The sequence below is a fragment of the Euprymna scolopes genome, chromosome 13, assembly GCF_053919585.1.
Source record: "Euprymna scolopes isolate OS-2025 chromosome 13, ASM5391958v1, whole genome shotgun sequence".
NCBI lineage: Eukaryota > Metazoa > Mollusca > Cephalopoda > Sepiida > Sepiolidae > Euprymna > Euprymna scolopes.
Genome location: NC_136494.1, coordinates 95,551,595 through 96,083,390, shown reverse-complemented (window position 1 = coordinate 96,083,390; position 531,796 = coordinate 95,551,595). Strand labels below are relative to the sequence as shown.

At 33.1% G+C, this 531,796-nt stretch overlaps 2 long non-coding RNA genes across 4 annotated transcripts; both read left to right on the top strand.

Annotated features, from left to right (window-relative positions):
- The first annotated feature begins 57,037 nt into the window (after window positions 1-57,037).
- Window positions 57,038-517,976, top strand: LOC145292093 (uncharacterized). Of its 3 annotated transcripts, none has more exons than XR_013869549.1 (2): window positions 57,038-58,005; window positions 516,322-517,976. It is a non-coding gene; the product is annotated as an uncharacterized LOC145292093 (long non-coding RNA). The 3 variants fall into 3 exon arrangements; XR_013869548.1 differs by lacking the exon at window positions 516,322-517,976 and adding an exon at window positions 264,094-265,801; XR_013869550.1 differs by lacking the exon at window positions 516,322-517,976 and adding an exon at window positions 384,264-384,857 and having other exon boundaries at window positions 57,048-58,005.
- LOC145292092 (uncharacterized) lies at window positions 290,936-304,874 on the top strand. Its single transcript, XR_013869547.1, has 2 exons — window positions 290,936-291,778; window positions 299,078-304,874. It is a non-coding gene; the product is annotated as an uncharacterized LOC145292092 (long non-coding RNA).
- Window positions 517,977-531,796: the final 13,820 nt, after the last annotated feature.

Here is a 531,796-nt window from a genome sequence, read left to right as displayed (position 1 = left end):
TCAGTTCGGCTCATGTCATTCCGGCAGCCCAGGTCTCAGTCTCAATGCCTCTTTTTGGCTTCCTGGAGGCTTTCACCCGTTCGCATCATGAACTCTGTGAGAGAGAACCCTTCCCGGACCAAGAAGTCTACAAATTATGTCGTTACTGTTTCTGTAACTTTCTTCCGTTTACAGAATTGGGTTGTTGGCCCTATTCTAATCCCCCAACCTGGAAGACCAGTGAGTGCTCTTCGTCTGATCTCTACCCTTCAACCTGTCTAGATTGGGCGACCCTACCAGGAGACGCATCTCCCGTCACCATAGCTATCCGGGTTCTAGAAATACGCAAGCCCCCTAACCACGCCAAGGTTGCGCTCGCTAGGAAGGATTCAACTGGACAAAGTGAGAATTTAGAATATTGTCAGGTGCTCTACAGAAAAAGGATAAGAATTTCCAGAGATATTAGAACATGGGGTTTGTATTACAAACCATAGCGGTACAAAAAAATGGATAAAACAATAAAAATATATGATAAATAAATGTTATCAAAAGCAAGATAAGTTACTTTTCTACCTATCTGGAAAAGGTTTTAGTGGTTTTATTCACGTTAAAACGTTTAATCGGTTCGAAAATCATACAGTGTTTATCGATATACGTAAAAAAAAGACAAATAGCGGCGAGCTGACTGTTAAGTACGTGAAATTTGGAAAAATGAGTTAAAACTAAAAAGATATACAAAATACTGTTAGAAATATATATGTCACGGTAACATATATTGATTTGGTTTCTAACAGTAATTTGTATAATTGTTTTATTTTGAACTCATTTTTTTTCAGTCAGTTCGCCGCCATTTGTGCTGTTCGCATATATCGATAGACACTGTATGATTTTTGAACCGTTTAAACGTTTTAAAGTGAGTAAAACCACTAACAACTTTTTCAGAGAGGTAGAAGAGTAACTTATTTTGCTTTCGATGACATTTATTTGTAATATTAAAAAAACAAATTGACTACTGTTTCGTGCATCTGTAGATTATAATACAAACCCAGAATATGCACTCATCGTTTGCATTAATGATTCTCAGTTTTAAATATGAAAAGAAATACGATATTTCTGATGCACGTTGTTAAGTGACAGTAAATGATTCCGTTGTCATTTGATCAGGTCGGACATTTTTTAGCTGTTACACTTCGTAACCTTACAAATAATGTTACAAGTAATGTTACGAATAATGTTACAAATAATGCTACAAATAATGTTTCGATTAATGTTACATATAATGTTACGAATAATGTTACAAGTAATGTTACGAATAATGTTACAAATAATGCTACAAATAATGTTTCGATTAATGTTACATATAATGTTACGAATGATGTTACAAATAATGTTACGAATAATGTTACAAATAATGCTACAAATAATGTTTCGATTAATGTTACATATAATGTTACGAATAATGTTACAAATAATGTTACGAATAATGTTAACAATAATGCTACAAATAATGTTTCGATTAATGTTACAAATAATGTTACAAATAATGCTACAAATAATGTTTCGATTAATGTTAACAATAATGCTACAAATAATGTTTCGATTAATGTTACAAATAATGTTACAAATAATGCTACAAATAATGTTTCGATTAATGTTAACAATAATGCTACAAATAATGTTTCGATTAATGTTACAAATAATGTTACAAATAATGCTACAAATAATGTTTCGATTAATGTTAACAATAATGCTACAAATAATGTTTCGATTAATGTTACATATATATATATATTACGAATAATGTTACAAGTAATATTACAAATAATGTTACAAATAATCTTACGAATAATGTTACAAATAATGATCTACGTTGTTAAGCGGCAAAAATGATTATTGTAATCAGGGTGGACATTTTTCAACCCTAGCATTTCGTTACCTCACAAAGCATGTTAAAAATCAAGTTACAATACTGTTACAAGTAATGTTTCAAATAATGTTACAAATAATGTTACAAATCATGTTACAAATCACGTTACAAGTAATATTACAGATCATATTACAAATCATGTAAAAATCAAATAATGTAAAAAAAAATCATGTAAAAATTACGTTACAAATATTGCAAATAATGTTAGGAATGGGCAGTTAGCTAGGTTCGAGAAAATAGTCCATTGCAACATTACAGTAACATTGTAACATTACAGTAACATTGTAACATTACAGTAACAATGCAACGATAGCACATAAGCATTCAACATAATACAGAGTTTTGCAACGTTCCGTGTGAGTGCAGTTTAGAGAGAAAAAGTCTGACGAGTAAGACACGTACATCATAGTTGATTATTTGTAATCACGTGACAGTCCATTCTCTGTATTAGGATGAAGATAGGCAAAGATAGATGAGGAAATGAAAGAAAAACGACACAGAAATCGGACGAGTTGCTGAATAGACTCGAAGGGCGGTGCGAGTTGCCAGTATCCGCGCCCTTTTCTGTGTTTCTTATCTTGTAATTGACGTTTACATTTTTTTTCTTTTGTCCTTCTTTTTTCCATTCACTTTCGCGACCTGACCATGGAAAAAAACAACATATTAATGAAAATTGTACCTCGTAGGTTTTTAATCACATGGAAGATTTTTAACCGCATGGTAGATTTTTAACAACATGGAAGATTTTTAACCACATGGTAGATTTTTAACAACATGGAAGATTTTTAACCACATGTATGAAAAAAAAAGTCTGAAATTGATAAATAACACTACAATTCGCAGTTCCAATCGAAATAAAACGCAGTGTTTAATACCTACATTGATGTGTGGTAATTCATCTGAACATGTCATAAGAATGCACACACATAAAGAAAATCCTTTAAAACGGAAAAAAGTAAAGTTATACAAATAATAATAATGGAAAACGAAAACCACGCAATCTTTTTGTGACATAGAGATACAAACAGATAAACTCATCCAAACAAAGAGACGGGATGTCATAATAATTAACAAGGAGGAAAGAAACTGACAAATTGTAGATTTTCCCGTTCCAGCAGCCCACAGGGTGAAGATCAAAGAGACTGAAAAGAATATGGAATATGAAGAAAATCAATATAATACCAATAATTGTAGGAGCACTAGGAACAATCCAAAGTGCATGGATAAAAGAAATTAGAAACAAGACGAGAATGAAACTACACAGGATACGGTAATGTTGAAATCAGCTGTAATCTTAAGGAATAAAAATATAAACATTCGCCTATATTAAAAAAAAATAAATAAAAATTAAAAATCCTGATGGTAGATTGACTTTTTCGTTATTGGAATAAAATTATCTCTCTCTCTCTCTCTCTCTCTCTCTCTCTCTCTCTCTCTCTATATATATATATATATATATATATATATATATATATATATATATATATATAAATATATATATATACTAATAATAATAAAATAAGATAAAAAATTATCAGTGTATATATATATATATATATATATATATATATATACTGATAATCTTTTTTATCTTATTTTATTATATTATTTATTATTTTCTTACATATATATATATGTATGTATATATATATATATATATATATATATATATATATATATATATATATACGTGCGCAGATAATCATATAATGATTAGATCACTCTGACAGACTTCAAAAAACATTAAAAAGTATATGTTTAAATTTCAACAGTATTTCTCGGTGGTAATGTTGGCCGAATGGATTAGGTCCTTGCTAATGAAGCCACAGATGGCTTCTGTTGCCGGGTTCGAATCTTTCGACCGGTGCTGATCATGACACACTGGATGAAACACTTGTGTATGTAGGTATTTAATAATTATTATAGTAAATAATTATGTCAGCCCCTTTAAGAAACTCGTTTCTTATCGTTGAGCACTTTCAGTTGAATTAAAAGTCTGTCAATTTAGCTCGCATGCAAAGATAATCATATAATGATTAGATCACTCTGACAGACGTTCAAAAACATTTAAAAAATAAATGTTTAAATTTAAACAGTATTCTCTCGCGGTTAACGGTGGCTGAATGGATTAGGTCCTTGCTAATGAAGCCAGAGATGGCTTCTGTTGCCGAGTTCGAATCTATCGAGCGGGGTTTATCGTGACACCCTGCACTGATGATTCCCGAAAGGATGAAACACTAGTGTCTGTAGGTCTTTAATAATAATAATTATTATAGTATATATAGTGTCTGTAGGTATTTAATAATTATATATATATATATATATATATATATATATATATATATATATATATATATATATAGTAAAACTCCTTTAATTTGAACTTCCTCTAAATTTGGACTTTTTCTAAACCTGGACTTTCTCTAAACTTGAACTGTCTCGTCATTGAAATTGTATTAGCATATTTGATGCGGAGTTGCAGTAAAACTGTTTACATGGTTTAGTCAGATATTGCGCAGAAATATATTGGTACAATGTAATTAATGTAGATTAACTATTGATAATTAATTTACACTAACTGTAATTTTTTTCAGATTGCTATATTTAAAATAATGTAAAACAACCCATCACAATAGCTTGCAACTCTAAAAGAAAACAAGTGGCATTGACTTTACTCGAAAAACGTCAAATTATAGAAAGATTAGATGATGAAGTTCATTGGAAGAAGTACACTGTTTTACATCAAAAAGAAAAACGAGGAAATATTAAAGGCTGCTCCTTTCTCTTCAAATAAAAAAAACATGTGAAAAGGAGGACTCTTGAAACGAAACGGTTACCGACCAACCACGCTGTTCTTAAATCACTTAATGCAAATGATGTTGAAATGTAGGTGCAACAAGATGAGTAAACTACTGATCAATATCCTGAAGGCAGTAATGGCGATGAAAATAGCGACAGCTCCCATTCTCTTGGCCCTAATGTAAATAACTAAGAACACTCTGATGAAGCAATATCATGGGATGATGCAGAAAAGTCTATGGAGACGATTATAAAATTTCTAAAAAAAAGTCCTTACTTTAGTGACAACTATGTTTTGCAAGCAATGTCACTCCGAAGAGATATAATCATAAAGAAGCTACAGAACCAATTGTAGATTTCCGTGATCGCTTATGGAATACACTGACAGCGCCCGAGAGCTCAATTGATGAAAATAGAGATTGCAATGAGACTCATTCAATGAACAAATAAATAAAAACAGTATTTTACATAAATGTATAATTTCTGTAGATGATAACTTAGGTTATAAATACCTAACAAGTAAGAGTAGATTTAATTTATTTTCAATGTTTTTGTTCCTGGTAATAATATTTAACAATTCTTACTTGCAATATATCGTAAACTCAACTTAATATATACTTGAAGTATCATATAGCAATGAATTTCATTTACTATTTCCTAATTCTTAGAAAATTAAAGTTAATTACAGCACATTTTTTTATTACGAAACTTGAACAGCATCCTCTAATTTGAACGAAACGGATGTTCAAATTATAGGAATTATACTGTATATATATATATATATATATATATATATATATATATATATATATATATATATTGCTTTTACATTTTGGTATAATATTTTCAAAGTAAACATGCGTATTTTTATATGTCCGTTTTTAATTATAACGTTCTACTTAATTTTTATTGAATAAATTTAGTAGTTTTCTTTGTAACGAGGTGACTATTTTATAATATGGAGAAACGTTCACCACCGTTGATTCACCGGCCACGTGACACCGATAAAACATAAAACTTTCATAACATTTTTTAAGGTGTATGATGAATGCGTAAAGACAGATGTTCACAATACTAAATAATTGAAGAATGTTAGGAAACCGTAATGTTTATTTACTTTATAAATATATAGTATGTAATTTATTTTTAAAAATAACTATGTTCATAAGAATGAGCATTAAAAATATTGGGGTACTACGTATCTCAGCCTTTGCTCGGCTTTGACCAGAACATGACATAAACAACCGGATTATGTTGAGCAATAGCTCGGGTTTAGCTGCTGTCTAATATAACGCGCCGATCAGCCAATCACAACGAAGCGGCAGCACGCGCATAATAGAGGAATTTTGGATAAATATTGGAAAAGGAAAAAACAATTGTTACATTGCAAATCATGGACAGTACCAAGATACTGAATCTTTAAAACCTTCTCTTCCAATTTCCAAAAAAAACAAACAAACAAAAAAAGCTTTTACATAAAAGATACTTGGAATAAAACAATTTTGTTTCCAGTTTCCTTAAAAAAAAAAAAAAAAACAAACAAACCCTAAAACATTAAAAAAATGGCAAAAAAAAATGTTTGAAATTTTTTTCTTCTTTGAACCCTTTTTTAAAAACATTTCCTTAAAATTATTTGACCCTGTCGCCATTTTATTTTTGCTTCTAACCTCTTTTTTACAGTAATTATTGAAAGATGAATAATAAAACATCAAATTACGGTAGGTTGTTTTTTATTTTTAGTTTCTACATTTTACATTTATCCATCTTGTTTCTTTCTTTTGCGTAGCATTGTTATCATTTTATCAGTGACGTTCAATATAATCCGACTGTTGAGGTAATCTTCTGCCCAAAGCTGAACGCTGAGATACACCTGGTTCACAATATACACCAGTATCAATGTGTGACACAAAAATCGTTAAAAGTTTAATCGTTAAAAAAGCTTACCTGCATAATGCACATCCCACTTATATTTTTTTTCATCTATTTTCAATTTTTTAAATCTACCGAAAGAAAACGACAATGAAACAACATTTAATGACTTTTAGGGATTGCTCAGTTTCTAAGAAAACCTTCTCGTAAATTTATCCTCCATATTGGAACTACTCGACGGATACACGAAACGAATGAATTGAAGAATATGTTTAATTGTTTCTCATTGTTTAAGAACAATTTTACTAATTGTGGTTAATTCCTATTTCAGTCACCTAAATAACTTAATGTTATTTTTACTTAAAAATAACATTAAGTTATAACATCGTGAAACCACCACAAATTTCTACTTCTAATTACGTTTTATTAGAAACTGCGTGTTCCCTAAAATCTTTAATTATTGAATTTTTGGCATTTTAAAATTTTTTCAGAAGCTGGTAAATGAGTGTATAATCAATAATATTCTGTAAGAATATTGAATAAGACGAAAAGAACCTCCCAATCATACAGGCAATGATTCGGTTTCGTGTTTCCGTTGAATGTTTCCAATAAGGGGATCGATTTACTAAAATTTTGTATTGGAAACTGAACACCCCCTAAAGAAGGTTAAATGTTGAATGTTTCTCAATCACTAATAGTCTACTCAGAAAATTGAGAAAAGACGAAAATTAAAATATATATGAGGGGTGTTCATTGTACAGATCGAGCGATAAAAAAGAGTGCTTCTTCGTTTATTGTAGCGAAATCTGACAGCTAAAAAGTTTATGTGTAATCAAAAAACAATGATAATTACTGACATTTTTTGTTAATGTCAACAATAATGAATATTGTCTACCTAATTAGCATGTCGCCATTAGTTAAGTATTTCTGGAATATTACATAAAACATTTATTTCTATGATTCCACGAAAAAATGATTTCGGCCATGTTTGTTTTGTACGCTGCGTGTGACGTAAACACAAGGGAAATAGCTAAAAATTCTAATTTCTTTGAAAACTATTTTCTTTAGAAATTAATTTTCTACCTGATCGTTTTTTCGTAATTTTTTAATATTTTCATTTCTGCGACATGGCAGAAGATCCCATTGGTTTCACTTAAAAAAAAAAATCAATATTTAAATTTGCGGATTTCGCTAAAATAACGAAGAAGCACCCAAAAAAGTTTACGAACATGCTCATTTATATTTATTATTATTGAAAACAATATTTTTTCTTTAAAAAATATGTAAAGATAAGCATATTTATTTGAATTAAAAATCACACAAGTGCTAAACTATTTCCCTTTTAAAACTTATCTTACAATATTTTTACATTTTTTCTCCTTTCTTTCTTCCTTCTGAATTATTATCGGTCTCTCACTTGGTTGGTTTATTCTTTAAAAAGTTTCCGTTTCAATTTATACACACACACACACATACACACACACACACATACATATATATACATATATACACACACATTACACACATATATATACATATATATACATATATACACACATATATATACATACACATATATACACATATATATATTTACATATATACACATATATACACACATATATATATACACACATATATATACATATATATATACACACATATATACACATATATATACATATATACACATATATATGCATATAAACATATATATATACATATATACACATATATACACATATATATGTACACATATATATACATATACATATATATATATACATATATACACACATATATATACATATATGCACATATATATGCATATATATACATATATACACATATATATACGTATATATACATATATATACATATATATATTTACATATAGATATATATATATATACATATATACATATATATATATGCATATATACATATATATATATGCATATATATATGCATATATATACATATATATACATATGTATACATATATATATACATATATATATACATATATATACATATATATATACAAATATATATAGATATATATACACATATATATATATAGATATATATATACATATATATATACATACACATACATATGTATACATATATATATGTATGCATATATATACACATATATGTACATATACGTATATATATACATATATACATATATACATACATATATATACATAAATATTCACATATATATACATATATATAAACATATATATACATATATATAAACATATATATACATATATAAATACATATATATACATGCATATATGCATATATATACATATATATACATATATAAATACATATATACATATATTTACATATATATACATATATATACATACATATATGCATATATACATATATATACATATATAAATACATATATATACATATATAAATGCATATATATATACATCTATATATATAGATATATATATATAGACATATATATGCACATATATATACATATATATATATAAATATATACACATATATACACACACATATATATGTTTATATATATACATATATGTATACATATATATATACATATATATGTATACATATATATATACATATATATATACATACATATATATATATATATATATATATATATATATATATATATATATATATATATTGGTTGCTTATGAGTAGACTAAACGGTCTGTAAACTTATATGGACTTTTAATGAATAAAGAAGTGGTTATTGGAATGTATTATTCTATTTTTCATGTTATTATATATATTATATATATTATAACATATATTATGTACATTATATAGATATTATATTTACATATGTTTTATATATTATATATATATATTATATTTGTATATACTATGCATATTTTATTTACATACATTATATACATAGTTATATATAGGTATTTTTAAAACGAGGTTTCAATGCAACAGTGTAAACTATTTTTTTATTTCAATATCTTTTTCATAAATAATAAATTAAAAATCATTTGATCTGAATCACATGGTGACGAGAAAAATACAGACACATATATACACACGGACACTGAAGATGTGTATTCGTAGTATTTTCAATAGAGAGGTTAATTATGCCGCACTTGAATATATTATGAATAATTTAATTTTTAAAATTTTTTTATTCAATAGTCTTTTTGCTTATTAGGTGACACCCGCTCCAAATTGACAACCATATTTGGATAAAATGATAATTATAAACTATTCTTTTTTTTTATTTTTATATTTTTTGTCTTTCAAATTAATTAAGTTGTGGGTAAGATCGGATGCTCAAATTATATTGATTGAAATAAATAATTATTGTTGTTTCGTATACAAAGATTTGACAGAATAAACCCGTTCTATCACAAGGTTAGCAAATAAACTGTCAGTTTATTCACACTCGTACTTATTTATTTACTAACTGGAGAGGAGATGTACGAACACAGATCCCACAATGTTAAAAGCATATGCCCATAATTTTCGTACGAAAAAAAACAAAACGATTAGGATCAAACAACTTAATTGAAAAGTTGTGTATAAGCAATTATTGAAAATAAAAATTAGTACAAAACTCTTTTTGGTTTTATTTAACCAGTATTTGATTATTTATTTTTAAACCAAAACCGAAAGTTTTCAATGTCAGGAACTAAGCCTAATCGAACATCCATTACTGCAGATTTATTGCGCTTGCAAAGGCCCAAAGGCTACTAAAGGATAAGGATTAATGAGTTTATCAGGTGGACAGTAACACAACCACTTTGAGGGTTAGTAACAATGGTTGACACTGAGCAGAATTTGATTATTTAAGAGGATAGCTCAACAGGAATTTGTTAACATTAGACTTGAAAACGACCATGTTTTAGTCAGCTGAGAATAAGCCACTTGGTCTTCTGGTTCACAGATGTGTTATTTTAAGAAATAAACTTTGCTTATAAAAGTTCTTTTTAGTTTCAGGTACACCGAGAAAGAATGGAAAATTGTTTACAGTGGTTATAGGTAGACGAGTTCATGTTGTGAGTCATTTAGAGGAGAAACCATTGGTTGGAGCTCAGTCGAGATAAAAATACATACAATTTAAAATCCTTTTCAGACTTTGTCCATTATTGTTATGACGATTGTTATAACTCGACAATAATTATTAAATGAATTGAAAAGGCAATCGACAGCTGTAAATTTGGAATAGAGGGGATGGCATATTTGAATTATCTGTTTTTCTCACATTAAAGGCAGACCTTGTATCTAACCCTGTCTTTGTATGAAGGAAAAGAAATGGGATTAGACATATACACTAGGTATGCATCATATTTCGATTGTCCAGTTAATGAGTCCATTTGAAAAAATTACCAAGGAAGCAAGTAACAGAACTTCAACGATATCAATAATAATATTTACAGTTTTAGCTCTGATGTTATTTCTGCAAAGACCTTTCTGATTCTGATATTTCTGACTGTAGTGGAATCCTTCTTCCCATTAAGAATTGGATTCTACATCTACTTTCTACTGATAAAATGATATTACTGAAGCAGAGTAAGGACACACTTCTTCAGAATCTGTTGAAGCTCAAGAAGATCAAAGTGAAAGTAAAACTGCATCTCTTTCAAGCCTGTTTGATGAATTAGCTTCAAATATACCTACAGTAACAAATGGAAACTTAGGATGAGTTTAATATGGAGACTGCAACTGCAAGTGCAACTGAAATACAAGAAGCACAAATTAAACTCAAAAAGAGTAAATCCCTTATTCATAAATGCACAAAAGAACGTGATAACTATGAAGCTTCCTCACTACTTGCAAGAGCTGCTGATTCATTTCATTGGTGAAAACACACACACACAAACACACACACACACACACACACACACACACACACACACACACACACACACACACACACACAGAGGAGACCTTACCACTACTGAGTAAAATGAATTCAAATTATTTAAGTACACCACCTTCATGTATTGAGATTGGGAGGTTCTTTAGTACAGGCGGTAATTTGTACGAACCTAAAAGAACAAGGTGTGCCCTGAGAATGGAGAAACTTTAATGTTCCTACATTTCGAGTTAAAAGTATTTAGCGCTAAATACTGATTAAACTATGAGAGCAAATGAGACAAGAATAGAAAAAAAAGCAGAGTAGCAGCAGGTGCAGAGCAGAGATAACTACCGCAGCATGCGCCAGTGGAAGCACAACTTTAGCTTATAGTTATTAACTTAAGAATTAGAATTTATACTTTGTAGTTTTTAATTTTCTTTTTTTTATCTAGTTGTTTAATTATATTCATTTAAGAATTGGAAATTTTACTTTATATTTTGTCATTTCATTTGATAAAGAAAAAAAGGCAAAAAAACATAATAGCAGCTAGCCACATAACATATGTTAAGTTAAATTGGCACTTACTGTGTTAATGTGTCAAATCTATCTGATGAGTCAACTGTCATTGATTAAATGGTTTAAATTTAATAGAAAAGAGAAAAGTAATTCATTGATCGATTACCGATTAATCGGTAAAGTGACCGATAAGTGTTACATGAGAAGTAGACAGACCCCAGTAAGTAAAAGAACAAATTAGATAAGTTTGAAAATGATATTTTGAAAAGGTTAGAATCGAACCCAGTAAGAAAAGTTAAAAAAGAAGAATACATATTGAAATCCTAGGAATGTAGAACGATTGTCATTGTTCTTGGAAATAACTAAATATTATTTGTGCAGGAGTTAGATATGAACAATTCAGTCTAGAAATAATGATTAGCAAATGGGTTAGACATTGAACAATTCAAATTAGGAATTTCTTTGTTTGCCAAAAGCGTGTTTGGACATACATAGGTAAAATCCACGCGAATGAATTTCACATGGCGAGGCATGCTTTGACGTCATAAAGAAAGGAGATTCCCAATATATTGAGACAGGGTTCGAAGTTAGAGAGACAGAGTCAGACAGCCAAAGAGTTAGAAGAGACTTAGAGAGAGAGAGAGAGAGAGAGAGAGAGAGAGAGAGAGAGAGAGAGAGAGAGAGAGAGAGAGTCAGTCAGACTGGGAGCTAACGCCCCTCGGAGGCGAAAGAGAGAAGAGGAAACCATGTAAGAGCTTGAATTCCCGATTCATCAATCAACCAGATGGTGGAATAAAAGGATTATCATTTATATTTGTAAACTGTTTGTCTTCGTGTCTTCATTCCAACAAAGAAAGGTAAATGTTTTTATCTATCATCTTGTAAACGAACTTTGTATAACCCCCTTCAAGTATAAGGCCCCCCTCTACCATCACTATAAAGAAGTATCTCCCCTCTAATGAATTAAAACAACTGTTCATGTCATATCACTCAGCCCCAGTTATAAATGTCTCTCCCAGAATATAGATGTCTCTCCCAGCTCTGTATTAATAATATGCACAAATAGAATTAGCGCCACCGTCGGTGCCGTTTACGCCCTTATACAAACAACGTCTCGTTCTGTGTAACAGCGATATAAACACAGGATATACAACCCCGATATATGACAACGACTTATATACTGTTCGTTATATATAGGCACCGCCAAAAATGGCCGAAAAATCAAGTTGTTGTTGTTTTTTAAAACGAAATTACATTTAAGCAAATCCATTATTTCTGAGTAACTTTTTTTTTTCCAGAAAGATAAAACCCTGAATTTTATCATATAGAAAACAGAATAATGTAAAACTTTTTCTACTATTTTTAATTAAATTTTTAATGTTAAATTTTCCCCAAAAGTTAACAATTGGCGTTTTTGTTTTGCACAAAAAACGTATATAAATAGTTTAAAAAAAGAAGGTTTTTGAAAAAATTAATTTGTTTATTTCTTGTCTAACTAAGATTTAGGTTAATTTTCTATGAGAATATGCAAAAATATTATAATATAAGTACCTGGATTTCAAATAATTCCACTTCTTCATATAGGCAACCAGTTACTTCGAGTCGATTTGATTACTGTTTACATTTGTACCTGATAAAAAGTAAACTACGGAAGACCAAAAAGCCCCCCAAAACTTATTTTTCAGTGACGAAAATTTCAATGTATTATTAACGCTGAGGCTGGCCAGTACCAGATGGGTGACCATTTGTATGAGCTTGGTTTTTAATGTGTATGTGTGTGGGGGCCAGGCTCTCCAAAATGGGGAGGGGGGCAATTTAAAGCAGAATAAAAAAAAATTATTTCATCGCGTTTGGTCCACCGTAGTCGAAAGGCGGCAAACGTTTCCAAACTTGATCGAAAAAAATAATGATATTTTTAACACAAAGGGCACAATATTTATCGATTTTTTTGTATCGATTCTTCAAAGCATGCCCTGTTTAATAATGATCATGCATTATTCGGCTCGCTAAAAAGAAATTGTTAATTTATTTATCAAAGATTTCAAAATGGTTTTTTTCGTATAAATACTAAAAAAATTTTTTTTTGTTTTGCTTAACTTAAATTAATAATTTTACTTAGCATATTCACAGAATTTCACACTTCGAAACTCAAATGCGGGATAATTAAACACAATCGAAGTTCTGATATTCAGACATCAAAATAAGGTATGCAAACAAGTTTTTTTTTTAATCTATAATCCCGTCCCTTACAACAAAGTAATATGTTTTGTTCAGTTTCAGATGATTATTTTAAGCATATTTGGGTTGTAAGCAAATATATATATATATATATATATATATATATATATATATATATATAAATATTGTTTATGAAAAATAAGTACACTGTTATAAAGTTCATTCTTCTCTTAATAATCGCTGAAAATTTCGTATTGATTGGATAATTACCTGGTTTTTGGTAGATGTTTAAAAAGACGGTCCGTCAAAAAGTACTTACCTGCCCCCCCCCCCCAGTTTTGGCGGTGCCTTGTTATATATATACACACTCATACACGTCCCCCGACTACACAACCTAAGACCGATTACCAATTACCTGTTGATTAATCGGTGCATCCCTACTACAAACGCACAAGACAAACACCTAAAAGCGAAGGAATGAAGAAGTAAGCATACATGTTTCGACTAATGTACTTCAATTCCATTTCAATTTCCGTTGAAGAAATGGATTGTCAACGAATCTTGAGTTGAATGAAATGTTGCGCGAAAATCTGATCTGCTGATTAACAATCAGAAATCATCGCTTGAGTTTGCAATCAACGACGATAATTAATTATACGTCATTTAACCTGCTTGGAAATCTACGAGTGTTGAGGAAGCAATCCTGACAACGTAGACTCAATGAATACGTAATGAACATAAATATATCGCAACAAATCTGCCAAGTTGGTTGCATATGCGTTTTTTTTTTTTTTTTGCCGTAGCCGTTGCCACTACTTGGCCTTTTGGTCAAGATTAAAGTGTAGTATCTGTTCTTCAGATGCTGCACTTCCATTTCTTGTTCTCTTTCGGTGGAGGATCAGTCCTTCACGACTGAGACAATTTTTTATTTTTGTACCTTTTCTCCACGTTAAAAAACGACCCTGGTGTCTAACTCTGTCCCGTGGGGAGGCAATTTAAATCAGATTCCTTTTCGATTCAGGATACACAATAAAAGTTACCATGCCGGATGTGAACACGTCGTGTACAGAGTGGAAAACATGTGCTTTCTATGCTGTGTTTCACGCGTGTTATTTTACTCATAGTTATCCTAAATAAGGTGAATGTAAAAAAGATGTAAAAGGTCACTGCGAATTAGGGCTCTGGTCTACGGAAGAAACTTTCAGAATAGAGGGCTCTCTGACATCATAAGAACCTCTACGTTAAAAGCGTGGGATTTTGCTGCACGTCGAATTAATCGTGCGTATTTACGTCAAGAGGACACCAGTGATACAAATTCGTTTATAAAATAAACACAGGCTTGCATCACGGTGATGAGGAAGGGGTTGGAGCTTGGTTCATGCATCGGACCATATGTAGCAACAATATTCTATGAATCGTCAAATAGTGTCTTTATAAAGACATAAGATTATGTCACGTGTGAATAATGTTCAGGACCATTTCAGGATACATAATAAAGTTATGAACACAATGAGTATGGAGTTGACAAAAATTGCTTTCTACGATACATTCCACATATTGTTTTTATTCATATTCACTCAAAATAAGACAAATTATCACTGAGACTGAAAGGGATACTGTGAATTGGAAATCATGTTTACAGGAACATTCTAAGTAGGGAGTTGAGCAACGAGACAGCTGTTCATATTACACTTCTGCATGTTAATACAGCCGGGGAAACAGGACACAGGAAGGGAAGTCCAAAGGCTAGTTGTTCGAGAGAAGAACCTTTCAGAGTAGAAAACTCTCCAGCATCGAGGGATCTCTATAGTGAAGGCGTGGGATTTTACTGCCTATCCTGTTAGTTAAGGATGCTTACATTGAGAGGTTACTAAAGCTACAAGTTCGTCAGAGTATATTCTGTTATACAAAACTGGCAGAGGGATGCAACATTGCGGCGATATGGCACGGTTTGGAACATATTGAAAGTGCGTGAGCTATAAGATTAGAGATTATTTTTTGGACCCTGTCCAATAGAGAAAAACTAGTGGTTGATGAGCCAGTCCATATTTGGCAACAATATTTCAAGTATGGACAAATAGTAGCCTCGTAGAGATCTAGGATGTTGTCATGAGTGAGTAATTTTCTAGTGCGATAGAGGAAGCAGTCTTGACAACTTTTCTTGTTCTCAATCGAAACATCAAGGAAAAATATGGAGCCAACAACCATGCTGTATGTTCTTTCAAGATAAAGAGAGTGACTAAAACCTTCAAGTCATGGCTTGATTTTTACGAAAAGCACTCTACGTAGTTTCACGAGGACAGAGGGACGGACCTAGTTAATATATATATATATATATATATATATATATATATATATTATCATACGCGGCAGTACAACTGCAACAACCGTCAAGTCAACTGAACAACAAACGTAAATTGAACGCTTCCATCTACTCAACTGAACACGTTGATGCAACCTGACACGATTGCGAGCAATTCCGTCAACACAACCTGATACAATGCAAAAAACAATTCCGTCAATACGATCCGACATACTATTAGAGCAATCTCGGCCGTTACTCGCTGAACGACTCTGGCGTCGTCTTTTTGTAACCCTTGGACAAATTTATTTTCGCCGTTGGTAGGGCCCGACTAAAACACTAACACACTGTTTTTGAGCGCTTTTGCGCATGTCCGTCACACTCTTTACCAACTTCGTTTGTGAAAAAGCCTGCTCACTTACATTTTATCCTTACGCTGTAGAACGATCTCACCCACCGTTTTCAACAAGTTTATGGCACGTGGCACAACATCAAGAATTACAATTCTGACTGGATAAATGATACTGAACAATTCTTTCATCATTTCCACAAATTAGCATTTCCTTAAGTTATAGTCAAGATTTGTTGCCTTTTTTGACTTCCGGTTTATGTTGTCAATTAGACATCGTCAAGTGGATAAGAAAGCTATTCTTAACATGAGAAACGGGGGGGGGTCCTTTCACGTTATCTGAGAAAAAGATAATCATTAACCAGAAGGCACCATATCTTGCTTGTCACCGTCGTCTAGTTTGCAGAGCGGAAACCGGAAGTAAAAAAACAAAAGCAGACAATCTTGACTATAACCTTGTTTGACACATTTGATCTAACGATTATTTTATAACACAAAGATATTTCGATAATCAGAAGATATTTTACAGTATATCATCATCCTGGAATACATGAAGGGTAAGTGAATTGTTTGAGGTGATATGTAAAGTTATAGATATGGTGAAAAAAAAAATGTCACCAGCTGAACAAACGGGAAAAACTCTACGTTCTAAAGCTCCAGACTAAATATGTACATTCTTTTAGTATATGTTCTTGTTATATTTATCGCCCTGTAATGTATAATATACCCACTAAACTCAATGTAATGGCACATATAGAATACGTGGATTATACGACCAAATACAAGTTGGATGTATTTGCTTACACATGGTCCAATTAGTTTTACTTTTCCGACTATTGTGTCGACTCGTGGCGGTGCTAAAATACACTTACGTTGTTGCCACGCGCGCAAGAATACACATTTCCAACACGTATGCACTTATTAATACACTGGATATCAAATAGTTCCGTTCGTACATTTTTACACACACATACACACAAACACACAACACACACACAAAAACACACGCACATACACATAAACACATATACACATAAACACACACACATACACATACATACAAACATAAACACACACGCGCACACACACGCGCACACACACGCGCGCGCACACACAAGTAATTCACGGAGACGCAGTCTAAACAAATACGACTTAAGGAGGTTTTATTTGCTAATGCACGAAGACGACTTGAAAGAACTTTATAAACATTTTTGACCACTCAATTATAAAACAAATAAGTAATCGAAAGTGTTGAGTTTGGAGAAAGTGTTTCCCCTTTATTTAAACATTTCCTCGACCGAATTACCATTTGTTTATATTGGAATGCATTTAGGGATCATGTTTCTGTTCGAAGTTCTGTGGAGATGTTATTTTTATTTATTTATTTATTTTTTTATTTCTGTTACAGGAATAAATATGGCTTTGAAATGGTAGTTATTTTTTTATTATCTGATTTTTTGCGCCAGTTGCAAAGTAATTTATTATCAGTTGACGTTGTCAAAGGGAAGGCTAGAAAGGCTAATAGTTGTGCGGTGGCTGAATCGCCAAGCGATTCCAACGAATGCTAAAAAGCAAATCTGTAATTGTTAACCCTTTTCTTTCTCCGCTTTGTTGAAATTCACTCTCTTCATCAAATCGGCTTTCACAGAAACATGAGAATTCAAAATATTTTATAATTAATAAAAATAGTTTCAAACCCCAAAAAGTAACACGTATATGTGAAAATAGTAAACTGGCGCGAAGTTAGAAATTCCATTAAGTTTTGGTCAAAAGATCAGTTTTCTCCAGAATTCTCAAGCCATTCCATCTTGAACAAGACTCCAGAACGTTTGCTCTACAACCGTCCGTGCCTTTTGGAACCGGGGTTTGCAAGGTGGAAAGGATTCGATGGCTCACATACAAGCGAACAGAAATGAACTGCTACTCACACACACACACACATATATATATATATATATATATATATATATATATATATATATATATATATATATATATACGCACATAAACAGAAATAAGGTTAACCAACGCACATACATTCATATTAATTGTTGGTGTGGTTCTTGGGATACTAAAAAACGTTATTGTCGTCCAAGATGGCTCTACCAAAGCCAAGGACGATGCTATAAACTGGTGACCCAACCACGTCACACTTGTGATGTGTACTTTTCTTTGTCTGCGTTCTATATTTTGAAGTATGATACACTTTATATTCGCACATGAGAATGACACACAACACAAACACCGAGAAATCAAGCGATTGAAAGCTGGTGTTGTGTAGCGGCTCTACTTCGGTGTTCCATTTTTTTTGGGGGGGGGGGATGGGAGGGGGGGGGGCGAGCCGCTATTTGACCGATAGTGATATTTATCTCGCCTGAACCTTGTTGATGAAGGAATGGAATAAAAATGAAGGCGTCTTTTCGCTGGACAAAACTATCACAGTCCTTGTTAAATTAAATTAATAGAACAACTCCGAGACATTTTCAAAAATAGACATCTTGTTCGTGTATTTACTTCTTCTTTGTTCGACGGGACACGATGAATGAGAGAGAGAGAGAGAGAGAGAAAGAAAGAAAGAGAGAGAGAGAGAGGACAAAGTGTAGGTCAAGTTATGTCACTATATTTAAAAAAAATCCCAATTTACTTGCCCCACCCCATGAAGGCAAAGTCAGACACAAGGTCAGTTAGTGTGGAGAAAATTTAGCTGGCCTCAATGGGCTACTTTAGACTGGAACAAAACTAAAATTCCCCCCAGTCTAGAAAGATTTCTCTTTTACTGACGATTAAAACATGGTTAACGGACAAAACATATTCATATATTTATATATTTACAGTAATGCAAAATATATTTATAGTGACTGAACTGTTCGTGAGCAAAGGTAAAAGGTAAAAGTGTTCGTTTTTGTAGAATGTTTGCAGTGTGGAAGACGATACGAGTGTTAGAATGTGTATGGCCATTTTTTTAAATGTTAATGTGAATATGCGTGTGTGAGTTCAGAAGATATTGCCCGTATGCGACCTTTATTAACGCGTGGATATGTGTGAACTTCTATGTTAGTAAATGGAGTATTCATGTAGTTTCTTTGGTCTCAAAGGCCACAAGCATGATGTGCCTGCTTGGTGTCTCGGTTCTGACTAAGTGGACACTGTGATTCTTATTATAAAGATGCTGTTTTCTTTATTAAAAAAATGGCTTTTCAAAGATTCTCGAAGAGAATCTTTTCGAACGAGCGGGAATCATTTTTATATTAAAAATTGTGGATTTCACAGTTAAGCGAAATAATATTGTTTTTTTTTTTTCGTAGGAAAAGCGGGTGTAGAACGAAGCTATTGAATTGACTGTTTCTCATTCCTACTTGTTACAAAAACTGAAGAAACTAAAAAAACGCGTAAGCTAAACGAACAGAGACAAAAAGAGAGTAGCTAATACAAACCCATTTTGCAGAATGGTAAAAGTACTCACGAATGAACCGTGACACCAGGGTTTAATCTTTAATCGAGTCATACCAATGATTTGAAAATGTTACTCGAGACCCCCTTGTTTAATACTCAGCATTAAAAGCGAAGGTCAGTAGTAATCCTGAAAATGGAGTAGTGCCTTCCCTTACCTATCGGTGTAGAAGCTAATTAAAAGAGAGCCTTCAGGTCGCCCTCGACTATAGTCGGTCACTTAACTTAATTTTTTGTTTATAAATACAAGCTAGTAACTTTGTACGTTCGTTCGCATGTCTAGCCCTCGCCCCCACGAGTCACTTCTGTCGAGCAGATCGAGTGTTAACGAATCTTTGCTTGGAGAAAATGATATATGCGACCAAAGTCTGAAATACTGATTAGCAGTCAAACAACGACTCTTGAGTTTTCAATACCCAACGATGATGTCGAATAATTGAATTTACATAAATTAATTCACTTTATTAAAATTCTGTAATTGCCGGAGAAACAATTCTGACAAGGTAGACAAAACGAATACTGAATGAAGAAAACCACATTACGTGGATAAAACTTAACCAGATATTAAACGTTATGCTTATTTCAGCTTAAATTGTACCAACAGTAAATTTTGTTAAGTAATCAAATGATACCTTATAAATTGATAAATAATACGCTGATAAAATATAAACTGATAACTTTTCAGCTAATGAAAAATCACCTGATAACGTATCAATTGATAAATAAATAATTTGATAAATAATGATTGGAAAATAACCAATTGATAAAATATTAATTGATAAATTATCAATTGATAAGGTATCTACTAATAAAGATTAAACTAATATAATATAAATTGATAAATACTGAACTGATAATGAGTCAACAAATAAAGTATCAATTGATAAATAATCAATTGATAAATAATCAATAAAAAAGAATCAACTGATATATTATTGATTGATAAAGTATGAACTGATAAATAATCAATTGGTAAATAATCAATAAACAAAGAATCAACTGATACATTATTGATTGATAAAGTATGAACTGATACATAATCAATTGATAAATAATCAATAAACAAAGAATCAACTGATACAGTGTTGATTGATAAAGTATGAACTGATAAATAATCAATTGATAAATAATCAATAAACAAAGAATCAACTGATACAGTGTTGATTGATAAAGTATGAACTGATAAATAATCAATTGATAAATAATCAATAAACAAAGAATCAACTGCTACAGTATTGATTGATAAAGTATGAACTGATAAATAATCAATTGGTAAATTATCAATTGGTAAATAATCAATAAACAAAGAATCAACTGATACAGTGTTGATTGATAAAGTATGAACTGATAAATAATCAATTGGTAAATAATCAATTGGTAAATAATCAATAAACAAAGAATCAACTGATACAGTGTTGATTGATAAAGTATGAACTGATAAATAATCAATTGGTAAATAATCAATTGGTAAATAATCAATAAACAAAGAATCAACTGATACAGTATTGATTGATAAAGTATGAACTGATAAATAATCAATTGGTAAATAATCAATTGATAAATAATCAATAAACAAAGAATCAACTGATACAGTGTTGATTGATAAAGTATGAACTGATAAATAATCAATTGGTAAATAATCAATTGGTAAATAATCAATAAACAAAGAATCAACTGATACAGTGTTGATTGATAAAGTATGAACTGATAAATAATCAATTGGTAAATAATCAACTGATAAATAATCAATTGATAAATAATCAATAAACAAAGAATCAACTGATACAGTGTTGATTGATAAAGTATGAACTGATAAATAATCAATTGGTAAATAATCAACTGATAAATAATCAATTGATAAATAATCAATAAACAAAGAATCAACTGATACAGTATTGATTGATAAAGTATGAACTGATAAATAATCAATTGGTAAATTATCAATTGGTAAATAATCAATAAACAAAAAAACAACTGATACATTATTGATTGATAAAGTATGAACTGATAAATAATCAATTGATAAATAATTAACTGATAAATAATCAATTGATAAATAATCAATAAACAAAGAATCAACTGATACAATAATGATTGATAAAGTATAAACTGATAAATAATCAATTGGTAAATTATCAATTGGTAAATAATCAATAAACAAAAAAACAACTGATACATTATTGATTGATAAAGTATGAACTGATAAATAATCAATTGGTAAATTATCAATTGGTAAATAATCAATAAACAAAAAAAAACAACTGATACATTATTGATTGATAAAGTATGAACTTATAAATAATCAATTGGTAAATTATCAATTGGTAAATAATCAATAAAAAAAAAACAACTGATACATTATTGATTGATAAAGTATGAACTGATAAATAATCAATTGATAAATAATCAACTGATAAATAATCAATTGATAAATAATCAATAAACAAAGAATCAACTGATACAGTATTGATTAATAAATAATCAATTGATAAATTATCAATTGGTAAATAAGCAATTAACAAAGAATCAACTGATACATTATTGATTGATAAAGTATAAACTGATAAATAATCAATTGATAAATAATCAATTGATAAATAATCAATGAATAAAGAATCAACTGATACAGTATTGATTGATTAAGTATGAACTGATAAATAATCAATTGGTAAATTATCAATTAACAAACAATCAATTGATACAGTATTGATTTATAAAGTATAAATTGATAAATAATCAATTGATAAATAATCAATAAACAAAGAATCAACTGATACAGTAATGATTGATAAAGTATGAACTGATAAATAATCAATTGATAAATTATCAATTGGTAAATAATCAATTGATAAATAATCAATTGGTAAATAACCAATTAACAAAGAATCAACTGATACATTATTGATTGATAAATAATCAATTGATAAATAATCAATTAGTAAATAAGCAATTAACAAAGAATCAACTGATACAGTATTCATTGATAAAGTATGAACTGATAAATAATCAATTGATAAATAATCAATAAACAAAGAATCAACTGATACATTATTGATTGGTAAATAATCAATTGATAAATAATCAATTGATAAATAAGCAATAAATAAAGAATCAACTGATAAACTATTGATTGATAAAGTATGAACTGATAAATAATCAATTGGTAAATAATCAATTGGTAAATAATCAATAAACAAAGAATGAACTAGTAAATAATGAATAAAAAGTATCAACTGTTAAAATATCACGTGATAATGAATCAAATTGATAATGCATCAGTTGAAAAATTATAAATTGAAAAAGAATCAACAAATAAAATATCAACCGATAAAAAATCGATGTAAAAGTGTCAATGATAACGAAATCAATCAATAAGTATCAATTGATGAAGAATCAACTAGTACATAATCAATTAAAAATTATAAATTGATAAAGTATCACGTGATAAAAATATCACTGGATAAACATCAACTGACAAAGTATCTATTAATTACGACTAAACGAATCGAGTATAAGTTGATGAAAATTAAATTGAGAAAGTATCAATTGGTAAAGTCCATTTAATTCGAATTAAAAAAGTATAAATTTATAAAGAATCTACTGATAAAGTATACATTGATAAACTATTAATTTCTAAGGAATAAATTAGTAAAGAATTAATTAGAACAAAAATCAATGGATAAAGTATAACTTTATGAAGAATTTATTGAAAAAAAATTAGGAAAGTACCAACCGATAAACTATAAATATATAAAATATCAGCTGATAAACTGTTTAAAAAAATTCAAATTGTAAAGTATCAATCGATAAAAATCAACTGATAAAGTATAAATAATTTAAAAAATCAATAGATAAAGAATCAATTTATAAAGTATCGCTTTCTTATTTATCAATTGATAAAGCATTATATGACAAATAATCACGATAAATAAAAAAATTTATAAAGAATCAACTAATGAAGTATCATAATGTATAATTGTTAAGAAATAAGGCACAAAGTATCGATTTATAATGTATACATTGATAAAATATCAATTAACAAAGTACCAATTGATAATGTATAAATAATTAAAGTTGATAATGATTCAATTGCAAAAGAAATCAATTGATAAAGTATAAATTAATAAATAAAATCAAATTGATAGACAATCAATTGTGAAAGCATCGATTGATAAAGAATCAATCGATAAAAAAGCAGTAGATAATAATTAATTAATAAATAATCAATTGATAAAATCAATTGATATATATATATATTTTTTATTACATTTTCACCCCAAACAAGGCACATTGCCACTTTGGTGTAGGGGGTTACTATCAGGGACAGCAACTACTGGGGCACTATGTTGGGATTTGGGCAGCAAGATGTCGGTTCACGTTACACTTGAACTTCTGCATGTCAGTACAGTTAGGGAAGCAGGGACCTGGAATGGAATTCCAGAGTTTAGCGGTTCTGGGGAAGAAACTACTGGAGTAGAAAGATCTTTTACATCTATGGATCTCTACTGTGTGGGGGTGGGATTTAGCTGCCTGTCAGGTTTGTCGAGGGTGGCTACGTCGTGGGGACACAAGTGTTTGCAGTTCGTCAGAGCATTCACCATTAAAATATTTGTAGAACAGGCAGAGGGATGCAACGTTTCGTCGTTGGGACAGAGGCTGAAGTTTAGATGCCAGTTCAGGGCCTATCAGATTGGCGACTCTCTTTTGAACCTTTTCTAGGAGCAAGAGACTAGCAGCGGATTCACCAGCCCAAATGTGACAACAATACTCCATACATGGGCGAATGGTGGCCTTATAGAGGTACAGGATACTTTCAGGTGTCAGTAGTTTTCTAGCACGGTAGAGAGAGCCTACCTTTTTCGCACTGGCCCTGGCAATGTTTTCAATATAATTGTTCCAACTCATGTTTCCGGTGAACGTTAGGCCAAGCAGTTTGAAAAATGTACTCTCAGACAGGGAGTCAGTGGCCATTGCTATTGGTGGCAGAGAAGGTTTCTTGTAATTATTGAAGGAAACCAGTTTAGTCTTGGCAGCATTGAATGTGACCATCCATTTATGTCGCCATTCCACTACAGATTGGAGGTCATCCTCTAGTGTTTTTGCCATTTCTTTAGTTATGTGTTCATTTGTTTTCCTGTCTGTTATAGAGCGTGGTGTCATCAGCATATATATCTATCTCAGAGGCAGTTTTGTCGGGGAGGTCATTAATAAATATTAGGAATAATAGAGGTCAAAGGATAGACCCCTGAGGCACTCCCGCATTTATATCACACTGTTTAGATGTACGACCGTCGAGGACAACCTGGATTTTTCTCTTATCTAAGAAGGTTTTAATTATGTTAAGTATTCAACCAGTGATACCGTATGATTTAATTTTCCTGAGTAGACCCTCATGCCATACCCTGTCAAAAGCCTTAGATATATCTAGAGCTACCGCTCTGCCCTCCCCCGCTTTGTCCAGTGAATGGTATATACGTTCAGAGATTACAGTGAGGATGTCAGCTGTGGAACGGGCTTGTCTAAATCCATATTGTTTGTCAGTCAGAAGTTTAGCATCTGTAAGGTGCCGGACTAGAGCATGGTTAATTATGGTCTCAAATATTTTGGCGAAAAGTGAGAGGAGGCTAATGGGTCGATAATTTGATGGGTCAGTTCTTTCGCCAGAATTCTTGAATACTGGCACCACAGAAGCAGTTTTCCAACAGCCCGGAAAGCATGATTCATTAAGGCATTTGTTGTAGAGTTTGGAGAGAACTGGAGCTACTTCGGCTGAACACTTTTTTAATAGCACAACTGGGATGAGATCAGGTCCACATGCTTTTGAAGTGTCAAGGTTTTTTATGATAGCATGTACCTGAGCATCAATTAATAAAGAATCAATTAGAAATAGTATAATTTGTTAAAGTATTAATTGATAAAGAATTAATTGATAAAATATAAACTGATAGATTATAAACTAATAAAGTGTACATCGATAATCTATCAACTGATAAAGTATGAATTGATAAAGTAACAACGGACAAAGTATCAACTGATAAAGTATGAATTGATAAAGTAATAACGGACAAAGTATCAACTGATAAAGTATGAATTGTTAAAGTAACAACGGACAAAGTATCAACTGATAAAGTATGAATTGATAAAGTAACAACGGACAAAGCATCAACTGATAAAGTATGAATTGATAAAGTAACAACGGACAAAGTATCAACTGATAAAGTATGAATTGATAAAGTAGAAACGGATAAAGTATCAACTGATAAAGTATGAATTGATAAAGTAACAACGGATAAAGTATCAACTGATAAAGTATGAATTGATAAAGTAACAACGGACAAAGTATCAACTGATAAAGTATGAATTGATAAAATAACAACGGACAAAGTATCAACTGATAAAGTATGAATTGATAAAGTAGCAACGGACCAAGTATCAACCGATAAAGTATGAATTGATAAAGTAACAACGGACAAAGTATCAACTGATAAAGTATGAATTGATAAAGTAACAACGGACAAAGTATCAACTGATAAAGTATGAATTGATAAAGTAACAACGGAAAAAGTATCAACTAATAAAGTGTGAATCGATAAAGTAACAACGGACAAAGGATCAACCGATAAAGTGACAACTAACATAGAATCTATTGTTAAATATTTATTAATAAATAAGCAACTGATAACGTATGAATTGATAAAAGAATCAGGTGATGAAGTATTAATTGATAAATTATCAACCCATAAAGTATGAATTCATAAAGTATCGACTGACAAAGAATAGACTGACAAAGTGCCAACTGATAAAATATCAATTGATGAAGTATTAATTGATATATTATTAATTGATTAAAGTATCATTTTTAAGTATCAATTAATCAATTGATAAAGTATCAATTGAGAAATTATCAATTGATAAAGTATCAATTGATTAATTATCAATTGATAAAGTATCAATTGTAAATGTATCAATTAGTAAATTATCAACTGATAAAATATCAATTAAAGATGTATCAACGGATAAAGTATAAACTGTTAAATATCAATTGATGTGGCATAATCACGTTTGACACACCAGTTCCCGTCAGATTACCGAAGTTAAACAGCAATGAGCTTGACCAGTACTGAATGGGTGACCATTTGGGACTTCCAGTTGCTGTATGTGCTCTCCGTTTATCTTGGTATTGTTTTCAATCATCCTGAACCTCTCCTTGCCACTGCCAGCAATGTTGATTCAGAAGAGGTATGGTTGGAGATTGCGCAACCCTTGCCACAGATTTACATGCGCAGCTGCCCCTACATTGGGTATTCTTTGTCTTTCGAGACCGAACAGAAACATCGATCAATTGATAAAATATTAATTAACAAATTGAGAAAGTATAAACAAAGAATTAATTAATAAAGTATCAGTTGATAAATTATAAATGGATAAAGTATCAACTGACAAAGTATCAAGTGTTTAAGTCTTAAGTGATAAAGTACCAACTGGTAATGTATCAAGTGATAATGTATCAAATAATAAAGTGTCAACTGACAAAGTATTAAGTGATAAAGTATGAATTGGTAGAAACAGAAAAAAAGTTCTTGTTCATGGTTCTATCATCCCAATATATAACAATAAATACTTAATTAAAACTATTTATTTTAGAATACTGTTGGCAAAGGAAATCATTTACACCAATAGGGTAAGGGGCCAAGTACTGTCTTCCTAATCTTAGAAAGTTTACTTTTATATACGTATTTACAAAAATAATTTAATAATTTTTATATACATATTTCCAAGAATATAGTTTTTCTGATTTTTCTTTTCGTCCAAATTGATACTCAGATATGTATTTATATTTCAAATTAAATATCTAAAAAAATTTTTTTTTTAATTTTCTCCACATTTATCCATGTTATTCATAGTGAACACCACAATTCTTCCATTTTTCATATTTCTTTCGAAAATTTTCCGAACACTTTTTTTCGTGCAAATTACTTCAATCTGGAAGGATTTCTGGCCGTCGACAGAAAAACAGCACGTATTATCAAAACAGAAATTACATATTACGTTCCTGATTTTTTTCAGATGAGGAATAGTCATTCATATTATTTGGATTTTTCGGACTACTGTTCTCATCTTGAGTTTCAGTTTCACATTTCGATCTATATAACCTCCGAAAACATTGTGAAAATGACACTCAAGATAAGAAAATAGTTTGAAGAATCCAGAAATTACATATGTTTCTATAAACGTAAATAGGTCGCAGTTTAGTTGTTTGTGTTTATGGACTCACCTAAATTACTTATGGTGAAATGGGTTGCTTCTAATTGTTTTTTGTTTTTTTTATAATTGATATTCTAATATTTATTTATTTTTCATTAATCATTATTATATATTTCTCTCGGGCAACGCCAGGATACGGTTCCTGCTAGTTAACACAGAAAATGTAAAAGCAATAAAAATACGCACTAGTAGTTTAATTAGTGTTGTTAAAATAAACTGCGAAAATATAACATCAATAAAAAATACTATTTAAACATAAAACTGTGTTGCAATAGAATAAACTATGGACTTTAAAACCATTGAAAAATGTGTTAGTACAAAAATACAGCGTTGAAGATAGAATAAAGTTTATCAATATTATTTGGATTATTCGGACTACTTTTCTCATCTTGAGTGTTATTGTCACAACGTTTCGGTCGATGTAACCTCCGACCTTCTTCAGGTGTGTCTTGTAAAACTTGGGAATCTGCACAGAATTTCAAACAGAACCTTTATTTAAAGCGCGGAGGTAGCATGATCTCGTGCCATCAGCCATTACTGGATAAAAGTCCTAAGAAATTTGCAATTGTATTTTGAGTGGCGCCCGCACTAAAGATTGACATTTCAACCTCCAAGAAAGTGTAAGTGACAACTGAATTTTACCAAATACTTTATCCACTACGCTAGGGATCCTTTATTTTTCTTGCCAACTTAAGACAATGAAAGATCTTAAGTAGGCAGAATATAAAAGGATTCTAGAACGTTCAAGTTAAAAAAAAAAGGATTTGTCTGAAAAGAGAAATTGAGCGTGTTTCGGCTGGCGCCACGTGAGTTCATGTGTATCTAAATAGGATTAGCATTGTAGGGGTGCGCGTATATTAGCATATTTTTTTGCGTGTGAGTGTGTGTGCGCGTGTGTGTGTACGTGTGTAAGGTGAATGGCGTGTATGATGTGTGTGCTGTTGTTATCCCTACAGTGATTCGTGAATGTTGCGCATCATATATGTTCTTTGCCCAGAGGCCAAGTTTATTTTGGAGGACTTTCTCACGTGTGTCAGATCTGAAAAGAAAAACTTTGGAAAAATAGGTAGAAGGCCGTGTGTTTTTTTTAATTTCTTTTTTTTTTTTAAATTTTTTTCCTTGTAATCAGTTTGAAAGAAACTGTCCTATCGAAGATCGATACGTAAAAATAAACATTCGTTGGCTGCTGCTGCTGCTTCCAATAACAGAAAAAAATATTCAGTTGTCGGGAAATGTATTCTTATGGTTATCTATATGCACTTGTTGCAAAATAATTTCAAGAAAGATTTTTCTCCTATCCATAATCTGCTAAAAAATTAACTTTAACGAAAGAGATTTTATAAAATCAACTTGAATGATCCTTTCTCTCAGAATAGGGATGTAGTCATTAGTGTTTAGTTTGAATCATTTATGTTCAGTTTGAGTCATTAGTATTCAGTTTAAGCCATTAGTGTTCAGTTTAAATCATTAGTGTTTAATTTGAGATATTAGTGTTCAGTTTGAATCATTAGTGCTCAGTTTGAGTCATTAGTGTTCAGTTTAAGTCATTAGCGTTTAGTTTGAGTCATTAATGGTCGGTCTGAGTCATTAGCGTTCAGTTTGAGGCAGCGAATGGAAAAATTGGATGTTATGATATAACATTCACTGTGATGACATGTTTGTTATATTATGACCATCATTCATTCATGCTATTTGAATTCTTCGTCCTACTGTTCTCATCTTGAGTGTCATTTTCACAACGTTTTGATCGATGTAACCTACGACCGTCTTCGCGTGTATCTTGTTGAACTTTGCCATGTACAATTGTATATCTGAAAAAGAAAAGAAGATCTGTAACGTTTTTATAACATAAACAAGAGCATAAGTCAACTGTGGAAATGCACAACTTCACCTGGCAACGTAAGGATGAGTCAAAGTTTTAACTCAGTCTTACTTCTCCATGTTTTATGAAGTATTCCTGAAGTTACTTTATGAAATCGTTGATAACTCAAAAAATATTTATTTGACCAGGTTGAAATTTTGCATAGTGGTTGCTGTTATAAAAGAGCATTAGATCCACCATGGAAAAATCAGAATTTGAAATTCCATAAAAATTTGACTGTGAGTAAATTTCAAAAGTAAAACGTTAAGGTCATATAAGCTGCGAGGCTCAATATCGACCAAGCCTTGAGTCTTTTATGAATATATTTTTAATGGCCTTACACCATTTAACATAAAAAAGCTCAGTATATAATAAAGTTTACAAAATTTATTGTTTTTCAACGGATTCAAGGTTTTATTGAAGTTCGTTTGAAAATAATGGGAGACTATCTATTTTTGCTCACGTTAGAATAATTGCATTCGTGTCATCATTTCATTGATTGATTTGAGTCACGTGACTGTTTTAAATTGTAAACACTGGCAGGCGACAATGTAAAGATTTTTCGTTAAATAAGAAATAGATTTTGACTTGTTTTTGATCTTAATTTTTTTAACTTGTTATTACCTACATATATATAACATAATCTTTCCATTTCCCGATTCAAAAATAATAAATTATTTCTTCTCAAATTTCGCCGTTTAGATACCTGACTATTCGCATATTCCAGAAGCCACTTCTACAATAAAAAGAAGAAAATCGCACTAAAAAAACTAACAATTTAGTTAGTTTAAATATATTAACTGATTGTTGTCGCTTTCTACATATTACAATCGTGTTGAAAAAAATCATACGTAGTAACCAATTGGTATCGCTAAAAGACAAGCAAATAAAACATATTAACCGATTTCGTCGCACTCTACAGATTGCAATCGCGCTAAAAAACAAAAAAAAACAAAATTAAACATATTACTTGATTGATGTTGCTAAAAAACAACAAAAGTAAACATTTTAATCGATTGTAGTCTACGGGTTACACTCGTGCTGAAAAAAGAATAAACAAAATTAAACAATTTTTTACAAGATGGGGGGACTGTGTCAACCGGGCAACGCCGGTTAAAGGGCCCTGCTAGTGTAACTATAATATTTAAGCGATTTGGCGGGGGACTACAGGCATTTTTGTGAAATTGAAAACGAATTTATATTCTAGGAAAAGATCCGAGGAATTATAAAACAAATATGTAAACAGAGAGTCAATGTTTAATTTTGTATAGTTGACACACCTTAAAGTTATTTTCTAGGAAAGTTTCGAGAATTAGAAAAAGATTTATGACACAACTTATTTTAAGTTATATTTAGAGAAAACCCCAAATAATGATTATTTCATTCAGAGAAAAAATTATGACACATGTAATTATTTATATAAAGATTATAATTGGAGAAAACAAAATCCAAATGTATTTCTATATTTATTGAAAATATCGAAGAATAGTTCGATTGTTTGCATTTTTAGTCTAATGGCTAATTATTTAAAAAAAAAACTGTCATAGAAATTAATATTCGTTCATCCAAACTGTAAATGTAATTATATATATAATTAAATTTATGAAGACACCAACACACACACACATTATATATATATATATATATATATATATATATATATATATAATTATTTTTTTTTACTATAATAATTAAATACCTACAGACACTAGTGTTTCATCCTTTCGGGATTCTTCAGTGCAGGGTGTCACAATTACTACCAGTCGAACGATTCGAACCCCGCGACACGAGACATCTCTGGCTCGATTAGCGGAGGCCGTATCCATTCGGCTACCATTAATCGTGTGAAATAGCGTTGAATTTTAAACATTTTAATTCAAATGTTCATTACGTCAGACAGACAGTGATCAAATCGTTATACGACGATCTACGCATAAGAGCTAAATTGACCGACTTTTATTCAACAGAAAGTGCTCAACGATAAGAAACGTATTTCTTAAAGGGGCTGTCATAATTATTTTTTTTTACTATAATAATTAAATACCTACAGACACTAGTGTTTCATCCTTTCGGGATTCTTCAGTGCAGGGTGTCACAATTACTACCAGTCGAACGATTCGAACCCCGCGACACGAGACATCTCTGGCTTGATTAGCGGAGGCCGTATCCATTCGGCTACCATTAATCGTGTGAAATAGCGTTGAATTTTAAACATTTTAATTCAAATGTTCATTACGTCAGACAGACAGTGATCAAATCGTTATACGACGATCTACGCATAAGAGCTAAATTGACCGACTTTTATTCAACAGAAAGTGCTCAACGATAAGAAACGTATTTCTTAAAGGGGCTGTCATAATTATTTTTTTTTTACTATAATAATTAAATACCTACAGACACTAGTGTTTCATCCTTTCGGGATTCTTCAGTGCAGGGTGTCACAATTACTACCAGTCGAACGATTCGAACCCCGCGACACGAGACATCTCTGGCTCGATTAGCGGAGGCCGTATCCATTCGGCTACCATTAATCGTGTGAAATAGCGTTGAATTTTAAACATTTTAATTCAAATGTTCATTACGTCAGACAGACAGTGATCAAATCGTTATACGACGATCTACGCATAAGAGCTAAATTGACCGACTTTTATTCAACAGAAAGTGCTCAACGATAAGAAACGTATTTCTTAAAGGGGCTGTCATAATTATTTTTTTTTACTATAATAATTAAATACCTACAGACACTAGTGTTTCATCCTTTCGGGATTCTTCAGTGCAGGGTGTCACAATTACTACCAGTCGAACGATTCGAACCCCGCGACACGAGACATCTCTGGCTTGATTAGCGGAGGCCGTATCCATTCGGCTACCATTAATCGTGTGAAATAGCGTTGAATTTTAAACATTTTAATTCAAATGTTCATTACGTCAGACAGACAGTGATCAAATCGTTATACGACGATCTACGCATAAGAGCTAAATTGACCGACTTTTATTCAACAGAAAGTGCTCAACGATAAGAAACGTATTTCTTAAAGGGGCTGTCATAATTATTTTTTTTTTACTATAATAATTAAATACCTACAGACACTAGTGTTTCATCCTTTCGGGATTCTTCAGTGCAGGGTGTCACAATTACTACCAGTCGAACGATTCGAACCCCGCGACACGAGACATCTCTGGCTCGATTAGCGGAGGCCGTATCCATTCGGCTACCATTAATCGTGTGAAATAGCGTTGAATTTTAAACATTTTAATTCAAATGTTCATTACGTCAGACAGACAGTGATCAAATCGTTATACGACGATCTACGCATAAGAGCTAAATTGACCGACTTTTATTCAACAGAAAGTGCTCAACGATAAGAAACGTATTTCTTAAAGGGGCTGTCATAATTATTTTTTTTTTACTATAATAATTAAATACCTACAGACACTAGTGTTTCATCCTTTCGGGATTCTTCAGTGCAGGGTGTCACAATTACTACCAGTCGAACGATTCGAACCCCGCGACACGAGACATCTCTGGCTCGATTAGCGGAGGCCGTATCCATTCGGCTACCATTAATCGTGTGAAATAGCGTTGAATTTTAAACATTTTAATTCAAATGTTCATTACGTCAGACAGACAGTGATCAAATCGTTATACGACGATCTACGCATAAGAGCTAAATTGACCGACTTTTATTCAACAGAAAGTGCTCAACGATAAGAAACGTATTTCTTAAAGGGGCTGTCATAATTATTTTTTTTTACTATAATAATTAAATACCTACAGACACTAGTGTTTCATCCTTTCGGGATTCTTCAGTGCAGGGTGTCACAATTACTACCAGTCGAACGATTCGAACCCCGCGACACGAGACATCTCTGGCTCGATTAGCGGAGGCCGTATCCATTCGGCTACCATTAATCGTGTGAAATAGCGTTGAATTTTAAACATTTTAATTCAAATGTTCATTACGTCAGACAGACAGTGATCAAATCGTTATACGACGATCTACGCATAAGAGCTAAATTGACCGACTTTTATTCAACAGAAAGTGCTCAACGATAAGAAACGTATTTCTTAAAGGGGCTGTCATAATTATTTTTTTTTACTATAATAATTAAATACCTACAGACACTAGTGTTTCATCCTTTCGGGATTCTTCAGTGCAGGGTGTCACAATTACTACCAGTCGAACGATTCGAACCCCGCGACACGAGACATCTCTGGCTCGATTATATATATATATATATATATATATATATATATATATATATATATATATATATATATATATATATATATATATATATATGTGGGGGGGGGAGTGATTGTGTCTTCATAAATTTAATTTAACGTCTGCAGTCCAGTCATTCTTATTTTTTAGCAAAGCAAAAAAGGGGAACTTATATTAAAAATATATACATTAATACGATAGCGTGTGTGTTCTTTTGTGTGTAACGCTTTTCCGGCAAATTTCATTGGTTGAGATTTAAGAACACACACGCTATCGTATTAATATATAGATTATACTAAATGTGAGTTAATGGATTTGCTGAGTGTTTAATGAGATCCTAGCCATAATCTCCTTCTTTTCGAGTCGAGGGGATAATAGTCTGACGTGTTTACTTCCAGTGATGACGTCATTATCTTATGTTAAAAAAGATGTATATAATATATTTATGATGTACTCCATGGACATAAGATGTCATATTCCCAAAAATCACATGAATGTACTGCTGATTCCAAAAATTAGGTAAATGTATCAGTGCACTCTAGAGGCTTATTTGTAACATTCCAAAAATCACGTAAATATATCAAGTAATCCTGAGTTCATATTTTCATCCTTAATGTCTTCATGACAGTAATTGCAAAAACTCTTAAGGATGTGGGATTAAAGTCACTGGAATGCTGAGATTGATACAACACTGAGAAATTCATGTTGAAGTAACGGTTGCCTAATCCCTAATCGTGTTAATGTTTTTATGTATTAATTTCGAAAAGTTGCTGAAACAGTTTATGATTTAAGCATTACTTTATTTCAAGTATATTTTTAACTGTGGGGCGGGGATATGAAATCAGTCCCTTAAATGGCTGAAACCGTTTATGCATTAAACATTACGTTATTTCACGCATATTTTTAACAGTGGGATGGGGGATATAAAATCCGTCCCGGAAATAGCTGCAAACATTTACGTCTTAGACATTATTCTATTTAATGTATATTGTTAATACTGAGGTGAGGAATAAGAAGTCAGTCACGGAAATGACTGAAACCGCATATGATTTAAACATTACACTATTTCATGTATATTTTTAGCAGTGGGGTGGGAGATATGAAGTCAGTCCCAGAAATGGCTGAAACAGTTCATGATTTAGATATTATATTATTTCATGTATATTTTTAACAGTGGGTTGGGGATATAAAGTCAGTCCTGAAATGGTTGAAACAGTTTACGCTTTAAACATTACTTTATTTCATGTATATTTTAACCGTGGGATGGAGAACATGAAGTCAATTCCGGGATTGGATGAGATAAGTGCAAATATATACTAGCAGAATACCCAGCGTCGCCCAGGATTGAATGAGATAGGTGGAAGATATATATTAGCAGAATACGCGGCGTCACCTGGGATTGAATAACATAGGTGGAACATATATACTCTGAGAATACCCGTAATCGATTGATGTGTTTGTAATTAAATAATCAGCCGAAGAAATATATCAAAGTTATAATTTTAGTAAGGCGATAATGTGGGTTTAAATTATGAAAATTGATTGTCGAAGTTAGTACCATATGCAAGAATTATGAAAATGATGAAATGTGAGTTAATGGATTGGTGTGTTTATAATAAAATAATCAGCCCAGGCAGTATATCGAAGTTATTATTTTATAAGGGGGGGGCGATAATATGGGTTAAAAACATAAAAAATGATTGTCGAAATTAGTAACATATCAAAGAATTACGAAAAATGATAAAATGTGAGTGAATTGATTGGTGTGTTTTTAATGAAATAACCAGCCGAGTCAAAGTTATTATTTTAGTAAGGGAAAAGCGATAAGGTGGGGTTAAACTACATATAATGATTGTCGAAATTAGTAACATATCCAAGAATTATGAAAAATGATGAATTATAAGCTGATTCATTGGTGTGTTTGTAATGAAATAATGAGCCCAGACAATATATCAAAGTTATTGCTCTAGTAAGAAGGGGAATAATGTGGTTTAAAATTATGAAAAGTGATTGTCGACATTAGTAACATACCCAAGAATTATAAAAAATGATGAAATGTGAGTTAATTGATTACGTGTTTGTAATAAAATAATAAGCCCAGGAATAATAATAATATAAAATGATAAAATGGGAGTTAATGGATTGGTGTGTTTGTAATGAAACCATCAACCAGACAATATATCAAAGTTATTATTTTATAAAGGGGGCGATACTGTGGAGTAAATTATAACAAATTATTGTCGAAATTAGTACCATATCCAAGAATTATAAAAATAATGAAATGTGTGTTAATTTATTGGTGTGTTTGTAATGAAATAATCAGCCCAGACAATATAGCAAAGTTGTTATTTTAGTAAAAGGCGGGGTTATAATGTGGGTTTAAATTATGAAAAATGATTGTCGAAATTTGTAAAACATCCAAGAATTATGAAAAATGATGAAATATAAGTCAATGAATTAGTGTGTTTGTCATGAAATAATCAGCCCAGACAATATATCGAAGTTATTATTTTTGTAAGGGGGGGGCGATAATGTGGGTTAAAATTATGAAAAATGATTGTCGAAATTAGTATCATACCCAAGAATTATGAAAAATGATGAAATGTGAGTTAATTTATTGGTGTGTTTGTAATAAAATAATCAGCCCAGAAAATATTATTATTTTATTATTTATTTTATTGTTATTTATTATTTATTTGATTATTATTCATTATTTATTCTATTATTGTTTTACTATTTCATTATTTATTTTATCATTTTAATCTTTTTTAGTTATTATTTTAGTAAGGTTGGGCGATAATGTGGGTTAAAATTATGAAAAATGATTGTCGAAATTAGTATCATACCCAAGAATTATGAAAAATGATGAAATGCGGGTTAATTGATTGGTGTGTTTGTAATGAAATCATCAATCCAGACAATATATCAAAGTTATTATTTTAGTAAGGGGGAGGGCGATAATGTGGGTAAAAATTATGAAAAATGATTGTCGAAATTAGTATCATACCCAAGAATTATGAAAAATGATGAAATGCGAGTTAATTGATTGGTGTGTTTGTAATGGAATAATCAGTCCAGACAATATTATTTTTTCATTATTTTATTTTATTATTTATTTTATCGTTATTTATTATTTATTTGATTGTTATTTATTATTTGATTATTATTCATTATTTATTTTATTATTATTTTATTATTTCATTATTTATTATTTTAGTAAGGTTCGGCGATAATGTAAGTTAAAATTATGAAAAATGATTGTCGATATTAGTAACATATCTAAGAATTATTAAAAATGATGAAATGTGTGTTAATTAAGTGGTGTTTTTGTAATGAAATCATCAGCCCAGATGAGATATTAAAGTTATTATTTTAGTAAGGGAGGGGGCGATACAGTTTTAAGAAAAGGGCTAGAATAATAGGATGGTGTCTTCATTCATGGTGAACGCCCACGTAATGCCCAGCAGCAATATATTGCATATGAAAGATGCCACTGTGGAATTTCCACAGGTCACGCTAGTAAAATATTATTAGGTGTAGATTAGTATATAAATATTTTCATTTTCGGAGTCTGAAGTATTATTTTATTATTTATTTATTTATTTTTTATTCAATTTTCACCCCAAACAAGGCACAGTGCCACTTTGAAGCAGGGGACTACTATTAGGGACTTAATTAGCGGGGTCATTATGAAGGGAGATGAGTAGAAAGATGTTTGTTAACATTACACTTGAACTTCTGCATATCAGTGCAGTTGGGAAAGCAGAATCCCGGAAGGGAGTTCCAAAGACCTGCAGTTCTGGGGAAGAAACTATTGGAGTAAAAGGCTTTCTTACACCTAGGGATCTCTACTGTAAAGGGATGAGACTTAGTAGCTTGTCGGGTTTGTCGGGGATAGTTACGTCGGGGAGGTACAAGTGTTTGCAGTTCGTCAGAGCATTCACCATTAAAGTATTTGTAGAACAGGCAGAGGGATGCAACATCTCGTCGATGGGACAGAGGCTGAAGCCTAGATGACAGTTCAGGACCTATCAGGTTGGCGACTCTCTTTTCAACCCTGTCCAGGAGCGAGAGACAAGCAGCAGATGCACCAGCCCAGATGTGACAACAGTACTCCATACATGGGCGAATGGTGGCCTTGTAGAGTTATAGGACACTGTCAGGCGTAAGTAGTTTTCTAGCACGATAGAGGGAGCCAACCTTCCTTGCAGCAGCCTTGGAAATGCTCTCAATGTATCTATTCCAGTTCATATTCCCTGTAAACGTTAGGCCGAGGAGTTTAAAAGAAGTACTTTCAGGCAATGTGTTCTTGGCCATTGCTATTGGTGGTAGAGAAGGTTTCTTGTAGTTATTGAAGGAAACAAGCTTAGTCTTAGCAGCATTGAATGTGACCAACCATTTTTGTCCCCATTCCACTACAGATTGGAGGTCATCCTCTAGTGTTTCTGCCATTTCCTTGGATATGTGTTCATTTGTTTTCCCTTTATATCTGTTATAGAGAGTGGTGTCATCGGCTAATATACCCATCTCCGAAACAATTTTATCAGGGAGGTCATTTATAAATATCAGGAATAATAGAGGTCCAAGATAGACCCCTGAGGTACTCTCGCATTTATGTCATATTGTTTAGATGTACGACCGTCGAGGACAACTTTGATTTTTCTATTACTTAAGAAGTTTTAATTACATTATGAATTCTTCCAGTGATTCCATATGATCTAATTTTCCTTAGAAGACCATCGTGCCATACCCTGTCAAAAGCCTTAGATATATCAAGGGCCACCGCTCTACCATCCCCTGTTTTGTCCAATGAACGGTATATACGTTCAGAAACTACAGTTAAGATATCTGCTGTTGAACGGGCTTGCCTGAATCCATATCGTTTGTCAGTCAGGAGTTTAGCAGCTGTTAGGTGCTGGACTAGGGCTTTATTAACTAAGGACTCAAATATTTTGGCGAAAAGCGGGAGGAGGCTAATGGGGCGATAATTTAGTGGGTCAGTTCTTGAAGAAGCGGTTTTCCAGCAGTCGGGAAAGCAAGATTCGTTATTTGAGAATAAAAGAAGAAACAAAGACTGATAATTAAAAAAATGCATGGACCCGACATTTACCCAAGACTCCAAGTAATCTTTCGATTAAGAACTGTTTTTTTTTTATTTGTCTTCAGTTGTGAAAGATTTCCAACAAAAAATAAGAATTCCTTTTAAAAAAAATACTCATCGTCTGCCAATATAAACTTTTGGATGAACTTTATGAAAAAACGCAAATACCAGACCATTTCCTCTTCAAAAAGTTATATGTAATTGCAAAGTTGCTACTGTGTGTATTATGTTACGTTTTTCTACTTTTTTTTTTTTCGTATGACATATGGACAAATAGGCATTGTCAATCACTTTTTTCCTTATTTTCAATAATTTTCTAGTTTTTTTTTTTATGTACGTGCTATTTTTTTTTCATTTTTATTTAAAATTATTACAGAGAAAAAGAACGAGATGGAAAGTGTTCGATTGAGCTTCAGTCTATGGCCCCCCTCGCCAAACTTTCAAAAGAAACACTCGTCTAGCTGAAAACACTATCAATAATTCCCCCAACTCTTTATCTGTGCCTAAACCTAAATGTAGATTCCATGAACAAAGCTTCTTTCTTAGAACTGCACGCCTGTGGAATTGTCTTCCGTTTTCCTACTTTCCGGCTGAGTACAATATGGTTGTCTTCAAGTCTAACGAAACAAGTTCTTGATGAGCCGTTCCATATAAGTTAACAAATATACCGAATTTTCATTACTAATGATTACTATATTGTCCAATTTCTACTATACACTCTTTAACCCTTATCCTTGAGTGGCCTCTTGGCCTTGATAATGTGGTGTTGCCTGTGTAAATAAAAAAAGAAAGAAAAAAAACGACCGACACGTTTTATTGTTGTAAAACAATATTTTCTTTCCCAGTCTATAAGATGAACAGAACTGAAGTATCACCAATAGTGCTATTTTTAAGTTTTACTGGACTTTTGACTCTGATATTCCAAAATTAAATCAGTTCTAAGTTAAAATAAAACCCATATTTTTACCAAGTTTGGTAACAGTTGGTCAAGTGATGTAGGTTATAGGTTCTATATAAAACATCAAACAGTTACAAACTTACCTCAAAAGATAACCTCTTGCGAGAGTAATAAGCAATTAGTATTTTGTTCTTTACTTTTTTTCGCCTCAAACAAGGCAAATTGCCACTTGGAATGTAACTACTATTTGGGATCATATCTGACAGTCGACTGTGGGGAGTTGATAATCAAGATGTCTGTTGATGTTACATTTAGACTTCTGCGTGTCAAGACAGTCAGAGAAGCAGAAAACATGGAGGGTATTCCAAAGCCCAGTAGTCTGAGGGAAGAAACTATTAGAGTAGGAAGTTTTCCGACATCTACGGACCTTAATAGTGAAGGTGTGAGATTTTGCTACTTATCAGATTAGACAAGAGTACGCATGTTGAGAGAGAGCACACGTACTATGAATTTATCAGAGCACATTCCATTAAAGTGCTTATAAAACAGGCACAGAGATGCTATTCTCTCGACCGTGTTATGGCATACAATTTTTTTTAAATTCAAATTTTCACACCAAACAAGGCACAGAGACGCTTTGAAGTAGGGGGGCTACCATCGGGGACATAAGTTGTAAGGGTATTATGAAGGGAGATGAGTGGCAAGGTGCCTGTTCACATCAAACTTGAACTTCTGCATGTCAGTACAGTTGGGAAGGCAGAATCCCGGAAGGGAGTTCCAAAGTTTAGCAGTTCTGGAGAAGAAACTATTGGAGTAGAAAGCTTTCTTACACCTAGGGATCTCTACTGTGAAGGGGTGGGATTTAGTTGCGTGTCGGGTTTGTCGGGGTGTTCACGTCGAGGAGGTACAAGTGCTTGTAGTTCGTCAGAGCATTCACCATTAAAGTATTTGCAGAACAGGCAGAGAGATGCAACATTTCGTTGATGGGACAGAGGCTGAAGCCTAGATGACAGTTCAGGATCTATCAGGTTAGCGACTCTCCATTGAACCATGTCAAGAAGTGAGAGACAAGTAGCAGATACACCAGCATAAATGTGACAACATTACTCCATACATGAGTGAATGGTAGCCTTTTAGAGGTACAGGATACTTTCAGGTTTAAGTAGTTTTCTTGGCAATGCTCTCAATGTATCTATTCATGTTACATGTAAACGTTAGGCCGAGGAGTTTAAAGAAAGTACTTTCGGCTAATGTGTTCTTGGTCATTGCTATTGGTGGTAGAGAAGGTCTCTTGTAATTATTGGAGGAAACAAGCTTAGTCTTGGTAGCATGTCCATGTTCCGTTCTAATGGCGAATCCAATGTTAGAGGATGAATAGTAACAACGTCGCCTTTCGATGTTGGCCATCATTTGGCCAACGATAGCGTCATACATATAGTATTTAGATTTGCCAGATACCATTCATTGTTTATGACGTCATCTGTAAACAAAAGCCCCAAAACGTAGTCCCTATGTATAATGCCTCCCCACGGGACAGAGTTGGACACCAGGGTCGTTTTTTAATGTGGAGAAAAAGGAACAAAAATAAAAATTGTCTCAGTCGTGAAAGATTTCTCCTTCACTGACAGAGAACAAGAAATTGAAGTGCAGCATCTGAAGAACAGATACTACACTTTGATCTTGACCCGAAGGCCAAGGAAGAAACGCTTGACAAATATCATTCGTCTTCTATGACATCATAAAGAAGTAGAATTAATCATTTTATGACATAATTTATTTTCAAGTAAATCTATTTCATAAAAGGCAGTTGTCTGTGTGAAGATGTGTGGATATCTAGTTGAAAGTAAAAAACTACACAGCAAATAACCACAATATAATGTTTCTGAATTTTTTAGATGAAACTGATAACATGCATGATTTGGATTTTTCTCATCTTGAGTGTTATTTGCACAATGTTCCGGCCGATGTAATCCCCGACCTTCTGCAGGTGTCTCTTGATAATGGTACTTATTGGTGAATAGTGGGAAAGATATTTTTGTTCTTTTTATCTAATTGTTCCAAGTCGTTAGAAATTCAAAATGCGTGATGCATTCATGAAACAGAAATAGCAGCAAGTTATTTTCATTTCCGTATGAATTCGACTTTACTACACATGAAGAAGGTCGGATGTTACAGCCGAAACTTTGTGTTAATAATACCCTATATTTTTTAATATTTTTTTTTATATAGGAGTAAACACTTATCAAGTTCCAGAGGCAACTCGAGGATAAGGGTTAAAGGGTATACAGTAGGCAATGGGACTATATCGTAGTAATCGTTAATAGTGGAAATTTGGTAAATTGGATTACTTAAGGGAAAGGGCTCATCAAGAATTTGTTCACGTTGGACTTGAAGACGACCATATTGTAGTCGGTTGGAAAGCAGGTAAACGGACGAGAGTTCCACTGGCGCGCAGTTCTGAGAAAGAAGCTTTGTTCATGCAATCTACATTTAAGTTTAGGCACAGATTGAATGGGGGAATTATTGATAGTAGTTTCAGCTAGTCGAGTATTTCTCGCGAAAGTTTGACGATGGGAGGACCATAGACTGGAGCTCAGACGAGCACTTGCCATGAAAATAACGACAAAGCAGATATAAGCTCGCAACGTTTCTTCTGCAGAAAATCAGTAGTCTAAACAATCCCCATAAAATGCATATACTCTCATCTCAAACATTCTGAAACGTTATATCAAATCGATGCATACCTGAATAATTATGAAAACAGGGACAATTCAAATAATGCATAATGCATATATATATATATATATATATATATATATATATATATATATATATATATATATATATATATATATATATATATATATATACAATTTTCAAAGATAAGCTCTTTTCATTAGAGGATAGACACTAGCAAAATGCATCACTAGTCAGCATAAATTTGGAAATATATTAAAAATATATAAGAAATATATAAGAAACTTTTCTTTCGAATGCATTTTCAATAAAAAGCAAGTTGTATTCTTTATCCATTGATGAAAAGAGTTTATATTTAAAAATCCATGTATTAAGGATGTTTTTTTACTATAATTCCTTTCATTTGATCATCATTTTTTTCTATTTCTTCTTATCTATTATAATATAAAACTCAAATCGTCTTGCGTTGGGCGTTGAAACCGTCGATCCGGTTTACGACTTCCGGTTTCCAAAATTCTGTGCATGCGGAAATAAATAAAACAAATCATAAAAGCTTTTTTAAATCGACAATTTACGCGGATCGAGTTCTTTCTTATTTTATTTATTTTCAAATAGATTTATACTTTTATATTTTTCTAAACTCCTAACATAACATAACAAAACATTTATATTTTTCTAAACTCCTAACATAAACAAAACGAATATAAATAAAACCGAACGTTTTCTTTTTCAAAAATTGGTTTGCGTTACAAATAAAAAAAATCGTTCTGCTTAAGTGTTTTTTTTTTGTTTTTTGTTTTTTTCATTTATAATAATAAAATACACAAATAATTTTTACATGATTTACCGGGAAATATTGAAACTAAAATACAAAGTAAATGTTATATTTATGTATTACAACAATAGAATGGATTTTTTAAAAAGAATATATGTACTTGCATCCCCATGAGGGAAACGGTTGGATTGTGTGATTAAAGATGTGTTAAGCTTTATTTGGCGTTTAAAATATGCAAATAAAAACAAACCTGTAAATGTCTTTTACCAATTTTACGTCGGCATTTTACAAATCTTATTTGTATTTTTCAGTACAAGTTGGAATCGTTTTCAAACAAAAACGAAACAAATATGTTTACGATTTTAACATCTTTTATATATTCTGCAATTGCCAGTTTAAAGACGTTAAAATTACTCGTATATATATATATATATATATATATATATATATATATATATATATATATATATATATATATATATATATACGAGCAAACAGTTAATAAAACATGTTGAAAAACACTTTGAAAAAGAGTTAAAAACATATTTAATCTGAAAAGGAAACACTTGATAAGTAGATAGCCCTTAATCCGCGGAGTTTCGAAGAAATACTTTCCTTCTCATCAGAGGGTAGGAATTAGCAAAATGCAGAAAGTATTTATTCGAAACTCCGCGTATTAAGGACTATCCACTTATCAAGTGTTTCCTTTTCAGATTAAATATGTTTTTAACTCTTTTTCAAAGTGTTTTTTAACATGTTTTATTAACTGTTTGCTCGTATTATAAGCTCTATCTCCTATTTGGTTTTATCGAGCTTTTACATCTGGCTGAGATAACTTTATAAATATTAATTCTTTAATGTTTATAATATACTTTAATTTTACCATCTTGGATCATTTTGGTAAATTTAATTGTAATTTTTATTATATATATATATATATATATATATATATATATATATATATATATATATATATAACTCAGATCAACTTGCCCAGTTGTTGAAACCTTGTTAATAAAAAGAAACTACTTAACTATCAACACATAATAACATCTCACTTTTTTTTTAATTAATGGAACATAAAAAAAAGTTGTACAAAAAGTAACTGTTACCAAAGGCAATAAAAGTGACACCTCATAGTTAATCGATTAAGAAAAAAACGAAGTAATGAAAACCATTTAACGTGTAAATCCTGTTTCAGTTTCCTTCGATTTTAAAAGTTAATTTCTCACGGTAACTGTAACCAAAATCAATAGAAGTTACTTTACTATGTATTTGCTTTAGTTTTTTAAGATCTAAACTATTTTACTGTCTTTTTCATCGCATTAGATTCCGTAATTGGCAGTTTAAATAAGAAGAATAGAACGTGGAAGAAATGTAAGATATAAGAAAAAATAATGAAAGAAACACACATAACACACGAAGTAAAATAAAAAAATAATAATAGTCGAAGTTTTGTTTGAACAAAAAAGAGAATAAAGAAAAATGCAAGTGTCGATATTAAGTAAAAAAAAAAAAGAAAGAAACTACTTCATATGTTGAACTGATTAGGAAGAATGAAAGAAAGACGAAAACACAAACACAATGAGAAAAAAGAATCTTAAAAAGGGCGATATGTCGCAAATAATGAATTAAGAAACGACAACCATAAGACTTCTCAATTCTACTTTAAGACCTAATCAATAAAAAAAAACTGAAACTAGAAACTAGAAAAAGTGCTGTTACTAGCGGAATGATTCAAGAAAGAAAAATTTCTCCTTTGGAAGAAATGACTGCATCAATTTAAGAAAATATATCGTGGCTGCTGAAACAGGATCGAAGTCAGATTTTTTTTTCACGGCGTTAACAAATTTAAACGCAAAAGTAAAATCTCTTAACATTTTAGACAGAGAAGAAACATTTTCTATGCCTAACATAAACGCTACACCTGAAATAACAAGCAAATTTGATAAAATGCTAGTCAAAACCAACCTTTGACTGTTAGAATTAAGACAGTTTAAATCAGTAGAATTTTGAGACAATATTCATCTCTTTGTATTTGCAGGCTTTTTTCAAATAAAGGGAAAGGTGTAAATCATTTTTTTCAGTGCCATATAAATAATCTGACATTTTATTTATAAGTTCAAAACATAATACAATGGGTCAGAATAATTTAAAGTTATTTGATTATAGTTCAAACTATGAATATTTTTATCAGAAGTATAAGCATTATCAAGCTTAAAGTTTGAAATGTCACCAAAAGGTATTAATCCTTTTGATAAATTAAACGCATCCCCTTTAACACAACTCACTAATTTTATTGGCCCGAAAACCTTCAAAGCACCAACTCCCAACGGTCCTCGTACTGCCATAGTATTACTATGAATAATTGAAACATTACAACGGATGACCGTTTCTTGTCTGATTTTATAACAATTTCTTAATCCAGGTAAATAAAAATTCAAATTATCATCCACAAGAAAAAGAATAATAAATTCGTTTTCAGAGTATTCAACTGGCAAGCTAAACTGTTTCGAACTCTTTTGGGATGAACCCAAAAGGGTCTTAATCAAACATTCCTTACTAGTTGAGGAATCAGGCTGATGTTTAAACATGCTATTATTCCTACGTACACATATTTTGCTAGAGAGATAAGATCGCTGACAAATAATTAGATTCGCGTTTAATTTTATTAAAAATAGCTGATACTTTTACAATGGGCAATAGAAAACATCCTTCCTCCATCTGCAAACATGGATTAGGATCCATGGATGACTTTTCTAAGTTGAGACATAAGGACCCTACGTTACATTTCCAACATGGATTCATGAAGAGTTGAAATTAATGTTTTAAATCGGCGAATGCCGTTTTGTGCATACACACACAAAAATCCATCGTTCGTACTGACGCGTACAAAAAATAGCCCCAAGTTAGCAAAGCAATATTCTTCTTCTTCTTCTTCTTCTAACAAAATCACAATTACGTTCCGTCCTTCTCACAAAAAAAAAAAAAAAAAGTCCTCATATGCAGACTTAATCGCGACAGTACCACAATTTGCATATCTTTCTTTTCTGTGTACTGGACGGATTCTGGGTTCGAATGACGGTTGTTCTTGTGCCCATCCTATTTTGTAACCTCAGTAGAACCAACGGAGTGTTGTTAAGTTCCGCTACAATTCAGCAATCCCAAACTTCCCAAACATTTATCAGTAGAATGATTAGGGCCAGAAGATCTTTTGCACAACTTGTAAATATTATATTCGATTCAGTAATGGATTTAAATATACTATTAATAACAGATTCTCTATCTAAAAATTCGTTTATTCAAGATATGCAATATCATCATTTGAGTCAGAAACTCAAAGATGATTAACTATTTTGTGTGCACATCTTCTTAAATGTATGTTTAATACAATAAGCCTAAGAACTTGAGTTCTTATACTAAGAACGTAATTCGAAAATTCTTTATAAAAGTTTAAATACTCTGATTTATTTATAGATAAAGCTTCTGGATCAAATAAAGGACACTTTAATTTAGGATCAACATTATCATGTGAAGTAAAATAAATTTAAACTACCAGGAGCTGTGGGAGCGACATTTTCCTTTTCCTAGCTTTCGGACATATTACCTAAAATTGCAGTTACATTAGCATGAAAAATAATTTCGTCCTTATTGTGGTTTGGAATTAATTCTTCATCAATTTCAGACTCAATATAAAGTTATTTGTTCATAAATTAGATCATTTGAACTTAACCATTCATTTTTTTTTTTTCATTTTTTAGAGCAAAACCATTCTTAGAAAGATCAGTAACCATTTTAACAAATTGAATAATATTTTAAACATTACTTTTCAAAACATCACTCCTTCTCAAAAACAAGTTAATAGTAAGAGAATCCATTATCAAAATTCACTAAATCTCAAATGCAATTTCTACTAGAATTTGTTACACAAAAGAAATTATTTAAACAGACAACCACAAAAAATCATTTAAAGGAAAACAGCTCAGTTAAAAATTTTTCTTATAAAACAACGAGGAAAACATGCAATGTCAAAAATAAATTTCCAATTTCAACAAAGTACAAGCAATTAACAAGCGCTAAAATCTACTTTAAACGCCAGTTGTATCAAAAAATAAAAAGGATAACAGAATGCTCAGAGTTGAAACTTTACAATCGCATATATATATTTGAAAAAAAATTTTCTTCTGTGTGTGTATTTTTCATAAAGTTCGTTCAAAAGTTATTTTTGTCAAATATAAGTATTTTTTCAAAGAATTCTTTTGGGGCGGAAATCTTTCACGGCTGAAGACAAAAATGCAATGTAACAGATAATTTTTTTTTTTTAGAAAATCTTGCACGACTGTGGACATATTCAAAGAAAACAGGTTTTAATTAAAAGGGTTACTTGTAAATTTCGTAAAATCTCATGTTCATGCCTTTCTTTCATTTTTTTTTTTTTTTTGAAAATACATTTTCTGTTCTTGTTTTTTTTTTTCTTCTTTTTTCTCAAGTAATAAATAATGAAATATTACCTGAAACTCTGGGAATGGAAAATATTTATATTTTCACCTAACAATATATTATTTTTCTTCAAATAATTTCCTCTTCTTTTCTTTTTTAGTAAAAAACTAAGAATTTCTGAACTGCAGACGTTAAATTAAATACATAAACACACACACACACACACACACACACACACACGTATATATATATATATATATATATATATATATATATATATATATATATATATATATATATATATTAATTTATCGCTTGGACAAACAAATATTAATTACAATTACACCTTTTTTTTTTTTAAATATTCTGATATTTCAACAAATTTAGAATATATTTGGATTCGTTTCTTTCAAATATAACATTCGTTAAATAATTACATTTGTCATAATCTCTTATCCTTTTAATAAAAGTCTTGTGTTTTTTTTTTTCAAATATGACTTTAAATAATGACCTTCCGTCACAAATCATGGATTTTTTCAAAGAAAATAGATTTGAAGTATCTTCAACCTCACAAGATTAAACACTGACTCTCTGTCAACATATCTTTTTTTACCATTCTCAGATCTTTTCCAAGAAAATAAATTCATGAGTTATCGACTTCCCAAAAAATGTCTACAGCCCCACCCCCCAAAAAAAACGAAGTTAAAAAGATAAAATTATATAACTAAGAGATCAATTGTTTCAACTTCTCTATATTTTAAAGGTATAATAAAATAAAATAAAATGCATTCAGATCTTTTCTCGGTATTCTTGTATCGAGTTATTATAAAAAGAAAATAACGGCACCCACACTACCTACCCACACTAATAATACAAAAATTTGCGACACTCTTAATAGACTTGGTATTCTTTCAATGCAAACAACTTCTTCAACAATAAAACAAACATTAAAAACCACCAAGTACTCTCCCCAAACCCTCACATACAACGCCGGTATATATTCTATCCCTTGTAACGATTACCAACAAGCATATATATATATATATATATATATATATATATATATATATATATATATATATATATATATATATATATATATATATATATATATATAAAAGACAATCATTTTTTTTTTAAATCCCAAATTAGGGTGAAAAATTAAGTGAACTAGATGGTACATTCTAACAACTCCTATGCTGCAATTGAGTACACATTTCTTCATTCTGTTGTGGTAACGACCCAACAAATTTTTGTGGGAGACACAAAGACAAATACGGCAACGGTAAAAAAAAAAAAAAAAAAGGATGTGAAACACAAGTGTTAATTTTGTAAATAAACCGATTTATTAGACCGTAAAAATAAAGATAAAATGAAAAGAGCTGTTTCAGCTGCCAACGTCACATAAAAGGGTTGACGAGAAATGTCTAGTCGGATTACTTTTCCAACGTTGGTGGTCGAAATATGGACGTTATTTCGATTGAAAAACAGCTTGATAGGTCTGGTTGCTACTTTCTATTGCTGCTAGATCGTTGTAGACGTCGCACCAAGGTTGTATAACTGCTGGACAGACTGAAAAGGAAGTTGCCCTCAAAATGACTAGTGACACATTTGTCTTCAAAAGGACGGGTGGAAAATCGCACAATTTTTCACGGGTGATTTGTCCTGAAAAGGCCAGTGGTTGTCTTGAGTTAGACGATTAAAATATCTGTCTGGTCAAGAGAGATGGGCGTCAGGTACTCTACTTTGTATAAGCTGATTGAGTCGATTGTTGGACTTGCTGGAGGAAGTCACCAGCACTTCTATTTCTGTTGACGCACCTGTTATTTTCAACCTTTTTCAACCGCTGATGTTCTGAGGATTTTGTTCATTTGGAAACATCAATAGGAGCAACATTCTAATGCCCAACTCTTTCTTACCATGGTAGGGGCAATTGCAACATGATAATGCTAGGAGCTATGTTGTCTGGAACTCTGATTCCTAAGCAAGTCACCCATAGCAGACAGGTTTGGTATCAAGTGGTATAGGGCCGTAACCTGGATAACAGGACTCTGGTAGGGAAAATCGAGATGTGCTTGGAGTCTGTCAGAGCACTTTCCATTAAAATACTTGTAAAACTGGCACAGAGATGCAAACTTTCAGTGATGGGACAGAGGTTTGAGTTTGATTGATAGTGCATGACCTATTAGGTTGGAGACTCGTTTTTGAACCCTGTCTAGAAGTGGGAGAATCGTAGCAGATGCACCAGTGGCAACAATACTCCATTCATGGGCGAATTGTGGCTTAGTGAGCTCAATGCATAAATTTGATTCTCTTGACAAACTAAAAAAAAATCAGTACGGGCAGCTAACCAAGTAAATAGCTGGACCAAACTTAAATGCTATTCACAGCAAAACTTGTAGGCTTTTTAAGTTTTACCAAACTACATCAGGCGTCCTGTTGTCAGACAAAAACATAAATCGAACCTTACTAAAAACTTTTACACACACACACACACACACACACACACACACACACACACACACACACACACCAAGTAGCCATATTTGTTTCATTTTGTTCTTATATTGATAGCTTAATCGTTATACTTTCGTATTACATAATTTTCTATAAATAACTAGTTATATTTACCCGGCATTGCCCGGGAATCTCTGTACTTTTATTTTTGTTTAACTTTTTATTAATAACTAAAATAATTACATTATCGTTCCATTATTAAACTATTAATTGAAGCAAATTGTTATAAAATATTAACTAATTTTATGAACGTATTGTTGTTTTAATCTTTATTTATAAAATTATTGGATGTAGATAACTTTTACTAAACTACCGTCAAAACTCTCAATCATTTAATATACGAGAATTTTCTAATAATTCTAAAGCCAGTTTTAATGACTTTCTATGCGACAGTCTACGAAGAGTGTTCAATAATTAATGCTGCTGAACAACTTCTCATAGCAGAAGCATAACGAAACTTGGCACAGTTCTTTCTCTACATAGGAACCACTCAAAGTTTTGCATCTTTCCCCATCATTTAATTTAGCTCTGGAGATCGTCTTTGTAGAACAGGTTAGTACTCCAACCAAGATAAGACCTCAAAGATCAAGGCTGCATAATCTGGGAATACTTTCTTTTCAAAAGCAACTTCACTGGGAAAGTGAAAATCATAGGGCGCAAAGTTGCTTCTGATCTGGCGACATGCGTGTTGTGAATCAGTGTTGTCTTGCAGGAGGGGCATATGATTGTTGATTTTTCCTTGCTTCTTTATTTTGATAGCTTCTCTTGATTTCCTCAAAATTGAAGCATTAGGCTCCTGTAAATGTGATACCTTTGCCAGAAAATCTATCATCACTATTTTGTCCTGGTCTCAGAAGACTGTGAGCATGACCTTACAAGTGGAGGACTGCATCCTTGCCTTCTTTGGAGGCGGGGATTCCAAGTGTTCACAGTGCACTGACTGGCCTTTGGTTTCTGAATCATAGTGAGAGACGCATGTTTCATCCTATGTAATGAATCTTTTTTTAAAAAAACTTTGATTTATCTTTTTCACACATCTCCAAATTCACCCTGAAATATTTGACATATTCTCGCTTCTGGGAAAGTGTCAGCAACCTGGGAATCCATCTGATAGACACCTGATGCATATGAAAATGGTCATGAATGATAGTTTCCACAAATCCTGGACTAATCTTGAATTCTTGACTTATTTGGCAACTTACGTGCCAATCTTCCAAAACAGCGGCCTCAACTTGATTAACATATGCCTCATTAATGATAGAAGGGGAGCGACCAGGTCTGAGCACTGTTTTCCCAGATTTCCCGGCCATATTTGAATTCACGATGCCACCATTTTACAAAGTCATATGATGGGTCATCATTACAATATATTTCTTTCATTTCATCAAAATGTCTCCTGCGACGTGCATCATTTCAAATACAAAAACCGAATCTGCGACATTCAACAGAGTCCATTTCACTCTTGACTCAATTCAAGCACATTCAGAAACCACAATTAATCCGAAGCTGTAATTTGCCACATAATTCATAGAGATATAAATCATTGCAAAAATTTCAGCTAGATCAGACAACTAGAAGTGGGTCAAAGATATTACTTAATAAAACCAAATAAACGCTTTCGGATTCCTTTGAAATTTCAAAGGTTCATGAAATAATTCATTCTAAATTTTGCCAACTATGAGCAAAAGACTAACATGTCCCACTTGTTTACAAAGAAACAAAATTGTATTATGATAGATTTAATTTCGTAATTAGATTGTTTTTAGATATGATGTTTTAAAAAGTTTATTTTAGCACTTTGTGTAACGTTATGTAACTTTGTTTAACGTTGTCCGGGAACCAACGCGTTGTAGCCTCAGTCGTAAAGGTGACAAAAAAAAAAAAAAAATAGAAAAGAACTCCAACTCGCTTATTTTGTTGTACAACGGCATTTATTTCCTCGTTGTTACAACCATGACGTCACCCACATGATCGTCTTCTCGTATGTTCTCTTGAACGTCATCCAATCCTCTAACATGATCTCGAACGCTCTTCCCGTCCCTAATATGATCTCCTTTTTAAAGTCTTGGTGACGTCATATCGCATGCATTTGCATATTTGTGTTACATTACATTTGCACTATTTCATTAATAATTTTAATAAATAATCGATTGACAGTAAGAAAAAAAAATGATAATCTGTATGTCACGTGATTGTGAGAAAAAACATACACGTGTTGTGATCACACGATTTTAATAATCTGGAGATCAAAATGAAAATATTAATCGCTAAATGTATGCCTTAACTTTAAAAAGGAATACTGAGCAGTTACAAAACAAATTAAAAAATAAAATCGTAAAAAGTAACTGTTATATTTTAAATAACAATTACTTGTGTCTTGCGTTAATAAATGCCCATTTTAATTTTTATAATTAAATTCTGTATTAATATTAATTGCCTGTGTGTTCAATTGTATCAGCTTGTTGTGAGTGATTTGTTGTGGTTGGACAAATAAAATATCAATGTTAATTTTTTTTTTCTTTTTGGTATAAATCCAAAGTTAAGTAAATAATAGCCTATGTTTCATTAATTGCCCGTGTTTTAAGTTTTATTAATTATTGCCTATGTGTGTCGCTCTGTTAATAATTACCTGTGTATTAAGGGGCTATTTTTGTTAGTAACGTTTATTGGTGTACAGCTTACCGTCTATATCGCGTGACCAATCGTCACCAAAATTGATCAAAATATCGGTCAAGATCTAACAAAAATTGACTTCATTTTAGGATGTCTAACTGAAAATCGAAGTCATGAAAAAGATAAAAGTCATTTTTTTTTTACGATAATTTTGGTTCTGTTCTTAAAAAAAAGTCGATTTTTCCAAATGTGATATATAGGTCCGATACTCTTGGATTACATCATTTTCCTTGTGCAAAAGTTCAGCCTAATTAGATTAAATAGTTTTTGAGTTATCAACGTTACCACACACATAATTTGGGGAATACTTCATACAATATGTAGTTAAGGGCCAGATAAGAGGCATTGCATACCCCCGTCCTTACGTTGTGAGGCGGATGCATGCAGCCTCAAGAATGATTGTTTATGCATTAAGTTGTGTATTAATCCGCGTTAATAAATGTCTGTGTATTAAGTTATGTCAATAATTGCATGCATCTTACTTTGTGTTTACAAGGCCCCTTGTGTTGCGTTAATAATTGTATGTATTAAGTTGTTTTAATAATTGCCTACGTGTTAAGGAAGTCAAAGTAAAATTAAACTTCCTCTCCCCCATAAAACGAGTTAAAATATTGCTTATATCATTATTTTTTTTTCTCCCCACTTCAAAAAACAATTCTATACTAGTAGACGTGCTCATCTATCTCTCTGTCGCGTCTAAAGAATAATAATAAATAGAATGGCACGCAAGACTTAATAATGCAATAGTAATTGTGCAGTATAGTTAACAAGGGAAAAATTGGAAGAAAAAAAACAATAAAACGAATAGACAACAAATAACTGTTACCAAATGCAGGAAATTTTATTTTTTTTAGTTATCTGTTTAATTTTCACTTATGTGTACTATTTGGAAGGTTTGCCGTCGTCACTTTTACTTAGCCAGTTTATAAATGCAGAAAACACAAAAAAAAACTTTGAAAAGTACATAAATCAGAACACACAAAGAATGGTTTCTGCAGTGAGAGACACTAGAACGTACAAGAAAAGATGAAACCAGAAACAAAAGCACAAGAAAATAGGAAAAGAAAGAGCTACATTGACGCTCATCAGAAGAACAAAAATAAAAAGAAAGAAGAAAAAAAGAGAATCATGAAGACACCTAGATGTGGCTAAGAAAAGGACACATGAACAGAGAAACAGAATTCCTAATGACAGCTGCACAAAACAATGTGATTAAAACTAACCACATTAAAGTAAAAGTAGATAAAGCACAGAAAAATAGTAAATGTAGACTCTGTGGACAAAGAGATAAAACGAAAAACCACATAATAAGCGAATGCAGTAAACTAGCCCAAAATAAATATAAGGACATGCACGGCTGCATAAGGAAAGCAACACACTAAGAACTCTGCAGACAACTGTACCTTGAACATGCAGACAAATGGTTCAAGCACAACCCAAAGACTACTGAAAAATGAAAATCATCAAATCTCTTGAGATATGGAGGTAAAAACAGATAAATCCAGCCAAGCAAGAAGACCAGACGTCAATTAACGAAAAGAAAAGAAACTCCCAAATTGTAGATTTTACTGTTTCAGCAAATCACGGGGTGAGGATCAAAGAAACAGAAAAACGAAACAAATATGCGAAACTTGCCAGTGAACTGAAACGAATATGAAACCTGAAGAAAATCAATATAATACCAATAATTGTATGAGCACTAGGAACAGTCGCAAAGAATTTGAAAAAAAAAAAAAGAGACCAAGAGAAATCGGAATCGACGGGAAGACTGAGACTATGCAACAGACGGTTAATGCTGAAAACAGCTGAAATCTGAAGGAAACCCCTTGAATGCGGAAACTAATCCCCATAATCAACAAATGCCACCCAACCATATGGAAATTTGCAACAGGAATAAAACCAAAAGATGCAACTAAGAAAACTGATATTTCAAAATTATAAGTTGACTCTTCCTCCCCATTCAAAAAAATAAATTGTAGAGTCGGCGTCATCGACTGTCTCCAAAGCAAATAGTCCAGAAGTCAAGGAGGATGGAAAGACCGAGGAGGTAAAGTACTAACCAGAACATTGGATGGGTGAAAAGGGGACTGGGACCTTGGGGAGGCTTATTGCCATCCAAATATCAGTGAAAACTAATGGTTGTTGCACCCGAGGTCGAGGGCAAACGACTGTTGCGATAACACAAATTCGTTTGCAAAGGTTAACGAAAGAGGTGGAGAGTACTTGAAATCTGGGGAAATTTGCTGTCACTCAGGCTCCAGGGAACACCACTGGTTGTTGTCAGTGAGCACTATCTGATGATGACGGTCATCATTGATGACCTGTGTGAAAACTCTAAATGAATAATAATAATAATAATAATAATAATAATAATAAGAAGAAGAAGAAGAAGAAGAAGAAGAAGAAGAAGAAGAAGAAGAAGAATAGTACTTACTCTAATTCGATTGGTAATTAGCCACTAATACCCACGTTTTTTTGTTTGTCTTGGTTTTGTTGTCTGTTTTTTTTGTGTGTGTTTTCTTTTTACACTGTTTTCCTTGTTAACTATTTATACACTCGCCAAAACAAGTTTAATATATTTTAAGAAAATTAATTCAGTGAAAATAAGGTAAATTCTTATTTCAATCAGTGATTGAATCAATCACTAAAATAATTAAGAGTGAAATGGATTTCGGTGTTATTCACAAAACAATTTAATTTTATTTAAACAATGTTTGTAAACCATAGCTTGCGCGTGAAACGTTGAAATTAAAAGTCGACAAGAAAAAGATAGCTGTCATCTTTATAAAAAAGTCGACCAAGGAAGAGCGATAACTGAAATTTATAATTTTTCAAATTAAGGGATACGATTATTAATATGAGTTATCGATCTTCCTGAGCTAGCCTCTTTGTTCAGGGGAAAGAAAACTATCAACTTCGTTTAAACAAGATATAAATGCATATATCCTCTCTTCACCTATGAATTAAATAGCTGAAAATTCTGCAAAGCTACTAGTCTTTCTCTGCTCTCGTCATTGTTTACAGTCATCTTGAACTTCTCGTTGTTATTGAACTCAGGCAAGGTCAGTTCAGTTCAACAAAGGTGTGGCTAGTGATTGTGCAACCCTTGCATCAGTATAGAGCCCTCGCAAAGGATATCCATTGTCTCTTGGGACTGAAAATAAGCGGGGGGGGGGGTCAAAGTAAAAAGAAAAAAAAAACAGGTTTAAGAAGAGCATAGTGAGAGAAAAATAAAACGAACGAATTCCCGTTTTCACTTTACGCATCCTCGAAAGTAGTTGTAATAGTAGTCTTACTAGTGTTAACGAAAACGTTCTGTTATTTGTATATTCTGTTCATCTCTTCTTCTCTAACTACTAATTCTACTATTGCTTTGGCCAAAAACTGCTTTTTATTTCTGTATTTTATATATATTACAATTTCTTTCTTTCATCTTTTTTCGACTTACACTATTTCCCTTTCACTATTACTATAATACTTGTACAACTGCTACTCGTTGGTCGCTGTAGTAATGGCAGTATCAATAGTCACAGAAGTAGCACCACAACTACTACTACTACTACTACTACTATCAACACTTTTACTACTACTACCACTACTATTGGTAAGCTGGAGTTGTTGAATTCCTCGTCAACACGTACGAACTTCGGTGGTCCACCAGCCGCCGCCGAGACAATAGAGGCTGCAAAACGGCACCGTATATATCAAGACACAGACATGGAATACAACTTATCAACGTTTTGATATATAGGAAATTAAAAAAAACTAAGTTCAGGGAGTAAACACTAGAGAGAGTGCGAGTGCGAGCGAGCGAGAGAGACAGAGAGAGAGAGAGAGAGAGAGAGTGTGTGAGGGAGAAAGTCCTGGTCTGGAAAAGAAGAGAGTGTTTGAGATAACGAGGGGCAATTGCAATTTAAAGTTTAAATATATCTATGCATATATGTCTATATGTATATATATATATTATTTAAAATAAATGAACGAAAAAAAGTAACAAAAGGTAAAAAAAAATTATAAAATTAAAAAGTGTTAAAAAAAATATACCTAAAAAATATTAAAAAAAATAAATAAATAAAATAAAGGGTGACCAACAGTGGATTTATCAACAGTATTAAATCATTGGAGAAGGACTTGATACACAATTCGTGATGGGTTGCACTTCGAGTATCCGAGGTACCCGAACGGGTTATTGTCGGGACCAGGCGGACGACTCCAATTCTCCAATTGCCAGTTCGCCCAAAGCGAACAGGCACTCCCCCACGGACCAACCTAATCAATCTGGGAATTTACCTTTGGAAAATTCGGATTCTGACGAACTCAACGAAAACGATGATCAGGTAAGGAAAACCCTTTCTGTTTTTGTTTGTTTATTTTATTTATTTAATTTTTTTTTTTTTTGGTAAAAAACAACAACAAAACAAAACCAAACAACGGGGGGGGGGGGAAACAAAAACACAGACTTCCCCTATAAACTAATAATGATATCCCAAATCTTAACAAGGTCGGAGGACTTCACCCAGAACATAAGCCCATACCAGTGCAGCCAGGTCGCGTTAAACAAGATAAACGCTGATGACGATCATAATAATAATAACACCAACAACAACAATAATTCCTACTACCACCACCACTACTACAACCGCGAACAACAATAACATACCCCCCACCCCACCTGTAGAATGTAAGTATTATCCGTGATTGTCATCTCTTCTACGGTTTGCATGTTCTTATCAAGTTGCAATCGCAGGAGGGCAAAATTAGACATAAGGGCAGTTCTTTATGTGGAGGAAATCCAGCCCAGCTCCTCAAAAGGAATCCCATTGAAGTAGAACAACAACAACAACAACAACAACAACAACAATATAATAATAATAATAATAATAATAATAATAATAACAACATTAACAATAAATAATAATAATAAATAATTGCCTCAGACTAGAAGGATTTCTTTTCACTGACCAAGGACAGAAAACTCAAATGTAGTGTCAGAAAAGATACTACCCCCCCCCCCAAAAAAAAGGAACTTGGAAGGCTACTAGGGAAAAGTGGTTAATTTCATTGTGGGGAGGCCGAGAGATCGATCCTGCCTTAGCAACTGACAGTAACTATGATGCGGATGCGCCTAACATAGGTTAAACTAAGAAATCTTACTAAACGCCATTAAAATACCAATCAATGAATCGGATGACAATGAAGACATTCTATTAAAGCATGTGACCTGTCCAAGAAAAAAAAAATAGCAATGGAAAAATAGGGGTCTCAAATAATATTTAAAGTAACCGCTAAAATAAAAAGTAAAAACAGATAACCTGTCAAGTCTGACACTGGTTCTCTGGATGATCTCAGCGTGTAGCGGGGTTCTGTTCGGTTTCAGGAAGCCATCCTCCCAAGTATTACCACTTCTTCGGGAGAGGGAATGGTATTTCTTTATAACCTTAGCCCCCCCCCCTCCGAAAATATCGACGGGGCCGATCACGGCAAATTTTTGCAACCGTTCAATGCATCCTCCTTCGTTTAAAGGTGAGAGCACCTCCGTCCTTTTACATCCACCCCGTGTCACGTCCACTCTTGGTGCGAAGAATGGTAGATATTACCTATTAAACATACCGCACAAAGTGCACTCACTGTACACACAGATCTTCCCCCATGACCTGGAAATTTGTCTTGATACAACTTTATAAATGTCTCTACTTACAAAAGTTCCCTTATCAATAGACGCCACATTTTTATTATTTTTTTTTTTTAGCATAAATACATTTTTCACCGATCTTATATTGATACATACGTGCTATCTGCTGCTGCACTAGTCCAGCTCCAGCTGTCTTGCACACACACACGCTCGAGTACGCACGCATACACACGCACACGCACGCATGTATAATTGCATGGTTCAATGCTTTTGTTATAAGTTTAATCAATGTTCACATTTTAAAACGCAAAGCTATATGGGCTAGGATTAAAGTGTAGTATCGGTTCCATTCTCTGCCAAAGGAGAGACTGATAAACATTTTTATATTTCTTTTTCTTGCCACTGTCGCGAGCAGTCGAGCACTTAAATATGGTGAGCTCAAGCTGGGTTTTATTCACAATCACATGGAAACGCACACATTGTGTCAAACTGCCCTCGCGGGGAGGCAAGTAGATGGAATTGAAATGTCTTTATTTACTTGTCTCCCCATGAGGACGGAGTTAGACACAAGGTAGGTCTTTAATGTGGGTAAAACCAAGCTTCCCGAAATGGGCACTATCCATTGGGAACGAAAATAAACATTGCGACAATCTAAAAGGATTTCTCTTTTATTGACCGAGAACAGATACTACGTAACAACAGTTTATAAATAAATACTTATTTTCTCTTGTGAAGTAATGCCCCTGCATTGCGATTTTTGGTTACGAACTGATCAATCAGTTTGCAGGCTGCACTGATTCCATCTGTTCCCTGAAGAACCACTTCGGCTACTTTGAGAATCACGTTCGCTCAGCAGAAAGAATCCTGAAAGCTTACTTGCTCCTATCCAGTACGCGATCAAGCATCGACTATCTATACCTGACAGACTTTCGGGGATCCAAATAAGTTTCTAACTCTTAATTTCTTCACTTGGTACTTCCTTCCACCTATATCAGATAGTGTAAATAATTAAATAAACCTTTTCGTTTGTTTATAACAAAAAAATATTTCAGTGCAGTGACATAAATGCACAAGTATAGAGTTTTCTTTTTTGGTACAAACGCCCCCCCCCCATACACACATACACACACACTTTCTTGTGACAGTTTTCCTTACTTACTATTACTTACTAAGAATAAATAAGAGTTAGTCCTAATATCCAGTAGTAAGATCATTTCTTAAAACTACACTGTGTTCTTAGCCAAATGCAAGTTCATTTATTAAGTACATTAATACGAATTACGAGAAAAGGTTTATATTTTTTTCTGGTTGTATTTTTGTAAGTATTAACGGATTCAATACTTAAATTATTCGTTGCGTTCGACGAGCAAACACGTGTATACGGCACGCAATACTGTATTTCTGTTATGTAATGGAATATGTGTGACGACGCGCAAGAAACGCGTTTGTAACAAAAAAGAAAAAAAAATGACACTGTACTTGTGTCACTGCGCTGAAATAACGTTATTATTTAGAAACCCATTCTTAACATACGGTGGGGAGGGTGTTACTGCTTTGTAATTATTCTGTATTTTTTCCTAACAATTTAATAAACAAAAAATATCGTAAAAATTGAATTCAACTTGAATATACTATTTGAATAAAAATAATAGCGTGGTATCATAGATGCGCAAACACTAATTTTTACACTGAATAAAAACAAACAAATATAAAATGCTCTGGTTATTTAGTCTTATTCTTGTTTTAGCGGAAACTTAAAAAAAAAATTTTTTTAACGTTGACGAAGGTATGTGACTGTCACTGTATACGGCGTTGCTTTAGATCTTTTCATATTTTTAACTATGACGTTTTTTTTTTTTTTTTTTTAAGAAATTTATTGATTTTTATGCACTTATGTTACCGTATTATTTTTTGGAAAGTATTTTCAAGTTAAATTCGAGTTTTACGATATCTTTTTATTATTAAATTGTTAGGTAAAAATACATAACTACAAAAAGAAAAAAAAACACGCGCTCAACGCTCAACATGTTAAAAATGGCTTTCTAAATATCATTATTTCAGTACGGTAACATGCATGCATAAGTATTAATTTATTTTATTTCACCAAATTATTTTTCATAACATTTGCAGAAATTAAATTACTACATTCTGTTGTAGTCATTAAATTACTTGACCGAAATTGTTATGAAATTACAATAACTTTTATTGCGGTAAATGTTTTAATCTTTAAAATGATTGGGTCTTGTAAAAGAGGAAAAACTTTCACTCTTTTAAATATTTGATAAGAATTATAAAACCAAATTAAAAAAAAAAAAAAGAAGACTTTTATTCGATAGTTTAAACGTTTCCAAATTCGAACGGGTTACGAAATAATTAGTTGGTGCTCGTGGAACCGCGCAATTTTTAAATAGTATTTTAACGTTAAATTAAAGTTTTGCGATATCTTTTTTATTAAATTGTTAGGTGAAATTACAGAATAGTTACAAAACACCTTCCTCACCTCATATTAAGAATAGCTTTCTAAATAACGTTAATTCGGCATGATTCGATAAGTAAAGTACCAATTAGTTTATTTATTCAACTATAAATAATGCATAAAAACGGCTCATTTGTTTACAAATAAAATAAATTCATTCTGATGGATTTAATGTCTTAAATTATTGCTCTTTGTACAGTTTACGGACCGTGCTGAAAACAAAAAACGTTATTAACTTGGAGGAAGGGAACTTTTATTTCGGGTTTGTATTACTGTACACATAGATTCGAAAAAGTTGTCAAAAAACAAATATATAACAAATAAATGTTATCAAAGGCAAGATAAATTACTTTTCTACCAAACTGGATATAATTTTCGTGTTTTTATTCAATTTAACATGTTTATTCAACTCGAAAAGCATACAGTGTTTACCGATATATTGGAAAGTTCAAAATGGCGGCCGACTCTCTCTTTAACACGGTAAGTTCGGAAAAAGGTGTAATAAATAATAAAATAGACAAAATACTGTTAGAAATTCGCTCAATATACGTTACCGTGACATAACTTGACATATATTCGGTGGTTTTCAATAGTATTTTGTCTAGTTTATTATTTATAACACCTTTTCCCGAACTTACCGTGTTAAAGAAAGAGTCGGCCGCCATTTTGAATTTTCCAATACATCGGTAAACACTGTATGCTTTTCGAGCTGAATAAACATGTTAAATTTAATAAAAACACGAAAATTATTTCCAGTTTGGTAGAAAAGTAATTTATCTTGCCTTTGATAACATTTATTTATTATATATTTGTTTTTTGACAACTTTTTCGAATCTATGTGTAAACAGTAATACAAAGCCATAATAATAAGTATATAAACTACTCGATCAAATTAAGTGAATGCCTTGATTAAACTATACAAGTACCCCAAAATTAAAAATATTCCAAGACAGACGCCTTCAACGCGCTTTCATAAAAACGTGTTTTTTTCCGCCGTAAAAAAAACAAAAAACAAAAAAACTACTCGATCAAATTAAGTGAATTTTTTTTTTCGGAGATCTTCAGTTCAAAACGGATACGTACAATATAACCTTTTTTCGATATTTTCATTTTTTTAATGTCTTGATTAAACTGAACAAGTACCTAAAAAAATAAATAAATAAAATGCACACACGAACACACGTGAAGTTGTATAATGGTATTGATTTATAGAAGGTGATTGCTGGCCCTGCCTACTTTAATCGTCGAAGCAATATGGGCAAGTCAAAAACGTTCTTTTAAGAAATGGGTGCATATTACACATCTGATAATGTTTCCATTTTCATGTTGACAAACGATTAACGTGATTCGACTTCATGTCGTGTTCGCTGGCTGTTAATTTGTACAAACGAACGAATGTCGACGACGTTTTTTTGTTTTTTGTTTTTTTATAATTGTTTATTATTTGCTGTGTAACTTCTTTTTCACGTCAAGTCCACTTTAGCAACGATGAGGGGTGAGCGCTTGCAAGGGCGAGTTTATTTCTTTTTCCTCTGGACTGTCAACGAAAGATGCGATATAAACATTTCGTTTACATATTTCATGATATCAGTCAGCACACTTTATTTTTCACTTGCCGAATAGTGTGTGAGCGAGTCTTACTATTAATATGCTTAAGCAAGTTAAGCATGTGTGTGTGTTTTAAAAGTCACAAGAAAACTAGATACTTGTGCTAATTATTTTTAGATAGAATTTTCAAGTTAACATTCAATTTTTACTATATCTTTATTAAATTGTTAGATGAAACGCCGAAACGGTGGACCTGAAGAATTTTTTATCCCTGTCTTTTATTTTATTTATTTATTTATTTAATTTTAGCGGATTATTATCGAATGAACATTAGTTCATCAGATTATTAAAAAAAGAAAAGAAAAAGAAAAAAAGGAAATGAAATAAAAGTCAAGGTGCTTATTTACTTATGTCACCGTGCTATTTTTTTAAATAGTATTTTCAAGTTAAATTCTACTTTTACGATATTTTTTATTGTTAAATTATTAGGTGAAAGTACAGAATAATTACAAAACACTCTCCCCTCCTCATGTTAAGAATGGCTTTCTAAATAATAGCGTTATTTTTTCAGCACGGTAACATAAGTGCATAAGTACCAAAGTCAATATTGAAACATTTGTGGCGGATGTGCTCAGTTTCTAATGCAACGGTCTAGTAAATCGACCACGACGACCACCCATTTTAGTACCACTCGACGTTTTTAAGCCAAATTTCACGAATTTAGCCTTTTATTTGGAGATTATTTTTAAAAGCGAATTAAAAAAAAAAAAAAAAAAAAAAAGACTAAACTACTTAACAAAAGGTTAAGTGGGCGAAATTTAACCTAAAATGCCGAATGGTTCTAAAATGGGTGATCGATTTACTAGAACGTGGCATTAAAGACTGAGCATGAGTACCCCCCCCCCTTACAAATATCTAAATATTGACTTTTTAACATTTTTTATTGATAATCTAGTAGACTAGTGTCCATTAATCCGCTGGAAAAAAAAATAGAGAAGGGTGGGCCCGGTGGGGATAATATTCTTCGGGTCCGCCGATAAAAGTATAGATTAGTTAACCTCTCCCATGTTAAGAATGGCTTTCTAAATAATAACGTTATCATTCCAACACAGTCCGTAAACTGCACAAGCACCACAAAAAGATCTCCAACACATGTTCTTTTCTGCGCTTCTCACAAAATTCTGTTCAAGTGTCGCTTCCCTTAATCGTATTTCTTGTCATAAAATAAAATATTTTGCTTTGTAATGTATTTTGAACTTGAAAAAGATTCATTGATGCTTATGCACTTATGTTACCGTGCTATTTTAAAAAATAGTATTTACAAATTAAATGCAGGTTTTACTATAGCTTATTATTATTATTATTATTATTATTATTATTATTATTATTATTAAATTGTTAGATGAAAGCACAGAATAATTACAAAACCACCTCCCCTCTCCGTGTTAAGAATGGCTTTCTAAATAATAACGTTTTATTTCAACACGGTAACGTAAGTGTATAAATATCGAATCATTTTCATTTTGACAATTGGTTTTATCCTGGTTAACTTATTGTTATTGTTTTATTATCACGTACTCACTAGGAGTTCTCCCATACCTACCCAGGTCATGAGTGATTACTCTGCTCACTGATAATAATCGCTCGTGTTCCCTGTAGTCTGAGTGACAACAAGTTTCCTAGATTTCTAGTACTCTCCGCCTCTATCGATAACAATTGCGATCGATTTTGTGTTATCTCAACGGCTGCTTACCATTAATTTATCACTAGCAATTCATCTCTGGGATTTGGTTGGCAAGGCCTCCCCAAAGTCTTAGTACTCTCCGTACTTTTGCAGTAGGGGTATGATTAGAGTTCTTATTACTGGATCTTTCCATTCTCCTTGGCCGTTTACGACTATTTTGTGTGATATCAACCGAAGCTGGTACCATCAAACTGTGTTTGTTGTTATTATTATTCAGTGATTAATATTCACCCACTAGTCACATGTCATCATCATTGCTCGTTCGTTCACTGTGGTGTTCCTGAAGTCTTAGTGACAACAAGTCTCCCCAGATTTCCAGTGCCACCCACCTCGTTCTATAACCAGCGAAGTTAACTTCACATTATCTCAACAGCTGCTTACCATTGGTATTCTTTGGGACTTGGGTGTCAAAAAGCCTTTCCCAAGAACCCAGTCCAGTCCACTCTTCCAGTGGATATCTAGCTAGTGCTCTCTCTCCTCGGTCCTCCCGGACTCTTCACATCTTTCACCATTTCTTTCTTTTTTTTTAAGAGGAGGGAGATATAGTATTTTACACTTTCGGTTTTCTTGGTTCCAAGTTATTTGTAAGTATGTAAATTAGAATTTTATTTCAAGACAAATAACATTAAGGATAAAATCCTATTTCAGTCACGTAAATATAACGATTATTCAATTCATAACCCTGTCCTTTAATTAGGAAAATATAAGCTTGAGTTATCATTCTTCCCTAGCTAGCCTCTTTTTCGACTTGTTTATGAAGATGCTAGCTGTATTTCCCCTAATGTTTCGCGTATACGAGGAAACTTACAATGATATTTATTCTTTTTACTAAAACGTTGTTTAAATAAAAGATGTTTATTAATCATGACGGAAGTATTTCAATCTAAATAACGTGATATGGAAAAAAAAAAAAAAAAAAAAAATGGGTTAAAGTTAAGCGAAATAATTGAGAAATTCCAACGTCCTTTATGCTGGAGTTGGACCCACAATTCTTAGCTTAAAAAATCAATTAAAACATTGATTAATTTTGTTTTCCGATTCACAATCCTTGGCCCTTTGAAAAAATATCAATTTGTTACAAACTTTTTTCCCTGTAATTTTTAGAAAAAAATAAATAATTTTTTTTTTGTTTTGTAAATTCAGTATCCTAAGGCTTCAATTTCTCAATTATTTAAAAAAAATAATTCCGAAAAACAAATCTTTATATTTCAATAGGATTTTTACAAATAATTTATTAAAATTTAGTTACCCCTTCTCTTTTTTATTTAGTTATTTATTTTTTAATTCGCCGTGATAATATTTTTCGGTATTTATGCCCCATGCTATTTTATTTTTTAGATAAGATTTTCAAGTTAAATAAAAGATACCATAAAAATTAAACTTATCAAATTGTAAGATGAAAGTACAGAACAATAAAGCGACCTCTCCTCCCCATATTAAAAATCAGTTTCTAAGTAATAACCCTACTATTTCAGCAGGGTCCGTATTCTGCATAAGTACCCATTTTTCATTGTAATATTTTTCACGTGTAAAATTACATTTTATTTCCGTTTAGAAATTAACTTAAAGCTTTTATCTTTGAAAAACAATCCAAGATTAAACGGAAACTAATAAAATAATGTATGATAAGCACCTTTTAACAGCTGAGCAACCGGAAAAGTCGCTGCCATTTTTAATTAAGTTTCATATATTTTGCAATTTTATTTCGAACTCCGCTTTCAATAAATAATACTCACTGAGTACCAATCGACTACCCCCTTTCTAGTTTTATATAAATTAAATTTCAAGGCATTTGTGCATTCTAGTTAACAGCCTAGAAATCGATGGGGGATATATATTACAAATCGCTTTTACCAAACGCAAGAATTTTTTTTTTTACCGAAATGTATAGTTTTAAAGTGTGGAAACTGATTGTAAGATTCATCTTTGAATATGTTATGGTCACTTTCACTTAACCAAAAACTATTGAATAAAAACATGATGGTCGATTTTGTTTGAAGACGATCTTAAAAAATAGTAAGAAGAAAAGGCAATCACCCTGAATTTAGGGTTAATGATACCATAAGCCTTTTTTTTTTAAATTAACTTTTAATTCTAATAAGCGACCCCCCCAAAAAAAATAGAAATCGACTGCCATCTTTGATTGACTCGGCCAAGTTAAAGTAACGAAGCAAATTTTGAAATAACAGCACTTAGTTTCAGAACTTTAAAAAATTAATTATAATAAAAAATATTGAAATTAATTTTATATTGACTTTCTGCATATTCCTCGTTCCTTTCAAGGTCTGTATATTTGCTTCCTTTTTCGATCTTGATTTTTACTTTGTGATCTGCTGAGACGGCACAATCTACAAGTTTTCTGTTTTATTCTTGTTAACTATCATGACGTCCTATCCCCTTGCTTGGATGAATTTATCTGTTTGTACCACTATGTTCCAGGGCATTTTGTGATTTTTTTTTTCCACTACTGTCTCCGGTTTTTGTTGATACCATCTGCCTGCATGTTCAACATGTGACAATGTCTGTTCTTGTATTCTTTAAGGGATAATTCACTGTATTCATTTATGTGATTTATCATTTCGTCTCTTTGTCCACATAATCTACATTTACTGTTTTTCCTGTGTTTTATCTATTTTAACCATAACGTAGTTGGTTTTAATTGCATTGCTTGGTGCAGCTGTCAGTAGTAATTCCATTTCTTTGTTCCAGTTTCCTTTCTTGGCCATCTCCAAATATTTTTTGTGAGTCCCTTTGCTTCTTGTGAATCGTCGATGCATCTCTTCCTGTTCTTCTCTTGCTCCAATGATCAGCCTTTCAGTGTTCTTGGCTATGTATGTTTCCAATTCTTTTTTTTTCTTCTTAAAGTGTAGTACATTGTTCATGGTCATTCGTTTCCTAGTTTTCTGATCAAGATGCCTAAATTCTTTTGTCCAGCTTATGAATATGAATAGCGATCGAGACAAAAAAAAATGGCAATGAATGGTGTAGTTTTAGAAAATTTTTAAATCCTATTAAAAGTTCAGAAAAAATCGTATGAAAAGCAGAATAATATAAAACATTTTCTACAAAAAGTTTTATATTCTGCTTTTCATGATAAAATTCAGGCTGTTATTTTTCTGGGGGAAAAAGTTGCTCAAGAATAATGGATTTTAATAGATTTTAATTCGTTTTAAAAACAACTACTTGTTTATTTTTCAATTCTTTGATCGTGCCTACATAAAATGCAATAAGAAATATTCAAGGCGATATGAGTCCTCTCTTATAGAAGTACCTACATTTCCTATAAAAATTGCTTGGTTGAACTCAACAGCATAACCCGATGATTGTGCCTAAGGCGAGAAGCATTAAACCCATTCTTCCTTCTCTCAGAGAAGGTAATGTTTGGGAAAATGATTTTACGAATTATGATTTTTTTTAAATTGGAAGTTAACCACTTGAGAAAACAAAACACCTCCTGTCATCATTGTAATTTGAATGTAATGGCAAGACCTTTTTTTTTTTTTTTTTTTTTGACCCGATGTCAAAGGACGTCTTACCAGGAATAATTACTGTTTAATGGGCAATTGTTTTTATTTATTTAAATTTTATTTTTGTTCTTGTTTTTTTAACCAATTACTAGCTTTGTGTCATTAACCAAGTGAATAGTTTTATTTTATTTATTTTTCTCTTTCTTCTCTGTCAAAATGAGTTGCCGGGAGAACACTAAAGAAAGAATCGATCCTTTTAAAGTTTTTTTTTTTTTGTGATCAGATTCTCACTTTTTTCTTTTTGTTTGTTTGATGTCCAACGCAAATTGTTGCAATGGCTGTTACTGAGCCAGTCAACTATATTGCTACGCAATGTTTGGAACATATTACAATATATGTTATAATGCATATATTAATAACGTTAGGACAAATTCTCTTGTGTGTATAATTTTGTATGTAACAAACTTTCACGAAAAATACTCGTCTAGTTGAAGCCACTATCAATAATTTCTTTACCTGTGCCTAAACCGAAACATAGATTCCATGAACAAAACTTCTTTCTTAGAACTGCACGCCTGTGGAACTCTTTTCCGTTTGTCTACTATCCGGCTGACTACAATATGGTCGCCTTCAAGTTCAATGTAAACAAGTTCTTGGTGAGCCATCCTCTTATGTAATCCAATTTACCAAATCCCCCCCCCCCAAAAAAAAGAAATTCTGATAATTATATGTTCAATTACAATTTTTAATTACTACTGAATGCCTAGGAATCTAGACTTTCACTTTGTATTGGAATCGTCTGGATTATGAATGATCTTTCTTACTTTCTCTGATTAATGATGTAATCTACTGTGCGTGGTTAGCCCTCATCTATTTTGATGGATGACGTCATCATTCATTTTCCTCCTTATATGATGTCGTCCACTGTGCATAATTATCCCACACCTATTTTAATGGATGACATCATCATTCATTCACATCATTTTTGTGATGACATACATTGTGCACGGGAACAAACAACCATGGTAACAGGACTCACCAAGTTTTAGTAGTATATATACATAGCTATTAGAGCCTTTCAAGAGCTATAATCCTTAAAATCGATCTCACGTATTGGTTATTTTTAAAAACGGTTTAAGTGGACTTAAGACTGTACCCTTCTGATACACACACTAAATTAAAAAAAAAAAAAAATTATTTATGAATTTGTTTTTAATGAATTGATATTGATTAGACGTCAAACTTGCAGATTATCGCGAAAATATTCGGACTACTGTTCTCATCTTCAGTATTATTCGACCAATGTTTTAACTGCTGTAAACTCCAACCTTCTTTGGGTGTATCTTGTCAAATTTGTGAATCTTTCTGTCAAAATCTGGAATCGGCACGGAATTTCGAACGGAACCTTTCATTTAATTAACAGGGTAGCATGCTTTTGGTTTATTCGGTCATGACCGGATAGAAGTTTTGAATAATTTGTAATTGTATGCTTAGTATCGCTTGCACTGACGATTGATCTTCAACCTTTAGAAAAGTCACTTACAACTGAATTTTTGTACTAGTACTTTATCCGTTATACCACGGGTCCTTGGCATAACGAGAGCATACTATCCCGATGGATTGAATAAAGGGTCCTGCTCGAAATTCAGTGCAGATTCCCAAGTTTGATGGAAAGTTTACCGATTTTGACAAGATACTCCTGGAGAAGGTCTGAGAATACATCATCCAAAAATGTTTTGCGAATAACACTAAAGATGAAAACAATAGCGTGAATGATACAAATAATAAAAACTAGTCCTTCTCATCTGAAGGATCTAGAAACGCAATTATTGGGAATAATTTTCATTTGTGCACCGTTTTTTAACATCGAGCAATCGAGTCTATATTTAAATTTTTACACTGTTGTACGCTATGGCATATTTCTTACTGCAGAGAAATATTAAACACTAACTAAAGAGATTTGATATACTGTTGAACAGACAAACCAAACAAAACCTTTCATTTGACATTTTAGCTGTCTGCTGAATTGTTTCAAAACAAGATGTACATAACACGAACATTACAAGCAGCAAGTCAACCTTTTGTGTGAAGTTTTATTCTACAGAAACCATCAAACAAATTTTTGTGCCAGTTAGTTTTTTTTTGTTTTTTTTGCATCATTCCACTGTGTTACGATATATAATGTCTATATATATAATATATATACAGGGTGACCCTTCCCCCCCAAAAAAAACGGGCCCCAACTCTAATTAATAAACTTACACGGGCCCGTTCTTTTTGGGTCAGCCTATATATGTGTCAGTAATTTATAGTCTCCATGTTTACTAAGAATTAAAAGTCTGAGCTCCAATCTATGGTTCCCCTCCATTACTGGACTTTTACAAAATAACACTCGACTAGCTACAACCATTATCAACAATTTCCGCCACTCTCTATCTGTGCCTAAATCTAAACACGAATTCCGTGAACAGAACTTCTTTCCTAGAACTGTCCGTCTGTAGAACGCTGTTTCACTGGCCAGCTTCCCAGCTGATTACAATATTGTAGTCTTCCAAGTCTAATGTAAACAAGTTCTTGTTGAACCGTCCCCTTAAATAATCAAATCCTACCCAATCTACGTCATTAACGATTGCTTACTACACTACAACCTTACATTCATTAACCCTTATCTTCGAGTGGCCTTCAGGCCTTTATAAGTGGTGACTCCCTTGTAAAAAAGACAAAAACAAATTCAAAAATTACATTTTTACATCTTAATGGTTATTTATTAGATAAACATATGACAGTATTTTCTTTGCTTATACATTTACAAACACATTCTATCAAAAAAGAACTTGGAGGCTTACTGGAAAGAACTTGAATCCTTACTAGACACTGTTCTCATGTGTCTAAGGTTTCTTGTACAAGAGTTTATCAGGAAAACCTGGCATCAGGATACTTTTCCTTACTAGTAAATCTTGACCAAATATTCAAAATCACACGGTATTCGCAGTCCAAATAAGGTTTCTTCGGTATGACTAACCTACACTGGTTTATATGAGGAATGGTGCATCCTCTTCAAGTGATGTTGCCTATAGTAACACCACGAAGCATGATACTCAATCAGACTAGATGGATTCTTGTCCTTAACTCCAACAAGACCAAGAAACCAGAATAAAGATATACTATAACATACTCTACCGATCAGTTGGGGAGAGAAAACTTAACTTCTTTACTAACTCAACATTTGAAATGTAAATGAGATTTAATGTAATATTCAAATATTTATATATCTCATATAGATATCAAGTGTTAACCCCTTTTTGTTCTTTTTTTTTTTTTTTTTTGAGAACTTCGATTGAAGTAAAATGAAACAGAGAGAATCAAAGACTCAATATCTTCAATCTCCAATTCTACATCAAGATATCATGCGAAATCTGACATAGGTCTTCAATTGGATCTAGGATAGGTCAATTAGTCACTCCTGGTCGTTTCTAGCCAACATAGTAGATAGAGCTATTAATTAAACATTTTGGTGTTCATTGTTATCATCATGATTTATTATGAACAATATCGTAATTTGACTTTCATGCCATAAAGTTGATAAAATAATAATCGTATTCACTATGAGTTTTCACACAGGTCAATATCAGATTGCTCACTGATAATAACCAATGATGTTCTAGCGTCTGGGTGACAATCAATCTCTCCAATTTTCCAGTACTCTCCACCTCTTTCGATAAGCTTTGATTTCTTGTTGGCAATGACCATTAGACTTCATTAGAATTTGAGTAGCAATAAGTCTTCCCAAGATCTCAGTACTCTTAGCGCTCATCTTGTGGAGGTCTGATTAGTGCTTTCTCTCCTCTTTTCTTCCATCCTCCTTTATCCTTTGTGACTATTTTGTATGGTATTAGACTAGGCTAATAGGACCCAGTTTATAAGATTTCTCGCAGTTTTAGTTCTCTAGAGTTCCATAAGATTTCAGTTGTTTTCATCATAACCGTCTGCTGTATAATCTCAATCTTTCCCTTGATTACAATTTCTCCTAGTCTTTTTCCAGGTTTTATTATTATTATTATTATTATTATTATTATTATTATTATTATTATTATTACTAATTTGTACCTGCTCCTTGAGCAATGTTAATACTGAAGCTGAGTATGTCAGTTTCCATCTTCAGCTAGGTTGTACTGCCTTAGAGCTAGTCTAAAGAGCAGAATAATTTTGTTGGAGAGCAGTTGCTTGTCTGTGGAAAAAGTACTGCACTGGTAAAGTGGCAAATCCAATGTTTTGCCTGGAACTAATGTCAAATAGCTTTATACTTACTTTTTTGCAGCTTATCAAGAAAAATATTGTCACTTAGTTTAAAAATATATTCAAGTAATTTCCTTTTCCTTTTTACTCCCCTTCCTTTCTCTTTTTACTCCCCTTCCTTTCGCTTTCTACTCCCTTTCCTTTCTCTTCTATCTTTTTATCCTCTCCCCAGCTTGTCTTCCTTATACAAAAGTGACAAAATAACTACTCCTGTATCAATATATAGAAATTAATACACACAACAAATTTTGTTCATCCGATAGTTCTTACAAAGTCGTTTTTTTACGATTATTTTTTTGTGAAATTGTTCTTAATCTTATCTACCTACTTTTTCCAACGAACATATTACTCTATTAGCTAACAAATTCAATTCAATAATACATTTTTATTATTATTATTATTATTATTATTATTATTATTATTATTATTATTATTATTATTATTATTATTTATTTATTTATTTATTTATTTATTTTTTTTTTTTTTAAGCTTCGATTATATAGTTACCTACAATTTCAATTCATATGCGAAAATTACTAAACCCTGGGAATAAAATTCCATATGGAAATAAACACAAGTTCCACGTATTTTAATTATGTTTGGTCATAATATCGCCCAAAGGAAGACCGGGGATTTTTAAAAACAACCTGTTTATAATATAAACAGCAACTGATAATGCTATGAGAATATTAATTTATTTGTGATGTTTGGATTAAAAATATACGTTTGAGAATCTTGATATTTTATAATATTCTAATTGGTAAAAAAAAAAAAATGTTTTCGGTTAGCAATCTTTTTTGTTTTCATTATTTTTTTTTTCATCTTTTTTTTTAGCTACTTCATCTCCAACTTTTTTGTTTTTTCGTTTTCATCTTTTTTCGTCTACATCTTTTCTTTTTCGTCTTCATCTTTTCTGTCTTTTTCGTCTTCATCTTTTGTATCATTTTTGTCTTCATCTTTTTTTTTATCGTTTTCGTCTTCATTTTTATCGTTTTCGTCTTCATCTTTTTATCGTTTTCGTCTTCATCTTTTTATCGTTTTCGTTGTCATCTTTTTATCGTTTTCATCTTCATCTTTTTTGTCGTTTTTTTTCTTTTTTGCCATTTTCATTTTCATCTTTTTTGTTATTTTTGTATTCTTCATCTTCTCTGTCTTGTTCATTACTTTTTTTTATTTCTTCATTTTCATCTTTGTCTTCATTTTCGTTTCCTTCTTCATCTTAGTCTCCTTCATTTTCGTCTCTTCCGTCATCTTTTTTATTGCTTTCTTCGTCATCTCTATTTTCTTTTTCTTCATCTTCTTTTTCATCATCTTCTTTTTCATCATCTTTGTTATCTTTGTCTTTGGATATATTTTTCTTCCCAGTTTTTTTCTTGTTTTTTTGTAACATTAAACTGCCCTAAATATCCTTGGCCAAGGTATCCATCCTTTCTAAATTAATTATTCTATTCCCCACCTGTATCAACTACTCAAGTTTTTTCTAAACCAATCGTCTTGGTTATGACACAAAACTGCACCCAATGATGAGACCCACTGTGAAATCATTGGGGAGTGTGAAGACACCCCTTAGTTGACATTACTCCCAGGTAAACTTTTGCTCGGAATAGTAGTATTCGTCAGTCATACCTACAAATTAAGTAGAATCTATCATTTTTTTTTAACAAAATATACGCATACAAATTAATCTACACACCATATGCAAAATATTGGCAATATGAATACATATCTGAAGATATTAGAATGGAATAGAAATTAAAGCATAAAAATCTTCACAAAAAATTATTGAGTAGAATTTTAATTAAAAATCAAAATCAATTTTATCATATTTTACTGATCCGCCATTGATAAGAACGGGAAAATCCTGTAAACCAAGGGAAGATAAGTCAGTCAGTCATTTAACCAAGTTAAAATGGCTAGTAGATCGGCAAAATATGGAAATTGATTTTTATCTTTAATTAAACTTCTATTCGATAATTTTTCGTAATTTTTTGGTAAGGATACTTATTTTTGCTTGATATGTATTTTTTTTTAAATTGAAATGCTGTTTTCACTTGTGTCCAATGCTATATAAGCACCATAATTTCCTTAACATTGATTTTTGTTTTTCGTTTTTTTTTTCCTGATCACTTTTCACTCTTTTTCTCTCCTTCCTACTCTTTCTCTACCTTTCTTCTTCCATCTCTTTTTACTTCCGATCTCTCTTTCTCTTCTTTCTCTTTCTCTTTTAATCATTTACATCATATTCTTCTCCCATTACCTTGTAGAATAGGAAGAGAAAGCCTCATTTTCATATTTAAATCGATTTTTATTGATCGTCTTCGTTAACGTATTAATAAACGAGAAATGGAAAGAGAAGAGTGTTAGTGATAGAATAAGTCAAAGATAAATCAAAAACGTTGTAAAGTTCTGTTTGAGGAGAAAATAGTTCATATATGTGTACCGTACCATGGCCTCCGTAATAGTAGGCTTCTCCACACAAAAAATCACGTGACTTGCTATGTGACAACAGCATATTCTTTTCATTGTTTTGACTCTTGAGTATATATCCGTTAATATCTTTTATGTTTTTTATATAGACTGATGTGGTTGTCGGTTGATTGACTGTGTCGGATATATACTTGAGAGTCAAAAGAATGAAAAGAATATTCTGTTGTCACAGCCCTAGTTATGATAACCGAACCCAGGCAATCATAACATGAAACTTTCATCTCTCTGTTACAAATATTGACAGTGTGAGACTCTGGCAAAGCAATCCCTGTCATGGACGTGTATCCTGTGTCATTGGATTCCTGGCAAAAGTGCGCTGAGAATGATGGTGAATATGTAGAAATAAAAGTCTAGAGGACAAAAGGTTGCTCGTTTTAATGTCACCAATAATGTTCCGTGACAAGTACGTGCATTATAAAGATGTGTCTATATTTTCTGTATTTTTGTTTTTTTTTATTAAGTCTGATTTTAAAAAGATATATTCCTAAACTACTAACTTTATAGTTAAATAATTTATTTGAAGTTAAATTGTTTTCGGTATAAAAATTATTTACCTTTCGATTTGTATGTGCTTGTTTAATTATTGTTTGTATATTCCCTAAATTCATAATTCAGTTTTTGCAGAATTTGATTATCCCTTGCTCTAAACATACATAATTTTACATACATAATTCTTCTTTTTTTTTTTTTTGCTGTTTGTTTTAAATAAAGTTTAGTTTCAGTATGAATCGAATCGTGTTCGTTTATTTTCCGTTTTTGTACAATACAATTTTTAAAGTAAAATAATAAACAAATTTTAGTCTTTTAAATCCATAAAAAACGAGTGAAGCATGCATGGTCCCCCGTGAGTGCATAGTAAACGAGGCATAAAAAATGACTGAGTTCAGCACCCCCCCCCACCATTTAGCTCCAAAAGTCCCCAGGGGACGTCAAATCCTGATGAAAATGAACAAACAGTGCAGTTTTAGGACTTAACGTATGTAAATGTGAGTTCTGAACCATGCAAAAAAAAAAAAAAAAAAAAGTCGACCAAGTCCATCATTTGCTCCCCCCTCCTATTTATCCCCAAAAGTCCCCAAGGCCTTAACATATTTATATTTGAGTTCAACACCATGCAAAACTGCTAAATAGACATACACAGAAAATTTTGGACAAATATGGTAAAATAGTCCCAAAAATGGAGTGTTTTTATTAGCCCTAAAAGAGCCCCTGGGGCACACCCAAGTTATTGCAAAGTACAGACAAACAAAATTATATAGAAATCAGTTAGTTACAACTTTACGGAAAGTTTTATAAAAATCCAAGGCATTATTTTTAATAAGCACAAAAGTGTCAATTTTAGCCATTTTAACCTGAAAGGCACACCGGAGGGGGGGGGGCAACCGGAGTTTTCCCGGAAAATTCGTTCTGTTACTTTTTTACTCATATCATATGTTTAATATTTGTGCAAAATTTTTAAAATTTCAAGACGTAGTTATTGAGAAAAGTGCAGATGAACGAATAAGGATGAATTTATAGGTCGACTCTCTTGTCGGGAACCAACAAAATATTTATTCATAGAATGTTGCTTCTCAGAGAAATAACACACCTTTCCCCTTTTGAATAAATTCCCATTTTTCGTTTTTTTTTATTGATATTAAATAAGTTCAACTTCAGTATGAATCGTTTCTTATTTTTTTCTTTTTCAAGTTTTTAAGTTTTCTGACGGTTTTGTAACAAAAAAAAAAAAAAACTCTCATTCATTATTAACAATCTGAGTATTCGACAGATCTTGCTTGCTAAGCATGACGTTATTTTTCAGTGAGCAGGCCTACTATTACGACAGTCACGATTGAAGTTATGGTCCGGTGGCAGCCATGATGGATTATGTACTTTCTTGCCGATGTGGAGCCGTTGTCAGTACGATATTCTAATCAAGAAAAGAGGAAGTAAGCTTATGTTTACACGTTTTGTTAACTTCGATCACGTGCTCAGCTTGCCTGAAAGATGGCCTCTGATTGGGCACGCCAGAAATGAAGTTGAATGCTTACACCAACCAGCACCGAGCTTATAAAACAAAGACAGATTCAAACTCCCAAACTGTGAACTGTTGCTTCTGCAGCCACGGTCGTCCGCAACCGCCACTACTGCTACGACTTTTCTTATCAATCATCCTTTTATTTAAGTTTTTTTTTTGTGATATCACACAGTGTACACGGTAGCAAATAAGCAGCATTTTAGTAGTATATTTTGACCCAATGAAAATGTGTGTTTATATGGTCATTAGTGTAATTAAATAATACAAAAAAAGAAAATATAAATGAACAGTAAACATAGTGGAACAGACGATGTTATTCATTCATGTGTTTGAGTTGATGTGGCATATTATAACATCATACAAACTTCCGGTGGCACATACATATTTTTACAAGTTTATATAAGATGGCATTAAATTCAGTATTTACATTTCTCTAGATTAAATAGGAAACTGTCCATTCGTCTGAAATGAAAAAAGCAGTTTGATGTCGTGAAATGAAATCATGAGTTGACATGTATCTAATGTATCTGTCAACCCATAACATTATAAAGTGTTAACTTTGGTTTAAGTCAATGTATACTGATATAAAAGACATCTTTGTGCCTGTCTGTGTCTGCTAAGTACTTTTATGCTATTAGACCTTGGAATGTAAAGTTTGGTTGAAACGATTTTCTCTCTATATAAATTTGTGCTACGCTTATATACAGTTAGCTTTGATTTTCTTATAATCAGTATCCCGAGGAAACATGAGTATTCGCCCTCTTATTAGACATTTTGAATGAGATTTAAATATGTAGACGGGTGTTTTTCGTGAAAGATTGGCGAAGGGGGACCAGAGATTGGAGTTCAGACGAGCACTTGCCATGGAAATAACGATAAAACAAGGACGTTGCGAGCCTATCCTTGTTTTATCGTTATTTCCATGGCAGGTGCTCGTCTGAACTCCAATCTCTGGTCCCTCCTCGCCAATCTTTCACGAAAAACACCCGTCTAGCTGAATCCACTGTGAAAAATTTCCCCCACTCTATATCTGTGCCTAAATCAAAACGCGGATTCCATGAACAAAGCTTCTTTCTTAGAACTGCACGCCTGTGGAACTCTGTTTCGTCTGCCTGCTTCCCACCGGACTACAACTTGGATGTCTTCAAGTCCAACGTTAACAAATTCCTAATGAACCGCCCCTTTAAGTAAACACTTCATCAAATCTCCACACTAACGTAATGTACTTGCAATAACCCTTATCCCTGAGTGGCTTCCGGGCCTTGATAAGTGGTGATCACTGTGTAAAAAAAAAAATGTAGATCATAAAAAATGCGATGGGCAAATGCAGATGCGCCCGAGAATAAGTGTGTGCATGCTTTCATCGGACACCCAGTAAAATATGAGAAAATGCATTCGCCCAAGAACTAAATAAAGAAGACATCCGAGTCATTCAAGTGTAACTTTGCAGGTTATTCTTGGATTGTATCAGCGTTCGTAATTATTAACGTTATTGTTTGAGTCCGTGTTGGGTCATATCGGCGTTACTGTTCCAGTCCATGTTGGGTTGTATCTGCATTACCTTTTGAATCCATTTTTTGTTATATTGGTGTTACTGTTCGAATTCGTGTTGGGTCATATTTGCGTTATTGTGCAAGTCCATGTTGGGTCATATTGGTGTTACTGTGCAAGTTCATGTGTGGTCGTATCGACGTTACTGTTTGAGTCCATGTTGGATTGTATCAACATTACTGTTTGAGTTTGTGTTGGGTTGTATCAGCGTTATTGTGCGAGTTCATGTTGGGTTGTAGCGGCGTTAATCTGCAAGTATATGTTGTGTCGTATTGAAGTTACTGTGTAAGGTCATATCAGCGTTGCTGTCGGGATGGTGTCAGTGAACGTTCTGGTTTGAGTCAAGAGTTGTTTAGCTTGTATTGACACGTACAAGTTTTCATCATTTGAGCAATTCCGTGGTGTTAATTCTGTATGGTTGCTTTTCATGCATCCTGCAGTTGTCCAGTTTCGACTTTTGGTGTTGATTGGACATTTACCCCAATAAGATGAACCCTCTGGAAAAATGTTCCCGTTGTTCACAAAATCAAGTTCTGGGCTTAAAAGACTCAATAGTTGTTAGAATCAAGACTCTTCCGGAGAAATAGATTGGATTCTTGTGATTAGTAAGTGAGTATGCTGGTGCACAGACTTCATGAATTTTTCACCATCAATTGATTACTCAAGAAAAGAACCTCTCGTTTTGATGTCATCGAATGATCATTTGAAGATCCTCAAATGAGGTCTAATGTCACAGAATTAAAACTTATCTAGGCTCATTTAATTTCAGTGTTTTTCACTATTGCCATAGTGAATATTGCCGGATAATAATAAAAAAAACATAAGGCTGGTCCAACCAACCTTTGTTATGGGTAAGTCAAAACACATACTGGAAAAATATTTTTAGGATAATAGATAAATACTTGTCGCAATAAACTATCTAAAATTATTAATATGAATGGCATCAATCTAAGTTATTGTTGTTCAGAAAATATGCAATCAGTACTAAATAAACACAATCGAAATGATAATAGCAACAGTAAAAGTAGAACTAATGCTATATTAGTGCTAATGCAAATTTATGTAATTATCTAGGAACCCAACACGTTGTAGACTTCGTCGAAAGAAGCATAAAAAAAGAAAGAGGAAAGAAATCCAACTCGCTTTTTTCCATTGAGTCCAGAGACATTTATTTCCACCTGTGTAACACATCTATCTCTCCCGTCTCTAATGTAATCCTTTTCTCTGATCTCTGTCTTCTCAAACATTCTTTTTATAATCTTTTACCTTGGCGTGACATCATCTCGCACATGACTCGGTGATTTGCATACAGCTGTCATACGCATGTCCGTGCTCTGTTACAATTTCACATGCAAACATAATTATCGTATGATGAAATTAACGTGTGAAATTGGTATGAAAGAGCACTATAAAGTCTATATGGCACTGTCAAAATCTATATGGAAAGATGTTAGTTCTAATATTAATTGAGAAATCTTAGGGGTAACTTTTTCTTGCTATATAAATAGTGGAAACTGTAAATTATGTTTTGTGGAAAATAAACTTCTAAAAACGAAACTAAATTATTAAATAAAACAAAAATATGAATTTCTTTTATTTAAGCTCAGATTAAAAAAAAAATCATTCATGCCTTGAGTCTAACTTGTTTCATAGTTTCTGAAATAAATACACTAGTATATGATTCAAATGCACAGTTACTAGTTACTAGTGTAGCGTCTGAAGGGTCGAGCTTTAAAACGATACCGATCTCGTGAAAATCCGTCGCCTCTGTCGAAAGTTTTTAGGTAGGCATACATACAAACACACATACATACATTTAAACAGACAGGTGAGATTTATATTACATACTAGCGGGGTACCCGGCGTTGCCCGAGTGTTTGTTTCCGGGACGGGGGGGGGGGTTAAAAAATGTTATGGTAGGTAAGTAGGAAGGATCAAACCCGGAGTCATGAGTAAAAGTAGGAAAATAAAGTGTGAAAAAAAAACAAAAAAAACATCTGCAACGTTAACAGTTCGGCCACCAAGAAAAGTCCATTCCAGTTGTTTAGGAAAAAAAAAAAAAAAAAACGACTACGGTAGGTCGGCGCGAACATGAAAATATAATGTGAATTGTCCAGCACGCTAACCACTACGCCACAGAGCACTGCAGCTTAGTTTAGTGATTTTAAATAACTTCACATGAAAGAACTACGAAGCCAAACCAGTGTTCTCTTCTCAACTGTTCCTTGTGAACGATCCCCAAACGGTGTTAAGTGGTGGCAGGGGGAGGAGGAATTTATTAGAGAGAAAATATTTTACCACTTCCATTGATCTTAACCGATTTTGGCCGTGACTTCTCAGCAGAAAAAGTATAGAAATCTAAGATTATCGAGGAATTTGAGAAATAATAAGCCTATAACACACCTCAGATATTGTTCTGCCGTTTGTGCATATTATATTTGCATGAAATATCTTGATTTTTAATCCTATTAATGTCAAAATCAGACGGGAAAAAATGAGTTCATTTTATTTATATATATAGAGAGAGAAGAGATGTTCGGTAATACTGTGAAGATATAGTAAATTTTATTATCATTTATTATTGTAGAAAATATGAAAGCGGACGTTATGACTTAATGGAATGTAGTTGTTGTCGACCAACGATGTTTTCTAAATATCAAAAGTGAAAGTTTCTTATTTCAAGGTATTTATACCAGTAAAGAAAGCAGTTAGTTGTCGTTATAAAGTCTCCATTCTTTAATATTGTTGAATCTTCAGTAAAGTTATTAGACCTGTAAAAAAAGTTTCAAATGAAGTTTTCTTTTTTATATCTATATTACGGCGCTTGTTCAGCTAGCTACATTCCGAGTTATCAAGCTATCTAAATTTCCGACACACACACACACACACACACACACACACACACACACACACACACACACACACACACATTTCCCCACATCACACACAGACACACACTTACACGTGTGTGTGTGCATGTGTGTAATGTGGAAAAATATATTTGTGCATACACTGTCTATTTTTTAAAGACCAATCTTTTCAAGGTGAAAGCTCAATGATTGTTACCATATAACAACAGAGCATATATAAATAAACGATATTATCTTACATTCCGGGGACCAAGACTTTATTAATTTTACTGTGGATTTTCTCTAAACCAAAGACTTTGGTACATGTTTACAGACCGTTTCATTCACAAAAGAACATCCGAGATTAGTATGTCAATCCATGATCTATCATCCATGGACTCCCCAGAAAACCAAAGTTCTCCTGTATAATTTTATATGTATTTATGATTTATTTTTCTTAGACGTAAATGTGATTATTGACTAAAATAAAAGATGTCCAAGGAGGCTTACCAGATATATAAGGTTTTTTAAAAACTTTTCAACATATACATTCGCCATGCTGATAAAACTATTTCCTACTAGATGTACCCAGCGTTGCTCAGTATTAAGCGTAACGTTAAATTCCTAAAAAAAAATGAAGTTAATAAATGGAAAGAAACTGAGGCATGTGCATGCGAGTATTATGTTTTTTTTTTCTAAACAGTTCACTTCTTGTAAGTAAAAAAAAAAAAAAAATTCGAACTGAGATAGAAACCAAAACCTAAAGACAGTGAGTCAAGAACGATAACCATTAAGCCAGCTTGACATGATCTTTAAAAAGTGTTTTCAAACCTCGTGAAACAGTTGACAAACAGATAAAAATCTGATGATTCCTAAGTACAAATTTTTCCGTTTTTTTTTTTTTTTTTTTTTTTTTTTCGGATGAAAACTGATTAAAAAGTTTTTCACGTATCTGAATACCTTATATACCAAATTTCAAGACTGTTTGTTGAGTATATAGGTTGAGAAGTGTCCTCTCTTTCACACACACACACACACACACACACACACACACACACACACACACACACACACACATACATTCTAACTTTTATAGATATAGAGATTATTTTTACTATGCATATCAACTATAAAACCGTTCATGTCAAACTAGTTTAAATAATTATTGGTTATTCAATCTTTCATCTTCAATTTCAAATGAGATGAACAGAATTACTCGCTCTGATAATAATCCTTATTGTTGTTTTTTTTTTTCAGAAAATCTTGTTCTTGAAATAGAAACAGATGATTTTTAATTATGTTATTAAATTTGCTTGGAAAATAATAGCCAATGCTAAACAGAGAGAGAATTAATTAATGTAAAGACGTTTGAAATAGTCAACATAGGAATTGCAGACATCTGAACATTTCTACCACTGAGTACAAAACTATTTAAACTGGCATGATAATTGCTAAAATTATTGGGTGCATCAGTGAAATGTTACATTGTAATATTATACGGAATAATTACATTGATACATCGGTTCTCACTAGATCACCAAAGTTAAGTAATGGTGAGTCTGGCTAGTACCAGATGGGTGATCAAATTCGGAATACTGGGAGCGCTGTCAGTAGGAGGACATCGACACTTTTAGCATCTCCCACATTCCACTTGTCTGCCACGGGATCAGGCTGGTTGGGAAGAGAGAGTGAGGCTGGATCTGCACAAACCTGTTTCACTTCAAACAAACTCAGTATTTGTCATCCATCATCTCTAGGATGATCAGATTGGTCACCAGAAGAACATTATTATATATATAGTAGTGTTAAAGAGCATCTCCCCCCCCTCTCTGGCTTTCTTACTCTTTCTATTTTCTCTCTCTGTGTCTCTATTAGAGAATAGAGAAAGAGAGAGGGAGGGAAAGAGAGAGAGAGGTGAATAACGTGGACAGTGGACACGTTTGCAGAAGAAGGGTCAGCTGACCAGATGACGTGGTGTCATGTGATGAGGTTAGCTGATTCTTTCTTGGCAGTTTGGTTTCGGGTGTTGAAGAAGACAGACGGCTTTTCAGCTGTCCCCCCCCTGGACTGGGGAGGACGCTGACGTGTACCATCAAGCAAGCAAGGTTCACCTCCATTCTGTGTCGACCTCTGGAAGATGAATAAAAACATAAAACCTTAATTATCATCTTGGAGTGAATTCTTCATCTAACAGGCCAGCTCCCCCCCCCCAAGAGACGATTAACACCAGAGGAACAACCGACGACACATGAATAAAGGTATGTTAAGAAATGCATGTACACAAACACACACCCACGAAAACATGAACAATAAGATTAGAAACTAGACGATCACGTACACGAATCTCCTTCTTGACACTATTCCCTTTATGATACAATCTCCTTTACGACACCCCACAATACAACAGTAGTAGAGTAGTGAAAGGTAGATTTTCAAACAGAACAGGACTAGTATTATCTCATTTCACACACACGCACCGACTACTGTCACTGGAGTTGGTTTTAAAAAATCTAATTTCACTGCGATTTTCTCTACTCTCTATCTTTTTGTTTTTGTTGAGCCGTCCCCTTAAATAATTAGAATTCCACCCAATCTACACCATTAACGATTACTACACTACCTCCTTACATTTATTAGCCCTTATCCTCGAGTGACCTTCGAGCCTTAATAGATGGTGACTACCTTGTAAAAAAAAACAGCAAAAAAAAAAAAAGAATTACTTAAAACTTCTATCCAGTCATAGCTGCAGAACGAGAGCATGCTACCTTCGTAAAACAAAGCGTTCGATTCGAACTTCCGTGCCGATTCCCGAGTTTGACAATACACACCTGGAGAAAGTTTGGTGGTTACAACGACCGAAACGTTGTGAGAATAACACTTTAAATGTGAACAATAGTCCAAATAATCAATCCTTATCTCTAAAATTCAGAAAAATAATGGAGAACTTGCTACCCAAATGGATCTTAAGATTGGAGCTATTCCATGTGAAACAAACATACGTACATCACATTCTAGATGTATCAAGTGTTTTAAAATGCTAGAGAAATGAACCCTATGCAAGAAGCAACTAAGATATTGATTTTCAAACTTTGTTTCTGTTGTGTTGTAAAATAGAAAAAGTTGGCACACGCGGTTGAGAGAAATAGTTTATGCTGGCGAATAAATATGGCGTACCTTTCGGAATATAGAATGAGGTGATAAATCGTTAAAATCAGTAAAAGAGGGCGACATTTAAATGGTATTGTCCCCGTCCATATTGTGGGGTGTTTTCAACTACTACACACTAGTTATTATCTTTTGAAAATTCACATTTTTGGCAAAGATCACAGGGTCATATCTCTTGATGTAGGTATAAAACAGACCTCATTCAATTTATACCGTGATGTATCAAATTTGAAAAAAAAAAAAAAACATGTCTCTCATGGATTGACCCTTGTTCGTGTAACATGGAATGATGATGCAAATATAAATATCAATCTCAGGTATAAGCAATAAATAGTTTTTCTTCTTTTTTTAGGGGAGGGAGTATGATACGATGGTAAAATTATATATATATATATATATATATATATATATATATATATATATATAATCATCATTTAGGAAGAAGGCACTCACTCTAATCGTATCATACCCTCACACCCTCAAAAGAATATTTATCGATATACATAGAATATGGCATAATCGTGTTGACACACCAATTCTCGCCAGATCACCGAAGTTAAGCAACGTTGAGCCTGGTTAGTATTAGATGGGTAACTATTTGGGAATTCTAGGTTCTGTATGTGCTCTCCGCTTATCTCGGCATTTGTTTCCAGTCGTCCTGTACGTACACTGCACTTGCCTCGAATATTTAGCAATGTTGACTCAGGAGAGGTGTGGTTGGAGATTGCACACCTCCTGCCACAAAAATTTCACATGCAGACACCCCTTCGTGGCTACCCATAGTCTGTCAAAGACTGAAGAAGCCCTTATATATATATATATATATATATATATATATATATATATATATATATATATATATATATATATAATTATTAAATTTATTTATACTTATTTATACAAACATTGATGGCTACATATGTGCATACATGTTTCTGTAATCACCCGTGCTGAGAAGATTAATATACCTTCTCTGTTTACTCATTGAGCACTGTTTGGTAGGCACATGTTGTTACATTGGATGTACTTCTAGGAAACTAAACTCTACTGCCACACACACACACACACATATTTATATAATTTGCCCATGTTACTCACCATGTGGCCTAGAATATATACCCCATAATTCATAATGATAAGTTCAGTAGTTTAGGATCTACAAGGCATAAATCATTGATGCTTAAGTGCATGCACCGATCTTTTAAAAATAAATATAACTCGAACTTTGATGTGGTGCAATATCTTTATTAAATTTTTTGTATCCAACTTATTTGATTAGATTTTCTTTGAGTTTTTTTTTTGGAGGGGTGAACTTTTTAAGTTATAATTTTTACAAAATAAATAGCATTCCCACGTTACTCACAGTGTTGCCTAAAATATATATTCCAAATTTCATAATTATTTAGTGATTGGTTTAAGAGATTATCCCGTAGGAAACTTTTTTCTGTAAAAAATGCATTGAAAAGGGTTTGGAGTTTTTTTTTTGTTTTTTTAAAGCTTTTTCTCTGGAAATGATTTGTCTTCTGATGAGCTGCATAGACATAATATTGTTGTAAATACAGGATTGAATGATAAAGAAAACAACACTACAGTTTTATTTTAAAACTTTCATTGAAAAAGTAAATTCATGTAACTTGATTATGTATAGAGCTGACATCTATTCAATGTAGCCGCCTTCAGCCTCAATCGCCACCTCAATACGAGTCCGGAACTGAGAGCATGCCTTTTCCACAAACGCCAGCAGGAACTCAGCAAATATTCAGGGGTGGCAGCCATCAAGCTGGCTTTATTATTCTGGGAGGTCATGTTAGTGATGTTCTCAACATATGACCAAACGAAGTAGTCCAGCAGATTCAGGTTGGGGGAAGAGGAGGGCAGTGAGAGAAGGGTATAAAGTTGTAACATTCCTTCTGAAGCCAAGCCTGCGTCTCTTTGGACATGGGTCGGCACAGAGTCCTGCTACCACATCCAAAGCCTGCCAGTGGCTACCTGATTGCACTAAGGGGTCACCACACTCTTCAGCACACCCAGATACACTTTGATGTTGATTTCGAAGATGTGAGGTGGCATGATGTGGCCCTTACTTGAAACCACATCAAAGACCATAACCTTCGCCGGAAACTTTGTGTTCATCACCCTAGCTACATCCATGTTATTCGCGGCAATTCAGCAATGCATTTTGAGGGTGCTGGCAATGGTCCTGTTGTAATAACTTGAATCGGTAGAGAGCATGAATTGTACAGCTGCGCGTCTCCGATTTTGATCGTTGAACATTGTGTCATTTTCAGACATAATAGAAGGCTCTTGGGATTCGTACACAACTGGCCAACTAGTAGATGGTCTGCAACAAAAAAAGAAAACCAGTTTTCATCAAACGGAAATGGAATCATGTCGTCTTTCTTTTATCGTTCTATCCTGTATATGCTTGTTTCTGGTGGTTCATTTTTGTGCTAAACAATTGAAAATAGTTAAATTGATGTCGTTTTTAATTCGGCAAGTAAAAATATGAATAAAGACTTGATTATTGGAATTTTAAATATCATTGTTTACTCATAAATGCTCTCTTTTTAAATGGTAACATTTATCGAGCTTTTACATTGAACACTTCTGATAAATTTTCTTAAAATATACATGCAAAAATATATATTTCCATCATATTTATATTTCCCCCAAACCTCTAGACTTGATGAAGTAGAGACAAAAACTTGTTGCTATGGTTTCAAATGATCTGTAGTAACAGCAAGGGGAGACTTGATTCCAAATATTTCTCATATCTTATATATCCCCTCTTTTGAAAATAGGGTACGATTATGAATGTTTCCAGTATCAAATAATCTTTATACATTGTGAAATTTACTTTATATGTGAAAACTAAAGGGGGGGGGAGCGGAGATTTAGCATATGAAAAATATTTGGAATCAAGTCCCCCTTTGCTGTTATCAGATATTTTGTAATTCATATGTAAAACTAGTAAAACAAATGACTATGATTGAAACATTTAAAAAAAAAAAAAGTGCCAAAAATAGATTGGATGATGGATGATCCCTTTAATGTGCGAACATAAGGGAAAATGTCACATAGTCCACTACATAATTCAGGTCATTAGCTTTCCAATGAGCTTTCATTTGTTAAATTTTTATCAATAGTTGTTGAGATTTGGAATTTATAAAATTGGGGAAAAAAAGTGGTGTGTGTATGTGTGTATGTATATATATATATATATATATATATATATATATATATATGACTACTTCATTTAATAACATGAATTAATATACAAAAGTATTATTTTATGCGTAAACTTTAAGTATTTACTTCAGCAGTGCTCAATACATAGGTAGAGTTAGGTAGTAAGTTATAAAAATATATATGTATGACAATTAAGCTACACAGAATATTCCGCGTTCTATCCACGCTAGGATTCGTCAGGCTTATGCGGAGTTGTGGTTGTCTCGCGTTTTTATATATGCACATTCTGTTGAGTTTTTAGTTACCCAATCAGATTCCTCACTAGATATCTACGCTTCCTGCTAAAAAAGCACACACAAAGGAAGGGGCAAACTCAGGATCAACTGGGCCTTTGTCCTGTAAGTGCCTGCCCATTGGCTGATTAGGAAGAGAGCGGTGGAAACTAGGAATCTGATTGGCTAACTAAAAACTCAATAGGATGTGCATATATAAAAATGTGAGACAACCACAACTCTTCCCATAAGCCTGGCGAATAGTAGCGTGGATGAAACGCGGAATAATCTGTGTATATATATATATATATATATATATATATATAGCTTAATTGCCACATACAGGGTGACCCCAAAATAACGGGTCCCAACTTTAATTAGGCCCCGTTTCTTAGTGTTTTGTCCGAATGAAATGAAACTTTGGTCATAACTAGTTTATTATATCAAAACATCACATCAAAACACAAGGGTATTTAGCCTTTTTTCTCCGTTCTACAGCATATGTTCTAGATGGCCTCCATTTAGCTTTTGTTTTCTTTGGGTCACCCTGTATGTGTATATATATATATATATATATATATATATATATATATATATATATATATATATATATACACTCTTAGGCAAATTAAATATTGAAATGCTCACATCTTTGGTTCTATTGGACGAAACTACATGAAAATTTGCAGACGTTTTGAAGATTATAATACTATTCTATGATTAAAATTTTATGACAATTGGTAAAAAAGAACCTATATTTTCAAACCAATAAAATATGTCCAAATTTACCTACATTTGTATATATAGTGTCCTAGCAAGCCAGCTTCAGTTTTGCTGCTTTGGGATGAATTTTGCTTAGTCTTTATTTTATTTTTTTTTGATTGGTTGTCTCCTCTGTGGCTTTGCCAGGCCAGTAATAAATAAATATATATATATATATATATATATATATATATATATATATATATATATATTCTTCTTCTTCTTGCTCGTCCGTCGAAGTCGACGATGACCAAGGTATCAATCAGTTCGGCGTCAGGGGTTTGTGGGTCCGAAAATATATATATATATAATTATTTCCATAGTCAAACAACATCGCAGCTCACATGAACTATGAAAGCCAACAAACCGGAAGTCCAAGACTCGAGTTTACCCCTCATTTGGGCTCATCAGTTGAACACATCCGAGCTGCAACGTTGTTTGACTGTGGAAGAATTGCACGGCTGTGGAACTATCTTCCGTTTTCCTGCTTTCCAGCTGACTACAATATGGTTGTCTTCAAGTCCAACATAAACAAGTTCTTGATGAGCCGTTCCACTCAAGTTAACAAATTTACCAAATTTCCATAACTAACGATTACTATACTGCCAATTGACTACTGTACACTCTTTAACACTTATCCACAAGTGGCCTCTGGGCCTTGATAAGTGGTGATGCCTATGTAAAAAAAATCATCTTTCACATTCTGAAAAGTATATATATATATATATATATATATATATATATATATATATATATGAAATAGCAGCAAAGCCACACACACACACACACACACACACGTATAAGTGCACTGGTTATTCTCAGTCTCTTAGGCATTATTATATAAGTTATAGATGGGCTGCCAACTCCAAGAATTCAGTGTCTTGTGAAGAGCTTTGCCACTCTAAGATCCACATAATTGGTGCTTTTACATGAGTCCAGCTTCCTCATTCTGTCGCTTCTCTTTTATTGTCTGTTCTTCTCGGTCTGTCGCAATCATTGAGCTTTTGTATGATGGCCATGTCAAATTGTCTGCTTCTCTGTCGACAACTTGACATCTTCATGTCGCTTTGCGTTGTCAGAAGGGTCCCCGATATGTAGCAACTTGTTTGCCTTCAGGTATGATCATGTGATTGCAACATCTGGCTAATGATCCGTCTTGCTACGGAAGCAATGAATAAGATCCATCTTTTACACGCCATTACTCGGAAATTGCAGCTGTTTTTCAGGTGGATAAGAATGGCTATTCGGAAGATGACTCCATTCGGTATAAGCGCTCAGCAATGAAAATGCTACTTCCAACTGCAGCATGATAAAGCAGTAGACAAACACAGCTCTTGTATATATTTATATTATATTTTTTTCTTAGTCTCTCTGTTCGTCTGTTTGTCTGTGCCACTTTTTCTCCAGAATGACTGCACTTATCTGTATGAAAATTTCTATTTTATGATAAAATGCAGCTCACTTTTCTGGCTTCCATTCTATGCATGGTTAGGGATTAATAGGGACAAATATTTAAATTCCACTTTTTCTCGGAAATTCCTAGGCTGATCTTTTGCATTAACCTTTGTTATGATAAGGTGCATCAAACAAAGTATAATGGTATCCTTTTGATGCACAGTTAGGAATAACAAGGATTAATATGCATTTGTATTTAAGTTCCACTTTTTCTCAAAGACAACTGGGACCTTTGTTATGATAAGGTGCAGAGAACTAAGTATTATGGTATCTGTTCATTGCACAGTAAGAGATTAATAGGGATTGATAGGGATTAGTATTTAATGCAAAAATGGGCACACATTTAACCATATTAATCCATCAATTTAGCATAAAACACTCATTCTAAGTCAATGTTCTATAACTTTTGCCGATTTCCAATGTGCCTGCAATAAGTTTCCAGACTTTTTGTACAGGCATTTAAAATTGTTGTAGACTCTTAAAAATTCTGTTCAGGCCAAGATCAAAGTGTAGTATGTGTTCTTCAGACGCTGCACTTCAATTTCTTGTGCTCTCTCTGTGGAGGAGAAATCCTTCACGACTGAGACAATTTTAATTTTGTTTCTTTTTCTCCACATTTAAAAACGACTCTGGTGTCTAACTTTGTCCTGTGGAGAGGCATTGTAAATAGGGACTCTTAAAATTTCTGTTTTAAAGTTGGAAAAAAATGCCACAGAAATGTATGGAATGCTTCAGATTGTTTTTGAACCATCTTGCATGAATTGATCATCAGTTTTTGAGTGGCATAAGAGATTTTAGGAAAGCAGGGAGTCTACGAGGGATGGTGAGAGGTGTGGGAGGAGTAAGAAAGTCAAAACACCAGAGTTGATTGGCCAAATAAAGAATTTTATGAATAAGGACAGTCGTGTGTCTATAAAGACAATAAGTGCACAGTTTGATGTCAGTGTGGGAACTGTTCACACAATTATTCGTGAGGAACTGAAGATGCGAAAGATTTGCACAAAGTTTGTCCTAAGAGTGTTCAGAGAAGATCACAGACTATTTGACCAAGATGGGCATCAACAGGTTCTTACCCTCTCTATAGCCCAGATCTTGCTCCATGTGACTTTTGATTATTTTGTAAGCCCAAAGAAAACCTTAGAGGATGTCGTTATGAGACAATTGAGGAGATGAAAGAGGCTGTGACGAGGGTCCTTGATACACTCACACAAGAGGATTCCATGGGTCGTTCCAGAAGTTGTGGGAACGGTACAACAAGTGCATTACTTACTTTGAAGAGGACTAGAGAGTCATGTGTGTACTATATCAATAAATAATATATGGCACAATCACGTTGACACACCAGTTCTCACCAGATCACCGAAGTTAAGCAATGTTGAGCCTGGCCAATACCAGATGGGTGACCATTTGGGAAGGCGAGGTGCTGTATGTATCGCAAGGTAAAATACCAGGTTGAGAAACTGGTACGGTCTATCCTTCTCTCAAGGGTAGATGGGACTCTCTTAAGCCATGGTAGGCACCCCGTCTAGTGATGACGTAACGATAAAAATACCCTTGATAACCCTAGTGAAGCATCAAGTATTCAGCTACCGACAAGATTTGAATTACACTACAAACTTGTGTAGTGAGTTCAATCTTGGCTGCAGCCACGCTGGATAGGATAGGACTAACAATAAACGTACCCAAAAAGAAAAAGTTTGGAAACTTATAGAAGACATCTCGTGCACTGGCCTTTGGAACTGTCTCACCCATCATTATTTTGCATGTCATTGTACTCCGAGCCTAAGATTTCAAACTAGCTGACCTTTGAATAACAAAAACTGAATATCATTTGGACAAAGAGGAGATGCTATTAGATTGCTTGACTCCAAGGAACAGCGGTTATTATTCATATTGTCATGTTTTTACTGCTCCTCGTATTTCAGATGACATTGTTTTTCATGACATTTTCGTATTCATGAGAAAAAAATTTATGTAATGTGGTTAAAAGATTATAAAGCTCTATCTCAAAGTCTTGACAAATCTTGACTGATAAAACTAAAATCGATAAACATATCCACAAAAATACATAGTCTATTCCCTTAGTGCTACTAGATCAGGCTGTTTGAAGATATTGGTTTCCTAACTTAAAAGTAACAAAGTATTGATGTTATTGTTTTTTTTTCTTTACAAAACTTAATGTTCTACAAAGTCAAAACAAGAATTTTCCTCTACAAGTCAACCAAATTAATCACCATGTATAATATTTGAGAATATTAAGAAATCGAAGTATAAAAACTTTTATCCAAATGACCAGATTCGGCATTAAATAGCTCCAAAGGATTGGTATCCTTAAACAAAACAACTAAACCAAACACCATGAATAAATATTTGAAGATATTAAGAACTTGTAGCATATCTGTGCCTAAACCTAAACGTAGATTCCATGAACAAAGCTTCTTCCTTGGAACTGCGCACCCGTGGAACTGTCTTCCATTTGCCTGCTTTCCAGCCGACTACAATATGGTCGTCTTCAAATTCAACGTATACAAGTTCTTGATGAGCCGTTCCCCTTAAGTAATCCAATTTACCAAATTTACACTACTAATGATTACTATGATATTGTCTTACTGACTACTCTTTAACCCTTATCCTCGAGTGACCACTGGGCCTTGATAAATGGTGACTCCTATGTAAAAAAAAAAATTCTTTTTTAAATAAAAATTTCTGGATTCAACATTAAATAACTCTATGCCATAAAACAAAACAACCAAACTAAACCTAATCTACTTAAGAAGCATTTATTTATAAAACTATGCTTGCTTTTATTTAGTTACTAGTGCAGGGGGGTACCCGGCGTTGCCCGGGTGTTTGGAGGTGTGTGTAGTTTTAGGTAAATCAAAACACCCGGGTGTTTGTGTCGGGGAGGGGGGGGGTTAAAATAAAAAAAAAAGTTTTGGTAGGTAAGTATGAAGGATCGAACCCGAACCCTTGAGTTGAAGTTAGAAATTAAAGTGTGTAAAAAAAAAATGTGTGACGTTAACCACTGGGCCACCACAGAATAGTAATGGAAACATGATTGAATTTATTTAAGTATTACGAATTGGCAGGTTGTTTCGCCAAGATGTTGTGGGTGGAAACCAGCTCCCCCTAAAAAGGGGGTCCAAATTGAATAGCAATTGTCTGATATAAGAAGAAACTCCACATTGATTAAAGCTGATTGCTTTCGGACGTTTTTGACGATCGCAACCGGAAAAATGCCGCCAGAATTAGTTTCGTTTTTATTATACGAAAAAGCTTAATGCACATGTGGCGATCGAAAAATGTTGAATATTTATCTTTTCAAAGTCGAGCAAATTAGATAGACAGGCGACCCCCGTTGTTAACTCGTAAATATAATCATTTAGACGTGATATAAAAAGTTTAAAGAAGGAATGAGCCAACTGAGAAGTCCAGTGAAAAAGCCTTTTACAGACATACACAAAAAGTGAACATACATACATACATTTTCGCTTTTATATATATAGATGGAAAGAGCAAATCTATCACAAATGTCTAGAACTCTGACGTCATTATTTTGCTTGCTTGTCACCATGCACAGTTCATCTGTACATGAATGTGGAAGATTTGCGTGGGAAGATGAAAAACGAAATGAAGTGACATTCACCCTGGGCTGGTTAAGCCAGCGTCTGCTGAAGGAGGAAGTTTTTAACTTCCTCCTTGTTTCTAAATGAACCAATGTTTTATTTAAAAATGGCGTTTTTTTGTTTTTTTTTGTTTTTACAAAGAAATCACCACTTATCAAGGGGTGAACGCCACTCGAGGATAAGGGTTAATGAAGATAAGGTGGTAGTGTTGTAATCGTTAATTGCAAAAATTGGGTAGAATTTGGATTATTTAAGGGGAGGGCTCAATAAGAACTTGTTCACATTGAACTTGAAGACTACCATATTGTAGTTGACTGGGAAGCAAGCCAGTGGAACAGTGTTCCACAGATGGGCAATTCTAGGAAAAAAGCTTTGTTCATGGAAGCTGCATTTAGATTTAGACACAATGAGTGGGGGAAATTGTTGATAGTAGTTGCAGCTAGTCGTGTTTTTATGAAAGTTTGGAGAAAGAGGAGATGCTATTACTTTGCTTAATTCCAAGCAACAAGATTAGAGTTCAGACGAGCACTTGCCATGAAAAAAAAAAACGATAGAGCAGACACAGAATCGCAGTGTCTCTTCTGTGGGAAAGAAGTTGCAGGGAAGAGAAAAGAGCATCACCTAAGTTTAGAAACCGGTTTTGAACTCTATTAAGGCAGGATAGCGAGCAACGAGCAGCTCCTGCCCAGATGTGGCAGCAGTACTCCATTTTAGGACATACTTGGCTCTTATACAGATGAAGGATTGCATTTGCAGCAAGATACCTATTGAAGCGATAGAATGATCCAACCATTTTTCCTGCGATCTTGACAACTGATTTGATTTTTTTATGCTTTCTATCAATTTTTCCCCAAAACACATTGTTTTTATTACATCATTGACCTGACCTTTCATCAATCGATCATCATCATCATCATCTTTAGCAGCAGCAACAGCATTCTGTCATTTAAGGATGTTGGTAATCTTCATGTGGTCCCTCCCATAAGTACCTGATATCTTTCTAGAAAGAATTCTTAATAGAAAGATATCCAGGAAATAAATGCCAACAGTCATCATCAAGAGTGATGATCAACAGCAGCAGCAGCAGCAGCAGCAGCAACAATATTTTAACATCTGTTTTACATGATGACATGTGTTCGATGGTTTAAAAAAAAATGACTCCTAAACTAACCTATTGTAGTGAATCCAAGATTACTACTACTACTACTACTACTACTACTACTACTACTACTACTACTATTACCATTACAGTATACTGTCACTATTTCTCTTTCTCTCTATCCTTCCCTTTTCCTTCCTTCCTTCCTTTCTCTCTATGCGACCAGAGGTTTTAGGACGGAGGACAGTTCTGGAGGGAAAGAAGAAGATATAAAATATTCGATGCGGAAGACGGCTGAAACCAACACGGAGAGACGAGTCTTTTCCGAGTCATTACACAAAATGAAAAGTCCTGAACTTTTTATGACCTGATACAACTTACAGGCTTGCTGTAACTTTGAATGCTGAAACGTATATAAAAAACCGTTTCGTTTTTGAAATTCCTTGTTATGTTGTTATTATTATCCCCAGATTCCAACACTCCCCTCTTCTTATTAATTTAGACGACTTCCCAAGAGGTTTTGTATTTATATTTTTCTTTACTACAAATCTATCCTTTCTCTCATATTTTTCTTGATGCTGCTATATCTACTAACTCAAGAACTCTCATTCTTTCAACATGAACATACCATCAAAGTCTCCTGTTCTGCCCACATTTCCCTATACTGTCTATATTTAACCTTTCTCTGTCATCATATCTAAGACTATCTTTAAGACTCACATGAAACATTCATTGTCTCATTTGCATATTATTTCTCTCCATGCAACGCATGGCCAGGTTGTATTTCTATACATCATCATATTTCCCACGCATGTCTGATAATCTCTGCTGATTAGTGATGGCAGAAGTTTAGAGAACTTATTCCATCCACTCTTAATTTTTGCAATCACACTAGCATCTGTTCTTACCTATGTTCCAATTGTATCACCAAGGTAACACAGTTTCTGAACAACCTCATTAATTGATATATTTCCTCTACATCTGAATTCTCATCAGCACCCATATTGTCTTACACTTCATACAGACAAAAAGGTGATCATTTCTAAACCTACCTGTATTCAATACTTACCACAAAAAAATTGCACCCAACCCCATTTCCATATTTTGATCAGAAAACATTCAATGAAAGGACATAATCTGAATGTCTGCTAGACACCATCATCGAGTGTCTAAAGTACGGGATTTTGTTAGGACAATCTTCATTCTAAAAGTAAATCATGACCAAATCTATATATCTATAAAAGTGAAATTGTGTGTGTATGTGTTTGCATGTACATTTCCCTACCAAACTACTCTGTCAGACGTGAGATTTGATATAAGGGGTATTGAGATTTAGGAAAATCTTTTAATCGGTTTTCAGACAGAAGTTTGGCTGTCAAGGGGTCAAAGTTCAACGATTTGATCTTTGAAAACTCTACCAAACTCCTCCGACAATTTTGGATCTAAACACTTGTGATGTAGGTTACTTGAACATGGATCAAACTTTTTAATTTGATTTGAGCCGAAAACAATAAATGTTAAGGGGTCAAAATTGGGGTCAAAGTTTTCTTTCTTTACCAAATTACTCAGCCAATTTTTGGTCTAAACATTTGAAATTTTACATAAAGTGTATTCAGACATGGGATAAGCTTTTTAATTGTTTTTTTTTTTGTCGAAAATTTGCCTGCTAAAGGGTTAAAGTTCAAAGATTTGACCTTTGCGGTCTCTAGCAAACTATTCAGCCAATTTTGGGTCTAAACATTTGAAATTTTGCATAAAGAATATTCAAACATGCAGCAAGCTTTTTAATCAGTTTTTGCTGCCAAGAGGTCAACCTTAAAAGCGTTGACCTTTGCAGACTCTACCGAATTCATCCAATTTTGGGTCTAAACACTTGAAATCTTAGATGCAGGTTCAATGGACATGAGTGAAACTTTTTAACACACACACATATATATACATATGCACACAGAGGTACGTAGGACCTGAGGAAAGCCTGCTGAACTGCTAGTATTCAAAATAACAGAGTATTCAAAGCCCTAGTAATGTTAACAGAGTATGCATATGCAAATATATGCGAAATGACATCATCAGTAAAGAAAGACTATAAAAGCACATTAGAGTGGACGATCATATTAGAGATATAGATGGCATTCAAGAGCACATTCGAGAAGGCCATCATGTACAAGACGTCACAGTAGTTACAAGAGAATGAAGAAATAAATGCTGTTGTACAATAAAGAAAGCAAGTTTAAGTTCTTTTCTATTCTTTGTCTGCTTTGCGACTGAGGCCGCAACGTGTTGGTTCCAAGACAACGTTACAGTAAGATCCATCATAATGCACACTGGTTTATACGAGGAATGGTGCACTTCCTCCAACTAATGTTGCATCTAGTAACAGCACAAAACTGGATACTCCACCAGACTAGACGCATTTTTGTCCTAGAAATCAGTAAGATCAAAAAATCACTAAAACTATATACTAGAACATTGTCAATTAGTGAGAGAAAAATTAATGTTCTTAATTTCTTTATTAACTTGACGTTTGAGAGATAAAGGAAAACTTTAATGGAATATTCTAATATTCATGTATCTCGTATAGAGATACATGGATATCCAGTGGGTGGACGTTGTCGAGAGTGCCCCCACCCTTCCTTTATTTAACCCATCCGTTCTAACCCCTACCTTCCGGTCACATCAGAGAGAATTGCCATCCTTTGTTTTTCATCGTGGTCACAAATTTCGTCTTCAATTTAGTACATTATAATTGAAAATTGAACCACTACGTGAAAAGTTATGAAATTTTTTCGTTTTCATTTTTTTTTATAATCTGAAACTCAAGTCTGTAATCGACGATATTAACAGGAAAAAAATTAAATAAAACAAAAAACAAAAGTGAAAATTGTGGAATTTAGAGGGGGTGCACTCTCGACAATGTCCGCCATCAAATGTTAGCCCCATGAAGAGACCCCTTGATTTTTGAGGATTTTGACTGAAGTAAAATGAAATAAAGGTGAAAATAAGAGAAAAATTTGATCATGTTTATTTTCCTTCCAATGACAAAAGTTATAAGCACAAAAGGTAGAACACTCGTACAATTATCCTTAACAGAGTTTGACTTGAAGTAGTTTTTATAACAACTACATTTTCATTCTATCTTTATTCATAACTAAAAATTATTTACAAAATTAGATAAATTTATTCACCTATTTTTGAATTTAGTTTACAATCATACAAAGACATGACAGACAGATTGAACTATTAATATATGCTTATTTTTTGTTCTCTCCTTTATTGCTCGTTTTGTGATATGTAACCATACTTGCGTATGATTAAACAATGTCATGACATTTGGGTAGAAAAATTGTTAACCTTTTATGACTTTCACGTTTGGAGAGCAAGGTTTTAACATCAGACAGATTTGGCTTGAAATTTGACCCAATCCACAAAATGTGTTCACGTTGATTCCTCGATTCCTCCACACACTTCATCCAAGTACACACACATACGTGTGTATATATACATATATATATATATATAAGTTATAAATTATTATTTTTTATATACCTACAGACACTAGTGTTTCATGCTTATGTAATCATTAGTGCAGGAGATGACGCTGGTCAAAGGATACAAACTCTGCAACGAAGCAACCTTTGACTCCATTAGCAAAGAACATATCTCAGGGTCACTATTCACTGCTAAGAAATTAAGTGAAATTTTAACATTGCTGAAACTTAACGTTTAATACAGACGATCTTGGAGTGATCAAGTAACAAGAAGTTACAATCTCGCACACAAGGCTGTTATTATTTACTCACTAATATTTACTCACACAGGCCATCATCAAAAATTTCTCTTTGAAAACAACTTGTGGCATTCTCTGGAGTCAGAGTGACAACAAGTCTCCCCAGATTTCCAGTACTCCCTACCTCTTTCAATAACAATTGCGGGTGGATTTGTGTTATTGTGACCATCACTTACCATTGATTTCTCGGTGGTTTCACTGGAATTTGGGTGGCAACAAGCCTCCAGAAGGTCACAGTCCTCTTTGCACTCGCCAAGCGGAGGTCTGGCTAGTGCTTTCTCTTCTCGCTCTTTCCATCCTCCTTAACCCTCCTCACTTTAGTGTGGTGTCAGTTTTTGGTGACACACGCAAAAAATAAATAAATAAAATAAAATAAAGATTCCAGTTTTTGAGATTCCATGATTCCATGTGATTCGTCTTGGTGTTTTACATCTGTAGCATTTTCTATATGTCCACTGTATCTGTAGTTCTTGTGTATTAATCTCCGCATTCAAGGTGTTTCCTTAATATTTCAGCAGTTTTCATTATTGTTATCTGTTGTATCTTATCAGTCATCCTTTTGATTCCAATCTCTCTCATTCTCTTTAAAAAAATTTTTTGATATTGTTCCTAGTGCTCCTACTATTAGTGGTGTTATTCTGACTGTTTTCATCTTCCATATTCCTTTCAGCTCTTTGGCTAGTTCAGTGTATTTGCTTTGCTTCTCCGTCTCTTTGATCTTCACTCTATGGTCTGCTGGGACAGCAAAATCTACAATTTGACAGGTCTTTTCCTTCTTGTTAACTAGTATGACATCCGGTCGTCTGGTTGGGATCGGTTTATCTGTTTGTATATGCATGTCCTATAGGATTTTGTGTCTTTCATTTTCAAGTACTACTGCCCGTTTGTGCTTGTATCATTTGTTTGGATGTTCAAGATTCAGTTGTATCCATAATTGCCAGTGTACTTACTTCCCCACTTGATTGTGTCTATTTTTATATTCTTTTTGGGATAGTTTGCTGCATTCGCTTATTATGTGGTCTATCATTTTGTCTTTTTGTCCGCAGAGTCTGCACTTGCTGTTTTCTTGTGTCTTATCGATCCTTGCTTTTATGTAGTTGGTTCTAATCGTGTTATCTTGTGCGACTGTTATTAGCGATTCAGTTTCTCTGTTAAGGTTTCCTTTTTGTAGTCATTTGGTCATCCATTCTGGTACTTGTGCTTCTTGGATACATCTTTTCAGGTTCTGACTCATTCTTTCATGTAATTTTGTGAATTTTTTAAACCAGTAGGTATGTATTCCATCATGACCTGGTGCTCTTCAGTTTGCCATTTTTCGTAGAGTTATCTTTGGGGTTTCCTTGCAGATTTCATTTTCTGTCTTTTCTTTTGATTTTCTGCATCTCCTCTTTCATGTGTTTCAGCCATTCGGCATTTCTATTATGATCCTGTCGCTCTTCCCATATCTGGCTTTAACAGAGTTTTATTTCTGTCGGGTCTGGTTGTTCTGTTCTTGTTCTTCCTCCGTTCACACTTTTGATAAAACTGGCCTTCATTGCTTACAAAAGTCCTGTTTTGCACTGTTCAGTTTTGTATTTGTATTGTTTTAACTTCCCATCTTTTGCTTCTATTTTTTACTTTGATTCTTCATGTCTTTTGTTAAGCCTCTCCCTACTATTCACACTTCTACGGTTCCATCCTCTACTAATCGTTTTCTTTTTGCTTATTGCTTTGACTTCTTAAGTTTGTTGATTTGAGTTTCCAGTCTCAATTCCCATACAGGTTTTGTCGGTCTACTTTCTTTCCCCACTTTTTTCTACTTTGAACTTAATACTTACTATACTGTCTTGGCACCTGCGTAAATTAAATTGTTAAAGTCTGTAATTGTATCTGTTGAGATGCATGGTAGGAGCTTGTTAACCCTCTCAATTTCTGCTCTTAATTTCTTCCAGTCTTGGTTCCTTAAGGATGGGATCTTTGTTTTTTTCTTGATTCATTAGTTGTCTGATGTTTTTTACTTCTTCTTCTTCTTCTTCTTCTTTTTCTTCTTCTTCTTCTTCTTCTTATTATTATTATTATCATTATTATTATTATTATTATTATAATAATAATAATAATAATAATAATATTATTATTATTATTATTATTAAATTAAATTGTTCTGTATTATAATTCCTTATTTGAACATTTGATGGATTAATAAATATTGTAATTTATTTAGTTAAGGCTTTTTTTTCTTCTTTTTTCCATCCTTATATAAATTAATTCTCTTTGGTCATTATAAACATTTTAAAAGTCGGATTATGTAGGTGCTAAGTCTGCGATAGGTTAAAGTTAATATTTCTTTTTACTTCTGGGAATTTAAACTGCATTCTTTATTTTTATTTTTGCATTTTTTTTTATTCAAAGTTTCTTCAGACTATATATTGGGTTTTTAGATATGTATGGCTAGGTTTCCTTCCTCTTATCTATTTGCCTTTCTGGTACCCAAGGTACTTAAGCTTTTATGCATTTTTATTCTCATAGCATTTATATGCTAGTTAACATGTCGCAGAATAATCCTAAACTTACTTTTTAATAGTTTTTCTTTTTCGATTTTATTATTTAATTCATCTAATTTATTTTTCATATATTAGTAAAAATAGTAACCGTATTATTTTAGTTTTTTTTTGTTTTTTTATTTATTTTTTTATTTATTTTTTTTATTTATTTTTTATTTTTTTTATTGAGGAAGTGATATTATAGACTGGAGAGCCATGTATTAAACAACTGTCCTGTTTTTAAATCTCCGAAACAGCTTCATGGTAAGCAGCTGATGATCCCCATTTTGTATTTACAAAATTTTAGTTAAGGTTTTCTCTTTTCATCCTTATGTAGTTAAATTCTGTTTTAAAATTGAAAACTTTTGCGAAATCGGCTTATGCAAGTGCTAAGTTTATTTCTATGAAACAATTTTAGTTAAGGCTTTTTTTTTTCCATCCTTATATAAATTAATTCTCTTTGGTCATTATAAGCATTTTAAAAGTCGGATTATGTAGGTGCTAAGTCTGCGATAGGTTAAATTTAATTTTTATTTTCCATCCGGGAATTTAAACTGCATTCTTTATTTTTATTTTTGCATTTTTTTATTCAAAGCTTCTTCAGACTATATATATATATATATATATATATATATATATATATATATATATATATATATACTAGATCTCCTACGACCTGTTGTGTTAGTAGTTGTTTTATTTATATATTTACTAGGAAATGCCATTGTTTGGTCATGAAATACACTTGAATATGATATTTTAATGTATGCAGAGTTCGTATTTATTATAATAGAGACAATTTTTATTGATTATTATATGGTTCTATAGTAGTGATTCCAAAAGTTAAAACAAAAATAAGACTGGGGTGCTATCAGCTAGAATCCAAACCAAAACATTTAGCTCTCCAGCCGTATTCACAACCGTATAACCGAAGGACAAATGTATATCAAAACTTAAAAAAAAAAAAAGAATTAAGCTTAATGCATAAATATATATTTGTGCATGTGTAGAGAAGTTGTTTAAGTCGACTTATGCCTACCAAGTTCCAGTTTTTAAATTTTGAAACCTTAGCTGCTATTTTAACTTGCCAAATCATATTTGTTCCACAAGTCCGAATCCCCTATGTATCAAGTTTCAAAAGAAGAAAAATACTGGTTCAACAAGTACATTATTAAATATCTCCCACTCTCTCTCTCCCCCTTTCTACACTCTCTCCATTTCTACCCTCTCTTTCTCTCTCTCTCTTCCCCCGCCTCTTTCTTTTTATTCTTTCCCACCGTTTCTTTTTAGTCGCATGCAAGCGACTCAATAAGTCATTCTGTCGGTCTGTCCATAACACTTTTGTGCTTGGCCTTTTTGGTTAAGATCAAAGGTCTGTTGTTAATAGATGCTGTTCTTATCTTTTTAAGCTTTTCTTGGCCTTTTGGCCAAGATTTGCCAGTCAAGAGTAAAGTCGCCAAAGACTCCATTTTTACTTTAGTTACAAAGACCCTGCAACACTCCCCTCCCCAGATCTTATAGGGCCTTGTGCCTAAATTTGTTTTGTCTTTTGGAGATTTTACTTTTTAAAATTTTTTAATTTTATATTGGAATTTTTTTAATTGTAATTTTTTCTTTAAACGAAATAAATTAAATATAAAGATCAAAGTGTAGTATCTGTTCTTTCTACATGCTGTACTTATGTTTGTAACTTTGTAATATAAAGTGGGAGATCACTTTTCTCTATTAATTTAATGTAAAATGATCACCCAATTTACAACCAGTCAGTCTCAAATCCATTCAAGTCATTCTCCAGATCATTCAAGTTGTTTTTGAAGGATTCCAGTTATTTTTTTTTTAGCATTCAAGTCATTCTTAAGGTCATTCAATTCATCCTTAAGTTCATTAAAGTCATTCTTAATATTCTGAATATATATGGTCACTGACTTAGACTAGATTTGATATGCTTTTTTGCGTTATTCACAATTAGACGACGGTCATCGTCTCTACATTTATTTGTAGAGTCATCATCACCAAGTAGAGATTCCTCCCCAAGGAAATCTCTCCTAGCTTCCTGACTAAGTGTTGCCACATAGAGCTCAGATTGCTGCGAGGACGTTTCTCCACAAGCTTTTTGGTAAATTTCTTTTGGTAAATTAATTTATTTATTGCGGACTATTATTCTCATCTTTCTTAGTTGTTGTTTCATGACGTTTCGGCCAACTATTCCTCTGGCCTTCGTCAGGTAGTAACCGTGACAGGATAAGAACTCTGCAATCACTGCCATAGTTGTTGTCGTCTCTCTCTGGCCAGCTTTGGGTAGGATTGAAACTGCTATCTTCAGACAATTCTCACCTCGAACCGTAGAGATTCAACGTCTCTATCCACTGAACCACAGGCCCTGAAGGGTGATCAAGGTTGGATTTTTTGATCTTATAAATCCACGTCCATTTTTATTATTTATTATATTTATTAGTAACTGACGAAGGCCAGAGGAATAGTTGATCGAAACGTCGTGAAACAACAACTAAGAAAGATGAGGATAATAGTCTGCAATTAATAAATAATACTCATCTCAATAATAAATTCGAATTAAATAATATATATACTTTCTTTTGGTGTTTCTCATTTCCTCAGGTGTTATCATGTAGCTCTAGATGTCCGCTTGTTGTTTGTATATCTCGAGAGGTAACTCGCCCATTTGTGTTTAGCCGTTCATATATGTTAGTGATGATACCATTCACTCCAGTTTGCTGCCTGATCCAGGTGTTTCTTTTTCTTTCACAAAGACTGATATCGAGAATAAGGTGTTCCATTTTGTATTCTATCACTGTGTTAATAGACAAGCTTTTTTTTTTTTCTCCATTGAAAGATCTCAGTTCGTCATTATTCCTGAGACCATCAGACTTCTATCCAAAACGAAAACCTTTTGTTTTCGGTTGGGATCTACTTAAAATATGTATCACTCATTTATGTACTCTTTCTAATGTGTGTGGTTCACTTTTCTCTTCTTTCAGTATTATCTCTGGTGTAACCAGGTCAGGCTGTCTGAAGATATAGTGTTTCCAACCTAAAATACACCAAATATTTATGTTATTGTTTTCTTTTCCTTTGTATTTGCAAACCGCAATCATGTTCTGCAAAGCATCTCAAATAAAACAATAATTTACTTTTCCAAAACCACCAAACCAAACACCATGAATAAATATTTGAAGATATAAAGAACTTGAAGCATAAAACTTTTACCAAAATGACCAGATTCGGCATTAAATAATTTGAAAAGGGTTGATATGCTATAAAACCAAACAACCAATCTTTAATATCTAAAAATGATCTCCTCCTCCTCAGCGTTTCCCTCCTTTATGGAGTTGCCTCAATCATCAGGAATTGACGCTTCTCTTCAATAGTGAGTATCATGGAGTAGGGTTATCTCCTGGAGCGGGTAGGATGGGGTAGGCAAGCAACATTACAATTAGCGAGGGTGAGATTGAGACAGGGGATTAGTAATCGATGGGTCACGTGGTGAGTTAATTGCCAATTGCGGCTAATTGGAACAATTAAAATGAAAGTGTTGCAAACATAACTCAATCCCAAAATCAAGCAATATTTTAGCAAGTTTTGTGCTATTAAAGTATATAATAAAAGACGTCTTAGAGAAACAAACGTTGATTAACTCAGCTTTAGTATAATAGTAGATATAATCTCTATATATAAAAGGCAAAACGGCCGCGCATGTTTTTGTATGTCCAGCAAAGGCTTTTTTGCGGGAATTTTCGGGGAGGGGGTACTATATTTTAGAAGGTTTTATATACTCCCTACATTTTAATATCTACGATTTGCGAACGGTTGGCATCTCTACATTTATTTTGAGCGTGTTTTTAAAAAAAAACTTGGCTTCCAGTGTTTATTTGTCTTTTTTGTATGAATAAAGCAAAACTGAATCGAATCAGCTCGCTGGCCTTCGTGGCCAGCACGTCTTGAAGGTAATCAGCTTTGATCAATATGGGGAATACCCTTCATATCAGACAATTGCTATTCATTTAAGATCTCCCCCTTTTTGAGGGGAGCTTGGTTTTCCCCAACATCGTGGCGAAACAAATAAATGAAACAGCGAAAAGCTAAACTGGCCTTCAGCTAACGTTTATTTCTGCACTTGCGTATTCACTTAGCAAGTCAACTTTTTGATTGACATCGCTAAATTTGAACGCTTTTCACTTCCTATGGCCTTGTAGTATAGCGGTCAGATGTCACGTTTTCTTTCACTTTCTTTTTTGCTTTTGCATCACGGGTTCGAGCCTGCCTGCCTACTAACACTGTTTTTTTCCTTTTACACTTCCAAACACCCGGGCAACGCCGGGTACCTCCGCTAGTATAATATATATAATATATATTATAGTAGATATATTACTATGAACAACTATTATTACGAAAGAAATACATTTATTTATTTTTAAATCGATGACATCACAAAATGAGTGGGTTTTTTTGAAAGTTGTTCAAGGCTATCATTCGCCTTTTATGACCTCATCCTTTTCAAGTAAATATTTTCCTGTAAAAAAACAAGATTTAGTTTTTTGTAAAAACATAATTATCAACCAATATCAAAGTTAAGAAATTATATTTAAATTATAATCGGTTTATCCAACATATATAATAATATAAATACTTTATATTAGATCCTATTCTAATAGAGGGATGCTCAATATTATCGATGGAACATTAATATAAGACAAATTGAAATGATGAAAAATAAGATTTACATTAATTAGTTCATCAAAGATTCAAACATGGAATATTAAAGGTAATCTATTCAATGGAGCTTCAAAAATTAGTATTTTCTCTTCAGAGGAAATAACTAGCAGAATAAAAGTAAAAAATTACGAGTTTGCACAAATTTGAAAACTTTAAAAATTGTAAGTTAAGGAATTTTTACCATCTATTAAAGAAAAAACTTTTTCTTTCCGGGGAAGTTTAAAAAAATATTGCTCAAAGAATTGGTTTTTAAATAGTAAGGGAAGTTTAAGCAATGATGAAAATAATTATGAATAAACAGATGTGGAAATGTCTTCAGAAAACGAATGAAGTCACTTCATATAAGGAAAACAGCAAAAATGCTTTGGTGTTAAAAAATAACCAGCAATATGTATTATTTTGATCCAAAAAACACCAAATTCCTCCCCACCTTTTACAGGAACATTGCTCATTGAATGTGAGGACTAAAGGACAAAATACGGGAAGTGATATATATATATATATATAGTCAGTGTCAACACAGGTGTAACATGTTTATTTTTTCTATATGGGTACTATAAACAGGCCAGGAGCGTTGCAATTTCGATTATAAATACAGTACATAGGAAAAATCAAATCAGTTTAGTGAGAAACATCTGTCCTCCTAACTCTATCGCAAGATGTAAAAAAGTATTTACCAGGAAATACGCATGCTGAGGTGATTCACGCTAATGAATAAATATCTTACCAAGGGATTTCTATTCACGAAAGTAGCAATGAATGACTTTCTCTAAATCTTTCTCTTTTATCCAGGCACATGGATTTATACGTAGTTATCTTCATCAAAACATTTCCAAGTCTGCTCTTAAAAATATATCATGAATTTTAATTCCATATTGATGAACATCAACATTATTAAATTCGTAACGGCATACCAGGAAAAAGAAAGTTAATACTCCATACCATTAATTAAAAAAGAAAAACTACTTTAATGGCTAATGTTACATTTTGCTACTACTATTTATGACGTCATGAAAGATCTTTTCATGGTGTTTTCAACTTATTTTAGAGAATGAAATCCTCTCTTTTGTGACGTAACAAAGGATTTAGTCAGAATCTTCCAATTCTGTTTAATTGAATGACATCCTTTCAATATGTACGGGGTCAAACAAGATAGCAAGCAAGCAAGATTTTTTGGTAGCATAAAAATATACCAAAATACTGACCCAGTGGTTCATAGATGGTCCAGTATATAATACTGATAAATTACAACAAATAAATGTTGCCGCTAATGTTATTTATGGTGTACCAGATTATGGATTTGCGGCTTGTGGATTTTTGAGTACGGATTCATATTTTGATTATGATCAAACTAAGTAGACAGTGTACACATTTCTTCCTCTTCAGCCAGCTCGCTTGCGTCACTGAATAAGTTGAACGCATCTCGTATGGCCTGCACAGCACTACACACGGGTTTATCAGGCAACCTGATAATAAAGGAAAAACTCTAAGCATAATACCTGATGTTTGATTGTTTAAATAAAATAAAATCCAAGTTATCTTTAAAAATTAGCCAGGTGCAACAAGCCATGTAAAAGGACAGAAGATGTGTACAAAGCAAAAATTGTTACTTTACAGATCGTGTTGAAATAATAACGTTATTATTTAGAAAGTCATTCTTAACATGAGGAAGAGGGGCTTTTAAACTATTATGTATTTTCAACTAACAATTTAATAAAAAATATTATACCATAAAAATTGAATTTTATCTTGAAACACTTAAACAGCAACAACAACAACAAAAAATAGCATGGTCTATAAACTGCACAAGCACTTAAAATAGAGATGAATATATGTTTGTGAAAAATTTACAATAATCTATTAAATGGAAGTTGTGGATTTGTGTCCATGTGTGAGTGGCTAGAAGTCAGAAACTAGACAAAATCCACTTTCAAACATCAGTGCATTTCATGAAGGTGCATTTTGAATAGGCTGCGTTCCAGACTATCTTCTAGAATGAACTGCTAGGGCGGTTTATTTGTTATTCACAGTTGGCCATTTGAAGGCTGTTTCCCAATATGCCAACCATCTTCTATTTTCTGTTTTAAAGGATGATGTCATTATTGTGTTACTTCAGCCTTTCAGGATGCCATAGCATCAAAAAAAATGATTACATCTTCGATATACAAAGCAAGTTTTTCTTTGGCACCAAAGCCAAGAGTCTAGGCCATTGTTGAGATGGTTTGTTCCCTGTTGACTGAGGTATGTATGTTTCTAGTCCTGTACAGTTCTAGAAGGGCCACCCTCCCAGGCTTTACCTTCTCTCTTTGAGAAAGGGTTAGTTTATTGTTAATTGCCTGAGACGCCCCTACAAGAGAATGCCAACAGAGTTGTTCAGGCATTTTTTGCAGACCAGTATACTCTTTCTTTAGGGCACTGACTCTTCGCATCCCATTTTCTGACCCTTTTCTGACATCATCCCACTGTGGAAGGGAAATAAACATCGTCATCAGATTCAGTGTGAGCTCCACTTTGTCATGATACCCCTCCCCCATGTAATATTCATTCCCTTTAGATCACCTTGGATCGAATTAGTTCATGTGTGTTAAAAAATATATATATTCGTATTGATAGTTGTTTTGAAACAACACGGAAAAATAGATCAAGCAATCAGTCAAATTTTTTTAATTATTTTTTTTTTCTATTGTATATTATATAGAAGCAATTGAAAGAGAGTGAAAGAATAAAAAAAGAGAAAAAGATAGAGAGGGTGAAAAGTATAAAGAATGCGGTTGGTTGAAGAAGGTAAATAAAGGCAGCAGTTGATAGGGGAAGTGGATCGGAAAGAGAGAAAGAAAGATAAGTTTTAAAAGAAAGATGTTACGTATACTTTTCTATTTTGTTATTCGTATCTCTGGACAACAACGGGTATGCCGGCTAGTAAAAAATAAAATAAGTTTTTTTTTTCTTTTTAATTTTTTTGAAATTACATTTTCACCCCAAACAAGGCACATTGCCACTTTGTTGTAGGGGGCTACTATCAGGGACATAGGCATCAGGGGTACTGTGTAGGGAGTTGGGCAGCAAGCTGTCGGTTCACGTTACACTTGAACTTCTGCATGTCAGTACAGTTGGGGAAGCAGGGACCCGGAAGGGAATTCCAAAGTCTAGCTGTCATGGGGAAGAAACTATTGGAGTAGAAGGCTCTCTTACATCTAGGGATCTCTACTGTGTAGGGGTGGGATTTAGCTGCTTGTCGTGTTTGTCGAGGGTATTTACGTCAAGGGGGCACAAGTGCTTTCAGTTCGTCAGAGCATTCACTGTTAAAGTACTTGTAGAACAAGCAGAGGGAGGCAACGTTTCGTCAATGGGACAGATGTTTTCGAAAGTCATTTCCTCTTTTTGATTGACTAGCCTTAATTTAAACTTTTGCCACTTCCAGTTTGGCGATGGACACAACAGCAAGGATGTCACTTTTTTTTTTTACACATTTTTCTGCTCCTCCGCGGTACGGGTTCGAGCCTGCCTGCCTACGACCACTTTTTTTTTTTCTTGCTTCATGCATACCTCCAAACACCCGGGCAACGCCGGATACCCATGCTAATATATTAACATTTCTCTAATCTATGACAGGATTGCTAGTAGAAATATTTCAGCCACTTGTAAAACTAATCAAAAAGTGATTACAATTATCCTTTTTGCATAATAATATCGTGGCTTTAAACGATAGAGAGATGATAAACGAAGGTGATTTTGGAGTCTTTTGAACTAGAAATTGGAAATTAAATTTTATGCTTGCATTAAAGATTAAAGATAAATGCATGTTAATTATTACATGGTTTTCTACACTAAATTAATTCTGTATAATATGTGATATCCGTGAAGATGAGCTGACAGCTATCTATGCATGGATTATGAAAGAGATACGAGATTGCATATTTATTTAGTCAATTTTCTTTAGTAAACCGTTTTTATTTAAAAAAAAAAATTGTCTCTTTATAAAAAAAAATGATCTTATTTCGTTATAAGTTAACATTTTTTGTGAGACACGTCCATTTAATGTGCACGTTTATTGATGAAAATGATATTGCAAACATAGATCCATTGCTCTTTCTGTTCTTGCAAAACGCACACACTTTTTCACATATGAGACTATTCTTTATCTCTACAGATCTACTATCGAAACATGTATGGAGTAATGTTGTCATAGTTGAGCTGGTGAATCTCTGTCCCATTTGAGGATTATCTGCATTCTCGCGTTCACATATCTGATGTTGCTAGTGTGTCTTTTTTATAAATACTATTATGGCATGTGTTTTTCAGAATTGTCTGATCTATCCCCCTTGCTTTTTTTTTTTTTTTTTTTTTTTACATGGGGGTTCACCACTTATCAAGGCACGGAGGCCACTCAGGGATAAGGGTTATTGCGTGTACAGTAATCAATGAGATAGTATTGTAGTAATCATTAGTATTGGAGATTTGATAGTGTGTCTTACTTAAGGGGACGGTTTATCAGGAATTTGTTTATGTTGGATTTGAAGACATCCAAATTGTAGTCAGGTGGGAAACAGGTGAACAGAAGAGTTCCATAATCGTGCACTTCTGAGAAAGAAGCTTTGCTTATGGAATCTACGTCTGGATTTAGGCACAGATAAAGAGTGGGAAAAATTATTGACAGTAGTTTCAGCCAAACGGGTGTTTCTCGTAAAAGATTGGCGAGGGAGAACGAGAGATTGGAGCTCAGACGAGCACTTGCCATGGAAATAACGATAAAACAAAGACAGGCTCGCAACGTCTCTTCTGTGGGAGAGAGGTTGCAGGGAAGACAAAAGGGCATCCCCCACCAAACCACAAAGTCTATTTTGTACTCTGTCAAGGCAGGATAGGCTGTTTTTAGCAGCTCCTGCGCAGATGTGGCAGCAGTACTCCATCCTTGGACGATCTTGGCTTTTATACAGATAGAGAATTGCATCAGTAGTGAGATATCTTCTGGAGCAGTAGAAGGATCCCACCATTTTCCCAGCTTCCCTGGCAACAGATTTGATGTACGTGTTCCATTTCAGATCAGGAGTAAAGGTCAAACCCAGAAGCTTGTCAAAACATGGAGCCCCCCCCCCAAGACAAGAGCCATCCATTTCAATTGATGCCAGATGAGGACCAGAGCGTTGATGATGTAAAGATAGAAGCTTGGTTTTGGATGCATTAAAAGTGACCAGCCACCTCTTCCCCCATTGTACCACACGCTCAAGATGAGAGGAGAGAGAATTAGAGAGAACTTTGTCATTTACGGCCTTTGATGTGTTGCCATAGATGGCTGTGTCATCAGCATAAATGTCAACAAATGATTTAAGTATGTGTTTTGGGAGATCATTGATGTAGATCAGGAAGAGAGTTGGGCCCAGGATGGACCCCTGGGGGACTCCAGCATTAATACTGTGGGCCTCTGATTTCTGCCCATCAACCACTACTCTTATGAACCTATCAGAGAAAAATGATTTAATGATTGAGAAAACATTTCCAGTAATACCGTAACTGGAAATTTTGTGAAGTAGACTCTTATGCCATACCTTATCGAAGGCCTTTGATATGTCAAGAGCAATTGCCCTGGAAAGGAAACCTTTGTCAAGAGATTCACTAATCCTATGTGATATAACCGTTAGCACATCTGCGGTAGATCTTGCAGAGCGGAAACCATATTGCATGTCACTAAGAAGGTTCTTTCTGTTGAGGTGGTTGACTACTTCTTTATTTAATATGGATTCCAACAACTTACTCATGACACACAGGACACTTATTGGCCTGTACTGAGAGGGAGATGACTTTTCACCTGAATTCTTAAATGCAGGGCAAACTGATGAGGTTTTCCCGGGTGTTAGAAAGCACTTCTTAAGGCAACGCTTAAACAGTTTTGTAAGTATGGGGGCAAGTTCTGGTTGTAGCTTTTTCAGCACTATAACTGGAATGCCGTCAAGGCCAGTTGCTTTACTGGAATCAAGGTTCTTGATTAGGTTGGCAACCTCACGCACAGATATTTGTATGTTGCATAGTGTGTTGTCTGTTATAGGAGGAAATACAGGGAGTTGATGGCCATTGTCGCATAGGGTAGAATTAGCTGCAAAGTTCTTGGCAAATAGTCTGGCCTTGTCTGATGCTGACGAGATGACCTCAGGTCCATTGATGATGGTTGGGGTAGAACGCACGCTTCTGTTCAGGATCCTATTTGCTATTTGCCAGAACTGGTGGGAACCAAGCCGCTGCTCAGCTACTTTGGATTTAACAGACTGAGCATATAGCTCTCTTGCATGTTTTATTACTATTTTACAGTGGTTGCTTGCAGTCCTGAAAGCAGCTTCGGTCTCAGTACATCTATTATGCTGCTCGTTTCATTCATTGGTCTAGTGGTCTCCATCAATTTGCTGTTTTGACACCTCATTGTAATGCAGCTTCCTATTCCAGTAGCTTCTTTCCAAGAACTATAGATTCGTGGAACTCTATTCCTGCTGAATGTTTTTCCTTCTACCTGTAACTTTGGTCTTTCAAGACTAAGGTTAATCGGCATCTCCTGTGTTTGCCATAATCATCATTTGTTCTTGTTTTCTCTTTAAATCAAGTGGTTTCATGCATTGTCTGGTGTGATTTCCCAAAAATAAAAAATAAAATAAAGATAAACTAAGCATGACAGATTGAAGAAAATACCATTAACTTGCTGCTCTATCCTTGATGTAAATACCCTCGATCAACCCAACAATCAGCATAATCCCACTCCTTCGCTGTTGAGGTCTTCAGATGTCGGAGGGTTTTCTATTTTAATAGCTTTCCTCCATGCTCTCTGTTTTTTTTACTCTACTAGCATGCGGAAATTTAAACGTAATGTGAACAAACATCTTGCTGCATAAATTCCCACCTAGAATAGCCCTGTGGATATGCATATGTCTCAGTGGTAATTTGTCTTTTTGGAATGAATTAAAGAAAAACAAAAAACTTAAGTGCAACAGATTGACGAAAATGCTATTTCAAACTGAAACTTGTAAGGGCTTCCAATCTGTGGGACACATTATTGCAAGATTGCTTCCTTACTGATTATAACCTAGCCGTCTTCAAATTCCATGTCAACAAATTTTTGTCATGAACTGCCTCATAAGTAATCAAACATAGTTCATACCATTGATCCACATGAATATTCTCATCGTGCTTCTCCGTGTACAACTAGTGCTATTAGATCAGGCTGTATGAAGATATTGACTTCCTGATTTCAAAATGCACCAAACATTGATGCTATTTTTTTCTTTCTTTTTGCAAAAACAATCATATTCTGCAAAGTCAAAAACAAAAAACAAAAATTTTCCTCTACAAAAAATCCAAACCAAACACTATGAATAAATATTTGAAGATATAAAGAACTTAAACCATAAAAGGTATTTCCAAAATAATTACATTCGGCATTGATTAAAAAAAACAAAATGGTTGATATGGCATAAAACAAAATAACCAAATCAAACTCCATGGATAAATATTTAAAGATATAAAGAATTTGAAGCATAAAATTTTTTTTCCAAAATAACGGAATTTGGCATAAACAAACTTGCTGTAAAATAAAACAATCAACCTCAGCTGACAATCATTCCATGTCGTTAATCCTCATCCTCAAATTGCTTTTAGCCTTGACGAGTGGTGATTCAATACTAAAACAAAGGAATGACAAACTAAAGAAAATACTAGTTGAAATTGAAGTGTAACAGACTGATTGGCTGATAGACAAAGCCCTTTGGAGACATGTAAGGACGCATAAAAAAAAATGATGCTTTTCACATTTTCTGCCTTGCAGAAAAGTCATTTATAATTCTTCCAGTGTCTCTTTTTCTACTGACTGAATGTTATTGTATTCACAGCTTACACACACACACACACACACACACACACACACACACACACACACACACACACACACACACACACACAAGTCTCTTCTTTATCAGACTTGCTCTATGAAGACCATCAATAAGTTTGGGGTGGAGTTGTAGTTCCATCATCTCAGTTTTTAAACTTTTCACCCAAAAGGTAACATTTAAAAAAAAAAATAAAAAAACTCATGATAGGCTTCTTGAAGCTAAAACAAAATGGCCGTGCTGGTTTAACAGTGACCCAAGTTTATTCTGTGCCAACTTTGCTGTCGTTGCTTTAGATTGAGAAAGATGAAACGGAACAAGTCCACTATTGTTAATATGTATCTAGATCCCAACCGTATGGAAGAAGGATATTACTATAGACACTGTCCACACAAGAGATCACATGTCTCCCATCAATCTATAATATGGCCTTCAGGAGAAATATATTTTTATAAACAATATTTCAGAGGAAATCCAAGTCAAATCTTTACATGAAGTTAGACGTGTGTATATGCTTATGCAGAGGACTCACTCCTAAACTAATTATGAATTTTGAAACACCAAAATTCGAACTGGCAATCTTAGGCATTCTAGTGTGCCTAGTTCTCTATCAGTGTGAGGTATGGTCCTGTGCACTTCCAGAAGGTCTACTTTTCCAGGCCTTACTTTTTCCTTGAAAAAGGGTTAGTTTATTTCTAATCACCTGGGCTGCACCTACTGGGGAAAGTCGACAGAGCTGCCCAGAGAATTTGTTGTTCAACCAGAGTGCTCTTCCTCTAGAATCCTGATTTCAAATTCCACTTTTTCACTATTGTTACATCTTCCTGCCGTGGGGAGGGGGGGGGGTAAGTAGTCAACTACTAGGAGAAAAGGTGAGTAATGTGAGCTATATTTTGTTTAATTTTGTTTCATGCAGAAGGGGCAAAGAAGGCTTGGAGACCTTTGTGAAAATCCAGATACTTCTGCTATTTAAAATTTTTTATAGTCTGTATTAGATATTATATATATATATATATATATATATATATATATATATATATATATATATATGTATGTCATCTACAGACAAACTGTTTCACTGTATCATGGTTCTTTAGTGTGGCCACACAGGCTAATAGCTCACGGCAGAATCAAAACTTGTTGACGATCGTAACTATTCAGCTATTACTCAGAAAAATGTTTATATAAAAAAGCCAACTACCAAAGAGTGCTGCATGCATTTTACAACGAACTTTGCATTATCTGAAATTTATAACCTCGCTCACTTCATCTGTACATAAATGTTTAAATAATGGGAGAAAGGGCGAATTTTGAAAATAAAAAATGACTGGTAAAATAATGTCTGATTTAATGCATTTCTCATGCAAGAATTTCCTAACTATTTTAGCGATTTTTTTTTTTCATTTGTCTGGAAACTTTTAACTAATTATTGAATGTAGTAAAAGCGTCTCCATTTTTAGTCGCATGCAAGCGACTCTATAAGTCACTCCGTCTGTTGGTCTGTCGGTCTGTAGCACTTGGTGACCAGTAGTCTGAGATGTCGGAAATTTTTCTGTCTCTGTCTGTCCTTGTGGCCATGTCACTAGTAAGGGTGCTGGAGGTAAACGTTTTGTCTGGGCTGACGTTATCCGCCTGATAGTCAGGGACCTGAACCTTGGATTAACCACTAAGGAGGCTGTCCTATCAGCAGGCGCAAAGTACTGGGACTGCTGTATTGCCATTTGGTGAGTGGATCTGGACCATGCAGTAGTCTCTGGTGGGGCCTCTCGATGCCATACTAGTGGGTAATTGTTACGGCTTTACCTTTTCGTGTGCTACAAAAAAAAAAAAAAAAAATTTTCCTGTCTTTTTCTCTTTTACTTTCCCTCTCTGTACTGCTCTAACCAAGTATGCCGACCTATTCCACAAATCCCAAAACCTCAACATGAAATATCTCCAGAATAAAAACTCGATTAAACCTAGAACCCCATCTTCCAACGTAGACCCCTACTACCAGGTCTCCTTCTCCAACATCAGGGGTCTACATTCCAACCTTCCAGAGGTTGAAATCAATTACAGGAGACGAAACCGGACATATTATTTCTAAGTGAAACTCGAATAGGGCCGACCACTTCCCTAGATGAGTTCATAATTAACGGATACTCTAATTTAACAGCTAAATCTGACACCCAAGATCGCCATGGGCATGGAATATGTGCCTACATAAGGGATGGCTTCCCGTGTGGCAGGGATATCTCTAGAGAAGATCCTAATTTACCCTATATGTGCTTCAGGGTTGCACTTGCCAACACCACTGCATTTATATTTTCCCTCTATAGGCCCCACAACAGCGGAGTTACTATCTTTAAGAGCATATCTGAGAAAATAGACCACATACTGTCTTCACATCCCTCGGCTAACATCCACATCTGTGGTGACTTCAACGTCCATAACGTGGAATGGCTGACCCATTCAAATAAGACAGATGATGAGGGGAGGTTTTGTCATGATTTTGCCATTGCTTATGACCTCACTCAGATTGTTCGTGAACCCACCCGTGTGCCCGATACACCCGGTCAATATGCAAGCCTCCTAGACCTTTTTCTCTCAACTTCCCCTGAGCTATGTTCATGTTCCGTTCATTCTCCTCTAGGATCCTCCGACCACTCCGTCGTATCAGTTAAGATAAAAACGAAATGTAAGAAGCCCCCAGACGTACCCCTTCACCGTACTGTATACCGATACTCTATGGCTGACTGGGATAGCTTCCGTACATTCATATCTGATTTACCTCTGCACTCCATGTTTAAAAAGGAAGTGTCCTCTATAGTATCAGATCCGACCGAATGGTTAATTGTAGGCATAGACCAATTCATACTATCTAAAAAATTCCAACAAAAACCTAACAGCCAGCCATGGTTCTCTCCAGAATGTGCTGCTGCTATCGCGCACAGAAATCACTTTTTCCATAGCTACCAACGTAATAGATGCACTGAGACTAAAGCTGCTTTCAGGACTGCCAGCAACCACTGTAAAAGAGTAATAAAAAATGCAAGAGAGCTATATGCCCAGTCTGTTAAATCCAAGGTAGCTGATCAGCGGCTTGGTTCCCACCAGTTTTTGCAAATAACAAATAGGATCTTGAACAGAAGTGTGCGTTCTATCCCAACCATTATCAATGAACCAGAGGTCATCTCGTCAGCGTCAGACAAGGCCAAACTATTTGCAAAGAACTTTGCAGCTAATTCTACCCTATGCGACGAAGGCCATCAATTCCCCATATTTCCTCCTATAACACAGAACAAGCTAGGTAACATACAAATATCCGTGCATGAGGTCGCCAAGCTAATCAAGAACCTAGATTCCAGTAAAGCAACTGGCCCTGATGGCATCCCAATTATAGTGTTAAAAAAGCTTCAACCAGAACTTGCTCCCATACTTACGAAACTGTTTAAGCGCTGCCTTAAGGAGAAGTGCTTTCCGACTCCCTGGAAGACCTCATCAGTTTGCCCTGTATTTAAGAATTCAGGTGATAAGTCATCTCCCTCTCAGTACAGACCTATAAGTCTCCTGTGTGTTATGAGTAAGTTGCTGGAATCCATATTAAATAGAGAAATAGTCAACTACCTCAGCAGGAATAACCTTCTAAGTGACACACAATATGGTTTCCACTCTGCAAGATCTACCGCAGATGTGCTGACGGTTATATCCCACAAGATTAGTGAATCTCTTGACAAAGGTTTCCTTTCTAGGGCAATTGATCTTGACATATCAAAGGCCTTCGACAAGGTATGACATAAGGGTCTACTTCACAAGATTTCCAGCTACGGTATAAGTGGAAATGTTTTCTCAATCATTAAATCATTTCTTTCAGATAGGCTCATAAGAGTGGTGGTAGATGGACAAAAATCGGAGGCCTGCAATATAAATGCTGGAGTCTCTCAGGGGTCAATCCTAGGCCCAACTCTCTTCCTGATCTACATCAATGACCTCCCTAAACACATAGTTAAATCATTTGTTGACATCTATGCTGATGACACGACCATCTACAGCAACACATCAAATGCTGTAAATGACAAAGTTCTCTCTGATTCTCTCTCCTCTGATCTCGAGCACGTGGTTCAGTGGGGGAAGATGTGGCTGGTTACCTTTAATGTATCCAAAACCAAACTCCTATCCTTACATCATCAACGCTCTGATCCCCATCTGGCATCAATTGTGATGGATGACACTCGTCTGGGTGAGGCCCTGTGTTTTGACAAGCTTCTGGGTTTGACCTTTACTCCTGATCTGAAATGGAACACGTACATCAAATCTGTTGCCAAGGTCGCTGGAAAGATGGTGGGATCCTTCTACTGCTCCAGAAGATATCCCACTACTGATGCAATTCTTTATCTATATAAAAGCCAAGTACGTCCAAGGATGGAATACTGTTGCCATATCTGGGCAGGAGCTGCTAAAAACAGCCTATCCTGCCTTGACAGAGTACAAAATAGACTTCGTGGTTTGGTGGGGGATGCCCTTTTCTCTACCCTGCAACCTCTCTCCCACAGAAGAGACGTTGCGAGCCTATCCTTGTTTTATCGTTATTTCCATGGCAGGTGCTCGTCTGAACTCCAATCTCTGGTCCCCCCTCGCCAATCTTTCACGAAAACACCCGTCTAGCTGAATCCACTGTGAAAAATTTCCCCCACTCTATATCTGTGCCTAAATCAAAACGCGGATTCCATGAACAAAGCTTCTTTCTTAGAACTGCACGCCTGTTGAACTCTGTTCCGTCTGCCTGCTTCCCACCTTACTACAACTTGGATGTCTTCAAGTCCAACGTTAACAAATTCCTAATGAACTGCCCCCTTAAGTAAACACTTCATCAAATCTCCACACTAACGTAATGTACTTGCAATAACCCTTATCCCTGAGTGGCTTCCGGGCCTTGATAAGTGGTGATCACTGTGTAAAAAAAAAAAAAAAAAAAAAAAAAAAAACATTTTTGTGCTTGGCCTTTTCGGTTAAGATCAAAGGTCCGTTGTTAATAGATGCTGTTCTTAGCTTTTTAAACTTTTCTTGGCCTTTTGGCCAAGATCAAAGTGTTCCAGCAGATACTGCAAGCAAAGACCGTATGTGGGGGCAACCCCACATATAAGACCTTGGTCAATGTAGGGGCAACCCTTTATACCAATTGTCACTATCCAGAGTTGGTCCCCATTTCCCCTTCACTCCTCACATTAAAAATTGGCCTTGTGCCTAATTTGCTCGATGGGGGAGCAAATAAATACAACATATAAGACTTTGGTCTATGTGAGGGAGCAAATAAATACTACATATAAGACTTTGGTATATTGTAGGGGCAACCCTTCATACCAATTGTCACTATCCAGCTCCCCTACTCCCCGGGGAGTTGGTCCCCATTTCCCCTTCACTCCTCACATTAAAATCGGCCTTGTGCCTAATTTGCTCGGTGGGGGAGCAAATAAATACCATTTTCTTGGCCTTTTTGCCGAGATTAAAGTGTAGTATCTGTTCTTACTACATGCTGTACTTATGTTTGTAACTTTGTGATATAAAGTGGGGGATCACCTTTCTCCATTAATTTAATGTAAAATGATCACCCACTTTACAATCAGTCAGTCTCAAAGCCATTCAAGTCATTCTCCAGATCATTCAAGTTGTTTTTGAAGGATTCCAGTTATTTTTTAAGCATTCAAGTCATTCTTAAGGTCATTCAATTCATCCTTAAGTTCATTAAAGTCATTCTAAGTCATTTACTTTTTATTTATTTAAGTCATTTCAGCCCATTTTTGCGGTCATTTTAGTTTATCCTCAAGAATTTCATGTCAATCCTACATTTACGCATTAATTCATTACACAAGATCACGCGACTAATGGCTATTGGCCTTGTTTTTTTTTCAGAAATAATTTTTCTACATAGTCACCACCATTTTTAATGCATTTTTGCCAAGAAGTCAATGACGCATATCGGCTTTCTAACGCACGCCCATGAAAGAGGTTGCTTTCTTAGAATCTCACATCGTTAATATTTGCAACAGAGAGGTGAAACTTTCAGGTCATGAATGCATGAACTCAGTTATAAAAATTCAATATGCAATTCTATCAAATTCATTCAGGTTGAATAAAAATGTAGGCAGCATTACTTTTGGGACAATAAAAAACAAGTTTTTCTTTTTATCCTAATATAAACCTTATTTTACATAATCATGTATTACCGATTTGGCATTATAGTTAAAATACTCGCTAATAAAAGGGAGCCTTTGGTTTTCTCTCGACTATGATTGGTTTATTTATTATTTGTTAATCATGCTATTCTCGACATGGCATGGTTTCTGTGTATATTGAAAAATTACTAAGGCCTTTACATGGAATAAGGTTGCTATCGACTTTAGTTTCATTTGGGAATTGATGTCAGAATGACCGTTTCTGCAAAGTTTATTTTTATGTTATATGAGCTGTATTTACATGACGTTGCCCAGGAGTTTTATTTTCAATTTTCTTTCGCTCATTGACCTCCTTTCTTTTGTGTTCTCCTATGTAGAAAATATTGCCATAAGATTGCCACAAGCTTCCCTGCAACCTACAGCATGGTCGTTTTCAAGTACAAAATGTACAAATACTTGTCAAACCGTTCTTATGTAATCAGATTTCCAGTCATCATGTTCAATCTGTCATAGTAATGCTCATTATCCAATTGACAATCTCATTAACCCTTATCCTCGAGTGACTTTTGGCCTTGGTAAGTGATAACTCATGAGTATAAAATAAAAAATTTACTGTTAAAAATATTTCATTTTCAGAAATATAATTCAGTGAAGACATGTTTCATTCCAAAAAATCAGATTGCAATAAAATGGCTCGGACGTCTTACGAATTGTTGAAATTTCAATCCCATAAATAGTTGCGAGTTTTAATCTAATTATGTAATAGAATGTACTAAGTATCTTTTAGTTTACAAATACTACATGAACTATAAGAAATAAACGTACGCCAGTGCGTCAAATAAGTGCGTATCAAACGATTTTCTATATATGAATTTTTAGTTAAACAGTAGATCTTATGCTACTTTAAGAGTTATTGTGACGGATTAAATATGAAATCGATGAAATTGGTTAGAATTTCTTTTTCTTTTTTTTTGCAAAGAGCACAACACAAAGATAATGATCAAAATAACTGGCTTCTTAAAAATAAATATCAATTTGGAAGCGATATTGTAATTTAGGTCTATAATGGAAAATCAGACTCTCTCTCTCTCTCTCTCTCTCTCTATATATATATATATATATATATATATATATATATAATTACTGAATTTGTATAAATACATATCTGTTCATAATATTGTCCAAATTGTTTACTATAACAAGCTTAATAAAGTTATGTTTTCGAGTTTTCGGTTTGAGAGCATATATTCTGGTTGGTTACACCCCAATGACCAAAAGAAGAATTATTCCATAATCATAATTTTTTTGGCGAATGGTTATATTATTTCACAACCTGCAACCAAAAATTCCGTCTTTGATTTATTTCTTCAGGGACGATAAAATGTTTATGAAAAAAAAAACAACAACAACAAAAAAAAATATAGTATTCCTAAACAAAACAAAAAAGGAAGAAGTATGATAAGAAACATTAGAAGACCGGCAAGTCAAAAGCTTGAAAAACTTACTTTAAAGATAAAAATCAGAAAAAAATTGTTTATATACATACATATATTACACAGAAAAATGCGAGCATGAAAAGTAATATGGTTAAGATTAATCTTAGAAAAGTAAAAGAACTAGCTAGAAAAGAAAAGGACAAGATATTCCAGTAAAAAATATAATAAATTTATAACTTAAAATATTAAAGTATTAAGAATTATTATACAATGTTAAATTGAATTAAAAAAATTCTTAATGCTGCAATATTTTAAATTATACATTTATTACATTTTTTACTAGAATATCTTGTTTTATTTTTTCTTTTCAAGTTTTAACATCTAGTTATTTTACTTTTGTAAGTTTGATCTTAACCATATTACTTTTCATGTTCACATTTTTCTATGTAATCCATGATTTTTCCGGGCTTTGCTTTAAAATAATATTTTCTTATTTGTGTTCAATATCATATGCTTTGTCAGCAATCCATAAAAAATATTACCAACTTCTTAAATTTACTAAATAAAAAAAGTCAAAAGAAAGACGTAATTAAGTAAACAATAAAAAAGAAAGGACAAAAAACGAGAGAAACAGAATTAATTGGTGACATTGTAAGCGCAAGATTATCAGCCCTAGCACGGCAAAGAACATCACATTTGTTAACTCTCTATATATAACCCAAATAAGATGGCATGAGAGCGATATTTCCGCTATGAATTATGAAGGTGTCGAAAAAGTTACTATGGTAACCAACAGCCAATCAGAGGAAATCGTCTCTAAAACGTCAACGTTGAAATATTTGCTATGGTAATCAACAGCCAATCAGAAAAAAATTGTCTCTCGTGCTTCTTAGTTATTCTGAAGACATTTGAACACCAGTAATTTTATTATAACTATTGTTTTAATGAACGGAAATTGAATTTTTTTTTTCAAAACATAGCTGAGAAGGTGGCCTATGAACTGCAAAGATTGTTTGAAATTTGATCGCAAAATGAGTGACCGGTGAAGTTTTAAAGCAGTCCTAAATGAGTAAAACTAACACTTAATCATATATTCAAACACGGTACTGTTTGAATGATATAACGATCCAACATCTATGTTTAGAAATTTCAATGTCCTGAAAATGAAAATAGTGTAGGGAGAGTTTGAAATTATCAGGAGTTGCTGGATTGCCAACATGTAAATATGTCGAAATCCAATCGTTTAAACCTATTTCTGATATTGATTACAGCTGAGTAAGTAAAAGCATTGAAGTCTATCCAATTTTGGATGGCAGCTGCAGCAGTTTTGAAATTAAAGAACCAAAATTTTCCCTAATGGAAATGTCCTTGAAAACTTTCCAGAATCAACTTCAATTAATCATCAAAGCTCATTTTAATATTCTATAATTTCCAACGAAGTTTTGATAATCTATTCGTGTATGAGATTCATAAAAGGACAAAACCAAAACAGAATGCACAGAAAAATAATCGCCTATTTGTGTTCTCTCGCTCGTTCTCAAACTATCTCTTCCTCTTTCGTTTCCTCTATCTCCTCCTTTTCTCTCTATCCCCCTTTTTCTTCATATCTCGTTTTTTTTCTCCTTTCTTTCTGTATTTCTTTCTCTCCCTTTCTTTCTTCCCTTTCTTTCTCTTCCTTTCTTTCCCTTTCTTTTTCTCTCTTTTCCTTTTTTCTCTCTCTCTCTGTTTCTATATTTCTTTCTTTCCCCCCTCTCTATTTCTTTCTTTCTTTCTTTCTTTCTTTTTCCAGATAAAGAGACTTTATATTTTAGGTTATGTAGGAATAACAAGCACACTATACGGCACAATCACGTTGACACACCGGTTCTCGCCAGATCACCGAAGTTGAGCAACGATGAGCTTGGCCAGTACCAGATGGGTGGCCATTTGGGAAGGCAAGGCGCTGTATGTACCGCACCAAATCGTAGAAATTTCCAAGTTGGTATCTGGAGGTGCGTTTAACTCATGGGGAGACGTACACCCCCGCATTAAGACGGACAGCAACGAATTAAGATGGACAGCAACGAGAAACTCCCGTCTTTACTTATTTTCCGAGATTACTATAGTTCTACAATTTGGAGAGCCATGGTCGCTGACGCGGTTAAAACAGCAGGGACGCTACATGCAAGAATGATATTTCAACAGATACATCACAGTTTATGAATTTTTGAATGAAGTCAAAATGAAATAAATATTAGGCTGGTGCAAAAATAATGTCGTTATTTTATCAGATATATATATATATATATATATATATATATATATATATATATATATATATATATATGTAAAAAAAAACGATATTATTTTTGCACCAACCTAATAAATAGGAATAGTAGTTGTGATTTAACAGGTCACGGATACGCCTAATATATATATATATATATATATATATATATATATATATATATATATATATATATATATATGTGTGTGTGTGTCTGAAAATATCTAACTGATAAACTCTGAAACTACTGGTTGCATAACACTGTAATTAACAGCAAATAGTAACCATTCACCAAGGATGGTTTATAATGAATCAAATCTTTGTTTGGATGAATGAATAACACATACAGAAATATGTCATGTTTAAATGCAAAACAGTTTGGGAGAGGTGAAGAAGCTTGCTACTGTGTATGAAGCGGTGGGTGGGGGGTGGGGGTCATGGTCCTGTTCCTTCTGCATTTTATCAGAACCTTACACCTCTACGTTGCCTTTTCTAAGGATTTTGATCTGGCCATGGTGGATTTTTAAGACATTGCGAGGGTTGAAGATATGTGTTGCATGTAAAAGAAAATATGAAAACGATATGAGAGGTGTGTAATCTTATGACTTTAGAGGAAAATTAAATCTGGACGTGTAGGGAGATATAGGTATGTACAGAACATGAGACTTTATTAGTTTGGTTACATTAAAAGAATGGATGAAGTGTTAGAAGATGTAGATCAGTTGAGATATCAGGGTCACTTGGCAGAGAAAGGCCAAGGAAAACATGGGAGAAAATGATGGATTTGGACGTCAAATTCTAAAACGCCCGTCAGCATGTAAAACGGACGTTAGACAGAAATTGGTGATGATGCTTTTTTGTCAATAAATTTACGGAGAAATTTTTTAAGAAGTTAAATTTTTTTAGTTTTATTCAAAACTAGATGTACCCGACGTTGCCCGGTATTAAATGTAACGTTAAGTTCCTTTAAAAAAATATGAAGTAACAAAAATAATTGAAAGAAACTGAAACATGTGCATGCATGTATTTTTTTTTTGTTCTAAACAGTTCATTTCTTGTAGGTAAAACCAAAAAATACTCGAGCTGAGATCGAAACCAAAACCTAAAGACAGTCAAGTACAATAACCATTAGACCAGCTTGCCACATATTTAAAAAGTGTTTTCAAACCTTGCGAAACAGTTGACAAACAGATAAAAATCCGATGACGCCCCACCCCAAGTACCAATTTTTCAATTTTGACCTCTTAGTAGTCCTTTTTCCGAATGAAGACAGATTAAAAAGTTTTCCACATGTCTGAATATCCTATATGCTAAATTTCAAGTCTGTAGAACAAAAATTCGTTGAGTATATAGGTTGGGAGTTATCCTCACACACACACATGCTCACTTTTATAGATATATAGATTAAATCACAATAACGTTAATTTCCAACACTAAAGTTGTTTAATGAATAAAAGAAAATCAGAACAGCAGTAGCATCTCCATAAGCCGGGTTGAACCAGTCTCCCCTGAGGGGGAAGTTTCATGAGAATATAAATTTTACAAGCAGTCCCCAATCGCATGTATATCTTAGTGAGGGAAGATGACAGCGTTAGGTTTTTGCAGTTTTTACCGTGACGTCTTTCTACATACAGTGGCTGATATTCGCAAATGGTCACCCATCTGGTTCTCATTATGCTCGACGTTGCTTAACTTCGGTGATCTAACTAGAACCGATATGTCAATGTCATAACGTATAATCGATTTTTTTTATGTGACTATTCTATTTATAAATAAAAATACTATTTGAACTGAAGCATAACAGAGCATCTGATCTAAAGATGCTTGGACTCTTCAAAAATGGGTGGAAAATGACATTTTCAACTTGAGCATGACAGATACACAAAATTGGCTGCGCTTTTGTAGATGTACATAGACTTCTCGAGTTACAGTGTGACAGATGAACGAAAATGTTATTTAAAAATTAAGCTTGAGAAACTGATGAACGAAAAGACAGAACCTCTTATAGAAGTGGTTAGCCACGATATATGCATCTGCACCGATTGTATTAATGTCATTTTTGCACGCGAGTTGATCGTCTCGTCGTCGTTGCGACCACCATCATAGTTCTGCACCCTGGTTGCTGCTTTCGTTTGTTGATACAAAAATACGCCCACACTTATTGGTTAGTTTTCAAAAGGTTTATTCAAATGGATGAAACAAACTTTGCATGCATTAGTGTGAGAGATAAATAGATAGGTTTGACTGCAATTATATTGTCTTTATTTGTGAAGCAGTATGCAAAAACACGTCTGTTCTTATTTAATTCTCTCTCTGATAAGAGAGTGAGAATAGTCCTACCGGAAGTTATCTGATTTCTATAACTTCCGCCCAGCATCACCCTCTGACTTCTAAATATCTTTCCATTAACACGATTGCTCTTATGTAATAGGACGCGGGTGCATGTATGACAGCAGCAGCAGCCTGTACGACAATCAACATATGCAAATGACCGAGCTGTGTGCGAGGTGGCGTCACAGTGAGGAAGAAGGAAAAAGATTATAAAAAAGAAAAACGTGACGAATGAAAGGCAGAAATAGATGTGTTACACATGTAGCCCGAAAGCAACAGGGAAAGATGGACAAAGAATACCATTATGTATTCATTGCGAACTTTTTTCCTTATCTTCATGGTTGTTGTTTAATGGCGTTTCAGTCAACTTTTTCTCTGGCCTTCGTCAGGTGGTCAACTGCGACGAGATAGGAACGCTGAATCTCCTAACTGCATCCTCAGCAATTACTGCCTTCCATAGTTGTTGTCGTCAGGGTGGGGCATTATATTCAGGCAGAACAATTTTAAATCCATAGAACATTCATGTAACATGCATACAGAGGAGTCATAGGAGGCTATCACAATACAAGAATCAAAAATATGTCAGTCCTGTGGAGGACAAAAGGACATTCTATAATATAAAAAGCAGCGTTTGTGTATATATGCATGTCATGCTAAAACTTGAAAAATACTCAACAATTTGTATTTTTTTAAATCCGCATAACCCTGGAAAAATAATACTTAAAATAAAAATAAAAAAAGAAAAGATTCATCCTTTGTGGATCAAATAACCATTTATACTATTTAATCTATAATATAAATCTCACCTGTCTGTTTAAATGTATGTATGTACGTATGTATGTATGTATGTCTGCCTAAAACTTTCGACAGAGCGATGGATTTTCATGAGATCGGTATTATTTTGAAGCACGACCCTTCGGACAACAAATATCGAAAAATTCCTCCACCTTCAACTGGGCACTTTTCTAAAGGGAGGGGTCGCTTTTTGCACCGATATTTTCGAAAGTCATCCCCTCTTTTGATTTACTAGCCATAATTTAAACCTTCTTCACTTCCGGTTTGGTGATGGACACAACAGCAAAGGCATCACGTTTTTTGGGGGATTTTTTTCACGTTCTTTTCCTACTTTGCAGTATGGCTTCGAGCCTGCCTGCCTACTACCACTGGGCAGCACTGCTAGTTCATCAATAAGAGCCATTGTCAAGATACGGCTTAATAAGGTCAGAGATTACACTGGCTGAAGAAACATTGTGAAAAAAAAAATCACCTAAAATGAGAACAGTATTCTGAACTTTTCAAATAGTGCATAAATTGTAACCAATCAATAAAATGACGGATGGACAAAGCCTCTTATGGATTTGCTTTGACTTTTCTACAAATGGAAGATTTTGTTCTTCTCTCCCTCTTCCTCTGTTCTGTTGGTTAGACATTTTTGAAGAGACTTTTGTCAAACTGCAGTTTCAGCTATTAATGCATTCTGCGTCCATTAGTTTGCGGAATTTATTTGCAATAAAATGTTGGCGGCAAAACATAAAATGGAACTAAAACTGTGTCAGACCCACCAGGATAAAGATATACAAGTGTGCGTCGTAAATTTTAAAAGTATTTTAATGGGCAAGCCAGTGCAAGTTATGAACTTGAAGCTGACTCCAGAAAGTCTAGAAAAAAGTTGGTAATGTTGAGACACAGCAGTCTAGAAAGAAAATGGCTGCTGAGTTCAAGTTTTATATAAAACCTGAAGCTGAAAGAAATCCTTACTCCACGTATAAATTATGAAGATAATTGCGTGTAATAAAAATTTGTTTTTGCTAAAAAAAAAAATGATTTTACTATTAAACGACAAAATCAATCTATTGACTGCGAATAATACAAATTATTACTCCTCAAATATTAAAAATATAACCATATCCTTAGTCTTTATTTAATAGAAAGCAAGCAAAAAAAACAAAACAAAAAAAACCCGCAAACCCCCCCCCAATAAAACAATAGATCTAGTCTTTTCTTCAACTTATTGATGAACTATCCGAAAAGGAAATAATTCTGCCATCATTACAGGCTAGTTTATCTTTCCTCTTCTCTCTCTCTCTTTCCCCCTCCTTCTCTCTCTCTCTTCCCTTCCTAGTCATCACATCAAATGCCGTTTTCAAAACACATTTCTATCCCACTATTACTCAGAATTGGCCCCTTTTCATTCACAAAATACGATTGCCGTCTTAAAAATGAGTAAGATTTCTTGCTGCAGTCACCAGTTTCTTTCTGTGGGCACAGCTGAAAAAGAAAGAGTTCGATAAAAAAACAAAACAAAAAAACTGAAACAGTAAGTAATAGCAGTAATAGTCATAACCACTCAATTGCTCAGTTCCATATATAAGAAACGACATTTTTTCTTTTGTATGAAGCTAAAACCAGCAATTTAATCTCACAATTAGGATTAGAAATGGTGCCACTTTATAAATATAGAGAGATATTATAAGTTCCTTTCTACATTTTTTTTTTTTTTTGCGAGGATATCAACCGATCCATTTAACCTACTATGTAAATTGTACTGAATGAATTGAAGACAAATCCTTTTACCATTAGTGACCTCGTTTCTATGTGACATACTGTCTCATCCCCCCACCCCCCACACACCCTATCGTCTCCCACTTTAACGAAACCAAATTTTAAATCTTAAGTTGGGGGTTTTCCCTTGGCACCAAAATCATCAGAATCTAGGCCTTTGTGGAAATGGCTTGCTCCCTGTGGACTAAGGTATGTATCTGGTTTTGTACAGTTCTAAGCGTTGCCTTCCTGTTTAAAAAGGGATTATTTTATTGCTAATCACCTGAGGCACTTCTGAAGCAAGACGGGACTTCCCGGACATTTTTAGCTGGGCAGAGTGCTCTTCTTCTGGGGCATGGACTTTTCAAATCTCACTTTCCAACCCTTGTCACATCTTCCTACCATGGGAAATAACTTTATTAAGTTAATTTATTATGTATTTATGTCTCATCGCCGCAATGTTGCATCTCTGTGCCTGTTTTACAAATATTTTAATGGAATGTGTTCTGATGAACTCGTTTCACTTGTACCCCCTCGACGTACATATCCCCGACAAACCCGCTTAGCAATAAGATCTCACCCCTTCACTGTTGATGTCCCTAAATGCCAGAAAGTTTTCTATTCTAATAGTTTATTCCCTCGAACAGCTAAACTTTGGAATTCCCTTCCTGCTGCCTGCTTCCCTGGCTGTACTGATATGCAGAAGTTTAAATGTAACATAAACAAATATCTTGTTAATCTTTCCTAGACATGGCCCCAAATAGTAGCCGCTTACATCCAAGTGGCGATATGCATTGTAAGGGGTGAACATGAGTAAAAAATAAGAAAAAAAAAAAAAAAAACTTAAGCAGAACAGCGAAATAGAAAGTATATGTAAATGCTATAAGTCACAAATAATTAAAGGGTGAATTTTTTTAATAAAATTATATAAAAACTACTTATTACTCTTGCATCTACTATGCCTCGAACAGCTTGTATTTCCTAAGTTTTCATCTATATAGCTTAGTGTCTATAAATAGACACTAAGCTACCTTGGACACCCTTGGGTAAGGTATTCGCACCTTCTCCACTCTACCACCAAAATCTATCTTTCTTAACTCGTTTTATTGTTTTTTGCTTTTTCTCTGCCTACACTATTTCATACCCCTATCAACTATGCCAGACTCCTTCCTTAACCATGTTGGGGATCACACGAAACTCCATGCACTGGTGAGTTTGAGTTACCTACTAGACATCATCCTCAATCTCCCTGTACAAGAGTTTGTCAAGACAACCTGATATGCGACTATTTCACTCTACAATTAATTTCTGACCAAATATTTAAAGTAATGCAGTATTCGAAGCCCAAATAAACCCCCCCCCCTCAACACAGTTATATACTGGTTCATATGAGGAATCATGCCCTTTCTCCTAGTGATGTTACTTTAAGCAACGACACGTAGCTGGATACTCCAACAGACCAGATGAATTCTTGTCTGAGAATCCAGCATAATTCAGAAAAGAATACAGAAAAGATTAACTGCAACTGTTGTTTCAAAAGTAAAGTATCCTAACTCAAAAAGTTAAAGAGCTACGAAGATGGGAGTAGTACCATTAATCCGAGCGAACTTTTTTGCTTAAGAATTTACTTTTCTACATAGTCACCACCATTCCTAATGCACTTTCGCCACAAATTCATTAACTCATCTCTGCTTCTGACGCACGCCCATGACAAAGGGGGCTTTCTTCGAGTCTCATACCGTCAATATCTGCAACAGAGAGATGAGACTTTTAGGTCATAAATGCATAAGTTCAGTCATCATAACAATGCAATTTGCAATCTCCTGATTCATTCAGGCGGAATAAAAAAATAGGAGGCATTAATTTTGGAATATCCCTCATATAATCAAGTGTTCAATTGGAGAGAGACAAATTAGTGTTCATCATTGCTTTACTAACTCAACGTTTGAGAGGCAGAGGAGAATGTGGATTGAACACTGGTATCCATGTATCTTGAATACAAATAAAAGGGGCTTCTTGATTTCTGAGAACTTACTGAGGTAAAATGAAAACAAATAATGAGGCCCTAATTTGGGGGATTTGGAATGTGCAGAGCCGTTTCTTTGTTACCAATATTCCCAGGACTAATCTGACCTGGAGGAGTGGTAGTACCTACAAGAGCTCCATTTATTGGTTAAATAGAAATTATTGTTTAAAAAATTTACTCCTACAAAACAAATCAATATATAAATACAAACCATTTTTTTTTTACAAGGGATTCACCACTTATCAAGGTCCAAAGGCCACTCAAAGATAGGGGTTTATAAATGTAAGATGGTAGTTTAGTAATCATTAATGGTCTAGATTGGATAAACAAGAACTTGTTTACATTGGACTTGAAGGCTGCCATAGTGTATGATTTCGGCATAAGATCCCCTGATGACATTTTATATGCACCAACAAAATACAACAGGAGAGTAGAAAGTGGACCCTAGCTTTAGTTTCTACATTCTTATAACTCTCGCTTCCTTTATTTTGTTCTTTACTCCTCACAATCCATGAGTAACATTTCTGACAAAAGAGGCAGACTTGCTAGGTTTGAATCTACGCATCTAATGCATCCTTGGCTAGTTTTTGGTTTATTATATGAGGTGGATTCATGCTTTGTCTGGATTGATTTCTATTAAAAACAATACAAACTTGAGCAAGCAAAGACAATGGTGTGTGCCCTTATGAGATTAAAAGAAAAAAATCAAACTAAGAATGCTTGCACAGTCCTACAGAAACACTCGCTTGCCTCCTCTTTTCTCATTCTGATTAAGAAGACTGCTAGGACAAAATAATCTTGGCAACGGAATCTTTTCTCTTCAGATTTATTAATACGAACAAATTTTTCCTGGTTTTCAGTCTTGTTCGCTCACGAAAAGGAAATGCAATCTGGCTGTAACTGATTTCGCCCTGATTGAATGAGGTCAATTGCTTCTACCAGTGATTTTTGACCTGCGATGGCCTTTCTTATTGATCAGATCTCATTTATTATTCCAACGTTTTGCCAGTTTTGTCTTTTGACAACATAATGTACTCGTCGTATCGTTTGGAAGATCTTGCTGTTCATTTGATATTCTCTTTGTTTTAACGAGGTTTTCATTTTTGAATGCATTCACTCAACTTTTTGTTTGCGAAATCAGAAAAGATGTTCTTAATATGCAGCCACATTTTATTTGTGTGGTTGTGATGAAAATGCTATTTACAAAAGACCCCTTTAGGTCCCCCCCCCAAAAAAAAAGTTTGAAACAGTTTAGCTTGCCAGTTAAATAATCTGAAAATGAATTTGTTGTTCCTTTCCTTGTGGATGATAATTTGAATTTTCATTTACCTGGATTAAGAAATTGGCTAGAAAATTTGAAAAGAAATGGTCATCAATTGTTGATTAATATTTTGAACATTCATAATGACATCATAGTAGTATATCGGTTGTTGGGAGTTGATGCTTCGAGGGTTTTCGGACCAATAAAATTAGCGAGTTGTGTTAAAGAGGATGCGTTTAATTTATCAAAAGGATTAATACCTTTTGGTGACATTTCAAACTTTAAGCTTGATAATGCTTATACTTCTGATAAAGATTTTCATAGTTTGAACTATAATCAGATAATTTCAAGATATTCTGAATGTCCCTTGATCCATGTATATTATGTTTTAGATTCCAATAGACCAATGAAAATGCCATTTCATGATCAAGTTTCATAGACTAATGAAATACTGCATGCATCTTCACCTATCCCCCCTGGAAATTATATCTACACAATTATGTGTTTGTCATACTATAGAATGTCCGCATTCCCTTGACAGTACCATTTTGTAGCCCACTCTTTGTCATGGACCATCAAACTTAGATCAAACTTGATGTATTTTTAACTGAAGAGATAGAATTGTTTACGTTTTGTTGTAACGAAAGTATCAAGAATATTAGAAAATAATAGTGAAAATTTCTAACAAGCATAAATGATAAGAAAAGGTTTACTAAACAAAACACAAGGTGAACAGAGGAATTTAACAATCACTTGGTTAAGCTAGCCAGTCTCGTGAGATCTTAATTCTCATCTCTAAGTAGTATAAGACACCTTTTGAGCTGCGGTCATCATTTTGAGGGTATTACAAATACTGAAGGGTTTCACATAGAGTTTAAGGTTCTATTCCTCCTATTAAGCCGTGAAGAGCCAAACTGGTTAACACCAACTTGATTATTTTAGATTGCATTTAGAGTTAAGATAATGAAAGAAGTCAGTTCTAATAAGGTTCATTTAAAATAAGGATGTATTTGATTCTCGGAAAAATCTAAATATAAAAGTTAAGGTGTTTAGGAGTCAGCAGAAACCAGAAGTGACTGGTTAATGGCAGAGTGGAAGCATGACTCGATGAGGAGGTGGGGAGATTGCTCTTCCTCTACTTTCAAATCATTATCATAGACAACTATAACATCATCCTATCAAGTGCCACACGGATTCGAGGTTCTACTGAAAATTGAGTGATATGGACGTTTTTATTTTCATGATTTTTCTTGTGATCATATACTTTGCCTTGTAATCATAACACATGTATTTTACTAGTGTGTGAAAATTCCATAATTTACTGTCAAAAATAAATAAAAATGAGAAATATCTGTGTTAACATTATTAAGAAAAAAAAATGACTTCTGTAAAAAATAATTGTCTTTGTTGGGTAAATATTCTTTAAATAAAACGAATAATCAAGTTTTCTATGATTCTCAGCACGTGGTAAAATGGGGAAAGAGGTGGCTGGTTAATTTGAATGTATCTTAAACCAAGCTCCTATCTTTACATTATCAACACTCTGATCCCCACCTGACATCAATTGAAAGGAATGGCTCTTGTCTTGGGGAGGCTCCATGTTTTGACAAGCGCCTAGGCTTGACCTTTACTCCTGATCTGAAATGGAACATGTACATCAAATCTGTTGCCAAGGTCGCTGGAAAATGCTAGGATCATTCTACTGCTCCAGTAGATATCTTACTGCTGATGCAATTATCTATCTATATAAAAGCCAGGCACGTCCAAGGATGGAGTAATGTTGCCACATTTGGGCAAGAGCTGCTAAAAAGACCTTATCTTGCCTTGACAGGTTCAAAATAGACTTTGTAGACTAGTGGGATGTCCTTTTCTCTTCCCTGCAATCTCTTTCCCACAGAAGAGACGTGGCGAGCCTGTCTCTGCTTTATCGTTATTTTCATGGCAAGTGCTCGTCTGAGTTCCAATCTATGGTCCCCTCTTCACCAAACCTTCACAAAAAACACTCGTCTAGTTGAAACCACTATCAATAATTTCCCACACTTTTTTCTGTGCCTAAACCTAAACGTAGATTCCATGAACAAAGCTTATTTCTTAGAACTGCACGCCTGTGGAACTCTCTTCCGTTTGCCTGTTTTCCAGCTGATTACAATGTAGTAGTTTTCAAGTCCAATGTAAACAAATTCTTGATGAACCGTTCCTTAAGTAATCCAATTTACCAAATTTCCACTACTAACAATTACTACGATATTATTCCATTGACTGCCGTACACTCAATAACCATTGTCCTCGAGTAGCCTCCGGGCCTTGATAAGTGGTGACTCCTATGTAAAAAAAAAAAAAAATTCTTTTTAAAACAAATATTTTCTGTCTTGTCAACATAAAAATAATTGCTGGCTAAATATTTTTTTCAATCAATAAAACGAATGTCAGTTTTTTTTTTTTTTTAATCGACTAGAATTGTACTATTTTCATCGACAGGACAACATAATTTCATATTTGAACAGTTCATTTCTAAAATGAGTAAAGTTGGAATTATTTAACTAAGCAAAATCAGATTAATCATGAATCATCATGCTTTGCTGATCAGATGATCTCGTTCTTTAAACAAATATGTTCGAAAGGTGATAACGTATGTACGAAAGTGAAATACCTTAGCATATTATTGTATTGATGTTATTTTTCTTGCATTTAATGAGGAGTATTAGTTGAATTGATTTAACCAAAAATGATCTATTAAAATCGTGTCTATATTCATATTTCTATTAAATGTTTACATCCTTCTAAATTATTTAAAAAACAAAAATCTCAAAATTTAATCTTTAGACAAAGAAAACGATGCATATCTGAACACCATATCTAAATGGAAATCCTTTTGCGAATACATATGTCCATTAGTCAGTCTGCTAGCTAGTCAGCTTGATGCTGTACAACAGGAATTCTCAGCCAAAATCCATATTGTCCGCTGGAGGTTCACAGAAGTTTTCAGGGTGCCCATGAAAAAGATTGTACTGAAGGGGGAACATACGGGAATCTTAAATAAAAATAATAATAATAATAATACGAATAATAATAATAATTATATTATCTATATATCTATATATCTATATATCTATATAAGTGAGAATGTGTGTGTGTGTGTGGGCAATTCTCAACCTTTATACTCAACGAATTTTTTATCTACAGGCGCGAAATTTGGTATATAAGGTATTCAGACACGTGAAAAACTTTTTAATCGGTTTTCATCTGGAAAAAAATGTCTGCTAATAAGTAAGAATTGAAAAATTGATACGCGGGAGTCGTCGTATTTTTATCTGTTTGTCAACTGTTTCATGAATGTGCATGCGTGAATCGTGCACATGACAGATTACTTATGTTAAGAATAAGTAGGTTTGAAAACACTTTTTAATGGCGTGTCAAGCTAGCCTAATGGTTATCGTATTTGCCTCACTGTAAAGTTTTGTTTTGGTTTCGATCTCAGCGCGAGTATTTTTTTTTTTTTACTTAAAAGAAGTGAACTGTTTAGAAAAAACGTAATACTTGCATGCACATCTCTATTTCTTTACGTTCTCTTTACTTCATTTTTTTAAGGAATTTAACGTTACGTTTAATACCGGGCAATATCGGGCACATCGTCTAGTAAATATATATTATTATTATTATTATTATTATTATTATTATTATTATTATTAATAACAACATCAACAATATAAAAGAATATGTAATATACATAAATGCAGCTTTCTTTTGTTAGTATGTATTGTAGAGCCAGGCTGCTAGACATGATCACTCAATCTTAGTTAATGGTGGCTAAGTTGTTAAAGACACAAACTGGCGGTCTGCGCTTGTCACGTTCGAAATCAGTTTGTTCCACAGAAAGACTTGTATCCTGGCAACCTTTATGTGATCCTTTTCATATTTCTAGAAAGAATTTTAACTAGAAAGATAGCTGGGAAACCAATGTCGACAATAAAACCATCTGATTCATATAAAATGTTGAAAATGAATCCGAGCTCACGTAGGTAAATATTATCAGTTTCCATAATTTGTATGTCATTTATAACATTTTAATCTGCTTTAACTGTAGTTTTATGTTCATGAACACACTGTGCATAAGTTAATAAGAATTTTTATCAGTACTTTATTGAAAATATATATATATATATATATATATATATATATATATATATATATATATATATATATGATTAGTTTTTTTTGGAAAAAGAATTCCAGCAGAGTGCTCAATTAAAAGGAAAATCCAAATTGTAAGAGCGTATTTATATTTTGTGTACAGTAAGTTGTTAGTTGAGACAGATTATTGGTACCGTCGGTTTCAAGCCCAATAATAAGGCCCTTTTAAGGTATCCTTATCAAGCTCTCTTCAGCCAATATTCGCCAGGAGACGAATATTAGCTGAAGAGAGCTTGATAAGGATACCTTAAACGGGCCTTATTATCGGGCTTGAAACCGACGGTACCAATGATCTGTCTCAACTAACAACTTTCTGTACACAAAAAATATATATATATAAAGCATGTATTGAATCCGCAAGCAAAATAAGATTGGAAACCCCGGCACTATAAGAAGATACTCATTCAAGAACATGTTTTCACTTCCATGCTGTTGGGGTTTTCGTTGGGTAATACCACTGTTCATTAGTGGTTGTTCGATACATTGTCGATAGTATTGTCTGTTACTTGTTTCTTTTACTCTAGTCATTGATACATGAGTCTCAATAACAATTATTTATGAGATGATAGACTAGATATCATTAATACATAAATCCATTTCTAATTCTTTTCTTTTTTTTTTAACGAAAGTAGAATCTATAGAAACATTTTCTGGATAACTTAACTTTTGGGCTAGGAGCAAAGTGTAATATCTGTTCCGAAGCTACATTTTATTTGCTCAGTCAGTGAAAGGGAGATCTTTCTAGGCTGAGGCAATTTTTAATTTTGTCTCAATCAACAGTGACCCATAATGAGGAGTTGGATTTTTCTCACACTTCTCTCGTTGCTGATGGACTCCTAGATCTCGTCAGGTTATCCATCTAGAAAAGGGAAAACTTTGAACTAACTTAGATGATATAGAATCATTTCTCCTAGAAAACTCTTCAGATATCTTAGTGCTAAGTGAAACTAACCTACAATCCTTCATCCTCTCTAACCATTTTAACATGTCTGGTTACCTTCCACATTGCCGTAAGGGTTCAGACAGACATGTGCACGGACTTGGTGTCTATATTCGAAACATTCTTCTCTTGACTAGAAAATCCAAACTAGAATCAACCGATCATGTGCTTTAGATTAAACGGTAGTTACTTATATTTTCTCTACTATTCCTCCTTGAATCAGAACTGTACCCGAATCAACCATATCTCTGACAGCATAGATGCAGCACTCTCCCGAGATACTAGCATTCAAGTACATGCACTCTTTCCTAGATACTAGAATCCAAGTACATGTAGTACAATCTAATTTGTTCCCCTCAACGTACATACTCCTGACCTAACAAGCAGCAAATTCCCCCCCCCCTTCACTTTGAGGTCCCTAGATGCCAGAAGCCTTTTACTGCCATACTTTGGAATTCCCTCTTTGCACTCCTCTCTGCACGTCCCTGTTCTTTAATAAAAGCAGGTTCATAAGTCTTTGGTATCTGACATGGTAAATACAAGGTTCTCTTGTATGTTGTTTTTTTCCTGTTGTAGGCCGAAGTGTACGAATTAGTGCAAACAGCCCTTATTCTTTGCTGTACATGTTTTCTTTCTAGGAATATGTTACCTATTTTTAAGAAATGGAAACCTAATTTCAGACCCAGGCATACAATTTGCTGAATGCAGGGCCTGTAAAACCCACAATGTCCACAGCTTACGAAGGGTGGGAGTGGAATGAACGCAATGAATTGCAATGTGAGATGTTTATCATTTCTTCGTCAGTGTCCCATCATCAAGCGAACTATTTTCAAAAGCCGAGGCTAAGATTTCATTATTAATTGAAGATGGAGGATTTGTGTATAAATAGTCGCTTGTTAATTGTGCTGCCCCTTCTCTCGTACCGATTGCATCTTTTAAAGAGAAGAAAGGCGGAGAAGGGGTGGGGGGAGGAGAAGGGTGTTATGAGAGCAAGGGTAGGAAATGAAATAATTTGCCAGTTAATGAAGATTTCAATTTTTAAATGTGTTTACATTTTGAAGACGATTTATTAAAACAGAAAGTCAAATAAACCAGATTAGACGCACAATGAGAAGGCGTACAAAATAAAGGCATACAGACAAAATAGATATGTAAATAACATATGTATGACAAATAAATCAGAAAAGCCTATATTCCAAATTTCAAGATGTTGACCATCTTGCAATTTATTCTTTTAAATTTGGAATATAGGCCTTTGTCATTTATTTGCTATATGCTCTGTAATTACATTGAGCTTCATAAATTAAAGATGAAAGATAATTGAAAAACCATTTCCAAACACACACACACACACACACACACACACACACACACACACACACACACACACACACACACACACACATCCAGTGGTTAGAACTGCTGACTATCAAAGCGATGGTTATAGGTTCAATCTATAATTAGGGAAAGGTGCTAGTCTAGCCACACTGATGAGTTGTGATACAACGAAACAGTACTGTATGTGGATTACTATATATATATATATATATGTTGGGTTTTTAAATTTGTATGGCTAGGTTTCCTTCCTCTTGTCTATTTGTCTGTCTGGTACCAAAGATAATTAAGCTTTTTTTTTCTTTTTTTTTTTTAATTCATCTTTACTCCTATATGATTTTATATGCTAATTAACTTTTCACAGAATAGTTATTAAAATATGATTATAATTTTTATTATTAATTAATTTATTTATTTATAGATATATTATTATTTTTTTATTTATTTATAAGTAATATACTAACTGAATCCTGTCCACATTTCTTTTTTGGGGAAGTGGTATTTTTCCCCCTGGGGAGCCAAGAATTTAGCAGCTATTTTGTTTTTAAAATATCCAAAACAGCTATATGGTAAACGGCTTATGATCCCCGTTTTCTATCAAACAATTTGAGTTAAGTTTTTTTTTTATTCACCGTCATATACTTGAAATTCTCTTTTGTAATTTATGAATTTTCTAGAAGAAGGTCAGCTTTGACTTCAGTTACTATTCCTATGAATTATATCAGCATTATATTTTTACTTTTATTTTAATATTTTTTTGTATAACATACTCAAAGCTTCAGATTAGTATAATATATATATATATATATATATATATGATGAGAATAATGGGAATAGTATTCCGACAAAATAGAGAAATAAAAAGGAACAAACCGTATTACGTGTTCATCAAGGAAGTCTTGCAATAAAGACGAAACATTGATGAACACATAATACGGTTTGTTCCTTTTTATTTCTCTCTCTATATATATAATTATTTTTTTTAATAACTACAAACACTAGCATTTCATCTTTTCGGAAATCATCAGTGTAGGGAGTTAGGATTATAGCCAATCGAGAGATTTGAACCCGACAACAAAGCCATCTCTGGCTGCATTAGCAAAGGAAAAAAATACACGGCCAACATTAACCACGATAAAGACAATTGAAATTAACATTTATATTAATGTCTGGACGGCTAGAGTGGTCTTATGATGATAACATCATGATCTGCAAGGTCAATTTGTGATACTTATACTATGTAATATCATACTACCTGTCACGTAGTCAGGTCATCGGTTTTTGGTTTGACTGGTGAGGCTAGCTCCTCAGTTTGATTAAAATCTTTCAAGACCTTCAAACAGTGGATGAATTATTTACTTAAATCTCACAATATTTGAAAACTGTTCAGTGTACAATTTAATTTAAAAAAAATTTTTTATAGTGGAATCAAACTGACAATGAAAATATTTCGCTTTACTGAAATTACGGTAATTTTGTAATTTATACTTTGATTTTTGTTAATGTTATTAATCTGTTCTAAATATACATAAATCTACAGTTGATACCTATTTACTTGCCTACCCACGAGGGAAGAGTTGGAGACAAGGTTTGTTTGTGATGTGAGGAGACTTCCAAAGAGACTCTTTAGATTTTAATAAAATTTAAAAATCGTATCAGAATAGGATTTCTTCTTCACTGGCTGATGACAGAAATGTAGGATTTGAACAGATACTACACTTTGCTCTTATATATTTAGTTTATTGGACATCATATTAATACAATATTACAATAATGTGTACAATAATTACAATCAACACAGTTTCAATTAAACTTAGGCATCAAGCCCTGTTAACTTTTTTGGAGGGAGGGGTCGAGTGTCTTTCTAATTGTCTACGATACTTTAAGATTACTCTTAGCCCGCTCCTTTCACCACAATACCGCATTCACGCCGTGGAGTTAAACCTACCTAATAAAACCCCAATCGTTATTACGAGTGAATTAGTACATATGTGCGTGTGTATTTATATTTATTTATTTATTTTACTACAGTTGGCTCTTAGTCAGAAAAATCAACTTAAGTCTCTTTTTAGTAAAATATCAGTTACAGATGATTAAGAGAAATGCGGACTGCAACAATGCACTGAATAAATCTTAGCGCTTATTCACGTTCCCAGATGTAATAAAAATAGTTTGAATGAGAATAAGCATTTTGATTGGTTCTGACAAAAAACCAATCAAAATTCTTTGAATCTCAATTCATATTCTGGATGTTATCTGCATCTTGTCATCACGTGATTGACCTTCATCATTTATTCAATGAGGAGTGGTATCTGTAATTCATAAATTCCTGATACTCACCCATATTCAATGCCACCGATCTAGTACTTACTGATCGTTTTTTTTTTAATGGCTGATTGATGACTTGTTTGTGGAGTAGAGGGAGACCCTGAGCCGTTTAGTTTCAAACAATGAATGCTTTCGACTTTAGTCTAGCCCTGCCTTTATCCATTCTTCGAGGGTGTGGCTGGAGAGTTTCATTGATCAAGATACAATTAAGTGCTTCTCGGATCAAAGGTGATGCGTACGCTTTACTTGGCTCTTTTCAATAGGATCCGTTTTGTTTTGCTTTGTCCAAGTACATAAAAACTGCAGAATGTAGGGGGTGATTGGAATGTGTAGTTGTCTGAGGGAAAGGAAAGTCCATAATGAAAAACAGTTTTTTTTTAGACGGATATTAATATAAGACAGAAATACTTTTTTACAATAAGTGAATTTATTTTTACACTCGGAGAAACCCTCGAGTTTTATGTTGGCACAGATTTTCAGGCTCATATCAGAGTTGAGTATGCTTCTGCTCGATTCTCCCAGACATTACCTCCTCCTTCTGCAATAAATTTATTTCTATCCCAAAGGAGAAGCTAATGCCTGGAAGGATTAGCGAGAACCATACTCCGCTTTGATATAAACCTAGAATTCCATGCCAGCATAAATCACCAGGGCCAATCATTGAAAATTTTGCACCCATTCACAGTACCCCTTTTTGAGGAGCTGGATTCTCACTATAAACTAATATTGTCTCTAACTTTGTTACAGTGAGAGGAAAGTAAATATACAGTTTCTATTTATTTATCTCCCCGCAAGGGCAGAGTTAGACACAAAGTTGTTTTTTAATGTGAAAAAAAAAAATCCAACTCCCCCAGAAAAGGACACTCTGGATTGAACACAAAAATAAAGAATGCCCCAGCCTAGAAGAATCCATCCTTCACTGACGGAGGAGAAAAAGGATGAAGTATAGTGTTGGTACGATATCAGAAATGTAACTTTGATATGATGCTATATAAGCTCTCTCCCCTTGCACGAACTGTCACCAGGGTCGGAAAGTTGGATTAAGTCAGCACCCCTGGCATGCAAAAAATGCCTATACTAACCCGTCGGCATTCCCCAGTAAGGGCGTCTCAGGCGATTAGCAATAGACTAATCCCTTCTCAAAGAGAGAAGGCAAAGCCTGGGAAACTGGACCTCCTAGAACTGCACAGAACTAAACTCCCACTGCAAAATCAACAGGAACCAGATCGTTATAAGTATGGTCTAATCTCTGTTGACTTTTGGGGCCGAGGATAAAAATCCCTTGCCGAAATACACCCTAATCGTAATCGGTATTACTTTTGATGCCATGTCGAGAATCAAATTGTCACTTACACTGCAGCTCCAAATGCTTGCTTGCTTGAAGCAATATTCATAAATTATCCACTCATGGACTAGCAACCAATCAAAGCCCACGAAATAGACTCGCTCATCTTAACATAATAGAACATTACGTCTGCTTAAAAACCAACTTTCCAGGTTTCTAGTTTAGTTTATTTAGTTTTAGCTCAACTGACCAGACAGAATACTAATTATGATACTTCTTAGTGAACTGATTTTCGTTTTGACGCATTAAATACAAATCAAAACAATTTTCATCGCAGATGACAAAAGTTCATTAAATATGAAAAGGAAATAACATCTGAATTAATTCTGTTCAAAAGAAATAAATCTCTCCCAAAGAATCGAGTTGTCATTTTTCAATCTTAGTATCTAAAGACTGAAAAGATCATAATAGTCATTTAATCTCTTTTTCTCTCCGTCCTTTTTCTTTCTACCCCCCCCCCTCTCTCTACTAAAAGGCCACCCGGCATTGCCTGGTATAGCCCGATCCTAAAATACGCTTAAATATGATATTTTGACTAATGCAAAATTCATATTTATTATACTAACAGGATCCGGTAACTGGCGTTGCCCGGTTGAAGCCTCCCCTCCTCCCTCGAAATAAAGCAAACTATGGTTGTTGTTGGTACTGTTTGAATCTAAGAAAAGCAATTACGGGAATGCATAAATCAGTATTAATTAATAAAATTAGAATAATAATAGAAAGTAAAAACAGAAGTTTTAGATTCACTCTTTATAGAGATCGAAACCAGTGGTAGCGGTTCTAGCGGTTTCCTTTTGTTGTTCAAGTCTTCTTCTTCTTTTCAACTCTTCCACCAATAGTGTTAAATTAAATTCCAGTTTTATGTCGTCTTTTTTTAACGTGTAAAACAAAACAATTATGACTTTTTTTCACTTCACTTCCTTGAGTATTGCTATGTTAACAACGGTGTTTGGAAAAAAACATCCCAAACTCTCCATATTAAGAACGGTGTTTAGAATAGACACCCCCAACATCCGCATGTTTAGAACGGCTGTCGGAGTAGAAACTACCTTTTCTTTGGGAGGGGGGAAATAATTCTCCAAAAGTTTTACCGTGATAATCCTTCTTAGCACCCCCCACGTGCAAATGCGAAAATAAATAAATAACATTAAAAAAATTTGGGGTTGCAGTGTCGGTAGTACAGAAGTAGATCGTAATGATGTTTCTCCTAGGATGTAGTGTAGGATTTTATTATAACGAATAAATGTGTATAAAATGGCGTTCTAAATTTATATAAGATGGTGGATAATAGTTTAGACATAATAAATTTGTATGTGGTATCTGTTATTGCAAACCTACGGTATTTTGGTCCAGAGGGGAATTTCTGCAATCAAAATATTATACATGGGGATTATATTAGACCCAATATATAGTAATGATTTTAAAAAGTTGTAAAAAAAAAAAAAAAAAAAAAAAAATGACTCATGCGCCACTACCGAGAATTGAAACCAAAACGTTTAGTTTACGATTTACTTTTTCCTTTGACGTTTATGCCTGAGCTATGAAGACATCTTTGCTGCGAGGTGAAAAATTAAAACATGAACCAATAGCTATTATGTTACGCATGCATATTCGTAATGTCGTCGTCCGATCTTCACTTAATAAATTCCATTTTTTTTAATTTTCACACTTTTGCACCGATTTTCCCTGATTAAAACCCAAATATAAAGTCTTGCGTGGGTTTGAATACCCTATATATTAAGTTTCATGTCTGTAGATCAAAAGCTTACAGAGGAGTTTGGAAGGCAATTTTTTTTAAAGTAAAAATATATACGTATACATAAATATATTTGAAAAGAGTTTTGTGTTTACTATAAACTTTTTATGCAAATATTATGCAAGTATGAATCATGTAGAATATCTGCATGAATATAATTACACATAATAGTTAATTAAAGAAAACCGAAAAAAACTAATAGGGAATTAATTAAAATGAATGTTTAAAAGAATATGCAAATTAGCTAAATGTTTTGCAGATGAATGCAATTCAACGATCCATATATAACAAAGTTGTATTTTCTTTTTAAAAAATAGAAAAAAAAAGTTTAATATAAATATCAACGCACAAAACACCCAAATTTATAGGAGTATAAATTTCTTTTTTTCCCTATATTTGTATATATCTTTCTTTTCACTCCGTTCTTTTCCTTCTCGCCCTCTCTTTCTCACCTCCCTCCCACTCTCCCCCCCCCCTCTCACGTTCTCTTGTATACAAGCCTTTACTTAAATATTGTTGTTTATTGTTAACATTAGATTATCATTCATCAATCTTAGTGTCGGAATATCGAAAATGTTATGATGACCGAATCTACGTGTAAATAAGGAGGGCATTCGTTTGCAGGTGTGTCCAGAAAAAATTCGAAAACTAGAGTACATTATTAAAAAAAGAAATTGCAGACAGGAAATGTTTTTTGTTACGCTGATGGTGGTGGTGGTGGTGGTGGTGTAAATACATACAAGATTTTTAAACGAAATAAATTTGTTTAAATTAATAAATCTATGTCAATAAAATGAAGTGTATGACTATAGGTTCGTTTTTTTTTTTTGTTTTTTTTTTTTTTACTATTGTATTGAATGTCATCACTAGGGCTATGACAAGAGAATATTCTTTTCACCGTTTTGACTTTCGAGTATATATCCAACACAGTTAGACACAATCAGTCGAGAAGCACAACACTCTATCTGAAAAACATAGAAGATATTAACTGATACACACCCGAGAGTCAAAACAATGAAAAGAATATGCTGTTGTCCTAGCGATACTCATCACTAGGGCTATGACAACAGCATATTCTTTTTATTGTTTTGACTCTCGAGTATATGTCCGACACAGTTCGACACAGTTAATCAACCGAGAACCACATCACTCTATATAAGATATCAACGGATACACACTCGACAGTCAAAACGTACATCAAGTCTGTTGCCCAGGTCGCTGGGAAAATTGTGAGATCCTTCTACCGCTCCAGAAGATATCTCACTACTGATGCAATTCTCTATCTATATAAAAGCCAAGTTCGTCCAATGATGGAGTACTGCTGCCACATCTGCGCTAGAGCTGCTAAAAACAGCCTATCCTGCCTTGACAGAGTACAAAATAGACTTCGTGGCTTAGTGGGGGATGCTCTTTTCTCTTCCCTGCAACCTCTCTCTCACAGAAGAGATGTTGCGAGCCTGTCTTTGTTTTATCGTTATTTCCATGGCAAGTGCTCGTCCGAGCTCCAATCTCTACTCCCCCCTCGCCAATCCGTCATGATAAACACCCGTCTAGCTAAAACCACTGTCAGTAATTTCCCCCACTCTTCATCTGTGCCTAAATCAAAACGTAGATTCCATGAACATAGCTTTTTTCTGAGAAATGCACTGAGAAGTTTCATTCATTCATTTCATTGCTGGCATTAGTTTCCATGATATCTTTCTAGTTACAATATTGTCTGGAATAATATCTGGTACTTACAGGAGGGACGACGTGGAGGTTGTCAACGTTTTAAGTGAAACTGTTTCTGCGGAAACGCTTGATTCAAACTTGGCATACCCAGGTTGTCAGTCAGTGTCGTTAACCACTTAGCCATTAGCACCCACTACCTACCTAAGTTTATATACATGATTTCCATGAAATGTAAATTTACCAATAACTTTATATATAAAATAGTGATGTTTGTAATCTTATAGAATTTTTAGACTTGTATGAAAATATATCATTTATGATAATTTCCTGCTGGATTTATTCCATGCAAGACTTTTCCCTCTACCATACCTGGTCAAAGACCTGCTCAGAATAAGTCCAGTCATCTTAGAATTTGGTGCTGGTTATCTAACTACCTTTACTTCGGTTATCTTTGTTTTTTTGTTTATTTTTCTCAGGAGTCGCCATACTCTTGTCCAGGGTTGCCAGAGTTGCCTTTTTAAAGCCATATTTCACGAATTTGCCCCTTTTTGAAGCAGTTTGGCCTTTAACAATTGTAATTGGTCTTTTTTAAAGCGTAACGTACGGACTAACTAAGGAAGGAACAAAGAATTTTATAGAGATGATTTTCTTCTGCGTTTATTTCATGCAGCATTTTATCCTCCATCATACACAGTTAAAGACTTGATCAGGGTGAAGTCTATTATCTTAAGTCTCCATTTTGAATCCTATATTCATGAGTGCACTGTCATTTTGGCAGTGATGAAAGTGTTTCTGTAGATCGAACTGGATTTGAGCTTGGCACAACCAGATGGTCAGTTCGTGTAGTTAATCACTTAACCGTTGCCCTCTATTCTGTACTTGACTATAATATCTCGTGGAATCCTCTTTATGCCAAGATTCATACAAAGGACTATAAAAATTTGTAATTTAGCCAAAAGACTGTATATAACGAAGCTTTTGGTGAAGTCTTTATGTTGCATGTGCAAATGACTTGACAATATATAAACCCGTATTTGAGCTCCTTAGCAATTCATTTCTTATCTTCATGGAGAAATAAGCATACCAATTAAAACGTGATTGAGGGCGATTAGATTTGTAATGGTCGCTGGTTGGTTCGGCATATATTGTAGTTTGATTTTTGTTTTATTACATTTTCACCCCAAACAAGGCACATTGCCACTTTTGTGTAAGGGGCTACAACTACTGGGGTACTATGTAGGGATTTGGGTAGCAAGATGTCGGTTCACGTTGCACTTGAAAATCTGCACGTCAGTACAGTTGGAAGCAGGGACCTGGAATGGAATTCCAAAGTCTAGCGGTTCTGGGGAAGAAACTACTGGAGTAGAAAGATCTTTTACATCTAGGGATCTCTACAGTGTGGGGGTGGGATTTAGCAGCCTGTCAGGTTTGTCGAGAGTGTTCACGTCATGGGGGCACAAGTGCTTGCAGTTCGTCAGAGCATTCACCATTAAAATACTTGTAGAATAGGCAGAGGGATGCAACGTTTCATCGATGTGACAGAGGCTGAAGCTTAGATGCCAGTTCAGGGTCTATCAGATTTGCGACTCTTTTGAACCTTGTCAAGGAGCGAGAGACTAGTAGCAGATGCACCAGCCCAAATATGACAGCAATACACCATACATGGACGAATGGGGCCTTATAGAGGTACAGGATACTTTCGGGTGTTAGTAGTTTTCTAGCACGGTAGAGAGAGCCCACCTTCCTTGCAGCGGCTCTGGCAATGCCTTCAATGTAATTGTTCACACTCATGTTTCCTGTGAACGTTAGACCAAGGAGTTTGAAAGATGGACTCTCAGATAAAGAGTCGTTGGCCATTGCTAAAGGTGGTAGAGAAAGTTTCTTGTAATTATTGAATGAAACTAGTTTAGTCTTGGCGGCATTGAACGTGACCATCCATTTTTGTCCTCGTTCCACTACAGATTGGAGGTCATCCTCTAGTGTTTCTGCCACTTCTTTAGATATGTGTTCGTTTGTTTTCCTGTCATGCCTGTTATAGAGTGTTGTGTCATCAGCATATATACCATTCTCAGAGGCAATTTTGTCGGGGAGGTCATTTATGAATACCAGGAACAGTAGAGGTCCAAGGATAGACCCCTGGGCACTCCCACATTTATATCATATTGTTTAGATGTACGACCGTCGAGGACAACCTGGATTTTTCTCTTATCTAAGAAGGATTTAATTATGTTAAGCATTCTACCAGTGATACCGTATGATCTAATTTTCCTGAGGAGACCCTCATGCCATACCCTGTCAAAAGCCTTAGATATATCTAAAGCTACCGCTCTGCCATCCCCCGCTTTGTCCAGTGAATGGTATATACATTCAGAGATTAAAGTTAGGATGTCTGCTGTGGAATGGACTTGTCTAAATCCATATTGTTGGTCAGTCAGAAGTTTAGCATGTTTGAGTTGTGGTTGCTAATCGTTGGTTCAAGTTTTGGTTTGCGGTGTGTGGTTTGATTCACGGTAGTCAGTCAGTGGTTTGTGTTGTTGTCGATTGGTTCTATTTGCAACAGCCAGTGGGTTAATTTGGCAGCAGTCTTGGGTTAGCATTGGAAAAATCTATTTATTGCTAGACAAAAGAAAGAAATGCAAATTCTTATCTAATATAGGACTCTTGGAGTCTATTAATCATAGAAGAGAGTCTAATTTATAGAAACACTAGAAGAAGCGTCTTAAGGTGGGTAATATAGTTGTTGTTTAGTGCTTGCTTTTCCATATTTGGTTTAAATATTTTTGAAGCTTAGAATATATAACATTAATTACAGTAAGGAATACCCAAAGAATTAAATAAAAAAAATATTAAAAGATAAAAATGCACTAGAAAATATGTAACCCGTTCAGTAACCTCTTAAGCTTGGAGTAGATTGCTTGAATAAGGAAAAGTGAGTTTGAAAAGGCAGTTGATTTAAAAAAAAAAAAAAATAGTGGGAAAAAAAATTTGGATTATTCAGACAACTGTTTTCATTTTGACTGTTTTCACAACGTCTCGGCATATGTAACTTCCTGCCTTCTTTAGGTGTCTCTTGTTGAACTCTGGAATCTTTCTGTTAAATTCGGGGAATCTGAACAGAATTTTGAATGGAACCTTTTATTTAATTCATGAGTAGTAGGCTCTCCTTCTGTCAGCAATGACCAAGTAGAACTCTTAAGTATCCACAATTGTATTCTTTGTATTGCCTGCACTGAGGATTGATTCTTCGATCTGTAGAATAGTGTCATTTGGAACTAAATTTTTACTTAATACTTTAACCTACTACTATTACAACTAGTAGTAGTAGTAGGTTAATTTTAAAGACAAGAATTGATTCAAACTCACTACTAGTAGTAGTAGTGAGTCTGAATCAATTCTTGTCTTTAAAATTTAGTCCAAAATTAGTTTTTTATTATCTTACAGAATCTTTTAGATGAAGATAAATCCACTCTGATCTATGGTAGTGGTAGTTGTCAAGACCAGGTCAGCTATGGTTGAATAGAAGTTATTATTTGTAGACTGTTTGCAAATACAGAAACTTACAAAAATCTATCTACAACCAAACATATATATAAATCAGGTACAGTTTCATCATAAAATGACCAAACCATAATTAATATACTGTAAAACCCAACAACACCCAACTAACTCGTGAAATTAAAACCCAACAACACCCAACCAACTCGTGAAATTAAAACCCAACAACACCCAACCAACTCGTGAAATTAAAACCCAACAACACCCAACCAACTCGTGAAATTAAAACACAACAACACCCAACCAACTCGTGAAATTAAAACCCAACAACACCCAACTAACTCGTGAAATTAAAACCCAACAACACCCAACCAACTCGTGAAATTAAAACCCAACAACACCCAACCAACTCGTGAAATTAAAACCCAACAACACCCAACCAACTCGTGAAATTAAAACCCAACAACACCAAACCAACTCGTGAAATACTTGTAGTGCGAATAGTAATTTACAACAATGTAAAAGAATCTGGTTTTATCATGCATATTTTAATCAATCTCACTGCTTCCATGCAGAGTAAAACATGGTTGTCTTCAAATTCAATGCAAACAAATACTGGTTACGAACAATCCTCATAGGTGTCCAAATTTAGCATATTTCAGTCATCGTTTTCAATCCTCTCATAATATTTTTCATTATTTAACCGACTATCCACCAATCTCATTAACTCTTTTCCTCGAATGGCTTTTGGATTTGATAAGTGGTGACTTATCAATAAAAATAAGAAATAAGAAAACGTCAGAATGGGAAAAATGTCATCGATTCCAACCCTTAAAGAAGAAAAAAAAATGAATCTGTTTCTCTGAATTTCTGTACCATTTTCAAATAAATGTTTATATTTTGAGAACCATTGAAAATAAGAAATGCATCTTTTTGTTAAAAAAAAAAAAAAAGAACAAACCCTCCTACCCATACATCCTTTGCCATTTCAATAAAATTGGAACCGATGTGGGTTTATTTTTTATCCCTCCAAGAAGATCTTGAATAGTTCATTTAAAATTTTGGAAGTGAAACAATAAAATTAAAAAGGGAATAAATGTTTGGTTTTATTTCTGACTTTTAATCGCCTTCTTGAAAACGGCATTTCGTTGTTTAAATAATTCTTTCAATCAATGAGAATTGAAGGTTTTCCCCCAAAAAAAGGTGTTTCGAAAGGCAAAACAAAACAACAAAAAAGATGGTTTTGTAATATCAACTTTTCTTGTATTTTAACATTGTTAATCTCTATATTGATGTAAAATTACAAGTAGGTTTCATTGGGGGCATGAAATGCTTTTTTAAAAGCGGGTTACATTTTTCTATTACAATGTTCAATCATATGCATTAGATAAGCACGAGGCTTTTCTGTTATAAAGACTCGTCCAAAAGCAACTCTAAGAAGCTCTTCACTTAGAAATAGCATCGCTGCTAAATGTACGTATTAAATAAACACATCTTATTTTATATGAGCCCGAACATCTGTATGAAAAGCTATATCCGGCAGTTAACTTATGCTCAAGTTTGCAATAGCATTTTTGTTATTCTATCAAACTTAATTTTGAAATAGGATTTTCATTGGTCTGTCAGGCTTAAGTTTGAAATAGCATTTTCGTTCGTCTGTTATGCTTAAGTTTTAAATAGCATTTTATTTGGTTTCTCCAGCTTAAGTTTTAAATAGCATTTTATTTAGTCTGTCATTCTTGATTTTTGAATGCTTTCTTTAGTCTGTCACATTTCAGTTTTAAATAGCATTTTCATTTTTAAATACGTGAATTGAATGGATGTATCTTAAGAAAGACTTTAAGGCATTTCTTATCAGAGACTTTGGTTGGTTGGTCCGTCATACTTAAGTTGGAAATATCATTTTTTATTATCTGTCTCATTTCAATTTTAAATCGTGGTTTCATACTTCAACGTTAATATTCCAAGAATGGATCTGTCCTTGTTTTATATGTGGTTTATAATCTTATCTCTTGAACGGGTACTTTACTCCAGTTCGTAAGCATTTTCTAGCATATTCATTGACAGTAATATACTTTGAAGGTAAAATGTAAAAATACTTCCCAGGTGTGGCTGTTTATTTGTAACGATTGGTAGGAGATGAATTTAGTGTCAGCTCATAATCAATACGTGAAGTCTATTTTACATAAAGGGTATTTAGACATGCGGCAAGCTTTTTAATCAGATTTTAGGCGAAAAATTGGCTGACAAGAGGTCAAAGTGGAAAGAGTTGACCTTTGCAGACTCTACCAAACTCTTCTGCCAATTTTGGGTCTAAACACTTTAAATTTTAGATGTAAGTTACCTGGATATGAGTCAAACTTTTTAATATATACATGTATATATATATATATATATATATATATATATATATATATATATATATATATATGTGCACATAAAGTGATGAACAGTATATAGAGCCCTAGCAAAGCCGGGTTGAACTGCTAGTAATACATACTCTTTATTCAACCCATGAGGGGATGATTGGGCCGTAAAGAAACAAACGTTGATTAACTCAGCTTTATTATAATAATGTGTGTATATGGACACATCTGCGTAATATATATATATGCTTATCCATAATATGTGAATGTAATATAATAGTAGCACACTGAAGAGAGTGCTGCCACGGTGGTCCTTTGTAAAATCCTTTCTTCTATTCTGTGTTCTGACCTAATGCACTTAGTGTCCGTTTCTTTTTCAACGCGAAAAGGACTCTTTTTACAATGCAAATCAACCACCTTTGTTGCATAGTTGTTAATTTCCTCCGCAATGGCCGATGCAAGATTATCCATCAAAATGTGATGCGATTATTTGTCTGGTCTTTAAGCGGCTGTGAAGCCTTACATTACTTGGTTGCCAAATGGGCATCGTTTATCTTAAAATGCAGGCGAGCTTAATGAAGCCGTACCCTCTGATGTTTTGATAACGTGCTCATATCGAGAATCTGAATTGCTTCTGCGAGATGACATATTTGCAAAGCGCTTCAGAAGCTCAAAGATCAGACAAGCCATCATAATGCATGGCTGGACAACCTTGCTCAATTTGCTTTACAGTACTGACCCCCCAACACTCATAGATTTCCATGAGCATGTGTGCACTTGATTTGGTTTGGTTGTGTGTTTTATGGCATATAAACTCTTTTCAGATTATTTAATGTCAGATCCAGTAATTTTGTAAAAATTTTGTGCTTCAAGTTCTTTATATTTTCAAATATTTATTTATGGGGTTTGTTTTGTTTTGTTTTACAGCATATCAATAATTTTGAGTTATTTAATGCTGAATTCAATAATTTTGAGTTATTTAATGCTGAATTAAATAATTTTGAGTTATTTAATGCTGAATTCAATCATTTTGAGTTATGTAATGCTGAATTCAATCATTTTGAGTTATTTAATGCTGAATTCAATCATTTTGGGAAAAGTTTTTATGACTCAAGTTCTTTATATCTTTAAATATTTACTCATGATGTTTTTTTAATTTTTTCTGTGAAGGAAAATTGTTTTTGTTTTTGGCTTTGCATAACATGATTGAGTTTTGCAAAGTGAAAGAAAAAAACAATAGCATCAAAGTTGGTTCATTTCAGGTCAGAAAGTTGATATCTTCAGACAGTCTGATCTGGTAGCACCCGGGTGTACAATTGAAAGATTGACCTACAGCAATAAATCACAAACTACAATGAGCTAGGAAGGAAAAGGAGATGCATATACATCTATAAATGTCAAGCAGTTATCCGTTTTTTTTATTTTTTACTCCAGAAAAAGTGGATTTCCACTTAAATTGATAAAACTTCTCATGAATTCTCCACTTTTTTTGAGTGAAATCCGACATTTTTTTTTTTTTTAAATAAGAAAAATCAGATAAACAACACCCTACTTTAAAAGTGGTCCGCATTAAACGATGTATCCTTATCTAGAGACCCAGGCGAAAATGCGTGTCAATACATAAGAATATCTGAAAACTGATTATTTCCATCAAAATATGTTTATTTACGGAAACGTTTTGTTTATAAACATAATAAATTAAAATGAATTAAATATGTTTATTCAGAGAAATGATTAATGCTAAAAGTAATTTTTTTATAAATGTAATAAATAAATGGAAAATAAAATAAATGAATGTTTACTTAAAATTGTTAAAAAAAATATGGATTTTTGCCATATAATAAGTGAAATTAACATAACAAAAGAAAATGCGTATTTGTTCAATCATAATTAAATTTGATAAGAAACGTGGATCCAGGAGATAATATTGCCGGAAAAAATTCTTTTGGCTTCAGTGTAGACTACCCTGTTTAGTGTGGGTCCACTTTGGCAAGCTAGAAAAGAGGCTCTGGACAAGGGCCGGTATTCGGCTAGAGACGAAGTGCAGAGTCTACAAAACTGTCGTCCTGCCAGCTCTGCTGTACTCAGCAGAGACCTACACTCTGTATAGAGAACACGTAAGAGAGATTGGAAGCCGTCCAACAGAGACACCTGAGAAGGATCATGAAAATCAAATGGAGTGACTACATACCAAATACGGAAGTTCTCAGGAGAGCAAACTTAGATAGCGTGGAAGCTACCCTTGCTACTATGTAACTACGATGGACCGGGCACATTACTAGAATGGAAGACAACCGAATTCCAAAGATGATCTTCTACTGGGAACTGAAAAATGGAACCCGCAAGGTAGGAGGTCAGAATCTTTGCTACAAAGATGTAACAAAGCGGCACCTGAAGGCAATTAACATCAATGTCGAGAGTTGGGAGGAACAAGCCAAAGAAAGGAGTGGTTGGCGGAACAGTCTCCACAAAGGAAAGAAAGAAATAGAGAGAAAGATTGGAGAAGCCTTAGAGCTGAGACACTATAGACGACACAACCCTGGCACCCATATATGCAGTGCCTGTGACCGGATGTTTCACACAGAAAGAGAATTATGCCAACACCGAAGGATAAAGCACTGAGGCCCCGACTAGTCATCGTCAAGACTGACGGACTGCATGATGATGATGATGATGATGATGACTTTCAAAAATTGTTTCTCTGGGTAAATCTTCACTTGTACTGAAAAAACAGATTTTTCCTCTACGACAGTTTTCTCTGGAAACTGGAAATGTTAAATTACTGTGAAGGTTAAGATGTCACAGATATTGATTCTGGGGATAAGGGAGTTATATTGCTTTCTTTCATAAAAGAATGACTTCCTGCCTCCTTCCCTCACATTCGCGCTCACTGCTTTTCTCTTAATTTTGACTTTTTTTTTTTACTTGAAATTGATTCAAGTTGATATTTATCTCCCTCCTTCGGCAGAATGATGTGACATAAGGGTCGGAAAGTGGGATTTGAAGAGCGAGCACCCTAGTTTGAAAGCATTTTGACATGCAAAAAATGCTTTGGAATCCCCGTCAGCATTCCCAGTTAGGGGCGCCTCATGCGATTTAGCAATAGATTAATCCTTTCTCTAAAGGGGGAAGGTAAAGCATGGGAAGGTGGACTTTATAGTACTGCACAGAACAAGAAATATAGCTCAGTCAACAGGGGAAAAAACCACCTCAACAATGGCTCATACTCTGTTGGCATTGGTGTTGAGGGAAAACTGCCAATGGCTTTGTTTGTATTTGTCCTATATTCTCCCCAAACACAGAGGGGGTCGTGACTCCCTCAGGTTGAGAAATGTATCTCAATTTCCGGCTCTTTTGTTATTAGCTACTTGCATATCTGGAAGATTCTTCAAGAGGAAGATTATATATGCCCTCATTCGAAGGTTCCTTATCTGATTGAATAGAAAGAAGATTATATAGCGCCATCATATCATGTTGCGATTTGTAAATAATTGCATGTGTGTATGCATTTTCGATTTGAGTTTTAATAATTAAAAGCTTACTATGCAATGGCTGATCGACTTATTGTGCTCAGGGAAATTAATTCAAAGCATACCAGAGCTATCCGAGCATAGGCATTAATTACAGGCTTGCTGAAACGATTTTCATTGGTTGATGCTCAGCATCCATGGCATATTTAGTCTGTTTCTGAATTTTAAGGTGAGGCTTGACTATTTGTATTATTTGATTTCTTCGGACTAATGTTCTCATTATGAGTGTTATTTTCACAATGTTTTCGTCCATGTAACGTCTGGACTTCCTCAGATGAACATATCTTGTCGAGCTCTAGAATCTGTACAGAATTTAAAATGGAATCTGTTACTAAAGTGTCTGGGATAACATGTTTGGTTCCGTCAGACATGACTGGGTAGAAATGGCTTTATCTGCATTGCTTAGTTTGTTTTTTTTTTGTTTTTTTTTTTCGCTTCTCTCTGGCTGTTCTGTTTTGGAATATTTATGTGGAGCATAGCATGACGTTGCTTTTAAAAAAAAAGAGGCATTTTCTTTTGAAAAAATTGCTTAGCTTCCTGGCGAAGTGGATGTGATGATTTAAAACCTGAAACCAACCAGTGCATCACCGATGATGAGTAGACTTGATACAGCGACAGGATGGATTTACCGATTCAGCATTTCGAAGTCAATGACGTCTTTATTAATTTGCAAGAACTGCAACAAGATTTAGGTATAATTTATTCTTTCTGGAACTCGATGTTTTTTTTTTTTCTTGGAGGATTTATTCTCTATTAAATTATACTTGCCATGGTCGGTTGCCAAACTAAATAAAAAAAATAAGTACTTTTGTACTAAATATCTGACGAATCATGTTTTCTTGATTTTTTTTTTTTTATTATTCTATCATAACAGACTTTTGTCTTTATTTTGGAATTTGTATGCTTTTGTTATTTTTAATTAGTTTTAATGAAAGAAAAGAATATATTCATCAATAATGATTATTCAGATGAGAAGATTAAAAAATTAAGTCCATCTATAAAATTCTTCAAATTCAATTGGTTACGGTCAATGTAGCTCCAATTAAATGCAAACTCAAGTCAAGTACAATTATACAATTCAGAGCAGAGTAAAAATATGAGTCAGTCTAAATAAAAGAAGATACTACCAAGTCTGCTGCAAAAAGTGAGCTCTATCTAACATACTAGAAAACTTCTGACACTTGCCAATATCCTATAGCTCTATAAGCCACCATTTGCCCATGGCGGTTTGTTGCTATATCTGGCCTGGTGTTCCAACAGCTAGTTTCTCCCTCTTGGACAGGGTACAAAAAAAGTTTCTAACTCAATAGGTCTTGCACTGTCTACTAAGCCCCAGTGAACTAACTCCATTTTTACACTCTCATTGTAAATACCCCTGATCAACAAGACCTGCAGCAAAATCTCACACAGTGAAGAAATTCTCAGATACCGGAAGGCTTTCTACTCTAATAATGTATTTTCCTAGACCACTTGTTTCCAAACTAATCTTTCTCAAGACCATTTAAAACAATTAATTTTCAAACTAACCTTTCTCAAGACCATTTTAATCATTTCCTCCCATGTTTGCCTTGACCTTCCCTTGTGAATTGCACCTGCTACGTTAACTATTCTACATCTACATTTTATCTATTCTTTCAACATGAACATATTATCGAAGTCTCCTGTTCTGCACACATTTCGATATACTGTCCAAATTGAATCTTCTAAGGTCATTAGAACTAAGCCCATCTTCAAAAGTCAAATTACACATCCATCGTATCATTCTCACATAATTTCTTTCCATGCAATGCATGTCCTTAACGTTCACAGTGTAATATCTGTTCTGAAGCTATACTTTACCTTTTCTCTCCCCGGTCAGTGGAGGAGAAATCCTTCATGACTGAAACAATTTTTTATTTTTGTTCCTATCCAGTGCCCCCCCTTTTTTGGGGGGGGCTGGATTTCACGCTAGAAACCATTTTGTGTCTAACTCTGCCTTCGTGGGGAGACAAATAAATAGGAATACTCACTGGATAAGTTCCACTTCCGCACATCATCACCCTACATACAGATGCCTGTAGATTCTTTTCTTGGTTTACTGTGGTAGCGCTCTGCTGGTTGGTAATGGTATTCATATATAAATTCAGATAAGTAGCAATAAATAGTAATAAATCCACAACCATAGCTGATGTTGGATAGTAATAAGAGAAGGAAGCAGAATCTTACAAAACAGATAAATTGAACAAGATCATATGCAGTTAATAAGAGGGTAATTTTGATATAGTTGTTAAGGTAGTTAGCGAAGCGTACAGGCAGCCATTGTAGGAGGCTCTTTGTTATGACCACCTGGAAAAAAAAGAGTGGGCAGTGTGTAGATCGAGGAAATCAAGACACAACCAAGTGGTTGTTGTTGAGCATCTGATTCATTCATTTCGTATGAATCAGCTGATTATTGTTGGCATTCGTTTCCCTGATATCTTTCTAGTTAGAATTCTTCCTAGTAAAATATTGGATATTTACAGGTGGGACCACGTGAATGTTGTCAACATCCCTAATATCTGTTTCAAGTTGGACATTCATTTGTCAAAAGGATAAGTGTTTCCCTGACATATATTTTAAGCATATCTTCTTGAATAAAATGGACATTCGTTGTCTATTAGATATGCTGATAATTTTTTTTTTCAACAATCTAGTGAAATTACATGTGTCACGGTATAGTGTAAATAAAATAATTTCAAAAATACGTTTTTTCTCTTGAAAAGGTTAGACACAAGATTAAGTGTTTTTCAGAAACTGTTTCTGTGGAACAAACTGGATTTGAACTTGTCAAACTTAGAGTGGCGCATATTGTTTATAATTTAGCCACCGTCACGTCCCTAACCGATTGGCTGGTGATAGTTGCCAAGTTGAATTAATATTTTAAATCTTCTTTATTGTTCTTAGTTATTCGTTCATCCATGCTATATGCAACCAGTGAAAAGAATAAAATTCAAAATGGTCAACATGTGAGGATACAGATAAAGCCGCTAAAATGATTATAGTAGAAAGAATTCCTAACATTCGTAAATGTTTATAGGCATATTCGAAAGGCTCGGTGGCAGTTGCAAAAGTAACAAAAAATTCTTTCATCAGTTAAAAAATAAATCTATGAAGATGAGTTTTTACTCGCTCTGACATTGATATTAAAAGCCTACTTTTTCTGTTTAAAAATTATTAAAACGAACTTTTTATTATACCCAGTCGTGTACATGCAAGCAACTAAATAAAGGTTAACTAATTTACACATTCCATTAAAGAGCGATCGTTAATTAATTAGATACTTATTCGTCTTTCATATTTTCTTATTAGATGATTGGTTTCATTTCACTATTACACTGAATTCTATTTGTGCATAGTTTCTACATTCTGCATAATTGCGTAGAATTTAAGATGAAAATGTTCTAGCACACGGAAAGATTTTTATATATACGTATATATATATATATATATATATATATATAAGAACAAGTACTTAATAAAACACGTTAAAAACACCTTGAAAAAGAGTTAAAAACATTTAATTTTAAAAAGGAAACACTAAATAAGTGGATAGTCCTTAATCCGCGGAGTTTCGAAGAAATACTTTCCTTCTCATCAGAGGGTAAGATTTAGCAAAATACGGGATCGGATTTTGCTTGCAAAAGTATTAAATGAAACTACAAGTAAGTCATAGATCTTACTTGATAAAAAAAAGTGAAGCTCTATCTCCTATTCGGTTTTATCGAGCCTTTACATCTGGTTGAGATTACTTTATAAATATTAATTCTTTAATATTTATAACTCACTTTAGTTTTGCCATTTTGGATCATTTTGGTGAACTTAATTGTAATTCTTATTTTATATATATATATATATATATATATATATATATATACATAAAGTGACCTTGTTGTTGTGTGTGCGAAAAGTCTCTACCAAATTCCTCTCTGAATATTTAGTCTACAGAGTTGAAATTTGATATATAGGGTATTTGGACTTGTAGCACACGTTTGATTTAGTTTTTAGCCAGCAGAAAATGCTGCTAATGGGTCAATATTAAAAACAAAACAGTTGACCTTGGAAGGGTAAGTCGAATAAAACATTATGCCTACTGTTTCTTTTGCACATGCTTCAAATTAAACATTCATTGATTAAAGTCACTTAATTGCTTTAGTTTTCGTCTCCATCTGTCTGTAGCTCAGACGGTAACGATACTGAAGACATAAATAATCGCCAAGGACAGAGTGCTAGACATTCTGGTTTCAATTCTAGTGAATGGTACCCAAATCATATTTTTTATAACTTTTCGAAATCATATCAATTGAGAATTGGCTCTATTTTAATAAGTAGGGCTATGACCACATTCTTTTGAGCATATTCTTTTCATTATTTGGACTCTCGAGTATATAGCAGTTAATATCTTATATGTTTTTAAATAGAGTGATGTGCTTCTCGATTGATTAACTCTGTCGGATATATACTCGAGAGTCAACACAATAAGAATATTCTCTTATCATAGCCCTAATAATAAGTAAGAAATCTGTATGAATTAAAATATATTATGTGTATTTTACAACCGGGAAACGCCAGGCGGCCTGCTAGTAAATATATACATCTCACAATGCATTTTGGGACGTTTGTATAAGTCTATAAATCTTTAACCGGAAGTAGAATTTGGTTTCGTTGTTTGAGGCTTTTATTTTGAGCTGAAGTAAAGAAAAAAAAAGAAGAAAAAAACATCTTTATTGATTTTAGATTTACTTCCTCTTCTGACTGATACGTTTTTTTTTTTTTTTGTCTGATCTTAGGCAAAGGAAAATGTAATTCCAGCCTTTGGCAATGACCCACATGCGTGTGCAAAAATTGGTCACTATTAACAAACCAGTTGTGGTATCAAGAATCTGCAGTGTTCATACAGGACAACACAAGAATTTTATGAATTTATTTCAATTTGGAAGGAATTTTTTAATCGATAGTTTAGAAGGATGTTTCAAAGGGTTGGCTCAAGTGGAATGCGGAAAGCATTTGAAGTAGAATATCTGTAAATATGTCACTAAACTTTTTGGTCTGTGTTAGAAGTTTGGCTTGTATTGTAGGAGGTGATTGCTGTTTTTTATTTAAAATGATTAACTGTAACATATAAAGTTATGTCGTGGGATATTTCAAGTTGGACCTAAATAGCATTTAAGATGACATATCATACTTTGATTTTGACTAGCTAATTTTCGTTTGCTTTTGTTATACCATAGTATTGGCATTGTAATGACATATTTTCTTTGAAGGTGTCCGATTGAGCTCCAGTCTTGGGTTTCTCTTTATAAAACATTCACAGCAAGCAGTTCTTTTGCAGTGTGATCTTTATCAGACAACTCAGACCACATATTGTCTAGTTCCGTTGCAATAACTAACAAACAAGGAAGGGTATATAAAAAAATATGACTCAACATTTTTTTTTAAACTGCAAGTGAAAAACTTTTATTTTGTGGCTCTTTCAACAATAACGCATTTCAATATATTTCAAAAGTTTTTTCGCACGCGTGTTTTACAGCCTGTGCCATACTAATCTGCTTTTTAAAAGTCACTTTCCCCGCCACTTGACACTGGCCATAGCCAGTGTTTTCTCGCCCTCGATTTAACACGTCCATCTTTCCCAGTACACACGTTGCTTCTACTGCTTGACCACATGCTGTCCTTTTATTTTTTATTTTTCTCTTTCTTCTTTCCGTGACGTCAATGCATGCACACTTGCTTAATTTGCATATGTGCTAAGACGGCTGCTGCTAATATTTTCGCTAGTCAGCTGCTGCTGATTTTCTCACACACGTGTCATAATACTATGTTACACCTTTTCTATCACAATGAAAAAACAAAAACTTTGCTTTCTTCCTTCATGAGTCTAACATCAGATGAAATTTTCATAGTTTTTTTTACAAGGGTTTTTCATATGTTGAACACATTATTATTGAACTACTTCTCTGCAGAATACAACATAATTGCCGTCAAATCTAATATCAACAGATAAACCGTCCCCACAAGTATTCGAACTTGGTCCATCCCAGCAATCATTCTCAATCCTCTTGTAAGATTTGTCATCTCTCATCTGAGAATAGTTCCATCTCCTTAACCTTTATCCTTAAATAGCCTTTTGTTTTGAAAGTAATGATCCATTTGTTACAAAAAACAAAAAAACAAAAACACAACATTGCTATAGTTTATTTTTAAAAATTATATAGTCCTGCTCAAACAACTGTTAATTTGGAAGCATTTTTCAGTTATGCCTGAAAAATAAAAACTAACAAAGGGGAATAATTTTAATTGAAGAATGTCAAAAAAGTTATCTCCCTTGCAATTCAAATTCAACTAAGCATTTCTTGGCTAAGGTGCAACTTTGATTTTGAAGTAGTAATTTTGAAGCAAGCTACAAGCAAAGATTTTCCACCAATATAACAAGTAATGTCAGCAACCTTTTGTTTACTTTGTATATAAAAATCAGTTTGAATAAAAGATGCGATGCTAGTTTCCTGTTTGGTATTATTCAATGTATTTTCTTGGTGTTTCTGTACGGTAATCTTCTACTAATGGTGTCACAAACAAAATATCTGTTTACAATTTGTCATAAGCCAGCACGGAAGTAGTAAAACTCAGAAACCGTTATGAGAATGCTCATGTCAGTGCGCAATCAAACTGGAATCTTAAGATCTTCATCATTCCAGTAATTATAAGAGCATGCGATCTCATGAAAAAGAATTTCAAAACCTGCCTGGTAAATATACCCGGGTAAACCAAGTGCAAGAGAGGTTCAAACAATTGTACTAAAAGGGACAGTTGGAATCTTAATAAGATCTCTCGGTTGGAATATATGAGATAACAAGTCAATGTCTAATATCCAGTATGATGCCCCATCCGAAGCTTGAATAAAATAAGAAAACTGAAAAAAAAAAGTTTAACTGGAGATATCGGAAATAATTAAAACCTATAGAATTATATTTGACAACTTTATCAGGCATTAAATAATCCATAGAGGGTTGATATGCCGTAAAAATCGTTGAATAAAAGTATTTTCCAAGATGACCTGCCCACTTTTGTTTTTTTTTTTTTATATTTGCTGTTGGCTTCTTCTCCCTGAACTGAGCAGCTGTTAAAGCTTCTCTCGGCAATAAACAAGCGTTAATATTTATGTGCATAAACAGTGCGTACAAAATGGGGCAAAAAAGCCTAAAATGAAGATAGAGAATACGAGCCTTTCCAATAGAAAGGCTCGTATTCTCTATCTTAAAATAACTTGTATTTGTAAGCTCGAGTACCTATCAGCAAAATAAGTCTTTCACGCGACCGTAATAAAACGGTCACCCTACGTAGCCTCTACTTAAAACCCCCGTGTATAATAATTTATAGATAGAGCAATAATAACAATCTTTTATTTACAAATATATTAAAATAGAAATAGATAATCTATATAAGTAAAACAGTAGATGCATATGTGTGTGAAAATATTTAACCAATAAACTTTTAAACTACCGGTCACATAATACTAAAAATAACAGGACATAGTAATTATATATCAAGGATGGTTTATAACGAATAAAATCTTTGTTTTGGGTGGATGAATAACGCATTTCAACTTTCCAACATATTTCTATTACTTTTGCGCATGCGCAAATTGATTCATAGTTTGAAGTGGTTTAATTTGAAATCTTTCTCGTCTATCTGTCGATAACTCAAATGGTAGGGAACGTGGCTGGGATGTTAAATGTTTTGGTTTGGATTCTAACTGATGGCACCCAAGTCATTTTTTTTAAAATATTTTGAAAGCAGTACTATATATTAGGTACAATATAATATTAGAAAAGAGAATTGTCTCTGTAACATATAAAGTTATGTCGTGGGATATTTCAAGTTGGACCTAAATAGCATTTAAGATGACATATCATACTTTGATTTTGACTAGCTAATTTTCATTTCATACGAAATCTGCATGAATTAGAATATATTTAAGCGTATTTTATTACCGGGCAACGGCGGGCATCTCTCTGCTAGTTATATATGGATAAAAGAAATGGCTTAGTTCTTTATGCTGTGAAATATTCTTAAGAGCAAGTAATTTAATGATAGTCCTAAATCCTAGCAAGCATTCTGTAATATGACTACAGATACGTTCAATCTCTTTCTCAAACGCTCTTTTCTATCAGTAGGAAGGATGTTCTTACTTTGTATTTGTAAAGTATCTCTTTCTCCGTAATTACATACATGCGTTCACCATCGGCAGTTGTATATCTTCCGATGGCATTTACCTTCGAGGCCTCTTATTATTGTACATTAAACTGACAATCAAATGTCCATGGATTCACCCAACTCGAAAACCGTGTCACATAGCATGTCATAAGCTGAGGATCTTATTTCGATGAGAGAGAAAAAAAAAAAAAAACTAATACTAATGTGGCTTTAATCTCCAGTTAAGTGACGAGGCGTAGATAAATACACAGTCGATGATTCTTGCCGGATTATCAGTAGAGATTCATTACGTTTGTGCGTGTTTATTTAAATGGCTTTACCATCACCATCATCAGTTCACGTGCACCTGTAAGTTAATGTTGAACATTATTATGCCGTGACCACCTCTATTTTTTAGACAAAAACTAAACAGCCCAAAACAGTATTTATTGTATATTTTGTATACCTGCATTCTGCCTACAATTATACTGTATGTATACACGTGTATTTTGAATTAGGATCAGAGAGGTATCCTTCATCCTCGACTTACAAATTAATAACGTGGTGAAACAGCAACAACTATGAAGATGAGGATGACAGTCAGCAAATAAATCAATAAATAAATTCATAAAAGATGCAGGGCTGAATCCAAGTTTAGCGTTACAAATACCAGATAATATTTTGAGGATCGGCACTATTGCTAAACGAATTATTTTGCGCTAAACAGTATTTTTTTTAAATAACCATTGTAAGCATAGAACAAAATATCGAAGCCGTGGTTTTGTTTACTTTATCGACATCATCTAAATTGAAAATAAAAATATCCGCTTGTCTTCTTCATAAAATCATTCTTTAATCTGATTGGTCGATTTTTTCTTCGAGAGTAACCTGCCCTTTCGTTTTTGGAGATGGGGAGATTTTCCCTTTATTTAAAATATTATTAAACAAACAAAAAAATTATTAAACAAGATTTGTTTTTTTTCCTTCAAGGAGTGGGGTGGAGGGGTGGAATTTTCCCTTTATTTAAAATATAATTAAACAAACAAAAAAAATTATTAAACAAGATTTGTTTTTTTCCTTCAAGGAGTGGAGGTGGTGGAATTTTCGCTTAAGTTACGATTTACTTTTTCCTTTGATGTTAATTCCTGAGCTACGAAAACATGTTTGCTGTAAGACTACAAATTAAAACATGAACCAATAGCTATTACGTTACGCATGCATATTCGTAATGGCGTCGTTTGACCTTCACCTGGCAAATTCAATTTCTTTAATTTTCACACTTTTGCACCAATTTTCCTCCCCTAACACTCAAATATGAAGTTTTGCATGAATTCGAATAACCTATATATGAAGTTTCATGTTTATAGACCAAAAACTGACAGGAGGTGTGTAGGCATTTTTTAAAAACAAATATACGCATACATAACTTATATATAGGAAGAGGTTTGTGTTTACTATAACCTTTTTTACGCAAATATTATGCAAGTATAAATCATGTAGAATATCTGCATTAATATAATTACATGTAATAATTAACTAAGAAAACAGAAAAAAACTAATAGGGAATTAATTAAAATGAATGTTTAAAAGAATATGCAAACTAGCTAGATCGTTTACAGATGAATGCAGTTCAACAACCCAATATATAACAAAATTGTATTTTCTTTTTAAATAAAAAGAAAAAAAGGGGTTTTGATATGAATACACAAAAACAACTAAATTTATAAGCGTATAGATAGATTAAGAAACTTTAGTTGCTATGCAATTGCATTTCACGGGGACAACAACGAATATTCGTAAGAGTCTATTCAATCTGCACGCTTAACAACGAAAATGATATTAACGACTTAAGCATTACAGACCAACGATAATCATATTTAAAGCTTAAGTGTGACCGTCGCTCTTAGATATGATAGGAGTGATTTAAAAATGCTATTACAAATTTAAGTGGCAGAATGCTATTTCAAAATTAAGCGTTACAGACATACGGCAATGCTATTTCGAACATGCGTATTACCAACGAACGTCAATTCTATTTCAAACTTCAGCAATTCTATTTCAAATTGTGTATTTTTGCTGGTCTATAAACATGCTTAACATTTTTTTTTTACATCCTATTCAGAATTTTAGACACAAGATCAAATGTGAGTTTGAATGAAAATGTTTCTGTGAAACGAATGGGATTCGAACTTGGCACAACCAGGTTTTCAAGCTATGTCGTTAACTACTAAGCCACTGTCACCCCAATGACATTAGCGATCAGCAAAAATACTGTTTCAAACTTCAGTGTTACGAACTGTTTCAAACTTCAGCGTTACGAACTGTTTCAAACTTTAGCGTTACGAACTGTTTCAAACTTTAGCGTTACGAACTGTTTCAAACTTTAGCGTTACGAACTGTTTCAAACTTTAGCGTTACAAACTGCTTCAAACTTCAGCGTTACGAACTGTTTCAGCGTTACGAACTGTTTCGAACTTCAGCGTTACGAACTGTTTCAAACTTTAGCGTTACGAACTGTTTCAAACTAGCGTTACAGACAGACTGACTAACTGATCGGTGGACAGAGCTTATTGATTTGATGCGTCGAAATAATTTAATTTAAATTTTAATAGTTTTTTTTTTATTTTTTTCACAGGCGAAACATTTAAACTCGCTTCTTGGTGGCTGTCTTAAGTTTTCTTTTTTTTTTATAATTTCCTCTCTGGTTGACCTCTTTAAATCTAATCTTCTCTTTGCAACAAGTGGCCACTTCATTTTCAGGGGTTTATCTCGCACATCAGGGATTACAGACGTTAACAAAAGTTTACAAACAATCTGCTTATTTTCGAGACTTTTGAAAAGTATTGCCTCATATATTGCATTATATTGCATCAGTTATTATTAATATTTAGTTTGGAGAAATATTGGCAATTTTTTTTCTTTTCTTTTGACTATCAATCTATTTTAGCTACCTCTCTTACCTTCACATTTTCATAGATTAAAATGTTTTCATACATGACTGTAACCCACTATATCTTAAGTAAGTACCTCATATCGAAGTTGGCAATTAAAATATAACATATATATAAAAATTTAAGAAACGCTATCGAAGATGACAGTTTTAAATGTAAAAATTACGTATGCAAGGTTGCGGAATCAAACTTCAATTTTTTTCACGTTTAAAAAAAAATTGTATTCTTGTAATGTCTTTCAGTATACAAAAGCTGTGTAAATAAACGTTTGTTTCCCTACAACTTTTTCCCTACGTATTTTAATCTCATAAATACATACTAAAATATTCTTCGGTTTGGGGATTGAGTTGACTTGAAATTTAATATATATATATATATATATATATATATATATATATATATATATATATATATATATATATATATATATATATATAAATAAGGGAGTAGTCACCAACAATGTGTATTTTTTAACATTATTTTATTATTCCGTGTCTTGGTTTTTCATTGAGAATTATGTTTGGATCATTGTAATAATGTTTTTAAGTCATTGAAATCGTTTTTACGCGCGTTTCAGACGTTCTGTGAAGCGTCCTTGTCAGAAATTATTTTCAAATGTGTTGGAGATGTAAAAATGGCAATTTTCGTAGTTCATTTGAAGTGTTTCCAAGGGGTGGAGGCTTGTAAGTGTTTATTATTCATTGGCATGTTCAATTTTTATTACTCTTTTATTGGGCTTGTCGAGGCCGCTGACCTGGCTGTAGTCACTCTCTCTTTCGGCTAGTGTTTTTTTCTTTTCCTTTAGGGTGGGGTAGTGTGTGTGTGCGTGTGTGTGCGTGTGTGTGTTTGCTTTTATTGGTTTGAGAATGTGTATACTGTTTTATAGTATTATGAGGTTATTTGCTTCCTAGGAAGGTGACTGTGATCCGAGGTCGTTACTAATGTGTATGTGTGAGGAGGGGGGCAGCTCTTCTGAAATAAGGGTAGAGGTGCTTTCATTCTATTTTGATATTTATTTTTTGGATTCTTGGATTTTAGTATTGTGATTTTTCGTTTTAGTCTTTTCGGGTATTCCTTATATTATGTTTGTTTAGAAAGAGGGGTGTATTTAAAATATGTATAGGGGATTTTTTAATGTTTCTATTTATTTGTCTCCCCATGTGGGTATGGCCAGACCCAGGATCGGTTCCTAGTGTGGGGAAGATTTTGTTCCCCAGAGGGGGGGCAATTGGAGGGGGTATAGGTAGGAACCGATCCTGGGTCTGGCCATACCCACATGGGGAGAAAAATAAATAGAAACATTAAAAAATCCCCTATACATATTTTAAATACACCCCTCTTTCTAAACAAACATAATATAAGGAATACCCGAAAAGACTAAAACGAAAAATCACAATACTAAAATCCAAGAATCCAAAAAATAAATGTCAAAATAGAATGAAAGCACACCTACCCTTATTTCAGAAGAGCTGGTCCCCCCCCCTCCTCACACATACACATTAGTAACGACCTCGGATCACAGTCACCTTCCTAGGAAGCAAATAACCTCATAATACTATAAAACAGTATACACATTTTCAAACCAATAAATGCAAACACACACACACACACACACACACACACACACACACACACACACACACACACACACACACACCCTAAAGGAAAAGAAAAAAACACTATCAGAAAGAGGGAGTGACTACAGCCAGGTCAGCGGCCTCGACAAGCCCAATAAAAGAGTAATAAAAATTGAACAATGAATAATAAACACTTACAAGCCTCCACCCCTTGGAAACACTTCAAATGAACTACGAAAATTGCCATTTTTACATCTCCAACACATTTGAAAATAATTTCTGACGAGGACGCTTCACAGAACGTCTGAAACGCGCGTAAAAACGATTTCAATGACTTAAAAACATTATTACAATGATCCAAACATAATTCTCAATGAAAAACCAAGACACGGAATAATAAAATAATGTTAAAAAATACACATTGTTGGTGACTACTCCCTTATTTAAATATACATCTTTCTTTCGTTGGAATTTCTTAACCCATTTATATATATATATATATATATATATATATATATATATATATATATATATATATATATATATATATACTAGCATTTCAGCTCGGCGTTGCCCGGGTGTTTTGATGTGTATGTTGAGCAAAAAAAAAGTGATAGTAGGAAAGCAGGCTCGAACCCGTACCGCGAAGGAGGAAAAGCACGGGAAGGGGGGGGGGACCTGACGGCTTGCGGTTACGACCACCACCAAACCTGCAGCGACTTTCGTTTAAATTAAGGCTAGACAATCGAAAGGAGAGGATAACTTTCGAAAATATCGGAGAAAAAAGCGACCTCCCCCTGTGGAAAAGTGCCTAGTTGAAGGTGAAGATATTTTTTTAGACAATTTTTCTATGTTTGTCGTGTTTAAAACGATACTGATCTTGGTAAAATCTGTCGCCTCTGTCGAAAGTTTTAGGCAGACATGCAAACATACACATATACATTTATGTACTGGTAACTAAAAATTTTCAACCCAAACCGATTAAAAAGCTTGCCCTATCTCTGAATACGGTTTATGTAAAATTTCAAATGTTTAGACCAGAAATTGTCTGAGTAATTTGGCAGAGACCGCAGAGGTCAATTTTTAAAAAACTTTGACCCCTATTATGATCCCTTAACATTTATTGTTTTGGACTCAAATCAAGTTATTAAGTTAGATCCATGCCCAAGGAACCTATATCCAAAATGTCAAGTTTTTAGACACAAAATTGTCGGAGGAGTTTGGTAGAGTTCTCAAAAGTCAAATCGTTGACCCCTTAACAGCAAAATTTCTGGCCGAAAACGGATCACAAAGATTTTCCCAAATCTCAGTACCCTGTATATCAAATTTCGAGTCTGTAGACTTAAAATTGACAAAGTTATTGCGTAGGGAAATGTACACACGCACACACACACACACACACACACACATAGCCACGTTCACTTTTATAGATATACTAGCATGGGTGCCCGGCGTTGCCCGGGTGTTTGGAGGTGTATGCTGAGCAAAAAAAAAAGTCAATTTTTTAAAACTTTGACCCCTATTATGACTCCTTAAAATTTATTGTTTTGGGCTCAAACCGAGTTATTAAGTTAGATCCATGTTAAAGGAACCTATATCTAAAATTTCAAGTGTTTAGACCCAAAATTGTCGGAGAAGTTTGGAGTTCTCAAAGGTCAAATCGTTGAACTTTGACCCCTTAACAGACAAATTTTTGGCCGAAACTCGCTCACATAGATTTTCCAAAATCTCAGTACACTCTACATTAAATTTCGAGTTTGTAGACTAAAAATTGACAGTTATTGCGTAGTGAAATATACACAGACACACAGACAGACACAGACACACAGACACGTTCACTTTTATAGATATATAGACTAGCAGTTCTCCCCAGCTTTGCTCGGGCTTTATGCACATAACCTGATGAACAGTACATATGTATATATTAAAAAGTGTGAATATGTAAAGTAATGCCTTTCTGTCTTCCTTAACTACAATAGAGAAAAGACAGACAGACATTTTCACTTTTATAGATATATAGATAGATAGATAGATGGATTGGATGCAATATATAGTAATGATTTAAAAAGTATATAAAAAAAAAGACTCATGCGCCACCACCGAGAATCGAAATCAAAATGTTCAGTTCACGATTTATTTTGCTTCTGCCGTCAATGACTAGGTTATGAAAACATCTTTACTGCAAGGCTAAAAATTAAAACATGAACCAATAGCTGCTACGTTATGCATTCGTAATGCCGGCGTTCGACTTACACCTGGCAAATTTCATATTTTACATTTTCACACTTTTGTACAGATTTTTCCGGGCTAAAACCCAAATATAAAGTTTTGCATGGATTCAAATACCTTATATATGAAGTTTCATGTCTGTAGACCAAAAACTCTAGGAGGAGTTTGGTAGGTAAAATTTGTTAAGCAAAAATATACACGTATACATAAATATATATGGAAACAATTTTCTCTTTACTATGAACTTTTTACGCAAATATTATGCAAGTATAAATCATGTAGACTATCTTCATGAATATAATTACACATAATAGTTAACTAAAGATGATTATCCCATTAGAAAACCGAAGCAACTAATAGGGAATTAATTAAAATGAATGTTTAAAAGAATATACAAATTAGCTATATCTTTTGCTAGTGAATGCAATTTCAAAACCCATATATAAGAAAATTGTATTTTCTTTTTAAATAAATAGAAAAGAGGGGGTTTAATATGAATATCAATACACACAAAAGAAAAACGAATTTATAGGAGAGTGTGTGTGTGTGTATATATATATATATATATATATATATATATATATATATATACATATATATATATATATATATATATATATATATATATATATATATAGCTGTGTGTGTAAAAAATAGCGTTTTAGCTAATTCCAAAAGAAATTAAAATGGAAATCTTTTTACAATTCTTTCAAATTTAATTTGTTCCGGAAATTTATATTTTGAAACAAAGACACAAGATTCTTACTATTTATAGTTATTATCCTTCTAAATGTTTCAAAACAAATAAATTACGAAATAAATGATTTCTGCAGGACCTAAAAAAATGATCTAAAAACGGCATGGTCTCTGAAAGAAATAAACATTATACCGGTTGCGATAGGAGTAATTGGCTTAATAAAAAAAAAGAATCTTCAGAAATACTTAGAAGCAATCCCTGAAAGACTAAGCTATAATGAAATACAAATAGCAACCATAAAAGGAACAGTATCTATTCTCCCTCGGATATGAATTTAAATCAAAACAAAATCAAGTGTTAGCTCTAGGAGGGAGCCCCTTTATCTCTTAAAACTTACTGAAGTAAAATGAATTAAAAAAAAAAGGGTGAACGGGAAAATATAACAAAATATAAGGAACAAAAGAATGATTTCAAAACGACATGGTCATTCAAATATACCCACGTTATAACAGTTCTGATCGGAGCAACTCTTCGAATGGAAAAAAATAAAAGAACCCTAAGAATACTTGGAAACAATCTATGGAAGACCAAGCTGGCACGAAAGGGAACAGCGTCTATTCTTAAAAGAGTCTTCGGATATAAATTCAAATCGTAATGAGATCAAGTGTAAGCCCGTTGATCTCTTAAAACGAACTAAAGTAAAATAATAATAAAAACAAAAAATATATATGCATAAATGAAAAGAAAAATTTTTTTATATATTCATCAACATTCCATCTTTATTTCAAGATTTCCTCGAAGAAAAAATCGCTCATTGCATGTCATAAACACATTACATATTTTGAATTTTAACAGTTACGCTTCATTAGAAAAAAAGAATTAAAACATATGTTTACGTTACAAGCACACAAATATTGTACAGTATAACCCGGATACAAGAGACTTCTTCATCGGTCCTTACAGCTTTCTTATATCCGGGTTACACTGTACATTAATACAGGTTCTAATTTGGGACCAGAGAAAATCTCTCTTATATAAGTTTTTCTTATATTAGGGGCTCTTATATCCGGGTTACACTGTGCTTGTATTTTATTTCTTCAAATCAATTATCCAGAGGAAAACTTGAAATAAAGACGAAACGCTGATGAATATATAATTTTTTTTCCGCCCGTTTTTCAATTCCATCACGTTGGCATATTATTTCCATACACTAGCATGGATACCCAGCGTTGCTCTGTTGGATATGAAGTTCAGTTCGGACACAGCTGCTTACTCTATCGTTACGTCCACAACAATTTCAAAAATAAAAGAACGGATAAAAACATGTAAATGTAATTGCTCAAAAAAAGAAGTACGTGAAAACCTCCCCACCAGATATTTCAGCAGAAGGGATACAAAGATAAGAAGCTATTCTCCTCATATTTAGCACTATTTTATGACTATATACCAGTTTAAGCGAATTTCTTTAATGCTGCCTCAGTCTAGAAAGATTACTTTTACGGTCTGTTTCAACGAAAACAAACAGAAAATAACAAAGTAGAATTTGTTTTAACCGAAATAAACGTTATAAAAATGATAAGTTATGGCTTAAAACAAAATTATCAGTTAACCGCAGATAACGCTGTTTAAAATCTTTTTAAATGTAAATGATAGAAAGTTTGTTTTTTGTTTATCGTCATTGGATTGCAATTTTTGTTTCTTTTAAATAAAAACTTAACCTTCATTTTACTTAAACCTCTGCTAAAAAAATCGAAACAAGGAAATTGTTTTTTGTTTTAATATAATTATCCGCCGAAATTAAAAAAAAAACTGTTTAAATGCAAAAAAAAAAAAAAATAATAAATAAATAAAAACACCGCCGTTACGTGTACGCGAACGTCAAAACTTAAAGCTTACAAAGCAACCCCTTGATCCTGTACATAAATGGATACCCCCTTTAACGGGGTATCCATTGTTTCTAGAGACTGTAAGGAAGACACAATAATTATCCATAATGTGGCTTAGTGGTTAACCACATGGATCAAAAACTTGGGTGTCTAGGTTCCAGTCCAGTTAGTTCCACAAAAAAATACTTTCATAATATACACACCTGACCTTGTGTTTAGCCTCCTGCAGGAGTAAATAATATAATTATTCATGTTGTACCTCTTTACTTGCCTCCCCAACGTACGTTGTATCATGAGTCAAATATTGTAAACTGTATTTTGTTTTGAAAAAGAAAAAAAAAAAACCTTACTATTGCAGCCGAGCCGTATAATCGAAAAGAAACAAAATCAATCTATTACCCCCCCCCCAAAAAAAAAACACACACAAAAAAAACTAGATTATTTTTTTAGGGTATTTTTACGACCTGCCTCAGCTTAGTATAAACACCCCCAACCACCCCATGTTTAGAACGGCTTTCGGAATAAACACCCCCAACCTCCCCATGTTAAGAACGGCTTTCGAGGTTGAGGGGTGTTTATTCCGAAAGCCATTCTTAGCAACATGGGGAGGTTGAGGTATTTATAATGCGCTGGGGCACGTCGTAAAAATTTACCTTTGTTTTTTTTTTTTTTTTTTTTTTTTTTTTTTTAAGAGAGAGACGAATAAAACCCAAAACTATTACTAAACCCAGTTGCACTGTTATAAGAGCCGACGAACCAATGTTTATCATGATGGATGCCCCATTTTTTTTTTAAAAAAGAACAAACTATATCACATTACTCTGAGGAATGTTCTACCATTTCTCGCATCTGATGACTGGAAACAGTGATGCCTGCTGACAGACAGACAACCATTATCGTGAATCGTTCCAATGAGAAGAGATGGCTGAAGGAGATAATTAGATTAATACCTCCTTCTGCACTAGTTTGTTTCTATCAGCATTGCCGCGACTTTCGCCGCAAACGAAAACCTGGCCCGCTTCACCTCCACCCGCCTTCCTCGAACACCGATTCTTATTCATCGCTTTTCATTAATGTCTAATGAATGTTACGCTCTCCTCTCGTGAAAGAGAGCACGTTTTTTCAATTGATACACTGTGCCATCAATCTGGTCGGCTTTATGTCAACGTAATGCAACTAGTAATCTGTGCAATTAGATCTGTCACACTTGCTTCCTGGTGACGATAATTCAATGTCTCTTACTGCCAATTTTCTGTCCGAAATACTTATTGATGAAATGTTTTAAATGCTTAACGACTATCATTTCAAAATCATTGGCATCAACGGCGCAACCCTTGTAAATTCTTCACTGCAGCTTCGCATCTGCCTCTTTCTATAGCTCCACTTTGATTTTCTACACGTTGGAACGATAAAAATGTTAGCCTGAACAACACTACAGCTTTATTTTAAAACTTTTATTGCAAAAAAAAAAAAAAAAAATCAATTCAGGTAACTTGATTATGTAGTAGAGCTGACATCTATTCAATGTAGCCGCCTTCAGCTTCAACCACCGCCTCAATACGGGTCCGGTACAGGGAGCTTGCCTTTTCCACAAGCATCAGTGGGAGCTCGGCGAATACTCGGCGGCGATCAGGCTGGCTTTGGTGTTGTGAGTGATTACGTTGGTGATGTTCTTGACGTATGACCAAACGAAATAGTTTAGCGGATTCAGGTCGGGGAAGAAGAGGGAGCCAGTGAGAGAGGGGTACAAAGTTATAGCACTCCTTCTGAAGCCAAGCCAGGGTCTCTTTGGATTTATGGGTCGGCACCGAGTCCTGCTGCCACACCCAGGGTCTAGTCTTATGTACTAGGGGATCACCACATTCTTCAGCACGTCCAGGTACACTTTGGTGTTGACTTTCAAGCCAACTTCGAAGATGTGAGGTGGCATGATGTGGCCCACATTTGAAACCAAACTAAAGACGATAACTGTGGCTGGAAACGTTGCTTTCATCACCCTGGGAACGTCCCTATTATTTGTGGCAATCCAGCAATGCATTTTGAGGGTGCTGACAAAATTTGGATCAGTAGAAAGCATGAGTTGTACAGCAGTGCACCTTTGATTTTGCTTATTAAACATTGAGTCTCTTTCAGACATGATAGAAGGCTCCTATCGCTCTTGGGATTTGTACACAACTGGCCAACTAGTAGATGGTCTGCAACAAAAAAAGAAAACCGGTTTTCATCTAACGAAAATAGGAATGTCGTCTTTTGTAGGGCGACAATTTTATTGTTCCACCTGGTGTAGGATCATCAATAGATGGGGGAATAGAATTGTGATATAAATCAGTCTAACGGTGGCTTTGTATTGTTTTATTATTAAAGGGGTCAACGCTTGCTAAGACCCAATGGCCAGTCGAGGATAAGGGTTTATGAGTGTCAGGTAGACAATGGGACAACATGGTCATGATTGGTAATGATGAAACTTCAGTAGGGTTTAATTATCTAAGAGGATAGCTCAACAGAAACTTATTTACATTAGACTTGAAAACGACCATGTTATAGTTAGCTCGGCAGCAGTCCTATGATAGTGTGTTCCATAAAGGACAGTTCTCAGGAAAAAAACTTTGCTCATGGAATTTTTGTTTAGTTTTAGACACAGATTGAAAATGAGGCAAAATTGTTGACAGTTGTAGCTAAATAAGTGTATGTTAGGAATGTTTTGTGAAAGGGGTGGGAGACAGTACATTGAAACTCGGTCGAGCACCTGCCATGAAAATAATGATGTGGTTCAGTTCTGGAGCAAATGTCCTTTGAGCCGGAAATAATGTACAGCTTCTTTGGATTAAACTGCTGCTACTGCAAACGCCGATGAAAGCAACCAATCAGAATTGATATATAGCATCTTACAACATAAACTTGTTTAGCCGCCACAACTGCTAATAATTTCTCTATCTTCCTTTGCATGCCTAAAACTAAACAATTTCCATAAGCAGAGTTTTTTCCTTAGAACTCCACGTCTGTTATTACAATATTGCAGGGCTGCTTTCCAACTGACGAAAATATAGTTGCTTACAAGTCTAATATAAACAAATACTTATTGAACTGTGCTCTTCAATAATTCTGCCTAGTTTCAATCATTGCTATCAATCATCACGATGTTATTTCACTGTCTACCTGGCAAACTCATTAACCCTTATCCTCTAGTAGCCATTTGACCTTGATAAGTAGTGACTCTTTAGTAAAAAATATCCTTCTTTTCCAGATTTGATATGTAAATGAAAAACTGATAGTTCGTTTTGTGCTTCCTTGGTCTAACACAAAGGCCACAAGCTCACATTTAACAACCAGATGGTCGCAGAATAGACATTTTTTTCTGCTCTTATACTCCATCTTTCTTTTTTTATCTTTTTTTTTTCTAATTCAAACAAAACTCTAACGCTCTCGTCTCCATTGTTAAAATCCATGGATCTGTTTTTTTATTCATAGCCATTTTTAAGCCTTTTTTCTGACGATTCGAAATTTTGCCCTTTTCTTTTTGCTCTTGTTATTTCAAGTCGACTAAAAATTCTGCATAAAGATCTTCCTGCAAAACCTCGACTTGGATAAAATTATAGTCCACAATTGGTTGGATGATCTGTAATTTTCTACGATTTCTCCTAATATTAATTTTTTTTCCCCCTTTCTTTCAAAGGCCTCTTTCTTGTTTCTTTCCAAAGTACTATAAGTTTAAGCATTATTATGGATGAAGTAACTATTGATGTAGCTCTACTTATTGCAGTCTTTGGAATTGGTTAACAGTCGTCTTCGAATAGAACACATAAATTCATATATTTTTACGCAAATGAGTTGCTGATTAACAAGGATAAAAATTACCCAAAAATAAGGATCAATAGGATTATCAGTTGCATTATTTGTTGGCATTGGACTTGAAGACGACCATGTTGCAATCACCAGGGAAGCAGTTCTGTGAAATTGTTGTAAATGAATAAATTGTTATTTACTTGCCTTCCGACAAGGGCTGAATGTTATACAAAGTCAAGCATATTACAGCGTATAGCCATTACAGAACGTCAGATGGACATTCACGGCCAGTAAGAATTCCCACATGAAACTTCCCTCCATCTAAGAGGATGTCCTTCTCAAACTAAAGGCATCAGCTTTATATGTATATAAAAATGTAGTTTGTATTGGTATCCCTTTGTTGAAAAGTGTTTCTCCTGGAGTTGGGAACTCCTCTTGACAAAAGATAATTTTTACAAAATTTCAAGTTTCTATTCCTTGGCCAAAAGTAGTTTGTGTGCATGGCAATTGCTTTGTTTTAACAAACGTTAGCCATTTTAGTGCTCATGAACACCCTCAGTTGCTGGGTGAATCGTCAGTGACACCCAAACCACATCTGTGAGCCCAAAGGTGACTTTTCAGGCCTGTAGTTGACTTGCACAGTTTGCCACATATGTGACAGACGAAGTTGAGTGCTGCTACCGCTGCCTACAGCATTTATTTATTTGTGGTTAATTTAAGCAGCTTTCGAGCGAAGCCTCAAATCACAAGTCTCACATTTCCAATTATTCAACTCCTTAGGTAAAACTGACACATTGCCCTTCCTAAGTTTTCTGTTGAGTTCAGTATGGCGGATTCTTTCCCTTTCAAAAACTTCAGATCCACCTCTAACTAGCCTTCACCATTCATGCCGGCATTTGACTAGTTTCCCCGATCTAAACAGGAATCTTTATAAGGCTTTAAGATCGTCTTTTATGCAAGCCCCTCTTTGGATCATGCTGAGGACGTTTCCAAGTTAGTGTACGTATAAAGACTCACACATACACACCTCTTATATTAGTATAAATTTACTCACAGGCAGGAGAGTATATTAATAGAGAAGAAAACATAATTAGTTACCATTTACATATTTATGTTTTAACTGTCGTTACAACACTTGCTGTTTGATATCACATGATATCACATCAAGATTTATGAATATTAGTAAGATTCAATCTCAGTGTGTAAAAATTAAATATATCTATATATCTACAAAAATGAGAATGTGTGTGGACAACTCTCAACCTATATTCTCAACAAATTTTTGATTTAACGACTTGAAATTTGGTATATAGGGTATTCAGACTTGTGGAAAAATTTTTAATCGGTTTGCATCCGAAAAAAAAAAAAAAAGGACTGCTAAGGGGTCACAATCGAAAAATTAGTACTTGGAGGTCATCGGATATTTTATCTGTTTATCAATTGTTTTATGAATACATATGAGTGAATCGTTCACGACAGATTACTTAAGTTAAGAATAAGTAGGTTTGAAAACACTTTTTAAAGATCGTGTCAAGCTGGCCTAATAGTTATCTTACTTGACTCTCTGTCTTCAGGTTTTGGTTTCGGCCTCAGCTCGAGTATTTTCTTTTGTTTACTTACAAGCAGTACACTGTTTAGCAAAAACAATGCTCACATTCACACGTCTCAGTTTCTTTTCGTTCTTTTTTACTTCATTTTTTAAATGAATTTAACGTTACGTTTGATACCGGGCAACATCAGGTACATCCACTAGAATATATATATATATATATATATATATATATATATATATATATATATATAGTAAGTTATAAAATGTATATGGGGATTAAGCTACACTGAATATTCCGCGTTTCATCCACTCTAGGATTCTTCAGGCTTATGCATAAGCTAACTAGCTCTACCTACGTATTGAGCACTTTTGAAGTAAATACTTAAAGTTTACGCATAAATCTATACTTTCGTATATTAATTTTATGTGGGTAAATTAAGTAGTTATATATTTAAATTCACACAAAAGTTGGGTAAGTAGCTCACTATTATTATATTAATATACGAGTCATTCCAAAAGTAAAGCCTCCTATTTGTTTTAACTAAAATAGTTGAAGATCTACGAAGACATTTGTGGTACATTTAAAACGAGTGACTTTTTGTACTCCAGTATTTATCTTTCCCCATACTCACCACCATCCTTAATGCTCTTTTATCAGGAATTCAATGACACATCTCTGCTTCTGATACATGTTCATGACAGGGGTTGCTTCTTTGGAGTCTCACACGATCAGTATCTACAACAGAGAGACTTTTAGTTCATGAATGCATGAGTTCCTTCATCATAACAATACAATTTGCAGTCCTCTCTGATCCATTCGGGCGGAATAAAAAAAATGGAAGGCATTACTTTTTGGAAAGCTCTTGTATATATTTTGAAAACATCTGGAATTTATTATATAAAAAAACGAATGTGTTTTGAAACTGGGCACAAAGAATTGTATGCATAAAGATGATGTTTTAAAACTAAATCTAAAACATCTCTCTCTCTCTCTCTCTCTCTCTCTCTCTCTCTCTCTCTCTTGTATATAGGCCGAAACAATTGTATCCGAATAAAAATTGTTATATACTTTTTTATACTACAGCGCAAGTCCTACACTATCCAGTTATCATAAAAATCTTTGCTTTATAAAGATAACTGCTAAGAGATCAAAAGTGAAAAAAAAAAATTTAGAACTTGGCAAGTGTAAGTTGACTAAATGTTATTTCTATGAAGCGTAAATATACATTTATATCTTTAAAAGCGTTATTTTTTAAAAAGTTTTTATATGCACATAGATAAGACGGTAGTAAATAAGTCTGGAGAGCAACATGTTTTGGTTTCGATTCTACCTGATTGTATTAGTCTGATTTCTTTCTTTTGAAATCATTACTATATATTGGGTGCAGTATAATAATCAATAGAGTATTGGCTCTATAATGATAAATATGAAATCTGCATGAATTAAAATATTAGATTAGAACGTATTTTACGGCCAGGCAACGCTAGTTACCTTATGAAGAGGTTATGTTTTTGTTTTTTTGTTTTTTTTATACCAGAATGTCTGGCTGTTAGCAAATTTACATGATAATGAATACTGATAAGATTTTTATGATAATGTTTCCGAGTTATCTTTGGATAAGGAAGTTTTCTTCGTTAAATGAAGTCATCCGGACATAGGAACTTTTTTTTGCTGTTAATTTTATGGTTTTTCTCATTGTAAAAAAAAAAAAAGAAAAAAAAAAAGTCAGTTTCTGTATTTGTGATGAAAGATAAAATCTTTCAGTTGTTTTAAATAATCTTCTTTCATTTTACTTTGTATATATTCGAAAAGATGTCGATGTTGTTGGCTTAAATGTCCAACGTCTGAAATTTTGACGCTGGTTTAAAATTTCTTTTTCCATCATTTTCACTAGTACTAAATTATGTTTATACTAACGATTGGGGGGGGAGGGGGTCCTTACCCCGTAGTAAAATACGCTTTAATATATTCATTTTAATTACTGCAGATTTCGTATTTATTATTACAGACCCAATCTCTATTGAATGTTATTTATATACATAGTACTGATTTCAAAAGTTTAAAAAAAAAAATGTTTTGGGTGTCATCAGTTAGAATCAAAACCAAAACATTTAGCACTCCAGCTGCATTCCTTACCATTTGAGCTCTCGACAGAAGTTATTTTTTTCTTTTTTACATGGGAGTCACCACTTATCAAGGCTCAGAGGCCACTCGAGGATAAGGGTTATTGCGTGTAGAGTAATCAATGTAATAATTTTGCAGTAATCGTTAGTAATGGGAATTTGATAAATTGGATTACTTAAGCGGGCAGTTTATCAGGAATTTGTTTATGTTGGACTTGAAGACATCCAAGTTGTAGTCAGGTGGGAAACAGGCAAACGGAAGAGAGTTCTACAGGCGTGCATTTCTAAGAAAGAAGCTTTGTTCATGGAAGTGGTTTATTTTGAAATCTTTCTCATCTATAAGAGATATTTTAAATTAAGCCATTTCAAGCTATGGTTGAATTTGCACATACGCAAAAGTAATAGAAATATATCGACGAGTTGAAATGAAAACTTTGCATTTCAACTTGCTGACATATTTCTGTATGCATTATTCGTCTATCCAAAGATTTTACTCAATATAAACCATAATTAAAATATGTGACCAGTACAGAGAGTTTATCGGTTAAATATTTTCGCTCAGATGCATACATCTACTTTTTTTTTATTTATGTGAATAATAAGATTATAAGATAACTTCATGTGTTTGTGCATTTTTTTCTCGCATCAATGTGACTTTGATAATTACATATTTAGTTATTTTTTAATTTATTATTAATCACAAATTTATTGAAATCATAAACGCAATAGTTACAAAAACAAAGTACACAAAAAAAATATTTCAAGCGCCATTAATATTCTTTTACCTTTCACTCGCTGGTACTACATAACCTGTTTTTCCTCCTTTACTTCGTCACATAATCAGCACACTCCTCTAGCAGTATTTTGCCTTTACTAAGAGTAACCACTCATCAAGACTTTAGAATAAGAGTTAATAAGTGTCAGTTTGATGGTGAAACAAAACCATGGTGTTTGAAACTTGGCAGAATACGATTATTTAAGAGGACGGCTCAACACAAATTTGTTTACATTGGATTTGAAAACGATATTGTAGTCAGCAAGGAAGGAACTCTGCGGTATTTTGTTCCATAGAAAAATGGTTTTAGGAAAGAAACTTTGCTCATCAAAGTTCCATTTAGTTTTAGGTAGAGATAGAGAAAAAGGAAAATTATTGGCATTGGCTGTAACAAGGTGAGGTTTTTTTTTTGTGAATCTTTTTACAAGGGGACATTTTGATTGAAGCTCAGTCGAGCACCTACCATTAAAATAACGATAAAGTAGAGAAAGACTAGCAACGCCTCTTCTGTGAAAAAGAGGCAGCAGGGAGGAGAAGAGCACGCCGCCACTAGATTAAAAATTCGGTTTTGCACCCTGTCAAGGCTGGACAGAGTGCTCTGAGCAACATCTCCCCGGATATGGTAATAGTGCTCTATCTTATGATGCACTTGGCTCTTGTACAGATAGATGATTGCAGTAAAGTGTTTACTGATTTGACGTTTTTGGCCCTTAGCTTTTTATTCTTTGTAAAAAAAAACGTATATTTATGTGATCTAAAAGAGAACAAGTGAAAGCATGCATGGCTCCCCATGAGTGCACAGTGAACGAGGTATAAAACAATGACGTCAGCATTGCCCCCCCCCCCCATTTAGCCCTAAAAGTCCCCAGGAGGACGTCTTCATGGCTTAGTGAGGGATGCCCTTTTCTCTTCGCTGCAACCTCTCTCCCACAGAGACGTTGCAAGCCTATCTTTGTTTTATCGTTATTTCCATGGCAGGTGCTTGTCTGAACTCCAATCTCTGGTCCCCCCTCGCCAATCTTTCACAAAAAACACCCGTCTAGCTGAATTCACTGTCAAAAATTTTCCCAACACTTTATCTGTGCCTAAATCAAAACGTAGATTCCATGAACAAAGCGTCTTTCTTAGAAATGCACGCCTGTGGAACTCTGTTCCGTCTGACTGCTTCCCTCCTGACTACAACTTGGATGTCTTCAAGTCCAACATAAACAAATTCCTGATGAACCGCCCCCTTTAGTAGACACTTTAAATATCCACACTAACGTACTGTACTTACAATAACCCTTATCCCTGAGTGGCTTCCGGGCCTTGATAAGTGGTGACCACCTTGTAAAAAAAAATTTTTTTTAAATCCGGGTGAAAATGAATAAACGGTGTAGTTTTAGGCTTAACATATGTAAATTTGAGTTCTGTCCCATGCAAAAAAAAAAAAAAAAAATGACCAAGTTCATCATTTATCCCCCTCCCCCATTTAGCCCCAAAAGTCCTTAAGGCCTTAACATATTTAAATTTGAGTTCAGCACCATGCAAAACTGCTAAATAGACATACACAGAAAATTTTGGACAAATATGGTAAAATAGTCACAAAAATGGAGTGTTTTTATTAGCCCTAAAAGAGCCCCTGGGGCACACACAAGAGTTATCGCAAAGTATAGACAAACAAAATTATATAGAAATCAGTTAGTTACAACTTTTCAGAAAGTTTTATAAAAATCCAAGGCATCAATTTTTTTCAATAAGCACAAAAGTGTCACTTTTAGTTATTTTAACCTAAAAGGCACTCCTGGGGGGCAACCGGAGTGTTCCTGGGAAATCTGTTCTGTTACTTTTTTACTCATATCATGTTTAATGTTTGTGCAAAATTTCTAAAAATTCCAAGGCTTAGTTATTGAGAAAAGTGCAGATGGACGAACGGACAAGGGTGAATTTACAGGTCCCCCCTCCTTTTGTCGGGGGACCAAAAACAAAAAAGTGAAAAAGATTTTTGGGCCTTGCTGAGTAGCAACAGGTAACTTATTGCATATTATTTATTGCATGTTATTTTCAAGTAGATGATTGCATTTTCAAGGTTCTCTGAATTTAAGGGTTTTGAAGAAACATTTTCTTAAAGAATCAAGTTTTAAAAGTGTTATGTGATGAAATATTACTACTCTTTTCTTGAAGTAAATTAAAATGTCATGTAAAAAAATGTGTCCTTTTTTTATGCCCACAATTATTCGAAGCTCTGAAAATCATTTAAAAAAAATGGATTTTAACAAATATTTCATTTAAACCAACAAACGCATTTACTCCATTTAATTATTAAAATGCTAATTTATTCTGTAAAAATTTAAATTAGGAAAAAACATTATTGTGGGGGATATAATGTCAGAATCAATTTATTATTTGCAATTGAAATCAGGTTGAAAACGGGAAAGAACATTTTTGGATTCAGATTTGGAATTTTTTTTGTTTTCATCTCTCTGATTGGAAATGAAGGTTTAAACAAGATATGATTTTAATGTCTGCCTTTAAGATGTTCTTACACTGATGACAATGTCGGCCATTAAAAATTGTAATCAAGCGAAAGTCAATCAAACTCAAGCAGTTTTTGTCTTTCTGATTTAGAATTTTTCTAAAGGTTTTAAATTGCAATTATAAAAAACTCTTATTAGGCAGTCGAATGATTAGTTTTCATATTTTCAAAGTAATAATGAAAGACTTGTGTTATGTAATTAAAAAATAAGGTTTTGATATGTGTAATGCTTTTACTAGCATTATAACATTATTATGGTTTGTAACATTTGTGACATTATCAGGCCTTGTAAAATCTGTGACATTATCCAGGTTTGTAAAGTCTGTGACATCATTCAGGATTTCCAAACTTTTGTATCTGGTTTTGTAAAATTTGTGACATAATCTGGGTTTGTAAAATTTGTGACATTATCCAGATATCTGTGAGATTATTCAGGCTTTCAAAATCTGTGACATCATTCAGCCTTTCAAAATTTATGATATCTGGTTTTATAAAATTTGTGACATTATTCAGACTTTAAAAATTTGACATCCGGTTTTGTAAAATTTGTGACATAATCTGGGTTTGTAAAATTTATGACATTATCTGGGCTTTTAAAATTGTGACATTATCCGGGCTTGTAAAATTTGTGACATTATCCACATTTTAAAAATTTGTAACATTTGGTTTTATAGAATTCACAAATTGCATGCATTCATTAACAGAATATATTTGTATTAATAGGCAATATTTTAGCACTGTAAAATAAAGAGAAATCTGCGACATATCTTTTTGACCCTTCTGCTGTTTTCTGAGTAAAACTGTAGTTTAGTGGCCTAAACATAATGTGATAAAAAAAAATTGTGTACAGGCGATAAACATTGTTTTATTTTGTTTGTTGTTAAAAAAATAAAGTTGCAAAAAAAAAAATCAGTTTTCATACAAACGGAAGTTGGCGATTATTTCAATATATGAACACATTTTAAGCATATTCTTACGATTACAAGCATAATACTGAATAGATTTTAACTCGAAATGATTCCTTATTTAAATAATATTTAACAAAAGCAATACGCTAAAGTAGTTTTTATCACCTTTACACAATTTTTATTGGATTATTTTCAGGCTACTAAAATGCAATTTTACCATTTTCTGTAAACAATAGAGACGGCTTATCCATGCTGGATGCTCGGCGTTGCTCGGTCATACAATATGCTTGACACGATATTTTAATTTATGCAGATTTCGTATATATTATTATAGAATCAATCTTCTATTGAATATAAATCACAAAGAAAAATTAGCCCGGTGGACTAATTCACAAAAAATAAATAAATAAATAATTAAAAAAAATAATAATGATAATGTCGTTCATCAAATTCCGTTTGTGTTTATTTATAATATCACGTCAGCTGATATTTTGGCTTGACGATTAATGTCCTGGAAAAGTCACTTCTGATTACTATTTAGTTTTAAAATATGCAAACGAATAAATGATGTGCTGCGATTTTAAATGGTACTTCTTCTTCTATCTTAAATTGAACTCATTGATAAGAAAAAAACTAAAATAAAATAGGGAGGTATACCTAGGCTTGAACAGGACATCATTTGATCTGTAGTTGAATGCTTTACCACTGAGTTATATCTCCAGATGGCAACAATTCCGTTTTTTTGTTGTTGTTTTTAAGAAGAAATTATTTGCTAAGATTTTATTATCTACCTTGGCCAGTGTAATGTAAAATATTCCCCTGTAAACATTCTTCAAGATAGAAAAACTATTTTTAAGATCGGATTTTTTCAATTTTTGATACTTATCGGATGAATTTTTGTACAAAACATATCTAAGAACACCGCCAGACATATAAATTAGCTTTGTGTGAAATTTGAAAAAGATAGGCTCAGCCGTTTCGGAACCTAAGAGGAACTCTCTCTCTGTCTCTCTCTCTCTCTCACACACACACACATACACACACACACACACACAGTGACATTTATATAATAGTAGATTCTACATATGATCAAACGTGGTGGACGGACCAGCACAAATGTTATGGCAACAGTAGAAGGAATGAAAAGGATGAAGGCAGTCATCTTATTTACTTATTAGAATTTTATATCGGCCAAATAAATCCTCATTAAGTCACGGTTCAACTTTACTCGGGCTGGGAAAAGTGACTTTGAAAAAACAATGTCTGCCAATGATAACATTGGGGAAAAAAGAGAGAAAATCTCTCATACCTTGACTTTGTTGATTTTTATGGAGATTGATTTAGATTGTGAAAGTCATTAGTAATATTTCAAGAAATAAAAAGACAACCGAACTTTATCGTTTCCATTTTATTTGCATTATCCTGGGAAAAGTTGGGAGCTGTTACACACGAACCAACTGAGTGCATTCTTACCAGAATAAATGCATATTTTAGATTGCTTATTTTTCTCTCCATTTGTTTTTCATAATAGTAAAACGTATATAGATTATTTGCATATGTAAATAATGAATAAGGATACGTATATATATATATATATATATATATATATATATATATATAATCTGTGGAAATATGATTTTTAAAAATTATATTTCACCTTTTCTATTTACTAATCTTTAATTTATGAAGCTCAATGTAATTACAGAGCATATGACAAACAAAATGACAAAAGTCTATATTCCAAATTTCATGATGTTGACCATCTTACAATTTATTCCTTTAATTACGTTGACATACACAATTCTTGATAGTAACTGTTTCGTAGAGCACAATCATTCATTTAACTATTATATAAATCAATGAATCTATTTTGCCCTTAACTCATCAGAAGAAATAGCAACTATCAATCCACCAGAAGAAAATAAAATGCATTTGGGTATGATTGCAAAATTCGAAAATTGGAAGAGAAGCTGCAATTACCTTAAATTTCATGTCCGTAGACCAAAAACTGATAGGAGTTTGGTAGGCAAAATTTTTTAAACAAAAATATATACACGTACATAAATATATATAGAAAGAGTTTTGTGTTTACTATAAGCTTTTTACGCAAATATTATGCAAGTATAAATCATGTAGAATATCTGCATGGATATAATTACACATAATAGTTAACTAAAGACGATCATCCCATAAGAAAATCGAAAAACACTAATAGGGAATTAATTGAAATGAATGTTTAAAAGAATATGCAAATTAACTAGATTTTTTGCCAATAAATGCAATTCAACGACCCATATATAACAAAGTTGTATTTTCTTTTTAAATAAATAGAAAAAAGGGTTTTAAATATGAATATCAATATACAAAAAAAGGGTTTTAAATATGAATATCAGCATACATGTAATCATTCCCTTTTTTATCACTAAATTTAAAAATAAATTTAAGATAAATTAATTATATTTATATAATAAGATTATATTTTTTAGATTTTATTATTTTTTATATTTTACTAGCAAAAGTACCCTTCGTTGACTGGGTTCAAAAACAACCTACAGAAAATGGATTCTGATTTATGAAAGTATGATAGGTTATGAAAAGGAAGGGTTGTAAAGAGATAGCTTCGAATTTGGGGGTATCAAAACCAAAGCAATATACGATGAAAGTAAAAATAAAATAGATAAACCCCATATACCATACCTGTTCACACTGAAACACTTATCACAATATTCTGTGGATCTATATTAAAAAACCTTGTTAAACTTTGTGACATATTTACATTCTATGGAGGTCAGGTGCGAACGAACACCCCATAATTTTATTATACCATATTTCTTCAAACTGAAGCATAATTATCAAAGTCTACTTACGCAGATAGATATAAAAAGTCTTTATTAAAGTTTGTGCCTATTTCCATTCTATGGAGGCCAGGTGCGAACGCAGACCCCACAATTTTATTATACCATCCCTATTTAAGTTAAAACATACTTATCAAAGTATTCTTATGTACATCTATATCAAAAACACTTGTAAACGTTTTTTTTTTTAATTTTTAAATTTGTTATTTCCATACTTTGTCGACCACGTGTGAACGCAGACCCCACAATTTTAATGAACCACCGTTCTGCCAGATCAAACATACCCATTCCTGATCCTTGATACATCTTCTATCATTATATGTAATCAGTTTTTTGAAATAGGCAACCATATAGGAGCCTATTCGTGACCAGACACACACACACACACACACACACATACATATATATATATAACTTTCGCTAGCACATTGCATACAGTAATTATGCTCTTGTGAATTCTAGTATAATTTTTTTTTAGTTTTTGCTGTTATAAAATATTTTCTCATGATTTAGTGGACAAGAAAGATGTTCATTTATGTCTAATTTGCTTGCCAATTCCAAATATGGTCTTTTACTTTTCTTCTAGAATGTTCTGTTTCGGTGATATTAACCAACATTCGCCTACATGAACTTTCATACGTATAAAAGTTATGATATATTGATTTTTTTTTTTTAAAGTTATACCTTCAATAACTTTACTGAGAAATTGAGTTTGCTATGTCATTTGAACGAAATAAATTCTTATTCAATAAGATATCATCTTTGATTAAGTTTTCTTATCATTCGATTATATTTTATGCATTTTCACTTTTTTCTTTTCTTACATAAACTTTTTTGATTCTTAGAATAGAATTTGCATGGATTCTCAACATTTTCTTTGTCAATTTTCAGTTTATAAATCCTTATCAGATGACAAACTTTCTTTTGCATCAAATACAGTTTTAGGATTATTGTAACATTACAAATCTGTTGAAAGCTACGAAGAGAAAAATTAACTAAACACATACATATATCTATACAAACAAGAACGCTTTTTATTTGTGTGCTTGCAGCAGATTCTGAGAAGAGAATCTTTAACGAAAGTGAAAATGTTTGGTGTTATTCATACAAGCTGAGCATGTGTTATAATGGGGGAAAAAGTGGCTGGTTACTTTTAATGCATCAAAAACCAAACTTCTATCTTTACATCATCAACGTTCTGATCTCCATCTGGCATAAATTGAAATGAATGGCTCTCGTCTTGCAGAGGTTCCATGTTTTGACAAGCTTCTGATCTAAAATGGAACAAATACATCAAATCTGTTCTCAAGGTCACTGGAAAAATAGTGGGATCCTTCTATCGATCCTGTATATATCTACCTGCTGATGCAATTCTCTACCTAGAGCCAGGTACATCCAAGGATGGAGTATTGTTGCCACATCTGGGCAGGATCTGCTAGAAAGACTTTATCCTGCCTTGACAGAGTTCAAATTAGACTCTGTAGCCTAGTAGGGGGGGGTTCTTTTTCCTGTAACATCTTTCTCACAGAAGAGACGTTGCCAGCCTGTCTCTGTTTTATTGTTATTTTCATGGCAAGTGCTCGTCTGAGTTCCAATCTATGGTCCTCCGTCGCCAAACATTCCCAAGAAACACTCGTCTAGTTGAAACCACTATCAATAATTTCCCACACTCTTTATCTGTGCTTAAACGTAAATGTAGATTCCATGAACAAAGCTTCTTTCTTAGAACTGCATACCTGTGGAACTCTGTTCCCTTTACCTGCATTCCAACTGACTACAATATGGCTGTCTTCAAATCCAATGTAAATAAGTTCTTGATGAGCTGTTCCCCTTAAGTAATCGATTTTACCAAATTTACACTACTAACGACTGCTATATTGTCTCATTAACTATTGCACACTCTTTAACCCTTGTCCTCGAGTTGCCTCCGGGCCTTGATAAGTGGTGACTCCTATGTAAAAAAAAAAGTTACAAACAAACAGCCCACACCATCGCTCAGATGAATTGATTTCCTCTTTCTTTTCATTTCGTGACGGTGTCATATAAAATATATAAATTTGTATAGAAATTACAAAAATGCTAATATCTAATCATATGTATAAAGGCTAACGTTTAGTCCTATGTTTACATCAAACTTATGAATGAAATATTTATTATTTAACATTTTCCAAGACTTTGCAAAGCGATAGTGAGCTGGCAGCTGGCAAAGCTAGCTAGTATATGGTGGTGGTGGTGGTTTCCTTCAGTCTTGACAGACTATGGATACCCACTGTAAGAGGGCTTGCACATGGACTTTTTGTGGCAAGAGTTGCGCAATCTCTAACCACACCTCTCCTCCTGAATCGACATTGTTAAATATCAGTGGCAAGTGGAGGTTCAGGATGACTGGAAATAATGCCGAGATAAGCAGAGAGCACATACAGCACCTAGAATTCCCAAATGGTCACCAATCTGGAGCTAGTCAGATGCAACATTGTTTAACTTTGATGATCTGATGAGAACCGGTGTGTCAGCATGATTATGCCGTATAGCTAGTATATATATATATATATATATATATATATATATATATATATATATATATATATATATGTGTGTGTGTGTGTCAAAATGTCTATATTGCAAATTCCAAGATGTTGTCGATCTAACCGTTTATTTCTTCCAGCATGTTAAAATGCCCAATTCTTGACAGCACCTTTTTCGTAGCACAGAACCATTCATATTATTATTATATCAAAAATTATTGAGATTCCAAAATTGACATAATGATTATATGAATGTTTCTGTACTACAAAACGGTGCTGTCAAGAATTAATCATTAATGTGTTAGTCATCCACAGACAGTGCCGTTTTGCTGTTTATAGGTCATCAGTGCGGCTAGACAAGCAAGTGCTTCAGGCTGGATCGAAACTTGACTATCGAGCTGACAGTCTGCGTCACTACTCCTGCACTATCATCCAACACCTGCCAAATGTAAGCAAAATCTAGATGTCAATAATGTACACATCTTTTCAACAAGTCGGAGAGCCCGAAATAGTTTTACCTAACGAGTAATAGCATGTAAACAATCAAATAACGTGTATACAGTTCTGATATCATCAAAATGTATTTCTAGCAACAAAGCTACATAGAAGCCTTTCTGTTTCGTTCAAAGAGAGTTCATCAGACTGAACACTGTAAAAAATGAACATTCCTCTGTTTTGCATATTTTCTACTGATGGATCTGGACCTTTTCTCAAGGGGATTCACACGAATGTTTATAGATTGGAACGAGAAAATGGTTGCTATAGAAAAGAGACGATATGATTCCATTTCCGTTTGATGAAAAACGTTTTTTTTTTTTTTTTTTGCGCAGACCGTTTTTTTTTGTTGCAGGTCGTTGGCCAGTTGTGTACAAATCCCAAGAGCAATAGGAGCCTTCTATCATGTCTGAAAGTAACACAATGTTCAACAAGCGAGATTGAATTTGCGCCTCTGCACAACTCATGTTCTTTACTAATCCAAGTTATGACAACAGGACCATTACCAGCACCTCAAATGGCAACTCCAAACGGTTTAACACTTGAGGGCACAGTTCAATGAAAGTTCTGGCCACGGTTATGGTCTTTAGTGTGGTTTCCAGCAAGGGCCACATTATGCCACCTCACATCTTTGAAGTTGGCTTAAAAATCAACACCAGGCTGAAACGTGTGGTGATCCCCTGTTGCAATCAGGTGGCCGCTGGCAGACTCTGAGTGTGTCAGCAGGACTCAGCGCCAGCCCATAAGTCCAAAGAGATCCAGACTTGGCTTCAGAAGGAATGCTACGGCTTTGTACCCTTCTCTCAACACTGCTCCCCCTCCTTACCAGACTTGAACCCACTAGACTACTTCATTTGGTCATACGTCGAGAACATCACCAATATGACCTCCCACAACACCAAAGCCAGCCTGATCGTTGCCATCCACCAAGCTCTCTCTGGCGCTTGTAGAAAAAGCATGCTCTCAGATCCAAACCCGTATCGATGCGGTAATTGGGATTGAAAGCGGCTACATTGAATAGATATCAACTCTACTACATAATCAAGTTGCATGAATTGATTTTTACTTCAATAAATAATGCTCTGTACTGATCCAAGTTATGACAACAGGACCATAGCCAGCACCCTCAAAATGCATCGTTGTATTGCGATGAATAACAGGGACATGCCTAGAGTGATGAAAACAAAGTTTCTGGCCGCGGGTATGGTTTCTCGTGTGGTTTCAAGTGAGGGCCATATCATACCACATCACATCTTCAAAGCTACATTGAATAGATGTCAGCTCTATTACATAATCAAGTTACCTGAATTGATTTTTTCTATAAAAGTTTTAAAATAAACCTGTTTTCTTTAGGGTAACACTTTTATCATTCCACTCTGGTCGAAGCCATTATATCAAATTTTACCTGAATTGATTTTTTCTATAAAAGTTTTAAAATAAAGCTGTTTTCTTGTTTTCTTTAGGGTAACACTTTTATCATTCCACCCTGTACAAACAACCTCAAACAGAATATAAACCAGATTTAATTTTTTTTTTTTTTAATTTATATCTGAAAACAGAAATCCGGAGTGATGATTTCGTTAGAGATTGGCATCAATAATTCAATAAAAAATGTTCCACGTTGTAGAACGTAATAAAAACGGTAGATCACAAGTCCAAAAAATCAACCCTAATCATGCAAAGCACACTTACAGTTTTAATTCGCCAATGATCCAACTTACGAATAAAGAAGGAAAAAAAAACATATATCCTTTTATCACAACCCAATCGCGTTTTATTATAAAACGTCATATTTACTTTGTTTGTAACCGACAAGTAATTGTAAAAATATAATCTCTTTGGGGATTTCCTAAATGCACTCCGTTCTTATGTACATTTTTGTTGTTAGAACCGACGGCACACAGGACGCAAACCTACATTTTTTCACAAGCAACAGATATAAATGCAGATGCCTCTCTGCCTGTCTGCCAGAATAGCACATATTAGGATGTCTTGGGACCCAATGATTGTCTGGATAAATTTTCCTCTAGTCATTCCCAGTAGAAAATTTCGGTGTTTGGTACTAGTGCAGTGTTGGAATAATAATGCTATTATTTAGAAAGCCATTCTTAACATGGGGAGGGGAGGGTGTTTCGTACCTATTCTGTACTTTAACCTTACAATTGAATAAAAAAACATATCATAAAACTTTAATTAAACTTGGAAATACGATTTAAAAAATAGTGCGGATCAGTAAGTGCATTAGCACCCATTGTTTATATCATACTAGTCAAAAAATGAAGTGAAAATCGTATTCCAAGTGAAAACTGTTTGACATATTTACGTTCGTTTCATGCAACAATAAGTATCCTCAGTTTCGTATTTTGACAATCCGGCATTCATTATTACTTGATTAAATAACAGTTATCTTCTCTTGCTTTACAGGATTTCCACTCTTATCAGTGGCGGATCAACAAAATATAATATATGTGGTTTTTATTTGTAATTAAAATCCTATTCGATAATTTTGCCTAATTTATGGGATGGATACCTATTTTTGCCTCATATGTAAATATATAAAAGTGTTTCTGTTAATTTATTTGGAACCCCAGTTTACCTGTACCCAATACTACATAAACAATAAGATTTCTTTTCGCATTATTTGGATTCATCGGATTATTGTTCTCATTTTGAGTGTGATTTTCACAACGCTTCGATCGATGTAATTTCTGACCTTCTTCAGGTGTGTCTTGTCGAACTCGAAAATGTTTCTGTCGAACTCTGGAATTCGGGCGGAACCCTTTATTTACTTCACGGGGGTAATATGCTCTTGTGTTGTCAGCCATTACTGGATAGAGGTCCTAAGTAATTCACAATTGTAGAAGGTCGGAGGTTACATCGATCAAAACATTGTGAACATCACACTCTGGGTGGGAACAGTAGTCCGATGAATCAAAATAATATGAATAACCAATCCTCATCGAAAAAATTCAGAAATGTCAAGATTTCTTTTATTTATAAATAATATCAAAGGATATTTTAAGCTATTTACTACGACTGTATAGAGATAACATTCGTGCTCAAGGAAATAGGAAATACGAGTAGTATTCACCTCAAATTAGTTTTTATTATCAAGATTCAGTTTACTTCCATAAATTTGTATTTTATTTGTGGTGTGCCTGTCACTATGTGAAAAACCGGAGCCTCAAATTGATTTCAAATAAGAATATATTAGCCCATATCTTGTTATTGATCAAAGCTATGATGAATTACTATCTTTATTTGATAAAAAGAAAAAGCTACAATTGATTTTTTTTTCTTTCAGGCAGACGATGGTTGGTTGTCTGTCAGTCATGTGAAACTATCATCTTTGATCTGATTAAACTTGACCTATAAGGATTAACCTTGAATATTTGCCAGTAATAAGAGTTCAGGGATTTAAAATTAGACTAAAGTCATTGAGTCAAATTCGCAAACTTCAGAACTGTAATTGTTTTTGGAAAAAGATTTGCCAAAGAGTGTGAGAAAATCTGAGATATTTGAGAGTTTGAAACTCGGATTTTATTTTTACACTTAAAAAAGAAAAATTCGAAGGTTTTTTAGTTTTCTTTTCTTTTGTTTTTTTTTTATTATGAAAATAGACGCCCTTTCATGTGCAGGCTCATTTGAGCCTACTGATGTTTTGAATTTATTGTTTTACCACAATAGACAAATAAATTAGCCTTCTTTTTTTTTTTACAGATTGTTGTGTCCGCTTATATATATATATATATAATATATATATATATATATATATATATATATATATATATATATATATATATATATATATATATATATATATATATATATATATATATATATATATATATGGAGAGAGACATATAGACATATATTATGTTATATTATATTGTATTATATTATCTCAACAACTAAAGAAAAGATTTCTTTATCTGGAGAGATTGTAACTTTTAATATCTACATCTAAACATCGTCATGTCAGTGTCACTTTTGTGCATGCTCGTATAAATGATAATTATCAGTATCGCTCTCTCTCTCTCTATGTATATATATATATATATATATTAATACGACATAATCACGTTGACACACCAGTTCTTGCTGGATCACTGAAGTTAAGCAACGTTGAGCCTGGTCAGTACTAAATTGGTGACCATTGGGACTTCCAGGTGCTGTATGTGCTCTCCGCTTATCTCGGCATTGTTTCCAGTCGTCCTGATCTTCTCCTTGCCACTGGACCCAAACAGTGTCGATTCAGGAGAGGTGTGGTTAGGGATTGCGCGACCCTTGCCTCACAATTACATGCGTAGCTGCCCCTACAGGGGTATCCTTTGTCTTTCGAGACTGAACGGAGGCATCGATCGATCGATATATATTACGAGATCAGCCTGAAAACTGACAGATATAAAAGTGCTGTGTGAGCTACTGACGAAAGAGTGGTAAGAGGGTTGCGTTTTCATGTAAAAATATATCGTTGGAATATATATAGCTGTAACCTCAATTTTAAATAACGATTGCATTTTTTTTAAATATACTTTTATTTACACTTCTTGTATTTGAGGTCCCCCAGCTATAAGAACTGAAGAACAAACAATGAACACCAAAAAGGAAAGATTAATAAAAACGCGATATCCCTTTACATTAATATTGCTTGATAAAAACGCGATAACTTTATGAAAACATTCATGCATAGCAGTTAAATTCTAAGAAAAAAAAAAATCCGAAATTGTAACACTGTCAGAATTTGGTATTACGAGTCCAGTTTCACAGTAATAATCTAAATATTAGTTTACTTGTCTGTACGTCCAGTGTCACACAAAAAAAGAGCCTCATCGTCGCACACATTAATTAATCAGAAACGAACTACCTCCCTTCATAGTCGCTCTTTATCATTTAAAAAATCATTAAATTTCCTCTCCAAAAATTAAAAAACACACACACACAAAAAAAAAACATGGCTGTCTGTTTACGATTTCGAATTGGCTATCTTATTTTATAATTAAAAAAAAGTCACCCTGAGAGGAGACTGTAATTTTTTTTATTATATTGTCTTTCTAAAATTAAAACAAATATTCAAGTGAATTGACATGTGTTCCTTTATTATTCAGAAAACAAAACAAAAAACATAATTTGTTGTGTTGAATTTTCATTGAAAAAATCTAAATTTTTTAAATGAATTCTTTTTAGCTTGAAAAGGTTAAAAAAGAATTTGCTAAAAAATTGTTTTCAATTCGTCGCTTTTTGTTTTATTTTAATTTTTATTAATTATGTTTATAATGTGTTTGAAAGATTTTCAACTACTGTGGAATTTCCACGGGTTCTGCTAGTCTATATAAACAAGAAGCATTTAACTGATAAACTCCTAAACTACTCATCACATAACTCTTAAATTAACAGGAAATAGTAATCATACAACAAGGATGGTTTATAACGAGTAACATCTTGGTTTGGATGGATGAGTAAAGCGTACAGAAATGTTGGCAAGTTCAAATGCAACATGTTCATTTCAACTTGCTGACATATTTCTATTATTTTTGTGCTTGCGCAAATTCATTTATAGCTTGAAGTGGTTTAATTTTAAATCTTTCTCATCTATCTTTCGATAGCTCAGACGGTAACGAACACAGCTGGAGTGGTAAATATTTAGGTTTCAAACCTCACTGATGGCACTGAAGTCATTTCTTAAAACTTTTGAAATCTGTACTTTATATTAAGTAGCATATAATATTTAACAGAGAACTGGGTCTGTAATAATAAATACGAAGTATGCATAAATTTCAATATTGAGTGTATTTCGTGACTGGGCAAGGCTGGGCACCCTCAGCTAGTTTACCATAAAACTGTTTTATTTTCAGTTTCATGTACTTTCCTGTAGTCGGACTAGTCACCGAATTAAATAAAACCGGGCCACAATCGTAGCTGTAGAATTTTTCGCTTAATTGCACTTTGTGTGTTGTTTTTCTTTGTGCTATATAAACTTAATCACAAATCATTTAATCCGGTACAAATTGTCTGGTTGAGTGTAAGTGATCTTTGGCATCTCATCAATGAAACCCGCAAGACCCCCTTCTATCCATATTTCCAACTCAGCATTGTAATAATAAAAATGATGAAAATCTGCAGAGAATATCTTGTAGAGGAAATTGTGGTCGGATTTGATCAAGAATTAAACTAACCTAAAAGTTGAAGTCTGATTATTCTTTCTTTTTCGGTACTATCACAAGTCTCTTAATCCATCGGGGTTGTTGCATTACTGGATACTGCACCAGTTCCTCCCATCTGTCAGTCATGGGCAAGTAAGAAAACTTAACGTAACATGCAACTGCAGCCAAGATTTGAATCACACTACACGAGTTTGTAGTGTAATTCAAATCTTCTCAATAGCTGAATACTTGATGCTTCGCCAGGGCTATCAAGGGTATTTTTTATCGTGATGCCATCACTAGATGGGTTGCCTACCATGGCTTCTTAAGCCATGGTAGGCAACCCATCCACCCTCGAGAGAAGGATAGACTGCGTCAGTTTCCAAAATCTGGTATTTTACCCCATGGTACATACAGTGCCTCATCTTCCCAAATGGCCACCCATATGGTACTGCCCAGGCTCAACGTTTCTTAACTTCGGTGATCTGGCAAGAAACGGTGTGTCAATATGATTGTGCCATGGGCAAGAGCCTATGTTGTGACAAAGCGGTCTTCCAGTTACTCCACAATGTCGTCCGTCCTTCAATCCTGCACTGTCCCTTGGAGGATTATTTTGATAGACCACTGGCCTGCATCACATGACCATACCATCGAAGTTTTCCCTTTTTAACAATAGTTATCACTTCTTCGAAATGTTTTGTGTGCCCAATGACTTAATTTGTGACATGATCAATGAATGAGATATCGAGTACTTTTCTGATATATCTCATTTCAATTGCTTTCAATTTTATGTCATATTGTAAAATATGGCAATGATTAGGTGAACCCATGGAAATTATGCAGTATTAGTTTTGTCAACAGTGAAAATATCCCTGAAACACGGGATAACAGTCGGACCAACAAAAGAAAATCGTTTTAAAATAATTAACATGAGCAGGGATGTGCATTGCGAGTGAAACAGTCGCATTTGTGAGTGATTTTTTAAAAGTGGTGACTAGAAATAATGAAGCACTTATCTTTTGGTGATTGTAATTCTTTCACCAACAGTCTTCCGAAACTCATTACTGAATGAAAAATATCTTTTCAACTTTTTTTTATATAAAACGAACAAAGTTAAATTATTTAAACAATAAAAGTTTAATAGAACAATATACTCTTTTTTTTTTTTAACGAAGGATGTTTAAAAAAAATATCTGAAGAAATTAGAATGTTTATACCTTCAAGTATCAATATAAAATTTGTTGTATATTTAGAATTACACTTATTTAAAAACACACACACACACACACAAATCTTTATCATAAACATACTCGTTACAGAACTAAGATGTCATATTCTAAAAATCATGTGGGTTTGGCTAGTAACTTTTCTATTTGGCTAGTAAATGAAAATATTAGTTGCCAAAGGTTAACTAAAGATAAGTTTGTCGTAGAGCCCTTATGAGCAAAGTTTGGTATGAGATTGTTTGGAAAAGCATCATTTATTTGCAAATTAAACATTTATTCATTAAGTACATATGGAAATGAACTCATTTATAGAGTTGTTTTGACTTAGTAATTTACTTTCGATGATTGAAATGCTGACGTCAAATGCATGTGATAATTTCCCAGTTACTTTGATGTGGTTTTTGTCCAACAATTGCTTTCAAACGACCATTGCCAAAAGTGGATTATCGTCCTTTACCTTTATCTTTAAGGTTGTCATTATTTCTTTTATTCGTTTAATGGAATTCTTCCCTTGTCCAGAGGTCAAACATTTTCTGATTTCTGATATTACACCAACTCACTGTCCAATTACTTTCTTCCAAGTTTTGCCTGGCTGACCAACGTTCCTGTGATTTAAGGCATCCATGTTTTTTTTTTTTTTTTTTTTTTTTACTTGGAAGGTAACCAGTTATCAAGGTCCAGGGTTCAGGGTTAGTAAGATGGTGAGACAAGATCAGTCACAATACAACTTGGGTAGAATTTAGACCCCAATTGCAAAAAGCCGGCTAGTTAACCCACGTAGAATTAATCGTTTTGGCCAATTTTTCGATAAAGTTTGATCTTTCTAACAATACCAAGTTTTTCATTGTTTGATGTGTTTGTCAAAAGTTTTTAGCAGACATAAAAGCACACGCACCAAAGCACAGATATTTTTGCCCTTTACATAATAGACTAGCAGGGCTACTTGGCGTTGCTGGGGGCTGTAATGAGAAAAATGAAGTTACTTTTGAACATACCTATTATTCTTAGGATAAAGGAATTTTTTATGTCTATGTATCATTTGCTATCTCGAGCAAAAATTTTTGTTTAATCTTGGGCACATTTAGAGTGAGAAAGTTAACATTTCTATGATCATACCAGCGTAATAAATGTGTCCTAAGCATAACCTCTATGTCGGACAAATGTACTCCTTTCAGCAAATCCTCTGACCTTAAGTTTGGTCAGATTTCACATTGCAGATCCATTTAATCATGGATCTCCCATTGTACTCTGAAGAAATATTGAAATGTGTATCATTCTAGAAAGATCTAAGTCTATATACTGCTAAAACTTTGCAAACCTTGACTCCCAGTTATGTTCCATTCATTTAATCTCAATAATTAATAGGAGTTAGATCCTCTCTGATACAACACAAGTTCATTCTCCACTTTTCATGGTTGGGTAGGTCAATTCTATTCTTTGCGGTCTTGTCCAATCACATGCTTCCAAGTTTTCTTTGGGCGGGTAACTTTCCTCTGATTTAAGACATCATGCTTCTGCATTGGTTTATCCAGGAAGACGAACGTAGCACATGACCATAACAACATAGCCGCTTTGTTCTAATGATAAGCTCTATGCCGGACAAATGTACTCTTTTCAGCAAATCTGACTTTAAGTTTGGTCAGATTTCACATAGCAGATACATTTAACCATGAATTTGTCATTGTACTATGATATTTCGAAAACCACCTTTGAACTGAGTGATCGCTTTTTTTTTCACATACTCCATTTTTAGCTTCTTCGAAAGCACTATGGCTAAATTTGAACTTTTGCAAGAAAAGTATATTTATTTTGATTATGAGCAAAATAGCTAATTTTTTTTCAGTTTCTGCTGACCATTTAGATGGTCAATTGAATAAGAAAGCCATTCTTTACATGGGGAAATAGAGGAAACTTCCACGTTATCTGCAAGGAAAATAATCCTAATCATTAATCAGAAGGGACCATAACTTATCCCAACCTCTAACCGTTATCCCATTTGTGGAAGGAGCAAAAACAGGAAGTCAAAAGAGGAGACAATCTTGACTATAACTTGCACTTTTTATAGCTTTTATCTTCGTGTACATGGATTCTCTCAACTAGTGCTGTTTGTTATGTTATGTCTTCACTTGAAGACAATGAAGAATTAATCAGTTTTCTTCCGTTAACAAAAGACAGTTAATTTCCCGGATTTTTTTGTCTTCTAAGAGATTTTTGTTTTTGTTCAAAAGTTCAATAGGATTGCCTGGAAGGATAAAATGAACTTTATGTGTTGGAAAAGAAAATTACATTTCAATAAATTTTGTTGCCAAATGCAACTTTTTCCACAGCTGGACAATAGAAAATTTCCTTGAATTTCGAGTCGGTTATCGACACAATGGATGCAATCGGCGTACGAGATGTGTTCTCATTCTGTTTGAGAATGTTTGCATTCATTTTGTCTTAATGCCCCTGGGAAACACATGAAAGCAGCATCTTTTTTGAGCAGGAAAAAAAAAAACCTGTAAAACAGTCGTGCTAAATATTGATTCTCTATATTCTGTTGATAGACTATGAGAAGGACAACGATTTCTGTCTAATCGGAACAAACAATTTTACAGTGGAATCTTCAAATTTGTTGAAAGTCGTTTTGTTTGAATGAGATGAGATGAGCAATGATTATTATTTGCATTGTTTTTCTTTGAACTGATGTCTTTATCAGTTCCCGTCTTAATCATGTTGGCACACTGATTCTAATAAAAGCACTGAAGTTAAGTGACGTAGAACCCAGTTAGTACTTAGGTGGGTGACTACTTTGGAATACTAGATGTAAAAAAAAATTAAATCAAAAAAATACTCCATACAGGTGTATAAATAGAGTGCAGCTTTTCTGGAACTTTATCCAACAAGAGACCAGAGTCTTTTCTTACATGGGTGATTCAGACTATGCAATTTGTTTTACGTTATAAAACGAGGGTTAAGTTATCTTGTTAGATTCTTTATGTTGGACCTAAATAGCAATACATTTGTACAAATCGGTGCGCTATGTTGAAAGAATTCGCTCATGTGCAACGAATCCACCAAAGTGAAAGAGTGTGTGAATGTGCAAGGTTGAAAGAGGATATTTTCACTACTAGAAGACTATTTCAACTTTAGTTATCTATATATATATATATATAAAAGCGAAAATGTGTGTATGTATGTTCGCTTTTTGTGTATGTCCAAGAAAGGCTTTTTTCAGAGAAGCGGTCGGCTCACAACTTAAAACTTTTTATATCACATAGAAATCATAATAACTCCGAGATAACAACGGAGGTCGCCTGTCTATTTAATTTGCTCGACTTAGGGAAGATAAATATTCAACAGTTTTCACTCGCCGCATGTGGATTAGGCTTTTTCGTATAATAAAAGCGACACTAATTCTATGGGTAGGCGCAGAGGCTGTTCTTGGCCTTTGGGCCAGGAGCGGAAAAGGAAGTAATCAGTTCTATTCAATGTGGGGCAACCCTTCATATTGGACAATTACTTTTTAAGTCAATTAGTTTGGTCAATGTGGGGGGAAACCTTTCATAGCAGACAATTGCTAATTTTGGACCCTGCCAGAGTGTCCCCTTGGGGGAGTTGGTTTTTCCTCCCCACACTAAAAAAACGGCCTTGTACCTAATTTGCTCAGTGGGGAAGCAAATAAATAAATTTTTCCGGTCGCTATCGCCGGAAATGTCCGAAAGCAATTAGCTTTGATCAATGTGGAAATATTTTCCTTTTTCCTTATATCAGACAATTGCTATTCAATTTGGACAAAAAGTAAATGGTTGAAGTTTTTTCTTCTTCTATGAGTTTTACATTCAAAAAGGAACTTTACATTATTGTTTCAATCGACATTAATATTTCGGCCGATGTGCCCTCTGGTATTGTTCACGTGTAATGGTTCATTTATGTATGGCGATGTTTTTTGTTTCTTTATTCGCATATCATATATGTTAAGTATTTGTGTCGCTGTATGTTTTCAACTTAAATATGATGAACGTAAACAGTCGTAAAATGCCGAATCAATATAAACCGCCACCAAAATCCAAATAAGACGTTGTTTAAACAAAAAAACAAAACAAAAAAAAAAAAAGACAATGAAAGAAAAAACACAATGAAAAACAAACACTCGCGGTGCGTTTATTTTTATGACAATTTATTTTCTGACGAAGAAAATTAAGAAAATGTTTTTCCCATGGGAAAGTGAAAAGTTAATTTTTTTTTTGTTTTTCGATAAATTATGTTTTTTTTTAATAAATAAAAAAAAGATTGTAAATAATATAATAAAGAAACAAAGACTTTTTTCAGATTTTTTTTTTTTTTTGTGTGTGTGTGTGTGTGTGTGTGTGTGTGTGTGTGTGTGTGTGTACTGATACCACTTTTGAACTCGAGAAAAACCGACTTGGTAAGGTTAACTGTATTAAAAAAAAAACGAAACAAAAAAGTAGTTCAGTTTTTATCTGATTCAAATCTGTTCATAATTTTTTTCTTAGAAAATTTTGCAGATTTTCTTTTGAAGTAAGTGCAGACGTAGGAAGAGGGGGATCAGCGTATCCCTTAGTTACTATCACCAGGAAGCATTCTTTATCTCTGTGGTTATATCCTCCAAAGATTCAGAGTTGTCGTCTGTTTCTTAAGCCTTCTAATTGGCTAAGCACTTCGGCATCTTCCAGCTGGTGACATAATTTGTTTTGTCTAGTACAAAAGCTGTATCAGTATTCATGGATGGACATGTCTTATGTAGAACATGGAGCATGGGTAGAATCTTCCAACCTGGCACATGGGTGGGCTCTTTCAACCTAGCACATGGATATATTCTTTCCATCTATCACGTGGGCTGACTCTTTCAACCTAACATGTGGACTGACTCTTTCAACCTAACATGTGGGCTGACTCTTTTAATCTAGCATGTGGGCGGAATTTTTTACTCTAGCACATTAGAGGACCATTTTAACCTAGCATATGGGAGGACTATTTCCACCTAGCACGTGGGCGGACTCTTTCCACCTAGCACGTGGGCGGGCTCTTTCCACCTAACACATGGGCAGAATTGTTCCACTCTAGTACATGGGTGGACTCTTTTAACCTAGCACATGAGCGAATTTTTTAAACCTGGAATATGACCAAACTTTTTCTCCTAGAACATTGCAGACGCTTTCAAACATCTTATTTTACAGTGTAGCTCTTTGGTTGAAAGTTAGACTTCAAAACTTGAGCATTGAAAAACAGAGTAGGGTTTCAAACCACTGATACATTTGGGATTTACATAATTTTTGACATGATTAATATGTTCATCTTGGTTACAATTCTTTCCGACACTGTTTCCTCTGGTCTTGCTCAAGTATTCATGATCAATTTTTATGATTTATTTTGTGTAGACAAATGGGTGACTAGGCGAACGTCATGCTGACTGATGCAGAAATAGTCCTTTGCATGCTCAACTGAATCGAAAATGAGGCCTCTGCTCATTTGCATATGTATAAGCCTCGGGGGACATAAGACTGTGACTTTTCTTGTGTGGGTAGTAATTGTTTCAGTCAGATAGTGTCGCACGTCATTTGCTTCAGAAGAAGGAGAGAGGGCAGAAATAGTAAACGAAAACAAAGGACTCAAACACAATTTAAATGTATTTTTTTTTTAAGCGACTAGCTGTACCTACCCGATGTGACATAGGATTCATTAATATAATTTTCTTAAAAATTTAAAAATAAAAATATAATAATCTGAAGACCATGAGATGAAAAAAGCTCAAAATTATAGGGGAAATAACTCGGTTTTTATTTAAACTTATTGGTCAAAAATAAATCTATATAAATTATATTTTTCATTCTTTAAGTCATAACCTAAAATTGTTTGCATTGTCATAATTTTGCTTGTAAATAATTATTTTCAGAAAGAAATCGAAGCGAATTCCACCTTTCTATTGTGAAAAACAAGCTGTAGGGATAAAAAAAAAGAAAGAAATGGTTAGTCAGAATCAAATATCAACTTTTCAAGTATATTCCTATTTCGATTCAACATGGAAAACTTTACAAGATAACTTTATATATTATATTTCATTGAAGGTTCAGCGAATAGTTTTGTTCTTTCATCTCTAGTGCTTTATTGCCTTCTCTCTGATCTCTCCCACTCTTTCTTCTCTTTTCATCCCCCTTTTCCATTACTTTACCTGCCCTAACCCTTTTTCTTTCTCTCTCATCTACCTTCAACCTTTTTACCACAACGCTTCCCGGCTTATCATCTGTATGACGCTATCTTCCTTCTCCTCTGAGACATTAACTTAGACATGAAATAAAAGAATAAAAAAATTAACTACAGGGTTAACATTCACCTTGGCCTTTGGGCCAAGACCTAATATGCATTTCATTTGGTTCAGTCTTTTCCTTTTTAGGTGTTTCTTAGCTCTTCCCCACTCCCCACCACGAAGTTTTTTTACAATATCGAATTTTTACAATACTAAATTCAATTCAAAGACTTCTTTCAATGAACATTTTTCTGTTTTTTTTTTTTTTTTTTTTTTTTTTTTTTTATTACATTTTCACCCCAAACAAGGCAAATTGCCACTTTGGTGTAGGGGGCTACTATCAGGGGCAACAACTACTGGGGTACTATGTAGGGATTTGGGCAGCAAGGTGTCGGTTCACGTTACACTTGAACTTCTGCACGTCAGTACTGTTGGGGAAGCAGGGACCTGGAATGGAATTCCAGAGTCTTGCGGTTCTGGGGAAGAAACTATTGGAGTAAAAAGATCTTTTACATCTAGGGACCTCTACAGTGTGGGGGTGGGATCTAGTAGCCTGTCGGGTTTGTCGAGGGTGCTCGCGTCGTGGGGGCACAAGTGATTGCAGTTCATCAGAGCATTCACCACTAAAATACTTGTAGAACAGGCAGAGGGATGCAACATTTCGTCGATGGGACAGAGGCTGAAGCTTAGATGCCAGTTCAGGGCCTATCAGATTTGCGACTCTCTTTTGAACCTTGTCAAGGAGCGAGAGACTAGTAGCAGATGCACCAGCCCAGATGTGGCAGCAATACTCCATACATGGGCGAATGGTGGCCTTATAGAGGTACAGGATACTTTCGGGTGTTAGTAGTTTTCTAGCACGGTAGAGAGAGCCCACCTTTCTTGCAGCGGCCCTGGCAATGCCTTCAATGTAATTGTTCCAACTCATGTTTCCTGTGAACGTTAGGCCAAGGAGTTTGAAAGATGGACTCTCAGATAAAGAGTCGTTGGCCATTGCTATTGGTGGTAGAGAGGGTTTCTTGTAATTATTGAATGAAACTAGTTTAGTCTTGGCAGCATTGAACGCGACCAACCACTTTTGTCCCCATTCCACTACGGATTGGAGGTCTTCCTCTAGTGTTTCTGCCATTTCTTTAGAAATGTGTTCATTCGTCTTCCTGTCGTGTCTGCCATAGAGTGTAGTGTCATCAGCATATATACCCATCTCAGAGGCAATGTTGTCGGGGAGGTCATTTATGAATATCAGGAACAATAGAGGTCCAAGGATAGAACCCTGGGGCACTCCCACATTTATATCATATTGTTTAGATGTGCGACCGTCGAGGACTACCTGGATTTTTCTCTTATCTAAGAAGGATTTAATTATGTTAAGTATTCTACCAGTGATACCGTATGATCTGATTTTACTGAGGAGACCCTCATGCCATACCCTGTCAAAAGCCTTAGATATATCTAGAGCTACCGCTCTGCCTTCCCCCGCTTTGTCCAGTGATTGGTATATACGTTCAGAGATCACGGTGAGGATGTCTGCTGTGGAACGGGCTTGTCTAAATCCATATTGTTTGTCAGTCAGTAGTTTAGCATCTGTAAGATGATGGATTAGAGCGTGGTTAATTATGGTCTCAAATATTTTGGCAAAAAGTGGAAGGAGGCTAATGGGGCGATAATTTGATGGGTCTGTCCTTTCACCAGAATTCTTGAATACTGGTACAACAGAAGCAGTTTTCCAACAGCCCGGAAAGCAAGCTTCATTAAGACATTTGTTGTAGAGTTTGGAGAGAACTGGAGCTACTTCGGCTGAGCACTTTTTTAATAGCACAGCTGGGATAAGATCGGGTCCACATGCTTTTGAGGTGTCAAGGTTTTTTATGATAGCATGCACCTGAGCAGGGGTGGTTTTCAGATCGTCTAGTGTGGCGTCTGTCCGCATAGGAAAGTCAGGTAGGGGGTGGTTGGAAGGGTCCAGTGTGGAGTTTGAGGCAAACCGACTGGCAAGCATGTTAGCCTTGTCGGTTGCTGAGGAGACAACCTCGTGATTGTTGGTTAGTGGGGGAATTGTCGATTGCCCATTATTTACTACACTGTTGTAGATTTTCCAGAAGTCTCGAGTTCCTAGTTTTTGTGCTTCGATGCGCTTTTTAGTGGTTTCCGTAAATTCTCTCTTAGCTGTCGCTATTTCTTTCTTAACGTTATTTCTAGCTTCTATATACTTCAGTCTGTTTGAACTGGACTTATGTCGGTTAAACCTACGGTATGCATGCTGCTTTTGAGTAATGGCAGTTGCACAAGTCGACGTAAACCATTTTGTTTAAACATCTCTCTCTCTCTCTCTCTCTCTCTCTCTCTCTCTCTCTCTCTCTCTCTTTCTCTCACACACACACACTTTTTACAAAAACACTTGTTGAATTTATTAAGTAGGTTTAACTCCACGGTATGAATGCGGTATTATGGTGAATGGTGTCAGCCAATAGAATTCTTCAAAGTTTTATGGACTTTTAGAAAGACCCTGCACCCCCCCTCCCAGAAATTTCTTATGGGCTTCATACCTAAATTTCTTGTATGTTATTTTTCATTTTTTTTTGTGTTATAACTCAATTTGTAAATTTCGTGCAATAAACTATATAAACAAGATCACAGTGTAGTATCTGTTCTGATGCTACGCTTTCACCTTTTCTCTCCTCGGTCAGTGGAGGCGAAATCCTTCGTGACTCAGACAATTTTTTATTTTTGTTTCTATCCAGAGTGCCCCTTCTGGGGGAGCTAGATTTCCTCACATTAAAAACCGACCTTGTGTCTAACTCTGCCATCGTGAGGAGGCAAGTAAATAGGAACACTCCCCCCCTTTCTCACTTCCTTATTCAATAGATTGATTATTTAGCAAAAGTAAAAAAAAAACGGTACTCCTGCAGTATTTTACCCACCGATTTCACGATCTTAGCCGAACGTTGACGAACGCTTTCGGCGTTAACGCCGACGAAAGCCGAGAATTCGGAGCTACGGTGCAAGAACGCTAAAAGTATGTGAATAGCAACAACATTACAAGGAAAAGATATTACACACACACAACAAAATGGATAAAATTAATACAAAAAATTTGGATAAAATAAATCACAAACACTTACCGTAAGTTTTTTTTTAAAGTAAAATAAATTTATTTTGTTGAATATTTTTTTTTTTGGTTCATTTTGTTTTCCGATAGCTTTTTTTTTGGGGGGGGGGGCGGGGTAAGCAACAGTAATAAACACTTCAATGTTTTTTTTGTTTGTTTGTTTTTAACAAAACGTTATTAAACAGTAACAACGTTTTTTTTTTTTCAGTAATGTTTGTAGGGGGGGGACACAACAATTACTGCTTATCTTTAGTTCCGACTGGAAGATTTTCTACTGACTGTAGAGGCAAAGTAGGGAGCAAAGGGTTTTCAGAGGATGTGGAAAGAAGCTCCTTCCCCAACCGGGTAGCCTTCCGCGATTTGATTTATTATGGAGACAAAAGGGTTGTGTCCAAATTTTTGTCTCCACATAAATTCGCATAAATATGTTTCCAACAGCTCCCGGTTTTTTTTTTTTATCGCTAAATTAAATAGCTGAAATGAAAGGCTGTGTATTTTTACTTTGAACAATAAAATAACTGAAATGAAACGCTATGTGTGTAATTCCAATGAAAATTATTCGTCTGCTGCGCGTTCGTTTGAAGCGCCCTGATTGGCTGATAGAGTATCGTACCGCTCGCCATGTTCCGGCGTTTTCCGACGGATGTCGATCAACGCTCGGCTAAGATCGTGAAATCGGTGGGTAAAATACTGCAGGAGTACCAAAAAAACACATTGTAAAGTTTCAAAGAAAAATTGAAAAAAAATTATTCCAACTCATGCCTGATGTCACTTAACTTTGGGTATTTAATGAAAACCATTGTGTAAATCTGATTATCCCTGGTCGGTACCAGATGGATGACTATTTGGGAATGTTACACGCTGTGGTGACCACCATCGGCAAAAGTTAGCTCCCTTGATCAGAATATTCATATGATTGAGGGCCACTTTTGTAGTTTGGGGATGTTTAAAATCAACGCATTTCTGGTGAAAACGTTATTACGTACTTACCTGTCATGTCAAATTGGTATAAATTTAAAAACTTACAAAAATTGATCCAATAGAAAATGTGTTAGATGTAGTTTTAACAAAAATATCATCCACAATTAACTTCTGAGATTTTGTATTTAAAAATTGCCGACTCTTAATTTAAGTCAAGGGAGATAAGTTATTAGTTTGTCATATTGAATTAGTCGCACAGCTCTTCCACATTAAAACATACGACACAACCCGATAATTTAATAAATTCTATTTTTACTTGTAATTATTTTTCTCCTGGATGATTTTTTTGTGATTTTTGGAATTTATACTAATTTCGACATGACGCATAAGTACATAATATTTTCACCTAAAATACTTATGCACTCTTCGATCCTTGGATCTTTATTATTCCTGATATTCATAAGTGTCTCCGAGATGAGTATATTTGCTGATGACACCACGCTCGGTAGCAAACATGAAAAAACGATCTTACACATATCTAAGGCAATGGCTGAAACCTTAGAGGAAAACCTCCGGCCAGTAGTGGAATGGAGATTAAATGTTACCATTCATTTATATGCTGCTAAGACTAATCTTCTTTCCTTTAACAAGAAACATTCTGAACCGCTGATATGGAAATCATACTAATAGTATGCTACCTGCAAACTCTTTGTTCAAATTCCTTGGCTTAATATTCACAGACAACATGAATTGGAATAAAGATATTGAGTACATTGTCAGGGCTGCTGTGAAGAAGGTTGACTCTCTCTACTATCCTAGAAAATTGCTAACACCTGAAAATATCCTATTACAGTTCTGGTCAAAATCATAAGACCACTTAAGAAAGTAAGCGTTTATGCATAATATCGAATTTTTAATCAAACAAATGGTTGAAACGATTGCCAAAAGGGAAAATATGATGAAAAAAAATGAAATCTGCTTCATTCGAAACTTTAACCCTGATCTAATAATTATTTTTTAAAAAACAAACATTTTGACCTGGTGAAAATGAAAAGACCACTTTAATAAAATCGGCTAGTTTTGAAAAAATGAATACGAAAAGCTTTCTATGTTACTAAAAGCAACTTATTAGTGGATAAAAAACATCTTACTAAATTATGAATGGCAAAAGGGAAATCATTATCAGAGCTTGAGAGAGGAAGGATCTTTGAGCTTAATAGGGGAGGGCTCTCCCATAGATCCATTGCAAACGAAGTGAATCGTAGCAAAACGGTCATCACAAATTTTTAAAGAAATCCAGATCAATATGGGCACAAAAAGAGTCCAGGTCGACCCAAAAATATAACCTCATCACTGGATCGCTGTATCAGAAGAAGTTTAAAAACAAACTCCAGTATGAGCTCAAGTCGATTGAAAAGCCAAACAGCAGCAGAATGTAGTCCTAAAACCATCTGAAGGCATCTGAAAATTAAGGGTTTCAATCATTTAAAGCGACTGCAGAAACCACGTCTTCTTGAACAGCACAAAACTAACCGACTTAAATATGCCACCCAATGCCAGACTTGGGATGAAGAGAAGTGGGAAAATGTAATTTTCTCCAATAAGAAAAAGTTTAATCTAGATGGTCCAGATGGAGTTCAACACTATTGGCATGATAAAAATTTGCCCAAAGAGACTTTTTCAACTCGACATAGTGGAGGAGGGTCTTTAATGATCTGGGGTGCTTTCTCGTCAGCTGGGACCCAAAAGTTGCAAGTAGTGAAAGGCCGGACAACATCATTGAAGTACATTTCAATGCTTGAAAATGCTTCTATCAAGACTGAAGGTCCACGTCTGTGTGAAAGAAATTGGATTTTCCAGCAAGACAACACTGCGATACACACTTCTTGACAAGCACGAGAATACTTTTCTTCAAATAATATACAATTGTTAGATCATCCAGCATGTTCTCCGGACCTCAATCCCATTAAAAATCTTTGGGGATGGATGGCAAAAGAAGCGTTCAAGGATGGAACCCAGTATGATTCGATAAAGAAACTTTCTGATTCAGTTTCAGTACATGGGATAAAATTCCTTCGCAACTGATAAAAAACTTAGTCGCAAGCATGCCAAAGAGAATTTTTGAATTAATTCATAATAATGGAGGCTATGCTAAATACTGAGACCCTTTTTAGTAATTTATAATTGCCTTTTGTTAGTTAAATTATCAGTGGTCTTATCATTTTGACCAGGGGAAAATGTTTGTTTTTTAAAAAATAATTATTAGATTAGGGTTAAGGTTTCGAATGCCTTGCCTTGCTTGAGGTGAAATAATAGTATATATATAAAAAAGATGAAGCTAGCTCAACCTGATCAGAATGATTGCCACACCGGATTAGGACCGGAACTCCTGATGTGCAGCATATTTTTTTCATCCGTCTATATCACAAGCGACATATCACATATGATTGTCAGATAAGAAATTCCTTCATCTTTTCACACTTTTGTGAACCTATTTTATGTAAGAAACAGCCAAACAAAAAAAAACAACAAAAAAACAAGAAACTAACCGAGTTAGTAAATCTATTCCAGTTACGGAATTAAGAAATGAAAACCTGAAATAGAATACCAGGATTAGGATTAAGCTAGATTATTAATCAGATTAACAAGAGTCAGAGAAAAAATTGCTCCGCGTTGCTGTTCAAAAGATGTTGTTTTTTTTTTTTAGATTTATTTTCGATCTCGTTCTTTTTTTTTTGTAGATTGTTCAGTCTGTCACGTGTAAGGGTTTTTTTCTTGTCAATAAATCCGAATATTTTTTAAACAACACTGGCAAACTTAATAGAAAGCTAACGTCTCGTTTGTGATAATAATACTGAAGATATATCTACAATTTTCGTTGAATCAACTTGAGTTTTGAAGTGGGAAGGATACATAGAAAGTGAAATTATTAATTTATATTTTAATAAAAAACATAATACCACTTAAAAACAGATAATTATTCGATTTTGATCAAATTTTAAGTGTTAATTAATTGATTTGTTAAAAAAAGAAGAAATCTTACATATATTTTTAAATAATTTAAATTATTTTATCACCTCCATTCATTTCTAAGACAAAATACGTCTTATTGTAACTATAGTCGAATGTGAGTGACAATCTTAAATAGAGAACACCCTCAAGACGTGTATGAGAAAGAAAAATATTTAGGGCAGTACTCATTAAAGAATAAAACTAAAAATAAGAAGTTAAAAATAATTCACTGATTTTTCTAGGATTGTTTCAATCAAGGGGTGTTCATTTTTTACATTTTTTTTTCAATCCAAGAGTATTCATTTTTTTTTTTCAATCCAGGAGTTTTCATTTTTTTTTCAATCCAGTTTTCATTTTTTTTCAATCCAGGAGTTTTCATTTTTTTTCAATACAGGAGTTTTCATTTTTTTTCAATCCAGGAGTTTTCATATTTTTTTCAATCCAGGAGTTTTCAATATTTTTTTAAATCCAGGATTATTCATTATTTTTAATCTAAGATTATTCAGTATTTTCAATCTAGATATATTCATTTTTTTAATCCAGGTGTATTCAATTGTTTTCAATTCGAAGGTATTCATTTTTTTCTTTCAAGTTACGGGCATCCATTGTTTTCAATCTAGGTATATGCAGTTTTTTCAATTGCACAATATTCATTTTTTCGATTCAGGGGTTATTAAATTCTTGTCAATTCAAGCGTCATTCATTTTTTTTTTTCAATTCAATTTTATTTTTAGAGTAAAAAAAAACAATTTATTTTCACTTTCATTGCCTATCCCTAATATTAACTCAACTATTTAATATTGAACACATTTACACAGTTAATACACTATTTATCTCGAGATTAAATTCTGGTTAATATGTCATCCGATAGTCCCCAAACATGCCTTCTTGGTTCGTACTCATGTTTTTAAAAAGCATTTTCTTCCCGAAACGCACAAATTAAATGAATGCGTTTTGAAACAAATGGATCTATTCTTGTTTTAATTAAAGAGTTAAAACGATCCGGTGTATCAGAAGTTGGTCTTGTGATGCTATCCAAGTATTCCATCAAGACCTTTCTCCGATTTCCCATTTAAAAAATATTCTTAATTAACTCAGCTATTTATATAACTGATAATCATTCTAACATATTCGGATGTAATCATTTTGTTGCATTTGATTTTCCTTTTTATAAATCATCATGTATGAAATCACTAGGATTTACTTTTTTTTTCGTGGAAATTTTTAATTGGATTTCAGCTTGGGTTTTGCAGAACATTAACCTAGTGTTATGTTTCCCTGTCAACAGTGTTTGTTCTCATCTTGCTGTTTGAAGCCAGCTTAAGAGTTGATTTGATTGGCAGAAATTTATGCAGTTTTTAAAATGAGGCAGTTTGACACTGGGCATGATTAGAAGATGTGATAGTTTAATGAATTGCGTTATTACATGAATTATTTCGATCTCTGAATAATTCTCCTTAATGGTGTCCTTTCGATGTCAATGGAACTGTTCCTCATCAGAGAAAAAAAATGAATACCGCTCTGATCCTCTCTCCATGACAACCAAATATCGTCCAAATAGAGTTGCTGTATTTTGGCTCAATTTTTTTTCTCCTGATATGAATCTGCTTTCACATCTTCCTTTTTTGGAAGTCTTTACTTCATTATCATATATGATTATAATGATTATAAAACATGTGCTTAAGTTGACAGAGCAGACATGATTATAATAAATACTAGCTGTCCTTTTCTAGCGTCGCCCGGGAATCTTATTTTCATTTTTGTTCCGATTTAAAAAAAATTATGTCGTTTTTCTTTTGTTTTCTTACAAAATTATTATTTTTAAATAGTAATAATAATTTAATGGCCAAATGATACTGATAATAATGATACTGTAATAACTAAATTTAACGATTCATCGTTAAATTTAGTTATTATTTGGGTCAATTAATAATTTAATGGCCAAATGATACTGATAATAATGATACTGTAATAACTAAATTTAACGATTTATCGTTAAATTTAGTTATTACAGTATCATTATTATCAGTATCATTTGGCCATTAAATTATTAATTGACCCAAATTGTTATAGAATTACAACTAATTTCCTTACGGTAATGTTTTAATATCTTTTTAATAAAATTATTATAAAATAGCTTCCAAAACATTCAATTTTCTATTAACTGCGAATTGGTTAATAATTTTTAAGTTAGTATTAATGACTTTCTATTCAACAGTTTAAATACTTTCTAATTCCTTATAAATATTGAAGTGTCATTAAGCAATTTATTCTTTTTATTCAGTTATTGGTACTTATGTACTTATGTTACCGTTCTGAAATAATAACGTTATTATTTTGAAAGCCAAGCTAAACATGGAAAAGGAAGGGGGTTTTGTAACTATTCTGCACTTCAACCTTTCAATTTAATAAAAAAAGATATCATCAAACTTGAATTCAACTTGGAAATACTATTAAAAAAATAGCACAATAACATAAGTGCATAAACACCCAATTATTAACAAAAGATTAAAATGGTTGAGTTGTTTGTGAATAAACGAAAATATACTCGGAAAGATTTTATAATTGTTTTAAATAAAATTTTGACATGGTTCGTTCAAGTATTTTATACTATTACATCTTGGATTTTAATAAATATTTGATAAATTTAATATATAAAGAAAAGTCAGTTCAATTTTCAATGTTAAACAAGAATGATATTGCATCCAACAAATCAGTATTTGATTTTTCCTAGGCAGTAAATTATAGAAATTTTCAATCTGTGTTAGTGATATACTAATGAAATTCTAATCGATTTCATCGATTACATATTCTGTTTAACTCTATAATTCTTTTAATAATTGACACTTAGATACTCGGTTTTCCCATTTCTTTTGGATCATCATCTTCTAGATTGAAGCAATTTAAAAAAAAATTGTGTTCCATTCCAGTGGTCCCCTTTTTGAGGAGCTGGATCTTCCCACATTCAAAAACGATCTTGTGCTTTACTGTGCCCTCGTGAGGAGGCAAGTAAATAGGAATAGTATGCTATTTGTCCCGAAAAAGAAATTCGTTCCCATTTTTTTTAATTGATATAAATTTAATCGCTCTGCTTTGACTCAGATATTAGTAAATTTACGACTCCTCTTATATTATCTTTATTTTTCTCTTGACGAAGTAATACTTAACTGATTTAATATTTTTTTTACTTTTGTTTATCCCAAACAAGGCATATAGTGGGAAGTTGTGTCGCAAGATATTTGTCCACATTACATTTTCATTTTTGCATGTCGATACAGTTGAGGAAATAGATAGCAGGGAAGGAATTCGATGATGGAAACTCACGTTTTTTACAGCAGATATGGCAGTATCTTTAATGTATATATTCCATTTCATGTTGCCTGTTCATTTTAAACCGATGAATTTAAATATCAAACTCTGAAATGAAAATAGTGCTATCAACCAAGATAATCAGTCACTAGGAAGGAATTTTAAATAATTGTTAAAAGAAAGAAGCTTCATCTTAGTAGCATTAAATCAAGCATCAATTTTTGGCCACACACAACTAGATTTTCTATTCAGTTATTAACTTGGATATTTGTGTGTTCAATTTGGCCATATGTCGAGAATAATATGTTATACTGCTGGATAAATAGCACAATATTATATATATATATTCAAATTTTATTCTATACACGTTTCCACTTCCCTATACAAATTTTACGACATTGTTATGTAATTTTTGGGCTTGTATTACTGTACACATAAATTCGAAAAAGTTGTCAAAAAAAAAAAAATATAACAACTACATATTATCAAAGGCAAGATAAGTAACTTTTCTACCTAACTGGATAATTTTCTAGTGTTTTTATTTAATGTAACATGTTTATTCAGCTCGAAAAACATACAGTGTTTACCGATTTGTTGGAAAATTTTAAATGGCACCGACTCTCTCTTAGACACGGTAAGGTTTGGAAAAAGAGTTATAAATAAAAACTAGACAAAATACTGTTAGAAACTCGCTCAATATATGTTACCGTGACATAAGCTGACATATAATCGGTGAGTTTTTCAGTTTTTGCATATATTTTTATTTTTAACCCCCTTTCCCAAACTGACCGTCTCAAAGAGAGATTCGGGCATCATTTAAAATTTTCCAATACATCGGTAAACACTGTATGTTTTTCGAGCTGAATAAACATGGTACATTAAATAAAAAACACTAGAAAATTATCCAGTTAGGTAGAAAAGTAACTTTTCTTGCCTTTGATCACATTTATTTGTTATATTTTTGTTTTTTTTTTGTTTTTTTTTGACAACTTTTTCGAATCTATGTGTATAGTAATACAAACCCTAATTTTTCTTTAGCTTTTACAAATGTGAAAATAGTTTCCGCTCATGCAAAATGAAATAGATAACTTTTTAATAACTTGGTCGCTAATTATTACAAGAAAATAAACATTAAACAATGATAGATAAAAATTAAATTGTTTTCTTCAGAGCAGTGTCATGTAGATACAGTTCGTAGTAAAAAAAAAATGTGTAAGTCACATAGAGGAACACACATGAGTAGATAAAAAAAATGTGATTTTCATGTCAAAGGACTTTGTTTTATGTAGTAGCCATTTAGAATTTTACGTAGGTTTGCAATCATGATCTCTTTTTGTAGAGAGTTAGACATCAAGGGAGATAATTGAAACATTACCATAACATATTTTTATATTAATCTTAATAATATTAAATGCGTTAATTACTTTACTTTAATTTGATTTGAAAATTTTAGAAAACCAAATATTGTTATAAAATATTTTATGAAATAATAATTAGGTTTTCGTAAACCTTTAATCAGCCTTACGAAATTATGTTGCTCAAAAATGTGACTATACACCTTTTCTTTAAAATTCGCACTAACCACACAAACATACATCGATTCCAGATTGCCAGCAATCGTCAATAACATTGGACGTATCCCTTTCTCTCTTCACGAGGGACTTGACCCCTCGAAGTTTAAAATGAAGTGAAAAAATGTCTTCTTTGAAAAAGGTATCTTACCCCAGAAGTTTCAGAAAAAAAAAAGGTTTTAATCATTTATTTGTGTTTGGTTGAACTAAGACTGATTATTGGTGGCGGTGGGGGCTATTATTATTATTATTATTATTTTCGTATGTTAATTTTACTTATACCCTATTTACTAATACCATTATTAGTCATAATAAAAAAATATATATCTTCATTATTTTTACAATCAGAGTTTCGGAATCAGAATGTAAGGTTTTATTTTGATTTCGACGATTGTAAAATTTCCAACTTTAACTTATAGAATTTCCAAATATCCAACACGGATTGTGAATTCTTTACTTTAAAGTTTTCCAGTATTCAAACTGTCTGTTACTCTTTCTGATATTAAAAAATCCGACTCTGACTCTTAGTATTCTTACAAGTTTAACTCTGGCTCCTTACAAAACTTCCGATTCCAACTCTGTCACCTTGGTTAAAATGAATATTTTCTGACAATCTATTAAAAATTAATTCTGTAATAATTTAGTTAATTTTAGTTTTAATTAATTTTCTTTTCTTCTTTGAATTGAAAAATGCAATTTTTCTTTGCCCATTGTTCCTTCCCCCCCTGAAAAAAAAAAAAAAATTTAAAGAAGAAATTCATTTAGGATGATTGTTTTAAGTTCCTCCTATCTGAAGTGTATCCTAATTAAGATTTTTTTTTTTCAATCTAATTTGTTAACTTTTATCTCTTCGCCTACATGGCAAAAAAAAAAAAAAAAAAATGCCTTCCGTGTCTGTTTCTCTCCATTAATTGTTAAATGCAGGTCATTAATAAGAGATTCGGAATGTTTTCGTTTTTCTTTCAAAAGGATACTTTTTAAATCAGTTATTTTTTGCAGACATTTAACAGCTTTTCTTACGAAATCACAACTTTAATACCAATCTCTGTTGGTTGTTTGATGTGAGAGAGAATATTTTTAAAGGAGTAGGACGTCGGAATATGGAGTCGGAATTTTCCCTGATATCGTTATCGGGTATCAATGTTTAATACCAACTCTTTGTATAAGATGAAAAAAAAAATCAGCACTTATGGAGAGTAGGTGTGCTGTGGGTTCTTTTTTTAGAAGCACCATAATACAACTTCCTTTCTATTTTGTACTTTAGTCCTTACATTTCATCAGTAATGTTTCTGACAAAAGGGGAAGAATTGCTGGTTTTTTTTGTTTTGCTTTTTTAGTGGCTGGTATGTTGAGGTGTTTAATCCTCACATAATATTCTTCATCTTTAGGGCTGTGACAACAGCATATTCTTTTCATTGTCTTAATTCTCGAAAATATATCCGACACAGACACAGTTAATCAACCGAGAACCACATCACTCTATATAAAAGCGTATAAGATATCAAGGAATACATATTCGAGAGCCAAAAACAATGAAAAGAATATGCTGTTGTCATAGCCCTAATCATCATTTAACCCTGTGTTAGTCATCTTGGTGTTCCAAATATGATTAATCCCACGGAGTGTATATACACCCCAATACAAAAAATGTTTATAATGTTATTATTTTGTAAAATATAGTTATCCTGCTGGCTCAGCATATATCTACAATCTCTATTGAATAGATTTGAATCACTTGTATCTTGTTGATATTAATAAAAAATAATACATAAAATAAATTATAAAACTAAGGAAAAATTAAGATCTTACCTTAGCTAAGCTCAGAGTTACAAGACTGAAAAAGTAATAAATTGTAAATAAAATAATAATCCCGTCAAAACTCATAAAGAAAATACCCAAACATATTAATTCCATAGTAAATATTACAGAGTGGCCTAATGATACATGATATGCGCTTGTATTTACAAATTTTGATTCCCACTGGAAAAATACACAAATATATAAATCATAAAATTATACTTATATTAGTTAACTGGGGTGACTGGACATCCCATAAGGACAAAACGACGTCTACCTTCAAGGAAAACTGAGATATAACTGTGCCATACCATGTGTGCTATATCCTTACTGAGTCAGAGTCAGGAGAGTACTTGGAAGGAAGAAAAGAAATAAGTTGCCAATTAGGAATTATGAGCACTTAAACAAAATTGAGGTGAAAAAAAAAAAAACACCCCATAGGACAAACGCAGGGTTAACCGTCAATCTATTCATATCATTAACCTTTATCCTCAAATGGATTTTAGGCTTGGTAAGTGATTACTAGTTTGTAAAAATATATATTTTTATTCCCTGTTTAGGTTTGTCGTCGTTGGTTTTTGTTCTATTTAAAAGGTGGAACAGGGAGAATCTGGATTTGAAGCATTTGTTATTATCTGGTGCCGGATAAAAGAAACTGATTCTACTTTTTTCCCACTCTTTTATTTCCACTGGGTGCCCGACTCTAATCAATCGACCTTAAAATCCGCTTCTTATTTTGTTTGTGTACTGAGACTTGTATGTTTGTATCCTGTTTCAAAAGTCACTGCATATTGTTATAGTTTTCGTTTTCACTTGGACCAGTTTAGCACGATGTCATGGGTGATCTCTCTTATATTACGTTTATTTACCAACATAATGTGTCATACAAGATGGTAGGTATTGATGTCCCTAATTTTCAAGAGTAGTATCGCTTCTTCAGGGGAGAAAAGAAAAAAAAAACGTGTGCAACTGTCTGTTTTATTTGTTTCTTTATTTCCGGAAATTAGTGTTGTAGTCTGGCTGTCAAATCAATTTCTAGGATACGAGTTGTGATGAATATTAAGTATTGTTAGGAATTATTGTTGCTATTTTTTTTAATGTATATAAATGGTTACTTTTAGCGTGTTATGCTTAAAATGTATACTTAGGGAGGGGAAAACTAAAACTTGCTGCTATGGTTTCAATTAATCTGAAATAACAGCAAGGCGAGACGTGATTCCAAATATTTCTCATATGTTATATCTCCCCTCTTTTGGAAATAAGGTCTATTATGAATATCTCCAATATGAAATAATCCTTATACACTGTGAAATTTACTTTATGTGTCAAAACCAAAAGGGGAGACATAACATATGAGAAATATTTGGAATCAAGTCTCCCCTTGCTATTATTTCAGATCAGTTGAAACCATAGCAGCAAATTTTAACCCCCCTTCATCAAGGCCAGAAGTTTTGGGAAAATATCTGATATTTTGTAATTTATATGTAAAACTAGGAAAACAAATGGCTATGATTGAAACATTTAATGGCTGTAAAAAAGTGCCAAAAATAGTCTCTGAATGATAGCCCACTACACAATTCAGGTCATTACCTTTCCAACGAGCCGTCATGTGTTAAATTCTGATCAATAGTCGCTGAGATGTTGAACTTATAAAATTGCCAAGAAGGGTGGTATATCTCTCTCTCTCTCTCTCTCTCTCTCTCTCTCTCTCTATATATATATATATATATATATATATATATATATATATATATATATATATATAAAAACTGGTAGCCAAATTGAATATTGAAATAGAAATACTCATATCTTTTGTTCTATGGGACGAAACTACACAAAAATTTGCAGGCTTATTGAAGATTATAATACTTATCTATAGTTCACTTTTTATGAAAATTGGTAAAAAGAAGCTATAATTTCAAACCAATAAAATATGCTCAAATTTGCCTACATTTATATATATATATATATATAGTGTCCTGCCGGCCAGCTTCAGTTTTCTCACCTGTGGCCTTACCAGGCGACATATATTCTAAATCCGAACTGGAGTTATTTGCTGCTCCATAGTTTTGCTGTGAAAACCTGCAAAATATAAGCCACCATGTTTTTTGTCTGTTTTGTTTGAATATTTGCAGAAATATCACACACAACTATTAGTTAAATATTGTTTTTACTCAAGAAAATGACATAAGTCATGATTTTAGTACAAAATAAATTGTTTGGGAATAATGCCAAGACCTACTTCAGTGTAAATAATAAGTGACCATACATTAAGAAGTTATGTAAAATTGACCACACCTTAGGTGTGGTTAATCAAAGTAGAAAATGTAGCCGCATACATCTAGTCAAATAGTGTTCTTTTTTATTGAATTTGTACCCATTTTATGTGAAACTCTGAATTGATGCTTGAGCGCTTCCTTAATGTACACGCAATGCACTCGATGACACAAGCCATATTATTATTTAGAACAGGATGGCACGACACAAACTAATTTGTTTAAATTCTACCAAAAGTCATGTTATTCTGAATTTTATTCTCAAAAGAAAAAACAATTATATTAGAAATGTAAATATATTGGTTCTTTGCTACGACAGGGGGCGCGACGTAAAATCCATGTTTACCTTTAATTTACGTGAACCCAATTTTTTCCTTTGAACTTTAATCTAGGCGTTTTAATCGATAGTAATCAGAAAAGTTTAACCAGAAATGTTTAAAGAGTGATAGGATGTATACAAAATGAATTATATCCATTTTTTTGTACTAAAATAATTATCTCAATTTTTTTTTTCAATTATGAAAATGAATTACCTCCCTTATTTTTCAAAATAACCGCATCTGATTAAAAAATTATCAAGCATTTAATCTTGGCTGGCTGAAGGTGAAAAATCTTTGTCCATTCTCTTTTGAATGTTGTTTTTGCTCTGAATGTATGCACTGTCCTATCAACATCCAAGAGAACCCATTCTCTCATTTTGAATCAGACTTTACTAGAATCGGACGCATTCAGTGATCCGTTTTATTCCAGATATCATCGTCATCATCATCATATAACTAAAATATACATTCTTGGTCTTATGGCTAGGATCCCAGGGTAGAATATATTCTGTCTAAAGATGATATAATGATATAGTGAGATTTATATTTGGGCCAGGCGTCTACATAATGGAAATATGTCACAGACTCTTATAAGGATATTGAAGATAAACCGTGATAATATTCTGACTCTGCATTAACCAGATTACTTAGATAAATACTTTTACCAAAAGACTACAATGATATCATCGAGTCTCCATTAACTCTGATCGCCCACAGAATGCCCAGCAACAATATATTACATATGAAAGTTGACGCTGTAGAATTTCCATAGGCCCCGCTAGTAATAATAAAAATAATTATTATTTTATTGTAAACATATGTTATCAATTATCAATTTATGGCGTGTCTTTTATCTCTGTTTGATTTCAACACTTTCCAATGTTCTTCAAGCAACACTTTAATCATTTTTATTTTTTGACAGAATCACTTCAGCTCTATTACAAATAAAACAGCTTCTTATCTGAACCTTTGCTGACATGAGATAAAAATGAATAAATTTAACTAAGTATAGCATATCAAATTTAAGGGCAATATCAACTGGAACAAATGCATATAGGACATTGCAAAGGCTGCTGCAAAGAAGGTGGGTTCCCTCTATCGAGCTAGAAGACTACTCACGCCTGAGAGTATCCTGTACCTCTACAAGGCCACCATTCGCCCATGCACGAAGTATTGTTGCCACATCTGGGCTGGTGCATCTACCACTAGTCTCTCCCTCTTGGATGAGGTTCAAAAAAGTTTTCAATCCAATTGGTCCCACTTTGTCAACTAAGCCCCAGCCCCTGTCTCATCGCCGCAATGTTGCATCAGTGTGCCTGTTTTACAAATATTTTAATGGAATGTGTTCTGATGAATTCATTTCACTTGTACCCCCTCGACGTACATATCCCCGACAAACCCGCTTAGCAATAAGATCTCACTCCTTTGTAGTTGTCCCTAAATGCCAGAAAGCTTTCTATTCTAATAGTTTCTTCCCTCAAACAGCTAGACTTTGGAATTCCCTTCCTGCTGCCTGCTTCCCTGGCTGTACTGATATGCAGAAGTTTAAATGTAACATAAACAAATATCTTGTTAATCTTTCCTAGACATGGCCCCAAATAGTAGCCCCTTACGTCCAAGTGGCGATATGCTTTGTAAGGGGTGAACATGAGTTAAAAAAAAAAAAATAGTGGTCCTAATTAAGCTCTCTCTCTCTCTCTCTCTCTCTCTCTCTCTCTCTCATATTTTTTCTTTCACTTCTCCTCTCACTTTCTCTCTATGACCCTTTTCTGCTATTTGAAAAAAAAAAATCATTTATGACATTATGTCTAGATCAGGGTTTCCCAACTGGGTCCGTACCGCCCACCAGAGGTGGGGGGGGGGCATTACAAAACTTCAGGTGGGAGGTGGCTAAATTTATCTTGTAGGATCTCCCTGAGATCCTTTAGCAGGGCGGTAAAAGACAGAGCTTCTAGTAACATTACTAGGTTTTGTAAGCCCATTTTCTTTGGGATTCACAATTCATGTAGAAAATTAACTGCATCACGCTTATTTTTAATTGGAAAAATTAATTTAAAAATCACAGCCTTTAATGTCAACAAAACTATATTCGATTATTTTCATTTTAATTATGTACTATATTACTATTAACATTATTATGAAAGAATGCGTGTAAGATATATATCTACTAATGGATATCGTTCCAGACAAAGCATGAAGCCACTTGATATGAGAAATTTTTTAAAAAATTCCACTTAAAGGTGAAAAAATAGCCAACGGGAAATGTTATATGAATACATTCCAACCCAGAAAATAGCAATTCTTTTCCCTTTGTCAGAAACATCACTTATGGAATGTGAGAACTGTGAGATATTCTCTCATCTCGGCAGAATGAAAAAAAAAAAAACAACCAGAAATTACGACAAGCTCACCTTTAAACTTCAACGTAAATTTTATTAAAGTAAAAAGATCCAAATTGCAAAAGATGTGTCATCTTTAGCTATCTGCCAAGCAGGGTTGGTAACACCCGGAAAGGGTAATAGTTCATAGTTTATCTTTGTGTAAAGCTGGATACAACACTCTGCTGTCAAAGAAAAGCTGTAACAGGTCGATGAGTTAAATGATGCCTTCCAAAGATGAATGCTGCTAGACCGGCAGTCCTTGTGGAGTTCACTGTGCATAACCGCCTGAATGGCGGACAGGTCAAAATGTAGACCTTAATTTCATCTCTGAGAGACATTATTTAAGTAATGATGAAAGTCAATCAATTCACAGAGCACAAGTTTGCAATGAATATAATATTTCGCCCAACATAAGGGCATTGTTGTTTGAAAATGATAACATTTCACCCCACATTAGAGCATTATGCGTCTCAATGAGACAAAGGGGTTTTGAGGCTACAAGCCTCGAGTGGATTTACGTATGACCATTCCGACCTGTTGTCTCTGGGAAAAACTGCCGGGCTGAAAAGATAAATTCAGCGCCAAGAATAGCCTCGGCAGTTAGTAAGAACAAACAATCTAACAGGTTAAAACAAAATCGTGGGCGGACAATCCGACCAATGAGGAGCCTGCTTATTTCTGCAGAATTTCTGACAGAACTAAAGGATAAAATAAGGGAAGTGAGAGTTATGAGGCTGTTATATAACAAATATTTATTTTTACATGACGATGCAAGAAATCTAGTGGGTTACATGTTAAAAAAATTGTTTTTGAACAAATTTCAATGGTAATGTCTTTTTTCTTTTCTGTTCTTTGTTTTTGCTGCAAGATGCCAAACATTCACTCACTATTTCAGAGACTCCAACCGAGAGATCTTTTTATTGTTACGTATTATGTTCAGTTAAATGGGTTTCTGCATGATTCTATTGGTTCGAAACAACTTATTCTTTACTTAAAATCCTGTTTAGTAAAAAAAAAAAAAAAAAAAAAAAAAAAGAAAAGATATTTCAGTTTCCTCCTCACTGCATTTACAACTAATCAGCACTTTCCCCTCTCTCTTTTAGTCTGCTTGCTATTTTGGTACCGGTAGTTCTTAGCTTATCATTATTCAAGAGATAAATATAGCAAAAGCTTAAATGTATTATTGTGGCTTAACAGCAGAAAAATAGCAAAACAAAAACTGAATGTAAAAACGATAGGTACAGCTAGTTATTATATTACAATTTCAGTTCGAAAGTTCTGGCTGCATTCGTTATGCATTTCTGTTAGCGTTAACACTTGTTGAATGCCTTTTTAACTTTTATTTATTGTATAAGGCCGGGGAGTAGGGGGTGGGTGAAAAACGAGCAACACAGCTTGTTAAGTCTTCGAAAATGTAATCAAAATGCTAGACATCGTTAAAGACATTAGAAAAATAATTTGTTCCTATTTACTTTGCCTCCCTACGAGGGCAGGGCTAGACACCAGGGTCGTTTTTTTTTTAATGTGGAGAAAAGGAACAAAAATAAAAATTGTCTCAGTCGTGAAGAATTTCTCCTCCACTAACCGAGAACAAAAAATTGAAGTGTAGCATCAAAACAGATACAGATACTACACTTTGATCTTAAACCCAAATCTAAAGTAAATGTTATTATTAATAGCTGACGCATACATTAACATCATGGACGTTGCTGTCATGTTTGTTCAACATTTGTAACTTTTCTTTTCTTTTTTAAATTTTTTTTTTACAAAGGAGTCGCCACTTATCAAGGCCCGAAGGTCACTCGAGGATAAGGGTTAATGCGTGTACAGTGGTCAAAGGGAACATGTTGTAGTCATGCTTAGTAGTGGAAATTTTGTAAATTGGATTACTTAAGGGGATGGCTCATCAAGAATTTGTTCACATTGGACTTGAAGACGAAATGAATAGAAAAAACTGACGCTGATTCACACCAACAAATTTCAGCTTTGATGTTTTCTCCCGGCTGTCAAACATCCAACTCTCTGTTTTCCCTAATTCGTCCTTCTTAAAATAGGTATTCCCCTCATATACACATTAATTCCCCACATGAAAAAAAAAAATGCAGGTACAAAGACAAGTTCTTTATCTCCTTTTCTTTCTGCAATACTCGTACTTGATATGCTAAACAGATGCGCTGCCACTTTTGTTAGTCGTTTCTTCTATTACAAAATAGGAAAAGGCGGATTTACTAAAGATGTGTAAAGGGGACTATGTTTCAGAATTTGTTTGACTAAAATATAAGAGTGGTGAACAAACAAATGCTGTTGCTCTGGTGATTAAACTAAAAAGCAGAAAAGGGCACCGTGTTTGGCAAATATGTTGCTCCAGTGACAGTCAAAAAAAAAAAAAAAAAAAAAAAAGAAGGTAAAAGAGGAAGTGGACTTGTGAATCGAGCCTTTTATGTGTTTGATCATCTTGCTAAACCAACCAATTCACATGATGCACAAATAAAAAACGCCCCCTCCCCGTCATAAGAATCTTACTTCAGACTGAAACGTGACAGACTAACGGATATAGACCTCTTAAAGAGATGCTTAGACATATAAAAATTTGGTAATTAATTGATAATAATCCAGACTTATTTTTCTAAAAATAAGAACTCTCAAACATGTTAGAGAAAGAGAGTAAGGTGATATATGTGTTCATTTTTTTAAAACTCGTTTTGCTACCCGATTCAACAAATTAGTTTGTTGGTATTTTACTTCAATTTTCTTTTATTTTTATTTTGCGAAAGAAATCTCATCCTCAACGTTTCTAACAAATGATTGGTTATTTAATCTGGCCCTCTCTGCTTGTCTAAATATTTTTCCTCTTACAACAAATGTAATTAATTCCTAAACAAAAACGCCTTTCTAATATTGTCAGTCTGGTCATTTACAAGGTTTTATAAATTAAAAATAAATAAAAAAATAAATAAACAGACAAACAAACAAAAAACACACACACACACACACACACACACACACACACACACACACACACACACTCACTCACTCACTCACTCACTCACTCACAAGATGCATCTATTCAATTGTTTCCTTTAGTGTTGGGACCATTAAGGAACCGGGAATCGGCAAAAGCTGAACTTTTAGACATATCGGAATCGGAAAAATTTGATCCTATTTTCCGATGCTAAAAATGATTCTTTTTATTGTCTTTTTCATTTGATTTTGTTTAAAGCAAAATCTTCCATTGCTAATGATAAAATAATAAATATTTATTAATTTTAAACTACCAAAGCTAAACTCTATAGATCACCCCCCCCACACACACACACATAAGTGTATTTTCCACTTGAGAAAATGTATGCACATTCAAGGTGTTTTTATAATAATTGGGAGGAAATAACAACTATATAGTTAAATATGTGGAGAATTATAAAATAATCATAATCAGTAATTATATCAGAATCGGGGGGAAAAACATTGGAATCTTCCCATCACTAGTTTCCTTAGTAGTAAATACTCTATTTCCAACTTAAGATGCTTGTTTGATGATTTGGACATCTGCATATAGCTCATGAAGATTGTGCCTAAGGGTTGTCTAATCTGCATAAAAGTTCTCTTTGTTGGTCATGGTTATTTGTTAACTTGCAGGATTGCACACCAAGTGGTTGCATGTAAAGTCAGGAAAGGTTGCCACTTCCACTCCATTGACATATCTTAGCTTGCTGCATGCAGAGGCATAGATGACCAGAGGATGACAGATCCTGATGCTGATTCTTTCTGAATTTTCCTTAGTCCTATTAGCTGAGTAAATCTGGTACTACTATATTGCAACCACTCTGTCACGTTGAGGAAAGGTTGGACTTGAAGGGAATATTGTTGCTGTTGCTGGTGAGCATCATTCTTTCATTTCGAATGAATTAGATGATTCTATTGTTGGCATTGGTTGCCCTGATATCTTTCTAATTAGAATTCTTTCTAGAAAGACATTACAGGGGAGTAGAGGTGCGTGAAGGTAACCAACATTTTAAGGGAAAGTGTTTCTGTGGAATGAACTGGATTCGAACTTGTCACACCTAGGTTGTTAGTCTGTATCATTAAGAATTTAGCCACCAACACCTTTTCCTGTTGTTAGATTTTATGCTCTTCACAAAACATTTCTCCTAACATACAATCAATTTAAGTTATCTCCCTTTGCCTTCTGACTACATGTATAATGCAATATTCATTTTTTTGACACCATTTCTTTGTCTACTGTCATACTTGGCTTGTTCCTTAACCGTATAACAAGATTTGTGCTAGACTGAGATTAACACCATATTCAAGTGCTGAATGTGACCTACTGAAGGCTAGTCTGTCAAACCTGAAATAAATAAAAGATTAACTAACTAAATTTTTCTAAGAAAGTTCACATATTGTTCAATGTTTTCATTCCAATTTAATATTGTGATACAGTTTTTAGCTTAATCACCCGTGGGAGCTAAATCTGTTTATTAATTTTGGCATGTGCAAAAATACGATTTTTTTTTTCATTATTTTTTACTTATTTTTTTAATTGCTTATCAAGGCTCAAAGCCACTCAAGGATAAGGGCTAATGAGTTTGTCAGGTGGACGGTGGGACAGCATCATGAAGATTAGTAATAAATTTGATTATATAAAAAGAATGGGTCAACAGAAATTTGTGTACATTGGATTGTAATGTTTGGGAACCAACACGTTGTAGCCTCAGTCACAAAGTAGACAAAGAATAGAAAAGAACTTCAACTTGCTTTTTCTTTGCAACAATGACATTTATTTCCTCATTGTTATGACCGTGACGTCACCCACATGATTCTAAACGTTCTCCAACTCTCTTATGTGATCTCAAACATTCTTTCGTTCCATGCACCATCCTCTTTCCCTGTTTTAAAGTTTTTATTTCTTTACCGGTGACATCATTTCGTATACATTTGCATACAGCCGTCCTCCATGCTATTGTTACAGGACTTGGAAACGACCACGTTGTCGTCGGCTAGAAAGCAACCTTGTGATACTGTGTTCCACAGACAGATAGCTCTCAGGAATAAACTTTGCTCATGTAAGTTCCAGTTAGTTTTAGGTACACAGAGGGAGAAAGCAAATTATTGACAGTGGTTGTAAATAGTTGAGTTTTTGGTGTGAACGTTTTACAGTGAAAACCCATAGATTAAAAGCTCCATTGAGCAGCTACCATGAAAATAATGATAGGACAAAGAATGACTATCAACGTCTCTCCTTTGAGAAAGATGCTGCAGGAAGGCAAGATATTCTCAACTTCTCTGAAATGTAAGTGCCAATGAGTTTCTCCAAGGTTTTGGTACTTTCTGCATGCACCGTTTTTGTGGATTAATTATTATTATTATTATTATTATTATTATTATTTCCGGCAACTCCTGCAGCTGTGCTGGTCTGACCATATTGGTTTGCCTTTGTCGGATTTTGTCTGCTACACCGAGAATGGAACCCTGGTAACTCGACAAACCGAGGTCTCTTTATCACCCGGTCAGGCCTGTATCTAGAGAGGCAATTCCAGCTTCGACTTTATAGCCACAGTACTAAGAGGGGATCCTGGTAATTGGGCAAACCTAAGTCTCCTTATCACCCATCCAGGCCTGCGTCTGGAGAGCCAATTCCAGCATTGAACTGAATTGCCACAAAAGATGCTGCAGTGCACCAGACTAGATGCAGAATGCCACTGTCTCATTAGATGGAAGATTGCCATATTATTATTATTAGTATTATTATCATTATATTATTACACTTATCGCTCCGTCCGTTATCATGCTGTGCATCCCTAAAAAAGGAAAATGGAATATTCCAAAAAGTGGAATATTCCAAATAAACCATGTCACCCTTGAAAAGGAAATTGAAATATTAAAAAAAAATTGGCATCGCTGTTGAGGCAAAGCTAATAAAAATGATTTGTCTTTCTTGGCCTTTAGGCTAAGATCAAAGTGTAGTATTTGTTCTTCAGGTGCTACATTTCAATTTCTTCTCTCTTAGTGGAAGAGAAATCCTTTACGACTAAGACAAATCCGTCCCGTTGGGAGGCATTGTGAATACGTACTATGTTTAATGTAACAAAGTTTTAATATCAAAAAAGTAACTAGAAAAAGTTATTTCTGATTTAATTACAAAATGCCCTGGAAAATGTTCGTTCTGATTATTTCTTTTTTGTTTACTTGCTTCCTCACAAGGGCAGAATTGGACATGAGGTCGGTTATAAATTCAGGGGGAAACCAGCTCCCTAAAAGGGGCACTCTGATCAATAACAAAAATAAAAATTGTATCAGTAATGAAGGATTTTCCTCCATTAACCAAGACCAAAAAAGGGGGGATTTAAGTCACTGGAATGCTGAAACTGAAATTCATGTTGAAGCAATTGTTGCTTAATCCCGAACCGTGTTAATGTTTTTATGTATTACTTTCAAAAAGCTGCTGAAACAGTTTATGATTTAAACATTACTTTATTTTAAGTATATTTTAAACAGTGGGTTACGGGATATGAAGTCAGTCCCAGAAATTACTCAAACCATTTATGATTTAAAACATTACTTTATTTCATCTATATTTTTAACTGTGGGGTGGGGGATGTTAAATCAGTCCCGAAAATGGGTGAACCCGTTTACGCATTACACATTGGTTTATTTAATGTATATTTTTAACATTGGGATGGGAAATATGAAGTTGGTTCCGGAAATGGCTGCAACCATTTACGTTTTGGACATTACTTTATTTGATGTACATTTTTAACAGTAGGATGGGAGATAAGAAGTTGGTCCCGGAAATGGCTGAAAAAGTTTACGATTTATACATCACTTTATTTCATGTATATCTTCAGCAGTGGGTTGGGGATTATAAGTCAGTTTCAGAAATGGCTGAAACAGTTTACTATTTAGACATTACATTATTTCATGTATATTTTTAGCAGTGGGTTGGGGATATAAAGTCAGTTCCGGAAATGGCTGAAAAAGTTTACGATTAAAACAAGGTTCAAAAGAGAGTCACAAATCTGATAAGCCCTGAACTGGCATCTAAGCTTCAGCCTCTGTCCCATCGACGAAACGTTGTATCCCTCTGCCTGTTCTACAAGTATTTTAATAGTGAATGCTCTGACGAACTGCAAGCACTTGTGCCCCCACGACATGAACACCCTCGTCAAACCCGACAGGCTGCAAAATCCCACCCCCACATTGTAGAGATCCCTAGATGTAAAAGATCTTTCTACTCCAGTAGTTTCTTCCCCAGAACCGCTAGACTCTGGAATTCCATTCCAGGTCCCTGCTTCCCAACTGTACTGACGTGCAGAAGTTCAAGTGCAACGTGAACTGACATCTTGCTGCCCAAATCCCTACATAGTACCCCAGTAGTTGTTGCCCCTGATAGTAGCCCCCTACACCAAAGTGACAATGTGCCTTGTTTGGGGTGAAAATGTAAAAAAAAACAAAAAACATTATTCAATGTATATTTTCAACAGTGGGGTGGCGGATATGAAGTCAGTCCCAGGATTGAATGAAATGTGCAAATATATACTATCAGAAAGCATCGCCCAGTATTAAATGAGCTAGGTGGGTATTTTGCTACTATATAGTAGCAAAATACCCAGCGTCGCTCAGGATCGAATGAGATAGGGGAACAATATATATTAGCAGAATATGCAGCGTCGCCCGGGATTGGATAAGATAGGTGAAACATATATACTATGAGAATACCCAAAATTTATTGATTTGTTTGTAATGAAATAATCAGCCCAGGCAGTATATCAAAGTTATTATTTAAGTAAGGGGAAGCGACATAGTGGATTAAAGTTATGAAAATTGTCGAAATTAGTAACATATCCAAGAATTATGAAAAATGATGAAATTTGAGTTAATTGATTGGCGTGTTTGTAGTGATATGATAAGCCTAGACAATATATCAAATATATTATATAAGTAGGAGGGAGAGGCATAATGTGGGTTTTTAATTATAAAAATTATTGTCGAAATTAGTAACATATCCAGGATTATGAACAACGATTAAATGTGAGTTAATCAGTTATGTGTTTATAATAAAATAATCAGCCCAGGAAATGTATCAAAGTAATTATGTTAGTAAGAGAGGGCGATAAGGATGGTTTAAATTATGAAAAATAATTGTCGAAATTAGTAACATATCCAAGAATTATGAAAAATGTAATATGTTATTTAATGCATTAGTGTGTTGGCAATGAAATAATCAGACGAGACAATATATCAAAGTTATTTTAGTAAGTGGGGCGATGATGTGAGTTAAAATGATGAAAAATGATTGTCGACATTATTAACATATCCAAGAATTATGAAAAATGACAAAATGTGAGTTAATTGATTGGTGTGTTTGAAATGAAATGATCATTCTAGATAATATATCAAATTTATTATTTTGGTAGTGGGGGGTTGATAATGTTGGTTAAAAATATTAAAAATAATTGTCGAAATGAGTAACATATCCAAGAATTAAGAAAAATTATGAAGTGTGAGTTAATTGATAGTTGTGTTTTTTATGAAATAATCAGCCGAGACAATATATCAAAGTAATTTTTCAGTAAGAGAGGGCGACGAGGATGGTTTTACTTATAAAAAGTTATTGTCGAAATTAGTAGCATATCCAAGAATTACGAAAAATGACGAAATGTGATTTAATTGATTGGTGTGTTTATAATAAAATAATCAGCTTAGACAATATATCAAAGTTATTATATAAGTATAGGGGAAGGAGATAAGGAGGGCTTAAATTATGAAAAATTATTGTCGAAATTAGTAACATATCCAAGAATTACGAAAATATGATGAAATATTAGATAATTGATTGGTGTGTTTGTAAGGAAATAATCAGCCTAGACAATATATCAAAATTGTTATTTAGTAAAGAGGGATGAGCGAAAATGTGGGTTGAAACTATAAAAAATGATTGTCGAAAGTAACATATCCAAGAATTATGAAAAATGATTAAATGTGATTTCATGCATTAGTATGTTTGTAATAAAATAATAAGCCCAGACAATATTTCAAAGTTATTATTTTATTAAGGAGGGGGCTATAATGTGGGTATAAATAATGAAAAATGATTGTCAAAATTAGTAACATACCCAAGAATTATGAAAAATGATGAAATGGAGGTTAATTGATTCGTGTGTTTGTAATGAAATAATCAGCCCAGCAAATGTATCAAAGTTATTATTCTAGTATGGTTGGGCGACAACGTTGGTTTAAATTATAAAAAAAATATTGTCGAAATTAGTAACATATCCAAGAATTACGAAAAATGATGAAATGTGAGTTGATTGATGTGTGTGTTTGTAATGAAATACTCAGCCTAGACAATATATCAAAATTATTATTTTAGTAAGGTGTGCGATATGGTGAGTTTAAATGATGATAAATTGTAAAAATTAGTACCATATCCAAGAATTATTAAAAATGATGAAATGTGAGTTAATTGATAGTTGTGTTTTTTTTAAATAAAATAATCAGCCAATACAATATATCAAATTTAATATTTTAATAAAGGGAGGGGGATAATGTGAGTTGAAATTATGAAAAATTATTGTCGAACATAGTAACATATTCAATAATTATGAAAAATGATAAAATGTGAGTTAATTTACCGGTGAGTTTGTAATGAAATAATCAGCCCAGGAAATATATCAAAGTTATTATTTTAGTAAGGGGGCAATACAGTTTTAATTAAAAAATAGAATAATATGATTGTGACTTCATTCATGCTGAACAGAACGCTCACAGCATGCCCAGCAACAATCATCTCTAATTATATACAAATGAAAAACAGGAAATCTATAAAGCATACAAATAATTGCACAAGTAACAAACATCTTCCACCGAGAACAAATAAAACATCTTTGGCATAAAATAACACAACATGATTGACAGGCCATAAGAACATCCCACCTTTGAGAGAGAGAAAAAAAAGGGCCCTCAACAGATTTACTCCATGAGCACCATCTAGGTTAAATAAAATATGGCCATAACTAATAATGTTTTTATTATAGTTGTTACCACTACTACTACTACTACGTGTAAATATATGTTGAAAAGAAAAATGATTGTTATTAATTTATAACCCTGTATTTATCATCCTTTCTCAATCAATCAGTTCGACAAGATAAATTATATATTGCATAATGCTTAAAGCACTAACTGCTCTCTCAAGACCCTAAGGTCACCCGGTGAGTATCTTTTAAGCAATTCATAAGCTTAAAAGATACCCACCGGGTGACCTTTTTTGTGAGCTCAGTGTCTTGAGAGAGCAGTTAGTGCTTTAAGCATTTTGTAATATATAATTTATCTTGTCGGACTTTCGAAATCAGATCCAAATAGCATTTAAGCTGACAAATTAAACTTTGCTTCTGACTAGCCAATTTTCATATTGTTGTGCCACGTTATTATTTACTTTTTACATTTCTTATTGGCCAGACGACTGCTAATATGAAACATTTTTAAATAATCACTTAATAGATGTTGTCTAAAGGGTAATTTCATAAAAGATCAAAAAAATATGTAAAATGTAACTCCTGTATAATGATTGTTTATCTATGTATTAAATTAACAGAGAAAACAAGGCAGTATGGTCGTGATGTGTTTCAATGCATAAAAAAAATGTCCGTTTTTCAAGTTAAGTTGTTAGCTAATGGAGAAAGTACAAGACAAAGCTTATTTTATTTTGGACAAGAGAATATTCAAACTGTAGAACATGCATGAAAAGAAATTTTTCATTTTTCAAAAAAATACAACATACGTTTTTGAGGTTGGCAGTCCCAGACCCAAATTTAGACAAACATGTACAATAACTCAAAAACGGTTGATTTTTAGAGATTTTAAGTGAAAGTTTTGGATTCAGTGCAGAAAAATAGTTACCTGTTCCAATTCTTGATAGAATTCATTTCATGCATGTAAATGTAATGTTGTAATTTTGCAGTCTTTCGTGACAAATCTAAAATGTTAAAAACGCAATATCTTGGAAACCGTTTGGAGTTACAAGCTCAAATTATTAGGGTTATCTAGTTTTTATGAAATCAACAAATGATGACAGTTTGAAAAAAATCTGAGAGGTATTAATGATATCGTCAGGATGATTTAACATTCAATTACCTTAAGTTTACGAAATGTGTAAACAAATAAAACTAAAAAACTAAAATTACTTTGCTGCATTCCAATCAATTCTAGGTACATATAGCTCGTAATTTATATTTTTCGTTGTTTAATATCTAACATCCCCTGATATCTTCATGCAAACTTTGCTATAATTGTAAACAATAGTCTTGGGACATATAAGTCTTAACAATTATTTTTTCTTGTATACCCCCTCTCCTCATTGTTGCTTTCTTCATTGAAATTATATTTTCAAAAGTGTAAATATTGTACACTATGAATTTTAAAAGATGCTTTAGGAGAAAATGTTAATTTTTGTCTTTTACGTTTACACATTTTACATGTACACATTTTTGCTAATATCTTTCTAAGCTGAAAGTTTTGCAATTAAATTAACTTAGAAAAATCAGTTGTCATCTGCTTCTTGTTTACACGAACAAAAAACTGTATTATTACTACTACTTCTGTGTTGAATTGAATTACATCCATTTGATTTAGTGAATTCATCTTGACAGCTTACTAAAAGAACGTGAACACGATTATTACATAGATAAGTAATAGCATTTTAATCTTAAGTAATGCCCCCAGGATCCCAAGACATCTTTGTGCTAAATTTGGTGCAATTTTGCGCACTATTTTCGAAAATGTTTCGTGATAAATTTGATGCAATCATTACATATACTTGTCAGTATATTTAAATATTATTCTCTATTCTCATAACAAAAATCACGTTATGATGTTATGCTTTTTTTTACATAGGGGGTTACCACTTATCAAGGCCCGCAGGCCACTCGAGGATAAAGGTTACTGAGTATACAGTAGTCAGTAGGGGAATATAGTAATCATGAATAGTGGAAATTTTGTAAATTGGATCACTTAAGGGGAGGGTTCATCATGAATTTGTTTACGTTGGACTTGAAGACAACCAAATTGCAGTCAGATGGAAAACAGGAAACAATTATGTCCAGTAATTTTTGAACTAATAAATATTTTTTATATTTAATGTTATGCTTTTTTTTTCTATGGTTGAAAAATATTTTTTTACTGGAGTGTGGCAACAGAAAGATATGACTACCAAAGACTAAGCTGAATGCCTTGAGGGATGTATTCAATGTTTTTTCAGTTTCCCTTCTTGCATCCTATAACCAAGAACTTCCTATTGCTTTTAACCTTACTGCCCCTATATTATAAGCTCCGAATGCGAACTAGTCGATTATTGACATGTGAGCTTTGCTATCTCAATCCTTGATTCTTTCTATGTTGTAATGTCGATATATCGATTCTTGATATTGTGTTGTCATAACAATTATATGCACTCAGAAATCAGTATTATCCGTATCTTTCCTACAAACTAGATAAATTCATAGGAATTTCATGTAGAGATATGTAACGCAGGTAATAAGAGTGTTAATAATAGTGGCAATATTTCTGAATTTTGAGGATTAGGATTGATTGACTTGTGTTCTCTTAATGTTATTTTCACAACGTTTTGGACAATGTAACCTCCGATCACTAAGCCACGAAGTCTATTTTGTACTCTGGATAGGCTGTTTTTAGCAACTCCTGCCCAGATATGGCAGCAGTATTCCATCCTTTGATAGGTTATGGCATAAAGATTTACTTCATAAGATATCCAGCTATGGAAATGTTTTCTCAATTATTAAATCATTTCTATCGGATAGATTCATAAGAGTAGTAGTTGATGGGCAGAAATCAGAAGCTCACAGTGTTAATGCTGGAGTTCCTCAGGGGTCCATCCTAGGCCCAACTCTCTTCCTGATCTACATCAATGATCTTTCAAATAACATCCTAAGATCATTCGTTGACATTTATGCTGACGACACTACCATTTATGGCAACACATCAAAGGCCATAAATAACAAGTTCTCTCTTACTCTCTCTCTCTCCTCTGATCTTGAGCACGTGGTACAATGGAGAAAGCAGTGGCTGGTTACTTTTAATGCATCTAAAACCAAGCTTCTATCTTTACATCATCACCGCTCTGATCCTCATTTGGCATCAGTTGAAATGAATGGCTCTCATCTTAGGGAGGCTGCATGTTTTGACAAGCTTCTGGGCTTGACCTTTACTCCTGATCTGCAATGGAACACATACATAAAATCTGTTGCCAAGGCCGCTTGAAAAATGGTTGTATCCTTCTACTGTTCCAGTAGATATCTCTACCTATATAAAAGCCAGATACGGCCAATGATGGAGTATTGTTGCCACATCTGGGCAGGAGCTGCTAGAAGCAGCTTATCCTGCCTTTACAGAGTTCAAAATAGACCTCGTAGCTTAGTGGGTGATACTCTTTTCTCTTCCCTGCAACCTCTCACAGAGGAGACGTTGTGAGCCTGTCTCTGCTTTATCGTTATTTTCATGGCAAATGCTCGTCTGAGCTTCAATCTATGCCCCTCCTCGCCCAACTTTCACGAAAAACACTCGTCTAGCCAAAACCACTATCAATAATTTCCCCCACTCTTTATCTGTGCCTAAACCTAAATGTAGATTCCATGAACAAAGCTTTTTTACAACTGCATGCCTGTGGAACTCTCTTCCGATTGCCTGCTTTCCAGCTGACTACAATTTGATTGTCTTCAAGTCCAACGTAAACAAGTTCTTGATAAACCATCCCCCTAAGTAATGCAATTTACAAAATTCCCACTACTTATGTATACCCATTAACCCTTATCCTTGAGTGGCCTCGGGGCCTTGATAAATGGTAACTCCTTTGTAAAAAAAGAAAAAAACAAAAGAATTTTGAATAGAACACTTTCTTTAATTAACAGGGCAGCTCAATAGAAGTCCTAAGTAATTCGTGTTTGTATTCTTAATATCGTGCATAGATTAAATAAAGCCTTCCATACAAATTCCTAAGTTCAACATAAAGATTAAGGTTTTGATGAGACACCCTTGAAGTAAAATTGGAGGTTACATCGGCTGAAATGTTGTGAAAATAACATCCAAAAGAGTTCGAATAATCCAAATAATACAAAATATTGGCTATCCTTCTGTCAGCTACATGCGCCCTCTGGATGCAAGTATCCAATAGTTTTATGAATGTTTATCGAAAATTAGTCCATTCTTTTTTTTTTTTTTTTTATATAATTTTTTCATAAAATTATACAAAGGTGTTATATATATGCAAATAAAGCGATACAATTAGAAATCTTGAATACTTGGACAACAATTAATGTTTAAAAAAATATTGTTTTATCAGCCACTATATGATCTATTATTATACTAAATGTGAATTAATCAAAGTTTTTTTGTCCTATATACTTTAAAAACATAAAAATAAAATAACAATAAAAATATAATTTAGTTTTAGGATTGAATATTTTATTCATTCATTTCTAATAATTAATAATTCATTCATTTCTAATAATTAATAATTCTATTGTTGATGCTGGTTTACTAGATATTTTTCTCGCTAGATATCGGGGACTCACGGTAGGGACCACATGAAGGTTAGCAACATCCCAAGTGAAAGTGTTTCTGTGGAAGGAACTGAATTCGAACTTGGCATGGCCAGGTTTTCATTCCCTGTTGTTAACCACTTAGAATAGGTCACAACTCTGGTATTTAGTTAGATTGGAAGAGAAAAAATTCTGTTCTGATTTTTCTAATTTACTATAATTTATAACTGATTTTGAATAAATAAATAAATAAACAGTGATTTTAATGTTTAATGGCACAATCATGATTGATTTACTCTGAAAACTAAACGTCCAAAAAGAACCAACGGACCTTTTGGTTATCATATTCGAAAAGTTTAAACTTTGGATTAAAAGAATGCTTCCACTGGCCTTACACATTGAAGATTGAATGTACTTAACGCAAATAAGTCAATTTCGAAAAATTAAGTTAAATTATATAAACAGCAGAAAGATCAATGCTTATTTGAATGTTATAGAAATCAATATCATGTATATATATAACAGAACATCTAAATAAGTTTCAATAAACGTTGCATTTTTTCGTACAATTTGAATTGTGTGAAAAATAGAAATTTTTTGACAGATTTTATTTTTGTTTTATGAAAACAAAAATAAAATTAAATAGAAAATCTCTGCGAACAATGTATTAAAACTATTTAAACATTTAAACAATTATTTTCATTGGTATTTTTAAGATTTAAAGTAATTAAAGAAATTTGTTTCGATTCGTTGGAGTCATTTGTTGTCTTACAGAAATGCAGCATCAAAAAGAAGTTCTATTTTTTTTTTTTTTTTAAGAAACTGCCATAATGTTATTTTTTTACTTGGCTTCATATCGCGGATGATATTTTAAGATTTTCTTTCAAGACAAAAACTATAAACATGGCTACATTTTTAATTATTTCTGACTAGGTGATTTTTTTTTTACAAGGGAGTCACCACTTATCAAGGCCTAAAAACCATTCAAGGATAATTGTTTAATGTGTGTACGGTGGTCCACAGGGACAACAGTGTAGTACTCGTTAGTGGTGGAAATTGGATTTCATTTGATTATTTAAAAGGACGACTCAACACGAACTTATTTACATAGACTTGAAGACGACCATGTTGTAATCAGTAGAAAAGCAGACTAGTGGAACCGAATTTCACAGGCGAGCAGTTCTGGGAATGAAGCTTTGTTTATGAAAATGTATGTCTAGACTTAAGCACAGACAAGGAATGATGGGAATTGTTGATAGAGGTTGTAGGTAGATGAGTCTTTATGTGAAGGTTTGACAGGGGGAGAGAGTAGATTGAAGCTCAGACGAGCACTTACCATGAATACCGTTAGTATAGTATGTACAGTGTATGAAACGTGTATGTGAACAGATTTATACATGTATTTATACTTGCTTCTTAGAAATAGACAATAATGTATTTCTGTTGATAAAACGTTTTTGAGGATAAGAATAAGTATATCGCTTTGACATTCAATAAATTCTCCTTCAGCTTTGATTAATAGGTTTTATATAACATATGAATCGCCTTCATGCTAGGATCAAGTGGTTCTTGTTCATCTTGGACATTACTCTATGGAGACTTCAGTGGATTATTCAGTGTCATGAGCCTGTTCATACCATTAGTATTCCTGTGAGATGTCTAGTTTCAACAGGATTGGAGCTCCATCATGTGTGGAGATATTTGAATAACACATTCGCATGGGAAATAGATTGCACGTCAAAGTCCGTTTGAATGGCCTCCAAAATCGGTTTGATTGTTTTATTTGTTGGCATATCAACCCTTTTCATATTATTTAATGCTGAATCCAGTAATTTTGAAAGAAAAAAATTATGCTTCAAGTTCTTTATATTTTCAAATATTTATTTAAATTTTTGGTTTCGTTTAGTTGTTTTGTTTTATGGCATATCAACCACTCGTCTAGCTGAAACCACTATCAATAATTTCCCCCACTCTTTATCCATGCCTAAACTTGAACGTAGATTCTATGGGCAAAGCTTCTTTCTTAGAACTACACACCTGTGGAACTCTCTTCCGTTTGCCTACTTTCCAGTTGACTACAATATGGTCGTCTTCAAGTCCAATGTAAAAAAATTCTTGATGAGCCGTTCCCCTTAAGAAATCCAATTTACCAACTTTCCACTACTAACGATTACTATGCGATTGTCCCATTTACTACTTAACACTCTTTAATCCTTATCCTCGAGTGACCTCTAGGCCTTAATAAGTAGTGACTCTTATGTAAAAAAACAACAAAAAAAAAAAACCTTTTCCGATTATTTAATGCTGAATCCATTAATTTTGGGAAACGGTTTTTATGCTTCAAGTTCATTTATATTTTCAAATATTTATTTATGACGTTTGGTTGTTTTGTTTTACGGCATATCAACCCTTTTCGAGTTATTTAATACCGAATTCAGTAATTATGGGAAACGGATTTTATGCTTCATGTTATTTATATCAGTTAGATTCGAAACCAAAACATTTAGTGATTCAGCTTTAATCATTACTGTTTGAGCTATCAGCAGACATATAAGAAATAGTTAAACATGGACTGACTTTAAGGTATAAATGTATATTTGTGCATGTGTACAAAAGCACTTTAAATCAACTTCCATCAGCCAAGTTCCAATTTTTTAAATATTTTAATCTCTTAGCAGCTATTTTTACTAGCTTTTATATATATAAAACAACAGTCCACAAAAAATAAAATCATTTGACTCGCTTTGTGCTGCTCTGAGACCAAGTGTCTCGGAGGAGATGCATTTTGAAAAAATTAGGACAAACACACCGACATAGTGAGTATATATATATATATACAAGGCAATAGAAATGTCTGAAGTCATTATCTCTCTCTCTCTCTCTCTCTCTCTCTATCTATCTATCTATATATATATATATATATATATATATATATGTCATGCAAACACTACCGTGTTTGAATATATAATTAAGCGGCAGTTTTAGTCATTTAGAACCGCTTTAAAGCTTCACTGCCCACTCATTTTTCGACCAAACTTCAAAGAATTATTACAGTTTATAGATCAACTTCTCAGCTATATCGTGAAAAAAGAAATTTTAAATTTCCGTTCAGTAAAACATAAGTTATGATGAATTTACTGGTGTTCAAAATCATAAAAAACGTAAGGAGGTAAGCAACGTTTTTTATAACTGGTTTCCATAGCAACCACTGTTGCTACTAATTCACCGCTCTCGTGAAAAGAGAAGTAACAAGTGGAACAGAGAAAATGTAAGGGAGATAATTGGGGGGATTTTATTGAAAGCAGACTAGTGCCATACATTGTTATTACATATGTTACGTTTATAGGGGCAAAAAAATAAGACTGAAATTAAACAAAGAACAAGTGAATTTACGGGAAGCCTGGAAAAATCATGGATTACAATAGAAAAATGCCAGCATAAAAAGTAATATGGTTAAGTTTAAACATAGAAAAGTAAAGCACTAGTTATACTAGTTATTAAAACTGGAAAAGAAAAGGACAAGATATTCTAGTAAAGGTATAATAGATTTATAACTTAAAATATTACAGTGTTAAGAATTTTTTTTTAATTCAATTTATAACATTATATAATCAATTCTTAATACTGCGATATTTGAAATTATAAATTTATTATATTTTTACTAGAATATCTTGTCCTTTTCTTTTCCAGCTTTGACACCTTTTCCATGTTTAAGCTTAACCATATTACTTTTCATGCTCCCATTTATCGATTGTAATATAGATAGATAGAGTATGGGTTCAAACATTTCTATTGCCTTGTATATATGCATACAAGTTATTCTGCTAAATCTAAATATTGTCACTCGTTGTATATTATATGTGATAAGAAAAACACGTGCGTGTATACAACTAGAGGAATACCCGTCCTAGGATGAGTAAAATTAATTTCCCTTAACAGAACAGTTTTGCTCTCTTTTTATGTTCCTTTATGAAAATTAAAATCAATGTATAGTATTACTCAACCTTATGTCTAGAATCCTTATTTCAATTTTCATAAAAATCTATTACATGATTTTATTTCTGGAAAATGTTTAAAATTCAAGGATTAAGCTTAAGGGGTTTTCAGAAGAAATTGAAATTCAAGAAATCTTGCTTAAATTGTATCTAATGATTATGGATCAAATTTAATGCAAGCGATTTCGGAACACAGCTAGCAGTTATGTTTTAAAATTCGTAATGATCGGTTAGTTAGTCTTTGAAATGTAGGGAATATTTATTAATTGATATATGATAGATATTGCTTCAAAACTTCACAAAAGTCAGAGGCATACGAATTTTTACAAAAGGCTCCCATCTCCTTTTTGTCCGTTTTGCACCAAACTAAAACTAAACGCATTTCACATTACCGATCCTTACGCCATGTCGGCTGTGTTTCAAACCCGATAATGATCTGTGAGTTCAGTTGTGAGTGAATCCTATACTTGTAAACATCTAAACATTTACACGTACCTTACTTTATAGAGAAGGCGATATATGGGCACTTGCAGACAGATCCGGCATTGATCTTGAATGAATAACCATTTCTATGTACTCCTTCCCCCAGCCCCCAGACCCGTACCCCATATTTTTTTAAATTTATTTTTATATATTTATGGTCACACTTGGCCATTTTCACTAAAAGGAAATGCACTCCGACAAACAAATCCGTTTCATGTTCTAAAGGATGGGTTTTGGCCAAATTTTAAATCATCTCTAATTAGCTCTTCCCAACTTTTAGTGGGTGCCCTCTTTCCTGTATCAACCACAACCTTAGTAGATTGATGGATCTATCCACTGCTAACGTTCACATGTCCTAACTAACACAGTGTGCACTGTCTTCAGAGTCGAGTGTTGGAAGCTTTTTGGTGAAGAGGTTTCTACTGCTACGAGTATCTGAAGGAATAGACTGGAAAATTGGACGCCTTTGATTGCCTGGAATTAATGATGTGGTTCAGTGATTAGAGAGAAGAAATTGGTAAATTCGTGTTTCAAGTCTTTTAAATAAGCAGATTTCTTACAAGAGGAAGTAAGGTTATTCACTTAGTGTCAAAAGTCATAGAGCAATGTTAAATTGAAAATATCCAGAAGGTCTTGAGAGAGAGAGAGAGAGAGAGAGAGAGAGAGAGAGAGAGAGAGAGAGAGAGAGAGAGAGAGAGAGAGAGAGAGAGAGAGAGAGAATTATGTCTCTTGTGTGGTTCGTGTTGGTTATTTGAGAAGAAAATAATTTAATAAAATATCTCAAGGTTGGCCAAAGTTTGGATATGATTGGATTTTGCTTGTGAAAATTGGTTTGTGTTTGGCATCAAAGATTAACTGCTAGTTTTGCAAAAAAGAAAAGAAGGCATAGATCATATCTTTGGAAATGAAATGAGATTTAATCCGTTTGCCGGGAGATTGGCGCGCGTATGTGAAGTAATGGATATATACACGTCTATGCAATCAGCAAAGTAGAAATGAAAATCTCATCAAGTTAAAAAAAAATGGAGGATGAGATTTCCAATCTCAAGAAATGTGAGATAAACAAAATAATGTAGAGAATAAAATAACATCTTACCTTAAAAAAGGCTTCATGTCGTGAGCGTTGTCTGCAGAAAAAAAAGAAGGAAAATTGAGGTTTAGTCAATTTGTATAGACATTATATATACTAATCTATATACCTATGAAGTTGAGTTTTTATTTCTTACTCTGGCATTGATATTTAAAGTCTACTTTTTTTTCTATTTAAAAATTATTAAAACGAACTTAATATACTCAGCCATGACTATGTCAGAAGCTCCATGAGGGTTAACTAATTTACATATTCCTTTAAAAAACGAGCGTTCATTAATTAATTCATTTTTTTATGGTTCTTTATTAGATCGTTGGCTTCATTTGACGATTATGTTCAGTTCTATTGATGCATAGTTTCTACATTGTGCATAATTGGGTAGAATTTAACATGAAATGTTCTAGTACATGTACATGTTTTATATCTATCTATCTATCTAAATAACCTTGTCTGTGTATGCGAAGCGTCTCTATCAAACTCCTCTCTGAATATTTAGTCTACATTATATAAAAGTTCAAATAAGGGGTGCTTCTGAGTCTTCACCATTTAGTCTGACATGCCTGCAGCAACCGTTGAGGAACTTTGCTTGACAAAAGCGTTATCTTTTAAAATTTAATTATTTAGTGTGCAATCATTTATATATGTGATTTATATTTATATCTATATCACCCATGTAAAAAAAGAAAAAAAAATAATTTATATCTGTAAGAAACAGTCCGCCCACCGATGATATCCCACAAACACATATTTGGAATAGCGGTGTAAGCAAGGACCTGTGGCGTAGTGGATAAAGTACTTGGTAATTTCAGTTGTCTGGAGGTTGAAGGTTCAATCCTCAGCGTGGGAGACACGCAAAATAGAATTGCAAATTATTTAGGACTTCTACCTAGTCATGGCTGACGGAACGAACACATACTGTCTCTGTAGATTAAATAAAAGGTTTCGTTCGAGGTTCCGTGCAGATATCGGATTCTGACAGAAACAAAACAAGTGCGAATACAATTTTTTAAAGTTACGACCTCACCACAAATCGCACATTCCCATGTCTACAGTGTGTTGAATTATGTGAACACAATTATTTCAATGCGACAAGTCAGGACACACCATGTGTAAGGATTTCTATATCTTGTTTAGAAAACGGTTTGCTTTTTAAATCAACCTCTAAACTACAGAGAAGAAACTTAGTCTGTGTACGCTGTAACTGCATGTTCGTATCCTGTTTAAATGTTATTCACACATTGTTTTATATTTCGCTTGCACCTGCATCAAACGTTCAATATTCAAAAAGAAATATGGTTTCTGTTTATGAATATTTAAGGTGAAGGTTAATAATTCATATTATTTGGATTACTGTTCTCGTCTTTAGTATTACACACATCATTTCAGTCGATGTAACCGCCGACCTTCTTCAGGTGTATTTTGTCGACCTTGAGAATATTTCTGTCAAACTCAGGAATCGTCACAGAATTTCGAATGGAACCGTTTAATTAATCCACAAAGATAGCATGCTCTTGCTCCGTCAGCCATGACAGAGTAGAAATCCTAAGTAATTCACAATTGTAGTTTTAGTGTCGTCCGCACTGAGGATTGAAAATTTAACCTCTAGGAGACTATAATTTACAACTGAGTTTTACCAAATACTCTATCCACTGTGCCATGGGTCTGCAAAGAGAGGAAAAGGCGAAAACAGTAGTATGAATAATCCAAATAATATGAATACGGTTTCTAACATTACAAAACCATTAGGTTGCAGTTGATGCGCCATAAGATCTCATGTTCCCATTCCAGTTTCTTGAGCTTTTGTCTATAATGTCAGAGATATTTTTAACAGCTCAATTGATCTGCATTGAGTTTGTCTATATATATTCCGTGTTGATTTGCCAGGTTCCAAAAATATCCCCACACATTTTGGCAGTCTTTAATGTCATCTTCTCCAATTTTATCCCGAGAAATTCGGCCTATTTCATCTCAACTACTCTCACCACTTTGTTTCGGAGAGTTAAAAAGAAACAGAAAGTGTTTCTTTATAGTTCCAGAATATTGGAAAGATTTTATTTACAAAAAGAAAAGTCTTCCGTAAGAAATAAATTGCTTACTATTTTCTTCGTCTTTCACTTATTCTTTGGCTAAATTCCAAATAGAAACTATTTTCTTTTTTACCATTTTTTTTTTTTCATATTTTTTTTTTTTTTTACCTCGTGACATTTTGGCTACTCAAACTGAACCTATTTGAAAATTCATTGATACATTTCACTCCTGAGTTATAACCAGGAGGTTCTAATCTTAAATGCAAAATTACCTGAACAGTGGAGGTGAGAAGTCAGCTTTGATGCCCTACTTTGGAATTAAAACCAATTACGACAATCTTGACTCTTGTAAAGATACTCTTTAAAGGTCGGTTGAAACAAAGTTCGACTCCAGTGTCTGTTAAATAAAGAAAAAAATTCGATTCGTTCAAAATCTTTTGACTTCCAACTCAAAGTATCATTGACAGGAAGTAAACTGCTTTGTAAAAGTTTGGAAACCCTAACTAAGATGCTGAATTCCTGATTTGACATTTTAAATTAAAAATCTAATATATAAAATTATATCGCCCGCATTTTAGAAGATGGGCCTAAACAGCTTTTAAGCTGACAAAGTAAACTTTGATTCTGACTATCCAATTTTCATTTATCATTGTTGTATTATTGGCAACATAATTTGATAAAACTTATTTAAAAAATGCTTAATATTGCTACTATAGAAGTTCTATTGAATAAACACGTGAAAAAAAATTAGCCAAAGGAATAACTCAATATTTTAGTAAGAATTAGCGTTCCTTATATGCATTTATGAACATCAGAAAAAAAAAAAAGGCTTGGCTATAGAACTTAGAAGTACCTACAAAACAAATTTGAATATAATGAACCCTGGGCAACGCTGGGGCGGGACAGATAGTTAAATATAAAATATTTAGAAATAAACGTCAATTCATTATGTTTAGGTATTCGATAGCAGTGAACACACACAAATAATCAATAACAAACATCTTTAAACATGAAAAAAGCATCTAGATACCTGAAGAAATCGGGGTGGGGGGTACATTAGCTGAAACGTTGTAGACAATATTAACAATCAACCCAAGAAAATTAATGAAAATAAATACATAGAAAATACTGCCAAATCTGCCACAAGAAGTAAGTAGGCTTCCTTTACTGGGCTAGAAAACACCTCACACCTGTCAGTATTCTATATCTATATAAAGTGATCATTTACCTATACATGGAGTATTGTTGCCACATATGGGTTGGTGCAACGATCATTATCCTCTCCCTCTTAGACAGGGCTTCAAAAAAGAATTTCTAACCTAATAAATTTCGTACTATCTACTCAACTCGCAGCAAAATCTCACCACTTCACTTTAGAGGTTCATAGATGCCAGAAGATTTTCTATAATAATAGCTTTTTTCCTTCGACTGTTCATTTTTTAAATTGGCTCCTTGTTCTGTATTTTCTTGACCGCACCGACATGCAGAAATTTAAATGTAATATGAACATACATCTCTTTGCTTAACTCTATTGCTCCCCATAAATCTGACCCTATCACAGTAGCCGCTTATGTTGCAACAATAATATGCCTTGTTTAGAGTAAACAGAAGTAAAATCTATGTTATATTTCTCTTTGTCTGCCTGTCCATTCCTCTTTTCTCTGAACTGGGCTGATCTGGTGGAAATTTTGTATGGACATTTTATGATAAGGTGCAGTGAACTAAGTGTTATAGTATCCATTCAATGCGCAGTTAGTGGTAAACAGAGATTAGTAGTTAATACAAAAATGAGCACAAATTTAACCATAGTCAACCATAAGTTTAGCATAAAACACTCATTTCAAGTCAACAGGCGATGATTTTTGCCTGTTTTTAACGAGTTAAAAAATCTTCTATATCATATCAATTTGTGTGTCTGTTTCACTTTTTAGTCTGTTGAAAACCGGCTAAAATATCTAATATATATATATACTAGTAGTTCAGCCCGGATTTGCTTGGGCCCTATATACTATTCATAACTTTGTGTGCATCTATATATAAAAATTTGACTCGTGTCCAGGTAACCTACACCTAAAATTTCAAGTGTTTAGAACCAAAATTGGTGGAAGAGTTTGGTAGAATCTACAAAAGTTAACTCTTTCAACTTTGACCGCTTTGCAAAGTTCCCAAAAACTGATTAAAAAGCTTGCTGCATGTCTGAATACCCTTTATGTAAAATTTCAAATGTTTAGACCCAAAATTGGCTGAGTAATTTGGTAAAGACTGCGGAAGTCCAATTTTTCTTTTTAAATTTTGACCTCTTAACAGTTATTGTTTTTGGGTTCAAATCAAATTTAAAAGTTTGATCCATGTCCAAGTAACCTACATCTAAAATTTCAAGTGTTTAAACCCAAAATTAGCAGACGAGTTTGGTAGAGTTTTCAAAGGTCAAATCGTTGAACTTTGACCCCTTGACAGCCAAATTTCTGTCTGAAAACCGATAAAAAAAGATTTTCACAAATCTCAATACCCCTCATGTCAAATCTCGAGTCTGTAGACTGAAAATTGACAGATTAGTTTGGTAGGGAAATGTACACACACAGACGCACACAATTTCACTTTTCTATATGATGCAAGCTTTTCTCATAGATCAACTTCTCTCCAAATTGTCCAACAATCCATATTATATTAGTTGGATCTCACTTATGCAATCTTCATTTTCCTTATACTCCATAGATTATTTGTAAATATTGAATTCCTGTAATTAAGGCAGTCATTCCAAGAATTCAGTATCAGAATCCTGAATTAATATTTTGATACAAGTTCTAATATATCATTATGCATCATCCTATACAAAAAAACAAAACAAAACAAAAATACTCGTCTTCTTAGAGTACATCTATAAGCTTTTATTTCAGTATTTTATACACGATGACTTGATTAAAATGGTTGTCTGACTTAGCTGACCTCGACAGGATAGAAAATTGTAGAATGTTATAAAAAAAAAAACGATTCCTTTAATGGAAACTGAAAACCACTAGTAGATTCAATAAGAACATTTTAAAGATCAGACGTTGAGAATTACAGTTTAAGTTAAGAGTTGGTACGAATTGCGGCGTCGGTGGGCAGGAGTTCTAACATCTAACTATTGAATAATGTAGTTTTATTTGTTTGTTCTGTTGCTGTCAATTCTATATGACAAACTGATTTATCTTTTAAAAGAGGGATTGGGCCTAGCCATTCACTTCCGTTCGTCCGTTCACACATTTCTCAATAACCACCCCTTAGTCATGGTGAAAGTACATTTTTGCCAGAATGGATTTTCCGGAATAACTCTGGTTGCCCCCCCCTCCCCTAGGGGGGCATTATAGAGCTAAAATTGCCACTAAAACCGTTCATTTGTTCGCACTTTTCTCAAAAACCATGCTTTGGAATTTTTAAACTTTTGCACAAAGTCGTATTGGAAGTAAAGTTTTCACTCGTGAAGGGGGGCCCCGCATGCTCGGCTTGTTTTCTGCAATTTAAAATTAGAAATGTCTGATCAAGAATAAATGTTAATAGCGATGATATTTGTAAAATAAAGTAGTTCTAGCATATCTTCGACTTGATCATTTTTTTTTTTTCATAAGTTTAAAATTTTTATTTTACTAATTTCAACATCAGACGTCAGTTAGTAATAATGCTTTTACTTAGCAGCATTTTTTGTACTCCAATTTATAATGCACAAGTTTGATATGAGATGTTGAACATCTCAAAATGCTTACAGTCAAAAATGTAATTATTAGAATGATTTTTTTTGTTTTTGATTGTTGAGTCACACGTCAAACAGATTTTAAGTCTAGAAAGTACGATAATGTTTGTTTCAAGAAAAAAAAAGTATATACTTAACCGGATACAAAGAATACTAAAAACCGGTTGATTTTATAGTTTTTAGGACGTGTGAATTACCTTCATGCTAAAGCCATTAAGAAAACGTTATACTTTAGCATGTATTTACGAACCTGGAGGGTATGGGTGAATGAAGCCTATGAACTACGGTTATATTCAGTTATGCCTTTGTTTGTTAAATATTTAGTCCGTTATAAATCGGTAAAGACACTGCTCGTCAATCATGCTCGTCTGATTTTCTCAAATTTTTTTCATTAAATTGTGCATGAAGTAAGTGACCATGAACAATAGAAAAGCTAATGGAGTCAGATTTTTTTTTCCAGGAAAAAATGTCGTTTGTCTCCCAACAAGTTTAACATGACTCTTAAATGTTTTTTTTTTTTTTGTAAACATCTGAAACTCCCGTCATTGCCCGTTTGCTTAAAGGAAACCATAAAGTTAGGATTAATGATTATTTACATGAAATAATTAATGGTGATCACCAATAAAGATAAGATTATTCATGAACCAAATACTGATGACCGAAGAAAAACTGTGTCTTGCCCATAAAACGATTAAAAAATAGAAAAAAAAAATGCAGTTTTTCACAAATATTTAAAAGTCAACTCATTAGTAATTTTTCTCCAAAACCTGTCCTATGTGAGATTATAGTTATTGAATATGCCTCTAAAATTTAATTTTACATCTGCTTTAGGACATGTACTTATTTATAATTAAGATGGAAATATATAACCTAGAAGAGAGTAATAAAACCAACGAATCTGATTAGTTGGCCAGAGTAAAGACTATTTGGAGATACTAGATATCGCAGACCGTACATCCATGCAATTAACCTGTTGTTTCAATAAAAATGAAACGTAATACTTTCTTTGTCACATATGTGCCAGAAATATGGTTTCGTACTAATATATATGTACAGTCAAGCTATGCGAATGAGCTATAGAGCAGTGAAACCTGTGTACGTAGTGTTGTTTTAAAAAATAAAAGTAAATAAAATATATAACTAGCCTGAGTTTCCGGCGTTGCCCGGGTGTTTGGAGGTGTGTGTTGAGAATTAAAAAAGTGGTAGTAAGCAGACAGGCTTGAACCCATACTGCGAAGGAAGAAAAAAACATGTAAAAAAACGTGATGTCTTTGCTGTTGCGCCCGTCGCCAAACCGGAAGTGACGAATGTTTAAATTAAGGCTAGTCAATCAAAAAGAGGGGATGACTTTCGAAAATATCGGTGAAAAAAGCGATCTCTCCCTATAGAAAAGTTCTTAGTTGAGGGTGAAGGAATTAATGTTTTTAGCCAATTTTTCGATATTTGTCATCCGAAGGCTCAAGCTTCAAAGCAATACCAATCTTGTGAAAATCCGTCGCCTTTGTTGAAAGTTTTAGCAGACATACAAACATACATGCATATATGCATTTAAACAGACAGGTGAGATTTATATTATAGATTATTTCTTTACGTTCAAGAAATATGGGCAATCTTTCTCAGGGAAAAACTAATGCTCTAATCTCCTGGGTAGAAGACACTAATACCTAATATTTACTTATCGCTAAAAGATCAACAACAAAAGTCGGTTTACAGTATCAAAACATCATCGGAAGAATTGGTTACATTCAGTATCTGCAGATTGAGTTTCCGGTGTTTCTGTGAAACCAAAGGTATTGATGAAATATCAAACTAATATATAGTGTACATTGAAATAATAAATATAATATATACATACTCTTGCACAAGTAATTTAGCATTTTTGTGTTTTCTAAAATATACGTATATATGCTTTTAAAATAATACATTATGACACTAAATCTCAATTTATTGGAAGCATACTTTTTAATGAGGAGTTATTCCCCTTTTTTGTTTAATTTTGGCTGAATTCCCCCAAAATTTGGTTGAGTATGTGCAATCACGTTAACTTAAAAAATTAACAAATAGCTTTCTTTAAAAATTTGACGATCATAGAATGGTAACCATAAAAAGTGGAAAATTAAAATACGATGGTAACTTTTTTTTAAATGTTTAGAATTACGAAAGAAGATGAAATGAACACTGGTTCTTTTTTTTTTCTAGAATTATATTAAAAAATGTTTTCAAGATTCAGTTTAAAAATGCAAAGCCATTCAATCAAGTTTAATTGCTTTTCTGAGTCATCTTTCTACTCGCAAAATATATAAACCAACAAACATATAACCTAGATTTGTTTGCGGAAGTAATAAAACTTTGATTGCAGGTGTGAAAATTTTCTATGAGAGCGTTTAAAGAAAAGTAAGCTTTTGAGAACCAGATTTGTTTTATCGACCTTCGTATATGCCTCACCAATTGACAATTGCAGATGTGATAGTCCAGCATTATCCGCACTTCTCGTGAGATTTTCACGTGAAGCATTGCACTTGAATGTACCTTACATAATCTGACAAGAATGAGACGCAGGCAAGCACTTTATTACATTAACACAACGATAAAAAGCACAGAAATAAAATTAAAAGATCATTAAAAGCAAGATAAACGCACACACACACCCTCACACACACATGGCTAGAATGTCGATGATGGTGACACAATCCTGCCATATTTAGAATCAGATGTTGCCACAGAAGTTTTACAAACGATTAAAAGTTGTCTGTTCTCTATGAAGTTCGCTCCAGACAAGGCATGGAGCTATTTGGTATAAGGAGCTAGAAAATACCACTTCAATGTCAAAAACTAACCAAAGATAAGTGGTATATGGATAGATTCAGATTCAGAATTCTTTGACAGAAACATCGCTCATGGCATGTGAGAACTAAAGGACAAAACAAATGAAGTGAGAGCTATGAGGTTGCTGAAAGTAAATCCAACGTATATTAGAACATTCGTTCCAGGATGGATAAATATATCTCTGAACAGAAAAGTTTAATTGAGCTCATATTCTGTTTCCTTACAAATTCTTCAAAATATTCCAAAGGAACTGAAAGTTAGGAAATATTTATTAACTAGCGTAGGCGATGGGGAGCTTTGCCCGGTCATAAAATACGCTTAAATATGATATTTTAATTTATCCAGATTTCGTATATATTATTATAGAGTTTTGATTTCAAAAGTAAAAAAAAAAAGTATTTAGGTGCCATCAGCTAGAATCGAAACCAAAACTAGCTAGTTATATAACCACTGCACCAACGTGACACACATATAAACCGATTAAAATTAAAAATAAACTAAGATAAATGTACAAAATGTTTCCCAATTTTTTCAAATTTGACCTACTTTTGACCCCTTAAAACAATTTTAATTGGCTAAAGACCCATGAAAGAACGGCCCATAAAAAAATCAATCATTTGAGGCCCCTAGTGCTGCTCTACGACTTTTAGTTTCGGAGGAGATAGTTTGAAAATATGGAGGCAGACAGACAGGTTGACAGACATATAGCCGTTTATATATTAGATTTATGTCTGATATCTTTTGCTGAAATTAAACAAAAATTAAATGTATCTAAATTCTCACACAATGTTTCTGACTCCTCTTTGTCTCCTTTGCATAACACTAAATTAAACTAAATATAGCTCACATTCGGAACCGTTATGTCTAGCAACTGTGTTCCAAATTTAATAATGATTGGGTAATGAGTTTAGGAGCGACTCCTATAGATAGGAATACATAAACATATGCACATACTTAATTTTATATAGATATTTACAACGAGGATACCTTATTTGAGTAAAATACGCACACAGACACCGTGAAGTTGTCTAACGATTTTATTCATTTAGGCATTGCAAACTATTATGGTTAGAAATATTTAAATTGTGTTCATTATTGTTGAAAATAAAGTATTTTTATGCATTTAAGATGGCGATTTTGTTTTATTACATCTTACCTATATAATTGAGTTTTATTTCTGGCTCTGACATTGATATTATACACCTACTTTCTCTACTTCCAAATTATTAAAACGAACTTTTTAATATACTCAGTTATGGATATGCGAGTGACTACATGAAGGTTAACTAATTTGCATATTCCTTTGAAAAAACGAACGTTAATTATTTATTCGTTTTTTTATGTTTTTTTTTTATAATTGATTTCATTTCACTATTACGCTGAATTCTATATGTGCATATTTTCTACATTCTGCATAATTGCATAGAATTTAAGATGAAAACATTCTAGCACACTGAAATATCTTATATAATCTCTCTCTCTCTTCCTATATATATATATTTATATATATTAGGTTGGTGCAAAAATGATGTCGTTTATATATATATATATATATATATATATAAAGTGATGGTTGTGTAGTTCCAACGAGAGAAAAAATGTATATTTAAAAGAGTGTAGCCATCAACAATTGTGTTTTTTTTTGTTTTTTTTTTTTTTAGCCTTTTGTCATATTTTTATTTTAAAATATTTTTATAACGCGTTTCAAGCTTTGGTTCGTTTTCTTCCGGATTTTCACGAAAATATCTGAAGAAAGCGAACCAAAGCTTGAAACGCATTATAAAAATATTTTAAAATAAATATATGATAAAAGGCTAAAAAATAAAACAAAACACAATTGTTGATGGCTACACTCTTTTAAATATATATATATATATATATATATATATAGTTGAACGTCAAAAAACATTTTTTTGCAACAACCTAATATATATATATATATATATATATATATATATATATATATATATATATATATGTGACCTTGTTGTATGTGTGAAAAGTCTTTACCAAAATCCTCCCCGAATATTTGGTCTACAGAGTCGGAATTTAATAAATAAAGTATTTGGACCTGTAGGACACTTTCGATTTTGTTTTTAGCCGATAAAATTGTTGTTAAGGGGTCAAAATTGAAAACAAAACAGTTGACCTTCGCAAGGTTAAGTCGAATAAGACATTTCTCTTGCTGTTACACATGCACAAAATAAACATTTACAGCTGAAAGTCGCTAAATTTTTAAACTATCATCTACATGTGTCGCTATCAGTCGGTAACGATGCTGGAGAGAAAAATAACTGCTAAGGCCTAAACGTTCTGGTTTCAATTCTAGTGAATGGTACCCAAGTCATGTTTTTATTTTTTATTTTTGTTATATATAACTTTGGAAATCATTACTATAGATTGGATAACAATCAATAGAGAATTGACTTTATAATAATAAATATGTAATCTGCATGAATTAAAATATAATATTTATGCATATTTTACGACCAAGCAAAGCCGGTCGGCCGGCTAATTAAATGATAAAAGCTAAGAATCAAAGTTTTTTTTTTTTTTTTTTTTTTTTTAACCCTAAATCTTTTAGTTTTCCTAAGTTTATTAGAAACCATAAGAATTTTTTTTAGGCGCCCGAAAAAAAGCAAAACAAAGATAAACATTATTTAAAGAAATTGCATTATTGTCAAAGAACTTTTAGACATTATTGTCCTCTTTATTTTTAAAGGAAAATTAATAATCCAAAAGACTCTTAAACCTTTAATTTAAAATAAGAAATATATTTTGTTATTTGCGGCTTGATGAACCAAATTTTATTTTATTTAAATTTTTTATGTTTTATTTATTTTTCTTTTTTAAGGTTAATCGTGTTTTTTTATGGATTTTCCCATTTAGCTTATTATTAGCACTATATTTGATTCTGAAAAATGTAGGTTGGGTTCTAAATAGACTGGGAAAGAAATCAAATCTTTTTTATTCAAAAGATAAAATATCGAAAAGAAAAAATGTGGCACAATATCGATTAGACATTGGAAGTGTTTCAAATTCGATCTTTTTATAGTTAGATTATTTTATTGTTTTTATATTTAAATCTTTTTTTTGATAATTTAAAAAAAATTATATTTCTCTCTCCCCCCCCTCTCTCTCTCTCTCTCTCTCTCTCTCTCTCTCTCTCTCTCTCTCAAGTTAGGTATGCTTATAGTTTTTATAGGATTCATTCCTAAACTAATTAACCGATCATTAACAGCTGATCAACGCAAGAGGTTTAAATAGGAGTCATATTTACTGTAATTTAGTGTTATGCAAAGACACTTAAAAGCAATAGAAATCTTTCATGAAATTTCAGATGCCTCAGATTTTTGTGAAATTTTTACAAAAGATATAAATTTGAGTAAATATTACTAAAATTCAGTTCCATTTGAATATTTTCAAGGGTTTTCAGAGGCATAATATGAGTACAATCTTCCATTTCAAAATTCAAATATTTCAGATTTGCATGAAATTTGATCCATATTCATTAGACACCGATTAAGCAAGGTTCGTTAAATTTCATTTTTGAAAACCTCCTAAACTTAACCCTTAAATGTTAGACATGTTCTAGAATAAAAATAATGTTATAGAGTTTGATGAAAATTCGAATAACGATTCCAAACATCCGATTTAGAAGCATTATATTTTTAATCTTCATAATGGGAGATAAAACTGTTTTGTCTTGGAAATTATTTTTATTTAATCTGTGACATGTATCTTTCTAGCATATATATATATATATATATATATATATATATATATATATATATATATATATATATATATATATTAGCAGGCTGCCCGGTATTATCTGGTCATAAAATACGCTCTAATATGATATTTTGGTTAATGCAGCTTTCATATTTATTATATCATATTGGACCCAATACATAGTAATGATTTAAAAAGTTGAAAAAAATAAATAACTCATACACCAATACTGAGAATCGAAACCAAAACGTTTAGCTTAGGATTTACTTTTTATTGGTACGTTAATGTTTATACAGATTTTCCCCGGCTAAACCCCAAATATAAAGTTTTGCATGGGTTCGAATACCCTATACATGACGTTTCATGTCTGTAGACCAAAAACTGATAGAGGAGTTTAGTAGGAAAATTTTTTTAAACAAATATATATAAGCATATCTATATAGCTATAAAAGTGAAAGTGTCTGTCTGTCTGTCTGTATACATTTCCCTACACAATAACTCTGTCAATTTTCAGTCTACAGACTCGAAATTTGATATACAGGGTACTGAGATTTGGAAAAAATTTTGTAATCCGTTTTCGGCCAGAAATTTGGCTATTAAGGGATCAAAGTTCAACGATTTGACCTTTGAGAACTCTACCAAACTCCTTTGCCAATTTTGGGTCTAAACACTTGAAATTTTAGATATAGATTCCTTGGACATGAATCTAACTTAATAACTTTATTTGAGCCCAAAACAATAAATGTTAAGGGGTCATAATAAGGGTCAAAATTAAAAAAATGTCTAAACAAATAAAAATTAAAAGTTCATATGACGTCACTGCATCTTGAGGTAGGTGATGATGATTAAGTGGTTAATGACACAGACAGACGACCTGGTTGTGCCAAGTTCGAACCCAGTTGATTCCATAGCCACACTTTCACTTAGGATGTTGGCAGCCTTCATGTGGTTTCTGCTGTAAGTACCTGATGTTTCCCGAAACTTGAGAAACCTATGCCAACGACAGAATCATCCTGATTTATACGAATTAACTTTTAATTTTTTTTACTGCATCCCGGGCAACGTCGAGGATGTACAGCTAGGCATATGTAACTGTACCTTATTCCCAACAGACTTCAGTTGAAAATCATGTGCCTAAGTAACGTTTAATGAAGCCTTTATTTGAAAGTCTAAATTGTAAACTGTCAGTTTGCAGTCCGTCAATCTTGACGATGACTAGTTGGGGCCTCAGTGCTTTATCCCTCGGTGTTGGCATAGTCATACTCCATCACCACAGGACTTTCCACCTTGGCTCCAAACTTGCTTGCGCAAGTTAACTGTCAGTTAATACACTTTCGACAAAGCTATGATATGAGTAATTATTTAAAACCAAGTTCATTTGACACGGATCCTTACACAAGCAATGTATTTTTACGGGTTGGGCCACCGTTCGTAGATTGTATAAAAGATAGATGTATAAAAGGAAAAGAAAAGTAAAGATTCAACAGAATCAGCTTTTTTGTAAGAAAAACACCTACTTTTCCACACGTCTAATTTTCGAAAAGTCATCAGATCTCAGAATATATTATGATGTTACTAACTGGCTTTGCAAGCTCACTTTTGCTTTGCAAAGTTTGTTACTTAGAATAGTTGAAACAAATCTTTAAAATAATAAACATTTCATTGTTGTACATAAAAACCAAAAACTTTCTCATTCACTCATATATGGGTGACATTTGAATAGATATTCATTCGCCTCATGACCCTGATATCCTATGTATGAATGAACACCGCCTTGGGAACTCAAATCAGCAGATATATACTAGCAACGTACCCGTTCCTATTAACACAATTTTTATTGTTACATAACGAGGTCCGTGTTCGATAGGAACAGTTTGGATAACACTTTTATATGTCAAAACTATGTAACTTCCAAACGGGGACTTTCTTGCTCTTAGCTGGTGAAATTTCAAAGGGAAAGGATACATCTGGCCGCTGTCCCTAATGGGGGCCAGTTTGCATAGTGTAGCTGTGTGTTATTCTATCTTATATGTATATTAGATGTCTCTCTGATGTTTTTTTGTGACTGTTCTTTTAAATTAGTCTTGGCTACTGTTCGGTTAGTTGCTCATATTTTCAGAATGGGAGAGATTATATATAATTATTTCCACAACCAAACAACGTCGCATCCAACAAGAGCCATGACAGATAATGAATCGGAAGTCCAAGATTCTATTTTTGCCATCATTTGGGCTCATCAGTTAGACATATCCGAACCCAGGATTTGAAACCTGATACATATGAGGCAAGCCCACTGCCAACTTAGCAAATGCCCTGCACACAAGAAATTCTATCAACTAACACAGATCAAGCAAACCATAGCGAAATCCGACTGCGGAAAGGACTTACTACTTAGTTGGCAGCATGCTTGCCCTGCATGCAAGAGGCTAGGGTTTTGAATCCTGGGTTTGGATATATTTAACTGATCAGACCAAATGAGGGCGAAACTCGAGTCTTGAACTTCTGGTTTGTTGGCTGTCATGGCTCTTGTGGGCTGCAACGTTGTTCGGCTGTGGAAATAATTATATACATGTATGAATAATAAATGGATAAAAATCTGACGATATGATTTAAAAATGCAGGAGAAAACCTAAATGTTCGATATTTCGCCTGTCTTATGTGAGCTTTTTCAAGAGTGAAACAATTAAAAATAGTCTGTAAAACGAGTGAAACGTTGAGCATTTATGTTTTCCTGCCTCCATTTTTAAATTATATATATATATATATATATATATTTCTGCAGAAATATTCTTTATTTAGTTATATTTCCCTATTTATATACCATTCCTTATTTAAGAAGCTCAGTGTAATTACAAAGCATATAATGAATGAATGACAAAAGTCTATATTCTAAATTTCATGGTGTTGACTATCTTACTATTTATTCCTTTAATTCAGTTGACACTTAAAATTCTTGACAGTATCTGTTTCATAGAACAAAATCAATCACTTAATTATTATGTGAGTCAGTGAATCTATTTTGCCCTTAACTCATCAGAAGAAATAGCAACAATCAATCCATCAAAAAGGAAATAAAATGCATTTTGACATGATTAAAACATCCGAAAATTAGAAGAGAAGCTGTAAATACCTTATAGTTTGCTTACATTACACCATAAAATAAAAACTATATATGCTGCTCTCAATAGGGGGGGGGGACCAAATTGGTAAAAGGGGAAATTATTCCCAACTTGCATTTAGGTAAAAATACACTTTCGTAAATAATTGAATTCATTCAAAACGTATCGCAAAAACAAATAACAACACACACACACACACACACACACACACACATATATATATATATATAAAAAAAAATTAGAATATCAAATAATGTTTCATGTTTTTTTTTTTTTTAATGAATGAAATCATTTTTTTCTGGGGTTTTCACCAATATATTTTTTCTCTACATTCTGCTGCCATGGGGGCGGCACTTGTGAATACACCAAAATATACATTCGATCTTGTTGATTAATCTTGTTAAGTAAAGTTCTATGTTTTTAGTGTCCAACCAGTTTTATTCGCAAAAGCACCAACCACACAAGACACCTCGGAGTCAGATTTTACTTAACATTCATCAACAAGATCAGGCGTATATTTTGCTGTATTCAGAAGGGAGCCTTCCTTCACATTTAATACAAGCAGAATGAAGACAAGAAAAGAAGTCGAGAGTCTCCTAAAAAAGATTATATAAATGATTGTATGCATTTACTCAATAGTATATATATAAGAAGCCAGTCACACACACACATATATATATAATAAACAATTAGACTACACTGAATTTTCCTTGTTTCATCCTGAACCTGTACTTACATATCAAGCACTGTCGGAGTAAATACTGAAAATCGATGCATAAAATAATACATATATATATATATATATAGAGAGAGAGAGAGAGAGAGATACTAGCAGGTCGCCCGGCGTTGCCCGGTTGTAAGATACACTTAAATATGATATTTTAATTCCTGCTGATTATGTGTTTATTATTATAGAGACAATTCTCTATTGATTATTATTTATTCATTGATTCGTTCAATCATGTTCTACCTGGTACATGCATTGGCAGCTATAGCTCTCTATCTATCTCTCTCCCTCGAGACATTCATGAATTCATTGTTGCTCATCATTTTTTATGTTGCCCAAGTATTCAGACTGTCAGCGTATGTTTCCCGCTGTCGTTCTTTGCTTCTTTTACCCATGATCTTTCCCGCCAAACTTCTATCTGTTCTATTTAGTTTTTTCTGTAGACATAACCCACAAACCTCGTTTTTTTTTTTTTTTGCGTGCTGTTTTTTTTTTATTAGACTTTTCTGTGTTTGCCATTTCTAATACCTTTGGATTTGTTTTCTTTTCTGTCTGGAGTATCTTCAAAATTTTCGTCAGGAACTAAGTTTCAGTTGCCTCCAGTCTCTTCCTCGTGCTGTTGATGATTATGGAGCACTCACAACTGTATATATATAAAAAAAAAATACTATATATACGTTCAGAGTATTCTGAATTTCAGGTCTATTTTAATGTTTTATTGGTCATGATTGCTAAGTCTCTTGAAGGCAACTTTGGCTGCGGCTATCGATTATTATATTGAACCTAATATATAGTAGTGTGATGAAAAGTAAAAGAAAATATATGGATATGACTTGAGTGCCACCAGATAGAATCGAAACCAAAACGTACAACTCTCCACCCTCATTCCTTAGTCACTGAGCACGCCCATATGCATATGTATATATAAAATGAACAAACCACAAACCATGTTATGTATTCATCAACGGTTCCTCTTTATTTCGAGACTTCCTCATGTGCATATATATATATATATATATATATATATATATATATATATAGAGAGAGAGAGAGAGAGAGAGAGAGAGAGAGAGAGAGAGATATGAATATCCGTCTGATAATGGACAAAATTTATTTTCTAAACAGATAGTTTTACATCACTTTTCTCATCTTACGAAGATTAAAATGAAAGTATAATGCAATTCAACTTTATGTCTAGAACTCTTATTCTATTTTGCATCAAAATCCATCACATGATTTTGTTTCTAGTGAATTCCTTAAATTTAAGGTATAAGCTTGAGGGGTCTTAAAAAGAAATTGAAAATTAGGGAATCTTGTTTCAGTGGTGTCTAATAACTGTGGAACAAATTTAATGCAAATCTGAAATATTTGAATTTTCAAATGGAAAGTTATACCCATGCTATGCCCTTAAAAACCTTTTAAAATATTCCAAAGAAAGTGAAATTTGGGGAATGTCTATTAATTTATATCTAATACAGCATAATCATGTTGACACACCAATTCCCATTGGATTATCTAAGTTAAGCAACGTTGAACCTGGTCAGTACTAAATGGGTGACGATTTAGGACTTCCAGGTGTTGCATGTGCTCTCTGCTTATCTCAGCATTGTTTCCAGTCGTCCTGGATTTCGACTTGCCACTGGACTCAAACAGTACCAATTCAGGAGAGGTGTGGTTGGTGGTGTATAAAAATATACACAACATGTATAAAAATGTATACAACGTATATAAACATGTACACCACATGCATAAAAATGTACACAACATGTACACAACGTATATAAACATGTACACACATGTATACAATATGTACACAACGTATATAAACATGTACACAACATATGCCTAACTTTATATAGAGAGAGAATAAGTAATCTTTAAATTTGCACTTTTAATGTCCGTCATTTTGAAAACAGTTTTAAAATTATGTGTAAAATAATAAATTGCTTTGTTCCGCAAAAGTCAAACAAACCATTACCAAATTAGATATGAAGGTTAAATTTTATTACATCATTTAGCAACACGTAACTACCAGAGTAAAACATCAAATAAAAAAAGATAATCATGCACATTTTAAAACTAAAGAATATTAAGGTAAAATAATTATATACTTTGTTTTATAAAAAAAAGTAGTTATATATAAAAGTGGGAATGTGTGTGTGTGTGTGCAAGGACAACTCTCAACCTATATGTCCAACAAATTTTTGATCTACAGACTTAAAATTTGGTATATTGGGTATTCAGACACGTGGAAAACTTGAATTGGTTTCCATCCGGAAAAAAAGGACTGCTACGGGGTCAAAAGTGAAAAATTGTTACTTAGGGGTCCATCGAATTTTTAGCTGTTTGTCAACTGTTTCATGACTGTGCATGCACGAATCGTCCACATGATAGCTTCTTTATGTTAAGAATAAGTAGGTTTGAAAACTCTTTTTAAAGATCGTGGCAAGCTGGCCTATCTGATAACTTGGCTGGTTATCATACTTGACTCCCTGTCTTTAAGTTTTGGTTTCGATTTCAGCTCGAGTATTTTTTTTTTTTTTTTTTTTTTTTTGCTTACATGAAGTGACCTGTTTAGAAAAAAAACATAATACTCGCATGCACATATATCGGTTTCTTTCCATGTTTTTACTTCATCTTTTATAAAGGAATTTAGCGTTACATTTAATACCGGACAACGCCGGGTACATCTGCTAATATATATATAATTTCTAGTCTAATCGAATTTAATTAATATAAAAACAAATTGAAAAGGCACTGAAATGTAAAAAATATTAATTAAAATTCCACAGTTCGAGAAGCCATTTTGTTTTAGAATCACCTATGCATCTCTGTGTAACAAAGCACGGACGGCTACATGCAAATACAGAGCTGTGAATAAAATGACGTCACAGTAAAGAGAATAAAGATCATAAAAAGGAGAGAGCACGTTCCAAGAAAATGATCACGTGAGAGACGTCACAGCCGTAATGAGAAGTTACGCGTGATGGGAGAATGAGGAAATAAACGTCATTGTTACAAAAGAAAACAAACAAACAAACAAACAGGAGCTAAAGTTCTTTCCTTTTTCCTATTCTTTGTCTCCTTTGCGACAGAATCTGCAACGTGTGGGTTCCGTGTATAACGTTACATCTATAGAAGGCTTTGTGCATCGAACCAGTTTCAAATAGCAATGTAATCACTAAACATAGATTTTATAAATGTAGATTTTTAAAATCCGCATCTAAGCATATTCATAAGAGGCTCTGTCTATCCGTCTATAGTGCGACTGGAAACGATCAAATGGCCGTATCTTCATTATCTTTACTTTCTTTTATAAAAAGGATAAAATAAATTTGTTTCTGGCCGGGCAAATTAGGAGACAACAAAAGAGAACAGATGTTTTTTTTATGAAAACTTTTCAAGGTTGATGGACATTAAGAGATACTTATTTGATTATTTACTGATGTCAGGGAGATAGGCATCTTGTTGAACATTTGATAAGAAAAGAACAGGTCAGATACTTCTGGTAAAACAAGTCGATTGTCAAGATGGTTAGAATATCAAGTGCAACTTTAAAACTTGTAAAGTAATGTTGAGGCAAAAGTATAATAAATAAATAAAATAATAATGATAATAATAGTAAGTAGATAAATAAATAAATAACAATAATAACAATAATAATAATAATAAGTGCCACCATCATTTGCCAGCACACCGAATATTCGTGATGAGTCAAGGAGGATGGAAATACCGACGAGCGAAAGCACTAACCAGACCTCCACTGGATGAGTGCGAAGAGGACTAGGACATTGGGAAGGCTTATTGCTGCCAAAATTCCAGTGAGTACCAATGTTCACTACCAACGAGAAATCAACGGTAAACGGCTATTGCAATAATGCAAACTAATTTGCAAAAGTTATTAAAACAGGTGGCGAGTACTGGAAATTTGGCAAGGTTGCTGTCACTCAAATTCCTGGGAACACCACAGGTTGTTCTCAAAGAGAATTCTTTGATGAAGGCCTGTGTGAAAAATCCTAGTAAGTAATAATAATTGTGATGAATAAAAATAAAAAACTAAGTAGCCTTGTGGAAAACGTCAAACATGTAAATTTTAATATTTCGGACAGCCTTTTGCCCTTTTTCAAAAAATGTGTCTAAATGAATAGGGTGCAAAAGTTTGGCCTATTTCTTACGCTAACGGTAAAGTCAAATTGTGTAATGGATTTGGATGAAAACTAAAATAAAAATTCTGGAAATAAGGTTTAGTACAATTGTATATATCGATTTGAACGTTTGTAAAAGGACATAAAAGTCGTGAAAAACTGTTACGTTTGGGTTATTGAAATCTGTAATATTTCAGATTTGCAATTTGATACATAATTGTTACATATCAATCAAACCAGATTCCCTGAATTTGAATTTCTTCTAAGGATTCCTTAAATTTTAGACAGTTTCTAGAATCAAAATCATATAATGGATTTGGATCAAAATTGGAATGTAGATTTAAGGCATAAAGTTGTTTATAATTACATTTTGATTTTAATCTTCATAAGTTGACATAATTGGTGCAAAACTGTTATGTTCAGGATATTTTTCTAGTTATTTATTCGTTTTACTTACCTATTTTCTATGGTAAAGCATATCGCCGGTTACTTGAACTTCAATCTATGGTTCCCCATTGCCAAACTTTCACAAAAAATACTCCACTAGCTACAACCACTACAATTTCCCCCACTCTCTATTTGTGCCTAAACCTAGACGTAGATTCCATGAACAAAGCTTCTTTCCCAGAATTGTCTGCCTGTGGAACACTGTTCTGCTGGCCTGCTTCACAGTGGAATACAACATGGTAGCCTTCAAATCCAATGTAAACAAGTTCTTGTTGAGCGGTCCCTATAAATAATCAAATTCTACTAAATTTACACAACAGTTACTACGCTACCATCTTACATTATCTTATCTTATCCGTGAGTGATCTTCAGGCCTTGATAAGTGGTGACTCCCATGTAAAAAAAAAAAAAAAAAAAGAAAAAAAAAGTTGGTTTCAGTTTCATCATCTCAAAAGTTTTAGACTCTTTCCACATCTGTTAAGTTATGAAGTTTTTCAAATTCAGAATTGCTTGGATTTATTGGAGTTGCTTCTTCATCATCTGTAGATTTATGATGTTTAAGTTTTATGCATTAGTGGCTGTTTAAGATTTACATTTTTTTTTTCATTGATTGTAATTTCATTTTTTTTTCTTTTTTTTTTTTTTTTTAGGTGAGTCTTTTCATTTTGACATTTGCTGATCCAAAATAAAGAAAAACATTCTCGCAGCAATTCGGGACCAATTCTTTTCGTCTGGCTTAATTTTTGATGCTTGAATTTTGTAAGTTGTCTTTAGATATCAGTTTTTTTTTTTTTTAAATATATATAAAGCCGTACAACTAGTTCTCTTCCAAATTTATAAATTTTGTTTAAAAAAAAAACCCAAAAAAACTACCGATTCTTTATTTATTTATTTATTTGCAGACCTTTATCCTCAGCTTCGTAGTTGTTATTTCAGGACGTTTCGTAACAACTTGACGAAGGCCAGAGGAATAGTTGGCCGAAATGTCATGAAACAACAACAGTTATGAAGATGAGGTTAACATCTGCAAATAAATATACAAACTACTCATCTCAAAGGATTCCAATAATAAAGTAATATACCGATCCTTTGTTATACATACCCACCTTTCTGAGAAGATGTCTTATATGTCACAAGCCATAAGCCATTAATTCCATACCGGGATTGTGTTCAACCAAGGTGCCACCTGCAAACAAGTTCGTTCATACTCCGAAAATAAGACCAAAACAAACGATTAAAACCAAGAAGTGGCTTATTCACTTTGTTGTTGTTGTTCCAAACTCTTGATGAATGGGGAAGGAAGAAGTTGATAATTACTGCTTAATCATATCTTATCCGGACATCTCTGAAACAATAAGTTAACACGTGTATGCTTCTCAAAATTTTTCTCTCCCATCACTCTCTCCTTGAGCCATGTGAATTCCCATCTGCTTTAGCACACAGGAGGTCGAGCTGACATCCAAGTACACTAAGCTGGCCTCGACCAAACATTATTTCTCTGCCATTCTAAACTAACAAAATTACACTCAACCTATATTTAACAATGTTTCTTTTCTTTAAATATTATCTGCATGTTAACCAGATTTAAGGTCATTTAAGTTTTTTAATGTGATGAGAACTTACCAATACAAGCTCCAAAAAGAGCCTCTGATTTTCATGGGCGTGTGTTTGTCGAAAACGGAAAAATGTTTGTATACAAAGTAGCCCATAGAAATGTTTTGGAAGTTATGCTTTTTATGGACACCAGAAATCTATGGCATTAGTGTTCCAAATACGGACGTTTTGATGATGGTTCGTTCAGATGTTTGTTGGAAATGGTAATAAACCTAAACATTTGCTTTTGAAAGACCATTCATAACAAAGGTTAGCTGTGTTCTGCTGAAAGTTTTTGGTCTATAAAAAGTGCCAATAAAATCAACTGTCAGTATGTATGTTTTATTTAAGCTCCACTCAAAGAGCCAGTGTTTAATCTGAAGATGTGAAGCTTTGTTCCAGGCACAGAAGTTATATACTATATAGTGTTGACTATAGAGAGATTTTCTGAGTGCAATGATTCAGTGATTTCTTGCACTAAATTTTACGAGTAATTTGATTTTCTCACTCCTCTTCTCTTTTTCCCCAGCTTTATGAAGAGTAGCATGATTCCAATGAAAGAAAAATGTATATTCAAAGGAGTGGAGACACAACATTTATATTTTTCTATACTTTGTTCATTATTTAATATTTTTGTGTTTCCAATTATTATTATTATGAGTTTGGTGTACAGATGTTTAAACATCTATACACAAAACTTATAATAATTGAAAAAAGGAAAATAATAAAGTATAAAAAAGATAACAATTGTCGATGGCGCCACTCCTTTGTGTGTGTGTGTATATATATATATATATATATATATATATATATATATATAATGTGTGTGTGATAAAAATTATGTAAATATTATTACATTTTTTTCTTTTCGCTCTCTCTCATTATATATATATATATACGAGCAAACAGCTTATAAAACATGTTAAAAAAACACTTTGAAATGAGTTAAAAACATATTTAATCTGAAAAGGAAACACTAGATAAGTGGATAGTCCTTAATTCGCGGAGTTTTCGTATTAGCTCTATCTCCTATTTGGTTTTATCGAGCTTTTATATCTGGCTGAGATAATTTTATAAATGTTAATTCTTTAATATTTATAATATACTTTAATTTTACCATCTTGGATCATTTTGGTAAATTTAATTGTAATTTTTATTATATATATATATATATATATATATATATATATATATATATAATATTGTTTTAATTATATTTCACTCTTTGTGTATGCCAATCCTTTTTGTTTAGAAGCTCAATCGATGTTAAATATAACAACAGAGCATATATATAAATGAATAACAGTGTAACTACATTCCAAGATCCAAATATTTATTTTTCACGCAAAAAACATCTCCTCCTTCATGTTAAAATTTGGGTCCATTTTTTACAGATTCGTTTCGTTATGCAGAAATAAACGGTTATAGTGTCAAAACTAGCTCTTTTCGTGCAGACACTCTTCAGAAAAAACAGAAATTCTTTGCGTAGGTGGAAAAAGTGCATCGCAATATAATGCTGCAAGAAGATATATATATTATGTATTAAGCAAGTTCACATGTATTCATAAAATGAGTATAAAACCAATATTTAAAAAATGCTGCGCTACTAGGAGAACTTTATAGATATTTATTAAGTAAAAATTTGTTTTGGCTTATACAATTGCAGTCGTGTTTCAGTGATGTCACCTCATCGGAGCTCGGAATGATTATTAAAATAAATTCGGACAACGGGTAGTTAAGAAAAATAAACCAGAAAAAACAAAACAAGAGCACAGCAGGTTACAAGCCACCTCTTCAAATCTCCAACTAAACAAGCTCATTGAAACTTTGTCCATTAAATCAGTTTGAAAATAAACTTTAGAAGGACTAGGTTGTAAAGAACAGTCACACAGCAGAGAAGAAGAGGTGGGAGGGGAGCAATAAATGTTGCGAGTGTCACTTGTGTAACTTCCTGTCTTCTTCATGTATCTTGTTAAATTCGATAGCCTTTCTATCGAACTAACAAAGACCTGTGGCATAATGGATAAATTACTAACTTTCAGTTCTCAATGACACTTTTCTAAAGGTTGAAGGTTCAATCCTCAGTGTGGGCGATATTAAGAATATAATTGCGAATTACTTAAGATTTTTAACTGGCCATGGCTGATGGAATAAGAACATGCTACCTCCAGGAATTAAAGAACGGGTTCATTTGAAATTCTGTACAGATTCCTGAATTTGATAACTTACACTTGAAAAATGATTCAAGGTTACATCGTCTAAAACTTTGTAAGAATAACTTTAAAGATAAGAACAGTAGTCCAAATAATCCAACTAATAAATCCTCATCTAAAAAATTCAGAAATCTAGTTCTACCTATTGACTAAGAGATATCAGTTATTGTTTTCCAGTCTTTTAGTTATTTACGTAGAAGTATGTTTTACGGTCGGCTGGGAGTTAGCTCATCGAAGGGGGTCTTGCGTTCGTTCATAAGTGCAAAATAATTGTAACAGTTGGCCATTTTTGGGGGATATATTTTGAATTAACAAAAAAAAAAAAAAAAAAAGTAAATAAATTTAAGCTGTTTACATTTCTGGTTTTAAAATTCTTAGTAGAACCTCATGTATTACTGAAATGTTTTGGAAACTAATATTAACTCCAATAATCTCATAAGTAGAAAAAAAAAAAATAAAACTACGAACACTATAGTTGTAAAAAAAAAAAAAAAAGAAACGCAAATAAAAGTAAAAATACTCCCAAGCAACACTAGTTAGGTGTTGCTACTTGTTTTATAAAGTCTGTTTTGATTTCTAATTGTACTGTGTTTATTTCCATATACATAAGCAACATTCATATTTTATGAAAAAAAATGGCGGAATAACTGTCATCTTGTCATCTGCATTCATAAATCTATAAAATATTTATGCTGAAGAGTAAATAGATTTGTTAAAATAATGTGCTTGCAATTTTCTGGTAAAAGTGTAGATTAGTTCCATCGAAAAATTGTAAACAAAACATAAAAACAAATATTTTTTTAGCAAACGAAATAGAATTAACTTTTGTGAAATTTGAAATTGCAATTTTAGAATTTGTTTTTATTTCTTGTGATCGAGTAAACATCATCTTTGTGCGAGCGGGCGGCAAACGAAATCTCAAAATTTTAGTTTCTAGTGCCAAATTTTGCAAGCAAGATTCTAAACAAAATTACCAGATTTAGTGGAGAATACCACTAAATTGACAGTATTGGTAATCAGCTGAGGAATAAAGATCTAATTCTTGCAAGAACTGAAAAATATTTAATTCTGGAAATCGTTAACAAAAACAAAAAAAAACAAAACAAATCTGACACTGACTCCTGACTAAATAATTCCGATTTCTAAATCCCCACCTTTACTTACGAAGGTTCAAGATTCTAGCATTTCATCCGTAGCAAAGGTGAGAGGAAGATTGATTCATTGTTTTCCCTAGAATAATAGTGAAAGTGATTCAATATCACTTATGAAAATTGGAAACTATCTTTACAGCCATGCTACCATGTTTAATATTTTTATTGCTAAATTCCGATAAAAAAATCGCAATTCTTCCCTCTTTGTCAGAAATATTGCTCATTGGAGTGTGAAGACAAAATAAGAGAAGCAAGAGTTACAAGACTGCCGAAAGTAAATCTAAAGTTCAGTTTCTATTCTCGTTGCTATAGAATTGTGATGAAAAGTTACTCCCAAATAAACATACCTAAATTACCAAGGTATTCATATTACTTAAATGTTATGATGGAATACTAAGTTTAATTCATAAGCAGATATAGAAGGCTGAAAATACTATAATGAATTTGCATTTTTATTAGTTTAGTATAGAGTTGTGGTGGTGGTGGTCTGTCGAGATTCTCAAAACAAGAGATAACCATTTTACAGAGTCTGCAGTTTTTGTACGCATCTAACTTGAATAAGAATAGAGTTACCAGAAGTCGAAGAAAATCACCAATGTGTTCTCTACAATAATATATTTATTTAACTGGAACAGGAGTACAGGAATATAAACATGTGAGTTTAGTTACTTGCATAAAGGTAATATAATCCCACTTGGTCTTGAGTTTATTCCCACCCATGACGCTATCTACGTTGAAGTCTCAATTTGAAATGTTTTATATTTGAAATGCTTTATATTTGTCCAGAAAATCAACCGGACAGAAATCAGTTCTTTTCCAGTGTGCATGATAGTGATGTGCTAATTGTCGCTGTATTAATACGCCGACTAAACTACAACTCAACATCACACAAGATATTGTGTACACATATAAACGGAATAGATCTGACATGCAACTGTTACAAGTTTAATGGTGATAAAAAAATATGTGGCTCGTTGAGTCAGCCGTTCAGCTAGGATTCAATCGTTTGAATTAGGAGAAACAATTTATCCAGTCAAGTGTTTAAAGTAATTTTTAATTATACTGGGAATTCTTTTCTTTTTATAAGAAAAATAATTCTGCAGTGCAATTCAATATCTGCATGAATCTGAAATTCATACAAATTCACAAAATTTTAGAATTTGTATAATTTCTTGTGATCAAGTGAACATCATCATCTTTATAATTTCTATAAGCATTTACAGTTCTTTCACTTGTTATATGTAACCTTTGATGGTATCTATGGATAGCGTTGAGCTCTTTTTCTCATGGGCTATAACTGTTGTCTTGATACTTTTCTCTTGGTTGGGACAGGAACTGATATACTCCCGAGAGAGGAATTAACTTTAAATCTACTTTATTTAACTAAACTCAGGATATCCACCTTCTCTTAGCTAGGAAGATTGTTTCTGACTGCTCACGCCCAACAGCATAATCACGTTGACACACCGATTAAGTGACATTGAGCCTAGTCAATGTTAAATGGATAACCATTTAGTAATACCAAGTGTTGTATCTGCTCTGAACTGAAGCCTGAAAAGAGATGGGTACTGCTGGGCTATTCTTGCCCAAGATACACTGCATGAAATAATGCAGCACCCCCACGACCAATCTATCTAGACATGACATCACATTCTTTTCTCATTCAATTGACTCCACAATTGAAGTCTGACTTCAAATCCATTCTGTTGTATCATGGAGACCTTGTGACATAGCCCTCTCAGAGGCCTATATAGAATTTAACTGCTACAGTTCAAATATCAGATGCATGGGGATGTGTGGATCAAAGGACTAACTGGGTGATGGTAACTATGTGATTGCATACTCAGACTTCAGTTTTGAAAAAAAAATGGTAAAGTGACAGTCATTATGGAACAGACAAATCTAAAATTATGTAGGTCTAAAAATGGGGAGTAACACTGTCTATCCATCAGTCTGTCTATTCGTTCTCCCCTCCTCTCTCTCTCTCTCTCTCTCTCTCTCTCTCTCTCTCTCTCTCTCTCTTATGTATCTCTACAATTATATACATTCAACTTTGTCTGTGAGTTCGTTCCTTATAAACTCCGAAACGGCTGAACAGATTTTCTTTAAAATTTAGAATTTTAGTGTATAAGTCTGGGAGTGGTTTTAGTTAAGTTTTGTCTCAGAATATTACCGATAATCGAAACCGTTATTTTAATTTATCTATCATTGGTAAAGCCATTTTTCCATGTTGTCACTTAACAAACAATGATAGAACAACAAACCGTGAAAATTCTACTGTGAGTAAGTTGACAGCGTGTTTTTTTTTGTTTTTTTGCAAGTAGGTTCAAACTCCACACGTAAATTTCTTAATTATTTTTCATTAACTGCAAAGAATTTTATAAGACTCGAAAATATACGTGTTTTTTAGCAAAAGTAAATTATGTTTCTGTTTCTGAACGTCCATTGAACAAGCAACTGATCCTGAAGAAATCGCAAAACAATCTACACACAGATTTAGTGAAAATGTGATTCAGAGGTTTCTTATATGTCGGTTTAACAAAACATAGGCCTCCAACAACCAAACACAAGTAGTATGTCCGGCAGCATAAGGTAAGGAATTTTTTGACACAGTTGACTAATTGTAGAACTATACAGCGACAACCACATAAATTCTTACAACGAATAGATAATCGATGTTGACCTGTGGTTTCTTTTGTATACAGTTCAAGAAATCATGACTCCCAAAACCTTTCCAAAGTAGTTGGTTTTGAGCTGGAAGAATAGCTGCTAATCAGAGAAATTGGATTGTTGCTGGCATGTTGCATCCACTGTGTGGGTGGCCACGTTGATCAGTAAGGTGTCCATATAACCGAAATTTTAATATATAATATTTTAATATATTTAATTTTAGGATTAAAAAAAAATATTGGAATTACCAAAAATACAAATCAAAATAAGCATAAAAAGGCATCAAAGCAACCCCTGAGCAAGGTCGAGTAATACTGCTAGTCATGATATAATAAAAAAAAAATACATTATAAATATTTTAGGTACCGATAGTCCTAACCAACAACATCAAACAGAAATCATTGGAGTCCCATTTCATCTTCTCTTATCTTCAAACTCTTACCTTAAAGTGCATCTCCTGGTTGAGGGGAGTGTAGATTTACCTTTTAGTTATCATTACTGCCAGGACCACTCAAACACGGAGTAGTAGTACCTGTTAGGGTCCCATTTATAAGTAGAAACTAATCCTTACAGGCTATTTATTGCCAAATATATGCCTGCACATAATCATGTTGACATTCTGGTTCTCACAAGATTTCCAAAGTTAAGCAACGATGAGTTTGGCCACAACTAGATGGGTGACCATTTGGGAATGATAGGTGCTGTATGTACTGTGCCCATAGAAATTTCCAAGTTGGTATCTCTGGCGCATTTAATCCACTGGGAGAGATGCACCCTCAGTCTTTGTATAGACATGCATTTAGGAGAAGAAAACTTTGATGTAAAACCTGAGGTTTACTGTTTGCTCTGTCTTGTGGAAGCTATGACACTGACTGAGATAAGCAGGTGTACCCAAAAGTGTAGTTGCTTCTGCGCAAAGTCTTCATCACTATAAGAAAATCACATGTGAATTTCTGAACAACTTAGTTGTAGCAAACCTTATACATGTAAATCGTATCACAATATGCTTACAAAACTAAAAAAAAAAGTATCACAATATGCTTACAAAACTGTTATAGAGTAAGCTAATCTACCATTTGAAAAAAATGGATTTATCCGGAAACAATACATACAACTATGTCTAAACATCGTGACAGAGATTTGTGGTAGTTAGGGCTTCAGAAACATGACGTGTGCTTATGTAACAGCGTAGTATACGTTTGCTAATCCTAATACCCTCCTTCCAGGTATTCCTCCTCCTTTTGGGGATTGGGGTGTTTTCTAGTCATGATGCTATTAAAAATAGGCGACCCCTAGCGTGATGGTCACCTCTCTAATCGCCTATCTTTGCTAGTTCCTTCTAATAAAATAGATTCTGATAGTTTTTAATAATATTAAAACCGGTTTTCTTTAATTAGCTTCTGTATTTCCCAGCTCTTGTTAGGTTTTCATCAGTCATTAAAAAAAATGAGTTAAAATTGGTACCAATAAAAAATCCATTAACAAAATAATAGAAAAAGTAATGAGGATTCTAAACTCATTAACCTTTTTTGGAATTTATTTGGATTTATTGCCACTATTTTGCATCAAGTGACATATATCTTCAATGGATTGTATTTCATTTTTTTCACGGCTTTTATACAAGCATTCTAAGAATAATAATAACAATTAAAAAAAAAAAAAGAAAATCTTAGTATTTCTATTCCAAAATCACTAATACTAAACTCTCAAGCAATTTCTTCCACTTCTCTAGCCCTCAATTCTGCAACACCGCAAGACAGGGGCAGAACTTGTTACTGTTAATTATTGTTGCTGAGCATCATTCATGATGATTTTGCTGACATTCATTTCCCTGGCGTCATTCTATTAAAATTTCGTTATCGAAGGATATCAAGTATTTACAAGAAGGACCACATAAAGGTTGCCAATATCCTTAAGTGAAAGTGTTTTTGTGGAACAAACTGAATTCGAACTTGGCACACCTATGTTGTCAGTCTGTGTCGTTAACCTCCCTGCTACTGCTGACACGTGTTAATTTTATATATCTCCAGTTTAACCATGGATTGATTATTATCGGCTTACAATGAATCGCCAACATTCCTTATCAAATTAATAATTTCATCGTAATGAGGAGATGGTAAACAGCAACACCATTTTCAATCTATATACAGGGTGGAACGTTCAATTTGTCGCTCTAAAGAAAACAACCTTACAGGTTTATTTTAAAATTCTTATTGAAAAAATCAATTCCGGTGACTTGATTATGTAATAGAGCTGACATTTATTCAATGTAACCGCCTTCAACCTCAACCACCTCCTTGATATAAGTTGGGAACTGGGAATATGCCTTTTCCACAAGTGTCGACGGGAGCTCAGTGAATACTCGGCAGATGGCGACAATTAGGCCGACTTCCCTGTTGTGGGAAGTCATGTTGGTGATGTTCTCGACGTATGTCCAAAAAAAGCAGGTTGGGGGAGGAGGAGGGGGGCAGTGGGAGAAGGGTGCAAGCCAAACTTGAGTTTGATACAAGCCAAACCTGAGTCTCTTTGTACTTGTGAACCGATACTAAGGCCTTCTGCCACATGCAGAGTTTGCCAGTGGCCACCTGATTGCACCAGGGGATCATTATACTCTTCAGCGCATCCAGGTACACTTTGGTGTTGATTTTCAAGCTGACTTCGAAGATATGAGGTAGCACGATGTGGTCCTCACTTGAAATCACATCAAAAACCATAACTGTGGCCGGAAACTTTATTTTCATCATCCTGGGCATGTTCCTGTTATTTGGGGCTATTCAGCGATGCATTTTAAAGGTGCTGGCCATGGTCCTGTAGTCATAACTTGGATCGCTGATTATAGCAAATAAAACTGGATTGAAGTATTGCTTGTACTTTGATTCTCATGTGACAGTGAACAGGACCTACAGAAAGATGAATAGGACGTACAGCAAACCAAAGGTCTATTTTATCCTTTGATCTTCACATTCCATGGTTGATGCTTCTGACAAAGGGGGAAAATTGCTGTTTTCTGGATCGGAATTGAATCTATCTGTTTATGAGGTTTTAACTGACTTAAACTTCAATAAGCAAGCGGATTAAGTTTTTGATAAACGCCATCTTAAAAACCGATTGTCACAGCAGGGAACAATCCTACAATGGAAATTGCCTAAAACTGAAGGTAGACTAATCGCCAAACTTCAGAATAGGCAAAATATGCCCATTTATATTGAGCCCAAGATGTTATTGTTTCTGTTTTTTTTGAAAATCGCCCCAGAGAAGGCATTAAACCACTTGAAGTAAGGAACTAAAAAACAAACTACTTCGACGTCAAAGGTTAGTGAAAGATTAATGTTAGACAGATAAATTCCAACCCAGAAAACCGCAATAATCTCCCCTTTGTCAGAAACGTCGCTCATGGAATGTGAGAACTAAAGGATAAAGTAAGGGAGGCGAGAGTTATAAATCATTTGCATAACCCGTTCTTGGAAGCATCTGTATGAGCATTTAATTCAACTACCTGGGTTGGATCTGTTTCCAATCAGGATCTAGTCATCTATTTTAAACATCAGCTTAAAGTAAACATCAGATGTGACTGGAGGAGATTACATCACATAGAATTTGATACAAGGTGGGTGTACAACACTAGTAGTGCATCCATCAAAGAGATGGATACACTGTCCTGTTCCCTGCATAAGCATGGCACACATGGTCCTAGGTTCAGCAGAACCAACCACTCAAATTTAAAAGCCCCTTAGCTAGTAGAGTAAATGAGTCCTGGCTCTGTTTTCTTTTTCGTACTAGAGATTCTATAAAAGTGCCCACTCACCACATTTCTTTTGCCCTTAGTCACTTCTAAATTGTTGTATTATATCTTGGAGGACATCATCCACTCCTATAATCCATATCGATCTGTTTTAGTTTTGACATCTCACTTAGCCTACTACTATCTAGAGACCGGCATGCATATTTTCGGGGCATCTCGGAAAGACTTGAAGTTTGGGATGGTCTTATTTACCTAAAGAAAATTGTGTGCTTACGTTGCATTTTCAGTTCTAAAATTTTGAGATGAGGTATGAATATTTGTATTATTAGGTTGGTGCAAAAATAATGTCGTTTATATATATATATATATATCTAATTGAACGTCAAAAACATTATTTTTGCACCAACCTAGTATTTTGCAAGGTTTGTATTGTTTAGATTAATCGGACAATTGTTCTCATCTTGAGTGTCATCTGCACTGACCAAAACACTTGGCAACTTTTACACCTGACGAAGGTCAGAAGTTACATTAACCGAAACACTCAAGTGAAAACTATCTGATTATTCTAAACAATACAAACATTGCATTTTCACTTTTTCCTATCGGCGCCATTGCACATGTTCTCTAATTTTTCACCTCTTTTGTCACTACACACTCATAAAATAAAGACCTTCTAAATAATGTGATACAAAACTAACCCCTCTAAACAACTTTGTGAATGGAGAATCGTCGGTCAGTTTAAGCCACAGTATTATGGCCAGTTTTCATGACTCTAATTGCAGGCGTACATGTTGATACAGACATTGGCATCAAAATGATTGATTTGTTTCTGAATTTTAATTTTTCAATTAAATGAGCTCTCTTGTACAATTCACGAGTTGTTTCATCATTGATCTTCAAATTTGCACATTGCCTATTCAGTAGTCTCCTATTTCGTGCTTTAGCCACATTGTCTTGCTACAATCGTCTCTCAAATTGCACATTGGCTGGTTGGTATTCTCCCAATTTGTATATAATCTTGTAAGAATGCGTTCTAAATGTTTGTCTCCTAATTGATATATTGTCCTTTGGTGTTCTCCCAATTTGTATATAATCTTGTAAGAATGATTTCTAAATGTTTGTCTCCTAATTGATGTATTGTCCCTTGGTGTTCTCCCAATTTACACATTGTCTGATCACAATTGTTTCCCAATTTATGTGTTGTTTGGTTGAATGATCTGCCAACTTGCACATTGTCTGATCAAAATAGTCTCCTAATTTGTGCATTGTTTGGTTGATGGTCTCCCAATGAGCATATTGTCTGATAACCATTGACAGGATTAGTAAGGCTTGCAAAAGCCTTGAATTTTGAGTTTTGTCTTGAAAAGGCTTTATTTTTATTATCACCTTGTGAAGCCCTTGAAAATATGGGAAATGTTATGAAAATCGTATTCCTGATGTCCAGTAAAATTTTGTCAGAATATTAAGAAAAAAATCTAGATATGAGGGGCGTGCAATAAGTAATGCCTCTGACCCACTTCCCATAGAGTAGAGCAACGAAACTTGGTACAGTTATTAGTCTTTCTCTACATAGGAACCACCCAGAGTTATGCATTTCTCCCATCGTTTGATGAGCTCTGAAGACCGTTTTTGTAGAACACCCAAAGTTGGTCCTCCAACCACGACGTGACTTCAGAAATCAAGGCTGCATCGTCTGGTAAACACTTTCCTTTCAAAAACAACTTCATGGCTGGGAAGAGGTGAAAGTCAGAGGGTGCAAGGTCAGGAGAGTATGGAGGATGAGGAAGGATTTTCATAACCACACGCCCGTGCTTCTGATCTGGTGACATGCGAGTTGTGGACCGGAACGTTGTCCTGCAGGAGGAGGGTACCTTTGCTGATCTTGCCCCACGTCTTCATTTTGATAGCTTCCCTTAATTTCCTCAAAAGTGAAGCATAATAGGCTCCTGTAATTGTGGTACCCTTTGCCAGGAAATCTGTCATCACTACTCCGTCCTGGTCTCAGAAGACTGTGAGCATGACCTTGCCAGCGGAGGGCTGCACCCTTGCCTTCTTTGGAGGTGGTGAGTCCAAGTCCTTCCACTGCATTGACTGGGACTTGGTCTCTGGATCATAGTGATGGACCCAGGTTTCATTCTGTGTAATCAGTCTTTTGAAAAACTTTGACATCTTCTTGGCACATCTCCAAATTCATCCTCGAGCACTCAATGCATTCTCGCTTCTGGAATGGTGTGAGCAACCTGGGAATCCCTCTGGCAGACACCTTATGCATATGCAAATGGTCATGAATAATAGTTTCCACAGACCCTGTACTAATCTTGACATCTTGGGATATTTGGCGAATAGTAATACGCCCACTTCCAAAATGGCAGCCTCAACTTGATGGACAGATGCCTCATCAATGACAGAAGGAGGGCGACCAGGTCTGGGAGCTGTTTCCACAGACTTCCGGCCATGTTTGAATTCACGATGCCAGCGTTTTACAAGATCATATGATGAGGCATTATCACCATAAGTTTCTTTCATTTCATCAAAAGTCTCCTGTGGTGTGCGTCCTTTCAAATACAAAAACCGGATCACTGCTCGACATTCAATAGGTTCCATTTCACACCTGACTCAGTTCAAACACCTGTAAAACAGAACCCACAATTAGTTCAGAGCTGTAATTTGCCACATAACCCGTAAAGATATAAATCATTGCACATGCAAAATTCAAACTAGATCAGACAACTGGAAATGGGTAAGGAGCATTACCTATTGCATGCTCCTCGTAAATACTATTAATTAAAAAAAATATTAATTAAAATACTATTAAAATATTTTTTAAATATCAAAAATTAAAATCGAAATAAACACATTCTTCAGAAATTGCATAATTATTCCTGGTATCGTCCATTCAAGAGTTGCGTCCCTTCATCACAAAAAGTGACTTTTCCTATTGTCGATTACCAAGTTTTTTGGTTTATTAAATCATCGTTTATATATCAAATTGTGTTTTGAAAATTTTAATTTTGTCTGGAGAAGTCCTTGAAAAAGGCTTGAAAAACCTTGAACATGGACATTGAAAATCTGTATGAGCCCTGATGGACTACCAATTTGTGCATGGCCAGTTGTGGGCACTCTTCAAACTTTCACATTGTTAGTCAGTGATTTCCAAGTAATCTTTAATTCTACTTTTTAGTCTTTCATAAAATGGTGGATTATAACCAAGCTGCTAATCATTTTCAGTGACTACGTGATTGTATAAAAAAAAAAAAAATCAAACTGTCAGCCGATGACTTGATGTGTTGGAGCTAATCTTGACTGTCATTTTGTACCCTCCTTCCTCCCTCGTAATGTCATCTATTTTGATCGTTGTTTATTTCAGATTATTAGATTTAATTCCTTAAACTGGGTCATCCTGAAAGGCTGTACTTTCCTGAGCTTTTACCTCTTCCTGGCATTGATTTTATTCCTTTAGTAGATCAACAATTTGATCTGCTTTTGTTAGCTTTGGGACTTATTGATAACTATTTGCGATCAATCAATAAATATTTACGTATTATAGGTCAGGCCAATGCTTATACTTGTTAGTTGGACTAATGTGTATTTGTAGATGAGGAAATTATTTTTCTGTTGTCGATCAAATGATTCTATTTAACTGGAGAATTACAAAAGTCAAATCAGGAAAAGGAAAGTCCCAACGTTCATACAAAAACGGACAAGGAAGTGTCTTTTAGCGGACATTGCAAGAAAACTTGTAGAGTAAAAAAAAAGTGGATGTTTCTGACAAAGAGGGAAGAATTGCTGTTATCTGGATCAGAATCTATTCGATCTAACACTTCTCGCTGTCAGGTTTTTTTTACCTTGAAGTAGTATTTTCTTAGCTTCCTACACCAAGTGGCTTCATGCATTGTCTGGAGCGATTTCCATAAAAAAGTATGCTGGATTAGTAAACACCGTAAAGAAGCAAGAAAAATATTTAATTTAAAACCAGGTTAAAAGCTCAACAGAAAATTACTGATTCCAATTTTTCCATCGGTTTTGTCTAGAGATTAACCACTGACAATTGATGCACGGACAAACACTTTTGTTATTATATATTTTCTCAACTTATATATAAAAAGGCACTGTGTGTGTGTGTGTGTGTGTGTGTGTGTGTGTGTGTGTGTGTGTGTGTGTGTGTGTGTGTGAGAGAGAGAGAGAGAGTGAGTTCCCCATGGACTCTGTAATGGCTGGGCCAATTTTTATGAAAATTTACACAAATATACTTTGTGTCGTGGAGTGTTCTTAGATAGGTTTTATATCAGAATGCCTCTGATAAGTATCGAAAATCGATAATCAAAAATTTTAATTAAAGAAGGAACAGACCGATTTTGAACAAAGTTAATACCGTTATAAAGCCTAACATCACAAGTGCACTTGAAAAGTTTTATCACCGCACAAGCAGAAAGGCTCGACATATAAAATCAACAGTAAGTACTTTGATAAGACAAGAGAGCATTCAAAATGAATGTTTCTGTTTAGAACATAACTGAACCATGATACTTGACTTTTGCATTTTAAACTTTAATCCAAGCCATTATATAATATTTTTATAAACAATAAGCAACAGTAGGTTCTTTGACAGAACAGGAGCACGTTCGAACTAAATGTTTCTGTTTAAGGCACAACTGAACCAGGATACTTGGTTATTTTAATTTTAAACTTTAATTCAAACTATTGTAGAAAAGTAGGGTTTGTATTACTATACATATAGATTTGAAAAAGTTGTCAAAAAACAAATATATAACAAATAAATGTTATCAAAGGCCAGATAAGTTACTTTTCTACCTAACTGGATATGTTTTTAGTGTTTTTATTCAATGCAACATGTTTATTCAGCTCAAAAAAAATAGTGTTTACCGATGTATTGGAAAATTTAAAATGGCGGCCGACTCTCTCTTTGACACGGTAAGTTTGGGAACAGGAGTTAAAAATAAAAACAATATTCAAAATACTGTTAAAAGCCTACCGAATATATGTCAGCCTATGTCACGGTAACATATATTGAGCGAGTTTTTAACCGTATTTTGTCTAGTTTTTTATTTATAACTCCTTTTCCCAAACTTACCGTGCGAAAAAGAGTTGGCCGCCATTTAAAATTTTCCAATACATCAGTAAACATTTAAAGAACACACATATATCCAGACATTAACATATATATATATATATATATATATATATATATATATATATATATATATATATATAAATATATATATATATATATATATATATTGCTTTGTACTTTCCAGCTTTTATTAAAACAAACAAAACCTTTATCATGTGTAACTGGCATTTCTGTATGTCTGTCTGTCTGTCTGTCTGTCTCTCTCTCTCTCTCTCTCTCTCTCTCTATATATATATATATATATATATATATATATATATATATATATATATGACATATATTTTGTTTTTATTTTTATTTTTTAATAAAAGCTGGAAAAAGCAATCTGCGACTTCTTTCTAAATAATGTAAGCGTAAACATTCAGTGGTCATACGGATTGTTGCAGAAAAAGTTACACAGAAAATGGTGGGAAGTGTTACAGATTTATGTTGCCTTTCTTTCTAAAAGAATTGCATCAAAAGTGTTTCGCCATTATTTAAAATAAAAAAAAAATGTTTACACATGATGCAAACACCAAACACTCTGAAACAAATTCACAAAGAATTTTCATTTGTAAACAACAAAAAAAAGAAAGTATTTTTGAATGACATCTTTCTGTGAGTTGAATTAAATTATGGAGAGTAGACAATGAACCTTGTATTTACTTTCGGCAGCCTTGTAATTCGTGCTTCCATTTCATATCCTTTAATTCTCACGTTCTATGAGCGATGTTTCTGACAAAAGCAAACGATTACTGTTTTAGAGACTGGAATTTATTCATATAACTTTTATTGATTTATTGATGGCTTGTTTTTTATATTAAAGCAATATTTTTTCAGCTCCTTACATGAAGTGGCTTTATGCATTGTCTGGAACGATTTCCAGAAAAAAATGTTGATAACTACAACATTTGGCATAATGGCTAAGTTTTGTTAATAGGCCGAGAGACCAGGGTTCAATCCTACCAAAGATCCGAAAAATGTACACTTTGTCTTCTTGCTAACCACTCAGCAGGTCAGGTTCAAGGGTAAATGTAGCAATCTAGGAAAAAGAAGTGATGCTCTCCCTTACATCTGGGTATTGTATATAACAAAAATGGAGCCACCATTTCGCCTTACGTAGGCTTGATCCATTTGTTTATATTTACACATTATAATAAAAATTGTTAGAATACTTATTGTTTATTGCTAACAATTCACATTCAAACATAACATTTTAGAATTAACCTTTTTTCAAGGATGTTATAATTTTAAACTATTTTATATTGTTAATGTAATGACCAAACGTTGCCATAAATTAAACTTCACGAAATCCGGTTTAAAAATGAGAGAGAGGAAAAAAAAAAGGACCGGCATGCAACAGCTGATTAACAAATTTGTACCATGCCTATTTTGTTGTTAAAAGAAAGAAAATAATTGAAAGTATTTATGGGAATTCAGTTTGTAAGACTTCTTATCAATTTTATTTGAAAAACGATTTTTTTAAGGACATTCATTCGTTTATTAAAGTATCTTTGCAAAAATGTAAAACAAAAAATGGGAGTAATAAGGGAAGAAAATTGAAAGTAAAAATGCTGGGTAGATCTAGAAACTAATAAAAGCAAATTCAATTTTAATAAATTATTGCATAAAAAACATGTCTCAACTAAGTGTTAACAAACATCTTTCTACTCTTCTCCCTTCATAATGACCCCGCTAATTAATTCCCTAATAGTAGCCCCCTGCTTCAAAGTGGCACTGTGCCTTGTTTGGGGTGAAAATTGAATAAAAAAAAAAAAATAAATAAAAAATAAAAAAATAAAGTGTTGTAATGCAAGTCAAATTTTAATCTTCTTTAATAAATGTTAGTTGAAAGAACAATGCAATGAAATGCAATTCTAAATATTAGCTTTACTTTTATTTGTAATTAGCCTGGGTGCCCAGCGTTGCTCGGGTGTTTGGAGGTGTGTGTTGAGCAAAATATTAAAAAAAAAAAAACATGTTAGTAGGCAGGCAGGCTCGAACCTGTACCTCGAAGGAGGAAAAGAACATGACCCCCGCCCCCCCAAGGTCTTTGCCATTGTGTCCATCGCCAAACCAGAAATGGCAAAGGTTTAAATTAAGACTAGTCAATCGAAAAGATGGGATGACTTCCGAAAATATCAGCGAAAAAAGCGACACCTCCTTGTAGAAGAGTGTCCTGTTGAAGGTGAAGAAATTAATGTTTTTAGTCAATTAATTTTTTTGATATTTGTTGTCCGAAGGGTCGAGCTTCAAAATTTGTCGCCTCTTTCGAAAGTTTAAGGCATAGACACACGCACCTACATACATACATACATGATGATGATTGCAACGTCTTGTTAGACGAGTGCCACTCCCTCGGACACTTAAAGTTCATGAGCCCAAATGCCTGAGGGAGTGTCTATACAAAGATAAAAGATTATATTACGTCGTCTTAGCTTTGTACGACGGTTCAAAATATTAAGATCAAGCAAGAGCAAGATAGCCAGCAACAAATTAAACTGCAGACCAGCTTAATGCGAGTGCTGGTTTCCCGCTTTATGGTTTTTTTAAATCAGAGATTTGCTTCTCCTAGAACAGTTGCCTTCACCACGGCTTACGGGAACCCTCTCCACCCCAACACATATATACATACACTCAAATATACACGTTGCTAGTTGGCCGTTGACCTCGAAAAAGGGTTCATTCTCCCTTTGAAAGGTCTTGTTTTTAATCCTTCAAGGAGACTAGGCGCCCTCCTCACCAAACAGGTCTGGCGGGGGAACCAATTTAGTCGTCGGTGACCCGACTATGAGGCAGGTAGTACTGGGTTACATGGTACCAGCAGCATATGACATGACTTGACATGCATACATACATACAGTGGTCTCAGCAAAGACAACAAATGCAGGTTCTGCCACACAGAAGCAGAGAGTGTGAGCCACCTGATTTCTAGCTGTAAGGTTCTGCTAGGGGACGGCTACTATACAATGCGACACAATGAAGTATGCAAATATCTCCACTGGACGATCTGCAATAAGTTAAATATCGAATGCAGCAAGAAGTCATGGGAACATATACCCGAAAGAACAGTCGGAAACAAGTCATATACCATCCACTATGACTATGCAATCTCTACAGCCACGTACCTAGAAAACGGAGCTATAAAACCCGTCATTGTAATATGGGACAAGAAGGAGAAGGAAGCAACCTTGGTGGAAGTTAGTGTCCCGAATGATGCTGGGTTAAACAGAGCTGAGAGGGAAAAGATTACCAAATACCAGGGTCTTATGTATGACATGAAAAGAAACTGGAACCTTAAGAAGATCTCTATCATTCCAGTAATTATAGGAGCAACCGGACTTATGAAAAAGAATTTTACAAACTATCTTACAAATATACCAGGTAAACAAAGTGCAAAGGAGATTCAAACAATTGCACTTAAAAGGACGGTTAGAATCTTAAAAAGATCTCTCGGTTGGAGTGTCTAAAATAGCAGGTGTATGTTTGGCATCTGGTAGGATGCCCCATCCCTGGCTTAAACAAAATGATAAGAAAAATGAAAAAATAGAGAAAAACATTTAAACAGACAGGTGAGATTTATATTATAGATGATTTAATATGTCTAAAACAATACTATTTTATTAAATGTACTCTTGCACTATCTTTCAGTGTTCAATTTAATCTACTGCTTCAAACTAATGTACTATCTTACAACGTTCAATACAGGCAAGTAGTGTAGTACCTGTTCTGTTGTAGCAAGATCATCCTCCAAGACATTACCTTCTTCTTTGAGGAAAATAGTGTAGTATTATCTTTCAATGTTCAATTCAGACAGATTGGGTTAGTGTAGTATGTTTCTTGGTATTATTTGGATTATTCAGCTAGTATTCTCATCTTGAGTGTAATTCTCACAGCGTTTCAGCAGATGTAACTTCCAACCTTCTTCCGATGTATCTTGTTGAACTCTGGAATCAGCACGGAATTTTGAATGGACCTCTTTATTAAATCTATGGGGATAGCATAATCTCATTTTATCAATCACGACTGGGTAGAAGTTTTAAGTAATTCTTTGTATTCTTAGTATCGTCGGCACTGAGGATCGAATCTTCAACCTCCATAAAATTATCACTCAGAATTGAATTTTACTTATTACTTTATTTTTGCTTGTTAAAATGATTTTTACAATCTCTATATATAAAGCAAGAATATCTGCATGTGTCTGTTCAGAAAAAACTTATTCAAGGTTGATCACCAGACCAAAGGCAATGGTGTATTTAGAATCAACAGGTTCCATTGGATGTTTAAGTTTGATTTTAAGTGATTAAAAGTTGTTTCTTTAATAATAATAATAATAATAATAATAATAATAATAATAATAATAATGAAGGGTTGGCTTATCTTGTAGACCGTTAGCATTTAGTAATCCAAAAATATCTCGAAAAAAGACAAAATAAACTTCATCTAAATATTGTATTGTTAGATGAAACAAATTTTTCATGTATAAAACATTAAAAGGGAAGTAACTAGTTTCCCTTGTTTATCTTGTTTGCCTTATTTGGAGAGTAGAGTTATGTCCTTTGCTATTCCAGACAGCAGACATTGGATTGACACATCCTACACCGAGCTCCCTCCATGTAAAATCTTTTAGGTTAAGAAGTAATTCTTTCTTCACCTATAGAGAAAAATATAAATTGTTGATTTATACAAAAGAGTTTAATTCAGTGTTATATTCATTCCATATCTCATAAATATCACGACGACACACCAAACTGGTGATGAGGATGAAATTAACAAAGAAAAAACAATCCACTCTTTCATTGGTCGGAATAAAACAAGTGTTAAAAACACACTTGAGGGAATATCGACAAGATTCAATTCATCTATCTAGTTTAAATCAAACAAATTTAAATCAAAACTATTAGAGATAACATGTTTCAGAAATTCTTTTACTCTTTAAAAGATATATACTAACAGGCTGCTCGGCGTTGCACGGTCGTAAAATACGCTTAAATATGATATTTTAATTCATACAGATTTTGTATTATTATTATTATTATTATTATTATTATTATTATTATTATTATTATTACTACTACTACTACTACTACTACTGCTGCAATATTTTGGACGACTAATGAGGGTATGGTCCCTGACAGTCGGGAGATTCTATTTATAAACGATGCTGTTAGCAACTGGCGAATCAAATTAATTCACGTTCTGCTACCAACTAATCAGAAACCAGAATTGTCCATAAAACTAAACTTTTTCTGTAGCAAGCTCGCATGTGTTTTCTTCGTGTCAACACGGGAAGAATCTTTTGCTCTGTGGCTTCCAACTCAAAAACTGTCTACTGAGAACAAGTCAACTCTCAGGACTTGTATAGAACAACTAACCATCGGAAACTGTTCTGAAACTAAACATGGCTTTCAACTCAAGAATTATTATTATTATTATTATTATTATTATTATTATTATTATTGAACCAATTTTCTATTTATTATAATATTGCACCACATATATGGTAGTTGTCCCCCAGCATGGCCTGATCGTAAAATGTGCTTAAATATGATATTATGATTCATGCAGATTTCGTATTTATTATTATAGAGCCAATATTGTATTGATAATTATATTGTACCCATATATAATACACATTTAAAAAGTAAAAAAAAAAGAAAAAAATTATACTTTAGTGTCATCAGCAAGAATCAAAACCAAAACATTTGTCATCCCAGCCTTACTCGTTACCGTTTGAGCTATCGTCAGATGGATTAGAAACACTTAAAAATGAACCGATTTTAATGTATAAATATATATTTGCACAATACGTACAAAAGCACTTTAAGTCGACTTACGCCTGCTAAGTTACAATTCTTTTCAATTTTAACCCCTCAGCGGTTATTTTTACCGGCTAAAGACCAAATTGAACTTGTTTCACAGGTCCAAATCCTCTGTGTAAACCAAAAGTTGACGGTGAAGTTTGGTAAAGACCGTACCTCAAATAGACAGAGAACGTCACATATATATATATATTACAGTTTAACTCGCATATCAACTGATATGTGTTGTCTGACGCTACATGATGTGTTTCTATTAACGCTCGCCTCTTAATCTGTTTTCACTGAAAACGTAAGATAAGGGTAATATCCGAAATCGTGTCAAGCTGAAAACAAACTGGACTGCGATTTACATTTCCGGACATTAGACATCTTGAATTAACACGCACTACAGAACTTTCTCCAAGTAAAACGTTTTGGATTAAGGAGTTATTTTTTCACTTATAAAGAACAAATATTAATTATCGATTTATACAGAGGAGTTTTATTCAATTTAAAAAAAAAATTTTTTTTATTACATTTTCACCCCAAACAAGGCACATTTCCACTTTGGTGTAGGGAGCTACTATCAGGGGCAGCAACTACTGGGGCACTATGTAGGGATTTGGGCAGCAAGATGTCGGTTCACGTTACACTTGAACTTCTGCATGTCAGTACAGTTGGGGAAGCAGGGACCATTAAAATACTTGTAGAACAGGCAGAGGGATGCAACGTTTCATCGATGGGACAGAGGCTGAAGCTTAGATACCAGTTCAGGGCCTCTCAGATTGGCGACTCTCTTTTGAACCTTGTCTAGGAGCGAGAGACTAGCAGCAGATGCACCAGCCCAAATGTGACAACAATACTCCATACATGGGCGAATGGTGGCCTTATAGAGGTACAGGATACTTTCAGTAGTTTTCTAGCACAATAGAGAGAGCCTACCTTTTTCGCAGCGGACCTGGCAATGTATTCAATGTAATTGTTCCAACTCATGTTTCCTGTGAACGTTAGGCCAAGCATTTTGAAAGATGTACTCTCAGATAGGGAGTCACTGGCCATTGCTATTGGTGGCAGATAAAGTTTCTTGTAATTATTGAAGGAAATCAGTTTAGTCTTGGCAGCATTGAATGTGACTATCCATTTTTGTCCCCATTCCACTACAGATTGGAAGTCATCCTCTGGTGTTTTTGCCATTTTTTTTAGTTATGTGTTCATTTGTTTTCCTGTCATGCCTGCTATAGAGTGTGGTGTCATCAGCATATATACCCATCTCAGAGGCAGTTTTGTCGGGGAGATCATTAATAAATATTAGGAACATTAGAGGTCCAAGGATAGACCCTGATGCACTCCCGTATTTATATCATATTGTTTAGATGTACGACTGTCGAGGACAACCTGGATTTTTCTCTTATCTAAGAAGGATTTAATTATGTTAAGTATTCTACCAGTGATACCGTATGATTTAATTTTCCTGAGGAGACCTTCATGCCATACCCTGTCAAAAGCCTTAGATATATCTAGAGCTACCGCTCTACCCTCCCCCGCTTTGTCCAGTGAATGGTATATACGTTCAGAGATTAAAGTGAGGATGTCTGCGGTAGAGATATATTGTTTGTCAGTCAGAAGTTTAGTATCTGTAAGGTGATGGACTAGAGCATGGTTAATTATGGTCTCAAATATTTTGGCAAAAAGTGGGAGGAAGCTAATGGGGCGATAATTTGATGGGTCAGTTCTTTCGCCAGAATTCTTGAACACTGGTATCACTGAAGAAGAATTGTATACACTTTAAATTTATGAACTCAATAAAACCTTAATAAAGATGGTACCGTTTTCCGTTTTTTTTTTTTTTTTAATTAGAGACATAGAAATTGAATTATTTGGAGGATAATTCAAGCACTTTAATATCTTTGTTTATTTTGTGGTAAGCACGTTTTATATATATATATATATATATATATATATATATATATATATATATATATATATATATGTATGTATGTATGTATGTATGTATGTATATATATATATATATATATATATATATATATATATATATATATCACTAATTTCATTATCATGGTTCAGTTGTGCTTTCATTTCAAACGTGCTTCTGTCATATCAAAGAACCTACTGTTGATCTGATAAGATCATCAGTAGGTTCTTTCGGCTTGTGTGGTAATAAAACTTCTCAAATGCTCTTGTGATGTTAGGCTGTGTAAGAAGTTAATTTTCGTCAAAATCGACTGTTCTTTCTTTCATTGGATTATTTCGATTATCAATTATCGATTATCAATACTTATCGAAAACATTCCAATACAAAACCTATCTAAGAACACTATTAGGCACATAAGGTGCATTCATGTGAAATTTCATTTTGGAGTTCGTTTTGGAGTTCATAAGGAACAATCTTATACACCCACACGTAGACAAACTTCTTTCGTATAACAGATAGATCGTTATTTTCATGGCAAGTGCTCGTCTGAGCTCCAATCTATGGTGCCCCCTCGCCAATCTTTCATGAAAAACACCCGTCTAGCCGAAACCACTGTCAATAATTTTCCCCACTCTTTGACTGTGCCTAAGTCAAAACGTAGATTCCATGAACAAAGCTTCTTTCTTAGAACTGCACGCCTGTGGAACTCTCTTCCGTTTTCCCGTTCTCCAGCTGACTACAACTTGGTTGTCTTCAAGTCCAACGTAAACAAATTCTTGATGAACCGCCCCCCCCTCCTTAAGTAATCCAATCTACCAAATTTCCATTACAAACGATTACTACGATATTATCCCATTGATTATTGTACACTCAATGACCCTTATCCTCGAGTGGCCTCCGGACCTTGATAAGTGGTGATTCCTATGTAAAAAATAAAAATAATGTTGACTATCTTAACACTTTCTTGCAGTCCCAAGTGGCGCCTAATCGTCAGAAATGTATTAATAGTATTCTTAAGATCTTAATAGATATGAAGATAAATACAACCGCGCTATCAAGTTTTGGGTCGATGACAGGATATTGTTCATAAATAATTGATTTCTCCTAATATTTAATCCAATTGGTTATCAAAAAATGCGAAACATTGAAATTAAACACTTATCCTTATCTATTTAGACAAAAAAAAAAAAATCAATATGGCATGAGTTAGATTAAATATTTATGTATTTGCTTTTAATTCTTAAATTTTTTTTTTATTATTATTCAATCATTTACCTGGCAAATTAGTTTTTATGCTGTTTAATCAGAACTTGAACAACAAAGTAAATATTTATCTATGTGTTTACGTTAGGTTATAAACTCTCGAATGTTGTGCAATGAGTAGAGTCTATTCCAGCTTTACAAAGTAAACAGCTTGCAACCATATGTGACATGCATGGAGGCTCCAAATGCTAGGTTCAATTTACTTTGCTTTTTGAATTTTATCATTTGATATTTTACCTCTTAAAAATAATTTACAGTTCTTACGAGAATGTGCTATATATATATATATATATATATATATATATATATAAACTACTTCATTTATTCACATAAAATTAATATACGAAAGTATAGATTTATGCGTAAACTTTAAGTATTTACTTCAAAAGTGCTCAATACGTAGGTAGAGCTAGTTAGTAATTTATAAAATATATATGGCGATTAAGCTACACTGAATAATCGCCATATATATTTTATAAATTACTATATATATATATATATATATATATATATATATATATATATATAAAGTGACCTTGTTTGTCTCTCTGTCTGAGGAACAATCTATATCAAATTCTTTCATCAATTTTTAGTCTACAGGCTTGAAATTTTATATATAGAAAATTTGGACTAATAAAACAAATTCGATTTGGTCTTTAGCAGACAAAAATAGCTTCTAAAGGATCAAAATTGAAAAAAATATTGAAACTTCGCACGTGTAAATAGACTTAAAATGCTCTTAAATGTATTTGCAAATATATATTAATACGTTAAAATCGGTCCATTTTTAACTATATTTTAGCCATCTGATGATAGATCAAACGGTAACAGCTAAAGCTGGAGTGCTAAACATTTTGGTTTCAAGTCTAGTTAATAGCATCCAGGTTATATATATTTTTTTTACTTTTGAAATCAGTACTATATATTGGGTGAATATAATAATCAGTAGAATATTGGTCCTATAATAATAAATATGAAATCTGTATAAATTAAAATATCATATTTAAGTGTATTTTACAACCGGACAACACCGGGCGGCCTGCTAGTGTATATATATATATATACATATACATATATTAGTGTTGGGACGATTAATCGGAATCGGGAATTGGAAAAATCGGAGCTTTTTGAGATATCAGAATCAGTATCGGAATCAAAACATTAAAGCCTATTTTCCGATGCCAGAACCGATTCCTTTAATTATTTTTTTTATTTGCTTTTAGTTTAAGAAATATCTTCCACTGCTTGTAGTAATAATGAAATAAAAAAAAAAATTATTGATTTTAAACTTCTAGTAAGACTAAAATCTCTAGATCATCCCCTCACAGGTGTGCTTTTACGATTGAGAAAATATATACACATTGAAGATGTGTTTTTACAGTAATCGGGACAAAATAACACTTTTATAGTGAAATATTTAGAGATTTATAAAGAATCGGAATCGGTAATTTAGTACGGAATCGGGAAAAATATTGGAATCGTCCCATCACTAATATATATATATATATATATATATATATATATATATATATATATATATATATATGTATATATATATATATATATATATATATATATATATGTATATATATATATATATATATATATATATAATAAAAGTTATGCATTCTTTAAATGGAATGAAGAACAATAACGCAGACGAACTTACTTGTAAGAAACTGTCATTACAGTAAGAGCCTTCTTTTATGAAGAGTCTATTATTAAGAATAGGCAGAAATGGTTTGAAGAAGTGAAGAATTATGGAAAGGAGGAAAGAATATAAAACTAAAGGAAATTTGCGTCCAGTAAAATAAAAACGTTAGCAATACCTATGAGGAATGGGGTAAAGAAGATCGACAGTGAATCATAGTGGAGGAAAAGGGAGAGGAAGTATAGACAACACACAAAATATAACTTATAATATTTTCCTTATTTAAAACCATCTATATATATAAATCCCAAATGTCTGTGAGTTTGTATGTTTGTATGTAACGCTAAAACTTTTGAAAGACACAACCAGACTTGATAAATTTGGTATCATATCGAAGCCCCGTGTCCCGGATGACAAATATCGAAATTTCACGTCAAACGGACGAGGAGAAAGGGGTAAACGTATCAGTTATCTCCAAGGGGGTCCCAAAAAAAACTGTCATTGTAATGCTTTTTATTACGTAATTCTTGAATGATCCAATGTAATTAATACGTAAAAAAAAAAAGCTTAGTCATGTCACGTGACGTGACGTCAACGTCCACTAATGGCGAACAATTGTTAATAAAAAGTTCTTTCTCCGATAGTTTTGCATTTTTCTCTTCGTCTCAGTTATATCGTTTTTAAAACTTTATGCCAATGATTCCATCGTGATTACCTGGTTAAAAATATTATTTATACAAGAGTTTTAACGAAAAATGTCAGGAAAAAATGTACGAGAATAAAAAAATTCACCTTTCAAAATATTAGACGATAATAAAAAATATCGTAATATTTATGTAATGTAAAATACTTAGCCATTTTGTATATTACCACGTGACCTCATACCTCTTAAGCTGGAAGGGGGGGAGGAGTAAAACCAACACCGTCTCTCTCTCTCACTCTCTCTCTCTCTCTCACTTTCTCTATCACCCTCTTTCTATTTTTCTATTCGTTTAAAAACGCTTAGTCATGTCACGTGACGTGACGTCAACGTCCACTAGTGGCGAATCTAATTGCTAACTTCAATATGCACCGGTTTTGTGCTGCTTCGAAAAGGAACAAAATTCAATATACACCGCTTTCTCTTCCCTCCCTCCCTCTCTCTCTCTTTCTCTCTCTCTCTCTCTCTCTCACACACAGTTTGTCACGTACGTATTTATTATACTTTTATCTCAGTAATTTTTAGTATATTTAATAGCATTTTCGGTCGACCTAGACGAGAGTGCCAAAATGGCCGACCAGCACCGAGATATGACATGTATTTAATTTAAGCCGTCGTTTCGTATCTTACAACATCGTATCTTACAACATATACAACAAATACTTTATTGTAACTTTTTCTTTAATAATCTATATTTAATAAATATTTATATAAAATTATCAGAATTGAAAAAAAAAGCCAAGCTGGCAACCCTGATAGGCACATGAATGTACCTTGGCAACACGGCTCTAGCTGAAATAACAACGGCTGGCATTTTTCGAATACATCGGTAAACACTGTATGTTTTTCGAGCTAAATAAACATGTTACATTGATTAAAAACACAAAAAATATATCCAGTTGGATAGAAAAGTAGCTTATCTTGCCTTTGATAACATTTATTTGTTATATATTTGTCTTTTGACAACTTTTTTGAATCTATGTTTACTATAATACAAACCCAAATATTCTTTCTTTTAAAACAGTAATGAATTTTCCGAACTCAATATTTTACAATTTTTTAAATTTTAAAATCTATCAAAATTTTTCTATTGATTCAATTTTTACGATATTTTCAGGGTCAATGTGAAATTTTATGTTCTTTCCAATAAATCGAAAATAATATTTTAGACTACCGTTTTTTTTTTTTAATTCACGAACCCCCCCCCCATGTACATTTTTCGAATACATCGCTAAACACTGTATGTTTTTCGAGCTGAATAAATATGTTACATTGAATAAAAACACAAAAAATATATCCAGTTGGATAGAAAAGTAGCTTATCTTGCCTTTGATAACATTTATTTGTTATATATTTGTCTTTTGACCGTCCACTAATGGCGAGTCTTTTTTTTTTTTTTAAATAAACCTAATTTTAAAATTTCGATGTTAGAAAAACAGTCCATGTAAATATAAAAATTCTATTTTTTGTTTGATAAAAATAATAAACAGTTAATAAATACAACAAAAAAGTCCATTAAGTTCAACAAACTAAACTCTTTTATTTATAATAAAACTCTTCGACAGTTTAAATGCTTTCAAAATCCTATGTAAGTATATCGTTTATACTGTACACAGATTCGAAAAAGTTGTCATCAAACAAATATATGACAGAGTTGAATAAATATGTTACATTGATTAAAAACACTTCTTATTAGCATTTTCTTTTTATATGACAACGTTAATGTTCATGAATCTCTCTTTTAATCACTTTTATCGACTATCAGCCAAATAACCGGGGTCTAAAATTTGGGAAATTATTTTTCTATTCATTTAAAGAATATGCTATTAAAAAAGAAAAAGTCGATAAAAGTTAGACATAAACAGTAAAAAAATAGAAGATATTATTATTAAATAACAATAATTATTAAAAATATTTGTTATATATTTGTCTTTTGACAACTTTTTTGAATCTATGTGTACAATAATACAAACCCAAATATTCTTTTTTTTAAAACAGTAATGAATTTTCCGAACTCAATATTATACAATTTTTTAAATTTTAAAATCTATTAAAATTTTTCTATTGATTCAATTTTTACGATATTTTCAGGGTCAATGTGAAATTTTATGTTCTTTCCAATAAATCGAAAATAATATTTTAGACTACCGTTTTTTTTTTTAATTCACGAACCCCCCCCCCCCATGTACATTTTTCGAATACATCGCTAGACGCTAAACACTGTATGTTTTTCGAGCTGGATAAATATGTTACATTGAATAAAAACACAAAAAAAAAAACCAGTTGGATAGAAAAGTAGCTTATCTTGCCTTTGATAACATTTATTTGTTATATATTTGTCTTTTGACCGTCCACTAATGGCGAGTCTTTTTTTTTTTTTTAAATAAAACTAATTTTAAAATTTCGATGTTAGAAAAACAGTCCATGTAAATATAAAAATTCTATTTTTTGTTTGATAAAAATAATAAACAGTTAATAAATACAACAAAAAAGTCCATTAAGTTCAACAAACTAAACTCTTTTATTTATAAAAAAAACTCTTCGACAGTTTAAATGCTTTCAAAATCCTATGTAAGTATATCGTTTATACTGTACACAGATTCGAAAAAGTTGTCATCAAACAAATATATGACAGAGTTGAATAAATATGTTACATTGATTAAAAACACTTCTTATTAGCATTTTCTTTTTATATGACAACGTTAATGTTCATGAATCTCTCTTTTAATCACTTTTATCGACTATCATCCAAATAACCGGGGTCTAAAATTTGGGAAATTATTTTTCTATTCATTTAAAGAATATGCTATTAAAAAAGAAAAAGTCGATAAAAGTTAGACATAAACAGTAAAAAAATAGAAGATATTATTATTAAATAACAATAATTATTAAAAATATTTGTTATATATTTGTCTTTTGACAACTTTTTTGAATCTATGTTTACTATAATACAAACCCAAATATTCTTTTTTTTAAAACAGTAATGAATTTTCCGAACTCAATATTTTACAATTTTTTAAATTTTAAAATCTATCAAAATTTTTCTATTGATTCAATTTTTACGATATTTTCAGGGTCAATGTGAAATTTTATGTTCTTTCCAATAAATCGAAAATAATATTTTAGACTACCGTTTTTTTTTTTTAATTCACGAACCCCCCCCCCCCCATGTACATTTTTCGAATACATCGCTAAACACTGTATGTTTTTCGAGCTGAATAAATATGTTACATTGAATAAAAACACAAAAAATATATCCAGTTGGATAGAAAAGTAGCTTATCTTGCCTTTGATAACATTTATTTGTTATATATTAAAAATTCTATTTTTTGTTTGATAAAAATAATAAACAGTTAATAAATACAACAAAAAAGTCCATTAAGTTCAACAAACTAAACTCTTTTATTTATAATAAAACTCTTCGACAGTTTAAATGCTTTCAAAATCCTATGTAAGTATATATATGTTTTTGTGTTTTAGGTGGTGAAGGTGATCTGGGGAGTGTTTTTTTTTTCACAAAAAAGGTACTTTTTACGAATGGGTATCCAAGAAAATTACAGTATTTTGTCAGAAATTAAGGTTTTCATTGACCACTCTCAATACTATCAGAAATGAACAAAGTTAATTAAACAGTCTACACAATATAAACTAACTGTTTTGTTGGCTTTTTATTCTAACTCCAAACTAACCCATAACTACATTTTTCATTTATTTTGCAAATTTGATTTCCTTTAGTTTATATTGTGTAGCTGAATCAGAAATTGATTTATCTTTTGTCATCTGTAGTTAACATGCTATCAGCGCAATTACTACAGCGTAATCACACATGATCTACCAAAATAAAAACACTTCAGATAAAGTCTTAAATAGAATTCAGTTCCTTACATGACATCTGATGAAGTCAGTACAAACGTTACAAACTAATACTTGAAAAACAATTTGACATTTACTGTACTACAATATCACATTTGTATAGAAGTAGAAATCTGGATACCTATTCTGATACCTAATAAAAGAAAGGACACTCTTTGGGGCGGATTTTGATGATAACAAGTCACTAATTAGAAATTATAATAAACATTGAAATAATTTACTTGGTAATCACCCAAGTTCTGCCACAAAGTTTCAATTGGCAAAACTCATAAGCATAAAATATATATTTTCTAATTTCATCTTTTTTTTTTTTACATAATCTGGTTTGATGTTTTCCTAAATATTCAAATCACTATATTTTGCTGCTTAATATTAAATACAGCAAATGAGTTATTTTTATGCATCAAACAATTACATTTTCTCATTCATCCAAACTAATCACTGAACATCAATTTCATATTTTCTTCACTAAAATATTACTGTGCTTGATGTCATCAAGTAGAGCGGATCATTTTTTTTTACATTTCTTTACACATTTTTTACAAATGTTTTTGATAGTCCATACAAGGTTATAAGTGTTCAACATTTTTTTTCATTTGAATATATTTTGTCTAAGATTCTTAGCCTATGTCATTGCATACCAATTTGTTTCTTGAAAGTTAAGTTCACTGTAAAAACATCTGATACACCAAAATCCCTGATACCTGTTTCTTATAAGCGCCAAATAACTATCACTATTTCGATTTGTGTTTCATGAGAACAATTCAATATTGATACATTATAAGAAACATTTCCAGTGCTTTTCTCTTTTTAGCAATAGTTGGTTGATAATTAGAGGACACAACTAACCCTATGCTATGCTTTACTTTGTTTTGTATATATATTTTGTATTGTGTGAAATTAACAAAGATTCATATGCAGGAATCTGTTGATACATTCCAAGAATCCCAATGCGACCAACAAACTTGAAAGACTACAATTTCTTTTTACTATGACCAATAAGAAAGCTCAAGGACTAAGTTGTTGGACTCATCCTGATCACCATTTTAAATTATTGTTAACAGTAAGTTTAACATTTTAAGTACAGAATAATATTCCTTTTGATATTTATAAATTACTATTTTCTGTGACAGATGTTACTTTTTCAATATTGATTGTACCCTCTTTTGTGTTTTTAAATTTTGCATACAATAATATTAAGCACACCATACCAAGACCACTATTTCAGCTATAAACTATAAACTGCCTACCAAGACCAATGTTTTCAAGTGACAATGAAGAGTATTCATGTTATGTTTCACATTTTTATGTTTTGAAATATTCTGCTGCTTATTATCAAATTCAGCAGATGTTTACTTTGTTTTGTGTATATACTTTATATTAGGTAGAATATACAAAACTTAATTTCGCTACCATCATTATTTGTAGTGACATGCACTGTTAACATAAATAAAATCAATGGTGACAATCCCTGATACCTGTTTCGTATAAGCACCAAATAACTATGATAATGTGTTATTGTTGATACATTATAATAAACATTTCCATTGACTGGTCGTTTGCTTAGCTTAGGTTTACATCATTTTTTCACAATGTTTCTCTACTTGCTTTTAGCATGAGAGCAGATCATATTCTGCACATGTTTCATGCATATCACAAAAACTTATAATATTTGATCAACATTTGACTAACAATTTTACAAAAAAGACCTACCACCTTAAGGGGGGTTAAGGTAAGGCTCCCCACATAACCATAAAAGAAAGCCGCCCCCCCCCCATACAGTGGGAAAGAGCTCCCTTCCCATTCTGGGGCAGAGAAGGGGCAAGGAAAACTCTTAAACATAAATGGTCAACGGAGGGTATACACCCTGGGAAACTAAAAGTCTATATGGAATCTGCATAAATTAAAATATCCTGTTTAAGCGTATTGTATGACAGGGAGGGAAGGTCAACAGGTGGAAGAAAAATGGTCTACGCAGAGCATACCGCCTGACAAGCTAAAATCGCCTTTTTATATACGGCAGACAATCAGACTCTGATTGCCTGGACGGCGGGCTGAGCAATGAATGTGGAAGCCGGGGAACTTCTCTCAGAAGGAGGATGGGAGGCCCAGGGAGCCTTCGCTCTCCTCCTAAGAGAGGGATATCCTCTTACTCCCTTTGGAAAGAGATCAACCTTACACAAAACAAAAAATATGGGAAGAGAAGCCTTCCCGGGCCCCCCTCCCCCTTCTGGGAGGAGAAGTTCCCTGGCTCCAACCTTTTTTTTGGGGGGGGGGGCTAAGCCTGTCCTCCAGGCAACCAAATGAAAAAGAAATTTACCCATCCCACCTTTGTAGGAAGTGTGCTCAGCCCACCTTCTGAGCCACTGTGAAAGTTTCCTTCCACCAAAAGGGAAGGGAACGAGGAAGGAAAAGTCTCTGAGAATCTTCATGCAACTTCTTTGACAAAGAAACTGTTTTCACTTGATTCCACACAAAATTTTTATTGCTTTTTCATCTATTGTCTTATATTAGGATTTCTTTATGCATGTTATTTTATTTAAGAGTACTAAATAGCTTTTCAGTTTCTTGAGACTCTTACAACTGTCTGGATTCTGCAGCAACGTTGTGGAGTGATATGTAAAACATAAATTGGTACTTTATAACAATAGGTATGTAGAATTCTAACTCGCCAGTGTTGATCGTTTCAATTATTTACAAATTCACCAGGTCCTGGATATGACCATAAACTGTATCCAAACATGGGGCTTTGTGAAGTGTGAAGCCACCATTTAATTGCTATTGCTACCAGGTCCACTCTGATCTGGAGTAGTAGTACCTGTTAGGGTCCCAATTATGAGTTAAATAGAAACCAACATTAAATAAACAAATATATTCTAGGAAAAAAAAAATGTCACTAGATTGGGCATGAAATAACCTGATATAGTGTTGATATGTCATAAAACAAAATGAACCAACAAATTCACCAATCGACACAATATCAACAAATGTATCTTTCTTTTCCTTATTCTGTGCTTATTTCTTGGTAATAAGCTTATCATTAACTAACCCTGACATTTCTTTTACTTTGTTTTGTGTATATATTTTATTTTGTGTAGAATAACCAAAAAGACATTTAGCTACATTTGCAGCGAAATGTTAGCATACATAAAATCACTGGTGACAACCCATGATGTTGTTTCTTATGAACACGAAATAACCAACACGCTTTCCATTGGTTTTTCATGATAACAATTTAATATTGATAAATTATAATAAACATGTCCATTACTTTTCTTTTTTTATCAATAAATATACTTGGTTGATAATTAGAGAACACAATGTTTATTGTAATAAAACTTGTGATCTATAACATCCAATTCTAAAAATTAAACTTTCCTTTCTCAATTGAAACAAACAACATACCCCACACTATGTTCCTAAAAATGAGGATTTTACTATTGCGTTTACATAATTTTTTAGCTATGTTTCTCTTACTTTCAGCATGAGATCATTTTCTACACGTGTTTCATGCATACCACACAAACATTTTACCTCTGACATTTTTAATTTTTTTCCAATTTCCTTTCACCATGAACATTATCATTAGTACAGTTTTCATTTAAAATGAAGCTGTACATGGTTACTATTACTTGGAAAGCAGATCTAAAAAAAAAAAATATCTGTTTTCACTTTGAAAATTTACGATTTATAGATCTCGGATTTGGCCCTTCTTCACCTTTTATCTTACATTTGTAAATATTGTATATATAAACTTTTTTCTTATTTCTCCAATGTTATTTCATTCATGCAATTTCATAATCCACCAACATTGTATAAGATTCAATTCCATTTGACACTTGAAAACAACTTTTTATATAGTAAACAGCATTTATTTCTTTTCAGACATATTCTTATTTTATTTTATTTCCAGTACTATGTTTTATTTCATTTTGTGGACACTCATTTAACTCTCTGGGATGCTGCAGGGAACATGTAGAGTGATATATCAAACAAGAAGTGGTACTTTATGACAATAGGTATCTAGGATTTACACATACCAGTGTTGATAGTTTGAAATATTTACAGACTAACATTTTACACAATATAAACACATGTACCTTTTTTTTCTTTTCCTTTGCTTATTTCTCGAACCTAAACTTATCATTAACTAACCCGTAACTTTGTTTACTTTGTTTTGCGTATATATTTTATATTGGGTAGAATTAACAAAACTTAATTTCGCTACCATCATTATTTTTAGTGACATGCACTGTTAACATCAATAAAATCACTGGTGACAATACTTGATACCTGTTTCGTATAAGCACCAAATAACTATCACTATTTCGATTTGCTTTTTCATGATAATATGTTCATCTTGATACATTATAATAAACATTTCCATTCACTGGTCGTTTGCTTAGCTTAGCTTTACATCATTTTTTCACAATGTTTCTCTACTTGCTTTCAGCATGAGAGCAGATCATATTCTAAACGTTTCATGCATATCACACAAACTTATAATATTTGATCAACATTTGACTAACAATTTTTTGCCAATTTCCTTCAACATTCTCATTACCATTACTACAGTTTACATTTTGTCGTTAAAATGAAGCTGTACATGTTTCCTATTACTTGGAAACCAGATTTGTAAAAATCCCATTTTTTTTTTCACTCTGAGAATTTTCATTATATTTCTTTGACAAACGATTTATTTTCAATGAACTTCAGCACATGATTGTTACTGCTTTTTCCCCTTTTGTCTTATATTTGTTTTTCTTCATGCCAAATATTTTATATATCAATTTTATTTCTTTAATTCTTAGTCCACCAATATAGTATAAGTTTCAATTGCATTGAACGCAATGTTTTAGATAGTAAACATCAGCATATTTCACTTTTCAAGCACTTTTTCATTTTATTTCAAATACTATGTTTTATTTCATTTTGTTGACTCTCATTTACCCCTCTAGGGTGCTACAAGTAACATGTAGATTGATATACCAAACATGAATTGGTGCTTTATAACAATAGGTATCTATAATTTTGCTTAATTCTCTAACCTAAACTTATCATTAACTAACCGTAAATTATGTTTTAGTTTTGTGTATATATTTTATATTGTGAAGAATAAACAAAAATTCATTTCACCACCACATTTGCACTGTTAGCATACACAAATATCACTGGTTACAATCATTGGTAGCTGTTTTTTAAAAACACCAAATAACATTCACGCTTTCCATTGGTTTCTCATGATAACAATTTAATATTGATAAATTATAATAAACATGTCCATTACATTCTCTTTTTATCAATAAATATACTTGGTTGATAATTAAAGAACACAATGTTTATTGTAATAAAACTTGTGATCTATAACATCGAATTGTATAAATTAAAGTTTCCTTTCTCAATTGAAACAAACAACATATCCCACACTAAAAATGAGGATTTTACTATTGCCTTTTAGATCATTTTTTAACAATGTTTCTCTTCTTACTTTCAGCATCAGAAAATATAATTTTCTACACGTGTTTCATGCATACCACACAAACGTATATGTGACCAACATTTTACCTCTGATACATTTTTTTCCAATTTCCTTTCACCATTGTCAGTATCATTAGTACAGTTTTCGTTTTGTCTTTAAAATGAAGTTGTACATGTTTCTTAATACTTCGAAACCAAATATATCAAAAAATAATTTTTTTCACTTACAAAATTTTCATGATATTTCTTTGACAATCATATTTGTTTTTAATTGAATTCAGCATATGATTCTTACTGCTTTATCACCTTTTATCTTATATTTCTTTTTCTTCATGCCAAATATTTTAAATATCACATTTTTGCTCATTTCTTAAATTGAATTAAAAAAATGGATTTTTTTATTCCACCAATATTGTATAAGGCTCAATTCCATTGAACACAGTGTTTTATATAGTAAACATCAGCATTTGTTTCTATTTTATTTCACATACTGTTTCATTTCACTTTCTCGATAATCATTTACATCTTTGGGGTGCAACAGGGAACATGTAGAGTGATATATCAAACATGAATTGGAACTTTATAACAATAGGTATCTAGAATTTCCACATACCAGTGTGGATAGTTTTAAATATTTACAAACTTACAATTTACACACTATAAACAAATGTATCTTTTTTTCTTTTCTTTGCTTATTTCTCGAACCTAAACTTATCATTAACTAAACCTAAACTTTGTTTACTGCATTTTGTGTATATATTTTATAATGGGTGAAATAAACAAAACTTAATTTGGCTAATATCATTTGTAGTGGCATGCACTATTGACATATATAAAATCACAGGTGACAATCCTTGATTCCAGTTTCGTATAAGCACAAAATATCTATCATTATTTCGATTTGTTGTTCATGATAAAAATTTAATATTGATACATTGTAATAAACATTTCCATTGCTTTTACCTTTTTATCAATACATATACTTGGTTGATAATTAGAGGACACAACTAACCCTATACTTTGCTTTACTTTGTTTTGTATATATATTTTGTATTGTGTGGAATTAACAAAGATTCATATGCAGGAATCTGTTGATACATTCCAAGAATCCCAATGCGACCAACAAACTTGAAAGACTACAATTTCTTTTTACTATGACCAATAAGAAAGCTCAAGGACTAAGTTGTTGGACTCATCCTGATCACCATTTTAAATTATTGTTAACAGTAAGTTTAACATTTTAAGTACAGAATAATATTTCTTTTGACATTTATAAATTACTATTTTCTGTGACAGATGTTACTTTTTCAATATTGATTGTACCCTTTTTTGTGTTTTTAAATTTTGCATACAATAATATTAAGCACACCATACCAAGACCACAATTTCAGTATCTAATAAACTTCCTACCAAGGTCAATGTTTTCAAGTGACAATGGAGAGTATTCATGTTATGTTTCACATTTTTATGTTTTGAAATATTTTGCTGCTTAATATCAAATTCAGCAGATGAGTTCTTTCTTATGCATCAAACAATTACATTTTCTGATATTCATTAAAACTAATTATTGAAAATCAATTTCATATTTTCTTTAATAAAATATTACTATGCTTGATTTCATCAAGTGGTGCGAATCTGTTTTTTACACTAACAATGTGCACATTTTTTGAAGAATAAAGTTATTTTTTTTAAGGTGGTGAAGGTGATCCGGGGAGTGTTTTTTTTTGTTTTTTTTTTTTTTCCAAAAAAGGTACTTTTTACGAATGGGTATCCAAGATACATTCAGTATTTTGTCAGAAATTAAGATTTTCATTGACGACTCTCAATGCTATCAGAAATGACCAATCTACACAATACAAACTAACTGTTTTGTTGGCTTTTTATTCTAACTCCAAACTAACCCATAACTACATATTGCTTTTATTTTGCAAATTTGATTTCCTTTAGTTTATATTGTGTAGCTGAATCAGAAATTGATTTAACTTTTGTCATTTGTAGTTAACATGCTTTCAGCGCAATTACTACAGTGTAATCACACATGATATACCAAAATAAAAACACTTCAGATAAAGTCTTCTTACATAGAATTCAGTTTCTTACATGACATCTGATGAAGTCAGTACAAACGTTACAAACTAATACTTGAAAAACAATTTGACATTTACTGTACTACAATATCATATTTGTATAGAAGTAGAAATCTGGATACCTATTCTGATACCTAATAAAAGAAAGGACACTCTTTGGGGCGGATTTTGATGATAACAAGTCACTAATAAGAAATTATAATAAACATTGAAATAATTTAAGAATTTTACCAAAATAAAATTGCATGGTAATCACCCAATTTCTGCCACAAAATTTTAATTGGCAAAACTCATAAACAGAAAATATATATTTTCTAATTTCATCTTTTTTTTTTACATAATCTGATTTGATGTTTTCCTAAATATTCAAATCACTATTTTTTTGCTGCTTAATATCAAATACAGCAAATGAGTTATTTTTTATGCATCAAACAATTACATTTTCTCATTCATCCAAACTAATCACTGAACATCAATTTCATATTTTCTTCACTAAAATATTACTGTGCTTGATGTCATCAAGTAGAGCGGATCATTTTTTTTTCATTTGTTCACACATTTTTCCAATTTATATATATTTTGTCTAAGATTCCTAGCCTATGTCATTGCATACCTATCTGTTTATTAAAAGTTAAGGTTCACTGTAAACACATACGTTACACCAAAATAAAAACGCTTCAGATAATGTCTTGATATTCAATTAAGTTTCTCACATGACATCTTATGAAGTTAGTAGAAATGTTACAGACTTTTGAATCTCAAACACTTTCAATACTGTGCACTGATATTTTCTTTTTTGGAATATAAGCACATTCATGATTTTTTTTACAAGCGCCAACAAATGTCACATTTTGTAGCAATGTACTGAAACAATTATAAAAATAGGTATCTAGGAAAAGGCTACTACATATGTTATAAATTCCAAATTTCCACAACCTGGCAAATACTGGTACACGCTAGCAAATTAAGATTTGCAATTACAGAATATGATTCTAATTTTTTCCTTTGCTCTTTATTCTAACACTACACTAAGTTTACTGTTTTATTTCGCTACAGTTGATATTGTGTAGAACAATAAGAAAATCATAGTGAACAATGCATTCAACAAAATTACACACACATTTCTAGATACCTATATCTAATAAGTTCAAAAGAAAGGACACACTTAGGGAGGTATTTTGGTGGTCAAGTCACTAAATAGAGATTAGCTGGTTTCCCGGCATAGCCCAGGATGTAATAAAGATTGACTGAAATACATGTTCTAGCTGGTTTCTAGGCGTTGCCAGGGATGTAATATAGACACATTATGTTGTATATTACCTGTTCTCTTCTCCCTAAGGTAAAACAATTTCATATACATGCTGTAAATTACCTACGCTAGGGATAAAACATGAACAATACCAGTCCTAGGGTAGATAAAACAAATAATCACATAGAGATGAAAGATTCCTCTCCCCTAAGAATAAAACATATATTCAATATCTGCTTTTGTTTTTTCATTGTTTATACGGTCACTTTCTCTATCACCCTCTTTCTATTTTTCTATTCGTTTAAAAACGCTTAGTCATGTCACGTGACGTGACGTCAACGTCCACTAGTGGCGAATCTAATTCCCAACTTCACTATGCACCGGTTTGGTTACTATGGAAACACTTAATTTTTGTGCTGCTTCGAAAAGGAACAAAATTCACTATACACCGCTTTCTCTTCCCTCTCTCTCTCTCTCTCTCTCTCTCTCTCTCTCACACACACTTTCTCTTTAAAACAAGTCGGTGTGTTTCTGATGTTACGTACGTATTTTTTATATTTTTATCTCAGTAATTTTTATTATATTAAATAGCATTTTCTTTTTTTTTTTTCATGGGAAATTATTTTTCTATTCGTTTTAAGAAAATGCTATTAAAAAATAAAAATTCGTTAAATTCTGGCAACAGTTATTTATTTATGCTATTCGCAGCCGGCCGGCGGCAAAACCGGAAGTTGTCGAGATAAACGGGCTTAGACATTTTGTAAACATTGTTTTTAAAAAGAAACCGTCACTTCCTTTGTAAACAACGGGTGGCATTTTTCGAATACATCGGTAAACACTGTATGTTTTTCGAGCTGAATAAACATGTTACATTGAATAAAAACACAAAAAATATATCCAGATGCCTTTGATAACATTTATTTGTTATATATTTGTCTTTTGACAACTTTTTTGAATCTACGTGTACAATAATACAAACCCAAATATTTTTTTTTTTAAACAGTAATGAATTTTCCGAACTCAATATTTTACAATTTTTAAAATTTTAAAATCTATCAAAATTTTTCTATTAATTCAATTTTTACGATATTTTCAGGGTCAATGTGAAATTTTATGTCCTTTCCAATAAATCGAAAATAATATTTAAGACTACCGTTTTTTTTTTAATTCACGAACCCCCCCCCATGTACATTTTTCGAATACATCGCTAAACACTGTATGTTTTTCGAGCTGAATAAATATGTTACATTGAATAAAAACACAAAAATTATATCCAGTTGGATAGAAAAGTAGCTTATCTTGCCTTTGATAACATTTATTTGTTATATATTTGTCTTTTGACAACTTTTTTGAATCTACGTGTACAATAATACAAACCCAAATATTTTTTTTTTAAAAAAGTAATGAATTTTCCGAACTCAATATTTTACAATTTTTTACATTTTAAAATCTATCAAAATTTTTCTATTGATTCTATTTTTACGATATTTTCAGGGTCAATGTGAAATTTTATGTTCTTTCCAATAAATCGAAAATAATATTTTAGACTATCGTTTTTTTTTTAAATTCACGAACCCCCCCCATGTACATTTTTCGAATACATCGCTAAACACTGTATGTTTTTCGAGCTGAATAAATATGTTACATTGAATAAAAACACAAAAAATATATCCAGTTGGATAGAAAAGTAGCTTATCTTGCCTTTGATAACATTTATTTGTTATATATTTGTCTTTTGACCGTCCACTAATGGCGAGTCTTTTTTTTTTTTTTAAATAAAACTAATTTTAAAATTTCGATGTTCGAAAAACAGTCCATAATATGTCAATATAAAAATTCTATTTTTGTTTGATAAAAAGAATAAAACAGTTAATAAATACAACAAAAAAGTCCATTAAGTTCAACAAGCTAAACTCTTTTATTTATAATAAAACTCTTCGACAGTTTAAATGCTTTCAAAATTCTATGTAAGTATATCGTTTTTACTGTACACAGATTCGAAAAAGTTGTCATCAAACAAATATATGAATATGACAGAGTTGAATAAATATGTTACATTGATTAAAAACACTTCTTATTAGCATTTTCTTTTTATATGACAACGTTAATGTTCATGAATCTCTCTTTTAATCACTTTTATCGACTATCATCCAAATAACCAGGGTCTAAAAGTTGGGAAATAATTTTTCTATTCATTTAAAGAATATGCTATTAAAAAAGAAAAAGTCGATAAAAGTTAGACATAAACAGTAAAAAAAAAGAAGATATTATTATTAAATAACAATAATTATTAAAAATAAATATTAACATTTACAATAATAAAATGAGTTAGTATTACAAATAATTATTAATATTTAAAATATGTGTTCATTAATAACAATAAATATTAATATTTAATATAAAATAAAATGTGTTTATTAATGAATATAAATATTACTATTTAAAATTATAAAATATGCTTATTATTAACAATAAATATTAATATTTAAAATAATAACATGTGTTTATTATTAAAAGTAAATATTAATATTTAAAATAAAATAACATGTGTTTATTATTAAAAATTAATATTAACATTTACAATAATAAAAGGTGTTTATTATTAACAATAAGTATTAATATTAAAAATAACATAAAATGTGTTTATTATTAAAAATAAATAATAATATTTAAAATAATAAAATGTGTTCATTATTAAAAATAAATATTAATATTAAAATAAAAATGTGTTTATTATTAAAAATACATATTAATATTCAAATAAAATTGTTTTTATTATTAAAAATAAATATTAATATTTAAAGTAGAATAAAATGTGTTTATTATTATAAATAAATATTAATATTTAAAATAATATGTGTTTATTATTAAAAATAAATATTAATATTTAAAATAATATAATGTGTTTATTATTACAAATAAATATTAATATTAAAATAAAATGTGTTTATTAATAAAAATAAATATTAAGGAAGGTCAACAGGTGGAGGAAAAATAGTCAATGCAGGTCATACCACCTGACCAGCTAAAATCGCCTTTTTATATAAGGCAGACAGTCAGACTATTTGCCTTGAGGGCGGGCTAAGCCCTCCTACCCCCCCCCAAAGCTGAGAGCTGGGGAAACTTCTCTCAGAAGGGGTATGGGAGGACAGGGAGACCTTCCCTCTTTCAACTAAGAGATAGATATCCTTTTGTATGGTTGATTGACCCCCCCCCCCCTGTCGGTTCCGCTTACTCCATTCGGAAAGAGATCAACCTTACACACAAAAAAAAAAAAAAATATGGGGACAGGGAAGCCTTCCCGGGCCCCCTTTCTGGGAGGAGAAGTTCCCTGGCTCCTACCTTTTTGGGAGTGCTCAGCCCGCCCTCCAGTCAACCACAATATTTGAAGAATAAAGATATTTTTGTTTTTGTGTTTTAGGTGGTGAAGGTGATCTGGGGAGTGTTTTTTTTTTTTTCACAAAAAAGGTACTTTTTACGAATGGGTATCCAAGAAAATTACAGTATTTTGTCAGAAATTAAGGTTTTCATTGACCACTCTCAATACTATCAGAAATGAACAAAGTTAATTAAACAGTCTACACAATATAAACTAACTGTTTTGTTGGCTTTTTATTCTAACTCCAAACTAACCCATAACTACATTTTTCTTTTATTTTGCAAATTTGATTTCCTTTAGTTTATATTGTGTAGCTGAATCAGAAATTGATTTATCTTTTGTCATTTGTAGTTAACATGCTATCAGCGCAATTACTACAGTGTACTCACACATGATCTACCAAAATAAAAACACTTCAGATAAAGTCTTAAATAGAATTCAGTTCCTTACATGACATCTGATGAAGTCAGTACAAACGTTACAAACTAATACTTGAAAAACAATTTGACATTTACTGTACTACAATATCACATTTGTATAGAAGTAGAAATCTGGATACCTATTCTGATACCTAATAAAAGAAAGGACACTCTTTGGGGCGGATTTTGATGATAACAAGTCACTAATAAGAAATTATAATAAACATTGAAATAATTTAAGAATTTTACCAAAATAAAATTGCATGGTAATCACCCAATTTCTGCCACAAAATTTTAATTGGCAAAACTCATAAGCATAAAATATATATTTTCTAATTTCATCTCTTTTTTTTTACATAATCTGGGTTGATGTTTTCCTAAATATTCAAATCACTATATTTTGCTGCTTAATATTAAATACAGCAAATGAGTTATTTTTACGCATCAAACAATTACATTTTCTCATTCATCCAAACTAATCACTGAACATCAATTTCATATTTTCTTCACTAAAATATTACTGTGCTTGATGTCATCAAGTAGAGCGGATCATTTTTTTTTCATTTGTTCACACATTTTTCCAATTTATATATATTTTGTCTAAGATTCCTAGCCTATGTCATTGCATACCAATCTGTTTATTAAAAGTTAAGGTTCACTGTAAACACATACGTTACACCAAAATAAAAACGCTTCAGATAATGTCTTGATATTCAATTAAGTTTCTCACATGACATCTTATGAAGTTAGTAGAAATGTTACAGACTTTTGAATCTCAAACACTTTCAATACTGTGCACTGATATTTTCTTTTTTGGAATATAAGCACATTCATGATTTTTTTTACAAACGCCAACAAATGTCACATTTTGTAGCAATGTACTGAAACAATTATAAAAATAGGTATCTAGGAAAAGGCCACTACATATGTTATAAATTCCAAATTTCCACAACCTGGCAAATACTGGTACACGCTAGCAAATTTAGATTTGCAATTACAGAATATGATTCTAATTTTTTCCTTTGCTCTTTATTCTAACACTACACTAAGTTTACTGTTTTATTTCGCTACAGTTGATATTGTGTAGAACAATAAGAAAATCATAGTGAACAATGCATTCAACAAAATTACACACACATTTCTAGATACCTATATCTAATAAGTTCAAAAGAAAGGACACACTTAGGGAGGTATTTTGGTGGTCAAGTCACTAAATAGAGATTAGCTGGTTTCCCGGCATAGCCCAGGATGTAATAAAGATTGACTGAAATACATGTTCTAGCTGGTTTCTAGGCGTTGCCAGGGATGTAATATAGACACATTATGTTGTATATTACCTGTTCTCTTCTCCCTAAGGTAAAACAATTTCATATACATGCTGTAAATTACCTACGCTAGGGATAAAACATGAACAATACCAGTCCTAGGGTAGATAAAACAAATAATACATAGAGATGAAAGATTCCTCTCCCCTAAGAATAAAACATATATTCAATATCTGCTTTTGTTTTTTTCATTGTTTATACGGTCCCGAGCAACGCCGGGTAGCCCTGCTAGTCTATAATATAAACCTCACCTGTCTGTTTAAATGTATGTATATATGTGTGTTTGTATGTCTGCCTAAAACTTTCTACACAAGCGACAGATTTTCATAAGATCGGTATCGTTTTGAAGTTCGACCCTTCGGACGACAAATATAGAAAAATTGCTTAAAAACATTAATTCTTTAACCCTCAACCGGGCACTTTTCTACAGGGAGAGGTCGCTTTTTTCGCCGATATTTTCGAAAGTCATCCCCTCTTTTCAATTGACTAGCCTTAATTTAAACCTTTGCCACTACCGCTTTGGTGATGGACGCAACGGCAAAGACGTCACATATTTTTTTTCATATTCTTTTTCTACTTCGCGGTACGGGTTCGAGCCTGCCTACCCACTACCACTTATTTTTTTTTTTTTTACTTTTGCTACACACACCTCCAAACACCCAGGCAACGCCGGGCACCCAGACTAGTTTTAGATAAAGATTAATTTGTACCGAATATTTAGCCCTGAATATTGTTTCGTTAGTAAACAAATAAATAAAATCATTATTTTTTCTGCCAATAATACATAATAATTATAATACATAGTAATAACATGTACAATCATTGTGTACTTGTTAAGCAATATGTTAAAGCTTTGATTTGATTTCATTTTTAACATGATTGCTGTGTGATTTTTTTTTTTTGATCGTGTCAAATGAAGTTCCGTATTGTTACATTTTGAAGAATTTTTCTTTTTATTCTGATGTATTGCATCGTCTTTACTCTGCATATATATATATATATATATATATATATATATATATATATATATATATATCTTTCTTTTTCTTTCTTTTTCTTTTTTTTTTTTTTTCAAATGAAAATGTACATTCACTTCTTGTGTTATCTAGGTCTACCATATTAGTGGCATCGATTTCTGTGAAAATCCATGTTTATGTGTCTGACTTTCGATCAATATCGTCTCCATTTCTGTACCATTATTGGCACAATGCCGTGTCAGAACCAACTGAAAGTTGGGACGGGAGGGGGTGTTGAATAAGCGAAGAAAAGCGAAACACTGATCTTTCATTCAATCAGCTTTCACCTCACCATTTGGAAGTGTGTGTATATATATATATATATATATATATACTAGCAGGCCGCCCGGCGTTACTTGGCCGTAAAATATACTGTAAATATATTTTAATTCATGCAGATTTTGTATTTTTATGATAAAGACAATTCTCTATTGATGCAGGGCGAAACGATATATAGTTGTCCTCCAAAAGAAAACAACACTACAGCTTTATTTTAAAATTTTTATTGAAAAAAAAAAAAATCAATTCAGGTAACTTGATTATGTACTAAAGCTTACATCTATTCAATGTAGCCGCCTTCAGCCTCACTCACCGCCTCGATACAAGTCTGGAACTGGGGGCATGCCTTTTCCAAAAGCACTAATGGGAGCTCGATGAATACTCGGCAGATGGCGGCGATCCGGGTGGTTTTGGTGTTGTGGGAGGTCATGTTGGTGATATTCTCGCCGTATGATCAAACGCAGTAATCCAGCAAATTCAGGTCGGGGGAGGAGGGGGAGGCAGGGAGAGAAGGATACAAAGTCGTAGCACTCCTTCTGATGCCAAACCTGTGTCTATTTGGACTTGTGGGCTGGTGCTGAGTCCTACTGCCACATCCAGGGTTTGCCATCGAATACCTGATTGTACCAGAGTATTACCATACTCTCCAGCACATCTAGGTACACTTTACTGTTGACTTTTAAGCTAACTTCGAAGATGTGAGGTAGCATGATGTTGATGTGGTCCTAACTTGAAACACATCAAAGACAAAAATAAATATATATATATAAATATCGTTTATGAAAAGTAAGTACACTGTTATAAAGTTCATTCTTCTCTTAATAATCGCTGAAAATTTCGTATTGATCGGATAATTACCTGATTTTTGGTAGATTTTTAAAAAGACGGTCCGTCAAAAAGTACTTACCTGCCCCCCCCCCAGTCTTGGCGGTGCCTAGTTTGAAGCATTGCTGGTAACCAAATATGTAAATGCATAAGAAAGCTGTTAACAATGTAGAATACCGAGATGGTGAACTTACGTGACGTATTAACAAAAACAGACAAACCTAGGTTGCAATTAAATTATAAATCTTCACATATCTCTATCCTAAATATGTATTCCTTGCTCCGTTTCAAGGCATACTTTTGTATTGTTTTCGTTTTTAAAAAGAGAGGTATTTCTCGAAATTATCAAAGACATTTTACCATCCCGGTTATACTTAACTAAAATTACGAGGGGCGTTCTACAGATAATGCCTCCTATTTTTATGGATCAGAGGGGATCGCAAATTGCATTGTTATGATGACTGAACGTATGCATTCATGAACTGAAAGTTTCATCTCCCTGTTGTAGATATTGATGACATGAGACTGTAAGAAAGCAACCTGTCATAGTCATCAGAAGTAGATGTGTATCATTGAATTTCTGGCAAAATTGTTTTGAGAATGACTATGTAAACAAAAAAAAAATTCTGGAGCACATAAGGTTGCTCATTATAATGGTACCACTCCCATTTTTGTAATTCTTTCATGTTATTAGTTAAAATAGGAGGTTTCGTATTACAAAGTGCACTCTACACCTATACAAAGCCATCGTTCATCGCTGACAAAAGTTCATTAAGAATGGTGGTGACTATGTAAAGGTTGCTCGTTTTAATGGTACTCCTCCCGTTTTCGTAGCTCTTCAACTTTTTGAGTTAAATAATACAAAGAAAAAAAAATAGAAGGCTTTACTTTTGGAACGACCCTCTTATAAAGAATGTAGATTGCAGACGAGATTGTTGTACTAGCTGTTCAGGTGCTGAAAGCATGAAATCTAAAAATTTAAAACTTGGCTTGGAAGAAAACTATTAGTGATTACATAATTTATATAAACAAGGAATTGTATACATTAAAAAATATGTTTGATTTTTCTGAAATGAGATAACTTTACTGTTTTCTCTGATCCTCTAATATATCTACAGGATAAGTATTCTGTACAATTTTTTTGCTTACAGTTCCAAATATTTGCGTTCTATCACTGAAACTAAATTTACTGGCCCAAGATGCTTCGTTCACAGATAATTTCCCGTTTTCTGTGAGTATCGAGTACTTCTTTGTGTAGTGTGATAAGTCTGTTTTTTTTTATGTTTACTTAATACTAGGCACTATTTTTTTTTTTTTTTAGCGATTGTGATGTTTTTTTTTTGTTTTTTTTTACACAGTGATCACCACTTATCAAGGCCCGGAAGCCACTCAGGGATAAGGGTTATTGCAAGTACATTACGTTAATGTGGAGATTTGATGAAGTGTTTACTTAAGGGGGCGGTTCATTAGGAATTTGTTAACGTTGGACTTGAAGACATCCAAGTTGTAGTCCGGTGGGAAGCAGGCAGACGGAACAGAGTTCCACAGGCGTGCAGTTCTAAGAAAGAAGCTTTGTTCATGGAATCCACGTTTTGATTTAGGCACAGATTAAGAGTGGGGGAAATTTTTCACAGTGGATTCAGCTAGACAGGTGTTTTTCGTGAAAGATTGGCGATGGGGGACCAGAGATTGGATTTCAGACGAGCACTTGCCATGGAAATAACAATAAAACAAGGATAGGCTCGCAACGTCTCTTCTGTGGGAGAGAGGTTACAGGGTAGAGAAAAGGGCACCCCCCACTAAGCCACGAATGTGTGTTCGTTACTATTTTCAAAATACAGAAGCATACTTTTTCAGTAGTTGATTTCAGCATTTTCTTCAAAATTATAAATTAACACGGATACTGAGAAAAAGATAACTTTTTTAAACGAATGTAAATAATTTCATTTGAAATAAAATTTGACTTTACAAAACTATTGTAAGTGAAACAGTTTTTCGCATAATTACAAATAAATAAGTAGGATTAAATTTTCATTAATTTTTCCTTAAATTCTCTTCACATATATGTGTGTGTAACGACTATATTAAGAATGCTCAGGATGATAATAATAATAACAGGATAAATTTCAAACCCATAAAACTTCCGAAATAATTTTATATAAAAGATATTCTTAACTTCACTTAATCTATGATATAAATCTCACCTGACTGTTTAAATGTATGCATGTATGTATGTTTTCCTAAAACATTTGACAGAGGCAACGGATTTTCACGAGATTGATATCGTGTTGAAGCCCGACCCTTCGAACGACAAATATCCAAAAATTGACTAAAAACATTAATTCCTTCACTCTCAACTAGGCACTTTTCTACAGGGAGGGGTCATTTTTCTGCCGATATTTTCGAAAGTCATTCCCTCTTTTCAATTCGTCACGGTTTGGCGATGGGCGCAACAGCGAAGACGTCACTTTTTTTTTCACGTTTTGTTTTTCATCTTTTTTTCCTCCCTTGCAGTACGGGTTCAAGCCTGCCTGCCTACTACCATTTTTTTTTCTTTTTTTGCTCAACACACTTCCAAACACGTGGACAACGCCGGGCACCCAGGCTAGTCAAATATAAAAAGGATAATTTAGCAAATAACAAAACCTAATTTGTTTGTTTTATTTGAGCAATAAAAACAAGCCAAAAACTACATCGTTTCCTGACTGATGCCTTTGGCATGTTTTTGTGGTGGGACTGGAAAGAGTCATGTGGTTAAACCTTATAGCTGATTACCTCAAGCGAACACTTTCTCTCAAGGATATGGAACATCCAGCTGTTCCTGTTGCAGCTTCCACTGGTACTGCAGTTAGTCAAATAAACGGCATCACACTTCACACGGCTTTTCATCTTTCTATTTTTCATGGCAGATCAAGAAAGACCCTTTCTCATAAAATTCTAAATGATCTACATACAAAGTACAAAAATTTGAAGGTTCTTATCACTAACGAAATCTCCATGACTGCCTATGAACGCTAGCCGAGAGTTTATTATTTAAACTCCTCAGCCCAACATTCACAGGTAACAAACATAAATTGGAATAAATACATAGACAATTCAGATTGAATTGACATGTTCTTATTTACTTGCCTCCCCACGAGGGTATAGTTATAAAAGATAAAAGTCGGATCTTTATATGTAGAAGGCACTATAAAAAATGATTTGCAACCTTATATTGTAAACTAATTGCATATATTAAAGTTCAATCTACGAATATATAATCAATATTTGTAAAACCGAGTCTACATGAGTTACTTCCCCTGTACTGTTAGCCAAAATCAGTCGTAGAACTGTTATCTATTTTGACCATTTAAACCCCTGGCCTAATGTAAAACATTGGGCTCAAACAACCAAATAACACCATTTCATGACAAACGATGCTTTAATTTTTAAAATAGGTATCATTTAAAACTCCTATTTAGGCACAAGTACAAATTTTAAGAGAAAAATAAAAGTTAACCCCCAAAAGTGTGTTTTTCACCCCTTAAACACCCTGTGGCTCAAGCCCCAGAATTTTCCCTGGGTCAAATATTACGTTTCAAGATGTATGTCCACATGCTCTTGCTTTCGGATAATTTTCAGCAAAATCTAATGGTCGGAAAATATTCTATGTCCCGAAAAGTGCTATTTTGGGCCATTTTGACCCCTTCTTATCTCCTGGGAATGCAACCAGAATTTTTATCAAAAATCCGAGAATATTAAATTTCCTCCCTTGGGTAATTGTAACTTCATGCAAAATTTTAGAAAAATGTAATGAGCAGTTATTGAGAATTTTGGGAATGAACGGACGAACGGACGAGGGTGAATTCTAAGATCCAACTCCGACTAAGTTGGTGGACCAAGAAAAACTGAAAGGTAACAGCTTAATGTTTATGCTTTTATTTTTTTTTTTTTTAGATAAGGATTGAAAATATGTATTATTTGGACTACCATTCTCATCTTGAATATTATTCTCACAATGTTTTCGCCGATGTAATTTCTGACTTTCTTCAGGTGTATCTTATTTAACTTGGGGATCATTTTGTCAAACTCAGAAATCAACGCAGAATTTGAAATGGAACTCTTTATTTAATCCACAAAGAGTAGCATGCGCTTCTTCCGTCAGCCATGACCTGGTAGAAGTCTTAAGCAATTCACAATTGTATTCTTAGCACCGTTCCCACTGAGGATTGAACCTTCAATTCCAGAAGAGTGTCACTTAGAACAGAATTTTACTTATTCATTACACAACAGGTCATTGTGACAAGATACATTTGAAGAAGGTCGGATGTTACATCGGCCGAAACATTGTGCGAATAACACTTAAAATGAGAGCAGTAGTGCAAATAATTCAAGGTTAATCTTTTATTGCTACCCTTTTTATAATATTTTTTGGTTGTTGTTTCTATAACCTTCTTTTCTTGTAAGTCATTTCAGGTGAAGGAACTTGAGAGAAAATTAACTTATAGCAATTTATCTAAAAGAGTAAGAGCCTAGGAATGAGAGCAGGTTACCCCAGTGGATAAGATAAAGGTTCAGTTTAAATACCCCGGAGGTTACCATGACAAATGCAGCATAAAATAGCATAGCCAATGAAAACTGCACAGCACATGTAAATAATGCAAAACAAGTATCAATTTTCTTTTAGTTTCTAAAAAAAAATCTTCTCTTAAATTAATACTGAAAGAAATGAAAATGATCCGGGTTTTCCTTTGCTGTTTAAACAAGGAGAAAGTATACTCTATTTCTTTTATTGTGGTGTCTGTGAAGGGGGGGATTAAGCAGTTAACGATATAGCCAGGTACGATATGATACATCGTAATATACACGGATAATAATATGATATGTATTCTGATGCACATAATAATAGAAATTAAAAAAAAAAAAAAACGGATTCTGTTAATAGAATCAATGTTGCAGAGTCGGCAGCAAGATCACTCAACTTCGACTCTTGAAATATCAAGATTGACACCAACCTAAGGAATTTCCTTCCATCAATAATCTATGTATATTACGAGCTCTACTCTTCCATGGTTTATGCGTTATTTTAATCTGATATTAAAATTCCACCAAAATAACTTTATATGTTAGGTATATTTTTTTATGGTGCTTATATTTTAAAGATGAAAACCATTTAATATTTTGGAGTGGCGGTGGCTAATTGGTTAACAACACAAACTGTAAACCTGAGTGTGCCAAGTTCGAATCCAGTTCGTTCCAAATAAACACTTTCATCAAACCCTCACTGTACCTTGTGTACAACTTTGTAGAAGGTTCGTAAATGAGATAATGATAGAAATATTTTGACACCTTTTCACAATTATATACCGTGATATTTACTTTCATGGATCATAATTAACTCATTAATGACCATATTCCTTTATTTTTAGGACCAGAAAGATAATTAATCATACTTCAGCAACAACTGTATTTTTTCAGGGATATCTATAGGTAGTCATAAAGATTGGAATGTCTTTCAAATTTACACCTACGGTCTGATGTTTACTAGCCACATTAATGTCTCAGTTTTCGGTGTACTGTGAAAATCTAGAGTGGAAGCATACATTCAGTTTCATCTATTATTTAAGCAGAAATATCATTTGTTAAGTAGTCCTAATAACCAAGCCATATCTATCTACATAATAACGTCGAATTTTCCCTGTCGCTTTCGCCATTATAGATTTTGAACGAAAATCTACATATGCTAATCATTTAGATCTCTTTCTAAAGTGTATTTCCAGAAATGACCTTTTGTCCCATTTACAAACTTTCTTACATTTATTCCGGCTCAGCTGTTTCTCCTAACTACGTATTTCACAAAGGTTGCAGCCATTTTCTTTTTGAACGGTTTGTTTGGGAGAGTCAAATATGGAATGAGGATGAATCGAAGGCAGAATTTTTAGAAACACTAATGAGTGCTTAAAGTAATTGGAGTGCAGAACAGATTAGCATATGAAGTAGTCAGTTAATTTCTTATGTCTAAACTTTCAAGGGAAAACCGACTTTATTTTATTAATAAAAATAAAAAATACAAAAAATACAATATCACAGCTGATAGGATATTGGTCCTATTTAAGAGTCTTCCTTCTTCAAGAAAAATTACCCCAATAAGGCTTAAGAGTCTATTGTTGTAGCCTCGCAGACCAATAATAATAAAGACAAACGCAGTGATGTAGTTAACATAAAGTGTATTAACAGAAGTATGTTACAAATGTATACGTCATGATTCTGGAGCCATAACTGTCACGTATCCCTACCCAACAACGTGTCAAATATAAGTATATTTGTAGTGTCTGGGTAAGGTTATTATTCTTGAAATAGGTATATAATAGCTTAACCCATAACATTCGGCTTATTATTTCAACTGGATGAAATAAAGATGAGTTCATACCTTTCCTAAGGGTCTTGTAGCAACTTGATGTGCTTGTAACAATATTGGATGTGGATGTATTAGCGTTGTCTTACAAACGGAATTTTACACATGAAGTTTCAACTTATAAAATCTCACAATATAGCTTTATATGTTAGATGGAAATTCCTTGAGTGAAGCTGCTCTCTAACGAATTGGATGGATTTGTAGAAGAGATGCAGACTGAGTGCATAAGTAATAAAGAGATTTTAATTATGATGTTTACATCTGCTTGAAGCAGCACATTTGAGTGTTGGGATTAAATCTTTGATAAATGCTTGTGTTTAGAAATTATGCCAAGATAATTATTTTCTTTTTCTTTTCAAGATTTTATTTATTTTTGGTTTCATTATAATTAATAATAAGCAAACTAAAAAAAATCTTTCTTAATAAAAATAAATTATTTATTCTTTATCTTTCTAATATAATCAGAATTCTAAGTGTGCATTGGGATGTACAGGAAATTATTGCTTTTTATTATTATTGCATGAGTCTTTTAATGGTTTACCCCAAACGTTTCAAAAAGCAAATAGACATTTTATTTCAACATTAATAACATTAACCGATTTCGTGATTATTAAATGGATTGCATACACAGTGTTGGGTGTAGAGATACACAATTTTACTGAAAAGACAGTGTTTTGGTTTTACTTATATACCGAAATCACATTTTTTTTCAAAATCAAAATAAAGCTATTACTACCAAACGTCTGCATTCAGATTTTAATAAGATCCAATTTTATCAACGTTTAAACTATTAATAATAGGAAAATATTATGTCTTGACTAGAATGAAAGCACAAACTAAGCACGGTGCACGTTTTTATGCTTTGACTAGCAGGGAGACCCGACGTTACTTGAGATTGAATAATAATAAACAAATCTTTCACATGCCTATATTTTTATTGTCACCAAAATCGATGAGTTTCATCATGTAATGAATGTAGTTTTTTTTTTTTTGTTATATTGTCTGGTACCCGAAGTGTGTATGGGTGTGTGGGGGGAGTGTGTAGAGGATAGGAAAGAAGAGGACGTATATACTTTCCACCAACTTGACAAGCAACAAAATCCCACCTCTCCACTGCTGAGATTCCTAGGTGCCGGAAAGTCTTCTATTTTCATAGTTTCTTCGCTCAGGCTGCTATATTTGAGAATTCTCTCCCCGTCTCCTACTTCCCTGACTCTAGCTGGGAACCCATCTCGGTGTATACCGGGAGGAAGCTTCACATACTTCCCTGAAGTCACTTAGTGCACAATACATGACCAGCTACTGTTAATTTTATAAAATTATTTTTATACATTTGCTTGAATTAAAAGTTTAAAATGCAAAAGTTAAGTATCGTGCTTTAATTGTGCTTTAAATAGAAACATTCATTTCGAACATGCGTCTGTCATTGCTTGCATGGTAATAAAATTTCTCAAATGCAATTGCGATGTTAAGTTGTATAAGGTGTCCACTTTTGTCAAAATCGCCCGTTCCTTCTTTCATCGGATTATTTCGATTGTCGATACTTGTCGAAGACATTCCACTACAAAACTTTTTGTAGATGGGTTTTGTATCGGAATGTCTTTTACAAGTATCGATAATCGATAATCAATAATCAAAATAATCTGATGAAAGAAAGAGCATGCGATCTTCACCAAAGTAAACACCTTACACAGCCTAACATCACAAGTGCATTTGAGAAGTTTTATTACCGCACAAGCTGAAAGGCTCGACATATAAAATCAACAGTAGGTTCTTTGATATGATAGGGGCGCGTTCGAAATGAATGTTTCTGTTTAGAGAACAATTGAAGTATGATATTTTGCATTTTAAACTTTAATCCAAGCCATTATATATAAAAAAATAATTTTATAAAATCAACATTAGGTTCTCTACAGTGCAATATAGCCTACAATGTATCATGAACTTAGTGACTTCAAGAGGAATGTGAGCTTCCTTCTGATGCAACATGATGGACCATCAGTTAGAGCAGGCAATCAATGGATTTGATTGAAAATGGGTAATTTGACCGATTTCGATGACAATAAAAATATAGGAGTGTGAAACATTCGTTGATCATCATTCAATCCCAGGTAACGTTGGGTCACCCTGTTAGCAAGAAATATCTTTGCTATATTCAGTTTGAGTGTCAACCAGGCATGCGGATCTAAACAAATGCTTACATGTTTATTCCAACCTTTCAACATTTATGCTTCATCCGAAAATGAAATGAGCTCATACGTATACAAAACACAAAACATATCACAACACAAAGCATATCACAACACAAAGCATGTCACAACACAAAACATATCACAACACAAAGCATGTCACAATACAAAACATATCACAACACAAAGCATATCACAACACAAAACATATCACAACACAAAGCATATCACAGCACAAAGCACTTGATTTTAAACAGAAATCGTTAGACAAAAGGAGGAAAAAGTACTTGCATTTCAAAAAGTCAGGAATCAGTTTGATGCTTGTTGTGGGTCGACCTCTTCCTCTAATGTAACAGAAAATTAATGTATAAAAAGATAGTAAGCATTTAACGGCATAATTCACGTTGACACACTGGTTCCCGTTAGATCATCGAAGTTGAGCAACCTTGCGCCTGGTCAGTACTAAAATGGGTGACCATTTAGGAATTCCAGGTACTGTAGCTGCTCTCCGCTTATCTCGGCATTGTTTCCAGTCATCTAGCACTTCTTGTTGTCACTGGGCTCAAGCAGTGCCGATTCAGGAGAGGTGTGGTTAGGACTTGCGCAATCCTTGTCTCACTATTACATGCGCAGCTACCCTTATACAGGGAGTATCCATTGTCTCTTGAGTCTGAACGGAGACATCGGAACATTGAACAAATATGTATTGGTTTGTTTGCATTAGTTAAAATTAAAATTTTACAGGATTCTTTTTATGATGCTAAACATGAAAGGCAGAGTCATTTTTTTAAAAAGCTATTTCGTCTCGATAAACTGCCATTTCTAGAAAGCTACACTAAGGTAATTTCCTTTATATCACCATTACGGCACCTTATGCCCATTAGCTGTGTTCGGAATTCATAATGATCAGTTAATTAGTTTAGGCATAAATCATGTACATACAAATACAGTGCGGAATGATAAAAGTATCCTCCCAAAAAGGAGACAACACTACGGGTTTATTTTTTTAAAAAGAATTATTGAAAATATCAATTCAGGTAACTTGGTTATGTAGTAGAGCTGACATCCAATGTAGCCGCCTTCAGCTTCAATCAGCGCCTCGACATGGGTCCGGAATTGGAAACATACTTTTTCCAAAAAGTACTGGTGGGAGTTTGGTGAATACTCGGTGGCAATTAGGCTGGCTTTGGTTTTGTAGAAGGTCATGTTTGTGATGTTCTTGACGTATAACCAAACGAAGTAGTCCAGTAAGTTCAGGTTGGGGAATGAGAGGGGCCAGTGAGAGAAGGGTACAAAGTCGTAGCACTCTTCCTGAAGCCTAACCTGGGTCTCTTTGGACTTGTCGGCCGGTGCCGAGTCCTAGTGCCACACCCAGAGTCTGCCAGCAGCCACCTGATTGCACCAGGGGATCACCATACTCTCCAGCACAACCAGGTACACTTTTGTATTGACTTTAAAGCCGACTTCGAAGATGTGAGGTGGCATAATGTGGCCCTCGCTTGAAACCATACCAAAGATCATAACCATGGCCAGAAACTTTATTTATCTGTGCCCTCAAGTGTTGCACCGTCCAGATTCGCATTTTGAGGGTGTTGGCAATGGCCCTGTTATCATAACTTGGATTGGTAAAGATCATCAGTTGTACAGCAGCACATCTCTCATCTTGCTTGTTGAACATTGTGTCACTTTCAGACGTGATAGAAGGCTCCTATTGCCCTTGGGGTTTGTACACAACTAGCCAACTAGTAGATGGTTTGTAATAAAAAAAAAAAAAGAAAACCGGTTTTCATCAAACGGAAATGGAATCAAGTCGTCTTTTCTAGTGTAACAATTTTATCAGTTCACCCTGTATATAAACATATACACATAAATTTATTTAGAGAATAGTTGTTTTTAACTAATAACCAACGCCAATAATGGAACAACTTTAAACTAGGAAATTTCCCATTGTTTTCTTTACCAAATATTTATTTAGAACAACAATGTGATTTCCCGAGTTTTCTGTCAAGGTGTAGTATCTGTTCTTTCTTCATCCAGAGAAGGAGATATCCTCTCGATTATGGCAATATTTTATCTCATCTGAGCTGCCTCATTCTTAAAATATTGATTACATATCGAACTTCACTCCCACCTCGTGATAAGGTAGGTAAATAGCTACATATGAAAATATGTAGTATTAAAAGTTTATACAGATATATATATTTTTGTCTCATATTTTACCAAATTGTTATTAAATGGCATTTAAGGAGTTGTGATTGAATGCTATGACAATGCATTTTGGTAGAAAAACACTGTTGGATACGAGACAAAATAAACAGAATGAATGACTATATTGAAAGATTTTAATAATTTTCGATTATCAATTATTTATTTACCAACGTGATGTGTCAAATGAGGATGGTATCGACGATGTTATGTTCTCTGAATTTTCGAGGTAGACCTCATCTTCAGAAAGAAGAAAAAAAAATGTACAACCTGTCGGTTGGTGAGTGTATTTTTTACCCATGAGCTGGGAGTGTAGGGAGTCGGTTGCATTAAGCTCATAGAAAATAATTAAATAGTATTTATTTATAGCTGAGAATTTATTTGAACGTTTCGTAATTAAACTTTAATCCAGGTCATGATTTATTACCCATTCTGCGTCAAAATCGGAGATGTTTAAACAAAGAATACGGGGAAGTGGAAATGTATATTAAAGCATTATTTTACCAGCCAGACTTTTTAAAAAAATGTTAAGCACAAAGTTTTTTTTTTTTTTTTTTTTCAGTGAAAAATGCAGCTTGTCCAAATATTAAATACTAGTAGGACGTGTGGAAATACCACAGCGGCATCTTTTATATATAACATATTATTGCTGGGCATCCTGTGGATGTTCAGCGTGAATGGAGACCCCACGATATTATTGTAGCCATTTTATTAAAACTGTAAAAGTACTTATCTATGTAATCTGGTTAATGTAGTTCAGAATGTATCTGGTTATTACGGTTTATCTTATAGGAGTCTGTGAAATATTTCCATTGTAGGGACGCTCGGTACAAACGGGAACGATATCATTATATCATCTTTAGACAGAACAGATACTACTCTTGGATCATAGCCAGAAGACCAAGAAAGTATATTTTAGTTTTACGTTCGGTCCAAAAGTGACATGATTTTTTTTTTTTTTTTTTACATTGTGCGTTTGGTGATCGGACGATCCTATTTATCACAACACAAAGCATTTGATTTTAAACAGAAATCGTTGGACAAAAGGGGGGGAAAAGTACTTGCATTTCAAAAAGTCAGGAATCAGTTTGATGCTTGTTGTGGGTCGACCTCTTCCTCTAATGTAACAGAAAATTAATGTATAAAAAGATAGTAAGCATTTAACGGCATAATTCACGTTGACACACTGGTTCCCGTTAGATCATCGAAGTTGAGCAACCTTGCGCCTGGTCAGTACTAAAATGGGTGACCATTTAGGAATTCCAGGTATTGTAGCTGCTCTCCGCTTATCTCGGCATTGTTTCCAGTCATCTAGCACTTCTTGTTGTCACTGGGCTCAAGCAGTGCCGATTCAGGAGAGGTGTGGTTAGGACTTGCGCAATCCTTGTCTCACTATTACATGCGCAGCTACCCTTATACAGGGTATCCATTGTCTCTTGAGTCTGAACGGAGACGTCGGAACATTGAGCAAATATGTATTGGTTTGTTTCGCATTAGTTAAAATTAAAATTTTACAGGATTCTTTTTATGATGCTAAACATGAAAGGCAGAGTCATTTTTTTAAAAAGCTATTTCATCTCCATAAACTGCCATTTCTAGAAAGCTACACCATTACGGCACCTTATGCCCATTAGCTGTGTTCGGAAATTCATAATGATCAGTTAATTAGTTTAGGCATAAATCATACTGCGAACATTAAATTAGCGTATCTATATACTAATTTAATGTTTTTAGTATGTTATCACATTTTATCCTCCTTTTTAATAAATAGGATCGTCCGAACAAATAATTTATAATCTGGAAACCGTAACACATGCGTACGTACGATTTGCCACTAGGCTAACAATTAGAACATGAACCAACAGCTATTACGTTACACATGCGTATTAGTAATGCCGTCGTTCGACCTTCAGCTGGCAAAGTTCATTTTTTTAATTTTCACACTTTTCCACCGATTTTCCCCGGCTAAAAACCCAAGTATAAAGTTTTGCGTGGGTTTGAATACCCTATATATTAAGTTTCATGCATGTAGACCAAAAATTGACAGAGGAATTAGATCAGCAAAATTTTTAGAACAAATCTATATATTCATACATAAATATATACAGAAAGAGGTTTGTGTTTACTATAACCTTTTTGCGCAAATATTATGCATGTATAAATCATGTAGAATATCTGCATCGATACAATTACATGTAATAGTTAATTAAATGTGATCGTCCCATAAGTAAACCGAAAAAAAATCTAATAAAGAATTAATTAAAATGAATGTTTAAAAGAATATGCAAATTAGCTAGATCTTTTGCAGATGAATGCAATTCCACGACTCATATATAACAAAGTTGTATTTTCGTTTTAAATAAAAAGAAAAAGGGGGTTTGATATGAATAGTCCCTGTCCCATCGACAAAATGTTGCATCCCTCTGCCTTCTCTACAAGTACTTTAACAGTGAATGCTCTCACGAACTGCAAGCACTTGTGCCCCCTCGATGTAAATACCCCCAACAAACCCGACAAGCAGCTCAATCCGACCCCTACACAGTAGAGATCCCTAGATGTAAGAGAGCCTTCTACTCCAGTAGTTTCTTCCCCAGGACAGCTAGACTTTGGAATTCCGGGTCCCTGCTTCCCCAACTGTACTGACATACAGAAGTTCAAGTGCAACGTGAACCGACAACTTGCTGCCCAACTCCCTACACAGTACCCCTGATGCCTATGTCCCTGATAGTAGCCCTCTACAACAAAGTAGCAATATGCCTTGTTCCGGGTGAAAATGTAAAAAAAAAATAGATATATATACATACACTTCCATAAATTATATATATATATATTTTTTTTTATTCTGTTTTATTATTATTATTATTATTATTGTTATTATTATTATTATTAATATTAATATTATTTTTATTATTACTATTATTATTATTATTATTATTATTAATAATAATAATTTTAATATTGTTTTATCATTATTTTTTATATATTTATTTAATAAAAGCGCAAAAACTTTAAACTTATATCATTTAGTATAAAGGGCTTAATTAATTGTAGACGTATGTTTGAACTGCGTTGATATTACTCGTGGACGTATGTGAGATGATAAATATGTTGGTTGGTTATATTCGCTGTCATTTTTGACATGTACACTTCTAACGCTTAGATTGTATTTTCTGTTTGTTTTTGTAATAACGTGTCTCGTTACTGAAATGTATAATTGTTCATAATTTGGTTGACACGCAGATCTTTTTCTTTTTCTATATCCTATCTACATTAATTCTTCCTTTCTCTCTTTAACTATATTTCATCATTCTTTCTTTTCTCTTCTAGCCCTTGTTTTCTTTATAGTAACCCTTTATATCTTTTTCTTTTTTCTCTTTTCCTTCACCATATTATATATATATATATATATTTCTCTATTTATTTTCTTTCTCTATTTATTTTCTTTCTCTATTTCTTTTTTTCTCCTCTTAATCATTCTCTTTCCTAATCTAAATTTTTTTAACTTTATTTAGATTGCCCCTCCCTCTTTACATCTTATAATTAAAGTTCTGTGTTTTAAGGTTTTTAAACTCCAACTTTTAAAGAGTTCCTACCTAAAATAAAAATGCATTATTCAATGAACATTTGAATAGTCAAGTCGCTGCCTGATGATATCTGTTGTTTGATTGAAACAAGTGGCTGTTTGTAGCAGCTGGATGTGAGCATGTTTATATAACAATAAACAAGTATATATATATATATATATATATATATATATATATATATATATATATATATATATATATATATACTCCCATAAATTATATATACATAGATATACTCCCAAAAATTATATATATATATATATATATATATATATATATATACTCCCATAAATTATATATACATAGATATACTCCCAAAAATTATATATATATATATATATATATATATATATATATATATACTCCCATAAATTATATATATATAAATATATATATGCTCCCATAAATTATATATATATATATATATGCTCCCATAAATTATATATATATATATATATATATATATATATGCTCCCATAAATTATATATATATATATATATGCTCCCATAAATTATATATATATATATATATATATATATATATATATATGCTCCCATAAATTATATATATATATATATATATATATGCTCCCATAAATTATATATATATATATATATATATATATATATGCTCCCATAAATTATATATATATATATATATATATATATATATATATATATATACTCCCATAAATTATATATATATATATACAAATATATATACTCCCATAAATTATATATATATATATATATACAAATATATATACTCCCATAAATTATATATATATATACTCCCATAAAATATACTCCCATAAATTATATATATATATACTCCCATAAATTATATATATATATATATATATATACTCCCATAAATTATATATATATATATATATATATATACTCCCATAAATTATATATATATATATATATACTCCCATAAATTATATATATATATATATATATATATATATATATATACTCCCATAAATTATATATATATATATATATATACTCCCATAAATTATATATATATATATATATATATATACTCCCATAAATTATATATATATATATATATACTCCCATAAATTATATATATATATATATATACTCCCATAAATTATATATATATATATATATACTCCCATAAATTATATATATATACTCCCATAAATTATATATATATATATATATATATATATATATACTCCCATAAATTATATATATATACTCCCATAAATTATATATATATATATATATATATATATATATATACTCCCATAAATTATATATATATATATATATATATATATATATATATATATATATACTCCCATAAATTATATATATATATATACTCCCATAAATTATATATATATATATACCCCCATAAATTATATATATATATATATATATATATATATATATATATATATATATATATATATATATATATATATATATTTCTTTCTTTTTTTTTTACATTTTCACTCCAAACAAGGCAAATTGCCACTTTGGTGTAGGGGGCTACTATCAGGGGCAACACCTACTGGGGTACTATGTAGGGATTTGGGCAGCAAGATGTCGGTTCACGTTACACTTAAACTTCTGCACGTCAGTACATTTGGGGAAGCAGGGACCTGAAATGGAATTCCAGAGTCTAGCGGTTCTGGGGAAGAAACTATTGGAGTAAAAAGATTTTTTACATCTAGGGATCGCTACTGTGTGGGGGTGGGATTTAGCTGCTTGTCGGGTTTGTCGAGGGTGCTCACGTCGTGGGGGCATAAATGATTGCTCCCATAAATCATATATATCTATATAAATATATATGTATACTCCCATAAATTATATATATGTATACTCCCATAAATTATATATATATATATATACTCCCATAAATTATATATATATATATATATACATACTCCCATAAATTATATATATATATACTCCCGTAAATTGTATATATATATATGTATATATATATACATACTCCCATAAATTATATATATATGTATATATATATACATACTCCCATAAATTATATATATATATATATGTATATATATATAAATACTCCCATAATTTATACATATATGTATATATATATATATATATATATATATATAAATACTCCCATAAATTATATACATATATATATATATATATGTATATATATACATACTCCCATAAATTATATATATATATATATATATATATATATATATATATATATATATATATATATATAGATACATACTCCCATAAATTATATATATATATATATATATATATATAGATACATACTCCCATAAATTATATATATATATATATATATATATATATATATATATATAGATACATACTCCCATAAATTGTCTGTGTATATATATATATATATATATATATATATATATATATATATATATATATATACTCCGATAAATTATATATATATATGTATATATATATATACTCCGATAAATTATATATATATATGTATATATACACATACTCCGATAAATTATATATATATATATATATATATATATATATATATATACTCCGATAAATTATATATATATATATACTCCAATAAATTATATATATATATATATATATATATATATATATATATATATATATACTCCAATAAATTATATATATATATATATATACTCCAATAAATTATATATATATATATATATACTCCAATAAATTATATATATATATATATATACTCCAATAAATTATATATATATATATATATATACTCCAATAAATTATATATATATATATATATATATATATATATATATACTCCGATGAATTATATATATATGTATATATATATATATATATATATATATATATATATACTCTCATACATTATATATATATATATATATATATATATATATACTCTCATACATTATATATATATATATATATATATACTCTCATACATTATATATATATATATACACTCCCATAAATTATGTATATATATATATATATATATATATATATATATATATATATACACTTCCATAAATTATATATTTACAGTTCAGCCCGGCTTTTTTCGGGCTCTATGTACTGTTTATAACTATTTGTGTGTATATATATATATATATATATATATATATATATATGCACTTCTTTCAATTTTGACTTCGTAGCAGCCAAATTTTCTGCCTAAAAACTGATTAAAAAGCTTGTTGCATGTCTGATATCCTCTATGCAAGATTTCAAATATTTAGACTCAAAATTTGCTGAATAGTTTGCTAGAGACCGCATAGGTCAAGTCTTTTGAACTTTGACCCCTTGTCAACCATATTTTCGGCCAAAAACCGACTAAAGAGCTTTCCCTATAACTGAATACACTTTTGTAAAATTTCAAAATGATTTCACCAAAAATTGGCTGAGTAATTTGTAGAGATCGCAGATGTCAATTGTTTTAAACTTTGAACTAAATTTTGACCCCTTGACATTTATTGTTTTGGGCTCAAATCAAATTAAATTTCCCAAATCTTAATATCCCTTTATATCAAATTACGAGTCTGTAGACTTAAAATTGACAGAGTAGATTGGTAGGGAAATGTACACACACACAGACAATTTCACTTTTATAGATGTATATTATTCTTTTCATTTTCCATCTTGTCTCATTCTGATGTTAGATGATTTTTCCCCGTCTGTTGTCATTTCGCATGTGCCGCCGGGTAGTCCCCATCACCTAATCCCCTCCATATCTTTAGCAGCCTACCACGTGGCTATGGGCCATCAACGTCAATGTGGAACACACTTTGGAGCTTTTCGGATGATTGATAACGGGCAGTGTTTTGTCATTAACCACGTTTCGCAGCCATTTTGTACAATTGTTGACAGCTGCCTGAAGACTCCATCTGGCAGATATATGTTGTCTTTATGGTCGTGTTAGATCGTCCATTGGATCAAAATCTTTTACGTTTTTAATGAGATTTAAAGCATAGTTAAATTACCCAAGTTTAAGACGATTTGTGGAAATTTGAACCGATTTTGAACAATTGAAGACAATCTAATGTGTATTAAGGCCACTAAATTAAGACTTTTACGTGCATATAACATTTAACTCTAATTCAGTTTGCATGATCGCAACAAATTATTTCGTATTAAAGTATTCTGAAGTCTGAACTAGTTTACTTTATAAAAGGGTACGATGCTGTTCCAGTATTATGAACACCTCTGAGAATCTATATAATGATAAAACTCAAATGACCTTGTAACGATGTATGTAAGCCACTTTCCGGTTTACGACATCCAGTTGCGCATGCGCGCATGACCTGCGCACTGAAATATTAACGTTATTATTTCGAAATTATTATTTAACATGGGAAGAGTGGGGTTTTAAATAACTTAAACGTAATACAGAAATGAACGATGTAAAAAAAAAAAAACGCAGACAGTATTAACAATTGTTTATTTGGATAATTTAAACGCGAAAAAAAAAACAAAAAAAACAAAAGAACAATTGGGACGCTGAATATTAACGTTATTATTTTGAAATTATTATTTAATATTGGAAGAGTGAGGTTTAAAAAAGCTTAAACGTAATACAGAAATGAACGATGTAAAAAAAAAAAGAAAAAAAGGCAGATATATCAAAATTTGAATTTAACTATACTAAGTATTATGGTATCTGTTCAGTGCACATTTACCTATAAGTATGGCCAACCACTTATAATTCAGTAACTATAATTTTTTTTCCAAAATAATCAATTATAATAAACAGAAGGACTCATAGAAATCTATCTATATTCTTTTTTCATTTTTATATACTTTCATAGAAATGTTTCTGTTATGTCAAAAAAAAAAAATTTTCTTTACGCCACAAGTGTCACGCTCATACATGAATTCCATAGCTAATATAACATACTGACCCAACGGGTCACGGCTAGTCTAGTAGAATATAAAATTTAGACTATTTCGGCTACTAGTCTCATTTTGTTTGTTATTTCGACAACGTTTCGGCAGATGTAACTTAAGTTTCTCCATGCCTATCTTTTCGCATTCTAGAATCTTTTCGTTGGGTTCAAAGAACCTACATGGAATTTAAAACCAAACGCTTTATTTAATCCATGGAGATATATTGTTCTTGTTCTCTCTGCCATGTTAAGTATTTTTGTATATTTCATTCTTAGTTAGTATCACTTAAAGTGAGGATTTGCACAAAGTCGTTGAGGTACAACCAGTCTTTTAGAAGACTGATTGTACCTCAACGACGTTATCCGTTATGCCACGGACCTATGTAGATTTTAAATGTGAAAATGTTTAATTTTTTTAAAAGGTATTTTAACAGTATGTCTTAAAGCTCATGAAAGAGGTAATAATTTAGTTTTTTTTACATGAAATTAACCTAACTTAATTTTTCATTGCTTTAGTGTAATAATTAGGCTTATATACAATCAAACAATATATTAAATGCCGAGTTCATGGAAATGCCAAGTTCATTTGCTAGTGCTATTTTTTATACTAGAATTTCAACCCGGCGTTGCTCGGGTGTTTGGAAGTGTATGTTGAGCAAAAAAAAAGTGGTAGTAGGAAGGCAGGCTTGAATCTGTACGTGAAGGAGGAAAAGAACGGGAAACAAACCTGACGTCTTTGCTGTTACGACCACCGCTTAACCGGAAGTGATGTAGGTTTTAATTAAGGCTAGACACTCGAAAAGAGGAGATGACTTTCGAAAATATCTGTGAAAAAAGCGAGTCTTCCCTGTTGACAAGTGCCCAGTTGAGGATGAAGAAATTAATGTTTTTAGCCACTTTTTCGGTATTTGTCGTCTGAAGGGTCGAGCTTCAAAACGATACTGATCTTGTGAAAATCCGTTGTCTCTGTCGAAAGTTTTAGGCCGACATGCAAACATACATACATACATACATACATTTATATATTGATAGCTCAAATTTTCAACCCAAACCGATTAAAAAGCTTGCCCTATCTCTGAATACCCTTTATGTAAAATTTAAAATGTTTAGACCAGAAATTGTCTGAGTAACTTGGTAGAGACCGCAGAGGTCAATTTTTTTTAACTTTGACCCCTATTCTGACCCCTTAACATTTATTGTTTTGTGCTCAAATCAAGTTATTAAGTAATATCCATGTCCAAGGAACCTATATCTAAAATTTCAAGTGTTTAGAACCAAAATTGGCGGAGGAGTTTTGTAGAGTTCTTGAAATTGTTGAACTTTGACCCCTTAACAGCCAAATCTCTGGCAGAAAATGGATAAAAAAAAATTCCCCAAATCTCAGTACCCTGTATATCAAATTTCGAGTCTGTAGACTGAAAATTGACAGAGTTATTACCTAGGGAAATGCACACAGACAGACAGAAAGACACACGTTCACTTTTATACATATATAGATATTATTACATGCATAAAATGTACACCCATGGACATGCATGTTTCTAGCTTTAAGCTGTCATCAATATAGGTAAGGATTGAATGATGCCATTTAATATATATTATAGGTGTAAATATAATTTAATACTTCCGATATAATATATATATATATATATATATATATATATATATATATATATATATATATATATATATATATACTAGCATTTCAGCCCGGCGTTGCCCGGGTGTTTGGTGGTGTATGTTGAGCAAAAAAAAGGGGGGGGGTATTAGGAAGGCAAGTTCGAACCCGTGCTGCAAAGGAGGAAAAAAACGGGGGGAAAAAAGGGACGTCTTTGCTGTTACGACCATCGCCAAACTGGAAATGATGTAGGTTTTAATTAAGGCTAGACAATCGAAAAGAGAGGATAACTTTCGAAAATATCGGCGAAAAAAGCGACCCCCCCCTTGTAGAAAAGTGTCCAGTTAAAGGTTAGGATATTAATGTTTTTAGCCAATTTTTCGATATTTGTCGTCTGAAAGGTCGAACTTCAAAACGATACTGATCTTGGTAAAATCCATCGCCTCTGTCGAAAGTTTTAGGCAGACATGCAAACATACATACATACATATATTGGTAACTAAAGATTTTCGGTCCAAACCGATTAAAAAGCTTGCCCTATCTGAGTACCCTTTATGTAAAATTTCAAATGTTTAGACCAGAAATTGTCTGAGTAATTTGGTAGAGACCGCAGAGGTCAATTTTTTAAAAATACTTAGACCCCTATTATGACCTCTTAACATTTATTGTTTTGGGCTGAAATCAAGTTATTAAGTAAGATCCATGTCCAAGGAACCTATATCTAAAATTTCAAGTGTTTAGACTCAAAATTGACGGAGGAGTTTTGTAGAGTTCTCAAAGATCAAATCGTTGAACTTTGGCCACTTAACTGTTAAATTTCTTGCCGAAAACGGATTACAAATACTTTCCTAAATCTCACTACCCTGTATATCAAATTTCGTGTCTGTAGACTTTATATTAACAGTTATTGTGTAGGAAAATGTACACAGACAGATACACAGCCACGTTTACTTTTATAGATATATGGATATAGATTTTTACTGTTCAAAAATTTTTTGTTTGTTTTTGCTTTTTGTTTGTTTTATTTTTGTTGCAAAACCCAAGCATCAGATATATTTTGTATTTCGAAATATTTTTTTCATTTGTTTCCTAAGAATAGATGTTTCTAAGTGGCTGTGTTTAACAGCTCGAATATAATCCTAGCCGAATGTTTGTTGTCTAAACGTGATGAAATTGCGTAGGTTTCTCATAATATCTGATTTAAATTACAGTTAACATATGGTTGATAAGATCTTTTGTCTTGTAGAGTTAAGAATATCATGTAAACACTAATAATATTAAAATATTGGCAGCAGTGAATCTTGCAACCAAGTTGTGCCAATTTTGGTCGGATCATTCGAAGATCATGAGGTTCTTGGGTTTCTGTTGCTTGGATGGACTATTTCAGTTTTTTTTAACTTGATTTTATTTCAGTTGGTTTAAGTGTGGCTTTCTACTTGTGTGGAACATCACCTTTTATGATTATTTTATGTTTCATCACGCCTTATGAGTTAGATACAAAGTTTTTTTTTTTTAAAAAAGATAAGGTAGGAAATTTTTTTTTTTTTTACATAGGCATCACCACTTATCAAGGCCATGAGGTCACTCGAGGATAAGGGTTAAAGGGTGTACAGTAGAAATTGGACAATATAGTAATTGTTAGTAATGGAAAATTGGTAAATTTGTTTACTTATATGGAACGGCTCATCAAAATCTTGTTTGCGTTAGTCTTGAAGACAACCATATTGTAATCAGCTGGAAAGCAGGAAAACGGAAGACAATTCCATAGGCGTATAGTTCTAATAAAGAAGCTTTACTCATGGAATCTACATTTAGGTTTAGGTACAGATAAAGATTGGGGGAAATTATTGATAGTGATTTCTGCTAGATGGGTGTTTCTTGTGAAAGTTTGGCGAGGGGGGGACCATAGATTGGAGCTCAGCCGAGCACTTGTCATGAAAATAATGATAAAACAAACTCGCAACACTTCTTCTGTGAGAAAGAGGTTGCAGGAAAGAGAAAAGGACATCCTCTACAAGGCTACAAAGTCTATTTTGAACTCTATCAAGGCAGGATAAGTTCTTTCTAGCAGCTCCTTCCCAGATGTGGTAACAGTATTCTATCCTTGGACGTACCTGGCTCTTATATAGATAGAGAATTGCATCAGCAGTGTGATATCTACTGGATTGATAGAAGGAACCAACCATTTTTCCAGCGGCCTTGACAAGGGATTTAATGTATGTGTTTCACTTAAGATCAGGAGTAAAAGTCAAGCCCAGAATCTTGTCAAAACATGAGGCCTCCCCAAGACGAGAGCCATTCATTTCAATTGATGTCAGATGGGGATCAGAGCGCTGATGATGTAAAGATAAAAGCTTGGGTTTAGATGCATTAAAAGTAACCAGCCACTCCTTTCCCCATTGTACCACATGCTCAAGATCAGAGGAGAGAGAATTAGAGAGAACTTGGTTGTTTACTTAGATGTGCTATCATAGATAGTAGTGTCATCAGCAAAAATGTCTACGAATGATGTAAGGATGTGATTTGGAAGATCATTAATGTAGATCAGGAAGAGAGTTTGGCCCAGGATGGACCCCTGAGGGACTCCAGCATTAATACTGAGAGCTTCTGATTTCTGCCCATCAACCACTACTCTTATGAACCTATCAGAGAGAAATAATTTAATAATTGAGAAGACATTTCCAGCTATACCGTAACTGGAGATCTTGTGAAATAAACCTTTATGCCATACTCTATCAAAGGCCTTTGATATATCAAGAGCAATTGCCCTAGAAAGGAAGCCTCCGTCGAGAGATTCGCTAATCCTATGAGATATAACTGTAAGCACACCTGCTGTAGATCTAGCAGAATGGAAACCATATCGCGTGTCACTAAGAAGGTTATTTTTGCTGAGATGGTTGATTACTTCTCTATTTAACAGATTCCAGCAACTTACTCATGACACACAGGAGATTTTTTGGCCTGTACTGAGAGGGAGATGAGCGATCACCTGAATTCTTAAATACAGGGCATACTGATGAGATTTTCCAGGGTGATGAGAAGCAATTCTCCTTAAGACAACGTTTAAACAGTTTTATAAGGATGGCGCTAGTTCTGGTTGAAGTCTTTTGAGTACTATAATTGGAATACCGTCAGGGTCGGTTGCTTTACTAGAATCAAGGTTTTTAATTAGCTTGGAAACATCACGTACAGAAATTTGTATATCACATAGCGTGTTTTCTGATACAGGAGGAAATATTGGAGGTTGGTGGCCTTGGTTGCAAAGGTTAGAATTAGCTGCAAAGTTCTTGGCAAAAGGTTTGGCTTTGTCTGATGCTGACGAGATTACCTTAGGTCCATTGATGATAGCTGGGATAGAGCACACGTTTCTGTTCACGATTCTGTTTGCTATTTTCCAAAACTGGTGGGAACCAAGCCGCTGCTCAGCTACTTTAGACTTAACGGAATGAGCATATAACTCTCTTGCATTCTTTATAACTTTTTACAGTGGTTGCTGGTAGTCCTGAAAACAGCTTCAGTCTCAGTACATCTATTACGTTGGGAGCAATGGAAAAAGTTATTTCTGTGCACAATGGCAGCAGCACATTCTGGAGAAAACCATGGCTGGCTGTTAGGTTTTTGCTGGAATTTTTTCGAGGATATGAAACGGTCTATACCTACAATTACCCATTCCATCAGGTCTGATACTATAGAGAACACATCCTTTTTAAACATGGAACGCAGAGGTAGATCTGATATAAATGTACGGAAGTTATCCCAGTCAGCCATAGAGTATCGATATACTGTACGATGAAGAGGTACATTTGAGGATTTATTACATTTCGTTTTTATCTTAACTGATACAACAGAGTGGTCGGAAGATCCAAGTGGAGACAGAACGGAAGCTGAACTAAGTTCAGGGCAAGTTGTGAGAAAGAGGTCTAGAAGACTTGCATACTGGCCGTCAGTATCGGGAACACGGGTGGGTTTGTGAACAATCTGAGTGAGATCATAAGCAATGGAGAAATCATGACATAATCTCCCCTCATCATCGGTCTTGTTTGAGTGAGTTAACCATTCCACATTATGAACATTAAAGTCTTCACAGACATGAATATTAGCTGAAGGATAAGCAAATAGGACGTTGTCAATTGTCTCAGATATGCTTTTAAAGATAGTAACTCCGCTGTTGTGGGAGCGATAGAGAGCAAATACAAATGCAGTAGTTTGAGCAAGTGCAACCCAGAAGCACATATAGGGTAAGTTAGGATCTTCTCTGGAGATGTCCCTACCACATGGAAACCCATTTTTTATATAGGCACATATTCCATGGCATGGCGATCTTGGGGGTCAGATTTGGAAGTTAAGTTAGAGTATCCTTTAATCACGAACTCATCTAGGGAAATAGTCTGTCCAATGCCAGTTTCACTTAGAATATGTCTGGTTTAGTCCCTTGTAATTGGGTTTCAACCTCTGGAAGGTTAGAACGTAGACCCCTGATGTTTGAGAAGGAAACATGGTAGTGCGGGTCTATGTTAGAAGTTGGAGATCCTGGTTTAATCCTTTATTTTTTATTGAAACTTTTCATGATAGAGTTTTGGGAATTGTGGACTAGGTCGACAGACATGCCTGAAGCAGGGCAGAGAGGGAAGGTAAGAGAGAAATAGAAATGAAGAAATATTTGTTTTTTGTAGCACATGATAAGGTAAAGCCGTAACAATTATCTACTAATATGGCATCAAGAGGCCCCACCAGAAGCTACTGCATGGTCCAGAATCCATTCACCAAATGGCAATACAGCAGCCCCAGTACTTTGCACCTACTGATAGGACAGACTCCTTAGTGGTTAATCCAAGGTTCGGGTCCCTGACTATCAGGCGGATAACGTCAGCCCAGATAAAACATTTACCTCCAGCACCCTTACTAGTGACATGGCCACAAGGATAGACATAGAAACAGAAAATTTCCGACATCTCTGGCGGCTGTTCACGCAAAATACTGCCAACCTAGAATACAGCTTTTTCTTCTCCCTTTGTCAGAAAAATTACTCATTAAAAATGAGGACTGAGGGACAAATAAAGAGAAGCGAGAGTAACAGGAGCTGCCGATAATGCATCCACAATGCATTATCTACTCTCCATTAAAAAAAAAAAAATTATTATGTATTGTACTTAATAAAAGTCCATTTGCCGTGTTTAGGGAAAAGTATGGTGAAAAATTCCCCTCTCACTAACTGAAAAGGAATGCAATTGCCAAACTTGTTATGCTATCAACTTGGAAAATATAAACAGTTATCGACAATAAAAATCTATTATAAAAAAATAAAAGAATACATATTCCAAATGAACTTGCCAGATAGAATCGGCACATTTTTCCACAAGAAAACCATTTACACAATGAAAAAAAAAATAAAGGAAATGGATAAAAATAAAAATTGCCTCTAACCAGAAGGATTTGTCTTTCACTTTCTAAGGTAAAAAAAAAAGATGAAGAAAGGTATTATGTTTTTACAATTCGTTAACAAAATCTCTGTTATTGCTTAATAATTTATTACATATAGAAACCCCATCCAGTATCTTTTTTTTTTAATTCATATTTTGATTTCACTTATATGGAAATAATTCATTAATCCTTTATGGAGCAATATGGACTTTCGTGGGTTGAGTAGCCAAGATGGTTGACCGATGCTGACGTCACATAGAAACTTAAAATTGCGAAATGCGGATATAGGAACGGAATGTATTTAAATATATTTAGAAGCAAAAAATAACAAAAAACAAGAAAACCCCGATTTTTTTGCATCTGCACTTTTCTAGACATATTTTAAATTTGAATTTGAAAGGTTCTAAATAAAATAGTTATTTCGAAATAATTACATTACACTTTCGTTTGTTATTTCATTTTTTATCATTTTGTCTCGTCTAATTTCTGAAGTTAAAGAAAAGGAAGTTACAACTACTTTTTTAAGTAAATGCTAATCTCACAAAAATTAAAAATAATTAAAATAATATTTCTCCAAAATTTTCATTTATACAAATGAACTAATCTCGTGATAAACCCATTTAATAAAAACACGTAGTCACAACTTCCGTTTCATTTGCTTTGTTTTCTTTGTTTTATTCAAATTTTCATTAAATGCAAAAGATTTCGGTAAAAGTTGTATGAAAAAGAGAAGACGTAAAAAAAATGTCGGTTTTCTTTTCTTGCCTTGCGTCAAAAACTATTAAAGTGCATTTCGTTCCTATATTCACATTTCGCAATTTTAAGTTTTCACACGACGTCAGCATCGATCCGCCATCTTGTCTATTCAACCTAAACCCATATTGTCTACATCACTATATCAAGATGGCGAACAAAACCATGCAAGTTCTCTACCCAATCTGGCGGTCCTTTCCAGACGCTTTCCACCCCCTATAACCTTGGTATAACCTATTCTTCAGTATGACATCCAAGCAGCAAATCTTCCAAAAAAATTGTAAACACGGAGCGTGTACCAACGGTTGGTAAATAGAAAGATGACAGAATTCTTTATACTTATCTGCAAAGAAGACTTCAAAAACTAAGTCTGTCCTCGCTTGAGTTGAAATTAATGCAACGTGACATGCTTTTGGCATACATCATCATCAGTAATATAAATCTGCTTTTAGAGTTTTTTTTTTTTCTGGCCTCGACACCTAGTCACAGTCTCTGCCACAACCTGCAGAACATATACCATCATTGCTTTTATTACAACCAAAGAAACATCCAGAGGACAAAAAATACTGATCTCACTTAACATTCTTATCTGCTGTGTCATGTGATAATGCCTAGCATATTTAGTTTTAAATTCGCCTTGGACAATATATGTGTACTGGTATATAGCTATTTTCTATCTTTTACATGACTTGCTGCACTTTGCTTTTTTTTTTTAACCAATAGAATTGATTGAATGTAAATGCGTGCTGAAAGGAAAACTCAATAGTATGATAGCATTCAAAGAATTGATGAGAGTTCTTGGATCAGTAGATTTAGAACTTCTAAGATATCAGGTTCAGGAGATAAAGGAAGGCTAACTAAAACATGGAAGTGATAAAAATCAATTTGAGAGAAATAGGGTTAAATAAAGACCTAGCCAAACGCAGGTTAGTTTGCAAGTCAATTTCTTAAAGCCATCTAACGAATACCAGCATGTAAAACGGATGTTGTTCATCATCATCATCATCATCATCATCATCATCATCATCATCACTATCATCATATTATTATTATTATTATTAACTACAACGAATTTTTAACTTTATAAATATACAGTTCTCTCTCTTGTATCTTAATTTTTTTCTTCATGGTACTTCATTTAAGGTCACTATTTATGGTTACATGCGATGTTTCTTTTTATGTAAAAAAAAAAGTGTTGGTTGCTTTTCAAATTTGGTGTTCACAATATTGTGTGTCTCTATGCATCTCAAATTAATAATATTAAGTCCTTTTGTAAATAAAAAGTTTCTGATAGAAAAGCAGACTATGATAGATTATTTTCTGAAATCATCTATTATAATGTTAAATAGTCTGTTTTCCATAAATAAATGTTTGTAGTGTATTTATAGGACTGAGGTGATGCCCGGGAGAGATAAAGATCAATTATCAGTTATTTGGGGCATTCACAACTATAAAAGTTTTATTTTCATAAATAAATGCTCATTGGGTAATCAAGTGATTACAGACACAGACTCTAGCCATGGCATGTCTGGTCTGCTGCATCACTTTTAATAATTTCCTTGGGAAAGGTATGAATCATTATATGTTCCCTTCAATTATCCGTTTAATTATGTAATAAATTAAAATCTCAAGCCTTTGTTGTGCAACTAGTCTTGGAGACGGGAAGAATCTCAGTCTTTGCTGTAATTATCCTTGCATTACATCTAATCATCCTTGATAAGTCTTTGTTAATGGACTTAAGCAATGTCAGGATAGGAGAGGTACAATTGGTGATTGTGCCACTTATGCTTCGCTGTAGATTCCTTGCGTAGACACCCTTTCAAGGAGTATCCATTGTCTCTCGAAATAGAAGTGGAGGGTAAAACAAATTGAAACAAAGTTTTTCAGTACAATTTAGATATTTTGAGTATGCTCTCTCTCTCACTGACTCTCATTCTCTTTACTACTCTCTCTCCTTTCACTGATTCGCACAATATCTATTATTCTCTTCCTCTCTATTATTCTCTTTCACTCTCTCTTTCCTTATCTCACCGTTTCTCATTTTTTCACTCTTTCACTCTCTCTTTCCATCTCACTTGCTTTCTCTCTCACTCTCTCTCTCTCACTTTTTCACACTGACTCTCTCTCTCTCTCACTTTTTCAAACTCATTCTCTCTCTCACACTCTGTACCCACTTTCTCACTCTCACATTCTTTTTTATTCTCTCTCTCTCTCTCTTTCATTCTCTCACTTAATCCCTCACATTCTCTCTCTCTCACACACACACACACACACACACACACACACACACACACACACACACACACACATTGTATAGTATTGATTATTGACTTGTAATATCCTGATTTCAAACCTATTATCTGCCTCAACTGTTTGGCCCAGCTGAAAACGAAGAGCGACATTCAATAAGAAAGTGCAAAATATTTTGACAATTTGTCTTTTTGCATCTTTTTCGTTCATTTTTGCATCCGTTTTAGATTTCTGTTCGTTTTGCCTGAAAACAATTTTCAACAAAGGTTGATGTTTTTTCTTCCCTTTAATCAATAAACAAACCTGCAACCATTTTGATAAAACATTTAAGTTTTTTTTTTCTGCTGCGATGATTCTTATAATCAAATCGATATCAATCAGCTGTGAATGAGTTGAGATATTACAAAATGGTCCTGATGTCCTTCGAGTGCATAGTGCCCCTAATGGATACCATTCCAGCCTATTGAATCAGCCAAGTTTAAATTCTTTTTGAATCTATTATGTATGCAATCATACCATTAGGAAATTAATCAACTGACAATCCCTCTCCAGCTATGAGTAAAAACATGATTTATGTTTACCTAATAGTTTGCAATAGGAATTATGATTTACATTAAATGACCAAAAGCATCAAATTCCAAAATATTTTAAATTGGTGCTTATGCACTTTTGTTATCGCGGTATCTTTTAAAATAGAATTTTCAAGGTAAATGCAAGTTTTACAATATCTTTTTTTATTAACTTGTTAAGTGATAGTAGAAAAATAATTACAAAACGCCTTCCCTTCTCCATGTTAAGAATGGCTTTCTAAATAATAACGTTATTATTCCAGCATGGTAATAAAAGTGCATAAGTAACTTTAAATTGTCGACTCAGAGTCCAACTCCATCAGCCTCATCATCTCCATCAGCAATAGCAGCATAAGTTTAATACCCATTTTACATTCTGGAATGTGTTGGACGATTTTAAGAAATTGACTTCCAAATTAACCCATCTCTGGCCAGGTCTTTATTTATCTTGTTTTCTGTCATGCCCATTTTTATCACTGCCGCCCATGTTTTCTTGACCGTTCTCTGTGGACTGAACCTGCTACCTAAACAGATCTATATCTGTTAGCCCAAAAACCCTCATTCATTCTGCCAATGCGATCATATTATTGAAGTCTGCTCTTCTGCACACATCTCTTAACACTGTTCAGATTTAATCTTCCTTTCATCAGAACTGAGCCATTCTGGAAACCCCACAATACACATCCATCATATCATTTATTTATCCATTATATCATTTCTCTCTAGGCAACGCATGTCCTCAGCCCTCACTGCTCAGGTTTCACTTCTATACATACTCTGCCTACACATATCTGATAGACTCTTCCCTTATTCGACAATGGTAATGCTCTGTTAGTTACTAATGGCAATAACTCAAACTAAATCATCTCCCATCTATAATAATTGTAGAATCAAACTGACGCATACAAAGATAAGAGTTCCAAAATAGTTCATAGAAAAATTTATATTTGAATGAAACAATATTCTGGATCATTCGGACTATTGATCTCATCTTGAGTGTTATATATATATATATATATATATATATATATATATATATATATATATATAATCATCTAAAAACAAGAACAGGTTTAAAGCTTCAAAAATCCATTCAAAAGTACCTGTAGCACAATGGATAAAGTACTAGGTAAAATTCAGTTGTGAATAACCCCCTTCTGGAGGGTGAAGGTTCAATCCTCAATGCCGGCGATATGAAAAATTCAATTGCAAATTATTTAAGACTTTTACCCAATAATGACTGATGGAACAAGAGCATGCTACTTCCAAGAATTAAATAAAGAGTTCTGTTCAAAATTCTATACATATACCTGAAGAAGGTCGGAGGTTACATTTTCCAAAACTTTGTGTGAATAACACTCACGACAACAGTATTCTGAATAATCCAAATTAATAATCCCCATCTGAACACTTCAGCCTTTTTTTTTTTTTTTTACACCAAATCGTAAAGCAACTAATTTGTATTGACACCAACTTTGAACTCTGAATCTAGAAGTTGGAGTCGTATGAATTAGTTGCTTTAAGGAAATAGCATGCTCTTGTGCCATCAGTCATAATGGGGTAAAAGTCTTAAATAATTTTTAATACTTCGGTGAAACTGGGTAAGTGCCATGTTTTTTTTACACCTAGTAAACCCAAATAGTCACTCATCTAACTATTAACTAGGATCAATGTTGCTTAACTTCAGTTATCTGACAATCTGACAAGAAACGGTGTCTCAACATGATTTAGTCATGAACATTTTTTAGATTGGTATTGAGCAAAGAAAAATCAATTTCGTTTTAATCAATCTAAAATGTCTGTAGATCCTGTTGGTAATTAACAAATTGAAATTTGATTAAGATCAGGATTGCAAATAAAAGTTCTTTTTCCTTGCCATCAGTAATTACAGAAAAGACTGAATTTCATCTGTCGCTATTTTGGCATCATTGCAAACCCTATAGAAAGTGGAATATGAGCTTGCTGCTTCCATCGTGAATCCAAAGAAGTTTAAAGATGGCCGCCTGATAATCGCCTGACCATGAATCACATGATACACCATTGGTAGATCAGGTTTGAGTCTTTGAGGATTTTCTAATGAGGACAATTCGAGAGAAGCTAAATTATAGCTGAAGATATCATGGGAAAGATTTCAAATTGGTGGCAGTTGCGCATCATTCATGATGATTTTGTTGGCATTCGTTTCTTGATATCTTTCTGTTAAGAATTCTTTCCTCAAAGGATATTGGATAAATGGGCCAAAGAGTTTCAGTTTTCAGAAAATATTTACCTCCCTTTTGTTACAATTAGAACTCTCTGATTTCTTTTTTTTTTTTTTGTAAAACTCAGTTTTCACTAATTGTTTTCACAAACTGTTTTCATTAATAATTAATTTTCTACCTCATCGTTTTCCCTAATTTTTGGATATATTCATTACCGTGACATGACAAGTAGATACCATTGTTTTCACTTAAAATTCAATATTTCAGTTTTCGAATTTCGTTACAATAACAAAGAAGAACCTTTAAGTTGACGGTAAAATAACTGATCTAATTGATATCTTAAAGAAAGTAAAAAAAAAAGTTGCCTCTTGTGATTTGAGGAAAGAATAACCTAAATCATTTTAGACATTGAAAATCGCTCTCCATAAATTAAGGAAATTGTGTAAGCATTTCTATGCTCTATCGTTATTTCCACGGCTAGTGCTCGTTTGAACTCCAATCTATGGTCCCGCCTTGCCAAACTTTCACAAAAACGTTCGACTAGCTACAAGCACTATGTACGATTCCCCCCGTTCTCCATCTTTGCCTAAATCTAAACGCAGATTCCATGAACAAAGGTTCTTTCCCAGAACTACCCGCCTGTTGAACACTGTTCCACTGTTCTGCTTCCCGGTTGAATACAACATGGTAGCCTTCAAATCCAATGTAAACAAGTTCTTGTTGAACCGTCCTCATAAAATATCAAATTCTACCCAATTTGCACCATTAACGATTACTACACTACCAGGTTACATTCATTAACTCTTATCCACGAGTGGCCTTCTAGGCCTTGATAAGTGGTGATTCGCAAGTAAAAAAAAAGCAAAAAAGCAAGAAAAATCACCAAACGACAGATATAAGAGAACGATATTAGTGTGATTCACAAACTATATTAGTATGTGACATTCAATTTCTGCTCATTCTCTTTATTCAACGTTTACTTGAAGAAGTCTAGTGGCAATGTCGTTAATGATATAAAAAATAACTTTATTTCATATAAATTGTTGTTATTGGGAGACAATGGTGTAGCGGTGGAGCTATATAGCCTGGGCAGTGTGAGATGGGAAGATAGCTGTTGTCTATGCAGCAGTCCCCCCCCCCACCGTTCCACAAAGCCAGAGAATTTAAGAGGAGAGTAGATATACAGCTTGGCTCAAACTGCACTGCAAAAGCTGCTGATAATGACAATATAAAGTCAGGTCGCTTAGGGGCTCTGTTTTCATATTTTCTGTCAAGGTTTATTCCCTTAGCCTTTCTCTTGATGGGGTAATCCCGCAAGGCAACAGAGATTTTGAATCAGAGTTGCCTTCTCCTAAGTGAGCTACCATCCAAAGTAAATGAGCCCTCACCTGCCTGACATGACTGGTTTGAAGGCGCCAGTGGACCGCTTTCACCTCTTTTCCCAATTAGTATAAACAGTTTCGCCTGACTTAGTAGCTAAACCACACAGAATGGAATGATAAAATTCTGCCTCTAAAGAAAAAAACACTACAGTTTTATTTTAAAACTTTTATTGTAAAAAATCTATTCAGGTAACCTCATTATGTAGTAGAGCTGACATCTATTCAATGTAGCCGCCTTCAGCCTCAATTACCACCTTGATACAGGTCCGGAACTGGAAGCATGTATTTTTCCACAAGTGTCGGCAGGAGCTTGGTGAATACTCGGCAGATGGCAGTGATCAGGCTGGCTTTGGTGTTGTGGGAGGTCATGTTGGTGATGTTCTCGACATATGACAAAATGAAGTAGTTCAGTGGGTTCAGGTCGGGGGAGGAGGTGGGCCAGTGAGAGAAGGATACAAAGTTGTAACATTCCTTCTGAAGACAAGCCTAGGTCTCTTTGGACTTGTGGGCCGGCACAGTCCTTCTGCCACACTCTGGGATCTGCCACCGGTCACCTGATTGCACCGGGGAATCACCGCTCTCTTCACTATATCCAGGTACATTTTTGTGTTGACTTTCAAGCCGACTTCAAGGATGTGAGGTGGCATGATGTGAATCTCACTTGAAACCACACCATGATCATAACCATGGCCAGAAACTTTTTCATCACTCTAGATACGTCTCTGTTATCTGGATTTGCATTTTGAGGGTGCTGGCAATGGTCCTGTTGTCATAACTTGGATCGGTAAAGAGCGTGAGTTGTACAGCGGCGCATCTCTGATCTCGATCATTGAACATTGTGTCACTTTCAGACATGATAGAAGGCTTCTATCACTCTTAGGATTTGTACACAACTGGTCAACTAGTAGATGGCCTGTAACAAAAACAAGAAAACTGGTTTTTATCAAACGGAAAATAGATAATGTCTCCTTTCCTAGGGCGACAATTTTACCGTTCCACCCCCTATGAGAGGCCAGGAGTTGGTTGTCAGAGGCGATTTGAGACGCACACCATGAGAGCATTTTTTAGGGAAGGGGGAGCTTATTGTGACTACTATCCCCGGTTGTGACAACCTTTGAAACCAGAAAAATAAATAAAGATTTATTTCTAATAAAAAGTTGTTTTTATTTGTTTGTCACTAACAACCGAGTATTTTGATAAGATGGAATTAATTCATGGCAGATAAAAATTAGAATGACTGCAAAATTCTCTTTTGTGAGAATGAAGCCAAACAAAATACTGAGTGAATCCCTCCAAATTTTGTCTGGATGAAATATTGACTTAATCTGTATAACAACATGATATGATTTCAACAGTGAAGAAAGTTGGAAAGCAGATAAAAACAAAACTTAAAAAGCTGAAATACATTTGTGAAATACAGAGGATTAGGAATCTAAAAAAAAAAAAAAAAAAATAGAGACATAAAACCCGTCAAGTTTTCACCATTCAAAATTTCAAGCAATCTATGCAGCAATACACATAACCGCATATAGTTTACGATGTTCAACAATAACAATATCACGGTTCTGATTTTTTTTAGATGAGGATTAGTTATTCATATTATTTGGAATCTTTGGACTACTGCTCTCATCTTGAGTGTTGTTTATCACAACGTTTCGGTTGATGTAATCTCCGATCTTCTTCGGGTGTATCTTGTCAAACTAGAGAATATTTCTGTCAAACTCGGGAATTTGGACCAAAATTTGAAATAGAACCCTTTATTTACTTCCCGTTGCCCTGGATGAATTTAGAAAATTTAATTCTGAGTCAACAGGGTCAGGTTTTGTCGGAGGAGAGGGGGCGGTTCTTTGGTGTTCTTATGTCTTAGTTTCGAAAGGAAATGTCGACTTATTCCTAGAGGAATCTTTTATCTAAAGGAAAGCTGCTTGTGTGTATGTACACTAGAGAGGAATGGGCTTAGCTGAGGAGAAAGAGGGAACTGGGGAGAGAGAGAAGTAAAATGAGGGAGGGGAAAAGAGAAAGATAGAGAAATTGATAGAACGACGGATAGAGAGAGTTAGATAGAAAACAGGTTTTAATAAAACCATGTTACACTTTTATCTTGTACAACGCTGGGTAGCCCTACTACACACACACACACACACACACACACACACATATATATATATATATATATATATATATATATACACACACACACTAGCTGTACCCTGCCACGCGTTGTAGTGGCTCAATTTGGTGTAATGGAAAAATTTAATAAAAAGAGAAAATGCATGTTTCTTATATTAGTAAAGCAATCCACTGCAAAAAGTGAAAAAGAAGGCGAAAATGAAAAAAAATGGTACTCTTGCAGAATTTGATCTGGCTCCTCGGGAGTTTCTGTCAATCATTCATGGTTTGGACTTGACCAACAATTAGTGGATGAAGCCGAACGTAGCAAAAATGTTGAAATGCTAAATGTTTTTTTTTTTGTTGTTGTTTTACAAAAATGTGAGTTAGTAATTGATATTTGGTTGATGGTGGGGGGGGGGGTTACTATACACAGATTCGAAAAAGTTGTCCAAAAACAAATAAATGAAAGCAAATGTAAGGTAAGTTACGTTTCTACCTACTTGGATAATTGTTTAGTGTTTTTATGTAATGTAAAATGTTTAATCGGCTCAAAAAACAGAAATGGTTGCGGACTCTGTTGAATACGTTAAGTTTGGGAAAGTAAGTTGAAAACTAAAAACTATACAAAACAGTGTCTGAAACTCGCCGAATATATGTTACCATGACATAGGCTGGCATAATCGGTGGGTTTCTGACAGTATTTTGTATAGTTTTTTTAGTTTTAACTCACTTTCTCTAACTTAAAGTAATCAACAGTGCCCACCACCATTTGTAGCTTTCAAATACCCCGATAAACACTGTTTTTCGAGCCGACTAAACGTTACATTAAATGAAAAGGGTTTGTAATACCAACCCTTTTCATAACATAGATGCAGAGAAGTTGTCAAAAAATAAATATATAACAAATAAATGTTATCAAAGGCAAGAAAAGTAAATGTTCTACCTAACTGGATAAGATTTTAGTGTTTTTATGTAATGTATAATCGGTTCAAAAACATTCAATGTTTATCGGTATATCTGAAAAATACAAATGGGGGCAGACTGTATCGAACACGTTAAGTTTGGGGAAATTTTGGGAAAATGAGTTTAAACTAAAAAACTATACAAAATACTGTTAGGAAGTCACTCAATATATGTTACCATGACGTAGGCTGGCATATAATCGGTGGTTTTAAACTTTTGCTCGATACAGGTGACGACTTTTAAAAGTCCCTTTTAGTGATTACCTGGTTTGAGGATATTTGTACAACTAAACGGCAAATCTGCTCCAAAAACTCTGGTATTATTTTACTTTAAGGCCCGTTTCACGTTCATATATAACAAAATATTTTATTATAGATTTCGGTGTGCTAAAAACGAATCTGCAAACCGTTTCCGTAGCAAAAAGAAAGTTTTCATGATATTCATGAAATTACTTTTTCGAAAAGTGGGTGATCACTTTTCAATGTAAATTTAACTTAGAAGAAGCACCCACTTTCTGGCCACCTGAGAGAGGGGCATTTTTCTGTTTCTTGGCTAAAAAGTTTTTTGTTTGATTTCTTTTGCATGGTAATAACCCCTGAACTCTGGGACTGTTTTCCATTTCACAGCCATAGCCTTCGTTTACGCTATGCATGAGCATAAACGAAAGCTGTTTAGCCAATAAACATGGGAAAAAAGCTCCCCTCTCTCAGGTGGCTAGAAAGTGGGTGCTCATTTTAAGTTAAATTTACATGGAAAAGTGATCGCCGCTTTTTCGAAAAAGTAATTTCTTCATATCATAAAAACTATTTTTTTGCGACGGAAACGGTTTGCAGATTCGTTTTTAGCACACCAAAATCTATAAAAAAAATTTTTGTTATTTACAAATGTGAGACGCACGGCCCTTAATGGAAAATTATATAAAAAATCCGGGGGAAAATAGTTTTCAATAAAAACAGCAAATGAATTCGATAGAAAAAAAAATGGATGCTATTTTTTTTTCTTTTTTCTGTGTGTTTCTTTCTTGGCTAAAAAGTTTTTTTGTTTGATTTCTTTTGCATGGTATTAACCCCTGAACTCTGGGACTATTTTCCATTTCACAGACGTAGCCATTGTTTATGCTATGCGTGAGCATAAACGAAAACTGTTAAATATTCATTCGCGTACAAAACTGCCTTGTCAAAAAACCTTTCAGCCAATAAACACGAAAATAAATGCCCCTTCCTCAGGTGGCCAGAAAGTGGGTGCTCATTTTAAGTTAAATTTACATGGAAAAGTGATCACCCACTTTTCGGAAAAAAAAAATTTCTTCAGATCATGAAAACTATTTTGGTACTCCTTGGGCGTTGAGTTCCATGGCGATCCGCAGAATTATTTAATGGTCGTTCCCTTAGTACCCCCCTAGTCAAGGCTAACGCGTGCGCACGTAACATTTTTTATTTATTTACTAACGTGGTGGAGTTTCTATACTGATAGGTTTTTTGAAATTTTTTCACTGGATTATTATTGATTGAACACTAACCAGATTATGAAAAAAAATTGAAAAAAAAAAATCATTTCAACATTTGAAAGGGGTACTCACTTTTTAGTTACCACGTTCTGGTAAATCGGTCACTCATTTTTTTTTTTCTAAATACGGAAGTGTCTTCGGGAGATATAAAATGGTCGCATGTTGACGAAGCAATGTATCGGGAGGCGTACGGGATGAAAAATTATTGGTAAATTTTTAGATTAGGTCCACCTCCTCAATTTTATTTTAAATAACGACTTGAAATGGTTTTCGACTATGCTGAATACGAAAATCGCATTGAAATTTTGCAGAAGTAAGTAGTTATCAAGATATAAAAAGTTATATTATGCATTGTAATCTTTGGCGGCCATCCTTTTTACGTGCATGTATTTGTTTATGGCGCGTGTGCACGTAAAAAGATGGCCGCTGAAGAATACAGTGCATAATACAACTATTTATTTCCGCAAAATTTCAATGCGATTTGCGTGTTCAGCATACTCGGAAACCTATAAATGTCGTCATTGAAAGGAAAATTGTGGAGGTGGACCTAATCTAAAAAAATACCAAATTATTAAACATTTCTCCAGCATGTTAGTGAAATTTATAATACTTTAAAAAAAAAATTTAAAAAAAAAACCCCAAAAAACTCACCTTTCATAAAATAATTAAAAAAAAAAAACACCCACAAACTGACTTTTAACTGAATAAGTAAAAAAAAAAAAATTTTTTTTAAACTCGAAACTTTATTTTCATAAAAACAATAAAAAAAGTCATGTTCAATCTATTTTTTTTCTTTGAGAAACAAATATATTTCTGACTTACAAATGCGGTAGAGGCTCATATTATTTTTACTTTCTATGGTTTTGATATACCGCGTTTTTATTGCTTACAAAATGGGTGACTGATTTATCAGAACGTTGTAACTAAAAAGTGAGCACCACTTTCAAATGTCGAAATAATGATTTCGTTTTAATTTTTTTTTTAATAATCTGTTTAATTAGTGTCCAATCAATAATAATCCAGTGAAAAAAAATTCCAAAAACCTATAAGTATAGAAATTAAGCATGGGAGTGATGGTTGTACAACGTCGCCTTTCACACTTTTACAAACATTATTTACGTTAACTCTTTTCATAAATAATTTTAAAAAAAAGTAACTAAGCCATTTATTGATAATTTGTCACATGTACAAACATTTATTTATTTACGTAGGCTTAACTCTTTTCATGAATAAGAAAAGTTTTACTTTTTAAGAGTAATAAAAGGAAAAAGTTACTGAACATTTATAAAAGGACTTACTTCTTTTCATGAAGGCCAGAGGAATAGTTGGCCGAAAAGTCGTGAAACAACAACTAATAAAGATGAGAATAATAGTCCTCAATAAATAAAAATGGTGCTAATGCAGAGAGCGATCCGCGCTATTTTTTAAATCATATTTCCACGTTTAATTAAAGTTTTACGATATGCTTTTTTTTTTATTCAATTGTAATTGACAGAATAGGTACAAAGCATCCTCCCCTCCCCATGTTAAGAATGACTTTTTAAATAATAACATTATTTCAGCACGGATCACTCTCTGCATGAGTATCATAAAAATTAATACAAATAATACTTATCTCAATAAGTGAAAGGCTAATTTCTACCGGAAATAAAATGGCGATAATCTCGCAGTTACAAAAAATATTTTTTATTTAATATTTTTATAATTCGCAATGTTAAATTATTTTAATAACATGCAAACATTCCTTGACTTTAAAAATAGAATTTCTGAAAATTTCAATTAAATTAGTAACGTAGAAATATGGTTTTATTCACTTTTAACGAACCAAACATTACATTTATATATATATATATATATATATATATATATATATATATATATATATATATATATATATATATATATATATAGTCATCCACATACAGTACTGTTTTGCTGTATCACAGCGTATTAGGCAACTACCTCAAGTCAGGATCGAAACCCGACTGCCAAAACGATAGTCAAGGCTCCTCACCATTATGCTATACGGATGCTGCTGCGTGGGTAGTGAATTAACGATATTTTAACATCGTCCAAATGCCAAAGCTCAATTTGTTTACACAAAGAGCATCGCTTAATACAGTAATGGCAGTTTGTATATCACTTCCCAATATGCTCAACCCAATATATATATATATATATATATATATATATATATATATATATATATATTACCATTTCATTTAATCACATAAATTAATATAAGAAGATATAATTTTATGTGTAAATTTTCAATATTTACTTCAACAGTGCTCAATACATAAGTAGAGCTAGATAGTAAGTTATGAAAATATATGTGACAATTAAGCCACATATATTTTCCTAACTTATATATATATTAATAATTATTTTATACCTACAGACACTTGCGTTTCATGCTTTTGCAATCATCAGTACAGGAAGTGATAATTACTGCCATTCAAAGGATTCAAACCCGGCTACAAAGTAACCCTTTGCCCCATTTTCTAGCACGCTACTCCTAGGCTGGCGACAATTACCATGAGAATTAAACACCTATAAATGCCAAATGTGAGCACAACAGGGAGTAGTCAGAGTGTTCAAACGATCGGACGTCGCGAATGTGCATAATGCTAGTTGATTGCCTTTTTGCTTTTATTTCCCAAACAGTGCTCTACTTTAAAGGGGCTTATTATTATAAATATTAATAATTAATGTATATCTGGAGACACTAGTGTTTCATGCTTTCGCAATCATCAGTGCAGGAAATAATATTTGGTATTAGTGGAAGGATTCGAACCCAGCTAGAAAGTCACCTTTGACTCCATTTGCTACAATGTTACTATGAGAATTAAGGGGAATTAGACACCTATAAACTGTAACTAAATGCAAATCTCTAGTATAAAAGAGTGTTTTGTTTTAAAGCAATTGTGTGAAAAGGGCTATTAATCTCTCTGTTGAAAATGTCTGCATCCATTTGTAAATGATTCATTGCCGTTTAAGCACATACTGTAAAACAAAAAATAAAAAGATGGGGGGGGAAATCAAAGCTGCAGTGATGTCGAATTTAGATGCGAAATGTATGCGTGTGCTTCTTTTCAAGCTAATTCTTACACTTGATTCTCTTTTTTTTGTGCTCATAAAATAAATGTCTATGCATGATTAAACTCTGGAGTTTTCCGTAGGCTTTATTTTCTTTTTGTTACCCTGGAGTCCTCTCTTCCCTGGATTTTTTTTTTGTGTCTTTTTTCTTTGTGGCTGCTTTTAAAGACACGCAAAGAGGAAGATCTCAATAAATGGAGATTGATGCTTCTTACAAGAAAGACTGGATTCACTTCTATTGGTAAATTGCAAACGAACATCTGAGATAAGTTGCCGGGCGGATGAAGATAGATTTCTATTTGTAAGGTTTTATCTCTTGCCATTTTAAGTATTTTACAACAAAAATATCTTTTTAGTTAAAACACAAAACTGTTCATGAATAACTATTTTAATTATAACAACTTTTCAAATAAATAAAGTGAGAATCAGTTTTAGGCCCCACACGCTTCAACCTCTATCACATCGGCGAAATGTTGCATCCCTCTGCCTGTTTTATAAGTATTTTAATGGTAGGCTTTCCGATGAACTACAAGCCCTTGCAAATACCTCCGACAAACTAGACAAGCAGCAAAATCCCGCCCCTACACAATAGAGATCCCCAAATGCCAGAAAGCTTTCTACTCTGATAGTTTCTTCCCTATAACTGCTGATCTTTGGAATTCCCTTCCGAGTTCCTGCTTCCTGACTGTACTAACATGCAGAAATTCAAGTATCTTGCTACTCAATTCCTACATAGTATCCCTGCAAATTATGTCCCAGATATTAGCCCTCTACCCCCTCCCCCCCCCACACACACACATTAAAGTGGCACTGTGTCTTGTTTGGGGTGAAAATGTAATAAAAAAAAATACTAAAAAAATAAAGAAGCTTTGTGTCAAAGCCAGTATAATTAGGAACAAGGAGAAAAACTGCACCCCCCCAAAAAAAAAATAAGTGACAAATCCAAAGAGTCTTAGAATATGCATATAAGTTATTGTTACTTCTGGTTTAATATTAAACTGGGCTAGCATTGTGGAGAGCTGGAGAAATGTATAAGATTATAGTTTATTAGAGTTTTCAGTAACTAAAAATCCTAATGTATACAAATTAATGCTTGTATGGGGTGAAGGTGGTGAAATCGATAACGATGCAGTTCATAGGATTACTTATATTTCTGGATGTTGGCAACCTTCACCTACTTTATTCTAGAAATAGTCGGGATAACCGATGCCAACAATAGAATAAAGCCTGTTAAAAAAAAATGTCAATCCAATGTGATTCATACGAATTTACTTTTTGAATGCTTGTAAGGTAGCTAATCCTTGAACTGCATGTGAAAATTTTTTGCTTAGCCCTAGCTAAAATGTGCAGCATTCTTTCCAGAAATTTATAAAGTTCAAAATCTTTCAATATTAGTTCTTGAAATGAACGCAAAACTGACGTTGCTACCTAATAAGGGATGCTCTCCTCTCTTTACAGTCCCTCTCACAAATTTTGCTAGGCTTTCACTACTATATAGTTATTTTCATTGTCTGTGTTCAGCTGATATAAAATCTATGCCCTCCACCCAACCTTAACAACAAGTACCTGTCTAGCTATCACCATCGCAAAAAAATCATCCTTTCTTCTTTTGTGTACCTATAACCAAACAGAACTTCCAATCTGAAAAATGATAACAAAACAAAAAAATTTTTTTTTTAAAACAACAGTCGTAAAAAAGTGCATTACACCGAAAGTCTGAGAAACAAAAATGACTTTAATAAAATATTTTATAAAATTATTTGGTTTTCTAATATTTTCAAAATAACATTACGAAACTCTTTCTATTTATTATGGAGGAAACACCTGTTTCGAATGGAGGACACAAGACTGCCACAAATCGTGTTCTATGGCGAATTGTGCGAGGGCAAACGGGATGGAGGTGCCTCGCATCAGCGCTATAAGGACCAACTGAGGCGACAGCTGCAGTCAGTTGACATTCCAAAGAAAGAGTGGGAAAGCAGGGCTAAAGACAGGGATAATTGGAGGGCTTTGTCAAAGTGAGCCACTGCGGCTTTTGAGATCAACAGAAGAAAGGCTGCAGATGACAAATATAGAAGGAGGAAAGTGTCATCTGCTCAGGGCCCCTCTTCTCAGGTATTCCCATGCCCTGGGTGTCGCAGAGTGTGCATGTCGAGGATCAGTCTGCATAATCATTAGAGGGCATGCCGTCAATGACAACCTTTCCATTGATCCTCAGATTCAAGGATCCAGCCAAGAAGATGTGTATGTGTGTGTGTGTGTGTGTGTGTGTGTGTGTGGCACGTTTAAATGTGAAATAGTATTCTTAGCGTTAAATACCCATATTAGAATTGACAGATTTTAAGTATTGATCCGTTCTTGTTTTTATAAGAACAAAGGATCGCCTTTTTGTTTCAATACTCACGGATCTATTACACTTAGGACTTAAAGGATCTCGCACAGTTGGATGTTTTTGTTGGCGCATGGCTTAAACCAATCACAGCTTCTTTTCACGATTCGCTCTCGCGTGAATAGAGTGGACACCTTTTGGAGCTGCTTCAAAAGGTTCGATTTAATTTCTATGGATGAGATTTCCAATTCACTTTCAGCTCGTTCTTATTTCAGGAGTCGCGGTGGGAGGAGAGGGTTCACTGATTCGTCAGAAGAAATTGTCAATTGAGTTGATTTGCATTGGATTTGCATTGAGTGGAAGCAGCCGACAGCTGTGTGATTGGCTTCTGCCTCAATCAGCCTTTCTTCTACATAAGTCATTCATGATTTGTATCTTTCTTTTCGCACTGTATCAGTAACAAATTTGTTTAAAATATCGGTGTGTATGATTGGCCAAATAGATACCGTTGTGTCCTATCGGATTATTTTATTATAAAATGCATTAGGATCCATTGCAGTCATTCATAAACTAATATTGTTCGGAATGATATGAATCAGCACTCTTTTTCTAGCTATGAGTAAAATAGCAACTTGCGTTTAATTAATTGTATACAATAAAACGCATAAAACAAATCAATCAAAATCAAATTTGCTTAAAATATTAGTGCTTGTGTCTGTCAATGACTCTCGTTTCACTTATAGTCAAGATTGTCTTCATCTTTTTGACTTCTGCATTCTGTTCCGCAGACTGGACAATATATTATATTTTCATTAATAGATCAATATCTTTATGGCGGGGAATTTACACATAGGTCTCTTTTTCTCGCTTGTTTTTGGTTTATATGCTTTTTGCTTCTTTATCGTGCAAGAAAGACACAAAGAAACGGTCGCTGAAAGTTTTTGAAGGTTTTATTTTGAGAGAGAATTCATTTGAGGCCGAGAGAGACAGAGAGATATACAGAGGAAGAAACTACAGTTTGTTTAAAAAATCATGGGGTTTGAATTAGTCAACAACTACTAATATAAAATATTATCCACTCTGTAATAAAGACCAATGTGTATTTAATCGTGTGTAAATAAATATAGGTACTTCCATCCCGTCACATAAAAGTTAGTATGCAAAATATGCCTTTTTCTAGTCTCCAGACGAAACTCTTATAACTGGTGAGGGGAAGCAAGAAAGTGGATAGCAAGTCAGACAACACCTTAGACTTACCCTGCCACCTGAAATTAATTCCAAAAGGAATCTTCCGTTCTATAATAAAAGATCAATAGTGGATGTTTTTCTTTAGGTCATCAGAAATGATAATATTTATGCATAAAACTTTAGATTACTGACACAATTCTATGATTTTGTATGAACACTTGAGTAATAGATCTCGATAAATAGTGAATGTGAACATTGGCGAAGCATATTTTTTCAGCGTTTTCGATGTACAGTATAGTTTTAATAGAGAGTAGAAAGTGGACTTTGGGTTTATTTTCGAAAAACTTCATAATTCTTGTTTGCCTTATTTTGTTATTTAATGTTCACATTTTATGAGCAATGTGTCTGACAAAGGAGGAAGAATTTCTGTTTTCTAGCTTGGAATCAATCCAGCTAACACTTATGATTGGCTAGTTTTTGACCTTGAAGTATCATATTTTTAACTCCTTACACCAAGTGGCTTCATGCCTTGTCTGCGGCGATTTTCATAATAAATCATCTAAATATAAAAATCAGCAATATGAATATTTGAGTAATATATATGAAAATAAATAGCGAATGCGAACATTGGTTAAGCATATTTCTTTCTCTATTTTTTTTTACGTAAGGTGTACTAGTTTTTACATAATCAGCAAAAAATGAAAACTGTAACGTTGTAGGAACAAACAAATAAAAGAAATAAATAAAATCCAATTCAGCTTTTATTTAAAATTGCAATTAAAACGCATTTATTTGTGGTTCTTCCGAAACCACGCATTTCATTATTTTTTCCAAAGCCTCTTCGCGCACACGTGCTTTTCTGAAAAGCCTTTGTTCCTCCACCACCTGACACTGGCGTTAGCCAGTGCTTTCTCGCTCTTGTATTTATACGTCCATCTTCCCTGACATGCAACTTGCTTCTCTCCTCGACCACGTGATGTATTTTTCTCTCCTTTTCTTATGAAAAAAGCTTGCGCACACTTGCTAATTTGCATATGTGCTTTAACGACTGCTACTGTTATTAATTTCACGAATCAGCTATCCTTTGTCGGCTGCTGAATCTCTCATATGCACCCGTACACATTCTGTTACACGATAACCCACTTTAAATTGAAGAATATAATAAGAATTGTTTAACTTAACTTAAAAATGAGCAAACAAATAAAAATTAAAAACTAAAATGACGTCTCTGCATCCTGGACAACACCGGGTAGGTACAGCTAATTCTCTCTTCTAAAAATGAAAAGATTGATTTTATTCCAATCAATTCAAGTGATTCTGCTTTATGGCCAAATGGTATTCGAGGAGGATTAGAAATTATGGCATCTTTTTTCTTTGACGTAATTCCTAAAGTAGCTATTGTGTTATCAAGGTCAGAGATAAAAAAAAAGTATATATTTGCCAAAGTAGCTGCCAACAATTTTTAATCTAGATTCTTGGAGGAATCCCAGTGTAATTGCATTCTTGGGGTTGATGTTTTTGTGGACAAAACTACCAAAATTACATTTCTGAAACACTAGCCAGGTTACCAGGCATTATCCAGGTTCGAATATATGATCTAAAAAAAAAAAATAGATAAATAAATGAAGCAGCATTCATGCTAGATAAGTTTCTAAGGAATATCAAATTCAAAAGCGGTCCCCAATTGCATAAATATCCCTGTAAATAAATATGATGACTTTAAGTTTTAACATTTTCTTCTTTTTTTTTTTTTTTTTACTTGGGAGCCACAATTTATCAAGACCTGAAGGCCACTGGAGGATAAGAGTTAATGAATGTAAGGTGGTAGTGTAGTAAATCGTTAATGGTGGAAATTGGGTGGAATTTGATTATTTATGTGGACGGCTGAACAAGAACTTGTTTGCATTGGATTTGAAGGTTAACATGTTGTATTCAACTGGGAAGCAGGTTAGAATAATAGTGTTCTAGTGCAGTTCTGAGAAAGAAGCATTATTCATATATATATATATAGATATATATAAATATATATTACTAGATATATACATGGATATATATAAATATATATTACTAGATATATACATAGATATATATAAATGTATATTACTAGATATATACATAGATATATATATAAATATATATTACTATACATAGATATATATAAATATATATTACTAGATATATACATAGATATATATAAATATATATTATTAGATATATATATATATAAATATATATTACTAGATACATACATATATATATAAATATATATTACTAGATATATACATATATATATATACTTGTTTATTGTTATATAAACATGTTTACATCCCGCTGCTACAACAGCCATTTGTTTCAATCAGCGACTTGACTATTCAAATGTTCAATGAATACACATTATTCTTATAAAGATTATTAATTGAATATTATAAAGTTTGAATAGTCAAGTCGCTGCCTGATGATATCTGTAGTTTGATTGAAACAAATGGCTGTTTGTAGCAGCGGGATGTAAACATGTTTATATAACAATAAACAAGTATTATCAGCTCTTTTTATTGAGCACTATCTAACAACCTCGTTGAATTCACTAGTCTTTGAATAAAAAAACCCCGAGTATATATTACTATATATATATATATATATATATTACTATATATATATATATTACTATATATATATATATTACTATATATATATATATTACTATATATATATATATATATTACTATATATATATATATATTACTATATATATATATTACTATATATATATATATATATTACTATATATATATATATTACTATATATATATATATATATATTACTATATATATATATATATTACTATATATATATATATATATATTACTATATATATATATATATTACTATATATATATATTACTATATATATATATATATTACTATATATATATATATATTACTATATATATATATATATTACTATATATATATATATATATTACTATATATATATATATATTACTATATATATATATATATATTACTATATATATATATATATTACTATATATATATATATATATTACTATATATATATATATATATTACTATATATATATATATATTACTATATATATATATATATATATTACTATATATATATATATATATATTACTATATATATATATATATATTACTATATATATATATATATATATATTACTATATATATATATATATTACTATATATATATATATATTACTATATATATATATATTACTATATATATATATATATTACTATATATATATATATTACTATATATATATATTACTATATATATATATATTACTATATATATATATATATATTACTATATATATATATATTACTATATATATATATATATATTACTATATATATATATATATTACTATATATATATATATTACTATATATATATATATTACTAGATATATATATATATTAATATATATATATATTACTATATATATATATATATTACTAGATATATATATATATATTACTAGATATATATATATATATTACTAGATATATATATATATTACTAGATATATATATATATTACTAGATATATATATATATTACTAGATATATATATATATTACTAGATATATATATATATATTACTAGATATATATATATATATTACTAGATATATATATATATTACTAGATATATATATATTACTATATATATATATATATTACTAGATATATATATATATATATATTACTAGATATATATATATATATTACTAGATATATATATATATTACTAGATATATATATATATATTACTAGATATATATATATATATATATTACTAGATATATATATATATATATTACTAGATATATATATATATATATTACTAGATATATATATATATTACTAGATATATATATATATATATTACTAGATATATATATATATATATTACTAGATATATATATATATATATATTACTAGATATATATATATATATATATATTACTAGATATATATATATTACTAGATATATATTTATTACTAGATATATATATATATATATTACTAGATATATATATTACTAGATATATATATATACATATATAAATATATATTACTAGATATATATATATATAAATATATATTACTAGATGTATATATATATATATATAAATATATATTACTAGATGTATATATATATAAATATATATTACTAGATGTATATATATATAAATATATATTACTAGATGTATATATATATAAATATATATTACTAGATATATATATATATATAAATATATATTACTAGATATATATATATATATAAATATATATTACTAGATATATATATATATATATAAATATATATTACTAGATATATAAAAATGTAAATGTTGGTTCGTTCGGAGTTAATTGTCTAAAAAACCACTGGACAGATGGCTGCACGTTTTGGTATAATATGTTTACTATATCCATGTGTGTTTTTATATATTTCTTTTTAATTATAACATTATACTTAATTTTTCTCTAGATTTCTTTGTACCGAGAGGCCATTTTTTTTATTTAGGGACAATTATTTATTACCGCTTTCTGTCACGTGACAAGTGTTACAATTTAGCGGTTTTCCTGCTAGATCTGGAGATTTCGTTTACAATCTAGCGGGAAATTCTAGAAAATCTGGAGGTATTTGGCACCCAGACACCCGCATTAGATTGCTTGAAAATACTTTAAAACATAAAATAAACTCATTCATGTAAGTAAAAAAAAAGTAGCATTTATTGCCTTTGGTAACAATTATTTATTGATTATTTGTGTTGTTTTTCACCTTTTTTTCGACCGACCATTCTTAAATCTCATTATAAAATCGATTTTTCCAAGTACATTTTAGGTGGGGGGGGGCATTCCAATCTCCCCGAAGGGGTTTGTATTACTGTACACGGGTTTGTATTACTGTACACATGGATTCGAAAAAGTTGTCAAAAAACAAATATATAACAAATAAATGTTATCAAAGGCAAGATAAGTTACTTTTCTGCCAAACTGGCTAGCGATTTTCTGGACATTTCTTTCTCCTGATCTCGCGGGGTTTTTTTTTAAATCTCAGTTGACAACATTGCATCACTAAAAAAACACCACAGGCTTAATGTAAACAGAATGTGTTTACAATATCGGTAAATTTTCAATGGGTTTATTGATAATGTAACCATGTGATTGAACTTTAATTTAAATTAACCACGCGTGGTCGCAAAATGAATGCCGACGCTCAAAGTGTATACACATTTTGATTCCTCCCTTTACTTAAAAATTCACCAAAAATCAGGAAATTAACGAATTTTAATGAAAATTGCAGTATTTTTCAAATAATGATCGCAGAATATAATGAACTAATTATTTTTACTTAACTCTTGGTGAAAATGTTTTATTTTGTTTAAACAAAAAATACCTTTACTAAAGTTATGGTTTTCAGTAGTAAATAAAATACGCAAGAATTTATTTTTGCTTTTTTTAAAGCATCGTAATTTGTAACAATAAAAAATAATTTTTACAGTAACATTACGAAAAAAGCCCCTAAAGTCCGTATTAATGTATTCGATATAACTCGAAGAAAAATGAATTATCGGATACTATTCAGGAAATTAAAGATTCAATTAGATTCCTATTTCAGTCACCTAAATTATTTAGGGTGAAATGATTTTAGGAATTTATAGCCAAACCTAAATATTTTTTTTTTTTTTGGTAAATATCCAGATACGCTACTACAGAACACCGACCACTCTAATTTGTTTGGGGGGAGGGGGATGTGATGTTGGGGCGCGCGCGCGCCAACATCACCTCCGCTCCCCCCCCCGCTCGTGCCCCCAATGTACAAAGTAAAATCTTCGGAAAATGTTAAATGGTGTTCTAATTGGTAAATGTCGGTGCGTTACTTACGGAAAATTTGACAATTCGATGTTCAAGGTAAAAAAAAAAAAAAACCCAGATAAATTACCCCCTACTCCAACTTGGTGTGCTTTCCTTTTCTTATTTTATTTCTTTTTCAGCTAATTTCAAATTTTCCACCCAAAAAGCGCTATAATGTATTTTTGAAAATTAGAAAATTCTATGTCCTGGAAAAAAAAATCCCCTCCCCCCAACATAGTTTGCTTGGTGAAGCTGTCGTTTATGCTACAGCATGCATGCGCGTAGCATAAACGGATGCTGCAAAATGGTGGAAAGAAGTTCGTGGGTTCAGGGTTAAATACCATGCAAACGGTAAATTTGCCCCAAGTTTGACTATCAGATTCGTTGTCAGCGACCTCAATTACCTATAAAAAACAAATTAGAGTGGTCGGTATTCTGTAGTAGCGTATCTGGATATTTACCTTTTTTTTTTTCTTGCTTAAAAAAAATAGCATTAATACAGTAAGTTAGGTAAACTGACTTTTTCGTTTAAAAATGGAATTATTTCCCTTTCGTTATTAACTTTAAAAAAAAAAAAATTTTTTTTTTTAATAAATATTTTGTGGGGTTTGTATTACTGTACACATAGATTCGAAAAAGTTGTCAAAAAAACAAATATATAACAAATAAATGTTATCAAAGGCAAGATAAGTTACTTTTCTACCAAACTGGATATATTTTTCGCTGTTTTTATTCAATATAACATGTTTATTCAGCTCGAAAACCATACAGTGTTTACCGATGTATTGGAACATTCAAGATGGCGTCTGATTCTCTCTTTAACACGGTAAGTGTGGGAAAAGATGTTATAATTAAAAAACCGGATAAAATACTGTTAAAAACTCGCTCAATATATGTTACCGTGACATAGGTTGACATATATTCGGCGGGTTTTTAATAGTATTTTGTATAGTTTTTTATTTATAACACCTTTTTTCCATACTTACGGTGTTAAAGAGGGTGTGAGACGCCATCTTCAATTTTCGAATACATCGGTAAACACTGTATGTTTTTCGAGCTGAATAAATATGTTACATTGAATAAAAACACAAAAAATATATCCAGTTTGGCAGAAAAGTAACTTATCTTGCCTTTGATAACATTTATTTGTTATATATTTGTTTTTTGACAACTTTTTCGAATCTATGTGTACAGTAATACAAACACCCATTTTGTGTTTTATATACATAAAGTACAATTGTTGAATGTTACGGTTTTGATTATATTCGTTTGGGGGGGGCACAATTAAAAAATTAAGAAAGATTAAAATGAAGCGAAATTTAAGTTTCCGTTTCATTTTTACAACAACCGTAAAACAGTGCATACTCAGCAAGTTTTATCGTAATTTATAAGCATATTGAAACACTAAATCAACATTTTATTTATTTTTTTGCATAATTAATGATGGAAGTATTTTTCTGTTTATTTTCTTAACATCTGTTAAAAAAAAAAAATAATTTGTACATTCTCTTGAAAAAAAGAATCAAACTTTTCTCTACTTTCACATGTGTTCCATTTTAACAAACTGAGCCACAGCAACGCGTGGCCGGGTATAGCTAGTATATATATAAATATATATTACTAGATATACACGTATATATATATATATATATATATATAAATATATATTACTAGATATATACATATATATATATAAATATATATTACTAGATATATACATATATATATATATAAATATATATTACTAGATATATACATATATATATATATATATAAATATATATTACTAGATATATACATATATATATATAAATATATATTACTAGATATATACATATATATATAAATATATATTACTAGATATATACATATATATATACAAATATATATTACTAGATATATACATATATATATACAAATATATATTACTAGATATATACATATATATATACAAATATATATTACCAGATATATACATATATATATATATAAATATATATTACCAGATATATACATATATATATAAATATATATTACTAGATATATACATATATATATAAATATATATTACTAGATATATACATATATATATATAAATATATATTACTAGATATATACATATATATATAAATATATATTACTAGATATATACATATATATATAAATATATATTACTAGATATATACATATATATATAAATATATATTATTAGATATATACATATATATATATAAATATATATTACTAGATATATACATATATATATAAATATATATTACTAGATATATACATATATATATAAATATATATTACTAGATATATACATATATATATATAAATATATATTACTAGATATATGCATATATATAAATATATATTACTAGATATATGCATATATATATATATATATATATATTACTAGATATATGCATATATATATATATTACTAGATATATACATACATATATATATTACTAGATATATACATATATATATATTACTAGATATATACATATATATATATTACTAGATATATACATATATATATATTACTAGATATATATATATACATATATATATATATTGCTAGATATATACAAATATATATAGTACTAGATATATACATACATATATATATATATATATATACATATTACTAGATATAGACAAATATATATATTACTAGATATATACATATATATATAGATATATATATATATTACTAGATATATACATATATATAGATATATATATTACTAGATATATACATATATATAGATATATATAAATATATATATTACTAGATATATACATATATATAAATATATATATTACTAGATATATACATATATATAGATATATATATTACTAGATATATACATATATATAGATATATATAAATATATATATTACTAGATATATACATATATATAAATATATATATTACTAGATATATACATATATATAAATATATATATTACTAGATATATAGATATATATTAATATATATATATTACTAGATATATAGATATATATATATATTACTAGATATATAAATATATATATTACTAGATATATAGATATATATAAATATATCTATATAATACTAAAAGTCTATGGATCTTGTATGTTTGCAATCAGATTTCCGGTTTTCAACATCCGGTTGCGCATGCGTAAATAGCAACGTCTTCAATCCGTTATTCCAATTCCGGAATTTTTATATCGCTTTTAATACAAACAATTTCATTTAATTTGATCAAATAGTTATTTATATATACAAATAATACATAGATTCATAGATAATTATAATATATATTATAAAATCTATTTATCTATGAATCTATTAATAATATGAAATATTACCCTATACAATTTATGGAAAGAAAACACCTCTCACTTTCCCTCTTATAGATTTCAACACTCCTACTCCCTCTGTTTTCGTTACGTACGCGAGAAATAGTTACGTGTATGTGTGAGAGAGAGAAAAAGGGGGCGATGTAAAACTGGATAGAGTTATCCCCCTTAACTAATGCAGACCTTTTTACTAGAGGGCGTTATTACAAAAAAAATTTCTTTTTCTTCTTCCCATGTTTTTTAAAGTCGTCTGCTTACATTTCCAAACGGAAAGCTGAATCGGTAAATGCACACATTTCTATTACATTAAATAGTGTTTTCCTTTACACAATGGGTACTGAATGTTTGCTTACATTAAATGAAAAAAGTTACATTTTATTTTCATTTTCTATTTAAAAAGCCATTATTAACATGTGGAGAGTGTTTTTTTTTATTATTCTGTACTTTCAACTAACAATTTCATTTAAAAGATGATATATCAAAATTTGAATTTAACTATAATAAGGATTATGATACCTGTTCAGTGCATAAGTATGACCAACCACTTATAATTCAGTAACTGTAATTTAAAAAAAAATAACAATTATAATAAACAGAACGACTCATAGAAATCTATCTATATTCTTTTTTCATTTTAATATACTTTCATAGAAATGCTTCTGTTATGTAAAAAAAAACTATTTTCTTTATGCCACAAGTGTCACGCTCATACATGAATTCCATAGCTAATATAACGTACTGACCCAACGGGTCACGGGTGGTCTAGTATATTACTAGATATGTATATATATATATATATATTACTAGATATGTATGTGTATATATATATATATATATATATTACTAGATATGTATATATATATTACTAGATATGTATATATATATTACTAGATATGTATATATATATTACTAGATATGTATATATATATTACTAGATATGTATATATATATATTACTAGATATGTATATATATATATATTACTAGATATGTAGATATATATATATATATTACTAGCTATATAGATATATATAAATATATATATTACTATATATACACATGTATATAAATATATATATATATTACTATATATACACATGTATATAAATATATATATATATTACTATATATACACATGTATATAAATATATATATATTACTATATATACACATGTATATAAATATATATATATATATATTACTATATATACACATGTATATAAATATATATATATTACTTTATATACACATGTATATATATATATATTACTATATATATACATGTATATAAATATGTATATATTACTTTATATACACATGTATATAAATATATATATATTTATATACACATGTATATAAATATATATATATATTACTTTATATACACATGTATATAAATATATATATATTACTATATATACACATGTATATAAATATATATATATTACTATATATACACATGTATATAAATATATATATATTACTATATATACACATGTATATAAATATATATATATATATTACTATATAAACACATGTATATAAATATATATATATATTACTATATATATACCCGTGTGTATAAATATATATATATATATATATATATTACTATATGTACTGATATATATATATATATTACTATATGTACTGATATATATATATATATATTACTATATATACTGATATATATATATATATTACTATATGTACAGATATATATATATATATTACTATATGTACATATATATATATATTACTATATGTACATATTACTATATATACAGATATATATAAATATATATATATATTACTATATATACAGATATATATAAATATATATATATTACTATGCATATATATATATTACTATATATACAGATATATATATTACTATATATATAGATATATATATTACTAGATAGTAAGTTATAAAATATATATTTATGTATATCTATATATGTATATATCTAGTATTATATATATATTTATATAAATCTAGTATTATATATATATATTTATATATATCTATATATGTATATATTTAGTATTATATATATATACATATATCTATATATCTAGTATTATATATATATATATTTATATATAACTATATATGTATATATCTAGTAATATTTATATATCTATATATCTAGTCATATAACTACTTAGTTTACTCACATAAAATTAGTATATGAAAGTATTAATTTATGCGTAAAACTTGAAGTATTTACTTCAAAAGTGCTCAATACGTAGGTAGAGCTCGTTAGTAAGTTATAAAATATGTATGACGATTAAGCTACACTGAATATTCCGCGTTTCATCCACTCTAAGACTTTTCACACACACACACACACATACATATATATACATATACATATATATACATACATATATATATATATATATATATGTATATATATATATATATATATATATGTATATATATATATATATATATTTAAATGCGGTAGTGTTTGAATATATGGTAAAGTTGCACATTTAGAATTGCTATAAAGCTGCACTGCTTACTCAATTTCTGACTTAATTTAAGTAATTATAACAGTTTATAAATCACCTTTTCAGCTATATTGTGAAAACAAATTTTCAATTTTTGTTCCGTAAACAAATCATATTTACTGTTGTTCAAAATCGTAAAAAAACGAAGAGAGTGAGGCACATTTTTATGACTAGTTTCTATAGCAACCATGTCGCTTCACCAACTACTGTTGCTACCAATTCACCGCTTTCACGAAAAGAGAAGTACCAAGTTAAATAGAGGGAATAAAGAATGAATTGGGGGAGGATTTTATTCAAAGCAGACGAGTGCCGTACATTGTTATTACATATGCATATGTTATGTTTATGGGGGCAAAAAAATAAGATTGAAATAAAACAAAGAACCAGTGAATTTACTGGAAGCCTGGAAAAATCATGAATTACAATAGGAAAATGCGAGCATTAAAAGTTATATGCTTAAGCTTAAACATGGAAAAGAAAAGGACTAGTTGTTTAAACTGGGAAAGAAAAGGACAGTATATTCTAGTAAAAAATATAATCAATTTATAACTTAAAATATTGCAGCATTAAGATTTTTTTGTAATTCAATCTATATTATATAATCAATTCTTCTGCAAGTCATCTTTTTGATGTACTACGTTAAAATTGGACGCTTTACACTTCCAGTCGTGTCATGGAGTAGGGGTAAGACGTCAGATTTTCTTTCACTTTCTTTTCCAGCTTCGTGTCATGGGTTCAAGCCTGCCTGCCTACTACCACTTTTTTTCTTTTGCACCTCCAAACACCCGGGCAACGCCGGCCACCCAAGCTAGTTTATTATAAAATTAGGAAAGAAATCCAAACAGCATACTTGATTTTATCAGGTTGTGTCTTTCCCTACTGAGCAATTGGGATATTTGTTAAGTTGTCTTTTGAAATAACCACTCATCATTATATTTATATTGTGCGAAATATTAAAAAAAAAAAAAAAAAAAAAAAAAAGAGCTCACAACTTTCTTAAAAGAACCCATATAGTGTCAGGGCTAATCTAATTTTGTTTGAAGGAAAATTATACACATGTATATTTTTTATATTTTACTAGCGTGGGTGGCCATCGTTGCCGGGGTGTTTTGGTGTAAAAGAAAAAAAAAATTTAGGTAGGAAGGTAGGCTCGCACCCGAAGTCTTGACACAAAGGTGGAAAAGAAAGGGAGAAAAACCTGACATCTTACCGCTCGGCCACGACGGGACATGAACCCAAAAGCGTTGTAATTTAATGATTAAAATGTGAAGTGACAGATACATGAATTTAAAGAGGTTAAATATCACGTGACTTAACTTTGGCTGCAAGATGTTAGGGAAAAACCAGCTCCCATAAAAAGGGGAGTGTCCAAATGATAGCAATTGTCTGAGATAAAGGGTTTCGCCCGCATTGATCAAACCTCATTGCTTTTCTGGATGTTCCTGGCACGATGCCAGGAAGATGCGTTTGCTATTGATCCAGTTCCTCTTTTTCTATGCAGAAAAGCTAAACAAACATGCGTAGACCAAGAAATATCATGAAAATAGCGTGTAAAAGTCGCCCAAATTAGATACACGCGACCTCGTTTCGTAAATCGTAGATATGATAATCTAAGTAGCATATAAAAGGTTCTAAGAAACAGTCACCGCCCCGAGCGTCCCTCCCTCCACAAACCTTTGCCGGACATAGACAAAAAATGCAGATACACACACTAACACACATTTTGCCTTTTATATATATACTAGCGGGGGTACCCGGCGATGCCCGGGTGTCTTGAGGTAAATCAAAACTCCGGGGGGGATTAAATAATAAAATAAATGTTTTGGTAGGTAAGTATGAGAATCGAACCCGTACCCTTGAGTTGGAAATTAATGTATGAAAAAAAAAAACCGGGAGACGTTACCCATTAGGCCACCGCGACATACATACAACATTCTCAGGTTTGAATTTATTTATTAAACTATAAATACAGGCGTAACTCTGCTGCTTCCATTTGACCTAATTAAGAAGGTCAAATAGAAGCCACGCAGTTGTTTACCCAAGTATGACTGATTTTGTTTTTTTCCCTCAACAGATGATCAAAGCTGATTGCTTCTGGACATTTCCCGGCGCAATGCCGAGAACGTTGTTCGTTGTTAACTTTGAATTAGTTTCGCTTTTTATACGAAAAAGCCTCATCAACATGCGAGAAGCCAAAATAGCAATAATTTTGTAAAATTCGACGTAAATAAATCTAGATGCGACGCACTTTCCCAAATCGTAAATATTATTTAGGACCCATATAAACAGTTATAAGCGATCGTAACGACATCGGAACTGTGTGCGAGAAAAGCCTTTTGAAGACATACACGAAATGGTCTCACACATTTTGCCTTTTATATATATAGATATAGATGTATATAGAAGAAGCACTCTCTAGTCTGTCTTGCCACAAACAGTATCCACCAGATGTTATTCTTCTGATTATATAGGAAGCATCTATGTCTTATTGTAGTCACCTGTCTTTAATATCTTGCTCATTCCACTCACAGCGTGTGACCAGATAGATATCTAAGATATTTTCCTTTACTATATCTGTGACTGAGGTTTGTGACCTGATAAAATGTTAAATGATAAATTGTGAAATTGTCCGTCGTGTTAAGAGGAACATAATGACTTCAAATGAGATGAAACACTTGTTATTGACAAACACCGAACAGAATTTAATCCAACCAATTCTTTTCACAGTCAATCGATAAAGAAAGAAACTGATCAGCTTTTTATTGATTCTAATTGATTATACGTTCGACAAATGGTATGAGTGGAACTGATAGTTTGGCTGGTAATTGTTCCTGCGATTATCATGTTAAGAGTATTACAATCTGTTTTAAGAAACAGAATTGGATACCGAATTGATAGTTGAATGGCGAGACTGTAAATTAACTATCAATTAGAGCTTCATTTACTGATTCGATTTTATTTTGGTTTTATGCGATACCGTCTCAAGGAAATAATATATATTTGAACGAATGTTCCTTTTCATTCTATAAGAACTGGATGACAATTTAAAATTATCTGTATTTTATATATTTACTAGCAGGCAGCCTGACGTTACACATTCATAAAATATGCATAAATATTATATTTTAGTTGATGTAAATTTCATATTTATTATATAGCCAAATCTCTATTGATTATTGTGCTGTATCCAATATATGTTAATGGTATCAGAAGTTTAAAAAACATTGAATTTGGTACCATCAGCTAGAATCGAAATCAAAACATAGACGTCACGGGCCTTATCCATAGCCATCTGTACTATATCCATACGTATGGAAAACCTTGCGAAATAACGTTGTATATGGTATGAATGTGCATTTACGCATGCTTAACCAACTTGCCAAGGTCCATGCTTATTTTTTTCAATTTTGCTCCCTTAGCAGCAATTTTTACCGGCTAAAAACCAAATCGAATTTTTCCACAGACCTAATTCCTCTCTATATAACATTTCAAGTTTATGGACTAAGAATTAACAGGAGTTTGGTAGAAATATTTTGCACACACAAGGTCACTTATATAATACATTTGTGTGTGCTGGAACGTTTGCATCCGAAATGCTACCCAATTATACACAATGTAGAAACTATACATAAATAGAACTGAGCGTAATAGTTAAATAAAACCAATCATCTAATAAGGTACCATAAAAATGAATAATTAATTAACGCTCATTTTTCAAAGGAATATGTAAATTAGTTAACCTTTATTTAGTCGTTAGTATATTCATGACTGAGTATATTAAGAAGTTCGTTTTAATAATTTTAAATAGAAAAAATAGGCTTTTAATATCAACGTAAGTGCGATGCAAAACTCAACTTTATTTAGATATAGATTTATATGCTGACATGAAGGAACAAAATAGTGTTCAGAAATATTCTACGAATAATTTTTGTTATACAACTTGTGAATGTATGTATACATGCATTTCTTTCTATATTAATTTAGCATAAAAACTTTATATTTTTTTATTTATACAAACATTTTTTTGGTCCAAATTTCCAGACATGTTTTAGTCCAAGCTGGGAACCATTTTTACTCTGAGATTAATCTTAATTATCAAGGAAGAATCGCCGTTTTAACCCTTGAACTGCCAGCTTTCACACGAGATGTACAAATTAATTTTCTTCGGTGCCATTCCATTAGCATGCATCCGTTTTATGCCTTATAATGGAGATATACAAGGTGTTCCAAAAGTCTTGGGCACATTTCAAGTCCTTACATCTGCTTAACTATGAATGCTAGTAAGATGGAAGTGGTGCCATTTTAAAGCTAAATGTGTTAAGTTTTTTTGTAATTTTGCTATTGATTTGTTTTATTTAATTTCAGATGCCTTATCTTTAATAGTCCTCAGGATATTCAATGTAAAAATATGGCCAAGACTTTTGGAGCATCTTGTGTTTCCAGCCTTGCAGATACTGAAAACATCCATGCAGCAGCAAATTCTTTAGTTTATTTCTTATAACTTTACTGTAAATAAATGTACAATGAAAAGTAATAATAATGTGTTTAGTGTTAGGTGAAAGTCGTGTTATTGTCTTCAACACTGTAAAAGATTAACTAAAGAACCATCTTTTTGACTTCTTTCTTCTATTCATTTAATATAACTTTGTAGGGTAGTGATAATTAATAGATATTAAATTCCTCTATCCTACAAGATGTGGTTAGAAGCTAAGAAAAAACAAGTCTTACCGTGGGTGCTCAGCGAGTGAGTTCAGGCCGAGAAAAGGAAAATAAGGAGATTGGTTGAGTTGTTGGGCATCAGGGAACACGCCACGAGTCACATAGTCAAAATGACGTTCATTACCGGGTTCCCGGAAGAGATATTGAAACGTTTGCAGCAGGTCCCGGGAGTGGAGACGCTGGATGTGAGTGAGCTGCTCAAAACTGCAAAGATCTTGGTGAACACCCAGCTCACGGAGCCTGGAGGGACAACGGCAACGCTACAGCAGGATGTGGGCAGGAGTCTGCCAAACCCGAGGGTGGCATGCTTCGAATGTGGGGGACCACACATGAGAAGAGACTGCAGGAAGTTCTTGCAACGGACAGTGTGTTATAGATGCAATCAGAGATGCCATTTAGTGATGAAATGCACGAGTTCAGGAAACTGACAAGGGGAAGCCGACGCACCAGCGGCCGCCACGATTCCCGAATCGGGGCGCACTCGCAGCAGATGCCCAAGCAGAAGATCGTGATGGAAGGACGGGGAGTTATGGCCCTGATCGACACTGGCTGTACCACTACCATGGTGCACACGACCTGGTCGGAAGATGGAAAGGGAAGGGTGAAGTAGTGGCATTCGATGGGTCGCGAGTGAAGTGTCAAGGGAGGAAGACCGTCACTATTGATATTGTTGAACACCGGATGAGGGTCCATGCAATTGTCACCGATCATCTGATGCCTGGCATCCAAGCCATCATTGGAATGGATGTTATATGCCGACTTGGAGGCATTACCATCACATGCAACAACATGAGGTTCGTACTAACTGAGTGCGCAGTGACAGAGCAAGCTCACGGAGAGACCAACAAGGCCGGGGAGGAAAGAAAAATGTCGATCAAAGATCAGAACTTCCGAGCCGAAGTCAACGGAGAGCAGTGGACGGTGGAGTGGGCATGGAAACATCAAGTACCATTGATGATAAACAGGGTGGCGTGCTACACTAATTCGCTTAGAGGAGGGGTAGAAAGGAGTTTGAACAAGAAGTGGACCGATGGATTGAGGAGTGTATACTGCTGCCTTGGACAGATGACGTTGACTCAGGCATTTTGCCGTTGATGGCCATTCTGCAACCAACTAAAGGGAAAGTAAGACCGGTCCTGGATTTCCGAGAGCTGAACCAACATGTTAAGTGCCATACTGGAGGCGACACCGTAGATGTGTGCAGTCAGACCATTAGAGAATGGAGACAGATGAATGGAGCATCTACGTTGGTAGATCTAAAATCTGCCTATTTGCAACTCCACATCGCCAAGAAGCTCTGGAAATACCAGTTAGTCAGGTACAAAGGCAAAACCTACTGCCTTACGCGAGTGGGGTTCGGGTTAAATTCGGCACCCAAGATCATGTCAACTATCCTCAGGAAGATTCTGGAGACAATGGGAAAATGAGATGAGGCAGTGAGTTCATACATAAACGACATTCTGGTGAATGAGACTCTGGTAACTGCCAAGGAGGTGGTGGCTCATTTGAAGAGGTTTGGGTTGGTCGCCAAAGCGCCTGAAAAATTAGATGGAGGGGCTGCTTTGAGGCTAAGGCTGAAATGAGGTGCGTTGGGCAGCCTAGAGTTTTGCAGGGGGAACGAGATCCTGCAATTGAAGCAAGAGCTCAAGACGGGAACTGTTTTCCATATGCGTGAAGTTGATCGGACATTACCCCATTGTTAGCTGGCTTAGACCAGCATGCAGCTACATAAGGAGGCATGCCAAAGGAAGAGGATGGAATGATAAAGTGGGAGGAAGAACGGTCGCCATGATGGAAGAGCTCCTGAAAGAAGCAGAACGGCAAGACCCAGTCCGGGGGAACCTGGAACGTACTGCGAACATTGGATGGAGTTGTGTGGTGTGATGCAAGCAGTATTGCAACAGGGGTCATTTTGGAAGTTGGAGGAGTGGTTGCAGAAGATGCGGCCTGGTTAAGGAAGAACAATGATGTCAGCCACATCAATGTAGCGGAATTAGATGCGATAATCAAAGGGGTCAATCTGGCCTTGAAATGGGGACTGCGTGACATCTGCATTAAAACAGACTCTGCTACGGTGTTAGCTTGGCGAAAGTCCCTCATTTCAAGCAAAAAAAGAATAAGAACGAAAGGGGCAGCAGAGATGTTAGTGAAGCGCAGACTTGGGATGCTAGCTAAGCTGATGCAGGAGTTTTGTTTGAAGCTTCGCGTAGACATGGTGGCTTCTGAGAAGAACCAAGCAGATGCTCTCATGAGAGTGAGGAAGAGTTGGCTTTTGCCAAAGAAAGATGTTGTTGCTGCATCGGATCTAGATAATGTTGGCATGCAAGAGCTGCACAATCTGCACCATATGGGGGTAGAGAGGACGTAGTACTTGGTGAAGAAAGTCGACCCAAGTGTCACCAAGGAGCAAGTGAGGCAAGTGGTCAGGACATGCGATAGATGTCAGTCGATTGATCCTGCTCCAAGCACACATGAAGCTGGTCAATTGGGGGTGAGTGGGACCTGGGAGAAACTGGCATGCGATGTCACCCATTACAGGGGTGGACTTGACCTGACCATGATTGATTGCAGGCCCGAGCGATTTGGCCATTCTGCAACTATAACACGTCACCGACAGACGTGTTATAGTAAATGTCTTAAAGCGGTCTCATGAAGACATGAAGATGGGCCAGTCATTAGGGTCTGAGTAACAAGAAGAAAATCATACCTGAGATGTTGGATCTGGGTGTGGCTCCTTTCTTTTCTCAAGATGATCTCTTCACCCTGGTGGCATTCTGGTGGGAATCTTCATCTCTTTGTCCTCAGGGCCGCCTTTCGACTTCAGACATTTATGAAGGCATTCATGGCAGACACAAGAAAAATGACACGTGACACAATTGTAATATACAAAGGTATAACTAACTATTTTATTTTACATTAGAGATACAATATATATTACAAAAAAAAACAATTTACAATTAATTTTTACAATAGGCTTTTCAAAGCTAACTAACCTACCCTAACTAGTGTTGAGGGAGGGGGTGGCCCCCCCCTCATTTACGGAGAGACAGTCTATGCGTCCTCACATCATGGTGGTCGTGCAGGAAAAAGACAGAAAGATAGCAAGGGAATTATGGGAAGGGGTTTCTTTGTATCTCTACGCTCATGGACAATTTACCACCCGTCCATGCTGCAGAGTGTGTTAGAAACAGTGGCACAAGGAAATAGTGCCACATCCCTCCCTATGCAATCCGAAATTTATGAGTATTCATAAATTTCAGAAGTCCCTAATTTTCCGTGAATGGTGTGTCAACCGGCCGTCAGCAATCAATGTCCCCATGCTCTACGTTCCTCAGGAACTCAGTGAAGCAAGTTATTTTTTTCCACCAGGCTCCTGGTAGACTGGTATACTGCTTCAAATACCAGAGAGGGTAATCATCCTCGCCCTCCATCGAGGCAATGACCTCATGATTTCAGTTACTGGATTTACACTTTCTTAAGCAACCAGTATAATATTTTTTAACAAAGCCGGATTTTACGTGAGTTCATCACGCCGACCTATACGTATTTGACTAAGCCGGATTGTACGTGAGTTTATCACGCCGACCTATACGTATTTCACTAAGCCGGATTCTACGTGAGTTTATCACGCCGACCTATACGTATTTCACTAAGCCGGATTGTACGTGAGTTTATCACGCCGACCTATACGTATTTCACTAAGCCGGATTCTACGTGAGTTTATCACGCCGACCTATACGTATTTGACTAAGCCGGATTCTACGTGAGTTTATCACGCCGACCTATACGTATTTCACTAAGCCGGATTCTACGTGAGTTTATCACGCCGACCTATACGTTTTTTTTAATTTAGTCTGCATAACATTATTTTCGTAACTGGATTTACGCTCCCTTCAGCAACCAGTATAATGTATTTTAACCAAGTCGGAGTTACGTGACCTCATCACGCCGACCTATATGTATTCCAAGTTATTACTTCAGTTACTGGACTTACGCTCTCTTCAGCAACCAGTATAATGTATTTTAGATAAGTCGGGGTTACGTGACCTCATCACGCCGACCTATATGGATTTAGTAAAACCTTGATCTTCAGAGGTTCTAATCCAATTAATTCTGTTAGAGCAAGGAGTCTGCCGCCGAGCGACCAATAAAAACTATCCACCACGGAATATTTATTAATTATATAAAGAATTAATTAAGAAGGGCACTCAGCCTTCATGAGTTAGAATACTCAATTAGGGGGAAAAAAATCCAAAAATAAACAATTCAGAAACCTGGTATACATTAAATCAATGAAATAGGGTGTTAACAATTTTTTTTCTTAAAAAGAAAACATTTGTAAAAAATCATTTCAGAGCACCTCGGTCACAATTAGAATTTGTTTACACAATGCAAACGCATTTCAGTTATTACATTCATAATTAACTTTTTCCCAAATTTCAGGGTACATTTAAAAAGTATGTGTATTTTTTCAAAACTTGATTTACAAAAGATCATTAAAATTTAATTCCAAAATTTAAAAATTATTTCAAGTATTTTGGTTCATCGTTAAAATCAATTTATGTTAGTTAACTTCTTTCCAAAGTAATTCATTTATTATTATAAAAACCAATCTTCTCAAAAGGTCATAAACTTCGAATAGACCCATTTTTCGTAATACAATTCAAAAATTATTCCAAACATTTGGTTCATTATTAAAATTAATCTTCCGAAAAGATCATAGACAATTCATTTTGAATCAATTCACCCTTCACAATGAGATTCAGAAACATCCCAAATTTTTCATTTCGTAATTATTATTTTTAAAATTCAGTGTATATTTAAAGTTATTTAATTGATTCTTAAAAATCATTTCTTCTTATAGGTCATTATCAAGGTCATTTCGAATTCAGAAACATTTCACGTTAATTAACTTTATTTTCCAAAGTAATTATTTTATCATTTAAAAGCAATTCTTTTCCTAAACTCACTCACAAGGATTATTTCGAATTAATAAACTCCCGCCACACCTGGGAGTCACATTAGTTAACGACCAGTTCTGTATAGTTAACAGCTCGAAAAAATTAAAGTTTCAATTAAAGAGAGATCTTTCTAGACTGAGGAAATCTTTTTTTTTTAATAATTAATTCAATTTTACGTATATACTCCTCAGTCAATATTTCAGGGACCCCTATCATACGGTCCAATTTCAAATAAACCTTCAATTAAAGAATTTGCTCGAATAATTCTTCCTTAAAATCATCTAGAGTTCAGGAAAATCTCTTTCGTTAGTCAAACAATATTTCCTTAGAAATTATTAAAAATTCAGAGAATATTCGAAATGTAATAGCGTAATTTTTCTTTAAGAAAAACTATGAACACTTCAGAGAACTCTTTAAAAATTAACGTAATCATGTAACAGTTGGCTTTTCCAAACACTCGAAGACTTCAAAAAAGTACTTTAAGTGCTGTTTGAATAATCGTCTCAGTTTTTATTTTTAATAAAAACCAATTGAAGACATCATTTAATGTAATTTAACGAAGCATAAATAATTTTGTTCTTTAAACTTGGTAGAAAAATTTAAAAAACTCCAAGTTAATTCGTTATTATATGCCCTCCTGCAATCAGCCATGGGGGTTTAGCTATACAATCATTAAAACGCAAGAGTAGAGAAAGAGACCGAGGGGGAAAGAAGGGGATAGAGACAGAGCGATGCCACCACACACCCTACCACTCTCATGATATCATTACGTAATAACAAAAAAATCTTCGACAATTTTCTCTCTCGTCCTCATAGACCCTAAAAGGTAAGGGAATGAGAGAGAGAGAAAGATAAAGAGAAGAAGAGAGAGAGAGAGAGAGGCAGATAGCATTGCTCTACCACCCGTTCCTCAACACCCTCGCAAACACCATGACGAGGTCATCTTCGCTTATCTTTCCCATGTGCGGCCATTGTTTTAAAAAATGAGTGACAGGTAGACATTAAACATTTCTACGAGTTTTAAAAAAATAACTAAATAGAAAAATAATCTTATTTTGAACAATTTTGTAAAAGGCATTCTCACACACACAAAAAAAAACGTTCACATTATGTAATCCAAATTTTTAGCAATCCATTTTTTTTCCTTTTTTTTAAACAGACAAATCAAAATTAATAAAAAAAAACATAATCAAATCAAAAAACCACATATGTTTCGGCATTAACTGCTAATCTAACCCGAAAAAAAAACACATCAACTGTTCATGGAATAAAATGTAATGTAAAAGTTCTATTTTTTTCAAATCTGAATCTAACACTTGCAAAGTCAAAAGCAATTTTTTAAAAAGTCCTATATCTTTATAAACCTGAAATAAAGATCAGATAAAAAATGTTAGGTATCCTTTATTTTCTTTCCTTTTTTTTTTTTAAATTTATTTTTCGAGCTTCATGTTTGAAGGATTTTTTTCTTTTTTTTTTTCTTTCATGTAATAACAAGATGCATAGATATACACACATATCGATATATATCCGGAGAGAGACAGAAAGAGAGAAAGCGTGAGAGAGAAAGAGATATTGCATATTCTAGAGACACTTTTTTCTCGTTTCTGTTTTTTTTTTTTTTGTGTGGGACACATTTCTTACTTTTTTTTCGAAGGGTTACTTTCAATACTCTTTTTTTCTAAATCGATCTTTTGTAAACTGTTTTTTTTTTGTAGGTGCAAGACAATTTTTTTGTTCAGGTTCTGAATTTTCTTTTTGAGTGCGTTTTTTTTTTTTTTTTTGTGCGCGTGTGTACTGGTCTGCCATTTTTTTTTAAAAATTTTGCCAGAAATAATAGTTTTTTCCGTTTTTAAAGACCGTGGACCATTTTTTTTTTATTCGATTCGTCTAGTGGTCATTATTTTTGGTTGTGCCGTGGGTTTAAGAGTCGAAATTATTTCCATGCTGGGAAACAATATGTCTTGGTCATAGTGCATCATTTATACTGCGACACAGATTCGACGAGATCCGTCTGGTAATTAACCAGGGTCAATCCTGCGTCTTAAGGCAACATTTATACCACTATCAGCCGGTCACTGGGGTGTGGCCGACAGACGTGTTATAGTAAATGTCTTAAAGCGGTCTCATGAAGACATGAAGATGGGCCAGTCATTAGGGTCTGAGTAACAAGAAGAAAATCATACCTGAGATGTTGGATCTGGGTGTGGCTCCTTTCTTTTCTCAAGATGATCTCTTCACCCTGGTGGCATTCTGGTGGGAATCTTCATCTCTTTGTCCTCAGGGCCGCCTTTCGACTTCAGACATTTATGAAGGCATTCATGGCAGACACAAGAAAAATGACACGCGACACAATTGTAATATACAAAGGTATAACTAACTATTTTATTTTACATTAGAGATACAATATATATTACAAAAAAAACAATTTACAATTAATTTTTACAATAGGCTTTTCAAAGCTAACTAACCTACCCTAACTAGTGTTGAGGGAGGGGGTGGCCCCCCCTCATTTACGGAGAGACAGTCTATGCGTCCTCACATCATGGTGGTCGTGTAGGAAAAAGACAGAAAGATAGCAAGGGAATTATGGGAAGGGGTTTCTTTGTATCTCTACGCTCATGGACAATTTACCACCCGTCCATGCTGCAGAGTGTGTTAGAAACAGTGGCACAAGGAAATAGTGCCACAATGGAAGTAATGAAGAAATGGAATATCCAACAATTTTTCAGAGCTGCCTACAGACCCAGTGGCAACAGGATCGTGGAGAGAAACCACTGCACCATAAAGGCAGTTGTGGAAAGAGGAGGCACCCGAGCAAGCCGTCTACTGGTAGAATATGTCGCCTAGATTGGGACAAGTGCCAGAGACGGTTCCGCGACTGTCAACGTTCGCATATTCCTGGAGACATCCCAGGGTTGAACCGGCAAACAGAGAGGCAGAAGCCACAGGGACCATTAAACTCGGGGATGAGGTATGGGTGAAGCCACCGGGGGCGTGCTGCACCACACAATGGAGTAGAGGTCGTGTGACTGGGAGGAACACTAGAAACAACGTTGTGGTGAATGGAGTACCGAGGCATATTCTCAACATCAAACCAGTGGAAGGCGAAGCAATGGAGGGGAATGTGCAGCAACAGGAGGAGGGCGAGACACCTCAGAGGCCAAGTAGAGAGAGGCGACCGCCACAGTGGATGAGAGACTACGAAATATGATCTTGAGATCAGGGAGGCATGTGGTTAGAATCTAAGAAAAAACAAGTCTTACCGTGGGTGCTCAGGGAGTGAGTTCAGGCCGAGAAAAGGAAAAACAAAGATGGCGGCCAACATTTTATTATGTGCGTTCTCGCATAATCTTGTGTGCATGTGAAGCTGGAAACTACAAAATGAGCTTCATTTCTCGGTGCTGAGCGATTCCAGATCGAGCAAGAGAGTAGGCGCAACGGGAGTGGAGATACTTTCTGAAATTATAATCCTTTTTTGTGTGTTTGAGGTGAACCCCCCACCCCATTACGGAAGCTCACAAGATAATGATAAAACAAGGCAATAAAAAGAAATACCATTCGCTTAAAAATACTCCAAATTTATTTTTCACAAAATTAACAAAATGAACGAGCAATGCCAGCTCAGTAAGAGTTCTTGTGTGGAATGTTACCTCTCGCAACCTGGATATTTCCATGTGGAGGGAAGTTTTATGCGTCATGTGCGCTGCATTGATTGTTTAACGTTGGGTAGAAATAAAACAGAGTCCTACTTACATTTAAATATCATTTTTATTGTATCAAAGCATCTTTATGAACGATGGCTTTCTCTCTATATTAATAAATCCCCGTTCTTTTACACTTCATTTTGCTTTTTCATTTTTAAAACATGGCGCTCTTTTTAGAAACCGGAAGAGGAAGACTTCCCTGCAAAGGATTGTGGGTAAATCTAAAACCAATCAGAAAAAAATTAATTCTATTTTTTTTTTTTTTTTTTTTTTTTTTTTTTTAGTACATTAATTTTATATTTTATTATTAGTTTATTATCATTTATACATTTTTATTATTATTTTCTCTTGTTCAGGATTCAGACGTTTTCTGCTATTATACAAGCTCACTCTTCACTTTTCATGGTCTAGTGGATTCGCAGTATTCAGATATCCCTCTGTGCGATCTTGTCCAATCACTTGCTTCCAAGTTTTCTTTGGCTAGCCAACTTTCCTGCGATTTAGGGCATTCATGTTTCTGCGACAGTTTATCCAAGAGAATGAACAGTCCACATTACCATGCCAGCATAATCGATTCATCCTTAGGATAACCTGAGCTTCAATCTATGATACTCTTTTGCTAAACTTTCACAAAAAACACTCGTTTATCTACAACAACCATCACTCTCTATCTGTGCCTAAATCTAAACACAAATTCCATGAACAAAGTTTCTTTCCTAGAAGTTCACGCCTGTGAAACTCTGCTGACTACAATATAGTCGTCTTCAAGTCCAGTGTAAACAAGTTCTTGTTGACCTCCCTCTAAATAACTAAATCTACTCCATTCGCAGCACTAACTATTAATACGGTGTTGTCTTAGTGACTACCGTACAATCATTAACAATTATTCTTGGATGGACTTCGAGCCTTGATAAATGGTGACTTCCATGTAAAAAAAAAAATAATAAATAAATAAAACGCCATGCTAGGCAAGTGATATTCTTTCAGCAAATCCTTTAACTTGATGAGTTGATTTTGGAGTGCTGATAAAAATTTATTTAATATAGTAGGTAGCGTTTTCTTGATTTCCAGATCAAAGTAAAAAAAAAAAAGAAAGAAATTTCAAACTTGACTATGGGAAGTGGACCATGTTATTTTTTATTTTTATTTATTTATTTTATTTTATTTATTTATTTCTTTTTGATGGCCTCATAACTCTTGCTTCCCTTATTTTGTCCTTTAATCCTAACATTCCATGGACACAGTTTCTGACAAAGGAGAAAGAATTGCTATTTTCTGAGTTGGAATCTATCCATTATAATGTTTATTGTTAAATAGCATTTGACCTTGAAGTGGTATTTATTTCAGCTCTTTACATCAAGTGGCTTCATACCTTGTTTGGAGCGATTCCCATTAAAAAAAAAAAGTCTATGTCTTCGTTATTTTATTTAGTTTTTCTTCTTTTTACTGCATTGCCTCTTCTTAATTCATCTTTCTCCACTTCTTTCTTTTTACCTCCTCACTAGTTTTCTTGCTTCCACATCCTATTTCTCGTTCACGGCTGCAACTTCCACACAAGATATAGAAACTAATTTTCTTCACTGTTGTCCCATTAGCATGCATCCTTTTCATGGCTGGCAGATATATCCCATAATGCAGATATTTTTCCTGTCAAAACCCATCCATATGGCAGCAATCTTTTTGTTTATGTTTTTTGCAACTCTTTAGGAGGTATATGCTTCATTTCTTTTCTGTTGTTCTGTGATTAGTCAGTTAGGCATTATTAGATACTTTTTATTTTACAGCAAACCATTTTCACTCTGTTCATATTTTCCTTTTATTTACTACTACCTTTCCCAACCAGCCTTTGCCCGGTAGTGTTTTTATCTGCAATTTTTTTTGGTTTTTGTTTTTAATCTATGCCAATTTTTTTTTTTTTCCAAAAGATTTTTTTTTTTTTGTTTTGAATAAAAAGGAAGTAAATCTTACAAATAAAGATTTCCATTCCGTTTTCTAAGAGGATTTCCGCATGAAAATAATTCCAACTTAAGTATTTTCTGCAAGAAATTAAAATCGAATTACATTTTATTGTTTTTTAACAACACGCTGCAGGGATCCACGAAAAGAACTGACGAATCAGAATCAAATATTGTAGGAAGAAAGCTATCGATGACAAAAATAAAGAGACTAACTTTAGTATTATTTGAACTACTGTCCTCATCTTAGGTGTTATTCTCTCAACGTTTAGATTAATGTAACCTTCGATCTTCTTCAGATGTACCTTGTTAAACTCTGGAACATTTCTGTTGAATTTGCGAATCTGTACAGAATGGAATCCTTTATTTAATCCATGGAATTAGCATGATCACGTTTTGTCAGCCATGACTGAGTAGAAATAATTTGCATTTACAGTTTTAGAATCACCATCAAGAGCCCTTGACACACCGGTTCTCACCAGATCACTGAAGTTAAGCAATATTGCGCCTGGCCAGCACCAGATGGGTGACCATTTGGGAAAGCCGGGTGCTGTGTATGTACCGCGAGGTAAAATACCAGGTTGAGAAACTGGCATGCTCTATCCTTCTCATGAAGGTAGATGGGTCTCTTAAGCCATCGTAGGCACCCCATCTAGTGATGGCGTCACGATAAAAAATACTCTTGATAACCCTAGCGAAGCATCAAGCATTCAGCTACTGACAAGATTTGAATTACACTACAAACTTGTGTAGTGAGTTCAATCTCGGCTATGGTTGTGCTGAATGAATGGATCAAGAGCCAATGACATAACGGATTAAGGAATAAGTAAAATTCAGTTCTAAGTGACACAGTTCTGGAGGCTGTAGATTCGATCTGGAGTGCAGGCGATATTAAGAACACAGTTGTAAATTACTTAAGACTTCAACCCAATCATGGCTGACAGAATGAGAACATGCTACAATTGTAGATTAAGTAAAGAGTTGCATTTGAAATTCCATACAGATTCCCAAGTTCAACAGATTAACACTGAAGATGAGAATGGTAGTTTGAATAATCCAAATTATTAATCCTTATTTCAAAAACAAAAAAAAAACAGACTAACTTTACTTTATATATTAGATATCAACCTTGTCTATTATTTTAATGTTGCCATGTTATTTATTATATTAATGGTGATCTTTTTCCACATCTGTTTAATGTTATTTCAATATTAATCCATGTTTTTTTTTTCTTTTTAGGTAAGTCTTTAAAGATTTTATTTTTACTGAGGACAAAAAAGAAGCTTCCCTGTGAATTTAAGACCAATTCCTTTCTGGTTTAACTTTTTATACTTAATTTTGGTAAGTAGTTTTTATGTATTCTATTTTAGAATATTTGTAAACATGTGGAACTGTTTTCTGCGAAGACTTGTATATTTTGTTTCAAAGATCATTAGCAGGCTTCACATTTTTTTTTTTTTTTTTTCCGAGATAATATCGATCATTTTTGTTCCGGTCGATATTCGGAAAGAGTGCAGCTTTGAAAAGTCCCAACTCGAACCTAAGTGACAAAAACTTCCTATTTGAAAATTGAGATATTTCAGATTTGCATTAAATTTGATCCATTTTACCTCGATTTTAAGCTTTATTAGCAACATAAGTGCTGCAAAAATGTTAGGAGAATTCATTTTACCCATCCTGGGACAGGTATGTATTTTTTTTTGTATATATAAGCAAAAAAAGTGGAAAGCATTATAATTCAGCAACATTGGCTGAATTTCCTCAGTTATCTGCATTACTTTGCATTTTTTTCTTTTTTTTCTTCAAGCAGCCAATAAAATTGCAAGTTTTTATTGCTAGGATTTTCGGATTTGATCAGCACAGGAATATTTAATGCTTCTTAAAATCAATTTGAATGTTCTACACCAGGCAATACATTAATTGAGATTAATCTCTTAGAAATTTTATTTTATCATATTTACTTTTAGTTTAAAGACTTTCTGCAATAACTATTTTTTTTTTACTTATCATTTTAAAGAGGCCATTAATTGAAAAGAGTTTAGAATAGAGATAAAAATGAAGTGTTTATTTCAGAAGAGAAATCTAGGGTGCATTAAATTTCTCCTTGTTTTCTTCTAAAATATATAAAACGTTATGAAGTACCAAAATTGGTAAGGTCATACTCTTCATAAAAGGCACATTTAAATTTCGCATAAGTTTCCAACTTTTTCTTCGCTGAAGCTCACTTTTTTTTTCAGGTTTTATTTAGTTTCTGTAGAAATATCAAGCTTCTCTGAACAAGAACTGATATTTTTAAAAGAAGTCTATTCACTCGTTTGGCTGAAACCACTATCAATAATTTCCCCCACTCTTTATCTGTGCCTAAACCTAAACGTAGATCCTATGAACAAAGCTTCTTTCTTAGGACTGCACATGTGTAGAACTCTCTTCCGTTTACCTGCTTTTCAGCTGACTACAATATGGCCGTCTTCAAGTCTAATGTAAACAAGTTCTTGATGAGCCGTTTCCCTTAAGTAATCCAATTCACCAAATTTACACTTCACTTCTAACGATTACTACAATATTGTCCTTTTGACCACTGTACACTCTGTAACCCTTATCTTCGAGTGGCCTCTGGGCCTTGATAAGTGGTGATTCCTTTGTAAAAAAAAAAAATTTTTAAATGGAAAATACTATTTAAAATTGGAGCATTTCAGACTGATGAAAATGCTATTTAAAGCTTACGTGTGATAGATTAACTGACAGACAAAGCTTGTTATAAAGATGCTTGGACGCATATAAAAGTTTTAACAGAAAGGTATTTATAGTTATTTCAAAACCTTAAGCTTCACTTACCAATTGGTATACAGATACACGCCCCCATATTAAAGATGCTTTGATACAATAAAAATGATATTTAAAACTTAAGTGTAACAAACCAAAGAAAATGCTATGTCAGAGTTAAGCATGACAGATAAAAGAAAGTGCTATTTCAAATTTAAACATGACAGACAATAGAAAATGCTATTTCAACATAAAACATGACAAACCAAAGAAAATGCTATTTCAAAGTTAAGCATGGCAGATCAAAGTAAATGCTGTTTCAAAGTTAAGCATAACAGACCAAAGAAAATGCTATTTCAAATTTGTGACCAATACAAAAACTTAACTTACAACCCCTTCATATACAGCTCACATTTTCAGCATGACCAAATATTTGAAGATATTAAGAATATGGAGCATACAAGCATTTTCCCAAATATTTGCATTAAACAAGCCGAAATAGGATTGATATGCTATAAAACTAAACCACCAAACCAAAACAGGTAAATATTTAAGCTCAATTTTCACACAGATTTTATCATAACACCTTTTGATTGCTTTGAAGCATTTTTAAGTCTTGTCTCTTAGTTATTAAAGAGTCCAAAGATGTCTCACTGTTAAATAACCCATCTTAGATCTGGTATTCTGTCTAGTAGCTAGTGATGTATGTACAGCAGTATTATTGTGAACACAACACTTGCAACTATGATATATTTTGCCATCACATCTAGTGCTCAAACAACTTAGATTTTGTTATCTATATATTTTCTTTATTCAAGGTTCAGCTGAAACAGTCAAGCCTTATTAGCTTCCACTTCTAATGTCTGTGTTTTAAGTAATAATAATTGCCATTTTTCTTTCTCATTGATATTTATTGCTTGTGCTGATGATGAACTCTTTAACCAAACATGTCAGGCCAACTGTCTCTGCCGATAACCACTTAATCACTTCCATAATACTTATAATGAAACTAGTTTTTAACCCCTCCTTAAGCAGGTCCTGGATATGACCTAAAACCAAATCCGATGGTGAGGCTCCACCTTGCGGGCTTTGGGGAGTGTGGAGCCACCCTTTAATTGCCATTGCTCCCAGGTCCACTCTGACCCGGAGTGGTAGTACCTGTTAGGGTCCCAACTATGGGTTAAATATAATCTGACTTAAAAAAAAATATACTCCATTAAAAATCGTTCCTCAAAATAACTAGATTCGGCATTAAATAACCTGAAAAAGGTTGATATGCCGTAAAACAAAAACAACCAACCGACCTCCTTAAGCAGTGTTGATACAGTACCTGGAGTATATCAATTTCTATCTTTTATCTAGCCCCTACAGTTTTGAAGCTAGTATAGAGAAAAATATTTGGAATTTGGTGGAAAAAGAAATGCTACTTAGTACTTGTATAAGAGAGTAAGTAACTATGATGAATGTATTTGCATATTGTTTTTATTGACAACAAAAAATTAGAAATTATGTTTTTAAACTGAAATAATTCACTTTGAACTCATGCTGAATATCCTTCATGTCTACTCTTTTTATGGGCTATCAAAAAAATATAGTCACTTTAAAAAACTAATTATGCAATTTAAAAAAATGGTTTTATGTTAAGAGAATTTCTCCAAATTTATAAAACATGTATCCAGTTAAAAAAACAATCCTTTATATGCTTATGTGAGATTCGAATTGATATGGTAAAATCGACTGCCTTAATAATGAGTACCTTGCCTATTCCTTTTTTGTCAATCAATTGTGTTTCCATTTGCATGCAAACAGACGGATGTCCAAAACGCCATCAATTTTTAATAGTAATTAAATAACTAGATGAAAAGCTTGTTTTTATTTTTTATTCATTTTTTTTATTTTTATTTTTTTAATCGTACAAGTTTGGATCAGTACTGTACTTTGGGATAATTGCGCCAAATCTTGGGATAATTGCGCCAACTAAAAAATGTGCTTTTTATATGCGTGGTTGCCAAAAGAGCACTTTTAGCTAGTTGGCTCAATTACCCCGGACTTGTCGCAATTACCTCAAAATACAGTAATTCTATCTATGTGCATAGTTATCTGCAGAATTTTTTTTTATCATAAATCACTATAAAATTTAATGATTGATCTTTGCAAAAAAATAAATATCAATCATTTCAATAGACTACAGATTAATTTTATTAATCTGTATAAAGTCAAAATTATAACATTAGATCAGTGAATTTGTGATTGCCTAGCATATCTTAAGGACAAATTATTTGTGTTGCTATTTGACTTCCTTGTTAAAGTGTCATACCATTAAAGCATGAAAGTCTAGAATTGCAGGAAAGACTTGCCAGCAAGCCATTGGAGTTTGAAGACAGTTGACCTGCTGAACTGCAAAGACAGGAGAGTTAATTTGCAAAAAAGGAGTCTGATCTCTACCCCCACCCCTCTGAATGAAGGAAAAGTGATGCTAAGAGAAAGTTTAGAAGTTTAAAAAAAATATCGTCATTAAACAGTTCAGTGGACACTCCAACTTTTCTATCTGACAATGATACACATAAATGTGCTACAAATTTTCCAATAAACTTACTTCTTCTCATCAAAATCCGAACCGACTGTTTAATACATGAAAAAATTTTTTTAAAATTAATTCACGTTCACCCCCCACCCCCAAAACGAGGCATATCACCACTTGGACGTAAGGGGCTACTATTTCGAACCATGTTTAGAGGAGATGAGCAATATGTTGGCTTATATTACATTTAGACTTTTGCATTCCGTACAGTCAGGGAAGCAGATAGTAAGAAGAGAATTCCAAAGTCTAGCTGTTCAAGGGAAGACACTATTAGAATAGAAGGCTTTTCGGCATTTAGGGATCTCTACAGTGAAGGTTTTTTTTTTTTTTTTAACTGAAATCTGTGTCTGTCATTTACTTAAGAAAAAAGAGCAATAACATTTTACGATTTATTGAATAACATCAGCATTCGGAAATGTAGATTTGATTCTTTGATGCAGTTTGCAAAGGGAGACAACTTGATAAATGAATTCCATTTTTAATCGGATCAAATGAAGAACCACGAAAATCCTTAAAGAGTTGGATTAATCGTGTGTATAGCCATTGAATTGACCTTCATTGATAAAGTTGGATTTTATTTTTGTAGTTGTTTTTCAATGCATTGAACATTTTTAATGGATCTGTTTTAAAAAGATAGATTGACGCATTCTCTAGTTGTGGATTAGAAACTGAAACATTAACCAACGCTCTTGTAGTTAGGATTCGCTAAGTTGGCATCATGGATTTCTTTAAAGCTGTTCCTCTATGTGGTAGAAATATATATATAAAAAAATACTTGTTTCCAGCCTCTAAAGAGAAAAGATCCCCCTCTGTACAAGTGATTGCATAGGGAGTGTTTGGGCTCATAAAGAATGTGTTTGAAGTCTTATGAGGGAAAGTATAAACACCTTTCCAAAATTAAAACTCTTAAATTAACAGATTTATTGAAATTGAAGAAGGTAAAAACTTAAAACAGAAAAAAGAAATACAGAATTAGCGTGAAGCTTGGGGTTGATAGGAATGCAGTAAATGCTTATAAGAATGAAGAATTGAATGTCCAGAGAACAAAATATCAACAAAATATAAAATGTAAGAAAAGAAATCAAAGTCTCAATTAGGAAACGGGAGAAAGGAAAAACTTACAATGGAGGTCTGACATCGAGGAAAGAAACGTCAAGACAGTAGCAGCTAAGACCTCGTGGCGGTCACCCTATAGAAAAGGAGTGAAAAAAAACCCCAAAAAAACACCGGTGTCAGCGATGAAGCTGATGATTACAATAATGAATGATGAAAAAAAAAAAGACTTGGCGTTATTTGCATTTTAAATTTCTAACGGCAGTTTTTGTTGGGAAAGCAAATAAACCAAACATTTTTTCACTATTCACCAATAACATCCACCTGAACATGGTCGGAGGTTACATCGCCGAAACGTTGTAAAAAAACAAAAAAAAAAACAAAAAAAAACAAGATGAGAATCATAGTTCAAACAATACAAAATATAATGAATTCATTGAAATGTTAACTAGCAACCAGTTCTGTTTGATGACAATATTTACTCTTATGTATTATTTGAACTATTGTTCTCATCTGGAGTATTATCCTCACAACGTTTCGGAAGATATAATCTCCGACCTTCTTCAGGTGTAGGTGTATACTCTGGGATGAGTACATAATTTCAAATAAAACCTTTTATTTAAAACACGGAGTTAGCATGCTCTCATTCTGTCACCAATCATCAAGTAAAAGTCTTAATTAATTCAAAATTGTATTCTTTACTCTCAACCTCCAGCAAAATGTCGCTTAGAACTAAATTTACTTTATCTGTTAGGCCACAGGCCTTGAGGTTGAAAGTTCAATAGAGAAAATCGCCAGCATGTCAATGTGACATAAGCAGAAGACAAAACTGCTAAACAAGCAAATTTCACCTTATATTAAGAGAATTCTGTTCGTGATTAGCTGATGAAATGACTCAGCTGGATAGCTTACCACATGGATAAGTCTACTATCTCGACTATTCGTTTCCAGGTTCATGTTAGATTCGATTTCTTTTTTTTATTATTACATTTTCACCCCAAACAAGGCACGTTGCCACTTTGATGTAGGGGGCTACTATCAGGGACATAAGCTACAGGGGTACTATGTAGGGAGTTGGGCAGCAAGATGTCGGTTCACGTTACACTTGAACTTCTGCATACGGTTGGGGAAGCAGGGACCCAGAAGGGAATTCCAAAGTCTAGTGGTTTTGGGGAAGAAACGACTGGAGTAGAAGGCTCTTTTACATCTAGGGATCTCTACTGTGAAGGGGCAAGATTTAGCTGCCTGTCGGGTTTGTCAGGGGTATTTACGTCGAGGGGGTACAAGTGCTTGCAGCCCATTAAAGTACTTGGAGAACAAGCAGAGGGATGCAACATTTCTTCAATGGGACAGAGGCTGAAGCTTAGATGACAGTTCAGGACTTATTAGGTTGGCGACTCTCTTTTGAACCTTGTCTAGGAGTGAGAGACTAGTAGCAAATGCACCAGCCGAAATATGACAACAATACTCCATACATGGGCGAATGGTGGCCTTATAGAGGTACAGGATACTTTCCGGCGTTAGTAGCTTTCTAGCACGGTAGAGAGAACCTACCTTCTTCGCAGCGATTATTCGATTATATTGAAAAAAAAAAACACCATCCCACTTCCACTGCAGACACAGCCCACAAGATGGCAGCGTTTTACATGATGAGGACGAGTGTTATTTTTGTTTACTACAGTAAGCAATTCAATTTACATATCAGCTCCAATATATAAAATCTATACTGGCTGAATAAAAATAAATTGCATGAAATTAATAATTTTTTTGTCAATCAATTCAGTTAATGTCTGTGTGACCACTTCTCTCTGTCTGTCTCTTAATTTTGAGTATTTTTCCCTTGTTCACGGGTCAGATGTTTTTTTAATATTTTGCAAACTCACTCTCCAGTCTTGATGGTTCAGCAGACCATTTGTCTACAAACTCGGTACTGTCTAGTTCAATCACTTATTTCCGAGTTTTAGTTTGCCTGCCAACCTTCCTGCAATTCAAGATCCCATGCTTCTACACCGTTTCTGTTTATTTATTTATTTTTTTTTTGTGGTTTTTTACTCACGCCCCCCCCCCCCCAACAAGGCATCTCACCTATGTCTATGAAAGATTAAGATGTTGGTTTGGGAGACTGAACACTCCATATCATCATACCAGTGGAACTTATTCGTCCTTAGGATTACATCTCTGCTGGGCAAATGTAATACTTTCAAACAAATCCTTAATGTGTTGGGTTTAGTCAAATTTACATAATTGATTACTCTAATCATGGATCTGTCATTATACTGCCGTTAAAGAAGATTAGGGCTCAACTACTAATCTTTCAGGGTATTGAATTTTATTTTTGTAGAAAAATTATTTTTTTTTACATGTTAAAATGGCTCTATAAGCTTAACCTTTCATTGCATATTCAAAAACTGCATATGCCATCTGTAGCATATATGTAGGACTATCAAAATAAGTTGTTAAATTGGACTAATTTACATATTGTGATAGTGGCCATGTAAATTTATAACGCGCTTGACTATCCACTCATTTTCTCGTGTACATATATTAGTCAACTGTTGAATTTATTGTGCATGTTTGTTCCATTGTCTTATATTGCAAATAAAATCAGTTTTGCAAAGTATAAATTGTGAACCTTATTTGGGGGCCATTTTAAGCACATAGTCCACAACCCTAAAAATTGTAAAATTAAAGATCTCAAGTAAATCGTAAGAAGATGTCCTATTCTGCTCCATCTTCAGAAAGGCTTGCCAGCATGTCAAAATATTTTCTAGATATCGTCTAGATGAAAGTATTTGTAATCCTTTAGAATGTAGAATCGTTCAAAGAATTGTAAGGTTTGCATTTGAAGATCAAATTGACAACACTTCTCTTGCATTTTTCTTCTAATGCTCTCACACTCCCATCATAACGGTCCTGGATATGACCTAAAACTATATCCGATGGTGAGGCTCCACCTTGCGGGCTTTGGGGAGTGTGGAGCCACCCTTTAATTGCCATTGCTCCCAGGTCCACTCTGACCCGGAGTGGTAGTACCTGTTAGGGTCCCAACTATGGGTTAAATAGAATCTGACTTAAAAAAAAATATACTCCATTAAAAATCGTTCCTCAAAATAACTAGATTCGGCACTAAATAACCTGAAAAAGGTTGATATGCCGTAAAACAAAAACAACCAACCTACCCATCATAACACAATGCAATCTGGCCTTTCTTTGCCATCAACAGACCTATTGTGTATCCCTTCCTCCTGGATGAATTTCTTCAGTAAAACCAGGCTGACTTTATTGAGAAAATATAAAATGCGAGTATTTACTGTAGCAACATTCAATATGCATCTGACTATTCTAGAGTACCACTTTTTTTTTTTTAGCAGAGAATAAAACAGAATCGGTGGTTTGCAAATAAATCCATTCAACCAACACATTTTGTGATACTAATACTATTTCAAAATTAAACATGACAAACTGGCAAATACTTATGAATATCTGTGAGCACATCTTAAAATGCTATTTTAAACTTAAACATGACAGATCGATCAAAAGTTCTATTTCAAAATTAAGTGGAACAGACCAAAGAAAATGCTATTTCAAAATTAAGTGGAACAGACCAAAGAAAATGCTATTTCAAAATTAAGCATTACACACAAATGGAAATTTTATTTGAAAAGCAAGCATGAGAGACCAAATAGAATGCTATTTCAAACCTAAGCGGAACAGACTAGAGAAAATACTATTTCAGACATAAGCATAATAGTATGATGGACAGACCAACCAACTATCGTATGCTTATACTTTTCAAAAACATTAAAAAAGTTTCTATACATTGTAATAGTTGAAAAATGAAATCAAATAAAAGGTTTGCTATGTTTTTATCTTTGATTCAGGTATGCTTTTCAGTATAAACTCAAACCATGATAATAATTTTTATTTTCGTGCAACTTTATTTTTCTTTGATTCGTCTATTTTACAGGATATAAACTTGTTTGAATGTTATTTTAATAATACAACAAAATCACCCATTATTTCTATTATTTTTAATAGAATTTTAAATTTTCTAAAATCACACCATTTACAGCCTTTTTTGTCTCGATCGACATTGAAATATTTTTTAAAAATGTTTTTGAACCAAATAATTTTTTTTTCGTCTAAATAAGATTTAGGATGATTTGCTATAAGAATATTATAAGTAATTGAATTCCATATAATTCCAACTTTTTATATCACTTTATAGGTTTGTCTAGCGAAATTTAAAAAAATGATAGTTTAAAATTAACTATGGAGGCCTGGATAGGACTAAATGAACTATATTTAGCAATGTATTTTTAACGTTTGATTTGACGATTAAGTGAAGGGTTTAATTCTTTTTTCATGAGTGATATATATATATATATATATAATATATATATATATATATATATATATATATATATATATATATATATAAAATAAAGAATTACAATTAAATTTACCAAAATGGTCCAAGATGGTAAAATTAAAGTATATTATAAATATTAAAGAATTAATATTTATAAAATTATCTCAGCCAGATGTAAAAGCTCGATAAAACCAAATAGGAAAAAGAGCTTATAATATGCCTTTGGATTATTATGGACCATCTTCTTCCAATTACGGGATTTCCTTGGATTTTACTTGTACAAATGGGAATTCTTTTAACTTTCTTGAAGTTTTACATTTGGATTTTACCGTCACTGGATTTTTTATTTTCCACCAGACTATCCATTCATGTGTAATCACCTTTTTCTTCACTATATTCCCTCTGCTTCACTTTTTTTGTTTTCAAGTAAGATCTTTGACTTGCTGTTTTCTCAAATACTTCTGCATGCAAAATCCGATCCCGCATTTTGCTAATTCCTACCCTCTGATGAGAAGGAGAGTATTTCATCGAAACTCCGCGGATTAAGGACTATCCATTTATCTAGTGTTTCCTTTTCAGATTAAATATGTTTTTAACTCATTTCAAAGTGTTTTTAACATATTTTATTAACTGTTTGCTCATATATATATGTATGTATATATATATCTATATATATATCTATCTATATATATATATATATATATATATATATATATATATATTGAGACAAGTGTTATTAAAAAGCATGGAATTTTTCTGTTTCACTACATAACCCCCGAAGTTAAGCAACGATGAGGCTGGTCAATACCAGACACGTGACCATTTTGGGAATGGTAGGCATCGTATGTGTTAAAAACAACTCCTGCATCGAGTATCACGGTTGGGTCATCATAAGTGAATAAGCAAGAAATTGCTGAAATAAATTATCGTATTTTTAGCAAAATGCGCAGTTATTTCTCGATTTTGATTCTTTAAAGCATTTCTTATCTAATGGTATATTAGCAACTCATTAAACGCTCACTAAAAGAAAATTATTAATTTATTTTTCAAAGATTTAAAATTAGTGTTTTTCGAAAAAAAAATGAATATATATATATATATATATATATATATATATATATATATATATATATATATATATATTGCTAATCTGAAAGATAATAATTATCATTATTAACATATTCAACAAAGTTCACACTTCAAAAGATGAAAAGTAAAACATTCAAAATTAGGATTTTCAACATTAAAATCTGATACGTGCGCAGTTTTTTTTTTATCTACAATCTTCTTCACAATACAATAATTTGCTCAGTTTCGGCTAATCATTTTAAGCATATTTATACTCACAAATCAAGAAGGGGTTTTTGTAGGCGAATATATATATATATATATATATATATAGAGAGAGAGAGAGAGAGAGAGAGAGAGACAGACAGACAGACAGACAGACAGATTATGAAAAAATACATCATTATAAAGTTTATTCTTCACTTAATAATCGGTGAAATTTCGTATAATTACTTGATTTTTTGGTAGATTTTTAAAGAGAGACTTCATCAAAAATAATCACTCCTTTTCGTTTTGGACGTGCCTATATATATATATATATATATATATATATATATATATATATATATATATATATATATATAATTGTAATGTATTCTAATCTATTTCTGGAGCATAAAATTTGTCTGTAATATAAATTGTCTTTTGGCATTAATTAAATAAATTTGAAATGGGGTTGGTATGTCATGAAATAAATAAACCAAACTAATGAATGAATCGTTTATAATCCATATTGTATTTTATCCTCTTTAAACATAAATCATTTGGGTAAATAAAATATTCCATCTATTTACTTTGTTATCCCCATCCCTCTCGATGTTTAGTTTGCATTTTATTTAAGTGCTTTTTTATCTTCATTATTCATGATAAAGATCCTATGTCATCAGTTGTAGGATCGTTCTAATCCTTTTCTTTCCAGTTGTGTTTCAAATGTTGCTTCGCTTCAATTTGCCTTCTGGTTTATTACTCTCTTTATTGCTTCCGGTTTTTACATTTTCTTTAACTTTTTTTTACTGCTTTATATTGATATTTATTTCATTTTTTTTCAGGCAGTGATTGATTTAATTTGAGATGTGAAATAAAAATGGTGATAGCTGAAAAACGGTAACTGTGGCCAAAGTATCTGGGTAGCCATTTTCGATCTACAACAATATATTTCATAATTTGATTTAATGGAGTAAATGACTGTGACTTCAGGTTGTTCCAGCGTGGAAATTAAGTGGGTGAATAGTTTTATGGCGATGGAGAAGAACAAGGAATTGTGGGTAGTAAAATAACTATATGGAAAGGATGATTCAGTACAAGAGTTTTGGCTTTAGTCTGTGTATACTAGACATTGTGATACCAAAGAGGAAAATAAAAAGAGAAAGGAAAGAAGGGAGAAAATTAGGAAGTGAGAAAGGAGCAAAAAGACGAACGAAGGGAGTAAAAAAAAAAAAAAAAGAAAAAGAGAAAGGATGGCAGGAAATGCAACGAAAAGAGAAAGGAAGAAATAAAGGGGGAAGACACAAAGAGAGAAGAAATAAAGGAGGAAGAAATAGAAAGAGAAAAGAAACGGGAGGAAGAGAGAAAGAGAACAGGAAATGAAAATATAAAGGAAGGAAAAAAAACCATGAGAAAACGGTAAAGAGAATCGAAGAAAGGGGAGAAGGAAGAAGTAGAAGAATAAAAAAACCAATGTTGCCAATCTGGATATGGTTGGGGGTGCCCCCCCCCCCCATTCTTGCACATTTTTATGTTGTAAAATTGATGAGTACAAATAGATCTTCATTTTAAACAAATTTCACAGTTGTATATTATCTCCCTTGCAATTACAATAGATTGCTTCCCTTGGAAAAAAAAGGTTGGCATTTTTCTTGTCCATTTCTTTCTCAACAAATATGGTAATATCAATTAAAATGTGTTTCTTCCTCACGATCAGTTTATAAAGTTATATATTAATCACTCATTTACAAAACTATTTGTGAAGTTCTTCATCAATAATAACTACTTTACCAATTCCCTTGTTTTTAAATTATAAGAGTGTTCCTTTTCTTCCTGAGATCTAATGGTGGCCTCTGCTCTTGAGGAGACATCGACTTGGAAACTTCTTAATCGTTTTTCCTCTTAAAATTGTAAAACTCATGTATTAGATTCATTTCTTTCTCTGCTGCTTGTAAAGTCGGTTCTTTCTATCGCTGTAAACACTTTTCCACACTTGAGGCTATTCTCTGTCTACAAATTTACTACAAAATATATTTTTTTCTATTCCCAGCTTCGTTTATTTCGGTTCGTTTGGCTTATTTGTCAATTCGTTGTTTTGTTATCTCATTGTAATGCAGCTTTCTAGTCCAGTAGCTTCTTTCTAAGAACTGCAGACTTATAGAACTGTCTTCTTTCTGTTTTCCTTCAGCCTTAATCTTTTCAGGATTAAGACCAATAGGCATCACCTGTCTTAGCGATAATCATCTTTCATTCTTGTCAGTTCTTTACATCAAGTGGCTTTACACATTATCTAGAGCGATTGCTATATCAAAATAATCCTTAAAGGTAACAATACTATTTCATATGTTGGTTTTGTGTGCCTTTGATTTGATTGGTTGGTTTTGCTTTATATCATATTAACACTTTCATTCTTTAATGCAGAATCCAGCAATTTTCATCACAACTTTTGTTTTAAGTTGTTTATAGGTTCAAATATTTATATATTAATTTGTTTTATATGCATATATTTTAGAAACAAAACATCTGAAAATAATGGAATATGGAATAATGGCAATTAAAATATGATTCCCCAAATTGACGTCTATCCCCCAAATGTAATTTAAAGTCCTGCCCAGAACCTCTTTTCAATTTGAAATCTTCATTTTGGTGGTTTTATCTGTTTTCCGGCTTACTAGCAGGAAGACTCGTTGTTGCTCGGGATTGAATAAGGATCAACGAATGTTCTACACTTCTAATACACCTATTGTCATCAAAATCGGTGAAATTGCCCATTTTTTAATCAAATTTATTGATTGCCTGCTCTAGTCATGGACCCACCGCAGTGCACAGAGAGGAAATTTTACATGCCTCCCTGCAGTGACTTAGTCCACAATACATTGTAATCTACATTGCAATGTACATTTTATAAAATTATATATTTTATATAAAAGCTTGAATCCAAGCTTAAAATACAAAAGTCAAATACCATGGTTCAGTTGTTCTCTAAACAGAAACATTCATTTTGAACACGCCCCTGTTTTATCAGAGAACCTACTGTTGTTTTTATATGCTGCACCCGTCTGCTGCTGTGGTGATAAAACTTCTCAAATACACTTGCGGTGTTGGTCAAAATCAAGCTGTTCCTTTTTTAATCAGATTTTTTCGATTATCAGTTTTCAGTACTTATCAGAGGCATTCCAATACAAAACCTATCTAAGAATACTGCCAGACACATTTGTGTGAAATTTTAAACAAATCGGCCCAGCCATTTTAGAGTCCATATGAAATGAACTCACAGACACACACACAAAGTGCCATTTATGTATGAGTATATATATATATATATGTGTGTGTGTGGCACTATCTAGTGGTCTGAGCTAATTGACTGAAGCCGTCTTGGTCAATTTAACCAATATAAATTGTATGCAGTAATTAACTAAATAACACCAAGTTATTTTTGTTAACTGTGTAGTTTTACACAACTGGATTCCACAACAGAAGACCAGTAAATCAATCTGGCATAAAAGTTGTAATAAATTATGCAAATCCAAAAGTTCCATTAATGACGTGGATAACGTTAAATAATAATAACGCATTTCCCTTCCCATTCAGACCACCTCTCTTTTTAATTTCTTGGGTGGCAGAAACCTCATTTTGATGCAGCAATGAAATGGAGATGACACCACTTCAACTAACCAATGCAATCAAATATATTAATCCCTTACCTTAATACTTAATGTAATTTTAAACTCCATTTTTTAGAAGAGGAGGTAAAATAATGAAAATTTTATTGATTTTTTTTTTCTTGATGGTTTTAATCGTGCCCTGTAAACAACTGGATTTTTCACCGTTTTTTTTTTTTTTCAAGAAAAGAAAAAAGGTAATATTTCATCCAGTTAATTGGTCTTTAAATGTAGTAATTATTCCTGGAGATAATATCTAGGACAGATATTGAATTTTTAAAGAGATTGAACATTTTTACATTCAGATTTTCACCTTAGAATGATTATAAACGGGATATTTTGCTGAAGAACACTCACCTCTCACTAAAAAAAAACTCTACCTTCTAAAAATGTAAGAAAATACAAATTTTAATTAAAAAAAATTAATTTACAAAAAACAATGCCATTGAGTATTTGCATAAAAAGATCATTTCCATGATATTTGTGCCTCCACATAAACTCACACAGATAGCTATCCAACATTCCACAATGCTTTCCACAGTGGCGTTTATTTTGCATTTTGTACAGCCTAATCCTAACCATATCTGGACAAGACTTATAAAAATAAGTCAATGGTGTGCATACAGACTGTGCATGACTGGCAGGGCTATTTACTTACTTATTTTGGCAAACTCATTTTTCCTTAGTGGTGGGGTTCTTCTAAAAGATGCCAATGTTTTAAAAAACAATTGGATCCTAGAAAGAATATGAGCCACAATATTTGAACTAAATCAAAGGTTCAATTATTGTTTTACGCCTTTTTTGGGGATGGTGGTGTATGATTAAACTTTTGAAAAAAAAAGAAGATTTAAACGTTTTTCACATTTATATGACTTCTGCTATCACAAGTAAACCACTTAAGATTAACATGTTCAAAAAAAAGCAAAACAAAACACAATCCTCTTCACGCATCATATTCCTTCCGGTTTTATACTCTCTCCTTCTTCCCATAATTTCTCACTTCTCCAAGCACTTATCGCCTATCTTTATATATTCTTCATTAAAAGTAATATTATTATGGCAGTTCATTCCATGAGGTAAAGTAAGTTAGAATCCATGCTCTTTTGATTCATTAAAACACACAGAACATTTAAAACTTAAAGTTACGAATGCTCAGAATTGTTTTTTTTTTTTTTTTAATTTGCATTTTTTTTTTTTTGCTCCTTAAATTAAAATAAGATTGGAAGATGAAACAATTGTCTCAAAATCGTCTTGGACATGAAAAAACTAAAATTTATTTTTCAAGAAAGTGGGGATTTTATAAAATGATAAAAATAAATAATATGAATGTTAATCAATTGTTTGGCTTAAAAGGTCACGGGTCATCTATTGCTAAAAAAAAAAAAACTAAAATTTTACTAAAACTATTTAAATTATTTTCAATGTATTCTTTAAAATTTATTCTACAAAACATTTGGCAATAATTATATTGAAGTACTAGCAAGCCGCCCGGCATTGCCTGGTTGCAAAATATCCATAAACATCGTATTTTAATTAACAGAGAATTCTTATTTATTATAGACAGAAATATCGTAGGTAAAAAAGTAACATTAAATTCCTTAAAAAAAAAATGAAGTTACACAAAAAAAAGTACATAAAAAACTGAAACATGTTCGTGCAAGTATTATGTTTTTTTCTAAACAGTTCATTTCTTGTGAGTAAAAAAAATACTCGAGTTGAGATCAAAACCAAAACCTAAAGACAATGAATCAAGTATGACATGATATTTTAAGAGTGTTTTAAAACAAACCTATACTTAACATAAGGAAGCTGTCATGTTTCATGACTATGCATGCGCAGTCGTGAAACTGTTAAAATATAGATAAAAATCCAATCGCCCCCTCCTCACGTATCAATTTTTCAATTATCACCCCTTAGCAGCCCTTTTTTTCGAATGAAAACCGATTAAAATGTTTTCCACATGTTTGAATATCCTATGTACCAAATTTAAAGTCTGTAGATTAAAACTTCGTTGAATATATAGGTTGAGAAGTGTCCTCACACACATACACATTCTCACTTTTATAACTAGAATAGATTAGACCTTCTTGCACTATTCTCTATATTTCAGTACTATTGGAGCTAGTGTCCATACTAATAATTTATTAAGGAATGAGTGAACCCTTGAGTTAACCACTCTCCTATAACTATTTGATCCCTTTTAATGATGACATCAGAATACTGTTATATTGACGCCCTTGAGATTTGTTAGTAAATTTCTCTTTTTTAAAACACGTGCTGCCACTTACGGAATTTTTAAATTAAGTTTTATGGTTAAAATTTATGGCTTCCTCAGCAATTTTAGTTGCGTACAGTGGAATAATTATGGGTAAAGATTAAAGAAAGTAGCTAATAATAACGTTAGTAAATCTGTCTCACAAGGATATCTTATTTCAATTAATATTCAGGAGGGGTTCATCATTTGAATGTTAGTACAGTTTGAGCATGACAGTAATATTATATAATGTCCATTAGAATACCTTTGAAGAATAAACACAGTTTTTATTCACTCTATCTAACAAAGGTAGTCAACCGGACATGTAAGCTCTTTATGTTGTATAATAGCACAGTCGACTCTTCCATTTTTCCACCCATTTTTTCACTGACTGTTTGGATACTGTTTATCACGACTCTTATAATAATCGGAAAGAATGCAATTTGCCTACTTTTTGCACCGGCCATTGTGGGAAGTGACATCAGAGGCAAGAGTAAGGTCGTTTCCATGTCCGATCTCTTTCTTTCTTTTTGTTTTTTGTTTTCTCTTTTTCTTTTGGGTTTTATTCGAGTTGTACATGCTCTCTGATAGGCAATATTTCGACAGTTAAAGGACATGCCTTCCTTCCCAGCCTTATTGTGTGGGTGATGAGATTAGGGCACTTTATATAACCATGGTTCACTACTTTTGTTTTCTGGAAATACAGAATAAACATGTGGACCTTAAAAAAGGTGTGGCTGTTTCGATAATACTCCCCTGATTAATGTTGGTTCAAAGATCTTCTTAGGAACCAAATTTATTAAAAACTAGCTGGACACATGCACAAGTGTCGCGTGGGAAAATTAAAGAATTGAAGAAACTCATGTTGTCACATTCTGTACCCAATATAAGTAGTGTTAAGCGATGTTTAAGTTTATATAAGCATTATTTTGTTCTATAATTATTAAATTTGGAAATGTGGAAAAAAAACGAAGCCTTCACGATGCACTGTTGGAAAATAGTAAAGTGTTAAAAAAAAACAGGTGCGCGTTTTTGATTGACGTGACGGCGATAGGTATTCAGCAGTTACGATTTTGTGCGGGACAGTTTTGAATGAGGTGAATAAATCGGTTTGTTTGTTTTTAAAAACCCGCTCCCTGTTTATTAGGAGGAGCGAAATGAAAGCTACAGTCTGATATGACGAAGTCGACATTGAACAAACGTTACTTAGCAACTGGCTTTCGGCCTGTGATTAGAGTCGAGTTTCGCTTTTTTTTCTTTTTTTTTTTATACCGAAAACCGAATGTAACGCGTGCCGATGCGGGAAATGTCGAATAATTAACGTTTGAAAGTCAATAAAATTAAATAGACAGGCGAGCTCCGTCAGCGTACATACATACAGACATACATTTTCGCTTTTATATATATAGATAAATCAGATGTATACAATTTTTTTTTAGATGATAGTGAAAATAGTCCTAAATCTCTAAATTCTCTTCTAACCTAATAATTAAGCTAGACATGGGAGGAGACTGACCCTATTTTTAAACATCAAATATATCCTATTTTTATGAAATTAATATCATCTGTATAAAATTATCTGAGGAAAGAAAATGGAAGTGGACTCTAATCTCTACCTTACTCACTATCTACCGATCTCTACTTGCCGCTACATCTAAGTTTTAAGCATATGTGTAAGACACTAATTCAGAGAGTTTCAACATTTCAGTTTCTTTCAACTATGTTAGCGGACAAAACGGTAGTCAAAGGGCAGTACATCCTCAACATTCAATCCATCCAAGTGTGAGCCATTGTTACTGGTAGCCTTGCTTCTGTTGGGTTAGCATATGGTCGTATTCAGCCTTAGAACCTTCACCATTCTAGGCTTTACCTTTCTTCTTTAAGTGCTCATATTGGGGGATTCTGCTGGGGCCGCTCAGGCATTTTTGTAGGCCATAGTACACGTCTTCTAGCACACTTGCTTTTCAATATGAATCAGGAAACTCTGACTTTACTTTTTATATGAGATGAACCAGATTTTATTTGATTCTTTACATAAGTTTGATGGTTTATTTTTTTTTAGGTTTAAAACCATATTGACTTACCATTGCATGCTGGGAGTTGCCTTTGACTTTTCTAGTTTGATTTTAGCAAGGCAGTCTTTTCCCAAAAGGGGACAAAACAAATTTGCTCTTATAGCAAAAGTAATTCCATCAGTTGCAAATGAATATATCATGCTTGTTTGGACGAAGCACTGAACCATTAACTAATTATTTTTGCACTACTCTTTTCATAATTAAGCTTCAAGATTCCATTGCGACGAAACTGAATTGATTTTTTTGTTTAAATATCTTTTATTTATTTATTTATTTATTTATTTATTTATTTTTAGTTTACTTGATTTTTGCTATGAAATCTCTCAATTATGTAAAGTTTCATAAATTCTTGTTTTCTTTCGATTTGCTGCTTGTTTTTATAATTACTTCAATTTTAAATTAACTTTTATTCTAAGACTGATGAGGAATAAACGCTAACCAAATAAAAAAATGAATAACATGAAAAAAAAAAATACATGTTGTTAATCATGGCTTTCCCTTACAGTTCGATTCTCTTGATGAACATTAAAACAGATCTGCTATTAAACCCAATACGGATGGTCTTAAGATAGTTCTATTCAATCTATACGTTTAGCGATAAAACTGCTATTTTAAACTTAAGCGTGACAGACCAACCAAAATGATATTTCAAATTTCAACTTAACACACCAAAAAAAGAATGCTAATTCAAAATTAAGGTTAACAAACCAACGAGAATGTTATTTCAATCTACGCGTTTGGCAATAAAAATGATTTTGATTATTTGGATTATTCAGATTATATTATTATCGAGCTAGAAGACTACTCACACCTGGGAGTATCCTGTACCTCTACAAGGCCACCATTCGCCCATGTATGGAGTATTGTTGCCACATCTGGGCTGGTCCATCTACCACAAGCCTCCCCCTCTTGGATAGGGTTCAAAAAAGAGTTTTCAATCAAATAGGTCCCACTTTGTCAACTAAGCTCCAACCTCTGTCCCATCGCCACAATGTTGCATCTCTGTGCCTGTTTTACAAATACGTTAATAGAATATGCTCTGATGAACTCTTTGCACCTGTGCCCCTTTGACGTACATATCCCCGACAAACCTGCTTAGCAACAAAATCTCACCCCTTCACTGTTGAGGTCACTAAATGCTAGAAAGCTTTCTACTCTAATAGTTTCTTCCCTCGAACAGCTAGACTTTGGAATTCCCTTCCTACTACCTGCTTCCCTGATTGTACTGATATGCAGAAGTTTAAATTTAATGTAAAACAACATTTTGTTAATCTTTCTTATGCATTGTCCCAAATAGTAGCCCGTTACGTCCAAGTCGCGATAAGCCTTGTTAGGGCACGCATGAGTAAGAAAAAACAAAACCAAAAAAAAAACTACTGCTCTTATATAGACTGTTTTTTTTTTCTCAATAGTTTGGTTAATATAACCTTCGACAGTCTTCAAGTTTATCTTATCTAACTCGGGAATCTTTCTGTCATACGTGAGTTTGTACGAAATTTTGAATGGAACCCTTTATTTAATCCACGGGGGGGGGCAGCATGCTTTCATTCCATTAGCCACGATTGAGTAGACGTCTTACGTAATCTGCAATAGTATTTTGAGTATTGTCTGCACTACAACCTCCAGAAGAGTGTAACTTACAACTGAACTTTACAAAGAAAATGGGCCCTTGCGTTGTGAAAATAACACTCATAATAAGAACAGTAGTCCAAATAATCCAAATTATCAATCCTTATCTCAAAAATTCAGAAAAATAAAAGTGATATTTTAAACTTAAGCATAACAAACCAACCAAAATAATGTTTCAAACTTCAGCTTAACACACCCCAAAAATGCTAATATTTACTTCCTTCTTAATGCAGGAAGACATAACACAAGGTCAGAAGGTGGTGAGAATCAGACAAGTGCTCCTAAAGAAGGGGCACTCTGGTCTATTAAAAATTACCTTCGTAGCCCTGTTGATATTCCGTATTCAAGACGCCTCAGAATACAAGATCTGGGAGGGTGGATCTCCTAGGACTTTCCACGACCAATACCTCAACTCGATAAATAGCCGGTTAACAAAATAGTTCAATTTGACTGATTGTCAAGAACAAATCCTCGACTGGTATTTAGCAGTCCAGACTCTCAAAACAATGACAGCTGTGAAGAAACCAAAGAGAATACTATTTCAAAAGTAAGCTTAATATGCCAAATGGATTTCTATTCCGAAATAAAGATTATAAAACCAAATAGAATGCTATTTCAAAATTAAGCTCATCAAACAAAATAGAATGCTATTTCAAAATTAAGCTCATCAAACAAAATAGAATGCTATTTCAAAATTAAGCTCATCAAACAAAATAGAATGCTATTTCAAAATTAAGCATCACCCGTCAAAATACTATTACAGTAATTAGTGTAATAAATCGACAAACCAAGAAGAATTCTATTTCAAACTCAATCATAGCTGATGAACAAAAATACTATCTTTAATTTAATTGTAACAGACTACAATTCTGTATAAAACTTAAGCATGACATATAGAGATGTTTGGATGTATATAAAATCAATCTGCAAATTTAAAAATGAAAATTCTATTTCAAATCGATTGCATCACTCCCCGAGATGCTAAGATGTTGTTAAAGCATAAAACTAAAAAAATTCTATTCACTTTCATTATCATTGGCATTTATAAATTTAGCAAATTTAATAACATGACATTTATTTGTGGTGATCTCGTTTTCTATATATATATATATATATATATATATATATATATATATATATATATATATATGTGTGTATATATACTAGCAAAAGTACCTGTCGTTGACTGGGTTCAAAAACAGCCTACAGAAAATGGACTCTGATTTATGAAAGTATGATAGGTTATGAAAAGGAAGGGTTGTAAAGAGATAGCTTCGAATCTGGGGGTATCAAACCCAAAGCAAAATATGATGAAAGTAAAAATAAAATAGATAAACCCCATAATTTATTATACCATACCTGTTCACACTGAAACACTTATCACAATATTCTGAGGATCTATATTAAAAAACCTTGTTAAACTTTGTGACATATTTCCATTCTATGGAGGTCAGGTGCGAACGAACACCCCATAATTTTATTATACCATATTTCTTCAAACTGAAACATAATTATCAAAGTATACTTACGCAGATAGATATGAAAAGTCTTTATTAAAGTTTGTGCCTATTTCCATTCTATGGAGGCCAGGTGCGAACGCAGACCCTACAATTTTATTATACCATCCCTATTTAAGTTAAAACATACTTATCAAAATATTCTTATGTACATCTATATCAAAAACACTTATAAACGTTTTTTTTTATTTTTAAGTTTATTTCCATACTTTGTGGACTAGGCGCGAACGCAGACCCCACAATTTTAATGAATCATTATTATGCCAGATCAAACATACCCATTCCTGTGTCTTGATACATCTTCTATCATTATATGTAATCAGTTTTTTAAAATAGTCAACCATATAGGAGCCTATTCGTGAACACACACACACACACACACACGCACATTCAGCTTTATATTATATATATATATATATATATATATATATATATTTTTTAATTATAATGCTTATTACGGCAGATTTTTAAAATTACTTTTTTGTTTGATTATAGTCAAGATTGTCTGCTCTTTTTGATTTCCGATTTCTTCTCTCGGGAACGACGCTAACAAGCAAGATATGGACCCCTTTGATTCATGATTATCTTTTTCTTAGATAATGCAAAAAACCTCTATTTCTCCATGTTAAGAATGGCTTTCTTTCCTCTTGACCATGTCAAATTATCCAACTAAATGGACAGCAGAAGCCGAAAATCAAAAAAAAAAAAGTGGACGATCTTGATTAATACTTTTTTAGTGCTTATACATCTATGTTATTGTGCTATTTTTTTGAAGAGTACTTTCGAATTAAATTCAGTTCTTACGATAATTTTTTCTGTTAAATTGTTAAATGAAACTACAGAATAGTTACAAAACGCCCTCCTCTCCCCATGTTAAAAATGGCTTTCTAAATAATAATGCTATAATTTCAGCGCAGTAACATAGATGCATAAGTACCGTTTTTTGTGATTGATCCCCCCCTCACTTCAATTTTCATCTATTAAAATGATGTATCGACCGATCAATTTTTTTTTTTAGTAGTTTAGGCTGTTTTTAACTCGTTACCTGTCTCAGACCAACCTAATGTTCCCATCTAGATATTTGTTTATCCAAACCTCAAAATAATGTTTACATCTATTTTTTATTTTCACATTCCTTTTGAGATTCACACGTCAATCATCTCTTCCCTAATTTAATTGTTTATTCTTCTAATCATAATAACTGATCCGCGACCATCCGTCGCTCAAAATCAATTAATAATAATAATAATAATGATAACAACAATAACATTAATAATAATGTTTTGACTCTTGGCCCTGCTTGCCACAGTTAACACAGATACTACGCTATGATCACAGCCTAAAAGGGTCATAAAATTACAATTAAATTAGCTTTTATGGTAGCCGACACCCCTAAAGTTTAAACCTTATGTTATGCTATTCATGGTGATAGACTTGACTAGAGCATATCCCACATACATCCCCTGAGTTGATAGCTCATTTGGAACTACTATTGAGTATTTGCAACTAAATATCTGAAGGCCATTCCCTTATCTGCCACCTAGGGACCTGGTAGATTAGAGATAGTGGTTCTTCACCACAAGAAATGCAAATAGTTGCGCTAGAAAAATACTCACACCTTACAGAATTCTAAAACTCTAGAAAGTCATCATTCACTCATGCATGGTGTATCATTGCCGCACATAGGTTGATGCGTTAACCACTAGTCTCTATATGAGAGAGTGTCCAAGAAAGAGTATATAATCTAATAGGTTCCGAACTAAGATCCGACCTCTGTCTCATCACCGCAATGTTGTATACCTGTGCTTGTTTAACAAGTGCTTTAATCGAATACACAGTGTCGAAATTGTAGCACTGGTGTTCCTTGACGTAAGTATGCCCGACTAATCTGACAGGCGGCAAAATCCCACACCTTCACTATAAAGGTCACCCGATGCCAGAGGGCCTTTTACTCTGATAGTTTCGTCTCCTGAACTGTTAGATTTTGACATTACCTTCCTATATCCTGCTTTCCAGACTGTACTAATATTCAGAAAATTAAATGAATGTGAACAGACATCTCGCTGCCCAACTTCGTACTTAAAGTGTCCCCGTAGGTATGGCCCCTAATTCTCAGTAACCCCTTATGTCTTATAAAAAAAAACAACTAAAGAATAAGAGTTATTTCCCTTTGCAGACTTTCCATTTAAGGTGATTTTCTCTTAAAGTTGATTATTACCAAACTAATCGGCTGGATTAAGTGTTTTTAAAAAATAAATTGCAGCGAAGTACTTTAATAATAATGTACAACAATAACAAATGAAAACAAAAAAACAAAAAAAAAAACCTAGTACTTACTAACAATAGAGATTGCTTCTATCCATAACGGAATGCTTCAGGTAACAAAGGCAAAGCTGTCTGCAGATTGTGTCTTCTTTTATATGAAACTTTCAGTTATACAACTTAGTTTTCTACCCACTCTGTAGAAATAAAGATGGCATTTTCTAGATATTCTTCGTCAAGAATGTTAATGACTTACGTGAAGTTAAACTGTCGTGTTGCTTTAATGCGTTGCACGTTGTAAGTTGAGAAAATATGCATGCACGGTCGGTTTCACCTCTTATACATAAACGGATATTGATAGTGTATGTCATTGGGTTAATGTGATTTTTACTGAGGTCAAAGTAATAATGAGGAATAATAATAAGAACAAGAAGAAAGGAATCAGAAAGAATGCAGACGATGAAGAGGAAAACTCTATACCATATGATATATCTATTATGTGTTACTTTTACACAACTACGTTCATCGCAAAAAGTCTTGTTTGGGGTAAATATAGGTAAAAACAACAACAATTTGTTATCTAATGAATTCCTCTTGAAAAACAGATTTAAGTAATAAATAAGAAAACAGTATTCGCCTTTTGAAAACTGTTTCTATATTGAAAACTATACCGTATCTCTCTTAACATTCTCTCTGTCTACATTAGTATGTCCATTAGCATCATTCTTTCCCTTGTTCAGGGCTCAGACGTTTTCTGATATTACATAAGTTCACTCTCCACTTCTCGCCGATCACCGGGTCAGCTATCTTCAAATTTCATTCTGTTATTTCACTTGTTTTAAAGCTTTCCTTTGCCAGCCAACCTTCTTGCAATATAAAATATGTTTCTACAATAAGATATTCCAATGATTATACCAGCATGCCCCATCCTCAGCAAAAAAAAAAAAAAAAAAAAAAAAAAAAATTGAAAATTGTATTTTTTATCTATGAAACAGAATTAAATTAACAAGCAGTGTTAAAGGAAACGTTAACAATAATAATACAATGGTTTATCCAGAAGTATGAACTATTCACATGGCTATACCAGCATGCCCCACCCCCAGAAAAAACAATGAAAAGAAAATTTTATTTTTATAGATGAAACAGAATTAAATTAACAAGCGATGTTAAAGGAAATGTTAATAATAATAATAATAACAACAACAACAATAATAGTAGTAATAATAATAATAATAATAATAATAATAATAATAATAATAATAATAGTAATAATAATAATAATAATAATAATAATTCTGACTTCATTTACGTGAAGCTAAAATGTCGTGTTGCCTTCAGTATTCTTTGACCAACCTTTCTGCAGTTTAGGACATCCGTGCTTTTGAAATGATTTATCCAGAAGAATGAACGTTTCACATGATCAACATATTTTAAGTTAATTATCGCGTTGTTCTTTGAATGATTGCGAAAGCGGATAAACAATCTCAGTGTTATTCATCAATATCAACATTTAGATTTGAAATCTAACATGGCTGACGCGATGAACTACAAAAGCAAACTTTAAGTTCAACTGCAAAAATATTTGTTTTATCGTTTACTTTTTTTCTAATTATTTAAATCATTTGTAAAAAGGTTCATTTTCTGATGAAAATGACGAAAATAAAAAGGATGGAGAACAAAAATATTTTTCGAATTGTTAATTGAATTAAAATATTTCATGATTAATTAGTTAATAAGAAATGAAACAGAAAAAATCGTTTTTTTTTTTTTTGTTTTTTTTTTGTTAGATTGACACTCTCAGCTCGTCTTTCATGCCGCTACCAAAAACAAATGAGTACCAGTTGTCCAGAGGTCTAAGTTGGCTTGGCCATGTCTTATGTCATGGGGGTGACATGAAATCTGATCTTAAGGCAATCACTCTCATTTACAGCCTCCAATGGTGAAATATTACCAATGTCAGGTATTAGAAACCAGGTAACCTTTATTTAAGATGTTCTCCGAATCATGAAAGAAGTACAAGTATTAGCAAGTAGAAGGTATCTAGGTTTGACTTTTGTGGTAAGTGGTTACCTAAAGCTCCAGGGTTCGAACCTAGAGTTTGATGTCTAGTTACTCTGATGAGTTTTCAAAAGACGAAACATGTGTTTGTGGTTAATGATATTTTAGCCAAGTTGTACAAATCAGAAACCAGAAACTGCATTTGTTTATCGCCCATCTGCCATTTATAAACTATGCTCTGCTAGCATGAGAGCTTATTTCTGATTTAACGAACCAGAAACGAAGTTAAATGTTTGCACTAATCAAAGCCCACCTTAGAAGTCAACTGTAGATTCAAGATTTCGCTAATGACGGCTTGTTGTTTGTAATAATACTGCTATGCTGTGACCAGGTAAAAGTAATTTGTTATTGTATTCTTAGTATCGCTCGTACTGACAATTGAACTATCAATATCCAGAGGAGTGTCAAGATTGTCGCTTTGAACTGATTATTACTGAACACTTTTATTCATTGTGCCACGGATCCTTGTGGTCAATTCATACAAGAATTATTACATTTAGTGGGGCAGGTTATCTTAATATTCCATAAGAATCTTTCACTTAGTGATACAAGCACCAAAACTGGCACAAATGACGTTCAGAACGTACATTTTAAGAAAATAACGTTAGGCATCAGAAAATTCAAGATGGCTGCCAGTTTTCAAGATGGCTGCAGAAGCAAACCTGACAAATTTCAATTTTGGTGCTTGTATCACAAAGTGAAAAATTGTTTAAGCAATCTGCCACACTAGGCTGAAATGTTTTGAAAATAATATCGAAGATAAGAACAACAGTCTGAACAGTACAAATGATATGTTCTGAGTAAAATTATTGAAATTATTAATGTATCTATATTTGTAATATTGTGCTTAGTTTGTTTTGTTTTTTTTAATTTTTAGCAAAATTCTCTCTGAGTGTAATGATATTATAGCTACCATAGCAGGTGTATTTGAAAATGGGAGTTGGCAATCATTGTTTTGTGTCATGTCATTTCAGTCTTCAATTTGCTAATATTGCTCTACATGGCCATTTGTTTTTTTTCTGGCTTCTTGTTTGATAACACTTCAAATAGCAAAGCAAAAAGGCCATTGGAGATGGATTAATAAAGCCTTGCATGTTACACCCAATGAAGAAGAATTGGGAAAACAAAAGTTGTTTTGATTTTTTTTTTGGGGGGGGGGTGCTCAATAGCCTTAGTATACCACCTCTCTCTATCAGGGCAACGCCTGGTAGCCATGCTAGTTTATTATATAAAATGCTAAATGTGTGTTAGTATGTGTATGTGTGCATATCTGTGTGTGTTTGTATGTCCTGCAAAAACTTTCAACACATGCAATGAACACTGACAAAATTGGTATCGTTAGAAAGATAGATCTCTCTGACAACAAATATCTAAAAATTGGCCAAAAAGATTAATTTTGTGCTGGTCAACTAGGCCATTTTTTTTTTTTTTTTTTTAAGAATGGGTCAGTTTTTATGTCAACATTTTTGAAAATCATTCACGCCAAACAATCTCAACGTACATTAAAAAGACGTTATTTCGAAGGCCCATGACGTCATATGTGTACCGAGACAGCTAATACATTTGCTTTTTTCACCTCCCTTTTCTCTTTTGTGTTACAGGTTTGAGCCTAGCTAATGTGGCTAATTTTTTTTTTTTTTTGCTGTCGCTGCAGTTTGGATTGAAATTTTTTCTTGGGATGTCTCAATAAATTTATTTATACCATCTCTCAACACTCGGGCAACGCCGGGTACCCATGATAGTCTATTATATAAAGAAAAGTCGTCTGTGTGTTTGTGTTTGTATGCCTTATAAAATCGTTTGTCATCCACATTCAACCAAGTTGAAACTGGTATCATCTGAAAGAGCAATGCCCCGGATGTATATGTGAAAAAAAGATTAATTCTGTGGTGGTTAACTGGACAAGGGGAGGGCGGTTTTCGCGTCGCTGTTTTCACAAGTCACGCAAGCGTATCAAGCTAAAACTATGTTCAAGAAGCTTATTTTGCAACATCATGACATCACAAGCACTCGTGGCTGTGTGGGCAAATGCGTTTGCCCGTAACATTTTGCCTTTCCTTTATGTTCGAGCCTGGCCACTGCGGCTCATTTTTTTTTCAGTCGCAGGAGCACTCCATGCTATTTTGATAGAAAGAAAAGTTGTTTTGATTGATTTATTTTTTTTTTGGGGGGGGGGGACCAGCGCACGGGTAATAAAAAGTCCTTAAATTCTGGAAAATATCTTTTTCTCTTTGTATCCTTTCGACCGAAATATCTGATAGGGAGGTTGTCACTTCTTTTTTTGGGCGATTACATTTTCGTGTTTTTATTCGTTCTTTTATTTTTTAAATTGTTGTTGGGGTAACGATGGAGTTGAAATATAATACTGGAAATAGTATAGCAGATGTGTCTAAACGGAACTTCATGTCGACCCGTACAACGCCGGGTAACCATGCTAGTGATTAATAAATAAAGGAAAGACTTGAAAAATAAATAACTAGTAATAAGTTAGAAAAAAAATATTGAAAAAAAAAAACGTTTCACAGATATAGCGAGATAAACCGGAAGTGTAACATCAAAAAATGTAAATCTTTTAAGATGGTGCAAAACGTTCTTTGTCAAGAATGTTAATGACTTACGTGAAGTTAAACTGTCGTGTTGCTTTAATGCTTTGCACGTTGTAAGTTGAGAAAATATGCATGCACGGTCGGTTTCACCTCTTATACATAAACGGATATTGATAGTGTATGTCATTGGGTTAACGTGATTTTTACTGAGGTCAAAGTAATAATGAGGAATAATAATAATAATAATAACAACAACAAGAAGAAGAAAGGAATCAGAAAGAATGCAGATGATGAAGAGGAAAACTCTATACCATATGATATATCTATTATGTGTTACTTTTACACAACTACGTTCATCGTAAAAAGTCTTGTTTGGGCCAAATATGGGTAAAACATATGAAGGTATATATTCTTAAAATAATTAGGTTTTTTATTTGAAAACTATAAAACATGTATGTTGGTTAAAATTAATTAAACAATAATATTGAAATTTGATTAATGGAAACTAATATTGATATTTTGAAATTGAATTATAAAAATGGCTACAAACCTTACATTAAGCTCCGTGACTACTAATGAATGCGAAAACTTGAAAAATAAAGCCCGGAGAAAAATAAGCGAAGGTAATCGATAATCGTATATGGATTAAAAAGGCAAGTGTATTTTGTAAAATTGATAAGGTTTGCTTAATGCATCACATATATATTTGTGGATAAAAAAAAAAGTTAATTAGAGAATCCGTTTCATTGAATGTGGAAACTTTAGAAAAATCGGATTTTTCTATGGACTGATAAGCTCCTCAGTTGTGTAAAATTATAATTAATAAACTATTATATTCTTATATGCCAACATTGGGCAGAAACAACTGTACATAAGTTGTTATCAATAAAAGCATAACATTTTGAAAATGAGCAGCAATATAAGTGTCTATTCTTTGTGAAGTGGTAATATTAAGAAATGTGTATAGCTCTAGCATTGCACTATTGAGCTATCTTAATAAAACTTTTGTGTTATTTGATTATATGTAAATACTATTCCAAGTATTGAATATATATATATATATATATATATATATATATATATATATATATATATATATATATATATATATATATATATAATGTAATATTAAGTTACATGGAAGATTCTGTGCAGTTTAATTGTCGTTTATATTTTTATAAATTACTACCTAGATTTACTAACGCATCGAGCTCTGTTAAACTAAATACTGAAAATTGATACATTATATATTATGCCTCCTCAATATGGACATTATTTTGTTAACAGTTTTTCCTCTGATGAGAAGAATTAGCATTCTTTGAAACTCCGCATATTAAGGATCACCTAACTACCAACTTTGGAGTATACTGACGAATAATAAAAACGTTTTGTAAATTTCTACTTTACAGCTTTGTTCTTCTTATATATATATATATATATATATATATATATATATATATATATATATATATATATATATATATATATATATATTTTAAAGTGATGGTTGTGTAGTTCATACAAGAGAAAAAAATATATATTTAAAAGAGTGTAGCCATCAACAATTGTGGGTTTTTCAGACTTTTATCATTTTTTATTTTAAAATAAAAAATGATAAAAGTCTAAAAAATCCACAATTGTTGATGGCTACACTCTTTTAAATATATATATATATATATATATATTTAGACAAGTGTTGTTGAATAGCATGGAGTGTTCTCACTTAAAGAGCTTTCTTTGTAATTTTTCTTTTCGAATAATCATTTTTATTTCTCGTTTTAATCTGTACAAGAATTTTTTTTTTTTTAGAAAATTGTTGTCTCGCTTTTAAACTTTGTAGATCATGATTGAGTTTTACAAGGAGTAAAGAAAAATAATAATATCAATGTTTGGCGCATATTTGCTAAGGAAGTCAGGTTTTTAGACAGCACTAGTTGTAAAGTATCAGTATACAAAAATATAGCAATATAAACACTTTTTTCTACTAAATCATATAAACTATTTATTCAAAACTTTTGTTGTTTACTCATATTTTATTTTGTAATCATTTAGGTTTTGGGGACTGTAATCTTCATCTTTACAGTGGCTGTTTCACCACGTTTCGGCCAACTCATCTTCCAGCCTTCTTCAGGTGTTTAAGCGCGACGTGATAGGAATGCTGAGTTTTTGTAACTTATCCCCAGTAGTTACTGCCTTCCATAGTTTTTGTCTCGCTACGTTTTGATCAACTAATTCTCTGGTCTGTTTGGGTAGGATTGAAACTGCTATCTTCAGACAATGCTCACCTGGAACCATAGAGACTCAACGCCTCTATTCACTGCACCAGGGGGCCCCGTAAGATTTCAAAAATGAAAAAAAAAACAAAGAGATAATATTTTATTGTATGACAAATCCCCCCCCCCGAAAAGCATGTTACTTCCCCTAGTCATATATGATGTAAATATGTTAATGTCGCATTTGAGAATTTCGTGGTATGAATCCATTTTATTCTATTGATTTCTCCAAAAATCAGATAATTTCAATGGATGACTTAAGTGTGGAAAAAAAAAATCATTGATACGATCAATTCTCTATTACGTTTTCTTTTCTGCATTTTTCTTCTTACTGAATATTTCGATTCTTCCTTCTTTGCAAATGTAGATAATGACGACAGGTTTCGTCTGCTTCAGTTTGGATTCTCTTTATAGGTGAATATATCTGCTCTAAAATGGTAATTTCTGATGCCAAATAAAAGAGGACATATATTCATAAAACATGTAACAGACAAAAGGAAACGCTTCAAACTCAAACGCAACAGATGAAAGAAAATGCTATTCATACGTAAGTATGATGGACAAAGGAAAATACGACTTCAAAATTAAAACTTGATAGACCAAAGGAAATGCTATCTCAAAGTTGAGTGTAACAAAATAATAAATTTGCTATTTTAAACTGAAGTAAGATAGACCAAAGAAAATGCTATCTTAAGTTGAGATATGACAGACCAAAGAAAATGCTTTCAAACTCAAGCATGACAAACCAAAGAAAATGCAATTTTAAACAGAAACATCACAGATAAGAGAAACGCAATTTTAATCTTCAGCATGATAGATAAAAAATGTTATTTCATATTGAATTTTAACAGATCAAAGACAATAACATTTTCCAATGAAGCATAACAGACCAGAGAAAATACTATTATACATTAAGGCATAACAAACCAAAAAAAATGTTATTTTAACCTGAGGCATAACAGATCAAAAAATATTCTTTTCAACTGAAACATGACAGACCAAAGGATATGCTACTTTAAATGAATTCTGACGGACCAAAGAAAATGTTATTTTATACTGAATTCTGACAGACCAAAGAAAAGTCTACTTGAAATTGAAACATGACAGACTAGAGAAAATGCTATTTTCTAATGAAACATGCCCGAACAAAGAAAATAATATTTTAAATTCAGGCACGATAAACCAAATAAAATACTATTTTAAACTGAAGCATAACGGACTAAAAAATACCCTTTTCATCAGAATCAAAGCAAAACAGAAAAACTAAGCACAAAAAAAAACCAACTAAAGGAAATCGCATTCTTAAATAGCTTCCAGGCGCTTTGTAATTTATTACGGTTTTTAGTTAAATTCAACCAGTGATGAACATTTTACTACAGTGACATATAAACTAAAATTATGTCAAAAAAAAATGACAACACTTATTCTAAAACAACACAGAAAATAATTTATTAAAAGAAAAAAAAATTGATTATCTTAGAAAATAGACAGGAGATATGAGAAGAGGTTGAAGAGAAAAGGTTTGGCTTTAGTCGGTTATACGTCGGTAATATAGAATTGATAAATTCTAACACATTCAAAAAGCACACCAAACTCTGCTTTAAATAATGTCCTTGTGGAATATAGAAAACAGAAATATAAGAAAATATACTTTAACTAAATATATCTAATAATACTTGTTATTATAGCAATAAAAGCCAGTCATATAGACTAAAAAAAACTAACCCCTTTGATAAATTATAAAACCTATAATATATATATATATATATATATATATATATATATATATATATATATATATATATATATATATATAGTGCAAAATTTTGTTGAAAATTCAAAGACTCACGTTTTCTTTTTTATAACCTTCGTTTATTTCCTGGATTTTTTCCATTACAGCTGTTTCATTGATGAGTTTGCAATTTTACGATTTATGTTTCCATAAAAATATCCACTCCCAACCAACTTCTTCAGATATTTATCCATTAGATTTTTACAACAAAAGGTATATTTTTAACGTGCCGGACATCGTATTCGGATAAAAGGATTTGCAAAGCCCTGCTTCCTCACTTCCTCCATCTTTTAGTGTTATGTAAAGATAGTTTTCCATTTTAACTCATACTTTCGTATTTTTATTTTTTTATTAATAATTTATTTTATTTTAATTTTCACTTTTTGTCCTATTTGTTTTTTCCAATTATCATATAATTTTATATAATTGTATTCCTATATTTATGCGCGTTTATTTTAATATTGTTTTTTTTTGCTTGGTGTTTGAATTCGTATTATATTACCCGATGCAGGGGAGGTGACTCTCGCGGTATCACTTTTTATATTTAGGATTACCTCTCTTGCATTTTTTCCTAATCTGCTCTAGTGCGTGAAATTAAATATCTGTTTCTGTGCAAACACTCGTGGATTACATCTAGCCGTTTGTTTAATATTTTTCTTTTGATATTAGTATATGATAAGATTCTAATATACATAGGTTGCATCTTTTCGATTTGCTAGGTTTATATTTTTCCCCTTTATCAATTATTGACCATCTTAATTTATATTCAGTTTTATTTTCCTTTAATTCCTTAATCCATACTGCGAAAGTGGTTGAGTTTTTCTTTGTTTTTTTTTCCGGTTGTTTTCGTTATTACTATTGGTTCTGTTTCTATTTTCGTTATAGTAGTTGTGGTTGTCACTATTGTTATGATCCTTTCTACCGTTGTTTTCATTTTTATTTACATTGTTGTATTTCGTTATTTCTGGTGTTCTTTTCTTTCTCAGTTTCATTTTTAAACGATGCTAGGTGATTACGATATCTGTTTTAATTTTCCCTCTTTTCTCCTATTTTCTTTTTCCAATTATCAAATCATTGTATATAATTTTACTTCTATATTTATGCGTGTTTATTTTTATATTGTTTTTTTTTGCTTGGTGTTTGAATTCGTATTATATTGCCCGATGCATAGGAGGTCACTCTCATGGTATCATGTGTTATATATATATAGTATGTGGTAGATTATATATATATATAGTATATGGTAGATTATATATATATATATATATAGTATATGGTAGATTATATAAATATATATATATATATATATATAGTATATGGTAGATTATATATATAGTACATGGTAGATTATATATATATATAGTATATGGTAGATTATATATATATAGTATATGATAGATTATATATATAGTATATGGTAGATTATATATATATATATATATATAGTATATGGTAGATTATATATATATATATAGTATATGGTAGATTATATATATATATATAGTATATGGTAGATTATATATATATATAGTATATGGTAGATTATATATATATAGTATATGGTAGATTATATATATATATAGTATATGGTAGATTATATATATATAGTATATGGTAGATTATATATATATAGTATGTGGTAGATTATACATATATAGTATGTGGTAGATTATATATATATGTAGTATTTGGTAGATTATATATATAGTATGTGGTATATATATATAGAAGGTGGTAGATTATATATATCATGTGGTAGATTATATATATATAGTATGTGGAAGGTTATATATATACATAGTATTTGGTATATTGTATATATATAGTATGTGGTATATTGTATATATATAGTATATGGTAGATTATATATATATCTATAGAGTATGTGGTAGATTATATATAAATATATAGTATATGTTATATCATATATGTAGTATGTGTTATGTTATATATATATGTATCTATATATTATGTGTTATGTTTGATATATATATATAGTATGTGTTATATATATAGTATGTGTTATATATAGTATGTGTAATATTTTATGTATATATACAGTATGTGTTATATTTTATATATATATAGTATGTGTTATATATATATATATAGTATGTGTTATATATATGGTATGTGTTATATTTATATACATATATAGTATGTGTTATATTTTATATGCATACATAGTATATGTTATATTATATATATATAGTATGTGTTATGTTTTTATATATATATATAGTATTTGTTATATATATAGCATATGTTATATATATAGTATGCGTTATATTATATATAGTGTGTGTTATGTTATATATATATAGCATATTTTATATATATATATAGTATGCGTTATATATACAGTGTGTGTTATATATATAGTATGTGTTACATATAGTATATGTTATATTTTATAAGTATATAGTATGTGTTATATATATAGTATGTGTTATATTTTATATGACTATAGTATGTGTTATATTTTATATATATATAATATGAGTCATATTTTATATATATGAGTTATATTTTATATATATATGAGTTATATTTTATATATATTTAGTATGTGATATATTTTATATATATAGTATATTTGATATTTTTAATATATATATAGTATGTGTGATATTTTATATATAGTATGCGTGATATTTTATATATAGTATGCGTGATATTTTATATATGGTATGTGTTATATTTTATATATATAGTGTGTTATAATATATATATATGGTGTGTGATATATTTTATATATATATGGTATGTGTTATATTTATACATATATATATCTAGTATGTTATATTTTATATATATATGGTATGTGTTATATTTATACATATATATATCTAGTATGTTATATTTTATATATATATAGTATGTGTTATAAAATATAACATATACTATATATATAGTATGTATTATGGTTTATATATATATAGTATGTTTTATATTTTTTCATATATATAGTATGTTTTATATTTTATATCTATATAGTATGTGTTATATTTTGTATCTATATAGTATGTGTTATATTGTATATATATATAAATATGTATATATATATATATGGTATGTGTTATATTTATATATATGGTATGTGTTATATTTATATATATGCTATGTGTTATATATATATATATATATATATGGTATGTGTTATATTCATATATATGGTATCTGTTATATTTATATATATATATATATATGCTATGTGTTATATATATATATATATATATATATATATATGGTATGTGTTATATTCATATATATGGTATCTGTTATATTTATATATATATATATATATTGTATGTGTTATATTTATATATATATGGTATGTGTTATATATATATATATTGTATGTGTTATATTTATATATATATATGGTATGTGTTATTTTGTTTTTGACATAATTATAGGAAGGTGGAATTGTTTACTATTTTCTTTGTGGCTATACATATTTGAGAGAAGCTGTTTAGTCAGAATAAATATAATAATTTCTAAACAGGGACGAAATTTACACATATTTTCTTGAAACATGCTATAGGAAGTTCTGTAAGTAATGCAGTGTTAAATACTTATATAGGGAGTGTTCGGTTATTTTCTATTGTGATTGTAATTTTATGGGAAAAATCGATTTTAGTTTATTATATAGAAGATATACTGACAGAACTATTCTGTGTTGCCCGAGGGCGAATAAAAAACAAAATTGAAGAGGTTAAAAAGTGTGTATAACAATTTTATTTAAAAACTTCTATCTCTCTATCTTTCTCTTTTCCTCTTCCCCCATTTTTCACATCCCTCTTCTATCTTTGCCCAGCCCATTCTTCTCTCTTGTCTTAATGTATTGAAAACAATGATATTATAAATCATTCACCTTTGTATTATAAAATAGAAAACATTGAACATGAAAATTTGAAAAAAAAAATCTTACCTCTCTCCCTACTGAAGTCTTGTCCAGTTGAACCATAACCAATAGAACAGTTTTTTGTTTTTTTTTAATTTTAGATATTATTTATCCAAGGCAATTCTAATCAAGAGTGTACCAACTGCTTTGTAGCTTAACTTTTTGCTGGACACACACACACACACACACACACACACACACACACACACACACACACACTCAACTGCCCTTTTGATATGTTCCACAAAAGGGATATATTTGATATTTGTTTGAAGAAGCTAAGAGTATTTGAGTAAAAATCTAGCAAGCTGCTTTATTGAACGAGTGTTCATGATTGGAGCTAGTAATATCCTTAAGCATGAGGCTTTAGGCATATCTATCGAGATATCACCCAAACTGCCCCACCAGCCAGTATGTATCGCGTAACCAACTAGTCGTATTCTTGTGAGAAGGAACTCGGATGTACTCGTATTCATTACTTCATATATATATATATATATATATATATATATATATATATATATATATATAGTGGTATGAAATTATATTATGACAGTTAAGATTAATTGCTATCAATATAATTTATACTAATACTAAGCTCTATTTATATATTGAATACTGTTGAAGTAAATCATAATATCACCTTATATGTGAATATACATGACATTTTAAATATATACATATATATATATATATATATATATATATATATGAACCAGCCTGGCAAAGTATATGTGCGTGTGTGTAATGATTAGTTCAGTTATGAAAGAGAATGTAAGGAAATTTCAAAGATAATATCATATTAAGTGATGCATGTTAAATAGCTTTAGTCAAGGTTTACAACCAGTTGAATTTCGTACTTTCTTTTGTTTGTGGAAAAAACAAAACATAAAAGCTTTATTAAAGCTTAATGCCTTTTCTGTACATATAAAACATCCTCACACTACACATATGTGAGATCAAATAATCTTATGTTGATAGGTTTCTGTAGCAATCGTTATCATCTAATTTCAAAATGTGTTACGCACTTAGTTTATACAGCTGTCAAGTGATAAGATCGCAATCTCTTCCAGGCGATTGTGGCTAATCACAAAATGGAGTGAAAAATGTCAAATGTTGTTTAGCCTTTTCATTCAATGGTTACATATTTTTATTTGGTTATGTCTTTGGGAACCGCACCTTTATAATTTCTCAATTCACTTTTAAAAAATGAACAGAATATTAGGAAATTAATCCTTCACTCTAATAATAAAGATCAATATACATATATATATATATATATATATATATATATATATATATATATATATATATATATATATAAACTCAAATCGCCTTGCTTGGACGTTGAAACCTTGCTTCCGGTCTACAGCTTCCTGTTTGGAAAATTCTGCGTATGCGTAATTACATGTAAACAAAGCCATGACAGTTTTTTGCTTAAAATTTTAATCGAAAAAAAATTTTTTTTTCGCGTTTAGAATATGCAAATAAAAGCAAAACTAAATCCCTTTTGCTTTTTTCCATCGGCATTTTACGAATTTTATTTGTATTTTTCATTGCAGGTTGGAATCGTTTTACAACAATTAATTTTTAGTCAAAAGAAAGGAAAAAGTTTATAACATTAGGTAAAAATGCTTCAGAGAACCAACTAAAGACTTGCCTTTTAAAACTTGATTTTTAGATGACATTCCACTTTTACCTAATGTTATAAACTTTTCATTGCAAGTTGAAATCGTTTTCAAACAATTTTTATTTAAAAGAAACAATAATTCGAATCCAATCCGATATTCTTCAGGAAATATCACAAAAGTTGTTGTTGTTTTTTGTTTTGTCTTTTTTTTTACGATTTTTTGATTAAAAAAAAAACATTCTTTCATTTCCATTTTTTTAATAGTTTAAAACGTCTTTATTCATTTTTTCATATTACAATTTAAGACGCTGAAATAAACGCAAAACATTTAACATTACAAAAACATCAATAACAAAAAAAAAAGCAGCTGATATATGGAACAGATAAATTAAAGCGTTTGCTTGGAAAACGTTCACATATCAGCTTCTTCTTTTCGTTTCTTTTACATAAAAATGAAAATGATTCTAAATGAAAAATGTTTTGAACTGTTCTAAAAAAAATGAAAATGAAAGAAAAATAAATTTAAAAAAAATGAAAATGAAAGAAAAATAAATTAAAATGAAAATGAAAGAAAAATAAATTAAAAAAAAAAAGATAAGAATCGTGCTAAAAACTTTCGTTGAATTTTGATTTTAATAAATACTAGCATTTCAGCCCGGCGTTGCCCACTGTGTTTAGAGGTGTGTGTTGAGCAAAAAAAAAAAAAAAAAGAAGAAAGTGACAGCACGAAGGCAGGCCCGAATCCGTACTGCAAAGGAGGAAAAGAACGGGGGGTGAAGTGAATAGTATCAGTAAGTAAAGAATTGCCTTTTAGAAAGGTTTTATTAACTGTAAAATAAACGTACGCTCTTGAAAGGATCGAGCGGGAAAATGAAACAGAGGGCGCTTTTATTATGAATGTCAATCCCAAGGGGGATAACTCTTAACAACAAATTAAATCATAACATTTTCCCCGTCCTAAAGTATTCAAGTAAGGGGTAATTAATTATAGACAAATTTTTTTTTTTTTTTTTTTTTTTTTTTTTTTTTTACAATCACATAAGAATCATTTTATTTACAAATAACATATGAACCCAAACTGCAGTTTTTTCAGTATTTAGTCACAAAATCCTTATATTTACTAGGGAATTGTCGAACTCGGGACGACCTCCGCACAGATTGGCAGGAATGCTGATTTTCAGTATTATTTTTTAGTGAAATCTGATTTTCTTCAAGATCAGACGATTGATTTTTGTCTTCCTCATGACCAATGTTTTCATTAGTAGAAGGTTCAAATAAAGTCTCTGAAGTAGTAGGATTATTATTAGAGTTTTCTTCATTTGATGAGTTTGGAGCTAAGTCTCGAACGTTGACAGTGGTTTCAGTACCAGAAGGTAGTTGAACATAAGCGTAGTGGGGGTTGACATCTATTAGGGTGGCAGGCGTTACAGGAGGGTCATGTTTACTTGTTTTAGTGTGGTTTCTAATATATATTGAGCCTGGTTTAACCCAAGAAGGAATTGAAATTCCGGAAGCAGATTTACGACTATATTTAAATAGTCTATCATGGGGAGTCATATTAGTGGCAGTACAAAGTAATGATCTAATTGAATGAAGTGCGTCCGGTAGTATGTCTTCCCAATAAGGTAGTTTCATTTGATTAGAATGTAATGTTGTTTGAATGGCCTTCCATAAGGTACCGTTGAGTTTTTCAATCTGTCCATTACCTTCAGGATGATACCTACTTGTTTTAGAAGTAGCAATTCCTTTTTTGTGTAAAAAATCCTTTATTTCTCTTGCTAAGAAATCAGAAGCACGGTCAGTATGTATCATGTCAGGCAAACCAAAAATTGAAAAGAGTTTGTTTAGACAGTGGATAATGGTTTTGCTTGTCATATCTCTGCAAGGAAAAGCGAAAGGAAAACGGGAATACTCATCAATTAGAGTAAGTAGATATTTGTTGCCATGTATAGAAGTAGGTAGAGGGCCTTTAAAATCAAGATTTAATCGTTGAAAAGGTAATATGGCTTGAATGAGAGTCCCTCCATTGGTATTGGCGAATTTGGGTTTCAGTAATTGACAGGATGAGCAAGAGTCAGTGATATTCTTAATTTGATCCAAAGTAAAAGGGAGGTTCCTCGTTCTTATAAAATGGCTTAATCTTGAAACACCAGGATGACATAATTGTTTATGTAAATCACGAAGATCTTGTAGATTGTAAGTAAGAGCAGAGATGCGAGAGAATGTGTCAGCAGCAATATTTTCAGGTCCAGGTCGATAAACTATAGTGAAATTGTATTGGGATAATTCTATACGCCAACGACATATTTTGTCATTCTTAATTTTTGATTTTCTTTTATTGTCGAATATGAAGCTGATGCTCTTCTGATCTGTGATGACTTTAAAGTGCCTGCCGAGTAGAAAATGTCGCCACTTACGGAGAGCTTCTACAATAGCGGCTGCCTCTTTTTCTACTGCATCGTGCTTAATTTCGTTAGTATTGAGAGTTCTTGAAAAAAATGCAATAGGACGACCTTCTTGATTTAGTGTTGCAGCAATGCAATAGTTACTAGCGTCCGTTTCTACTTCAAATTCTTTATTTGGATCTACCGTTATTAAAGTGGCGTCTTTTAGATCATTTTTCAATGTTTGAAAAGATTTTAATACAGATGGAGGTAGTGGAAATTCTTTGTTTTGATTTAGTAATAAAATTTTATCAGAAATTTTTTTAATGAATTTGCAGTAATAGGAAAACATTCCAACTATTCTTTTTTGAGATTTAAGATTCAGCGGAGGTGGCATTTCGAGTAATGGTTTTAGTCTTTGATAATCGGGAGCTATTTGATTATTTTCTATAGTGTAGCCGAGTAGAGTAATAGAACTAGAAGAAATTATGCTTTTATTTTCATTTAAAGTGATGTTATATTGTTTAGCAATTTTGTAGAATTTTTGAAGATTGTAATCGTGTTCTTCTTGATTTTTCCCACATATAGTTACGTTATCAACATACACAAAGGTATCGGTTAGATTTTCTTTTTCTATAATATAGTCTATGCTCCTCTGGAAAGCACTTACTCCATTGGTGACGCCAAAAGGAAGACGAGTAAATTGAAAAAGTTTGCCACTTACTTCAAACGCAGTGAATTTACGATCAGCATGATTTATAGGTATTTGGTGATAAGCAGATTTTAGGTCGAGAGTAGAGAAGATGTTATATTGAGCGATGTCGTCTACCATCTTATTGATATTAGGCATTGGGTAAGCGTCTAGTTCCGTGAATCTATTGATGGTATCGCTGTAGTCGACTACCATTCTTTTCTTATGATTCTCATTCGAAGTTACAAGAACTTGCGCTCGCCACGGAGATATCGAAGGTTCAATTATGCCTTCTTTCAACATTCTAGCAGTCTCTTCTTTTATGAATTTGTTGGCGGCAAAAGTGTAACGTCGGGATTTTGTCGCAATAGGAGTAGTATGAGGAGAAAGATTAGAAAAGAGAGGAGGGGGTGGAACGTTTATGGTAGGAAAAAAATTATTCGTGTTTATAGCTCCAATTATAAGTTTGTCTCTAGGACCGTCGAATTTAAGTGTTACTTTTTTATATTTTTTTAAAATATCTTTTCCGATTATTAAATCAATGAAAAGGTTTTCAATGATTTCAATTGTTATTCCAGAATGGGTTTTATCTTTCAGTATTAAATCCACGACAGCTTCGCCAGTTATTTTAGCATGTTGATCGGAAGCAGCCAGAGCTATAGTTTTGTTTTTAGGTATTGTGAAGAGTTTAAGTTTTTTAGCAGTATTTTCATTAATGAATGTTTTTACACTGCCGGAGTCCACCATAGCGTTCACGAAGTGCCTGTTAATTTGGCATTGAGTGAATGTGACATCTTTGGAGTTAGTTCCTAGTCAGGATAGAGAAGGTGAGGGGTAGTCAGAGTCGTCATAAAGAACACCAGTATGAGTGTTAGAAATAGAAGATTTACACACTTTAGCCCAATGACCATTTTATTTTGCATTTTTTACATTCGGCGTTTCGTGCAGGACATAAATATCGAGGATGACGTGATTTTCCACAGAAAAAAAAACCCTTTTGGATGCATATTTTCTTTAGTCACAGCTATACGATTGTAGCCCGAAGGATTATTTGTAGCTGCTACAGTAAAGTTATTTGCGTAGCTTATCGAATGCTTTTTTGCTTGTTCAAGAGATCTGGCCGTGGCATATGTGTCTTGTAAAGTCAGGATGGGTTTTTCTAACAGTCGTTGTCGGATGGACGAAGAAGAAATTCCGCCGATGAAAGCTTCCCGAATGTATTGATTTTTGTTTTCTTCAGCAGAAACCGCTTCGAAGTTATATGTTTTGGCAAGCATTTCCAATTGTAGTATGAAGGCATCTATATTTTGTGTTGTTTGTTGCTTCGTCGTCATCAATCGATATCTATTATAAACAATATTTTCAGGTTTTAAATAAGCGGCGTCCAATGTTCTTAATGCACTATCGTAGTCGGTTTTATCGCTTATTAAATCGAAAACAGAGGCTGAAATACAATTGATCAAGGCAAAGAAATTATCTGAAGTGTTTTCGATTAATCCGTTATTATGTGAGCGGATATAATTCTGGAGGGTTAATTTCCAATGCCTATAGGATTTTTCGGAATTAGGGCATGTAGGTTCCACCTCGAATCTGTCGGGACGTAAGATTCGATCCATTATTTTTTTTTTTTTTTTTTTTTTTACAGTTAATAAAATTGAAGTGAATAGTATCAGTAAGTAAAGAATTGCCTTTTAGAAAGGTTTTATTAACTGTAAAATACACGTACGCTCTTGAAAGGATCGAGCGGGAAAATGAAACAGAGGGCGCTTTTATTATGAATGTCAATCCCAAGGGGGATAACTCTTAACAACAAATTAAATCATAACAGGGGGTGACGTAGGTTTTTAGCAAGGCTAGACAATCGAAAAGAGAGGATGACTTTCGAAAATTCGTCGAAAAAGCGATCCCCCTGTAGAAAAGTGCCCAAGTGAAGGTAAAGATATTAATGTTTTTAGCCAATTTTTCGATATTTGTCGTCTGAAGGGTCGAACTTCAAAACAATACTGATCTAGTAAAAGTCCGTCGCCTCCTTCGAAAGTTTAAGGCAGACATGCAAACATACATACGTACATTTATATATTGGTAACTCAAATTTTCCACTCAAACCGATTAAAACGCTTGCCCTATATCTGAATACCATTTACATAAAATTTCAAATGTTTAGACCAGAAATTGTCCAAGTAATTTGGTAGAGACCGAAGCGGTCATTTTTTTTTTTAATTTGACTTCTTTCTGACCACTTAGCATTTATTGTTTTGAGCTTAAATCAAGTTATTAAGTTAGATCCAAGGAATCTATATCCAAAATTTAAAGTGTTTATACCCAAAATTGGCAGAGGAGTTTGGTATAGTTCTCAAAGGTCAAATCGTTGAACTTTGACCCCTTAACAGTCAAATTTCTGTCCGAAAACGGATTACAAATATTTTCCCAAATCTCAGTACCCTGTATATAAAATTTCGAGTCTGTTGACTAAAAATTGACAGAGTTTTTGCGTAGGGAAATGTACACAGACAGACAGACATGTTCACTTTTATAGGTGTATAATTTACAAATATGCAATTTGTGTCGCATATATTTCCAGAGAATTCATTGTCAAACTTTTTTTCCCAGAGAATTCATTGTGAGCTTTTTTTGTTTCTTTTACATAAAAATTAAAATAATTTTTTTTTCACCTAAACTAATAAAAAAAAAAAAAAAAAAAAACAATTATACGAAATAAAGAGCTAAAGTTGCCAAAAAATGGGTGCTTACTGTTCTCTAATGTCTTCGTAAAATAGTTATCTTCCTCATATCAGTGATGACATGTCCAACAGCGTCGGCAAATGTTATAGCCGCAGATTTATGATAAATGCTTTCGTTAAGAGTCGCACTCCTTTGTTTACAAAGCCATTCGGCGGAAGTGACGTCAGACAAATTTTAAGGTTCGGATGACCAACGCTGTATAACTGTTTTTTAAGCAAATATACAAATAGAAGATTTGGTAATTTTTTACTTGGTTTCCACCTTAACATTTTCCTTTTAAAATGACGACTTTTAAAAGTTTTCGAGTATGCTGAAAACGAATATCGCATTTAAATTTTTCGCAGATAAGTAGTTTTCCAAATATTAAGCAATGTAATCATTTATGCTAAAAGTATCAGCCATTGATGTATGCGCAAGCACGCATAATTTTGCCATAATTAATATACTCACTATTTGGTAGCTAGCCATAACATATACTGATCCAACGGGTCACGCACGGGTAATCTAGTATTATAATAAAGTCGTATTTCTGTCTGTTACTTCACAATTTTATTAATATGTGCGAAAGCTACACTGTTTCACAAATTAATTCTCCAGAAAAATTTCTTCATATTCCATTTGTTCAAACGGAAGTCCACATTCAAGAAATGACGGCATTTGCATATTACATTAAGAGAAAATCTATTTTAATAATTATTTCCATGTTATGTATTGTTTGTTCTTATAAAATTGTTTTAGTTGTTCTATTTAGAAATATTGTTTAAAATTGACATATTTAATTTATTTTTAATTTTGTTTGTATTTAATTGAATTCATTTTAAATTATTATTACTGAGACTAGTTGCCTTTAAAAACAGAAGCTTATTTAAGGCATGGCAGTTATTTCCCCTTTAAGTTATGAGAGTTATTTCCAGTTTAATTTTCATAGACGAAAATGGGTGTGCTTTATGCATTCATAACACCAACATGTGGCCCACTTTCAGGAAAATCGTAAAAATTAGGATATTTGTTTTATCTTAAATGGTATGTGACTAAACCCTCCGCCTGGCAATATATTCCAACTTGGCAATGCCAGATATATACACATAGTATATATATATATATATATATATATATATATATATATATATATATATATATATATATATCAAGACATTCCAAGATCGTAAGGCTTTTTCTGATGTTTATATGATTTAACTTATATATCATTAGATATAATTATTTTTCATTTCTACAACCATTATTTGGTTGCACATTTTCAAAGATGTTTCGATCAGAGCTAGGTTTGAACGGAATAGATTCTGCCAATGTATAATCGAATAAATATGTATTAATAAACAATTATACCTAGCTTTGTTTATTCTTTTTATATAAACACTGTAAAGATTCAATAGCTTTGTTTATTCTTTTTATATAAACACTGTAAAGATTCAATGGATTTTTACCATGTGGATGCAAACTTATCTGGATTATATATATATATACGTCCTGTCACACAAAAGTTAGCAAAACTGCCGGATGAATCCATTTGAAGTATTTACAGGGATTTAGAAAGGAAATCTATTTCCATTTTTACTTATTTCTACGTTTATAAGGTTTTTATTTCCTTTTCCTTTTTAAAACCTTTCCCGTTTTCTTTCTCTTTTCTTAGTTTATTTTTTTTTTAAACTTCACTTATTAAAACGTTATTTTATATTAATATTAATATTCATATATGTTCAGGGTTACGGGTTGTGTAAGAAGCATAAAAATGTTGTTGTTAATTTGTTGTATTTGACTTTGATATTTGACTTTGATATTTCCAGCCGTTTTTTCTTTTTTGTCACAAATTTGTATAATGAATCAAAATGAAAAGGTTTGAGAATACTGGAAGAATTTTGGCAATGTTCATTCCGTGCCATGATAGTTCACTCGAAATCTCGTAACTAACAAAAAAGCAGTCTTTTTCAAAAGATGTTTTTAAATTTGTAAACGTTTGTGCATGATAATCCATGGACAGACCGACTTAAATCACGGCTACCGAGAGAATATGACAGCGTGACATCATTACCAGATCACCATGTAGGTAAAGGCAGGAAGGTGCCTAAATTTTCCGGTGTTCAATCACGTGGCCCTAAAAAAAGATATTTTTCCTTACCTTATATTGTGGCTGTTGTAATTTTGTTTTTTTTTATTCTCCTAAACAGAAACAACATTTCTCTGTTTAGATAATTACTAGCGGGGGTAAAGTAAAGAATATGCGAAGTAATAACACTGTTTCAATATTAAAGAAAAAACGATTTTAAACTTCCTAAAAAAAAAAAAATCGGAAAAACGAAAACAGAAAAAAGCATCGAACACACGTAAAACTTCTTTAAAAAAGAAATCGGAAAAACAGAAAGTAAAAATAAGGGGAAAACGTGATGAAAAAAAAAACAAAGAAACACAGTAAAAGCGAACAAAAAACATGGCATAAATAACACTTCGTTTTGGTTAAGTCCATGGTGCATTTCACCCAGTAGGAAGCATTGAACGAAAAGGAACGTTAACATTCCATTCCATTTTTTTAAGCAACTACAAACCGAAATAAAACGGAAATGATGTATTATATGTTTATTTTATAAAAAAAATGGAAAGAATCCTTTTTTTTTAGTGTAAAAATGCTGGGGGGAAAAATGGTAATCAAGCAACGTAAAAGTAAGCATGGGATAAGAATTAATGTTTGTTGGAATGTCGCTATCGGGTTATTCCGTGGTGCGTTTCACTCAATAGGAAGCATATAACGGAAAAGCACGGTGAAATTCCATTCCAGTTTTTTTAAGCAACTACGAAGTACAGAAAACCGAAATTGGCGTTCGTTCGTAACTGTCCCTTGTGAACGATCACGCAACGGTGTAAATGGGTGGCGGGGGAAGGAGGAATTAATTAGAGAGAAAAGATTTTACTACTTCCAGTGATTTTAACCGATTTTGGCGGGGAACTCTCAACAGAAAAAATATAGGAATCTACGATTATCGAGCAAGTGGAAAGGTAATATGCCTATAACACACCTCAGATATTGTGCTACAGTTTGTGCATATTACATTTGCATGAAATGTCTTGATTTTTAATCCTATTAAGGTCAAAATCATAGGGGAAAAATGAGTTCAACAATTATCATAATTGCACACTGGGGTAATTTTAATCTCACAAAATATAACGGTAAGCGAACTTGTTTTCGAACTTTTATTTCTATCGAAGGAAGTCGAATATTTCATTTTATTTATTTTTCGGTGGCCATGCTTAAGCCTTAATTTTTTTTATCAATACCCAACATCCGTGACGTCATGCGTCATGTCCTAACGTTTCCTTCTTTAATCTACTTTGACCTCACCTAACACTGTATTACATTTCTCCCTGTTATCTTTTATTTCCAAAGCATCGTGTCACTTCTATCTGTACTTAGTTTCACCCTTGTCAAGATTAATTCTAGATAATGTACTCGCTATCCGCATAGGAAATCCATTAGGTAGCACTAGTGTATATGGATAAATATTGCTAATTTTGAAGCAATTTGTTTGCTTGGTAATCTTTACTCTTCTTGTTTTCATTTTTGTTTATTTTTTAACTGTGATTTTTTTTTTACCATAACATTATAAAAAACAAGATCTTGAAAGTTATATGTAATTGTTACTGTACGGTTAAGTACGCAAATTATTAATTAAACCATATTGTTAGTAAACTTTAACTTATTTTGTTAAGGTAATATTGTTTTAGTCTCTATTCGTAAAATCATTGGACGCGAATAACTTCCAAAACTTTCAGTCTTTTAATACATTATTGAGTATTTTAAAGACAATTTATATGACTTACTATTGAATTATTCCAAATTCCTTTAAGATTTCAAAGGATTAGAAAGTTATTGATTTTTTTAACTATCAACCAAAAAATTAGCATCACCGACTATCTACGAAGAAACAAACGAATTGTGGTGGATTTAGTTTTGTGATTAAATTGTTTTTAAATATTTTTTTTTTAAACTTTGTTTTATTTTGCTCCGTTGCATTTTTATTTCAATATATCAATAAATATTCGATTGATATCAAATAAATAAAAATATATTGATTCAATTCTTGAAAGAAAAAAAAAACACACAGACACACATCAAGTTTTCTTATAATTTTATTAATATGTTTATTCAAGTATTATTCAAGTAGTAATAATAGCAAGGGGAGACAATTCATTATTTACTTAAGTAGTGAAAGTGATCACAGGGGGTGATAACTCCTGATTTACTTGTTTATTTCTGAGTTAATTGATGAAAATATTTTAGCCTTTGTAAATTTGCCTTAGTTATTCGTTTGCAGATCGAGAAGAAATGTTTTAAATAAAATTTCTGTCGTAATTGACATTTGACATTAGATCTATCAAACTTGCAAATCATTTGTACTTAGTTCCTCTTTTCTAAATGTGTTTGTGAATAAAACTGAGTTTATCAGTATTTTTTTCTTTGTATAATTTAATACACTTTCAGAGAGTTAATAGCAAAAAGTCGTGACTAAATGAACTCAACCATTTCAGTCTATTCTCAGCATCAAAGAAAAATGGTAAAATAAGAACAGATGCATTCTTTTAAAGATGCCTCCATTCAATCTGTGACGGAAATATTTTAAATTTAAATAATGAATGTCTTACTAAAGAGAACCTATCAACAAGTACTTGTTGATGTTGGACTTTAAGCCAATCATGTTGTAGTCAGCAGTGAAGCACTCCCATTGCAATATGTTTTAAAGATAAGTTGCTAGAAAGAAACTTTATTCATGGAAATTCTTTTTTGGTACATAGACGACAAAAGGAAAATTATATGGCATGGCGATAGCAAGTAGCCCCATAGATTTAATAAAGGGTTCAATTCGAAATTCCTTATGAATTTCAGAGTTTGACATAAAAATTCACAAGTTCGAAAATATGCACCTAAAGAAGATTGGAGGTTACATTAGTGGAAGAATTTTGAAAATAACAACCGAGGTGCGAATAGTAGTCAGAATAATCCAAAGATTAATTTTCATCTAAAAAAAAAAAATCTGAAATGTAAGTTTTTCCCCCTACATTAGCAGAAACTCTGAGATTGCACTAACGTCTTGTCAGTAATAATAAAGGAAAAAAAAAACCCCGAAAAAAAACACAAAGGTAATTTTGCGTGCATGCATATGCCTTATCTAATCAAGTTATCAACTTGGTCCATGAGAAAAATCCTGGCTTTATCCCAGGCTAAACATGGCAAACATCCAGATAATATTTATCCAAAAATTATTTTCCTTTCTCCAAACCCTTATGTTTCCGAAACTTCTTTGATGTCCTTCTTATGGTCATTATATCCCAAGATGATCCTTTGGATTTTTTGGACAGTTTTCATGTCTGAGATAAAGGATTTTGTTAAGTAGCAGCTGATCAGGTATGACTTCAACATGATAGTTCCTTGAAAAGAGTCTTAGAAGGAAAAAATGGCTTAAACCGATTGGCATGATGTGTAGATTGTTTTTGTAATTTTATGTTGGGTAAATGATCCTTATATTCCAAAATGGCTAAATCATAGGTAGCGAAACAGATCTAAGTGTCAAATGTTAATGTTCATAAAAATATATATGTTTTTTTTTTTTTTTTTTTGTAGATACACATGCAAATTAATTAGGTCTATAGAGCGCTTTCATTGAATATATTATACATATTATTTGGATTCATCGGACTGTTCAACTATTTTCTCATCTTGAGTGTCATTTCCACAATGCAAGGATCCGTGGGTAGTGGTTAGAGTATTTGGAAAAATCAATTGTAAAAGTGATATTCTCCTGAAGGTTGAAAGTTCAATTCTCAGTATGGGCGATCAAAAAATATAATTGTGAATTACTTAGATGTTACTCCCGTGAAGTAAATAAAGGGCTCCGTTCGAAATTCCATCCAAATACCCAAGCTCAACAGAAACATTCCCAAGTTCGACGAGAAGTTCCACAGCTAAAGAATGTCAGAGGTTTCAGCAACTGAAACGTTGTGAAAATGACACTCGGGATAAGAACAGTAGTCAAATAATATGAATAACCAATCCTCATCTCCAAATTTCAGAAACAGAATATATTATAGTCCTTTAATATTCGTATGGCTAGTTCTGATATTGCACTTTATCTTTTCTGTCTTCGGTCAGTGAAGAAGAAATATTTCTAGAATAAGACAAGTTTTATTTTTATCCCACACCAGAGTTCTCTTATTTGGGATAAAAGGAAGGGAGGGAGAGAGGAAAAGAGAAGGGGAAGTGGGAGGGGATAGACACTTTTAGCTTTTGGTGTACCAGTTCTCTTGGTTGCATCTTTTTGTTTCACTTCTATTGCAGTTTCTACATGCCCAGTTACAATCTGTTGCTCATGTGGACTAGTTTCTGCTCTCAAGGGTTTTCCTTGAGATTTCAGCTGTTTTCAGCATTACTGTTCATTGCATAATATCAGTCTTCTCATTTATTCCGATTTCTCTTAGTCTTTTTCCCAAGTTTTTTGGGACTGTTCCTAATACTCCAACAATTATTGGTATTATATTGAGTTTCTTCAGGTTCCATATTCCTTTCAGTTCTCTGGCAAGTTTCGCTTTTCTGTCGCTTTGATCTTCACCCTGTGGTTCGCTGGGACAGCAAAATCTACAATTTGGCCGTTTCTTTCCTTTTTGCTAATTATTATGACATCCGATTTATTTGTTTGGACGAGTTTATCTGTTTGTATCTCTATGTCCCAAAGGATTTTGCGGTTTTCGTTTTCCTGTACTGTCTCTGGTTTGTGTTTGAACCATTCATCAGCATGTTTGAGGTGCAATCCTCTGCAGAGTTTCCAGTGCACTGCCTTCTTCATGTAGTCGTGTCTGTCCTTATATTCGTTTTGGGCTAGTTTTCTGCATTCACTTATTATGTGGTTTAATGTTTTGTTTCTTTATCCACATAGTCTACATTCAGTTTTCTTGTGTTTTATTTATTTTAGCTTTAATGTGGTTGGTTCTAATTGCGTTGTTCTGTGTAGTTGTCAGTAGAGTTTCTGTTTCTCTGTTCATGTGTCTTTTTCTTAGCCACATCCAGATGTTTTCATGATTCTCTTCTTTTGTTATTCTTATAAATCGTCCGTGTAGCTCTTTCTCGTCTCACTTTTCTTGTCTTGTCTTTTTGTTTCTGGTTTTATCGTTTCCTGTATTGTTTTTTTTTTGGGGGGGGGGCGTCTCCCGTTACGGTGATCATTCTTTCTGTGTTCTGACTTATGTACTTTTTTTTTCCAAGTCTTTTTTTTCTTCTACGTTTATAAGTCCCTTTCTTCCTTTGCTTCTTTTCACATACAGTCAGTCAGCATCGTCTTTTGGGTGTAATGCATTATACATTGTCATTTGTTTCCTGTCTTCTGATCAAGATGTCTAAGTTCTTTAGTCCATCCTATGAATGGTCCAGAGTACCTTATTAGCGATACTGCCCGGGTATTTATTTAATCAAATTTCTACTCTATAGCTTTGTTTCTAACAGTTTCCTCTTACTCTTTTCCAATCTTATCTTTCATTTAACGCTATCTGATTCCAATCTTGTTCTCACTCCTACGGTTTTTAACCTGATTAATCTTTTTTTCCAAATATATAATGTTGTATTAGAGTGGGACACTGTAACCATAACAATTTCTGGGCCAAATCATCAACAAACTCAACAGGCCATTTTATGTTGAATTATAACTTGATCATTGATTACACTCTGATGAACTTGAAAGAAAGCTTTTTTTTTTATGAAACCAATCGTTATAGCCAAAAGTGATCCGCCTTTGATTTGAATTTGAACGGAATCATTCTGGTTGATTTCCTATTGATTTGTCGAATCACACAAAAAGCAAGTGGACACAAAATTAGACACTTTTCAGACCGAAACAATTGAATCGTATCAGATAATCTTAAAACTAGTTGATAAAATATAAAATCATTGTTTTTTTTTGTTTTGTTTTTTTACATTTAATATCATAAGATTATTGAATGATGAATGACTGAAAGCTAAGGTACATGTTGATCTAAACTTTTGTAATATCATAAATAAATAAATATTAGGCGCTTATTATTAAATAATCGGGCACTCTGCCTTTTCTGCTAAATGAAAGTAAGAATTATATATATATATATATATATATATATATATATATATGAATGACTACTTCATTTAAATATGATTTTATGCAGAAGACAAATATATATATATATATATATATATATAATGTCTTGGCAGCCGAGTTTAACGCATATCTTATTTTTCTTTTAATAATATTATTGGAATTCTTTCCCATTTTTCCTAGTACCTATTTGTGAATTATTCCACGGATTTCCGCCTTTTGGATTATTTTGGACCATCTTCCAATTACGCGCTTTCCTTGGATTTTACTTGTGCGAATGGAAATTTAACTAACTTCCTTGGATTTACATTTTTGAATTTTACCGTCATTGGATACTTTTTCTTCACTCTATTCCCTCTGCTTCACTTTTTGTTATCAAGTAAGATCTTTGACTTACTTGCAGTTTCATCAAGTACTTTTGTATGCAAAATCCGATCCTGCATTTTGCTAATTCCTACCCTCTGATGAGAAGGAAAGTATTTCTTCGAAACTCCGCGGATTAAGGACTATCCACTTATTTAGTGTTTCCTTTTCAAATTAAATATGTTTTTAACTCTTTTTCAAAGTGTTTTTCAACATGTTTTATTAACTATTTGCTTATATATATATATATATATAAACGGAATCAAAAAGTATATAAAGATTCTTTAAATGGAGACTTTTCGATATAACAAAAAGCTCAGCATGTAGGTTGAGCTTAGACACAAGAGGAAAAAATATATTGGTAATAGAAATATATATTGAAAATAGAAAAATATATAATGATGCATATAAATTTATTGATCAATTAGAAACAAGAGAATACAATATAGTGTTCCGGGGTTTGAATAGTGCGACCAGTTTGAACAGTTACCTCCACACTTAAGATTCTGTTAGGATAAATATTTATCAGTAAATAATTATGCATAATATATATACACAAGAAGAAAAACTATTGATAATAGAAAAATATATATTGATACATATCGATTTATTGATCAATTTAAAACAAGGGAATACAATATAGTATTCCGGGGTTATGAAAGCTCTTTATGCCAGGCATTTTGAAGCATATTGCTTCTCATCGGAAGCGGAGGGGTATCCTATGTAATAAGATATGGATGCGACGTCTAGCGTTCATATATTGCTACTTAGCACTTTCCTTCCTCTTTTGATGAGAAGCATTAGGCTTCAAAATGCCTGGCATAAAGAGCTTTCATAACCCCTGTTTTAAATTGATCAATGAATCAGTATATATTTTTCTTTTATCAATATTTTTCCTCGTGTGTGTATGTATATGTATGAATGTGTATGTATGTATGTGTATGTATATGTGTATGTGTATGTATATATGTATATATATATATATATATATATTTTTTTTTACTCTTTTATTCATGTTGAATTCACCTATTCGTAACAACCATCATCGTCATCGTCATGAACGTTGTGGATTTGTGCCGTTATGAACGCGTTTTCATTTTAAAAAACTGTACAACCGGCGAAGCGAACGTCTCTCTATTCTATCTTCTGGGTATTATTAACAATTTTTTTATTTACTAAAATAATTAGAATTTCTAATAACATTTTCTAATTTAAAAGAAATTGCTGTCAAAGCATTTTTTTTTTCAAATCTGTGTTCGCTCATGACATGACCTTTGTTTATACACATGGAGTGACGCTGTAAAGAAATGAAAATTAATTTGAATAAAAATTGGAATTTAGAATAAATCTGAATTGGATTAAACTGTTTAAAATCGTAATAACTTTGATGGTTGGATGTTTGTTTTTGTATTCCGCTTGCAGGATATCCATTTTTAACCATCTTTCTGCCACATCGGGGACTGCCGTGAATTGATTTGGCTTTAAGAGCGCCTCTCTCTCGCCACTTTTCATGGAAATGCCCTGAAGCTTCTCTCGACCTGCCAAGTAACATCCGATGAAACTTTCTATTACTTGCATGTTTGTTCTGGAAAGGGTAATTTTAGTAATTAACTAGCAGGCTGCCCGGTGTTGCCCAGTGTTAAGCGTATTGTTAAATTGCTTTAAAAAAATGGGGGGAAAAAAGAAGAAACTGAGACATAGCCATGCGAGTATTGTTTTTTTTTTCTAAACAGTTCACTACTTGTAAGTAAAAAAAAAAAAATAATCGAACGGAGATCGAAACCTAAAGACAATGAGTCAAGTACGATAACCATAAGGCAGGCTTGACATGATCTTCAACAAATGTTTTCAATCTACTTATTCTTAACATAATATGAACGATTTGCGCATGCACAATCGTAAAACAGCAAACACAAAAAAAATCTGATGACTGTCAAGTACCAATTTCTCCATTTTGACCCCTTAGCAGACCGGTTTTGCAGGAGGAAAACGGATTAAAAACTTTTCCAGTTGTCTGAATGCTCCATATACCAAATTTCATGCCTGTAGATAGAAAATTCGTTGAGTAAACAGGTTGAGAAGTGTCCTCACACACACACATTTCCACTTTTATTGATATATGAATTATTATTTGCTTTTCCATTTTTCTTCTCATTTTTTTTAGTTAACTATTATTTAATGTTCGTTGTTACCTTCCGGAAACGCTATTGACGTTGGATATTTTCTCATTTTGATTAGTATTTGTTGCCCTTGTTTGTTATATAAAAGATTTGATGCAATTGTTTTATAATAAAAGTTTGAAAATAAAACTGAATTGTAACCATCTTCTCAATACAATTCTTAATGAAGAATGATTTCACTCTTAATATTATCGATCATTATACAAAATGTTGGTTTCCTTAAAAAGTGTTTTTTTTATTCCCATATATTTTAACTTGAAGGATATCAATCTCAGGACGGGTAAAATTCTCTGATCAAAACAGTTTTACATCACTTTTGTCACCTTACGGAAATTAAAATCAAGATATAATAATTCTAAACCTTAGATATAGAATCCTTATTCGAATTTTGATCAAAATCCATTACAGGACTTTAATTCTAGAAAATGTCTAAAATTTAAGGCTTAAGCTTAAGGGGGTCTTAAGAAGAAATTGAAATGTAGGTAATTCTGCTTCATTTGTGTCTGATGACTATGGCACGAATTCAGTTCAAGTCTGATGTATTTAAATTTTAAAATGAGAGTTTTTACTCATATTATACACCCTAAAAATCTTAAATGTACCCCCCCCACACACACACACACCGAAAAAATTGAAATCTGAAGAACATTTCTTGAGTTATGTCTTATACCTATTGTTAAAATTTCACAAGAATCGTAGGTATCTGAATTTTAATGAATGGCTTGCATCCCACTATTGTCTCATTCAAACGTGCCTTTTTGGGAGCTGGATTTTCTCAAGACCATAGTCAGGAAGGACCAAGGAAGAGATTCAAACTTTTGTGGCAAACATTTTACAAAATATAATGTTTCGTTTCGTTTTGTTCATTTTTTTTTTTTATTATACTTAGGACAGGCTAAAAATTGTAATTAATGTTCATTGAATGTTCTTATAGCATGAAATTGGAATATTTTGATTGATTTATGATTTTTTTTATATAATTACTTTATCAAATTACTCAATCTGATTAATTAATGCAATTTTTTTGGTTGTCCTAATAACTTTTCATGTTTCATATTTTTTGTTTTGTTAAGCCTTGGTACCTTTTTCTACATTCTGGTAATGATTAAATACTTATGGATGTATAAAGCAATAAAATGAATACAACAAAACGATACGTAAAGTTTCGTTTTCGTATAAAAAATTGCAAATAAATTAATAAATATTCTGAACGAAATGGAATGAAACAAAATGAATCCAACTCTGCAAAATTCCTTTATAGGTAGGTAAACTTTTAAGCGTTATTGTGAAATGCCAGGCAAAATCGATTCGCAAGCAGTAAATAATTCCGCCACTAATAAGCAAATTATTTACACCAAGGCAAATGCCTGCCTGCCTGTCTATCTCTGGCTGCTCTACTGGCACTTTAAATTAAGGAAAAATTTCAGTCAACTTCTCTGAGAGGGGGGCTAAAAGCACGGAAAGCACTGCTGACTACACCATTAGATTTTCTTCCCACTTTTCAAAAACTGGCCTTGTGTTTTTGTGGGGAGAGAAGCAAATAGATATCACAAGCAAAAAGCATACATCTGAGGCAGTGGAAGCAGTTCTGCTGCTTTGGTGCTATCAGAGTAATCTCCTCTTAGTATCGGTTGTTTCAAAAACGGTGACTTATCAACATAGATGTCACTATTGACAACTGTGCATGTGAAGAGAAGTGATGCCTCGCTGTTGAGCAATCATGGCTGATTTGCATATATAAGATTTAGACTTTTCATGAGCAGCAATGGACATTTTTTTTTAAGAACTTGAAGAAATGAAAATTGGTTTAGTTGGATCTAAGGATGAGCAATTCCGTGAGAGGGTTGTTCAAAAGAGCAAAGGATGAATTCTTTCATTTTAAAAATTGCAATAACATATTACACAGTAGAAATCCCTAGATGTAAGAAAGCCTTCTACTCTAATAAGTTTCTTCCCTAGAACTGCTAGACTTTGGAATTCCTTTCCGGGTTCCTGCTTCCCCAACTGTACTGACCTACAGAAGTTCAAGTGTAATGCGAACAAACATCTTGCTGCTCAACTTCCTACATAGTATCCCTGCAACATGTCCCTGATAGTAGCCCCCTACATCAAAATGGTACTGTGCCTTGTTTGGAGTGAAAATGTAATAAAAAAAACACAGTTTTGCAGTCAACTATATACAAAGCGATTCCACACACACACACACACACACACACACACACACACACACACACACACACACACACACACACATATATATAGAGAGAGATAAACAACGAAACGCAGAATATTCTGTGTAGTTTAACTGCCATATATATTTTCATAACTTACTATATATATATATATATATATATATATATATATATATATATAGTTAGTTATAAAATATATATGGCGATTAAGCTTAATCGCCATATATATTTTACAACTAACTAACTAGCTCTACCTACGTATTGAGCACTCTTGAAGTAAATACTTAAAGTTTACGCATAAATTTATACTTTCGTATATTAATTTTATGTGAGTAAAGGAAGTAGTTATATATATATATATATATATATATATATATATATATATATATATGAAATATTATGTATTTGCGTGAGAGTTTGTTCCTTATGGACTCGGATACGACTGGGCAGATTCTTTTTAAATTTCATACACACTTACTTGATATGTCTGGGAGTGTTCTTACATAGGGTTTTTTATCGGAATGCATCTGATAAGTATTGATAGTCGATAATCGAAAATAATTTTATTAAAGAAGGGAGTCCGATTTTGACCAAATTTAACACTTTTATAAAACCTAACATCACAAGTGCATTTGAGAAGTTTTATCATCGCATGATCAACTGTAGATTCTTTTATAAAACAGAGGTGCGTTCGAAATGACTGTTTTTAGAACGCAGTTGAACCATGATACTTGACTTTTGTACCGGTAACTTTAATTCAAGTGATTGTGTAAAAAATAATTTCATAAAATCAACAGTTGGCCCTTTGATAAGACAAAGTTGGAAATGAATGTTTCTGTTTAGAACACAACTGAACCATGATACTTGACTTTTGCATTTGAAACTTTAAGTAAAGCCATTATATACAGATAATTTTATAAAATCAGCAGTAGAGTATTCACAGTACAATGTAGACTACAATGGACTAAGTCACTGTGGGGAGGCATATTAAGCTTACTCCTGGTACACTGCCTGGGAGGGATCCCTATCTAGAGCAGGAAATCAATCGATTTGATTCAAAAATGGTCGATTTCACAAAGTTCAATGACAATAAAAGTATGGGTGGGGGGAATATTTGTTGATTCTTATTCAATCCCAGACAATATGTGTGTATATATATATATATATATATATATATATATATATATATATATATATATATACAGTTTTTCAGGTTACAATGTGGAATACAATGTTTTTCCGGTACCTGATTACGGTATTTGCCTCGCCTTATGGTGTTATTCATAATATTATTTGATTATATGCATGTGTATCATATACTGTACTTTATTTTGTTACTAATTTTTAATGCCATATCCTGGGGTTCTCATATATATTATATATATATATATATATATATATATATATATATATATATATATATATAAGTTATGTATGTTTATATGCTTAAATTTTTGTATGTACAGAATTAATTCCTGAACTAATTAACAGATTATTATGAACTTTAGAACAGAGCTAACAGATGTAAGAGATTCAAATGCTTCAGTTTATTTACCTCCCCACGGGGAAAAGTTAAACAGAAATGTCGATTTTTAATGTGGGGAAAATTCAGCCCCCTAAAAAAGAAAATTTCCTCAGTCTAGAAGCACTTCTTCACTAGGCGAAAATAGAATACAGGTGCAGCATCCAAACAGATACCACATTTTCTTCCTAGTTAGTTATTGTTTAATTTAGAGTTGTATAGTTTAATTCAGTTTTATGAAAAATAGGCAGAATCTCTTTATGAAAATCCGGATCTCTCTGACTTTTGTGGAATTTATACAATAGCTGATAAACATCAATTCATAAATATTCTCTAAATTTTGGGATTTTAGGGAGGGATGATATGGACACAACCTTTCATTTGAAAATTCAAATATTTCAGATTTGCATTGAATTTGATTCATAATAACTAGACACCATTGAAGCAAGGTCTCTAAAATTCAATATTTTCTCAAGACTCTTAAGCTTAAGTCTTAAATTTTGAACATTTTTTAGAATATAAAGTCATGTAATGGATTTTGATCTACATGTGAATAATGAATCTAAACATAAGATTTATTATCATTATGTTTTGAAAACCAATGTTCGTAATGGATCTAAAAATGGAGCAAAGCTGTTTTGTATGTGGAATTGAATTTACTCATCCTAGAACGGGTATTCGTCTAGTATATATTCTACATATATTCTGGCTGGATTACTCTCCAATAATGTGATGTGGCTGTGCTTAATTATGACTATCTCGTACAAGTTGTTCATATGTAGAACAAATGCAATAACTTTGTTGAAAATGGCAAAACTATATTTAAATATAAGTGGATGAAATATGTAAAAATGTTATCTCTCAATTTATTGCATGTTGTTTGGCAGATTCAGTGGTAATTTAGACCAATTTGCCATTAATAAAACGGACTTATAAGAAGACAAATGTTTATCTGGCCAGATCTCTCAAGACATCTGGAAATGGTTAACTGGATTCAACTGACTGCTTTTTTTTTTTTTTTTTTTTTTTTTGCAAACTCCAACAGGATCTGAAACAAAGTAAAAAAAAGTAGAAAGTTTAAGAGTACAGCGGCTGAAACGTTGTGAATACTAAAAAAAACAACAAAGATTAAGATGAGTCATAAATAATTAATTAATATGGCTTTAAAATGACAAAAAAGAAACAAAATAGCAAAGATGTAATTTGTTTTTAGTCATGTTCATCCCAAATAAATCATATTGCCATTTGGATGTTATGGGCTACTATTTGGAATCATATTTACTGAATATGAACACGATGTTTGTTTACATTGCATTTAAACTTCTGCATGTCAGTACAGCCATGGCAGCTAGTAACACTGAGGGAATTTCATAATTTAGCAGTACAAGGGAAAAAACTATTAGAGTAAAAGGCTTTTTTGGCATCTAGGGACCTCTACAACGAAAGAGTGGGATTTTGTTGCTAAATGCTTTTGTCAGGAATATGTACCTCGAAAAGGAGTTCATCAGAACACGTTCCATTAAAATATTTGTAAAACAGACACAAGAATGCAATATTTTGGCGAGGGGACCAGGGTTGTAGCTTAGTTGACAGTGCGAGACTTACTAGATTGGAGACTTTTCTTGACACCTTGTCGAAGATGGAAAGACGAGTGATATACGGACCAGCTCAGATATGACAACAATACCCCATGCATGGGCGAATAGTGCCTCTGTAGAGTTACAGGATACTTTCAGGTGTAAGTAATCTTCTAGTACGATAGAGGGAAACCACCTTCTTTGCAGCAACCTTGGCACTGTCTGCAATGTATTTGTTCTAGTTCCTATTTCCTGTGAATGTTAAGCCTAGGAATTTGAATGATGATCTCTCAGGTAAGGTATTATTAGTCATGGCTATCGGTGGTTGTGAAAGTTGTAATTGTTAAAGGAAAGAAGCTTAATCTTAGTAGCATTAAATGTTACCATCCAATTACAGCCCCATTCCACTTAGCAAAATTATGTGTTTACAGAAAGTACAGATGTAATGGATTGCCACATATTGTTTATGGGTTAGTCATAATTGAATACAATCGATTTGATAGAATTTTAGCCGATTCCATCGTCTGCAATGATATCCTTTAGGCCAATTCCATGATAGTCATTAGGCCAATTCCATGATAGTCATTATACCAATTCAATACTCAAGATGTAAGTTGAATGAAATTCTTCATTTCAGATTCATAATTGTTATGGCCTTAAAGGACCAAAAAGAAATAAGACAACAAAGAAGGCCGCCAACCCCCAATATTTCCTCCTGTATCAGAAAACACGCTATGTGAGATACATATATCTGTACGTGATGTTGCCAAGCTAATTAAAAACCTTGATTCCAGTAAAGCAACCGGCCCTGACGGTATTCCAATTATAGTACTCAAAAGACTTCAACCAGAACTAGCGCCCATACTTACCAAACTCTTTAAACGTTGTCTTAAGGAGAATTACTTCCCATCACCCTGGAAAATCTCATCAGTATGCCCTGTATTTAAGAATTCAGGTGATCGCTCATCCCCCTCTCAGTACAGGCCAATAAGTCTCCTGTGCGTCATGAGTAAATTGCTGGAATCTGTGTTAAATAGAGAAGTAATCAACCATCTCAGCAAAAATAACCTTAGTGACATACAATATGGTTTCCGTTCTGCTAGATCTACAGCAGATGTGCTTACAGTTATATCTCATAGGATTAGCAAATCTCTCGACGGAGGCAACCTTTCTAGAGCAATTGCTCTTGACATATCTAAGGCCTTTGATAGGGTATGGCATGAAGGTTTACTTCATAAGATCTCTAGCTATGGTATAGCTGGAAATGTCTTAATTATTAAATCATTTGTTTCTGACAGGTTCATAAGAGTAGTAATTGATGGGCAAAAATCAGAAGCTCACACTATTAATGCTGGAGTCCCTCAGGGGTCCATCCTGGGCCCAGCTCTTTTCCTGATCTACATTAATAATCTTCCACATCACATCCTTACATCATTTGTAGATATTTATGCTGATGACACTACCATCTATGGTTGCACATCTAAGACAGTAAACGACCAAGTTCTCTCCGATTCTCTCTCTTCTGATCTTGACCACGTGGTACAATAGCGAAAGGAGTGGCTGGTTACTTTTAATGCATCTAAAACCAAGCTTCTCTCTTTACATCATCAACGTTCTGATTTCCATCTGGCATCAGTTGAAATGAATGGCTCTCGTCTTGAGGAGGCCTCAAGTTTTGACAAGCTTCTGAGCTTGACCTTTACCCCTGATCTAAAATGGAACACGTACATCAAATCTGTTGCCAAGGCCGCTGGAAAAATGGTGGGATCCTTCTATCGATCCAGTAGATTTCTCACTGCAATTCTCTATTTATATAAGAGTCAGGTACGTCCAAGGATGGAGTACTGTCGCCACATCTGGGCAGGAGCTGCTAGAAAGGACTTGTCCTGCCTTGATAGAGTTCAAAATAGACTTCGTAGCCTCGTAGGAGATGTCTTTTTCTCTTCCCTGCAACATCTATCTCACAGAAGAGATGTTGCGAGTTTGTCTCTGCTGTATCGTTATTTTCATGGAAAGTGTTCGACTGGGCTTCAGTGTATGGTCCCCCCTCACCAAACCTTCACAAGAAACAATCGTCTAGCTGAAAACACTATCAATAATTCCCTTCACTCTTTATCTGTGCCTAAACCTAAATGTAGATTCCATGAACAAAGCTTCTTTCTTAGCACTACACGCCTTTGGCATTGTCTTCCGTTTTTCTGCTTTCCAGCTGACTACAATATGGTTGTCTTCAAGTCTAACGTAAACAAGTTCCTGATGAGCCGTTCCACTTGTTAACAAATTTACCGAATTTCCATTACTTACGATTACTATATTGTCCAATTTCTACTGTGCACTCTTTAACCCCTTATCCTCTAGTGGCCTCTTGGCCTTGATAAGTAGTGATGCCTATGTAAAAAAAAAAACGTTAACAAGAGAACCTATTTTCAGAAAGTACAGAAGTAATGGATTGCCAGAGACTGTTTCTGAATTCGACAAAAGAACTTTGCCTATTTAAATCAGAAATTTTTAAAAATTGCAAATTAACAAAATAAATGATGTGGTTCTAAACAAAAAGAAATAAGACAATCAAGAAGTAGTTAACAAAATTATGTATTTACAGAAAATATAAAAAATAATGGGTTGCCAGAGAGATAGCTACTTTCTCTCTCTGTTACCACGACAATATATAGTGGCGGGAAGAGTCCATGTAGTGGTGTACTAGGGTAAATTATCAATTTAAAGTGAAAAATGAAAACGTTCAAGTAGGCAATCAAACTATTTGACTGGAAAATAATTTCACCGATTTCGATGGCAATAAAAATATAGGAGTGTGAAACATTCGTTGATCATCATTTATTTCTGGCCAATATCGGGTTTTCCTGCTAGTATATATATATATATATATATATATATATATATATATATATATATATATATATATATACGAACAGGGAAATCCAACGTTGTTCGGGATTGAATGAGGATCGACAAATTTCCCACCCTCCCATACTTTTATGGTTATTGAAATCGGTGAAATCGCCCATTTTTTAAACAAATCGATTGATTGCCTACTTTATAGTTGGAGACCCGCAGCAGTGTACCAAGAGGAAACTTGACACAATGATTGAGTCTATAATACATTTCAAAACCGTTGGCCCAGCCGTTTCAGAGGCTATAGGAAATGAAACACACGAGTGCGCACACACACAAAGTTCTTTTCTATAATAGTGTGTGTGTGTGTGTGTGTATATATATATATATATATATATAATATAAAGCTGAATGTGTGTGCGTATGTGTTGGTCACGAATAGACTCCTATATGGTTGACTATTTTAAAAAACTGATTACATATAATGATAGAAGATGTATCGAGACGCAGGAATGGGTATGTTTGATCTGGCAGAACAGTGGTTCATTAAAATTGTGGGGTCTACGTTCGCGCCTGGTCCACAAAGTATGGAAATAAAAAATTTAAAAATAAAAAAAAGTTTACAAGTGTTTTTGATATAGATGTACATAATAATAATTTGATAAGTATGTTTTAACTTAAATAGGGTTGGTATGATAAAATTGTTGGGTCTGCGTTCGCGCCTGGCCTCCATAGAATAGAAATAGGCACAAACTTTAATAAAGACATTTCATATCTATCTGCGTAAGTATACTTTGATAATTATGTTTCAGTTTGAAGAAATATGGTATAATAAAATTATGGGGTGTTCGTTCGCACCTGACCTCCATAGAATGTAAATATGTCACAAATTTTAACAAGGTTTTTGTATATAGACCCACAGAATATTGTGATAAGTGTTTCAGTGTGAACAGGTATGGTATAATAAGTTATGGGGTTTATCTATTTTATTTTTACTTTCATCATATTTTGCTTTGGTTTTGATACCCCCAAATTGGAAGCTGTCTCGTTACAACCCTTCCTTTTCATAAACTATCATACTTTCATAAATCAGAGTCCATTTTCTGTAGGCTGTTTTTGAACCTAGTCAACGACGGGTACTTTTGCTAGTAAGTATATATATATATATATATATATATATATATATATATATGTGTGTGTGTGTGTGTGTGTGTGTGTGTGTGTGTGTGTGTGTGTGTGTGTGTGTGTGTGTATGTATGGTGGAACGATAAAATTGTCGCTCTAGAAAAGACATGATTCCATTTACATTTGATAAAACCAGTTATATTTTTTGTTTTGATTATTACAAGGTTGTAGCTTAATTTAAACAGTAAACATTAGTTTTATGTTTCTGAATTTTTTTGATTTTTGTTTTATAGTATTTGGACTACTGTTCTCATCGCTAGTGTTATTTCCACAATGTTTCGGTCAATGAAAATTCTGACCTTATTTAAGTGTATTTGGACGATCTCAGAGAATCTTTCTGTCGAACTCGAGAATCTGCATGGAATTTCAGACAGAACCGTTTATTTAATCTGCAGGGTAGCGTGCTCTCGTTTCGTCAGCCATGACTGAGTAAAAGTCCTAAGCAATTCGCAATTGTATTTTGAGTGTTTGCCCTGAGGATTGAACCTTCAACCTCCAGAAGAGTGTAATCACTGAATTTTACCAAGTACTTTATTCACTACACCACGGGTAGGCGTTCCATGTTTTACTCTCTCGGTTGCGTTAAGGAGTTAATGGTAACCAGAATTGGAGTGTGCTAAAAAGAACGTTGGCATTCATTTTGCAATAAATTGTAAATTTCTTCTCACTATTCCCAGTCCTCTTACTTCTCTAAAAGAACAACCTTCTCGCTCGTCTTGGGTTTTATATTTCTCTCTTCGTTCATCACTTCCCCAAACCACTTTTGTCTATCGAAAGATTCTTTATAAAAGAAGACTATTTTCCTCGTGACAGCCTTTTCTATGAGGTACGCTAAATTCGATTCTAACTTCTTTTCGCTCATTTAAACCACCGTTTTCGTTTTATCTGTTGCTTAAAGAATACCAAATTTATATAAGTATATGTCAGAAAACATAAACAAAAAGGAGGGGAAAAATAGAAAAAAAATTTGATTAGATTGTGTTCTACAAAAAAAAAAAACACCACATAGATTATTGGCTTTTCTGTTCAGGAATATGTTTTTTTTTTGCCTCAAAAGAAGTCTGTGACAATAGGAAGCTGTATTCACTAATCAGAAGTCATGCAATGTACAAGGTTGTTTGTTTTTGTTGATCATGTATTCTGATTAGCTGGTTCCTCAATACTAATGCCAAACGGCTTTCAAATATTGCCCTTCTTGGCAGCCATCTTGGATATCTGCCATTTTCTTCAGAGAGCAAACACCGTCAAGTTATGCATCTTTCCTGATAAATAAGTCTGCAGTTGCGTTAGAAGAATGCTGCTGAAAGTCTAGAGGTGAATGTAGGACAGCCACAGCAACAGAATTGAGGTTTACATATTTTCCATTTCATTAAGGTGCCAAGTTTTATATTATTTTCTTGAATGTGCATTACTGCATGAATTATAACATGTGTCCATGTACATCCAGCTATGTCATTATGGGATGTAGTCTTTTTCTGAAAGCTTGGTCATTGTTGCAATATCAACTTAAAGTTCACTGGACAATTTTTGTGTGAATTTTATCTAGTTTACTACTTCTTACTGTAAAACTTTTTATTATCACATTTTTTTACGATTACTCATATAGCAATTTGCTTATTTGGGTTTTAATCTACTATTTATAATTATTGGTATCCATGTTGTATTCAATTGATTATTCGGTAGACTTTGTAGAATGCGTTGCTTCTTTGAGACGTTTTGCTTTACACTTTCTCTGTCTATATTTATTATTTTCTCTCAAAAGATCACCAGGTTTTTCTATAATCACCATTTGAGATCAACCTTTTTTATTTTGTTGCTACTATTATATAGAGATTATGTGTTAGAGAGAGAGAGAGAGAGAGAGAGAGAGAGAGAGAGAGAGAGAGAGAGAGAGAAACATGCGTAATTCTTTTGTTTTGTTGGTTAGGGTTACCTACCTTTCAGATTTGATAAATATTACACAGCTTTTCTGATCAGTGAGCAGCAAATTTAAAATTGAGTTCTAGAAAATTCAAAATAAGTTTCTTTCACATAAAATGTTTATATTTCTACAGAAATATGTTAAAATGGTATTTGATATATATATATATATATATATATATATATATATATATATATATATATATATATATATATATACTAGCAGGGAGACTGGACACTAACCGGCTTTGAAGGATGACCAATGAATGTTTCACACTCACATATTTTTATTGCCATAGAAATCTGTGAAATCGCCTATTTTTCAATCAAATCGATTTATTGCCTGCTCTAGTTAGGGACCCATCGCAGTGCACCGAGTGGAAGCTTCACATGCATCCCTGCAGTGACTTAATTCACAATACATTGTCAAGAACCTATTGTTGATTTTATTAAAAAATATTATGTATAATGGCTATAATTAAAGTTTAAAATGCAAAAGTCAAGTACCATAGTTCAATTGTACTCCAAACAGACACATTCATTTTGAACACGCTCCTATCATATTAAAAAAACTTACTATTGATTTTATATGCCTGGCCTTACCGCTTGTGGGGTTATAACAGTTTGAATTTAAGTTAAAAATGAAACAGTCAAGTATCATGGTGCAATTGTACTTTAAACAGAAACATTAATTTCAAACGCGCCTCTGTCATATCAAGAAACCTACTGTTGACTTTATGTCTCGGGCCTTTCGGCTTGTGCGGTAATAAAACTTCTTAAATGCACTTGCATGTTGGGCTGTGCAAGGTGTTAACTTTGGTCAAAATCGCCTGTCCCTTCTTATATCGGATTATTCTGATTAACGATACTTATCAAAGAAACTCTGATACAAAACCTATCTTAGAACACTGCCAGGCACATAAAGTACCTTTATGTGAAATTTTATAAAAACTGGTCCAGCCGTTTTTAAATTCATAGAGAACGAATTCACACACAGACACACAAACTTCCTTTTATATAATAGTAGAGAAGATATGTAAATTATTTATTTAAAAACTATATGTTACAAATTTATGAAATATACCATGGTTTCATTACAGTGGATCGACTTTTTAAAGGCTTTTAAAACATCCAAACAACTCATCAGTGACTCACAAAATGGAAAACAAATCCAAGACTAAAGTTCAAAACGAATTCATTTGTAAAGAACCGGTGGAAAACGTTCGCCTGTTCCTTTTGAAGAAAGTACCGTTTCAATAAAGGTGGACTGTATCATTCAAACACTACCGTGTTTGAATAAATGGTCAAGTGTTAGTTTTACTTATTTAGAACTGCTTTAAAGTGTAACCACTCACTCATTTTGTGACCAAATTTCAAACAATTTTTACAGTTCATAGGTCACCTTTTCAAATAAAAATTTTCATTAAAACAAAAATTATAATAAATTTACTGGTGTTCAAACGTCCTCAGAATTAGTAAGGAATGGGAGAGACTGTTTCTTCTGATTGGCTGTTGGTTATTGTTATGGCTTGCAATAAGCCACAAAGAAAACAGAACAACGGAATAGAGTTTAAACAATGTATTACTGGAACAACAACGTAAAAAGGTTACAACTGAAAAGAGTAGTAAACGTCACCGAGCAGGGGCGGGTCGCTCTGGTGTTTAATCCACACCTGGGATCAAAAGGTCTATGGTTTATATCATGGATAGAATAGTCCATTTGGAGGGTGATTCAACAGTTATTATAGCAACTTTTTCAACATTGGCGTTTTAGAAACGATTTCTTCTGATTGGCTGTTGGTTACCATAGCCACTTTTTCATTATCGACACCTCCATAAATCATAGCGGGAATGTTGCTCACATGCCATCTTATTTGGGTTATATATAGAGAGTTAACAAATGTGATGCTCTTCACCATGCTAGGGCTGATTATCTTTCGCTTACGACGTCATCCGTTAATTGTATTTCTCTCTTTTTTTTGGGGGGGGGTCCCTTCTTTCTGTATATTTACCAAATAACGTCTTTTATTTGATTTTTTTATTTATTCAATTTAAGAAGTTGGTAATAATTTTTTAAATGGATTGTTGATAATGCGTATGATATGGAACACAAAAAAATATTATTTCAAATCAAAGCCTAGAAAAATGGTGGATTTCATTGAAAAATGCGAGCATGAAAAGTAATATGGTTAAGATTAAGCTTAGAAAAGTAAAATGACTAGTTGTTAAAACTGGAAAAGAAAAAGACAAGATGTTCTAGTAAAAAATATAATAAATTTATAACTTAAAGTATTGCAGCATTAAGAATTTGTATATGATGTTAAATTGAATTTTAAAAAAATAATGGTTATAAAGCTGTAAATAGTGGTATTTTTTTAGTGATGGTGTTTAATGTGTAGGGCGCTGCCATGTTTTTTTTTCAAAGTTTAGAAGTGTTCGTTTATGTATCAAATTGGTTCATTCTGCAACATAAGAATAGTCGATTCCAGCCAATTGTTAATGCCGAAATGTTGTCGGGGAGAAGTTATTAATTTGGATTCGCAAGTCAGAAAGAGTATGTCCTGTATATGTATAGAATCATCTAGTTAAGAAGGGTGTATTAGCACTGTCGTAGAAAAATGCAGAATAGTATCCGGCGACGACCGGTAGCAGTGGTAGGACGAAATTTAGATAGAGAAAAGTATGGACTTCTTCCTCTTATAATGCTGTGATTGTGATGGTTGTTCTCCACGGATGGAATGTAGCAATTTAATAGCACGAGTAAATGTGTATGTAGTGGCGTGCAAAAGTTACATAAAATGATGGGTAATACTACAGATATAATAAATTTGTATGTGGCATCTTTTATTGCAAACCCACTGTAATTTGGTACAGAGGGGAATTTCTGCAATTAAAATATTATATAAATAATATATATTCATCTACATACAGTACTGTTTCGCTGTTTTACAGTTCATTAGTGCGGCTAGACAATCAACTACCTCAAGCCAGGATCGAAACCTAATCGCTCAAACGACAGTCGGAGTTTCTAACCGTTGCGCTATACGGCTGCTGCTGCTGCTGCTATGCGGGCAGTGAATTACAGCAGGAAGGATTTCTTTTAATTTGTTTTTGCTTCATATTGAGGGGTGGGGGTAAATTATGTAAGAAAAAAATGACTGACACCTATGACAAGTCGACATTTGCTTCAAATATGCGATGTAAATTTTTTTATCCTAACCAAAAATTAGAAACAAATTGAGAATCTGAATGCTTAAAGATAATGACTTTATACCATGGCCTTCGTAATAATATCAACACACGTATTACGACATATGTGATAAATATTACGAAGAACACGTTTATACCCACATACTTAAAATGAATTGAAAATGCAGTTTATTTACCCTCATCTTTCCCTCTCTTTATCATCTTTCTCCTTTTTATTCTCCTCTTTTTTATTATCACACTCCTCTTCATTTTTGTCTTCTTCCTCCTCACCTTTGTACCCTCCTTTTTCTCATCATTTCTTTATATTCCTCATCTTCCCATCCCTTTCTTATTCTTTTTCCTCCCATTCCTTATTTCTTCCTCCTCTTCACATCCCTTCTTTCTTTCTCCTCTTCCCATCCCTTCTTTCTTTCTCCTCTTCACATCCCTTCTTTATATTCGATCTCCTCCTCTCACTTATTTATCTCCTCCTCCTCTTTCCATCTTTTTTTTCTTCCTTATCCAAGCCTCTTCTTTATTCTCCTTTTCCTTTTTGCTTAAACCCCCTCCCACTTTCTTCTTATTACCATTTTTCTTATTACTCCTCCCTTCTTATTATCCTCTCCCCCATTTTTTTTATCCTTCTCTTGATCTTCTCTCATCTATCTCTCTCCTTTCTTTCTTTCTCCCCCATCTAAATGGCTGGTATCCATAATGTTTGCATGACTTGCTTTTTTAAAAACAAACACACACACACACACACACACACACACACACACACACACACACACACACACACACACACACACACACACACACACACACACTCTTTTTGTTTTCTTGCCAACTTGGAGTGATTCATTTCGACTGAATACTTACCTTTCACTTCGGACTCATCTCAGCTGAAATGATTTTGAAGAATTTCTGGCATTTTCCGGCTCAACCGTGAAACTATTCAATCAGCTCGGCTGATGGGGTGGGCGAATAGTTTACTGGTATAAACTTATTCGGTGGTGGTGATGGGGGGGGGTAAGACAACAAACAAAAAAACATATTTTAATCAAGGTAAAGAAATAGTTAATATATTTTTTTTGCAAAGAATGTTTTCTGTCTGGGTGACGAGGAGGAGGAGATGGAATATTTTGTTTTAATTTTATTTCACACATTATTTTTAAAGTTCTCCATTTTACGCGGAATTTTTTCAGAATCTGAGGAGACCCCTCATCAAATTCTCTATTGTAGAACCAATATAAAAAACGGAATACTGTACATTAGCTTTAAACTAGTGGAATCTCAGATGCTGTGGAAATAATCACAGTGATTTCTATGTGAGTTTATATTATTTTCTGTTAAAAATGATATTTCTTTTAGAAATATATACGAGTAAATGTCCGTATTAATCAATATTGTTAAGAAAAATAAACAACCAAAATAATTAACATTGTCAGCTTAATATTTTTAAATAAGTAAATCGAATATATCTCATTATTTGATATTGTTTAGACTATCACTAGTGTTCTCATATTCTTACAACGTTTTAGGCGATGTAATCCCCAATCATCTTCAGGTGTATCTTCTGGACCTCAAAGAATCTTTGTCAAACTTTGGAACTTATAGTCAATTCCCCCCCCCCCTTTTTTTGATCCACAAAGGTAACATACTCTCGTTCTATCAGCCGTAACTTGGTAGAAGTCTTGTTTTTGTTTTTTTGTTTTTTTAATTCAATTTTCACCCCAAACAAGGCACAATGCCATTTTGAAGTAGGGGGCTACTATCGGGGACATAAGTTGCAGTGTACCGAGTTGTGATGGTTTTTCGGTAGGTTTTCATATGCGAGCAGCAAGATGTCTGTTCACATTACACTTGAACTTCTGCATGTCGATACAGTTGGGAAAGAGAATCCCGCAAAGGAGTTTCAAAGTCTAGCAGTTCTGAGGAAGAAACTATTGGAGTAGAAGGCTTTCTTACACTTAGGAATCTCTACTGTGTAGGGGTGGGATTTAGCAGCTTGTCAGTTGTTTTGTTGGGGGTATTTACGTCGAGGGTGTACAAGTGTTTGTAGTTCGTCAGAGTATTCATCATTACAATACTTGTAGAACAGGCAGAGGGATGCAGCATTTCATCGAAGGGACAGAGGCTGAAGCTTAGATGTCAGTTTAGGAGATTCTTTTTTTAACCCTGTCCAAGAGTGAGATACTAGTAGCAGATACACCAGCCCAAATATGACAACAATACTCCATACATGGGCGAATGGTGGCCTTATAGAGGTACACTATACTTTCAGGTGTAAGTAGCTTTTTAGCACTGTAGAGAGAGCCCACCTTCTTCACAACGGCCTTGGCAATGCTCTCAATGTATCTGTTCCAACTCATGTTCCCTGTGAACGTTATGCCGAGGAGTTAAAAAGAAGTACTTTCAAGTAATGTGTCTTTAGACATTGCTATTAGTGGTAGAGAAGGTTTCTTGTAATTATTGAAAGTCCTGACAGCATTGAATGTGACCATCCATTTTTGTTCCCTTTCCACTACAGATTGGAAGTTTTCCTCTAGTGTTAACCTTACCTTGCCTTAGATATGTGTCCATTTGTTTTCCCCTCGCGCTAGTTATTGAACGCGGTGTCATCAGCAAATATGCCCATCTCAGAAACAATTTTAGCAGGGAGGTCATTTATGAATATTAGGAATAATAAGGGTTCAAGGATAAACCCTGGAGTACTCCCGCATGCAATTGTATTCTTAGTATCATTCACTCTGAGGATTGAACCTTCAACCGCTAGAACAATGTTGCTTAGACATGAATTTTGTCTAGTAGTTTATCTATTACGCCTCGGGCCTTTATTTATTTATTTATTTATTGATTTAAAATTGTAGAAAATGATTTTTTTTTTAATAAATATTCTGTCTTTTGACTATAAAATAATCATTAGCTAAAATCAATAAAACGAATGCTCCTTTTCTGAATATAATTTATTTTAAAATAAGTAATGCTAGAATTGTTTACCTTATCGATATTAGATTAATCACCGATCACCCCCCTTTGCTGATCGAAAGAACTTGTTTTATGTTATGTGTATGAAAGATAATAACATGCAGATAAACATGGAATGCCTTAGCAAATTATGTGTGTATCGGAATATAAAAATACTGAGGTTAGTGTCTAAGAATGCTATAAAGTTGCCTCCTTCTGTGTCCAATAAGACAGGCATTTAGAAGAAGGAAAACTGACTCACTACAATACCGTAGGCTTCAAGTCCAATGTAAACAAGTACTTATTGAACCGTCCCTTTAAATAATCAAATTCTACCTAACTTACACTATTAACGATTATTACACTTCCACCTTGCATTTATCAACCCTTACCCTCGAGTGGCCTTCGAGCCTTAATAAGTGGTTACTCTCTTGTAAATTTTTTTTTTTTAACTCTGGCATGAAAATTGCAGCAACTGTTGCTTACAATGATGCCGATATATTCTTCGTTTGGGGTTAGAGTGGTAGTCACTTAAAGAATGTGATTAGTTCTTTACAAAGACTTTTTTCTCTTAAGAAAACTTCATGTACAGGCATTGCTTGAAAACTTTAATATCTAATACAGTATTTGTAGCAATTGCGCCGAATATATTCAGTGAAGGCTTATAACAATATTAGTACTAATGGCGTTGGACCAGTTATGAAAGGGTCTGGAAAATTCACTGTCACAGTATTGTAGACCTTCTTATCAGTGTCCCCATGTCTTTAACACCTGTGCCCATGAATGTAAATAACTAGCAGGGCTATAAAGCTCCATTAGAGCGTACGACCGTTGTCGCAAATAGTCAACCAATGACAATTATCAGCAACAAGTTTGTAATCATCGTATAACTTTATTTATATCAATTTATGTGTATATGTTTATATATTTCAAGTACAGGATTCACTTATAAGCTAATTAATCGATAATTATAAATTTTGGCACCTGATAGGTGTAAGTAGTCTTAATGTGAACTAGATTTAGTTTTTTTTTTAATTGGAATTCATTGAGATGAGTATTATTTAATAATTTTATTTATTGTGGACTATTATATTCATCTTTTATTAGTTGTTTCATAACGTTTCGGCCAACTATTCCTCTGGCCTTCGTCAGGTGGTAACCGCAACGGATAGGAACTCTGAATCTCCTAACTACATCCACTGCAATTACTGCCTTCCATAGTTGTCGTCGTCTCATGTTGTGAAACAACTAATAAAAGATGAGGATAATAGTCCGCAATAAATAACATTAATAAATAATACTCATCTCAATAATGAATTCCAATTAAATAATATATACCATTCGGTATGAAGCCGACCATAGAAGATCAGATAATAAACATGAATTTATAAAACCAAAAAATTCAACCTTGATCGCCCTTCGGGCCAGTGGCGCTGTTGATAGAGACGTTGAATCTGTATAGTTCCAGGTGAGAATTGTCTGAAGATAATGGTTTCAATCCAACCCAAAGCCGGCCAGAGGCTTACTTGGCCAAAACGTGGTGAGACAACAACAACTATGGAAGGCAGTAATTGCAGTGAATGCAGTCAGGAGATTTAGAGTTCCTATCCGTCGCGGTTATCACCTGACGAAGGCCAGAAGAATAATTGGCCGAAACGTTGTGAAACAACTAAGAAAAGATGAGGATAATAGTCCGCAATAAATAAAATTAATAGATTTAGTTTAGTTTCATGCAAACAAGGAAAAAAAGGGGTGGAAGACCTTCACTAAATTTCAGGTACCTCTGATTTTTGTGAAATTTTAATAATGGTTATTAGTTATCAATTAATAAATATTTCCCAAATTTCATTTTCTTAGAAGTATTTTAAAGGGTGGGGATAATATGCCCACAAACTCCAGTTTGGATAGTTAAATATTTCAGAATTACGTAAATTTTGATCCAAATTGGAATAAGGATTCAACACAAGGATCAGCATTCTTCATAAGAGGACATAAAATGTTAATTTTTCCCATCTTAAGATCTATTTTAAAAATGAATATTAATATTTTTTAAATTACAGACACGCGTGTTTCGAACTTACATTCTCTTCAGTGTAGGAAGTGATCATTACTACCAGCCGAAGGATTTTGACCCAGTCACAAAGTCTTCCTTGACTTCCTAAGAAACCAGGAATTAGCACGAAAAATAAGGGAATTAAGTTCTATCAATACCGACTAGACGGGCATAAACAGTAGTTCTTAGCGTCCTTCCATCTCAATAGACGATGGAGAATCGTGCCTGAAGGTTGTAGGAGTGATCTCTCCAGGGCGCGAACCTGGACAAAATGTATGGCGGTCCTAATCTGCCCAATACTCCTCTTGACCTCACTAGTGTGTTCCAAAGGAAAGCAGAGAAGTACATTTGGCACCAGTTTGGTTGCAGGAGTTGCCGGAGTCAGTGCAGCATGCTGATTCACCTTTGGGGCTCCACTCCTGATTTGGGAGATTTACTCTCATTTCTGATTTGGTAGGTTTACACTTGGCCATTGGATTGTTAATCTCCTCCACCCTCTAGCCGTTGACTATTTGCAGCAGTTCCTCCAATTAGATTAGTAGTGCAGTATAACCCCCCCCCGCCATCATGTTGTTTAGCCTGCCAGCTGAAGCAGTGTACCTAGGTGTGATGGTTGGAGTCAGAACGTGATAGATTAGGAAACGGATGGAGTCCTGTGATGCTCATCGGCCCTCATAGGTAGGACACAGCGTGCCAAGCTGCCAAAGGTACTACCCCTACCCAGAGCCCCATACTGTTTAATTGTTTCAAATTGACAAGGAAGTTTTAGTATGTTTTTATTTTTCAGTAGGTTTTCATATGCGCTGCTGACAATTCATATATTTAAAATCCTGAAGTTTGAAACTTGCAGATTAAAAACTAATCTCAGGCAATGCATTTGATTGTAAAGAATTAACCACGCAGTAAAGTAACACCTTTTCATTTTTGTTAATGAATAGAATCAAATTATCACTTTGTGGTGAGAAAAATCTAGCTTAAAAATAGAATAATTTCTTATTTATATTAACTTGTAATACTTTATCAGTTGGGAATAACAACCATTTCACTAATTCATCTGCTTATTTTTATGAAAAAAAAAACGTCAATTTTTTTGTTGTACTATTCTTTGTCTCTAAACATAAACTTATTTCTTAATTTTTTTGTTCATATTTCTCTACTAAAATACGACCTGCTCAATTTGAATTTAAAAAACTGGTGTAGTTAGTGAGGCTAATAATTTATAGCAATATAAAAGAATCTGCAAAAATCATCTGGCTTTTACACATTGACATCCAATTTTTTTTTAAAGTTAATTTGTTTGGTAATTATGTTTATTCTTGCTTCAAAATATTAGATGAAATTGTTATAAAATGAGTTCTACCTGTATTTAACAGGTAGATATTTAGTGTTAATTAAAAATATGTCTGAAAAAAAAAAAACTAGCTGTTCAGTAAATAGTAAACATTTTATGTGTGGTCCTTAAAAAAGAAACATGGGCGTTTTAATGGTTTTAAATGAGACGCTAAATCACAATGTTGCCTCTGAGAAGCAAAATAAGTCGTTAAATGTTATCTTGAGTGCAAAGTGTAGTAAAAATAGAATTATGTATGTAATAATAATGTAAGCGAGTATTAATTAGCGATTGTGTTATTGTCTCTGGAGGTAAGCATAGTGTTCAAAATTCTGTTTCGATGAACTGTTACTCTGATATGATAAGAAGACTATGTTTCACCGCGGTATGCATAAGCCCATGAAAATCGATACTTGAAGAGGAAAAATAGAAAGTTTAATAAGCAGCATTAAGTATCCGGCATGACCTGGGGATCAGATTCTTTTTACATATATCATACGATTTGTAAAACTCTAATAGGAAATTTAGTAAAAAGAAACGAAGAAAATGAAAAGTATGAATAATGTAAGCAACTGTTTACAAATGAGTGTCGCATTGACTCTAACAATCGCTCTTTGTTCGTTGAATGGGTTCTGCTAATCGATCATTCTATCAATCGAGAAAGGGAAAGAAAGTTTTTTTGGAATAGTCAATACAAAGCCCCTCTCCCCCCCTCCAAAAAAAAAGAAAGCGTAGGAGAAACGAACATCGCATATTTAGGTAGGAAATTTAGAGGCGACAATAATAAGATAGAAAAATATGAAATAATAAAGAGACTAAAGAGATATGCATCTTATAAAGAAGGCGTGAGTGATAGATCTGAGCGTGAAAATGAAAATTCTCACTTCCTGTTTGGATGAATATCTTAGTTGAAAATGTCGAGTCAAATAAAATGTGAAAATCTTCAAAGCGAATTTAACAAACGCAGTTCTTCTGATTTGAATATTCAACTTTTGGACAGAAAGTTATACTTGTCAATGAAATGGGACAAAAATCATTACTTTATATAATCATAAAAATCTGTAAATCGTCCTGACGTTATTCCTTGCTTGAATCTTGTCTTCAACGATCGGGCGATTCCATCTTTCAAAATGGAAGAGGCTAAGGAATAAGAGTGGAGAGTTGTATGTTTTGTTTTCGATTCTAGATGATGGCACCCAATTCATATATATATATATATATATATATATATATATATATATATATATATATATATATATATATAAAGTGCATTTCGTCTCAGGAAGCCTATATCTCTATATAAATAAAATGAACTCATTTTGACCTTAATAGGATTAAAAATCAAGATATTTCATGCAAATATAATATGCACAAACGGCAGAACAATATCTGAGGTGTGTTATAGGCTTATTATTTCTCAAATTCCTCGATAATCTTATATTTCTATACTTTTTCTGCTGAGAAGTCACGGCCAAAATCGGTTAAGATCAATGGAAGTGGTAAAATATTTTCTCTCTAATAAATTCCTTCTCCCCCTGCCACCACTTAACACCGTTTGGGGATCGTTCACAAGGAACAGTTGAGAAGAGAACACCGGTTTGGCTTCGTAGTTCTTTCATGTGAAGTTATTTAAAATCACTAAACTAAGCTGCAGTGCTCTGTGGCGTAGTGGTTAGCGTGCTGGACAATTCACATTATATTTTCACGTTCACGCCGACCTACCGTAGTCGTTTTTTTTTTTTTTTTTTTTTTCCTAAACAACTGGAATGGACTTTTCTTGGTGGCCGAACTGTTAACGTTGCAGATGTTTTTTTTTTTTTTTCACACTTTATTTTCCTACTTTTACTCATGACTCCGGGTTTGATCCTTCCTACTTACCTACCATAACATTTTTTAAAACTCCCCCCGTCCCGGAAACAAACACTCGGGCAACGCCGGGTACCCCCGCTAGTATATATATATATATGGTGCTACCAGATTAGGCTGTCTGAAGATATTAGCTTCCTGAGACGAAATGCACCTAAAATTTATGTTTTTTTGTTTTTCTATTTCCTTTTGCAAAAATTAATTATGTTCTGCAAAACCAAAAAAAAAAAAAAAAAAAACAGTCCCCCCTTTTCCTTTTTTACCCCCTTTTTTCTCTCTTCCTCCCCACTTCCCAACTGGTTTCCTAACTTAAAATGTACCAAACATTAATACTATAACTCTCCCCCCCCCATTGCAAGACTTCATTCATGTTCTGCAACGCAGGGGACAAAAACAACAAAATTCATAACAAGACAACCAAACTAAACACAACAAACTAGTGATTGAAGATACAAAGAGCTTGAAGAATAAAAAATACATTCTGCAAAATAACTCAGTGCAACATTAATAACCAAAAGGTGTTGATGTACTATACTGGATTAAGCATTAAATAACTAGAAAAGGGTTGATACGCTGTAAAACAAAAAACCAACCAACCATATATATATATATATATATATATATATATATATATAAGTTTTGAGCTCACTATTTTTTATTAGGTTTGACATAATAAACGATTGAGAATTGTGTCTATAATACTAAATACATAATCTGCATAAATTAAAATGATGTATAAACGTATGTTACGACGGGACAGTCTGCTAGTATATAAGAAAACCCTTTATTTCTGTTTGTTTTTCTTTAAAAATTAAATGGAAAAATGCATTCATACTCTAATACGTAGTTTAACAACAGAAATCATGTTTCATCTTTTTCTTCTTGTTTTTCCCCCCCTTTTTTACAGTATTTAATTTTTTTCTTCTCTTTTCCTTGTTTTAAGCCATTTATTTGAAGATAGTCTTTGATTAATGAACAAGAAAGAGTTGCCGATTTAGAAATGATGCCAACCAGCTTTTCTTTAATGTAATTACTCGGATGAAGCGAATCATTATAAAGTTATTTATACATTGTCTTAAAAGAAAAGGAGAAAAAAATAAAGATTTGCTTACAGAAAGACATTAAGATTAAAGATAAAAGAAATAAAAGCACAAACATAATTATGGCTATATGAAAAAAAAAACACCTTTAAAAATACAAAATTAACAAAAAAAACAAAAAAGAACACCCCCTAAAAACACACAAAAAACAAACAAAAAAAGAATGATGAGAATTCTTTAATACTCTTATATTTTAATTCAACTGACTTTAACCAGATTGACTTCCATCAGTCATGGCTAACAATTGATGTAGCAGCCGTTTTACTGCCATTATCAAGACATGCAATATAATAATGGGTGATTGAATTGCCTATAAACTTATCCTGCTATTGTTTCCGACACACTAGTCACGAATGTCCAATGCACTTTATGAGATTAAAAAGAAAAACTACATCTCCTATTCAGTCGTCACAAAGTTGCATCACTCCGCTTGCTTTACAAGTTTTTCAGCAGAATATGCTCCAACGAACTTGATGCTCTCGTGTCCCTTCAACGTAAATAACATTAACTAACCTGACTAGCAGAAAAAAAAAACAAAGTTGATTAAAAAATAAAACGACGTGTGTCTAAATCCTCTGGGGTCGTGGGGACACTGCATTATTTCATGCAGCGTGTCTTGGGAAAGAATAGCCTGGCAGTGCCCATCCCTCTCCAAGCTCCGAGCACATACAGCATTTTAGTATTGGCTTTGCTCAACGTTGCTTAAAGTCAGTGATCTGACAGGAACCGGTGGGTCAACGTGATTATGCCGTATATACTGAGAACGTCCTCTGGGATCTTCTTCGCCTGCATAATTACACTCACTCACGAAAATAAAAGAATAATAATAAAAAAAGGAGATAACTCCACGTTTTATCATAAAAAAACGAAATTTGACTCAAAAAGGGTTTTAGGGTAAATGTTGATGTAATTAAAACTGTTAAGATAGATAAAGTGCACAATGTAAGGTCATATATCTTTAAACAGGACTGTGCACCCCATTGTAATCAAGGACTGGTAGCAAAATTCCACCATTTCACTACAGAGGTACCCGGATGCCAAAAACGCTTTACTATAATAACCCTTTTCCTCAGACCACTAGCCTTTGGAATTTCCTTTGTGTTTCTTCGATTGTACCAACATACAAGAATTTAAATGTAATGTAAACAAAAAAATTCGCTACACAACTTACTCACTCAGGTTGCTATAAATCTGGACCCCCCCCCAATTCGTTGTAGGTCTTTACGTATTAGTGACAGTATGCCTTTTGTTTGGAATATAAAAAAAAATGTTTAAAAGGCTGTATTTTTTATGTTTACTTTGATATTTTAAATTTAGGAAAGATTGCTAAGGAATATTTTAACATGTATTTTGTATGATTACAATAAATAGAGAAAAATCTTAGGCAAACAAAGGTTGATTGACTCAATTTTAATATAATAATAGATTATTACAATAAATACCTTAGATTCCCCCCCCATCAGAAAAATATGTAAACATTTGCTGCATATATGAGAGTTGTTCCAAAAATAAAGCCTCCTATTTTTTAACTCAAAAAGTCGAAGAGCTACGAAGACAGGCGTGGTACCATTAAAACGAGGGACTTTTTATATTCCAGAATTTATTTTTCTACATAGTTACCACCATTCTCAATACACTTTTGCCAGCGATGAAGGATAGCTGTGTACGGGTGCCCGGACTGTCCTTTGTCAAATGAGGGTCGTTCCAAATGTAAAGCCTCCTATTTTTTTTAACTAAAAAAATTGAACAGCTATGAAGATGGAAGTGGTATCATTAAAACGAGTCACCGTTTGTGTTCCAGAATTGATTTTTTTACATAGCCATCACCATTCTTCATATACTTTTGCCAGAAATGCAATGCCGCACTTCTGCTACTGACACACGTCCGTAACAGGGGTTGCTTCCTTAGAGTCTTACACCGTCGATATTTGCAACAGAGAAACCAAGCTTTTAGATGATTAATCCATAAGTTCAGTCATTATAACAATGCAATTTGAGATCCCCTCTGATACATAAGGGCGGAATAAAATATAGGAGGGCTTACTTTTGGAACGTCTCTCGTGTATATAATCAACTTTAATTTAGACGAACAGCCGTTAGTGTTTGCTTCTAAGTTCTAAACGCGCTGATGATCGTTTCTTTCTCATTGACTGAAAAAAAAAAATGAATGCAATTCGTGATTTTGAATCCTTTGACAAATTGTGAGTTGTTTCTTTTTATTTTTTTTTTATTGACCTGAACAACCTGTCCTGCTAGTCAGAATTCAAGAACAAAACTATATTTGGTCTCTTCCTCGCTTAAAAAAAAAGTCTCCCATATTTATTTCTCTGTATAAAATGAGAGAGAAAAAAAAATGAAAAAGATTTACTAGCATTTCCTTAAATTGCTATTTTTATTTGTATGCACGTCCAGCAACAAAAGAGCCGGATTAATTTCCTTTAAATTGAAATACGGACTCATTTCCTTTTTTTCTGTTTAGATGCGTCTTTTAATAACTAAGGGGCGTCCTCCGTCATTCGGTCTGTCACATTTCAGTTTTTAGTAGCATTTTCATTGTAATTTTGCACAGATTAAGTAAGAAGCCTTATTCGTCGTCACACTTTTAGTTCGAAAAATAATTTTTATTTGTACTTACACATATTCAATGAATAGTTTGACATGTGTCCAGCCATTTATATCCAAGACACTATCTTAAGTTTGATATATCATTTCAATTGGTCTGTCATACTTAAGTTTGAAATATCATTTCCGTTCATTTGTCAGGCTTAAGTTTGAAATATAATTTCCGTTCATATGTCAGGCTTAAGTTTAAAATATCATTTCCGTTCATCTTAAATGCATAAGTTTGAAATATTATTTTCGGTGGTCTATCGTGCTTAAGTTTGAAATACAAGTTCCGTTCGTTTGTCATGCTTAAGTTTCTAATGTCATTTTGGTTGGTCTGTCATGCCTAAGTTAGAAATCATTTTTGTTGGTCCGTCATATTTAATCTTAAAAAATCATCGTTGGTCTGTCATGCTTAAGTTTGAAATATCATTTTCGTTTGTTTGTCATGCTTGAGTTTAAATATCATTATCGTTAGTGTGTTATGCTAAAGTTTAAAATATTACTTCCGTTACCCTGTTATGCTTAAATTAGAAATATTATCATTAGTCTGTCATGCTTAAGTTTGAACATTGATCTGCCATGTATTAATTTATTTAGAGGAATAGTTGGCCGAAACGTTGTGAATAAACAAACCAATAAAAGATGAAAAACAACAACTAATAAAGATGAGAATAATAGTCCGAAATAAAAATAAATTAATATATATAATGCTCATCTAAAAAATGAATTCCAATTAAGGAATAATATATATAATTGATCTGCCATGCTTAAGTTTTAAATATTATTTTATTGGCCTATAATGCTTAAGTTCAAAATATTACTTTTGGTGGTCTATCATGCTTAAGTTTGAAATATTTCTTTTGGTGGTCTACCATGCTTGAAATATCATTATCGCTGATAAATCTAAAATGCTTAAGTTTTAACTATCATTAACCTTGGTTTGTCGTGCTTGGACGACAGTCCGCCATACATAAGTTTGAACTATCATTTCTGTTGGTATGTCAAGCTTAAGTTTGAAATATCATTATCACTGATCAATCGTACTCAAGTTTTAACTATCATTAACCTTGGTCTGTCATGCTTAAGTCTGAACAATAGTCTGCCATACACAAGTTTAAAATATCATTTTTGTTGATCTCTCATGCTTAAGTTTAAAATATTACTTTCGTTTGTCTGCCATGCTTAAGTTTGAACGTTAGACTGTTATATACAAGTTCGAAATATCATTAACCTTGGTCTGTCATGCTTAAGTTCGAAACACTATTTGTGCCATATTTTAGAGCATCTGTCCGTTACGCTTGAATAATAAAAAAAAACTAACAAAAAAACATTTTCTGCATTAAGCGCACATTGAACGAACGTATCTTATAAATGCCCATTCTTGTTTCCTTTTATTTATTTATTTCCAAAACAAGTCTCAAAATCCGGTGAGCATTCGTGGGTGTTTGGTTTGTTGTGGGGAAGATAGGGAGCGAAAATAGAATCCACGTTTTCTATCTTCCGATTACAAAAGCTAATTACTAGTTTTAGTCGATGTAAAATTGCAACTGATCTCTCCTAATTAGAAATGGAAACATTACATCTATTGTTCTCTCTGACCAGACGATCATCATTCAGTTTGAGTTCACACTGATTCTCTCTAATGTTGCAATGGTTTGCTCGGATCAATGTCCAATTTCACTCGGTCATTTCCGGCTGTGCTCTACTTTTAAGACATGATACGCCCAATTTCGTCATTCCGTTTGCCTGTCTGCCCTCCCCCTCTCTCTCTCTTTCTCTCTCTCTCTCTCCTTCTTTCTCGTCCTCTCTTCGCCTCATCCTTTCTGTCTCCTCCCATCTTTCCTTTTTTTTTGAACACGAACATTCTTTTTTCTCCGCTCTTTCCTTTACCTTTCCTCATCTGACTCTTTCTCTCTCCTTAATTTTACTTTTCTCTCTCCTCCTCTTCTCCCTCCCTTCTTTTGTTCTCGCTTTCTCCTTCCCTCCTTTATACTACCTCCAACAACCAACCTACTCCGCCCTGCTCGTTTTCTTTTTTTTTTTTTTTTCATTCATGCGATACCTGTAGCAATCACAATTTCATGTAAAAATCCTGAGAATGTTTCTAGGAAGCAAACGCCCTTTTTTCTACTTGATCACTGGTGGGGCTGTAGGAGGGCAACTGTATCACCAGTGAGCATTACATGTCAGATAATCATACAAAAAAAGAATAGATTACAGTTAGTATGTACATTTGTGTGAATTCAATGCCAGGTCGTGATCATCTGTTCGTTGTCTGCGAATTCGGAACTTGATTTCGACATTAATCATAGTCTCAGTCATATGGTCACGGACACTGATATGACAAATGGAATTTCCTTCCAGACAAAATCAATAGAAGTTTAAAATATGTAAGTCTTTTACTTGGAGAAGTTAAAATGACACTTGATTTACCTAGCAAACGACTGTCATGATAAAAATAACGTCTTCCAACCGAAATCTAACTGGCCCATCACTCTTTCTGATTGCTAGAAACCAATCGGTCTTTATTTGCCTGTTCTGCTGGAATATATATATATATATATATATATATATATATATATATACTTGGCCAAGATCAAAGTGTAGTATCTGTTCTTCAGATGCGGCACTTCCATTTCTCGTTATCTTTCAGTGGAGGAGAAATCCTTCACGACTAAGACAATTTTTATTTTTGTACCTTTTCTCCACGTTAAAAAACGACCCGGTGTCTAACTCTGTCCCGTGGGGGGGGGGCATTGTAAATAAGTAAACTAGCAGGACCCGTTAACCAGCGTTGCCCGGTAGAAGCCTGCCCCCTCACCTCGTAAAAAAGTAAACCGGTTGTTGTTGGTGGCCACTACAGTCCCTGAACAATTGCGGACACTGGTTTACACTGGCGATTAGTACTGATTTGGGGCGATAACATGCAGATAGTGTTTGAATTTTAAAAAAGCAATTAATGGAATGCGTAAATAAGTATGAATCGAGTATCGAGCACTGACGAAATAAATACTGAAAACAGATACGAAAAATGGCCCATTAGAATAATAATGGAAAGTAAAAACAGAAGTTTTATAGGTTATGGATTCACACTATATGAACTGTTTAGAGTGATCGAAACCAGTGGTAGCAGTCCTAGTTGTTTCCATTTGTTGTTCAAGTCTTCCTCTTCTTTTCAACTCTTCCATCAATAGTGTTTAATTAAATTCCAGTTTTATGTCGTCATTTTTTAACGTGTAAAACAAAACAAACAAACAAAAAAACGCCTTTTTTCATTTCACGTATTTGAGTATTGTCATGTTAAAATCTACGTTTGGAATAGATATCTCAAACTCCCCATGTTAAGAACGGCTTTCAGAATGGACCTACCAACCTCCCCATCTTAAGAACGGTGTTCGGAATAGACCCCCCCCTCCAACATCCCCATGTAAAGAACAGTTTTTGGAGTAGACAACCTCCTGGGGGAGGGGAGAATAATTCCATCAATAGTATTAAATTAAATTCCAGTTTTATGTCGTCTTTTTTAACGTGTAAAATAAAACAGTTGCGACTTTTTTCATTTCACTTCTTTGAGTATTGGAATAGACACCATCAACCTACCCATCTTAAGAACGGCGTTCAGATTAGATACCTCCTACATCCCCATGTAAAGAATGGCTTTCGGACAACGCCCTTTTTTGGGGAAGCGGGTGAAAAATAATTTCCCAAAATTTCATTGTGATAATCATTGTCAGCATACCCACCCGCAAATGCTAAAAAAAAAAAAAAATGGGTGGGTAGCAGTCGGTATGAGAGAAGTAGATTTGTTTGTTACACGTACGTATGAACATGGTAGCCAGTGAATTATAATGCATAATACACTTATTTATATCTTTATAAGTACTTGTCTCGGCAAAATTTGAATAAGATTTTCTTAATCAGCATACTCGAAAACCTTCAAATGTCGTCATTCTAAAGAAAATTGTGGAGCTGAACGTAATGTACAAATTTATCCCCCCTCAAGAAACGGTAACGTGTGCGCAATCTCAAGAATCAGTCCGGAAAAGAAAATTAAATAAAATATTCTACAGAATTCAAAATTGGTGAAAACACAAGTACATAACAAATAATTGTGTCCTTATGTCATGAAATTTACGTTAAAAATATAGCATAGGTAATCAGTGTAAAAATTGGTAATTGTGCATAAAACCAGACGCTAACTTTCAAACACGCCAGCAGGTCTGTCAATTGAGATATGGAATCACAAAATTGATGCGGTACTTCCGCTATTCTTAAAATCTGCTTACTTACCTGTCGGCGCGTTTGAAAGTTAGTCTGGTTTTATGCACAATTACCCAGTTTTTCTTCTCTCTCTCTCTCTCTCTCTCTCTCTCTCTATATATATATATATATATATATATATATATATATATATATATATATATATTCTTCCCAACTCTCTCCCTTTCTCTCTCTCCCTCTCTTTCATAGTCGAAAACCTATGCGGGTAAGATAAGTAACATGATTGAAATCTAGCTAATCGTAGGAAAATATTTAAGTAATTTAAATCGAGCGCATTAAAAATAAATGTAAAAAAAAGTATTAAAAATAAATGTAAAAAAAAGCATTAAAAATAAAGGTAAAAGAAAGCATTAAAAATAAATGTAAAAAAAAGCATTAAAAATAAATGTAAAAAAAAGCATTAAAATAAATGTAAAAAAACGCCCCGTTATAAAACAAAGTAACAAAAAATTATCAGTTCTCGGGCGTTCGTTTATTTATTAAGACATAGATTCCGGGATAATCGAATTGTCAGCTCTCAGCCAATAAGAATGGACGAAATTTAAGAAGGGATACTTTATTATTTATAAGTCGGGAAATGGAAAGATTACAGTATGTCTATAAGATTATGATCCAATTACGAAGGGTGCAAGCACAATATCTGTAGAATGTGTATCCCCGTCTTGACTGGGATCGGGAGGGGGTCTTAAGATTTAGGGGGAAAAATAGGAACTACTTCCTCTAAAGATGTTGCGATTGCGATCGTGTTGCTCTAGGATGAAATATAGGATTTTATTACAACGACTAATTGATCTAAAATGTTCTAAAGTTACATAAGAGTGACTAATAGTTTATACATAATAGATTTGTATGTAGCATAAGTTTTTGCAAACCTGCATTTTAAAACCTTACTACATAGGTCTACTTACGTATCGAGCACTGACAAAATAAATACTGAAAACAGATACATAAGTTAATAATATATATGTATATATCAGGTTGACGAAACAGTTTGCGGTTTTCGTTTAGAGAGGAATTTCTGCAATCAAAATATTATATATAGTGAGATGTGTGTGAATAATTTTTAACATCCATTAGTTTGTGTTATTTATGTACATTTTGCTTTTAAAATTAAAATTGTATGATGTAATTTATATAAATATACACTGAAATATAATGATATTTGAGAAAAAATAAAATGCATACACCTATATGAGGCTAAAATGTTAACACATTGCAAGGAAACAAAAAATGAAATCAATCAAAATATATATATATATATATATATATATATATATATATATGTCTGTGTGTGTGTGTGTTTATATATATATGTATATACATGTATGTATGTATATGTATAACTGTACATGTGTATATATATGTATGCATATATACACAGATATATGCATACATATATATATACACACATATACATGTAAATATACATCTATATATGTATGTGTATGCATTATGTATACAGATCTATATATGTGCGTATATATGTATGTATACCTAGTATATATCTTTATATATATATGTATATATACCTAGTATATGTCTATATATATATATATATATATATATATATATACATTTTTTTTTCATTTTTCTTCCTTTGAAGATAGCAATGCTGGGTATGGGGCAGCCAAACTAGCTGCCAACATTGCCCTGCTTTTTATTGAAACAAACCCAGAGCTCTTTTTAGTATCCTCGTTGTTCCCTTAAGTGCAATTGTCTGGATCTCTTTTGCACTTGGTTCACGAGGAATATTAGTTAGGTAGGACTTCAGGTTCTTCTTCATAAGCCCTGTGGCACTTATGATAACTGGTATGATTGATATCTCCTTAAGATTCCAATTTCTTTTCATATCATACATGAGACCTTGGTATTTGGTCTTTTTCTCTCTTTCAGCTCTGTTTAGTCCGCCATCATTAGGGACACTCACTTCAATCAAGGTTGCAACTCTCTTTGACTTATTCCATATAACTATGTCAGGTTTCACAGCAGCATTTTCAAGGTAGGTGGCTGTAGGGATTACATAGTCGTAATGTATGGTATATAAGTCATTTCCAACTGTTCTTACAGGTTGATGTTCCCAGGACTTGCTGCTACACTGGATGTTTAATTTTTACAGATGGTCCAGTGGAGGTACTTGCATACTCCATCATGTCTCGCTGTATAGTAGCTGTCCCCTAGAAGAACTTTGCAACTTGATATCAGATGACCAACACTGTCCAATTCTGTATGGCAGAACCTGCATTTATTGTCATTACTGATCCCTGCCATCTTCTTGAATGCATTGGTCATCAATCCCTGGTCTATAGCAGCCATTATGACCCTTTCCTGATCGTGGTAGAGGGCTCCCCTTTTGAGCCAGTCCAAGGAACCTTCTTTATCTATGTATTCCTGAGAGAGTTCCCCCCAAAAATACTTTGCACGCTGATATTGGTCCCATTCTTTAAGGTTCATCTGTTGAAAGGTCTCGGTATATTTTTGCTGGCCCTTTCTTGCTATTTCTGTGGCACACTTGTTTGGTGTTTCGTCCTCATCTGAGAGACAGCCCTGACAAAAATGCTTGGCCAGCTAGGTGACTGATGTTGTTCTGCTGGCTCTTGTCTCTTGATGTTCATATACCATTGAGAGGGTGTCATTCTGGGAGCTTCCCAGATACTGACGAGTGCTTACAATAGTTGCCCTATGTTGATGACTGATCTCTGAGAGTCCCAGACCTCCTTCTCCTCTGGGCAAATACAGCCTGATTTCTATCTATTATTTTATGAAGCGTTAGTAGCTTCCGTGTCTTTACGTCTAGCCGGTTGATGTATTTTTGTGGCCAGTCAATGATACCAAAGCTGTATGTTATTACTGGCATAGCAAGCTGGTTGATGGCAGTAATTTTATTTTTATTTGTGAGCTGGGTTTTGCATATTTTCCTCACCCGGCGTACATATTCTTTACTAATCTTCTCCCTTATCTTCGCATGCTGTATGTTCTCGCTTTCCTCAATGCCAAGGTACTTATAAGGCTCGTGCTCTTCTAGATCCCTGATGTCGATGTCTTCATTAAACTGCATATTTTCTGTGTGGATCTTCTTTCCAGCTCTGAGTGTACACTTGGCACATTTATTCAGGCCAAACTTCATTCTGATGTCATTGGAGAATGTGTGTACTACCTGCAGAAGCTGGTGTAGATCGGTGTCAGAGCTAACATACAGCTTAAGGTCATCCATGAAGAGCAGATGGTTTATTCTCTTGCTTTGATCTCAATGGCGTCCCTGACTCAAATTGTAGGCGCTCGGATTCTTATTCAGGAGCTTGCTTAGTGGATCTATTGACATACAGAAGAGTAAGGGAGATAAGCTGTCGCCTTGGAATATTACCCTCTTTATTTTTACTTCAGGGATGATGGTCTTTCCTGCATTGTGATTTAATGATATTGTGGTTTTCCACATCTGAAGGTGAGCAGCTAGTGTTTGTCTAATTACCGGGTGGATCTTGTATAACTCAAGGCACCGAAGTAGCCATGAGTGTGGCACACTGTCAAATGCCTTCTGGTAATCAATCCATGCCATTCTGGTAATCAATCCATGCCATATACATATGTGTGTGTGTGTAACTATATCAAGAGGCTGAAACGCGAAAAAATATATATCCGATGTAGCTTAATTGGCACATATATTTTAAAACCTTACTACATGGGTCTACTTACGTATCGAGCACTGACGAAATAAATACTGAAAACAGATACATAAATTAATAATATATATGTATATATCAGGTTGACGAAACAGTTTGCAGTTTTTAACTTTTAAATTCATATGAACAAATGTCGGCCCAAACAAAAACGTATTGATCAAAATAAGCACCAATAAAAAAAAAAACACTTTTGCCAATGCAGAACAAATGTTGCCAAATGATGCCAGTAACGTAAAAATCTTGCGTTCTTGTTGCGATGAAGTCGCTGAAGACGTTTTTGATATCGCTTAGGTTTTTTTTAAGCATTTCTTATGCAGAAAGTTGTTGAGATGCTTGAAAAAGTGGTAGTCAGTAGGTGAAAGGTCTGGAGAGTATGGCGGATGAGGCAGTTTCGTATGTAGTTTCATTCAACTTCCGCAAGATCGGTTTAGCAACATGCAGTCAGGCATTGTCGTGAAGGAAACTTTTCTCTTGACTGATGCTGAGTGTTTTTGTCGAAGTTTGTCATGCATTTCATCCATTTGTTGATTTCGCCTGCATTCAAAAAACTGTAATGAATGAGATCAGGCGCAGACCACTAAAGAGTCAACATCTTTTGGTGCAATTCTGGCTTTGGGAAGTGCCGTGGAGTTTCGTCGGCGTCTAACCACTGAGCTGAGAGTCGCCGGTTGTCATAAAGAATAACTTAATATCACAAGTCACAATCCGGTCAGGAAATATGTCGTTCTTGCAGTGTAAAAGAGAGGAAAGATACTTCATAACATGCATTTCTTTTGGTTTTCGTTTTTGTCATTCCAATCTCTCTCAAATAGTTGAAAATCATCGTATGCATTACATCTAATTCAGAAGCAAATTCTGAAACAGTTGTGCACGGATTGACTTCGACTAAGGCTCTTAATTGATCGTTGTCAACATCCGATGGCCGATCACTACGCTCATCGTCTTCAAGACGCTTGTCACCTCCACGAAATTTCGTAAACCACCATTGTGCTGTGCGTTCAGTAGTAGTTCCTAAGCCAAACGCTTCCTTGATATCGCGAGCTGTTTTAGCAGTTTTTCGGCCTAGCTTGAATAGAAATAAGAAAATTGTGCAAATTTGCTTTTTTTCCATCTTGTATTCAACGTTCTGAAAAGAAGACATAATTGTTTTAAAACGATTGTAATTTAAACGATTAATTAGAGCGAAAAAAAACGCTATTCAAAATGATATATAAAGTAAAGGTATTATAACGAAAACTTATTTGAAAATACATCATTTGAAATCAAAATTAAACTTTTCACAAGAGCCTTCTTGTCAAGTTAATAATGCAAATTCCTATTTCACAGAAAATCATTTGTTTTTTGTCTTTCATTCTTAATATTAACATTTTTGGGGGCATTTTGTAAGTGTTCTAATATTTACCTAAGTACATATCACACAATGTTTCCAGCAAATTAAATTTTTTGCGATTTATAAATATACACATATATACTCCTTTTTCTTTCAATTATCCATTTAGATTATTTTTTGTTTGGGATGGCATATTTTACTGGATATCAAACATTCATTCACTATTTTAAAGACCCCAACCGAGTGATCTGTTTAAGATTCTAGCCGTTCCTTATGGTGCGATAGTCTATATCTCTCTTGCACTAGGTTGACCGAGTATATTAAGCAGACAGTTTTTGAAATTCTTATTCATGATCTTGGCTGCTCATATGAGTACTGGAATAACGGAAATCCCTCCTAAGATTCCAGATTTTGTGTGTGTACTTTCACATATAAAAGGTAATGCTGGTAATTCTTGGGACAGTGCGAGTTATGATCAAAAGAGAAATAAGGAATTCTACTATCATCTTTATTTCTCTCTCTCTATCTCCCCCTCTCTCCCCCATATCTCTCTCTCTCTCTCATATATATATATATATATATATAGTAAGTTATAAAATATATATGGCAATTAAGCTACACAGAATATTCCGTGTTTCGTCCACGCTAGGATTCATCAGGCTTATGTGAGAAGTTGTGGTAGTCTGGCGTTTTTATATATGCACATTTTATTGAGTTTTTTTTTGTTTAGCCAATCAGCTTTCTAGTTTCCACCGCACTCTTCCTAATCAGTCAATGCGCAGGACAAAAAAGCCCATTTGACCTCCGGTTCGCCCCTTCCTTTGTGTGTGCTATTTTAGTGGGGAGCGTAGATATCTAGCGTCCTGACCTATTTTAAACTAGGTTAAATGTGTTTTTTTATGTTAGTTTATATACACATATGTGTGTGTGTGTATGTGTGTGTGTGTGTGTTTCTGATTTTTATCATAAATATCTAATCTACATCTTAAACATGGTTTGTGTCTCTTTATTGAAGATCTCAAATTTCTAAAAGATGTTACAATATTTCAATATCAAAATGATAGAAATTCTGCAATGTACTTTTTATGTTTACAATAATTGACTCGCACACACGCACACAGAAAGTTCTTATTTATATTATGAGTAGGTACAGGGGAAATTATAGGAGGAATGGACATAATTATAAAATAAGATGATAAAAATTGAAACAGGATAAATAAACAGTAAATGCGATCATGTTTCAAGTGAAACCTGATCGCAGTTGTGTAGTCATTCAGTTTCAATTTTTATAATATCGTTTCATCATTATAATCATTATATAGCACTGCAATTCTATTGAACACATTTGGATTAAATTAGTAATATACATGCACATACTATTAACTACAGGGTGGCCCACTTAATAGTAGCCCAGAAAAATGTAATAGAGAGGAGGAACATTCTTTTATTGTTTAAATTATATGTAATTTTATAAAAGATGCTGTAGATCTTCTCTGGTGATTCTCCTGATAGCGCTTGCAATGTTCTTCTCTAGTTGGTTTAGATTGTGAGAATTATTTGCACAAATTTTTTGTTTTAAAGTCCCCAAAGGTAAAAATCACCTGATTACAAGTCTGGGTAACATGGTGGCCATAACCCTTTGCTTATTGTTCTCTCTTCCGTAAACATGTCATTAACTCGTGTCCGTGATCTGTGAGACGTGTGGCATGTTGCGACATCTTGTTGGATTGGTTGGTTGGTTAGTTGTTTTTGTTTTACGATATATCAACCCTTTTCAGGTCATTTAATGCCGAATCCAAAGATTTTGAAGAATTGTTTTTTAATAGAATATATTTGCTGTTTTCAAGTCGGATTCTATTTAACCGATAGTTGGGACCCTAACAGGTACTATCACTCCGGGTCAGAGTGGACCTGGGAGAAATGGCAATTAAAGGGTGGCTCCACACTTCCCAAAGCCCGCAAGCTGGGGCCTCGCCACTGGATATAGTTTAAGGTCATATCCAGGACCCCATCTTGTTGGAAAAAAAATTGTATTTTGTTTTGTGGTGTCAGTTGGTCATTAAAGTGTTTAAAGATGTGTAGATAAACGTCAGTGTTCACAGTTGATTAAAAAAAACATTGGGCCGACTATCCGAGTTCTTTAAACTGAGCACCAAACACCAATTTTCAAGTCACGAAGTAGCGTTTTGTGAATTACGTACGGATTTTCATCAGACGAATAGCGCGTGTTCTGGGAATTCACTTATCCTGATAGGTGAAACCATGCTTCATCCGACATAAAGTACAGTAGTGAGTCCAAACGCCCTTCTTCAACCATACTCAGCAGCCTACTGTAATACTGAAGACGTTTATCTTTGTCAGGCAATTTTATGTTATTCTCTATGCTCCCATGCTCAAAGATTTCAGTACACGCTGACATTGTTTGTGATAAACGGACTTGCTGGGATAGTCTCCTAGTTGACTTTTGTGGCCTTAAAAACCGATGTTGGATATCACTGACAATTTCTAGGTCCTGACTAATTTAGGTCTTTACTTCACATTTTTGACAAAGCCTGTTTCATGCCATTTCTACACGAAGTTCTGAACGGAACGTTTTGCTGGTGCTTTTATCTCTGGGTATTTTTTCAGGAATGCCTGTTGCTTTTCCTTAATTGATCCAGTGCGCAGATAGGCTTCCACGATCTGCTGCAGCGAAAGCACCATACTTAAAAAATGTTAAATGTTGATTTTAAGAAATTAGGAAGCTTAATCTGAAAAATAAATTTGATTAGAGAAAAATTAGACAGATCAGGCTATTTTTAAGTGGGCCACCCTGTATATAAATAATATATATGCAATATCTTCATATAAATATTAATTATTACCAACATACACTAGTGTTTCATACTTATGCAATCTTCTATGTAGGAAATGATCATTGCTATCAGATGAAAGATTTAAAGATTGATATATATATATATATATATATATATATATATATATATATATATGCTCACATTTCAGCCGATGTGATCTTCGACCCTTTTCAGGTGTATAATTGTTGAACTCTGGAATCTTTATAACAAACTCGGGAATCTATATGAAAGTTCAAATGGAACTCCTTATTTAATCTCCAGGAGTAGCATGCTCTCGTTCCATCAAACATGGTTGAGTAGAAGTCTTAAGTAATTCACAATTGTATTCTTAGTATCACTCGCATTGGGGGTTGAACCTTTAACCTCTAGAAGAGTGTTACTTAGAACTGAATTTTACTCTGTACTTTATCTGTTACACCACGAGTCTATGCAGATTGAAACGTGAGAAAAACATTCAAGATGAGGACAATACTCTGCATACTCCAAATCAAATTCAAATCATCAATCCTCATCTAATTTGCAAACATAAGAATAAGATTTGTCTTAAGATGCTGCAACATCTGGAACGGTATCACTCAGAGACTCTTTCTTGCCTTGACAGAGTACAAAATCGACTTCACCATCTAGTGGGGAATGATCTCTTTTGTTCTCTATGGTCTCTTTCTCACAGAAGAGATATCTCTAGTCTTACTCTACTCTACCGTTATTTTCATTGAAGGTGCTCGACCGAGTTCTAATCTCTGGTTAATTCTTGTGAGATATTCACAGCAAGAACTCGTCTCGTTACCACAACGGGAGAAAAAACTGTACTTTCTTCCTCCGTGTTCCTAACGTCAGGTAGGATTTCCATCAGCAGCTTCTTTCCAAGGACTTCCTATCTCTGGAGCACATTAGCACAGGACTGTTGGCTCCAACATAGTCATCTTCAAATTCAATTTCGACAAATATTTGTTATAAACCGTTCTCAAAAGTAATCAAACTTAGTTCCTTCATTCTTCGTTTTCATTCATCTTATAATATTCTCTGACAATCATTCAATGTCATCAACCTTTATCATCGAGTGGCTTTTGGCCTTGATAAGTTATGACTCAATAATAAAATAATAATATATCGTCAAGTTTTAACCAATAGGTTGTGTACGACCAGGATATAATACATGGATGTCAACAAAATATTTGTATTTTGCATTAAAATGACGCATGCGGTTGATAAGCCACTTGTTTTCCCGAAGAGGCAGCGTTGGAGAAGCAAATCTCTATGATTGAAAAATAGTGTTAAATTTTTCACTCTGTTTCTTTTTTTTTTTTTTCTTCTTCTTTTTTTGTTGCGACAGAAAACACAAAGTATTTTGCTTATCTCGAAATTGGATAATTCTTTCATTAAATTGATAATATATCTTCCGGTTATATCAGGTAGTGTACATTTTTTGTCAATCTTTATAAAATTATGCCAATTTAAGCGCGCGCACGAACAGACACACAGACACACACACACACACACACACAATTTTGAAGGCGACAAGCAGCAGTTAAAAAAAAGCTGTTATCTGCAGCAGATAAATAGATTCTGTTCCGATTAAATTATAAAGTTGTCAGGAAAAGAACAAAACAAAATGATTTATTGTTGAAATGAATAAGAAAAAAATCTCCCCACGGAATCAACTTTTATTTGCCCAATTTTTCCCTTCAGAAATATGTATGGCTTTTGTTTCTTTTTATGCATATTATGAGATTAAACCTTGTATTATATATATATATATATATATATATATATATATATATATATATATATATATATATATATATATATATATATATATATGTGTGTGTGTGTGTACGTACTGGGACAGGCTACACGAATTAACCAGTGTTTCCATGTAGCTGTAAGATCAGCTCTTACATCCCTGCAGAGATGCACAAACATCAAAACGCTGATTAAATCGTGTCGACTGTTCTAATGTTTATGACGTTACGCTGTGGTTGGAGTACTTGACAAAAAAATCAATAGTAAAAGTGAAGGTTGAAGGTTTAATTTTTAGTGTATGCGACCGAAAAATACAATTGCCCATCAACTTAGGATCTCTATTCAGTCATGGCGGACGGAACAAGAGCATGCTACCCCCGTGAATTGAATGAATTCCATCCAAATTCCAAATTTCGACAAGTTACATCTGAAGGTCGGAGGTTACATCGGCCAAAACGTTATGAAAATGACACTCATAAGGAGAACATTAGTCCGATGAATCCAAATAATATTAATGTTTATATAATATTTTCTTTATAAAGCTCTACTTTCTATTGAAGTATTTATATTCCCGAAAGGATGAAACACTAGTGTCTGTAGGTATTTAATTGTTATAGTAAAAAAAATAAATAAATATATATATATATATATATATATATATATATATATATATATATATATATATATATATATGTGACATAATGATTCAATACCTACAGACACTAGTGTTTCATCCTTGCAGGGTGGCACGATTCACACCAGTCGAATGATTCGAACCCGGCAACACGCGCCATCTCTGGCTAGATTAGCAAAGACCGTATCATATTGGTTACCGTTAACCGCAAGAAATAACATTGGATTTAATGTATTTATTTGCTTCCCCACCAAAGCAAAGTAGGCACAAGGTCGTTTTTAATGTGGGGTAAAAACCATCTCCCCTAAAAGTAGGCAAAAATGGGGCACTCTGGTTACCAAAAATAATAATTGTCCCAGTATAGAGGGTTTTTCCTCCATTGACTGGTACAAATTATCTTAAGTGCAGCATCTGCAGAATAGATACTACACTTTGATCCTGGCCCAAAGGCCAAGAATAACATTTAAACATTTTATTTTTAAGTGTTTTTAATATATATATATATATATATATATATATATATATATATATATATATATATATATATATATATATATATATAGAGAGAGAGAGAGAAAATAAAAAGGAACAACCCGTATTATGTGTTCATCAACGTTTCGTCTTTATTTCGAGACTTCCTCTGGATGAATGAGATTAAGAAACCAAAAAATATACCAGTACAAAATATTTGAAAATGTTTCACGTGCACAGTGTGACGCAGTTCTATTACAAAGAAACGGAAAATTGATGTTGGAAATTCAAAAAGGAGGGGGGGGTTGGCGCTGTTAAAGAGAAGGAAATTTTAGTGACGTCATATAGTCGTTAATTTGATTTAAAACTATGAACGCAAGTTTATATTCTATTGGGAAAAAATATATCTGTTGAAATTCAAATATAAGTTTGTAACAAAAATGAAATGAGTGTTTTTTATGCAATTTATTGATTGAGATTATGTGTTAATTATTACAGGGGGTGTTTGAATGGTGTGAGAAAGTTAACCTGTGTCCACAGTTAAATAATGTTCTTTTAATAACAGTTTACTTATTAATGGCGCTATGTTATAGAAACCTGCACGTTCTTTAATAGTGCTTGAAATTGCGATAAGCGTAGATTCAAGAAGTCTCCGGCGCGGTTTATTTGAATGAATTTAACTACTTTTGCTTGTTTAAAGTCAAAAGTGTGGTTATGTTGTAATGAATGAGAGAATAATGCACTTAGAGAATTGCTATTTTTTATGTCTTTTTTGTGTTCATTAAGCCTTTATTCCAATTTACGCTGAGTTTCACCAAATTGGAAAAAAACACATAATCTCAATCAATAAATTACATAAAAAACACTCATTTCATTTCTGTTACAAACTTATGTTTGAATTTCAACAGATATATTTTTTCCCAATAGAATATAAACTTGCTTTCATAGTTTTAAATTAAATTAACGACTATATGACGTCACTAAAATTTCCTTCTCTTTAACAGCGCCAGCCCCCCCCCCCTCCTTTTTGAATTTCCAACATCAATTTTCCGTTTCTTTGTAATAGAACTGCGTCACACTGTGCACGTGAAACATTTTCAAATATTTTGTACTGGTATATTTTTTGGTTTCTTAATCTCATTCATCCAGAGGAAGTCTCGAAATAAAGACGAAACGTTGATGAACACATAATACGGTTTGTTCCTTTTTATTTACTCTATTTTGTCGGAATACTATTTCCATTATTTTCATCATATATATATATATATATATATATATATATATATATATATATATATTGTTATAAGGAAAAACTATACCCCCTTCTTCCTTTCATGTCATGATATAAATGTATGTATTAGTTAATCAGACACCCCATCCCCAACCTCCCTCCATCCACCCACACAAAGGAGGTCAGAGACAAGATCCCCATGGCCTTTCGAAAAGACGGCAAACATAACGTATGTAAACCAGACAGAAACCCCAACCCAACCATCTCAGAAGGGAACACTTGGAAATAAAAAACTTGAGCGGGAAATTTAGTTGGGCTGCGAACAGCCAGGAGAACACTGGTTAAAAATCAGTGCCCCGAAGAAAATGGGGTTAACACCAGCGTAGAAAGACGCATAGGTGAAATACAGTCCACTCAACTCGGATCGGCGGATCGCCACCGGACCGAAAAGGGAAACTAACTCAAAGCTTGGGTATAACTTGGCCGAATGTTATTTTTGGAGATGAATATCCCTCTAATGGAGAATCTTATGCTAAAAATCACTTGTCAGGAATAATGTTAAAAAAAAAAAAAGAGAATGGTGACGAAGACGAGAAAAGACATTTGTGTTAACGACGCTCGTCAGGATCGGACAATTATCAAGAAGCTAAGTATTTATCAATTTTCATTCACTCCAATCTGCCCAACCCGCTCCCATGTCTCTATGCTAAAATATCATTCATGTTATATATAAATTGACTTTTTGCCATGTGCAAAGAAAGAAGAAATACGTGAGTGTCTGATTCTAATTAATAACTGTGACTCAATTTTCTTTTCATTCAAAAAAAAAAAAAAAAAAAGAAAAGGAGGGGGAAGAGACAATACGTCCTCATGAACAAACTTTATTATCGCCCCCTCCATCTCGACCCATAATGTTGTCTCCACCCCCATTTGCATTATTGTTGTTTTATTTTTTTTTCATCCACCTGTATTACACTCATGTAAATAAATGTATTTTTAGTATGTTCATACTCGATTGTGTCGTCGTCGTTATTATTGCCTTATTCTAATAATTAACCGTAAATGTCATTAAGGTGTTTCATGACGATAATGCTGGCTCGAACCTTGGCAAGTGCCATTTGGTTGTGATATCGTTATAACCGGTACGCTGCATATTTTTGTTTTATTTTACAACATGCGTTTGGAAGGAGAATTTCACTTTGAAATTCCTAACCCCGGGCTATCGACACACGGGATTTCCATCCGAGATCCCAATGCACGTCAAACCCCTGGGCTAGACCCAAAACCGTTACAATATATATAATATTTCTTAAATCGACACTTTATTAACGTTTCATGAGTTATACGACTTTAGAGGTGTTACAGTATATTCCTGAACGTTTTACAAAGGTAAATCTTGCCAAAAATCTTACTAAATCTGAAAATCTTATGTACAAATTCTACGATCTTGATTTGACTAGATTGCGATTTTGAGAAACTTATTTTCATGTTGCATGTACTAGCCTTATCTGCTCGGCGTCGTCCCAGAGTTTTTTTTTTCTGTTGATTGAGCTAGCTTGTTATAAACTCATAACGTGTTTACTAAGTAAAACCTGACATGATATATATTTTTTCTTTTCTGATCAGTTTGTTTGAGCTGGGGATGGAGCATCTTGCCGGATGTCAAACACTCACCAACTAACTCATATATGCCAACCGAGAGATCTTTTTAAGATTCTGACCGTCTCTTTAGGTGAAATTGTTTGAATATCTCTTGCACTTGGTTCACCGAGTATATTTGGCAGGTAGTTTTTGAAATTCTTTTTTATGAGTCGAGTTGCTCCTATAATTACTGGAATGATAGAGATTTTCTGAAGATTTTTTTGCATTTCATTATCTTTTCCCTCTTAGTTCTTTTAAACCCAATATCATTGAGGACACTAACTTCTACTAAGGTTTCTTCTTTCTTTCTCCTTCTTGCCCTATATCACTATGTCAGGTTTTATGGCTCCGGTTTTTAAGCACGAGTCTCTAGGGACTGCATAGTCATATTGAATGGTGTATAACTTATTTCCAACTCTTTTTGTCTGGTATATGTTCACAGGACTTGCTGATGCATTCGATCAAAAAATGACTTTTTCCTGTGATATCTTAAATGCTTTCCAATCACTTTAAATGGTTGCATAATAATCTAGTGATTTTTAATATTTAAAAATGCATTTAACAACAGAAATATATGAACAGAAATGGCGACTTTCTGGAAAGCTAAAACATTGGGGAAGAGAAATAAAAGCAAATTGAACAAGATGTAGTAAAAAAAAATAACAATATATCTCGACAAGACCTTATCAGCAATTGCTTTGTTAGTTTTTATACAACTTCAATCATCTATAGCAGCGGTCACCAAACTTATTTTTAATGCGGGGCCGATAACTGAAAGAATGACGAACGCGGGCCGCATAATCATTTTATGCAATACTTGCAAACCATAAGGGAAGCCCTTGGGGGGGGGGAGACGAAAAACTGATCTGAAACTGAAAAAGACATTGAATGAGAAACGTAATCAAAATCCCATTGAAACATCAGAAAAGCAGAGAATTTAGTGGTCACTGGTGAAGCTGTGAGAAGTGAAATGGCTACTTTACAGAAGAAAGCAATTAGGTCTCCGCGAGCATAAATATCTCCAAGTATTCTAAACATAATATTCAAATTGAAATTTTATCACAAAGTTTTATGTTCCATACGCGTTATCAAGCAAATTCAAGTACCGTCGGCCGAATGAACATATCGCAGGCCAGATCCGGCTTGCGGGACGTAGTTTGGTGAACCCTGATCTATAGTAACCTTAGTTCAAATGAAATAACAATTTTAAGTATAAACACATATCAGCCATCTTTCTTTTTCTCTCTTTATTTTTCTGTTAAGCTTTCTGCTAATACGGCCACCTACTCTCTTCCCCCCCCCCCCGCCCTCTCTCTCTTTAAGATGTCTGATACTTATACGATTCCTGTCAGTTGGTGTGACTGTGGCTCACTGGGTAACGACATAAAAACTTAAAAACTGTATGTGCCAAGTTCGGATCTAGTTGGTCCCACAGAAAGATGTTCATCAAACCTGCGCTTGACCTTGTGTTCGACCTCCTGGAAAGGAGATAAATAATACATTTCCTATACGCGCTCTCTTCTTTTTTCTCTAAGCTGGCTCCTAACAATCCAGTTTCTCTTTTTGTTGACATAAATAGACCAATCCAGATTATTTCATTTACTAGCCGGGGAGGGGGGGGGTCTTTGTCCATTGCGTAAAATACGCTAAGATATGATGTTTTAATTTGTCCAGATTTCGTATATAATTATTATAAAGTTGTGATTTCAAAAATAAAAAAAGTATTTGGGTGCCATCAGCTAGAATCGAAATCGGAAGCAAAACTGTAGCATTCAAAGCTGGTGACGTTACCACTGTACCAACGTCGCATGCATATGAACTGATTAAAAATAAACTAAGATGAATGTACAAAATGTATGAAAATTTTTTCCATTTTGACTCATGTTTGACTCCTTAAAAACTATTTTAACTGGCTGAAGACCCATAAAAGAACGGTACATAAAAAATCCAATTATCTGAGGCCCCTAGCGCTGCTCTGCGACTTTTACTTTCGGGAGAGATAGCGTTTGAAAATATGAGGACGGACAGACAGACAGACAAACAGACATTGTGAGTTTTATAAATTAGATTTTGGAAAGTTCATGAGATATGAAAATTTTGCACAATAAAAAAAAACTTTAAAGTATTAAAAATAAAAATTAAAAAAAATATTTTCAATAAGTATGGATTTATTCGTATAGAAAAAAAACGTAAATTATTTTACTTTGAAAAACGAAAAATATTTTATGTATTTGTAAATAAAATGGGTCCAACAAAATAAACGGTCACATTAAATTCGGCCAGCACAAAGCGACATTTTGATATTTATCTTCCTCTCACAGCGGGATAATTTAGCACAATGGTCAGAAAGTGGGATTTGTGCCCTGGAAAAAGAGCACTCTTGTCTGCAAAAAAAAAAAAAAAAAAATGCTTTTGTACTTCCGTCGGCACTCACAAGTAGAGGCGCCTCAGGCGGTGAGCAATAAACTAACATCTTCTCAAAAGGTGAGAGAGAGCAAAGTCTGAGAGAGTGCATCGCGTAGAACCGCAAAGGGCCAAAGCCATACCTCTCTCAACATGTAACAGCAATGGCTATGTTGGCTTTGGTACTGAGAGACTTCCCCACCCCACCTCACTGGCTCCTTCGACAATTATGAGGAAATTTTCAAGCAGCGATTGTCATTGGCTGATTAAAAGAAAGCTGCAATTTTGAGTATGCAGTTGTGAAAAGTACTCGGTGCATGACGTTGTTTTGCAAAACTGATGTGTTTACGAAGTAACGCAAATGCCTTATAGTTATTTTGACGTAAAGTTATCAATAAAGAGGTTTTAAGTCCAGGGGCTCTTAAAAGTGTGTTGACTTTCTTCTCATATAGTAAAATAAAATATAATCTCTTTGTTTACTTAAAAAAAAAAAAAAAAATTCTAAATGGCAATGCAGAAGTGTGCTTTCTAAAAGAAATAATGATTATAAAATATTATTATATAAGTTATAAAAATAAAATGCATTTTGAATTTTCACTTAAACAACGCTTTCATCACGGAGATAACGTATCTTCGTGTATCCTTCCGCGCACGACCACGCGTGTCTCCTAGCCTGGACATTTAAAAATCATCGTTGATAACACTGAACACGTCGCTTTTCTTAGTGGCATCACGCCACAAGTAATAATAAAAATGAAAAAAAAAAAAAAAAAAAGAAAATAAACTGTGTTTGTCGTGATGAAGACGTCATTGCGCCGAAAAAGAGCGATTTATAAACAAATACATGCTTGCTTATTTTAAAACGTCTGCATTGAATTGACTTACTAACCTCATATTTGGAAATAATGTATTTTTATGGAAGTAAAAAAAAAAGAAATGGTATTTTTAATATTACATTAATGTAGACTGTGTGGTAAAACAAAAAATGATCTTACTAAATATTAGAACACATTGTTTTGAATGGAAGGATGAGTACATGCGATTTAAGGAGTAAGTTTTTCTCTTCCTTCTTCTAAATATCATTTACAAAGATTAAATATTAATCACCCCAATACGGTCAAAGACAGTCCTAGAATCAAGTTACATCCTTTTATATATATATATATATATATATATATATATATATATATATATATATATATATATATATATATATATATATATATATATATACAGGGTGTCCGTAAAGTTACTATACAGTCGAATTACATCCTGTGCGTTTTCTGTTTTCCAATATCGCCTCAAAATAAATTTGCGCTCTTCCAAAGTTAGCTTGCGTGGCATGCTTAATTAAATAAACCTGTAAAAAAAAATATTAACTATTAATACAAATATAATACAATAAAACAATAAGACTGTATAGTAACTTTACGGACACCCTGTATATATATATATATATATATATATATATATATATATATATATATATATATAGTAGAAATGGTAATTAATAAAAACCTGAAGAAAGTGCTCAATACTGTTGTAGAGCAAATATGCGTTTGATTTTTTATTACCGTATTTTTCTGTTAAGTTACATTTTTGTTTCGGCTACACAACCGTTTTGTGGCCGTCATGTAGCTTCCTCAGACTTTTACAGAAATGTCCGTTTATGGTGGAATGAAAGGGTGAATGGTGTCAGGGGAGGGGTGCGAGAGAAAAGCGAAAAAAGAGGAAGGGAACAAGGGTGGGAGGGGGTGATTGGTATGTCGATAATGTTTTAGTTTTGGAGTTTAAGGACGTTAGGTGGTTGTGGGAGGTCTGGGAAGTTCATCTCTGGTGTGGCTGAGGGCATAGGGATACATGGAGGGGGGAGGGAGATATGTAGGTAGGAGGAGGGGGGTTACTTTAAATTTCGAGTTGTTTGTTTTTTTGTTTTTTTTTTTAATGAAACCTTGGTCCTCGCTCCTTTAACTGAAAAAAAAAAATTAGGGCTTGAATTACATTTTTCGAGGAGTTATAAGCTTGGAAAACGGAGTGGAATTATTCAATATTTTTCACGAAATTTCTGACACACCTAATCAATGACTTATATACCACTAACCCTAAGTTCGAGTTACACTCCCAAATTTACAGTTAGTGATAGTCATAGATTTTTCATACAATTTTCCAAGAGTGAAGTCCCCAATGATTAAACGACATGCAACCAGTTAATTGTTGGAAAGACAACTTTTAATAAAAGAAATGAAATAAAAATAACTTAAACACAGTTTCAGCACGTATAAAAGATACTTGAATGTTACTGCATTTGGTATCAGGTACTTTTGTTATTGTTTACAATTTCTCGAATATCAATTATTTTACACAAATGATTGTGTTGTTCCTACTTACTTGCCCTCCCCAAGAGCTGTCATTCATGATTTTACTTATTTTTACTAATTTTTAGACGTTTATTTTATTTAATTGTCAGCATGAACCAACTTTTTAAGATGCAGCATATGCTAACACTTCAGCGAAGTTTACTGTATTTATTTTTTAGCAAACATTAATAACAGAAAGTTTTCCACATTATTTATTTTTTTGCATAATTAATGATGGAAGTATGTTTTCTGTTTTTCTTAACATCTGTTGAAAAAAAAAATTTTTACAGTCTCTTGAAAAAAATTTTTTTTTCTCTACTTTCACTTAACTATTTACAATGTTCATATAAAGCATTCATTTGTTCTTTTTATAATAAAAATTCCGTTTTCAAAAAGAAACGTCTACTGCCAAATTTCTTTTAGAAAAATGCAAGTTTTCCTGAAAAAAAAAAAAAAACTTTCACCTAACAATTTATGGTAAAAAATTAATATTTGGGGGGGGGGGAAAACAACTTATATTACAAAAAATAATAAAAGTAAATAAACGAACAAAATGCAATTTTTCTTGAGGAATGTGTTCCATTTTAACAAACTGAGCTACAGCAACGCGTGACCGGGTACAGTTAGTATATATATATATATATATATATATATATATATATATATATATATATATAATTAGCAGGGAGACCCAACGTTGCCCAGGATTGAATGATGATTAACAAATGTTTCACACTCACGTATTTTTAATCAAACCGATTCATTGCCTGCGCTATTTGGGGACCGATCACGGTGCACCGGTAGAAAGCGTTACATGCCTTCCCACAGTGATTTATTCCACATTGTAGTCTATATTGCACTGTCGAGAACCTACTTTTGATTTAATAAATTTTGTTTTATATAATGGCTTGAATTAAAGTTTAAAATGCAAAAGTTAAGTATCATACTTCAATTGTGCTGTACACAGAAACATTGATTCCGAACGTACCCCTGTCATATCAAAGAACATAGTATGGATTTTATATGCCTGGAATTACTGTTTGTGCGGTTATAATGGCTTGAATTTAAGTTTAAAATGAAATAATCAAGCATCAGGTGCAATTGTACTTTAAATAGAAACATTCATTTCAAATGCGCCCCTGTCATATCAAAGAACCTACTGTTGATTTTATATGTTGGGCTTTCGGCTTGTGCGGTAATAAAACTTCTCCAATGCACTTGTGATGTCAGGTTGTATAAGATATTAAATTTGGTCAAAATTGCCCGTTCCTCCTTTCATTGGATTATTTCGATTATCGATTATCAATAATTATCAAAAAAATTCTGACTCAAAACATATCTAAGGACACTGCCAGGCACATAAAGTATCTTCGTATAAAATTTCATAAAACTCGACCCAGCTGTTTTCGAGTCTTTAGGGAACGCACTCACACAAACACACACAGACAACGTTCATTGACTCGAAAACGGCTGGGGCGATATTTATGAAATTTTACACTACGGTACTTTTCCTTTTCTTCTCCTTTTTATTTCTCCTCTTTCCCCTGACGTTCTCTTCCCCCGATATTTTTTTTATTAAATCAAATCATTAAAGGAATGAAGCTAAGACGATTTTTTTTTTGATAGAGAAGACAAATGTTTTACAAACGTTACCATAACATGTGCTGTTATAAAGAAAAAATGTAATAGTTGCCGCAGCTTATTTAGTAAATGTTTTCAGCGACTGGAAATATTGTTGGTTCGTTGTTGGAATTGTTTCGGAAAACCGTACCGTATCACTTACTGCTAAATCAAAGGAAAAGGTGACGTCGTTTTTTGGGTAAATGTTTTTATGTAATGTAAATGTCGGTGGTTCGTTGTTTTTCTGTTAATACTTTGTCACAGAGAACAGTTTCTAATCGTTAACGTAGAGATCAGTTCATTTTAGCATCGTTTAATTTAGAACGCTGAAATCGTGCATAATTAAAAGAAAGCTGCGACGTATTTTTTAATGTAACAATAAGTAAATAATGTTAATCCAAATAATGCGAAATGGCATAATTTACGACGCTGAACCAATGGAGCAACAGTATTTGCAGTAGGTGTAAACATCACCTGAGGTAGCTGCGCTAAGTTATTTGTACGAAAGTTACAACTATTTTGTTTGTGTAACTGTAAGGTGACGTTTACGGTCAATTTTTGTAAATAGTCGACTGTAAAGTAGAGAAAAAGCAACGATAAGAAAGTATAAATGATTTAAAACAATGCGTGAAGATTGACTCACCATATTAATTAAGGGCTGATGTGTTCGTTTTTTGTATGATTGTGTATATTTCGGAATAGAATTTCATGGTCCTAACCAATGAGAATAAGCGAAATGTGAGTAGGGAGACATCATTATTTTCGAATAGTGAAGTGTAATGGTAGTTGTATGGATATGAGTGTTTAATCCAGTTAATAAGGATGTCAAATCAGTATAGTTATAATGGATATATTTACCCGGTCTTGAGTGGGAGGATTTTTCAGGTAGAGGGGAAAATATGAACCTCTTCGTCTATAGATCGTGGCAATCAGTATGATGTCGCTCGTAGGAAGTAAGATAGGAATTTATTATAACGAATAATGTGTCTGTAACGGCGTTCAAAAGTTACATAAGATGGTGGGTAAAAGTTTTGACATAATAAATATGTATGTGACATCTGTTATTGCAAACCTACTGTAATTTGGTTCACAGGGGAATTTCTGCGATCAAAATATTATATACACGATTTATATATATATATATATATATATATATATATATATATATATATATATATATATATATATAGTGTTATAATGGAATAAATCCAGAGGAAATCCGGGTATGAGAGCTCAATGTGGTAAACAGAGCAATAAGATAAAAAATATAATATTTTATTTTATATATATATATATATATATATATATATATATATATACTAGCAGTTCAGCCAGGCTTTGCTCGAGATCTATGTACTGTACATGTGCATGTGTATATACATATATATATACATATATATTAAAAGGTTTGACTCGTGTACAGGTAACCTACATCTAAAATTTCAAATGTTTAGACTCAAAATTGGCGAAGGAGTTTAGTAGAGCTTGCAAAGGTCAACTCTTTCAACTTTGACCTATTGGCAGCTAAATTTCCGCCCAATAACTGATTAAAAAGCTTGCTGCATGTCTGAATACCCTTTATTTAAAATTTCTAATGTTTAGACCCCAAATTGGCTGAACAGTTTGCTAGAGACCGCAATTTTCGGATTTTACGTCGGGCGTCTTGGCTAGCTTAGATAAATACTTTTGAAGTTTTAACAAAAGAGCTACAATAATATCAGGGCGTCTCCATTTATACTGAACATCCGCAGAATACCAAGATGAATATATTACATATGAAAAAGTCCACTGTGTAATTTCCACAGGTCCCGCTAGTAGAGGATTGATTCTATAATAATACATACGCAATCTGCATAAATTAAAATGCCATGTTTAAGCGTATTGTGCGACTGGGCAACGCCGGGCGACCAGGTAGTTTTCTAACAAGCATGAGCTAGGTTGTACTGGATCACATAGTATATTGGTGCAAAAATAATGTCGTTTTTTGACATTCAACTTCAAGTCAAAAAAACATTATTTTTGCATCAATCTAATATTAACAAGAATAAAGAGACACTCTAAACAATACCAGTTTTATTTGTTATTTTGTTCTGTGCTTTTTAACTATATTTTATACGGTGAGAATAATTTCATGACTTACTAAAAGGCATCCAAGTGAATACCAATCGTCAAAGTGAAAATCAGAGATCTTTAGTTTTTGAATTTCATTTCCCATAACATTAAATTTGAAATCATTCACGTTTCCTCTCACAATGTACAAAGCGAATCAAAAATAAATAAAAGAGATACTGCGGAAAGGCGAATCAAATACGAATACTCGTTGTTCAAGAATACTGTTTGAACATTATAAGCTGAACCAATTGCAACAAGAATAAACTTTAAAGTAAAAATTTGATGCCCTTGACTTGAATAGCAAGAGGTCAACAGAATGGATGGTTGGGGTGGGGGTTTGGGAAGGTATCTTTGTATAAGAATTTTAAATCATTTTTTTGCTTACAATGAAAACAAATGATCAAAGAGAAAATATGCCGTTTTAACCATTCAGAATTTGAACAGAATAAAAGCCCAACAGAAAAAATATGAGCATATTATTTTGTAAAGATGGACACACACGCGCACACACAAGCACGCACGCACGCACACACACACACATGCGCGCGCGCACACACATAAATAAATAAAGAATAATTATTATCAAATTATAATTATACAGCGAGAGTAATAGAAGTTATTGCTCCGGGTAAAACTAAGTAGCCCTCCTAGTCTTTGCATAAAAGTAAATGAAATATAGTCCACTTTGTGACTCCTTAAATCTATCAACTCTCTTTCAAAATTGATAATGATCGGTTAATTATTTTATGAATATATATATTATAATATATATATATATATATATAAAGTGAAATTATCTGTGTGTATCTGTGTGTGTACATTTTCCTAGCAAACTACTTTGTCAATTTTCAGTATACAGACTCGAGATTTGACATAAGGGGTATTGAGATTTGGGAAAATCTTTTTAATCAGTGGTCGGCCAGAAATTTGGCTGTTAAGGGGCCAACGTTCAACGATTTGACCTTTGAAAACTCTACCAAACTCCTCCGCTAATTTTGGATCTAAACACTTGAAATTTTAGATATAGGTTACTTGGACATGGAGCAAACTTTTTGTTTTATTTGAGCCTAAAACAATAAATGTTAAGGAGTAAAAATTGGAGTCAAAGTTTAAAAAGATTGACCTCTGCAGTCTCTACTATATTACTCAGTCAATTTTCGGTCTGAACATTTGAAATTTTACATAAAGTGTATTCAGACATAGGGCAAGCTTTTTAATCAGTTATCGCCAGAAATTCGACTACCAAGGGGTCAAAGTTCCAAAGATTTGACCTTTGCGGTCTCTGGCAAACTATTAAGCCAATTTTGGGTCTAAACATTTGAAATTTTACATAAATGGTGTTCAGACATGCAGCAAGCTTTTTAATCAGTTTTTGGGCGAAAATTTGGCTGCTAAGAGGTCAAAGTTGAAAGAATTAACATTTACAGACTCTACCAACCTCCTCTGCCAATTTTGGGCCTAAACACTTATATATATATATATATGCACATAAAGTTATGAACAGTACATAGGGCCCGAGCAAAGCCAGGCTGAACTGCTAATATATATATATATATATATAGAGAGAGAGAGAGAGATCATAGATTGATAGTTGTGTTTTACCAAATGAGCCTTCGTTCTGATGCTAACTTCCTTCAAGGTTACAAAAGACGGTGCGAAGATAGAGATTACATATGGTTCCAGACAATCAATTACTGGATTATTCTATCTTGCGTTGTCCAAGACAGCTCCCGCCCTTCTATAAATAATGAAACAATGCTGGTGTAGTCTTAGTGTGGATTGCAATAGAGTGGCAGCATCTAACACTTCAGATTACAATGATGTAGGAAGCTGAGAAAAAAAGTAAAAAAAAATATTCGCAGATTTAGTTTATATTGCGTGTCCTAATATGAATACAAGTTTATAGAAATTTGAATGGAAACGAAAAGGATGGTCATAATTGGTTGCTGAAAGATATTTGAAATCTGAGATGTTTGGAGTATTTGTTATATATAAAACTCATTAGTACTATTCGACCGTGGAATTAAAAAAAGAATCTAGATGATATTATGCTAAGCCAATTCACGTTGGTGCATACACTGTTACCACATTAAAAATTAATTAATGACAGTTGATTATTCTCATGTTGCTAAAGTTAAAGATTCCATTTTATTCATTTTAAAATGCATTATTCCCAAATCAAATTATGTTGTACCGTCTATTAAAACAGTACAATTTTATAAAGTTGTTATTAAATTAATGGCTGCCTGAAGTGCTAGCTTATAAAATAACATTTTAACACAGAATTTCTAGTTTATTCCCGGTAAATTTACACATATATAATAGTTAATGAGTTCTCTGTAATAATTTGTGACTTATTTTCAGATAGAAAATAAGAAAAGAAGGCATTGAATGACGAATGTGCCAAAACGTGACCTTATGGCCTTCTAATGATGAAGCAGTTTAAGCGTAGACACAATGCCTCTGAAACATCTAATATCAATAGAGCATGGAAACATGGATCCACAAGCGATTAGACAGTACCAAGATAGTTCCAAAAATCCTGTAGTGGAGATGAGAGCCTTGGAGATGAAGAAGGTATATGACGGCCTTACAATCTTTACAATGAATAATTGCAAGTACTTGTTGAGTAAAATCCACGTTAAAAGTATGAAAAAATGTCAATGAGGATTAAAGAAGTTTGTAAATCGATGACAGAGATGCATAGATAGTCATGGCTTGTATTTTAACTCATGGCTTTCCCCAGTGAATGCGGGGCAGGACATTTTTAGGGTATGTGGAACTCACATTAAATTTTAAAAATAATTTTACAAATAGACGCAAAAGGGGGCATATAAACCATTGCTAAAACTTCATTTTGCGCATATATCGACATAATCTTGTTGACCTACTAGTTCTTGTTAGATCACTGATGTTAAGCCACATTGAGCCTGGTCAGTATCAGATGGGTGACCATTTTTTTTTTAATGGAAATCGTTCCAGATAAGGCGTGAAGCCACTTGATGTAAAGCGCTAACAAGAATGAAAGATAATTATCGAAAAGATAGGAGATGCTTATTGAGCATTGATCTTGAAAATCTCCAACTGAATCAAGGTCATCTTGATCTGAGAGAAATGGGCAGAAAGCAACACCAGAGAGTCATATCATTAGCATAGATGTTAATCTTCTCAATAATAGTCTCTAGCAGATCAGTGATACAGAGTTGGGCCTTAGAATAAATCTCTGAGGAACACCAGCATTGATAGGAAAAGAGAATGATGAAACAGCATCCAGTTTCTTGTAATCTTCAATGTGAAAAGAAAAAGATTTAATAATGTCAAGAATCTTACCACTAATACTATAACCTAAAGTTTCTGTTCTGCGAATACCAGGTTTTAATAGAAAATAATTAAGGTCCAGACAGGAATGTGATAAAAGTAAGATACGAGGGGCGTGTAATAAGTAATGCCCCTGACCCACTTCCAGTCGGCTGATCTAGCTGAAATTTTACATGTGCAATGATTTATATCTCTAGGGGTAATGTGGCAAATTACAGCTGAACTAATTGTGGTTTCTGTTTTACAGGTGTTTGAACTGAGTCAGGTGTGAGATAGAGCCTGTTGAATGTCGAGCAGTGATCCGGTTTTTGTATTTGAAAGGACGCACACCACAAGAGACTTTTGATGAAATGAAAGAAACTTATGGCGATAATGCCCCATCATATGACCTTGTAAAACGCTGGCATCGTGAATTCAAACTTGGCCGGAAGTGTGTGGAAACAGCTCCCAGACCTGGTCGCCCCCCTTCTGCCATTGATGAGGCATCTGTCCATCAAGTTGAGGCTGCCATTTTAAAATATCGGTGCATTATTATTCGCCAAGATGTCAAGATTAGTACAGGGTCTGTGGAAACTATCATTCATGACCATTTGCATATACATAAGGTGTCTGCTAGAGGGATTCCCAGGTTGCTCACACCATTCCAGAAGCGAGAATGTGCTGAGTGCTCGAGGACGAATTTGGAGATGTGCCAAGAAGATGAGTTAAAGTTTTTCAGAAGACTGATTACACAGGATGAAATCTGGGTCCATCACTATGATCCAGAGACCAAAGCCCAGTCAATGCATTGGAAGCATTTGGATTCACCACCTTCAAAGAAGGCAAGGGTGCAGCCCTCCACTGGCAAGGTCATGCTCACAGTCTTCTGGGACCAGGACGGGGTAGTGATGACAGATTTTCTGGCAAAGGGTACCACAATTACAGCAACCTATTATGCTTCACTTTTGAGGAAATTAAAGGAAGCTATCAAAATCAAGAGGCGGGGCAAGATCAGCAAAGGTACCCTCCTCCTGCAGGACAATGCTCTGGTTCACAACTTGCATGTCGCCAGATCAGAAGCACGGGCATGTGGTTATGAAATCCTCTCCCATCTTCCCTACTCTCCTGACCTTGCACCCTCTGATTTTCACCTCTTCCAAGCCATAAAGTTGTTTTTGAAAGGAAAGCTTTTTCCAGATGATGCAGCCTTGATTTCTGAGGTTGGAGGACCAACCTGGGGTGTTCTACAAAAACGGTCTCCAGAACTGCATCAAATGATGGGAGAGATGCATAACTCTGGGTAGTTCCTATGTAGAGAAAGATTAATAACTGTGCCAAGTTTCGTAGCTCTACTCCTATGGGAAGTGGGTCAGGGGCATTACTTATTGCACGCCCCTCGTATTTATTAGAAGTGTGAACATGGGCGACTTTTCTCAAAGAAAACTACTACTAAAAAAAAAATAAATACTTCGTCCCTTTTTCCCTCCGATGGCACCCTCTTAATACAAGGGGAAATCATTGGGGTTTTTTCCTAGATAAATTTTTTTCCAGGATAAATTGGGTGGGACGTTAACACCGTGTACTCTATCTAGAAGGACATCGACGCCTCCCTGTAGCAACCTTCCTGATTGGGATATACATGCAATTGAGGACCGTATGTTAATCTAATATTCCCTAAAAATGTCCTCCTTTGGAGGAAGCTGACTTAACCTGCGCGAAATGAATGACTTATCAAGTACTTGGTATTGACATCGTTATGGCCAAGTAAAAGACAGACATAAATTTAAGAATACATGGTGAATATCTACATGAATGATGGTTTGAAAACATTGGCTTTTGCCATTGAAGTTAAACACGTCTTATTTCAAAAGATAGGTTTGATTTTTACTTGGTGCTCCATTTTAATAACCGTATGTCAGACAAAAGTTAAGCTTCATAAATATAAGTAGTGAGCTGATTTTTATGAATCACTATTTCTATATATTCGGCGCTGCCTGGGAGATTTTTTAAACTTTCGCTTTTGTTTCACATTTTTTTAAAATGACTTTAAAAATTTTTGTTTACAAATTTTTTTATTTGTTCTCATTTTTTACACAACGTTTCATCTGCTGTAACCTCTGACCTTCTTCAGGCGTGTCTTGTCAAACTTGGGAATCTTTACGTCGAACTCTGGAATCTGCACAGAATTTCCAATGGAAACCTTCATTTAATCCACAGAGGTAGCATATTTTTGTTTCAAGTCATAAGCAATCCATAATTGTATTTTTCGTATCACCCATATGCAAGATTGAACCTTTAACCTTTGGAACTGAGTTTTACAAAGTACTTTATTCATTATGCCACTTATTAAGTTACGGAGGTTCATGGAATAACACTCAAGATGAGAATAGTAATCCTAATAATCTAACTAATATAAATTAGCAATCCTCATCTAAAAAATTCAGAAATATGATTTTTTTATTTTACTAAGTAGAGTTTTGAAAAGTTAAATTTAATTATTGCAATATCATTTGATCATTAAATTATTAATTGAACCGAATTGTTTTAAAATTAATTTGTTACAACAATGTCACATGAATATGAATCTATAAAATTACTGCATAGCTTCCATAACTTTCAATCTTTGAATAAATGAGAATTTGCTAAGAATTTTAAAGACAGGTTTAATAATGTTGTATTTTGGAGTTAAAATGATTCCAAATTTTTTCAAATTTTCAAGAGTCGCAAAGTATTTTTTTTTTTTTAAAACTATTATCAACAGATTGATATGGTTGACTCGTGTACGCAGAAACTAAAATGAATTTTGGTGGATTTAATTTCGTAATTATATGTAATACAACAATATCTCATTGACACACCGGTTCTTATAAGATCAACAAAGTTAAGCAACGTTGGACCTGGCTAGTATCAGATGGGTGACCATTTGAGAATTCTAGGCGCTGTATGTGCTCTCTGTTTATCTCGGCATTGTTTCCAGTCATCTTGAACTTCTATTTGTCACTGGTATTTAACAATCCTAACTCGGGAGATGTGTGATTGGAGATTGCGCAACTCTTGCCACAAAAATACCATGTGCAGACACCATTAGAATCAAGACTGTAGGCTGAAGGAAGCTACCATAAATATATATAAAAGAAAAGGAAATTAAAAGCATCCTCCATAGATACTTAACTCCTGTCGATAGCAACAGTAGAATTAAATTTATTATTTACTATAAGAAGTTTAGAACTCAAAACCTGGTAGTTAAAAATTACTCCCCCCCTCCCGGCTCTAAAAACATTAGAGCAAACCAATGTTGTATATAAGTTCAAATATCCTTTAGGAGAATGTAACTCCCAAAACAAACATAAGAATAATACATACATTGGACATACAACGACAACGTTGTCCCGCCTACTCACTATGCAACACCAGCGCCATATTTCAGCATTTAACAAAAGAACATAACTGTGCCCCCCTCCAATCTTAGACAAATCCTTATTGCCAATACAAAAATTGTACAACACGAAAACAAATTTTAAAAAGTTAAAAATTCTCGAAGCATTCTACATTAGAACTCGTCATGCTACTATAAATAACATTGTATCCGAGAAAAGCAACAATATGTTAAAATGTCTGGCGAAGGGCATAAACGACGGGCTTTGCCAATATTGGCTCACGGACGCGTTGATTTTAATACTCGGATTTTTAATCAATTTAAATTTTAATCGATTTTAATCGACTTTTAACCTTCCATTACTTGATACAATTTATTGTATATTTTACTTTTTACTTTCCATTTTTCGCCCACTTTCACCTCATCAACATCTGAAGATGATTTACAGTCGAATCGAAAGCGCGTGTGATAACCATGGAACTTTCATCGATATTTTCGATTCTTATATAAAAAAGATTATATGGAAAATCGGAAAAATATTAAAAAAAAACAAGAATCATAAAGCAAAGTATTTCCCTTGTATTTAATAATGTTTGCTGGAATATATATATATATATATATATATATATATATATATATATATATATATATATATATATATATATATATATATATATATAATGGGTTAATAAATTCCAACGAAAGAAAGATGTATATTTAAATAAGGGAGTAGTCACCAACAATGTGTATTTTTTAACATTATTTTATTATTCCGTGTCTTGGTTTTTCATTGAGAATTATGTTTGGATCATTGTAATAATGTTTTTAAGTCATTGAAATCGTTTACGTACGTTTCAGACGGTCTGATGCGTCCTCGTCAGAAACACAGGCTCCTTCAGTCTTTGACAGACTATGGAAGGGAATTTTTGTGGCAGGAGGGGCACAATCTCCAACCACACCTCTCCTGAGTCCACATTGTAAACACCAGTGGCAAGTGAAGTGTATGTATAGGGCGACTGGAAACAAATGCCGAAATGAGCAGAAAGCACATACAGCGCCTAGAATTCCCAATTGATCGCCCATCTGGTACTAACCAGACTCAATGTTGCATTTATCTTTAAAAAGAATTATGTGTAAATCCCGTAGGGATCACACACACACACACACACACACACACACACACACACACACACACACACACACACATCCGAGAAATGATCGCACAATTTTCTTAATTTACATTAAGAAAATTATTCACTATTATTCACTGACGATTATCTATATAATACTAAAAGTCTATGGATCTTGTATGTTTGCAATCAGATTTCCGGTTTTCAACATCCGGTTGCGCATGCGTAAATAGCAACGTCTTCAATCCGTTATTCCAATTCCGGAATTTTTATATCGCTTTTAATACAAACAATTTCATTTAATTTGATCAAATAGTTATTTATATATACAAATAATACATAGATTCATAGATAATTATAATATATATTATAAAATCTATTTATCTATGAATCTATTAATAATATGAAATATTACCCTATACAATTTATGGAAAGAAAACACCTCTCACTTTCCCTCTAATAGATTTCAACACTCCTACTCCCTCTGTTTTCGTTACGTACGCGAGAAATAGTTACGTGTATGTGTGAGAGAGAGAAAAAGGGTGATGTTGAAAAGAGAAAAAGGGAGCGATGTAAAACTGGATAGAGTTATCCCCCTTAACTAATGCAGACCTTTTTACTAGAGGGCGTTATTACAAAAAAATTTCTTTTTCTTCTTCCCATGTTTTTTAAAGTCGTCTGCTTACATTTCCAAACGGAAAGCTGAATCGGTAAATGCACACATTTCTATTACATTAAATAGTGTTTTCCTTTACACAATGGGTACTGAATGTTTGCTTAAATTAAATGAAAAAAGTTACATTTTATTTTCATTTTCTATTTAAAAAGCCATTATTAACATGTGGAGAGTGTTTTTTTTTATTATTCTGTACTTTCAACTAACAATTTCATTTAAAAGATGATATATCAAAATTTGAATTTAACTATAATAAGGATTATGATACCTGTTCAGTGCATAAGTATGACCAACCACTTATAATTCAGTAACTATAATTTAAAAAAAAATAACAATTATAATAAACAGAACGACTCATAGAAATCTATCTATATTCTTTTTTCATTTTAATATACTTTCATAGAAATGCTTCTGTTATGTAAAAAAAAACTATTTTCTTTATGCCACAAGTGTCACGCTCATACATGAATTCCATAGCTAATATAACGTACTGACCAAACGGGTCACGGGTGGTCTAGTCTTAATTTAAAGCATAAATAAATACTAAGCTCATTAAGTATAGTAGCATAAAGAGACTTGCTTGCCAGACAAAGATGAGAGTCTTCCGAAACCGGGAAGATTTTGTTTGTTTCATTGTTACCACAAAAGTGCTAAAAGTCTCGCTAATAAGATGACATCATGTCCGAGAGTGCTGTAATAGTCCTGCGAATTATTTCAGTCTAGGCGATATCAGATAACCTTGCTTGTTGAGCATAATAAATAGAATAGTCATAACGGGAGTAGTTGGTGGGAAATTCTCCTCCTTGGACAGAAGCGGACAATAGCCAAGTTCACTGTCACTCATTCTCTTGATAACAACTTGACCTATCGACCTTTATATTTATGTGTATGTATATTTGTTTGGATCATAATAAAATTTACATAACAAAAAAAAAAAAAAACGACAGCATAATTCTAAGCGTAAAAATAGCACTTATAGGCTTTAAGTAAACAGGTGTTGAGGTGGGGGGACTCGGGGAATCTAGAAAGAAGCTTGAGAAAAAATATCCAGAAAGAGACAGAAGAAACAAAGTGAAGCAATGGTGGTATTTGTGTCTGGGAACTAACATGGTTATTCGTCTACGTCGATGCCCCGTGTTATTCCTGCACAATGCATATCGGATTATTCCTGTACACGTGTAACATGTGTTATTCTTTCATGTGTACTAAGCGTTACTCCTGCAAATACATATCAGCTGTTATTCCTACATATGTGGGCCTTGTGTTATTCCTCCGTGTGTTATTAGTGTTACTGCATGAGATATGGTGGTGCTATATTAATCATGTTATTCCTGTCAACGAATGATGGCCTTTTATAGCCATACTATATTTCGATCAGTATACAAATTGGAAATATATGCATTATCAGACCAGTCTTGACACATTGGTTCAGTATTTATATATATATACTATATACCTAAAGTTCAGGGGTTTTTTTTTTGTTTATCGCTCTGGCATTGATATTAAAAGTCTATTTTTCTATTGTTATTTTTTGCTTCCTCACGATAGCAAAATGTGACACAAGGTTGCTTTTAATGTAAAGGGGGGGGAACCAGCTCCTCAAAAAGGAAGTACACAAAAATAAAAAAAAATGCCTTAATATAGAAGGGTTTCCCTACACTGACTAAGGAAAAATTAATTCAAGTGTAGAATCAAAACAGATACTACACTATAAATAATTTATTTATTTGTGAAAAATACAAAAATAAATTAGGCACTACTCCATTCAAAAGTGCTGAGGAAGGAGGGTGTCTATGGTCATCCTTGTCAATGTACCTTATATAAGTCTATCATTTTCCTTCTTAGCCCGAAGACCTATTTTGTCGGTTTAAAAATTATCAAAACCAACTTCTTAATATACTCAGCCATCAATATGTGAGTGACTTCATGAAAGTTAACTAATTTGCATATTTCTTTGAAAAACAATCGTTCATTAATTAATTATTCATTTTTATGGCCTTTTCTTAGATGATTGGTTTCATTTAACGATTACGCTGAATTCTATTTATGCATAGTTCCTACATTGTGGATTATTGCATAGAATTTAGGATGAAAACATTCTATCACACCAACATGTTTGTATGTATATATATATATATATGTATATATATATATATATATATATATATATAAAGATGGGTTTTTCTCGCTCTGATATTGATATTAAAAGTCTACTTTTTTCTATTTAAAAATTATTAAAACGAACATTTTAATATACTCATTCATGGATATGTGAGCGACTACATAAAGATGAACTAATTTGCAAATTCTTTTGAAAAACAAGGGCTAATTAATTATTTATTTTGTATGCGTCCTTATTAGTTGGTTGTTTTTGTTTTACGGCATTTTCAGGTTATTTAATGCCGAATCTAGTTATTTTGAGGAACAATTTTTAATGGAGTATATTTGTTTTTGAAGTTGGATTTTATTTAACCCATAGTTGGGATCCTAACAGGTACTACAACTCCGAGTCAGAGTAGACTTGTGAGCAATGGCAATTAAAGGGTGGCTCCACACTCCCCAAGGCCCGCAAGCTGGGGCCTCACCATCGGATATAGTTTAAGGTCATATCCAGAACCGAGTCCTTATTAGATGCTTTGTTTAATTTCACTGTTACACTGAATTCTATGTATGCGTGATTTCTACATTCTGCATAATTGTGTAGAAATTAGGATTAAAACCTTTTTTTATTAAAAAATATATCAATGCTCTGTGACACTTCAATTTAAAATATAATTTTCATCACTGTGTTGATTAAATGTGCACTCAAACATTTCATGGTTTTAGCTAAGAGCAAAGTGTGGTATCTCTTCTAATACTACATTTCACCTTTTCTCTCCTTGGTCATCTATAATATAAATCTCACCTGTCTGTTTAAATGTATATATATGTATGTATGTATGTATGTATGTATGTATGTATGTATGGCTAAAACTTTTGACAGAGGCGACTGATTTTCACAAGATTGATATCGTTTTAAAGTTCGACTCTCGACAACAAATATCGAAAAATTGACCAAAGACATTAATTCCTTCACCCTCAACTGGGCAGTTTTCTACAAGGAGGGGTCGCTTTTTTCGCAGATATTTTCGAAAGTCATCCCCTCTTTCCGATTGACTAGCTTTAATTTAAACCTTCGCCATTTCCGGTTCGTAATGGCAAAGACGTTACTTTTTTTTTCACATTCTTTTCCTCCTTCGCCGTACGGGTTCGAGCCTGCCTGCCTCCTACTACCACTTATTATTTATTTATTTTTTACTCAACACACACTGCTAAACAACCGGGCAACGCCGGGCACCCAGATCAGTTGATACAGAAATCCGCTTAGACTGAAGCAAATTTTATTTTTGTCCCAATCCAGAGTGTCTCTTTTTAGGGAGTTGTTTATTTCCCACATTAAAAGCCAATCTTGTGTCTAACTCTGCTCTCGCAGGGAGACGAGTAAATAGGAGTTCTGTCATGCTTAAACTTGAAATATCTGTGTTGCTCTGTAATGCCTTAATTTGAAATAGTATTTACATATTTAATGGGCAAATGTTTTTTTTTTTTAAGAAAACGTTTTTTTTTCATAAAAGATAAATGATTTTATTCAATGGTTTATTTTCCCTTGGACTATATTTCAAGTAAAACATTTTTAACTTTCAAGCATCTATAAATTTACCCAATTCAAATACCTGTGTTGGTCATCGAAAGAAAGGATTACATTTACAATGAGGATTTAGCAAAAGTCTTTTGGTCAAATGACCATGAATAATGAAAATAACGGAAATTCTCCTGACCACAAATTCTGTAAGATTTAAATTTGGAAAAAGTTTTGAACATCGCCTTTGCACTTTTTTTTTAACGTGGGAGAAAGATAAGTGGTGACTTATCAAGGCTCGGAGGCAACTCTAGGATGTGTTAAGCGTTAGGTAGACGGTGGGGCACGATCTGTCATAGTGTAACTTAGGTATGGATAGGTTATCTCAGAGGACGGCTCAACAGGAATTTATTTACATCGGATTTGAAGACAACAATGTTATAATCAGCTAAGAAGCAGACCCACGATATTGTATTCCACAGACGGACTGATCTAGGAAAGAAAGTTTGCTCATGGAATTTCTGTTTAGTTTTAGGCACAAGTAGAAACTGTTGGAACTTTTTGGCAGTTGTTGCTGCTAGCAGTGTGTTTGTTGTGGACGTTTTACTGATTGAAGCTGAATGATGACAATAAATTTGCTGATAAAAATTTCTTTGAGAAGTACAACTTTGTATTATTTGGATTCTTCGGACTACTGTTCTCATCTTGAGTGTTATTTGCACAACGTTTCGATGTAGCTCCCAACCATCTCCAGTAATCTTATTGTCAAACTCGGGAAGCTGCACGGAATTTTAAACGGAACTATTTATTTAGGTGTAGCATGCTCTTGTTTCGTCAGCAATAACTGGGTAGAAGTCTGAAACATGAAAATGAGATGAGAACAGTAGTTTGAAGAATCCCAATACTACGAATAAGCAATCCTCATCTCAAAATGTACAGTTTTATTTTCTTCTCTTTTCTCTTTTTGTTCTCCTTTTCTCTTTATTTCGATTCGTCCATACATCTAAATAGGAGTTTCTGCTCTTTATTCTTATATGCATAAGTCTTAAGTTTTCATTGCTAAACAAGGTTAATTTTTACAACTCTTCATCTCTATAAGAAGACCATCAATCTGCCAAGCTTCAGTTTGAAATAACAATTTTCCTTACTCACTAATGCTTAAGCTCTAGTCTAGTGCAACCAGTTCAGGCTATCTGAAGATACTGGCTTCAGGACTTAAAATACATCCAACATGGACGTTATTTTTTTCTTTCTGTTTGCCAAACTCAGTCATCTTATGCAAAGCCAAAAAACAAAAACAACAATTTTTCTATACAAAACAACCAAACCAAACACCATGAATAAATTTTCTAAATCTCGCTTCCCTTATTTTGCCCTTTAGTTCTCACATTCGATGAACAATGTTTCTGACAAAGGATGCAGAATTGTTCTTTTCTGGGTCAAAATCTATTCCATCTAACACTTTTCGTTGGCAAGTTTTTGACCTTGAAGTAGTATTCTTTTAGCTTCTTACATTAAGTGGCCTAATGCCTTGTCTGGAGGGATTTCCATAAAAATTAAATAACGGCATTAAATAACGTAAGAAGGTTGATATGCTGTAAAACAAAACAATGAAACTAAACAAAACACCGTGATAAAAAGATATAAAGAACTTCAAGTATAAAAAAACTTTTTTCCCCAAAATTACTAGGTTCGACATTAAATAAGCCAAAATATGCCTAAAACAACCAAACGAAAATTCATTAAAACCTTTTTCCAAAATGACTGGATTCGGCATTAATTAATCTAAATAGGGCTGAGATATTATAAAACAAAATAACCAATCAATGCTTCAACTTGCAATAACATTTTTGATTTGTCTGCCATGTTAAAGTTTGAAATAGTATTTTCGTTTATCCACTATGCCTAAATAGCATTTTTGTGACTAATGACACGCACTGAAGGACAATCAGTTCATTCTTGTTTTCCTTTCGTTTTTTTTTTTTCTCCGTTTTTCTTTTTCATTTCTTTGTTTTTTATTTATTTGGTGGTGAAACCAAGCATGGTTATCACATTTCTTGGGTCCGTTAAATCATTTGTAACCCTTTTCCTTGCAACGTTAATAGCATAGGTTATATTTTTGTGCACTGCTTTCTTTGACACAAAAGTTAGTAAAAAAAAAAAAAAAACAGAAGAAAAAAATATTAATAAAAACTATTCAACTGTATTTGACATATTTCTTTTTCATTTCTCTTTTCTTTTGAGAATTTTGTGATTGTTTATTTTGTATACAAATATCATCAAAAGAAGTTACTATTGTACAGCATTTTGCCGCCCTTTTCTCACTGTTTTGTTTTTAGTTCTTTGTTCTATTTTTTCTTTTCTTTTTTTTTTTCTTTTTTTTTTTTTTTTTTGCTACTGCTTATTTTCACTTGGTTGACTGTTCTCAGCCATGCATAAAAATCCTCAAAACAACTATAAATAACACACAACTAATTCTTTTTGCATTGTGTCGAAACATATTCTTGGCAGTAGATTCTCATCTTCTCTTTGTATGTAGTAATAATAATCATGCGAAGAATTGGTAACCATTCTATACAGGATACAAAGCTGGTTAGACTTGTTCTTTATCAGTCCCAAGTTATAATCCTAATATATATTTGACTATTTTGTACTATAATGAAGAGTTCTTAGACTAAAGGCATAATCATCTTGACACACCGGTTCTCGTAAGATTACCAAAGTTAAGCAGTATTGAGCCTCATCAGTACCAGAAGAGTGATCATTTGGAAATATCAGCTGCTCCCCCCCCCCAGAAGAGTTACAAAAACCTAACATTATCTCCCCTGACAGGGATATACATGCAAGTGGAGATCGTTTCTGAATTTCATACTCCCATGAAACTTCCTCCTTTGAATTTCAAATTAGAATTAGATAGTACCTGACAAAATAATACTTTTCTCTCTTTCTCTCTCTCTCTGTATATATATATATATATATATATATATATATATATATATATATATATATATATAAATGTCTCAAATTCCAACAAAAATAGTACAAACCCAGAAGAAAAGTTCTTTCAACAAATATCTAAGTAAATAGTATCAATTATCCCGCATCAAATTGCATATTCAATCCCCAAAACAAAGATTAATTTTTGCTTTTTTTTTAATATTGAATAAAGTTTAGTTTCAGTATAAATCAGATCGTTTCCTTTTTTTTCCTTTTATAAAAGCAATAGATAAATAGATAAAAATAACTAGTATTCATGATGGACAACCTGACATTATGGCACCAAAAGGTATGACATCATATTCGATCGCACAAGCTTCCTTACTTTAAGACCAAACATATGCCATATAGCACCAGTGGGAGAAGGTGATAAAATGGATAAATGTTATATAGCCAATATGGCGAGGGAGGTAATATGGGCAAGCGTTATATAGCCAATGAGACGAGGTAGGGGAAAAGGATCAAGTGTTATATAGCCAATGAGACGAGGTAGGGGAAAAGGATCAAGTGTTATATAGCCAATGAGACGAGGTAGGGGAAAAGGATCAAGTGTTATATAGCCAATGAGACGAGGTAGGGGAAAAGGATCAAGTGTTATATAGCCAATGAGACGAGGTAGGGGAAAAGGCTCAAGTGTTATGTAGCCAATGAGACCAGGCAGAGAAAAAGGATCAAGTGTTATGTAGCCAATGAGACGAGGTAGGGGAAAAGGATCAAGTGTTATGTAGCCAATGAGACGAGGTAGGGGAAAAGGATCAAGTGTTATGTAGCCAATGAGACAAGGCAGAGAAAAAGGATCAAGTGTTATGTAGCCAATGAGACGAGGTAGGGGAAAAGGATCAAGTGTTATGTAGCCAATGAGACAAGGCAGAGAAAAAGGATCAAGTGTTATGTAGCCAATGAGACGAGGTAGGGAAAAAGGATCAAGTGTTATGTAGCCAATGAGACGAGGTAGGGAAAAAGGATCAAGTGTTATATAGCCAATGAGACGAGGTAGGGAAAAAGGATCAAGTGTTATATAGCCAATGAGACGAGGTAGGGAAAAAGGATCAAGTGTTATGTAGCCAATGAGACGAGGTAGGAAAAAAGGATCAAGTGTTATATAGCCAATGAGACGAGGTAGGGAAAAAGGATCAAGTGTTATGTAGCCAATGAGACGAGGTAGGGAAAAAGGATCAAGTGTTATGAAGCCAATGAGACGAGGTAGGAAAAAAGGATCAAGTGTTATATAGCCAATGAGACGAGGTAGGGAAAAAGGATCAAGTGTTATATAGCCAATGAGACAAGGCAGAGAAAAAGGATCAAGTGTTATGTAGCCAATGAGACGAGGTAGGGAAAAAGGATCAAGTGTTATATAGCCAATGAGACGAGGTAGGGAAAAAGGATCAAGTGTTATATAGCCAATGAGACGAGGTAGGGGAAAAGGATCAAGTGTTATGTAGCCAATGAGACGAGGTAGGGAAAAAGGATCAAGTGTTATATAGCCAATGAGACGAGGTAGGGAAAAAGGATCAAGTGTTATATAGCCAATGAGACGAGGTAGGGAAAAAGGATCAAGTGTTATGTAGCCAATGAGACAAGGTAGGGAAAAAGGATCAAGTGTTATATAGCCAATGAGACGACGTAGGGAAAAAGGATCAAGTGTTATGTAGCCAATGAGACGAGGTAGGGAAAAAGGATCAAGTGTTATATAGCCAATGAGACGAGGTAAGGAAAAAGTATCAAGTGTTATATAGCCAATGAGACGAGGTAGGGAAAAAGGATCAAGTTTTATGTAGCCAATGAGACGAGGTAGGGAAAAAGGATCAAGTGTTATATAGCCAATGAGACGAGGTAGGGAAAAAGGATCAAGTGTTATGTAGCCAATGAGACGAGGTAGGGGAAAAGGATCAAGTGTTATGTAGCCAATGAGACAAGGCAGAGAAAAAGGATCAAGTGTTATGTAGCCAATGAGACGAGGTAGGGGAAAAGGATCAAGTGTTATGTAGCCAATGAGACAAGGCAGAGAAAAAGGATCAAGTGTTATGTAGCCAATGAGACGAGGTAGGGAAAAAGGATCAAGTGTTATGTAGCCAATGAGACGAGGTAGGGAAAAAGGATCAAGTGTTATATAGCCAATGAGACGAGGTAGGGAAAAAGGATCAAGTGTTATATAGCCAATGAGACGAGGTAGGGGAAAAGGATCAAGTGTTATGTAGCCAATGAGACGAGGTAGGGAAAAAGGATCAAGTGTTATATAGCCAATGAGACGAGGTAGGGAAAAAGGATCAAGTGTTATATAGCCAATGAGACGAGGTAGGGAAAAAGGATCAAGTGTTATGTAGCCAATGAGACAAGGTAGGGAAAAAGGATCAAGTGTTATATAGCCAATGAGACGACGTAGGGAAAAAGGATCAAGTGTTATGTAGCCAATGAGACGAGGTAGGGAAAAAGGATCAAGTGTTATATAGCCAATGAGACGAGGTAGGGAAAAAGGATCAAGTGTTATATAGCCAATGAGACGAGGTAGGGGAAAAGGATCAAGTGTTATGTAGCCAATGAGACGAGGTAGGGAAAAAGGATCAAGTGTTATATAGCCAATGAGACGAGGTAAGGAAAAAGTATCAAGTGTTATATAGCCAATGAGACGAGGTAGGGAAAAAGGATCAAGTTTTATGTAGCCAATGAGACGAGGTAGGGAAAAAGGATCAAGTGTTATATAGCCAATGAGACGAGGTAGGGAAAAAGGATCAAGTGTTATGTAGCCAATGAGACGAGGTAGGGGAAAAGGATCAAGTGTTATGTAGCCAATGAGACAAGGCAGAGAAAAAGGATCAAGTGTTATGTAGCCAATGAGACGAGGTAGGGGAAAAGGATCAAGTGTTATGTAGCCAATGAGACGAGGTAGGGGAAAAGGATTAAGTGTTATGTAGCCAATGAGACGAGGTAAGGGAAAAGGATCAAGTGTTATGTAGCCAATGAGACGAGGTAGGGGAAAAGGATCAAGTGTTATGTAGCCAATGAGACGAGGTAGGGAAAAAGGATCAAGTGTTATGTAGCCAATGAGACGAGGTAGGGGAAAAGGATCAAGTGTTATATAGCCAATGAGACGAGGTAGGGAAAAAGGATCAAGTGTTATATAGCCAATGAGACGAGGTAGGGAAAAAGGATCAAGTGTTATATAGCCAATGAGACGAGGTAGGGAAAAGGGATCAAGTGTTATATAGCCAATGAGACGAGGTAGGGAAAAAGGATCAAGTGTTATGTAGCCAATAAGACGAGGTAGGGAAAAAGGATAAAGTGTTATGAAGCCAATAAGACGAGGTAGGGAAAAAGGATCAAGTGTTATAGTGGTGGGACGATTAATCGGAATCGAATCGTTAATCGTAAGAATCGTGTATTTTGGGAGGTATCGGAATCGGAATCGCATCGTAAAAAATACCTTAATTTTCCGATTCCTTCATTACGATTCTTTTAGTCTGATGTTGAAAAAAAGAAAAAAAATTCCTGATATTTCTAACCGCAAGAGATAAATAAAAAGAAACCAAAGAAATTCATTATTAACAGGGCAATGCTTAGTGCCCCTCCCTTACAAGGTTCATTCATTCAGATCTATTGTAATCAAAACTACAAAAGAGTTAACTTGAAAAGAAGTATGCAGGGCTCTACATTGCGAGTAAAAATTAAAAAAAACGCTTATCTTTTTGGCGATTGTTTTTTTTTACTGACAAATCTTCTAATAGTGAATGAAAATGCTTTTTCAACTTATATTTTCTTAAAATAAAACGAGCCAAGTCAAATTATTTAAAGAGTAAAAGGTTTAATAGAACAATATACTTTTATTTTCTTTTTTTTAAAAGAAGGCTTTTGAAAGAAATATCTCTAAAATGAAATTGATAACGTTGTATTATTTCGCGAAGTTTTGACACTAGTCGGTTTCTTTTGAAGTTTCAAAAAAATCGACCCCATACCTATCTCTTCCAAACCTAAAGTTATTAAATAACCTCTTCGTTAATTTAAGGGTAATTAATTCAATTCAGTCAAGTTTTTTTTTTTAATTTCATTGAAATAAAATCCATTATTTTTTTTTCTCCGGAAAGATAAAACCCTGAATTTGATTATATTAAAAGCAGAATAATATAATCTTTTTTCTAGAATTTTAAATTGAAAATTAAAAGTGTTTTGCGCAGTTTTTTTGCCGAACGAAAAAGAAATTAATATATATATATTTTTAAAAGGTTTTGTAATCAATTAATTTTTATGTCTAAATAATATTTACGATTAATTAAATAATTTCATTTTAAAAAGTATTTATAAATAGAATTTTACTAAGGACTTACAGTTTAGCAATATTGAACCGCATCAACCATGTGTGAATTGAACACAGTCAACCAAAAAAAAAATTCAAAAGAAAATGCGGGTTTGTATTACTGTACACATAGATTCGAAAAAGTTGTCAAAAAACAAATATATAACAAATAAATGTTATCAAAGGCAAGATAAGTTATTTTTCTACCTAACTGGATATATTTTTCGGGTTTTTATCCAATGTAACATGTTTATTCAGCTCGAAAAGCATACAGTGTTTACCGATGTATTGGAAAATTCAAAATGGCGCCCGACACTCTCTTTAACACGGTAAGTTCAGGAAAAGATGTTATAAATAAACTATACAAAATACTGCTAGAAACTCGCTCAATATATGTTACCATGACATATTTTGACATATATTCGGTGTTTTTTAATAGTATTTTGTCTAGTTTATTATTTATAACACCTTTTCCCGAACTTACCATGTTAAAGAGAGTGTCGGGCGCCATTTTGAATTTTCCAATACATCGGTAAACACTGCATGTTTTTCGAGCTGAATAAACATGTTACATTGAATAAAAACAAAATAAATTTCCCAGTTTGCTAGTAAAGTAACTTATCTTGCCTTTGATAATATTTGTTTGTTATATATTTGTTTTTTAACAACTTTTTCGAATCTATGTGTACAGTAATACAAACCCGAAAATGCATATTTGCATTTCATTATGTAAACTTTGATACATTGGTTTCAAAAATTAAATTCTATAAGTTTTTTTTGTTAACTACCGGTTGGTACAATTTACCGCCCCATCCCTTTATATTTTTTTCTTTTTGTCTTTTTTAGCGGATTATTTTCAATTAATTATCCAAATAAGTGACTAGCTTTAAAACAAAATTTAATAGTAAATTATTTGTTTACAGATAAACTGAATTTTCTAATATGGCCCAAAGTCCAAAAAAAGTCTTTTTGAAGATGATGAGTTGAAAGCCATTTGCAAAGTCTGTCAAATTAAAATATCGCGAGGAATAAAACCATCTAACATGACCACAACCAACATGTTAAAACATTTAACTATGAAGCATCCAAATAAATTGGAGGAGCAAAATAAAAAAGAAAAGGAACAAAAAATTACCAACTAGTCACTCAGAGCAGTTTTATTAGTGAGGGTTGAAATCGCAGTGTCTTTTTTTTTTTTTTTTTTTTTTTTTTTTTTTTGCCTACGTCACCATCTAGGTGTCACCATTTTTTTTTAACCCTCCTTAACTACAAAGAATAAATACAATATATACAACTAAAAAAATAATTTTTAAAAATGCTGATTCCATTCATGAAAAATTCTTTTAACTAGAAATTAAAACTTAGGTAAAGATAGCTGACTGACAGCAACAGGAGCACTGGTTAACTACTGAACCACGTGGAAAGGTGTGGGGGGGAGGAAAAAAAAAGGAAATTAAATGATGATAATAAATTATGATAACCGACTTTGAAAGGCACTAAACTCCTAAAATTTACTTCTTTAAAATTTTAGGCGGCACTCCACGGCGATTTTAAAGCTCTCTCTCTCTCTCTCAAAAAAAAAGATTTAATTTTTAAGTTTGGGAAAGATATATTTATTATAACCAAATTCCTGTATGAAGACTGGATCTACTTTATTGGACGTTAATTTGTGAGATAAGTAATTTTTCAATGTTTAATATGTTTTTAAAGTTTCAATTATCAATTAAATTTTTTTAATTGCATTTATTTTTCAATTTATTTAAAAAAAACAGGGTTTTAAATGTATTTTTCTAGGTAACAAGCTTCGAAAGAAGACTAATAAGAAAAATCACTTAATTTTTAATTTCGACAACCCTGAGAATTTAATTATTAAAAAAATATTGAAATGTGACATTTTTTTATTTAACATTTCTATTAGTTCAATAAATTTTCTTTCAATAATTCATTTCACTCAACAAACTTCACCATTTTTTTTTTTTTTTTTTTATCTTTTTCTGTAATTTTGGTAATTATGTTTGCTCAATTTTATCTAGTATTTCATTTGTTTTTTTATAGTGGTATCATTCTTATGTGTTCCTTTGATATACCCTATTGCAAAATTAGTTTGGCTAAACTTATTCTTCACGTTAGAAACAACGTGTAAAAGCAATGAAAAAGTAAGAAAAAATAATAGATGTTAACTACTCCTTGTGAATTATGGAGGTCTGAAGAATTGCCGTTACAAATACAACTATCAATAGCCAAACAAAAAATCGTTTTTGAAATTCCTTTAATTGTAACTTTTCGCTATACCTACCTTTTGGTATAAAACACAAAAACTTTCGATTAATGGTATTTCTCATATATGGTCGTTAACTTTAGAAAGGTTATTTTGTATCTACGGCGCCATGTCACGTGGTATATTGTTTTTTTTTTCATTACGCACGTTCATTTATAAATTATTAAATCAAATACTTATCTTTTTTATATTTAATTAGTATATATTTTCTTTCTCTTCCGCTATATTTTTTTTATTTAATTCATTAAATCTGTTAATTATGAGGACCAAAATAATGAATCGTGTGTATTTATTCTCTAATTTTCTTGTTTTTGTTCTGTTATATAAATTCTATTTTATTTGTTTTTTCTCTGAAGGATAAATTCTATTTTCTTTGAGTTTTTTTTCTGTATTCCAATTAAGTAAAATAAATTTTCTCTAAAATAAATTTTGCTACTTTTTCCGTTTAGTTTACTATATAATAATTTTATTTAAACCAAAACACGACGGTGTAGACATAAAATATTTCTTCCAAAGTTAGGGAACATATTTGGGAACTACCGACCATAAGTATAAAACTACCTGGTATATTTCAAAACAATAAATTCCCTATGAATCGGAATCGGAATCGTACTTGGTATTGGAATCGTTAATCAATATTTTCCTGGAATCAGAATCGGAATCGTATAAAAATTAGGAATCGTCCCAACACTAGAGCCAATGAGACTAGGTAGGGAAAAAGGATCAAGTGTTATTTAGCCAATAAGACGAGGTAGGGAAAAAGGATCAAGTGTTATATAGCCAATGAGACGAGGTATGGAAAAAGGATCAAGTGTTATGTAGCCAATAAGACGAGGTAGGGAAAAAGGATCAAGTGTTATATAGCCAATGAGACGAGGTAGGGAAAAAGGATCAAGTGTTATGTAGCCAATAAGACGAGGTAGGGAAAAAGGATAAAGTGTTATATAGCCAATGAGACGAGGTAGGGAAAAGGGATCAAGTGTTATGTAGCTAATGAGACGAGGTAGGGAAAAAGGATCAAGTGTTATGTAGCCAATAAGACGAGGTAGGGAAAAGGGATCAAGTGTTATATAGCCAATGAGACGAGGTATGGAAAAAGGATCAAGTGTTATGTAGCCAATAAGACGAGGTAGGGAAAAAGGATCAAGTGTTATGTAGCCAATAAGACGAGGTAGGGAAAAAGGATCAAGTGTTATATAGCCAATGAGACGAGGTAGGGAAAAAGGATCAAGTGTTATGTAGCCAATAAGACGAGGTAGGGAAAAGGGATCAAGTGTTATATAGCCAATGAGACGAGGTAGGGGAAAAGGATCAAGTGTTATATAGCCAATGAGACAAGGTAGGAAAAAGGATAAAGTGTTATATAGCCAATGAGACGAGGTAGGGAAAAAGGATCAAGTGTTATATAGCCAATGAGACAAGGTAGGGAAAAAGGATAAAGTGTTATATAGCCAATGAGACAAGGTAGGAAAAAGGATCAAGTGTTATATAGCCAATGAGACGAGGTAGGGAAAAAGGATAAAGTGTTATATAGCCAATGAGACGAGGTAGGGAAAAAGGATCAAGTGTTATGTAGCCAATAAGACAAGGTAGGGAAAAGGGATCAATGTTATATAGCCAATGAGACGAGGTAGGGAAAAAGGATGAAGTGTTATATAGCCAATGAGACGAGGTAGGGAAAACGGCTCAAGTGTTATATAGCCAATGAGACGAGGTAGGGAAAAGGGATCAAGTGTTATGTAGCCAATAAGACAAGGTAGGGAAAAGGGTTCAATGTTATATAGCCAATGAGATGAGGTAGGGAAAAAGGACGAAGTGTTATATAGCCAGTGGGACAAGGGCGGAAAAAATTAGTAAATGTTATATAACCAATGTATAAGCGGAGGATAAAATGGGCAAGTATTATAGAGGCAATGAGGGGGGTGTAAGAATAATGTGTGTGTGACCTTGGGAGCTACTTGAGTATGACTGACGTCACTTGAAAATTAAAAGATACCTCTTATTTCTTTATTAGTTTCCCCTTGAAGAGGTGAAAAATTTACACCAGCTCTCTTCCTACAGTTTCTTACAGGAGGAGTATTCTGGATCAATAAATGAAGTATATTAAACCCCTGAACAAAAACGTTCAACAACAGTTTTTAATAACCGTAACTGTATAACAACACGTACATTCCTATGAGTCGTTCAGTTAGGACTAGATCTATTTAAAAAATTACTATATCTCTCTTAGTTTGTCTGTTCCACTTTTTTTCTTTTTTTGGGGGGAAACTACTAAGCCGATCTGACTAAAATTTTGCATGGACCTGTGTTATGATAAGGTGCAGCAAACTAAGTATAATGGTATCCGTTTGATACAGTTAAGGATGAATAGGAATAAGTCAACACAATATCACCTTTATTCTCAAACATTTCTCGAAAACTACTGAATCAATCTGGATGAAGTTTTGCATGGATCTTTGTCATAATAAGATGCAGTGAACTGAGTTTAATGGTGTCCGTTCGATGCATAGTTAGAGATTAATAGGAATTACATATATATATAATATCACATTTACTCTAGAAATTTTATATAAAGCACTGATTGTAAGTCAACGAGCTGTAACTTTTGCTTGTTTTTAAACAGGCTAAATAATCAAATAATAAATATACTTTAAAATTTATAATAACCAAATATCCTACATTTTACTTTTAATTATATTTACGTATTTATTTGCTTTTTTTAAATTGTATTTACGCATTTGCTTTTTTATTAAATTACATTCTAAGTTTATGTTTTATTTTATCTTTTCAGGTAAGTGTCTACTGGTCTATATGTGAAAAGAAATGAGGTACGTTTGGGAGTGTTCCTTATCTAATTAAAAAAATATGTATTTTTCAAATTTTTTTTATAATTTCATTTTTTTTACTACAGGTTATTTTCCTCTATGAATATCCGTCGCCCTTGAGATAAACTACCCGTTCTCAAAAAAAGGGGGGGGGGAGTGGTAATCATTCAGACGCTAATGCATTCAAATTACACTCATTCGACCATAAATGGCTGCCTTATTTGATGGATGACCCAACGTTCGTTTAATAGATCTTCTTGTTGAGAACTGCCAACGTTAATGACTATTTTTTGACGGTGTGAAAGGGGGGGGTTAAGTATTTGGTGTTGGGCTTGTGTCTTATTATGGCCAAGAAGAGATAGATTCATTATGTAATATAGACCTCATTATCTTGAGATGCATTCTCATGCGCTATGAATGGCTTTGTCAGTTGGTCATGCTTCAGGTGAAAATAATGCTTTCTTACCCGTGTTGAATAGACGGCTTATTTTAGATGCGCCCATGCATGTCTAAAAGAAGCTCTCCCCATCAGTTGTCTGTCAGACAGAAGTTAAATAAGATAAAATGTAACCCGTTAAGTCATTCATTGAGCTCAGCTAATTTGTTTTCATTCAATAAAAAAGTGAGTTTGCAAAGCCAGTTAAATTTTAAAAAATAAATAAATAAAAAGGCACAATCTAAAATGAGTCTTTCTATTTGCTATATCTACACCTTTCTCTCTAACTCTCGTTGGTGCTATCAGATCAGACTGTTTGAATATACCGGCTTCCTCGGAATAGAGGATGATAATAACATTTATATACTGTTTATATCACGACGACGACTGTGACGATTTCATATTATTAATACGGAGCTGAGACATTTATGCAACAGTTCTTGTTAACACAGATAAAGGGGATATACATTATTTCTGATGGCGGAGGGGGACACATAATACTTGAAGGGAGTTATACAAAGTTCGTTTACAAGATGATAGACAAAACACATTTACCTTTTCTTTTTGGTGGAACGACGACAGACGAAGACAACAGTTCACAAATATAAAAGATTCTTTATTCATACCAGCTGGTTATGATGATGATGATGATGATGATGATGATGGTTATGAATTCAAGCCTTTTCAGTCACATCGTCCTATTTTCCCCCTCTCTCGCCTCCAAGATGGCGTCTGCTCCCAGTGTTGCCGGCTTGAGCTTTCTCTGGCTCTGCTTCTCACTGCAACTCTCTTCTAACTTCGAACCCTGTCTCAATATATTGAGAAGCTCCTTTATTGATAACGTCAGAGGCATGCTTCGCCGCGTGAAATTTATTCACATGGATTTTACCTATGGACGTGAAAAGACTTTTGGCAAACAAAGAATTCCCAATTTGAATTGTTCAATATCTAACCTATTTGTTAATCATTATTTCCAAACTCGTATTGTCCATTCTTTTAACTGACATATTTAATATCCAGTTATTTTTAAAAGAATGAACAATCGACTGCATTCCTAAATTAAATATCTATTTCTGACATAAATAATATTTAGTTATTTGCGAGAACAATGACAATCCTTCTGCATTCCTAATATTTCAATATGTATTCTTTACTAACTTTTCTTATTGGGTTCGATTCTAACCATTTTCAAATATCCTTTTCAACTTAACTAGTTTGCTTTCTTACTTGGGTCCGTCCCTTTTCGTAACATTCATTGATTTTTTTTAATATAAAGGAAAGAGTTGTTTAAACAAAAATGAAGAGTATATATATATATATATATATATATATATATATATATATATATATGTTGGACGCATTTTTTCGGGGTGGGTCTTTTTTTTTTCTTTAACAAAACAGTTTAATAAATGAATGCAGGGATCGTGATTGTTTTTAAATGAGAATTTTTGTATGCTCCCCTCTATTATATTCGTTGAGTGAAGTCATATTTTACTTAAATTAGTTTGAAGAAATCAAATCCGATGCAGTAAGAAATATCTTTTTCCATTATGTTTCTGAATTTTTGAGATGAAGATTGGTTATTTGAGTTATTTGGATTCTTCAGACTACCATTCTCATCTTGAGTGCCATTTTCATAACGGTGTATTTTGTCGAACCCTAGAATGTTTCTGCCGAACTCAAAAATATGGATGGAATTTCGAACGGAATTCTTTATTTGCTTCACATTAACATTGCTCTCATTCCGTCATCTCGGAAACATTGCCAATATGGCCCAGTTTCTGCCGAATTGATTGTTGAGAACAGACCCTTGACATTTAATAATCCAGAGTCTCTAAGCAACTGAAGCTGCAGAGAGACTACATCTTGTCTCGCATTAGTGTTAGAACATGCCAAGATCTTCCCTTGAATTTTGTTTTTGAACTGAAAGCCATGTTTAATTTTAGAGGTGTTTCTGATGGGTAGCTATTTTGTATAAGTCCTGGAGATAAAGAGTTTTCGGTAGGTAGCTGTTCTGTATAAGTCTCGGGCTTCAAAGTTTTGTGAACACAGAGCAAAGATCTTTCTCTTGTGGACACAAAAAATTATATTCTAAAAAATTCAATATTTTTATGGAGTAATTTTTTTTTTCTGATTGGTTGAAAAAAAAATGCATGCAGGAATGCTAAAAGATTCAGGATTTTCATGAAGCAATTCTGGTTTCTGGTTGGTTGGTAGCAGAACATGGCTCCATTTGATTGGACAGTGCCTATCAGTGGTGTCTATGAGTAGAAATTTACAAATTCTTTAATCATACCCTTATATTATATCAAAAATATTGCAACATTTGTCTAGTCTTGCTCTACAAATTACTGAGCACTTTGTAAGAATCAACTGAGCAAAGTTCACCTCATTTCTCTGCTTGTTACACAAGTTGTAATGTGGATGACCTTTCGATGTAAGTTACAATTGAAAACTGTTTTGACGCTCATTATGAACATTAAAGACAAATGACCTTTGAGGAGAAGTCAAAACTTTAGGTTACTCTTTAGACTGCCGGGCATGACTTTCCTCGGTACAGATTGTTGGGGGGGGGGGGTAGTTTATGCATCACCAATATGTAAAGATTTGTTCGAATTTCAAAACGGGAGCAGACCAATTATTGTGACTAATGGATTTTCTAAATTTACAATATCTATTATTGCATCTAATCTTACTAATTTTGTGTGTTTGTAGGAAATGCTGCTAATCAGATGAAACAAACCTACACAATGTTTCAGAACTTTTTAGATAAGAATTGATGACTTGGAGTTTTCGGACTACTGTTCTCATCTTGGTTGTTATTTTTACAATGTTTCGACCGATGTAACTTTTGACCTTCTTTGGTGTATCTATTGGAATTTGGGAATCTTTACATTGAACTCGGGTATCTATATGGAATTTTAAACTAAACCTTTTATCTAATCCATAAAGAGGTGGTTCTCGTTCTGTCAGCCATGACAGGGTAGAAGTGATTATATTATTCCTAGTTATTATCATCTGTAGTAAGGATGGAATCTTGAATCTCTAGAAGACTGTCACTTAGAACTGAATGTTAATCAACACCTTTAGCTGTTGCGCCACATGTCCACGTGGACATACACAGTCTTTATCACATTCATTCACAAGTAAAATTACAGCTTCTTTGGGTGCATCTATTTGAACTTGTGAATCTTTATGTTGAATTCAGAAACCTATACGGAATATAGAATTGAACTCCTTATTTAATCCACAGGAGTAGATTGTTTTTATTCTCTCAGCAAATGCTGAGTAGAAACGTTAATTAATTATACAGGGTGACCAAAATAAAAACGGGCCCCAACTCTAATTAGGCCCCGTTTATTAGTGTTTTGTCCGAATGAAATGAAACTTTGGTCATAACTAGTTTATTATATTCAGAACACCACATCAAAACACTAGGGTCTTTGGCCTTTTTTTTTTTTTTTTGTTGACTGTAAAATGCTCAGAAAAACAATTGAATGTCCTCTGTTTTTTTTGTTTTTTTTGGGTCACCCTGTATTGTCCATGGTTTTTATCGCTTGTAGTAAAGATGGAACCATCGATCTCTAGAAGATTGTCACTTAGAACTGATTAGTTAATCAACACCTTTAGCTGTTTCGCTACATGTCTATATGGACGTACATAGTATTTATCACATTTGTCCAATTTTCGTAAACTTTCCTAGGAGTTTATTTTCTTAAAGCTAACTAATCAGCTTTATCTTATTTTTAGTTTGCATGTGCATCATTGGCTTAATGGATACTATTTAGGAGCATGTAATAAGCTTTGCTAAGTTCAAATGTTATAGGATTTATTGTGTTTAAATATGTTCGGGTACTGTTAAAAAGGTATGAACCCACTATTTCCACTAATTATTAGTAAAATGGCAACATTTGGTCAAGTAATTTTATACAATTATTTGTTTGCGGTTGTGTTGTTTTTTGGGCTTAACCTAAAGAGTGTTGATATGCTGCGAAACAGACAAATCAGATTTTATTTATTGATTGTTAAATACATTTGTATTTTTGGTAGATTTTTTTTTTTTTTTTTTTTACTTGGGAATGAGTGCCAGATGGCACAAAACTGATGATCAGTCATGCCGGAAATTGGATAGAAATTGATTTTTTTTTTAAAGACAGCTCAATAAGAATTTGTTTACATTGGAATTGAAAATGTCCATGTTATAGTCAACTGAGAAACAATTCCATGGTCTTGTATTCCACAGACGAGTAGTTCTAAGAAATAAACATTGCTCATGCATGATATTTTCGTATAGTTTAGGCAGAGTAAAAGAGAGGGTGAGAGAGAGAGAGAGAGAGAGAGAGAGAGAGAGAGAGTAAGTGAAAATGTTGACAGTGATTGTAGCTAGACAAGTGCTTGTTGTGAATGCTTTACATAGGGGAGCAAAGTTTGACAATCAGTCGAGCACTTGTCATGAAAATAACGATAGAGCAGCTGTAGACTCTTCATAATTACTGTTGGAAGTGTATGAACTCATTATTTCTATTAGTTATTAGGTAACTGGCAACATTTTGTCAACTAATCTTGGATAATTATTTGTTTGTGATGTTTTTAAGGTGAAACATAAAAGGTAGTTGTAACTCTGTAAAACAGTGAAGTCATATCTTATTGATCCATTTGTTTATGTTGGATGTGTGGGTGCCTCCCTAAAAGAAGCGCTGTCCGCTTGTCTTCAGTTTAAAATAGCATTTTCATTGATGAATGTTCAAATGGAATAGACACATTTTATTTTAGACGTGTTCAAGTATCTTTATAAGAGGCTTTGTCCGTCTGCTGATTCGTCTGTTACACTTCAGTTTGAAATAACATTTTCATCGTTAATCATATTCAAGAAACAAGAGCCAGCAGAACAACCTCCATCATCAAATTGGTCAAACATTTTGGACAAGACTTACAAGCGTGCTACAAAAATAACCCAAAAGAGTCGCCAAAAAATACACCAAGACAAAGACACCATTGCAAAAAAAAAAAAAAAAAAATGGAAGAATCAGCCAACCAACTGAATGCCAAGTATTTTCTGGATGAACTGACATATAAATATATGAATAAAAAAGGCCCTGTAGATTGGCTAAAAAGAGGATCACTCCACTATGGTATGAGGATATGGCTGCCCAAAATCAAGTTTAGATGACCAATGCTTTTAACAATATGAGTGGTCTCAGCAATGACAGCAAGTACATGTGTTACTGCACAGAAGTAGAGAGTGTAAGCCAGCCACTTGACATCTGGTTGTAATGTTCTGTTAGGGAATGGCCACTATACAACGTGGCACAATGCAGTGTGTAAATATCTCTATTAGAAGTTTACTATTGAATGTAGTAGCAAGTTCTAGACACATATACCAGAAAGAGATCTTTGAAATAAGTACCATTCACTATAACTATGCAATTTCTATTGCTATGTACCTAGAAAATGGAGATGTTTAACCTGACATAGTGATATAGGACAAGAAGAAGAAAGAAGCAACCTCAGTAGAAGTTAGTGTTCCAATTATACTGGATTAAAGAGAGCTGAGAGGGAAAGAAGTAGATAACAACATATCAATGTCTTATGCATGACATGAAAAGAAACTGAAAGATTAGAAAGATCTTCATCATGCCATAATTATAGGAGCAACCAGACTCATGAAAAAGTATGCCCAAATCTACCTGACGAATATACCCAGTGAAACAAGTGTAAGAGAGATTTAAAAAATTGCACTTGAAGGGACAGTTAGAATCTTGAAAAGATCTTTTGGTCGGAATGTCTGAGATAGCAAGCGAATGTCTGGCATCCAGTACGACTCACCATCCCCTAACAAAAACAAAATGATAAGAAATTAAAAAAAAAAAAAATAATTAGATTGTTACAGGTCATATGAGTGTATCCGTTCTTGTTTTTGAAATTTACCTAATGTTGTTTTGTTTACATTTTTTATGGACTCGCTCCATACAAGGCATGAAGCCACTTAATGTAAGAAGCTTAGTAAATCAAAGATTATTATTGTAAAGGCATGAGATTTTTATTAACCTTAATCTTAAAGGATAAAGGCTATAGGTATGAGAAAAAGAGTTAGCAAGAAGGGGCTGCATTTCTTTGGGGGAAAAAGTTACTGGAATAGTAAGCTGTATTACAATAATGTATCAAAACAACAAATTGATGAAGACCACTAGACCAATGAGTCAGACGAGCTGGAAGAAAGGAAGCAGGAAATAAATCAGACAATTCTGAAGAACACATGCCATTTTTTTTTTTTTTAAATACCGATACTAGCAACATCAGATCTGTGAGAGAAAGATTGCAGAGAAGAAAAGAGAGTAACGCCAATCAGATCATGGATACGTTTCTGCATCTTATCAAGAACCATGAAAGTGAACAGAGATTCACCAGTTCAAATATGACAACAGTAGATTTGTAGAGATAGATAATAGCTTCAAGTGTGAGAAAGTATTTAAAGTGATAGAGAGAGCCGACGTTATGAGAAGCAGAAAGAGCAGCAGATCTAATATATGAACTTGATGAGAAAGAAAGGCCAAGAGGTTTCAGAGTCGATTTCTCCTAAAGAGCAGAGCCATTCATGAAAATCTCAGTCGGAAAAGAAACATGCCTACGATTAAAAGACACAAGCTGAGTCTGGAAAGATATTCTACAAGGTCACAATTGATCGTAATTCTTTCACTTACGCAAGACGTAATGATGAACTGCCTTCTTTCTCTCCAATCCGGGTTCTTTTATCCGCCTCAAATCTCGCCCAGTTACGTGGGCTTATTGCATTCTTTTCGTCTTTTTGCATAAAACCAGGTACACTTCTTGCGTTGTCTCTTCTTTTTTTCTTCTTCTTTCCATGTGTGAGTAGCAGAAAGAACACAGCTTTTGTCTCTTTGCGGTAAGACAATTTGTAACATTACTACTATTACTAATCAAACAAATCAAATCATTTAGTATTCTGATCCACAAGTGTACCCAGGTCAACTTCTAGATTAGCTGCATATTTTATCTGATCTTAGGAAGAAGAGAATTAACGCTAGAATAGAGAGCCGTATCCTCAGCATAGACGTTACTTTCCTTTACAGTGCTTGCAAATAGTCCCAAATGATTTGTTATCATGCGTTTATTATTTTCGTACTGTTCTGTGTTAGAGCAGTATTGGATGCTCCCGCCACGTTTAATGTTAAAATCTAATGCATTTAATTTAATGGCCGCATCTTAAACATATCTTTTCTTCTTTCTATTCATGCTATCTACCGGACTCCACGTTCTCATCCCATCACTGCAATTTTGCATACTCATACTTGACTTACAGCCACTTTAAGAGAATGTGCTCTGATCAACCACTAAGCTGGTTCCCTCGCTGTGTAAATACTGCCGACCGACCCGATACTCAACAAAATCCCACCCCTTCACTATAAAGATCTCTAGATGCCGGAAGCTTTTCTATTCTAATATTTTTCTTCCTTGTACTGCTCGCCTTTGGAATTCCCTCCCTGTTCACTATTTTCTATATTGTATCAACATGCAGAAATTTAAATGTAATGAGAACAAATATCTAATGTGCCTTATTTGAGGTGAACCAAAGTAAAAGAAATAAAAATAAAAACATTTGCCTCAAATACAATAAAATTGTGCTCATATTTTTGAGATGGTCAAGTCAAATCTCCAAGAGTGGAGATTCAATACAGAAAATTCACTATCAATAACGGATGCTTTGGACCTCTGGGAAAGTTGGCAAATGAGAATTATCAGCCTTTTAATTGCTTCTACCTGAGCAGGTTAAGTGGTTTTATGGCGAACATGTTTCTGTTTTCTTTCTTTTCTATAAGTGCTTACGCAACTGATGAAATATTTTGCCTAAATCACTATCTGCAACACTGAAATTGAGAAATAGATTCACCGATGCACCAATCTAAAACTAAGTGAATATAAACGGTTAAGGTTAGAATTTGTACCAAGTTTTTCTTTTTTCTTAGTTTCTTTCTCTTCACTGTGATTGGCATCTGTGGATGAAATACAAAGAAATGTGACTATGAATACCAGTCAGGGACAGGAGTTTCCTGCTTGTTAGGAGAGGTCTGTTTTTTTTTTGTTTTTTTTTTAATCCAGAAAAATCGGATTTCCACTTAAAATTTGATTGAAATCCACCTTTTCCCGACCAAATTGCTAGAACCTTATTCCTTTTTATTTATTTATTTATTATTTAGTTGGATTTTCTTTTTTTCTTTCTTTCTCTCTTTCTTTCTCTTGTCCTGGCCAGCTCAGCCCAGGATTTTTTATCTTTGGCACCCAAAATCAACAAAGATTAGACCATTTCTGTAATGACCTGGTCCCTGTTGATTGTGGTGTAATGTTGGTTCTGTGCAGTTCTAGGAGGTCCACCCTCACAGGCTTCGCCTTCTCTCTTTGAGAAGGGGTTAGTTTACTGCTAATCGCCTGAGGCGCTCTGCCGGTAATGCCAGTGGGGTTACACAAGCATCTTTTGCAGAGTCAGAGGACTCATTCTCAGGAGCACTGACTTTTCAATCTCACTTTCTGACCCTAGAGTCACAGTTCCTGCAGTGAGAGATAACTAAATACCTCCCTCTTGTCCTGTTTTTCTTCTTTCTACCTCCCTCCATCTTGTCTCCCCTTTCTTTCCATTCCTATGACAGTTTATGAAAATTAAAAGTTAATTTTATCATAGACGCTACTATTTCAAGTGATGGGGGTAGGGGAATCAAATGACTTTTACTTCATCAAAGAATGACTTCCTGTTCCACCACACACACATATGCATTAATGCCTGTATCTTAATTTTAACGTTTCTAGTTGAAATCGATTGTAGTTGTTAAACTGTAGTATCTGTTTTGATACTGCACTTCATCTTTTCTGCATTCGATCTATGAGTGAGAAATCCTTTTAAACTGGGGCAATTTTTATTTATGTCCCAATCCAGAGTGGAGAGCTGAATTTTCTCCACATAAAAACCGACAGTGTTTCTAACTCTGCCTTCGCAGGGAGGTAAGTAAATAATAGAGACTATAAATGAAGCTAAATTGTGGCAAATAGATGCAGTTGTAAACAACAAATTTAGATGGGATTTGTTTAACAAGGTTTCTAGTTATAATGGTAATGGCGACTCCTTCGAACACACATGGGGGAGGGTGTGAGACCACAAGTTGGGAAACTGGTGGAGGGAGCTGCCCAAGATTGGGAAATTTGTCAGAATTTTAGCTTCTTTATTTGGCATTGGTCATTTGCATTCCTGATGCCTTTATTTACTTAAGGTAAATTTAGATCCTGCATCTCAATTATGCAAGCTATTGAAAAGAGCGGATTTAGCATTGCATCTATATGTAAAACATTTACTTGTTTAAAAAATTATTTGCGATAGGTATGTGTAGTTTGTCATTAAATAATTCTCGCACACCCCTCCCCACACACACACATACACGAAAAATGCCACCCATCGAAGAAATCACATTGTTTTGGCAATTTTACCAAATTTGGTACAAATAATTTCCATACATGCTTGACTATGTCCAACAGTCTTTGTTGTTCTCACTGGACAGGGTACTTATTTAAAAAAAAAAAAAAAAAAAAAAAAAAAAAAAGACAATAATCATGAATTTCATTTATTGTCATAAGCATGAAGCACAAATCGTTTTTTTTTTGGGGGGGGGAGAGGAGTGGGGGTCGATAGGTAGCCAATTTTTTTCAAAACTTATTGGGCTTAACTTGAGTTAGACATTCTCACCAAAATACCACATTCATTGTATGTCATGATCTTTCTTAGATGAATGATCCCTAATTTGTTGCAAAAAGATTTTATTTGTGGAAGAAATTATCGTTAGCAGTGGAACACATTTACAGATATTAAAAAGAAGAAAAAGATATAGCCCCCCCCCCCGCCCAACCCTCTGCTAGACCGATATTTATGAAAACTTTGTAGACGTTTCGAATATTCATAAAGCATATTGGAATTTCGAAAATCTCTCGTCATATCATAATAGACTTTCTCTCTCTCTTTCTCTCTCTTTCTCTCTCTCTCTCTCTCCTGTATCATTTCATGAGTTCAAACCAAAATAGCTATACAAAATACTGTTAGAAACCCACTCAGTATATGTCAGCCCATGTCATAAGTGGGTTCCTTTCAGTATTTTGTATAGTTTTTTTAGTTTGGACTCCTTTTCCCAAATTTAATGTATTCAACAACAAGCCCCAGACATTTGTCTTCTTCACATATACCGATAAACTCTGTATGATTTTCGAATCGAATAAACATTTTACATTAACTAAAAATACTAAAGACTTATCCAATTAGGTAGAAAAGTAACTTATTTTGCCTTTGATAACATTTATTTGTTATGTATTTGTTTTTTTGACAAGTTTTTCGTATCAATGTGTAGTAATATTTTAGTAATAATTAGTTATTCACTGTTCATTTGTGTTTTTCGCCCCTTGTTCTTCTCTGTTCAAAATTCTAGACAATCACCAAAAAGTGCAAATTAGTTGTTTTCGTAAATGAGCTGGAAGCGTATGTGTTTTTTTTTTTTTTGTTTTTTTTTAAGAAAAGTATTACTTCATCGGTGAAAACAGACCAATGTCCCTGTTTACTTGTCTCCCCGCGAGGGCAGAGTTAGACACAAGTTCGTTTCCTAAAACAGAAGAATTGTTGTCTATGAACATGTACTGGTAGTATAGGCGGAGAACGTAAATAAAATGTTAATTACACGTAGTAGTAATAATATTGGTTTTCTTAAACAAAAAGAAAAGAAAAAACAACATTTTACTAACGAAAACATGCGAATAATGCCTCCTGCAAACATATGGCTGAGAAAACGGGCGAATAACTTAAACCCCAAAATATATTTCTATGATAAATTAAAATGTAATAATCGACGTCGCGAATAAGCAGAAAATATTGGTCGGTTAGGACAGATCTATTTAAACGAGAGAATCTATTTTGAAATGTGTGATATAGCATTAAGTAATGGAAATAATAAACACTTATAAGGCCCAAAACCATTAAAGCAAAATTACACTAAATTTGGTATGAAGCACTCTTGGTATGCAGGGTAATTTATAAGTGTACTACTACTACTACTACTACTACTAATAATAATAATAATAATAATAATTGATGTGTGTAATAACGTTGCCAAAGATGAGAGAAACATCCTTGGTGAAGGTACTGCGCATATTAGTACGATATGGCTAAAGTGGCCACTAGCATCCTTTACAATCCACAAAAGTAGTAATCATCTAAAGTCGAAGATCTACTGGACTATTGTGAGACCCATCACTTTATCAGTTCTGAGCGCAATGAGGAAAGCAAAACAAATTTCACTGTTATGAAAAGCAAAATACTCTGCTGGATATCTGTAATTACACTGCTCAACCACATCTGCAATGACCTCCAAAGATACCATTGGAAATTTGTCAATGTCACAGTTTTGATGCTGTGAAAGTTGTGGGAGTTGTCTCCCTTTGACGATTCCAGATTTCTGCTTATTTTTCAGTGATGTAAGCAACTTGGAGTTGCTCCTCTTGTCTGTTTTATGATGACGTGTGCTTTTAGCATTGGATAAATTGGAGTGTTCTTTGGCTGTATATAAAAACGCGTGCATGTAATGCGTTCTCTCTCTTCATTTTCATGTGTGAATAAACAGGTGTCATTCTACGTCTGTGTGTAAAATGTTAAGTGTTGATGTGTTTTCTTTTGTCGACCGTTGATATAACTTCTCGTATTAAGTCATTGAAGGAAGAAAGGTACGTTTTCTTTATGTACGTCATAATTAATGACATGTTGTGCATAACGATAAGCAAGTGTTCAACAACCCCCTGTTCTAGTTGGTGTCGGTTTATAAATATGAGCTATCTGCTCATATGTAAATTATACTTGATTTGCATATCACTAGAATTAACTTACAAAGGTTATTAATTAACCTACAGATACTACAGTATCACACCAGTTGTCGTCAAGATGAGGAAGTGGTAGCTCAGATGGTTTGTATATTTGCTGAGAACCAACACTGAAGCAGCATTAGAAGTCACATGCAGGTGACCAATGGTGAGATGCACTGACGCCCGCATAAAAAAGATTTCTGTAAAACTGGCCTTTACCTGGACAAAGCCTGTTATCATACCACACGGAAAAAAAATCAATTATTGTAGAACCCCACTGTAGCCCGGGATTAATGCATAAGAAAGAATAATAACAAGCAGAACCTGTGGAAATTTCACAGTACTTGAAAATTTTTAAAGCACATCAATAAAATGAATAAAAAAAAATAAAATAGAACATATAACGACGAATTTAAGACAATTTTTTTTAGTAAATTCTTTTTTTTTTAAATCTTTTAAAGCTAAAAAGAATTAATTTAAAAATTTAAATTTTTTTTTCAATGAAAATTCAACACAACACATTGTTTTGTTTTTTTCTGAATAATTTTTTAATATAAATTATAAAGAAACAAATGCAAATTAACTTGTACATTTTTTTAATTATAAAAAGAATCTATAATAAAAAAACTTACAGCCTCCTCTCAACATGACCATTTTTAATTATAAAATAAAATCGCCAAGTTAAAACCGCAAACAGACAGCCATGTTTTTTTTTTTTTACATTTTTGGAGAGGAAATGGTTTTAATGCTTTTTAACTGATAAAGAGCCACTATAAAAGCAGGTAATTCGTTTCTAATTAATGTTTGCGATGATGATGTTTTTTTTTGTGACATTAGACGTACGTACATACGAGTTAATTAGTATTTAGATCATGATTAAAATCTTTCCAATGAATTGGACAGAATTGCATTAAATTTCCTTTGAAAGATTCTTTCGAGATATCTGGTATCACAAAGTGGTCAATACTTAAATTCTACTACTACGAATAATAATAATAATACTTCTAAGTAAGGTTCGTGAGAGAGAACATCAGCAGAGTGTGCGATTATTAAGAAAATGTCAAAAATAAGAGTGTAATATTTAGTCACACATGTGTTACAGAAGATTAAACCAACATCAGTACCGTCGGTTTCAATTTCAATTAAAGGAAACTAATATCTGGCCGCCTATATTCGACTCTCTTTGACCTTTGTTTTATATCTATCTCTCCGGAAATGGCGTCTCGCACACTGTATAATATTCTGTATAATAATCATAAACACTTATAGGCTCAAAACATTGGGTAAAATTGCATCCCAATTGACATAAACATCTCTTGGGATGCTTGAATTTGATAGCATTATGAATATTAATCATAATATTAAAGTAATTCAGAAAATCGCTCTTTAGCCATACTTGATATAATTCTATTAAAGATAAGAATGGTATAAATATTCTCATAGATAGCAATATCTTTAAATGTATTTTTTTAAAATTTACTTTCTAAAATCACAAGAATTGAAGTGTTCGGTTTCTTTTTATCAACTCTCTATGCTATTTTTTTTTTAAATTTATTTTATTTTATTTTATTTATTTATTTATTTATTTTTTTTGTATTCTCCATCTTTAAACCTGTGCTTTCAATGGCCTCAGAGAATTTGAATTAAATCTCTTTTGAGTCGAATTGTCATGTTAGATTTGTGGCTTTTGCAAGAAAACTGATAAAGAGATCTTTGAAAAAAAAAAAAAAAAAGCTATAAAAGGATCTTCACGAGCTGACCTTACTTATCTGTTTTCCAAGTGCTCAATAAAACCTGTTATGAAAAAAAAAATGAATAAGTACTTTTTTTCCTCTTTTTATTTCTTTTAAACCTACTTGTAATCTAAATGCATATCAGCTTATGATGTCCTGAAAAGATTTTCTCCTTCAGTAGTTCATTTTAAAATGCCTTACAGAGAAATATGGAGCACATTATATTTTACTCTTTAAGCAAGTGTTTTAAAGTTCTTTTTTTTTCTTTCTAATTAAAAAAATAACCAAAACAAACAAAAAAGCTACATTTATTTATTTTTATTTATTTATTTTTTTTTTTGTTTAAAAATCTCCCCAACATTTTGGCCTCTGGAAAAAGAATCTATTTCCTCTATGTATTATATCAAGACTGCATAAAATTCAGTTTCCATTTTCTGGTGCTTTGTTTCTTATCCATTATTTTATTTTATTTCGTATTTCATTAAAAAAAAATTATTTTCACTTTTTTTAAAACGTTTGATTACCCCTAAACAAGTCACCTTGCCACTGAATTAAGGAGCTACCGAAACATAGCCAGATATATAAGGGGAAACCTAAGTGGGGAGTTGTCTGTCCACATATATACATTTTTGCATGCTAGTACTGTCAGGGAAATAGGGAGCAGGATGGAAATTCCAATGCCAAGTAGTGCGAAGAAAGAAACTATTAGAGAAAAAAGTTTTCAAGAATCAAGATACCTCTACTGTGATGGGGTATGATTTTGCTGCTAGTGAGGTGGGTCGGAGGTATTTACATTAAAGGGATAAAAATGCAATCAGGTTAATCGTAGCACATCCTGTGGAAATACTTGTAGAACGAGCAGAGGAATGCAACACTGTGCGATGCAACAGAGGCTTGAGCTTGGTAGACAATATTAGGTTAGAAATATTTTTTGTACCTTGTCTAAGTGGTTGCTGCATGGGTGAATGGTGACTTTATAAAGATATAGGTTACCGGTTTAGTTTGCTTGTTTTGTTTTACGGCATATCAGCCTTTTTCAGATGATTTAATGCCAAATACTGTCATTTTAATGAAAGTTTTTATGCTTCAAGTTCTTTATTTATTCATGGTGTTTGGTTTGGTTGTTTTGTGGAGGATAATTGCTTGTTTTTTTTGGGGGGGGGCCTTTGCAAAACATGACCGAGTTTTGCAGAGGGAATAGGATACTAGCAAGTGTGAGAAGTGTTCTAACTTCTATCTTTGCGACAAACTTGGCAGCATTTTTATGTACTTATTTCTTTTTCAGATTATTTGATGTCGAATGCAGTTGTTTTAGTAAACATTATAATCCTTCAATCTAGCATTACCGTTTATACAATCCTAATCTCACAGAAG